General features: G+C 36.2%; 9 protein-coding genes across 18 annotated transcripts; 3 read left to right on the forward strand and 6 right to left on the reverse strand.

Annotated features, from left to right (window-relative positions):
• Positions 1-12,744: 12,744 nt before the first annotated feature.
• On the reverse strand, positions 12,745-86,726 carry LOC149785020 (recombining binding protein suppressor of hairless-like). Of its 2 annotated transcripts, none has more exons than XM_089978718.1 (14): positions 86,565-86,726; positions 69,541-69,961; positions 51,171-51,396; positions 42,514-42,540; positions 38,681-38,776; positions 36,581-36,746; positions 33,997-34,171; positions 26,559-26,696; positions 24,942-25,054; positions 23,132-23,272; positions 21,798-21,953; positions 20,182-20,285; positions 17,320-17,401; positions 12,745-16,443 (listed from the first exon to the last, which is right to left on the reverse strand). In XM_089978718.1, exons 2-14 carry the CDS (start codon positions 69,875-69,877, stop codon positions 16,279-16,281), a joined length of 1,926 nt encoding a protein of 641 aa, XP_089834844.1. In that variant the 5' UTR covers positions 69,878-69,961; positions 86,565-86,726; the 3' UTR covers positions 12,745-16,278. The 2 variants fall into 2 exon arrangements, with proteins under 2 accessions (XP_089834844.1, XP_089834843.1); XM_089978717.1 differs by lacking the exon at positions 86,565-86,726 and adding an exon at positions 85,227-85,378.
• A 220-nt stretch (positions 86,727-86,946) lies between these two features.
• LOC149785021 (ubiquitin carboxyl-terminal hydrolase MINDY-2-like) lies at positions 86,947-159,975 on the forward strand. Of its 4 annotated transcripts, none has more exons than XM_089978722.1 (9): positions 86,947-87,102; positions 102,171-102,682; positions 116,665-116,777; positions 121,002-121,192; positions 126,500-126,642; positions 147,132-147,331; positions 149,151-149,252; positions 153,886-154,090; positions 155,468-159,975. In XM_089978722.1, the coding sequence occupies exons 1-9, from the start codon at positions 87,054-87,056 to the stop codon at positions 155,480-155,482; spliced, it is 1,530 nt and encodes a 509-aa protein (XP_089834848.1). In that variant the 5' UTR covers positions 86,947-87,053; the 3' UTR covers positions 155,483-159,975. The 4 variants fall into 4 exon arrangements, with proteins under 4 accessions (XP_089834848.1, XP_089834846.1, XP_089834847.1 ...); XM_089978720.1 differs by having other exon boundaries at positions 86,953-87,339; XM_089978721.1 differs by having other exon boundaries at positions 86,953-87,171.
• On the reverse strand, positions 131,177-139,250 carry LOC149785022 (uncharacterized). Of its 2 annotated transcripts, XM_089978716.1 has the most exons (5): positions 138,913-139,250; positions 138,554-138,641; positions 135,667-135,784; positions 134,209-134,348; positions 131,177-131,535 (listed from the first exon to the last, which is right to left on the reverse strand). In XM_089978716.1, the coding sequence occupies exons 2-5, from the start codon at positions 138,621-138,623 to the stop codon at positions 131,420-131,422; spliced, it is 444 nt and encodes a 147-aa protein (XP_089834842.1). In that variant the 5' UTR covers positions 138,624-138,641; positions 138,913-139,250; the 3' UTR covers positions 131,177-131,419. The 2 variants fall into 2 exon arrangements, with proteins under 2 accessions (XP_089834842.1, XP_089834841.1); XM_089978715.1 differs by having other exon boundaries at positions 138,554-139,248.
• Positions 159,976-172,324: 12,349 nt separating the features above from the next.
• Positions 172,325-286,275, reverse strand: LOC149785023 (DNA polymerase delta catalytic subunit-like). Of its 3 annotated transcripts, XM_089978725.1 has the most exons (26): positions 286,210-286,272; positions 282,244-282,468; positions 281,714-281,812; positions 278,846-278,946; positions 271,636-271,752; positions 267,972-268,144; positions 265,959-266,052; positions 256,397-256,565; positions 251,148-251,392; positions 248,459-248,625; positions 243,186-243,431; positions 241,772-241,882; positions 239,831-240,022; positions 237,471-237,559; positions 234,758-234,874; positions 232,477-232,590; positions 219,872-220,019; positions 215,824-215,919; positions 213,064-213,201; positions 198,350-198,522; positions 194,873-195,025; positions 192,251-192,353; positions 191,095-191,227; positions 185,703-185,816; positions 178,819-178,972; positions 172,325-176,342 (listed from the first exon to the last, which is right to left on the reverse strand). In XM_089978725.1, exons 3-26 carry the CDS (start codon positions 281,782-281,784, stop codon positions 176,246-176,248), a joined length of 3,315 nt encoding a protein of 1,104 aa, XP_089834851.1. In that variant the 5' UTR covers positions 281,785-281,812; positions 282,244-282,468; positions 286,210-286,272; the 3' UTR covers positions 172,325-176,245. The 3 variants fall into 3 exon arrangements, with proteins under 3 accessions (XP_089834851.1, XP_089834850.1, XP_089834852.1); XM_089978724.1 differs by lacking the exon at positions 282,244-282,468 and having other exon boundaries at positions 286,210-286,275; XM_089978726.1 differs by lacking the exons at positions 172,325-176,342; positions 178,819-178,972; positions 282,244-282,468 and adding an exon at positions 182,851-183,367 and having other exon boundaries at positions 286,210-286,275.
• A 3,371-nt stretch (positions 286,276-289,646) lies between these two features.
• Positions 289,647-290,087, reverse strand: LOC149785024 (protein CFDP2-like). The gene has a single exon (XM_089931270.1). The coding sequence runs from the start codon at positions 290,085-290,087 to the stop codon at positions 289,647-289,649; it is 441 nt and encodes a 146-aa protein (XP_089787396.1).
• Positions 290,088-292,983: 2,896 nt separating this feature from the next.
• On the forward strand, positions 292,984-326,201 carry LOC149785025 (uncharacterized). The gene is made up of 7 exons (XM_089978727.1): positions 292,984-293,546; positions 301,866-301,996; positions 305,461-305,641; positions 308,128-308,457; positions 315,936-316,133; positions 319,321-319,488; positions 321,575-326,201. Exons 1-7 carry the CDS (start codon positions 293,408-293,410, stop codon positions 321,976-321,978), a joined length of 1,551 nt encoding a protein of 516 aa, XP_089834853.1. The 5' UTR covers positions 292,984-293,407; the 3' UTR covers positions 321,979-326,201.
• An 8,501-nt stretch (positions 326,202-334,702) lies between these two features.
• On the reverse strand, positions 334,703-409,321 carry LOC149785026 (mitochondrial potassium channel ATP-binding subunit-like). Of its 2 annotated transcripts, XM_089978728.1 has the most exons (18): positions 409,174-409,321; positions 401,901-402,273; positions 399,605-399,760; positions 397,397-397,542; positions 394,590-394,665; positions 393,043-393,183; positions 386,227-386,312; positions 379,701-379,798; positions 378,378-378,483; positions 376,848-376,920; positions 373,920-374,039; positions 369,698-369,770; positions 366,379-366,512; positions 363,097-363,168; positions 358,687-358,865; positions 348,227-348,285; positions 345,040-345,128; positions 334,703-340,384 (listed from the first exon to the last, which is right to left on the reverse strand). In XM_089978728.1, exons 1-18 carry the CDS (start codon positions 409,263-409,265, stop codon positions 340,283-340,285), a joined length of 2,175 nt encoding a protein of 724 aa, XP_089834854.1. In that variant the 5' UTR covers positions 409,266-409,321; the 3' UTR covers positions 334,703-340,282. The 2 variants fall into 2 exon arrangements, with proteins under 2 accessions (XP_089834854.1, XP_089834855.1); XM_089978729.1 differs by lacking the exon at positions 401,901-402,273 and having other exon boundaries at positions 409,174-409,296.
• A 64,396-nt stretch (positions 409,322-473,717) lies between these two features.
• On the forward strand, positions 473,718-478,492 carry LOC149785027 (uncharacterized). The gene is made up of 5 exons (XM_089931271.1): positions 473,718-473,723; positions 474,266-474,359; positions 475,147-475,228; positions 476,813-476,915; positions 477,801-478,492. Exons 1-5 carry the CDS (start codon positions 473,718-473,720, stop codon positions 478,026-478,028), a joined length of 513 nt encoding a protein of 170 aa, XP_089787397.1. The 3' UTR covers positions 478,029-478,492.
• Positions 478,493-483,681: 5,189 nt separating this feature from the next.
• LOC149785028 (E3 ubiquitin-protein ligase rfwd3.S-like) lies at positions 483,682-547,250 on the reverse strand. Of its 2 annotated transcripts, XR_016425350.1 has the most exons (16): positions 547,139-547,250; positions 543,087-543,478; positions 540,574-540,660; positions 525,865-526,287; positions 521,694-521,779; positions 520,257-520,359; positions 519,036-519,214; positions 515,803-515,908; positions 511,077-511,178; positions 505,403-505,566; positions 499,291-499,494; positions 498,126-498,220; positions 497,297-497,388; positions 492,500-492,688; positions 487,490-490,205; positions 483,682-487,360 (listed from the first exon to the last, which is right to left on the reverse strand). XR_016425350.1 is itself a non-coding variant. In XM_089978730.1 (15 exons), exons 2-15 carry the CDS (start codon positions 543,459-543,461, stop codon positions 490,056-490,058), a joined length of 2,355 nt encoding a protein of 784 aa, XP_089834856.1. In that variant the 5' UTR covers positions 543,462-543,478; positions 547,139-547,250; the 3' UTR covers positions 483,682-490,055. The 2 variants fall into 2 exon arrangements, 1 of the variants encoding a protein (XP_089834856.1); XM_089978730.1 differs by having other exon boundaries at positions 483,682-490,205.
• Between the last annotated feature and the right edge of the window lie 25,706 nt (positions 547,251-572,956).

Raw genomic sequence — 572,956 nt, forward strand, 5'->3', positions numbered from 1 at the left:
AACCCAATTGCATGATTGCATTATTCAGCACTGCTATGACTGATTGAAGCCATGTTTTAACCCAACTGCACGATTTAATTATTCAGCACTACCATGACTGATTGAAGCCATGTTTTAACCCAACTGCACATGATTTCATTATTCAGCACTGCCATGACTGATTGAAGCCATGTTTTAACCCATTTGCATGATTTCATTATTCAGCACTGCCATGACTGATTGAAACCATGTTTTAACCCAATTGCACGATTTAATTATTCGGCACTGCCATGACTGATTGAAGCCATGTTTTAACCCAATTGCACGATTTCATTATTCAGCACGGCTATGACTGATTGAAGCCATGTTTTAACCCAATTGCACAATTTCATTATTCAGCACTGCTATGACTGATTGAAGCTATGTTTTAACCCAACTGCACACGATTTAATTATTCAGCACTGCTATGACTGATTGAAGCCATGTTTTAACCCAACTGCACATGATTTAATTATTCAGCACTGCTATGACTGATTGAAGCCATGTTTTAACCCAACTGCACATGATTTAATTATTCAGCACTGCTATGGCTGATTGAAGCCATGTTTTAACCCAACTGCACACGATTTAATTATTCAGCACTGCTATGACTGATTGAAGCCATGTTTTAACCCAACTGCACATGATTTAATTATTCAGCACTGCTATGACTGATTGAAGCCATGTTTTAACCCAACTGCACATGATTTTATTATTCAGCACTGCTATGGCTGATTGAAGCCATGTTTTAACCCAACTGCACATGATTTAATTATTCAGCACTGCTATGACTGATTGAAGCCATGTTTTAACCCAACTGCAAATGATTTAATTATTCAGCACTGCTATGACTGATTAAAGCCATGTTTTAACCCAACTGCACATGATTTAATTATTCAGCACTGCTATGACTGATTGAAGCCATGTTTTAACCCAATTGCACGATTTCATTGTTCAGCACTGCTATGACTCATTGAAGCCATGTTTTAACCCAACTGCACATGATTTCATTATTCAGCACTGCTATGACTGATTGAAGCCATGTTTTAACCCAACTGCATATGATTTAATTATTCAGCACTGCTATGACTGATTGAAGCCATGTTTTAACCCAACTGCATATGATTTAATTATGCAGCACTGCTATGACTGATTGAAGCCATGTTTTAACACAACTGCACATGATTTAATTATTCAGCACTGCTATGACTGATTGAAGCCATGTTTTAACCCAACTGCACATGATTTAAATATTCAGCACTGCTATGACTGATTCAAGCCATGTTTTAACCCAATTGCATGATTTCATTATTCAGCACTGCTATGACTGATTGAAGCCATGTTTTAACCCAACTGCACATGATTTAATTATTCAGCACTGCTATGACTAATTGAAGCCAGGTTTTAACCCAATTGCACATGATTTCATTATTCAGCACTGCTATGACTGATTGAAGCCATGTTTTAACCAAATTGCATGATTTCATTATTCAGCACTGCTATGACTGATTGAAGCCATGTTTTAACCAAATTGCACATGATTTAATTATTCAGCACTGCTATGACTGATTGAAGCCATGGTTTAACCCAATTGCACATGATTTCATTATTCAGCACTGCTATGACTGATTGAAGCCATGTTTTAACCCAACTGCACATGATTTCATTATTCAGCACTGCTATGACTGATTGAAGCCATGTTTTAACCCAATTGCACATGATTTAATTATTCAACACTGCTATGACTGATTGAAGCCATGGTTTAACCCAATTGCACATGATTTAATTATTCAGCACTGCTATGACTGATTGAAGCCATGTTTTAACACAACTGCACATGATTTAATTATTCAGCACTGCTATGACTAATTGAAGCCATGTTTTAACCCAACTGCACATGATTTCATTATTCAGCACTGCTATGACTGATTGAAGCCATGTTTTAACCAAATTGCATGATTTCATTATTCAGCACTGCTATGACTGATTGAAGCCATGTTTTAACCCAATTGCACATGATTTAATTATTCAGCACTGCTATGACTGATTGAAGCCATGGTTTAACCCAATTGCACATGATTTAATTATTCAGCACTGCTATGACTGATTGAAGCCATGTTTTAACCCAACTGCACATGATTTCATTATTCAGCACTGCTATGACTGATTGAAGCCATGTTTTAACCGAATTGCACATGATTTAATTATTCAGCACTGCTATGACTGATTGAAGCCATGGTTTAACCCAATTGCACATGATTCAATTATTCAGCACTGCTATGACTGATTGAAGCCATGTTTTAACACAACTGCACATGATTTAATTATTCAGCACTGCTATGACTGATTGAAGCCATGTTTTAACCCAATTGCACATGATTTAATTATTCAGCACTGCTATGACTGATTGAAGCCATGTTTTAACCCAACTGCACATGATTTAATTATTCAGCACTGCTATGACTGATTGAAGCCATGTTTTAACCCAATTGCACATGATTTAATTATTCAGCACTGCCATGACTGATTGAAGACATGTTTTAACCCAACTGCACGATTTAAGTATTCAGCACTGCTATGACTGACTGAAGCCATGTTTTAACCCAACTGCACATGATTTCATTATTCAGCACTGCTATGACTGATTGAAGCAATGTTTTAACCCAACTGCACATGATTTCATTATTCACCACTGCTATGACTGATTGAAGCCATGTTTTAACCCAACTGCATATGATTTAATTATTCAGCACTGCTATGACTGATTGAAGCCATGTTTTAACCCAACTGCACATGATTTAATTATGCAGCACTGCTATGACTGATTGAAGCCATGTTTTAACACAACTGCACATGATTTAATTATTCAGCACTGCTATGACTGATTGAAGCCATGTTTTAACCCAACTGCACATGATTTAAATATTCAGCACTGCTATGACTGATTGAAGCCATGTTTTAACCCAACTGCATATGATTTAATTATGCAGCACTGCTATGACTAATTGAAGCCATGTTTTAACCCAATTGCACGATTTAATTATTCAGCATTGCTATGACTGATTGAAGCCATGTTTTAACCCAACTGCACGATTTAATTATTCAGCACTGCTATGACTGATTGAAGCCATGTTTTAACCCAATTGCACGATTTAATTATTCAGCACTGCTATGACTGATTGAAGCCATGTTTTAACCCAACTGCACGATTTAATTATTCAGCACTGCTATGACTGATTGAAGCCATGTTTTAACCCAACTGCACATGATTTCATTATTCAGCACTGCTATGACTGATTGAAGCCATTTTTTAACCCAACTGCACATGATTTAATTATTCAGCACTGCTATGACTGATTGAAGCCATGTTTTAACCCAACTGCATATGATTTAATTATGCAGCACTGCTATGACTGATTGAAGCCATACTTTAACCCAACTGCACATGATTTAATTATTCAGCACTGCTATGACTGATTGAAGCCATGTTTTAACCCAACTGCATATGATTTAATTATGCAGCACTGCTATGACTGATTTTTGCCATGTTTTAACCCAACTGCACGATTTAATTATTCAGCACTGCTATGACTGATTGAAGCCATGTTTTAACCCAACTGCACATGATTTCATTATTCAGCACTGCTATGACTGATTGAAGCCATTTTTTAACCCAACTGCACATGATTTCATTATTCAGCACTGCTATGACTGATTGAATCCATGTTTTAACCCAACTGCATATGATTTAATTATGCAGCACTGCTATGACTGATTGAAGCCATACTTTAACCCAACTGCACATGATTTAATTATTCAGCACTGCTATGACTGATTGAAGCCATGTTTTAACCCAACTGCATATGATTTAATTATGCAGCACTGCTATGACTGATTTTTGCCATGTTTTAACCCAACTGCACGATTTAATTATTCAGCACTGCTATGACTGATTGAAGCCATGTTTTAACCCAACTGCACACGATTTAATTATTCAGCACCGCTATGACTGATTAAAGCTATGTTTTAACCCAACTGCACATGATTTAATTATTCAGCACTACTATGACTGATTGAGGCCATGTTTTAACCCAATTGCATGATTTCATTATTCAGCACTGCCACGACTGATTGAAGCCATGTTTTAACACAATTGCACATGATTTAATTATTCAGCTCTGCTTTGACTGATTGAAGCCATGTTTTAACCCAATTGCACGATTTCATTATTCAGCACTGCTATGACTGACTGAAGCCATGTTTTAACCCAACTGCACATGATTTCATTATTCAGCACTGCTATGACTGATTGAAGCCATGTTTTAACCGAATTGCACGATTTCATTATTCAGCACTGCTATGACTCATTGAAGCCATGTTTTAACCCAACTGCACATGATTTAATTATTCAGCACTGCTATGACTGATTGAAGCCATGTTTTAACACAACTGCACATAATTTAATTATTCAGCACTGCTATGGCTGATTGAAGCCATGTTTTAACCCAACTGCACATGATTTAATTATTCAGCACTGCTATGACTGATTGAAGCCATGTTTTAACCCAACTGCACATGATTTCATTATTCAGCACTGCTATGACTGATTGAAGCCATGTTTAAACCCAATTGCACGATTTCATTATTCAGCACTGCTATGACTCATTGAAGCCATGTTTTAACCCAACTGCACATGATTTAATTATTCAGCACTGCTATGACTGATTGAAGCCATGTTTTAACCCAACTGCACATGATTTAATTATTCAGCACTGCTATGACTGATTGAAGCCATGTTTTAACCCAACTGCACATGATTTAATTATTCAGCACTGCTATGGCTGATTGAAGCCATGTTTTAACCCAACTGCACATGATTTAATTATTCAGCACTGCTATGACTGATTGAAGCCATGTTTTAACCCAACTGCAAATGATTTAATTATTCAGCACTGCTATGACTGATTAAAGCCATGTTTTAACCCAATTGCACATGATTTAATTATTCAGCACTGCTATGACTGATTGAAGCCATGTTTTAACCCAATTGCACGATTTCATTGTTCAGCACTGCTATGACTCATTGAAGCCATGTTTTAACCCAACTGCACATGATTTCATTATTCAGCACTGCTATGACTGATTGAAGCCATGTTTTAACCCAACTGCACATGGTTTAATTATTCAGCACTGCCATGAATGACTGAAGCCATGTTTTAACCCAACTGCACATGATTTAATTATTCAGCACTGCTATGACTGATTGAAGCCATGTTTTAACCCAACTGCACATGATTTAATTATTCAGCACTGCTATGACTGATTGAAGCCATGTTTTAACCCAATTGCACGATTTCATTATTCAGCACTGCTATGACTCATTGAAGCCATGTTTTAACCCAACTGCACATGATTTAATTATTCAGCACTGCTATGGCTGATTGAAGCCATGTTTTAACCCAGCTGCACATGATTTAATTATTCAGCACTGCTATGACTGATTGAAGCCATGTTTTAACCCAACTGCACATGATTTCATTATTCAGCACTGCTATGACTGATTGAAGCCATGTTTTAACCCAATTGCACGATTTCATTATTCAGCACTGCTATGACTCATTGAAGCCATGTTTTAACCCAACTGCACGATTTAATTATTCAGCACTGCTATGACTGATTGAAGCCATGTTTTAACCCAACTGCACATGATTTAATTATTCAGCACTGCTATGACTGATTGAAGCCATGTTTTAACCCAACTGCACATGATTTAATTATTCAGCACTGCTATGACTGATTGAAGCCATGTTTTAACCCAACTGCACATGATTTAATTATTCAGCACTGCTATGACTGATTGAAGCCATGTTTTAACCCAACTGCACATGATTTCATTATTCAGGACTGCTATGACTGATTGAAGCCATGTTTTAACCCAATTGCACGATTTCATTATTCAGCACTGCTATGACTGATTGAAGCCATGTTTTAACCCAACTGCACATGATTTAATTATTCAGCACTGCTATGGCTGATTGAAGCCATGTTTTAACCCAACTGCACATGGTTTAATTATTCAGCACTGCCATGAATGACTGAAGCCATGTTTTAACCCAACTGCACATGATTTAATTATTCAGCACTGCTATGACTGATTGAAGCCATGTTTTAACTCAACTGCACATGATTTCATTATTCAGCACTGCTATGAGTGATTGAAGCCATGTTTTAACCCAATTGCATGATTTCATTATTCAGGACTGCTATGACTGATTGAAGCCATGTTTTAACCTAATTGCACGATTTCATTATTCAGCACTGCTATGACTGATTGAAGCCATGTTTTAACCCAACTGCACATGATTTAATTATTCAGCACTGCTATGACTGATTGAAGCCATGTTTTAACCCAATTGCACGATTTCATTATTCAGCACTGCTATGACTGATTGAAGCCATGTTTTAACCCAATTGCATGACATAATTATTCAGCACGGCTATGACTGATTGAAGCCATGTTTTAACCCAATTGCACAATTTCATTATTCAGCACAGCTATGACTGATTGAAGCTATGTTTTAACCCAACTGCACATGATTTAATTATTCAGCACTGCTATGACTGATTGAAGCCATGTTTTAACCCAACTGCACATGATTTAATTATTCAGCACTGCTATGACTGATTGAAGCCATGTTTTAACCCAACTGCACATGATTTAATTATTCAGCACTGCTATGACTGATTGAAGCCATGTTTTAACCCAACTGCACATGATTTCATTATTCAGCACTGCTATGACTGATTGAAGCCATGTTTTAACCCAATTGCACGATTTCATTATTCAGCACTGCTATGACTCATTGAAGCCATGTTTTAACCCAACTGCACGATTTAATTATTCAGCACTGCTATGGCTGATTGAAGCCATGTTTTAACCCAACTGCACATGGTTTAATTATTCAGCACTGCCATGAATGACTGAAGCCATGTTTTAACCCAACTGCACATGATTTAATTATTCAGCACTGCTATGACTGATTGAAGCCATGTTTTAACTCAACTGCACATGATTTCATTATTCAGCACTGCTATGACTGATTGAAGCCATGTTTTAACCCAATTGCATGATTTCATTATTCAGCACTGCTATGACTGATTGAAGCCATGTTTTAACCTAATTGCACGATTTCATTATTCAGCACTGCTATGACTGATTGAAGCCATGTTTTAACCCAACTGCACATGATTTAATTATTCAGCACTGCTATGACTGATTGAAGCCATGTTTTAACCCAATTGCACGATTTCATTATTCAGCACTGCTATGACTGATTGAAGCCATGTTTTAACCCAATTGCATGACATAATTATTCAGCACGGCTATGACTGATTGAAGCCATGTTTTAACCCAATTGCACAATTTCATTATTCAGCACAGCTATGACTGATTGAAGCTATGTTTTAACCCAACTGCACATGATTTAATTATTCAGCACTGCTATGACTGATTGAAGCCATGTTTTAACCCAACTGCACATGATTTAATTATTCAGCACTGCTATGACTGATTGAAGCCATGTTTTAACCCAATTGCATGATTTCATTATTCAGCACTGCTATGACTGATTGAAGCCATGTTTTAACCCAATTGCACGATTTCATTATTCAGCACTGCTATGACTGATTGAAGCCATGTTTTAACCCAATTGCACGATTTAATTATTCAGCACTGCTATGACTGATTGAAGCCATGTTTTAACCTAATTGCACAATTTCATTATTCAGCACTGCTATGACTGATTGAAGCTATGTTTTAACCCAACTGCACATGATTTAATTATTCAGCACTGCTATGACTGATTGAAGACATGTTTTAACCCAACTGCACATGATTTAATTATTCAGCACTGCCATTACTGATTGAAGCAATGTTTTAACCCAACTGCACATGATTTCATTATTCAGCACTGCTATGACTGATTGAAGCCATGTTTTAACCCAATTGCACAATTTCATTATTCAGCACTGCTATGACTGATTGAAGCTATGTTTTAACCCAACTGCACATGATTTAATTATTCAGCACTGCTATGACTGATTGATGCCATGTTTTAACCCAACTGCACATGATTTAATTATTCAGCACTGCCATGACTGATTGAAGCCATGTTTTAACCCAACTGCACATGATTTAATTATTCAGCACTGCCATGACTGATTGAAGCCATGTTTTAACCCAATTGCACAATTTCATTATTCAGCACTGCTATGACTGATTGAAGCTATGTTTTAACCCAACTGCACATGATTTAATTATTCAGCACTGCTATGACTGATTGATGGCATGTTTTAACCCAACTGCACATGATTTAATTATTCAGCACTGCTATGACTGATTGAAGCCATGTTTTAACCCAATTGCACATGATTTCATTATTCAGCACTGCTATGACTGATTGAAGCCATGTTTTAACCCAATTGCACAATTTCATTATTCAGCACTGCTATGACTGATTGAAGCCATGTTTTAACCCAATTGCACGATTTAATTATTCAGCACTGCTATGACTGATTGAAGCCATGTTTTAACCCAACTGCACGATTTAATTATTCAGCACTGCTATGACTCATTGAAGCCATGTTTTAACCCAATTGCATGATTTCATTATTCAGCACTGCTATGACTGATTGAAGCCATGTTTTAACCCAACTGCACGATTTAATTATTCAGCACTGCCATGACTGATTGAAGCCATGTTTTAACCCAACTGCACATGATTTCATTATTCAGCACTGCCATGACTGATTGAAGCCATGTTTTAACCCAATTGCATGATTTCATTATTCAGCACTGCCATGACTGATTGAAACCATGTTTTAACCCAATTGCACGATTTAATTATTCGGCACTGCCATGACTGATTGAAGCCATGTTTTAACCCAATTGCACGATTTCATTATTCAGCACGGCTATGACTGATTGAAGCCATGTTTTAACCCAATTGCACAATTTCATTATTCAGCACTGCTATGACTGATTGAAGCTATGTTTTAACCCAACTGCACACGATTTAATTATTCAGCACTGCTATGACTGATTGAAGCCATGTTTTAACCCAACTGCACATGATTTCATTATTCAGCACTGCCATAACTGATTGAAGCCATGTTTTAACCCAACTGCACGATTTAATTATTCAGCACGGCTATGACTGATTGAAGCCATGTTTTAACCCAATTGCACGATTTAATTATTCAGCACTGCTATGACTGATTGAAGCCTGTTTTAACCCAACTGCACATGATTTAATTATTCAGCACTGCCAGGACTGATTGAAGCAATGTTTTAACCCAACTGCACATGATTTCATTATTCAGCACTGCTATGACTGATTGAAGCCATGTTTTAACCCAACTGCACAATTTCATTATTCAGCACTGCTATGACTGATTGAAGCTATGTTTTAACCCAACTGCACATGATTTAATTATTCAGCACTGCTATGACTGAAGCCATGTTTTAACCCAACTGCACATGATTTAATTATTCAGCACTGCCATGACTGATTGAAGCCATGTTTTAACCCAACTGCACATGATTTAATTATTCAGCACTGCTATGACTGATTGAAGCCATGTTTTAACCCAATTGCACAATTTCATTATTCAGCACTGCTATGACTGATTGAAGCTATGTTTTAACCCAACTGCACATGATTTAATTATTCAGCACTGCTATGACTGATTGATGCCATGTTTTAACCCAACTGCACATGATTTAATTATTCAGCACTGCTATGACTGATTGAAGCCATGTTTTAACCCAATTGCATGATTTAATTATTCAGCACTGCTATGACTGATTGAAGACATGTTTTAACCCAATTGCACAATTTCATTATTCAGCACTGCTATGACTGATTGAAGCCATGTTTTAACCCAATTGCACGATTTAATTCTTCAGCACTGCTATGACTGATTGAAGCCATGTTTTAACCCAATTGCATGATTTCATTATTCAGCACTGCTATGACTGATTGAAGCCATGTTTTAACCCAACTGCACGATTTAATTATTCAGCACTGCCATGACTGATTGAAGCCATGTTTTAACCCAACTGCACATGATTTCATTATTTAGCACTGCTATGACTGACTGAAGCCATGTTTTAACCCAATCGCACGATTTCATTATTCAGCACTACTATGACTGATTGAAGCCATGTTTTAACCCAATTGCACGATTTAATTATTCAGCACGGCTATGACTGATTGAAGCCATGTTTTAACCCAATTGCACGATTTAATTATTCAGCACTGCTATGACTGATTGAAGCCATGTTTTAACCCAATTGCACGATTTAATTATTCAGCACTGCTATGACTGATTGAAGCCATGTTTTAACCCAATTGCATGATTTCATTATTCAGCACTGCTATGACTGATTGAAGCCATGTTTTAACCCAACTGCACGATTTAATTATTCAGCACTGCCATGACTGACTGAAGCCATGTTTTAACCCAACTGCACATGATTTCATTATTTAGCACTGCTATGACTGACTGAAGCCATGTTTTAACCCAATCGCACGATTTCATTATTCAGCACTACTATGACTGATTGAAGCCATGTTTTAACCCAATTGCACGATTTAATTATTCAGCACGGCTATGACTGATTGAAGCCATGTTTTAACCCAATTGCAGAATTTCATTATTCAGCAGTGCTATGACTGATTGAAGCCATGTTTTAACCCAACTGCACATGATTTAATTATTCAGCATTGCTATGACTGACTGAAGCCATGTTTTAACCCAATCGCACGATTTCATTATTCAGCACTGCTATGACTGATTGAAGCTATGTTTTAACCCAACTGCACATGATTTAATTATTCAGCACTGCCATGACTGATTGAAGCCATGTTTTAACCCAATTGCACATGATTTCATTATTCAGCACTGCTATGACTGACTGAAGCCATGTTTTAACCCAATCGCACGATTTCATTATTCAGCACTACTATGACTGATTGAAGCCATGTTTTAACCCAATTGCACGATTTAATTATTCAGCACGGCTATGACTGATTGAAGCCATGTTTTAACCCAATTGCACAATTTCATTATTCAGCACTGCTATGACTGATTGAAGCCATATTTTAACCCAACTGCACATGATTTAATTATTCAGCACTGCCATGACTGATTGAAGCCATGTTTTAACCCAATTGCACGATTTAATTATTCAGCACTGCTATGACTGATTGAAGCCATGTTTTAACCCAATTGCACAATTTCATTATTCAGCACTGCTATGACTGATTGAAGCCATGTTTTAACCCAACTGCACGATTTAATTATTCAGCACTGCTATGACTGATTGAAGCCATGTTTTAACCCAACTGCACATGATTTAGTTATTCAGCATTGCCATGACTGATTGAAGCCATGTTTTAACCCAACTGCACGATTTAATTATTCAGCACTGCTATGACTGATTGAAGCTATGTTTTAACCCAACTGCACATGATTTCATTATTCAACACTGGTATGACTGATTGAAGCCATGTTTTAACCCAACTGCACATGATTTAATTATTCAGCACTGCTATGACTGATTGAAGCCATGTTTTAACCCAACTGCACGATTTAATTATTCAGCACTGCTATGACTGACTGAAGCCATGTTTTAACCCAATTGCAAGATTCATTATTCAGCACGGCTATGACTGATTGAAGCCATGTTTTAACCCAATTGCACACGATTTCATTATTCAGCACTGCTATGACTGATTGAAGCCATGTTACCCGCTTGTGTGATTGTTCTTTAGAGTTTTTCTCCTCTTGCTGTTGTTGAACTAAATACTCATTCTTCTTTCTGACATTACAAAAAACTCTATATTTTTCTCCCTGAAATCATCATAGACTGGTGGTACTACCAGCAATAATTCTTGTGGCGAAGATAAGAAGTCATATAGGGCCAAAGAAAGGTCATTCTGGAAGAATACTTGGTAACATTAACATAATTGTTTAAATACGTTTAAATAAAATTATCATACAAACACGCACACATCACAATAAATGAAGCTTTAAATTCGTGTATAATTTGTGCATAGCAGACACACCTGATCAGTGTACTTAGATGATAATTACTGGGTTGATTTCCAAGAGGTGGGGGTGACTAATATGCATAAATGCTGATACTAGTGACTTTGTAGCATCATATTTTGGTGATGTGTGCATGCTCAAAATGTCACAATGGTTGGAACATGCAGGCTAAGTGATGAATGCCTTAACCCACATTTGTGTTTCCATAGAGTACAAAATAAAAAAATTATCTCACCCGTATTGAATATATATATATATATATATATATACACACACATACATAAACGAAATGTGGCCAGGATAATCTGATTGGAAGATACACAACATGCCCTGAATGAATGATTTTAAGTGACAAGATTTTCAAGATGGCCACCAGAGTGGCCATCTTGAAAACCAGGACGAATGTTTCTATAAAATTTCAGGACAATCTTCCAAGATGCTTAAGTGAAGTAGCAGTAACAAATTTGTTCTAATGAACAGGCAGGCAATGGAATGACAACTGACAACAGATCATCCCATATACACTTCTGGTCTATGACCATTAGAGCTAAAACATTCGAGAATAATGCTGGAAATGAGTTGGTCTTTAAAGAAATTGAGACAAAACCGACATGAAATTATTAATTTTTTTATTTTTTTTAAATTTTTCGAGACCTATAACTATGGACATGAGGACTCTTTATTTCATGCATATTTTTGTGTACATGATTAACATTTTGTGATTTTTTAAAATAAAAATATGTACATATTTACTTCTGAATTAAATGGACAAAGACACAGAGAGGTAACATATGAAATTGACAGTGATGCTGTACAGTCATCTACAAAAATGCTATCATGATAACTTAAAAATAAAAGCCAAACAGAAACTTGCAGACTTGAGAAAAATATTCACTTTTCTCAATGAAAGTATACAAAATTATAGAGATAAAATCATACAAAATACATTTAAAAAGTAAAACAACAATCTGAACATTACACCAATCATTGTAGCACACTGTGTTCATCATCAGGTACAATTATTTCAAATGTAAAGCTTATTAAATTAGTAACAGTATACAAGTTTTTTTATTTTGATTATACAAAATATAATTTACAGTACATACCATGTTCATCTGAAATTGTACCCTCCAGTAATATAGAATTAATATTTTTTGTAACTAATGTTATAAGGTTTTTTTCTCCACATTATTTATGGAGCAATTATATTATTTTAAAACTATCCTCAATATAAAATGAGTAAACTCTAGATTACTCTTTTTTATCACAAATGTAATATTTAAATTATTTTTCAAAAGAAAGAGCTGCAGTAGATCAAGTTTTCCCTCAATCAGTATCAGAACTGGGATGGTAAAAATGAGGGCATGATGGTGTGGGTAATATCTTTTACAATGGAATTAAGAACATACATACACTGTATGACAAGATATTTTCTGTTTGAAGGTCATAGAAAAAATTATCTTCCGTACCAGAGTTTTTGCTAGAGCTAAAGAAAAAAAAATCAAAACATAATGCTTTGTTTCAATTGACATTTGCCACTGATAATCAATTTGACACCACAAAGCTCTGATTATAAATTTTGAAATTTCCACAATTTGGCCAAATTATTTGGACCTTTGGACCTGAGGTTGATTTTACAGCTTCAAAGTCAAGAAACAAACGCCTCTATATGTAGAAATGCATATGGCTTAGATCTGCTAGGAAGTTTGTGTCACAATTACTTCAAGTTGGATTCATCATGTGTGTTTGGTTAAAACCTACATTTAGATTTATCACTAGGATGAAAAAAAAAGTACATCCTCAAGTCAAAATGCACCTTAAATACAATGGTAATCTGCAAGCCCAAGGCTAGGACTTGTGTGAAACAAGTGTGCCTTACTGCATATTTTCACAATGTGTACTTGTAGAACTTTTAAAAATGAAAATGATATTAAAGACAGCAGTGAAAGATATCTATATTTTTGTAAATTCTACCTAGTAGCTAATGGTAGTATTTACTCCTGGACTGTTTCTTTTCATAATAATAAATTACTTTACTTGTACAGTATCTGAGAAAGAAACTGATACAGGGTCACAAATAGAACATTTTCTATTATATTCACTGCAATTATTTGGTTAAAATGTATGTATGCTGCAACAACAACAACAAAAAAATAACTGCACAAATGCACATTGCAAAATAGATAAACTGCATGCAAAAAACTTGCGAGTACATGCATCAGATGCTACCATTAGAAAAATACTATGCAAGTATGGTGAAATATTGATTACTGAATTAGCACTGCCATATTGACTGGCTAGTCCTTAGTAATAATAATAATGTGGTAAACAAGAATATTCATAAAAACAACAAATTCAAACAAGATACATTCCAACAAAAAAAAGGTCCATATAATTTATTATATTATATGAGCAACAAGACAAATGAAAAAGGATGAATAAAATGCCATTTCCACATTGATATCAAGGAATGCAATTGAACTAGTCTTTCTTCATAATGAATCAGAAATTATTTTTTAAAAAAATCACATTTTAATATATGCACATCAGTTGCCAAGTTCCAGAGTTCAAAATTTTTTATCCTGGAAGGAATTAAAATGCATATTTTTCATAATTTTCCAAATGTACAGTTACTGTTAATTAATACTCAACATGTATATGATTAAAAGGCTGTTGTAAATGCAAGAAAAGATGTCATCTTACTAAAGGATAATATACTGTATGTAAATGAACACTTGTAACTTTGAAAAAATTAGGACAAAAGACATAAAATCCCTAGCAGAAACCATTCATATTCAAATATTAATTTTTTTCCAAAATGTTGATTACCTGCCCATTTCAATGAATTTTTTTTAATTTGAGATGGTTTTAGGTAATTATTATAGGAATACTGTTGTAACAGTTGCACTAAGATAATTAAAAGCACATACAGCAATGCATTCTATTCAAATCTGATTAATTTCAACAAAAGACCCTGATAAAATGTGCTTTGGACAGCCCATAAAAACTATGCTACTTAACTCGGTTTAGTTACTCATTTCCATAGAGAGTATTATTTATGAAGTACTCAGGAAAAAAAATGTTCCAAAATGCTTAATCCAAAATGGTCTGCAAATTTAAACTGAAAATAAGAAGAAAACATGGTATTTGATGTCCACGTTTTCTGCAAAACAACCTTGGTTTTGGATCACAATTTTAAGTTTACACTGTACTAAGTTAGTAGACTTGGAAGGGAAGTAACTCTTACAATTTGCATCTTGTCACTTGAATGCATGCTCAGTACTGATTATGGATGCATCTCGAAAATTAATATGCCTGAGTAATAATGTGCCATATACTTGTCAATAGTGAATATCTAAATTGGAATTCCAAATGGTCTGCCATCTTTCAACAATGTGCAAGACTTGCCATTTCAAATGATTTTTATTTGCTAGGAGCTATTTGCTAATATCCCAGATAATAACCAAAAAATAAGAGTGAACAAAATACACATATACGAGTGTTGGAAGTAAATGACCTTGCATGGCATTTCGTCACATAATGAAGAAAATATTTCAAAGGGTTAATTGGACTCAATGTAGACATGACAGAATTTATGAAGAATGAGTTAAAAATCATAAGTATAAAAATAATATCTCGTGTTTTTTTTTTCTCAAGAAAATAAATGTTTCAATCTATCATATGAAAATTTGATTTGTTCTGAAAATATAGAAACAAATCTAAAGATAGACTGAAATGTACACCTCGGTAGATTATTACATGTACATGGTGGGGGGAGGGGTAATGAATGAATCTATACTAACCTACAACAAAAAATATTGTCTATCTTACATACTGGCAATCAAATTTATGGTTTATATCACATAATTAAATTAATTCACAAACCAAATTGTTACTATGGCAACACATTTTCCTCTGACCGGAATTCAAAAATAATCACCCATTATATTCTTATCTTCTTCACCTATAGCACAATCAATCATAAATACAGACAAGTTCACTGTATTTTCAAACATCAAGGCTTTAGTTTCAATCTTAAGTTTTCTGAATTTATAAACCATCTTCATAGCACAAAAATATCTGGAGAAAAGATCACAGTTTTGAATCCTTGTTCAAAGACTCTGGATTCTGCTGCCCACAAAATCACTATGAATTGTATTGTAACTGGCCTGGGTTTGAATTTGAAATATTTGCACGAAATATATCTTCAACTTCACGACAACGCTGCCTTGGACCTGGTTCAGGCGTGTAAGTGAAAGTAAGTCCAGTCGAGTAAATCACTCCATCATTTCTCACCAACATGACTGGCACCTGACAATGAAGAATAAATCTAGGTTATTTTTAGCAACCCAACCTTTGCTTCAAACCACATTCAACAAGGCAGAGAAAGGAACACTAACAACAGTTAGAAATTGATCATGAATGCTCCTAGTGACATCAACATAAAATTTGCCCAAAACAGTACAAAAAATCATAACCCTACAGGACTCTTTCACATTTGTGAAGCGGCATACATAAATTCATTTGATCAAGTCATTTGTATGGATTCAATACAAAGGAATCAGAAGTGGCACTATTTAGCTCAACTATAGTACAAATGCAAACACTTTTTTAATGCTCAATTAAATCATTTATAAGAAATTTATCAGCTCTAATGAAATACGATTCTTTAATACAGGTTGAAATCAACTGCAAAAAAGTCTTTACTATAAATGTCTGTTCATGATCACGATTCAAAACTTGTTATTATTTAATGGTTAGGCAATTCAAATTGGACTTCCGTCTTTTCAGATATAGTCTTATCCTGTTTTGGAAATCTAGTTTCAGCTTTTTGAATCACACTAGCTCTTTAAATGCTATGTCTTGCTTTTGCAGAGTGAAAAAACAGACTTCTATCATTGTGCTGAATGTGCTGCTACTTGATGACATCATGCTCTATATGCCTCTGAAAAATCAGTCACAAAAAGTTGTCCCATCTGTTCATGTCTTGGAAGAGGTGGTGTTATTATAATTTTGTGTTTATCTATATAATGTGTATCATTTCTGAATAATCAGTTCAAAACTGTTTCTAGATTTTTGTATCGAGTTTAAAATGAAAGATTTAATCCAACCTTTCATTCAATGTTAACTTTGTCAAAACTGTGTGTAAATAAAGTTCCAGAATGGCCTACATGAGCTTATATGTACCTGAAGTGGTTGTCTGACCCATTTCCAGCCTGACCTGAATGCTGAAATGTCTGGCACAACACAAAGCATGCTGTCTTCACATCTGAAAGTAAAATATATAAATGCAAATTATGGAGTGAATATATACATTTTAGTAATTTTCGGATAGCATCAGTAAGTAAGTGTCTGTGTGTGTGTGTGTGTGCTGGTTTACAAACATGTCAGCACAATCAAGTCAATACAGTGCATATCAAGGGAAAAAAAAATGTAAATGCATAATAACTTTAGCAAGATAAAGTCTTCCAAATAAATATAAAGCACTATAAAATAAAAGATTAAAGGTAAAGATGTTAAAATCTTTAATAGGTATACTAAAAATGATAAAAGGTAAACCACCCCAATACTAAATCCTTAAAAATCTGGTGCATCATCTGCCATCTTTTAAAATGTCCAAGGTTTTCTCAAACAAACAACAACAAAAAAGACGACAAAAAGATGATCACAAGATTCCAAAACTGCATATACAGGTAAAATCAAAGAACTTGATAAATCTTAATTGAATAATATATTCTCTATAATATTTCATACAATTGTTAGTATTGCTGACGTTCTACAAATAAACATGGGTTAAAAAAATTCAAAATTTTCAGCTAATTATTAAATATCTTCACACCTACCAATTCTAAAATGATCTATCAGTATGGCAGTCAATATTTTTCCATAAGTTAGACCAATTTTAAGTAACATGAAATTTCAAGCTCTTCTATTACATACAAGAAAAACATGCATTTAACAGTTCAGAAGTGTGGTTTCATACAGTGAAATCAGTATCATATTCCGCTAAAAAGGAAAAGGATTTCAAGAGAGCTGTGCTGCAAATGAAGATCCCTCCTTAATGGACATTCCCTGGTATCATCATCTCACAATTTCTGGGGCCACAAAGGAACTATCAAGATGAGCCATGACTAGAAATTCCCAACTCTATGATTCAGTGAGGTGGCAAATTGTAGGTGTATAGTTGATCTTACCTCATGCTGAAGGTATACACCACCCATGCCCATTGGTTTGGTGCTGGTAAGACACAAAGAAGAAGCCTGCTGTCCAGCATCATTGTGAACAAATCTACCAATAGCCTTTCACACAGATGAAAAAGTGTCTCTGCTACTGGCTGATGTAGAGGACTGATAGCCTCTGGAAAAGCTGTCTGACAGAACATTTCTCATACAGAATGTGGTTGACTTGGCTACCCATCTTTGAAGAAGTTGTCTAATTCCCCCCACCCGAATCTGTGCAGTCCATGTAAAGGAAGGCATGAGGTTTTGGATTGTAAATTGAACTGTTGTTGGAAACTAGTCTAGATTTTTGTACAAACTCAGAGAGTGATGAAATTTGGGTCCGAAGGGCCTAGTAAGGTTTCCAGTTCACTAAAAAGCAAGAACTGGCAGAGTTACACGTGATGCCTTTCCAAAGGAACGAAGTCTACTGCTGCATTCAGAGTCCCGAAAAGAGGGATGTAGAAATGAGCTGACAACAATGTCTTCTTGTCCAGTCTCTTGCTAAGAGAGCAAGCATTTGTGAGCTTCTGTCAGGAAGAACACAGACTGTTCATTGACAGTAGAGAAAATTCATGCCCACATAAAGAATCTAAGGCACCAGTTCCCAACCTCAGGTCATGACCCAAATCAAGGTTGCAGGGGGTCCTCACTAGGGTTGTGGAAGGTAACTAAAAGAAACTTTTTAAAATCATAAGCCTGTGGGTTGAGAAATCTTTTGGTGGCCAATTAAGGGTAGCAGTAAAAAAAATGGGTTGGGAATCAAAGTTATACAGGACAAGGTCAGACTTTCTGAATGGCGATTAGACTTAGATAAGTCACTGCCTCCCAACAGTGAGACAGATCTCTTAGACAGGCAGATCTGTAACAGTGCCATCAACCAGTCATTGAAATACTGGAGGATAGGAACCCCTAAGGACTTTGAACAAGAAGCTATTACACCCATCACCCTAGTGATGGTTGTAATAGGAGTGTAAGCTAGGCTGAAATGAAGAGCCCAAAATTTGGAAGCTGTTTTTCAAGTGTAAATGATCTGTGGGCTGGGAAGATGGAGATCAGCTGATAAGCATCATGGAGAGCTATGCAGATCATCCAGTTGCTTGGCCTGATGGCATTCCTGACTGAGGAGATTGCCACCATCTTGAAGCACTCTTCCAGAAGGAATTTGCTCAAATGAGGAAAGACAGATGAAGAATCTTTTTAGTCGTCCTTTCTTTAAAACCAATAAAATCAAGGGATAAAATTCCCACAATTCTAATGCTCTCCACCCTCTCTACTGTGCCTTTCCTAAGGAGTAAGTACATCTCTACCCAATGAGATACCAGCTAAGACTGTTGGAACAGAATGGGGGCTTTTTGAAAGAAGCAGATGGAACAGAAACATATGTAACCTTCACTTAATGGGAAGGGGCCCATGTATTGTCTAAGAGGACATAAAAGCCTCTGAAAAAAAAAATCTGGCACCTATTAGAACATTGCGGGGAATTTCTTAGTGGCAGTGTGCAACTTTCTAGAGGTTTAAAAAAATCCCTTAAATCGTGACAAGCCCACCAAAGGGCATCTTAGCATTTTGAGGTGTGGCCCATAAAAGCTATCTAAATTTTTTACTGTAAACCATCAAATATAAGATGCATAAATGTATCCTTTAATTGTGTGTACACACCACTTGTATTCTTACGATGTTGTAAATAATGGCCAATCTATACACAACAATAACTTATGAAAAGTGTACAAAATATTACAGCTAATATTATGGCAGAATTTACCACTTTTCTCTAAATATAATGAAACTCAGGACAAAAATCATTATGTTCAACAGTACATTTATTCACCTGTACATAGTTTCTGCTTCTACTTCTCCAAACCAGACCCTCAGCATTGGCGTGAAGTTTTCTCCTGTAAGTTCTAACATGGCCACATCACCACCACCATTTAACTGTCAAAATGAAGAGAGAGAAAGATTATATAAAAAACACCAAGAATATAAAACGAATAGTAAACTAAATCTCAAAGATGAGCAAAAAATATTGAGGTATTTAGAATTCGTTTTCTGTCTTGTCCTCCACCCTGCTTGTAACAGGGAGGTTTATTACAGCAAGGGATTTGTAAAAGTGAGGTTCATTATAGCAAGGTTTTACTTAATTGATTACACCTATACAGGTTTTGGTTTTCTGACATGCTGCAGCAACCATATTATAAAGTTTACCTGCATTATACAGAAAATCAAGGTCAAAACAAACCATTTTAGCAGATGTTTCATATGAATTCCAAGTCCTATTCTTGTAAGCTGCATGAATTCAAGGCAGTACAACATAATGTTCTACAATACAATATAAACTGAAATGAAACCATGAATAGTACATAATTCACCTGCCCCATGATTAATAGATTTCTTTGTAGGTAGAGTTGGGCATAGTTTGCTCTGGCAAATAATTATGTAGTACTGAAAAAAAACTTGATGCCAGAAATGTTTATTTTCTTATTAGGCCTTTTCCATTTAAACATACATGATACCCAGGAAATGCATTAAAAAAATAAAAATACATGCCATGTTACTTTGATTTCACAGACTTTATATTAAAATGATAAGAAAATGATAAACTGCTAATATGAGTGAGTGCCCCACATTAAAAATGCATTCCCTGGGTCCCAGATGTGTTTTACTGAAACAGCCCTTAGAACTACCACAACCATAACCTTTACATCCCAAAATCTAAAGGTTTCTTTCTTACCCAAAACTGCATGCCATCCACAAAGTTTGGACAAGAAACTTACTCTGGAACAAACATAATTATGTCTTCAAGTCACAGTGATCTTGACATTCCACTTCAAGCCCTCCACAAACTTAAGTCAAGTATGTGGTCTAGAAACCATTTATTATGCTAATGCCAATTTTCTTCTCTCAGGTACAGCGAACTTGCCATTTTGACCCATATATAAATAGGCCTTTCCTTCTTACTCAAAACGTTTGTCAGCCACAAACTTTGGTGAAGGTACAAGGATGAGAATACATTTTTATCCAGAAAGTTTTCTTTTTTCAGTCAGTGACCTTAATCTTTTGAAACCAAACTCAATAGATTTCCTCCTTACCCACAGTGCAACCTATCCACAAAGTCTGGTCCAGGTGTGTTGTGCAGAACTAATGTTGTGTTGAGACCCTACTTCTACTTTCATTAACTTAACTCTGACTGTCAATTCCATAATCAGGCTTCTTCCTTACCAAGATATTTACAAAGCTTGGCATATTGTGGAGAACTCCACTTGCTGTGCAGAAACAAATAGAGATGGTCAGACAGATGTGATAACACAGTATGTTCTATCTTGTAGCAAACATAAGAAACCATCGATAACCTTTAGTACTTTACAGGTTTATGATGCCTATAAAGTTAAAAAAATCTGGAGGTTGACAAAAAACTGGAACCCACACATTTCTCAGTAGTATACATACATGCAAGCTGTTGACAGCTGGCACAGGTGTGACTGGACACTTCACTGGTCCCATTCCATCATAGAAAGTGTACTCGGCCTTGTCTGTACTTATAATTGTCCATGATGCACCATCATTTATCATCTCTTTGTTTGCTTCCTTAGGACATGGAGTGGCCTAAAATGAAAGAAAAAAAACCCCAACATTGTCTTTAATGTCTCAAGAACAACGGAAGTGAAGCTAAGCAGATGGGATTCGCTATCATTCTCTGTATTTGTAACTACTGTACCAACTTTTCCAACATGACCAATGAGGCATGTATCTAATTATGCCAGGTCTTGCATGCTTCTCTGCTGCATACTGTATGATTAGAAACCAAAAATATTCACTAAAGCATGTAAAGTAGGTCCTTGTGATCAACTTTTTGGTGTAAATTTACATTTTTAATGAATGCTGTTGTCAAAATTTGATGCCTGTTCATGAAAGAGTGTCCAAGAAACTAAGGTAAATGTTAAAATTTTATGTTGCTATGGGAACAACAACCACCACCATTCCAACCTGTGCTTTGCTGGTGAGATGAATTTCAATGTGGTCTGATACAAAGCATTTATCCAAGATAAACTCTTGTCAATTTTTATTATTGTGAACGAGCACTAATTTATTTGCATTATGGACATTAACCATGGATGAACCTTAATAGAGAATTCAATTAATATTCAAAATCCACAGTACATCTCAGAAACGATTCAAAGGATCAAAGATTATGATAATTTGGGGATAAAGATATTTTGGCTTCTCAAAGCATACTAGTCTAACCAGACCAAAGAAAATCAAAATATGAATACATATTCAAAAAACAGTAATAGATTAAACATTAAAGGCCACATGTTATGATGAACCTTATATACTCGTTTATATGACAAGTCCAACTGCAAACTGAATAGACCTAGTTCAGCCATCGCATCATGCGCTGGCAAATATGGGCCTGTGCAGTTTGTTAGGAGTACATGTAATTAGTAGAACAAACTGCACAGATGTAGGTGCATGATGCTACAGCAGATCAGGATTCTTGTTGTTTGCAGCTTGACTCGATTTGTAATAGAGTATATAGGTAATAAAATAAAGTTATACTATCACTGCCAATGAAAACTGAACTCAAGCCCCTTCCACATTTCAAACACTTCCAGCATATCTATGACAGCAGTATTAACTTATGAATTATATTCCATAATTGAGACATTTGCCAGTAAAAAAAGTCTTATGTAAACAAGAAACGGGTTTATATACAGACTAGTACGATGGAACAAATACAGATGACATGGCAATATTTTTATTGAAAGATACCAAGATCTTACCTGAAATTGAATTATTCTTTCCTGAGACAGACAGAGATACATCCTCTCTGTATCTTTCATGTAAAAGGCACACTTGTGAAGCTGTGAGACAGGATCATCTGCATCCATAATGGCTGTCTGTTTGTCTACCTTCCTGATAACCTGAAGCAGAAAACAGTAATACTGTGTTTAAGAGAATCCATCTGCACGACAAAGTGTCATGCATTCATTTAAGAATTGAACTTGATATTTTACAGTCATGAAACTTAAAAATGTATCATACATTGCATGAATGGCTACTGTAGTGATAAACATTCATGCATGGCATGAAATCAATTTTTAAACTTCATGAATCCTGTAAAATATCAAATTCAATTATTGTAAACCCCCCAAAACCAACAATGTACAGAAATTATAACAAATCTTAATAAATAAATAAATAAATAAATAAATAAATAAGAGATGTGTTGTAAAAGCACACAATATGGGCACTTGAATACTTTAGTTCTTTTCTGGTGTTATGGTGTTCTAGTTTTCCACGTTACATTACAAGATTTAAGTCAATTCAAATGTTTGTTCAAAATTGTAATTATGTTGTGATACCATGTTTCTAACATATCTTTAAATAAAACTTGAACACAACATTTTTTTGTTGGCACTGCCTGTGCTAATGTCATTACCAATAGAGAACTGACACCTTTATCTCCATGTCTGCTTATGCATGTAAGAAATAAAAAAGAACTATTAAATTTGAATGAAAGACATTTAAAATAAAGACTCTTTTTTTCACTGAAATGCTTTTAAAATCTTTTTAATGGATGGAGGGTATTATAATCTCCATGGTAATAGACCATGGGTATGAAAAGGTGACATTCTTTCCTAGGTACAAAATGTTGCCCAGTGACCTAAAAAAAATGGGTCAAGATGACCAGAACCTAACTCAGGTCATGTGACTCTCTCAAGGCTCCAGACAGGATGAACACATATTTTTTTGTGAATAATGTGGTGTTGTGAAATATGGAAAACAGTAGTAAACAATATTTACTTGTCCTTGTTACATTATAAAGACAAAATAGGGATAAAGTATTCTCTGCATGCCTCCTATATTATGGTCTTATAGTGTAGTTAAACAAAATTGTGGTTTAAGTTTTCATAGAACTGCCTTAAAATGATGCTTGTGAGAAATTGTAACTAATGCCACATTCCTTAAGGGAAGTATATACCAAACACTTTAACATCACTGAGAGCATTAACAAAAATGTGAAGTGTATTACTTGGTGATGACTGTGCATACTCAAGTAATTAATTACTAGAATTTGAAGAATATCAACCTGCCTGATATCAAATTAAACAGTTATCTGAAATACTATGTATGTTAACTGCCACTGAAACTAAAAGAAACTGCACACTGAAACTGTCACATTTTCAATGCGAATGGTGAAGTTTCAGTCTACAAAGATTATACGAGTCTGTTCATGAAGTAAATTCATTAGAATCTTGCCACTATCTTTACTATAATTTTATGTTCAATTATAATCAGCAGCAGTTTTAATAAAAACATGTATTTTTATAAAACTATTCTCTAAAGGATTAAAATCTGTAAGAAATGAACACCTGCCTTATTTATCACATATTTATATTATTATCTTTATTACTGTAAAAACAGTGTCTAACAAAACTGACCAACATTTGAATAAATCCAAATGATGAAGCGCTATATAAAGCATACTGTTAATGCCCACACAAATGAACTGAAGGACTATCTGACAGAAGCCATTTTTATTGCCTGTCTTTAAGGCAGAACGGAGCATAAACCACATATTCAACTTACCAATCTCGGAAGGGCCATACCCGTTACTGAACACACTAGTTTGACTGTAGACCCGTAATGAATATATCCATCTCTAACAGTAAATTCCTCAGACTCTCCCTCATTGTCATCAACTGAAATGCATGAAAAATAACAAGACAATAATTTCAGACATAATGTTGTTGTTGTGGGTTTTAACGCCATTTTCCAGCACACGATAGGCTATACATGGTAACCAGTATTAATGGTGGAGGAAGAACCCGGGAAAACCACGGAAAGAACCACCGACCCACGAGAAGCTACTGGCAAGCTTTCTCACATACCCACATTGGCCGAATCTGAGATTCGAACCCACGCAGAGGTGAGATGACAGCGATCCGTAACGGAGAGCCCTTTAGACCACTCGGCCAAATGGAGCCCCCTTTCAGATACAATAAGAATAACAATCTTCTATTAATCGGCTAAGAATATATGTCAACAGGGCACAAGGAATGTCAGTGATCAATTTCTTTTATTTCAATATTAAATACACCGTAACTGTCATTAATTTTGTTTAAACTTTATAAAAGCAAACAAACAAAAGAATGCAACACGATATTAATTCTTATACCTTTCTAGGCAAAATCGTTCTTTACCCAGTTTTCAGTGTTTTTCTTTTATGCTGAAAAGTGCTGGCTAATGAATATAGAAAGCTATATGCTATCACAGAGTGTTGAAAATAGTCACGTTATGTTTGCTCCTAACAATAAAACTGGTGTTTGTGTGTGTGATTTAAATTTTTAATATAGCTTTAACAATTTTACAGTCATAACGCTACAATGTCTGCACTGTGGCAGTGAATAGTAATTTCTAGCACTGGGGGCATCACGCCACAGACATTCAGCATCATGTCACATCCAGTTACATTATCTTAACAAAAGGCCGTCCAGTCCTAATATTAACCTTTTAATGCTGAGTGCCTAGTGTGGCAGCAGTTAATACCATTTTTACAAGTCTTTGGTATGACTTGGCCAGAGTTCAAACCTGTGATTCCCGCATCCAAGGCAGACGCTCTAACTACTAGGCCACCGGAGTGGTCAATAAGAATGGAGAGCACTACTGAGTGTGTGTGCAATGTACTAGCCAAAGATTAACCCTGGGCATTGTTTACAATGATGGGAACTTGATCCTACCTATGTGACTCACCAGCTTAAGCATAAGCCTTTCAGATTCTCAACATAAAATGGAAATTTAAATGGCTAGCATTCCAAATGATAGTAAACATTTTCTGTCAACATTTCTGCAAAACTGACTCTTCCTGGTTGATTAACTTTGATTCCAAAAATTGCCTGTACATCATCATCAGAACATGGCTTTAACTTACTTATTTTGATTTGTGACTTCATCAGTTCCAACTTCAGAAGCATGTGGACAATTACACATGGTATAAAGTCACGACCACAACATCTGCTTATCATAAACTCTCAATTTCCTGTGAATCAACAAATGTGCAAAAATGTTCAAGTTCATATCTTTTTCTACTGGACAATATTATACACAAGTGGACAATTTTTATATTACATCAGAATATTATAAGAACCATGGCATTTACAAATTGGAGTGTTCTTTTAGTCTGCGGAAGAAAACAAATACACTTACGCAAGTGGATGGTGAAAGCTCCCCACTGAGTCGAACTGGCATGAAAGTTTCCATTCTCTACATGGAGGTATCTTGTACTAACTGTCTGAGAACGAAGTCTATTGAATAGTGCTACTTTGGTCCCTGATGCAATACATACTGAAAGAAATTTATCCATCATCAAAACTGAATATTTACCTAAATCATGCAGAGGATGATTTTTTTTCTCTCTGTCAATTAGAGAGTCCTGACCTAGTATTAATAAAACAATAGTATATAAATCATGACCAGATATCCCACGAACACACTTAAAACAGTGTCAGGCATGAACTAATTTTTTTGTTACTCTGGAAAATACCTCCTGAAATTGAACCTTATTTGTTGAATGTGAAAAAAATCACAATCAAAACTGGTAAATGAAATCTTGATAGATTGCTGATTTCATTGTCAAAAATGATTGTTAATATCTGGAAATTTCAATCAATCAATTTTCAACTTTAAACAGGAAGTCAATTATTTTATTTTTCTTTGCAAACAACATTCCATGTACACTGCAAATAACATCAGTCGATGACATTTTGATACAAAAAATGACACCAATACCTGCTGGTGGCGACCCTTTGATATGTTTGTGAAGTAAAATTTGTGTTTTAGTTCTGTATTTTAATTTAGTTTCTGTGTAATCATCATAAATACAATATGCCCTCTTGTATCTATGTGTGAAAAATATAATTTCTACCGTAATATCTATGTCTGATCACATTTCTATGTGAACGTAAGTGCTGTGTTTTGATCCCCCACTTGTGGAAGTATTTTGTTGTATTACTGCACTGATTTAGAAGACCTGCTTTGTATTGTCATGATAATTATGTACCAAATCAGAGAAAGTGGGAGGAATAAAAGAAAAGTTAAAAGGCATGGAAGTAAAACCTGCACAGAAGCTAGCAGTCATGGTCATAGGTCAACTCATTTCAACTGAACATCGTTATAGATATTGTTGTGTACTTGATATTATAATATACCTTAAATTAGCCGATGATGCAACCAAGCAAAATGAGTACTTGGTGAAAAGAAAGCTTCGTTTCACAAATATAGTTAATTATGGAGATGAGTTCTAGAGTTAGTGGTGAAATTAACATTCCTGAATTTATCACTCAGAGAATTCCTCAAGAATGAGAAGTTGTTTCACTATTACATGTCATAAAGTTATGGAATTAATATTTTACTAATAGAACAATTTTAAAAAAGACTTTTGATGTTGAGAATTGTTTCACAGAATAAATGTCCCTGGTTTGTGGAGACAAAAAAAGGAATTTTGTTTTATTGCAAATCAACAACAGCAAAAAGCAGTGACATAATACACAATGTTTTGTGGGTGCATGTGATGGTTGTTGAAATGTCTTGGGAGTAATGTTGTCAACAATCTTTAAGAGTTTGGGTATCTTGCAAATAAATATAGTTTGCACAGAAACGTTAAAAACTTCTTTAGTTAAAGCTCTTCACTGACAATTTTTATTAACGAGATTATGTGTGATGTGATGTGATTTTGATTTTTAATGTAGCTTTAACAATTTTTCAGTCATATCGCTACGATGTCTGCAATGTGCCAGTTTATAGTGATGTCTAGCACTGGGGCATCATGCTGCAGACATGTAGCATGATGTCCCACCCAGTCACATTATCCCGACACCAGGCCGACCAGTCCTAACACTATCCTCTTAATGCTGAACACCAAGCGAGGCAGCTGTTAATACCATGTTTGTAAGTCTCTGGTATGACTCGGCCAGGGGATCGAACCCACGACCTCCTACATCCGAGGCGGATGCCCTAACCACTAGGCCACCAGAGCGGTCTTTAACAAGATTAAAAAAGTATTCAGCCATTAACAGCCATTATATTTCCCCCATGTCCAGTAGGGATGGCAAGCCCTTCTTGATTTTTTGGCATTATGCTGACATGATGTACAAGTAATATTACTGTGTGATAATACATGTACCTTACTGGTCTGTATGAATGTAAAAAATATATGCCCCAACAATTTAAAAACTAAACAATCCATTTCATCAGCAATGTCCAGCTGTGCTCCTCTATGAAGTCAACAAGGCCAAAAATCAAAGATTTTGGTTGATCGCCAGACCAACCACTTTATGCGCTGACCCTAACACTTTTTTTTATCACAGGGTAATAAAAATTAATACCCCCCAAAAAAACACAAATTTTAAAAAAATTCCCAAATTGATTTGTTCATCTAACTGAACATTTGCCCAGTACTTGAAGTGTTCAGTATATTTTACATGCTAGGCATTATAATATATATATAATGTTACAAAAATGAAACAAAAAAATTAAACCCTCAACAGCTTTAAAATCCTACCTTTGCTTTTATATTGCTTTGCTATGTGCATATTTTCTAATTTTCATATTATGTGCATATGTTATGTGCATATTTTCTAATTTTCCCAACATCAGCATTTAAATAAAGTTAATTAGAGACTTCTTAGTCAATGGATAGAATGGAAACAGAAGACTTTGCTTGGCCAAGAGTAATCAGTCAGTACATACCATGTGTAAACATACATTCCAGTTCTTCTTTAAAAATAATGATTAGGTTTTACCTCATTCGTATTTGTACCACATTCTATTGGATTTGTTCCTAATGATTTTTTTAATATTTTCTTTTATGTGGTCAATAAGTACATGTTATTTTCTTTATCGATACAAGTGATCAAAGAGGTGTAATCCATATATAGACAAGAATGTTCAATCAATATTTATACATAATTGTATATCAAGGGCACAACTGTTGTAATGTACCAGACAACTCATCATTTTGAGCTAAGGAACCAGTCTGCATATGGTGGGATATTAAATACTGTATTTAAAAGAATGATGGCTGCTAAACGGCTGAAAATAATTACCGGAGAAAAACTTTAAATTTTTCAATATAAGATGATATATGGACAAATTGTTCACTGTAGTGGGCTTGAACTTAAAACAAAACTTTTCATTTCACTGCTAATGATGCATTGGTACTACTAATGTCACGGGGCGATTACACAGGTTGGACTGTGATAGTTTGCTCTGTGAAGATAAATGTTCAATAAAAAAACAACCAAACAAAAAATAAGCTGTTTTATTATTTAAAGTCTTGGATATGCATGTACATTTGTATTGCCAGACTTACCATGACATTATGGCAATTTGACAAAATAATAACATTGCAGTTTATATGAATCATATCATTGGTCTGTGCCCATACAAAACCATTATACAATAATTAAAAAATGAATACATCTAAAATGCTGAAAAAAATTCCAACTACCTGAAGGTTGTTATCAATCCATTTTGAGCTTTTTTACTTTGACACCAATTTAAATTTCAACATGCTGTTCATTCCACTAATTATGGCAAGTCCTTATTGCTGCACATCTCTTTAGGTTATAATTATTGGATTTGTCAGGCAGTAAATCATTGTTTTATGACAGCCATCCAAACCAGCTGAGTTTTTTTTTACACACTACAGATAGTTGAAAGAACATGGTCAGAGACAATTGTGACAAGCATACATTTATTCAATTTTGGAAGACGACACTCAGGACATGTTAAATTTCTACATGCTGAAGACATTTATTTCATTGAGGATTTCAAATGTATACAGTTACGCTTTCTCAGTAAACTGAATGCCAATGTGCACTCTCTTTCTGAACAGCTGGGCATCATGACTGCATATAGTCATCATGCCCTCAATGCAGACAATAAAACTTTGGAATGCCTTTGACATTTTGCTTGAAAATTTTATTTAATTTATTTTACTAATTGTCAGTTAAATTTATATCAATGTTATCTCTCTACTGTTGAACATAAAAAGAGCAATCTATATACTGCATGCCATAATTACAGGAAACTTCTGAAAAATGTGCATTTATTTTTGCTACTTACCTGGATCTGTAGTTCAAATTCCAATAAAAAATTCGGTAAATTCATGTGGATTAGCACAACAGTATAGACACAAAACAAACTCATAAATTATTTATACATAAAAGTCACTTTAACTAGTCTACATGTCTTTCACTGAATGTTCGTAAAATCTATAAAGGATAAATGCTGTATTACATCAATGTCAAATTCTTCTTTCAAAACTTGTAAAGTGCTATTGACTTACCCTTTTCCTGATACAAGATGTTTTCAAGTTTAACAAAATCCCTTTTCTCTAACATTTTTCAGTCCATTAACATCCAAAGATCATATCAGTAAAGCACCTTTCACTTAATATTTGGTGCCATTTTTCAATATGGACTGGTCCACTAATTGCGTATAAAAATATAATGAATCTGTGATACGGTTTCATATTCAAGAAACCCATATGTTGTCTTGGAAATGTTTCATGCACAGTTACTATAAACAGAAAAGAAGGAAATTAGATGGAGGTCTCACAATGAATAAATGCACAGGAGCCAATAGTCACATGACAAGAGCCTCATACTGTACTTCCTCTATGTCTCACTTCTCCTGACGTCTTTGATCTGAAACTGGAAACGTGGGTTTTTTTCCTGCTTTTTATTGAACAGATACCTGGTTGCCACTGGAGTATATCAGCAGTGACGATGCCTAGGTCAGACAAAATAGGCTCAAACTTGTCCACCAGATCTTCAGCACAAGCAGACCAAGAAATTGAGAAGTGATATAATATATGCTGAGTTTGTTGCAGTCCCATATCTGTACATACAAGTCCATCTGCTTCTCCTGCACATCTTTGTTCAGCGTCCCATCAAACAGAAGGACATACAAGATGGCCTCTCTCACTTTTGTCAACAACTGATCTTTGTTCAGAATCTCATCAAACAGAAGGACATACAAGTTGGCCTATCTCACTTTCGTCAACAACTGATTAGCAAAATAAGGTGCTATTCCAAACACACTAAGATAGGCTGCCTTGCTTTCACTGCATGAAAACTGTTCAGCAATCATACTGTCTGGAAACGTTGCCTTGAAAATATTGTTAATGCCCTTGCATGAGTCCAGGCTGTAGTAGCTGTGAATACATTTCATTGTCCAGAAAACTTCGGCCCATAGCACTTCAGATTTAGTGCAAAAAGTATTTAAACTTGTCTTTAATGTAGAAGTTGTAAAAGCTGATTTGGTTGGCTGCTTTGTACTTGTCATGCCATCTGCCGCTGGCTGTAAAAAGTATCCACTTACTGGTGTGACTTGCTTTGTAGATTTTTTTACTTTGTTGGTGCTTATATCCTGGAAACAAAAAAAAGTCATTATCATTGCTAGACTATCAAGTATCAGCCAAGAATTTTATCAGAAGTTAATAGTGATGACACATTATCAAACCAATTATATCACATAGTTTACTGAATTTATTACAATGGCTGTTCAACCTTCATTTCTATATTAAACCAAGTAACATTATTATGTAGAAGAGTATCGAAAACAATTTTTTCCCTCAAACGTTTTCAATAAACTGACAGTATAAGTAAATTTAAACGGGCCCTCTTTTCAATTTGCCATGTCTCCCAAATCATCAAATTAAACAATATCTTATTTTATACCACAAGAGTTACGAGTTACTGTCACTTTGCCCAAAACTACCAATACCTTATACTTCTGCATCTTTGTTCCATTAAATGAACAGTGTGTAGTTACTGTGTACTAATTTGCAACTTACCTTTGGCATGACTTGTAAGAGCTCCTTCTCCCATTGAAGCCAAGTTGATCGTCTTTTTACACAATGTACAAAATGCCTTTTGTTTACATGTTTTATTCTTTTTCAGCCATTCCTTGTATTTCTCTTTTTCAAGCCAGATATCATCGAAAGAGCAGAGACCTGGCGTTTTTAAACATGAGGTGAAACAAAAATGAAGATGTAAATCAAATAACAAATTATGAAACCTCGAGCATGTGTTACTTTCGCAAATTTTCTATATAAGAGTGAGTGTTTGTTCAATGTAACCAAAATTCAACTGGGTGAACAGTCTTGTTAAAAAAAACATGAATTAGCGTAATGAACATTTCGATTGGCCAAAGCTGATGGACTCATCCAATCATATTAAAATATTCATCAAAAGAAAGAAGCCAGAAAAACTGACTACATCCGAATCTAACAACCTTAGGCAATTTTATTTGTGACTATAATAATAATAACGATGATGATGACTTTGTACAGCGCCTAATTTTTAGAAGCTCTAAGTGCTTTACAACATTAGATAACACATAGAACATATATAATATGATTATGAAGAACAAAAACCATGAAATTACAAAACAAAAAGCGTGCTTTAAATAGTTATGGTGCTGATTTCCTTTGATGAAGGGTGCGTTGTTTTTATTAAAGATTGTAGCCGGCATGCTTTGATGAACAGTGCATGTGTTATTGAAGTTGTTGCCAAGGCCAACTTTGGATGGCCAAACAAATGCTCATTTGTTATTGCGGCGGCAATAAAACTGAACGGGTCATCAAAAGAAAAAAACCCAGGAAAACTTGACTACATCTGAATCTAACAACCTTGGACAATTTTATTTGTGATTATGGAAAGAAATTAAATTATTTGGGTTTATTTAAATTGTCAAAGACATCAGAAAAGATAACCACATTACTTACCTTACCATACGAATTAAATATTGGTTTTGGACACAGATAAACTGTTGCCACCTGTTTGGGGTAAATGTGACATTTTTGTCCTAAAATGCTGGCTGCATGCTCCATCAGACAGGTACTTGTGAAAACAGATTCATCGGTGCAGAGAAAACTGGCAGTTGTAAAGAAGGTGGCAGCTGATGAGAGGGATGTATAAGGGAGACCTTGTAAATTATGCCAGACCTTTGGGAACCTCCAAATGCTTCTGCGCTAAAAATTTAATTCAGTTTGCTCAGTGTCATATTGGGAATATAATGCTTGCCCCGTGACTCTAAAAATAAAATCTAGTGTGGTCTGAATCAATATTTTCAAGGCATCATGCTTACAAGTTCAATTTTATGGTGTGTGTGTGTATGAGATACAGAGAAAGAGGATTTCCTCATGAATAGTAATTTTTAGCCTTGACAGACAACTCACAGAAATAACATAAATGGAAACAATGCAAAAGCTACCCTGCAGAAATAAAAGGCTGAGTAGTTTTTATTACTGGATTCACACATAATTTGCAACATTTGAAGGGGTTTTCCCCAGAAGCATATGTGGAAAGTTTTAAGGCCAAGGATATTTTGTTTTTTACAGATCTTCAAACAAACATTTGAAGCTGTCAAATTTTATATGATCATTATTCTATAAGAACCAATCACAAAATAAATAATTTACAAATTATGCATTAAACCTGAAAACCCCCAAATGAAATGTTGCTAGCCATTCCAAAATATAAATAAAGCTGACATCACAAAACTGAATCTATAATATTCGGACTATAATATTTCAAAGCAAGTACAACACAAATTGACGTATTTTGGCTATACTTACATTCTGCATTTTTTAAAGACTGTTTTTTCTTGGAAGGTTTAGAAATCACTTTGATCCTTTTACTATGAAATACTCCAATATCCTGTCCATTACCATAGAACATTTTCACAGACAACATAAAATGTTTCCTTTTGTCTGAGTCAGATATATACAGTGTCTTTGCAGCACAATAATTCTGAAATGATACAGGACGAAAGACCAATCAATTATAGTCAGAATCAAAAAAGCATTATTTAATGTCCTTCTTTGTACATATCTGGTACTATATTTCCATTGCATACATAACACATACAGCCTTGGAGAGTAGTTTTCAAAGACTTTCAAAAATGTTCAATGTTTACTGAAACTGAACTTACATTATATACTGTTTATCACTAAACAGGTAGAAAAGAAGATGAAGGAACTGACATAATTAGTATGCACTACAGTAAAGGGACACTACTCCTTCTGGTAACTATCAATGTGTTTCATAGGATCCACTCAATTTTCTCCCATGTTATTTATTGATTAAACATAGTTTATTGCCAAGATCACAAATATGGATTCAAGGCAAAAGGACTGGAAAGAAGTTTTTGAATTTGAAATAAAAGTGCATCAAAATCAATATTAATATTCATTACTGATAGTCTCTGAAAAAGCTAATTTCTTGTGTTATTAACCAGTAGCATTCTAGAAGAAAATGAAAGTACGTTTTACTGGAAGTGCACAAGACGACTTCCTCCTCTCAATTACGCAATTACTTCAATCATAATTGAATGATCTGTATTTGCCTTAACTGGCTTAACAACACAGAAGCCACCGATTACCATGTGCAAAATAATGGAAAGAAAACATTTTGCACTTGATAATGTCTCTTTTGAAGGTCAGAATAGATGTGCAGTTTCTTGTGGATTGTGGAAGATTGGAAAGTAGATTAAGTTTTGGTAAATAAATTTTTTTGAATAGGTAAATTTTGCATTGATAATGAATGATACTGTTAGAGTGTCTCATGAACATGGTAGGAGTAAACTAGTTACATAAATTAGTTACATAACTGGAGACCAACTGTTGAGAATTTTTATAAAAACTGCACAGATTTTTATTTTTCATTGTTCATTAACAGTAGGCCATCTAGATTAATTATAAAGTGCTTCATTGTAATTAAGTCACAATAAAAAGAAAACAATTTACACACTTCTTTGATGTTTTTAGGATTCATCCTCTGTATGTAATACAAATTAATCTACTGAATGTTACATATTGCTTTTCTTGTAAAGCCAGACCTTTCACTTGAATGAATCAATTTTGGGATATCTAGTTTTATGGTGAAAAATGTGTCTTTGTGATCACAAAATATTTCTTCAATATGCAGTGTACCAGATTCGACTAGATGAATCAGGTCATCATGAGAAATGGGTTGGTTCATCTATTATGTTGATCCATCTGCCCTGCACTATGGGATTATGCAGTTTACAGTTCACTAGCCCAAGAAGGACAGATTCAGATTTCCCATTATCATTATATACTAAAATAAATCGTAAACAGCATCAATGGCCATTCAATTACTGTGACCCTGACCTTTGACCTTTACACCCTAAAAACAACAGGGTTCAACTTATCAGAAGTGCAAGCTATCCAGACTGGTAACTGTAGATGGCAGTAAACTTGAGTTATTACAAGGAAAACAATTTTCTTCTTTTTGTCAAGGACCCTGACCTTTGAGTTTTTGACCCTGAAAGTGATATGGGTTCTTTCTGAGCCCAAGTGCAAGCCATTCATAAAGACTGGCAAATTTAGACAGTAGACAACTGAAAATAATGTGTAGAAATGAAATGGAATGGCAGACACCATAAAATAATACACTCTGCCTTGTGCTGTGCATTAAAAAAAAGTGCAAACTAATATCAACCATTGCATAATCTGAGATGCCAATCAGGAATCTTCTGTAGAATTGACAGCACAGCAAGTTTTTTTATTAAAAGTAACAAACCTATTGCATCTTCTATATATATATATATATATATATATATATATATATATATATATATATATATATATATATATATATATATACACACACACACATAATTTTATAAAGTTGGAAACAAAAGTCCAATGATATTATATATTAAATTCATTTCTACAATTAGAAAAGTTTGAATTCTTTAAAGTTTTGGCCAAAAGAGTAATATAAATATTATTCCTCACAAATTATCTACATCATTCCTTTTCCTTTCTCTTCACTACTGTGTGCATTTTTGACTCAATAAATGCCCAAACTGACTGACTTCTTGAAATGTACGTATTGTTTTTGTTTTTTTTTACAGTGACGAACTACAATGTATGTACCAGTCCATAAAAAAACCTCTGCATCTTTGCATAATGTGTTGTAAAATTAGTGTCTGCAGAGTTTTTTCTTTGATTTCAAGTGAACATGGCAAAACCTGACCTGCTGGCACTTTCTGCAATAGCAGATAGTGGCCCACACAGTTCATAGTTGGGTCCAGATTACACACTGACAAAAAGCATCTTTAGGTCAATAAAAAGGTTCAATGTGTGTGTGTAAATTATAACTGGAATGCACATGCATCTCTGAGAGAAATACCTTATTTTCTAGATTAAGATGAACCATTTCTTGGTCTGAATTCCCTATTCCCATGAAGGCACACACTTGGGATTCCTGTTCTGAATTCCCGGCTTTCTCCATCTCTTCCTTTTTCCTCTTCCAGCCACTGCCAAATAAGTAAATACATGGAGGAGGACAGAAAAATCTGAAAATAGATTATGGAAATCATTAAATTATTACTTGTACATAAAATCCAAAATCATAAAAATGTTTTATGCATCTATATGGCTTAATTACACATCAGTACAATCTCAGCAATCTAGTGCTGAGTAAGCAAGTTATCTCAAAAATATGATATACAAAACAGATTTTTAACAAATTTAATTCAAAAGTTTAAAAAGTTCAATATCTTCTTCAGGTTCATCATTATGGAACATGTATGAGAGCAAAACCCCCATTCACTGACTCTTAAAACTACTACATCCTTGAGTCAACAGGGAGTGGCAAAATAGGCCATAGAAAATCATACTGGATGTGATTTTGTTGTGGGTGTTAGAAGACTGTTAATTTTTCTGTCCATTTCTTAAAATTCTTTTTGGGGTATACAAACAGTTATGTGTAACAAAAAAGTTGCCATTCTCCTAGGTGCCAAACAAGTGCCCAATAAAGAATGAAAAAAAAACATAATGATTTGTTATGGACTGACTCTATGAAAAAGTCAGTGTGTCAAATATTACATACATTACATTAAACATTATTTTCTGCAAAAGTTTAAATATCTGCAACTCTTAATTAGAATACACAGTTCTATGTTGTATGAAAAAAAGGAACAAAACATTAAGTTTTTCTGAACGGTGGTGTAGAAGCAAGATAAACTCAAGTAGTCTGATGCTCTACTGTCTGAAAAGAACTTCGAAGAATTCTGAACAAGACCATTTTTTTAATCAATGCCAAGTGTTGAAACCAACTTCTTGTGCAACAAGGTTTTAAAATGAGCCATTGTGGCAGCCATAGGTACTAGGTACTTTTGGTGAAAACCCTAATGTTGATATGAGGGGCCCCGAGTGGCCGAGTGGTCTAAAGCGCTCTTCGTTACGGATCACTGCCATCTCACCTATGGCTGCGGCGGTTCGAGTCTAAGATTCAGCCAATGTGGGCATGTGAGAAAGCTTGCCAGTAGCTTATCGTGGGTCGGTGGTTCTTTCCGGGGTTTTCCGGGTTCTTCCTCCACCATTAATACTGGCCGCCATGTATAGCCCTATCGTGCTGAAAAATGGCGTTAAACCCCACAACAACAACAACATAATGTTGATATGATCATTAAGTCGGGAAATTAGTGTTAAGATTTTCAACATCTTCATTGTGGCCACCCTGTTTTGAGTTCAGATAGGCACTGTTTTCATTTAGACACATTAGATGTACATAGTCTTCCAGTGAAAACTGTCAACATGAAGTTCATTTAGAATGAGTAGTAATAACAACAATTTTAGGATGGCTGCCATGTTGGACATACTGAATTGTCAAATCGCTAATGCTTTAATTTAGTACAAACTATGACATCATGCTGATATGACTTCATGTTAAAATGTGTTGTGATGAGATTTTAAAGATGATAACCATAGTGGCCACATTTGAATGTAAGATCTTCACCATTCTCATTTTGGACAAAGTAGAAATCATAAAATCTTTTGAAGATGATATATGCATCTTTCAGGAGGAATAGTTATAACAAGATTTTCAAGATGACCACTGACCATATGGAGAGGTCTAAGCAGAACCATTTTCTTTCATTGCTATCCAGACATCAAAAGAAACCTGCTTAAAAGAATTCTCCATTCAAGGAATAGCACCAAGTTTCTTTTTTCTTTGACCACTGTATTGGACATCAGAGTGGCACCATTTTTCATTTAGGACCAACTAGACATCAGGATGAATGCATGCGAAGATGTTCCATGGCAAGGTGTGTAAGGTGTAGCACTAACAAACTTGTGCCAATGGACAGGTGGATGTCAGAAGACAGATGTCAGACAACAGACCATAGGATAAACTCTCTGGACTATGGACCAGTACACCTAAAAATTACACATTTAGTCCCGCTACTGCTCACAAAAGTATAACAACAATACAAGTGATGATTACCTCTTTTCATTGCCATAGGACTTTTGGGCCACTTTGGCATGGAGGATAACAAGTATTTGATCCCCTCGGTCCTTTAGGTACTTTCTCATTGCCTCCCTGAAATAGACAAAGACAAATACTGTAGACACTTGCTTATATGACAAGTCAAACTGCAAAATGCACATACCCAGATTTGCCATCACATAATGTGCTGGAAGATCTGGGTCTGTGTAGTTTGTTAGGAGTAATCAAAAGAACAAATAAGATAAAACATGATCTGCAGCAGATCAAGCTCTTTGTTGTTTGCAGTTGGACTCGAATTACACTGGACAACAAACTTTCACAAAAGTCATGTTACTGAAATAAAATTAGTCAATTCTTATCAATTTTTATGTGCTGAACACGAATATGACAGTCAAATTGCAAAATTGGCTCTAGTTTTTTTGTAATCTGCAAGAAATTAATGTTTACATAACGAAATGCATTCCAATAGTAAAAGGTCAACTGTAATAGCCTACCTATAAAAAATCAAGTCATTGACTACATCTTAGATTTGTTCGCCTGTCTCTTGTACAGCTGTTCGGGAGCATCTCTGAGGAGTGTCCAGCAGTAGTCAGCCAGCATTGTAGTGGACCATTTTCCCTGGTATCTTTGTTCCATTGTTGCGATATCTTGATGAAAACGTTCGCCGTGTTCATCACTAACAATACCACAGTTGCTAGGAAAGAAATCCAAATGGGAATGAAGGAAGTGAATCTTTAGAGACATATTGCAGCCAAGTTTCTTATACTTCATCAACATGTCTTCTACTAGTTCCTTATAGTTTTCTGCCCTAACATTTCCGAGGAAGTTTGTAGAAACTAGGCGAAAAGCATTCCATGCTTGTTTCGCGTCACCTTCCAGCAAGTTGTTGAACCGGTCATCTTTGAAAAGCTCTCGAATCTGAGGACCCACAGAAACTCCCTCTTTAATCTTTGCTTCGCTGAGTCGAGGGAATTTTTCATGCAGGTATCGGAATGCTGGCAAAGTCCGGTCAATGGCTTTCACGAAGTTCTTCATCAAACCTAGTTTGATGTGAAGGGGTGGTAGCAAGATTTTCTGAGCCTCAACCAGAGCTGGGTGTTGGATATTCTTCTCTCCAATGGCTACATTCTGCCTGTGAGTCCATTCCTTCCTCATGTAGTGCATTTCCCTTGCTCGGCTATCCCACTCGCATAAGAAACACATGTATTTTGTATATCCTTGCTGCAGTCCCATTAAAAGGGCAACTACCTTCAAATCACCACAGAGGTGCCAGCTGTACTTGTTATACTCAATGGAATTCAGTAGCTGCCTTAAGTTATCGTATGTCTCTTTCATGTGGACAGCATACGCTACTGGAATAGATGGAAGAATGTTTCCATTGTGCAAAAGCACAGCCTTGAGACTCAGTTTCGAAGAGTCCACAAATAGTCTCCATTCTTGTGGGTCATAGTGATTTTTAAAGCATTCATGAGGCCCTCAATATCGGAACAGAATATCAGATTACTTTCCTTTCTGAAGAAAGGCTCCAATTGCTGGTGGCGCTTTCGATATGCAGTAATTGTGACATCTTCTTCTAGAAGATTCCATTGTTGGAGTCTTGATCCTAGCAATTCTGCCTTGTTCTTTGATAAGTCCAAATCACGAATCAGGTCATTTAGTTCTTCCTGTGTTATTCTGTGTGGGGTTGATGATGCACCACAGTGAAAATCTGGATCACTGCATGCTGATGGACCAGGAGAAGAACAGGTCGACTCACCTTTGTCTTCGTCAGATGAATCAAGAGAATATTCTGCTGGAGGTTCTGGAATAGGAAGTCCCTCACCATGTGGAACTGGTCTCAATGCAGACGGAATGTTTGGGTAGACTATTCTCGACTTCTTTCGCTTCGTTATTCCGCCGGAAAGAGGAGGAACCAAGCAGAAGTAACAGTCATTTAGGTGGTTGCTTGGCTCTCTCCACACCATTGGGACTGCAAACGGCATTGATGACCTTTTGCAATTCAACCACTGTGAAAGCTGTGTTGTACATGTAGCACAGCATATATGCGGAGCCCAAGGCTTGTCTTGGTCACCAACCTTGCATCCGAAGTAAAGATGATATGCCTTCTTCACTTGAGAATTGATACTTTTCTTCTGGTTGGCAAATGTCACTTCCCCACAAATATAGCAAAAATTGTCCGCGGTATTAACACACTTTCGAGGCATTACTGTTCTTTATTGTACGTAAATGGATAAAATAATAAGTTTTATGTAACAGTAGCTTGAACTGTCTCGCACAACGTCTAAAATATTTTAAATGCTGAACCTATCTGATTGGGCTTTATATAGTACACTGCTTACGTCAGCTTCAGCAGCCGCCTGGCATTAGTATAATAGGCCTACACATGTATAGTACACTGCTGACGTCAACTTACTTCAGCAGCCGCATGGCATTAGTATTGCATTGCATCAGAAAATGATGCAATCAACTGTGGATGATGTGAGCATGATGGTATTATGCAATGTTACATCATTATTCCGGATGTTGCTGCAGTCCTACTGGAGAAATTTACACAGTGAAACATAGAAAATGAGGTATATGAATATCTTCAAAACGAGAGCCAATACAAATTTTTCACGGTTATATTCGTGTTCGGCACACCAAAATACTACAGATTAGGGCCTTTTCAAGTCAGTAATGATTTCACTGTTGACCAGTGTTATAAGTGAGTATATAAGGTACCAGTGTTCCAGCCTGAGCGGAAACAGATGGGCAGCCCAACACTGCTCACACTGTGCCATTCGACCTCCTTGAACTGCAAAACTGGAGACTTCAAAAACACTTTCAGTTTTGACATTAGTTAAATTGGATGCTGAAATTTTGTGCATACTTGAATCATTTGCTTAACTGATTATAAACCACATTCTACTCTGATTAAACACCATGTGGCAGGTGCAAATCTGCATCTGAACTTAACTTTTAAACCACGTGTCATTCACACAAGCAGTCTGGCTTGAAAGTGTCCATCTCATTAAAGTTCAATACCTGAAGTTCACTGTTCTTTCCGTAACATTAAAAAATAAGTATGAGAACCGTGGATGAAGGATTTATATATGCCTATGATACAAAAATGCTCAATGACTTTACTAGTTTGAAAATCAGAACAATTGGAAAGCATGGCCATTCAAACTCTTCATGAAATGTAAATTTTTTCCTATTTAATTTTTAATAAAATAAAATTGATGCTGTCCTTGCTATGACCACCTGCAATACTACGTGACATAAAACTCTGTGGACAGCCTAATTCTGACGTGGAACAATTAATTAAAAATTCTACTTGTCTAATTACAATCTGAAAAGAAATCATTACTTTTCATTTTTACTAAGAAATTGTAAATATCATTAAAACATCTAGATTCTAGACAAAGCTCCCTTCTCTGTGATTTATGGCTGAAAGAGGACCTACTTCTTTATTTACAGCGCTTGACACATGTCTATAGAAGTATGTTTCAGCCACGCAGGTCCATGAGAACATAAGGTACCCACAGGTCTATCAGAACCGTGGCTGTTCTTGCTGTGACAATGTGGATTTAGCATCTTGTACTGCAAAACTACAAGTGTAAACAGTTGGGTGGGTTACCAAATCGAGTATTTTTCAGGATTCCTTTGAACCATGAATTTAAAGACCCAACAAGTAAATGATCCATTTGTGCAGAAAATAGTTCCCTCAGGGATATCCATAACTTTTGTATATATGAAAAAGCAACTTTATAAAAAATAATAATGAAATGATGCAACAACTTCCATTTTTAACTTGTGATAAAACGAAACATTTTTCTGAAAAAACTCACCTTGAAAGTCTTTGATCTTGATACTGACTGCAAAAGCAAAAACAAATAAGAATTAGAAAATGTAAAATTTACTTAAGTTCACTGCACATCTATGTTTATTAATGTTCTGTACACTTTGAATTCAGTTATTTTCTTGGGTACAGTTTTTGTGGTTTTCCAAAGTACTTCATTGATTCTTGAAAGAGTTCTTTTATGTCCACCAAGAAATTAGTTTTTTTTTGGTCCTTTTACATTCATGGTCTGAAAGTAACCATCCAGGAATATTGTTACCCCACATAAACAAGTAATTTCACATAATATTTTGCTGGTAAAAATGGAGAATCAGCTCAGCAGATTACCTGAATAACAAGATCAGCAAAAATTAAGTAGTCATGTTTTTATTTTTTAAAAATCCCACAAAGGATTTTATAATACTATATGTCAAAGAGCTGCAAAGTCAAATTTCACAACTGAACATTATGAATGTTGACAGCTATAAATTACAGCTGGTTTATTGAAGAACTAGTTGAAAGTAATTTCAGAATCATTGCATCACAAAAAAACCCGTGAAAGTTTGAACCATCAAATAGACAGCTTTTAAACTTCCTGTCTGTGTCAAAGTTTGGGGACTGGTAATCTGGCATATTTTATACAGTGTCCATTCTGCAACAGCTCTCAAACATATCATAAACCACATAGTTTATATGATAAAATCCTGTCATGTTCACAAATACTTAAATGTGGTGACAAAACAATATCTGATGAATCAGTGCACATCAAAGTTAAATAATAATGCCAAGTCAAGCTGTTATTGATAAATGAAGCAGAGAAAGGACAGCTTTTAATCCTAAGTACAGTCTCCTTCACTAGAATCTATTTTGTTATATAAAAGTTCAGATTTATATCACTTTTTACATCAATATCAAGGGGCTCACCATAATGTATAACTGGTGGAGGAAGAGCCTTGGAAAACCCAGGGAAGAACCACCGACCCACGAGAAGCTACTGGCAGGCTTTCCCACGTACCCACGCTAGCCAAGCCTTGGACTCGAACCCACGCAGACAGAGGTGAGATGGCAATGATCCGGAACGGTGAGCGCTTTAGACCACTCGGCCACTCAGGGTCCCCCCTCAAATTAATGCAAACTGTCTTATATTCATGTTTATCACTCTATATATAACTTACATATGATCCTTTACTTCAATCAAGAAATATCATTCTGCTGATACCCCAAAACTTAATAAAGCATTTTCTCAACACTTCAACTTTCATTATCAAAACTTCAGGAACCAGCCACGTTCACCCAATATAGACTGGAAAACCATTTCTTGATGGCCAGGTTGGTTCCTTTTCTTCTTACAAGTTTTGGCTAAACAAGTGTATATGCCATTTACCCCAATTCAAAGCATGAAATTCACCTCTGTACAGCCCCAACTTTACCCATTTGTCGACTATGTGGTCACCAACAGAGTTGGCTTACAAAACAAACTGAAATTTTTATGTTTTGACACAATGTTTTGTGCCTAAATCTCACATGCATGCACAGACAAAATACATTCAAAATGCGACTTATTAAGAAAAATTTTCTTGCTACAAATGCTCACACAGCCATAAAAATCTAATGAACTGGTGATTTATAGCCGAGCTGATCAGATAACTGGAACTAACTAAGGCATTAAAAAGTTTAATTGAACCATTTCCCTACAATGAATGAAACCTGCTAAATGCCTTTTCAATAGGCCCACATCAAAATGAGAATTATGTTTAATCACTAGGTGTAAAACTGCCAAGAAAGAGACTGATGTGTTCATCATAGCAATTCTTGTTGATACCATACAAAAGGACTAAACTGCCCATCACAGATCTAGATACAACTGCATGCTCTTGGGAATGCTGAGTTTTCCCTACTCTACATACTAAAACCTAATATTGTCACTAGAGACAGATGCACTGGTCACTGTGACCTACTTTTATCAGATGTAACTGTGTTACTTGAACAATAATATAAAGAATATACAACTGCATGACCTAGGGAATGCTGGGTCTTCCCTACTCTACATGCTACAACCTAATATTGCCACTAGAAACATATGCACAGGTCACTGTGACCTACTTTTTTATGGGATGTAACTGTGTTACTTGAACAATAATATAAAGAATATACAATCTATACTAATCTCTGAAATCAATTTTGTAAATTTTTTTTAGTACTAGCCATGTATGAAAAATAATGGGGTCAGACTCAAACAAGGTCTACATGGCAAACAAAACCTGGATAGGACTAGAGTAAACAATGAATGTGTAATATCAGACTCATTTTGCTCTCAACTCAGGAATCTAATTACAATAAAAAATAAATGTACCCAAAGACGTGTGTTGTTATTAAAGAAAATGTTGAAAGAGATGAATAAAACATAGCACACAAAACCTGGACAGGACTAGAGTAAACAATGAATGTGTAATTTCAGACTCATTTTGCTCTTAAAAAAATGTAAGTATCCAAAGACTTGTGCTGTTATTAAAGAAAATGATGAAAGACATGAATAAAACATAGCTCTTTCTAGCTATTTTAGTGTGTTATGTTGGCAACATGATGAAGATAGATGGCTGAAGTCACCAGGGCTTGTATCATTGCTAACTGATAAATAATACTAGCTGTACATGGAATATTTGTAGGACAATTGCAAGCATCAATTCAAGTGCTTGTTGTTTAAATTACATAAAACTTGTATTCTTTGAGCAGGAGTAACCTCAATATCAATTACAAGAAAGTAAAAGAACCTAAAAAGACTTGTTGATTCTACTGCACACGTGTACGAGAGAATTGGATGAAACAACATCCTGTTAGTGTGTGTACAATTATATTTATTCAGAATGGTATTTATTTATAGCTTTTGGAGAGAAAGAGAGATTACAAGGCAACTGAAATCTTGATTGTTCAGTTACGTCATTGTAATCTTGTCAATTAACACCTGAAAAATACAGTTGGTTCTGGTTTTAACTGTGATATCCATTGTCACAAGAACCATATGGCTATGCAGAGTTATTACACACCAACTGAGACAAGATTTCCACAGATGAGATCAAATTGGTGAGGCCATCAGTAAGGAAATAAGGCTGTCCATGAGAAATTATGTCTGCAAGCTATAAAGGTCACTGTCCAAACAGCAGTAGATATTTTAACGACAATCAATCACATGCATCACTTGATTTTGTATTTACCAACAAAGAAAACAACGGAAGTGTGTATAGTAGATTAGATTCTCAATAAAATGTTAATTTCATAAGAAAACATCAAATTAAAATCATTTAAAAATGTGCGAGCTATACTACTGTCCTTTCTGAAAGTGACATTGTGCATAAATTGCACTCATTAAGCATATTTGTAAGGACTCAAGCCAAGAACTTTATAATGAAGGCATCTCCAAGCAAAAGATGTAAAGACAATTGCATATTATATTAAAACTGAAATCCCGAAGTCAATGACCTTCACATTTATGAAAGAACATGACAAGGTTTTCATTTTTGCATCACTCCAATGAAACAATATTACATGACCAATGGTCTGTCACTCTGTGGTCTTCATTCTGGTGTGATGTGATGCAATTTGGATTTTAAAGTAGCTTTAACAATTTTCCAGTCATATCGCTATGATGTCTGCAGTGTGGCAATTTAAAGGCTGTCCAGCACTGGGGCATTATGCTGCAGACATGTAGCATGATGTCTCACCCAGTCACATTATCCTGAAACCAGGCTGACCAGTCCTAGCACAAACCTCTTAATGCTGAGCGCCAAGCGAGACAGCTGTGAGTAACATTTTTATAAGTCTTTGGTATGACTCAGCCAGGGATTGAACCCGTGACCTCCAAGGTGGACACTCTAACCACATAGCCACTGGAGAAGTCTGTCTTCATTTTGGCATATACCTATATTTAATTTTTACTGGATGAGAAAATACCAAATGCCTTGCAGAGATCTTTTAAAATGCATGTGCTGTTTTGTTACTGCAATCAACTGAATTGCATTATTTAAGGATTATGTGCTAAATGGCCATGGTCAAGTGGTTAATGAACAGAAGCAGATTCTGTAATGACATGATTATATGCATCAACCATATTTTCACACGAACAAAACAGTAGAAGTGTTAAAATGGTTTTAATCAAGCCAAACTAGGAGTACATAATTTTTTTAACATGTAAACAGCCTCTAATTCTGGGATTTCCAAAATTGTGCGGTAGTCAGGTTTTATATCAATGTCAATAGAGGTATTTCTAAGTTGGGCTCTTTCTTTACACTGGAAAATGTCTGTTGTGGCAGTTTGGAATTCTATTTAATTTTCATTCAGATTATTTGGATTCTAAAGGATATTTCTTTTTCCTGGAAATAATTTGAGTGCTCATACAGAATTCTTGGACAAAGATATTTATTTAAATTTTATTCGGAATTCAAACACCGGAATATTATTTTCTGTGGTTCACAAAGGACTGTACACATTAGATCTATACTGACTACAGTATATGTCATCGCCTTCCATTTTGGATTTTTCTGTTGGGACTCGAACTTGAATTCATTAGAACATTTCATTACTAGGACTTCTAAAATTTAATTCATCGATTATTTTTTGATTTTATTCTTAAAACCATAAGTTCTTATTTTTTCATTTTTTTAGTGTTTTTCCAGGGAAATAATTTATTTGTTCAATTTTTCAAAGCTTGTTGTTTTCACTCTTTCTTTTGTTACTTTTTATTCTAGCCTAAACACTTAAAAGAAGGGAAAACTAAAACACGAGATTCAGAAAAGATAACAATTACTCTTTTAAAACAAAGCTGAGCTATGTCCATTCTGAAGAGTTAAAATTCGGTGACAATTTCTTCAAACAGCGTTACTTTTTACTTCTTAACCTCATTTCATTATTTGATGCCTCAATTAAAATCAAAGTTAGTTACCATTTATAGCATACACTTTGCAAACAATGCATTAGTCTTTGGAGTTATCTAAATTGTATGTTGCTTATTTTCAAAACCATTAAAACATGCACTTTTCCATTCAATTTTAACAGATGAAAAAAATCTGATGGTAAAAAAAACCCTCCTTATTTATATATCATTTTCTATTAGTCTTTCTCAGGAAACAATTTAGCAGCATTTTTTAAATCTTTTTTGCAAGCAATCTTTTGTATACAAAAATTTAAAAGATCTGATGAAAAAGATCAAGTTCTTTGTACAAAATAATTTGCATTTGATTATTTGTGACTATTATGGATGAATGGCATACAAAAAATTTGAGGATATGATAATTTACAAGAATTATTTGTTATTACCAGGTTTGAATGTGAAATCCTTGTTTTTATTCACGTTTTTTGTTAGCTTTTTTTTCTTCTTAGCATTAAGCATGATTTTCCAATTCACTATCTTTTTCTGTCAATTTTTTTTATATGGTAAGAAAATTGGTTGTGGTTTTTGTAAGAATTGATGCAGGTGCCAACAAACTTCAAAATCAATTTGAAGCACAGATGGCTACCTGGAAATGAACACTCCTATATCAAACAAATGGCTTCCATCCTCATACCTTCTTGCGTGTCATTAAAAAATAGCATTCCTTGCCAAGTATTTTCTGTTTTGCATCATACTGTCTTTCAACTTGTCCAAAATATTCATCTGCATTGGAATGGACTTTATGACTGCTTCTTTCCAGTTATTTCCTTTAATTTGTTTGTTCATTTGGAATGAAATATAAAATGCATTTTACTAAAGTCAAATTTTCCATGTTAGAGAGATTTGAGAGAGAGGGAACTCCAGCTTTCATAACTGGTCTAATTAAAAGTGTGCTTTAATGAAGTAGCAAATAAATACAATTTACGATACATTATAATAAAATAAAAAATTGCAGTTATAAATGCAAAAATATTTGTCAGCAAATTTTATTCTTCTTTCATTTCATTCGAAAAAAGATTGTAGAGAAACAACCACTAGTAATGATATCACCTTGTTAATGGTGGTTGTTTTCTTGTGTCTAACCAGACATGATGTCACAGTCTGTTAACGGGTGATAACTTTTCTGTCTGTCAGTATAATTAGGCTGATCCTGGATTAACATGCAAACGGGCTTTTGACTATGGAAACAGCCTAACAATAATCATGTTTAAGTCCATTCACTTGTATTTCTTCATATAATTTTCACTGTTCTGGGTATTCCATTTGTGCTATCCATTTTGTTCATAATAAATGTATTCTGTATTTCATTTTACAGTTGTTCTACTGTCTATTTACATTTGTTCTACATTCTCTATACATTCACATTTTTGTCTCACTAGTACAATTACCTGCTTCAGCACCTGCAACATGGGTGGACTTATTATTTTGGTATAGCCATCTCACATGAGTACTGGCTGCCAAAACAATCCACCCACCTCAAGATATCAGATGACTATAAGAAACTATCCTTTTCTGTGGGTGCAATATGAAAAGGATGAGATGGGTCTATGATGTTTGCAGCTGGGTGTGGCATACATTAGGATATACACAGTAACTGTTTTCATGCAGTATTCCTTACACAGGAGAAGCTTAACTTCAAAATTATGAGATCAAAGGATTAATATTTCTACAGAACCTTCTTAATTAGCCCTTTGACTGCTCAAGCATGATTATTTATGCAAGAAGCATACCAATGTAATAAATAAAACCATGCATTTGGCTCTGAAGTGCTCTTTCATATAATAATAAAAAAAAATTCATAAAATGTTAACATTCTTGATTCAGATGGAGGGATAATAAACAAGTAGCTACTGATGGATTGTGTAATAACTGCCAAAACAATATTGGTGAATAATAAGGACATGTACATATTCAAAAGGTGTAAAAGTTGGGTCTTAAGTGGTCTGGCAATATAGTTTCTGTCAATAATGTTTATGAAAACAATATTTTTGATCTGATACTAAAATATAACAGCAATTGATGGCAAAGTGGCCAAAGGAACATAATTGTACCTGTTCTGTTCGTCTAGCTTGCAAGAATACTCAAAGTTTAAAGCCCCAAAACTCTGAGCAGTTAAAGTACTTGTCAGCTCTCCTTGTTATTTATAAGTTATGTTTTTTTATAAAAATAATTGCTAAATCTATGTTCAGTACATTTTATGTGCCAAACAAAAAAATATATGTGAATTTCCAGTTGGTTGACTCGCCCTGTTTCTCTCTGCCAACTATAGCACTCTCCGCCACCCCATAGTAATAAAACCCACAAAAATAAGTTAAAAGAATCACATTATATACAATTTATTTTTAAAAAACCAATGACCTGCCTACCTTAATTATAAAACCTGTGCAATAGGAAACATATTTTTTGTCTTGCCTTGTCAGTGTTGTTGGTTCCTATCCAAGTCAAAAAGTGTAATTATAAGATTGATTAGCAATTTTCTCAAATAAATACACCTCTCTCCAGCATCCTTTACTACCCATAGGCCTGGGGATGTGGACTGGGCATGATGTATTATTATACCCTGGAATTTGTCTAGTGATGTTCCAGCTTTTCAGCGACATGTTGCAAGTCTGTCTTGCACTATATCTGGTTGCAGAACTGGACAATAAATCAATGCATGTCTTCAGATAACGACCATGACATGTACAAAGTTTGATGGTGATCTACTGAAAACTCTTGACTAGATGCATTAACAACAGAGTTCCAGGTAAAAAGATTGCAATAACCCTAACACAGGTGAATATTGATATTCTGATTTGCACATAATTATTTGCGAACATTCAGTGATCCACCAAAAAAACACCCTAAGAACTAGTTGTGAATTCTGTCAAACGTTAGACACAGCTTCAAGAAAAAATGGACAATAACTATTTAAAAATTGTGTGAGGACAGTAATTTTGTCAATAGGCCATCTTCAAATGACATATCAGGCACCAGTTAAAAAGGGCAATAACTCAGAAAAGACACAGGAGCAGTGATTTTTCAAAGTGGGCATCTTCAGAAGATAACCGTAAGATGTACAAAGTTTCATGGCAACCCATTTAAATCTGTCCATAATATTCTACACCCAGCTAGAAGTAAAAAATGACAACTCTAATAAATATTATTGATCTGTCAATAAGTGCATCTTCAAACAATGACCATATTATGCACATAGAGTACAGCAATCCATCAAAAACTGTTAGACCCAAGATTATGTTGTACACTGCAAGATAAAGAAGGACAATAACTCCAACAAAAATAACTGGAGCAAAGTGATTTGTTGGTATGTACACCTTCACATGGTGACCATAGTGTTCATCAGGTTTTGAGATGATCCACTGAAAATTGAGACTAGTTTACTTTTGTCATATACTGCATCCTGCTGCAATAACTCAAAAATTGTGTGAACAAAGTGATCCGTTAACATGTGCATCTTCAGGTGATGACCATAATATCTAATAAGTTCCTCTGCAATCCATCAAAAATTGGGGGACATGTTGTGTTGACAAGATTGTGTAATGGAGGAAAGAGATGGATGGACACAAGGATTCCTGTGAGGTAAAACAAAATTATGTTAGGAAAAAAACCAACAGACATTAGTGGTCTATGGAGAGCAGTACATGGGCTTCAGTTCCCTACTATTAACTGGTTAGGCACATATCCACATGTGGATAGGTACATACAAATACAAACACCACATAACCTTCAAGCTCTATTATTACCTTCTGTGATCATAACTGGTCATTTGACCTCTGCTGTCTGTCATGTCCCCTGTAGCATGCCTGATGATAGGAGGGGAAGGTGTGGGCAGAGGGCTTGGAGGGGTCTGAATTGAGGGGGCAATGGTGTTGATGGTAATTGGGCTTGCTGTTGCCATGGAAATTAGTTCTCCATTTATTTTGTCAGGTGGTGTAAGAGATCCGGGCATAATATGGTTTACTGATGGATCTGAAAAATAAAATTGAGAATAAATTAGTACTTCATATTGAACAAAAGGTTAGTAAAGTTAGAAATTAAAAATCCTAACTGCGATTTTTTTGTCTTTGATCACCTTTCATATTGGATCATGTATCATGCACCTGGTATTTACAATTTTCTATAAATTTTTCATCTGAAATTTTCATGGTATAATATTTTTTCCTTAAAGAATTTATTTCATGACCAAACTGTGATCTAAACAGTGGTAAAAGTTTCTAGTTTTATGTTGTTGTTGTTGTTGTAGGGTTTAATGCCATTTTTCAGCACACGATAGGCTATACATGGCGGCCAGTATTAATGGTGGAGGAAGAACCAGGGAAAACTCCGGAAAGAACCACTGACCTACGAGAAGCTACTGGCAAGCTTTCTCACAAACCCACATCAGCCAAATCCGAGACTCGAACCCACACAGACAGAGGTGAGATGGCAGTGATCCATAATGGAGAGGGCTTTAGACTACTCGGCCACTCTAGTTTTATTTAGCAAGGTTTCTCCATAAATGCACTACACTACTGAACTGCACTGTGATGGCAGTGCTCATATTAAGCTGTGCAAATGACCCCTTCTTTGGTGCAAGAAAGCTGCCTCGATTGTATCCATTTTGTACACTGAAAAGCATTCGATCAACAGATCTAACTGACCAACTGAATCTGGGCCCTTAACTAGCTTACAGAGCACAGTGAAGCACAAGACAATCAATTTCATTGGCTGCCAAAATTGTCACTTATTTTGAACAGCATTGGCACCACGTGACAGTACATGCCTAATGATCATGAATACAAAATTTCAAGATGAAATCTGTAGAAAAAACAATGGCAATTAGTTCCAAGCAACATACAATAAGAAAAAATGACGACTCTTTGTGTCCAAAAATAAATTCTAGATTGGTATTGTCACTCAAGCAGTAGGAATTAAAATCCCAATATGGAAGGCTTGCACCAGGGAAGCTGAAGATGATAAAAAGGTGCAAATATTTTTGTGAGACCCTTGTTTTGTAAGCGACCCACTTTTGACCTCAGAATGGTCCTTGGCCCCACATTTTGCATTTCTGGAATGAATACTGCAACTGACTAAGCTATATCCAGTATATGCATAGAATACAAAAATTATCATATATACAACTTCATGCACACTCAACAATCAAATGCATTAATCCTATAGTTGTCATGACACATGTGCCGCTGGTAGAGATCCTGTAGCACTTGTCATGACATGTCGTTTTTCAGGTAGCAATTATTTACTCATCTGGGCACTTCGGCTTGACATGAATGGTTGTTAAAATAATTTTGATTGGTACATCAGGTTCTGAAACAAAAGAAGACCTGCCCACGCTGAAAAGATTGTCTGAGTAAGGCAGCTGATCTTTTTTCCATAAGTTTCACGTTTTCAGTATGGTATAACAAAATATCATAAACTTCTGTAGTAAAACTGGAAAATGTATTTAAAAGTTAGGTATTCGAAACATAAGCGACAGTAAACATTATGTTCAACTGAAAAATTTGTAAAGTACACATAGACCCTATTTACCACTAGTATGGTTGAACAAACTTCAGTTCCAATTCCTATGCAGCTCAATGGCTTGCTGCTGTCTCTGAACTTCACGTAATTCTTGGTATTTTATTTTCCATTTCACATAAGGACATCAGTCTTATCTCTGGCCATGAGACATACTCAAACTGACATGTGATGACCAATAAACGTAATCGTGTCCCTTCCTGCTTTTATTCAAAATAATCTGAATATTCCTTTAAGTCTTCTGTGTCAATTATTAACACTTTTTAAGAGGCTTATTTTCTCTGTTGTCTTCAACATGCATCACTTGCTCGATGCCATTTAAAAAAAATTCTATCATCATCAGTTTGATCACGCAGATGCTTTGTGTGAAAAAAATATGTGCAGTTTAAAGCATCCAAGGTACTGCTGTAGAGTTAGTCTGGTTCCTTGACCTGCTCCTCTAATTCTAATATGAAGCCTAAATCAAAATCAAACAAGGATCAACCAATTGTCTGGGTTTTTTTGGCAACATTTTTCCATAGTTTTTGCTTTTATTCTGTAAGTCCGTATTTTAAGGGTCATTTTCATAAGACTGTCTGCAAAATCATAAAGGTCGGCAGGTCTGCAAAAGCATTCTGTCATAGTTTTAACATTGTTTTCATCAAATAATCTTTAAAAATGCTTGTTTAATTACAAGCTACTTAATAAAAAAAATGACTGACTTCAATATTGCTTATCTTCAGAGAATGATTTCTGGAAATATCAGTGAGTGATTTTAAGTCTGAATACAATGTACATGCTGTATGGACAAAAACTTAGAGCCGTTCAACCCATTCAGTGGTATTTCAAATAAAACGAATCTTTATGGAGATCAGAAAATAAATCTGCATACTTTTGTTGACAACATATCTCACGCCTGACACAATTAAACTCATTTTTTTTGTTGCATTGACTATGGCAGTGAGTATGATACATAAGTCTGATTTTTTTTTCAGGCAGCTGAATAATTGATATGAACAACATACTTTAGGAAAAACAAAGGAGTCTGTATATTCATTCTTTTTTCACAACAAAATAATGTGTATATCTGATTCATATATGTGCCTTGCCTCCACAGTGGCTGATAAAATTGCTAGTGGATATATCCATTTACAGTTTGTGTCCTTGACCTAAGTGACACTGATCTGCTCAGTTTGTTCATGTTACAAATGATCTTTTTTGTCAACAATGGTCAGTATAAGGACAATGAACCACTCAAAATAAGAGTTAGCAAATGATGGCTACTAAACATGGGGATTTTCTGAAAATTTCTTCCACACAACACATGCAGCTGTAGACAGTGGAGACGAAGACCTGCTAGCGATTCAGGTTTTTCAGAGGAAAAAATTGATGATATTGATTTAGGAACTGCTGTTAGAGGCAATGAAATATCAGCTTTATCTGATCTGTCAGAAATTGAGAGAGGATCTGATGGTGAAGATAGTGCAGTGTTTATATGAGGGTCATGTGGTCCACAAGTCTGAGTTCATGGAATGCATTGTTCCTACTTTCGTTTTGAAACGATAAAAATAAATTTCTTCTTTAAATATTTACCCTGGTATTAAAATGCAAGAATTGTGGCTGACACCAACAAATATGGAGCAAAATGTATGAAAGATAAACCAAACGTTTGAAAGAAAAAAGGCAGTATGTGGTGTCGTTAATGAACAAGTGTGATGGTCATCTTTGTGTAAAACATAATTGCTTTTACAAATATGACCAACAGCAACTTCAGAAGTATTACATCATAATGATCCTGAAACAGTTGTCAATAATCATGTGTACAAATCTGATAAGTCACTTAATATTAATAGCAGTAAAATTTTCATGTTAACAAAGTGTTGTTTTTGATTCATGAATGTTTGTGTGATTCTTTTTAAGTCAAATGCATAACAAATCATTATGACAAAAGTAGTTATAGTTTTTATATATACATGGATTAATATATGAAATCAGTTAATTATAAGGAAAATAACTAAATAATTGGCCAATATCCCCAAATTGCTAGCAAATATGTCATCATTAATCTGCAGCAGCAGCATCACACTCTGGTAGTCAGCCACCAAACCAGCTGTATGGCAGCAATAGTCCTTAAAAGGTTAATGCACTAAGCAAGTAACACCTGAACAGGTAATGAACTTGAGAAGGGTGACTGGCTTTGTAAGCTCACAAGTGCACATTGGCTGACATACGTATACTTGAATAAATAACATGAAAACTGTAAAGCTTTGGAAACATTTATTACGGAATTAAAGTGGTGTAAATTTAACTCCAGGCATTCTTTGACAGATGTTCATTAACTGTTACCTGTTGTGATCTTTACAGCTTGGACATAAAAGTTGTACCAGACAAACATAAACAGTCAAACCTGTCTCAATAGCTTTCACTCGTAAGAAAAAGGCAAAACTTACCATTGCACACTGGTGACCACTGTACACAGGTTTGCTATTTAAAACTGACCTTGGAGCAAATACCATGCACTGAATATTGTTCTTATTATTATTAAACTATCAAGATTATTTCATGTGCACTGTGCAACAAAAATCATAATTAACAGATATAGGTTGTTCTCTCCCAAATTTGTGTTCTACACAAGATTATTACCTCCTGCTTACTTCAAGCCATTCTGGAAAGTAAACCATTGCCAACTGAAAAATATACACCGATCTTAGTTTGTTCATGTTATAAAAACAATATCTAGATTAGTCGGCTGCTCTGCTCTTCAGGATCAAAAGACTATAAGATAAAGTGAGAAGCCTGCATTGAACAGAAAATCAAAAGTTGTACATGGCTGTTCACTGTTACCCATGAACCAAAACTTCATTTGCCTTTTAAGACAGATTTTGAATACTGAATGACCCCTGATCCTAAAGGAAAGGGTTGCAAATTGTCTCTTCTCAAAGATTTTTTCTTCTGAGATATCTTTAATTCACAGACACATAGATGAAGATATCTAACTATACCTGTCACACTGGTAAATATGGCGACTTCCATTTCTGCTATGATAAAAATCCAGCAAACAAATAGCTCCGAGCTTCTCCTGTATGGACAAAATCCACCTTGCTTTTGAAGCTGACATGTGGACACCTTTGAGTTTGAATGACAGTGTGAATGGAGTACAGTTAAGTATAACCGTGATATAAAACACCCAAACACTGATTCACATGACATGCCTAAAACTAAACAATGCCATGCTCATAAAAAATGAAGCACTTTTTTTAATTCTTGGAGTGGTCACTGTTGATATGGTCCAGTGACTGCTTAAGGCAGGTTGTGTATGTGTGTGATTTGGATTTTTAATGTAGCTTTAACAATTTTCAGTCATATCACTATGATATCTGCAGTGACAGTTTGTATTGATGTCTAGCACTGGGGCATCATTCCGCATAATGTCCCACCAAGTCACATTTATCCCGACACCAATCTGACCAGTCCTAGCACTAACCTCTTAAAGCTGAGTGCCAAGCGAGGCAGCTGCTAGTACCATTTTTATACATCTATGATATGACTTGGCTGGGGTTTGAACACATGACCTCACGCATCTGAGGCAGATGCTCTAACTACTAGGCCACGGAGCTGTCGCAAAGGCAGGCTCAAACCATTGTTTAGTTAGGAAAACAACCGACTACAGATGACAGGTGACTGTTCAATACAGCGCATTTATACAGGAAGTTTGCAGGAATTAGTTTGGCTATTGTGACCAGGTGACCATGTCTGAACACAGGTGACTGTTACGACAACCGTGACAATATAGGGATGAGCTTTTTATTAAAGCACTGAACATTTTTACAATAAATATTTTGTATTTATACCTGTATTGCATCTCTAAGTGAAAATATAGTAGTTACATATGTGACCTGATGCTTACAAAAGGATGTGTATCTATTATGATCAGCAATTAAAAAACAATTTAAAAGCAGTGCCATTTTCACTTCTTTTTACAAACAATCCAGCATGGAGTGATCCTGTGTTATAAAACTATATAGCACTTGGAGGGTTAAAGATGATAAAGATCATATTTCACTATGACATGCTTTGTGCTTAATTTAGATTTACATGTATTTTCAACCTTATGCCTATAAATTATTGAAGAAGTCATGATTATCTTAGTTTTATTTAATAACCAAGCATATCTACTTGAGAAAACAAGGTACAAAAAGAAATATCCAAAGTAACTTCATCAGTATTATCATGTATACAACTTACTGAACTGATAAATCTTAAGGTTTAGCACTTAATGTTTACATGTTTGGGAGGATTATAACTTCTCTATGAGTTTTTGTTGTTGCAATTATTTATATTGAAATTTTTACAGCTTAACTTTACAACAGTATCTTAGTTGGTGTAGTGCTGACATATTGTTGAATCTCACTACTACTACTACTACTTGATAAACACAAATCAAATGCATTTAAAATTATGTAAAAAATATCTTTTATATCTTCTTAACATGAGTAAAGTAAATTTAATTTTAAGGAGGGTTTAGTAAGAACTGTGGTTTAACATTTCTGTGAAGTATGAAATTTTGGTCAATTTTGTTGTTTTTCAGGAAAATGAATTTAAAACAACCAAGATATATTGGCAAAATATAAAGGACCCCCCTATTTCATTCCTGGAGATAAACGAAGCTATTTGATAAATCAACATCATTTATATAAACTAGTAATAAACTGATAGCTTTTACACATTTGTTTTATTTCTACCCTAAAATAAAAAGGCATTTTCAGTGAACATGTAGCTGTACTTTCCACTCACTGCCTTAAATCATAGACCTATATATGGATAGAGTGAAACTAGAAAAAGCACAAACTATTCAAGCAGAATTATTAATGAAAATGTAAAATAATAATAATGAATGATATTAGTACTGTATTTAACGTGTTTTTGGATACTGTTTGTTTTCAGATACCATTTTTTTTTTGGGGGGGGGTGAATATAATATCTAAATGCCTTGTAAGTTTTCAGACGTTGCTCTGCTATAATTTTTTTCTACAATTTATGTTTTCGGACACAATCCTGGAAGATCTGCTGCATCGTTTTATTGTAAAATTCACAGCGTGTTTGCCATTAATTTAACTGATAAAAAGTTTGCTACTGTAACATTTGATCGCCAATTATTTATTGTGATCATGAACTTTCATGAACTAATATAATTTAAATTTTTTAATCGTATGTATGTATTTATGTATGTATGTATGCAGACAGATTGATAGATAGATAGATAAACATTGTTTTATTAAGCCATACACAATAAACAGCAATATCAAAGAATGAAAAGAAATATGATTTAATGCCGTAATATATTTAAATATATTATTCAATATCAAGTAGCTTGTCCATAGCCTTTTTTAGGTCCTCGGGCGAAAAGACCTCAAATTCTGTATCACTATCATCATCCATATTGTTTAATTGTTTGTCATTTCTGATCAGCGCGTTTTCACTTCTGCTCAAATTGACACTGATGACACACACCTTGAAAGATTTCATTATCACTGTGTGCTTTTCTTTCAATGTGTCCATGGCATTTACAACCGAGTCCAATACAGTCTGTTTGCTGACTGTCTTGATCCATCTGTTGCTGCTTTCATTAGATGATTTTAATGCATTCGTGGCATCCCTGATGTATTCTGTCCAGCTGCGGTGGAGGTAGCTCTTGACAGGTTTAGTGATGTTCACATCAAGAGGTTGCAATCTGGATGTGCAGCCTCCCGGTATTTTTGATGGCACAACATTTCCACGCCGCAACTGTTTCTTCACATCATCAGTGATGTGAGCCTGGAACAAGTCCATAACTAATAGTGATCACTCTCTTCTGGTGAATGGCAAATAAATTTCTTCAATCCATTGCAGCATTAGCGTTTAGTCCATCCATGCTTTTTCTTGAACTGTGATAATCCACCCTTTTGGTCTTTCAGATCTAGATGCCGCTTTCCCTTGAAAATAATCATTGGGGGTAATTCGTCGCCAGAACCTGCAACAGCTAAAACGACAGTAATGTGTCTCTTCTCCGCTCCAGTTGTACAAATCAGAACGCTTTTCCTTCCTTCTTTGTCCAACATTTTCCCTGGCACAAGATCAAAGTACATTGGTGTCTCGTCCATGTTAAAAATAAACTTATCGTCAAACTCATCCTCCTCACGTCTATCCATCACAAACTTGTGGAATGAAGCAATCTTTTCTTCCAAATACTTGAGTAAACGTTGGGCAAGAGAGGTCCTGCTTCGAAGCACAAACCCATTTGTTTTTATGAAACTCTCTGTCCATGAACGACTAGCATGGAATTTGCTCTCTGGAAATTCATTTGAGACAAGCTCCTTGGCATATATACATATTCGTCAACACGGACTGGAATTTGTAAGTCACGCTGAGTGAACACCCATTGAGCTTGTCCATACGAAATGGTTCATCCACACTTAGGCAAATGTTGGTTAAAGTTCAGATCGGCAGAAAAGTCAATTTTCACCGTGGATTTTGGAATCTTGAATTTTTTCGCTGTAGGTCCAATTCCCAGACATTCTGCATTGTCAATGATATCCTGCTTTTGCTTTAATGTATAATGTTTATACTGACCATGTATAGAACCGGGTGGAGCACTCTTGGGTACAAGATAATCAGACTCGTTATCTAGAGCAGCTTTCTTCGTAGGCAGTTCTTTTTGTGATGCATCCTCAGAATCAGTAATTCGAGGTTGCTTCTGTGGATGGCCTACTGGCCTCTTTGGAGACGATTTTGGCAAGGGAGAGTCCCTCCATGAACTAGGTAGTGCCTCCTTGCTTGTTGCATAATGTATGATAAACTTATCCATCAGAATTATTACAGTACTAACAATATTATGTTTCACAACGACAGCTATCCAGTATATAAACTTTTGATAGTGGTGGATATTTTATTTATACTTTATATTTTAACAGCTTGATTCGGCTAACAAAAATATGATTGGTTTGTCAGTGTAGACATTGTTACACACAAAACTACTTCAAACAGGTGTGACAGTTATAGCATTGATTAGAAATTATGACCCCTGCTTTATATCATTAAACAATACATCGGAGAGTCGGTATGGATTAGTAAAATTCATTGGCATTGTGCAACAAAACAAACCCCTTATCCCTGAGGCATTATTAAGGTTTAAACATAGTTATTATTCTACAGGTAATAAACCTCTTAGCAGATAATAAATATTGATTGTGGGTGCTAAATTTTCGGTACATCGTGTGCTCTTTTAATGAACAGATGGCTGCATTTTATTTCTGAACACACCTGTCAAAGAAATTCTACAAGTTATATTATTAACAATTATCACCTAGATACCTTGAAATCTCCAACATGCATCAAATCAATCTTTGAGCAGTCAATTGTTTCGAGTCAGCAAGCTTGGATCATTTCGAAGCTACCCTCGGTGTTAAAACGGGGGGAGTGATTGTCCCTCTGTATTTGGTTTTCGTTATCTAGGGGTTGACCGCCCTCGATGTTATTGCCCCGTTCGAGTAATTGTAAATATAAGTGGTGAAACTTAAGGGTGAAATAGATAGGGCTCTGAGCAGGTATATAGAACAAACCAACATGAGCCCCCGTACATGTAAACATACAATTTAATCAATTACATACAAACACTGAAAATTCATTACATCAGGAATGTACTCTGCTTTTAGGAATTTAAACTTTCACCGAAATACAAAGAAAATGTAAATAGATTTAAATAAAATAGTCAATCTGTTTACTGATAGATTTAGTTCATCATAGGATCGAGTGGACAATTGAGGTCAACGTCTTGTACGATTTCATAACCTGCTCGTCCTCAGTGTGGCTTGCTCCCTCTGTAGCTGTTCAGACTCTTGGATATCAGGATGATACTTTCTACCATCTGTCTCAGGATATTCTCAGAATACGTCTTCAGGAATTAATACGTTGCAGGATTGCGTCACAGGATAATACGTCTCATACGTCTCAGGAGCTATTTTCTCCCTTTGCTTTCAACGTCCCTCCCTCTAATCGGTAAATTAGTTCATCGGTTCCTTTCAACAATAGTCCCCTTTTGGACAACAGTTCCTTTATTACGAGAATTTCTTGCAAATCCTCAGAGTCCTAGTTTTTGGGTCTCCTCTTGCAGGAAAAGCTTAGACTGATTAAAATTCGATGCGGGCGATATTAATACCTATGAAATTTTGTGTTGGAACACACCCCCTCATTTAACGTAACCAATCAGAATCAAATATCTCTGCCGCCTTTTTCCAGAGGCGCCAAAGTCAGGGTCAGCTTGACCTGGTAGTTTGAGTAAGAGAGTTTCTGCGATCTCTCAATTGTGACAACTTTACCAAGAAAATGAAGTTTTCCTTGTCCCAAATTGTCCACCTGGCTGCTGTATAAACAAATGTTTAATTAGGAACAGAATTCTCCCTCAAAAGGACATTACCATACACGGTAGTATGGCGATATGATACGCGCTCATAAATCTAATTAATGGTTCTCTGGTCTCAACTAATGTATTCTTGTTAGATGGACGTAAAATTTGCCACTTCACACTCGGCTAGGTGGGAAAAAAAAGGAGAAAACCACAACAAAAAGATCACTTTTATTTTTTTTAAAATCCAAACATATCAATCACGCCGACTCGAATATTGCAACTTGCTTGTTATTTTTACCCTTCCTAGGCATGCATACAACACTCACCCCATATGGAGTCTCTCACCCTTGGTACTCTAAGATTAGCCATCATACATGTATGGGCATTTCTACTCTCGATACTAAAACGTTTCTGTCATAAATATCTCAAGAATTATAATTCCAAAATCTTTTTATTTAGTTTGCATTAATATCTTAATTACACAGAAATAAAGCTTGCATGCATTTGTAAGGTAGATTTTAATGATCACTGTTTAGCAAAGGGTTAAACTGTGGATTGCAAGATTACTAATATGATGGTTCTTTTGGAAAATATGCACACAATCGTGGCTCAAATACAGGTATGGCTGAGTTTTCTGGTGGATGGACATGTATCAAATAGACAAAATAGGCAAGTAATTCCTGTTTTTCATTCATTATCTTTGCCGTGGTGCTAGACAAAATACTTGTTTTACTACATGGCAGCACGTTGTCATGTGAGCTAACAGTAACTTCATTACGGACGTGGGGGGGGGGGATAAATCTATCTTCACCTGTATGTTTTCTGACACCTAATTAAAGAATTTAATATGAATTCGGATGACAAAAAAGTAATTATTTGTTGCAGTCCGAAAACATACGGTAAATACGGCATATTCAGATTAGATTTAATACTTATTCAAATTGATTCTTCATTCAAGTGAAACTATTGTCAGAAAATTAAATCTCTGTGAACGCTAGCCTCATTTTTCCATATGTTTACCAGGTAAGTAATCCTGAAATTGTTGAAGTAAACAAGTCCAGATTTCTTAAAGCTACAGAATATTTGGTCAAATCATCCACATATTTTTGTATAAACTGTAATAATCCATTTAGCATGAATCAGCTTGAGTGAAGAAGTTTTATGGTCTTCTTATACAGTGCATTGATCTTCACCAGCGACAGCTTCCTTTTCCCTGATTGTCTTCATTATGTGCTAAGTGTATCAGTTGTGGAACGTGATTTAAATTTTCTGCAGACTTTGTTTATTGTAAAATCTAGAGGGTGAAGTTGGTTCATACATGAGGCAGGATCAAACAAATCAGTGATATTATTTTTTATCAGTTTAGTTAGCATCTACACACTTGGATGGGATCAGAAGACATCAAGTGTTGACTGCTTCCTAATTGCAATTAGTAGGGGGAAGCTTGGTCATGTGTTTGCATTACACACTGAATGCTAACATTATCCAAACCAAAGCATCGCATACAACAAAGACAATTATTGTTGTCATTGTTTCAATATGCATGAAAATGACTGACACCAGTTTTAGATCAGATGAGTCAATGGATCACTGATATGTTGTTTGTTTTCATGTGATATTCTCTTCTGCAAATTATTGGAAAAAATTTCCAATCATCAAAATATGTCAGGTTTCCAGAATAATGGAATAATAGGAAAAACTATCTAGCTGTAACACACTGTGATCACATAACAGTACTAGACATTACCTTCCATGACAAATTGACAAAAATCATCCATGATATAATCGTACTGTGGGGAAATCATCGTGTCACCTTGGTCAATCTGAATCTCTGACTTGAAGAATGCAGCCTGCCAGAAAGTTTCCTAGTCAGTAAGAGACTTGAAATGTAATTCGATTACCTAGGGCAGGTTTATCAGTTCTGGTTGTCTGTTATCTCCCTATAGTTAACTATTGATAATCAAAGGGGAAACATCTGCAGAAGGGCTACATTTTCCCATGCACTTTCCACAGGGAAAGTAGGAACTCAGCTCTCATCTGAGCACTTGATGTAATCATTAATATTCAAGGGGAACAATAATCCTTTTATTTACTGAAGAGGATGAGAAAACTGCATGAAGTTACTTGACTGCTTTTGTGTTCTCTTTCTGGGACTGCTTTTGCAATTTAATTCATAAAATTGCTTTAAAAACAATGATCTAACAAACCTATGTACAGCTTTCTAGGATTAAAACGTGGAGTTAAGGATGTCATGTTTAAGAGCATTGTTACTAAATTAAACAAATATATAAACATATTTTCATCTTGACTTTTAAAGATTTTATTTTCAATAGACAAAGAACAATTAGGAGTGTTGCTAGCTGTGATTAAAATGGCTGCATTTGTGGCAGGTAAAATCTTCAAGTGGTTGTAATCGGATGACATCCAGTCATAATGAATTAAATTTAAACTGACAGACATTTTCAAGTATGTACCATGTTTTGCACTAAAAATGTTTCGTAAATGCAATTTACTTTCTCGTACACCATCCTTTTATTTGAATTCAGTAGACTGGCAAGTTAAGCACTCTGGTCAAAGTTCGCTCCTAAGGAGATATACACAAGGCAGGTATGTACAGTACAGCTCACGTGTATTTTCGAGACCCCATGCATTGCGATGGGGGACTTAATCCAATCCACTTTTGCTCTGTGACAATGCACTAAAATACCACCAAATCACCACCATTGCCTCAGCTGCCATGCTGATTGGCATCTCCACCATGCAGTGGCTGATCGGCAATACTGATTGACATTTGAACAGCCAATTAAAGAAGTCCACCAGCGGAAAGAGTGATTTACAATCAAGTACCGGGGGCCCTGAGTGGCCGAGTGGTCTAAAGTGCTCTCCGTTACGGATCACTGCCATCTCACCTCTGTCTGCGTAGGTTCGAGTCTCGGATTCGGCCAATGTGGGTATGTGAGAAAGCTTGCCAGTAGCTTCTCGAGGGTCGGTGGTTCTTTCCGGGTATTTCCTGGGTTCTTCCTCCACCATTAATACTGGCCGCCATGTATAGCCTATCTTGTGCTGAAAAATGGCGTTAAAACATACAACAACAATCAAGTACCATTTTACAACTCAGTGATCTTTATTTCAATCATATATATATATATATATATATATGGGCAATAATAAATGAATTTTAAAAGTCTTGTCTATTTCATACATTTAGAAAACACAGGTGCTGACTTGATAAGAAACACATTTTGTTGAGCTTGAACTATGTAAATTTGTCCTACTTTTTAAACTTAAGTAATCCTCTGAGGTATGGACAAAAAAATTCAGATAACAGCAGCTCTGTTTAAAAACAAAAAAAAAATAAATAAAATAGAAAACACTAAATTTATACTTAAATGTGAACATGTTTAGTCCTTAAGCAATAATGGTCCAATTATGTGATATAATATACATGTACACAACTATTAAGTACCTTAATTCTGAATGCATGTGAACTGTAAGGGCGTGGCCATTTAATTGTATGGAGCTAAATTATTTTTTCCGACTGTGGTACTTCTTAATTTTTTTCTTTCATCACAAGTTTGTTTCAGTTAAAGAAAGGAATGGCGTCATGTCCTTTTCTATATTACAAATCAAAACAAGAATAATTTTCAAGCATTTACCCCTCCTTTAGAAACTTAAATGAACTGTCCCTAATAAAGACTTGGCTTCAGCGGATTATGTTTTTGGCTGAAATCAAGGCAGTGACCATTGGATAAACGCTGTTATCAAATGTTAGCATCAGAAGATGATGTCAATTACAGTTTGGGAAAGGTGTAATTTTATCACATAAATGACTTTTTGCATTGCATTTAATTTATGTAACTCAAATTATGGTCCAGTCATTAAGTTTTCTTTATTAACAAATGAACGGCCAAGAAATGAAGACCATTCATGCAAAGACTGAGATGTCTTGCATGGTTGCATGATTTACAATCATTTACCATTTCAAGAATCAAGTGATCTTAACTTCTATCAAATATATTAGGACAATTTTAAAAAAACACATAAAAGTCTGGTATATTCTATACATTTAGAGACAGCTGATTGACTACTTCTGGAATATGTTTAAGCTTTGACTTTATACAAAGAAATCTCAACAAACTTGCGCACTGACTTGATGACAGCCCTTACCCGGAGCTAAAAAAAATAGACACCAATGTACAGTCACTGGTCACTTGAAATTTGATCATTATTTTATCCTTGCCCACATTTAATAGGTACTACGTGTAATATGAGTAAACAGACAGACTTGCTTTGGTGCCCTTTTGAGAATAATCGGTGCCTTTTTGAAATTTTGAAATTCTCCACTCACCAAATGCTTAACGTGATCCAGCTACCGGTATGCACACCTTACTGTTTATCTCTTAAACAGTTTAAATTTATCTTGAAAAATTATCCTCTAAGGTTTGGACAATTAAATTCCAGTTGACAGCCACTTTTGTTTTAAAAAGGACCCAACAAAAACAAGATCAAATTCAGAACGTACGAACCACGTAATGACCCAGTCATGACACATAATATACATACTTGTTCAATTTTAACTGCACGTGTACTGCAAGAGACTGGCCATTTAATGTATGGGGAATAATTGTTATTTCCAACCAGAGCATTTTTTGGTGTTTCTTTCATCAAAATTTATTTCAAATAAAAAAGGAATGACATGGTGTCCTTTTTATAATGCAAATCTCAAGTTTAAATCACCCCCCTATAGCCCTGTGATTAGATGTCAGAAGAATTAGTTAATTAACTGGAACTCATGCTTCGGCTAACTATCAGTACTTAGAGCATATTGTTTCACTTCAGTGAAGTATGAATGCAATTTTGTTGTAAAAAGGTTCACATAAATCTTTCACTGTTTTTTATTTACACTGCAGGTAGCGTAATATTAATGAATTTCATGTGATACAAAGTATATTGTGCAAACTACAACAGAACTAAGGAAATGAATGTATCTGTACATTCTGACAACACAGTATTAAGAACAATTTTTTACAGAATACCCATTGTGCTAAATATACTCAAAATAGATCTATTCATTAGTAAATCACAAAACCAATCTGAGTTAAATGTAGAGATCAAAATATGTATTACTGCTAATGATAAGTCTTTTATTTGCATAAAGCCATTACATCATATCAGAGAAATGCAAATTTAACACCATTATATTATGAAGCGAGAGATGCAGAATCAATCCCATCCCGCTTAATCCATTTTAGCCACAAAGCAGTATACCAAATACAAAAATCTGCTAAATACTTTTAAAAGAAACTGGTTTGCATGTTTTGTTTGTTGTCTCAGTAACCACAAACAGGAAATGGCATTGAAATAGTTTAAAAAATCGTCTTAGATCTATATTACAATTAGGTTATTGACACATAACTTCCATATGAATACATGTAGCTAGTTTTTTTCCATCCTGATAAAAAGATCATTTTTACATTTTTCAATACAAGATTGAATAAATAATGGGAAACATTACGATACAACCACACAGAATGACTTCAATTTGCTGAACATTTAAGATCTGACAATTTTCCACGTTATGATCCATTTCAACAATACACTGAGGTCAGATTAATTAGAACCAATCAAGTGAACTTCCATCCATTAACGATGGGACCATAATCTGAGCTGTAAAGAACAATGTGCCAAGTCAACTGGTTTGTTTTCACCTTTTCCTTGCTGAACTAACATGATCTTCTTTCTGATGCTAACATTTTATAACTGTTTTCAATGGTCACTACCTTCATTTCTGCAGAACATCTGCTCAAGTCAAGTCTTTATAAAGGAGAGACAAAGTTTTAAAGGGTTATTTTGCTTGAAACAAATTTATCTTGTGGTGAATGAAAGAATACAAATCTGAGACAATTAAAAAGAACAATATAGTCCCATAAATTATGGTAAATGACCAGTCTTTTAAAGTATAAATACAGTCAGAACTAAACTAGAAGTTTGCAGCTGTGTAGATACATATTCAGCCTTGTGATTGGGTCATTACTTTTCAAGTGTAAAATTCAGTGTTTTCTGTTGTGTGTGTTTGTTTTTAAACAGAAGGATAACATTACGCTGTTCAAGAGAAGATCAACAAGGTCTCATCAATTCAGGGTGTAATTTTAACAAGATTTCTTTAAAGAAAGAAAAAGTGTAAACTTATTGCAAAACGAACAAAGTACAGTAGTAGTATTAGGTTTTGAAACACTGTGACTGAATATTATCTAAAATATGACTTGGCATTATACCTGTTACATTATCTTCATTAGAATTAGGAAATGTGTATAATCATCTGACAATGATGAAGATAAATTGGTGCCCCTCTCTTTCTCTCTCCATGAACTTCAAAAGGCATGAATTGCAAGGATCATACACAGTAAACCACACCCATTTGATAGAGACCACACGCACTCCTTGTTGGTCATCATTGACGACTCCATAAGAAAGCGTGGTATGCACGGAAATTCTCTGAGAGCTAACATGGAAACTCCATCAGGATGCACTGAGGGATGGAGGAGGTTTTTTCTTAATCTTCTTCACTCTCTCCAACCCCATTGCAATGCATGGGGTTCCGAAAATACACATGAGCTGTACTGCATGTCCTGTACATGACTAGTACAAAACCACTTCATCTCAGCAAACTGTTATATATATATATATATATATATATATATATATATATATATATATATATATACACACACACACACCTCAATAACTCAGCAATTTGTTCTATACGTATGTATACACCTCTCCCTCAATAACTTGCACACAACAGGGTCCACAAACATAGCACTATAAGTGAGGGCGCGAGTTATAGAGGGACCTCACATGTGAAAGATCGTTCCAGCTGGTTTCAACAACCATCATGTGTATGTAAAAAATCTGTCTATTAAATCACTGCTGTCTGTTTTCTTGATGAGTCTGGTTCCCATAGTGGTGTTTAATAGTATCCTGCCAAATTGGGAGCCCACATAGCATGGAACTAGACTAACTGTTGATACACCAACAAATAAGATTCCTTTTTTTTTTAAACATGCGACATTTATTTTGTGAGACAATTATCTACATGGAAACTCAATTTTTGTATTGTTCAATTAGTATAATAATGATGTCATGATTTCATTGGAAGTAATAATGAAACTTCTTACCATCCTTGAGGATATCTCTAATTGCCAGTTCAAGAATTCTCTGAAACTTGCTTGCCCAAAATGGTTTGTATTTGTGAAATCAAGCTCTTTATTTTATGAAGTATTCGTTTCACTTGGCTGCCATGTTATCTTTGATCATAGTTATGAAAGAGTCGGTTAATTTAAGGTAGTTTATGTTACATACACAGTAACATTTATAACAGTGTTCGATTGATCAAATGAAGTCCGAGTTCACCTGAAATACAACCGGGGCAGCTAGATTTTAAGTTTGTAGGATTTTCGTGCCTTTTAACTTTTCTTTTATTCCACCTCCTTTATTTGATTCAAAATACATAATTAACTTGAGAGGCTAGCTTTTAATTCAGTGCAACAATACAACAAATACTTCCGGAAGTCAGTTATCAAAACATGGTCGGCACTTAATTAGGTTCTCAGAGAAATGCTCGCGAACATGACTGATGCATTTTACATTTAATTACTAGAGGACACATTGCATTTATGATGATTACACTTAAAAGGAACTAAAAGATAGAACTAGAACACAAATTTCAATTGAAATTTTTTAAAATTAAATTTGTATTTATTTATGAAAGTGCTCCATCCACTCAAGGTAAGTGACATTTTCATTGATTGAAATTTCCTTGCATACTAGGAATGTTGTTTGGAGAAAAAAAATGTAAAAAACTGCATGACCTATTTTTAAATTTGATATTTCATAATGTTGATTAAAATTTCAAGGTCCTATATTCCATTTTTGATGATAAAATGAGCGATATATCTTACCTGGTTATATATAGAAACTTACTCATTTTTTCCCCAAACTCAAATTTAAATTCAACTGATGGAACACATTATTAAATGGAAACAGAAAATGTAACGGTTCTGCAAATCACAATAACAGTTGGGATCACATGGATTTCTGTCAGCTTTGCTTCATTACTTGTTTGTACACACTGCAAAACAACAAGTCATATTACAACAGAACTTTTGGCTGTAATGCTCACTACTATAAAACAAACTATTTAAAAAATATATGAGAGAAAAAGAAAAGAAGCTTACCATGCCCCTGATCTGGGATGCCCACTCGGATGCAATTATGCCCTCCGTACCTGCCAATTTGCCTGCTGCCATCATTCTGACGATGTGCCTGCTCTTCCTTAATAATACCATTCACTAGCTTACTATTTGATAAGTCTACTGGGGTATTGTCATACCCACCGCTCGCCATGTGACCATTTACACTGTGCTGATGCTGCATATGCCGACAACTGCTCGGCTCAATGCCACTACTCATCAACTGCGGCCCACTAGCCTGGGCGTAGTCACTGCCCGGCTGGGCTGCATTATGAAGAAAAAAATGTGAGTCATTCTCACTGGCATCACTGGAATATGGCATGGAGTTTACATGACTGTTGCTTAATGTATATAGTAGTGAATTATCTCTATCCTGGTTGCACCCAATGGTGTACCCATACTGGCCCTGGAAAGAGGAAAATAGGTAATTAAATAGTGGCAACTCAATGCAAGAGTAAAAGAAACTCATCTGATTACAAATAATTACCATTCAGCTACTCATGCATACACTCTCACCCCTAGTGTACAAAACACTGAGTAATAGTAGTGAAAAATCTTAACTTTTCTTTATTTTCAGCACATAATTTCTCCAAAAATGTCCTTTTATTTTACTTGAAAGGTATGAAAAAGGTAGTTTTATAAACGTAAGGCAGAAAATGTGTGACTACTCATTAGTTCATGCTGATACAGAAAGCCTGATCAGCTATTGTTTAATTTATGGAACTGATAATGCTGTCCTGTACCTGCTGAAGCACACAGCTTGTGTATAATGGGTACAATAAACATAACTGGTTGATGAAAATGAGTCACTCAACTCATAAAAATGATTTGCAGGAATTCAAGATAAGACCAGTCACTGTGCCAGTCAGACTGGACATAAGATTGGCATTATTTTCATTTAGAAAAAACTGGTTATTATGACTTTTTGTGAAAACCCCATGCTGATCTAACCATCCATTCAGGAGAATTAGTGACAATATGTTCATCCTGGCAGCCATATTAGCACAATTTCATTCAGGACCAATCAGATATCATAACTCTCTCCTTGTGAAATCCTCATGTTGATATGTGCTTACATTTAAGAGGAGCAGCAATAACAAAATTTTCAAGATGGATGCCATGGTGGATCTCAAATCAGTAACATTTGATCTGGTACCAAATAGGCATCTTGAGAAGTCTTCTGGTAAAAATCCCATGCTGATATGAACTTTTATTCAGGATTAGCAGTGGTGAGATTTTCAAGATGGCTGCCATATTATTTCAGATTGGAACCATTTTCATTTATGACCAAGTCAACAACATAAAGTCTTTTTTTATGCAGAAATCCAATGCTGATAATAATAATAATAATAATAATAATAATAATAATAATGATAATTAAGACTAGTTGAGAGTTTCTCAGTTTCAAAACAGAAGTAAATTATCTTGAGGCCTAAGGCTGTCAGTGGGTACCAGGGTACTTGGGTACCTGCTGGTTCATAATTATCCAGGTAAAACAATAGGGTACCTGTTTAGTTAATATATATATAAAAAAACACAAAAAACATCAATACAACATTTCCAGATCATAGGTTATACCTGGCAACATCAGGAGCGAGCGAGACACAAAATAATGAGTACAGTTCAAGGCTCAGGTCATGCAATATTTATCCATCATGGACATGCGTCTACTGATCTTTTATTTTCGATGTGTGCAATCATTTGGCTATGTACATTGAATAGTTTCCTTATTTTCTATTTATAGTAATTGTACATGACACATTTCCGAGAAAACAGACAGGTTTCTTATTCATTATAGCTTGATACACACTTACGCAGCAAACCAGTCATTATTAAAAAAAAAAAACATGGCACCACAATATTAAGTGAAACAGGATTTATCGATGCAACTCGTGGATGTTATTACTAAAACATGTTAGAGGAGAGGGATTTTGTAAAAGTGAAGAACAGATTGCATCAGAAAAAGAACAAATCAAAAGCGCTTTACAAATTTTGAAAGAGGAATTTGATAGTGATGTAATACAGCATTCAGAATTTGTGGACTTAACTTTATGACTGTTCAGCAAAAGTTAAACATGATGTAGAAGTGAATGTTGTGTATAAATAATTTATCATTTTATTTTGTGTCTGTATTCTTGTCCTCCAAATCCACACAGATTTAGCTAGTTTGTGGCAAAAATTTTAACTCACAGCAGATCCAGGTAAGTAGCAAATATAAATGTACATTTTTCATATGGTTTTCTGCAATTATGGCATGCAATATATAGATTACTCTTAGGCTCAGAATGCGCTCTTTTGTCACTCATATTATAAGTAATTATGCTTATACCTCTTGGAGTGGTGGTGGCATGGTTCACAGTTAATATGATTTCCCTTTGATTGGGTACCTGGTGATCCTAATGATCTATCACCCTGGTTGACTTTTTCTAAAATTTTTACTTCTTTATATACATACAGACATATACCAAGTGCAATCTAACAATCTCACATGTAGATGTTCACATGTGTTTATATACACACACATTCATGTACACAAAAATTAGAGACTCAGACGTCAAACACACTAATCAGTAGTCACTAGTCAAAGTTAAACTCCTGCACAACACATATTTATAAACAAAAAGGTTCTAGGAGGTAGATAGGTAATGAGGTATTAATAAGATATAAATTACAGCCATTTAATACTGCTACATGATCTAAAGCAGATATGATAGAAGATTCTTTCATTTCTTTTGGTATATTAGTCCATAGATATAATGGCCCCAAAACAATATAAACTGTTTTTAAATATTCCTTTCTTTGGTTTTGAAATTATAAGCATTATGGCTATAATTGATCTAAGAATTGGGGTGCTGGTGGTTTCTCTGCATTTTGCTGCATTGTTAATAATAAAACCATTGTTTTATCTATATTTACAATGATGTGATTCTCTAATAACTCATCTAAAGCTTGTTTAATGCCATGTAAAAATTATTTTCTAATTCAGTTTTACAGCTGTGTCATCAGAGAAAGTAGCACTATTAGCAAACAGATCAGCGGATGATTCTGTATTTCCAATCTGCAGAGGAATAACACTTAAATAACAAATAAAAATGGTCCGAGTAAACAGCCTCAAGGCACACCAGTTTTTTTAATTTATTTAGATGTACATGTATGTGTAAAGTCACTTTCTGAAATCTGTCATTCAAGTATGAGGTCAATCATTTATCAATGGTAGAATTTTAATTTTTCTAGATGTTCATGATCAACAAGATGAAATGCTTTTAAAAATCAAGAGCATCACTCCTAACTAACTTCACTTTATCCAATGAACGCAGCCAACTGGCAAGCACAGATATTAGTGCCATGCCACAGGAATGATACTGCCTAAATTCAGATTAGGTATCATGGAAAAGTTTGTGGCCACTGAGAAACTCACAAATGCACAAGATTTTCAATTAATTTTAAAGGGGTCGGAAGGATTGAGATTGGTCAAAAATTGTTAAAGTCTTCTTATGCTCCAGCTCTGTGGAGTTACCTTTGTAGTTTTCCATAACTGCAGAAATTTACCTGTACCTGTCCTCATGCTATGATTGATAATAAACACGACTGTCTCCTCAATAGCAGGTGATGCTCTTTTCAAAAGCCTCATGACTACAAGTCAGTTGATTTAGTAATATCAAGGTTTGCAAACATTTTAAAACTTGTTTCAGGATTTTAAATTGATTATATTCTGATAACCCTTAAGAACAAAATCCTCTCAGATGTAACCAATCTGATATAATTTAAGTTTCTGTAAGGTTTGCGACCACAGGCACAAAATGGTCATTAAACATATTTGTAATTTGTAGAGGTTCACTGGTGCACATAATGTCAGCATTCAGATGGAATATCAATCTTGTTCTTGGATTTTCCAGCCCCTAAGTTATGAAATAGACTTCAAATTGTTTTAGGGTTGTTCTTATTTTCATCAACAACTTTCCGATAATGCTTCTTGTTATGGTCTTAATCATTTTTGTTACAACCTCATTTATCCACATTTATACTCTTCACTACCTGAAACTTTCAGTGGTCTCTCGTTTCAATAGCATCCAATATTTCTGGTCTTATGTCAATTGTTTAGGCATGAATAAACAATAACACAAGAAAGAGTGAAAACAACAAGCTTTGAAAAAATACAATAATTTATTTCCCTAGAAAAATTCTGTAAAAATGAAAAAATATGAACTTACAGTTTTATAGAATCAAATCCCAAACTAATCCAAGAATAAAATTTTAGTAGTCATAATAACAAAATGTTCTACTGATTTCACATTCGAATCCCGACGAAGAGTCCAAGATGGAAGATGATGATGTATGCTGCAATCTGTAGTGCTGAAGTCTATAGTTCCTTGTAGAAAAAAATTATCACTCCGGTTTCTGATAGCTACATAAATTTTTATATAAAAAAAATGTCCTTGTTCCACAATATTACATGAGCACACATATTTTCCAGAAAAATAACAGAATCCTTATGAATCCAAGTAATCTGAAGTAACTCCAAACAGCACGACATACAACTAACAGTTTAACAGCCCAGCTTCTAATGAGATTAATTCTCCAAAACATGGGTTATATGGTCTTTGTAAAATGTAAACAATGGGTAACGTGATCATCTTCTGGAAGGTTATAGAAGCAAGTACTTGTTACAGATCATGTTTACCCAGTGTGACCCTATCGAAAACCAATCATTTTTACTCTAAGAAATAAAAAGACAAAGTCCCATTATGACCCTGGAAGCAACCAATCATTTTAAAATAAAATAGAACTTGTTTGCAAGGGTTGCTACAAATTCTAAAACACCTGGTGTTTATAAACTAAGTCAATATCAACCTATTTTCTAAAAAAAATGTATCATCTCTAGTGAATAAATTTACATTACAATATCATGTAGCAAAAAATAATTAAAAAAATTAAACTGAAATAAATATATATTAAATCAAATATATATAACACTGGAGTAATCAATCATGGTTGATGACCATGCTTTGTTCTATGCAATTTTAATGATGCATGGTGATAGATTACATTCAAATACAGGTCTATCCATGTACTAACATACATCTATATCTTCAAATATTACCATGACCACACATTCATGGATGTCCGTGTAGAACCATTTTCACTCAGGACCAACCTGACATCAAAATAAGTCTTGCGGTGTAAACTGCATAGAGATATGACTTTCTGTTTTAACAAGATTTTCAAAATGCCTGCTGTGTTGACCATACTGTACATCAGATCTGCACCATTTTCATTCTGACCCAACTGGACATCAGATGAAATCTGCTTTAGAAAACCTCAAGTCAACACGATTTTCCATTCAGGAGGAGAAGCATTAACATTTTTGAAGACACTGCTGTGGCTGCTGCGCCATTTTCATTAAGAAGCAACAAGTCTTTTAGTGAAATCCCCATGCTGATATAATCATTCATTGAGGAATATTTGCTCTAAGATTTTCAAGATGGCTGCTGTGGTGGCCATACTGGACGTCTGAGGAGCAGCATTTTCATCATGGAACAACTAGACATGACAAGAAGTCTTCTGATGAACCAAATATGACTTTCCATTCAGGAGTAGTAATTCTGATGTACCCATATTGGATAACAATTCAGTACCATTTTCATTTGGGAACAACCAGACACCACAAAAAGTCTTTTTGTAAAAATCATTTGTTCAAGCTTTAGCCATAACTAGATTTTCAAGGTAGCCCATGGCAGCCATATGGAATGTCCAGGAGACAACATTTTCATGGCAATTCTCCAAGTAGTTTAGCTATAACATACTTATGCTAATGAACAGACAGACAATAGGCCATCATAAAAAGCTCATATGGTCTCTATGGGAGATGGGCTTACAGAAGTCCAATTGTCAACAACACAGACATTATGTAATGGTAGACCAGAGTCTCTGTTTGTTCTACTTAATACTCCTAACAAAGTGCATAAACCCAGATCTACTGGCACATTATCCAATGATAGATCTGGGTCCATGCAGCTTTTAGCTGGAATCAACTTATAAGCGAGTATATGGTGAATATGCAACTACATTTGTGTTTGTTTCACATATGCACAAATGCAACATGTGCTTATGTTTGTACCAACCTAATTTTTGTGGTCTTTTTTAGCACTGTTTGTGGCCCATTGCTAATAAGGACATTATCACAATGTCTTGGCTCAAAAAATTAAGAATGCTGTAGCTGTACAAAAGCCAATATGCATAAAAACATCCTACTAAATTTCAAGTGGTTTTTTTCTTGTGCAGTTGTGCTAATAAGGTTTACACAAAATGGTTCAAGTCCTAAAAGTTTAACAAATTATTTACAAAAAATGAAACATTCAAGCTAATGATATAAAATATTTCAACAATGTTTTGTATATATATATGAAATATGCATTAATGTTTTTGGTTTATATCATTAAGTAGTTTATAAGAAATTATTTTAAAAGACACTGGTTCAGTTTGGTCCTATCGCACAGCAACACAAGTAGGCTATTTACAGACCTGTCAACCCTAACAAAACCTTCTCAGTAAGGCAGTAAAAAAAAAATCCCCAAGTTGGACCAGTTCTCAGTAAAGTGAGCTGCAATTTGTCAAGCATTTAAGGTCTAAAAGTGTGATTCTAGACAGCAGTGGTAAACAAGGTATTTGACTCGTATGTTTGGAAAGTTTACAGCAACCATAATTACCTCCAGTATAGTTTCACAAACAACAGTTCCAAACCTTATGGAGTTCAATGGCATCTTGAAAACCTCAACTTGATGTAATCCTTAAAAAAACAAATTCAATTTCATATGGAGATGGATATCACCTTTCTGGCCATGTGACATACTCAAAATCAATACATGACATCCACTAGATACATACAAGTGCCCTTCCTGCTTTCTTCCCTAAGAATCTGAATATTTCATTTTATTCTTCTGCACTATTAACACTTAACTGTCTCTTTCATCTTGACAAACTAGAATGGTTCCCAGATTAACTGCACTTAATCTAATATAAAACCTGTATCAGAATCAAACACAGACAAACAGGTATCTAGATTTTAATGCGAAAACGTGTATTTCCGTAATTTATGCTTTAATTCCATAAGGGACATTTCCACAAGGCTGATTGGAATTGTAAGGGATAGCAGGTTGGTATTTAGTGTTGAGGTAATTAAAGCAAAGTGCCTTGCCCTTTGACACATCACAGGGATTATAAGAGTCAAACCCAAACTCTTAGATAACAGGTCTTGCATGCAAAACCACTAAAGCACTGTGACTCTCTAGTCAACTTTAAACCCAACTTTGACTCATTTACTGTTTGTACTTGAAAATCTATGAATAATATTACTCTGGTAACTTGGGGGAAATTAGCAGAAAACTTTGGGCTGGGACTTTCGAAAATAGGTTCTCTTCACTTATATTTCAGCTGAAGGGATTCCCAAAAGAGCATACACACATACACAAATGTCGTTGTAGAAGGCCTCATTGAAGATTGGTCAGTTGATCAAATGAACTTCTTTAAATAAAGTCATTATTATTATTATTACCTTAATGTGCCATGACTCTTTAAAAGCTTATCATTAAAACGAAGAATTCAGATTCACTTTCCTTTGCTGTGCCTTAGGCTCTGGTCTTGTTACAATAGTACAACCTGACAGTTAATTATTATGTGTACATAAATGTTTATGCTCTCAAAATCTTGTATCTGAATCTGTGTCACTTAGTGGAGGCATAAGGAATGCAAAGTATTTGTCAAGTGTTAAAGGGCAGAATTGAATCACAATCAGCACAAAACAGCTGTTGGGCATCTTATGTTGCACTGTATATAAGCAGTCTTGTCAAGTCAACAATTCCACAGAAAAAAGATCCTGCAATAATTATACTAACAATCTGTTAAAGTGTTTTTGTAAAATCAGATTTGATCTAGTATGGATGGCAAAACGGATTCAGAAAATAGTTCCGCATTATAATGCATGGTTCACATGTTACGATAAAGAATAACAAACCATTAGTCCTAAATACAGTATACAAGGTGAATTTAACTCGTACAATAATGAAAACAAACTTTTTTTGAATATTTAAAGTAGCAACTAGTATTAAATATGGTTGTTCAAATTGAATTTATTGATAGTGCAAATTGGGGCGAATCTGTATGAGAAAACCATTCCTTACTGCACAAAAAGTGTAAAATTTGTCTGACCTGTTCCAAATATAATTATCTTTCACATTTAAGCTTAATCAAATAATACAGCTGGATTAATAGAAGCTCAGAGTTACTGAATATTCTCTTTATTTTAGTACTGTTTGAGGGGCATGGTCAGTATTCAAGGTCATGCCCCATAAACAGGTAATTTGCCTTATGCAACACTGCAATTTATTCATCCCTGTTGGTCTAACAATTGCTGCTTGATAACCAGATGTGTACATACTCAGTAAACAAGCATTAAAATGAAGATATTAAATGCTTTGAAGTATGTAGCTTTCTTGCTATGTACATTACATATACTTCTCACAAAAAAATACAGTCCCCCTGGAAAGGCCACCTGTCTTATAAAGCCACTTTCCCAGTGCAGAAGGGGTGGCCATATAAGAGGGGAATCACTGTATATGGCAACATGTGAAGGTGGTGGAGGAAGAACCCAGGAAAGTCCCAGTATGAAGCATCTACCCATGGAAATCTATAGTACTAGCAAACTTTCACTGGCAGATCCTGAGACTCAAACCCAAGCAGACAGCATATAGATGGAAGTAATCAGTATTGCTATTGCTTTGGACCACTCTGGGCCCCTATGCAAAAATTAATTACATGCACAATTTGTAAAAGGCAAGCATGCTATACTAGTTTGAAAATATATAAATGAACTAGACACTTCTGTCCAAATGGACTAACACTGCCAACATGTGTCTATTTTAGAAAGATTGATTTTCATAATGTAACCACTCACTTTCTGGCTTTGTTACAATTCACGTATAGGATTTTATTATTAATCTTCATACCTGCAGTAACGTCAGTAGTATTTTCTTCACTGCTTTAAGTTTTCATATTTTTTCTGTTTCCACAAAAATAAGGGCAGTAAGAAAACAACTTGGAACTTATGGCACTTCTCAAATTCCACAACAGCATTGTCTATAACATTTCTGACCAACAGAATTAAATAGTTTTTAGGCTAAATCACAAATCAGACAACATCTAGACTTTGCTTTTACAAACTGAATATTTTCCTTAATATATCTGCTCAATGATTTATCCAAGCAGATAATTTGGTTAAGTGGAACAGAGCAATGCCTGCCACCGTTTCCCGATGATGGGTACATTTAAGGTTTCAAACTGATTTTATGAAGAAAATAATGTGAACACAGCAGATAAACTCTTCAATTTCTTTTTCAAGTTAGAAAGTGCTTGTCATCGATTCTATTCTTTAATCCACAAATTGATATTTATGTATTACTGTTAAGGTTTTGAAACACAAGTTAGTATATTTTTATCATTAAATGACAAATTAAAAATATGGCAGTGAGAACTTCTTCAGAAATGGTTTAATGGTCAGTCCACTGTTAAAATGCAAGCCTGTGAATCTGTAAGAATTTGTGCAACTGGTATAAACACCAGCTATTTGAAGCATGCAATACATTTCACCTTGTACAACACAACACTAGAAATACCTGGCATGAGTGAGGGAGCATCTCAAATGTGCTAAAGTACTGACACTGTGACGATGCAAACAAAATATCACAGAGCAAAGTAGTTTCCACTTTCTAAGATGGCGAAGTTTACATTTTTTAATCAACTTAGATGCCCCCTTTGCATGGTAGCCTGACCCCATATATATATCTCATGAATTAATCTATGTAATGCACCAGTGGCGCAGAAAATATATTAAGGAGTGTGAGGTGCAATATGTCAATTGTAACATGAATGGCAATAACTGACACATTCACTCCTGCTGCATTGACACAATCAATCTACCAGTACATATACATGTGACAATTTCCCCATGCTACTCTGTTAACTTAGAATGCAAAGACATGAGACAGCAGATGCTTTTTCATTAATTAAGTAGTTGGGATCAACATCAGCAAGCACCTCCTCCCAAGAATAGTACCAGTTTTCCAGATTCAAGAGTAACCATTCATTTGAGTAATTAAAGAATAAACAAAGATACTGAATACTATCAGGGTATTTTGTAGGACAGGAAATTTATGCTAATTAATGAAAAAATGTGCTGAAAAATTAGCAGAATGCACAAACGTCATGCATCATGTTTGTAAGCAATACCTTTAATTCTTTGTTAAATCCCTCCGACATTGAAAATATTCTGCACTTCCAAGGTCTCAAGGGAAAATGTATCCCCTTTATTTTTAGTTCTAGGACAAATGCTGAACTATTCCAAAATGGCAAAATTGTTTGCTTTTCAAACCTTGTTTTGCTTGTACATTTTTCTTAATGTTATATATGTGATATAATACACATCACATAGAACGCACCTGAGATACAACATGGCTGGCAATATCCAGCTACATTTAGTGCACGACATCTGGAAATAGACTTTTAAACAAGTTTTATTTGATACTGAACTTAAAATTTTCTTCAATCACTTTAAAATTACTTTCTATCTGAAGATATATTTTTTAAAATTACTAAAGTGTGGGGCCCCTGTGAGCGTGGACAGCCAGCTGTGTGTGCATTATGTGTAGGGCTAACCAAATAACAACCACCTGTCAAATTTAATAATTCTGCGAAGTCTATCATGTCAGTGGTAAAGACTGATACAAAAACAGATGTCTAAGCTGTCATTCAAAGCAGTTAACACGAAAAGTGTGAAAGCAATTTCTTTCCTTTTCTTAAAATATTTGTGTGTGTGTGTGTGTTTTAAGTTGACTAGATGGTGTGGACACTAAATCTCTCTTTCTCTAAGTGTGTGTGTGTTAAGTTGGGTAGATGGTGCGGACTAGATCTGGTGGCCCAGTGTTTAGGCCTTGCAATTAAAACTGAGTCTGGCAAGACACTTCCCATTAGCCTCGTAAACCAATATGTAAAGAAATAAATTTCAAGTACAAGTATTCCTGTGTCTATCAATAATAAATACAATTTAACATGTTGAAGAATCCAGACAAATGTCTAGAGCATGTTGAATGAAGTATCAGGAGAATTAAAGATTTTATGATAATAGTAGCAGGACTAATGCTGATTAACATTTGTTAAATGAGAGAATGTGTGCACACAAAAAAAACCCCAAAGGACAAAATGTACAACTACTGTGAGTGATCGTTAAAGTTGTTAACATGAACCAGCCTTTGTTATAGAAGTTAATTAAGCATGAGAGTAATCAAGTTTTGACTTTATACATGAACCTCTTGTACATGACAAGGTGATTGCTTACTATTACGGATTGACAGTATAATTACTGAAACATGTAAATAATCAGAAAATATGTAAATAAAAGTATTTATTCACGTCAATGCCTGTCTAAAATACATGTCACAGCATATCTATAAAATACAAATGTTACTTGAACTTGACATGTTAAATAATTTTGTTTCAGAGTGTATACCTGTCTTACAAAAATACACATCACACATATTTGAATTTCTTTTTTTTTTATTTGTCAGTGATTACTGTACTTGGATTGTTGAATCCATGACACGACAACTTTATGTAGTACATATTTATTGTGGCTCTTTTAAGGCAAATTTATTGCTCATTTTAGTTGATATTTGTATTCACTTTCTTGCTTTTTCTGCCCTACGTGAAATGTGCATACGCAAAATTTCATTTCCATTGCTTGGAGGTTGAAGATGAGTAAATTGATCTATATGCAAGGGGTTGAGCATGTCCTGTTCTTTACATCTACATGTGGTAATTTGCGCCAGGAAGCAGAGTTAAGCCAGTGCATTATGATCAGAATTTTCATGTTAACCCTGCCCACAAAAAATAAAGTACGTGTATACAACAACATCTTAAGTCTGATTAACTGTTCTTCATTTTTAAGATTATTTGTATGGCTCAATTGATATTATATATTCCCACATATAAAATAGCTTTTTAATTTCCATCTAATGGTTTTGTTGGTCAACCATGATGAACAATATCCACAACTTTTTCATTTATTTTTTTAAACAATGAGCAAAACTAGCTCAGTATCCATTCCTGTTTTTACCTATCCCAGTTTCAAAATACTAGTCATGAAAGGACTTAAAATAACCTCTTAAATTTTTTGTGGTTGACCCTCATTAGAAATAATGCCATATAATGAAAATAACTTGAAACTCAACTTTCACATATCTACCTGTTAGGCTTACTGAATAGCAGACAGCTGATGTAATGTGAATGCCATCCCTCTCTAGAAAACGGGCAGCCGAGTGATGTAATGTGGACAACTTTAGTAATCACTATCATCTCACTACTGTTCACATGGGTTTGAGCCTCTGACTGTGCTGAGGTAGTTATGTGAGAAATTCTGCCAGTAGCTTCCCATGGGTGGGTGGTTATGACCAGGGTATTCACAGGTTTTTCCTCCTCCAAGTATACTGGCCACCATGTATAGCTTATAATGTGCTGAAAATGGTGTTAAACCCAGAACAATAACAACTATACCTCTCAACCTGTGATTGTTTCATCTGCTATAAGCCTTTAATCTCTTAATAAGACATGATTCAGAATGCAGGTCTTTGCTAGACATGTTTGACAATTGGGCAAAACATTCCAAGAACTGTCTTTAAAATGAGTCCTGCTGTTGACTACAGACTGCAACCAGCTGTATTGTGCTTTTTTGTAGGATTTACCACGAGCAAGATACTATTGTGGCTTAATAATACGAGTGTGTGTGTGTGATTTAGATTTTTAACATTGGCAGTTTAAAGTGATGTCTAGCACTGGGCTGCAGACACATAGTATGATGTCCCACCCAGTCACCTTATCCTGACACCAGGCCGACCAATCTTTAACACCAACCTCTTAATGCTGAGTGCCTAGCAAGGAAGCTATTAGTACCATTTTTATAAGTCTTTGGTACAACTTGATCAGGGTTCGAACCCACAACCTCCTGCATCCAAGGTGGATACTCTAACCACTTAATAGTATGAAATAGTATGTTTATAAAATAAAATGCTGCTATCAAAGGTCTGTCATGAAACATGTTTAGAGGTAATAACTAGGATTAATAAACTGTTTCAGCATTATCAGTAAATCAATCTGATGTCCAATGTTCTCTACAACCAATACTTGTCAACATGACTTTTTCCTCTTGATGCTATATTCAATTTGAAATTTAAACACACTCCATGAAAATATTAACTTAAAAATCCTCCTGAACAGTGCTTTTTAATAGAGCTGTGAAAATATATATTATGCAATTCCTGCCCAACTCATAGCAATGTGCATATACGTGACAATGGAGCAAGCCGGGTGTGATTCACACCCTGCACTCTTTTAGCCTAATATCAACAATTTGAACATAATCCACGCATATATTCCAATAAATTGAGTAGTCCTCTTACTGAATACCGGAAGTATAAAAATTCAGTGTAGAAATAGTTGTAAAATCTTGTTTACCTTTTTTTATATGATATTTTTGTTTAGATTGTCTGCATATTAATTCAAATAATGATTACTTCTGTTCTCAGCCTCGTTTGTTTGTGTGCCATATAAGGACATTGAGGCCTTATTTGAAAATGTAAACAAATCGTTGTAAAAATATGGCACAGTTTGAGTCAGAAATTCTGCGCATTAAAAGTAAATACAATTTATCAGCAACTCTGAAATTCCACCAAGCCATTATTCACCACATGATTGATAATAACAGTGTAGAATATCCAAATATTGTCTGGCAAGCCTTATGTAGAAAAGGGGTCATGGCGAGAGTCTCGCGTTATCTGTCATGATGGACACGGTTTGGTTAGTGTAACCACGCCAATTTATTTTATCGTGTATGGGCTTAATACATTAAAAATAAGCCAAACTTCTTTCACAACATGATTATATGTATGCAGTAGATTTCTACACTGTTTGTTTTTCTGACTTTAGTGATGTGTTTTTTGCTCTATTACATGATATGGGATCAGTTCGTAGCCTCAGCCACAATAAATCAAGTTGAGGCTACAACATCGTAGCTAATTCGTTTCCATGTTTAGTAATTGTAAATGTTCACAATCTGTAAACTAAACTAAGCCATTTACACGTATAAACACTGCAAGCTTTGTTGTTGTAGTGTTTAATGCCATTTTCAGCACAGGATAGGCTATTCATGGTTGCTATTATTACTGGTGGAGGAAGAACCCTGGAAAACCCCGGGAAGAACTATCAACCAACGAGAGGCTACTGGAAGGCCTTCTCACATACAAACGTTAGCAAAACCCGAGACTCAAACCCATGCAGACAGCAGTGAGATGGTAGTGATCCGGAACAGTGAGCCCTTTAGGCCACTCAGGGCTCCTCACTACAAGCCTAAGTCCAAGTTTTTTATTTCAAGGTACTTGATTGAAATATGAAGAAAGAAAAAAAAAAGTTTTCAAAAAATGAACATTTTAGGAACTTTAGGATTTTTATATCCAACATTTTATCATGATAAACTTTCCAAAGCAGCCAAGAAAAATGCAAATAATTTTACCATGTAATTAATCATTTACCCCCCCCCCCAACCCTACTTCAAGCAAATGTATTTGTATTAATTGCTGATTGGTTATTATGCTGAACTTGCAAATTAAGGGTTCAAATCCTACCATCAGACCAACTTGGGTCAGCTACCTGGTGTGTCCTTGGGCAAGGCATTTTACTCCATATCATCTCTGCACTAAAAAAAGATAATTGTTTTACTATGCCACAAACACCAAAACAACCAAACTAAACTGGCAATAAAGGAAAATTACTTGAATGTGACCATGCAATATAAACTGTCTGGAATATTTTCAATCAAATTTTGTAAAAATGTTTCACTACTGCCTGAAATTAACTTAATCCCTTTAGAGATTTTCACTTTATTTTTTATTGGATTTTTATTCATACCCATGAAAAGGGTCAACAATAAAAATCAATAAAAAGAACTTGTACTTAAAGATCACAAAAGATACTGAAAATACCCAAAAGCATACACCATATTCCCTTGTAGAAGTGGAGTATATAAATAACAATCTGTACTTGTGAATGTTGTTAATACAGTCAAAGAAAAATGACACTAAAATCACTAGTTCAATGTTACTTACAGGTCTCTTCATTCCGTGTAATGTATTATTGTATTGACAAAAGAATCGTACACCATGATCAAAAGCACCTACTGGCTGGTGTGAAATCTATCTGAAATTGCATTACACAGCAATTAATGCTGACAAAAGCAATTGACTCCATGCAAAACTCCGACCAATCGCATTCCCATCTCTTTCACAGTTCAGTAAAACTGATGCTCCAGGAACCCAATCTTAACAGTAACTCTCCGAGAGCCCCATACAAGACGGCGACAAAGAACCTCGTCGTGGGAAAATTTCTCACGCCTCACCACTTCTCATGGGAACCTTTTTCAAAATTAGCGTCTTCTTTGTCGCCAAATGTCTCGTCAATACTTCATGTAAGTAAATAAATAGGCCATAATGTCTAATCCACTGTAAAGAAATTCCATTATCAAACATGTACACGCAAAACATCACATTGATCTAAAATTTGAAAAGAGTGCCTACCTGAGAAACAAAAATTTGTTCATTCATTGTAAAGTCCCAAATCGATCTTGTATACCGGCAGCTGTAGAATGTATCCTTCTACTTAAAAAAGCAACGGATGCGATTGAAAGAATTACCCATTCGATGTGATCAATCTCTGGATAGGGAAAAGTAAACTAAATTTGTTAACCGTTGTCCCTTATCTTGCAAATGGATCAACACTCTGATTACAACTCGCTACTTCGTAAAGAAAACCCGTGGGAAAATCACATTTGCATCCAACACCGTGAGAACAATGCCCAAAGCTATTCTTTTCACCTCCTACGAGAAACAAAAAAATTCGTATTGCGACTATTGCCAAATATAATTATTTTCGATGTTAGTTCATTCAGTTATGGCTTAAATATTGCATCTTACTATAAATTTAATGGCAATGCATTCATGTGGAAAAATAGCAAAGTATAACAAAATAATTTACACTAGGAAATATGTTGTTACGAGGTACGAGACAAATAATGTAACAGCTATCCACAGGGACGGTATAAAAAGCCTATTGGTGATTTCCATATATGGGGAGCAGGTGTTCCCACGGTCCCCTTGTCGCACGCCTCTGAGGGAGCGACATGCAATGTGCAGACGACAGATGCATGATGCACGAAACGAACGAGAACAATGGCACGACAAACTTAAATATTGTGTGAAAATCATAAATTGATACTGAAACTTTAAAAGAACTAAAACGCACAACAGAAATAATTTCAAGACGCGAGGTTACTAGGTCAACAACACATTCGAAGAGAAACTAAAAAGACGAAGTATTAAGAACTGGGAACATTTAGTTGAGATAAAATACAATATTTATGCACAAAAATCATACTCAGCTGGATTTTTTTTTCTTCCACTGAGACTATTCTGGGGTGAAATCTAATAGAGTTCCGCCAAAGAAATTATGACCTATTTATCAAATTGGAGGACTTTTTCGAGCTATTTTTCACATGCAGCGAGATCTGAAAATCACGGTATATGTATATTTTGTGTGTACGCACAAAACTGCTTTCAACATCACATAAATAAATATCATTTGCGACCGAGTTTTTGCTTCAAACTTATATTTTAGATGCGTGATCGATGTAGGAATTTGATAAATTCAAGAAAATTTAAGTTTTACACCATGTAAAGCTATAGTGAAGAAAAGGTATTTAAAAATGTTAAGGTTGCAAAAAAAAAGAACCCCTATCGTGCTTTTCCCCCTCCCCCTCTCCCTTGAGCCGGCCAAGTTGTTCTCAATGGGGCATTTCATAAAATATCAAAGTCGGCTCATCATAAAATCAAACAACATGGAACCATTATAAAACTCACAATTTGGCCTTTGGTTCTCTGAGCTTTAATCTTCCCTGTGGACCTTGATTCCAATCGAAATGCTCTTGTACGATCGCAATCAGGGAACGAAAAAAGTAACACCCCTCCGTGAACGGTTTTGGCCCAGAAGTTTACCTAAACTTTGCAAGATGGCGCGTACATGCTCTTTGGGCATGCCCGACAAAGGCTCCTCAAGTTCTCCATAGTTTCTGTTTGACGCATGTTTGAAAAAATTACATATAGGATATTACTATAAAGCAAAGTTTATTAAAAAGTACTTTGAAATAATGACGGCAACACCTGGATTGCTTGATATGATTCGCATTACCACTAGTTTGCCAGCTCTGTCTTTGAGATTGTCCCTTTGCGGGCCCCAAACATTGTTTTCATCTCGTTTAATCTCGGAAACTACGTGAATAGATTGTACTGTTGTACACAGACGTCGAAGTTGGGTCTTACAAGATAGTTTCACATTGTCTGGACTCTGTCATGGATACAACCGAAGATATTTCTGAAGGAAATAGCACAGATCACGGTGGTATTAACAGTAACAATGCTAATCCCCCTGAAATTGCAGTCCAAAACTCGATCCAGGCTTCCAGTTCAGGTGACGAGACCAAAAACGACAATGACTCACGACTAGACAGTAAGACAGCAAAAAACGGTGATAACACAATGGACCGCACTGACCAGTCTGAGGGTGGAAGCTTTCATCCCAAAGGACTGACAGAGCTAGCTCCACAATCCAAAGGAGAAGATATAGGGAGTGGAAAAGGTTAACATATGCAGTTGAAAATATGTGACATCTGATTTCCCATCCCCTCGTCCGCTGTTAGCATATGTGCATCTAATTTTGTGTTTGGGGTACGACTCCATGGTGTCACCATTCGAATTTATGAAAAATGAAGGTCGCCTCATTGGCATATTTGATATATGTAAGAGAGACAATTCCATCCAAGAATTTCTATTGGCAATTGGTTCTTTTCACTGTTCAAAGAATGCATAATTTTAAAACTGTTATTGACTTCTGCAGTTGATTACCCTTTAATGGCTATGAATGTTTATGTAAATTTGAAAGGCAGCAATTAGTTTAAAGTTTAGAAGTGGGCCTTAATAAATTGTATTCTAATTTGTTTGGTTTTCTTGGAAAATGTGCTAAATTCACATGTGCTAATAAGGGGATTAATATTTGTTATTAGTTGACAATTACATTGCTACATTTACATTTGATGCAAGGTAAAAAATATAAAAAGCAATATATTTGTGTAGCATATGTATTTATTGAATGGAAAATACTTAATGCTATTTTGAGACCTGTCAGTTTGTGCAGATCAGTATTTGATGCAAGTTGCAAAATCATTTCTTAAAATAGATTATCATAATAAATAAGGATGCTCTCACTACCTTGAAGATCCAGCCCTCCCAAGCAAAAAAGATGGTTAGTGTTTTCTTCAGGATTATCACACCGATTGTGGAATTGCAAGTTTTTGCTCAGCTATTTTTATGTGGGGATTTTCAGTTTCTAAATGGGTATAGTGGTGAAGGTGGCAGTTGTATTTTTTATATGGGAATAGTATATATTAACAGACTTCTTATAGTATGTTTCATCCAATGAGCATAACAAGTAACTTTGAAACAAGCTAAAACTTGTACCTGTTTATTATTATAATCGGTACAACAGTGGCTTTTGTGTTATGACAGTGCCATGTATGCATTAGAACTGCATTCAACAGCAGAGACATTACTACTGAATACCAAAAGTTGTACATGTCTGCTTTTGTACAGCCTCACAGCTACATTTGGTAAAATACTTTCAGTAGCTACAACCTTTTCATTATCTTTTGAAATAGCTGCTCAGAATAACAAATTGAAGCGCAACAACATACCCAAAACAAGGGGCCCTAAGTGGTCTAAAGCGCTCACCGTTATGGATCACTGCCATCTCACCTCTGTCTGTGTGGGTTCGAGTCCAAGGCTCAGCTAGCGTGGGTACGTGGGAAAGCCTGCCAGTAGCTTCTCGTGGGTCGGTGGTTCTTTCCTGGGTATTCCAGTGTTCTTCCTCCACCAGTTATACTGGCCGCCATGTATAGCCTATCTTGTGCTGAAAAATGGCATTAAACCCTAGAACAACAACAACCCAAAACAAATTTTGTCATGTAAAACTAGATTGCAATAATGTTAGAATTTTAAAAAGTGGAAAGATTTTCAGCTGAGAGCTTAAATGAGAAGACTGAACTCGATAACCAAATGAAAGCTCAGTTGCTAAGTCACTTTATAAGCACTTGATCATGGTGGTGGATCTAAATGGCAAGTGCTTACATGAGTTAAATGAGCTGAATGTTTTAGTTTATAGCAAAAAAAAAACTCTGCAGTAATGTTGTGCAACTTGTTTTTCTTAAGTGTGGGAGGTCATACAACTGCATGCATTGGAGAAGATACTGGTTGATTACCATGTATTTTGGTTTGTTTTATCAATGAAAGTGCTAAAATGTCTGTTGCTTATTAATACAGAAGTTAGATGAGAGTGATCTCATCTTGGATAAAGGAATTGGTGCCAAATCCACTCATTTGTCAGTTAATACTTATGTTAATGCCTATAGGCAGCATGCTTATTCAAGGGAGCTTTTAGATTTTGAACTTTTTGTGTCATTTCTCACATTTGAATGAATTCAAGGCATTTTCTCATCACATACTAAGTGTGCACCAGCTATGATCTGCATCTATTTCATGAATGATAAGCTAACCAGTGCCATTTAATCTTAATTCTCTGTTTTAATGGTCTATGGAACTTGCAAATAGTAATTTGTCAATCCCTGTCACACAGTGGGAATTTAACATCAAGGCTACATTGTTGCAAGCGGTTGAACTTAATTAGGGTGTCCTCAGGGCACTATGGGAAGTTACATTTCATAATAAGTTTACATAGTGGGACACAATGAGAATTCAGCATTATGCTCTATACATTGTGGGTTGTTATAGGCCACATCCATGTTAACAACTATTTGTGGCATGATGGGAAATGTAATGTTCAAATTTTTATTATTATTACTATCCAACACAAACATTTCACGTACTAGCCAGCACCAACATTTTGAGCACGCTTTGATACAACCCAATACCCTGCACAGTACTATCGAATACCTCACATATTCTATCCAATGAAAAGGCTTGGAAGTAAAAGAGTTGGAATGAAATATACATGTTTACATAAGCAAAGGGTAGGAGTATTTATAGATACACTATACCTACAAACAAATTAGAGGGTATGAACGTAGACATATACAAATGTACAAACACATATATTGGCAATAAGTTTGAATAGTATCTCTCTTTTCTAGTCATGTGGGTGGCCCTGATAAAGGTCATTGGTGTTGTTAACCAGAAAGAGTTAAAACAAACCACACATATTCACAGTTCTTCATGTTGTTGTTGTAGGTTTTAACACCTACACCACAGTTCTTCTCTGCAGACTTCTGCTCACAGCTTGTACATATACTAAGATATGCTTCAGGCATCCTTTCTTCTCCACATAGATTTTCATATCGCTGGGACCCAAGTGGCCGAATGGTCTAAAGTACTCACTGTTACAGATCATTGCCGTCTCACCTGTGTCGGCATGGGTTCAAGTATCAGGTTCAGCCAATGTGGGTATGTGTGAAAGCTTGCCAGCAGCTTCTCGTGGGTCGGTGGTTCTTTCCAGGGTTTTCCTGGGTTCTTCTTCCACCACTGATACTGGCCACCATGTATAGCCTATCTTGTGCTGAAAAATGGCATTAAACCCTACAACAACTACTTTCATATAGTTAATTCCGTGATCCTGGTAATGACAGTAGGACTGGATTGAAACATTAGGATGTTCCTCTGATCACAATACATGTAACATAATTCAGTCAGGTTGTGCTATGTCACTTTCAATATATATGCACCAGTTTTTCTAGGATTTAGCATTGCAGAAGAGTACAATAAGAATTGCTGATAAAACGAAGATGATGAATATATATTTGCATGCAATGAATATTTTTTCTCAAAGTGATAGTACAACTTCTACAACTACTGCTTTCTTCAGAGGAGGACTCCAATTGGTTTTGTTTAAATTTCCACTTGTCTCCACAAGAGTTTTGCAAGGTATGTAGTACCACCGTCACCTCCTTTTCCATAATTACCAGTTTGTGATTTTAGAAAGAAACACCTGGAGGAATAGAGTTTTTTGCATAAGGAACAGAGTAAAAACCAAATGGTTAGGCTGTTACAAGACATTTTGGTGGAGTTAAAACATTTGGGAGAATTCTACTGACTTCATTAGTTCAACTAAAAATAAAGATAACTTTATATGATTCAAGAATTTCTAAACCTTCTATGGCTATGACTTTCATCCATGAAACAGCAGCAGTTACTACCACTACTAATATGACCTGGCCATGGAAACAATTAAGACAGTTACAGCTGGTGATATCAAGTGAATAAGATTTTTGTTATTTAAACAATTCAGGTGTCTTTTCAGGACCACATATATCTCTTAGAAAAGAGATATTCCTCTTAAAAAGAGATACAATTCAGTGATCGCCAAATCAAATAAAACTTAGGATTAAAATGTGTGCCTGTGTAATTGTTTGAAGATCAGGGGGAAAAAATCAAGCCATAGAGACACTAAATTTTCTTTTTCATATTTTTGGGAATGGGTATTGTCTCTTTCTTTCTTTCCTTCTCCTATGCATTTCTTCACTTCTGAGAACACATCAGATCAAGTTTCTCCTCCCACCTTACACCGCTCCAGTGGCCTAGTGGTTAGAGCATCCACCTTGGATGCAGGAGGTTGTGGGTTCGATCCCCAGCCGAGTCATACCAAAGACTTACAAAAATGGTACTAACCGCTACCTTGCTTGGCGCTCAGCATCAAGAGGTTAGTGTTAGGACTGGTTGGCCTGGTGTCAGGATAATGTGACTGGTGGGACATCGTGCTATCTGTCTGCGGCATGATGCTCCAGTGCTTGACGTCACTATAAACTGTCACACTGCAGACATCATAGTGATATGACTGAAAAATTGTTAAAGCTACGTTAAAAATCCAAATCACACACACATTCTCCTCCCACCTATGCCCATATGCAGAGAGACACTGGGTCACATAGAACTGCCTCACAGGAAAGAGTGCAGGATAAGGATGTTCCTTCTATTCTTTTTGAAGATATGTTTGACTTAGATGAGACCAAGGTAGTACCCCCTCCTTTTGAGTCACCTACCCCTTCCTTGCCCCTTTGGTGAAGGAGGAAGAGGAGAAAGAATCTTGGTAATCTGACCTCTTGCCTAGTGATCAATGTCCTAGGCCTTCAGGTTCTGGCAACTCCAAAAAACATTCTAGTTTAAATAAACTTTCAACCAGATCTCTTGCTCCATTCTCACACAGTTATGAAGAAGGAGCTTTCTCAAAGATTTAACAATGGCCAACCCTTGGCCCACAGTGTAAGGGCTGGTCTGTTCCTCCCTCTATCTTCTTATGACCCTTTTTAGCTGCTTCTAGTTACAAGGTTCATACTCCTTCTTGGCCCACAAAATTTTCCACTTTGGATGTGGAAGCAGCTCAAGTGGGTATTTCCATATGGACCTGGGCTCACCTTTAGTTAAAACACTGGAACCCTTGGAACTAAAGGCTAGGCTATTAGTAACAATAGCTTCATGTGGTGACTTTTCTTCAGAAGCCACATACAGGGAGGAAGGAAATATCTCTTGCATTTAAGGTCTTTGGGTATTTCAGTCCTGCAATATTTTGATGATTGGTTGATCTGCAGTGACAGTTTAGAAACCCTCAAAATAGACCTGTCTCACTGTTGGTCCATAGTGACCAGGATTTGTCATAGTAAACCTAGACAAATCAAAGCAAAACCCATCTTAAGATTTTATTGATATGGGGTTGAATTTTTTATTGAATTCAAGTGACATATTGATAAAATTTACCTGTTGTTTTATTTACAAATGCTTGCTTATGGTCAAATATTTTGATATTTTAGATATATTTACAGTTTCTTCTAAACACAAGAAAGCTTTCCCCTGGAAATTCTTATAAGAGAGAAAGATGGGTATGGTTTTCTCGTGTCTAATTTAGAGTCAATCAGAAATATACAGTATAAACATTTGTTTGATGTTAATTACCCGGTAAGCTGTTTTTTAGTATGCAATCAACCATATTGGCTGTTTGGTTTGGTTTGGTGCTTTATGGTAATGCGTGAATTGTAGGTTATTTAGTGCCGAGGCAACTGGAGTAAAGGGCCTTGTTCAAGGACATACCATGGTAGTTGATCCAATGGTAGGATTCATCCTTTCAGTTGTGAGTCTGGCACACTAACTACTGCACCACAGTGGCTGCCTGTATTGGTTGTAAAATGTTGTGAAATTGATTTTTTGTAAGCCTGAGAGTTGTGGTAAATCTTATTATATCCAAAGATTTGTAACTTCTATAAATTTTATGATTTTATTATATGCAAAGGTTTGTAACTCCTAATTTTTTAAAAATTTTATCAAAAGTTAGATGGTATATAGAGTCTATACAGGCAGGGGTATACGGTAGTCCTAATATGTGTCCATACATCTGTCTGTCTGATGCGGTTTTGGCACAACTTAGGTCCTGCAGTTTCTGATAGATTGCTGGGAAACTTGCAATATATTATAGTCATCACACGGGGATGTGCATATGGATAACATAATTCGCTCTCAGTTTGTTAGAGATATTTACCCTTTTGTCTTGTAGCAGTGGACCGCTCCAGTGGTCTAGTGGTTAGAGCATCTGCTTTGAATGCAGGAGGTTAAAGGTTTGAACCTCGGCCAAGTCATGCCAAAGACTTATAAAAATGGTACTTGCAGCTGGCACGGTAGGTGCTAAACATTAAGATGATAGTGTTAGGGGTGGTAAACCTGGTGTCAGAATAATGCCACTGGGTGGGACATGATGCTGCATGCCTGCAGCAACATCACTATAAACTGCCACACTGCAGACATCATAGCGATGCAAATGAAAATTTGTTAAAGCTACATTAAAAGTCAAAATCACATGCACACACAATTGTAGCAGTGTATAGCACAATTTAGTTAGCACAACTAGCCTTGCAGTTTTGTCATATATATAATTACCAGATATACTTGCTTATAAGTTGAGACCAGCTGCAAACTGCTTAAACCCAGATCTGCCATTGCATAATGCACCAGCAGTGTGTTAGAAGTAATCTTTAGCACAAACATCAGGATCTTTGTTTTTTGCAGTTTGACTTGACTAAAAAGTGAGCATAAACGGTACGATAAAAATTGGTAAATATTATGGTCATCATTACATATATCAACAAATTACTTTGCTCCCATAATTTTTGTTGTTGTCAATTTCATCTTGTAAGATGATGACTTATGTTAAAGAATTTATTTTAATGCAGCATTACTCTTGCAGTATTTCATGAATTGCTATGAAACTACAAACAAGACAGATCCTGATCTGCCATAGCACACTGCACCTGTAGATCATAGTCTATTTTGTTTGTTCTACTGATTTCTCCTAACAAACTGCAGACCCAGATCTGCCACTGCATTATGCAATGGTAGATCTTTGTGTTGTTTAAAGTTTTTATTGACTTACAAGCAACTGTATATGGTAGTATAAATTATAGGCATCATCATTGCATGTGCCTATTAACAAGTGATTATACTTGCACTATTTTCAAAAGAGCTGTGCATTTTATTTTACTGTGTATTCATCACCATCATGGGATAAGGATGGAATGAGGAAGAAGCGGAAGTATATTTATGTGAGTAGATTCTAGTTTTAAAGGTTTAATTGTTGCAAATAGCTGATTATAATGTTATATAACTCGACTGATGCTCGATAATTTCTACAGTCTTTTGCATTAATTTTTTATTTTCCATATCAGTTACGCTAAAAATATGGAATATTTTTTCAGTGGGAACTTCTTGTTGCATCATTATTTCTAATCATGAATAATCTGGGCTAATACATGTTAATACTTTCATATTGAAAAATTCCATTCGACTATTCCAGTCAGTAAGGTTGCTGCTTGCTTATGTCAGTATTTGCTTGGTCACACAAGCCTTCTAAATATGAATCCAAATTAGGCCAAATAGAAACATATATTTCTGGGAAAATGTATAAATATTTTAGGGTATGTTGGTATGTAGAGAAGTTTGTTGTTGGTGGGGGACATTTAAATGAAGCATAAGTTAGAAAAAAAAACAATATTTGCATACTGAATTTATATTTGTAGTTACATCCTTCTGTTATTTATTCTTTTTTTTTAAATATGCAGGATTAGCAGTTAAAAATAGGTTTGGTCAAGAACCAAAGATATGTTTTTATTTGGCCTTATACTTTAGAGTAGGTCTGGGAGAGTTGTTAATAAAGCAATTTAAATTTCTGACAATGTTTTGTGATGATGACTATTAACCTTTCTGAATCCCCAACTGAAAATGCCAAAGTGTAAAAGATACATTTAGAGGAGATGCTTTACATTTACTGAAATAACAAATGTGCCTTTACTCATATTTAATCTTCATGTAGATAGTACAGTAGAACCTGTCTTGAAAGACCACCCCTTCTGCCAAAAAGCAATGGTCTCTCAAGACTGGTGGTTTCTTATAACAATGTTGTTGTTGTTGTTGTAGGGTTTAACGCCATTTTTCAGCACAAGATAGGCTATACATGGCGGCCAGTATTAATGGTGGAGGAAGAACCCAGAAAAACCCCCGGAAAGAACCACTGACCCACGAGAAGCTACTGGCAAGCTTTCTCACATAACCACATTAGCCGAATCCGAGACTCGAACCGACGCAGTCTTATAACAAGTCATAACACTATATAATCAATAAATCTGTGCATGGAAATCCTCGTCTATCAAAATAATTGGTCTCTCATAGCAGTGATCTTTCATGACAAGTTTTACTGTACACGTTTAAAATTTCACTCCATTTATTGAATGAAAATGTTCATTCTTTTCATGTGCATAAGCACAAATGAATGAATCATTAGGGAAGGTTAAAAATTAGGTGGATGTGATGCAATGCATAAAAATCATGTGCCTAAAAAGAACCTGTGTGGACAGTGTCTCAAACCCTACAGACAAACTTTGTAGTATGGCACCTATGTTTCAGTAAGTAGAGATAACTGAAGATGCTCCTTGGCATGAAATTACCTTGCAGCCTAATAGAAAGTCACTTTGTTGTAAAACTGAAAGGGTGCTTACAGTGTCATCTACATTTAAGTGGAATGTGAAGTAAATTTATATTCTTTATTTCAGTAATTAGGCTTCTCTTCTCTAATGCACACATATTGCAGGGCAATGCATTCTTATACATATACATGTAGTACAACTCAGTCATTAGGTGTAGGTATATACATTGTGGACTTAAGAAATCGAGCTATAGAATTTATATTAAGATGGACCAGCACACCAGTGCTTGCTTCAATATTTGTTTTGTCTAATATCTTGATTAATGTTGAAACAAATGCATAGTGTTCTTTATGAACTAACTGTAAATTATTTCTGAAACAGAGGTTCCAAAAACTCATGGAAGCAAAGTCACGTTCATATCTACCTGCCTCAATCTCAAATTTATGACTTAAACATGTAAATATAGAAAAGTGAGGAGGAATGTAAAGAGGTAATCCTGTGTATAGATAATTTTCAACATTATATAATGACATATTTTGTCACACATATGTTTTGTTGACTGATTTACCTCTTTGTGCCAATTTTTACACGTACAATCTTTTTAATATCGGAAAAAGTGCATGAAGAGTTTTTGATTATGCATATTGTTTTACTAGATAAAAAATTCAAATCATCTTTGCATATTCCTCCACCATGGCTGCACTAAGTTTTTCAATTCCAACTTTTTACCATGTGATTTTTCTGATGATTTTTTTTTCTTGCTAAATATTTATTATCAATATTGCTATTAATATCTAATTAATTTAGTTTTCAATTTTGTCAGTCTTATAATTAGAAGGAATTCACAACGAAATCAGTGAAAAGTAGAGCTAGGTGAATAAAAGTTGGTAAATAAAAGAGTACATGTCGATGTAAGAATAAAATGAATGGAAGAATGAACAAATGAATGAATGAACAATAAATAAATGTAAGAAAAGATACACAAATAGGAGAATTGCAAAACATGAATTTAGACATAAATGAAAATAAACAAGAGGATAATAAAGAACTAAAACATTTCACAAAATGTGCATTATAATAATACTGACACTAGGAATAGAAATACAAGATGCAAGTTATGACAATGAATGGAGGTTACTATTGATTTTTTATAGTTTTTATTAGATCACATAATAAAACAATTATCCTTAGCTGATAAATCACTAATCTCCCCAAATTAGAGGACTTAAAGACTATAAAACAAGTCTTTATTCATTTTATCTACTTAGTCTGGTTTATAATTTATCTTTGCACTGATATGAGCAAAGCAACTTAGCTCACAAAGTATAAGACTTAGTTCACAGAGTACAAGACATTGTTCACAAAATGTAAGGCATAGTTCACAGTGCATAAGACAGAGCACAAGAGACAGTTCACAAAGTATAAGACTTAGTTCACAGAACATAAGACATATTTCACAGAACACAAGACAGTTCAGTGTGAGCATCACATTGTGTACACTCCAGTTTTGTTCTCTTTGTCCAAAATCAATGTGGCAGTGCACATGAGATTTTGTGGGTAACATGGTGTATTCATAACATGCCCTGTTGATCAGTTTACTAGGAAATCTGCCTCACTGCAGCATGTTACTCAAATTTAAATTATAAAGATAGTTTGTTTCCCCTCCCCTGTCTTGTCCACAAAAATAAATTGACCAAATTCATAATTTCTTTTATGCAATGGCAGATCAGGGTCTATGTTGTTTGTTCTTCTGATTAGTCCTAACTGCATAGACTCAGACCTGTTGGTGCATTATACAGTGGCAGATCTGGGTGTATGTAGTTTGTCATTGGATCTGACTAAGCAGGTATATAAGATATATCCAATGTCTTCACATTGATTGGTTCAGGAGCATACCTGTGTATGTACATGTACCTGTAGCATAACTTGAGCATATCCAAGCTTTATTTGATGGCAAATTCAAACCTGGAAATAGCAAACCAATGAGATTGAGGTTGAAACCAAGTTTAGGCAGCAGGCAACCTTAAAACTGGGTCTTTTTTTTATTGGTTGACAAACTCTCAGGCTTAAATTTAATCTTAAAAGTTTTGTGATATCCAGGCCTGATTGTTTTGTTCTTTACTGAAATGTCAAGGCTGTCATAATATTGATGGAGTGTGTTTACTTTTTGTATACAAAATGCTTTGTTATTATATGTGTACCATGTTTTCCTGTTGGGTTAAATAATATTTAGGATTAGGATCTGAACCAGAAAATGCCTTCCCTTACCAAAAATTATGTTGATCAAGTAAATTCGTATTTCAGTACCTTTAAGGTTGAGTTTATATATAATATTAAAAGAAGTTGGGAATAAGTGTAATTTTATTCATGCTTTGTACATTTGAGAAATCAAATTATCATCCTCAGTGAATTGATTTAATTTGCAACAGTCTCATAATCAGGTACAGTAAGTGTATTTTTGATCTACAGTAAATATTGGCAGTGGCCAAATTTGATGTAGAGATCTGTGCAAGAGAATTTAATGTTCATTATATAATTGAGCTGAAATCTCTCAAAATCTACTTACCCAACTGGGTATTTACTTTAAAAAATTACCCTCTTGGAATAACTCTTTCTCAACCAGCTATAATACTAGAAATGTAAAAGTTGCTGATGTCAATAACCTAAATTCATTTGAGTGAAAGGTTGTCTTCTTTAACTTATTCTGTTACCCTTCTAACACTGGTTGTTAAATAATTACAAATTTAAATCAGTCTGATTAATCTCTGTTGAGGATTTATTAGTATTGAAGAATGACTGAAAAACTTGTATGAGTTTGATCAAAAACAAACACTTCCTTTAGAATGTATAACCTTTTGATGAACACTGCTCACCCATGAATGGATGAATAATTGGAAAATTCACCCAACAAATGGAATTTTTTTTCCCATTTTGAGTTGGGCAGGCAAACTATCAAAGCTTTGATATTATTGTCACCTGACAGAATAAAAATGAAGATTATTGGAATTAAAGTTTGACTTTTTAAAATAACTAATTTTGAAAAATATTCTAAGTTTTAATTTATGTAGCATCATCAAATTACATTTCTAATTTTCTGTGTTCAGTTTTTACAGGTTTTATGATAATTATATGTACCAGCCCATCAGTCCTAACAATGTTAGTCACAGAAGGTTGCAAATCATTTGCAAACCTTTACCTATTGATTCTTGCTGACCTGGGGGCCCCAAGTGGTCTAAAGCACTCACTGTTACGGATCACTGCCATCTCACCTTTGTCTGCATGGGTTCGAGACTCAGGCTCCGCTAACATGGGTACATGAGAAAGCTTTCCAGTATAGCTTCTTGTGGGTCGTTTGTCCTTCTTGGGATTTTCCAGGGTTCTTCCTCCACCATTTATACTGGCCACTGTGTATAGCCTATCTTGTGCTGAAAATGGCATTAAACCCTACAACAATAACAATAAATTCCTGACCAGACCCCTTGTTCTACTTCAGTTCCCAAGGATCTTTCTTCATCAGTTGGTGTTGTGTGGTTTAACACCATTTTTCTGCACACGATGGGCTATACATGGCGGCCAGTATTAATGGTGGAAGAAGAACCTGGGAAAGCTGTAGAAAGAACCACCAACCCATTAGAAGCTACTGTCAAGCTTTCTCGCATACCCACATTGGCTGAATCCGAGACTCGAACACACGCAGACAGAGGTGAGATGGCAGTGATCCGTAACATAGAGTGCTTTAGACCACTCAGCCACTCGGGGGCCCCCTCCTCATCAGTTAATTAAAATTCTGTTATTTACTTCATCAGAAGTTATATATAAATTCTGTTATGCACATTACTAAATTATTGTTGTTATTATTATTATTTCTCCATACTTTGCCCATTTTCCATCATTATTAAATCTCTGCTATAACAAATCTTTGTACAGCCAGTATAGCTCAGAGACCATACAACATATTCTTATGCAGTTTGGCATGTACATTGTTGTTATGGGTTTAATGACATTACTTAGTACATGATATGCTCAACATCACGGCTAGTATATCTGGTGGAGGAAGAACCTGGTAAGGCCCTGAAAGAACCACAAACCCACAGGAAACTACAGGTAAGCTTTCTCACATACCCACTTACACTGAGCCTGTGAATTGAACCTGCATAGACAGAGGTGAGATATCAGTGATCTGTAAAGGTGAACACTTTAGACTACATGGCCAGCCTGTGCTTTGGCATGTACATTCTCTCAGAGACCCTAAATGTGTCTTTTATGGCATTTGTCTTGTTTGTTCCATTTTGGATGGAGTTGATTGGGATGTTGCTCATAATCAGCATATTCTAATATAATTTGGTATGAACATGGTCATAGACTTACATTTGCATTATAAAATATGGGTTTAATCTTGTTTTGAGGAGTTATAGCCCCTGATTGGTCATCTTCCAGACTCTGAGTTTCTGCAGGATAACTTCACCAGATTTTTGCATGTCAAGCTGATTTGGCATCTGGCTTAAGATTGACTAGATTATGAGTGAATTTAGTTACCAGCATTCCATGACATTATGAGCAGTGCTTAAAGAAAATCTTTTTTAAACACAGGCCCCAGGTTTGTGACTTAATTAAATTCACAAGTCCTAACTGAAATTCCACAAGACTGGACTCCAATTTCCACATGCCCCAAATTTTCACTTTTTTAATATATTCATACAACGTTGCAATTGCTACAATTCGAATATAAATTAGAGGCCAGAGGGGTTGGAAGGTAATGCAAGTGTCATCAGTGTTCTTCGCTAAACTTACTTGGGGCTGGATGGTCCTGGTGTGCAAACTTCTGCTGGATTCTCCGAGAGAATCCTGGTCATAACCAAGCTGACACATGTCGATGTGTTGTTTGCAGTATGTGCAAAGTATTAATAGACCCACCCCCTTCATCTTTTTTTGTCTTTTTTCCACTGGTGTGCTTCACAAATTCAAACTCTTTCAATAAAGAGTTAAATTTTTGTTGGGCTTTGCTGATAGCTAATTGCTTCCTAAATTGGCTTAAACAATGAATTACATTTTAATCCAAAAACTGAAATGATCATGCTTTTGCAATCTATATATGCAGTAAAATCTGACTTCAAAAACATTGCCGCTGTTCACAAACTTATCAAAAATATAATACAAATGGCTTAAAAGTTCTCATTCAAAGCAGTAATATGTAATAACTTAATGTTCTTGTACACACACCTAGCATCTCTCTGATTTATCTATAATTTGTTGTTCCACTTCCTGTTCCTACCTATGCAAATTAGCACAATGGGCTCACCCACTGCAGCCTTCAGACACATCTCACTAGCTGTTGGCAGCCAATTAAGTAATATGTGAAATGTATTTTATACCTGATCTCTTTTACTTTAATTGCTGCTATATAAACTGCCTAAGGAATAGTTTTACATCAGCTCCAATCATGACTGTTTACTGTTTATACATGCAATATGTTCCAGTCATGACTGTTAACCGTTTATACACGCAAGATGTAACGATCATATACTGAAAGTTGTGGGATTTTTTTGTTTTTGTTTTTGTTATTTTTTTGAAGATTACTGAAAGTTGTGTTTTTTCAAAACACAACCTTGTTGGGGGTTTGGGGGGTCAAAATAGTAATTTTAGCATGACACGCTATGCTTCAATTTGATTAAAATCAGATCTCAATTTTGATGAAGGACAATGGTGATCTGATTTAGATTGTGCCAAGTTATGGCAGGTATTTTAACATCTTGAAAATACATTTATATAGTTTATCAACATGATCCAAGTTGACACAGGCAAATTGACTTTTGTTTGACATGCTCGATGGACACCTCAGTTAAAATATAGGACAGGCCCGATGTAAAGTTAGAGGGGCCCCAGGCATGTGGCAATTGGATTTTCTTAGTACTGATGAGCTATGGTTCCTAATTGCCATTCTCTTGACTTTGATTTCCACAGCATAACTGTAATAAGTTTTATTGAATTTCATCCCAATTTTGCATGTAGCTTTATATTGATTAGACCTTGAATGAGCTTTTTTTACCATGTTCCTTATTATCAGTTAGAAGAGTTATGGCCCATAAATGCATTTTAGAAAAAGAGATCATCCATCTTGGTATTAATGAAACATTGAATCAGTAGGATTTCCAGCATTTCCTATCATCATTTAGAAGAGTTATGGCTCCTAATTGCTTATCTCAATACTTCAGTTTTCCAGCTGAAGTTGTACTGTTTTTAAAAAAAATAAATAGACCCTACAAATTGTCGAGAGCAAGTCCCATGGTGATACACCTCACTACTACTGTAGTTATTGACATACCTTACATACCAAAGTTTTAATACATTTTCATATATGTACTATGTATGTAATTGTTGGTACAGTTTCTTATTTTGTACATGAAGTGTGTGTATACTTTGTTTATAAATCCTCATTCTTTTTCAGATGAAGATTCAGATTCTATGATAGCAGATGATGGGACAGGGGAGCAAAAGGAAGAGTGTTCCAAATCTTCGAGTGACAGATTGAATGGAGGATCAACAGAGAGCAATTCTCAAGCTGAGAGTTTTGATTTTGATACTCTGGGGTCAGAATTTTCTAAGGACTCTGATATTTCCAAGGACTCTCAAATGGAGCCACATGATCAACAGCTACGAGTGGAACTCCCTTCAGTAGAGGGTGCTGCTGGTTCTTCTTTGACAGGAACAGATAAAAGAGAAAATACACAGACATCTTCAGATCCTTCTCAGAGTGTCTACCATATAAAATGGATTACATTCAAGAACAAATCAGTGCCAATAATAACACAAAATGAGAATGGACCCTGTCCACTGTTGGCAGTACTGAATGTTTTATTATTACAAGGACGTATTATGTTTGCCCCAAATACAGAACTCATTACATCTGCACAGTTGATGACATACCTTGGGGATTGTATTCTACAGAATATTCCAGGGGTAAGCCTGCTCTGTCTTATTCTAGTCACTTTTATCTACTGTTGCTCTATGACTGTATTTATTTGCATATAAATTTCAACCTCTCTGTCCAGTAGTCAGTTCAATCGGAGGTTTTAGCTGTTACAGTTTCCCTTGCTAACAGCAAGACAGATTATTTGATAGCAAGGAAGGAAACCATAAGTACTAAAATCATATTGTTACAAGAAAGCTAAATGTAAAAAAAACATTAATTTTAATATAAAAACAATTGCAATTTTGATATGTTTTTCTTCACTTATCAGAGTCCAAGATCTCTTGTGCATGGAACCCAGGGGCTATATGGGCTACCATATAGCTAGCCCATACCATATACATGTACTTATGTCCAGTAGCCCATTGGACTCCAGTATGATATCATGAATTGTTTATTATTTTAAACAAAACAAAAGTACATAAGAAGAGGTAATAATTGTTAATGACATAAAAGATCTTAAAAAGGATTGTCTTGAAGCTTAATGTTTTATATTTGAGTGCCTTCTTTTTTTTCCTTTGGCATCTATCCTTCCTTTTCTTTACAAATTACTAAAAAAAAACTTCTGTATGATTCTTTTATCAACTATTTGAACACTTATGGTCTTATTCATGAAAATCAGACTGGCTTTTGACAGAATCACTCATGTCAAACTGCGCTTGGATGTATGATTAATAAATGGTTGAAAGAATTTGATAAAGGAGAAATAGTTTGCAATATTATAGTTTAATTTTATGAAGTTTTTGATCTTGTAGAACCTAAAGTTTATTAGTGCATCAAAAACTCTACACTGGTTTACATATTACTTAACTGATAGAATTCAGAAGTATCTTTCAGTGGTCATCTGAACCTTAAATATTAATTATGGAGCACCATAGGGCTCTGTCCTTGGACCTCTGCTATTCATTCTTTTATTCTTAATAACATAACCCCATAAGATACAAAATTCACTTTCCTCCACTGACCATTATGCTGATGACATTACACTATTGGAGACAGGTAAAACTAAAACTATATTAAAAATAACAAGCATTAAGTATGGTGCAAGAAAAACTGTATCATTATAAATACAAAAAAAGACTTGCTAGACACAAATTCCAGGTTCTGTTTGACATTGTGAACCTTAATATGAGCGCTGCTGTTACAATTTTTGGTATATTTGTAACAACAATCTAACTTGGTCTATTCACAGTAACCATTTTGTTTTTATAAGGTTATTTTGTATCATTGGCCACTTAAGAAAATATAAACACTTTGTTCCTTTTCAGGATAGGGCCATCTTTTATAAAAGTTTCATTCAGCCATATCTGGACCATTGTAATGCAGTTTGCAGTAAAACCTCAATTTCAACAAAACAGAATTTTACAGACTCAGTATTATTCTATTTAATTTTATTTCATTGTGTAGACAGTTGTCAGGATGCAATGAATTATATAAACATTTTACCAATACAAGGAAGAATATTCCTTACAAAGACCAAATTTATATATTAAGTGTCAAGAAAAGCTAATCCTTTCTAGCTAAGCAATATATTTCACCAAAGAGATGCTAATGGTACTCGAAATTTAGGGTCTGCTAGAAGTAAAAATTACATTATTCCAAAGCCAAAAAAGAATTGTTAGTTAAAAGGAGCTTGTGATATACTGGTCCACTGGTATAGTCTTAGAACAACATTCCTAGTGACATTAAGCAAGCTCCTTGCATTCCTCTTTTCATAATTAGTGTCTTCAATGGATGAAATCATAAGGCAGTCAAAAGATTTATAAGTTCCTGCTTTTCTCTGCTTATACATTTTTTCATAAATGAATGTTTCAATACAGTGTGATATTTTACATATGTTTCATATGCTCACTGATGCTTGTGCATATGTTCTTGGCTTGAAACTTTGATTTTCAGAATAACTCAATTCTTTAATATTACATTGAGGGCCAAATTCATCCCATTTTGCTGTAAGTATTGTATATATTGTACATAACAGAAGGCCTCAATGTAGATTAGTTTCTGTAACTGAATTAATTTCTCTAAATAAAGTTAATAATAACAATAATAATATTTATTATTATTATTATTATTATTATTATTATTATTATTGGGGCCTCAGGTGACCAATTAATCTAAAGTGCTTGCCTTTACCAAATTACTGCCATCTCATCTCCATTGCATGGGTTCGAGTCTCAGGCTTGGCCAATGTGGTTCTACTGGTTGCCATGTATAGCCTTTTGTGTGCTGAAAAATGGTATTGATCTCAGAACATTATTGTTATTATTATTGTTATATGGTTGATCAAGAAATTGCCTTGAAAACTGTATGTACATAATGTATGTTTTGGTTTGAATCAGATACGATTGAAAGAAAGCAAGAAATATCTTTAAATGCCCATCTTTATGAATAACAGAACATAATACATGTATATGGGGTCTCTCAAGGGCCCATTTTTTGACCACTATTTGTTTTATTCTTTTTATCAGTGACCTGCCAGAATATCTAAAGGAATCAATTTTATTTGCTAATGAAACTGGAACTGCAAATTGAAGATATTAAATCCAACTTAAAGACTAAACTAATGTTGGTTACAACTCAGCAAAGGAGGTGTAGTCTCAGATCAGGCAGACTAATCTGAAAAGAATAAACTTAACATACGAAGTAGTATTTAAATAATTAAAAAAGTATTTAAATAATTTATGAGGTTAAAAAAGGAAAAAGTGCTGGGTGTAAATATTGGTAACAACCTGTTGTGGTATAAATACATTAAAAGTATCAGTAAACCTATAGCTGCTTGCAGTGTGTTGCTTCCATTATAGGCTTCTTTGTAGATCAATATATACAATTTTAATGAAATAACACCTGATGTTGAAAAGGAAAAGAGTGATGGGTGTAACTATTGATAACAACCTGTTATGGTGTGAGCACATTAACAGCAGTATCAGTAAATGTATGGTGCTCATTGTACACTGGTTTTATGTATTAAAGGCTTTTTGTCTATAAATTTGTGTATAAAGTTTTGATGAAATAATTTCCGATGCTGAGAAGATAAAAGTGCTGGGTGTAACTATTGATAACAACTTGTCATGATGTGAGCACATTAAAAGCATCAGTAAACGTGTTGCTGCTCAGGGTGTTTTTCTTTTATGTATATAAAGCTTTTTGTCTGTAGATCAACATATAATATGTTATAAGCAAATGTATTCAACCACACTACTATATGAAGTGGTGCTTGCGAACGTGCTTTGGGTTAGATACTAAACATTTAGAAACGGATAGGGTAATTCTCAAAGTAACATTTGGCACTCCATCATCTCCTTTACAGCAGACTCCAAAAGTGTTTTTTTAAATCATTGGTCAAAAATTTCAACCTAGTTGCATGTGATATTCAGTGCAATGAATCATACAATCAAAAATAAAATTTTCAGTTTAATTTTATCCTTTTAAGGCCAGGAATTGAACAATGCAATGTGTGTGTGTGTGTGTATATATATATATATATATATATATATATATATATAGTAAACTATTAGAGTATCACAGGAGAAATTAACATTGCATACAAAATATATTACATTACCCTCAGTAACAAAGATATTATTATTATTTGTATGGCTAGATATTGACCACTGGCAACAACATCCATTGAATGGGATTGTTTCCTAGATACAGTAGCTTCTCACTGGCTCAGATTATAGTAGTTTGACTCAACTCTCAGGATCACTCACACTGCTTTTTAAAGGGGCTTTACTGCATAAATGTTTAAATTAAGCTTGTTCAATCTAATAAGGATGAAAATCACATTTAAAGATGTGAAATTTTTGATGTAGGGTTTTCCTTGACTAAAAACAGACAGTGATTATGCTAATATATCATGTGACAAATCAAACTAGTTATCTAAGGTGTAAACGGCATGAAAGTGGATGTTGATGCTTTCAGATTAATTTATGTGATAATAAAAGATGATGTACTGCTGTTGCCAATGGGATGAAATAGTTTTCATTCATAATAATGTACTTGTCCAGAAGTGAAGCAGTTTTAGAGCAGTGGATAAAGCAAGTAATTTGTTTTGTAATGGGATAATGGGGGTCATCTCAATGTGTTACCAATGGAAACCTTACATTATCACATCTCTCTCTATCTTTCTCTCATAAAATAAAAGAATATATGTTTATTTACCTGATGTATGGTACACATACTTACACATCCCAAATTGATGCATTGTTTAATGTTGATAAGTGAAGTTTTAAAGAAGTTAAACTTAGCATTAAAAGTGAGAAAGATGAATCAACAGATATAGATGGAAAAATTAAATTCCATATTCAGGCAGCTTAATGGTATGATATTATTTTTAACAAGTCATAACACTTGACTCCTTTCCAAAAAATTAATGGAATTATCAAGGGGTAAACTTTACATACTTTAAAAGAACCAAGTATTGCTCACTAGGCTTCGATTAAAATAACTGTGGAAAAAAGAACATATTATGCCCAATTATAGTAGTTGAAAAGAATTAACAAGCTTGGGCTAATAGAAAAAAAATGTTTCTTGTTTGAAAATAAACCCAAGGTGACCTTCCTCCTTCTCCGTTTGCAAAACTAACTGTTTGATCCCTAAGCAGACAATTTCTTGTTCTCCATACACACAGCAATAATAAGCCAGTTGTAGAAAATGTGAAAGATATTATTTTTAAAGGTTGACTTAAATTGCCATAATAGTTTTAATAATATTAAAACAAGGTTCTACTTTGCTAATTTCAAAGATGCTTGTTTGCTATGGAGGCTATATGAAAAAACATTAACTAAAACATGTCACATTGAAGAATTCTTGCATGTTTGTCAGCATTAAAAAATGTTGAAGAAGGTCTGAAAATTATTTTTCTAACCTGGCTGTCATGGTGATTAGGATACACACATTTGTTTGTTGATTATGATATAATAAATATTTCCTCCGATACTTTGATAAAATATTACCATTGTATTTTAAAGAGAGATTGAAAGTGTATTTTCTAGCTGGTTGCTATGTAAGCCATCAAAAATAGAATCTTGCCTTCCATGAATGTTTAATCAAATAGTTATTTCTTTAAATGTCAGAGTGTATTTTTGATCTGATTGTTATGGGAGCTAATTAAATTTGTGTCACTTCTTATGTTCATGCAAGACAGAGGATAAATAAATAATGTATGTTATGGTATGTGTAATGTCTTAACATTACTCTCTATGTAGCTTCAGCAGATAGAACACTCATGTTCAATGCCTATAATATCACTTAATGTTCATGTGAAGAGTTCTTTGGTATCAGCATTTGTGCCATATTGAATGTAATGAAAAGTTATTTTATGAAAGAAATTTTAAGAAAAAGAAGCATGTCTGCATGACCTTTCTTTTTATGCATTGTTAACCCTATATTGCTACGGAGTATATGGCTGCATGCACAGAAAATGATGAAAATTACATGACAAAGGTGGATAAGTTGCACATACTCAAAGCACCTACTATTTCACATTAGTGTCATTTGGGTTGATAGCAAAAGCATGTAGAAAAACCATCTTAAAGGCTACAGATTTTATCATGAAGATGGAACCCAGACAATGAGATATGATGCACCCTTGATTCTTTAAGTAACGAGATTACCACACAGCACACTATATGCTCATAGTGTACCCTTTTCCATACCAGTGACCTTGATCTTAGAGCTACAAACCTGCCATAAAGTATGAAACTGAATAAGATTTCATCAAAATACATGAAGTAGTTAAAAAATGACAGCCTAAATAAGGAAGCAGGCCACTGACATCCTTGTTTTTTACCTTAACCTTCACAGCAGAGGATATGACTGAATTCATGCCATACATCAAGTCTAGATACACAGCTGGTTAAAGTTGCATGAAAAGCATTCATTGGTTCAATCATTAAACCCCAACATGGACAAATGGTGCTGATTTTGTTTTTTCTCTGGCTGTCACTGAAGTCATTGCTTAGGTATTGCTAATTATAACTGGTTCAGGTTTCATTAAAATATTAAAGTAGTTTGATAGTTACCCTCCGAAAAAGCACAAAGTGACATAATTACAGTTTCATATGCTTTGCTGTGAACTTAACCTAGTGGCAGGAGAATGTATATGGTATAATATACACTGTCTCGTTATGATATATACATGGGCAGAGTTTCATTAAAATCTCTCCAGCTGTCACAAAGTTGTGGGCTAGACAACCATATGTTAATAGACGGATGGAATGACAATGTATTTATATAATAACCCCAATTCATGACAGATGTGGAAAAAAATGCATCAATAGTCTCAAGATGTAGCATGACACCACACGTGTTCTTGGCTTGACCTTTTTTGACAAATGATAAAGAACATGATATGCAGTTAGAGCTGTAAAAATTTTAGTAAACATCTACTGGGTACCTGTTGATCCTAATGTTCGGTTACCTGGGTACCTGATCAGAGGGAAATTGTATTAAATGTGAACCTGAACTACTGTGTTGTAGGTTCAATACATGCCAACACCCCAGAGAAGTATAAGCATATTTGTTACTAATATAAGTAGCAAAAATCATTATATGAGCGTAAAAAGATTATATATTACATGCCATAATTGCAGAAAACTATATGAAAAATTTACATTTATTTTTGCTACTTAATCTGGTTTGCAGTTAGTTAAAACTCTTACCACAAATCAGCTAATTCCATGTTAATTTTTATGAGAATACTGAGACAGAAATTATTAATATAAAACACTCTTTAACTAGTCTAAATGTCTTAGTCTGTCAGTCTTTCACTGAATGATCAAGTCTACAGGTTCTGCTATGAGCATGACATTGTGCTCAGTCTGAATGCTGTATTACATCAATCTCAAATTCTTCTTTCAAAATGTTTAAAGCACTATTGATTTTACCTTTTCCTGACACAAAACAGTCAATAAAGCCTGTTTTGCTTAACATTTGACACCATTTTGTTTCAGTATAAACTGGTCCCTTGCCTTGGTGTGTAGCCATATATAATGAATCTGTGACAAGATTTGAAATTGAAGAAACATGTCTGTTTTCATGGAAGTGTGTCATATGCATTTACTATAAATAGGAAATAAGGAAAGTAGATTGAGGCCTACAATGGATAAATGCACTGTAGCCAATAGCCACATGCCTCGAACTATGTGTTATTCTGTATCTCGATCTCTGCCGATGTCACCATTATAATCATTGAACTGAACTTGGGAGCGTTTTTTTTTTATTTTTGCATGAACTAAGCAGGTTCTTGATGATGGCACATTTTATTACCAAATTATCAACAGGCAGGTTCTGGGATACCTGTTGCCCAGCGTAGCATGCAACAAACTTTATGTATCAAAAGACATACATTCTTTTTCTTAAATAGCTTTGGAAGTTACAGCCTGGATTAAAAAAATGATTACATTAATGCTTACGATAAAACCTTGAGGGTGGTATAGGAACACTTGTCAAATTATCTTGGATATAAGCATTTTCAGTTTCATCTCTCTAAATATGGGTTTTTAATTCAAGATTTGTCAATAAGTATATGACCATGACTTTGTATTGAAGATTATAAAAGTAAAAAGAAGTAAGTTATTAAAATTGTATGTGTTGGATAATGCTACTGTTAATGGCTTTAAGATACAGTCAAGACATGAAAAGAAAATAACCTTAAGATGACTAGTGCATAACATATTTGTCAAGATATTGATAGTGGTACAAGAGACACCATCCAGAATACTTTATTTTCATTACTGGAACAGCTTTTGAACTACAGTGTAATGATCAAAAATAACATTGATCTATCTAATTGGATCATAAGAGTGGTCATGATGCATGAAGAACAAAATTTGTATGCCACTGTCCTTGAGAATTTGTGAACTACATGTTCGATAGATAATATTGATCTATGCTCTAAACCTTCATGAAAATACCATGAAAAAAAGATACATTCAGAAATCATGATTTAAAATAAAGTTTAATTAAACTATAGTACCTTCAATGACTTTTGAGTTATAGTACCATATATACTCGCGTATAAGCCGAATAATTTAGGAAAAATTAAAAGCCCAGAAGACGGGGGGGGTCAGCCTATCCATGGGCCATTGTCTAAACTTGACGGTTTTTAAGTCTTTTTGTTGACTACTGTAAAGGCTGTAAATCTTGGGACATGAAAAAATAATTTTTTGCTGTGTCTCAAGACAAATGCATGTAAAAATAAAAAACATTTTTGGTGACCTGACACTATTGAACTGTTAACAAGTACTATGATTTTGTTATTATTTTGCATGTGCATATTTTCTGATTTCTCCAGTATGAAATTAAATAAGGTAAATACAGACTTTAAAATTTGTGGGCCAGTTGAGTTTACGCAGGAGACCAGGCTGAACTCTAAAGTACACAGTGCAAAGTGTGCATAGCATCACTTAAAACCATGCCAAACATATTAGATGCAGGTTTTGTTTTAGTCATTGTTTCGACCAAATTGCATTCTTCTAGATAACAGTTCAGCAAACCCTTAATAGCTGTTTCATTTAAGTTGAATCACGTGCTCACAAGTTACTTGTTTTCAATGATATAAGTGATCCTACAAACTGAGGTAATATTTATGAAAAGATACACATGTTTAATTGTAAAAGGCACATAACCAGCATAACTTACATGTTCACGAAGAGTGGTAATAATAACGGCTAAAATTCTCATTATAGATCAACTAAGGTCATCATCAGTCTACAATCTATGTTAGTTTAGTTTTGTGTTTTGGCTGAACAACATCAAACTTTCCACACAATTCAAAGTGTGATCCTTGCCAGGGATCTATGGTGTCCAATGTATGTGAGTCTAATATGGGCGAAATTTGCAAAGGACACACGATTTCTCCCTGTGACGCGCCTTATTTTCCCCCAGGACATGTTCTATATTCACATTCTGATCAGCTGTGGCCATACTGCATAATAGCTAAAGATTAGTCTTAAATAAACAAGCAAGAAAGACAGCACGACTAATTAAACGTTAATCCTTATCAATGCAAGTATTTTGTGAAAATGGCTGGCTGTCCATCATGATTCAAAGAAACCATGTTCAACACTACTGTGTGTTACGCAAGCACCAACAATTGATTGAGAAATAAAGGATTACCAATTTTGTTGAACTAAAGGTACCAAAGTAGGCAGCCACATGGTATCATACATGTGGTAACTATTTCCCCCTTGTTTTATATCTGACCTTATTCCTTTATTGTCAGCTCTTAAGGCATTTAGTATTTTCTACTATAAAGCATACGTATTTTGAATTAATGTTTTGAGGACACATATGCTGTGTGGTATTATTTTCATTCCTTCTTTTAATTTAACGATGGTAATTAATGTTCATATATATGATATAAAAATACCAGGTACTCACTCCCGTTTCTTTGGTAGGAATGGAGCTACATCATTCATGGTCATCATTCTTTGGATTGAAATTAATTGCTGACAATTTTATTGTTGTGGCTTATTTTTTGTTCTGGTTTATTGTCTGACGTTTGTATTGTTGTAGATGAAAAAAAATCATAAATTTCCATGAATAATGTTTAAACTTAATATCCTATTTAGTGAAGAAGCAAATTCTTTCTGGTAAAGTAATTATTTTGGTCACTGTAATATTTCCAGTAGTCATACTTGTAAGACCTCGATGCTGATATTAATGTTTTGGGTGTCAGGGTTGTAGCACTAAAACATTAATAACATGTGATGCGTCTTACATATAGGACTATATTTACAGGTGATACAACAGAACATGCCTTCCATGGATTGCATACAATATATCTATTTATGTTGGACTTTTCTCTTTTAGGAGAAATTTAAATCCAAGACATAATGTAATAATCGGGTGTTCTCTGCAAAAATCAGGAGGTAGGTGTGGAGTGACCCCAAAATTCAGAAGTGTTTTTGCTCTCTCCCGGTATGAGAGTTGACGTGTATGGTGTAAGGTCACTTACATCAAAGCAAACAACAACTCAGCTTTAATGGTATTAGGATAATTTTCAAAGGATCATTTCTGAAACTTCATTATTGGATTTTAGAGATATCATTAAAATTTAGTGCAGTGGTGCCCATGATTCGACTCTGAGGGATGTACTTCATTCAGCAAAATGTATTTCATTCAGCATGTGTTCAAACCTACTATGTGCATGCGGTGGCGCCATTATGTAAATACGTTCAGTAGCCTAATTGCAAGCGTTGAACCAAACGGTATTGTTATTGGTTGTGTTGTCATACTGGGATCAGATTTTAATGAGTTCGGTATTTACAATTTCAAGGCAAAATGAAAACGTAATTACTGGTGCACTGATATAAAATGTCCAATGCAATGATGCATAAACAAACAATAATTGAGTCAAAAGGCAGAGGTAGTGCTACAGCAACTCATGATTACTCAGTTCTTGTCGTCGTTCAATTAAATTATACACAAATCTAAATTAGGCAGAACAAATAAGAAAGCAGAAAATTAAATTACTTTTCAAACAAGTTTATACCGTTTCTTTTTAATAATCATACATGCCATGCCCAAGATAAGCATACGTGTACTTTTTGTTAATATAAGTTTGCCTAAATAAATGCATTTAGAACTTACCACGTGCATCTTGTGATGTCTCGGAGTTGTGGGTCGGCTTTTACACGGGTCATACACTTTTTAGTGTTTATACCTGTTCAGTTTGGGGGGTCAGCTTATAAACGAGTATATATGGTAATAATATAAAAATGAGTAAACATCACCCATGACTATTGCTTTTTTAAGGTTTGCAAGTTACAGCTAAGAATTAATGTCCAGCTCTGACCATCAAATGAGAACAATGAAAGAGGCAAATGTTACACCCTGGTCTTACTTGTATGTAAAAGTTGACCGATTTTCATACCACTGCTTAAAATTCACATTTTCCTCAAGAAGCAAGTGGACAGTAGTGTCACACGTACAATTTTCACACTGAATGATTGCTATGTAAATATCAAATTCAGTGTAATCAGAAGTGAGATACAGGGGGAAAAATTGAATTTAGGTAAATGATATGACACTATATGCATACATACATATATATATATATATATATATATATATATATATATATATATATATATATATATATATATATATATATATCATGACTGTGTGTTTGTGCCCTTTTAATGGTTCTAGGACAGAGATCTTAACAATTTCAGTGTTATGTGCCAGGGTCAAGTTCACAACCCTGGTCTGTACTGGATAATTGTCTAATTTTGTCACTTCATGCCCTTCAAGCTTGTATATAGTTATTGGCTGGAGATCTAAACAGTTTCCAGGTGAGAAGGTGTGGATTTCAACTGCTTCTAAGCTATGACTTTGGGGGTGGGAGTAGGGGGACTTACGCACAACCTCAGGGCATGACCCACTTGCTGTATTGGATCTACCATTATATCTAATATCCTTCAGACCCATATATGTTTATTGACTGGGGATCCCAACAGTTTCCAATTTGTGATTCATGGGAAGCATTATTAAAGTGTGTAACCCATAAGCCCAATGCATGTGTTCATAGCCCTGGTAATGAAGACACGACAAACCAACATTTAGACTTCTGCCTTCAATAGTTCAAATGTTTTGATTTTTAAAAAAATAATGATCTGAGTCAGTTTCTTGTCCTAAGAGTAGCAGCCAAAAGTTTGAAACCACTCTGTGCATCTAAAGACTACCAACAGTCTTATTCCAAAGTTTCAAGCCTGTCTTTAACTTATTAACCCCTGGTGCCACGTCTACGTGGCAGGAGGTAGTAGCCTACTGCCAAGCTCTGTAGTGTCAAGGTCATATATGGTACACTAAAGTGGGTGGTATTATAGAAAGGTAGACAGATGTAGCTCTACAATGATACCAAATAATCTGGACATTTTAGTTGCTCTACAAAATACAGAGGGATGGGTTTTTTTCACCCAAATTTTGCCCGTGGTTGGAATCACATTTTGTGTCTGGATTTTAGAGTTTTTGGCCTCACCTTTAAGGCAGACTGGTCTGAACTGCACACAGACGTTTGAACTTTTGCAAAAAGTAGGATAAGGTGGGCATTTGGAATAAGAGTGGTCTCGATACAAAAATGACTATTGAGAAAAGTCTTTGATTGGTGAAACAGTTTTTCATGAAAAAAGAAAAACAAAACAATTTTTACATCAACTTGTATTTGAATATAATCATCATCATCATCATCATTGGCGACTCGGTCTCGAAAGACCATGCGAATAGCGCCCTTGGGGTGTTGCCTGTCTCTGTTGGCAACGTCTGCTGTGGCTGTGCAGGCCTATACGTGAGTGACAGTCCCTACAGCAGTTGGTGCAGCTTTTCTTCCAATTATAAAGCTGGAGGAAATAATAATAATAATAATAATAATAATAATAATAATTATAATAATAATAAGCTGCAATGTGCATAGGTTGTTATTTATGATTTACCTTTATTATTTATTTCCTCCAGCTTTATAATTGGAAGAAAAGCTTGTAAACTGGTTTGAATATAATAATGCATCTAAAATCCCACACACATTACTGTATCAGCAAGACTTATTTTAATTTTCGTTACTATGAATACTTTTATTACAACTATAAACAACAGAAACTAGCTAAAATTTCATTTTCTATCAGCACTATTAATATGATGTTCCATTTTATTTCCAATTTGTTATAAAATGTAAATTTTCTGTTCATTTGTAATGACTGTAGAAAGAACGGTTATGTGGTACGTGCAGTAGCAAATGGGAAAAGGTAAATCATAAATAACAACCTATGCACATTGCAGCTTATTATTATTATAATTATTATTATTATTATTATTATTATTATTATTATTATTTATTTCCTCCAGCTTTATAATTGGAAGAAAAGCTTGTAAACTGGTTTTAAGGTAAAACTGTCTGTATTTATGATAGCCATGTTCCACAGGTAATTAGTTATTCATAGTCTACAAGACAATTTCATTTATTCCCTTCAGATGATAATTTTATTAAACTGATATTATTATCTTTATTATGATACTTGACAGCAGATATTCTTGCAAAGCATCACATTCCTCTAAGAACACAAATTCTTCATGTTGGATCTGTCAGATCTCCATGCAACATAGGTCTTTGGAGCAGGGTCTATTCTAGGTCAGACAATTAGAAGAGAGGGGAATTCCCCCTTCCTTTTGGGGGTAGCAGATTTATTTTATGCTATGCTGTGAATTACTAGATTTCGTAAGTAAAATGATGATATTCACTGGAGTGAATTATGAGAAGTAATTTTACTGCTGTGTCAATAACAAAATTACTCTGAAATTTGAAGATGGTCTTAGATGCTTATGTGGCTGAGTGGTTAAGATTGGCACCTCCAGTTACAGATGATTTGAGTTCAAATCCAACAAGGTGTGGATTTTTTTTCTTCTTAATATGCTATTTTACTTGAATTGGGAAGGAGAATAATGTAACTGTTTATATTTTCTGTATGAATAATCATAAAACACAGCAGGGCATAAATGGTAAACTGCAGACATTGCATGGGATGTGGTAAGAAATATACACCTTAAATCTCTTGTACAGTACATCTTGCTAGTCACTATCTCGAGCTGGCTACGATTGAATAACATATTCCATCATTTTCACTCTTGGCTTTACCACTCATGAAAAAAATAAGTTTTTCAGTCACTCAGTGAAATAAATTCATTATTTACTCGGAGCAAGCAAATGTCCTCAATTTAATCAGATTTCCATGCTCAGTAAGAGGAATTATCTATGCCTATGTCATTGGCTAGAGAACTACATATAACTCAGACTGATTTATCTCTGCTCCAGCTTTTCTTTGCCATTATCACATGGAGTTGAACCACAGTTTATTGGGTTGTTTTATAGAGAGAAAAAGAGATTTTGTTGGATTTATGGCCATGAAATATTGTTAAATTATGGTTATAAAGAAAAAAACATGATGGAATATAAACCAGCATTTTTTTTTTTCAGAGTATGGCATCTAGTGAATTCACTCAGCTAAATTTTGAACAGAATATGTCAGATGCCATGACTGTGATGCATAAACTACAGACTGGGTTAGATGTCAATGTCCGATTTACTGGGTAATCTACCAGTCTCTTCCTCTGCTTCTTTCTCTGCCTGCATCCAGGTGTATCTTTGCTTCTCAGTCCCTTGAATTTTTCTTGTCTTAAGAAACACTACAATGATGATCTCAGTTATATGTACATGTATTTAAATATTGAGCACTCGACCAGTTCAGAAATATTGTTGCACCTGTCTGCCCAAGCATCGTTAGACTAATATTTCAAATATTTTTTTCTTTAACAAAATTTTATACATATAGTGATAACAGAAGGACATTAATATCAGTTATACCATATCTGTTGCTGTTGCCTAGCTGGTACTTTTTCAGGTGGAAAAACCATGACTGTATGATGAAAATTTGTCCTCCCATTAGGGTCAACTAGAAGATTCCTGAATGCTGGATCACCTCTGGGATTACCTTCACATTTTTACCTGTGTGTACTATCTCTGCATTCTTTTCTTAGTCAACATGCTGTAATGTCTATATTGTTTATGCTGAAGAAGATTTGCTGTCACTTCTTGGTTCAAGAAGGAAATTAACCATTTCTTTTGTGTGCATATTCTTTGTAAATGTTGGGATTATAACCCTGATCAGGATTAATCGCTGTTAAGCTCTCTTGAAAATTATTACCGTTTGTTTCATACGTGTGTATAGCTTGGCATTTTGTTTTTGTGGTATTAGTGCTTCGAATTTGGTTGTGCATGTTTCTAGATAAGGGCGAGTATTTTGTCAAATTTTCCCTATTCTTGCAGATATCGTGGTCTTTGGGCTCGGCTTAAGCCTTTTTGTTTATTATGAGTCATTTAATTCACATGACCTGCATAAGGAATTCTGGTAATATTTTATGCGGTAATCAGGTTGCACTCCACTTTTACCTTCATATCTTGTGCTCAGTAATCAAACACATATTCTTTTTCAATTTTGGTTTCAGATCTCTTTCCTGAATCTTTTCATGTTATTATTTGCAATCTTAAACCTTGGGTTTTTCTGTGCTACTTTTTGCTAATTTAGTGGTGCCTAGTTTAAGCCTGGTTGACTTGATTGCCATATATTTTTCTGTTTTCAACAGAGCATTATTTTCTTTTACTTTGCATTTAAATGTATGAATGACTCAAGGAGACATATCACTGATATTATTACATAAGCTTGTACTTGTCCACACATTACCTTGTGGATACTTTTAGTTGCTTGAAAATTTTTCTTTGTCTACAAATCTTTTCAGCTTTCTTTTATAGAAACAATGTCTAAGCTGGGCGTGGTTACATTTGGTCACCAGAAATCCCTCAGGAACACACATCACTTGTATATCTTGCACATGCTGTGAGTTGTCCCTTCTGCAATCTTTGGTTGGACAATGTCAGGGATCTCACCTAGCATAGTCGTATCTATAAAATGAGAAAAGGGTTCCTCCCTCATCTTCTAAAGAGTTTTCAGGGATCTCATTCTGAGTTTTTCTGGTCTCAGAGAAGGATTAAGAAGTCTATCTGGACATGCTTAGGGTAGTGGGACCCCTCACAAGAGAGGTTATACACGAGTTGCTTACTCCCCACCCAATGAAGGGGGAGCAACACCCTATATTGAGCCACAGCTTGGTACAGGCTGAAAGTGAGTCTGGGTGTTGGTCTTTAGAGCCCATACAGGATGGTGATAAGGATCAGGAAGAGTTTCCCTCTCTCCATACTACCGTTTCATCTGAAGAGAAAATGGGAATTGGCTTATAGATACCAAATCAGAGAGGGGAATTGGGAACACATTCACCATTCCCTGTTATCCCTCTAAATTCATATGGGTAATGGGCCTTTTCTCACTTGGAAATGATCAGACCTTTCAATGCATGCAGTCAGGGACTCCTGATCTTGCTTGGTGAGTTTGTAGCTGCAGGCCATGCACCTACATCGTATTACAAGATTGGGTGTCACAAAAGAAGCATAGGGATAGACTTTTTGAAAGATGTTCTAGGTGGATGGAGAATTTCCCTAATCCGCTTCTTGAGTCCATTGTTGAAAACATTCCACTAGCTTTGGGAGGGGAATTACTCAATTTCTCTCTCCTGCCAAGTCTGCTGCACAACAGTGAGTCGTTGTGTCACATAGTCTTGCCTACTAGGAGAGAGTAAGATAAAGACATTCTTCTGTCATCGTCAGTGTGCTCGAGTTTGACACAGAACAGGCTGATGTGGTACCCCATTCCTTCAGGTCCCCTGACCCTTTCATCCATTGGTTTAAGGAGGCAGTGGAAAAGAAGAGCTGGTCTTTCGATAAAACAGTAAATGGCTCTTCATTGTTTTTTGGAAGCAGTAGCAAAAATTTCAAAGCATGTGTTTTCCTTTTCCATGGCCTTGTTATCGGAGCTTATTAACTTCTGCAGGGATGTTGCTTTAATCACTTCAGTGGTCATACTAGAGCACAGTAATAAGAATCTTCTGATGACTGCCATCAGGGTAAATTGGTTAAATTATTTAAAGCTATGTAGCCCTAGTCAAAACAACAATCCCATTTTAGAGCTCCCTCTCAGCAGGCAGGTGGGTATAGAAGGGTGTACATCAAAGGCCCACCCTGCCCCCTTTTCTAAAGACAAGAGTGGACATCCCTAGAACTTGTTCCCTTTCCTGCAGAGCATACCTCTTCCACTGGTTACTGTTGATGCCAGACTAAACCTCTTTATAAATGGATATAAAATGTCAAGCATTATGGATTGTAATAAATTTAATTAAGACAAATTGTAAGTTGTCAGTTTATTTTTTACATGTTCCACTCAGGAATATATTTGTATTTTACATTGGTTCTGTTTTTTTTCTTCATTATCTATCTATCTATCTGTCTGTCTGTCTGTCTGTCTATGTCTGCCTAAACTAATCGAGTCTTATCTAGGCTTGTTTATTTTTCCAAAGTGTAACTCTGACTCACTGACTACAAGTCACCCATTCAGATGGATCTGACTTGCAAAATAAACCTCAGTTTATAGAAAGGTCAGTGATAAATTGGCTTTGTGTAGCCCTAAATGGGTGGGGTAGACTCATAGTCGAATCAACTTATAAGCAATTGTATACAGTATATATATAGTGTGTGCTTAATTTTTGTCTTTGATATTGATTTTAGATTTTACTCTAAGCTAATGTTCATTTGTAAATAATATGTTAACATATCTAACCTTTTTAGTGCAGAATATTCAAGAAACAATTTGATGGAATTTTCCAATTAGAAATGACTCACATCTAGGGAATTCAAGAACATTCAATTGTGTCTTAAGTCAAGTGAAGTATGCATAAATAAAGGCTTTCTTAACAAGCGTTCATTTCTGTTGTGAGGTCAGTCTGTGGAAACATTTTCAGTTGTGTTCAGATATAATTTGAGAGGAATCATTTGTTTAAAATATTCATTGGAATTCCAAAGTGCTCAATGACTTCTGAACAAACACATTATGTTAGAATTAATACGAATTCATTCAGAGACATTCTGGATTGCGTCATTGGTACATGAGGACATTCAAAACACTTGGAATTCATTTGGAACATTCTATACCTTTGGCCTTGTTATAGGACATTTAGGATTATTTGAAATTTATTTTACAGTACCGTAAGTGTTTCTTAAATATACACTTTGTAACTCAGAAATATAAATCACTTGTTGATTTTACTTACATTTTTGGTTTGACATTCTTTTTGTTACTTATTTTAAGACCTAGCTTGTTAACAATGGGTCCCCTGCCATAGCTATTTAAGCAGGGGTTCCCAGAGAACTGCCGTGCAAGTTTGTGTGCTCCTTTTCAGTTCTTATTTTCTAAATATGGAAGCCTAAGTGCCAGGGTAGGAAACCAATGGACTCAATAAGGAAAGAGCTAGTTGGCTGTAGGAAGTCACTAACTATTCTGCAAAGTCCTTCTGTTCCTGACATCCCAGTAGCTCAAACCTTAAACGTTGAGTCATGCTTTAGCATTGTTTTTGATAAAAGATGATCATCTCTAATGATATAAATGCTCCTATCTATAAATATATGACTGCCATGTAAGAGATATGTGTAAGCGTGGGTATAAATCCATTCCCTGAAGAATAATGAAACATGATTGTATTCACAATTTCATATGTAAAAATTTGAAAATGTGATCCCATCAGTTTTTGTATGATTGCAAATGGTTCCTTTTTTAGCTTTTAGGAAAGTCTTTTTACTGAGGGAACCAAAAAACTGTTTACCTTTGCACAGCTGTTAGCACCTAACATTTAATGTTCTGTTGTTTTTTCCAGAGTGAGGGACTTTGAGTACACACCAGAATGCATCATCTTTGACTTGTTACAGATCTCATTGTATCATGGCTGGCTAGTAGATCCACAGAATGAAGCAGAGGTCAAGGCTATGGGCACTTGCAGTTACAACCAGTTGGTGGAAAAAATTATCACCCAGAAGGGCACAGATGATTCAGACAAAGTCAATGAAGGTTTGTCATGAAAATAACTGGTGCAGATAATCATAATAATAATAATAATAATACAGACAGCATTTCAAGGAGGTGTATTAAACTAATCTCCCTTGTATAACTAACCTAGTGTTGGGGATTCACTTTTATTTGTTGGCAGTATTTTTCTTATATTACACAGAATAAAATATTATATACTAAATGTTATTTTCATGAAAGTCATTGTTGTCATGCAGGGAGTTAAGTATGTGTGTATTTCTTGTTTAGTGCACCCAGATAACTTGTGAACTCGTTTACAATGTGAGGGAAAGTGTGGATCTCATTTTTACAAATATAAATTACCCAACAAATAGGCCCATGAACATTGAATGTGAATAAACAGTTATCAGATATGGGATACAAAACTTGATATATCATTTCTTTCATCATCTAAAACATTGTTTAGTACTTGGAAATGTAGATTCAACATAATTGACTTTCAGTTTTAAAAAATGTCATAAAATTTGTTACATTTTCTGTTTGAAAAAAATACACTGTAAATAACAATACAAAAAAATATAACGATCAAGGAAAATGTTATTCCTATAATGGCAACAATTTAAACATAAATATCAATTGAACAAGTCTTGTGTGTGAAATTCATGCTTCAGTAATCATTGTACATGTGATACACCTTTTTGTATTCAAATGTGAAAAGTATCAAATGACCATCAGAGCTATGCCCACAAATATTTCCATGAAACCTAATTGAGTGAGCTAGCATTCATGGTAATGAATCAAGCCAGTTAATTTCATATGACCAATGAAACAATGTTTTAAATATAGTTATGTAGGTAACATAACTAAAATATCTAACATTAATTAGTGATTTATCATATTCATTCCCAAATGTGAAAAAGGATAGCAAGGGAACCAAGCAAAATGCATACTTGGTACATAAAGAGCATATTTTAATAGATGGAGTTCATATGTATGGGGAAGAGAGAGCCAAACATTTTTAGTGAATTTGAAAGTTCCTGAATTGGTTTTAAGAAATTTGTTAAAGGATAACAGACAGTTCATGATTACTTGCAGTGAAATTGAAGCATCAATAACTTGTTGATGTAACAATAAACATTAAATTTAGACATTGCTCTTTCTTAAAATAAATGCCCATCTTTTTTTATAAAGTCACATAATCTAGTTCTTTTCTGAATGGACAGGAACACTAGAATGTATCCACATTTACATGAAAATAACAGTGATGTAATAATATACGGTGTTTTTCTTGTACATGTGTGATTTGTATTGTCTTTCACAGATTGGTTATCTTGAATGAAAATGTAATTTATGCAGAAGAGTGAAGAACTCCATTAAAAAAATCTATTGACAATTATTCCCAGTACAATTTTCAAATAAACAAACAACTGTTAACCCCACGCTCACCCTCTTTTGATCTTGTTGATGTCTGTTCCTTTCTTAATTTATCTGTGAAACCTTGGTAACTTGTGCCTTTTCTAATGCTGCATGCATTACTTTCGAACCCTATTTTATGCAAATTATTGAGGGAGAGGTGTACATGCTGGGTTTTCTTTCTTCCCTAAAATGACAAAAAATAATAACAATCAAATGTGATTATATATCTAGAGTATTACATATAAGGATTGGGGTCCCAAGTGGTCTAAAGCGCTATCCATTACGGATCACTACCATCTCACCTCTGTCTGCGTGGGTTCGAGTCTCGGATTCTGCTAATGTGGGTATGTGAGAAAGCTTGCCAGTAGCTTCTCGTGGGTCGGTGATTCTTTCTGGGGTTTTCCCGGGTTCTTCCTCCACCATTAATACTGGCCACCATGTATAGCCTATCGTGTGCTGAAAAATGGCGTTAAACCCTACAACAACAACAACAACATATAAGGATTATTAAAATAAGAATATTTTTAATTTCTTTTTTGTATTTTGTGTGAATAGCATATTAGCTTTGACCTAGCCCGGAAATTATAAAAACTTAGAATTTGAGTTTGAAATTGAATTTGCACTATCAGCCAATCAGAAAAAAGGTGTCAGAAATAATGTAATTTGTGATTGGTGGAAATAAAATCTCAGGTTCAAGATTTGTGTGATTTTTGAGCCAGATATGTAGTGGTAGATATTGGTTTACACTATTCACGGTTGGGTATCCATCATACTCGGGTATAAATGGTATATGCATCACACACAGGTCTAAATTCATTGTATGATAGGTATATGCATAATAATCCGGTATAAATGATATATTCAACATACACAGGTATTAATGGTATATGCATCATAACACAGGTCTAAATTCATTGTCTGATGGGTATATGCATAATAATCCGGTATAAATGATATATTCATCATACACAGGTATAAATGGTATATGCATCACACACAGGTCTAAATTCATTGTATGATAGGTATATGCATAATAATCCGGTATAAATGATATATTCAACATACACAGGTATAAATGGTATATGCATCACACACAGGTCTAAATTCATTGTATGATAGGTATATGCATAATAATCCAGTATAAATGATATATTCAACATACACAGGTATTAATGGTATATGCATCACACACAGGTCTAAATTCATTGTATGATAGGTATATGCATAATAATCCGGTATAAATGATAATATTCAACATACACAGGTATTAATGGTATATGCATCACACACAGGTCTAAATTCATTGTATGATAGGTATATGCATAATAATCCGGTATAAATGATAATATTCAACATACACAGGTATTAATGGTATATGCATCACACACAGGTCTAAATTCATTGTATGATAGGTATATGCATAATAATCCAGTATAAATGATATATTCAACATACACAGGTATAAATGGTATATGCATCACACACAGGTCTAAATTCATTGTATGATAGGTATATGCATAATAATCCGGTATAAATGATAATATTCAACATACACAGGTATTAATGGTATATGCATCATAACACTGGTCTGAATGGTTAATTCTTGGTACATTGATATAAAAGATATATGCATATACACTAGTCCATAAATGGCATATTCATTGTACATTAGTATAATTGTTATATGCATCATTCACTGGTCCAAATTCTATATTCATTGTACATTAGTATAATTGTTATATGCATCATTCACTGGTCCAAATTCTATATTCATTGTACATTATTATAATTGTTGTATGCATAATTCACTGGTCCAAATGGCATATTGTATAGTTGTTTAATAGGTATATGCATCACACACCGGTCCAAATGGCATATTCATTGTATACTGGTATAATAGGTATATGCATCACACATTGGTCCATATGGCATATTCATTGTATACTGGTATAATAGGTATATGATTCACACACTGGTCCAAATGGCATATTCATTGTATACTGGTATAATAGGTATATGCATCACACATTGGTCCATATGGCATATTCATTGTATACTGGTATAATAGGTATATGCATCACACATTGGTCCATATGGCATATTCATTGTATACTGGTATAATAGGTATATGATTCACACACTGGTCCAACTGGCATATTCATTGTATACTGGTATAATAGGTATATGCATCACACACTGGTCCAAATGGCATATTCATTGTATACTGGTATAATAGGTATATGATTCACACACTGGTACAAATGGCATATTCATTGTATACAGGTATAATAGGTATATGATTCACACACTGGTACAAATGGCATATTCATTGTATACTGGTATAATAGGTATATGATTCACACACTGGTACAAATGGCATATTCATTGTATACAGGTATAATAGGTATATGATTCACACACTGGTACAAATGGCATATTCATTGTATACTGGTATAATAGGTATATGATTCACACATTGGTCTAAATGGCATATTCATTGTATACTGGTATAATAGGTATATGCATCACACATTGGTCCATATGGCATATTCATTGTATACTGGTATAATAGGTATATGATTCACACACTGGTACAAATGGCATATTCATTGTATACTGGTATAATAGGTATATGCATCACACATTGGTCCAAATGGCATATTCATTGTATACTGGTATAATAGGTATATGATTCACACACTGGTACAAATGGCATATTCATTGTATACAGGTATAATAGGTATATGATTCACACACTGGTACAAATGGCATATTCATTGTATACTGGTATCATAGGTATATGCATCATGCACTGGTCCAGATGGCATATTCATTGTATACAGATATAATAGGTATATGCATCACTCACTGGTACAAAAAAATGGCATATTCATCATTCACTGTTATAAAGGCCATCTTTACCATAGAAATGATATAACCGTCTTACACTGGTATAAATGATATCAGCATCATACATTGGTATAAATGATAAATGCATCATACACTGGTATAAATGATAAATGCATTATAAATTACATATGCATCATGCACTGGTATAAATGATATACGCATCATAATATGGTATAAATTGTATATGCATCATGCACTGGCATAGTTGGTATATACTTGCATGTAGTTGCATCTTTTGAGGTTTTCCTTCCATGTCTTTGCATGAATCAGAGTTATGTTTCTTGAACAGCTCTGTATGTACTTGAAGTGGTTAAAAATCTTAAACATGCCACGTGTTGTGATACTTTTTGATATTTCAACTTTACACTCCCACCCCACCAACCCACCACAAATTTTTGTTATTCTATATGGTGTTGTGTGTAAACTTTTCAATTAATATAACATTGTCTTTTGGGAATTGGGAATTTCATGTACATGTCTCAGTCTTTTATTTTATGTAAGGGATTTTTCAGCTCATTGGTTTTAAACTTTGCAAGACAGTTAAGATTGGCAGTTAAGTGATTTTACAAAGTTAATACCTGTTTTCACCCATTTTTTAATTTTGCGTTAGTGATTGTCATTCTCTCAGTCTTTTAGTCAAAAATTTGTGTGAATGTCAGTATAATGTTTTCCTCATGTGTGTGACTATTTCTGACATTGTATTAGGCCCAATAAATGAGCTTGGTTGCCTGTTCTAAGTTTTCATGGCATATGTGAGCAGATGTTTCAGTATTGGAAGCATTATCTTTGGTGGGCATTGAAAGAGCAAGAATGAAGAAAGCTAGAAAAACATTATTTGTAAAACAGAAGTGTTATTTTTTTTCTGGAATATTTCCTTATAAACTGGTATGAATTATACCTAATGTTTGGTTTTAGACATTGGTTTTTTTAATGAAGTTTTTATTGCAAACTAAGTCACCTGTATTGTTTGTTTGTCAAAGAAAAACGTGGAATGTTATACAAGTTCAGTCAATCCTTTTACAGCCCTGATAGCTGAGCAGTTCCTGGAAACCTCTGCCTCTCAGTTGACATACTTTGGCCTCAGTGAGCTGACCTCCACTGTTAAAAATGATGAATTGTGTGTCTTCTTCAGAAATAACCACTTCAGTACCCTCTACAGGCATCAGGTAACTAAATGAATTTTAGTTTTTGCTTTATATCTCAGAATTATTTGTTTAGTAGCAAGGCTTGTTCCCTGTTACAAATGTGGAAGGAGGATATATTATTACCTTTAAATCTCACTTGCTCATCATAATTTGGTTATGTTTCAAATATCGGTGAGTTTCTCTGAACTTTTGGTTGTAGGGTCATATATCTTTATGGACACTTCCTGGTATGTGCAACACAATCTAATAAAAACAGGTCTTTATACCCTCTGATTCATGTGTTGTTGATTTTGGTTGTTTTGCATTTGAGTCAGTTTCTCATTCACTTTTGGCTGCAAAGGTCATACAGCTTTGTTTATTGATGCTTCCTTGTGCGTGCAATGTCTAACTTCTGTTTCATCCTTCATTGACTTTAGTTTTTCATTTTAAGTGTCTCGTGCACTTTTAGCTGTAGGGTCATAGAACTTTGCATGTGGATACCACTGATCAGTCAAAGTAGGTCAGTGTTACCTATTATTTCATGTTTCAATGACTTGGCGTAAGTTTACTTCCAAGTCATTTTCTTGTATATATTTACTGCAGAGTCATGAAGCAGATATGTAGATGTGCATTTGTTAAGACAATACTCATCTATCAAAGTTGGTTACTGTTATCCATATTTTGCATTTCTTCTACTTTGGAAGTTTTTTCTTCAGGTCAGTTTTGCAGGGAATTTACATGTAAAAGAGGGGCCAGTATTAGTGTTGTTTAAGTTAATTTCTATTTATTTGTGCCTTTGTCTTGCATCAGTAAAGTTCAGCATATCAATGAGTTTATTCAGATTGACATTAATGCTAACATAGTCATTAGAAATGTTTGCACTTTATTCCATACTTGACAGCACTCTTTGACATAATTATTGCTGGGATTACATCTCTGTTTTGATTTACTTTCTAAGATACTGCTCTGGTGGCCTAGTGGTTAGAGCTTCCACCTCAGATGCAGGAGGTCGAGGGTTCGATCCCAGGCCGAATCATACCAAAGACTTATAAAAATGGTACTAACAACTGCCTTGCTTGGCATTCAGTATTAGGAGGTTAGTGTTAGGACTGGTTGTACCTGGTGTCAGGATAATGTGACTGGGTGGGAAATCATGCTACATGTCTGCGGCATGATGCCCCAGTGCTAAACATCACTATAGACTGGCACATTGCAGACATCGTAGCAATATGACTGAAACATTGTTAAAGCTACATTAAAAATCCAAATCACACATGCACACACACACTTTCTGTGACAAATGTACATAAAGTGGGTTAGTGTCATATTAGCACCAATGATTTCCCATTCCCTGAAAAAGAGACCGCTTTGAATAACTCACATTTTTTTCCAGTTTGATTTATCACTTAAATTAGCCTCATCAAGATGTTATGTGTGTGTAAATAATGAATAAAAACTCTAACATCATTTCCAATTTTAAACAGTATCAAAAGACATACTTTTGCTCTTCTTTTGTTGAATTTAACCCCTACCAAGAGACTGGTTCCTCTTTCTCACAAACAAACAATGTTGTAATACATCTTGAGTATTGTCTTTTCCTGAGTTACCTCCCTTGCTTTGGCAAGTATGCCTCTTGATTTTGATAATATAGATGGTATAATTTTCTTTATTTTGAAAATTGTGCTTTAATCTGGCTTTCAGTCATGTAATTCAAGTTATATCTCAGTTGCAATTTACAATTGTCAAGATCCTGGTATATGGTTTACACTTATATTTACCAGGAATTCAGACACTCCTGAACACAAAGTAATTGTAAACAGGATGCAAGTATAAATGTCAAAGGTAATATGTGTATTATATTTAATGGACACACCTAATTATAGCCTTACATTTAACAGTATATTTGTGTTTGATATTTTGCAGTGTATATTCCTTTTTGACTGTTGGAATCCATTTCTGAATTCAGGGGAATAGAAGAAGAAAACAATAAAATTAAATAAATGTCTTGCAAACAGACATATTCTGTGTAAAGTATAAATTAGTTCAACTTAGTTTTGCACATGGTTATAATCGGTCTTTGATAGTTAATAGTAAACAGTTCAAAGTAAATTAAGATTTTTAGTTAGCCAGACTATTTCTGGAAGAATCAGTGATGATAATGGTAATGTGCCATCTTGAGATACTCAGAAAATGGTTTTAACATGGGTTAACATTTTAAATGAATATAATTTATAAAATATATATGTGAAATGATATATAAAATCTGATTTTTAAATTCAAACGTGAATAGAATTTTAGAGCTCTTTTTCTCCTACATTACTTAGGAAAGTATGATGGGCCTATGGATTTTTTATTTTTTCTACAATAGATACTTATTTTGTTGGGATTCGGTTTTGTCCATATCAGCACAAAATGCAAATGGAATGAATAAAAATTAATATCTTAAAATTTAAATTTAGCTGAGCCAGAGATTAAATGAAGAAAGAGCCACAATTACTTCACAGCTTCCAGTTGTGATTAAAATGGTTTCATTTGAGATTAAAAAATTTAATTTTTGACTGAAAAATTCCAACTGTTTACAATCTTGTAATCTTAAGAATCATGATGTGGCTTCTAGAAATGATATCAAGACTCTCAAATTACAAATACAAACTTTTCCTAATGGGTTATTGAGTTGAGTTAAGCAGTCACATTGGCCATCCTGATTTCCTATATAAGTATATGATCAATAGTCACCTTCTTCCACTGTCAGTGGGCATGTGTTTCTTAACCAAGTAGTGGTTTTTCACCCTGCCTTCAATGGTCACTGGAGCTTATCAGCAGTGACCACTCCAAGTATGTAAATTGAACTTCTTTTGTTTGATGAGCAAGGCATGGTGTGTGTGTGTGTGTATATATATATATATATATATATATATATATATATATATATATATATATATGAATCAATAGATGCAGGAAGCTTCTTTTCATTCTCTAATCATCAAAGGTCTGTCGATCTTTGAGTTTGTGCAACAGATTAATCCATCAGTTGTTTAAAGTGTGAACACCTGTTTTCATGCTAATTACACCAGCTGGCTGTACAAAAAGTATGTCTTGTGTTACCCAATCATAGGTAATGTTTGGATGCAAATTAAAGGAACTACTAAAAACTGATCAAAACTTTGATGCATGTGACAATCATAGGAGAATCAGTGATGATGTGACGTATATGAGTGAATAGAGAGAGGATACAGTAATCTTGTGTGAAACTTTATTTTGTTATTTTCTTTTTGCTGAATAGCTACACTAAATAAATGTATCTTGATATCATATTACTACTGCTAATAATAATACATGTAGATAATAATGATGATATTACTACTACTACTAATCCCATGCTGTCTGATGCATAGTGCATTATGCTTTTGACATAATCGTTATGCTTTTTTCCTCACTAAATTACGCTTACGCATAAATGAGTTTGGATTATGCGTTTTTGGTATATGCCCCTCCCAAAAAATAATTTGTTTTTCATTTTTATTAACATCCCATTAATCCCACAGACCGTAGTCTAGAAAAGACGGCTTCTTTGTAACTACAGCATAAGAATATACTTGTCCAAAGACTTGCATGCACTTTCCTAACAGCATTATGTTCTATTTATATAACTATCACATACATCTCTGCTTATTGATTATGAATCCATTTTCTATCCCCAATTAGAATGTGCTGTGTTACAACTCATTCTAATGTTTATTATCCTACTTTATTACAAATTAAGTTGTTCTTTTTTATCAGTTAGGAATTAGCATCTATTTACATGGGATTTGAGTTCTAGATTTAGACCTTGAAAGGTTCTAAAACAAAAGAACATGTTTACAAGTTCAATGGGATAATTTCTGATTGGATGATTACATCAGGTGGGTTGTGTTGCGACATAATTCAGGTGAGTTGTATTGTGACATAAGTCATGCAGGAAGTAATGCGACATAGGAGTCATAATAGAGTCATGGAGCTGTGTGTAAGATGAGAAGTCAAAAATATTCTTAGTTCCTAATTCCTTTTCCCTTGTATTGTTCTTGTCTAATATCAGTCTGCAGATGTATTTAATGCTGGGTTTAGATTTAATTTGAGAGGAAACGTGTATTTAAATTATTTATTGGAATAACAAAGTACTCATATAACTGGAATAAAGCAACATTTCAGGATCATTGTGAATTCAGTCAAATTAGTTTTGGACAATGCCATTGTGATGCATCAGGACTGTTGGCACTTCAGCATATACAAAGATTTTGGTACATCTGCACATTTGAGACCTGATGTTCATTCAGAACACTTTGTGAATGCTTTCTTCTTTGTCATATTTTACCTTTATGTCAATGACAACTGTCCTACAAAGGATACATTTGTTTGTAATTCCTTGTTTCCTCTGTAGGCATGTTTTATGGTGCATGTGTAATTGTATTGCTTGAAACTAATATCAAAGATGTAATCTAATTCATTTGTACATCTTATGCTTGATTTTACATTGTTTTTTTTTTTTTAAAATAGGCTTTTATACCATGAGGGGATGAATTGAAGTTAAGAAAATCTGTTATATATTTTTTGTAAGTTTTATTTAATGCAAAACCTAATTCATACTTATATTATTGTTCAATTAGGACTTTGATTATCAATTTATTAAAAACTAGCAACTGAACAAGACTGTATGGATCATGGTTGGGACGTTTTGCTTGTTTTTTTTCTTTCTTTCTACATGTATTTGTTTTTTTTCTTTATTTCTTTCAATAAAAGTAGAATTTCCTTTGAAATCACCAAGTTCAGTTAAATACATATTTCAGAAGCCACTGAAGGTCACAGTTTTATACAGCACATATAGAACGATGTGAATCATTGTGTAGACCGAGGCTTGTTTGTTTCCACCACCATTATATTCAGCTTTAAACTCCAAGTCTGTAACAAAAAGAGAAAATATAAAGTAAATTCTTAAAAATCTGTGATGAAGAGAACATTTATTTTTATTTGGGTCAGTGTCAGCTGGTTTGATGCATGTAGTTTTTTGACATTAATTGTAAAGTATACTTGAAAATCAGGATGGCATATGGCACTTGTGTACGAGGGTTTTTTATGTAAAACTCTTCTTTTTTTTGTAGGTACCTTGTAAATTCTATTCTTTCTGATAATTTCAGAATAACAATCATGTATACTTTGTTAATAGAGCTCCAGAAAAACTGTCTGTCAGCATATTTTATACATTGAAATTGATTAAAAGCTTGAATGAATTTAGATTACACAAAACAAGTTGATTTTAAATATTTATTCAAAAGTTGTCAGCATATTATTGCTCCTCCCATAAGCACAGTCCATATTTTATGATGGTGCATTTGATTAGTATAAACTATGCTATTCATTCAATATGTTCCAGATGCTTGAAATCATAATACTTGATCATTGCGAGAATACTTATTCAAATAGAGCTTAGCCATAGTTATATGCTTCCTGAATTATTCTTGGTCTGTTTGATGTATTCTCCGTGTGTTTTTTTTCAAAACAAGGGAGAAAAAACTCAATTTATGAAATTCTTATCTTGAGCTATGCATTATTTTTAAATGTTGAAACCCTTGGACAAGAATTACTGGTAGAACCTTTGGTTCAACTCTCGTGCTCAGACTAAAATTGGCACCATAGAAAAATACTGTGTGATCCTTTTGCATCAGATCCAAGGTTTTGCCTAATGACGGATACAAACTTCTGATACAGAGGGTGGAATGCCCAATGTCTGATAGATACAGAATTCTGTTCTGCATGTGAAGTTTTCTCTCCAATACCAATACATTTTAAAGATTTATTTTTCTCACATTCCTAAATTACAAATTGAAGCATGAAAGGAAAATGGCATATTGTGAATAATACTGATGCAGCTTTAAAACATTTCATCAGCTTAAAATAGAATGTAAAAAGTTTAGTTTACACTGTAAAATTAAATTTAAGCTATGAGTCTGTGAAAGACAGCGGTTATTGATACGTCACCAGAATGAGTACTAAAGATGTCTACACAATGATGTAAAGGTGAATGGGTAAAAATAAGTCCACTTGTATCCCTGCAGTTAATTGAGGCTAAAAATAATGATTTATACTTGATTCAGCTTTGATGTAGAATTGATTTTCCTTTTATACTTAATAATAAAACATGAAATTTTTGAAAATTGTAATAAAACAGCTCATGTTTCAACTTTAAACCATGGTGCAGTATCTGTACCTGTATCTAGGTTGATACAAAATGTCCTGTTCACAGGAAACTAACTTCAACTACCATAATATGTAAATGTGTTGCCGTAGACTATTGTGAATGAATACTCTGGTGGTGATGGAAATCAGGAGCTTTTGTGAGTTTATTGCACTGTGATTGCAATAGAAAGTGAGTGCTGTAGTCACATATTGAAGGACGGAGATATTCCACATTGTGTTCAGTGCTGGAAAGCATGATCCATCACAGAGAATTTTAATAAAAATAGGGACTGGTATTCAAATGATGCAGTAGTTGTCATGGGCATCAATGTTAAATTTTTGCATTTAGCTCTGACATCATTGTCTGCACAGTTATGAAACATGATGATTTATTTATCTTGTTGGTCAGGGGCAGGGTGGAGGCTGAGGGTCTAATGCACTCACCTTTACCAATGACTGCTATCTTGCTATCTCACCTCCTTCCCAGTAGTTAAAGTTTCAAGCTTGGCTAGTGTTGGTAAAGCTTATCATCAGCTTCCCTTGGGTCAGTGGTTCTGCCTAACAAAGTTTCTCTGATACTGTTTTGTGTACATTCTTTAAATCTGATTGGTGCATTCATGTTGGTGGGTACTATACCTCTGGCAGAGGTACATCACAGCGACCTACCTTTTATGTTCTTGCATTTATGTTGTTTTTCCATTAGCTCAGTTCCTTATTAGATGCATTTGTGTGTATAATCATGACATTTGATTGGTATTTTTACATTATGAACAATAATCACCTTGATGTCTGACTGACATTGTTGTATGTGCAGTCATGAAATTTGATGGTGGGGGTGTGTATCGGGGGTGGTGGGGGCGAGTAGTCTAAAGTGCTTGCCTTTACCGATCACTGCCATCTCAACTCTGTCAATGTAGGCTAGAGTCTTAAGCTTGGCCAGTGGGACTGGGTGAGAAAGCTTGCCATTAGCTTCTTGTCAGTCAGATATTCTGCCTTGCTAAGTTTCGACATTACAGTTTTGTATAAATTCATGAAATCTGATGGGTGCATTCATGTTGGTGGGTACTATACCTCTGGCATAAGTATATCACAGCAACCTACCTTTTATGTTCTAGAATTTATGTTGTTTTTCCATTTACCTCAATTCTTTAGACACTTTTGTGTGTATAATCATGACATTTGATTGGTATTTTTATATTAGGAACAATAATCACCTTGATGTCAGACTGTCAAGGTCACCACAATCCAATTTTCTTGCTCTAGTAGCTGTGCAATAGTTTAGATTGCCATAGTGCAACAAATAAGACATTGCAGTATGTGGAATTCTTGTTTAAGTTGTAATTAGTAATTTTGAGGTTTGTAGACACTTATTTCAAATTTTTAAAATGTCAAACTTACTGCCTCCAATAAGAGCACAGCTGAATGGTTTTCTAATATAATGCTCAACTATGTCCATTTCATACAGTTTCTTCTCCTTTGAGTTGTAGGGGCAAGTGGACATGGCTTGTAGAATGCATGTGTGTAGGTCTCCAAAGGTTCTGAAAGAAATAAATCACAGATTTTCTATTATTAATACAATCAGCAAAAGTTAATAATATTTTAGAAGTGCTATGATTAATGTTAGCTACAAAAAATGTGTTTGGACTGTGCTTAGAGATTTGGATCAAAAATTGGTTATAATAGTAACAGATTGGAATGGTGGAGGATTATTCTCAAATTTAGAAACCAGTTATCAAAAGTAAGCACATTTTGTTGCTGTATTTCCCCTTCCTCTTTGTAGAGACATGTGTCCCAGATTTTATCCAAAATGTATTTCATAGCACATGACAATGAGGATTACATTTTTTGCTGCTTTTTTCATAAAATGATTTGACTCGTGTGTATATATATATATATATATATATATATATATATATATATATATATATATATATATATATATCTGTTTTAAGAGTTCATATAGGTGCCTTTAGTACTTCAAAGCTGAATCCTGTGTCATAAAGTACAGGCATACATATCAAATAAGTGGTGTAAGATAAATGTAGGAAATTTCTGTTAACTATTTGAAACCAATTTATCCCTTTAAACTTTATTTATTCCAGTACATAATCTATTCTGTACTTCTGATTTGTTTTCTACATAATATCTATATATAATGGAGCCAGTTTCTGTGGTAGTAATTTTGCTAACAAGAGACATAACTTCCATGGCCATGGTAGGTTTGGCAAAATACTGGCAGTCATTGCTGATGCATTATGTATTGATTTTCCTTGTTCTGGAGATATCAGTTTGAAACTTATGAATTCAGGTTAGATAAAATTTATTATTGCCAAACTGCATTGATCAAGAATTGATGGTTCATTATACAAAGGTAGATCAGGGTCTGTGCAGTTTGCAATTGGGCTTTACTTTAAAGCAGGTATAGAAAATACACCAATTTCATCATATTTGTATCTATAGCTTACAGAAACAAATGGTACAGTTATGGTTGTAGGAGTAGTGGAAGAAAAGGGGAGGAAGGATTACAGAATTAGTGGAGAGAAAAAATAATCAGAATAATATGAATAGTAAACCTTAAGTAATAGAGTTCCACATGTCTGTTCAATCCTATTCCTTGATTTTGTTTAGCACAAACTTTTCAATTCTTTTCTGACCCTTTACAAAATGGTAAACCATTTCCAGGTCTTAAGCTAAATTAATGAACCAGTGGAACTAAACTTTTGGTAAATTCAGTATTATATAGAGATCTTGTATGCTATGAAGGAATGCATTGAAATAAAAGCTCCATAAATGTTGTTAGAAAATAAAAATAAACTGTTGTACTGTTTTCAGTGAGAAAGTCTTTGGTGTTTATACCTGCAAATGTGTTGTTTATCCCCATTTTCCTCAGCCTCAACCATGTGTGTCATTGTTTCTCTGCATGTTACTTGTTGCGCTTGAGACAAACATTGTCCTCCACCAGCTTGTGCCAGAACTTAAGGAAATCAAAGACAATATTAAAATTGTAATTCTGCTGCCTTCTTTGAGATACATTATTCTTAAAAATTCTTTCCATCAAAACACTAGCTATGAACTTCTTCCAGGTTTTGTGATAACATAAAAATGGTGGTATAGTCAATGTTTACATTTATATGTAGAATGATAGGAAGAATAAATAATGGGATGCTCTACAGTTTGTACACAGTTAGATTTTTAAAGATGAAGAATTTCCCAGGTTTTTCTCACTGGTTTAACTAGCTTTTTAAAAAAAAACAGACCTTGTGTATATTGTGCTTCATCAAAAGAACTTTTAATAAATACCCTTTAGGTTGGTATATGATTGATAGGTGTAATATAGGATATAGATTATACTGTTTGGCCTTACTTCAGATGTGCACCTATAAAAAAAATCTAATAGCTCCATTTGGTCATTTTAACTTTCTGAACTTCAGAGGTAAATTGTAAAAAAAAGAGCCAATAACATATTTACATTTTATACATATTTACATTTTATATATTGGTAATTCAGTCATTATACTTTCAGAAGCTGGTATTGTCTAGTCCAGCTAACTTCATTGTCCCTATTTTAATAACTACTAAAGATAGTGTACTTTAGACTAATTAAAGCTGATTTTCGACCACATGGGAGCTGTCATATTGCCTAGCTGTATGCAGTTTCCACAAGTACAATATCCAAAGAAATTGACACAGAGGTATAACAACATTCTCTCCATTGTGCATGTTGCAAATGTAAACAGCTTAACGTAAACCTGTAAATCTTTTAGAAGTTCATAATACCTGTAGAGCACTCCCATGTGTATGCAGTAACATTTTATGGCACATCAGCATAATTGTGGCTCTATGATGCTGTTTAAAGGTTATGTTAAAAAAATGTAAAAATGAATTGTAGAAAATTGTAGGAAGGTAAACCCAGCCATATGAATGTAAACATCAAATTCATAAAGATACTATTAAAATGTAAATGATGAAGATGTTAAAAAAAATTTATAACATATACAAACTAAATGATAAAGATAACACATATAAAATCCTTAAAATAAAGATATGGCAGAAAAATTGATAAACTTGTTTTGACTCTGGCAACATTCAGAGTTGAACTACAATGATTCCTCTATAATACTGCATTTCTTAGGAACCACAAAATGACCAACATTAAAAGAACCACAAAATGATCAGCATCAATAGAACCACAAATTGACCATTATCAGAGACACAAATTGACCATCCTTAAAAGAACCACAGAGTGACCATCATTAAAAGAACCACAAAATGACCATCATTATAAGAACCACAAAGTGATCAGCATTAGAAGTGAGGAATCTGATGCTTGGAGGGCAACATGGGTAAAAAAAAGTCATTTGTTTTTTAGGTACAAAACTTTGCTTCAGCTTATCAGGATGCAATCTCATGTCATCCTGTATTGCTAGATATGAGGTCAAAGTATGTGCAGATTTGCTTTGAATACAGGAAGCCACCATGTCGTTTTTGTAACCAGTAAATTAGCATATTGTCAGCACAGATAACCATGTCTGCTCATTGGAATAATACATCATATGAAATCATATGGTGACCCTTGTGCCTTGTGATTTTTGTTTAAATTTTCTATTTTTTATGTACATACTGAAAACGTAATGAAAAATGATTTAATCTCTTTAAAGTCGAGACAATTTGAATTTGTATATGATACATAGAAGACAGACATTAGGCCTGAATGCCTGACAAACTTCCAATATGCCTGTAGATCACATGATGTCTCTCACACCTTTGCTAGCGATAATATTGGTTGATGGTCCATAGGCATTGGAGGGTTTGTTTGACATGTACCAATAAGTTAATTTGAAAAATGGTCTAGTTGGAAAGTGCTTATCATATCTGGCTGGATTTTTTTTTCACTGCTCTAGTGACCTAATTAGTTAAAGCGTCTGCCTCAGATGCAGGAGGTCATGGGTTCCAACCCCAGGCAAGTCAAAACAAAGACATATAACAGTGTTACTAATAGTTGCTTCACTTGTGCTCAGCATTAAGAGGTTAGTGCTAGGATTGGTCAGCCTGGTGTCAGGATAGCAAAAACTCAATCACAGACTCATCCGAGTATTGTGATCTCCAGGCCTGGACATTAGTGAAGTTTCGTTAAAATGATGCAATTCTTCTCCAAAATGATAGACCATATTAAATAATAAAACATGTTTGGAAATTACAAACATCAGTATGTACAATTTATTTTTTGTAAATCAATATCAAAGAGAGCAATTGCTACACCCATGATGATTGATTGCATGCATTAAAAAAAGAATAAAATCAATATTTTAATAGAAAAATTTGGTATTTGTTTCAACTCTATTCTTGTTACACATAAAATCAGCCACGGCAGTAAAGGAGAGATGACATTGAGGGGGTCCTAGATGGCAGCATAGTCTAACACTTGCCTTTACAGATCATTCATACATTTCACCTCTGTCTACATGAATTCAAGTCATGGCTTGACCAATGTGGGTATGTGAGAAAGCTTAACAGTAGCTTCCCATGGGTCATTGGTTCTTCCCAGGGTCATCCTGTGTTCATCTTCCAACAAATATATATTAGCTGCCATTTACAGCCTATCATTGTGAAAAAATGGCATTAAACCTGACAAAAATGAACAAAATTGATATTGGATGGTTTCAGAGTTATGATAATGTTACAAAATTGTTTGTTGTTTATTATATCCTGCATAAAGTTTGGAAGATTCAGATTTTATATCTACCTGAGATAGTTGTCAAAGACGTAACTTGGATCATGATGAAAATAAATACTGTTCTTTCTCTCCAGTCCATCCTGCTGAGCCAACAGTACTGAAAATAATAATCCTTGTAGAATCTTTTTTTAAGTAGAATTTACATTAAAATGCTAGTCTAAACCAGTGCTGGCTTCTGTATGAACTTGAATTTACTTAAAATAGGTCTTTGTATTGCATACCTGATCCAGGTACTGTTTCATTTACAAATTTCATGTATACTTAGTCTGGGTACTTCTTTGTTTGCAAATTTCATGTGCATATAATCACCTGAGATTTAAAAGCAACTTTGATTATTTCTTTTTGCAAAACATAGATAAATATCTAACAGTTATGAAAAGTATGCTTCTTGTTTATGATAAACTTTTTCCTCAGCTGTGTGAATCAAGTATCTCCATCTGAGTGAATTAATTCAATCATGAGCTGTTGATCCTGTCACAGTAGAGCGTCTGTTGTTTATTTTCCATTTAATGCTGTCTCCTGATCAAATACATCCTTTTTGGCACAGTTCTTAATTGGAACTTTATGCATGTCCTTTACTCATTGGTTTATAACTCTTGACCTAAGTGACCAAAGACATGTAGTTGGGAATGGAAGTATATACATCAGTATACTGTTGTCAAGCCTTCTAATCTAAATGGCCTGTACTAAGTGAGGAGAGGCTTCCTGTTGGAATCTTGACACACTCAAAAACTTTCATCTCATTTCCTCATTGTACTAATACATTAGTCCCACGATATTATTAATCTAGCTGAAAAACATTTACGTTTAGGCTATAATATTTTAGCTCATACTGGGATGGCCATTTGTCCATTGGATGTCTGTCATTTTTTTGTGGCACAAGTTATCATTACTCCTGCTAAACTCACACACATATTCTTTGCAGGTCTTGTTTGCCTGAATGAAAATGGTGCCTCCACACATCTAATCTGGTGCCTGTCAGACAGCTAGTATGGCCATTTTGAAAATCTGAATATCACTTCTTGGTCATGTTAACACTACATTTTCACTAAAAGACTTATAATGTCTAGTTGGTCCTAAATGAAACTGATGCTAACTTGACAACCAACATGGCCACCATAGTGTCCATATTGAAATCAGCTACAGAAAGTTAGATACATTACAGTAATCTTTGTATTGTCAAAATTAATCATTTTCCTTCCTGCTTCCATCCTTTTTGAGTATCTGACTCACCAAGATAGATCACTGACTTACGTTAGTACTTCATGCTAGTTCTCATACTTAATTTATAGCCATTCATCATGTTTAATTGGTAGAACAATTCTCAGGCTGAGTATTTGATTCCATAAAAACAATTTTTTTTACAAAATAAAAGATTATGAAATAATCGATTTGTTTATTTATTTATTTATATGAGCCTGCAATTTGTTTATTTATTTATTTATATGAGCCTGCGATTTGTTTATTTATTTATTTATATGAGCCTGCGATTTGTTTATTTATTTATTTATATGAGCCTGCGATTTGTTTATTTATTTATTTATATGAGCCTGCGATTTGTTTATTTATTTATTTATATGAGCCTGCAATTTGTTTATTTATTTATTTATATGAGCCTGCGATTTGTTTATTTATTTATTTATATGAGCCTGCGATTTGTTTATTTATTTATTTATATGTGCCTGCATCGAGATGGAGATGAACTAGAGTAATCGCCTTTCCAATCCATCTGTCAATTCATCTATCAGTCTGTCTATCCATTGAAACCTGTTGTGACCACCATAGCAATGCAATGTTACAAATAATTAGATGCCTTTGGTACCATAGGTGAATTGCCTGTTACAGCTACTGTTAAGCTTTCTCACATACCCACATTGGTCAAGCCATGACTTGAATTCATGTAGACAGAGCTGAAATGTATGAATGATCTGTAAAGGCATGTGTTAGACTATGCTGCCATCTAGGACCCCCTCAATGTCACCTCTCCTTTACTGCTGTGACTAATTTTATGTGCAACAAGAATAGAGTTGAAACAAATACGAAATTTTTCTATTAAAATAATTGCTGAATGTATTCAAATTGAATTTGAATACTTTTTATCTTAAATTTATCATTTTATATTTGTCTACTCGGGCATCAGAGACCCTCCCCCAGCCACATTAAAATCATTGTGAACTCAGTCAACTAAATCCAAGTTCACCTCTAAATTATAACTTTGGGCTCTTTCATAAATTTGAGGGTTTGTGGGGGGTTCTGACTAAAATACTGCATGAACAAAAACATTCCTCTAGCAGTGAAGAAAGACTGTTGGTAAAGAAGGGTAGCAACTACTGACAGTTCCATTTAGAGGAGTATCTTGAATAAATTGTCGAAGAAGTTATTCAAGCACAAAGAAAATCACATGGACATGAGGTCTACTTAATTCAATTAATTAAATTAAATTTTGGTGTGTGTGTGCTTTCGGATTTTAAATGTAGCTTTAAAAGTTTTTTAGTCATATTGCTATGATGTCTGCAGTGTGGTAATTTATAGAGATATCTAAAGCAGAGGCATCATGCCGCAGATATGCAACATCATGTTCCACCCAGTCACATTATCCTGATACCAGGCCGACCAGTCCTAACACTAACCTCTTAATGCTGAGCACCAAGTGAGGCAGCTGCTGTACCATTTTTTCTAAGTGTTGGGTATGGCTTATCTGAGGCAGATGCTATAACAATTAAATTTGGATACACTAATTAGTGCATAAAGGCTTTGTTGACTTTGCTATGACAATCCATTAATCATCATGTTCTCTATCAATTTGCAATCTTGCACATTATCTTTCCAAGATTATCTGATTGGCAATAAATACTGTGTGAGCAATGTGTCTATTCAGAGTCTGTTAGTATGTCTGTCCCACATTTAATGCACCATATGTACATGTACTCACTTATAAGCATAATGTACCTGCAGATCAGGGTCACTGTTGCTTGTTCTACTGATTACTCCTGACAAAATGCACAGACCCAGATCTGCAAGCACCTGTGATAGCAGATCTGGATCTGTGCATTTTGCAGTCACACTCATCTTAAAAGAGAGTATATATGGTAGGTAACCTGTATGATCCCATTAACTATTGTGCCATACATTTTATTTTGTTGTATAGTTTATTTCATTTAATATTAGTTCTTATTATATGCTCATTTTTTCTCCATTAATTTTACATTGTCAGAATTGTTCGGTATCTTTCTATATTGATGGCTTCGAATTGCACTGCATGTACGTCTAAAAATAGTATGGTGCATTGGCAAAACTGGTGGAGGACAGTGTTTGTCTCATGCACAGCATGTAATTGCTTAATGAAAACCACTAAAAATAGGATATTTACATCATTCAGTACCCAGTTTTTGTGTTTTTATTTACTACTTGTAACATAATTGTGTAGGAACATCCCTCACAAGTAGAGGTGAGACGACTCATTGATATCTGATCTACTGCCAGAATATCCCTATACACACAGCATTAAGAGTGTAATAATACATCACTGTTGTTGTTGCTGTTTTGGGATTTAACACCAGATAGGTTATATATGGCAGCCAGTATAGCTGGTGGAGGAAGAACCTTGAAAAGCCCTCGTAAGAACAACTGATCCATGGAAAGCAACTGGCAGCTTTCTCAAATATTCCTCTATAATCTGAAATTGATTACAAAGGTCTGTGTTATTTTCATTTGTTGATCTGACTGATTAGTTTTTAATATTTTATCAATAAACAAGTTTTTCAATGTATACAGAGTTTATAAAAAAAAGCTTTTTAACATCTTTTGGTAGGAAATAAAGCTACAACCTATTAATCCTTCCCTGTGTGTTTTGGGTAATGTTGTGTTCTCCTATATCCTTAAAGCTATACTTGATTTTGCTCTATGCATTTGATGGTTATTAGAATGGTCATGATATGTGTAGAATGGTCAAATAGACTTCTAACTCACCTGGTCATAATGCCATGTTAGCTTTTGGTATGGTCTTTCTGTCATGTATATATAATTTATATTGTGTGCTTGACCTTTGTCAGCGATTGAGGGTAGAGGTTTGGCCTTCCAGGCTCTTGTCATTTTTTTAAAAGATGTTTATTTTGATTGAGTTCAAGGCCAAACCTTATTAACAAACATAGAATGTTCTGGAAGAGAACTTGTTTACACTTTGGAATTTTCCATTTAAATGACCCATATTTGGGGCATTGTATTGTGTCTTGGGTCAAGTGAAATTGATAATATAGGATGAGGTAAATAATTATTCATTCCTGTTTTTAAGTTAAGCCAATGGAATCATTTACTGTTTAGATATAATTTTAGAGGATTCCTTTATTTAAACTATTCATTGAAATTAAAATGTGGTCATTGACTCTTTGGAACAAAACAGTATAGTGAATTAATTCAAAGACATTTGGGATTATATCATTGCGATACATCAAGACTGTTATTTCACTAATAAATTCAAGACTATTGGTACATCAGCACATTCAGTATTAGAATTTATTTGGAACATTCTAAACTTTTGAACTGATAGAACATTTAGGATTATTGGGTTTCAGTTCACAATACTGTAAGTTCCTCTTAAGTTTTCACTTTGTAACTTAGATAAATAAATTATTTGTTAATTTTACTAAATTTGTTGGTTTGCCTTCTTTCAGTAGCTCAATTGTAAAGACCATAGAGTTGTAAAACTTGCATCCATTGTGCATCATCTGTCATCTGTTAACAATTGTTATTTATAGCATCTTCTTAAATGTTGCTTGAATAATTTGTACATGATTTTTTATACAAACCATTCTGGCATCAGTACCTTGCACATTTGTTGAATGCATGCTGTTCCATTATCAGATATAGTTTTCATTACTCAAAGAGAAAAACATTCAAACAACTGTTCTCAAAAGTCCACTCAACAGAATTTTAGGAACTTTGACAGAAAGTGTCCGGGCCTCTCAGTATTGGAAGAAATGTGCTGATTTGTGATCCATTGTGGATGAAGAGACAAAAACTTGAAAAGCTTAAGCAATTGCTGCTGTTATGGTCTTTTCTGTTGTCAATCTTCTGTACATAGATTGTCATCTGTCATCCATCTGTTCATTAGTACTTTCAAGATTGTTATTAATACCACTCCGAAACTACTCAGAGGATTGCCTTTAAGCTTTACATATCCATTTAACTAGTGATGCTACCAGACATTAAGTATGGCCACCACAGTGGTCATTGTGAAATTCTTGTTATGCTGCTCCTCCTCCTGAATAGATGGTCATATCAACATGGAGTTTTCACTAGAAGACTCCTTGTCATGTCTAGTTGGTCCTAAATGAAAACTGTACCAATCTGGCTGCCATAGTGGCAGGGCTGAGCAAATCCCATAGCCCGATGTCCCGGACTAGTCATTTTTGAAGTCGGACAAGTAAAATTTTCCAAGTCACTAGTCCGGGACAAGTGCTTTTTAAAAAAGTCGGGCTAGTCCTTATTTTTGTGCTTTAATCACTATATCTGCCTTTATTTGGCCAATCATGCCCTCTGGGCATACTGAATACTTGATTCAACCCCTCTTCGTGTATACATTTACATCCTGTTACCGCTTGACTGCATATTGGGCTAAGCAACCAAATTATCGGCAAATCAAAACACGTCAAACAAAAGAAAGCCAGTATGATCAATTAGCAGTGTTTTAAGCAGTTTTGTTGCGATGAGTTTACTCAGTCTAGATTATAACGAGTGGCTCACTATGATTTTAATCCAGCGAGTCAGTGGAATTAAATTAAGGAAGATTACTTTACCTACATCAGCGTTGGTTTCCTTTATGAACTATTTAAATGACAGTAATGATTCTTTAATTTATAATTGATTATACAGATGATTAACTTCCACATGCAATATTGTGTTTGAAGCAAAACAATTACGCTAATTAATGAGCTGTTTCAGTTCATATTTAAAAGAGAAAATTGATGTTATGATCACTTTAGAAGTAGTTGTCAAGCAAGCTGATAGTTACTCTGTGGATAAAATGAGTTTGCTAAATTATTTTTGCAAGGTAGGTAATAGCGGCAATTCGGCGAAGGTAAATTTGTTTGAAAATGGAGGGATAAAACATAAGATGGATACTGAGTGTGCGGTAGCTATTTCTGACTGTGAACGAGGATTTAGTTCAGTGAACTTAATCAAGACTTCTTTAAGGAATTCCTTAAACCAAAAGAGTTTACAAATGCTAATGAACATTTCTGCAAATGGACCAGAGCTTGATGACTTTAACCCAGACACAGTTATCAACTGCTGGCTTAGTGCTGGTGCAGGTGGCAGTAATATATATGGACATATTTTCAAATCCATCAGCTAAAACATATATACATGAACCTGAAGAAGCCAAATGTATAACAACCAGTGTTTTTGAAAAATTAAATTCTTTTAAGAAATAATTATGTGGTATATTATTTTGGTTTTTTTTCTTCTATGGATTAAGTACATACGTCTCATCAAATCTTGGCAAGTAATTACCGTTTTGGGACCAGTGAATAGTAAGGTGGGACTAGTGAAGAGAAAGGTTTGACTAGTGAATTTTCTGAAACCACTTGTCTTGGACTAGTGGTTTTAAAAAAATGTGCTCAGCCCTGAGTGGTCATCTTAAAATCTTGTTATTGCTTCTCCTATTGAATACATGCTCATATCAACATGGGGTTTTCACTAGAAGACGTCTTATTATGTCTAGTTGGTCCTATATGAAAACTGTACCAATCTGGCTGTCATAGTGGTCATCTTAAAATCTTGTTATTGCTGCTCTTCCTGAATAGATGATCATATCAACATGGGGTTTTCACTAAAATATTTATCATGATGTCTAGTTGGTCCTAATTGAAAAAGATACTGATCTGACATCAATCATGGCAACCATAGCAGTCATCCTGAAAACCTTCTTATCAGTTCTTCTTCTGACTGGATGATCATATCAACATGCAGTTTTCACTAAAAACGGAATTCTTGTGATGTCTAGCCGGTCCTTAACAAAAAGGATACCAATCTGACATCCAATATAGCCACCATGGCAGCCATATTAAAATTTTGTCATCACAACTTAACTTGAACAGAAAGTCCTATTAACACAGGGTTTATGATGTCCAATTGGTGTTAATGAAAATGGTGCAAATTGGATGTGGGAGCCGTCTTGAAAATCATATTTACACTCCAGAATGAAACATTATATCTTGATATTATTGTTATCTCTACTCCTTTGAATATAATGATATATCAACATGGTGTTTTCAGCAGTAGATTTATGATATCTAGTTGGTCCTAAATGTAAATGGTGCCATTCATAAATCCAATATGGCTGCCATGATGATTTTCTTAAAAATCTTGTTGTCACCACTCTTCCTGAATGAATGATCATTATGACATGAGGTATTCACCAAAAGACGATGTCCACTTTGTTGAAATTAAAATAATGCCAAGATGACATCCAATATTTTTACTGCCACAGCTAATGTGAAAATCTTGTTATTGGTGAAGAATATCAGAGATGATTTCAACACTCTATAGATGAAAGAAAGAAATCGTCTTATCTTGAATTCCTGAAATTTTTTCACTCAGTAGAATGACAGTCACTTTGAGGGATGATTGTTTTCATATATTAAGAAATTTTACAAAAAAGCATCATACTAACTCATATTTCTTACTAGATGCTTTAAGGATTTCAGAATTTTTTTTACCATTATCTTTTACTTTTTATATCTTTTACAGAATGTTAGCATCTTTAACTTTTATACTTTATATTGTTGTTTTTGAAGACTTCATTTATGGAAGGGTTTATCTGTAAAGATTGTGTGTGATTTCTTCATGTTTATATTTGTAGAATGTTACCTTATAGCCACTATTGTGCTGATGTGTCATAAGCTACCTGTTTCTGAATTAGTGTTCATTCCAAATATATATATTTGAGCAGATATGCAATAACATTAGAGCCTTTCATAAAAGAAAAATTTAAAAACAAAACTGATGTAGATAGCATATACCAGTATGCTTTTATAATTTCTGTTTGACAGCTTCACTATTCTCATGCATTGTGTAAATGTTCAAAGTTTTCTGGAGCAGTATTCTAGAACATGCTTAAAATTCCACTTTGATGTAATTCAAAACTTTTGATTGACAAGGATGAAAAAAACAAGTTCTCATTTTCCATTTATAAAACTAATTCTAATTTTGGGTTCAGTGATCAATATTTTAGCATCAGGACAGAAGGTGGTCAGCAAAATGCTGACATCAGAATTTTAGCATGACCTGTGGAAAAGTAAGAAATAATGGTTACTTTTCTAATGGCAGAATCATCAACAACACTGTTTTTTTGTCAGTTTTGATTCAGATTTTGTAGCTCAACATGCAGTTATTGGCCTTTTTTCATCAAATCTATCGAGCAAAGCTAGAGAATTTAGATTGATGGAATGAGAAGATGGGAAGGTAAAAAAAACTTTAGAAAGGTTAGGGACATACGAATATAATGTATTTCTAGTTCTCAGACTTTCATAGACCACTTGAGTAGTCATTGACCATTCTGAGAACCTTGTTAATTTGACTCTTTCAGAATGAACTGTTTCTCTTGGTGACAGACCAGGGTTATATAACAGAGAGCAGTGTAGTATGGGAGACATTGTCCAGTGTGGAGGGAGATTGTCATTTTGTGGACCATGAGTTCAGGACATATACCAAACATGAACCCATCATGGAATCCATCCCTCCCAATAATGTAAAGGATGATGATACAGATGAACATCTGGATCCAGAGTAACTGCAGAGCTTTACATTTCAACATTGAATTTACAAGCTTTTCCACATAAAACTTGCATTCAGTTTACAAAAATCATATTTTCATACCTATTAATTTCATGAAAATTGTTACGGTTAATTCAGGTTAGGATTGTATATAAACTTCTCAGAAGATTGTTTTTATCAAACTTCGTACAGTTACTGGCAGTTTTTGAAATATTTACCTTCAAAGTTTAAAATGTTTTATGGGGCACAGACTTGAAAGTTGAATGAATTCAAGGCTCAGTTTAAGATGTAAAGGATGCATGGATAAAGCAATAGATTATTCCAAAGTTTTTTTATTCATCAGAAGAGTTCTTGATAAGAATTTAATGAATTGGGTATTTTTACTCCCTGTTTTGCATCTGTGTTTCTTTTGTATAACAAATTGAATGGGGTATTTGGTGAACAGAGCAGAACACAGTCTTATGATGCAAGACTGAGTGATAAGCATTAAGCTGTTAATCATGTCATTAGATTGTAAACAATGGCTTAGTGATGAATGATAATTAGAAGTACTGAACTGACATCTGATATGAAATTTAAAAATCTTTGTCAGAAAGCATTATGTTAACCCTTTACCTCATGCAAGTGCCTCTGGACACCTTTACTCCATTCTCATGGAAGTGCCTTTGGACGCCTCTACCCGATTCACATGGAAGCGCATTTTGATGCCTCTACACCATTTTCTTGGAAGCACCTTTCGATGCCTGCTGTAAACGTCAGCCATTTTGAGGGGGATTTCACAGCGCCACCTTTGGGGAAAACCCCTTATTAGATACTACATTGATGTGAATGACCATTATGTCAGATCATGTGGTCACTGTTTAAGATCTGGTCATAATCTGCTATTTAAAGGAATTGGGTCATGTTCTCCACTCTCCAAATGGAGGTAGCAGATTTTGTTATTGAGATTTCACGATTAGAATTTTAACTATAAAAGCTTCAGTAACTTAAGTAAAGGCTCTGATATTGATGTCATCAACAATTAGTTTTTATAAATTATCAAATTCAGATGATTTAGTGATGTAGACGCAGACAAAGAACTTGTAAATTTCAAGTACGAGAAATTACAACAATGGTTGGTCATGGGACTTCACTGACTCGAGGGTGATCGAGTTCTCTCAAGATTTTAAAGCACATAAAAAATTCTTCCATGAAAAATAATTATACAGCTCACTAATGATCAGATTTTACCCTTAAATCTTTCTATACATAATAGATGTGTACCAAAAATGTAAAATGATTAAAGTTGATGTTAAACGCAACATATACTACACAGCTTAACAGTTAACAGGCCTATGTTTATGGAGTCAGATAAGTTACAGATGTTCTATTTATATTGCGCTGCACATTGTAACTTTGGTACATATATATCGAAGGGTTAAATAGCCATGCACTCTATGAGGTAAAGGGTTAATCAAAATTTTGGGGCTAGCTGCTCATGGATGTGGTTTTTTGGCAAATGTCTGCCATCTGAGAAATCTAAGACCCATGTCTCTTGTACTTAAAAAAGAGTTGAAAATTATATTATATTAATTTTTTCTTTGCCAGCTGCCCATACATTTAGCTTTGTTAAATATCAGCAGGTGAGCAATCTTAGAAACACGTGGGCCTCTTGTTCCTTACGTTCTTTATTATCATCATGTAAAAGAAACCCTTATATGGTGAGTAATCGTGAATTGATTTTCTATTAGAACTATGCCACCATGTGAAAATGAATGACTTACTTGCCTATTAAAAAGCTACAACTTTAGTTGCAGTGTAAAAAATATAACTTTCTTCATCTTCTCTGCAGTTTTCTAGTGGCCTTGTCTTTGCAAGAAGAACAGCAGTTCATTGATCAGCAGTTAACCTGGGAACAACGTAAACAGCAACAAGAACAGATGCAACTTTCTGAGTAAATACACCCTTCAGTTCTAGTTATAATGTTAAATTTGTATTCTCTTACAATAGCCAGAGTCAGCCAGCGTACAATTTCAGTTGTGTAGAGGTTGTGCCAATCACCCAAAATTTATTTTTTAGAAAAAACTTTTTCCAAATGGATCATTATCAACAATCATAATTTAAGCATTAAATTGTGTATCAACTTGTATGCTCCAACTACATCAAGGAAAGGGGGCACATAGTGCTGTCATGTCTGTCTATCCCATCATGTTCTGTCCCATCCTATCCCATCTTTGAAAGGATCACATACTGTTATGTACATCCCTTCATGTCCTGTCCCATCTTTGACATCCTTAAAAGAGGCACTTAGTGTCATCCTGTTTGTCCATCCCCTCATGTCCGGTTTTGTCCGATCCCATCCCATCCTTGAAAGGGTCACATAGTGTTATCATGTCTGCCTGTCCCTTATGCCCAGTCCTGTCATGGTCCATCACATTTATGAAAGGCCCTGTCCTGTCGTGGCCCATCACATCTATGAAAGTGGCTCAGTGTGTTGTCATGTCTGCCTATCCCTCTTGTCCCATCACATCCATGAAAAGGGACAAATAGTTTTAGTATGTCTACCAATCTCCACTTCCTGCACTGAAAGGGACACATAGTGTTATCATTTCTGTCCATCTCTTATGTCCCATCACGTATGTGAAAGGGACACATAGTGTTATCATGTCTGCCATCCCATCCAATCATATCCTATCACATCACGTCTGTCAAAAATGTCATTTCCACTCATTGACCTTTGAAGGACTTCAAATTTGGCATGAGGCTTTAAATTAAGAAAGCCCCGGTCAAGTTTGATTTCACCAATTTTATGGAGTCCTGGTCCCTGTTTGATTTAGAACTTTTTCCTCCAATTTTGTTGAACACAGTAGTGTTTGAAGAATGTGATGGATTGAAAAAAAAATTGTATGAAACTTTACATTAAGAAGACCTAGGTCAGGTTTCAGTTTTGGACCCTTTTCCTGGATAATCTGGCAGAGTTGTTACCCTGTTTGACTTTTTGTTTTAAATTTTCATTTTGTTGATGTTCAGTTTTCACCATTTTTATTTTCTGGTAGAATTTTATGGAGCTGTGGTCTCTGTTTGACCTTGAACATAGACTTTCCATTTCAATTCTTCTAATTTACTTTTGAAAGACTTCATAGATTATGCTTCGATTAGGCATCAGGCTTTCCATTAAAACTGTCTGAGTCAGGTTTGATTTTCCCCATTTGCAAGCAGAACTTTACAGATTTTGACTCCACTTTCCATAGAAAATTGCTCTTAAATTTCTTTAAAAAGCTTTTGACAGACTTAAAGCTCCAGTGCCTCTATTACATGCAAAAAGGTCATATATTCCAAATCATCAGAATAATACTGAATCTTGAAAGATGTTGGTCCTAGAAATGTTTGGGTTCCATTAAAATCAGATAATATCAATGTGTCATCACATTATGAGCTGTGTAATTTCTCCCATGAATGGAGAAACTCTGCCATTTTTCACACATATACAAATTAATCCGATGTTGACTGGCAGCATCCATGGGTCAATCAATTTCAGTTGAAAGCTGGAACACAAGATTTTAAGTTGTCACCATTTTAAACATCAGAAGCCAACACCACACTATATCAGATTGTCATCAGCCCATGTTCACCTTTTAAATTATTCTAGCACCCCAGCTGATCAATGATATTCACTGGAGTCTTATTTTTCTCTAATGCATTTTTTTCTTTCTTAGATTTGCTTAAAAAAGGTGGGCATGCCTCTTTTTATTTCCTATCAAGTCAATATGTGCACCATGTGTGAATGTTTTAATTAGACTCAAATGAAATTTGTTTAATGTATCACATCACTACTTTTAAAATGAAAATGGTATATTTCTGACCCAATTACTTAAAATCATTGAAGAAATACCATCAAATTAACCTCAGGTCTGGTGTCCCCACTATCAGTACAATTATGAACTTGGAGCAAAAATAACCTTAGCCAAACTAATGAGTAAAATGGATTTGAAATCTCGAGACAAGACTGAAAAGGATAAAAAGAATAAAATATGGACAGCAGAAATTATTTAGAATATTTTCTGCTTAAACATGAAAACTCAACAAGTTAGACAAATGAGATAGCTGGTGTAGATGAAATGAGTGCACCTCTGCCTGAGCTACAGTGTCTTCATCTAGGTTTAGTTTAACAAAAATATTTCAGAGTCATTTATTGAGAATGAAATATTGAATCCAGAAATTTTTTTGACTTTACAGATCAAGATATTTTTCCCAAATTTATATGCTGTAAATTAATGTTCTTGAAAATTAATTTTTTGTCTTTGAAAAGTGCTTGAATTTCCTGATGAAATATCTAGGGGAACTGTCAAAATAATGGGTCAGCAACACTGATAGACTTTTACCTGGGTAAATAGGTCTGTTAAGATACCATATATACCTGATAATAAGTCAACTCAACTATAAGTAAACTCCAACCTTTATATGGCTACAGAAAGCTAATTTTTTTTTTACACTCCAGTAAGTTGAGGTGTACTGTGCAAGACTTTTCATCAGTTGCACTTTGGAAAAATAAACAAGCCAAACTGGATGGATAGAAAGATAGATCAGAAAATATAAAGACAAATCTGTTGTAAAATACAATTATATTATTGAGTGGAATATATCACAAACAAATTGACAAAAAATTTTGTCAAGCTTCTTGTAATAAAACCCATTGAAATCCATAATGCTTGACGTATATCCATTGATTTGATAAGTCCACGAATATGTCACTTACTGGTATAAAAATAGCAGCCCAGAGTGATCCAATTCACAATATCCTGTATTATGTTATTTTACATGTCTTATAAATAAGAAATAAAAGTCAAGTCCACACTTTTGTGATTCACAGTAATCCTGTAAATGTCACTGTCTAATGTCGTCTGGTACAAAGCCCAAGAATTCATCCTCATTGTTTGCATGGCTAAATCAGATTTGGAAATCCTCCATTATTGTCTGGTCATTGTAAATATCATTCAGCTCTGATTCCTTGTCTTCACTATCATATGTGGGTGCTTATGCAGAGACTGAGCTTGGGCTTTGGAAACAGCACTTTGATTATACAGTCTATGAAATACATTCAAGGCTATATCGGAACTCATCTGTTGTGCAGCAAGATCACAGGGGAGTTCAAATAACCATGATCTGTTACTCGGCTCTGAGCAATGATCAAATTCTCATTTCAGTCAAAGGGTTGTCACGTGGAAAGAAAGGATGCTGCCATTACAAGCTAAGGAATTAAGGTCAAATGCATGCAGGAAGTTGTAGGACTCTACTTGGCACTGAACAAGTATCAAATCTGTGGCTTGACCAAAGCGTTGTCAACTTGAAAACAAAGTGTGTGCTGCCTTTACAAGCCAAGAGCTTATTGGCCCACATACACTGGCAGATAATCTGGAAAACAGCAATTGGAAAATTTTGTCTTGCTTATGGAAAGGAAAATATGAATCAAATCAAACTTTTTTACTGCACCAAGCACAAACAGTAATTATACAGCAAAACAATAACTAGTGAAGATACAGGGTGTTCCCATTTGCACAAAAATGGAAGCAGTATACTTATTAGTAAATACCCATGGTAAACAATATCAGCAGACATTTCACCTTATAGTGGGTAGTATTAAATTTACCAGTTATATTTTCAAATTAAAATCCGAATAACTGTAGATACAAGTAACTTGTAATGAATGCCATCATAAAACAGATAAACACAGTGCATATCATATATGCATTTTTGAAATGGAATAGTGGCATGAGAACCTAAAAATACTTTATATACTGCAAACATTTAGTGTGTGTGTGATTTGGATTTTTAATGTAGCTTTAACAATTTTTCAGTCATATCGCTATGATGTCTGCAGTGTGGCAGTTTATTGTGATGCACTGGGGCATCATGCTGCAGAAATATAGCATTATGTCCCACCCAGTCACATTATCCTGACACCAGGCCGACCAGTCCTAACACTAACCTCTTAATGCTGAATGCCTAGTGAGGCATCTGTTTGTTCCATTTTTATAAGTCTTTGGTATGTTTCAGACTGGGTTCCAACCCACAACCTCCCTCATCTGAGGCAGACGCTCACCAGAGTGGTCCACAAACATCAAGAGTTTCCAATACTACCCCTTGATTTATAAAAGAGATTTGTCACACTTATAAAGTGATCCCAATTCTGCATCAATCAAATTCTATGTATAAAAAAGTTTTCAAGTTGTAATTGAGTATATATATATATATATATATATGGTATTTAATAAGCATTAGATATGGGAGATTCTTTGAAAACATTGTATTTATCATACTTATAATGTGGGATGGGTCACCAAGACTGATAGTAATTCACAGTTGGCTTGGTTTTATAGGCAAAATGGTATGAACTTTTGGCAAATTTTTAATGATCTTCTCTCCCATATTATTTGAAATGTAAAAATAGTTTTAAAAGGTAGTCTTCATATGTCACTTGTTGCTTTGTTATGACTTGTTATGGTCGATTTGAATTTTAAAAATTCATCTAGATTGGAGAGATAACAATAAAAATAGGTCCATCTTCAGTGCCTAACTCCTTTTTTCAGTGCAGAGCTAGCAAGGAGACTGCAAGAAGAAGAAAATAGAATGGCTGCTGCTGCCAGAGGTAACCAGCAGCAACAACAACAGCCACAGCAACAAAACTACCCACGCAATCAATATCCACAACAGGTTGCTGTTCAAGGCCAGGGTCATGAACAAAGCCCGAGACGACCGAGAGAAAGAGTGGAGGACAGGAATAAAAAGTCAGATGTAAGGATAAAATTACTTATAGTTTTGTTATTGTTTTATTAATACCAAATTGTTAGTCAGTGGTTACACTACATAAAATGTAACTTTCTATGAAAATTCTCTGAAATAGTTATACCCGTTTGCCAAATTGTACAGGAAGCCAATGGAAACAAGATGAGCAAGTCAGCTCAGAGATCTCAGTATGCACATATATCCATTTCGGCTAGCGTGGGTATGTGGGAAAGCCTGCCAGTAGCTTCTTGTGGGTCAGTAGTTCTTCCCTGGGTTTTCCAGGGTTCTTCCTCCACCAGTTATACTGGCCGCCATGTATAGCCTATCTTGTGCTGAAAAATGGCGTTAAACCCTAGAACAACAACAACATATATCCATTGTTATTGAACTTGTAAATCTTCTTGATATAATCCCACATCAAGCGTTCTTTGGTCTGCTAGACACTGGGATAAATTATAGTTGTACTAATATTGCTATGGGTTGTTTACTCCAACTTCATAATATCTGAAGCATTGCTGTAGCCATGGTTTTAGTGTTTTTCACTTTAACTACAACCGCTTAAGTCGGCGTTTTACTGTCTGAAAGCAATCTTTCATCTGGCAATGCAGACATCTTTATAAACAAATATGGTACCTAATGGAAACTCAAGTCAATCAAAATGCGTAATGCATCCTGCCTCGTGACATAATTTCAGTACCTCAACACTGGAGAGTGGTACTGAAATGACATTTCGAGTCAAAATGCAGCTGAATTTACAATAATTAAGCATGTTAATCATACAAATGTGAAAGAGATACGTTGATACTGCATCAAGGTAACTAAATATCATAATATAAAGACATTATATGTTCAGTGTGTTTCAAAACATACCTCAAGCATGGTAAGCTTCCATAGTGTGACAATCTTCAGTTATGTGAGGGAGCCTTTGTTCTTCTGTCCATTATGACACCTCGCAAGGGAAGGATTTATTTGCGTGACTCTATTAGGAAATACGACTAAAAATTCATTAAACAGGTTTCATCAAAAACTGTTCATAAATTAAGTTTCTAGAATGTCAACAATTTTTAGATAGTTGGAACCCACATTACCTTAATAATATGTGCATATTTTGCTGGTTATTAAATTTATTCAGAATCCTTAAAATACAAACCTACTTAGGACGTTTCATCAGTGTACAAATATACTGATAACCTATAGAGCACTACAAGCAATTGTTGATATACAATGCACACCAGATGATTTAGCTTTTGGCTAGATATTAATTAGAAATGCAACTTCTCTTCATAGTCTTTTAAACAATATATTGTGATCATAACAAATTTATAACTGTATATTTTCATGTTTTTAGCATGTACTTTTCTTCAAGGAATGCAATTTCTCTTCCAGTGCTGCATATTGTGACAGAGCACCACTATTTGTGGAGATGTTGAAGTCATTTTATAATTGATCCTGTACCACTGCCTTTCTCAATATATGGCACAGTTTTCCAAGTTATAGATTGACAGGATCTTCTAAACTGATGAGGAGACTTGCTTATCCGACAGAGAGAGAGAGAAAATGTCTCATGGCTTCATTTCACAATCCTTCTGTGTTATATCCGATCTTCCCCATTCCACTGTAACAATGGCATTTGTTACAGCTACCTGAACATGAGATAGTTTCATGTGTGTGTCACCTTTGATAGGTGAAACATGAATGTCTTTCAAATGGCGTTGTTGTTTTTGTTCTAGAGGTTGTTGGTCCGCATTTTTTTTAAAACTTGCTTTTTCATTTTGAGACACCCATACAGTCATGAATTTGACATGTTTATTTATCTTCTGCACATCTCAAGTGCCTGAGGTTTATCACAATTTTTGTTTTTCATTCTTCAGGCACTAGTATGACGCGCGCTCTGAAGTTTTTGCTTTAGTCATGTAATTCACAGCACTATATCAAGTCCAACTGCAAACAGTATAGACTGTGACCTGCCATTGCACCAACAGATCAGGGTCTCTGTTGTTTGTTATAAACTGCATAGACCAAGAACTGCCAGCACATTATGATATGGCAGATCTGGGTCTTTACAGTTGGACCTGAATTATGAGTGAGTATGTATGTTAGGTGCTTTTTTACGATTTTATCACTGGAATGGAACAAAATGTACAAATCATTTGTGGCCTTGGGCTAGTTTGTTTTCAGATTTATACTAAAATAGTGTGTAAATAAAATACCTTTTAATCTGGATTTTATTGAGAAACACTTTTTCTTTGGAAAGATAAATTTATTGGATATAACAACGTGAAATAGTCGGTATATGAATTGATAATAATTTTACAATCTTTTAACATTTTTCTGTTATTTATATACCATATTGATGCGTAGATGTGTTTAGTTTATTTGTTTAGAGACAGAACAATTATATGTTGTAAAATTGAATCTTGTTTGAAGCCAAAAATATATTACAAGAATTTAGAATGATCATGCTTCCAGTCTGATTAAATATAAGTTACAAGTAAAACTCCAACCATTTTTTCTGAATTAAATTTCTTTTTAAATTGTATCAGGACTGTAATATGTTGTTTGCTGCTGTTGTTGCTCAAGTCATTGATTACCAGTTGATTGAATGAAGACTTGTGAAAAATTATCTTCATTCTTTTACTTATGTGATGTCATTTTATTGGTAATGGCTCCATACTTATGTTGTGTACATTTATCACAGTGTTCATGTTATATATATATATATACACACACACACACACACACAGTAATATTCATATATTTAATTGGGTACACATTTTTATTTTTTTTTCACATCAGACATAATGCCGAAAGGATTTGAGATGATTTGCTCATTGTAATATTGAGACTGATCACTTGTTTTTAAAATGCTGGAGCATATTACGGCAAATTCACTTGTGCATTGCAATTGAAGAGGAAAAGAAAACCTGGAGCACACAGTTGTTGTCTATAAATGTTAGTTTCGTTTATCTTCTTTCATAGACTATATAGTATCACTGTCTCAGCATGAATAGAACAAGACATTGACGTCATTGTTGTATGGCTGTCTGAGGACTAGGCCCAGGGTTATATGATACCCACTCAAAAAGTATATAAACTTAATTGGCTTTACAGTGGGAATTAATTTATGCAGTCAGTCCTTATCCCCACTGGCTTTGCCTTATAGGCCTAAGTTGGATGCCAATGAGATTCCCACCCAATGGCGTTGCAATGGCTTTTTACCATAAGTTTGCTGATTTTATTCACAACATTTGATTGACTATCACATTTCTCATGATTTTTGATTTTTGGGTTTTTTTATGGTCATGGGTTTCTTTGCTCTTGGTAATTAAATTTTGAAGTGTTTCAGGATAGAGCTTATTGGATTATTATTTTTTAAATATTAAAATCTGCAGATACAAAATGTACACTTAAAAAGGTAAAGCATATATGAAATTTCTTACAATAATTCACAACACCAGGGATAAAATATAAAAGATATGTTTCAGGCACTTTAATATGACAATACCAGCAACTGGTAAATGTGGTCAGTTTTTAGAAACAAGTCTCTGCAAAAACATTTATAAACTTTTACATGGTTTTATGTAAGAAATATATTCTTCTTAAAGCAAAATGTTTTTCTTGCACATAATTAAATATTTAACAAATTCTGATTCTGCATTTATTGGTGTGCATTATATATGCTTAGGTGTTCAGATTTAAGACTGTATTGCATTGTTAGTAAATTCCAGCACATATTTTCCTTAATTCCTTCATTCTCAAGATTTTAATAGTTAATTGGTACTTTACCAACTAGTCATTGAAATAAATAATGAAATTATTAACTTTTTCTTTTACTGTTTTTTGTCTCAAGTATAACCTGCAAGTTATTCATTATTATCCCTGCATTGTTTGTTTAATTACTTATTCTTTTAAAATGTAGGCATCCTGTATTCTAAAATTAATGTTTTAATTTTTTTTCTACAAACATTTTACATTTTCATGGTTTATTTCCCTTGCTTTTCTCGACTTATAACTGAGAAGTAATTGCTTGCACTGCACCATGCATATAAAATTACTAGAATTGAATCTGTTGACACTCCACAAATGTTATAAGCAGTAATGTAACTCATTTGAGATCTTGATGATACAAAAATGTATGTTAAATCAGCAACAAATCTGGTTAGAAATGAGGCTACCAGAGTGGTAACAAGCTCAGATATAAATGGCACTTCATCTTCATGTATAACAAGGAATATGTTGCAGTTGGATTTTTAAATAAAAAAGAGACTTAGATAAAGTTAGCATCCAAGTTCTTTAAAAAAAAATTGTATCCAGTAAAATGTAACACCCTCAGATACAAGATTATTTATCACATCCTAACACAATCATCTTACTATGTCATACAGAGTGCTGTGAGATTCCAGTTGTACCAAAATTTCCTACAGATAAACCAAGATTTTAATGTAACAGATTTTGAAATGGGACTTAACCACCAAATGCATTATATAAATAGATGTCATAGAATTTAGTGTGACACAAAAGTAAAGATGAAGTTTAAAATTTCAAGTGATCTATTTGAAGAGGTGTGGGGAATGTATCCTACACAAAGCTGGACTGGAGTACCAAAAAACGAACTTGACCTCGAAACTTGGTGTGAGACAAAGTCACTGTGACCTTTCTTTCAAGTGATAGTGATGTAGTTATGAATCCTCCCTCATCAAGTTTCCCGACTGCAAGAGCAGCGAGACATCTGTGAACTCTACCCAAAGGTTTATCCATTATTCATCACCACTAGATGGCAGTATGTGGCATGTAAATTAAGTAGAATCAGACAATTTAAATTAGTACCCACATGCATGGGGCATCAAACTTGTATTCTTTACGGCATGGACTTCAAACAAGCTTCATATTTTCCAAGGTATAGGGCATCAAAGTTTTAGGTCATACAAAATCTTCATATGCCAAACTAATTATATTTACTTATATAATCTCATCAACTTTACTGACATTGTTCTCTAAACATTTCAGCTTATCACCATGTTGCTTGTTTTTATCTTTCAAAGAAGGATTTTCTTCATAGCTCTGATTTATAAAGATAGATAAGATACATATGCCCTTTTCAAAACTTTGGACACAGTATAGATGTTAACATCTTAATTTTTGTTTTCTTCCTTTTATAAGCTGTCTACTTAGTTAAGTGATCTGAAACTTGATCTCCTTCATCCACTGAGATCTAGCAGGGACCTTAAAGATTTTTTTATAAATAAAATTATGGGGTAAAATTATAATGCCCTTGTGGACTTGATTACCCCATCACCATCAAACAAAAATTGTTATTAGAGTGCATCTGTATAAGATTGTATACTATTTACCACCTATATAGTAGCTAGATTTGGAAAGTGAATGACTATATTCATGAACATTTTTCTCAGCTATGAAAATCTTACCCTGAATTCCAGCATTAAATTTGAATCTGGCTGGTTAGACATGTATGGTTGTGATCAAAACAATCAGATTTGTTACTGACCAATTGGGTGCCTAGTTTACAACCTGTGCCTGGATGTAAAAAAATGAACAAGGGGCAGGAACTTTGCACAGTGAGATTTGTTTGTACAACACATGCCTCCACAGCATACATACAGAATGAAAAGCCCCAACAAAAGTTTTAAAAAAAGGAATTAGCGCTGGATTGTGTACAAATTACTGTCTGTTATAAACTGTAAGTTGTCGTAGTACAGAAAAGTGGGTTTTCCCTGAGATTCTTTAAATAATATTCTTCACACTGTCTTTTTTTTTTCTTCTTCTCATTATTGTATTACATTATGGCTCATAATTTAGTATTATTGTGATCATGTAGGAAATTGAGTGATGTTGTTATATTTACCCCAAGAAAATAAAAGTTGCCTAATACTGAATTTGTTTCATGTTCTTTCTTTTTTTTACCAGCAATTACTCATATCAGAGAATATTTTGATGTATCAATGGTTCCACAACACAAATACTTTTGCCAAGTCCACCATAGTGGAAAGTGAAACAGAAGTTAATTTTATATGCTTTTGTGTGTTCAAACAGTTTATATGTAGGTTGACTCGATACAAAATTGAATACAAGTGATGCCGACCTTGTAAACCAACAAGCAGTAGGTATCTTCCTTACCCAAAAAGCAAATTTTTTATTAAGTTTGTTAAGAAAAGTTGAATACACGTTATGTTAAACCAATTTTCTTTATTTACTTGATTGTGACCTTGAACATTGAGCTGTTAAATCGGCATCTATAACCTTTTTTCCTTGGCATGGTATATCTGCAAGCATCTTGAAAGTTGGGTACCATCATGTGTCTGTAATTAAAGTTATATTACAAAAATATGTGCCCTTTTTGTGCCAATGAAACTTGACATTTTACCCCAAAATCAATTGATGCCGTTCTTGCCCCATGTGTAAGCCTTGCACCATATTTGGTCAAGGTATGTTGAGTAACCTTGTAGAGTGGAAACCTTTTTTCCCCACATTTTAAAAAAAATAGCTGTGACTTGAACCTTTTGACCTAAAAATCATTAGTTTTTATTTCCTTACCCCAAATATGTTGTCCACAAAGTTTGGTAAGGAATTTGCTCCATAAGTTATTGCATAAAAAAGTACTTGTCATAACCAGAAGATCTGATGTAATGGCCTTTTGTTAGCACAAGTTTGTTATCACTACTTCTTCCAAAGTACTCAGAAGATTGCAGCCTAACTTTAGACGTAAACCCAGGCTCTAGTTGGTCCCAATTAAAAATTGGCAGCCATTTTGAACATCTTTTTATAGCTTGGACATGAAAATAAGGTTTCACAAAGACATATATGTTGTCTAGTTACTGCAAAATGAAAATGAAATTGTGTTATGGCTGCCATAGTCATTTTGAAAGTTTTGTTTATGCTTCTCCTGAATGGATGGTTGTACTGACATTTTAATTCAGAGACTAATTATAGCTTTAAATAAAATTGGTTCCATCAGGCATTCAATATGACCATCAAGATGGTCATCTTAAAATCTTGTTACTGCTATTCCTCCTGGATGGATGAACCTGGGTTTTTCACTAAAATACATTTGATGTCTTAATGACTGTAGCTTAAAAGTACCTGATCAGTTCTGAAAGCTAGAGAGGGTTGATATTGGTGGATATTGAGCAAACATACATTTTCTTTGAAGACAAAATTCTGTAACTGCAATTAAACGGAAGCAGATCACATCAATGCATTTCCTACAGCAAAAATTACAGAAAAATCTCCAGATGACATTGTAAACCTTAGAGGTCAACTTAAAGTCCTAGCGATGCACTTGGCAACCTTGTTTGAAAACTGGTCCTATTGGAGAGATAGTTTGATATGAGCCTGGCATGAATATGGAGGAATTGAGAGGGCAATGTATATGACCCTCTCTGCTGTCACAATCGATATCTCCAAAGAGGATTTTCCCTGGGATTGTTGACCAACAGGTCAAAGAGATTGTTGACCCATAATCCCTGAGGCCGCAAGGGATCTATCAGGATAAGCTATGATGTGGAAGTCCTGATTCCGCGAAGAACCTAATCAATTATCAAAAAGGTGTGAAGGCATAGGCATACTGTTAATTCTACTTCAGTCTGAATATGTTCACTGCCCATGCCCTCTGGTCTGCCTTATGAGAAATGTAGGGAACTTGTTTGGCTTAATTGCAATCAAATCTACCATTGGCCTTCTCTACAGTATAAAACGTTTTTCTGCAATCAAATGCTGTAGAAACCATTCTGTAACAGCTGCTTGCCCTTGTCACAAAGTATCAGCCAGAACATTCCTCTTACCTAGTATTTGACTGACTTTAAGAGTGATATGCAAAGATGCTGTCCTGTGTAAGAGGTTCCAAACTTCTAAGGAGAGTGAAGGAGAATTAGTGTCCCATTGGCATCTGTGGTAAGCTGCCACCAATGCTTTTGTCTGTAGTAACCATGATACAGCAATATCTTATGCAGTTGAAGCATGCCTGAAGTGCTAGAAAACTAGCCCACATTTCTAGATTGCTGATGTGAAGGAAGCTGCATCCTTAAATAAAAGGCATGCAGGACTACTTTAGGCTTTATGTGAGGTGAAGTACAATGCAAAGAGATGTTCTGAAGTAAGAATTGGAACTCCAGTCTGAAAGATGGTGACAAAACTTGGATCCCATGGGATTCCAGCTGGACATGAGGTTTTTGTGAGGTCTCCAGTTTGCTAGAAGCAAGACCTGGAGAAGATAAATATGAAGCTTTCCAAAGGGAGCTTACTGTGCTGCTGTGTTCAGAGTCAACACTGGAGAATGAGAAAGAGACAAACCAACAATGATGTCTTCTCACAAAAGTGATATTCTGTTGGTAGGAATTTTGGTCCAGCAAGTCAACTACTGGTCATCCCCACAGATAATTAAATGTCTCTGCTACTGACTAGTGCAGAGACCATTCTGTGATGACTGCTTGTCCATCAGGAAAAACTGACCACCAGAGCATTTCTCTTGCCCAGAGAGTAATCTCTGAAGCTATCCAGTGGAGGAGGTTCTAAACTTCATGCAGAGGGAAGGGACACAGGTGTCCCTCTGCTATCCAAGATATGCTGTAACCAACCAGTGTCTCTAGCAACCTTTATGGATTGATGCCTTATGACAGCTGATGCACCCTTGCAATGCTATAAAAACAGCCAGCATTTTTATATTGGTGATGTGGAGAGAAGCTTCTTCCTAAGTTCAGTGGCCCTGCATAACTACTCCCTTGGGTTCTGGGTAAGCTCCCCATCACCCACAAACCTGAATCTGAGGTATTGTTGTGAAGGATGGAGTGAGGTTCTGAAGTGAGAATTACAACTCTAGTCAGAAACTTGCCCTGATTTTTCCACCAACTCAGATGGTGATGAAACTGTGATCCTTGTGAAGTCTCCAGTTCACTAGATGCATAAAGTTGAGGGGCTACATATAAAGCCTTCCTAGTGGAACTAAGTCTGCTAGTTTATTCAGAGTCCCTAGGAAAGTAAGATAATGATGAACCAATATCTTCTTATCCAGTCTTGTTAAGACAACAAGTATTGTTAAGATTCTTTCCAGAGGAACTGACTGTTCCTGGGCAGGTGAAAAAATGTCAGTATAAAAGAAATTCTAAGGAAGGATAAGATCCAACTTCTGATAGAATTAGGCCTGGTTAAGAAACTGTCTCCAAACAGCAAGATAGATTCCTTAGATGGGCACATCTGGGGATGTTGTGCATCAACCAGTCATCAAAGTACTGGATGATATGCACTCCCTAAGAATAATATTATAGCTGCTATTTACACCCAAAACCCTGGTGAAGGCTCCAGGTGTTAAAGTTAGCTACCTCCATGGCCTCTGAACAGCTTGTGAGAATGACAGCTGGAATTTTTTTTAAAGTGGGACTGATTTTGATACTGATTGATACCCCGTTTCAAAATCTCATGAGAGGAGATGTGAACCTTTCAGGATTGGGTAGTTTCTTCATCCATTTTCGTCCTACAGCCAGGGACTGGTGTTGCTAATCCAAACCTGCCAAAGGTTTTATTGGGTGGTTTGAGGTGGAGAATGATATCATAAGTATTGTCTTTCATACTGGACTGAAAGAATGAAAATTCCTCCGTGTATTCCTTTCCATAGTGGACTTTGTGTTTAAACTATTTTTTAGGCAAATGTTCATTGTCCAGATTGTTTCTATTCAAAAATTGATCCATTATAATAAATTGACAACAGCAAACCAAACACATTTCAAATCAACTTCACAGTGACAGCTGATGATAGCAGAAATGAAAAATATCAAACTACTGGATTTGACCAAAAAATTACAGCATCTGATTGACAATGATCAAAAATTACTCACCGAATATGGGATGTGCAGTAATACATTTTTGCTGTATAAAATTATTTTTTGGCCATGTGACTCTGACATTCCCAGATAAATTGCAACAGCTAGCCGGTCTGCTGATCTGTCAAATCCTGAGAGATTAAGGATTTAGCTCTCCAAATAGTTTCACCATCTCAAATGAGTTTGCTGCCAAAAGACCTTTGCAGTGATCCAGCAAAACATTTTATGTCTGCAAGGCCATATCCCTGTAGAGGTGAAGGAACTCTGCCATCGAGAGTGCCATATACATTATGAGTGAATTTAAGGTATCAGGCCAATATCATGATTCATTTTATCATAGACCTCCAGTTACTTATTGGATGGTGGGATAATGTCATTGGATTGGTGATGGGGGTTAGGAAAAGATATGGTAACATACTACTGCTCTTAAAACCTGACCCAGTGATGCCACTATCACAACCATGGGAACTCGAGTAAGTAGCATGAGCTGTAGTGCAAAAGGCCATATTTTCTACATCAGAATATGTACATACAATGTTGCAACAAAATATGAAGATTCTCAGTTGCATCAGAATATGTATATACTAAGTTGTATCAAAATATGTACATATTAAGTTCAGTGGTGTAATTATCCCACCACAGGCCCCACAGCAAACTTTTTGTACCAGGCCCCCCTGCTGTCACTGAATTTTTTCATGGTTAGGTAGGGCCCTCCAAGACAGCCAGGTCCTGCAACACAGCTGTATCTGCTACCACAGTAGTTATGACACTAAGTTGCATCAAAATTTGTTTAACTGTTCCTGGGCAATGCCGGTTACAAGGATCTGTTCTATTGCAGATGTAATATTGATAGAAAAAGGGCATTAAATATCAAAATGGGACTTTCAATGAAGAAATCTTTAAAAGGCTTGTCTCTGTAATAGGCACTCCACCTTCGAAGTGGCATTTAGTCATGTGTAAGTGTTAAATGGATTGATGGAAACTACTAATATTAATTGTTTCCTGCATCTCAATACACGACTCTAATGATTAGAATGCATTTCTGATATATATCTTACTATGTGACCAATATATCATGATATGTATTATATTGTGATCTCCATATTATATACATGTATACCATACCATGTGACTAATATATCATATGTATTATACTGTGATCTCCATATCATTATATATATATGTATATCATACCATGTGACCAATATATCATATGTATTATATTGTGATCTCCATATCATTATATACATGTATATCATACCATGTGATTAATATATCATATGTATTATACTGTGATATCCATATCATTATATATATATATATATATATATATATATATATATATATATATATCATACTGTGTGATCTTTATATCATGATATACAGTCAAACCTGTCCTAATGTTCACCCATGTTCAGCGATCACCTAGTCACAATGGCCATTCTAATTTTCCCCCACCCTCCTCAGTTTTTTCATGTAAACATCATGTAATCAGCCGTCACCTGTCTTCTGCAGCCAGGTGTTTCACCTGCCTTCCAAAGTCACTTAAGCATATCAGCAGAGACCACTCTAAGTACACAAATTAAACTTCTTTTGTTGGACAAGTAAGGCATTATATATATAAAGGTATATTGCCTGAATCAGTGTTTAAACATTTCATCGTTCAATTTACACAAACTGTAATCTAGTGAAACTCAAACAATCCTGACAAAGCCAGATTCACCAAGCAAAGAGCGCATCATTTGACACAACAAAACCATTGTTGACATGTGCTCTGTTCCTGATGAATCCAACTTTCTCCATGTTGCTGCAACAGTGACAGGTTTCTGGTCATTGTTCTCAGAATATGTTGAGAATTGTGTCTTTTTATTTGTTTACAAACAGTATATGACCTGAATTTAATATTTTGGCATTTTTCTACAACATTTGAAAGGAGGTTTATTGTTGATATCATCTGACTATTGGACCAAGGATGTCATTGTGAGTACCAGATAAAATTTCATCAATGCTGTGGTTTTATCTCATGTCAGCAAATTAAATATATAATGATTGTAATACTTGCAATTTCTCAGAAAATCATTTTCCTGTATATGTCATACAGGTATGACTTGATGTAACATCAATGAAGTTTGCTCGGTCTGCTCTTAAGTGGCTACCACTGCTGCCACCACATGGAAGCAGTAAATTCCAACTTTTCAAAAGACAATTGACTCCGACCCTACACCCCAACATAAATGTCAAAGTATCAAAAATGGGGTGGGAAGGATCAGAGGAAACTCAAACAGTGCATGTGCTATTAACAATAGTCCCAGGAAGCTTCTTGTCATTACTTACTCATCCAAGATTGCAAACAAAAGCTGTTGTTTGATCTTGAGTTTGAGCAACTGCTTAGTCCATCAGACTTTTTTCATGTCGAATAATACCAACTACCCTGACAAAATGTCAGTTGTGTGTTTCGCAGTTACAGGTATGCTGTAAAATAGTAATTTTATTTGGGAGTCATTTCTACTTTAAGAGAGAGAGAGAATGTATAAACGAGTGCACTTAGAATTTTCATGATTTGATAGAGGTGTATTTAAATTATCAGATTGGTTTTATGACATTATATGACAGGTAGAGTCAGGTGCTGATATTTGTCTACATTGGCAAGTAAAAAAATCCATGTGAGGATACAGTATCTTTGTGTGGAACTTATTTAATTAAATTTTGTAATTTTTCTTTTAGCTAAACATATATATATTGGTAGCATATTACTACTGCTAATAATAATACATAGGAAAAAATAATAATAATATTAATAATAATAATGCCAATGCTATTTGGTTCATAATACATAAATTTATAGTGAACCAAGTCTGAGAGCTACACCTGCCTTCTGTGATCACCTGTCACCAAAGGCCACTTTTGTCTTTCCCATGGGTGACGACTGTAGACAGGTTTGATTGTATATCATACTGTGTGCTCTCTATATTATGATGTGCATTATTCCATGTAATCTCTATACCATGATATATATCATACTGTGTGATCTCTATATCATAACAAATATCATACTGTGTGATCTCTATATAAGTCATACTGTGTGATCTGTATCAAGATATACTGTGTGCTCTCTATATCATGATATGCATATTGCATAATGTGTGCTCTCTTATCACGATATACATTATACTGTGTGATCTCTATATCATGATATACATCATACTGGGTGACCTCTCAATCATGATATATATATAAAGTGTGTGCTCTCTATATCATGATATATAACATACTGTGTAATCTTTATACCATTATATACTGTGTGCTCTCTATATCATGATATATATCATACTGTGTGATTTCTATATGATATAAATCATACTGTGCTCTCTATATGATATGCATATTGCATACTGTGTGATCTCTATCATGATATACATCATACTGAGTAACCTCTCTATCATGATATATATCATACTGTGTGATCTCTATATCATGATATACATCCTACTGGGTGACCTCTCAGTCATGATATATATTATAAAGTGTGTGCTCTCTATATAATGATATATAACATACTGTGTAATATCTATACCATTATATAATGTGTGCTCTCTATATCATGATATACATCATACTGGGTGACCTCTCAATCATGATATATATTATAAACTGCTCTCTCTATCATGATATATAACATACTGTGCAATCTCTATACCATTATATATATATTGTGTGCTCTCTATATCATGATATGTATCATACTGTGTGCTCTGTATGTTGTTTTATATATATATATATAATACTGGGTGAACTCTATTATCATGATATACATCATACTGCATGCTCTCTATATCATGATATATATCATACTTTGTGATCTCTAATTCACGATATACATCATACTCAGTGACCTCTATTATCAAGATATACATCATACTGTGTGATCTCTATATCATGATACATATCATTCTGTGTGCTCTCTATATCATGATATATACATCATACTGTGTGCTCTCTATATCATGATATATATCATTGTGTGATCTCTATATCATGATATATATCATTCTGTGTGATCTCTCTCTCTCTCTCTGTGTATATATATATATATATATATATATATATATATCATACTATGTGATCTATATCAAGATATATATCATATTGTGTGATCTCTATTTCATGATATACATCACAATGGGTGACCTCTCTATCATGATATACTATTGTACTGTGTTATGTTCTCTGTATCACGATATATATAATATTGTCTGACCTCTTTATCATGTGTATCATATTTTGAAATTTTGTATCATTATTTGTATTGTATTATCATATGTATCATACTGTGTGATCTCTATATCATGATGTACCTCATACTGGGTAACCTGTCTATCATGATATGTATCAGACTGTGTGATCTCTATATCATGATATACATCATACCGGGTAACCTATCATGATATGTATCATACTGTGTGACTTCTATATCAACATATTCAGTGAAACTCCTCAAAACCGAAACCTCAGTATACCAGTGATCACTCAAGTCTGGATCTTTTGGAGTCAAAAATATTTCTTTCTTTAATACCATCCTATATTCCCAGTAAATTGCAAACCCTCTACTCTAAATATCAAAACAAATTTGTATCCCAAATTTTAATGTTATGCTATTTTAAGAAAATTAACAATACAACTCACTTCAAACATGGAAATGCATTTTAGCTGCTACATTCCTCACACACATAGGAAGAGATAAATTACAATAAGTACTGTTGTAGGATTTTTCTTATTTCTCCCCCTCTTCAAAACAACCTCAGAATATGGCCAGAGGGCATGGAAGGTTAAAACAATACTCGACACAGTTTAAGGCTGACAAAAGGCTAATCTGAGGTCTTTGTAGCATAAAACAGAGCCAGATTTTAAGGTATATTATTGATACCTTGTGGGTAAGTCACTCAAGATCATGCTTATCTGTTTATTATTTAACAGTGATTGATGTTAGTTGTATAAATGATCAATAGAACATTATTTTAAATTTAAATATCGGAGATTTATTAACCAGACACATGGCTTTGCTTTTTATGCTTTGCAAACGGAGGCAGACAAAACTATTCTCAAGCCAGGTTCACTCAACAGATTACTTGGGAGAAAAATCACTACATACCTATATTTATATAGACATGACTCATTTTGTCTTCACTCACATGTTGAAATATCAGAACAACCAACTCTGCATTGTAGATTAAAATATCCTTACAGGATCAAATTAGTTTGATCAATGAGTACGAATTTGTGCCTGAATGCGCAGGTGGCTTAGTGGCTAGAGTGTCTACCTTGGACGTGGGAGGTTGTGGGTTTTAACCATGGATGAGTCACACCAATGACTTATAACAATGGTAGTAGCAGCTGCCTTGCTTGGCACTCGGCATTAAGAGGTTAGTGTTAGGACTGGTCGGCCTGGTGTCAGGATAATGTGACTGGGTGGGACATCATGCTACATGTATGCAGCATCATGCCCCAGTGCTAGACATCACTATAACCTGTCACAATGCAGACATCGTAGCAATATGATAGAATTTTTTTTAAAGCTACATTAAAAATCCAAAACACACACGAACACATGAATTTTGTGCCAAAATCTACATTGAGAAGACATGGGAGAACATTTGGCATATATCATGTTATGTGACCTCTCCCTCGATAACTCGTGCACAATGGCATCCAAATACAAGACCATACTATAAGTGAGTTACCAAGGGACCTCCATAAATATAAAAAGCAATGCCATTCTTATCGAATACTGAGAAAACTGGGGGTGTGGGCTTTTTAATGGCTGAATCAATAATGCGATTTTTCTAGCAAAGGTGTTCATTTTTTTTTTTAATTGCCTTCATTTTCAAGATGCCCAACCTCAGAAACATCATTATTATTCCAAATGGTTTCAACAACTTTCACATGTACTTAAAAACATTATTACATCACTTTAATTTGGTTGTTATTGATAAGTCTGGTTTCCTGCTTTATATGACCAAAGGGATTCTTAGTACATATGACAAAAGGGATTTTAGTGTGGGGAAAAAGTAAAATATGTAGCAGTACCAATATCAGGTTTCTAACTAGCAACATGTGGTGTGTGTGAATCTGGGAATTTCAGAGACAGATGTGAGGGAACCAGTGATAAATCTGGTTAACTAGGTAAGTATCATAGAAACTAATGTAAGTTGGGTGTGAGAACACATCAATGGCAAGTAAGTTTTGGGGTTTCTGGAAGGCTTTGACAAATCTGGGTAAACAGGTCAGCATCAAGACATATCTGGATAACTGGGTAATATTCCTGCTGTTTTGGCACCATTTAGTTATGGTATGATCTGGGGGAAGGGAGCTGTCATTCATCTGGTAATGGTTAGCCAATCATATTCTGAATGTGGGGAAAGGGTGTGGAATTACAATGTGTGTATATAGATAGATACAAGATATAGTGTGGAGAACAGAAAGCAGAAGGCAGAAAGAAAAGCAGATTGACATATTTTGTTTCAATACAAGTGGGCACATTGCATTTATGATGATTACATCTTAAATCAAACAAAAAGAAAGAACTGACAAATTTCACTTAATAAAAAACTTATTTGTTTGTTTGTTATTTATGGGCTGCCTCCAGTATAATCCAAGCTTCCTCTGACCCATCCCACCCCATTTGTGATATTTGGACATTTATATTGGGGTCAAGGGTTATATTCATTTGCCTATCAAAATGCTGGAATTCATCAACATCATGCAGTTTCAGCACAGCTAGCCACTTACTAACAAGCCTAGCAATTTTAAACAACATTACATAAAGCCATAGCTGCAATAGATTGATAGGAAGATCATTTATCTTATCAGAAATTGTATTATACTCAATTTTTAATCCACTGACAGACAAGACAAAACTATAGTGTTGATGAAATTTGACCTGGTACTTGTCATTTGCAATGCTAGTCATATGACTACACAAATCTCACAACCTACAAATCCATGACATCACAGGTTCAATAGTCACATGATATCAACAATAAACCCCCTTTCTAGTGTAGTTCTACAAAAATTTGACAATATTCAATGAAAGACGTATACTGTTTGCAAAAGTACACATAATTCTCAGCATATTTATTCAGGGTACAATGGCCAGAAACCTGTCACTGTCACAGCAACTTGGATAAAGTCAGATTCATCAATCATGTATCAGTGATGTTTTCTTGCATCAAGTGACCGCATTGTCATGTGCTCTCTGCTTGATAAATCTGGCTTTGTCCAGGTTGCTGTGACAACATAGTTTTCTGGTCATTGTTCTCAGGATAAATATGTTGAGAATTATGACCCTACACCTAAATATAAATGTCCAAATATCAAAAATGTGGTGGGAGGAGTCAGAAGAGACTTGGATTACCTCCAGTTCATGACATTTTAATTGAAATAAATTTTGTTGAATATCTCATTTGGAAAGAATATTTTAAAAAATATATTACTTTTTATCAAAAGTGGATAATTTCATAATGTTGATTAAAATTTCCAGCCTTGTATACCATTCTTTTAATAATAAAACGAGTGATATAAAAAAGCTTCAGTTACCAATTTTGATTATGATTTTCATCATTCAACAAATAGGAGTCAACTTTTTTTGAATTTTCTAGTTTAAAACTTGGGATCCCTGCCTGACCCTGCATTATATGCTGCTTCGTGAATGATCATGGTGGGAGTTGTCAAGGGAATGGTGTATTTTGATACGAATCATATTGTGTTATCCCCGTATCATATGTACCTAACTGGAGTGATCTCTAACATTTATATCAGATTGCATGAACTCTCTCTATGACATATCCAATCAAACTTCTACATCATGACATACATTATATTGTGATCTCTTTATTGTGTGATGTCTGCATTATGCCAGTGTCACCTCTATATCACGACATATTGTGTGACCTCTGCATCATGACATACTGTGCAGCCTGTGCATCATGATATATTGTGTGACCTCTGTATCATGACATACTGTGTGGCCTGTGCATCATGACATATTGTGTAACCTCTGTATCATGATATATTGTGACCTGTGCATCATGACATGCTGTGTGACCTGTGCATCATGACATGCTGTGTGACCTGTGCTTCATGACATGCTGTGTGACCTGTGCTTCATGACATGCTGTGTGACCTCTGCATCATGACGTACTGTGCAATCTCTGTATCATGACATATTTTGTGACCTCTGCAACATTTCATAGTGTGACCTCTGTATCACAACATATTGTGTAGCCTCTTTAGCGTGATATATATCATACTGATTGACCTCTGTATTATGTCTGTCATAATGTGACACTGGTGACAGCACAGTTCTTGTCTAAACTGCCCTTCATGACAAGACCTAAATGGAAAATGTTGACTGTACTACAAGTTTGGGTTTTATTTCTCTAATCATAACACAAGTACAGATACATGTATTGCCAATAACACAAAACATGCAACATCTAGCACAAGTACATACTCCTGAATGCGTATAGGTAAAGCACTTTTGTCAAATGTTGTTTTCTGGCATTTACTGTATCCACACACACTTATAAAGACAAGTCCAACTTGAAACTGCATAGATCCAGATCTGCCATCACATAATGTTCATGCAGATCTGGGTCTGTGCAGTTCGTTACGAGTAATCATTAGAACAATAGCACATACCCTGATCTGCAGGCACAATAAGCTATGGCAGATCAGGAGCTTGTTGTCTGCAGTTTGACATGACTTATAAGCAAGTATAGACAGTAATATAACATCCTGCAAAACACTAGTGTAACATTTGTGTTCTGTTGACATATGGAACCCATCCTTGTAAACATGTATACAACATTGTATTTTCAAAAATGTTAACCCCAAAAAGTATTTGTCACAGAAACTAGTATTAACTTTAGCTGATATCAAGAATACTAGATGTAAAAGCTCATAGAAAACAGATGCTTTTGTTTGTATGCTTTAATCTTTGGAATTTATTTTTACTAAACACAACAAAATCATTCATACACTGACGAATTCATTTATATGCATACAAATTTACAGAATAAAGACACTTGAAAAATACAATGAACACAACCTGCCCTACTTAAGCCATGAAAGATTCCCTGGAACTTAACAAACTTTGTACCATTAATTATTTATGCTAATGTGGCACAAAATATCTACATCAGTCTTTAAAGGTAGATTTCATCTTTTGCAAACAGCCATTGTGGTGAATGCATTCACTGTATATCAGGTACATGAATATTCCTGACACAGGAATATCACTAGTAGTATTTGAATATTCCTGACACATGGACACAGGAATATCCCTAGTAGTATACGAATATTCCTGACATATGGACATAGGAATATCCCTAGTAGTATTTGAATATTCCTGACACATGGACACAGGAATATCCCTAGTAGTATTTGAATATTCCTGACACATGGACACAGGAATATCCCTAGTAGTATTTGAATATTCCTGACACATGGACACAGGAATATCCCTAGTAGTATTTGAATATTCCTGACACATGGACACAGGAATATCCCTAGTAGTATTTGAATATTCCTGACACATGGACACAGGAATATCCCTAGTAGTATTTGTTTAGACATTCTGTGCAGTGTGGTAAACCCAAACTGTCTATAGATGATGTCATAATATTACATGATTATTGTTCCTTTGAATGGTTGGTCTAGAACAAAATATATTTACAGTAATGGTATCAAGATATATATACCTAAATAACATACAATATATACCTAAAAACAAACAAAATTACAGTGATATATCCACAATTTATGCTTGAACTCTGCACAATACTGACAAAATAAAGAAAAAAGTTAACTCCTGACTTGAAAGATCACCCAATAGTGAGACCATCTGTTTCTGACCCGCTTCTTGATGCGCAAGTTAATTTGCTACATAATGTGATTATTTATTCTGGAAAGATCAACTGCCTTGAAATACCACGTTTTGCAGTAACAACGTGTAGTCTCTCAAGAAAGGGTTCACTGTTGATAAATAGACATCCTCATAAATTTGTAGTCTCTCAAGATAGAGTGCTCAAGATATGGTTTACTGTTGATAATTGGACATCTTCATAAATACATTAACCTTTATTACCATGTATACTCCCTTTTAAGTAAAGTCCAACTGCAACTACACAGACCCAGATCTGCCATCACATAATGTGCTGAGTCTTTGCAGTTTTTTTTACAAAGTGTAATCAGCAGAACACACAATACAGACTGTGATCTGCAGGTGCATTATGTTACGGCAGATCAGGATTTTTATTATTTGCAGTTTAACTCGGCTTATAAGTGAGTAAAGACGGTATATATTTCATAGTGAGATACTGAAATATACAAGTGTGAGAAAAATAATAATCACCACGGTGGTGATACAACTTTTGTTTCCGTCAAAACACCAAACAGCAGACTTCAAGTATTAACTTTTTGTAATTGGTTTCCAGCATGAATCATGGAAATAGTCAATGATAAAACTTGCATGAGCTATTGCTACATGTCACCCATTCAGTATTGTATACCCGTAATACTCCATGACAAATTGTACACGGGGGGGCGTGTTCTGACGAGTGTGATCGCTCTCACATGCCGTCACTCTCCTTAAATTGCTTCAGGAGAGCAATTCATTACTATCCTCATCTCATTTTTCAAAACAAAGATTTCCAGATATTTTCTGATCAAACTTCTCAATTTTTTCCCCAAATTCCATGGCAGCTGCCTTTCAAAAATACTGATATGTTATAGGTTCCACCATTTTGATATATGAGATCAAGTGCCATAAACGATGATATGCCAGAAACAATGATGTCATAAATATTTGAAGAGTGAAAATCTCTGCTCAACGCTACCAGGAGAGTTGTTTGCAGCTCTCCTGCATTTTACAAACACAAGCCATGTGTAGTACACATTTTTAAAGAGAAAAAGACCCTCCTGATTAAAGAATATAATACATTTTTTTAAATAGCACTTTTAACTTGCATTACAATTGTGTTTGAAAATGATGGATAAACTGTTTGTTGCTTAAATTCTGATTCCAAACTGAAATTAAGTGACAATCAGAAATTGGATATCTACTACAGAGCTAGACTGTAAGCTAGCCAAGGACACACAAAAATTTATATTTAAAAATCGAAATAAATAATGAAAATCCAAAAAATCATTAAAATCTTGTGTTTACTGATGTCAGGGTCTGAAATCTCTCAGGTAAAACTGTTCTGTAATTCTTCTAGTTACCCCACATCTCAACAGCATCAGTCCACATATGATATGTTTTAACAAAAATAAAATGTCTTCCTTTTTGTATGAATAGTCATCATGTTTACAAAATGCAGTTTGAAGCATGATATATACAAAATTGTCCCAAACATACTGAAAAATTTAGCAACTTTTGTTTTTACTTATGTAGTAATGCAGCTGTTCTTAACATTGGCACAGACTGGAAAAAAGAGCAAACGGATGGCTTTTGCATTGAAAAAATATAATCAAAAGAAAATCTAGTTTTTTAAATAGATATATTGAAAATTTCACTTAAGTGGGAACATTTTGTATTGTCAGAATGTTTCCAATATAATGTTTTCACTAAACTCATTAATATTTCTATATATCTGCCCCCCAAAAATGTAGATATACTCAAGTACTGGCATGAATATATATGGACTTCAACTCTAGTCCAAGATTATTATGCAAAATATATTTCTGAAGGCTACAACAGTATACATGTTAGAAAGTTTTGGTTTGGCACTTTACAACACAGTAACACAAGTAGGTTATTTAGTGATGAGGCACATGGAGTAAAGTGCTTTGCCCAAGGATGCATGAAGACAGCTGACACGGGCTGATCCAATGTTAGGATCTGAACCTGCATCACAAGTCTGGCACACTACCTACAGAACCATCACGATTTCTGCCTTAGTCGACTCTGATGGAATCAGACATATTCAACATACTTAAGCCCACAGTAAGTGTAGAAAGTATGTTGTTCATTCAGTGGCTCATGTGGAGTGTAAGCTATACTATATTGTTTTAGCAATATACTTAAAGTTAATGAAAATATCTATTATCAAAGTATAGCTCCTATCTGGTTAAGATGATGGACAATGAATAAATAATTTCATAAGGATGAATGAAAGAAATCATGACTAACATCACTTGTTCAAAATCATAAGACATCATACAGCAAAAGATTTTGTAAGTTATACATATCCATCGTAGTAGTACAGTCTTTAACAGTTCTTAAATAAGATGATATGATCCAGCTTTTTTCCCCCCACAGATTAGATCCAAATAATCACCAAGTTGGTTCCCCAAAACGCTCCAACAACTTATCTTGGTCACCTAAATCTTTCTGTACTTTCTTCCTCTGGTAAAAAATTGGACAATCACGACTGAAAAAAAAAAATATATTCTGTAAATGCATTTTTATTTGAGAAAAAAAAAAGGGGGGGGGAAATCACACAAAGAGACTGACATTAAAAATATTCTAAAGGAATCCAAGAAGTCTGTTCCTGCTTATGATTCTTATTCTTTCTTTTTAACTACTGAGTAATGAAACCATCAAATTACACTTAAGAAACTCCCATGTATCAAAATTTGCATCAAAGGAAAATATTTTTGAAAATTTGAAGAAAAAAAATTAATAATACTTCCCTGATGATAACAGAATTGACTTCTGCACTTGTTGCCTCAACTTGTTCCAAAACTATAACTAAACATCTTATCATTTTAAATGCATGTATGACTTTTGACCTGATGTCATGGATAAGATCAATGAACTTGTCTAAGATACTATTAAGATATAAACCTGCATGCTAACTTGGACTACAAATCTGTAAGAGTCATCTAGACAGTACATGCTCCAGGTGGTCTAGCACTCCCAATTTAAAAAATATTGAATGCAGTAGAAAAACACCTCTACCCAATTTGTGTACACAAGTTTGGTTGAGATACATTCAACAGCAAGTTATACTCTGGAAACAAAAGTGTTTACATGTGAAATAACTATGTCCACCCCATCCTTGTACTCCATACTGGGGGATGATAATAATATTTAGTTCTTTTCATTTGCCATTATAGTTAAACAAATGGCACATGATATGCCCATCTTGTCCCTACTAGTGACCTTGATCTTTGTACTTAGGACTTACTGTACTGCAGAAGCATGGACCTCAGCGATGTTTCATCAAAATATCAGTAGCAATTAAAAAATGACCACATAGATAAGAAAATGGGGCACTAACTTGCATTATCCCTTGCTATGACCTTGGTCTTGAGGCAGGGGGTGTGACTAAATATGCAAAACATTGTGAAGTCAAGATATATAAAGGGCTGAAGTTCATTAAAATATTTTCATTGGTTCAAAACTAAAGGTCACAGAGTTATAATTTCTCTTGCAATGACTGACCTTAAGGCAAAGGGCACGGCTATGATATGTGACACACTGTCTTGTCATGTCTGGTTAGAGTTTATTAAAATATCTTCAATAGTTAAAAAACTGTATTCCAGTTAAAGATACCAATCAGGCCCTCGGTCATAAAAATTTACTCAACATTTCAAGTAGCAAAATGTTTCTCAAGTCTTGGAAATATTTCTAAACATTGGCAAATAAGTCTTTTAATTGGTTGGAATAGATTCAAGTAAGATTAGGAGTAAGTAAAGTTTCTTAATGGTTTATTTTCCATTGCTGTGACCTTCAGTTTGAGGTATGCAGCATGACTCCAGTATGGAACACATTATACATAACTGTATGGGACACAGTATATATAACTGTATGGGACACATTATATATAACCGTATGGGACACATTATATATAACTGTATGAGACAACGTTATATATAACTGGCTAAAGTCTCATTACAATATCTTCAATAGTTCAAAGTTAAACTCTAGGCAAGGATACAAGTCAGAGAATTACATTTTCCCTTGTGATGACCATAATCTTTGGACAGGGGACTGGCTATCGAAACACACCAACTGGTCATGATATATACGTGAGCAAAGTTTCATAAAGATCTCTCCAACCATTACATAGTTATGGGCATCAACTTATGCACACACAAAAACAACACACACACTTAAACGAGGTTTTTCCTCCACCATATATACTGGCTGCCATGTATAGCCTATCATGTGCTGAACGGTGGCATAAAACCAACAACGATGAAAATAAACTAAGTTTAATCCTTTTGAAATTGTTTGTTATGCTCGTTAGTTAAAACTCTAACCTTGAAATCAATCTACTAGTATTTTAGCAGCAGCAATAACAAACGCATGCTACAAGGTGAATGGACAACAGGCCATCTTCTGGTCTAGGAGGATTAGGGATAACAAATTTGTGTTAACAGTGAGATGACAGATGGGTGACAAATTACATAAACACATCTGGTCTATGATAAATAAAGCAAAAATAGTCCAGCCCTTAATTGCTCAAAAAATGTACATTTATTTATCAATCAGAATTATTTGGGCATTGTAGCATGGAATCTTGAAGGTTAAAGTCAATATGAAAAAGACATTTCTTCAAGTGTTTATGCTGCAAGTAACAGATGTCCCTTTTTCTTACGTTAAGTCTGCAAGACCAGCGTAATTCATGAAGGCAATGAATAATCTTGAATAGAAACAAATTAATTACACACGCTACTAAGTAAATAAAACTTTTTTGATGAAGGATACATTATATAGCCAATAAAAGCAAATATTTATTATTGATAAAATAAATGTAATTTGTATTTCGCTATAAAAAAATTTCACCCAAAATCTAAATAAAGGTAACAGTGCTAACATAGAGTCCATGGTATAAATGAGACCCATGTTTAAACATCTACAAATGCTGTCAATAAACTACATGAAAATGTTACACATACCTAGTGCAAAGCACGTCCTCATGCAGAGTACCTGTACATCGTTGACACTGGGTCCACAGCCGCGAGAATTTCTCCTCTAGACTTTGAAGGTGAGACACTTCCTTCTGGTAAATTTCAGACTCTTTTGTCTGGCAGTGATTACATACTGCAACTCCTGAAATTATTATGTGCAAAACAATGCTTAAACATTTTTTGAAGTAATACTGTGGATTCTTCTTTATTCATGGCATACCAGTTTTTATAGATTTAATGGTTGCTAGAAATCATAAATTTAAAGACCCAATAAAAAATAACAAGAAAACCATTTACCCAATTTAATTTTTTTTAAACCCAACAAAAAGTAATCCTCCTGTACAGACCATAGGACCCCATATCCAATCTATAAATTTAAAGACCCAATAAAAAATAATCTCACTGTACAGACAATATGACCACATATCCAATCTATAAATGTAAGCACAGAATAACATCGTTTTTGCAAAACAAAGAAACATACTCACAAGCATAGTATAGAACCATAAAACAGTCTTTATTTAAAGGAGAATGTGACTCATCACTTTATTATAAACATTCGGAGTATTTTACAAGATTAAAGACTTTTACTGCATTGGTTATATCAGTCCAGATTTATTACTTTGGTATAAATTACATCGCCTTAGGGCTGCTCCAGAAAAACATATCTGAGACACAGGAAAGGCACTTTTAATGTGAGGTACTCACCCCCAGATGCAATTTAGAATTTTCTTATAATTTTTATGTCAAATTATCTAGGCATATATTGTCAAAAAACTGCCTTCCCTGTATGTTTAAATGGAACACTCCTTAGTAGGACATTTAATTTGCCAACACTGGTCTTTTCCTTTATAGTTATGGTAGAGATACAAAAACCGGTTCTTGTATATTTTAACATCAAGAAAATAAATGATACATTTTAAGCTTTAAGTTGTGAACAGAAAGTTGTTGTTGTTGTAGTGTTTAACGCCATTTTTCGGCACACGATAGGCTATACATGGCGGCCAGTATTAATGGTGGAGGAAGAACCTGGGAAAACCCCGGAAAGAACCACCGACCCACAAGAAGCTACTGGCAAGCTTTCTCACATGCCCACATTGGCTGAATCTGAGACTCGAACCATGCAGGCAGAGGTGAGATGGCAGTGATCCGTAACGGAAAGCACTTTAGACCACTCGGCCACTCGGGGCCCCTGAACAGAAAGTAGTTACAGAGAGAGAAATTAATAAATAGAATATTCACTTCTGGTGAAGGTTATTTAAAGTTGAGCAGGTAATTTTGCCACCTACTGCAAAACATGCAATTATGGTCAGCCATTTCATAAATTTGTTACTGAACAAATTACCTCATCATATCACATGCAATTAGGAGATATACCAAAACCTCCATTTTGGTACCAAAATTATTTTGAATATATTTTGATGATTCTTGTTCTGTGTAAAAAAACATTGATGCTATCATCTGAATCATGGTGTCCTATGACTGATTCACTGTAATGCATAAAAGGGAAGCATAAATAAACCACAAACTAAAAGGAAAGTTTGATAAGGTCTCAGATTTCAGCAATTATGGGAGAAAACACAATAAACAAGTAAAATAGAAATACGGTTCATCCACACACTATGAGCTAGGATGGGATGTAAACTGGACACTGCTGAGATTATTGACAACAAACGCCTTGAAAATTCACTAGATAGCTAATTATTTCATGAAGAAGAAATAAGGACTGAAGAAATAAAATCCTGACAATACAGAAACCCGTATTAGCCTCCTTTATGACTGAAGGCAAAATTCTCAGAGTAACTTTCTGCAAACCTGGAGTTGCAAATGGCATCCTAGAGAAGATGAGGACTAGAGAAGATGAGGACTACAGCACATGCACCATAGACGTGGGCAGCAACCTGGAGCTGTGCTATGTTCTGGGTTCCCTATATGAAAGATAACTTGCTCTCCTAACTTGCATGCAGAACAGCCGACAGTCATGTAGCAATTATAAATAATTCAGAGAGGTACTAAATTCTTCTTAAGGAAAAAATGTATATGCAAATATAGCGAAACCAATGGAATGCCCATAAAAAAGATTGTGCTGATGTTATTAAGACCTGTTGGCTAAATGGGCCACTTCCAAGTGAATCCAATCTGATCTGAAGTTAGGTCAGGTCCCTCATGTAACTAGTCATGCATGCATGCTATCAGAAAACAAGATTTCTACGATAGTTGCTTCATTGAGGCAATGAATAAAGGCCTGAATTTGCTTTAATTGAATCATGTGTGGACACATGAGAGATTTCATTTTGGAAACTGGGTGAGGGACTTTTGTCTATTCACGTCAAAATTCACTACAACATATGATACATCTGTGACCGATATCTTGTCTGCCATGATGCTGGAATGTGTCAGATCACTTTTGATGGTAAATGGGGCCAACTTTTTCTCCTCATAAAGCCGGAGAAAAGTTTCAGCCAGTTTTTGGAATGAAGCACTCAAATGAATGTTATTTTCTTTGCACCTGTCCCTGAATACACGCCTCTTTCCCTCGTAGGTCTTCAAAGTGGAGGACTTTCTTGCTCACAGGATTCTCTCCAGAACTGAAGGCTTGAATTCTTTTGTTTGCAGGGACAAGAGATGGGTTGGTCATCAAGAAAAGGATGGATACCTGTGTGATGATTTGGCTTTCCTGGAATCTTCCTGGCTAGATCTACTAGATCATTGACCCAGGATTTGTCCTATCTGAGACAGGCTAACCAGTCTTTGGTACTAAGACTGTGACTGGGTAGACAGAGGCCCACAGACCCTTCTAAGTTACTGAAAGTGCATCCACAGTCCAGCTTGCTGGTTTCAGGACTGAATGGTCTGACCCTTGTATAAGAAGTGGCCAGGACATTTAGTCTGCCAAGAATATGTCTGATTAAGTGATTTTGAGTTGGAAATGCCAATGCAGGAACTGACAAACCAGAATGCACTGATGAAATAATTAGGTTCTCCCTTGCTTGAGGTCAGCACCACCAAGTTGTCTCACATAATTAAGACAGCTTTCCGGCAAAGTTGGTCTTTCCAGAAATGAAAAGCACTGATTATATAGCCTTCACTTTGAGAAGATTGATGCAGAGATACATATTCTCCAGTCCCCATGCATCAATGACAGTCTAGAAGCCCACACATACTGTAACTTCCAGTTTGCTTTTTATTTCAGAGGATTTGATTGTGAGCCAACCATAACTGTGCCAATGATTCAGGAATGATAACATCTTGCCTGCAATTCTAATCTTTTAATCAAAATGGCTGGAAAATTGGTGTCATTAAGCACGCATTATTATTTGTAAAGGATACATGAAAAGATGGCCAATCAGATCTGCTGCCACACTGCATAATCTGTCAAGTTGCAAAAACTCTCACCATGAGCAACTTCCTGTCTGAAATGGATTCTATGAATTCAATGATAAGCATCATTCAAACATAGGTAGTTGTATGAGATTGAGATTGGTTATAAATTCCATATCAAGGTGGACAATTCAATGGAATGGACAGAAGTTGGGACTTTTCCCCCCTTCTGAGATGATATAAAAGGGATGGGAGATCGTTCCTGCCCTTGATGAGAATTGAACTTACCATGTTTCTGGAGGACATTATCCTGATACATCACCAATGCTATGGGTGAAGTTAAGCGGAACAGGGCAATGATGCAGTTCATAACCCTTTTATTTTTGAAAGCACAATAATTCGCGTTTTTGCCGAATGGGAGTGCTTGAAATCAATAAATAGTTCTGAGGTACCATATATACTCGCTTATTTCAATTCAACTGTAAGTTGACCCCCTCCCCATTTTAGGGCTATAAAAAGTCAATCTTTGACCCTATTATAAGTCGAGGTGTATTTTTAAGTCAGATCTGAATGAAAGGGTGACAAAGTTATGCTGTTAAAATAACCAAGCACAGAGAGAATAAGAGAGGAGAAAAATAAGACAGAACCAATGTAAAATGTGATTATTTTATTGAGTGGAACCTGTCACAAATAAATTGACAATTTACAACCTGTCCTAATTAAATCCATTAAAATCCATATAGGTTTACCGCTTATATTTATTTAAATGATAAATCCATGAATCCAATTATATTTCAATGCCAATATAAAGATAAATCAGAATGATCTCATCCACAATATCTCATACTTTAATTCAACGTGCCTTTCAAATAAACAACGAATGTCAAGTCCACATTTTTTAAAATCACAGTATCCTATAGATGTCACTATTTAAAGTCCAAGAATTAACCCTTACTGTCTGCTAAAGTTCTAAAATCCTCCATAGCTGTCTAGTAAATCATCATGGTCTAGTAATCATAATTATCGTCTGATTCCGTTTCCTTGGCTTCACTCTCATATGCTCTTTGTGGTGTATTCTGTCTCGATTTCCGGGGAGAGACCCAACAAAGTCCCCCACCCCCATTAAACTCACAAATGATTCAACTCTAGGATGAATGCTCAAGACATATCTTTGGTCCAAATCACACAAACGTTGCATGTTCCTGAACAGGTACACCTAGTGGAAACAAAATGCATGAGTCATGGTTGCCCTAGTGAGCTTTAAATTTCTTGCATTTGGGACATATAACTGTTGTTTTCTGAAATGCCAAAAGCAACAAAGATTGTCAATAAAATAAGGAAACAATGTATTAATATGTTGCAAAAACAACACCTGTTACCAAATGAGTGAGCAAAAACCTGACTTAGGTAAATCACAGCATGCAACAATGATACCCTGTTCAAACACAAGGTCAAAGTTCGCAACTGTGACAAATTCATGTATAATTTTTTTAAATAATGAAAAACTAATGTATCCCAACTGTGGTAGCAACATTATCGATCACAAAAAAATCCAAATTTGATAATGGATGGTTAAAATACAGAGTTCTATTTAAGTGGATTTTTGGGAGGTCTCTGCATAATGTGGACTGATCAACAGTGAAAGCATAACACTAGCGACACCTGGTGGCATCAAGGGAAGGTAATGGGCAAGGTTTAGTGCCATTTGTCTATTTGCTAAAGAAAACAAAGACAGTTTTTGACTTTTTGGAGGCCTGGATTCAGGAGGTAGCAAACTGATATTCCTTGTGATTATGCTTCAAATAGGCCCCCCCCCCCCCCAAATCAAGTGGAATTCGTGATGCTGAGTCTTGGACAGCTGTTGATTGACCTGGAAGGGTGACCTGTTGAGCTGTGGATATGGTTCCTACTAGATCAAATTAAGCCCTCTGGGATGAAACATCTCAGAGATAACAGAGAATGTGGACTCTAATCTCTATCCTACAGTCTGAATGATTTGGTTAGCAAACAGGACCCTCTAGAAGCTTCCAAGAACTGAAGCTTTCGCTCGGTGGAGCATCGACAGGACAGTTTTCAGAGGTTTGTGTCCTATGGAGGCTCAGAAGGCTGAATCTTTCAGTGACATAAGAAAATCTAGAATTGATGACATCACTTGAGAGCAGACAACATATTCTTGGTTGCATGAGGTGAGACGACTAACGTCTCCTGAAATACACAAGACATATCTGGCAAAGAATGATGAGGTCTGCCACTCACTAAACTTGTAGAATGACCTGAATTAGAAACTGTGATTATGAGACAGTCGCAGATTAATGAGACTCTTCTCGTGGCAGAGAGTAGAGAGATTGCTACACATCATCATCTTTTGAAATGTGAGGAATTAATCTTGTCATCGTGCTGAATAAGTGTCTTGGGGCGGTATATGGGTTAGACTGGTCCTTGTAAATATCTGCAAAAGCAATTCAGAAAAGTACACAAGTATCCATATTACACACAAAAAACCTTACATAAAAGGAAATTGAGGCACCACTGTGTACAAAGTAGGTGTGACAAAATCCATAATGAGGCAATGCAGGGGAAAAGGCCCACATACCACCTGTTTAAGTAAAATCACTGAAGTTGGCACCCGTACACTACAAAGCCTTGGAACACTCACCAACATGTACCCATTTGTAATGGAGATAAACATTTTTTTAGATTTTTTTGTAAGTGCTAGAGGTTTGTACATACATAAAACAATTATAGCCCGAACTTAATGTGAAGTAACCTAGGCTCCCTGTGCTGTTGTTGTTGTTGTGGGGGTTAACGACATTTTTCAGCACACGATAGGCTATGTATGGCGGCCAGTATTAATGGTGGAGGAAGAACCCGGGCAAACCCCGGGAAGAACCACCGACCCACGAGAAGCTACTGGCAAGCTTTCTCACATACCCAATTTGGCCAAATCCTAGACTCGAACCCACACAGGGAGAGGTGAGATGGCAGTGATCCGTAACGGAGAGCGCTTTAGACCACTCGGCCACTCAGGGCCCCTGGCTCCCTGTGCAGGTACTTAAATGTGTGATGACAACTAAGTGTTAGCAAATTGTAAAGGCAGAAGAGAAAATGTTGGAAATATAGATGGAGTATCCTTTCCTGAGAAGTGAAAAACTCCTTCAACCTGTAATGGTATATCTTCCACAAAGATTTTAGCTTTTGCAAAGTCTCTCTTGACGAGAGTGTGCTTCTTAGCACGAACAGAAGTAGTAACTGAGAGGTTCTTCAACTTTGCCACCAATCCTTGTACCTAACAGGAGGTCACTCTGCCCAATCGCTACCTAGGTCAACAGGCAACTTTTATCTCACTTTCGCTAAAAGTAGTGTCTGAGAAGGCTGGATTTGCAAGGTAGTAGTTCTCCTATGGTATTATGATTGGGTAACATATTTAAAGAAGAAATGGATTTACTACATGTATCTAATCACCACTGTAACACTTTTAAGTATATATATATATATATATATATATATATATAATACACATGAAGAAGATAATTAGTAACAATTAGACCCACCTTCCCTGTCCAAAACAGATTTACATCCTACACAATTGCTCCTCTTCTTTGCAAACGCCATCAGTCCACCAATCTTTGCAGTTGTCACTGTTTTTGTTCTTGTGTGTTCTCCCTCTGGTAAAGAATTCAAAAGTTTTGATAAGAATTAATAAATTCAGTATGTTACTCCTATGGAAGGTCTAACAATCCTTTGATAAGAATTAATAAATTCAGCATGTTACTCCTATGGAAGGTCAAACAATCCTTTGATAAGAATTAATAAATTCAGCATGTTACTCCTATGGAAGGTCTAACAATCCTTTGATAAGAATTAATAAATTCAGCATGTTACTCCTATGGAAGGTCTAACAATCCTTTGATAAGAATTAATAAATTCAGCATGTTATTCCTATGGAAAGTCTAACAATCCTTTAATAAGAATTAATAAATTCAGCATGTTACTCCTATGGAAGGTCTAACAATCCTTTGATAAGAATTAATAAATTCAGCATGTTATTCCTATGGAAAGTCTAACAATCCTTTAATAAGAATTAATAAATTCAGCATGTTATTCCTATGGAAGGTCTAACAATTCTTTGATAAGAATTAATAAATTCAGTATGTTACTCCTATGGAAGGTCTAACAATTCTTTGATAAGAATTAATAAATTCAGCATGTTATTCCTATGGAAAGTCTAACAATCCTTTAATAAGAATTAATAAATTCAGCATGTTACTCCTATGGAAGGTCTAACAATTCTTTGATAAGAATTAATAAATTCAGTATGTTACTCCTATGGAAGGTCTAACAATCCTTTGATAAGAATTAATAAATTCAGCATGTTACTCCTATGGAAGGTCTAACAATCCTTTGATAAGAATTAATAAATTCAGCATGTTATTCCTATGGAAAGTCTAACAATCCTTTAATAAGAATTAATAAATTCAGCATGTTACTCCTATGGAAGGTCTAACAATCCTTTGATAAGAATTAATAAATTCAGCATGTTATTCCTATGGAAAGTCTAACAATCCTTTGATAAGAATTAATAAATTCAGCATGTTACTCCTATGGAAGGTCTAACAATTCTTTGATAAGAATTAATAAATTCAGCATGTTATTCCTATGGAAAGTCTAACAATCCTTTAATAAGAATTAATAAATTCAGCATGTTACTCCTATGGAAGGTCTAACAATCCTTTGATAAGAATTAATAAATTCAGCATGTTATTCCTATGGAAAGTCTAACAATCCTTTAATAAGAATTAATAAATTCAGCATGTTACTCCTATGGAAGGTCTAACAATTCTTTGATAAGCATTAATAAATTCAGCATGTTATTCCTATGGAAAGTCTAACAATCCTTTAATAAGAATTAATAAATTCAGCATGTTATTCCTATGGAAAGTCTAACAATCCTTTGATAAGAATTAATAAATTCAGCATGTTACTCCAATAGAAGGTCTAACTATCCTTTGTGATTATGTAAGAATAAAACAGAACTACAAAAACAAATATAGGAAAATTCAGATATTAATGCAACATCAATATTCAAAATAATTTTGACTGATATTTTAATTGAAAAGATGAAAACTGACTTGAAGTCACAAGAAATTTATAGTATCTGGGTGGAAATTTCTCAAAATAATGCTTGGCTTCATTTATAAACCACCTAACTTCAATGAAATTTGGGAAGATAATTTTGAGGAACAAATAGATTACATTCTTCAACAGAGAATATGTGTGTGTGTGATTAAAGTTGCTTTAACAATTTTTCAGTCATATTGCTACATCTGCAGTGTGGCAGTTTATAGTTATGTCGAGCACTGGGGAATCATGCTGCAGACATGTAGCATCATGTCCCACCTAGTCACATTATTCTGAAACCAGGCCAACCAGTCCTATTAACCTCCTAATGCTGAGCACATAACCAAACAGCTATCAGAATTGCCAACCCTGTGTTTTTTCCATAAGTTTGACCAGTTTTCAGTGAGGTGTAACAAAATATCATAAACTGCTATTGTAAAACGGGAAAACGTATCTAAAAGTTCGGTATTCCATACATGCAGCGACAGTAAACATGTTCAACAAAAATGTTTGCAAAGTAAACATACACCATATGTAGTACAGTTGCTCAAATGTCAGTTCCAAACCTATGCAGCTCAATGGCTTGTTGCTATTTCTCAGTTTGACTTAGGTTGTTGTTGTTGTTTTTGTTGTAGGGTTTAATGCCATTTTTCAGCACACAATAGGCTATACATGGTGGCCAGTTTTATTGGTGGAGGAAGAACCTGGGAAATCCCCGGAAAGAACCACCAACCCTTGAGAAGCTACTGGCAAGCTTTCTCACATGCCCACATTGGCTGAATCCGAGACTCGAACCCACGCAGACAGAGGTGAGATAGCAGTGATCTGTAATGGAAAGCGCTTTAGACCACTCGGCCACTTGGGGCCCCCTCAATTTGACTTAAGTATTGTTTTTGTTTTTTCCATTTAAATAATAGCTCCCACCATGAGACATACTCAAATTGACATGTGATATCCAATAAACATAAATGTGTCCTTTTCTGTTTTTATTCACAAGAATTTGAATATTCCTTTTTATTATTCTGTGCTGATCATTAACACTTTTTAAGAGGCTTATATTCTGTTTTGTCTTCAACATGCATCGCTTGCTGGATCCATTTTTCAAAATTCTATCATCTACAGTTTGATCATGCAGATGCTTCACTGGAAAAAATGTTCAATTTAGAGCATCTGAGGTACTGCTGTGAAGTTAGTCTGGTTCCCTGACTAATTCCACTATTTCTCATGAAACCCAGATCCAGACAAAACAAAGATGAACCAATTATCTGGATTTTTCGGTGGTATTTTAAGGGTCATTTTTGTAAGACTTATGGCAAAATCATAAGAGTTGGCAGGTCTGAGGTGTTACTACCATTTTTAAAAGTCTTTGTTATGGCTTGGTCCAGGTTCGAACCCACAACCTCCTGCATTAAAGGCAGATGCTTTAAATACATGGCCGCCGAAGCAGTCTTTTCACAGAAGAAAGAAACATATTGCTCAATATTCAAATAAAAATTGTGGTGTTGTGGGTTTAATTCCATTATTCAGCACATGGTGGCCAGCATATTTGGCAGAGAAGATCCGAGGGGAAAACCCCAGGAAGAACCAAATAACTGGATGGAATTTACTGCATCATTAGGCCTTGTCCAGCTGGTAAATGAACCCACAAGGGTTACAAAAATATCAAGCACTTTAACTGATCACATGTAAACCAAGCTACCAGACAATGTGGCAAATTTTTAAGTACCAATTATTGATTTTATTGACCATTACCCTGTTTTGTCTCAAAAGAAGGGTACAATGCAAGACTATGATTAGCATCAATACACACAAAACTATCACATACAGAATGTTCAAAAACTTCAACAAAGAACAATTTCTTGAGTGGGGAGGGGGATGGGACTGACTTATTTATGGATATAGTCTCTAAACATGCTCCACTGAAAATTAATTGGGTAAAGTCCAACATAATCAAGAACATGTAATATAATCCCAAATTTTTACAATGTTGATGCAGTTTTGGGATGGATGTAGTGTCTAAAATGCACCTTGGTAAATACAGTCTTAAAATATGAAATCCAGCCTAACAGGCTGACAACTGAAATCTTGGATGCCATTAAAACACAAGACCAATTCAAGGCAATAGGAAACCATGTACAATATAAATAATGCCAAAATAAAATACTATGCATAATTAAACAGGCTACACATTTTTTTAATCATCAATCAGTGCCTGAAAACAAAACTGTAATTCTACTTGGAAAGTTTTCAATAATCTCACAAGATGGACAAAATCCGACCAATAAAATCCACTCATTTTTGGAAATGACACCCTTATCGCTCATGACAATGATACTGCGTATGTTTTGAATGAGTTTTTTCATCAAAATTTACCACAAAATTAAAATAACTACTAAAAGAAAACAATTCTGATGAATAAAAAAAATCTATCAACCAGTAAAATCGCAAGTAGAGTACATTTCTGTATCCCACCAGAATCAAAGAACTTTGCAAAAAAAAGTCTCAGTGAACTTGATACCATGAAAGCTATAGGACTTCATCAGACTCATTAAAATGTCTACCTCGGATATTCCAGACAGCATAATATTCATAATCAAATTAAGTATTGCAAATTCATATGGAAAAGTGCAAAGGTAGTCTATTTACAAATCAGGTTTTAAGGAAGATGCAGATAACTATGGACCCATTTCAATATTGCCCACAAAAATTATTGAAAAACATATCCTCAACTTGTTTATGTTATATTTAACCAAACACTCACTGTTACACCTAACCAACCAGGCTTTAGATATAATCATTTATGTGAGACTGCCTTGTTCTCTTAAAAGATAAATGGCTTCAAGCACATAATAAGGTAAAATACAAGAATCTTTACTTTCAAGAATGCATTGGAGCCAAATGAATATTTACCAATGTAATGACAGCATAATTAAATGGTTTACTTCATACTTAAATGAGAGAACACAACATGTTGATATAAATGGCATTCTAGATGAACCTAGAACAATCACATATGTAGTCCCCCAATTATGGGTCCATTACTGTTTAGACTATTCATTAATGACATGCCTTTTATTGGGACTCAAATTTCGCCTACAGATGACATATTATCAGACATCCAAAACTCAAAATAATAAATTGGAAATTCGTTTTACAGGTTGCCCTAAAAAATCGGGATATCTCGTGCACACATTTGAGCACTATTCCCCAAATCTTGACTCTGACTGCCCCTCTGGGTGAATGTCTCTGTCAGAAATAAATAGAAAAATATGCCTACAACATTTTCTTATAGTGTTCTATTGGCACTAGCAAGGGCCAAAGTCACAAAAGGTGATAAAACTTTTAAGAGGGCAATGGATATCAATGTATCTGGCAATGACAATATTCAAGGTTTGTAGTAGTCAGCCAAGGTGCAAAGTTAAGTGTTTGATTGCCATTAGTGTAACATTTTTGAGGTTCAAGTCACCCTGATGTCAAGGAAAATTTATGTTCAGGTTGAAACAACAAAAGACTATTCATGTATGACCAATAATGTTACCATTTTATATCCTTATAGTGTAGATCATATGAAACATGTTAGGATCAGATATTTATAAAATTTCTGATACATCCCCTCTGTCTACCATATGTATACACTTATTGATACAGCCCCTCTTTCTACCATATTTATACACTTTTTGATATAGCCCCTCTTTCTACCATATTTATACACTTTTTGATACAGCTCCTCTTTCTACAATGCTCTGTTCTGAACAATTTAACTCTAAGGAACAAATGCAAAAACACACAGAGTACATTATCAAACATTTAAAATATATCGCTTACTGAGTAAGATGGATTCTGCTTTCTTTTCTCCAAGTATTGGCTCAAATATCCTGAGCAGAGGTTTTGACAGCTGGTTTTCCAGATAGTATTGGGTGTCAATTGGAATATTGTTCTCCAACACATAGATTGGATCCTAAAAAATCAAAACGTAACCTGACCATGAGACTACATAAAAAGGTTTTTGAACCGACTACTAGTCAATTAGTCTACTGCAGCCGATGGTAAATAATCGAATACCATTAATTTTTCCATGAGAATTCTATTTATAAGCCATTTAAACAAAATAAATATGACATATCTAAGTAAAATCAGCCATACAATCTATCTGCAGACCATCTGAAAAGCTAGACTTGCATGAATACACCATGTTCAGATAGTCAACACGATAAAGAAAGGATGACATATCTCATTTATGTTTAATAAGTTGATAAGCAAGGGTTTTATGGTTGCAATGCATGCACTATGACATGTTCTCACCACCTACCTTGACATGCCACCTCAACTAGATATTACTCTCGAAAGTGATTTCCACATTTGGGCTAAAATCCATGGAAAATAAACATGTGCCTAATGCAAGTATTTTAAACTGGATATTATGTCTTACACCTGTGATTATATTGGAAAATACAGAAATTGAAGTTTCAATATTTCATTTCTCAACTGTAATCAATGTTTACAGTAAGTATTTTAAAAAACAGCAGTACAAGTTCATCTTGAGCATGTGTTAGTTCAAACTGATTAAATACCTTAGTTTATTCATGATGTGGTTGACCTTTATGGAATAAGAAGTCTATATTCTTTAGTCATTTCTCTTGCATATATTCTTTACCATGTCATTTCTCATTGTTAGAATTAATAAGCTAGTGTTACCAGAGCTGTAAATACCATTTGCAAGACGACTGAGGTGGAAATGTATCATAAAGAACAAGAATATAGTGTTCCTCTCACCGATTTGTAATACAGTAGGGAAACAGTTTACCATGAAATAAAGGAGAGAAAACAGAAGGGAAATAATCAAATTTATTCAACATCTTTTTAATACCCAATTCTTTTCAATTCAAAGTTATTCAAGTGTTACTGAAATGAAACAGAATTCATGATGCAAGGACAAAATTCTAAGTCGAATGAGGGTCATAAATCAATGTTAAGGTCATACCTCAGATTTCATATAGGCTGCAGTTCCTTTGGGAGCAGCAATTATGATATAGGGAACACGATCTCCTAACTGGGGAGCACTTCCAGGGTCCCTTTTCCTTATCCTGCAGTGGAAAAAAAAGTGTAAAAACCTCCATCCAACTGGTGGGATGGAGCAAGAAACCCTAATGGAATGGGAGAAACTGTTTCACCTGTTCCTCATTCAAATCCACTTCCAAGGCGAGACACAACCATCTTTTCCTGTATATCTCTCCACAGCAAGAGACGTAACAAATTAGCTTCCCATAACTGCTTATACTGGTGACGGGACTAACCCTACCAGCTGTCCTCCTAAGTTAATGTGACCAATGATCCCATCTTGATCATCTTGGACATGAGTGCAAGTCCTTCTCCTTTGTGTTAGACTGATTTTTGTGACGAGTCTAGTACTCATGAAGATGTATCCCTTCACCAAGTTTCATGAATACATGTATAACATTGCACATAACAGGTGCAAAACATCCTGAGCTAAAATCTTAAGGTACAACTAATGTATATGTATGTACAATGTTAGACCAATGTGTTAAGCATTATTAAACCCACTCCAGAAAAGAATTATTAAGATACAGTCTAGTGTACACATATATGTGCATTTATATGTACAGTTTCTAACACCTGGGTTGTACAACTGCTTCCCTCTTACTTCACAGAGGTGAACTAAAATGAGAGTAAATATTCCAGATATATGTCAATAAAAAATCTTAAGGTAAAAGAATCATCATACCTGATCGCAAGTTCCACATGATGAAACTTTATATAATTCTAGAGGCTACCCAATCGTCATAACTGTGAGTGAGGTAAACATGATGAAACCTGATCTTCTAATTCTAGAGGTACGCAACCATTATACCTGTATGTGAAGCACACAAGATGACGACTGATCTATAATGAGTACCAAATCATCCTACCTGTGAGAGTTCCAAATGATGAAACTTGATCTAATTATAGACAGTAAACAATCATCCTACCTGCGAATGAGGTACACATGATCAAACTTTATCTTCTAATTCTAAAGTGTATACGATCATTCTACCTTTGAGTGAAGCATAAATGATGACAATTGATCTAATTATAAAGAGTACACAATCATCCTACCAGTGAGAGTTCCACATGATGAAAATTTATTTAATTATAGAGTACACAACCAACCTACCTGTGAGAGTTCCATATGATGACAATTGATCTAATTATAAAGAGTACACAACCATTCTACCAGTGAGAGTTCCACGTGATGAAAATTAATTTAATTATAGAGTAACCAACCTACCAGTGAGAGTTCCACATGATGAAAATTAATTTAATTATATACAGTACACAATTATCCTATGTGTGAGAGTTCCACATGACGAAAATTGATTTAATTATATACAGTACACAATTATCCTATGTGCGAGAGTTCCACATGATGAAAATTGGTCTAATTATAGAGTACACAATCAACCTACCTGTGAGAGTTGCATACGATAAAACTAGATCTAATCATAAACAGTACACAAATATCCTACCAGTGAGAGTTCCACATAATGAAAATTAACCCAATTATAGAGTACACAATCAACCTCCCTGTGAGAGTTCCACATGATGAAATTTGGTCTAATTATAGAGTACACAATCAGCCTACCTGTAAGAGTTCCATATGATAAAACTAGATCAAATTCTAGAGGGTAAGCAATCATCCTACCCATGACAGCTTCAGATGATAAAAACTTATTACATCCTATATGTGAGAGTTCCATAAGACACTTGATCTTATTATAGTGGGTACAAAATCATCTTACCTGTGGGAGTTCCAAATGATGAAACTTGATCTAATTATGGAGGTTACATAAGTATCTTACCTGTGACAGAGTTCCACATGATGAAAATTTATTTCATTGTACCGAGTACACAATCATCTTACCTCTGCACAAGTTTTACAGATGAAACTTTATCCAATTATAGAGGGTACACAATCATTCTACATGTACGTTTTAGATGATGAAACCTGAATCATCCTACCCGTGAGCGAGTTCCACACAATGAAACCTGATCTTATAAAAAGTACATAACTATCCCACCTGTGAGTGAGTTCCTCATCATGAAACTTGATCTCACTACAGTTCTACATGAAGTCTGATCTTATAGAAGGCACATAATCATCCTGCCTGTGAGTTCCACATGATAACACTTGATCTAATTATATAGGGTACACAATCAGCAGATCTGTGAGTTCCACATATTGAAACTTGAGCTAATTATGGAGGGCAAACAATCAGCCTACCTGTTAATTCGGGGCCCCGAGTGGCCGAGTGGTCTAAAGCGCTCTTCGTTACGGATCACTGCCATCTCACCTCTGTCTGCGGCGGTTCGAGTCTAAGATTCAGCCAATGTGGGCATGTGAGAAAGCTTGCCAGTAGCTTCTCGTGGGTCGGTGGTTCTTTCCGGGGTTTTCCGGGTTCTTCCTCCACCATTAATACTGGCCGCCATGTATAGCCCATTGTGCTGAAAAATGGCGTTAAACCCCACAACAACAACAACAACAACAACCTGTTAATTCCACATGATGAAACTTGATCTAATTACATAGGGTACACAATCAGCCTACCTGTGTGCAAGTTCCACATGAGCCTGCTTTCCAGCATATTCACCATCAGTTTTTGTGAGCTCTTTTGTAATGACCAGGTTGGAAATGTCAACTCTGTTACACAGAAGGTCAGAGATTGTCTGCTTTGCATGTTCCACAGCCCCATTGGGATCCCTGAAAGAAGTTAAATTGTAATATTCTTAAAAAGTCTGGCACAGTCCCAAAACAGAGTACAGTGGCATTTCAAAAAGTGGAAGTGTTATTAGACCAAAGCCAGTTTTAGTACTTCAAAGGCTGCAATCATTTTGTGCTTATTAAGGGAGCACAAGAAACAAATGAACGGGACAAAACAAACCCTAAAGTGATCCCAGTATTCCAGTGATGCAAAATGGAGTTATCAAAGTTTTACTGTATTTGTTTGGGTTTTTTAAAATTCTAATAAACATGGCAGGGTTGTGAAATTGGTCAGAACTGGGTATCTCAATCCATTCTACTAATTAAAATTTGCAAATCTACTGTTCTAAAATCCTGGTTTTGTTAATGTATGATACTGTGTGTTGCCATATCAACTACCTTCGTGATATGGCATACTGCTTCCTAGGTGTGGTCACTCCCTGTCTTCTCATTCAGGCAAAAGATAAACTAGTTTAAGTAAAGAGGAAGTCAACACGGCATTACTGACCAACTATGATGTGAAATGAAACACTTGTCTGTCCACTTTATTATAGAAGGGAGCAGACATGTCGAAAAGTAGTTATGTCACTGTCAAGACAACATACATCCTGACATCAATATGCGATTCGTATCAGTGTGGTGAGAAAGTTACAGGCAAATGAGTTACCAAAGAGAAGGTCCTTGAATTACCAGGGTCACAAATTTTATCAGATAGATGCCTGATAATTTTAGCAATATTTTATGACTGCATTAAATTCCTGGAGGACAGAAGCTCATCATCTTCATCAATGTCCAATGTTGCCCTGATCTTATGCATGGTACTGACTGTTGGGTACGAAGGCACTCCAATGGAGTCAAAAATCTGTAGATCCTTTATACTGCCAGCTTAAAACCTTCTATGGTCTGATTGGCATGTTCAGAAAAGTCCATGTTGTCCACCTTCATCAATAGTGTGGTTGTCCTCCTGTAAGCTCTGCATCCAGGGGTATAACATTTTGTATGGCAGTGATGAAACTGTCATGTCCATGTATAATACTGGCCCGACATGCAGGATATGCTCGTACAAAAAGCAATGTCATGTTCACTATTAAGCATATTCAAGGGTGGGGTGGGGTGGGGGTGTAAATACGAGGCATTCAGTTAGGCTGGGCAAGATTCTGATAGCTGGACATAGCTTGTGTGGAATTGCTTGTTGTAGCATCGATGGGATCAGAAATATCTTCACCAGGGATCAGGGTGGCATCTCAACATACCCTTTAAAACTTTCCAATGATTCTGAATTTCAGATGTGTTCAAAAGATTTCAAACATGCTGTTTAATTGCCTTTTCAAAATGTTTCAAAATGTTGGACCATATCTTCTGTTCATAATGCACACATAAGCCACATAGGAATGAGGAAAAACATTTAATTAAGGCAAGGCACATCTCATGATTGTCCTCAATGACACGAAAGCATCTACACTTCTTGCACCTGACTGACATCTATAAAGATAGGAAACAGCTGCACAAAATAAATATGTCAACAATTCAATTAGGTGAACTGGCATTACTGAAATGATCTATGAAGTGTTTAGTAAACAAAAAGTTTAACAGTGAAATACAATTACACCAGTAAAAGCTTTAGTGTTACCAATCACACAGACAGTAACTTGGAATGATATGAATAAATTCCCCAGAAAAAACACAAATGTTGTAATACAATAGGTTTATCAACCTTTAGACTTAGTACACAACTGAAAGAACATTTATGACTGTCTAAAAATGTGTTAAATTGCAATGAATTCTCAGAGGTACTGTTAACAGCTTCTATCAAAAGGTTCACCTTTCAAAGCGGGCTGGATCAGAGGTATCAAAGGTTATTTCCTAATATTAATATGACTGGGTTATGTATTAGAAGAAGAATGGTTTCATAGATGTATGATTTTTACCTCAACAACAAAACAAACGTAGATCTACATATCATAAGAATGTAGTCTCCTGTCCCTATTCCACTCTCCATGTTTATGCTCAAGTCAGCAAGCAACATATATTATTACGAATCTGCTTTTAAAGTATCAATGTTGTACATCATGAGTATCAATTTTGTACATAGTGAGCATCCATTTTCGTACATCATATCAATGTGTTCATAATGAGTATCAATTTTGTACATAGTGAGCATCCATTTTCGTACATCGTGAGTATCAATGTGTACATAATGAGTATCAATTTTGTATAGCATGAGTATCAATTTTTGTACATCATGAGTATCAATTTGTGGACATCATGAGGATCAATTTTTGTACATCATGAGTATCAATTTGTGGACATCATGAGTATCAATTTGTGCACATCATGAGTATCAATTTTATGGACGTCATGGGTATCAATTTGCAGACATTATGAGTATCAATTGTGGACATCGTGATTATCAATTTTATGGACATCATGGGTATCAATTGTGTGCATCATGAGTATCAATTTTTAGACACCAAGATCATCAATTTCTGTATATCTGCATACATTTTTGTACATCATTAAAATATATTTTTTATATCAAGAGTATCAATTTTTGTAAATAATGAGCATCACTATTTACACATCATGATCATCAATTTTTGTACACCATGAGTATCAATATTGTACATTGGCATAAATTTGTTTACATCAGCATCAATTTGTGTACATCATGAACATTAATTTTACACGAGTATCAATTTTTATACACCATGAGTATCAATTTTTGCATGTCACAAGTTAAAAATATTCTACATCAATTTTTGTACATATCACTATCAATTTTTGTACATCACAACTATAAATTCTATATGGCAATTTCTTTTCTGAAAGTGAACAATTATCTGATATGAACTATCATAAAAGCATCCTCACTTGCCCGGTTAGCCTGTCCTTCATCCTCAACACTTTCAGTTCTTTCTTTGGAATAATAAGTCAACAAAAAATGAAAAACTGTATGTAATTTTTGCTGTTTCTACATTTCGTCACATGTCAAGTCTTGGACAATTGACATGGACATACACGAGTAAGACAACCTTTCAAAACTTCGCCTCCAACAATGACATTATTGGCTACTGCACTGATTACTTCCAGGCAGAGCCAGCACAAGTTTCTGTATATAATGTGAAAAATGCATGCTGCATTTAAAAAAAAAATGTGAACATTCCTTATTTTCTGTGCCACTACAATTTTGTGGTATATTTTTACATTTTGTGGGAATCTAGCAATCGTCTTCTTTACATGCAACCCCATCTTTATTTAATGGTAGAGTGTGTCTGTCTCATAATGCTCCAACTTTGTAAATAATCAAAAGACTAAGTCACATACCGGTCAATCAAAAGTAACTGCAAACAAGTGTTGATCAGGTTAGCCACCAATCTGCAGTTGTCGCGACGGACAGTCTCTATCCCCTTACAGTCCATTTTGTCATACTTCTTGGGGTTTGTCCAATAGAGTCCTGCATACCTCTTTTTATTAATGAGCAGGTAGGGAAAATAGACCTGAAAGATAGAGGAAATTATTTTAAACATGGAACTCATATTCCTGGAGATGGAGTATTCTTTCTTTGCTGTATTATAATTTTTGCTTAGACGATTTCTTAAACATAGTTTATACACAGTAAGAGACACACTAACCTTCCCACAAATGGTCCACATCAAGATGGATGAATTTATATTAATAATCACTCACCAACAAATCAAAACATTTTCCAGTTGTTCTTAGTTCGGAGTAGAAACAGCACATTATATTTCTATTGACTGGTAGGTATGAATCCGTACAAGGAGTGGAACTACAATTAGAAGCTGGGTTTTCTTGCTTAAAAAAAACTTGGCTGGCAAAGGATTGAAACTAACTCCTAATTGCCATTGAACTGTAGGCAGCCTTGTTTTATGCATAAGGCATGAAGCTTACTCCTTCTTGATGCTAAGGATTGAAACTAACTCCTAAGTGCCATTGGACTAGGCAGCCTTGTTTTATGTACAAGGCATGAAGCTCACTCCTTCTTGATGCTAAGGATTGAAACTAACTCCTAATTGCCATTAGATTGTAGGCAGCCTTGTTTTATGTATAAGGCATGAAGCTCACTCCTTCTTGATGCTAAGGACTGAAACTAACTCCTAATTGCCATTGAACTGTAGGCAGCCTTGTTTTATGTATAAGGCATGAAGCTCACTCCTTCTTGATGCTAAGGATTGAAACTAACTCCTAATTGCCACTGAACTGTAGGCAGCCTTGTTTTATGTATAAGGCATGAAGCTAACTCCTTTGCCTTCTTGATGCTAAGGAGAGAAAGACAAAGTTAAAAAAACCTTTGAGATTCTTCAGCAATAACAAGATTTTCAAACAAAGCTTCTGTCTTGGATATAGTGGATGTTGGACTGGCACCATTTTCATATAAGACAAAGAAGACATCATTAGAAGTCTTTCTGACAAAACCCCATGTACACCAGGGGAGTAGTGACAAGATTTTTAAGATGGCTATCGTGGCAGAAACACTAGATAAATGACTCATGATTTTCATTTTGACCTGCTGAGTATCATAGGGCATCATAAGAAGTCTTTGAAAGCCCCATGTTGATATATCCATCATTTATGACCTGCTGAGTATCATAGGGTATCATAAGAAGTCTTTGAAAGCCCCATGTTGATATATCCATCATTTATGACCTGCTGAGTATCATAGGGTATCATAAGAAGTCTTTGAAAGCCCCATGTTGATGTATCCATCATTTATGACCTGCTGAGTATCATAGGGCATCATAAGAAGTCTTTGAAAGCCCCATGTTGATATATTCATCATTTATGACCTGCTGAGTATCATAGGGCATCATAAGAAGTCTTTGAAAGCCCCATGTTGATGTATCCATCATTTATGACCTGCTGAGTATCATAGGGCATCATAAGAAGTCTTTGAAAGCCCCATGTTGATATATCCATCCATTTATGACCTGCTGAGTATCATAGGGTATCATAAGAAGTCTTTGAAAGCCCCATGTTGATATATCCATCATTTATGACCTGCTGAGTATCATAGGGTATCATAAGAAGTCTTTGAAAGCCCCATGTTGATGTATCCATCATTTATGACCTGCTGAGTATCATAGGGCATCATAAGAAGTCTTTGAAAGCCCCATGTTGATATATCCATCCATTTATGACCTGCTGAGTATCATAGGGCATCATAAGAAGTCTTTGAAAGCCCCATGTTGATATATCCATCATTTATGACCTGCTGAGTATCATAGGGTATCATAAGAAGTCTTTGAAAGCCCCATGTTGATATATCCATCATTTATGACCTGCTGAGTATCATAGGGTATCATAAGAAGTCTTTGAAAGCCCCATGTTGATGTATCCATCATTTATGACCTGCTCAGTATCATAGGGCATCATAAGAAGTCTTTGAAAGCCCCATGTTGATATATCCATCATTTATGACCTGCTGAGTATCATAGGGCATCATAAGAAGTCTTTGAAAGCCCCATGTTGATGTATCCATCATTTATGACCTGCTGAGTATCATAGGGCATCATAAGAAGTCTTTGAAAGCCCCATGTTGATATATCCATCCATTTATGACCTGCTGAGTATCATAGGGTATCATAAGAAGTCTTTGAAAGCCCCATGTTGATATATCCATCATTTATGACCTGCTGAGTATCATAGGGCATCATAAGAAGTCTTTGAAAGCCCCATGTTGATATATCCATCATTTATGACCTGCTGAGTATCATAGGGCATCATAAGAAGTCTTTGAAAGCCCCATGTTGATATATCCATCATTTATGACCTGCTGAGTATCATAGGGCATCATAAGAAGTCTTTGAAAGCCCCATGTTGATATATCCATCATTTATGACCTGCTGAGTATCATAGGGTATCATAAGAAGTCTTTGAAAGCCCCATGTTGATATATCCATCATTTATGACCTGCTGAGTATCATAGGGCATCATAAGAAGTCTTTGAAAGCCCCATGTTGATATATCCATCATTTATGACCTGCTGAGTATCATAGGGTATCATAAGAAGTCTTTGAAAGCCCCATGTTGATATATCCATCATTTATGACCTGCTGAGTATCATAGGGTATCATAAGAAGTCTTTGAAAGCCCCATGTTGATGTATCCATCATTTATGACCTGCTGAGTATCATAGGGCATCATAAGAAGTCTTTGAAAGCCCCATGTTGATATATTCATCATTTATGACCTGCTGAGTATCATAGGGCATCATAAGAAGTCTTTGAAAGCCCCATGTTGATGTATCCATCATTTATGACCTGCTGAGTATCATAGGGCATCATAAGAAGTCTTTGAAAGCCCCATGTTGATGTATCCATCATTTATGACCTGCTGAGTATCATAGGGCATCATAAGAAGTCTTTGAAAGCCCCATGTTGATGTATCCATCATTTATGACCTGCTGAGTATCATAGGGCATCATAAGAAGTCTTTGAAAGCCCCATGTTGATATATCCATCCATTTATGACCTGCTGAGTATCATAGGGTATCATAAGAAGTCTTTGAAAGCCCCATGTTGATATATCCATCCATTTATGACCTGCTGAGTATCATAGGGTATCATAAGAAGTCTTTGAAAGCCCCATGTTGATATATCCATCATTTATGACCTGCTGAGTATCATAGGGCATCATAAGAAGTCTTTGAAAGCCCCATGTTGATATATCCATCATTTATGACCTGCTGAGTATCATAGGGCATCATAAGAAGTCTTTGAAAGCCCCATGTTGATATATCCATCATTTATGACCTGCTGAGTATCATAGGGCATCATAAGAAGTCTTTGAAAGCCCCATGTTGATATATCCATCATTTATGACCTGCTGAGTATCATAGGGTATCATAAGAAGTCTTTGAAAGCCCCATGTTGATATATCCATCATTTATGACCTGCTGAGTATCATAGGGTATCATAAGAAGTCTTTGAAAGCCCCATGTTGATATATCCATCATTTATGACCTGCTGAGTATCATAGGGCATCATAAGAAGTCTTTGAAAGCCCCATGTTGATATATCCATCATTTATGACCTGCTGAGTATCATAGGGTATCATAAGAAGTCTTTGAAAGCCCCATGTTGATATATCCATCCATTTATGACCTGCTGAGTATCATAGGGCATCATAAGAAGTCTTTGAAAGCCCCATGTTGATATATCCATCCATTTATGACCTGCTGAGTATCATAGGGTATCATAAGAAGTCTTTGAAAGCCCCATGTTGATGTATCCATCCTTTATGACCTGCTGAGTATCATAGGGCATCATAAGAAGTCTTTGAAAGCCCCATGTTGATATATCCATCCATTTATGACCTGCTGAGTATCATAGGGTATCATAAGAAGTCTTTGAAACCCCCATGTTGATATATCCATCATTTATGACCTGCTGAGTATCATAGGGTATCATAAGAAGTCTTTGAAAGCCCCATGTTGATATATCCATCCATTTATGACCTTCTGAGTATCATAGGGCATCATAAGAAGTCTTTGAAAGCCCCATGTTGATATATCCATCATTTATGACCTGCTGAGTATCATAGGGTATCATAAGAAGTCTTTGAAAGCCCCATGTTGATATATCCATCATTTATGACCTGCTGAGTATCATAGGGTATCATAAGAAGTCTTTGAAAGCCCCATGTTGATATATCCATCCATTTATGACCTGCTGAGTATCATAGGGCATCATAAGAAGTCTTTGAAAGCCCCATGTTGATATATCCATCATTTATGACCTGCTGAGTATCATAGGGTATCATAAGAAGTCTTTGAAAGCCCCATGTTGATATATCCATCCATTTATGACCTGCTGAGTATCATAGGGCATCATAAGAAGTCTTTGAAAGCCCCATGTTGATATATCCATCATTTATGACCTGCTGAGTATCATAGAGCATCATAAGAAGTCTTTGAAAGCCCCATGTTGATATATCCATCATTTATGACCTGCTGAGTATCATAGGGCATCATAAGAAGTCTTTGAAAGCCCCATGTTGATATATCCATCATTTATGACCTGCTGAGTATCATAGGGTATCATAAGAAGTCTTTGAAAGCCCCATGTTGATATATCCATCCATTTATGACCTGCTGAGTATCATAGGGCATCATAAGAAGTCTTTGAAAGCCCCATGTTGATATATCCATCATTTATGACCTGCTGAGTATCATAGGGTATCATAAGAAGTCTTTGAAAGCCCCATGTTGATATATCCATCATTTATGACCTGCTGAGTATCATAGGGTATCATAAGAAGTCTTTGAAAGCCCCATGTTGATATATCCATCCATTTATGACCTGCTGAGTATCATAGGGCATCATAAGTCTTTGAAAGCCCCATGTTGATATATCCATCATTTATGACCTGCTGAGTATCATAGGGCATCATAAGAAGTCTTTGAAAGCCCCATGTTGATATATCCATCATTTATGACCTGCTGAGTATCATAGGGTATCATAAGAAGTCTTTGAAAGCCCCATGTTGATATATCCATCCATTTATGACCTGCTGAGTATCATAGGGCATCATAAGAAGTCTTTGAAAGCCCCATGTTGATATATCCATCATTTATGACCTGCTGAGTATCATAGGGCATCATAAGAAGTCTTTGAAAGCCCCATGTTGATATATCCATCATTTATGACCTGCTGAGTATCATAGGGCATCATAAGAAGTCTTTGAAAGCCCCATGTTGATATATCCATCATTTATGACCTGCTGAGTATCATAGGGCATCATAAGAAGTCTTTGAAAGCCCCATGTTGATATATCCATCATTTATGACCTGCTGAGTATCATAGAGCATCATAAGAAGTCTTTGAAAGCCCCATGTTGATATATCCATCATTTATGACCTGCTGAGTATCCTAGGGCATCATAAGAAGTCTTTGAAAGCCCCATGTTGATATATCCATCATTTATGACCTGCTGAGTATCATAGGGCATCATAAGAAGTCTTTGAAAGCCCCATGTTGATATATCCATCCATTTATGACCTTCTGAGTATCATAGGGCATCATAAGAAGTCTTTGAAAGCCCCATGTTGATATATCCATCATTTATGACCTGCTGAGTATCATAGGGTATCATAAGAAGTCTTGAAAGCCCCATGTTGATATATCCATCATTTATGACCTGCTGAGTATCATAGGGTATCATAAGAAGTCTTTGAAAGCCCCATGTTGATATATCCATCATTTATGACCTGCTGAGTATCATAGGGTATCATAAGAAGTCTTTGAAAGCCCCATGTTGATATATCCATCCATTTATGACCTGCTGAGTATCATAGGGTATCATAAGAAGTCTTTGAAAGCCCCATGTTGATATATCCATCATTTATGACCTGCTGAGTATCATAGGGTATCATAAGAAGTCTTTGAAAGCCCCATGTTGATATATCCATCCATTTATGACCTGCTGAGTATCATAGGGCATCATAAGAAGTCTTTGAAAGCCCCATGTTGATATATCCATCATTTATGACCTGCTTAGTATCATAGGGTATCATAAGAAGTCTTTGAAAGCCCCATGTTGATATATCCATCCATTTATGACCTGCTGAGTATCATAGGGCATCACAAGAAGTCTTTGAAAGCCCCATGTTGATATATCCATCATTTATGACCTGCTGAGTATCATAGGGTATCATAAGAAGTCTTTGAAAGCCCCATGTTGATATATCCATCATTTATGACCTGCTGAGTATCATAGGGCATCATAAGAAGTCTTTGAAAGCCCCATGTTGATATATCCATCATTTATGACCTGCTGAGTATCATAGGGCATCATAAGAAGTCTTTGAAAGCCCCATGTTGATATATCCATCATTTATGACCTGCTGAGTATCATAGGGTATCATAAGAAGTCTTTGAAAGCCCCATGTTGATATATCCATCCATTTATGACCTGCTGAGTATCATAGGGCATCATAAGAAGTCTTTGAAAGCCCCATGTTGATATATCCATCATTTATGACCTGCTGAGTATCATAGGGTATCATAAGAAGTCTTTGAAAGCCCCATGTTGATATATCCATCCATTTATGACCTGCTGAGTATCATAGGGCATCATAAGAAGTCTTTGAAAGCCCCATGTTGATATATCCATCATTTATGACCTGCTGAGTATCATAGGGCATCATAAGAAGTCTTTGAAAGCCCCATGTTGATATATCCATCATTTATGACCTGCTGAGTATCATAGGGTATCATAAGAAGTCTTTGAAAGCCCCATGTTGATATATCCATCCATTTATGACCTGCTGAGTATCATAGGGCATCATAAGAAGTCTTTGAAAGCCCCATGTTGATATATCCATCATTTATGACCTGCTGAGTATCATAGGGTATCATAAGAAGTCTTTGAAAGCCCCATGTTGATATATCCATCATTTATGACCTGCTGAGTATCATAGGGTATCATAAGAAGTCTTTGAAAGCCCCATGTTGATATATCCATCCATTTATGACCTGCTGAGTATCATAGGGCATCATAAGTCTTTGAAAGCCCCATGTTGATATATCCATCATTTATGACCTGCTGAGTATCATAGGGCATCATAAGAAGTCTTTGAAAGCCCCATGTTGATATATCCATCATTTATGACCTGCTGAGTATCATAGGGTATCATAAGAAGTCTTTGAAAGCCCCATGTTGATATATCCATCCATTTATGACCTGCTGAGTATCATAGGGCATCATAAGAAGTCTTTGAAAGCCCCATGTTGATATATCCATCATTTATGACCTGCTGAGTATCATAGGGCATCATAAGAAGTCTTTGAAAGCCCCATGTTGATATATCCATCATTTATGACCTGCTGAGTATCATAGGGCATCATAAGAAGTCTTTGAAAGCCCCATGTTGATATATCCATCATTTATGACCTGCTGAGTATCATAGGGCATCATAAGAAGTCTTTGAAAGCCCCATGTTGATATATCCATCATTTATGACCTGCTGAGTATCATAGAGCATCATAAGAAGTCTTTGAAAGCCCCATGTTGATATATCCATCATTTATGACCTGCTGAGTATCCTAGGGCATCACAAGAAGTCTTTGAAAGCCCCATGTTGATATATCCATCATTTATGACCTGCTGAGTATCATAGGGTATCATAAGAAGTCTTTGAAAGCCCCATGTTGATATATCCATCATTTATGACCTGCTGAGTATCATAGGGCATCATAAGAAGTCTTTGAAAGCCCCATGTTGATATATCCATCATTTATGACCTGCTGAGTATCATAGGGCATCATAAGAAGTCTTTGAAAGCCCCATGTTGATATATCCATCATTTATGACCTGCTGAGTATCATAGGGTATCATAAGAAGTCTTTGAAAGCCCCATGTTGATATATCCATCCATTTATGACCTGCTGAGTATCATAGGGCATCATAAGAAGTCTTTGAAAGCCCCATGTTGATATATCCATCATTTATGACCTGCTGAGTATCATAGGGTATCATAAGAAGTCTTTGAAAGCCCCATGTTGATATATCCATCCATTTATGACCTGCTGAGTATCATAGGGCATCATAAGAAGTCTTTGAAAGCCCCATGTTGATATATCCATCATTTATGACCTGCTGAGTATCATAGGGCATCATAAGAAGTCTTTGAAAGCCCCATGTTGATATATCCATCATTTATGACCTGCTGAGTATCATAGGGTATCATAAGAAGTCTTTGAAAGCCCCATGTTGATATATCCATCCATTTATGACCTGCTGAGTATCATAGGGCATCATAAGAAGTCTCTGAAAGCCCCATGTTGATATATCCATCATTTATGACCTGCTGAGTATCATAGGGTATCATAAGAAGTCTTTGAAAGCCCCATGTTGATATATCCATCATTTATGACCTGCTGAGTATCATAGGGTATCATAAGAAGTCTTTGAAAGCCCCATGTTGATATATCCATCCATTTATGACCTGCTGAGTATCATAGGGCATCATAAGTCTTTGAAAGCCCCATGTTGATATATCCATCATTTATGACCTGCTGAGTATCATAGGGCATCATAAGAAGTCTTTGAAAGCCCCATGTTGATATATCCATCATTTATGACCTGCTGAGTATCATAGGGTATCATAAGAAGTCTTTGAAAGCCCCATGTTGATATATCCATCCATTTATGACCTGCTGAGTATCATAGGGCATCATAAGAAGTCTTTGAAAGCCCCATGTTGATATATCCATCATTTATGACCTGCTGAGTATCATAGGGCATCATAAGAAGTCTTTGAAAGCCCCATGTTGATATATCCATCATTTATGACCTGCTGAGTATCATAGGGCATCATAAGAAGTCTTTGAAAGCCCCATGTTGATATATCCATCATTTATGACCTGCTGAGTATCATAGGGCATCATAAGAAGTCTTTGAAAGCCCCATGTTGATATATCCATCATTTATGACCTGCTGAGTATCATAGAGCATCATAAGAAGTCTTTGAAAGCCCCATGTTGATATATCCATCATTTATGACCTGCTGAGTATCCTAGGGCATCACAAGAAGTCTTTGAAAGCCCCATGTTGATATATCCATCATTTATGACCTGCTGAGTATCATAGGGTATCATAAGAAGTCTTTGAAAGCCCCATGTTGATATATCCATCATTTATGACCTGCTGAGTATCATAGGGCATCATAAGAAGTCTTTGAAAGCCCCATGTTGATATATCCATCATTTATGACCTGCTGAGTATCATAGGGCATCATAAGAAGTCTTTGAAAGCCCCATGTTGATATATCCATCATTTATGACCTGCTGAGTATCATAGGGTATCATAAGAAGTCTTTGAAAGCCCCATGTTGATATATCCATCCATTTATGACCTGCTGAGTATCATAGGGCATCATAAGAAGTCTTTGAAAGCCCCATGTTGATATATCCATCATTTATGACCTGCTGAGTATCATAGGGTATCATAAGAAGTCTTTGAAAGCCCCATGTTGATATATCCATCCATTTATGACCTGCTGAGTATCATAGGGCATCATAAGAAGTCTTTGAAAGCCCCATGTTGATATATCCATCATTTATGACCTGCTGAGTATCATAGGGCATCATAAGAAGTCTTTGAAAGCCCCATGTTGATATATCCATCATTTATGACCTGCTGAGTATCATAGGGTATCATAAGAAGTCTTTGAAAGCCCCATGTTGATATATCCATCCATTTATGACCTGCTGAGTATCATAGGGCATCATAAGAAGTCTTTGAAAGCCCCATGTTGATATATCCATCATTTATGACCTGCTGAGTATCATAGGGTATCATAAGAAGTCTTTGAAAGCCCCATGTTGATATATCCATCATTTATGACCTGCTGAGTATCATAGGGTATCATAAGAAGTCTTTGAAAGCCCCATGTTGATATATCCATCCATTTATGACCTGCTGAGTATCATAGGGCATCATAAGTCTTTGAAAGCCCCATGTTGATATATCCATCATTTATGACCTGCTGAGTATCATAGGGCATCATAAGAAGTCTTTGAAAGCCCCATGTTGATATATCCATCATTTATGACCTGCTGAGTATCATAGGGTATCATAAGAAGTCTTTGAAAGCCCCATGTTGATATATCCATCCATTTATGACCTGCTGAGTATCATAGGGCATCATAAGAAGTCTTTGAAAGCCCCATGTTGATATATCCATCATTTATGACCTGCTGAGTATCATAGGGCATCATAAGAAGTCTTTGAAAGCCCCATGTTGATATATCCATCATTTATGACCTGCTGAGTATCATAGGGCATCATAAGAAGTCTTTGAAAGCCCCATGTTGATATATCCATCATTTATGACCTGCTGAGTATCATAGGGCATCATAAGAAGTCTTTGAAAGCCCCATGTTGATATATCCATCATTTATGACCTGCTGAGTATCATAGAGCATCATAAGAAGTCTTTGAAAGCCCCATGTTGATATATCCATCATTTATGACCTGCTGAGTATCCTAGGGCATCACAAGAAGTCTTTGAAAGCCCCATGTTGATATATCCATCATTTATGACCTGCTGAGTATCATAGGGTATCATAAGAAGTCTTTGAAAGCCCCATGTTGATATATCCATCATTTATGACCTGCTGAGTATCATAGGGCATCATAAGAAGTCTTTGAAAGCCCCATGTTGATATATCCATCATTTATGACCTGCTGAGTATCATAGGGCATCATAAGAAGTCTTTGAAAGCCCCATGTTGATATATCCATCATTTATGACCTGCTGAGTATCATAGGGTATCATAAGAAGTCTTTGAAAGCCCCATGTTGATATATCCATCCATTTATGACCTGCTGAGTATCATAGGGCATCATAAGAAGTCTTTGAAAGCCCCATGTTGATATATCCATCATTTATGACCTGCTGAGTATCATAGGGTATCATAAGAAGTCTTTGAAAGCCCCATGTTGATATATCCATCCATTTATGACCTGCTGAGTATCATAGGGCATCATAAGAAGTCTTTGAAAGCCCCATGTTGATATATCCATCATTTATGACCTGCTGAGTATCATAGGGCATCATAAGAAGTCTTTGAAAGCCCCATGTTGATATATCCATCATTTATGACCTGCTGAGTATCATAGGGTATCATAAGAAGTCTTTGAAAGCCCCATGTTGATATATCCATCCATTTATGACCTGCTGAGTATCATAGGGCATCATAAGAAGTCTTTGAAAGCCCCATGTTGATATATCCATCATTTATGACCTGCTGAGTATCATAGGGTATCATAAGAAGTCTTTGAAAGCCCCATGTTGATATATCCATCATTTATGACCTGCTGAGTATCATAGGGTATCATAAGAAGTCTTTGAAAGCCCCATGTTGATATATCCATCCATTTATGACCTGCTGAGTATCATAGGGCATCATAAGTCTTTGAAAGCCCCATGTTGATATATCCATCATTTATGACCTGCTGAGTATCATAGGGCATCATAAGAAGTCTTTGAAAGCCCCATGTTGATATATCCATCATTTATGACCTGCTGAGTATCATAGGGTATCATAAGAAGTCTTTGAAAGCCCCATGTTGATATATCCATCCATTTATGACCTGCTGAGTATCATAGGGCATCATAAGAAGTCTTTGAAAGCCCCATGTTGATATATCCATCCATTTATGACCTGCTGAGTATCATAGGGCATCATAAGAAGTCTTTGAAAGCCCCATGTTGATATATCCATCCATTTATGACCTGCTGAGTATCATAGGGTATCATAAGAAGTCTTTGAAAGCCCCATGTTGATATATCCATCATTTATGACCTGCTGAGTATCATAGGGCATCATAAGAAGTCTTTGAAAGCCCCATGTTGATATATCCATCCATTTATGACCTGCTGAGTATCATAGGGCATCATAAGAAGTCTTTGAAAGCCCCATGTTGATATATCCATCATTTATGACCTGCTCAGTATCATAGGGTATCATAAGAAGTCTTTGAAAGCCCCATGTTGATATATCCATCATTTATGACCTGCTGAGTATCATAGGGCATCATAAGAAGTCTTTGAAAGCCCCATGTTGATATATCCATCATTTATGACCTGCTGAGTATCATAGGGCATCATAAGAAGTCTTTGAAAGCCCCATGTTGATATATCCATCATTTATGACCTGCTGAGTATCATAGGGCATCATAAGAAGTCTTTGAAAGCCCCATGTTGATATATCCATCATTTATGACCTGCTGAGTATCATAGGGCATCATAAGAAGTCTTTGAAAGCCCCATGTTGATATATCCATCCATTTATTCGGAGTAAAGATAACAAGATTTTTTTTTATAGCCACCATGGTGGCCATTTTGTGGGCTATTCATTTTCATTTAGGACAAACTAGACATCATAAGTACTCTTGTCATGAAAGCATAGATCAAAGTGACCTTCCATTTAAAAGAGTAGCAAAGACAAGATTTTCAAGATAGTCACATATTGGGCATCAGACAGCACCGTTTTAATTTAATTAATAAAACATTTTAAGAAGTCATTTAGTAAAAACCCCATGCTGATATCACCATTCATTCAAGAAAAGTAAGGATAAGATTTTAAAGCTGGCCACTGTGGCAGCAATATTAGATCTCAGATCAACACCATCTTCATTCAGGATCAACTAGACATCATACAAAGTCTTTTGGTGAAAACCCCGTGGCACAACTTGAATTTCTGGAGAAATAGTGAAAACACTTTTTCAAAGATGTCTGCCATGTTGACATTATTCATTTATTGTGTTTCCATTATTGACATCATAAGAAGTCTTAAGTGAAAAACACAAGCAGATACGATAAACATCCATTCAGGAGGACTAACAATAACATTAACAATATTTTTAAGATGAATGATGTGGTGGCCATATTGGACATCAGACTGGAAATATTTTCCTACAGGAAGAACTAGATATTATCAGAAGTCTTTTCGTGAAAACCCCATGTAATTATGATCATTCATTCGAAAGGAGTAGTGATAACAAGATTTTCAAGATGGCCACTCTGTGGCTGCATAATAGATGTCAGGCTGACATGATTTTCTTCAAGAACCAAACAGATATCATAATAACTCTTTCAGTGAAACCCCATATGTTAATATGACCATTCATTCGAAAGGAGTGATAACAAGATTTTCAAGATGGCCACTCTGGTGACCATATCTGATGTCTGAGCACCACCATTTTCATTTAGGTCAGTGAACTGTGGGCCTAAGGGTGTTGCTCCTACCTCATGAGAGGGCACACCCCTTTCTCCACCCACTTATTTCTTCCCTTGTGAGGAGCTATGGACCTAACCATAACAGACTGACTGTGTTGGTACAACTGTCAGGGGGGCACAGGCCTTGTATATTTCTAAAGAGAATGATTCCATAAGTTTCTTGGAATGAGATGTGCCCTTCTGAACTGAAGAGCTAATTTTCACCTTTTGAGTCCAGAAAGACCCAAAGAAGAAACCACAAGAGCAGAAACGTACTCCCACTTCCCCTTATAGGTCATACTCTGTTAAGACGTTGTCCACATTGAAAATGTCTGAAAACGGGAAGAATTATCAAAACAACAATTATACAGATTATGATATGGACAAGAATTCAAGGTCAACTCAATGTCATTCATAATTACGGTACAGCTTTGGATATATATATATATATATATATATATATATATATATATATATATATATATATATATATATATTAATTAGAGGGAATTGCAAGTCTGATTTCCTCTGTCATGATAATAGACATGTTGCTACTTATGGTCAAGCATGATATGCTAACAGTGGCAGTGACATTACTGTTCCATAATTTGCAATATAACAAATTAGTGAGTAGTAAAATAAACTGTGCACCAGTCAGAACTCACAAATCCATAAAATCTCCCAGTGAAGGTCATTATCTTTAATGAATTCAGTGTTTTACAGACAACATGAGTATGATGAACATATTCATTAAAATCTCCCAGTGAATGTCTTTATCTCTAATGTCTTCAGAGTTCTATTGCCAACATGTGAGATAGACATATACATTCAAACATCATGGCGATGGACATATATATTCAAAACATCCTAGCAATGGACATGCACATTAAAACAACCTTGTGATGGTCACATCTCTGATGCCTTCAGAGTTCTATAGTAAACATGATAATGTAATGGTCAAATCCTTTAAAACCCTCCAGTGAAGGTCATTTTTTTTGTGTGCTCAGAATTATGCAGCCAACATAAAAGTGTGATGAACAGATGATACGTTAAAATCTCCCAGTGGCCAATGTGGCAGCTTCCTGTGGATCAGTGTTTCTTCCCAGGTTCCTTCTCCACCATACTGAATGCCATGTATATCTTATCATGTGCTGAAAAAAATGGTGTTAAACCCATAACGACGACAACCTTCCAGTGAAGGTCATTATCTCTAATGCCTTCAAAATTGTACAGCCAACATGACAAGGTAATGAACAGATATTAAAACCCTACACTGACAGGATTGGGAGCATACCTTCTCAAATTCCAGTTTGATGGGATCTACAAACTTGGACGAGATGTATTCTGCAGCTTCCTGACCAAGCTTCATGGTTTCCTGTATCTTCTCCTCTCCAAACTTGACCATTACAGAGTCTGTGTCACCATAAATTACCTGGATTGAAATAAGAACTAATATACTTGATGGTAAAAATCTCCTCCCAATGTTTGGGAGATAATGTTTCTAAATGCTATGCAAAAACTTCAGTGATTATAAAATGTAAAGATGGCAGTGGTTTTAAAGTTGCTGAGTGTTAATTGTCAACAAGTCAATGATTAGCTTTTCCATGACTGACCACTGACTTTTACACGGCAATATCTACATTATTTTCTAATTAGCTTTCCCATGACTGACCTCCGACGTTTACACCATAAAATCAACATTATTTTCTAACTAGCTTTCCCATGGCTGACCTCTAAATTTTATACCACAAAATCTACATTATTTTCTAATATCCTTTCCCATGACTAACCAGACTTATTTACCACAAAATCTATCAGTTTCTTTAGTAATCTAACTCCAAGCCATCCAAACTTTCATCAAAGTACCTACTCTAAAACAAACGTTTATTCTTCAAAACCCATTTTTCATTTTCCCAGAATGACCCTGACCTTCAACCTTTTGACCCTGAAATGAACAGGCCTCTTAAGTACAATCCCTCCAAAAACTTTGCTCAAAATAAGTCTCCAATAACCATTTTTTAAATTCTAGTCAGTGACCTAGACCTTTGAACCCAAAATCAATAGGCAAATAGTCATCAACATAACTTTGGTGAATGGCAACATACATTTGTATGCGGAAACAATGTTCCTTCTTACAGTCAGTAACCTTGACCTTTGATCTTTACCCCAAATTGATTGGATTCTTCCTTACCCCAAGTGCAAGCCATCCACAAAGTTTGGTCCAGGTATGTGAATTAAAACATGTTATTGTGCAGAAACAATGTTTCTTCTTTGAGATTCAGTGACCTTAGCTTGGACCTCTGAACCCTAGACACCAAAAATGGACAGGTTTCTTCCTTACCCAAAGTTCAAACCATTCCAAAAAGAAGGTAGAAGAGATTGCAGAAAACAAGTTACTGTGTAGAAAATAAAATTTGATTTCAGACACAGATGGATGGAAAGACAAAACATAATATGCCCATCCTTATTGTAAAATATCTGGCAGGAGTAAAATTACTGTCAGCTAAACTACCATAAATGCAACTGTAGCAAAAGTTGTATTAATATACACTGTCATCATAAAAAATGAGACCCTCTATTAGTAAATCCGAGGTCTGGCAGTATACTGAGGGCTGGTTCTGAAACAACATATTTCAATGACCAGCCACAGGCTGAAGCAGGTAACAAAAGTTCTGTCAGATAGAGCTAGCTTTACCATTACAAAATACATACATGCCAACCCCTAGAGAGGCAAAAGTGAAATCCAAGTGGACAAAAAGAGTAATCCAAGCAGAAAAAGAGTAATCCACATATAACATGATAAAAATTCAATGAATATATGCATAAAACTATTTACCCCTTTGGTCTCTTAACATCATTTAAGGCTTCAAGTTTTCATATGTAGCACTTTTAGCTTTAGAAAGCAACAGACTGTAATGTTGCAGTTCAAAACACTTTGTACCAGCTGCGATCATGAATCTTTTGCACACCAGTAGAGCACTAAGCACTGGGTTACTGAGTCTGGATCTGAATTCAGTTTTATTTCTGTTAACACAGAACAACCTCTCACAGTGAGCGTTAGAATGGTAAAGAACCAATATTCCTTTCATAACCTGACAATGAGGAAATTTATATCTTCCAATTGTTGGGTCTTTTAGCTGGGAAATAAGGTACCACTGCACATCAACTCTGTCTGCATGAAGTACATTGTTAGGTAGAATGTCAACTTGATACTTAAGGAAATCTCCTTCCAGATGACCCAAGGTAGAGAAGGTGGAAATGGAAAGGTACATCTCTTGACAAGGAATCTTACACTTTTAAAACTTTTTGACCATCTCTCATTAACAGCAACTGAAGTATTTAAAAGCAGTTCATCCCCATATAGGAATTTCTAGTGCATGTAATCACAGGCTGTAGCATAATAATCTTTAACATTATCAAAGAACACCTTCACAACAAGAGTAGAACTGTGTTCTATGAATTCTCTTAATTCTGTACCAATAGCAAGATCTTCATTATCTTTCTGGTTTGCTCTGTCATGAAAGTCTATACCAGTTAAAAGCTTGGCTGATGAAATGATTTCTGGCTTAATAAAGTTATTAGCAAATCTGACAAATGGTTTAGAGGGGGATATACCGAAACAGCACAATCCACACATGGCTGAACTGAGCATAAGATGTAATTTGGCAAAAAATAGCATAATGATTATGTCAAAAGTGTAATGGTTGGCATATATGCAAATAACCATATGCTATTTTTTAATTACTCTTTATTTCACCTTAAATAAAACCATCATGTTTTGTTATCTTCAATCATTCAATTCACATCTAACTGACTTTGTACTCACAGTATATGGCAACCAAATTATTATGGCTTAGAGACCAAAAGTTTGCAACAGCACTAACACTTTAAAGTAGGTTGCCTTTTTGACTAAACAAGAGTGATGGAGATATGTACTAATTTTTACTGATTCACCTATTTGTGTAAAAGCACGCAATATCTAGAAAGAATCATTACAAAAATAGAGAACCACTTTATATGCTGACATATTTACTTCTCTTCAATAGTTTCTTACCTTGGCGTTATATTTGTAGCCATTTTCCACTGTGTATCTTTCTTCCACATGATTCTTAGTCTGCTCAATCATCATACGACCAAATGCTGTTACACTCTACAAATAATGAAGCATAATAATAAAGTACATAAGGACAGAACTAATAAAGTCATTGTAAATACCGTATATACTCATGTATAAGCCCATCTGCGTATCAGCCAACCCCCAAACTGAACAGGTATAAACACTAAAAAGTGCATGACCCATGTATAAAATGACTTACAACTCCGAGACATCTCAAGATGCACAAGTTAAATTCTAAATGCATTTATTTAGGCAAACTTGTATTTAAAAAAAGTAATTTATTTAATTTTCATAAAGTTTCTGAAATAATGCTTCGAAAATTATGCAAATACTGTAAAAGCTGAGTTGTAGTTTGCTTTGGTGTAAGTGACCTTACACCATACCTGTTGACTTTATCACTGGGAGGGAAAAAAAACTCCAGATTTTTTGGGGTTGCTCCACACCTATCTCCCGATTTCATAATATCTTCCGATTTTGGTACAGAATTCATGATTATTACATTGTCTTCGATTTTCATCTTCTAAACAAGAAAAGTCCTACACGTTCTGTTTTATCACCTGTGAATTACTGTTGTGACAAAATAATTATTTTATTATAAAGCATTTGCTTCTTCACTAAACAGAATGTTAAGTTTAAACATTATTCACGCAAATGAATGATTATTTTTACCTCTACAATAATACAAAAATAAAAAATAAACCAGGAAAAAAAAGATAAACCACAACAATAATATCGTCCACAATTAATTTCAATTTCAAGAATGATCACTATGAATGCTTTAACTCCATATGCAATAGCTCCATTCCCATGAAAGAAACTTGCATGAGTGAACACCTCGCATTTTTATACCATATATACAATGTTAAACTGGTATAGTTACCAGTCAAAAGTCCCTTTTATCATAAGCCAGTTTCAGGGTTTTAATGATTAAGTGGCCTGTACTGCTGTCGCAAAACAAAAGACAAATTCAACGACTATCAACATAGGAGACACTGAGGCAACAGGCTTTCCACTGTGTGGAAAGTTATGTTGTTCAGCTAAAACACAAAACTAAAATTGATTGACATTGATCTTAGTTGACCTTTATGAGAATTTTAGCCTTTATTATTACCACTCTTCGTGAACATGTAAATTATGATAGTTATGTGCCTTGTACAAATAAATGTGCGTACCTTTTTAAAAATATTACCTCAATGTGTAGGATCGCTTATATACTGAAAATGAGTAACCAGTGAGTGTGTGATTCAACGTAAATGAAACGGCTATTAAGAACTAGCTGAAATGTTATCTGGAAGAATGCAATTTGGTCAAAACAATGAATAAATCAAAATCTGCATCTATGTTTAGGAATAAGTAAGGATGTAAGTGACGCTATGCATGCTTTTCACTGTATAAGTACTGTACATTATAGTTCAGCATGGTCTCCCTCGTAAACTCAACCGGCCCACAAATTATGAAGTCTTTATTTACCTTTATTTAACTTTGTGCTGGAGAAATCAGAAAATATGCACATGCAAAATAATAACAAAATCAATCATAGTACTTTATAACAGTTTAATAATTGTCGGGTCACCGGAAGTTAAATTTTTTTTTTTACATGCCTATGTTTTAGGACATGGACAAAATTATGTTTCATGTCCCAAGATTTACAGCCATTACAGCAGTCAACAAAAAGACCTAAAATCTGTTAAATCTGTTAAGTTTACACACTGGCCCACGGATAAGCCGAACCCCCTTCTTCCAGGCCTTTGTTGTTTCCTAAATTATTCAGCTTACATGCGAGTATATATGGTACTTCATATTTGATATTTTAGTTAACCACACTATGCAACCCAATTATTTATACTTATATGTACAACAATAATATTTAATCCCCAGAATTCATTATCTGTGTCACACCTCTGTCTAGCCCAAAAGATATTGCTTCTCCACTAAAGACTTTTTTTTTACAATGATGCAGTTTAACAAGTATCAAACATTAAAATGTTAATGATTAAATATGGAAGAGACCCTGATTAACGGGTATTGCTCTTAATACTGGATTCAACAGAACTTCATCAAAGCACCAATAATCTGAGCTGCAAGAGTTCTGGGCCCTTGCCCAGTGTATTCATAAATTGCAGTGAACCATCATATAAGCATACTCAGGAATGAAAAACTCTGGAACCATTTTATTATACATGCCATACAGGAAAAAGTATAATCCAAGTACACAAAAGGAGTAATCCGAGCAGAAAAAGAGTAATCCACATATAACAATAAATGTCAATGAGCATATGTACAAAATTATTTATTTATCCCTCCGGTCTTTCAGTACCAATTACTGCTTCACGTTTTTATATATAGCACTTTGAGCTTTAAAAAGCTAGTCTCTCATACAGTATTACAAAAAACTTTGTACCAGCTGAGACTGAATGTTTTGCACACCAGTAGAGCACAAAGTACTGGGTTACTGAGCCTGGATCTGAATTCACTTTTATTTTTGTTAACAATACTGAACAATCTCTCTCAGTCAGCATTAGAATGGTAAAGAACCAATATTCCTTTCATAACCTGACAAAGAAGAGGAAATTTATATCTTCCAGTTCTTGGGTATTTTAGCTGGGAAATAAGGTGCCATTACACATCAACTCTGTCTGCATGAAGTACATTGTCAGGCAGAATGCCAACTTGATACTTCAGGAGTTCTTCTAATTTATCGGCAGCCTTTCCTGCAGCAAGGTGCATTATATCAAAGGGACTACCTGATATGTACACTGATGAAGAAATTTTTCAAAATAGAGAATGCAACTCCTTTATGAATTCCAGTCATCACTGATGCATTATCAGCTGAAAATCCCAAACAGTTCTGCCAACTTATGTTTATTCAAAATATTACCAAGCAAATAAATAAAATGTTTTCTCCAGTGGAATCTACTATTAATTCTGGTAATGAAAGAAGAGCACTCTGACTTTGCCCTTTTCGTTATCAGTCTCTTACACAGACTGGGTACAACTTTTTGTCATCATAATCATTCCTCTTGTCTGTTGCAATATTAAATGACCCAATTTTCATGGCTTCTGCAATTTTAAGTGAATTATCTTCTGCTAAACACCTAACAATATTTGATGATTTTATTCTTGCACATGTATATTTTCTGCAATCAGAATTTTGTAATCAGGAAACATCTTTCTGAACAAAGGACCAACATAGTCTTCTACTGCTAGGGGTAGTTTGCCTTATCTAGAATTATTCTGAATTTAACTCATACACTGTCAATAATTGCAAAGAATACTAAACCCCACCTATGATTTTCACTGTTTGTGATATGAAACCTTGGTTTAGGTATTAATTTGGTGTGCATCTTGCACCATAGTGATCAAATGGAAAGGGAAGTAATTCTTATACTATTTCCTCAAGTTAATTTAATGCATGAACCAAACCCTCTGATTCTTAAATTCCAGATCTGAAAAATTAAGCTGGTCTATTTCATTTTGCAATGCAAGTGGCCCGTAATGAAACTTGATGTGTGTTCATTGAATATGGATGTCTCACCAGTTCCTAAAAAAAGACCAAATTGCAAAGATGTGATAGATGGACAGAACGAAAGACATATAGATGGAATGAGGCAATACATCATGTCCTACCAACGTTGTTGTGGGAAAAACAACAACTAAAAAACATTATTCAAATTTATGTTTATCCCTTTTTTAACCGGTATTAGCTGCTAGCTAGCTGTTACACACCATTCAGTTGGTTAGTGGGCATTAATATACTAAGGGAGGCAACTTTTGAAATCCAATCGGTGTTGCTAGTGCAAAATACTGAAATATCGATCAATCTTCTAAGGTGTGGATAGATTAACGTATCAGAACCTTGGCTAGCAAAAATGACTTTTTACCCATGTCATGCTATCTGCCAACACACACAGAACCTAAATGAGTATCTCAAAATGTTTGTAATGAAAGCCAATAACTCTATGTTCTATACAGCATAATGCAATACCTGTGAAATTTCCAGACAAGGCAGTTTTCCCACCTGGGCCCCTGTGAACCCATACACTGAATTAGCACTTATCTTTAGGGCCAGTTGTCTGCCATCCAACACCTTCTTCTTGAAAGGATCAGTCTCATTTTTTAGATCAGCCTTAGCTCTAAAATTACAATAAAAGTCTTGTGACTAGAAAACAAATATTCTCCTTAGTATGCTTCTATATCCTACAATTATCTCCATTAGATATCAAATTTATGAAAAAGTTAAATATACCATATTTTCATGCATAAATGCCACCCCACAGAAACGCTAAAATAATTTCACATTTAACTGACCATGTGCTCTAACAGTCACATCCCAATGTACACAGAGGTGTGCAAATGCACTGTGACTACTTGGAGTAAAATAAAGATAGCAACCATTCATAATGGTTTTATATAGATTGGAATCTTTTGCAAAATACTTCTGCAGCAGTAGCCTGACAATGATTTTGATTACAAAGTTTACAACGATGCAAAAACACGCAGATTACAGAAGCATGTCTTGCAACAGTAACCGACATTTTCAAGCTGCTTTATCTTCCACTATAATTCAACATGCAATATTTGTGCCATAACATGATCACACTAAAAAGGATGAATATTGTTATCAAATGTTGTGCCCATATGCAGTCAACATTGCAGCAATTAAACTGTAAATACCAATATCATTTTTGTAGTCAAATGAAATGCAACAGAAAGATGGCATTTGAGTCGGTTTGATATGTATTGCATTAAGTGGACAGTGCATATTATGCTGCAATTGATGGAGCTGGCATGATCTGCATAATGCTGACAGTAAGCATTATTCCACAACTGGTATGTACTGCATGCAGCTGACAGTATGCATTATTCCACATTTTATCGTGTTGGTAGGTACTGCATTAAGCTGACAGTATGCATTATACTGTGTTGATTTATTTGATATGTATTGCATTAGGCCAACACTATGCATTATGTTGCATTTTACCAAGTTGGCATGCATTTCAATCAGCTGATGGTATGCATTATGTCGCATTTTACTGAGTTGGTATGTATTGCAATCAGCTGACAGTATGCATTATGTCACATGGACTTATTTGGTATGTACTGCATTAGGCTTACAGTATGCTTTATTGTATTATTGCTTTAAGCTGACATTACATATGCTGCCTGTGACTGACTTGATATGAGATGTATTGCATCAAGTTGATAGCATGCATTATGCTGCCTTTGACCAAGTTCATACAAGTTGTATTGCATTAAGCTGACAGCCCACATTATTCTGCATTGACTTGAGTTGGTGCTAGATGTATTGCATTTAACTGACAGTATGCTGTATTTGACTAAGTACATGATGTATTAGATATAACTGACAGAATGCTGTATTTGACTAAGTTAGTATATGATGTATTACATTTAAATGACAGTATGCAGCATTTGACCGAGTTAGTAAATGATGTATTATATTTAACTGACAGAATGCTGTATTTGACTAAGTTAGTACATGATGAATTACATTTAACTGACAGTATGCAACATTTGACTAAGTACATGATGTATTAGATATAACTGACAGAATGCTGTATTTGACTAAGTACATGATGTATTACATTTAACTGACAGTATGCAGCATCTGACCAAGTTAGTAAATGATGTATTACATTTAACTGACAGAATGCTGTATTTGACTAAGTACATGATGTATTAGATATAACTGACAGAATGCTGTATTTGACTAAGTTAGTATATGATGTATTACATTTAAATGACAGTATGCAGCATTTGACCGAGTTAGTAAATGATGTATTATATTTAACTGACAGAATGCTGTATTTGACTAAGTTAGTACATGATGAATTACATTTAACTGACAGTATGCAACATTTGACTAAGTACATGATGTATTAGATATAACTGACAGAATGCTGTATTTGACTAAGTACATGATGTATTACATTTAACTGACAGTATGCAGCATCTGACCAAGTTAGTAAATGATGTATTACATTTAACTGACAGAATGCTGTATTTGACTAAGTTAGTACATGATGTATTACATTTAATTGACAGTATGCAGCATTTGACTAAGTTAGTACATGATGTATTACATTTAACCGACAGTATGCAGCATTTGACTAAGTTAGTACTTGACTAAGGTAGAACATGATGTATTACATTTAACTGACAGTATGCACCATCTGACCGAGTTAGTACATGATGTATTACATTTAACCGACAGTATGCAGCATTTGACTAAGTTAGTACTTGACTAAGGTAGAACATGATGTATTACATTTAACTGACAGTATGCAGCATCTGACCGAGTTAGTAAATGATGTATTACATTTAACTGACAGAATGCTGTATTTGACTAAGTTAGTACATGATGTATTACATTTAACTGACAGTATGCAGCATCTGACCGAGTTAGTAAATGATGTATTACACTGAACTGACAGTATGCTGTATTTGACTAAGTTAGTACATGATGTATTACATTTAATTGACAGTATGCAGCATCTGACTGAGTTAGTACATGATGTATTACATTTAACTAACAGTTTTCAGCATTTGCATACCTGTCAACCCCTGACGAGGAAAAAGTGTAATCCAAGTGGACAAAACGAGTAATCCAAGCAGAAAAAGAGTAATCCACATATAACATAATAAAATTCAATAATCATCTGTACAAAATGATTTATTTACCCCTCCAGTCTTTCAATATCAATTACTGCTTCAAATATAGCACTCTGAGTTTTAAAAAACAACAGTCTCTCATATTGCATTTCAAAACACTTTGTACCAGCTGAGACTATGAATGTTTTGCACACCAGCAGAGCACTAAGTGCTGGGTTACAGAGCCTGGATCTGAATAGTTTTATTTTTGTTAACAATACTGAACAATCTCTCAAAGTCAGCATTAGAATGGTAAAGAACCAATATTCTTTTCATAACCTGACAAATAAAAGGAAATATAAATCTTCCAGTTACTGGGTCTTTTAGCTGGGAAATAAGATGAAAAAAATCAACTCTGTCCACATGAAGTACATTGTCAGGTAGAGTGGAGTGCCAACTTGATACTTCAGGAGTTCTTCTAATTTATCAGCAGCTTTTCCTGCATCATGGTGCATAATATGACAGAGACAACCTGATATGAACAATGATGGGGACATTTTTCAAAATACAGAATGCAACTCCTTTATGAATTCCAGTCATCACTGATGCATTATCTGCTGAAAACCCCATACAGTTCTGCCAACTTATGTTTATTCAAAGCATTATTAAGCAAATGAAAAATGTTTTCTCCAGTGGAATCTACGGTAAATTCTGGAAATGAAGGAAGAGCATTCTGACTTTGCCCTTTTCGTTGTCAAAGTCTCTTACACAGACTGGGTACAACTTTTTGACATCATAATCACTGCTCCTGTCTGTTGCAATACTAAACGGCCCAATTTTCATGGCTTCTGCAGTTTTAAGTGAATTATCTTCTGCTAAACGCCTAAATATATTAGATGATTTTGTTCTTGCACATGCATATTTTCTGCAATTTTGGAAACAGGAAACATCCATTTTGAACAAAGGACCAATGCAGTCTTCTACTGCTAGGGTAGTCCCTGTTCTATTAAGAACTTGGTAAAGAATGTCAATGCATTTATAAAATTCATGCCATTAATTTAGTTCTGCTATAAAAAAGAATGTACCTTTAGTACCGGAGTTAGTCAAATGAAGTAATTCAATGTTTTTTTATTTTACCACCATTACCAATATTTAAATCATTTCCACGCAGTCTGCAATGTGCATGAAGCTGCCCTAGAAAGGAACACTGTACTGTGTAATTCCTGTATTCATCCTTGAATCAATTTTTTTGTCTTTTTTAATCCATCTGTGAAATTATTTGAAAAACATTTTTGCTGTAACACACATCGACTAGAATAAATCTGATGACTTTTAGTGCCAAATACCAACAGAATGGTTCTGTACCAATTCCTGTATTCATCCTTGAATCAATTTTTTTGTCTTTTTCTAATCCATCTGTGAAATTATTTGAAAAACATTTTTGCTGTAACACACATCAACTAGAATAAATCTGATGACTTTTAGCGCCAAATACCAACAGAATGGTTCTGTACCAGATATAAATTAGAACAAAGAATCTGCGAGCAAAGATTAACAATTAGAAAACCAGTCTGTTCTCTCCTAACTAAGCCATGCAGCTGCTATAAATAGAAACAGAGGTCACAGGTCAAAGTAGAAACCAGCAAGTTTCTTGGAAATAGGGCAGCTGCTATAAATAGAACATAATACTGCTAGGAAAATGCATGCAAGTCTGTGGACAAACGTACTGTTATGTCGTAGTTTAGAATATGGTCTGAAAGATTAACGGGATGCTAATAAAAATCAGAAATCAAATTATTAAATTTTTTGGGAGGGGGATATACCGAAAACGCATAATCCGAATACATTTACACATAAGGCATAATTAAGTGAAAAAAAGTGTAATGATTACGCTAAAAGCGTATTGGTTGGCATGTATGCATTTGACAGTTAAATCAAGATGCATTACATTTAACTGACAGTATGCATTGTGCTGTATTTAATAAGAGAAGTCTCATATTCTGAGTCTTTACCAACAACTTGATCAAATGTAGCATAGCATGTACCATCATCTGTCAAATGTAGCACAGCATGTACCATCATCTGTCAAATGTAGCACAGCATGTACCTTCATCTGTCAAATGCAGCATAGCATATACCATCATCTGTCAAATGTACCACAGCATGTACCATCATCTGGCAAATGTAGCACAGCATGTACCATCATCTGGCAAATGTAGCACAGCATGTACCATCATCTGGCAAATGTAGCACAGCATGTACCATCATCTGTCAAATGTAGCACAGCATGTACCTTCATCTGTCAAATGCAGCATAGCATATACCATCATCTGTCAAATGTAGCACAGCATGTACCATCATCTGGCAAATGTAGCACAGCATGTACCATCATCTGTCAAATGTAGCACAGCATGTACCATCATCTGTCAAATGTAGCACAGCATGTACCATCGTCTGGCAAATGTAGCACAGCATATACCATGATCTATCAAATGTAGCACAGCATGTACCATCATCTGTCAAATGCAGCAAAGCATGTACCTTCATCTGTCAAATGTAGCATAGCATGTACCATCATGTGGCAAATGTAGAACAGCATATACCATCATCTATCAAATGTAGCACAGCATGTACCTTCATCTGTCAAATGCAGCATAGCATATGCCATCATCAGTCATATGCAGCATAACATGTAACATCAGCTGTGAAATCTAGGATGTACTGTCTTTCATTAAATGCCACATTCTTTTACTGTCTTGGAAATATATTAAAATTTTAAGTTGACTTTTAACCTGTGAAAATTGAGCCTGGATAATTCATTTAGAAAAGAACAATTTATTATATTAAAAATATGTCAGATTCAGGGTTCAAAATACAGTAGCAAGAAGCAAATCTGTTTTATGGTCAAGCTGAAAAATCAGATAGAAAAATATTACTCTCAAGATTTTTATTTAAAAAACAAACTCTCAGTGAGACTGGGCTTAAATTTTGTAATCAACTAGAGCATTTCCTACCTCTTTCTCCTACCAAAGATAAGGTTAAAGTTGTCAATGTTTACATCAAAATGGGAGTTGATTAATGTTTTAATTCATTCTTGGAATTTTCTAGTAAGTGCATTCACAATGACGAAAATGTACTTTTTTGTTGCTGAAACTAATTTTATCTTACTTCTACCTGCTGCTATTGAATTGCTTTCCTTTTCTAAGACTCCAGTCCCCAGTACAGGTTAATTATTCCCTCCTCCATATAGTATCAGAACTGAAAAGAACATGATCCCAATCTGACTCCCGAGTCACAGCCAATATACAGGATACCTCTTTTGACTTGGACCTCAAATACAGGCATCAGAGCAGGATGAAAGCAGGGTGTGGTAACTGTCTAGGCAGCTACCAGTGGCCCAACAAGATTTAGTTCTCACCTTTGTAAGGCCATGTCACACAAACAGAAGCTGGAGAAAGTAAACTGGGCATGCCAGCCAAATTACTCCGCTATATCAAAAACTGAAACATTATGTTTCTGGCCAGGTTCATGAAAATCAAACACATTTCGTGAACCAAATACTTCGCAATTTGATCAGATCCTGTGAGACTTCCAAGTATGCCAATCTAATAACATTTTAGCCACAAGGCCAGTGCTTGCAGGGTTATGTAATGCTTTCCTGCTTTAACCATTAGTAATATCCTTTGACAGTTGCCATGGACATCCTCCATGCACCTCAGATAGCATTTGAGGGGTCTCACACCAGGTTCTGCAGAATGGCCTCGATGGATCGATCAAAGAGCAAAGGAGTGGATAGTTATTTGTCTTGCCTATCATTGTTAGAAACCCAGTTGTGTCATTAGTATGATTAAACCATAGTTTGTATCCACAGACAGCACACTCACCCTGCCAGATAAATCTAGAACTATCATAAAGTATGTCTTGTTTGATGACTGCTTCTGAGAAAGGAAGACTGGGACTCAAACATGAATGAGTTGAACCATGTCAAAACCAGAAGTGAGTGTAGCCTGGATGTTAAAATTGGACAGCAAGTTGGAAAGGTCCATTTTGTGGTGAATACTGTCTATCCATTATGTGTGAGCATATCTGAAATCATGGAATGGTATCAGACCTATCAACCTACTGTGACTTTCTCAGTAAGCAGACCTGCCATTTTGAGAGAACTGAAAATCAGGATGCTAAAGGAAAAAACTCAAGATTTAAAGGGGGAAAACCCAAGATAAGTGTTTGCTACCCTATATTTCCAAAAATATTGCAAAGGAATTGACAACTCCATTGTCTTATGCTCTTTACTTAACGTGAAAAACATATGCTACAGTTGTATCGTGAAAATCATTTTTCCATTTTCATCTTTTATGCTGACATTTAGTGTTAATTTTCATAGTAATACTGTAATGAATACCTTGAGGAATTTACGCATCACTTTTTCTCACTTTGAAGGTGGCACAACCATCATGAATCAAACATTTTTGGGTTTTTTTATTGCGTTTTTACAAATCAGGATTTGGGGTAAAACAGCAGAAGATTGGAATTTTTTTATTTTTAAACATAAACTAGGGATGATCCAGAGGAAATCAGGATACATAGCAGGTTTCAGTAAAGCAGTGATTTTTTTCTCTCATAAGTTAGACCAGTTTTCAGTAAGGTGGCACTCTACAGTTTTGTATTTTGCATAGGGTTAGGATTTTAAAGAAAAAGAATTTCCCCAGCTTTCCTCACTGGTTATACTGGCTATTTAAAAAAGACCTTGTATATCTTAGGTATAATGCAAAGAACCTTTAATTCCCTTTATTTTGGTGTATGATTGATGGGTGTACTATGGGTTATAGAGTATACAGCTTGGCCTTACTTCAGATGTGCACCTTTCAAAAAAGTGCCAGCTCTACTTGGTCATTTTCACTTCCTGAACTTCAGAGGTAAATTGTATAAAAAAGAGCCGATAACTTTTTTTACATTTTATATATTTGGTAATTCATTCATTACACTTTCAGCAGCTGGTATTGTCTAGTCTGGCAAAATTCATTTTCCCTATTTTAACAGCTGCTATGAATAGTGTACTTTAGACTAATTCAGGCTGATTTTTTAACACAAGGGAGCAGTCATTTTAGTTAGCAGTGTGCTTAGATCATGTACAATTTCCAAAAGTACAATATCCAAAAGAAACATCATCCACATTACATTAATGTAGCATAGAGGTATGCCAACATTCTCTCCACTGTGCATGTTTTAAAAGCGAACTACTTCACCTTACATACGTCACTCTCTCAAAAGTGCCTATTAACTGGTGAGCACCCCCTAAGGTGTAACAAAATATCACGTACTGCAGTTCCAAACCCAATGGAGCTCAATTGCTTCTTGCTATATCTCAGCATGACATAATCCATGGCATTTTGTTTCAATTTCATGTGGCAACAGCAATCATCTTTCCCACCATGTAACATACTCAAATCAACACATGTCCATCAAGCATAATCACTGCCCTTCCTGCTTTTCCCAAGAATCTAAATATTGCTATTAAAAGTTTTTAAGAGGTTTACCATCCCTTCTGTCTCGAAAATTTATGGCTTGTTGAATGCCATTTTTAACATAAGCAGTAGCTTGATCAATGAGACGTTCTGCATCACAAAATATGTGCAGTTTAAAGCATCTGAGGTACTCCTGGTAAGTTAGCCCGATTCCCTAAACAACTCAAATAAATTTAATATGAAACCTGGATTCGAATCTAATACAGACAAGACAGTATGCACATTTTACTGCAAAAAATCATATTTCTGTAATTTGATCTTTAATTTCTGTAATTTGATCTTTAATTCCCTAAGTCCAATTTTTAACAGTTATTTCTGAAAGACTTACAGCAAAATCAAAGAAGTTGTCAGGTTTGAGGTATCCCTTTAATGTGAAAGGAGCTAACTTCATGCCCTCAGAGAGGAGAAGAAAGAAATAATTGTGGGATGGAGGATGAGTTAATGTGACAGAAGTCATTGAAAATGCACCACTTTCACTCATATGCCATCAAAGCGGAGGGCAGTCGAGATCCTCCCCATGTTTTAAGTGCCTAACACCTTGTTAAGCAGAGCATGCCTGATGGGTGTGAAGGAGGAGTTTCGTTGAATATGGAAGGAATAATGGCAACCATGGTTGTTTGAGAAGTATGGGAGTCAATACAGTTTCCAGAGCATGCTGATTGCCAAATATAGAGAAGATCATTGATCCTGGATATCTCATCAGAGAGGGTAGTCAGACCTTTTTTGCAAGCCCTTCCCCTCCATTTCTGGATTAGTATTGGTATTAGAACCACTGGAGGGAAGGCACATGCCGACATTCCCTCCCTGCAAATTGAAGGTGTTTAAACAACCCATACCTGTGTCTAGAAATGGAGACAAAGATGGGCAGTTTGTTGTTCCATCTTGTCATGAATAGGTCTAGCATCAGCTGGCCTCAGAAGGCACTGGCTTTATGGAAGATGAACGGATGGTGAGACTATTGTATGATGCAGTTGGCCTCTCCTTGATAACAAGTTGGCCAGGACATGTTGGACTTGCATCATCAGAACAGTCTCTCACTGGATGCATTCCACCCAAGTTTGGGAGGCATAAAACCAGCAAACTGATGTCTGTACCAATTGTGATTTCCAGTCGTGAGGCTTCCAAAGGTATTCCTACCATTGTAGCTTGGTTAGTTGGCTGCCAAACAGCATACACCGCTCCCTCGATAACTCGCGCCCGGATAACTCGCGATCCCACTTATAACGCGGTGTCTGTCTTGGCTCCCGATTTTTTCCAGAGAAAATGTATTTAAAATATCTTTAAAATATGCTGAACATGAAAAAATTACGATAAGAATTGATAAGTTAAACCTTGATACATTGCTCGTTTTATCATCGAAAATGGTGATTAATGCCCGTAAAAATATAATCCAAATTTTGAAATTTGCAAGTTCTAAATAAGAATTAATTTCAGCGATCTCGAAAACGCTTAATTACGCGTATTTGGATGCCAATTTTTGATCTGGGACGCAGAAAATCACTGAAGCGGGAGTCCTCTGTACGCATGTAATAGGTGCGCGTGAAAATTCAAAGATTTGCCGGTCCTGTTTTGGCCACGTGCTTTGTGGGAAAATGTGTTGATCAGTTTACTGTGCTGATATTTACAATGACAGAATTCAGTGACTGAAAGACTATTTGATGTACATACATGTTGCCATTTTATAAGAGTACATTAAAAAAAAAAGAACATGATGCAATAGCTAGGCGGCTAGTTCAAAGGCTTTGACTGGCGGCTGGGTGAGAAAATGTACTGATATTTAGTGGTTGAATTCAGAGGCAGAAAGACCCAGTTTTAAAATCCTAGCGAGACCTCTGTTTAAAGATATCATATATTATGCAAGTTTTTATGATAAATAGTTGTCAGTATACTGTATATAAACAGTCTGGTGAAATAGCGATCAATGAAAACTTCTGGTAAATGCTAACAGGTGGCAACAGAGAATGTAATAAACACCAATTAAACGTCTTCCTGTGTGAAAGTCACATTCCAATCCTTTAATTCCGTTTCAGTGTAAACATTATAATCACAACATATTCTGTTCACTGAAAACATGAAAAGAGTCAATTGACCATCACATCGAAACTCTTGAGTACTTCTGTGAGAACCTAATTACATGTACATGCCGGCTTTGTTTTGATCAACGACTTGGGGAAGTGTTTGTTGCATTAAAAAAAAATCAATTACAAGTGACCTCGGGTGCTGGATTGTGGGTCTTGGAGCTGCCTTTGACGTAAAGCAAAACAGTAACAGAGACAGCGACGATGATAGTGACTTCGAAGGTTTCAGTGAAACTGATGTCATTAATGCCGAGGCTGTTTGGAAGAAATTCGTACAGACTCATGGTCCTGAGATGGGCGTTTCTCTTGATGATATGGAGGAGTGGATTTGTGCTGACAATGATTGCCCCACAGCCGAATACATGTCAGATGAAACAATAATTAATTCTATAACGAACAAATTTGCAGCAGAAAATTCTAACTCAAGTAACACAAGTGTTGAAAGTGATGCAGACGCAGATGTTGCACCCCCCCCCCAAATGTTGACTACGTAATGCAGTTGAGAAATCTGAAGGATTTTGCTCGGCGGCAGAGAAACAAAGGAGTAACACACACAAAAAATTAACTGATTTTTTCAAAAAGTGAATTGATATTTGTCAAGCGTGGCATAAACGGCAAGTATTAACTTGTTCTAATTTACGTTGTTTTAAATTTGTAGACCAATTAAATATGTTAGTACTGATTAACCCTTGTTTTGTTTTGTTTTCCATTTTATTTCTATCGCATTCAAATCAATATATCTATCTATCGTTCGATCAACACTGTTCTCGAAAACAGACCATCTTTTGTATATAAAAAAACGTCTAATTTGGATCAAACAATAAAACTAGAATGTATCCAATTCAACATAAAAATTAGTGACGTAGTACACAATGTGTGAAGCGGTACACAATGTGTGAAGTGGTACACACGTTAAGCGAACGGAAACCACGTGGAATAATGTTTTCAATGATCGCCTCAATATACTGTAATTTATCCTGAAATTAATGTTGCCCTCTGACGAAATAATAAAGTACACCGTTATGAAGAGATATTTATTCACAGTTAATCTCAGCATGATTATAAAGTGAGTATTCAACAGCATAATCTGCCTCCCCCCCCCCTTATTTTCCTTTATGTCGTCAATCACTTTATTGGTTTTGGGCTTATTTTATAGGTCCCTCGATAACTCGCGCCTCACTTATAATGCAGTCAATGTTTCTGGACCCCGATGTGCGCGAGTTATCGAGGGAGTGGTGTATGGTGAATGATGTTATTTTCAGGCAATGTCATAAGGTAATCTAAACATCCCGCATCAAAGTTCATGCACAGGCATGGATATGGACTGATGCTCTGTAGGCCTTCAAACTGGATCAAAATGGTTCCAGTTTCATCCAACTTGCTCACTGAAATTCTAGCTGACAGAGCTTGCTGTAGTGTGCAAATCATATGTGATTCCAATACAGCTTTACTGGTATGGCTTTGACTGGATCTTAAATGATCACCATGTTAGGTATAGTCAGGGTGGTGGAGACTGCAGTTCAATGTCCCCAAAACTGCAAACAATTCCAAATTTTCCGATAAATACTTAGTACATTGTGTTCTGAAGATTTACAGCATGACCTTTTTCATGGTGTGTCAACTGCCTTTTCAAGACATTGAAACAAACATTTCTTTCCATACTGCCCACATATTATATGGATTTGAGGACGAATATTTTGTGCAGGCCAGGCACGTTTCATATTTTCCTTTATGATTTTAAAAGATTTTCTCTAAAATGAAAGAGAGAAGAAAAAAAACAAGTTCATACAATCAGTAAGCAAACTGTTCAAATAGGCAAACACATCATACAGAGACAACCTAAAAAGGGCATAATACATCGAAATTTATAAGCCAGTGACATGAAACCAAGTGATATCACTTGGAAAATAACTGGTTGTTGTTGTTGTTGTTGTGGGGTTTAACGGCATTTTTCAGCACATAAAAGGCTATGCATGGCGGCCAGTATTAATGGTGGAGGAAGAACCCAGGAAGAACCACCAACCCACAAGAAGGAAAATAACTGGTAAAAAACTGTATAAATATTAATAAATTCAACCGGAAAACAAAGGTATATGAACCTTTCAACTTGCTATACCACTGAAAATGAATCTGGATGGTCATAATTAAACACAAACTGTAATAGATTCTTCATAGGCATTGTTCACAGTTGCAAGTGAATGTTTAAACTGGTTACATCCTGGAGTTACTTCCCTTCATCTATATGATATATAGATGGAATGATGATTTTTGGTGTTTTAGGGATGATTGGATTCAGAGGTAGCAGAGGGAAATTTCCTAATGTTATTGTGATTGGGTAATGTATTTGAGAGAGAGAAAAAACGACTTTGCACACTTACTTCTTCCTTGCCGTCAAAAGGTGTTCTAAAATTTCTGGCAACAGACCTTTCCGCTGAGAAGCCTTGACAAAATAGTTTCCTGAGGGTGTTTTAATATACTGATCTGGTGTAAGTCTGAAAAAAGTGATATTTAAATCAATATGTGTTAAAGGTAGATTGAGAAAAACTAAATGAAGTGCATTAACTTGTATAACTTTTCAAACTTGTACGACAGCTAGTCAATATTTCTAACTTTAAAATTAAAGACAAAGATTATGCAATGAATGGAACAATATAGCCAGTCATAACTGATACAGAAATATTCAAATTTCAATATATATTGACTCATATACCGTATCATTTTTGTTGGGCTCAATTTTCATGGTTTTGTATTTTAAATACTTACACCGTGTTTTCGACAACGTGAATAACATCAGTTATAGCCAACACAGTCAACAACACTAAACAATACTTCCATCTCTATGATCACGAATAAAACACCTGTCAAGATTAACCACTTCTGCCATATTTTTGTTTGAGTACTCAACATCAAAGGAAGCCAACGCAGCCAACAACACTAGGCCAATCAGTTATTAAAGAAGAATTAAAGTCGCTCTTCCATGAGTGGTATGCTAATGAGGTCATGGATGCCATTATGGAAAAAGATGTTACTGGTGACGATCAGTGCATATTACAAGCAAACCTTGCAACCCCATTAATCAAGCCAATTCACGCTGAATGGATAATTGCAGCTCACGCGACAATGAGTTAAAGATGAGACCTAATTATCAGTGATTCTGAGAAAGCTGGACTTGTTTAATTCAGTAATTTAGGGATTATTTACCTGTGAAGCATTTGTGAGTACCATGAGACTTGATTGACACAATGTTGATACAGTGGCTTTGTCCAAAAATATGTGAAGTGTGAGCTTTAATACTCTGCTGCAATTAGTGTATATACAAAGTGTTTCATTAATAATAGTGTTTCAAGAAATAGTTATAGTATTTTACAGGATTGTTGTTCTTTTGGATTAAAAATGCATGGATAAAATGAAATGTGCTTTCGGAAGAATTTAAATGTTTCAACAACAGTTGTACTCAAATGAAGGATCGATTTGAATAAGTATTAAATTTTCATATGCTGTTATTTTGTGTTATTTTTTTCTTTCATTTTCAGTATTACTATTGTTTGAATACCTTATGCTTTTGCTCCATTTTCACTCTATCCTTACTTACCTCACATACAAATTTAAGGCAGTGAGTGTAAAATTACAGCTATCAGATACCTTATCGAGCGTGTGCACTGAAACAATATATAATGATTTATAGTTCTTGTTTCAAAAGGTTAAAATAAAAAATAAAACAAACACATGTAAAAGCTAATATTTAATTACCAGATTACAGTATTGAAATTGATTTATCAAATACTAGTAATGTCTATGAATAAAACACTGTAAGAATACGGGGGTGGGGGGTATCATCCTATGTGGCTCATTTATCATTGGGGATTTGAATTTGTGGTTCACGGCAACAATGAAAACCATGAATATTGGTCCCCCACGAAAACTGATGATACTACAGTAGAACCAATTCTGCATACATTACAGAAAAAAAAGAATGAAAACTAGAAACACAGTGGATCACTGGAACCACCTTCAGACTCCTATGTTTTCAGCATTTCTCATGCACAAACGAAATCTCACTATCCTTAAGCTGTTGAATCAGATGATGCCAAACAAAAGTCATCAAATCAGATGACAAAAGCCACTGAATTGGATGAGGCCTAAAAAAGCAGTTGAATCAAATAACACCTAACTGAAGTCATCAAATCAAATGATGCCTAACAAAAGCCATGGAATCAGATTAGGCCTAACAAAAGCCATGGAATCAGATTAGGCCTAACAAAAGCCATGGAATCAGATTATGCCTAACAAAAGCCATGGAATCAGATTATGCCTAACAAAAGCCATGGAATCAGATGATGCCTAACAAAAGCCATGGAATCAGATTAGGCCTAACAAAAGCCATGGAATCAGATTAGACCTAACAAAAGCCACTGAATCAGATGATGCCTAACAAAAGCCATGGAATCAGATTACGCCTAACAGAAGCCATTGAATCAGATGACACTTAACAAAAGCTGTCAAATCTGATGACTAACAAAAACCGTCAAATCAAATGATGCCTAACAAAAGCCATCAAATCAAATGATGCCTAATCAAAGTCGTCAAATCAAATGAGGCCTAACAAAAGCTGACAAATCAACAAATGATGTATAACAAAAGTTAGAGCAGAATACTAACCCTTCTTTCTGGATGACGCTGGTGTTCAGAAGTGTGGTGTAACACAAGTTATGTGCCATCATGATGGATGGATACAGGGATGCGAAATCCAGAGTAGCTATGGGAACATCATAGTAACTGAAACAAAAGAAACTCATTCAGATATTCCCCTTTAAGGGAAAGTTTCCTTTTCTTGATAGAAACTACTATAAACTAAGTTTCTGGCATCTTCCTGGTATCTATCAAGTTCAAAGCATTTAATTTTATGGTACATTCACTGCTTATTCTAATTTGATGCATTATAAGTAATGAGTAAAGGAATGTGCAGAGATTTGATTTTGTACATGCAACCCACTCAATCTGCAAAACCAAAAACATCAACAAAATAGGTCAACACCATGTAAATCCTGAAAAAATGAATTTAAAAAGATGAGTTTCAATACATCTAACTAGCGGTGTGACAACTTTTACTGTCTCAAAGCCTGGTATGATCTAAGATAAAATACATAGCAGCCATATAGAAATACTTATTTCCATTGGTCATCAATTAGTTCTAGCTAAATAAAGCATTGTTAAATGCTATTATTTAATAAAAATGATACAATTAATGGAATTTGCTGTTTTAAACAAATCTATAACCAACATATCACTGGTTAATGCATCCAAATGTAATACATATCTACAATATCTACTTTTGATGTAAAGCTAATTTCTACAAACATCGCAGTTATAAAAAAAAGAACTAAATGCAACAAATTATGCAAAATGATAGAAAACCCTAACTATCATAGTTCCATTTAGTAGACAATCAATCTGTTCATCTTGGTTTACTTACAATCATGCGAGATTCCATGTAGTAAGTAATCAGAGAGACAACAATCTGTCAATCCTGGTTTACTTACAATAACATGAGATTCCATTTAGTAAGTAATCAGAGAGATATCAATCTTCTGTCAATCCTGGTTAGTAAATTATCTGAGACACAACAATCTGTCCATCCTGGTTTACTTACAATCACACGAGATTCCATGTAGTAAATAATTTAAGGATATCAATCTGTCCATCCTGGTTTACTTACAATCACACGAGATTCCATTTAGTAAATAATCTAAGAGATATCAATCTGTCCGTTCTGGTTAACTTACAATCACACAGGAATCTAATGTAAAGAATAATATTCTATACATACATGATATACATACACGAAAAGCATCACTCTAAGGATAAGGACAGTTAACAAGCCAGGTTAAAATATTCTGTTATACTTGGATGAGTATGATGTATATGCTTGACTAGCAAATGTAGCGTTCAATTTTCAGCTACATATACCCACATCTTCCCCCACTCTGCAACATATTGCTGGGAAAGAATTCTCAAAAAACAATGAACATTAATTGAAAACGAATATAATATTGATGAAAATCACATGACCTGAAGTCAAATGCAATGTAATCACAAAAAAGTCTTACCTGCTTCAATTGGCATTATTGAAATGACAAGTGGTGTTAGATCTGCCATCAAACATGGGAATGCTTAACCCTAGTATTGGTGACAATTAAAATAGTGAAACCAGCAAAATGCAATTATAATACATAAAAAATAAGTGGAGTGTGAACTCAAATTAATAAAATTAAAACGACTGTTAAGCAACACAATAACAGAAGATAAAACTGGCATGTGACCCCCTTCCACAAGTCTCAAATTAAGCATAATGCATTTGTGAATTTATCATTAACTAGATGTTCACCCAAAAAGAAATCAAGATTGAAACATGTCACTAGCAAGACTGGAGATAAAAGGGGAGATGATACCCAAGCCCAATTGTCCAGAAAAACAAAATAACTGAATTAGACCAATTATGGATTACCCAATAAGTGAAGTGAAAGAACTGCTGATACATAAACATCAAGGGAGATAACCAAATGACCAAACATGTAAGGGACAAGGGGAAAAACTATTAAAGATTGTGGAAAGCCATATTTAGATGCCAAATGCACATTCTTGAAACAAGAAAATGAAATATTTATGATGAGCATTTCTGACTTGAACTGATCTAAACAGCTGTAAAAAGATGATGGCTACAGTGCATGGGCCAATGGCTAGGGAAAAGGGTCTGTGTTCTTATGGTTCTGAACTTTCCATCTTGTGTTTGGTTTGAATTTGTGGGGTGTGATGCCATTTTGCAGCAAATTAGTGGCTATACATGCCGGCCAGTATATTTTTGGCAGAGGAAGACATGGGTATATTTTTGGCAGAGGAAGACATGGGAAGACTACAGGAAGAACCACCATCCAATAAAAAGCTACTGGCAAGTTTACCCCCATACCCATGTAGCTGGGCCGCAACTCAAACTTGCATGAATGGAGATGAGATGTGTGAGTGAGCAGTAAAAGTGAGCACTTAGACCATTCGGCCACCCAGGACCACTCCATGTCTTGGGAGGAAAGAATTTTTATTATATGGATGAGGATAATTTATCTCCTAGAAATTAAGTTAAGCAATAGCAACAGGTAAGTATCACAGATGTTTAAAAAAAACTTTTCATTCCTAAAATGATGGATGAACAAGCAGGGTTTCTTTTTTTAAACCCCATAATTGTATAACTATGACTCTACTAATTTTATTGGAAGAGAAACTAGCCAATCAAAGAAATGTAATTTGCACTTAAAATAAAGACTTCTGAAATACCCAGTATTCAAGGTGGTATACATGGAGCTTGTTTACAACTACATACCCCTTGACTGGTTCAATGACAGTGGCACCTTCATATTCATCCCCAGGGTCCACCTTGTGACTGGGAATCACGAGATCCTGTTCTTTGGCCTAGTTAAGAAAAGAAAATGTTCCATATTCTGACCTTCTATTCATCTTCCATTAGGAAAATGGCAAACACCAAAAGTAAATTTCTACCTCCAAAGCATTTATGATAAAACTAAATTTACAACAATGTAAACACCAATGCTTATTGGGAGATTTAGACAAGAGTACTCCACAAATGGCATATGATACCCACAAACATAGCTGACTTTATCTATATTCTGCAGTTTACAGATAACTGTTCCCAACATCTAGGTGAATCTTAACTCATTTGGGATTTGCTACTCACCTATGCTGAAAAGCAATGGACAAATCTATTTGTAGTGACAAGTGACCTTGATCCTGGAACTACTGACCTCAAATCAACAGGGTTATTTCTTGGGCCACCACATACACCAAATTGTGTTGCAATCTGTTCACTAGAACTTAGGTTGAAGTGCAGAGGCAAAATATTTTTTGTAGCAACAGTGACCTTGACTTTGGAGTTCATTCTTTGGCTAGAGCCAACACATTTACCAAGCTGTGATGCAATTGGTTCACTAGAACTGAAAAATGCATAGGCAAAATCTATTTTGAGCAACAGTGACCCTGTCCTTGCTAATGATCTCCAAATTAACAATACTTTCTTGGTCTATGGGGTACATATGGACCAAGCTGTGTTTCTTGAACTGAAGTTTTCAGCTAGAAATGAAGTGTAGAGGCAAAATCTATGGACACAGGGTTCCACAGAATACGTGTTAATGTTTTTCTTCAACTATATGTCCATCCATTATCTGTACCTTTATCCCCCCCCCCCGCATAACTCATTCAATATGTCTGTCAGTCCATCCAACCGAAAATCAAATACACTTTCATTTCTGCAGTAGAAAATTGTTCAAGTTAAGACTTCAATACATATCTGATTTATTGTTAAGAAGTGCTTTTTGCCTTTATGAAAAATTTTAAAAATTATGTCCATCCATTTATTTTCACACTTTCCTGTCCAGAGCATATAACTTCCTGCATAGGAATTTTTCAAACAAATCCTTATGTTTACTTGTCACTTATGTATTCAGGCTAGAGATGGAAACATTTGCTACATGTACTGAGGCCCCTTCCAGCTTTTTATTATCCACTAATTTACAATGATCAAAGAGCTTCACTGGAATGCTGCAAATGATGTAGAAAATAAGTGACTTTCAAAACATAGTTTAACACAGGCTTTAACACTGCTGATGCTGCATCTGTCACTGGCCTAAAAAGTGACTATACCTTACCTGTCACTGGCCTGAAAGGTGACTATACCTTACCTGTCACTGGCCTGAAAAGTGACTATACCTCACCTGTCAATGGCCTGAAAAGTGACTAAACCTCACCTGTCAATGGCCTGAACAGTGACTATACCTTAAAGTGATTAAGCAGCTGATACAAAAATATTGAAATTTTAGAGCTGAAAATCTGCAAGAAGCACATCTGGTTGTTGTTCTAGGGTTTAACGCCATTTTTCAGCACAATATAGGTTATACATGGCGACCAGTATAACTGGTGGAGGAAGAACCCTGGAAAACCCAGGGAAGAACCACCGACCCACGAGAAGCTACTGGCAGGCTTTCCCACGTACCCACCCTAGCCGAGCCTGAGACTCGAACCAACGCAGACAGAGGTGAGAAGGCAGTGATCCGGAACAGTGAGCGCTTTAGACCACTCGGCCACTCGGGGCCCCGAAGCACATCTGGAACATTAGTCTAATATGTATGGCAACTTTCAGCTATATCTTTAAATGTTTTGGAGTTATGCTCTGAAAACAATTAAATGTTAACCAATGTACTGTATATACTAACTCATAAGTAGGGTCAAACTATAAACAACAAAGATAATGATCTGCTGAAGCACAATTTGCCTGCAGATTTGGGTCTATGCTGTCTGTTCTACTGATTATTTCTAACAAACTGCACAGACCCAGATCTGCTAGTGCATAATGCAATGGCAGATATAGGTCTGTGAAGTTTGAAGTTGGACTCATCTTATAAGGGAGTATATTTGGTACAGGCTTTCAGATAAAATCTGTTTCTAGATACCTCACCCAAAGAATAAAAAAGCCTTTAAAGACCTAAATAAAGGTTTTATACACTGTTTAACATGCAAATCATATTACAATGTTTGCCGTTAAATAATCTGAGCAGAAAACTTCAACAATAAAAGGTTAACATTACCAGTACCCATCAGGATAGTGATGCATTTATGAATGTAAAGATCTTGATATATGCTATAATTATCAGGACAGAAAAGGTTACCTACCTTCCTGAGAAGTTGTGAGACAACCTTTATCTGTTGTCCACGAGAAAGGAGATAAGTGAGTGGGACACCTGTAACCCTTGCCATCTCCATATAGTTAATTACACACATCAATTTATCCAGCAATCGCAGGGGCAAGATTGCATCCTTCATGCAGTACACAGCCAGCCGCCTCCGAGTCTGGTCATTACCATTCTACAAGCATAAGAAATACATTTTTAAGCATTAAAAAAAGGGTTCAACAGAAGAATCCTGTCTTATGCCAATGCATTGCATTAAGGTGTCACAGCTTAAGCAGGTGGGACAGAAATCCTAACTTATAAATGACAAACAAAAGAAAATTAAGGACTCACAGCTGTGTTGGAAGTAATGTGCAATGAGCATCTCGAGCCACATGCCTTTGCTTGTGGGCTATGGGGTGACCTGTTGACCCTAAGTACACAAGTTTCTATGCATGAGAAAATATAAACAATAAATCATTTGGTATTATTACTGTATTATTACATTTAATCAATGGATCATATGAAATGGACAATAAATAATATCTTTTATACGGTTTACTTTTAGCTTTCATCATTTCTAATTTGGCAAACGTTCTATGGTAAGCAACAGTACCATATTGTGCAGTACAATATGCCTACTGGGTGCAGTTCTAACGAAGTGTGTAGTGACATCAGGGAATTTCTAACTCATGACTTGGAAATTTATATTTTCTGTCTCACTGAAAATATGGCCATTGTTCCAATCATTGGTGCAATGATAAGCTACATGGAAATCTTTTTGTGGCATAGCATGCGGACTGATGAATGAACCACTATGGTTGCAAAGTTCAGGAGTTTTCATTCGCAATCACATAATTGTTTGATTCAACTGGGGTGGATTGTGGTTGTTCTACAAAGTTAGAGGAAACCAGTTTTACATAACACATTTCTGGTTTTTGTGTGCTTTGCAGCTGCACTTGAGAGAGTTTGGTTTTGTGTGACTAGCAATGTGTATTTTGCCTGTATGTCTGAAGCTCTATCAAATAGCTTGAAAAGTGCATGTATGTGTGTGTGCATTTACACCTGCATGCATGCGTGCATGTATGTGTCAAAATATTATTTATTTTTCTTATATATCTGTTGTTCTTTTGTTGGTGGATTTTATAACAACTCCATCAGGAACAGGAGAAAACAAGGGTTTCTTTGTAATAGTAGCCATGACGGAGACAACAGGTCTAAGATAACCAGACTGAGGTAGGACAAGTAAGGCTAACGTCACAGGTAGAAAAGCTGAGTGAAATATTTCTGAGAAAAAAAGTTTTGTCAAGCCTAACATTCAATTTAGCTAAGTAATAAGCTATAATACTGACGTTAATCTAGGGTGTTGACCGACACATAAAGATGGACATGCAGACATTAATCTAGGGTGTGGATGGAAACATGAATAGACACAGAAACATGGACATACACAAAAACATGAATAGACACAGAAACACAGACATACACAGACACAAAACTGATCACCATGTCAAGCTTCTATCAAAGTAGACCACACAAATATTCCCTATCTCAACCAAATACCGATCTAAAGCAATTCACGTGTTATTCTGCGACTTGCAACCAATTGTCTGAAAATGGAATCTTGTCATTATTTAATCATTCACCTCTAAAATAAATTACACGTTTTTAATGAAAGATGGGTGCCAGTCATTCCCAAATGCTGCTTATATTTTATACATTTTGTACTGACCTGATCACTGTCTGTTATACACTTTCTGAAGAAAATTTAAATTCTTTTCAAGGTCACAATTACTGAAGGCTCTTGTTAGTCATGATTGCTCTTGTTGAAATAAACAATATTTTAAGAAAACTGAACTTATCTCCTATTATGAAACAGATGCATTAATTAGATTTGCTCCCACTGTAAAACATGCAATGATTAGATCTCTCATTGAGTGAACACCTGTAGATCAGTGATGATGGAATGTTGGACATCTTCCTTCTGTTCCTGGAGGAAATGGTACGAGACAGCATTCAGGGTATAGGATCTAAGCTTGTAGTCCCGAAATAGAATCTGAAATCAAACAGATGGTATATTACTTACCATCTATGTTAGTGTTTAATTTTAATCCAAACTGCAAACAACATCAGACCCTGATCTGTCATTGTATGATGTGTCAGGGTTTATGTTCTCTGTTGACTGTCATTGTATGATGTGTCAGGGTTTATGTTCTCTGCTGACTGTCACTGTATGATGGGTCAGGGTTTATGTTCTCTGCTGTCATTGTATGATGTGTCAGGGTTTATGTTCTCTGCTGACTATCACTGTATGATGTGTCAGGGTTTATGTTCTCTGCTGACCGTCATTGTATGATGTGTCAGGGTCTGTTCTCTGTTGACTGTCATTGTATGATGTGTCAGGGTTTATGTTCTCTGCTGACTGTCATTGTATGATGTGTCAGGGTTTATGTTCTCTGCTGACTGTCATTGTATGATGTGTCAGGGTCTGTTCTCTGTTGACTGTCATTGTATGATGTGTCAGGGTTTATGTTCTCTGCTGACTGTCATTGTATGATGTGTCAGGGTTTATGTTCTCTGCTGACTGTCATTGTATGATGTGTCAGGGTCTGTTCTCTGTTGACTGTCATTGTATGATGTGTCAGGGTTTATGTTCTCTGCTGACTGTCATTGTAAGATGTGTTAGGGTCTGTTCTCTGTTGACTGTCATTGTATGATGTGTCAGGGTTTTATGTTCTCTGTTGACTGATTACTCCTAACCAACTCAATAGACCCATATCTGCTGATGCATTATGTGATGGCAGATCAAAATCTGTCCAGTTTGCAGTCAGACTTACAAGCAAGTATCCGAGCAATAAGATTCTGCAACCAGCAATTACTGATTTGACTGCAAGCTACTGAAAACTGATTATGTAATAAGACATTAACTTCCTGTGTAGGATGTTACTAATTGTCCCCCCATGATTTGTTTGAGATGGCCGTCATTGTCCTGGGTCAACAGCTTTCTTTCAGTGACCACAAACTTTCTGTCACACTGAACCCTCTGCCTAAAAAACCCCCAGTTAACTTAGTCTCTTATGCATGCACATGAGAATTATGAATCCAAAACTGAGCAGAACTGTTTGAAAGATCTGAATAAGTTAATTTGTTTCTGCACAAGAATAACAATGTGATTTAGGAACACACACAAAAACGCAAACACAAAATTCCAAGTTAAAGTAATGGCCAATTAAAATCAAACAATAATATCTCATCTTAATAATATTTTTAATGATATTTGAAAGCTAAAATTATCTTAGTCACTATGAATACATATTGGCTCTCAAAATAAATTTCAAAAAGAAAACTGAAATAATTACCTGAAGAAGATCAAATTGTACTCTCCCTTCCATATTAATCACTTTATTCTCACGTTTGCCCATCTGTCGACTCTGAAAAGTTTGTTCTTTCAACACAGATACTGTGTCTATTATTCGTCCAAGATAAACAAAGTTCTTGACTTTTAGATGTTTGGCACGATTTAGAAGGTACGGCAAATCAAAGTTCTGAATATTGTAACCTGTGATGATATCTGGATCCACCTCACAAATAAAAGCTGCCCACTTCTGGAATGAAAAAAATTATTTTTTGTTAAAATGATTATGCAACAATGACGAACAGAACCATAGCAATTTAGTGACTGGCAAATTTAAATATAATTTTTCACAATAGCTTTAATATTTGTTGCTGCTGTTTTGGGTTTTTCAGAAAATGATAGGCTATACATGGCTGCCAGTCTATTTGTTGGAGGAAGCACCCAGGAAAACCACAGTAAGAAACACTGACCCAAGGAAAGCTACTTGCAGGCTTTTTCACATACCCACATTGGCTGAGCCCCGAGACTTGAAACCTCGTGGACAGGTGAGATAGGCAGTGACTGGTAGAAGTGCTTTAGACCACAGTCTGTGTTTCACTGTTTTGGTAACTGCAGATCTCAGCAAATTTTTTATTTTTCAAATTTTACTTTTATTTTTGTGTTGATCAATACAAAGAGGTGTTCCACAAAACCAGATCTCTCACCTACTTATGCAAAAGTGTTAAAATACAGAAACCCCAATCTGACCAAGAAAGTATCCTGTTAATTTGGAGATCAGTAACAAGGACAGGGTCACTGTTGCTCAAAATAGATTTTGCCTATGCATTTTTCAGTAAACCGATTGCATCACAACTCAAAACTTTAGTGTTCTTGAAAACAATGTCGTTGCAGGATATGTATTATGTACTAAAAGTCTCAATGTTCTCTGACAGGTGAAATATTAATCTATAATCTTCTGTAGTGAACAGTAAAACATAAATGTGGAGGACAGATTATGATTCTATAAACAAATTATCAGAAGCAAATTATAGTTCTGAAAGGGGGAAGAACTAATCCGAATTATGTAATACTACCCAATATTATTGCATCGCTATCTTTTCCTGGCACTAGTTCCCAGTCCAATGACAATATTCACTCCACCAATTAGAAATTGGAGGTCTAGAAAATAATAATTGGAATATCATCCTTCTTTGACCTACACCAAGATTAAAGGATATCTGAGAGAGAAGGGGACTGGGCAATAACAGTAGATTAAATATTGCATGATTTAACATATTACCTGTGATTATTTGACAGTGCAGCAGGAAGATGATGGCCTAAGATAAGCTGTAAAGTGGCTGCCATTGTCGTAAATAGAAATGTTCTACTGCCAACTGGGGAATGGCTTGACAACTTGTTGGGGTGACACAGATGGAACCAATGCATAAATTCTTTCACTCTGGTGTGAAAATTATTAAGGGTAAAATGACAAGAAAGTGGAGTGAGATGGCCAGAAGGCAGCTCTCATGACATCATCCAAAGTGTTATTACTCAAAGGCCCAAGATGCACCATTAGCCCTCACCAAGTGGGCTTAGATTTTCAGAAAATATAGATATCACTTGGTAAATGATAAGCTCTTTTAATTGTCTGAATAATCCAACTCAAGATGGTGGCTGCAAAAATACAACAACAAAAATTCCTTGAAAAGAGCTGTTTGGGCCCCTTTTGGCCTCTACACAATTTCCATGGCAGCTAATCACCATTGCTGAGGGCACAACAACAGGTCCATCTTAGGCTGTGTCCTTGACAGCTTCTCCAAATTCAGACAGATCTAAGGGAAGTAGGTTGTAAACTTCATTTACTGCATTATCAAAATCCACACCTCTTCTCTTCTGTCACCTGACCTGTTTCATGGGACAAAAGAGGTGAACCCAACTGATGAAAAGGACCCTGTGTAATGGGGTCTTTTGGGAACTCATCTGTGTCCACAAACAGCACAAGCATTTGGTGTTCAGTGACTGGTGTTCTATGATTGGTGACTGAAGACCAAAACCGAAAATTGGCACCTGGTGATCAGCACCCAGTGTCCAACACCTACTTTCTGGTGCCTGATACGTTCTATGACTGTCAGTGGACATGTTCCCCAGTGACCTATGCCTGATGACTAGTGACAGAGCTCAAATACGGTCACCAGACATATTACCCAGTAACCCATTGCCTGCTGGTCATCAGGCAATGACTCGTCAGATGATGTAGACCTTATTGAGGGAGTCTTTGCTAAGGGGCCTCAAATAAGAGATCTCCTTGATGTAATTCCAGGTCTACTTGAATAAGATCAGGAGTTAGAAGCAGGACCCTACTTCCAAGTCCCAAACCTTTTCAGGGCACATACAACATACGTGGCAGCATGCACGCTAAACAAGTGTTGTGCGTGTCACATGCTACATTTTTATGCCCACATTTACTGACACAGCATTAATGAAAGCTGAAAGGAATATAAGAAATAAAACAACCAAATAAGAACTGGATAGGAATTGTTTACTGTGACACCAGACGCAGCTACAGGCATGAACAAGCATCACCACTCAACTAGCAATGTACTCAAAACCTTCAAACTCGGTTAAAAGGGACTGGAGAGAAAATAACAACACAAAATGGATACAACTTACAACAGAATTTCCAAAAGATTATTCAAATGATGAAGTGCAGAGTACCCCAGAGAATGTGGAAAAAAGTACAAGGAAAAGAAGGGTGATAGTCCAGTTACTGGAAGTCCACTTAGGTATTAGCAAAAACTTGTGTTGTATTTTTTTTTCTGGATCAACAACTACTAACTGGAGGAAGGAATAATGTCCTTGAGCTATAGCAACCCAATAATTGCAGCTAATATATAAATCCTTTTAAACAAGAGTCCCTTGAAGTGACTAACATTCTATTCTCTGATATTCTTGATTGATAATATTTTCAAATTATCCACTGTGTCAGCAATATTAGAGGTAAGATCAGCATCATTTTTATTTAGGGAAACTACACTACACACAATTAAGAGATTTTTGGTGAAATCCCCATGCCAATATGACCATCAATACAGGAAAATTAGTGCCAAGATTTTCAAGATCTACATTGTGGCAGTCATACTGGATGTCTGTGGGGCAGCATTTTCATTTAGGGCCAATTAAATTTTTTAGGTGAAAACCCAATGTTGATATGACCATCAATTCAGGAGTAGAGCTAATGCAATTTTCATGATAGACCCATTATCATTTAGGACTAACTAGATATCATAAGAAGTCTTCTGGTGTAAACCCCATGCCAATATGACTTTCCATTCTGGTGGAGTAGCAATAACTAGTTTTAATATGTTTCCATGGCAGCCACACTGGATGTCAAATCGGCACCATATTCATTTAGGGTTAAACATCATGAAGTCTTTTAACAAAAACCCCATCCATTTAGGAGTAATGATAAAAGTTTTCAAGACTGCAGCTCCAGTGGCTATACTGGCTGTGTGAATATGAATAATTTTATTTTGGACCATCAAGACCTAAGGATTAATGTGAGTAACATTTCATGCCAATCCTTCAAGTAGTTTAGGAAGAAAAGTGATAACAAAGTTGTGCTAATGGATGGACAGACAAGACAAAAGGCCATCCCATAAACTCTTCCAGTATATAAATGTAGAGCTAACAATCTTTGATATCCACACTCCTCTTGAATCCTAATTGTGAACGTTCATCTCAAATTACCCCAAAAATATGTAAAAGGATCAAAATGAGAACTTACATTTATCTAAGCTTTTTTGTGCCATGACACAATAATTTCCTTATTTAATAGACCTGTAACCCAACCAACAACTGTTTAGCCCTTAGTTCTTAATATACTTCTAGTGGACCGTTGCTTGCTATAACATACAATCAAGAAAGCAAAAGCCAGTTCCAGATCAATCTGGATAATTCTCACACCAACCTGAATTTAATAAAATCCCACGGTGCAATTATGTATAGGATTTCATGGCACATCAACACAACCTCAGCTGTATGGTGACAAAAGTAAAGTTCTAAACAGTTGCAACCCACAACAATCTTGTTTTGCATGTGATACTGGTATGTACTGGAGTCAATTTCAGCAGTAGCAACAAGGTTTTATCACAGGTCTACAGTTGATATAATATTCACTGTCAAGGCGACTTGGTTATAAGGCCAAACAAAACAAAAAATGCACTTCCGGTTGGCCGACCATCCTGTTTCTTGTTGCTGACCATAGCACTCCCTTTCCTCATGGCAAAAAAAATCACATTAAATATGTTTCTTTTTTATATAAAAAAAACCTGCCCACCCTAGTTTTAAATCCAACGCAATAGTAAACACTTTTTTTTTTCTTGGCCTAACCATTTTTGGTCCAGAGCCCTTAATTTGCTATATTTTGTTCTCAAGATGTCAGTTTCAAATGTATGAGTCTAGGTCACATACATGCCACTTGTATGCAACTTCCATCATTGCTACATCCACAGGGACAAATGGTATAATTTATGGTAAAGCAAATAATGGGAGAGAAGAGAATGAAGATGACACTACCGCAGATAATATGATTGGGTTATTTTATTATTATAAGCTTCTGATTTTCAGTCAACTTATACCATGTAATATACTTCTGGACACTGGTTACTTCAATACATCATAATTATGTCCTTTCCAGTGTTTCATATATTCCACCTGTTAAAACTACAATTGGATAAGCAACATACTTTTGGGGTTCCTAAAGATTTCTTATTTTCAAAGTTTACTGTACACTGCATGTTTTTTCAAATATTACATTCTAAATATTGGAAAAAAATAAAAATAATTTCAATTCATTTATTTTTTCTAGAATGAATTTTTGTTAGTATTTAAATTTGAAGAATGGATTCTAGTGTATCCACAAAATGATCACTGTTCTTTGGGTTTCTTGAAATTCAAGGTTTGCAGCAACCACAAAATCATTGCAAAGTATCCCATAAATAATCATGAAAATACAATACTTCAGCCAAAAAATTCATGCAAAAGATCCCACATTCATGAAAACACAGTAATTCATAAAATAATTAATCTATGCATAATATCCTATATTCTGAAATGCAGTAATTCATAAAAGAATAAATCCATGCAAAATGTTCTATACATAATCCTGAAAACACAGTACATCATTAAAAAAATAATCCATGCAAAATATTCCATAAATAATCCTGAAAACAAAGTAATTCATAAAAAAAAAAATTCATTAAACATGAGAAAAGCTCACCTCTAATTAAGAAAACTTACTGCTAATAGCTCATCTTCTTTGTGGAAAGAGTGAATCTGGGAGCCTATTACAGGGGCACATGTGTTAAGTGTGAAGACATTACGAATGAATGGCTCTGCCTTGCCTTGCCTGACCACCATATTCGCAATCTGAATAACTGGATCCTTGTCTGGTTCAGGGAAAACACCTGAAAATCATATTCAGGTAAATATGTAACAAATTTCATTGGCTTGAACACCCTGGATCACTCAAGCTTGATTTTAAGACTAGACACAAAGTTTATAATTATATTAAACTTCATTCACTGTAACTCAACTGAACTACAGATCTCACTAACTGATCTGTTACATGCCATGATTGCTTGCTTGAACTACAGATCTCAAATAAAATGATTTACTAGGTGTCCTAATTGTTCACCTAAAGATCTTAAAATTAATTTGCTAGGTGCTCTGGGTGTTCACTTCAACCACAAATCTCTCAAACTAATGTTCTGGTGCTCTAAGTGTTCTCTTGAACAACAAATCTGTCCAATTAATTTGTTGGGTGCCCCTAGTGCACACTTAAGCCTACATGTAACTGATCTGCCAGGTGCCCTGGGTGTTCACTTCAACCATGGATCTGTAAAATTTAATTACAATGTGCCTTAGGTGCCCACCTGAACGACAAATATGTCGAATTGATTTGCTAGGTGTCCTTGGTGCTCCCATATACAAATCTCCCAAACCTGATTTACTAGGTGTCTGGGTTGTTTACCTGAACAAAAGATCACTCAAACTGATCTGCTAGGTTCCCAGGGTGCTCATCTGCACTACAGATAATTGATCTGCTAGGTGCCCTGGGAGTTCACTTCAACTATACATCTCTCAATTTTATTTACTAGACAGACCTGCCAACCCTGAGATCATCTCAGTCAGGCAACTGATTTTTTCCTGAAAGTTTGACCAGTTTTCAGTAATTTGTAACAAAATGTCATAAAACTGCTATTGTAAAACTGGAAACATATTTACAAGTTCAGCATCCGAAACATGCAGTGATGGTAAACATTATGTTCAACTTTAAAGTTTGTAAAGTACATGTAGACCTTATTTACCACTAGTACATTTGCACAAACTTCAGTTCCACACCCTATGCAGCTCAATGGTTTGTTGCCATTTCTCAACCTGACAAAAGTCCTGTAGGTTTTTTTCAATTTCACATGACGACAGCAACCATATCTCCTGCCACGAGACATACCCAAATTGACAACGATGTCCAATAAACGTAACCGTGTCCCTTCCCGATTCTACTCACAAGAATCTGAATATTTATTTTTATTCTCTGTGCTGGTATTAACACTTTTTAAGACGCTTAATTTCCGTTTTGTCTTCAACAGGCATCAATTGCTAGATGCCATTTATAAATATTTTATAATCAACAGACTGATCATGCAGATGCTTCACATGGAAAACATTTGTGCTGTTTAAAGCATCTGATGTACTGCTGTAAAGATAGTCTGGTTCCTTGACTAATTCCACTGATTCTAATAAGAAAATGGATCCAAATCAATCACAGATTAAACAATTATCAGGATTTTTCTGGAAACAATAATTTTTCCGAAGTTTTTGCTTTGTTCCATAAGTCTGTATTTTAAAGGTCATTTTCATAAGAATTAAAACAAAATCATAAGCGTTGGCAGTCTGACTTGGTCTCAGCCTAATTTGCCAGGTGCCCCGGGTGTTTATTTCAGCCATATATATCTAAATTTTATTTACTAGGTGCCCAGAGTGCCCACTTGAACAAGAGATATCTGAAACTAATTTGCTATGTGCCCTGGGTGTTTATTTCAACTATACATCTCAATTTTATTTATTAGTTGTCCTGGGTGCCCACCTGAACTAAAGATCTCTCAATCTAATTTGCTACATGCCCTGGGTGTTTACTTCAACCATACATTGCTCAATTTTATTTACCCGTTCCCTGTGTGCCCATCTGAACTACAGATATGTGAATCTAATTTGCTATGTGACCTGGGTGCTCACATGAAGCAAACTCCCCAGAGTTACACAGAAGATTCCAGTCCCTAAGCAGGTGTCTTGTGAGGTAAATGGATTAATAATGGTATGACAGCTTAGGTATAAAACATTTGTCTACATTGTCAAAGTTTTATACTCTCTTTAGAAAGAGTCATATCAGCTCTATAGTCTTTATCCAGAACAATCTAGGAGAGTTATATTACAGTCTATGTGAAAGTCTATAGTCTTTATCCAGAATGGTTTAAGACAGTTATGTGGTATTAAGTACCAAAGGTACGTAGGAATCACATAATTCATACTTTTCAATGCATGGTGATAGTGACTTCAATTGAAAGGACTCAAAATTAGTGGCAGTAAACTTCCTGCTGGACTAGTAATTTTCATTATTTCAATAGTTCCATCACCGGTCAAATTCCAGTTGTCGCTAGTCAGCATTTTATTGGATGGACTAGACAAGAGGGCTAGTAAATTTCTCAGTCTTCCAGTCCTTTTGGGTACAAAGAAATTTGTGTTAACTTCCAGGCCTAATTAATATCTATGCTTGAATGTTTGACTTTTAATGATTCTTGATTTTGTTGTTTCATGAATGTACACAAGAATTAAGTTGCATTTCTAAACATTCTTAAAACAATGTTTTGAGTAAGAACGAGGGATAACCTGAAAAGTTCACCCAAACATGTTCTCAAAGACTACTTACCTTTACGACCAGCACATTCTATGTCAAAGCTGAGAATCCTGAAAGGTGCTACTTTAGACCACTCTCCTTCAGGATTATGAGAGATAAAATCTTCCCATGAGACATCAATCTCTATCTGACAGCGAGATTTTGGTGGAGGATGTTTGGGATCATTTGGAGATGAATTCTCTTTGTCCCGTAAATTATATTTCCCAGGAGGCACCTCAATCCAGTTGCAACCCACAACATCACTATCCACCATGAACCTATGTTGAAGAGAAAACAATGCTAACTGTCTGACAACAACTCACACTGAAAAATCAGTAAATGTGTAAACTGCACTACAATACAAGATATAAGATAATGCAACATAAAAATGGCTGAAATCAGACATCGCCTAATATGTGAATTGGGCTACAGTGATCTAGTTTCATATAGTTCAATTACTTTTCTTCCACAAGTATTTTCTGTATTTTTGGGGTTTTAACGGCACTTTGAATACATTATTATCTATAATCGTGCTGAGGAAATGCAAGCTAGGTGCCTTTCCCAAAGACACACCAAGACAGCCAACCCAGCTGAGTACTGAACCTGCAACCCTTTGATTACAAGTCCAACACTCTACCAAGTAAGCAACCATGGCTCCCTAAGGGGAGGATGTAAAAAATGAATAGCTGAAACTGCCACATACAAATGAAAATTAGGTCAATGACCTAGTTTTTGAACGGCTGACTTACTCTCTTTGACAAGCATCCACCAATTTTAATGAAAGTAGATGAAAAAGGATTCATAATAATTGTGAATAAGGATGGATGCCTGAAGAAAAATCAACATTCTAGCCCGAAAAGCCAATTTTTCAGTAAATTATGTTTCTCCAAGAATACTTACCCTATCACATTAGCATTAGGGAATAATATTGCTACTTCCCCAATCTAACCATCCTAAATGACAAATTACTTGCCCATTACTTGTCCTTGCTGCCACCAGATGCAGAGATTTTTAAGTTGTGCAATATATGAGTGAGGATGCTCATATAGCATGTAGGGTTCTAAAGTAATGTGTGTCATGGAATAAGGCAAAAAAATAATTTGGTTTTGCACTAAATGATGACAATGTATATTTGACACTGTCGATGCGTACAGCGTTAACTAGAGTAGCTTGTTTTTATTACCTTGACATATAGTTAATGAATGAATACATCTCGCTGTAGGTCGTTCGTAGCTTAATGCCCATGTTTCTCAACATGCACGGGTACTTTACCCTTGGGTCTTGGACATCTTTTTTTTATATATAGTATAAATAGTAAGGTTTTATTACAAGCGGTACATCATCACTTGAATCTTGTCACAGAGGGTCAGTTTGGAACCACAAAACTACAGCCATAGGGGTAAGTGACAACTGTTAAAATAATTTTGATTCCCTTGTACATTTATGCTTTTCAGTGTGTTCGTGACATACTTATTTTATTATTAGTGTAAATTTGACAAAGCTTCAATAAATAAAATAACCACGTTTAGCAGACAATTCACTGTTAGAATTTATTCCTTTTCACGTGTAGGACTCGAAGTATGAAGTCACATGTAGAGTGCGGGTTTAATGTATTTTTTGTGTGTGTCTATAAACCATTAGGGACACTGATATAATGTAATGGACTATAGGCATTTGTTGAGTGGATATTTATTCATTTCATATACTTATGTTTGAGTATTTTGTGTGATAGCATATTTCATATTATACGCTACCAGTTTCGTCTATTTGTAGCTGAAACTGGAGGAGGGAGAAGTGTAGGTGAACCAGACTGAAACTAGTGGGAGGTGTAGTTGTGCCAGACTGAAACTGGTGGGAGGTGTAGTTGCACCAGACTGAAACTGGTGGGAGGCATTGTTGCGCCAGATTCAAACTGGTGGGAGACGTAGGTGCACCAGACTGAAACTGGTGGGAGGCGTTGTTGCGCCAGACTGAAACTGGTGGGAAGTGTAGTTGTGCCAGACTGAAACTGGTGGAGGGTGAAGTTGAGCCAGTATGAATCTGGGAAGTTGAGCCAAAGTGGAACTGTGGATTTTTTTCATTCAAAGTGGGAAGTTAAACCAGAGTACACCCAACGTGGGTCGGAACTATGACATTTTGTTTCATTTTATATAGCATATCAGTCATATGAACTGTCGTCATCATTATCATTGGTAATTTCAGCACTGTGTCATCATCATCTCAATCTTTGTCATTATCATTAGAGATATATATATATTTCTTTCTTTTGTGAATGTGTGTAGGGTGTGTGTGAGAGTCGGGTATTGCATAGATTGTTTCATTTATTATTTTTGTGCCATCATCTTATTGTACAATATACAAGTCTCATCATTCACACACACTGTGTTTGTGTTATTCATTTAATTCAAAGCCCACTCGGTTTCAATTCTGTTATAATGTGATAGTGCAAGTATTCTCAGAGAAACATAATTACTAAACAATTTGTTTTCTCCTTAGAATACATTCCTTGATCACATTAACATTAGGAGAACAGGTGTGACTGTGTGTGATTAGGATTTTTAATGTAGCTTTAACAATTTTTCAGTCATATCTCTACTATGTCTGCAGTGTGGCAATTTATAGTGATGTCAAGCACTGGGGCATTATGCCACAGCGTGTAGCATGATGTCCCACCTAGTCACATTATCTTGACACCAGGCCAAGCAGTCCTAACACTAACCTCTTAATGCTGAGCGCCTAGCGAGGCAGCTGTTAGTACCATTTTTGTAAGTCTTTGGTATGACTCGGTCGGGGTTCGAACCCAAGACTTCCTGCTTCCAAGGCAGACGCTCAAACCACTAAGCCAGCGGAGTGGTCAGGAGAACAGGTAATAGGAGGCAGGAATGCTAAGCATCCTACATATACCCTGGTTATCCAAAGAATGGCTTTAATCCCTCTAAAATATAAGACACACTCTCCTAATTTGAAAGCAGCAAGCCAATGCTTAGAAAATTAAGAAGTTGGTCTAGAATGGATTACACATTTGTAACTGTATAAAAATGTATATTATAAATTAAAACCCTTCTACATAATAATGTGTCGGCATGTAAATCCCCATCCAAACAGGAATGTGACCCCTGAAAATTATACCAGGCAAAGAAGATTACTCAACTTATTCATACCAACAAACATTTTACAGGTAAATGAAGCTAAAGTGCTAAATTATGCCCATGAAAAGGCTGTGATGGCATCAAATGGGTCTGGTAGTCATCTTGCAGCATATAATCTTGAGAAGGTTTCCTGTACATTATGTCTCAAATGAAAACTATGTTTAAGACATTTTTTCTGTGCGCATCAAGTAATGCTTGAGGTTTAGCTGAAGGTTTAAATTCTTTCCTTCACAAGGCTCCCATTACAAAAGCCAGGTGTGAAGAAGTCAGTCTGGACAGGGATATGATAGGATTAAGACAAGTGATTCTGATTGGCAGTGAAAATCATCCTTTGCAGGTCTTTTGCCAAAAAGAAATCAATGACACAGGACTTGTCCCATCTAAGAGGAGCAATCAGAATCATTTTGTAGTTTTGGCATTTTAATTTCAATATTAGTTTCAGTGATACAACCACAGGTGGGTAGGCAAAGGACAACAACTGCTCCCAACTGACTGAAAATGCATCAATGACCCAAGGTTCTATGTCCAGAACTGGGAAGAAAATGGTTGGCAGTCTGCGATTCCACCTTGTTGCAAAAAGATCAATCATCAGACATGATAGATTTACCATTAGGTATAATGATTTGACCCTTTCTTGACTTAGTCTGCCAGGACATGGAGTCTGCCAGTAATGTGCCTCATTTGTACATTGATACCGAGTTGGAAGTACCAACAACAGAAAAAGTAAAACAAACAGGACAAGAAACTTGGTTCACTCTTTTGAGGAGGCAGGTCACCAGCAGCAAATTGTCTGACATGATGAGGACTGTTTTTTTCCAGAGTGCCTGTTGCACAGTAAATGGGCCAAATTTTAAAAATAACGTCAGATTTTCTAAGATTTTGTTATACATTTTAACTAATTTGGTACTCTTTCTAAGTTAAATACCAATCTACAGATGATCAGTTAATACAATTTTGACACTATACATATTTGTGGTATGTACAAAGTGAATATTTCAAAAAGAGATGTAACAAATTTCTGTAGTTATATTCATGACAGCTGTAGGTATAAGCAGATCTTATTTCCCGTCAGCAAAGACACAAGCAAATACATTTTACTTACATGGGGTGGTAAGATTTAGGTAAGTTCATACTTACATAAGGGTTTTAAGGTTTAGGTAAAGTCATACTAACATAGGGGTGGTAAGGTTTAGGTAAAGTCATACTTACATAAGGGTTGTAAGGTTTAGGTAAAGTCATACTAACATAGGGGTGGTAAGGTTTAGGTAAGTTCATACTTACAAAGGAGTAGTAAAGTTTAGGTAAGTTCATACTTACATAGGGGTGGCAAGGTTTAGGCAAGTTCATATGGGTTTTTTCTTTCTTCAGGAGATAAGGTTATTTTATTTATGCATGGAATATTAAACTATGCTATGCAAAATATACACTAACTGGAATTAAAAGAGAAAATTATACCTTTATTTCAGATAGCGTACATACATGCGAGTAATTTATTAACAACACTGTTCTTTTTGTATTGTCTGCTATGTATAGCTAGAGTCTGAATTCTGTCTAAAAGTTATGAAATCACAACACTTGTTACTAAAGTTAAACTGTAGAAATAAAGCAATAATTAATATTAAAATTACGACCTGTTTGTCGTCAACATTCCAGTAAACCTAACAGAACGAGACAGAAATAAAGTTCAAGGACATCTTTAAAATTACCTTACCTGGTTTTTAAGAATCCTGATATTTGGAACCTGGTTATGTTGACAATTTTTTTTAACAGCCAGACGTAATGGAGATGACCAGGCTTGATTTTTACCCAAGTACCTTCAATAATATCTAGCCCCAAGTTCACCCAAAAAATAAGTCCGACTTGGTCTTTCAGTTTCAACTTCAAATATAACAGCAAGAATTATTTTTTATGTTCACAATACCACTAGTACATCAAGGTAAAGATATCATGACAAATTTTGTAAAAACTATGTTTGAAACATTAACAGCAAACCCAATGATATTTATGCTTTTTTCTCTTGGATCTCTGAAAATGCACATTAGACCATTTATACCAGTAAGTTATCCATATTTCTTAATGCATTTTAACAGAGCTTTGGAAATTTCTGATCAATACAAAATTAATGCCACAAACCTGATCTCAAAGTCAATATTGGTCTCATAGGTCTGAAAACCATGCTGGCTATATCCTGGACACTGGAATCCTTGTTCCAATAATCTTTTAGCTGGTGCTATTAATCTAGGTAAAGCCATAGTTATCTTCAGAAATGGAACCTTTCTATTACTGTGGTAACCATATATACCTGGAGAAAAGAATACATAGGTGATTGAAAAGGTTAAGAATTCTCCTCATGATGACAAAATAAGAAAAATTTGTATTTAACACAAAGCCTGATATTTGTTTATAATTTGGACTAGTATGAAAGCAAATTTTTTAAGTAGATTATGTTTCTCAGAGAATACCTACCTAATCACATTAACACTACCAATATAAGCCTGTTACCCCCTGAATCCAGGCCTATTAAAAAGACGAAAATTCATCTTTTCTATCTCGTGTTGACATAGGGCAATAACTCTTGCTGATTACCCTCCTTGCCACCACCACGTGTTGCTGGTTTTTAAGCTTCACTTTCATAATATGTCTTATGACACACCTCCTATGATTCCCAAGCAAAATGTGTTAATCTCAAACCATTAACATTTATTCCTAAACAGGTGGTAAATATTTTTTGATTTTCCAAATATTTTGTGAAATTTTCTCGGTCTAGGTACAAAATACTATCGCTGATGCATGTTGTTATTCATGGTTTCATTCACACTAACTATTGCTCACTTACCCAGTTAGAAATAGGTGTTATTTCAGCAACTTTTTTTACACACTGCATTGATGATTTATACATTTTTGTTGCATTCTGTGTGATCTTGTTGTTACAGTGAAACCTGTCAATGAAGTATAATTAATGTAACAAGTTCAAGGCTAAGGAAAACATGCGTAAAAAGTGCCTTTCATGTACAAAATATATCTCATCAGTGCCATGCAGTGTGTGCTAAATGGCCCAAGAGTATATAGACTAAAGTTTTGTAAAAGTCTATCAAAGTAAAGAACGGGTGATGAGACAAATTTCGAAATTACTTTAAGTAATTATGTTACATGGGGGTACCCACATTTTCAGGCAGCCCAGGTAACATAAGTTCCTCACAAGTCTGAGTTTATGTTTGGACACATGGTGTTATTAACAGATGCAGCAGATCTATCCTTTACTAACATATCGCCATCCAAAACTATCTGCAATTGTCCAACCACTTGAGCCAGTCATCCAGCTAGTCCAATCTTGATCAGGGGATCTTGCTGAAAGGTCTGTGTCGCCAGGTCTATCGCTTCATTTTTGGACAGTTATCGAGATCAAAATCATAGAATTTCCAATCTAACATGTTCATGGGTACATACAATCACAATTACAGAAATCTCTCTACAATAACGGAAAACTTGATGAGAGATCTTAACATGCTTATCGCTACATACAATTGCAGAGATCTTAGGATAGATCTGTCTATCTCACCTATGGCTTCATATCTCTACAATAATGGAGATCTTAGTAATAAATTTGTCCGTCTTAATATGCCAACAGTCAGCTATATTCCATCATAATTATGGGGATCGAAAGTGATAGATCCATACATGGCACCTGGTGCAAGACTACCCAAGCATTTTATGATGGGGATTTTAGTGATAAATCCATCTGTCCAGCCGTGCTCATGGTACGGCTGGTACTGGGACCAACCAGACCACCTTCCAAGCTCATCCGGCAGAGCTGGCTTCTAATTTATTCACTGCTTACCTGCAAGGTATTGGCCAAGAATTATACAGAGATGATGGCACTGCATCATCGTCACCACAATGTTTTATACCAAAAAGGAAGCAGACCATAAACAGTCTGGTACAAGACACATTCCAATGCCTATCATACTGCACTCAAAAATTCAATAAAAATGTAGCAGCAGTCAATGTCATCTCTCACTTTTAAAAGTGGATTTAAAAAAACAAAAATCATAAATTCACGCCACATCAAAACGGGTTTGGAATATTGTTGCCATGTCTTTGACACTGGATTTGGCCTCCTTAGCCATGTTCTGACTGGTTGAAAAGCTCTGCCAACAAACACGCCTGGAGTCAATGGCTTGAACTGTTCAGGTCATTAACAGAGCAGCTCATCATTTAATGGTGAACGTGTTGATTGCCTCCGTTAATCTTAGCATGATATGTCATCTGATATGTCAGGACATGTGTTTGCGCTCCACAACGCTTTATAAATCACAACAAAAAAGACAAACACAACTCTCCATTTGGCATGTCTTTGCTGTTTGGGAGCATATTTGATAAAGTTTGGAAGCAGAAAGCTCAAGAAGTACCCCTCCAACTTGCCAATCTACCTATATTCTTGTTTTACAAAACAACCACAGCTGCCACAATGGACGGAAAACAGGAAAACAAGCAAAGAGATCTTTTACATCTGTATCGTTCAAATTTCAACCTTATGCCAAAAGATGGCAGCTGAACCAGTCTAGGAGGTAACAATACAGGGGAGGTAAAAAAACGAACAGATTTCTCCAACCCCAAGCCTCCTGTCTTCCACCAATGACTTCACAGCACACTACAGTGTACCAGGTTATGCCAGTCCTGTAATTCCAATTACATTGGATCAACCTATTGCCACAACAACAAAAACATGGGCGATCCAAGTCATTTTAAAAAGGCTTCAGATTTGGTCTATCCCATCCCCTCTTCTTCTAATGGATGTTCTGTCAGATCTGATGAAGCATGAAATTCTTCAGCAAGAAATAGTCGCTCATCAACAAACAGGTGGTGGAGATTGTATAAAAACTACAATCTCTGGGTTCTATTCACTGCATTTCTGTACCAAATAGGCCAACAGCAATTTGACACGGATCATAGACTTCAGTCACCTCAACAAATTCATTCTTCTGCTGAGGTTCAAGACAGAAGCGAAATCTATATGTCTCTCCATCCAAAAAGATGCATATGCCGTCAGCCACAATCTCACAGATGCCTACTTTCATTTCCGTATTCACCCAGCATTGCAAATGTTTCTTCAGTTTGGTTACCGTTACAAAGTTTACTAATACTGAGTCCTTCTGTTCAGTCTAAATATTACCTTCTAGGTGTTTACCAAATTATGGATTATATCATCACCTTATTCTGGTCAACATCCTCAATCTGGATGATCGCAAAAAACATTTGTTAAGTTCTATTCTCCTCAGGCCAAAAGCAATCTTGTCCCATTTAAACCATAGATTTCTCATGAATTGGGAAAAATCCAATACTCCCATCCCCGTTTTCTTTCTAACTGGGTATGGATGTTTTAACCATTCTCAATCTTGTATGTCACCCTCGTATCTGCGTCCTACAGGTTGTCAAATTCATAGTTATTTCCAACTGGAGGGAGATTTCAGCAATAAAGTTCTTACAACTCCTTGGTTATTCAATGTGGATTTGATCCTGCTAGGTTGCCTTTATATGTGCTGTTACGACAGGGATGCTCTACAGAGTTATTCCACTTTGTGAACTTTATATACGCAAATTAGCACAATGTCCTCCAACAGCAGTCTTCAAAGGGCTTAATACAGTAACCCCTGGTGATGAGTTTACGTGGCAGGAGGTAGTAGCCTACTGCTTAGCTCTGTAGCATCAAGGTCATGTATGATACACTAAAGTGGGTGGTATTATAGAAAGGTAGACAGATGTAGCTCTACGATGATACCAAATAATCTGGAAGTTCTAGTTGCACTTCAAAACACAGAGGGAAAAACCTCATTTTTTGGACCCGATTTTTATCCACCCAAAATTCGCCTGTGGTCGGAATCAGATTTTGTGTCCAGATCTTAGACTTTTTGGTCTAAGGCAGACCAGTATGAACTGCAAACAGACAGATGAACCTTTGCAAAAACTAGGATCAGATGGGCATTTGGAATAAAGAGTAGTCTCGATACGAAAATAATGGATCCATTAAGCTATTGTCAGCCTGGGGTAATTAATTATTGTCTAGAACACAACACTCATGTAATGAAATAATGCTGGTAATAATGATATACAGTGGTCCTCCTATTATAAGGCCACCCCTATTGCAGCAGGGAAGTGGCCTTATAATGAGGTTGGCCTTTCTAGAGGGGGATGACAAATGCAAATAGTAAATACATATGAAGAAAGTCACAACTACATTTAATTCTAAAACATTTAACATTTTCATTTAAAAATCACATGCATGTTGTGAAATCAATGTGAAACAAACTGTTTCATCATTTTCAAAAGAATGTTATGAATAACCATTGATATAGTTTTAAAACTATCTTCATAATAATGTTACAGATCACATCATCTCTCGCCAGCAGACACATAAATACAATACAAATGTTCCTAAGAATTCTTATGCTTGAAAAATTTATCCAGTGTCATTTGTCCCATACTTTCTACAGCTTTTCTTTTATCTTTTTTAAGAATGTCTTGTGCTTTCATAATCAAGTTCAACATTGTTTGTTGTGAGACCATAATCAATCAATTCTCTGTGTGTGTGTGTGTGTGTGCGTGCGCGATTAGGATTTTTAATGTAGCTTTAACAATTTTTAAGTCATATCGCTACAATGTCTGCAGTGTGGCAGTTTATAGTGATGTCTAGCACTGGGGCATCATGCCGCAGACATGTAGAATGATGTCCCACCCAGTCATTTTATCCTGACATCAGGCCAACCAGTCCTAACACTAACCTCATAATGCTGAGTACCTAGCGAGGCAGTTGTCAGTACCATTTTTGTAAGTCTTTGGTATGGCTTGGCAAGGGTTCGAACCCATGACCTCCCACTTCAGAGGCAGATGCTCTAACCACTAGGCCACCGGAGCGGTCATCATCAATTCTGCGTAATGTAACCATGCAGTATGCAGTGTAATGCACTCTTTGGCTGGGTTTGGATCATCACATGTTGTGTCACTGTCAGTCACTTTCATCATCCTGGCATGTTTCACTAGAATTTCTAGCACCTTCTGTCATTAATGACTCCCAGTCATTACTAATCGTGTTCTCTGCAGCTAATGTATCATCACTCTGAACATAATCCTTAAGGGTTGTTCCAGGTGGTATAAGGGGAAGATAGTCCTCTTCATCCCAGTTTTCCTCCTCTGCCACTGGTACACCTGATACCTCTTGGAAAAACCCACATTTCCAAAAGCACTTTTGAATCATCTCGGCTGTCAGGACATCCCATGCTGATGTCAGTCATTGGACTGCATCCAGCTGTCACCTTTTGTGCTATATCCAATGCAGCTGATATTTTATCCATCGGGAACAAAACATGTCTCAGCAGCTTTTTCCTGTAGTTCACTTTGACTCTCTGGATTATCCCTGCATCCAGGGGCTGAAGTTTTGAAGTTGTATTTGGAGGAAGGTATGAAACCGATGACATTTGACGAATCCAGTTTTGGGTAAGCAGCACAGTCCCAAGGAAAATCAGGGTTTTCCTGTTCTACACTTTCATCTGCTGTTTAAGTTTTTTGATCCAGGACTCAAATATCTGTCCTGTCATCCATGGTTGTCTGTTTACCTCATATGTAACTCTCAAATGTGTCCAGCTATATCCCTAAATTTCCTTGGATTTTGCAATTTTCCAATCACCAGTGGCTTCAGTTTCTCACCAGAACAACTGGCGCAGAGCAAAACTGTAAATCTCTCCTTTGAATTCCCTTTCTGTACCAGCGACTTTGTTGGTAACAATCTTAAAAACAAACCAGTCTCGTCACAATTAAAAAAATATCCTTGCTGTCATATCCCCTGCATATATCGTTCAGTCTTTTGTTCCAATCTTTGACAACTTTATTATTAGCATCAGCTGATTCTCCACTAAGGACAGAACACTTAATATTGTGTCGGACTTGAAATCTGTGCAACCATCTGTTATTTGTGGTCGTCATATCCCATTTAAACTGACAAAATTGTTGCTTTTTCTTGGATCATTTGACTGGTGAGTGGAATTTTCTTAGCACGTGCAGTGCAAAACCATTCAAAAACCTTGTCATTCAAATCAGGATACAAACATATCTAAAAATCTTCCTTTCCCCATCCATTCCACCTTCCCTTTTCCAAAGAATTGTTTCCCTATCTTTCACAATACTGTTTATCTGAGAATTTCTGACATAAAAATTTTCTGCAAGGGTCCTCGAACTCTCCACCTTTTCGGTCAGTTGAATAACTTTCACTTTCTCTTTTAAACTGAGAATTTTTCTTTTCCTCAATGAGATGTTGATCTTTTTGCAGTAACTTATTCCAATGTTGCCAGGTACAAGACTAATAAAACAATTTTTCTGCATTTAAACAAATTGCTATGTGTTTTTAAATTAAGTGATCTTGTCACATGATTCATTAGTCGCAGTCTGGTAGCCTATTGTTTTTATACATTTCTTTACACTAAGTGAAAGAAGCCAAAAAGGCTTCGATATGTACCATTAACATCATGCAGGTTTGACCTCGCGGCCGTTAGGATGCATAATTTTGACAATTATTGTCAGTAGTAATAGCCACTAATTATCAAAGTGAACAAGTTCAACATCTTACTAAAGGAAGCCATAAAGGTTATCAAACCATTTTCCTGATGACTTGTTTATTGTACATCGATGATGACACTTCTCAGCTGTTACTATTGTTCAATAATTGCAATATTAACAATCATCAGAGTGACTAAACCGGACATCTTATGATAACACATCAATAAGGCTAATTGGATTACATGTATGTACCCTTTTGTATGGATTAAAATTTGAGTCTTTCTCGGCTTTATGGAATAAATGTGGCTTCTGGTGAGGCATAAATGATATAATATTAACCTTAGTGGTACATGTACATTAGTCAACACTTATTTCAGTAATTAAAACCTGACATCGGGAAAGAGAAATCGGATTACTTGACACACATTATAAATAAAATGCTGGTTCTGGATACATATTAAAATAAAATAAGGCCAGTTGTGAGGGGTAAAGTTTTATATCATTGCACTAATATGCTGGCCATTGGTCACATTAGCAGGGTGGCATTTTGAACACAAAACTCATCGATGCCAATGGATTCTGGCCGTAAGGAGCAGGTGGCCGCTGGTAAGGGGGCCTTTCATGAGGAGGACTACTGTATTAGTAGAACACGTCACTCGAAACAAGAAATAATGCCAAAACCTTGAGTAAATTTATTTTCATGGAGATGGCATGCTATTCAACTCCTGATTTCAGTGGTTTTTTGAAATTACACGTGGAAAAGGCAGACAAACAAACCAAATTAAAAAACATAATTTAAAAGTAGAGCGCACTTTCGTCTCTTTTCTCAGCATAATTTATCCCTTCAGGATCATATGATAAAAAAACATATAGCCCTAGCATAAGGATTACATAAATCTAACAAATAACAATCTAAAAACGAAAGTAAAAATATTTATTTGATAAATAAACCTGTTTGAACAGTTAGACTATGGCATTAACATACACACCAACCATTACACTTTTTAGCATAACCATTACAATTTCTTTTCATCAAATTATATCCTATGCTCACCTATACGTGGATTATGCTTTCTTGGTACAGGAAAAAATATAGTAAAAATAAAGCAATAGAAGTTGTTTTTGTCATTTTTATTATCATCTCTTTAATTCTACTCATAAATTTGAGAATATTCTTAAAAAGATGTTTGCAGCATAAGTGTACTTTCCTTATTGGCATTATTTCATTCCCTTTACAACGTGTTCTTAGCATTATTTCATTCCATTTATGATGTGTTCTTAGCATTATTTCGTTATCCAAGTATTGTCTTTTTGGCGTTAAAAGAATTATACCAGTGATGTGTTCTTGGCGACATTTCAATACCTCCAAGTTGTGTTCCTGGCATTATTTCATTATCCTTGTGTTGTGCTCTTAGCATTATTCTGTGACCATGTTGTATTCATAGCATTATTCCCATACCCATGTTGTATTCCTGGCATTATTCCCATACCCATGTTTTAGTCTTGGCATTATTCCCGTACCCATGTTGTATTCCTGGCATTATTCATGTACCCATGTTGTATTCTGGGCATTATTCCCATACCACTGTTGTATTCTTGGCATTATTTCCATCCCCATGTTGTATTCTTGGCATTATTCCCCTACCCATGTTGTATTCTGGGCATTATTCCCATATCCATGCTGTATTCTGGGCATTATTCCCGTAACCATGTTGTATTCTTGGCATTATTACAGTACCACTGTGTTGTATTCTTGGCATTACTGTGTTAACCCCATATTATGTTCTTGGCATTATTTAATTACCCTACAGGTTATGTTCTTGGCATTAATTCATTCCCTTTATGATGTGTTCCTAACACTATTTCCAGTGTTTGTTCTTGGCATTAATTCATTCCCTTTATGATGTGTTCCTAACACTATTTCCAGTGTTTGTTTTTGGCATTAATTCATTCCCTTTATGATGTGTTCCTAACACTATTTCCAGTGTTTGTTCTTGGCATTAATTCATTCCCTTTATGATGTGTTCCTAACACTATTTCCAGTGTTTGTTTTTGGCATTAATTCATTCCCTTTATGATGTGTTCCTAACACTATTTCCAGTGTTTGTTTTTGGCATTAATTCATTCCCTTTATGATGTGTTCCTAACACTATTTCCAGTGTTTGTTTTTGGCATTAATTCATTCCTTTTATGATGTGTTCCTAACATTGCCTGCATGTTTTGTTCTACCTCCATGTTGTGCTGTTGGCATTTTTTTCTTGACCCAGTATTGTGTATCTTTCATTATGAACACAAAAAAAAGCAGTTTCTGCATTATTTCAACACATGGCATTATGTTCTTGGCATTATTTCATTATTTCTCTACCCCCCCCCCCCACTGGTGGCATTATTTCATTACATTGACGTTGTGTTTTTGGAATTACATTATCATTACCTCCATGCTGTTTTCTAGGCATCAGAGGCATCATTGAATAACCTCAGTGATGCGTTCCTTCATTATCTCAGCATTATTTTATTGGCATCTTTGAATTAAATTCTCATCTGTATGTCCTGCTAATGCTAAAATTGAACTAATACTTTAGTGTTGTGGAGTAAAATGTAAAGAAACTTGATAGGATTGTCTGAAGCAATGGCATTGAAATCCATCAGACAAGTTTGATGAAAAAGCAACAACAACAAAAAACTGATTTTTTCCAGCACGTAAGCACAAAACTAAAGTACTAAAAACAAATTCAGTGACCAACTTCAGTCTCGCCAAAATCAAAATAAGTATTCTTAATTTTCCTTGATAATCACTACTACTTCCAACAGGACACATCCCAATACAAATCCACACAAGCAACTGAATGAAGTCAACACTGCATGGAAAACTGAGTAAATGTGCCAAACTTAACCAGTCACGGAAAGACTTTTGGTAAATGGGTGTTACACTCACCAACAGACATCTGCACACAAAATTAAATGATCCCACAGCCAAACCTGAATGAGAAATACACTTTAACAAAGGAGTTAAGGATAGATGACAGGACAAATGGACAATAGATTTAAAATTCTCATGGAACATTTACAGAAAAAATGTTTTACCTGTGTCTCACTATCCATTAATGTATCAAGATGAAGTCCAAATAAAAGACTAAAGCATTCTTACTTTCTTTTGAAACCATTTCAACTGCAAGCACTGTTTGGTTGATTCCCTCTTTGTTAGAGCGCATGTCTTTCAGCACAGCATTATTCAAGGCATCCTGAAACACATGTTAATGTATGAACTCAAACCTACAATGCAGGCCTTTTTGTAACAATTGTTATTGGCATTTGCCATTTACCTAGCAAACTGACACACCTGGAAACATCTATTAAACAATTTTTTTCTGACTAAAGAAACAATTTTTTCATTGGTATGATTCATGGTATCAAAAATGCACATCTGCAAATTTTTATACAAATACATGTACCCTGTCAAACGTAATATCTACATGCACCTGTGCAATTTTATAACACATTAAACTGCTTAAGCAATGTAAAAGAAAATGTCTGACCTAGCAATAATATTGGAGCAATCCACTGGAAAGACGTTATAATTGAGATTATTGTTGTGTATTTGTGTAACAACACATCAACAATGGAAAGGTTCAGAGATCCGAAAATAAGACAAATAAACTCAACTGTTTTCTAAAATTTTGATATACAGTTTGTATTAAACAGCACATCAGCACAAAAAAGGTTCAGAGATCCCAAAATGAATGTATTTACTGAACATGACAAAAGAACTCAATTAACTGTCCATAATTAACCTATCCAATTATTTCGTCATTATGTTTTCCCAAAGTTTACATACTCTACACCCACAAAGTGCATAAAATAACAGGTGAGAAAGCTCATGTCCTGGACTTGTAAAAACCTTATAACTGAACAATTGCTTAGGGTCTGTACTATAGACATCAGTCCATGAGACAATTTTTTTATCTCGACACAGTATGTCCACAAATGGCAGACCTGTAAAACAAAATATGTGAAGCAACTGAAAAGAAAAAAATATTAGCAACAACTAACCTTCATTATCATGCTTACTTAAGGACCTAATGTAATAAATCTCCACCACTGCACTTGACTGGAAAAGCCCATTAATTAAATGTTATTCATTTTTAAAGTAATGTCTGTTGCTGTTAATTAATAACTGTTAGAAACAGCAGAGAGGCATATATATTGCTCTCCACAGACATTTTATACTGGATTTTATTAAAGAAAAAAAAATAGTTTGAGAGATAATTAGTTAAGCGAAAAAATAATACTAAGAGTGAAGTATCAGCCAATCTTGAACAGAAAATGACATTTTCCAGCTTATAATAAAGCATATAAATAATTTCTTATTTATTACAACTTTTTATACCTCCAATGAAAGTTTCTTTAAATTAAATTTAGTAAATATCAGCCAGCCATTTTTTGTTGTTGAAAAAATGTCTAGCAAGAACCAATTTAATTTCTGGATTCCCAGAAAGGTCATATCATGTCATGGTTACTGTAGTAAGTATATTGACCAGTGACACACACCAACTAATCCAAACCTGCCTAAACAGGATTCAAATCCAAACCTTTCTGGCCACAAGCCCAGCATGCTAACCACTGTGACACTGCAGCTCCAAAATAAAATTTGAAAAGATTTTACCTAATGGAAGGACTTACACCCATGATGCAATTTTGAGTCCTTTAAGCTGCATTTCCTCAGAAAATTAATGTTAACTTATTTTTTGTCATCTTACAGTTAGTTTCTTCTTATTTATAGTAAACTGACCGCCACAATCCATTCAAACATTTATGGGAACTACACACAACAGAAAAGTCTTTTGGACTAACACACCTTAAACAATCTACTGGGTAAATTAATTATTTCCCACCAAACAGAATTTTTTTCTGTGATCCTGAGAAGCAAATAAAAGATCCCATTTCCAATCAGAAATGTTGCAAAATCACACTGAATTCTCCATTTGAGCCTCACCAGGAATCTATACTATAATGTACCCCCTCTATACATATGACTGGCACAAATTTAAGCGAATATTAATGATAATGATGCCAGTGTAAAAGTGATTACCTATGTTTCACTTCTGTAATTACAGCTTTAACTACAAAATCTATGAACAAATGAGAAAAGTAAGAAAGATACCTTGAACATGCCAAGATGTTCCTCCTTGAAACCAGGTTGAGCTGGGATAAAAAAGTAAGGAGCAAAACCATGTACATGTGCCAAAACACTGTTACCTTCCATCGTAACACCAAACATTCGAATAATGGGAACAGAGCCAACAGTACTCCCAGGCATCCCAGGCATATGACGACCTATAATTACAGAAGATTTGTTAAATGGATTTTCTTTTTAAAAACTTCTTTTGAACTTGACAGGGTTTGGAAAATCAACTACATGCTTGACAATTCCATTCACTTTTCCACATCATTCAACATGTAGTCATATTAAATGACCAGCACTCAAAATATCTATCAAACTTTAGCAGCCAAAGGGCAAACTACTTGAAAATTTCACCCTTTAGGATGCCAAGACATAATATATTGGTTGCCTTAGATGCTGACAGCAGAAATCAATTTAGTTGGGAAATAATGGTAGTAAATGAGAAAAAGTAACGTTTTTTTTGTAATGGCAAAATATAAAAAATAAATTGTTAAAAATAACCATTTGTTTCTAATAATAAACCAAGATCTATTTGATGCAATTGACATCTGCTTTGTCCTCGTGCCTGTCTTTAAATTTTTTCATGTTTTGTTAAAATGCTATGGTCTTTAAGTAATAGAAAAGAGTGAAAACCAACAAGTTTTGTAAAATTCAACAAATAACTTATTTCCCATGAATACAAAGTGAAAATTTTCAAAGAACTTACAGTACTGTGAATTAAATCCCAAATAGTCTGAAAAGTTCCATCACACGTACAAATGAATTTTAATGGCTTTCCAAATAAGTTCCAATACTGAATGTGTTGATTGTGCCTCTAGTCTTGGATGTGCTAATGTTCCAGTGGCCTGGAGTATGATGATGTGCTAAGTCTTTTGATATATCATATTATTATAGTTCAACAATATCCTTGTCTGAATTCACTTTAATTCAAAATTAATGTTTCTGTCCAAGAATATTACTGAGCACTTTGTAATGCCAGTGAATAACAATCTGAATATATAAATCCACCCAAACGAAAATCTCAATACAAAAATAAGACTGATTCTGCTTCAAGATGTTAAGTTAAAGCAACAATGAGTAATTTTTAAATAAGCAAGATTATGTACCCCTCTACCTGACCTAGGTCACAACTACCATTTTCTGGAAATACTGTCACTTAATGGAATATTTCATTCTAGAAGATTCTAAGGTCAGAATCAAGACCGTATCTTTTAACTCAAATTCAAGTAAACGTGTTACATTAAAAATGATCTGAATATTTAGTCCACAATCATAGAGAAAATTTTAGCGATGTATTGTTGGTTAGACAATAAACATCACTGGTCAGGTACACTATGAACCTAATTTTGGACATGGTCAAGAACAAAACACAGATATACACAACATAGTCATTAAGAAAAGCCCATAAACAATACAAATTAAGTAAACGTAACACCTCCCCTCATAAAGAAAAAGAAAGATTTATACAATAAGTTTTCTTTAAAATATTAGCCAAATTTACATGTGATTAAGAACACATGAAGTCTTACGAATACCACAAAATATACATGAAGCAATATTATACTTTTTTACACATAAAAGTGCATCTGCAATTGGATTATCTTCTCCCCTGAAGTGGCTGATGTGAATACTGTATTCCTGCAACATCAAACCAGACATTAACAACCTCTGATTTTGCCTTTCATCTTGGTAATGAAAGTAAGGGGATTATGATCAGTGAATACAAAAAAATGGAGAAGGAACTGAACAAATATTCACTTCAAAGTGTTGCAAAGCCAAACATTCCATCTCATTTGTGGAATAATTTCTCGGGAGCAAATTTAATATTTTTTAAGAAGAATTGTACACTGGACATCATTTTTGTCTTCTGGAATCAATACTCCACCATCACTTGCATCAACAGAAATATTAAATGATCAGCAGAAATTTGGAGCTAAAAGAACTGGTGCACTCTTAAGTATGGCTTTAACTTATCAAAAACCTCCTGACGTGCTTCAGACCAATGAAACTTGGTTTTCTTACACAACAAATTGGTCAGGGATTCGGCAATTACGGCAAATTACAGCAAAAGTTCCATTAAGACCCAGCCATACCCAAAAATCGCATCAGCTGCTTTTTACTGATAGGCAAATGGAATTCAGAGATAGCCTTGCCCTTAACTTCTACAAGTTTAACTTTATTGTGTCCCATGATATGTCCTAGAAATGTATCACAAGCATGGCAAAACTTATTTTTACTTAAATTAACTGTCAATTTGCATCACATCAAAACGTTCTGAATCATTTGCATGTGATCATTCTTTGTGTCATTGTAGATGATGATGCAATTAATATAAATATCACAATTATATACACCAAATATAATCATGTTCATCAAACATTAAGTACAAGGCAAACCTTTCATCCCAAACGGCATGACTATATACTGATAAAGTTCATCTGAAGTTATGAATGCCGTAATAACCTTTTCCCTTTCTGTCTGTGGAATCTGCCAGAATACTTTTAGAAGACCAAACCTGGTGACATATTTTGCATTCCCAATTTTATCAATGCAGTTGTCGATTCTTGGCAATGGAAATGAACCTGTTTTGGTCACAGTTCATTTTTCTATCATCATAGCACATGTGCAAAGTATTATCTGGTTTTGGCACAAGAATACATGGTGAACTTTTATTTGTTCATGTTGAAAAATGTGGAAACAAGTGCACATTTTCAAATAATAGCTGGTTTAGTTCACTATTTTCTTGAAGCTGCAAATGTGAAAGTTCCTGGTCCAGATTTTCTAATATTTCTTAATTCCAAAGATTGGTTACACCAGTAACTAGTCCAATTTCATTTCATCATTGAAATCCTCAGTGTGTGATAGGTACAACTAAACTGACTGCATGATTAATCTGGCTATCTCTATCAATATACTTCCTAAACATATTTATATGGCAAAGTTATTTTTGTTTCACCTCCCACAAGTGTTAATAATATAATTTAAGTCACTTACTTTCTTTTAAACTGTGTACAGCCCCAGGAATGTTAATGATACAAGTCATGTATTTTCTTTCGAACTGTGCTAGGACCCTTGTACTTAGCCTAAAGAGGATACTGAAGTATGGGCAAGACAGCCAGAACTCTATCACCAGGCTGAAAACTTCAATCTTGTGTATGTTTTAATTTCAATTCTAAGAAAAGTAAAAGATTAGTTCTTGCAACTGCACAGGCCTTTGACAGCTTATATTTAAAATCAGAAACTTAGTCAGGCAGATTAAGTTTGAATATTCAGTTGAAAGAAGTTTCTTTTATTAACTTCAATTGTCCACAGACAATATATCCAAAAACTAGATTAAAGAGACTAAATCCAAAAGATTCTTGAACAGCAATTAACTGTAAATAAACACCTTCATCCCAATATGTTCCAGTATCAAAACAAGAAGGCAAGTACTTAAGTTACTTGTAAAATAATTTCAGTTTTATGCTACAGAATTTATAATGGCCACAAGTTACTTTTCTTGGAAACTCAGTCATAATTCCTGATACTAATCATATATATCAGAAAATTTTCTGTCCAGAAGGTCAAATTATTTTCCAAAATACTAGGCCCAGGACCCACTCCCAAACAGCATAAAAATATCCCAGTGCACTTTACTACCTACCTATGTAATGATCCACATCTATTTGCTGAAAAACAATATGGTCCAACTTTGGATCTAAAGGTGGAACAGGAGGTCGTGACCACTTGGAACTTGTGGATACATATGCTGGGCCACTTCCTACAAGAAAAACATTAAAATTGGCAAAACTTCCGAGAAATATCAAGATAATTTTTAATAAAAACTACAGTACACATTGAGGTGAGTGACCATTTTTTCCATTCTATCTCTCACTTTCATACAGAGTAATTACTTTTGTAATATTTTGGTTTACTATGATGCAAAAATCGGTCATGTTGTGGTTTCAATGCATTTATCAGCAAATGACAGACTATATATGGCAGCCTGTATATTTGATGGAAAGAGAAACCATACATTGCAGCTAGTAGATTTGGTGGTTAAAAAAATTTTTTTTATAGAAAAATGTTACTTCAAGAATACTTACCCAATCATAATATCTTAGCTGAACTACTACTGCCTCACAAATCCAGCAATCCTAGGTTAAAAACTTGTAGCTAAAAAACTAAGTTACCTACCAACCTAGGTGTCAGGCAGAGTGATCTCCCCTCTGTACAGGGATTGGCACCAAGTCACAAGAATATGCCAGTTACTTCTGCTCATGCCAAGAAGCACACTCTTGTCACAAGAGAACTCTCAAATGCCAGAATCTAGTTGGAACATATACCATAACAAGTTACACGAGTTCTTCTCTTCTAAGGAAAGTATATTCCATTTATATTTCCAACCTTTTCTCTTCTTATGCCGACAAAGTTCTGCCTTTACAATTTTCTAACACTACTGTCACACATTTAGGCACCTGCACAGGTAGACTATGCGACTTCACATTAAGCTTGTGTTATAGCTATTTTTTTGTGCGTGCAAGTCTCTAGCGCTTATAGAAAACTTTTAATATATGTGTGACTCCACTATGAATGGGTACATACAGGTGAACTCTCTTCGTGTCAGCCTTCCTAAAGGTAGAATTGTAAATTATACTATACCTGGACACTTCACTGCTTTATTAGATTGTTTGCTAACACTAATTTCCAGTTATAACATCATGTGGTATATTTCTACACTCACCCTGTTTTCCAAGACAGGTGCGCTTAGCTGACCTGTACACACTAAATATCTGTATAAAAGATGAAAATGGAAAAATTAGATTTTCACGGAATGGCTGTAGAGTATTCCTCACTGAATTGCTGCATCACTTTTGCTCTCTCTGCATAGCCACTGTGAACTGAAAGGTATTTTTTTCAAAATTTTCTTGGACATTTTAAAAATTGGGATTCTGGGAAAAAATTGGTAACTCGGGAAAAGTGGCAGGTCTTACATAATTAGAGTTAGTTTTAGCCCTCACCCACTATATTTCAATTCAACAAAATATTACCTGTTATTATATTGTTGGTTGTGGGAGGCTGATGGACCTATGATGAGATCTCATAGAGCAAATCTGCTGTCAATAGATTGTTCTACTACTGACTGGATGAATGGCTTGACAATTTGCTGGGATTACACATTTGAGCCTAATGCATATTTGCCTGTACTCTGGCATGACATCAAACAAGGAGAAAATGAGTTAGACAGCCAGAAGGCAGCTTTCATGATGTCATCTAAAGAATTATTAAGAAAGGCCCATGATGGAACAACAATCATAACCATGTGGGCTTTAACTCCTGTGAAGATCTTTCCAAGTGAGATATTCACTGGCTCTTTTGATAGAAAATCTACCATGAGCTAGTGTCTGCTGCTAAAATAACAGAAGTACCTTTGAAAATGAGAAAGGGACATTTTTTATCATTTCTTTTCCCTTGTGCTGAACAGAAATATAAGGCTCTAATGAGGCAAACTAATCTTTATTCATCCCTAGAATGGAGAGACTAGATAGTTCAATTAATAATCTTTTTTTATCCCTAGAATGGAGAGACTAGAGAGTTCAATTAATAATCTTTTTTGATCCCTAGAATGGAGAGACTAGAGAGTTCAATTAATCTTTTTTCATCCCTAGAATGGAGACTAGAGAGTTCCATTAATAATCTTTTTTCATCCCTAGAATGGAGAGACTAGAGAGTTGAATTGATAATCTTTTTTCATCCCTAGAATGGAGAGACTAGAGTTCAATTAATAATCTTTATTCATCCCTAGAATGGAGAGACTAGAGAGTTGAATTGATAATCTTTTTTCATCCCTACAATGGACAGACAGAGAGCTGAATTTATCTTTTTTCATCCCTAGAATGGAGAGACAGAGAGCTGAATTGATAATCTTTTTTCATCCCTAGAATGGAGAGACAGAGAGCTGAATTGATAATCTTTTTTCCTCCCTAGAATGGAGAGACATTGAGTTGAATTGATAATCTTTTTTCATCCCTAGAATGGAGAGACTAGATAGTTCAAGTGATAATCTTTTTTCATCCCTAGAATGGAGACTAGAGAGTTCAATTAATAATCTTTTTTCATCCCTAGAATGGAGAGACTAGATAATTCAATTGATAATCTTTTTTCATCCCTAGAATGGAGAGACAGAGTTCAATTAATAATCTTTATTCATCCCTAGAATGGAGAGAGAGAGAGTTGAACTGATAATCTTTTTTCATCCCTAGAATGGAGACTAGAGATCTGAATTGATAATCTTTTTTCAACCCTAGAATGGAGAGACAGAGCTGAATTGATAATCTTTTTTCATCCCTAGAATGGAGAGACCGAGAGTTGAATTGATAATCTTTTTTCATCCCTAGAATGGAGAGACTAGATAGTTCAATTGATAATCTTTTTTCATCCCTACAATGGAGAGACAGAGAGCTGAACTGATAATCTTTTTTCATCCCTACAATGGAGAGACAGAGAGCTGAATTGATAACCTTTTTTCATCCCTAGAATGGAGAGACTAGAGAGCTGAATTGATAATCTTTTTTCATCCCTAGAATGGAGAGACTAGAAAGTTCAATTGATAATCTTTTTTCATCCCTAGAATGGAGAGACTAGAGAGCTGAATTGATAATCTTTTTTCATCCCTAGAATGGAGAGACTAGAGAGTTCAATTAACAATCTTTTTTCATCCCTAGAATGGAGAGACTAGAGTTCAATTAATAATCTTTTTTCATCCCTAGAATGGAGAGACTAGAGAGTTCAACTGATAATCTTTTTTGATCCCTAGAATGGAGACAGAGAGTTGAATTGATAATCTTTATTCATCCCTAGAATGGAGAGACTAGAGAGTTCAACTGATAATCTTTTTTCATCCCTAGAATGGAGATTAGAGAGCTGAATTGATAATCTTTTTTCATCCCTAGAATGGAGAGACTAGAGTTCAATTAATAATCTTTTTTCATCTGTAGAATGGAGAGACTAGAGAGTTCAATTAATAATCTTTTTTCATCCCTAGAATGGAGAGACTAGAGAGTTCAATTAATAATCTTTTTTCATCCCTAGAATGGAGAGACTAGAGAGTTCAATTAATAATCTTTTTTCATCCCTAGAATGAAGTAACTAGAGAGTTCAATTAATAATCTTTTTTCATCCCTAGAATGGAGAGACTAGAGAGTTCAACTGATAATCTTTATTCATCCCTAGAATGGAGAGACTAGAGAGTTCAACTGATAATCTTTTTTCATCCCTAGAATGGAGTAACTAGAGAGTTCAATTACAGTAAAACCTGTCTTGAGAGACTACTGTTATAAGAGACCGCCTGTCTTGAGAGACCAGGTTCTCCATGTACAGATTTAGAGATTATATAGTGTTATAACCTGTTATGAGAGACCACCTGTCATGAGAGACCATTATGTTTTGGCAGAAGGGGTGGTCTTTCAAGACAGGTTCCACTGTAATAATCTTTTTTCATCCCTAGAATGGAGAGACTAGAGAGTTCAACTGATAATCTTTATTCATCCCTAGAATGGAGAGACTAGAGAGCTGAATTGATAATCGTTTTTCATCCCTAGAATGGACAGATTAGAGAGTTCAACTGATAATTTTTATTCATCCCTAGAATGGAGAGACTATAGAGCTGAATTGATAATCTTTTTTCATCCCTAGAATGGAGAGACTAGAGAGTTCAATTAACAATCTTTTTTCATCCCTAGAATGGAGAGACTAGAGAGTTCAATTAATAATCTTTTTCATCCCTAGAATGGACAGACTAGAGAGTTCAATTAATAATCTTTATTCATCCCTAGAATGGAGAGACTAGAGAGTTCAATTGGTTTAAAGGCTACAGAAGGTAGTCCATTCTTGTCCAGAAAGCTGGGCTGGCAAAGGGAAACTGAATCATAGTTATCACTGAATCAAAGAATGAATTTTGCTCCTTTTTCCTTGCTGATTTTAGAAAACAAAAGAAGACTATTTATAATTAATCTACATGTGTTAAATGTATATAACTAATTTCTCTACTGATATCACCAACTAATAAAACTAATTTTCTGCAATACAACAAATCTTTTTACCATGCAAACTCCAGTGGTGGTAGTCAGTCCAAGGCAGGAGTTTCAGGAAGGGTGAGCGCTATGATGTGTGTAATGCAGTACATATTATTATCAGGCCATGGAGGATAGTCAAGTCTGGTCATAGCAGGACAGTTTGAACAAATGTCAAGGATTTGTGTGCACAGGAGTACTAACATCCCTTCATTTATATGACTCTAACATGAAAAATGAGACCCTGCTTGTTCAATGTTTGGTTTGGTTTTGTGTGGTTCAATGCCATTCTTTGGTACATGAAAGGCTATACATGGTGGCCAGTGTATCCCACGGGAGAACATGTGAAGCTACTGGAAAGTTTTCCCACATACCCATGTTGGTCAAGCAAAGATTTGAACTTTTGCAGGCAGAGGCGAGATGTGCGAGTGATCTGTAAAGGAAAGCACCTCTGACCACTCAGTCACTCTGCTGATGTCCAACTCACGCATCCAACTACAATAAGCACTTGAAGAACTTACAACTAAGTATTTCATTGCCTGGAAATAAAACTGAAAGAATTCAGTCAAAAATGTGTTCTATTGTTTTCTGTACCTGCTCAGAATGCTCAGTTACCTCTTCATGTATTTGTCACTAGCACTGATTTTTCTTTAGGAAGATAAACCACTTTTCCAAACTCTTTAAATATTTATTCATACAAATCTGTTTTGACATATCTACAGGTCTGACAGAAATATTTATTTTGTTTCTAGCCTGAATTAATTTATTGCATGTGCTTGCTTTAATGATTCACTTGTGTGCTGAGTGATATGTTTCATTAACTGTCAATCAGTAAGAATTCTTATCAGTTGACTGTAAACAATAAGTAATAATTATACATATTTTTATGATTCACCATTAATTTGAGGACAATACCATTCTTCATTCCTGTCTGAGCATTCATGATTTATTGGAGCTGCCTTCCCTTCAACATGAAGCAGCATCAAATGAATCACACTAGTTTTGTGCTCACCGTGACGGAAAGCTGCACAAGGCACTGCAGATAATATTCCCCAATTCTTGAAATACAACATTTACAGAACATATTAAAAGTTTGTTTAGAATTTGTGAAGATCTTTATCCATACTACTTTTATTCTTTATTTTTATGTTCTGAATTTTGTCATATAAAATTACAAAATAACTTCCTTGTTCCTATGGTTGCATGCAGATATGTCTTAGTAACTTTGTGTTCATTTAGTTTGTATTGTTACACTGTCTTTAAAGAAAGGTTCTCGAAGCCTCACTCAAGGGTTCATAAAATTGTTTGAAAACCAAAGAACACAGGAAAGGTTCCACCATAGCATTAAACAAGCTGGTTTTTGAAGCTCAAAGTATCGGTTCAGTTCTAATAGATGATGGTCCAAACCTTTGATGGAGCCCACAGGGAACTTGAGGGTACTGGAGAGGGCTTCCCTACAGCCCTCAAAAGATTAAGAAAAGCCATCTTTTCTTTTAAAAGAAAAATAAGAAATCCATAACTGTTGTCACATGGGGCAGATCAGATCCATGTGTTGCCAACTGTATTAATTAGAGAATAACTTCCACCTGGTATTGTAAACCTTGGAGGTCGATTTAAATTTCGAACTTGACTGATGTAATCCATAGAATCTCTCAAAAACTGACCTTGGCAGATAGAACATCCAAAAAGAGCCAGGACTGAAAGGGAAGAATCTAATGACTTGGTGCAGTAGAGTCTTTCTGTGCTACAACAGTTGATCTCTCCAGTGTTAAACCCCAGGGGTTGTCAAGTAGAAGGTTGTGACAAATTGACTGCAGCCTCAGGGGTGGGGGGCCTGTCAGGAATACCCTTGCTAAGCAAATCCTGACTCGGTGAAGAACTTGAGGAATGATTCTGAAAGGAGGGTTGGTACAGTCGATCACACTTAGCCTGAACGTGTCCATAACCCATGCATTCTGGCCTGGAAATGGACAGACATAATGTGGGTGTTTGTTCTTCAACCTCCTTGCAAACAAGTCTACATCTGACCTCCACCTCAAGTGAGAAAGTTTCTCATCTCTGACTGGTAAAGAGAACTTTGTGAGTGGGGGCTGACATTTCCTGTGTGGACATACTCTCCACTAGTATGTTTCTCTTGCCTGACCCCATCCAATGTTGTGGATCTGAGGAGGTTCAAGACTTCCAAGCAGAGAGTAAGAGCGTGAGTGCCTCCTTAATGTTATAGGTTTGCCATGACTGATGTGTTATCCATAGCAACCATAACACAACTGGCAACTTCTTTAAACTGATTGTTGTTGTTGATATAGGGTTTAACGCCATTTTTCAGCACAAGATAGGCTATACATGGCAGCCAGTATTAATGGTGGAGGAAGAACCAGGAAAACCCCAGAAAGAACCACCGACCCACGAGAAGCTACCGGCAAGCTTTCTCACATATCCACATTTGCCGAGCCCGAGACTCAAACCCACGCAGACAGAGGTGAGATGGCAGTGATCAGTAACGGAAAGCACTTTAGACCACTCGGGGACCCTCCTTAAACTGGGAAGTGCCAATGATCACTTCTGGAATCAACGTTGGTCTACCAAAAACATGAGAATACAGCTCCCTTCTTCCTATCAGAAAACACTTAAAACACTGAAAATACAAGCACCCAGCAATACATGATAGCCACATCAGGTACAAGGAAAAGGGTTATACTGTAATTATTAAAGTCTCATCATACAATATAAAATCCCAATATGAAAACTGATATAAAAATAGCTTGTATAATTAGGATCTGATCTTGTCACAAGGACTCTCACCCAATATTTCCACATCGTCTCCTGCCAACTCATTCTCCACCTCATCCATAAGAGCCAGCTCTTCCTCAAAGGCAGAGGGATCTTCTTCCTCATCTTGTATCCTATGAACAAAAATATACTTATTAATTTAATAAACTTTACAGTTTACAATAATTTATATCAGTATGTATCCTGTAGTCTTAGCAAATCTGATGTTTTCTTAAGGATGTCTGAGATTTGAACGTGCACACTTATCCCCATTTAACAGAAATAAAATTTATTTACAAAAATTAAACACCATATCAATATTTTGCTTGCAATTAACCAGAACGAAATTTTTATCTTTCTGCCCAAAGAACAACATATTTTGTAAACATTGCCAGGAAAAAATATCAACAATTTGTATTACTTTTATTTAAAAAAAGGCAATATTCTATATACAACATTTGATAGTTTTGTCAGCCAATCTTCTCACATGGCTTCATATGATCTCTACTATATGAAGGTTTGGTAGAATGTTTCACTGGTTACACTATAAGTGATTGCAGATGCTTTGGTCAATCTTTGAACAATAGGGTGACAAAGATATATCTCACCATCTCCAGATTTCTCAGGACAAGCTTTCTGCAATTTATGTCAAAATTCTATTGTATGAATCAAAGGATATCATCCAACATCACACACTGACATTGATGCATGATATCATTCAGTATTACAGATACTGATGTATGATATCAATACATGTCACACACATATCATTCAACAGCACACAGACACTGATGGATAATATCATTCAATATCACACACAGACACTGATGCAGGATATCATTAAATGTCACAGATACTGATGCAGGATATCATTCAAAGTCACACACAGACACTAATGCAGGATATCATTCAATATCACAGACACTGATGCATTACCCATCACATACAGACAACGAGGCAGAATATCATTCAACATCACACACATACACTGATGCAGAATATCATTCAATATCACACACAGACACTAATGCAGGATATCATTCAAAGTCACACATAGACACTAATGCAGGATAACATTCAAAGTCACACAGATACTGATGCTGGATATCATTCAATGTCACACACAGATATTGATGCAGGATATCATTCAAAGTTACACACAGATACTGATGCAGGATATCATTCAATGTCACATACAAACAATGAGGCAGAATATCATTCAAAGTCACACACAGATCCTGATGCAGGATATCATTCAAAGTCACATACAAACAATGAGGCAGAATATCATTCAATATCACACACAGATACTGATGCAGGATATCATTCAAAGTCACAAACAGATACTGATGGATAATATCATTCAATATCACACACAGACACTGATGCAGAATATCATTCAATGTCACAGACACTAATGCAGGATATCATTCAACATCACAGACAGACACTGATGCTTTACCCATCACATACAGACAATGAGGCAGAATATCATTCAACATCACACACATACACTGATGCAGGATATCATTCAATGTCACACACATACACTAATGCAGGCGGTATGTTGACTGGAAAATCACTCAAATCACTGTTCCAAAATTTTGGTAAAGTCTAATTGTGGCATTACAAGGAAAACTCAGTTTTCAGTCTTACCAGCAACCTTTGTGAAACGGGAAAATGAAGGGCAAGCAGAGAAAGAAAATAAGGGAAAGTATGAATATTTTCTAATGAAAAATAAAATTAATGAAAACACATACCATTATAATTTGAACAAAATCATGCTCTTAACACCATCTCTACATGTCAGGTTGCCTCTACCGTCTTAAACACACATCTGAAGTCATTTCACTAAGACCATAATCAATTTTCAACTTAAAATTAAAAAAAAAAAAGTAGAGACAGAAGGGCCATTTGAGGGAAAGTAGGGGCATGCAGGAGTCTGACAAAATTTCAGTCAGAAAATAAAAGCTGCTGGAAATACAATTGTTGGCATTTTTTTTCTACCATACCCTTGTATGTCAGATTTCACAAAGCAACACTAGAGATCTGACTGAATGAGACTGATCATGCTGTTCACTTGAAATCATAAGTAGGACATTGTAAACCCTGTCATGTGCTGGCAAATCTCAAACAAGATTTTTCAACCAACCTAAGCTCCTTAAGACAATTTGGTTCAAAATTCAATCATTTAAAGACATTTACAAAAGGGTTGATTTAAATTTTGACAAAAGACCTTCAAAATTATAAATTGTTGTATAAACAAGGACTTAATTTTCTGTAAAATCAACTTGTCTTCTTGCAGTTCAATAAACCAGTCCTAAAACCTGTATTGATACATGGGCTCTTATCGTTTCTTAATATATAATAAAAGGGACGACAATTTCCCATTTCTCCTGCGTTCTATTCAAATCTGAAACCAATGCTTCAAGCTACATGTCACTGTGTAATACTTTGCACCAAAGTTCAGCTCAGAGATTTGAAATTTTCTAATCCGAGTTTCCTCCAAATATTCCAACCCCATTTTTCACATTTGGACATTTAGGATGGAGTGTGGGTTCAGAGCAATTACATATAAAAAAAATTGGAATCTGCCACCAATGTAAGAGAGCTTACCAGCTGGCCAAGCAAATTTGAACTATGTTATATTGATTTATACCTGCATGAAATCGATAGGAAATTTTATTCATTTCCTCAAAAATGGCAAGTATTATAATCGTTATGTCTTTAATCCACTGACAGACTAGACAAAACTCTGCATAGATGAAACCTGACCCGGTACAACAGGCACTTGATTCTGGGATAAATCAATTATGATTTACAGCAAACTATACATTCCTTTAAAACTGGTACCCTGTGAAATATAGTGAATTCACAGTATTTGAATGACATGTACAACACCTGGCCTTCTTGTTTGGTGGTCCACTTCTATTTCCTGCAACACCTTTTCCGAAGCTTCGCTTCATATCCATCTTTTAGCAATCTGTTGATACTTGTCAACTGAAATAATAGAGAGAAAAAAATAATTAAAGCGCTGAAGCATGACTTTCAATTAGAGTTCAATACGGCAAATTATGTAAACAAAAAACGGAGAAATTTGTTCAGAAAATGTATGGAAATCTTTGTCTTGAACAATAATATTGGGAAGACTGATGGATTGCTCTCGTAGAAGCAATTTAAGAAGGGCAATGGCACGCAAGAGTGATTGCACTCCTCAAAACACAAGGTCTGAAATATAATGCCAACAGAAATAAAATAGGGGCTGCATATTGTTCTTCCAGTCAATCTGGCCTCTTGACTGACAGTCATTAAACGTATAACTGTAACCCGATGGCTATGAAACTTCCATATTGAAAGTAGAATTTTAGTCAAACATCATATCTAAGAGAATACTGAAACATTCCCAGAAAATGACATGTTTGCTTGTTTACTTTATAGCTCTTTTCCTCTCTCCTTTCACTGCATGATGTTCTCGAAATATCATCAGTCCTTTGCTCTTAATAGTTTCTCTTTACCCTCATCTGTGCATCAGTGACCTCCAATTTTGTTTGTTTGTTATACTAAGTGTTTTTCACTCGATCTGACCCTCAGTTCTGATACCTGGGCAAGTTTGACTCTCAATCTTGCATCCCTTGTGGATAAACTGTATAACTCAGCTGAAGCAAATAAAAATTACTTCCCATTATTATCATAAATGTATGCATATATGGGATAGACACTGAATTTGCTTGACAATGATAGTAGTTGATATATGCATTTCGGCCAGCATGTGAAAAGGCACTTCCTGCAAAACAAGTCAGATTCAAATTAAGAAAAAGAAAAAAGTTAGCAAAATTATAAATGCATCAGGTAAAATATATCAGCACTTGCATACTTCATTCTGTTGACTGTTATGACAGTCACTAGGGTGAAAAAGTTTTCAGTTGGCCGACCATTCCTGTTTCTCACTGCTGACCCTAGTACAATTTCCACCCATGGTAAAAAAATAAAAAAATAAAATAAAATAAAAAATAAAAAATCACACACACACACACACACACATATATATATATATATATGACATGTACTTGTGGATTCTATGGTGTGTCAAATAGGCCACTTATGTGGAGAGACTTGACACTTATTTGTACAATTAGTTTTATGCATATTAGTTGTGATTTAGTGACTTTGTATTTGTTTAATAGTTATGTATGTTTTGTGAATGACACTTTTAACACTGGATAAATTAGTTCGTATTGTTGTAGACTGAAGTCATTTGCAAAGACATGGGATGCTTTAAAATACCAAATACAAGGAGGCAGCTTAATGTGGCATGTGCTCTACATAAAGGAGAAATATTATACCAAAGTCTTGCATTTTGTACATTTTACCTTGAACCCATTATCTGGATACGAAGAAAGTGGTTAGAGATATAAACTCAAAATTCAATATAAAATATAAAGTTTTGAAAACTAAGAGAAAAAGATTGAAAGATAGACATAGATTAGATCAGGGCTCGAATTTATCACAAATTTCTTTGTAGCCAGAAGGACTAGTATATTGAGAAATTTACTAGTCCTGCCAAATCTTTACTAGTCCTTTTCACAAAACAATGTCACACAGCTTTCATGTACGTTTACTGATTCAATTGTAAAGTTCAAACAACCCGCAACAAAACTGGATGTTTTTGCGAATTGCGTACACCAGTTACACCACATAACGTTCCTTTCCTCGTCAGAATTCAGCCATTCCCTGTCTTTTGTCCATTTCTTCTGAAATTTTCCATTATGCTTTTCCCAATAAGAATTATTCATCATTCTCATTCAACTTTTGCTTTCATTTTCCAGAGGCTGAACACCTATCAAATGCCACATTTGGCCTGTCTTATAAGGAGAGAATTGTGCCTTGTTAGGAAATACGAGATTTTATAGCATAGCTGACGAGAATTATTTAAAGCAAAAAAAAGGAATGGCACAGTGTCCTTTATATAAGAAAGTCAGAGCAAGAAACACGTTTCAAAACACGTGTCTTTGCCCCCTCCCACAATTAAATGGCCTCTCCCTAACAAAGAATTAACTTCAGCAGATGTTCTGAATGATCAAAGCAGTGGCTATTGAAAACAATGTTATAAAATATTAGCACCTGACGATAGTGTTAGTTTCAGCTTGGAAAAGGTGTGTTCCCATCAAACGAAGCCATCTGACACTTGGCGCATTGTATTTAACAGCTCCAATTACGATATCATGTCGTAAGTTTGGTAATTGTTCCTAATTAATGGAACCTCTATGTATTGTTGAAATTAATAATAAGGCGGAAAATTTTCAAATCTTTGATGCCCATGCTCAGAGATTTTAATTCACAACAAATGTACAGCATTCTGCTTAGATATATCGACGTGTATTCAATTATTTGTTCATTCTTATAAGGGAAAAACATAAAAACTATTCTTATCATCATAGAAAAACTAATTGTATGGAACGGATGTGTCAATAACGTAATCGTTATAAATTGATCTAATTCTTATAATTATTTCGATGGAAATGAAAAATATGTAGTTTCCTGTTTGTGACTGTTGGAGCGTTTGGGTAGCGAGCAAGAAAAAAGAACCTTTAACAAAAAAACGTGCAAACCAGTATGTTTGAATAGTTTTTGCTGTGTTCTTTTGTGTGGTATACCGCTTTGTAGTTTGTTACTGTGGTCGAGTGAATAAAGTGTAATACGTCATTTTTTCATTCAATTCGTTATCAGATTAATTAGGATCAATTACCAAACTTCCGTTGTTAATGATGGGACCATAATTTGCGCTGTTAAGTGAAATGCACAAAATCAGATGGATTCTTGTTATAGAAACGCACCTTTCTGAGGCAGAAGTTGACTTCATCTCCTCATGCTAATATTTTATGACTGTGTTTACAATGGCCACTGCTTTGATTCTACAAAACATCTGCTAAGTCAAGTCTTTATTAGGGAATCGCATAAGCGCTGACTACTGATAACCAAATCTTACTAGCCCATCGGACTATTAAAATTATGAAAGTTACTAGTCCGACAGGAAATCTGCTAGCCTCAGGCTAGAGGACTAACGCTAATTTCAAGCCCTGTTAGATACGCACATGAGTAGGGAATACTAAAATATTCCCAACACTTCATTTTGGATATCATCATAATGTATGTGACTAAAAATTGTGTCATTATTATTATTGGAACATAAATGGAGAACTGTGTTATTATCTTCATCATAAACTGTTGCTTATGGCCGATACAGTCCTTCCTAACATTTTTCAGAATATCCAAGTTGTTTAGGACTGACCAGAATTTTATTTGTAAGCAGTATGTGCAGAAAAACAGGTTATGTCCAATTCCTCCAAGTTTGATACAAAATAGCTTTCTCCATGCCACTAATAGGATTATTCATAAGTTTCTGTGGCATTTCATTTTCACTACATACAGATGCCATTTTGATGTTAACTGCAAAGTCTGTTGACAAAAAGGTATGGAATTTTTTTGTACAAGATATCCTTATAGGCCAAGTTATCCCTCAAATATTTTGAACATTGTCAGTCACTGATATTTTCCACTTATTATTGTGTGAAACTCAATTTCTTAAGAAAACTTCTGAGAGGCTATTTCATATGTATGATTTTCATTCAAATAAGTAAAGTAGTGTGATTGGTTCTTCTAAGGAAATTTATGCATTCAATTTATTTCAGTGAAATGGCGTCACTGCAAGATTATACTTGTATGAATTTTGTCCATTACAAGTGCTCTTTTCAATATAATACATTTAAATGAAAACAAAATGCTATGAATTATAATTCTGGTCACTTTCACACAATTCAAATTCTCTGCCAAACGCCATCCTTAATAATTAATTAAATGTTAACAAAAATAAATTCAAACTACCAACAGTTGTGTTTCATGAAAATCAGTGAGGCAGGAAACAAGGTCGATAAATGCAACTTACAACAGCTTTCATTATTTGTTCTAATTAAAACTGAAGCTACACTATTGATCTAACTTTCAAGCGTTATATACTCGATTCATTTTCATGCAAATGGGGTCATATTTTTCCCCAAATTGAAGGAAAAAAAGAATTTTGGGAATTGCAGCAATCCATCCACTCGTCATATCCAGAAAAATCACGCCAAGCAGCACAACAAAATCAGTTCTTTTTTTATTATTGTTGGATGCATCCCAATTAAAAACAGATTCGTTTACTTGTAAAATCCGTCACTTCATTTTTTTTTAAATAGGTTCAGAGACTACTGTTTACGATAATAACGCTGCGTGCATATCAGTACTATAACACGGAAACACATGTCCCCTTCAGTAAATAATATCACAGTACAATATATCTAAATATGATTCGAAAAGAGATTTACGACCAAATATAATAATTATGATGAATGGTCTCTTACAAGAGGATTTCAAACTGGTACTTCAGCACAGAGAACTTTTCCCGCAAAACTGAAAGTGGCGGTAACTACGTTGGGACGATAATTTGGATTCAGGTGTGCACTAAAAAAAACCGAAACGTACCGAAACACCGGAACGCATTGAAAACACCGGAACGCACTTCATATACTGTATCATTGATTGTGTATATATAATTCATAAATAATTCAATATTAGTTTTATAATAGAGTAACATGTACTTTCGTTACTGCCAACAAGTGATGCAAACAGTGAATTTTGTAGGCAAGAACTGGAGAGCAAAGAAGCTGGAAATTACGCATTTTGGCGACAGTTTTGAATGTAAATAATTGTATTATTAATAGCGTGTATTACAATGCATTCATTAGTTTAATGCTTAAGCTATTAATAAAAAAATAATACTAATAATCATTTATTAAGTTCATTATTATATTATGATTAATAACAATGGATTTTTTTCTAATTTCAGATGACTGTCAAGCATAATGACAGCTTTTCGTTAACCATTTTTTTTAAACGTTGAGTGCAGTGAAAAAAATCGATGACTATTATTTATGCTATTGTGGGAAGAGTATAGGATATATATATATATATATATATATATATATAAAGAATACAAATCATATTGCGAACAACAGCCCTGTCAAGTGCACTGGATCACGTTTGTCAAGGATTGATTAAGATAAATGTAATAAACCGACTATGAACAGCGCAAAACTAGTAACTAGCTAGGCTTTATGTTGGCATCCGTTAGTCTCGAGAGACGATGGAAGTGATCCCATGAGAGATGTCCCGGTTGGTGGTTGTGCAGCGTCTGCTGTGGCTATGTAGTCCAACACGGGAGTGGCAGTCCTTGCTCACTTTCTGCACTTGAAGATTGCGTATGGTGTTGGTCGGAGCTGCTTCTTGTTCCTCTGCGATCGTTTTTCATCAGCTAGAAAGCGTAGCTTGTCCTCGTTGGTTTTCAGACCAGTGATCAGAGCATGTCGCCAGCTGCACCTGTCTAGATCGAGCTCTTCCCAAGTGTTGACATCGATGTCAAGGGCTTTCATGTCGTGCTTGCAAACATCCTTGAAGCGGCGATGTGTCCGTTTGATTGACTTTTTGCCAGAAGCCAGTTTCGAATAAAGAATGTCTTTGGGGATCCGTCTGTCATCCATCCGACGTACATGGCCCAGGCATCTGATGCGACGTTGGCGGAGGAGCGTGACCATACTGGGAATCTTGGCACGTTCAAATACCTCGTTATTTGTTACTCGATCGTTCCAGGTGATCCCGGGTATGCGTAGGAGGCATCGCATGTGAAAGGCGCTCAGTCTTTTCTCTTGCAAGGCGTACAGAGTCAAGGATTCAGTGGCGTACAGGAGAATGCTTAGCACGCAGGCACGGTACAGGGATATCTTAGTGTTCAGGGTCAGCATGTTGTTGTTCCACACTCTCTGCGGCAACCTGGAGAGAGTTGTTGATGCCTTTTCGATCCGCTTGTTGAGCTCAGCATCGAGCGAGAGGTTGTTGGTGATGGTAGAGCCGAGATACATGAACTGACTGACCATTTCAAGTTCATAGTTGTTGATGACGATGCTTGGGGGGTCCGCATCCTGAACCATCACGTTTGTTTTCTTTAGGCTGATGATCAACCCAAACTCATTGCATACTTTAGCAAAGCGGTCCATCAGGCGCTGTAGCTCAGCTTCTGTGTGAGTTGATAGAGCAGCATCGTCTGCGATGAGCATGTTCCTGATGGTTACTTCATGCTCTTTGCTCTTTGCCTTCAGTCGTGCCAGGTTGAACAGTCTTCCGTCTGATCGCGTGTGCAGGTAGATTCTTTCTGTGGACGTTTCAAAGGCGTGCTTGAACAGGACTGCGAAGAAGATGCCGAAGAACGTGGGGGCAAGGACGCAGCCCTGTTTCACTCCATTGCGGATGTCAAAGAGGTCGGATGTTGAGCCATCGTACCGCACTGTGTCTTTCATGTCATAGTGGAAGGACTAGATCATGCTTAGCAGCTTTGGAGGGCATCCATTTTTCGCCAGGATTGTGAAGAGTCCGTCTCTGCTGACCAGATCAAATTCCTTGTTGAGGTCTATAAAGGCCAGGAAGAGGGGTCTGTGTTGTTCTCTGCATTTCTCCTGCAGCTGCCTGACGGAGAAGATCATATCGATTGTGGACCTCTCTGCGCAGAACCCGCACTGCGACTCTGGATACACTCTGTCAGCAAGCGTCTGAAGTCTGTTCAGGATGACGCTTGCGAAAACTTTACCCACGATGCTGAGAAGGGATATGCCCCTGTAGTTTTGCATTCGCTTCTATCGCCCTTGTTCTTGTACAGGGTTACGATGTTAGCGTCTCTCATGTCCTGAGGCACTGCACCCTCATCCCAGCACTGGCAGAGGAGGTCATGCAGGTGTGTGAGCAGCACGCTACATCCGCACTTGATGACTTCTGCTGAGATGCCATCCTTCCCTAGGGCTTTACCTAATGACAGTTTCTCTAAGGCCTTCTTTAGTTAGGCTACAGTAGGTTTCTCCTCCAGTTCGGCCATGAGAGGGAGGTTTTCAATGGCATTGAGGGTATCACTGGTCACGTGGTTCTCTCCGGAGTGCAGTTCAGAGTAGTATTCCACACAACGTTCCGTATGATTGCCCTTGCTGTGGATGGTATCGCATGCGGCAGACTTCAGCGTTGCTGTCACTTTCTTCGTGGGACCCATTGCTTTCTTTATGCCAGCATACATGCCTCTGATGTTTCCGATATCTGCTGCTGACTGGATACTCTGACAGAGCTGAAGCCAGTATTCATTGGCATACTGCCTTGCTAATCTCTGTACTTTGCTTCTGGTAGACCTGTATGCCTGTAGTGTCTTCTGGCAGGGGATCGCTTGTATTGCAGGTGAGCACCGTTACGCTCTTCTATGGCTGGCATGAGTGTGACGGAGCTAGCCTCAAACTATTCATTGTTCTTTGATTGCTTCTTACCAAAGATCAGTGTGGCTGTGCTGTACACAGTCTCTCTGATGTCATCCCATCTTTCTTTGGCATTGCCGTTGGGAGGTTCTGAATCAAACGTCTTGGACTGAGCATAGGTGAATTACTCACCCTTGTCTGGATATGATGTTTTGCTCACATTAATGCGTGGTTTACCCTCTTGCCTAGAGCAATGGATCTTCTTCGGTTAAAGCTTAATTTTTTCAGCACATCAGGGAGCGGTCGGTGTCGCAGTCAGCGCTGTGGAAGGTACGGGTAAGAAGCACACCCTTCATGGCTGACCGTCTTGTAATGATCAAGTCCAGCTGGTGCCAGTGTTTAGACCGGGGATACCTCCAATACACTTTATGCTGTGGCTTTGTCTGAAAGAATGAATTGGTGATGCTGAGATCGTGGTACGCGCATATCTCTAGAAGGCGCTGCCCGTTTTCATTCATCTACCCAACGCCAAACTTGCCAAGACAGGAAGGCCAAGGGTCATAGTCTGCACACACCCTAACATTGAAGTCGCCCAGCAAAATCAAGTTCTCTTCCTTGGGAATTTTCATGATGAGCGAATTTAGCTCATCGTAGAACTCATCCTTGGTATCTGTGGAGGCGCTTAGTCTGAAAGCGTTAACACTGATCAGGTTGACAGGCCCGGTTGTGGAGCGGAGGATAAGGAATAGCAGTCTTCCATTTCCTTTTTGGCAGGATTCTATCGACCCCAGCAGAGTGTTCCTGAAAGCGAATTCAACACCAAAGTCACTGGTTTCGTCGGCGCTCTTTCCTTGCCAGAAGAACGTGTAGTTCTTTTCTCTGAGTGACCCGGAATCTGGTAATCGTGTCTCCTGTAGCGAGGCGATGTCGACATGGAGTTTTGCAAGTTCGTCATTCATGACTGAAGTCTTTCGAACATCACTGATTATCTGGAGATCATCTGAAATCCCAGTCAGCATGGTCCGGACATTACATGTACCTAGCTTGAGGATTGGAGGTTTCCTTGTTGGTTTTCTTTTGTTATTTCTTGGTACAGTAGTTGCAGTGCGCTTGTCAGGTACTCACGTACCTTAAGCCTTACGTACCCAGCAAGGCAGGCGAACTGTGGCGGGATGGCACCTTATTGGCTGGAGCCTGTACACTTTGAGGCGTGCGGTAGCTGTCCAGTGAAACCTGTTGGTCTCTCCCACCGTCAGAAGCTTCCCCTGGCGTCTTGCTCTACGCCAATCGAGTGGTGACTTATAACCGGTAAACTGTTGATTCCCGTGTTGTGTCGACGCTGTGGAGTGTCCTCTCTAGGGCGCAAGCCTGGGCAGTGTGATATGGAGAATCAACTGTTGCCCATGCAGCTGATCCACCCTCTCCAAGCAGCTGATTGGTCCAAGGGAAAGGACAAGCCGATACGTCATGGCACCAGCTGCGTCGCAGGAGTTGTCGAGATGACACTGAAAGCAATGCCAAGTCACCTTAGGGACTCCGTCTCCTGATTGTCTGTTGGGGTTTACTCCCTTAGCCGTTCCCATGAGAGGGTATAGTCGCAAAGGTTTGAAAATGGAATTTACCTTCTCCTAGATGGACGACTACCCAAGGTTAACGAGTCCCATCTGCCAGAAGCGTCTGGTTTTGAGTCGCCATAAACTCGCCTGTAATCCCTTCTCCAGTCAGCTTAAACGGGTTCCGCCACTCGTGAAGGCCTGGAGCTGGATTTGGTTGTCAGAGGCTCTATCAGACGCAAGCCATTGGGGGATTTCCAAGGGAACTGGGTGCTTATCTCCCACATTTTAACAAGTACCTGATCTTGTTCAAAATTAACTTAATTTATTTTGTAAACATCATAATACATAGTTATTAAACTCTGTGAGTGTTGATTCAATATTCAGATTTTTATTAATGTTATATATATATATATATATATATATATATATATATATATATATATATATATATATATATATATATATATATATATATATATATATATATATATATATATATATATGTATATGTGTGTGTGTGTGTGCGTGCGCGCGTGTGTGTTGTTTTCTTGAGAAATTGCTCATTCTTGCGATAACATCTGAAGCAACATGATTTGTATTGTTGTGTTCAGTGATTAATTTGGGTGGAATTATTCATTAATATTATTATTCACTGGAATTACAACGTGCTCAATAACATTCTAGGACAGAGACATTTACTTGGAATTATAGTGAAGTCAGACAATGACATCTTCGCTTATATTATTGTGATTCATCAAAAGGCTATTGACACATCTCCAGGTCACAGGCCACGACAGGCAGATGAACACAGTGTTGGATCTTATTTCGAACACCACAGGAATTTAATTAGAATTTTATTCATTAGGACTGGTTATATAATCTTTTTCGGACTAATTGGTAATTAATTCACAATAATAGAAGTTCTTTTTAAATGTTCACTTTATATTCTAGGAAAATAAAGTATTTGTTGAACTTTTTAAATAAAAAAAAAATGGGTTTTGGCTCTTTCCAGTTATTTAGCTTAAGACCACAGAGTTATAACACTAGTAATGCACTTCTCTAGTCTTTGAACTGTCTGTCCACCAAGTCACTCAGATAAGACAGATTCTGTCAAATGCTTTGATTTCCATTCTTTAATCTGCTTTAACACGTGGTTGACCGATTCATAATTGTTGTTCATCCATTCGCTGTCGATCAAATCCCATTTGTTGTGTCCTTTAACTTTGGTAACCAATTGATATTTCATACTTAACTGAAAATAGTCAATAAATTTTGAAGAAACTTCTCCACAGAAAGATTCCAATTTACCGCATTTCTCTTTAAAAAAAATTGTGTCGTCGGCGTACAAAATTCCTCCAAATCCGAAAATTTTGTCCAAAATAAGATTTCGGTCATTCTTGTCAACAGCGTCGTCCTTAAGTTTTAGTGTAGTATTTCCACAAACTTTCCAAGTTGCATTTGTCTTGCATTAAAACAGGTCCACTCGACATTTCGATTTTTTATTACTTGAAGTCGTTATCATGTTATTGTGAGGAATATATTAATCTCTTGTAAGCATGAAGACGATGCTTATTCTATAACGACATTTAAAAATAGTTTGAACGATAACTTCAGTAAAAATAATTACAAAAAAGAATAATATTTGTTTTTCATTTAAATCTCTTGATAAAGCTACTCCTGCACGATACTCGTCACCTTCCGAAGCAAAGGATTTGCAAAAGAAGTTCAGTAATTTCAATACACTTCCTATGGTACCATTATTTACAACGACCTGTCAAATCAATATGAGTAAAAAGAAAATTTGTATAATTTTGATCGTCACTTGTACAATGATGTTTTAAAATAAAAGCACCAAATTATTTTGCCGTAAACATCAAACAATACTTCTTATTTTTAATTATTTAAATTAACTTCTGTGCTTTGATGTCCGGACAAAGCAGATCAATGACGAATTATTAATTAAACGTAGTAGCTTTACCCTATTACCCTAAATAAATCGTACTGTAAATTATGCTTTAATTTTGTATTAAATTGTCTTCAGTAACTATAGTACACCTGACTCTATTATATAACTACTATTAAATTTTTAAAGTTATGAATTATTCATACACAACCAGTATAAAGCCATCGTATATACGATATAATTAAAGTACGATTTTGTGTTTTCGATGCGTTCCGGTGTTTTGGTGCGTTTCCGTGTTTCTGTGCACCGTGCATGAAGTCTTTTTCTCTAGTCTGGTACCCTGCTTACTTGCACAAGGCAGGGATCATTGGAAGTAGGAACCAGACTACAGACAAGGTAACCTTTCTGTTCAATTGATACATCACTCGGCCATTTCCGTCAATGCTGCGCAATAACCTCGGAACTATTTGTAGGAATATGCATGTTGTGTTTGGTGATGCATACCTGGCAGAGTTCACCACAGCAGTTGCTGAGATTGTTCCGACTGTAACTTTATTTCCTTCCTTCGCCATAATGTTCCATGAGAACGCAAGTAGAACACAATATAGTTATCAACAGTGACCATATACATGCGAGGCTAAGTTTTTTTGATTGACTTGACGGAAATGTCCGAGCGCTGTTCCGATCGAGTGAAAGTGTGAAAAATAGCAACGTGCCTTTCCGTCATTGCTCGAAAAAATACGATATTAGCCGATTGAGCGTAAACAGAACGTGTCCAATTGACACAACAATCAGCTGATTCAAACCAATTTTCTGTAAAATGGCAACATCGTTTAGTAGATTTCGCGCAGAAGAAGCAAAGAAGCATCTCACTACAAAATGGATGGGTCAGAAAATTATTTACAAGAAAAGCACAGAAACCACAATGGATGATGCTGAGAAGGGTGCAATAGTTCAAGGTAAATATAGGCCTAGTTCTACAAATTACAATGTAAGATATATGTTTTTGTTCTAGTGCCATCACTCACCCCCTACAAAACTATCGGGTGATGTGTCTTACGTTGTAGGACTAATATAGGCCTAACAGCAAGCAGTCCTACATGGAAGACCATGGGAGACATTGTAGGACTAAACAAAAGCAGAAAACAACGTCTGTTTGTAAATGCCATTACATAATCTGCTTTTGGAAAACGCGTTGTCTTCTCAAATTTTTTTTATGTTCATTAGATAATCTCCAATATTTTCTGCACGAATCCCCAAATTTAGTTAATAAATTATTTAAAGTATTTTTAAGAATGGTTTTTATAAAATATCTTAAGTTGGAAAGATAAGAATTCAGCTTATCGAAGGTAAGATTGTATCTCTGTGCACAAATAATCCTATTGTCAGTGGCACTTATTATATACTCTCTTCAGAATACAATGAACTTAGAAAATATACAGTCAGACAATTCTTGATGAACTTGATGTTCATAATGAAAGTTTACCATGATCATCTTGTATCTCCACAATCTGTCACGAAAATTTACCTCGATCATCTTGTATCTCCACAATCTGCCATGAAAATTTACCACAATCTAGTATCTCCACAATCTGCCATGAAAATTTACACGATCATATTGTATCTCCACAATCTGCCATGAAAATTTACCATGATCATCTTGTATCTCCACAATCTGCCATGAAAATTTACCTCGATCATCTTGTATCTCCACAATCTGCCATGAAAATTTACCACGATCTTGTATCTCCACAATCTGCCATGAAAATTTACACGATCATCTTGTATCTCAACAATCTGCCATGAAAATTTACCATGATCATCTTGTATCTCCACAATCTGCCATGAAAATTTACCACGATCATCTTGTATCTACCACAATCTGCCATGAAATTTTACCACGATCATCTTGTATCTACCACAATCTGCCATGAAAATTTACCATGATCATCTTGTATCTACCACAATCTGCCATGAAAATTTACCTCAATCATCTTTTATCTACCACAATCTGCCATGAAAATTTACCTCGTTCATCTTGAATCTACCACAATCTGCCATGAAAATTTACCATGATCACCTTGTATCTACCACAATCTGCCATGAAAATTCCAAAATTGATCTTGAAAATGCCACACCTCTTTGCTGTGTTTTATAAGTATGCATTTAATACAAGGACACATAATAAGTTGTTGTTTGGGTTTAATGCCATTTCTCAGTGCAGGATAGGCTATACATAGAACCAGTATTACTGGTGGAGGACTAGTCTGAGAAATCAACCCCCCAAATCTGTGTTGATACTGATGGACGATATGTAGGTCTGATGTCACCTGTTCATTAAAATGTGCAATTTTGCTGCCTGCAAATCCTTTGGAACAAACCTGCGTACACTTTAGACACATATTGGTAATTGGTAACAACCATATCGAGCACAAAATGGCCACAGGACAGAGTGTTGTGCTATTCCATGTGGATAAACAAGTCACAAAACATAAGATTTGCTCTGGAAATATAATTTACATGTCACCAAAATAACCCTTCAGCCAACAGTAGCTCCACAGCCATGAGAAATACTGGTAAGTATATAAAATATACATAGATGTGTGCAGAGAAAAGTGTCCACAGACATGTTTTAATGAATAGGTGATATCAGCCCCTAAATCCAAAAATCAATATCATCATGGGGTAGTGGCTGATTTATTGGCCTAGTAGAAGACAGACCCAGTAAATCCCCATTAAGAACCACTGACCCACAGGTAGATACTGCCAGGCTTTCTCTTCATGCCCATATTTGCCAAGTAAAGACTCATACCCATGCAGACAGAGTTGAAATGGCAGTAACATAAGTAATCCAGATATTATCTCAGTAATATTAATAATATAAGTTGAAATACTTCTTCTAAAATTGACATTTTGGCACATGCCCATAGTTTACACATGATTCAGAGTCACTGACATGCACTGTTAATGGAGGTATGACCAAAGGGATTTTATTGTGAGAAAAAGATAAAATGTACAAGACAGAATTGTCAGAAGGTAACACAGTCAACAGTTACTAGGATCAGGTTTTTATTTAACAAGAAGTTGGGGGTGAGAATTTGGAAAACATATCAATATCAGGGCAAGCTTCTGAGATTCAGGCAGTCATGACAAATCTAGGTAACGTGATGATTTTTTTCTGTGTCAGCATCATGACAAATATGTAATGCAGATTCAGCACATTTACTTATGGTATGATCAATGGCGGAAGATGGCTGCCCTTCATTTAGTAATGGTTAGCCAGTCATATTCAGTATGAAAGGGAAATGGATATTGATGAGTGATATATATGTATGGAGAGAAAACCTGGATGTGAGAATACACATGCAGGGATGGAGACCAGATAGAGTTAGGAGATACAAGATATGAATTGGGAACTTAATAGAGAAACTTCAAAAAGGGACAATAGAGATAGAAACAATATTATTATAGCAACTGTATCAAGAAACCATGTAGCTAAACTGCAGTGTAGAACTTGGAGTGGTGGAAAGAACTTTAGTGTGGGTATTTTTACATATAAACAGTAATTTGCCAATATGACTTACTGTTTTAAATATTATACCACTGCGGCCGTCCCCTCCCCCAAAGTCAGATGAAGAGAACACAATGGGTCGGAGAGAAATAGTCTTTTATCATTATGTGTTATGTATAATTGTATTTTGTAACTTTCCTTCTCCAGAATCAAGTTCATTGTAACTAGGGCCAAACAACATAATACATAGCTAAACTTTTCTCAGTGAGTGTGGACGAAATATTCTGATCATTATTAATGTAAACATGTTTATCTTAATCTGAGTCCAGGACATTGGAATTCCCCCATGGAATAACCTGGTTTACCTGATGATGTTTACCATGTTTCTTAATATAATTTTTGTAATAGATTTTGGATTGCTCCAGTGGCCTAGTGATTAGAGCGTCCACCTCAGATGCAGGAGGTCGTGGGTTCAAACCCACGCCGAGTCATACCAAAGCCTTATAAAAATGGTACTAACAACTGTCTTGCTAGGCACTCAGCATTAGTGTTAGGACTGGTTGGCCTGGTGTTAGTATAATGTGACTGGGAGGGACAACATGCTGCATGTCAGCGGCTTGTTGCCCCAGTGCTAGACATCACTATAAACTGCCACACTGCAGACATCGTAGTGATATGACTGAAAACTTGTTGAAGCTACTTTAAAAATCCAAATCATTCAGACACACTGTAACAGATTTTATCTTCTTGACAGCTTAGATTTGTATAGAAATGGGATTTTGACCCTCATCCTGGTTCTATTTTTGTGTCTTAGATTTTATCAAATGTTGTAAGCTTGAAAACTTACTCATTCTTGCAATAACATCTGAATTAGAATCATTTGTATTGTTTGTGTTAAGTATTTCATTGGGTGGTATTACTTATTCAAATTATGATTCACTGGAAATACCATGTGCTCAGAAGGAATATTCTTGGTCTGGGACATTAACACAGAATTATAGTGAATCCAGACAAGGGCATCATGGATTATATTATTATGATTCATCAAAAGACTGTTGGGACATCTCCACATCACAGGCACATCATCACATTCAGAATTGAACCCTTTTTTGAACACCACTGCAATTTAATTAGAACTTTATTCTTTAGGACTGGTGATATTACTTTTTGGACTATTTGGGATTTAATTCACAATACTGTAAGTTCTTATTACATTTTCAATTTCTGTATTAGGGAAATATTATGTGTTGAATTTTACAAAACTTGTTGGTTTTCACACATTTCTTTTACTTAGTTTTAAGACCATAGAGTTGTAACAAAATATTTCAAAATTTTATTTCATAATTTTAAAATATATCAGCCAACACATAAATGTTGATAAATATTAAACAAATAATGCTATAAAATCCCTTGAATCAATTGAACTGATAAGTACTACCTCAGCATATGTCCATATGAAAAAAGCATGAATATATATGTAAGAAATTCATTCATTAGTGTATACTACTTAATTAACCATAATATATATTAAAAAAGACAATTGCTAGTATATGCATGTTTGTATATACATCATTACAGAAATAATCATAAACTTTAAATATTAGTCCTATTAGCATTAAATGTGAAATTTAGCAAATAGATAACAATATATATATATATATATATATATATATATATATATATATATATATATATATATATATATATATATAGAGAGAGAGAGAGAGAGAGAGAGAGAGAGAGAGAGAGAGAGAGAGAGAAAGATGATAAGGGATGCGTTAATTGTAACATACCAATTTATTAATACATTACCATAATGAAATAGTAGATTTGTGGCATGTATTTCATTGATATATTCCAGTAAACAGAATATACACAAGCTACAGAAATATTTATTGCTGCACTCAATATCACTGATACTAGTGTTGGCTTGCCTAACATTGTGATTGTTGTTATGAGTCTATGCTCTTAAAATAAGTAACAGAAAAGAGTGAAGACAACAAGCTTTGTAAAATTTAACAAATAATTTATTTCCCTAGAATACAAAGTGAAAAATCGGAAAAAAATGTATTGTGAATTAAATCCAATAATTAAAGACACAAGTCCTAGTAATAAAAAGTCCTGAATAAAACTCAGTTTAAGTCCTGAAGAGATCCAAAATTGAAGGCAATGGTGCGTCTGTTATAGCCTGCAAAGTGCCGATGTATCAACTGTCTCTTGTTCAATCACAGAAATATTATACCAGGTTTGAATTCAGTATAAATTCCAATGAATGTCTTTATCCAAGAATTTTATCAGAGCACTTTTGTATTTCTAGAGAAAATAATCACTTGAATTCAAAATTTGAAGAAAATAAAATTCAGCCCAAACTGGTCACAACATAATACTTAAAGTGCTAGATGTTAAAGCACAACTGGTAAAATCCTTACAGTCACAAGATAATATAGCTTTCTGCTTGACCTCAGGTCACAATTAGCATTTTCTAAAAACAACCATTACCTAATGGACAATAACCTTCTAGAATGAGCTAATGATCCATGTCTGTTTATAACACAATAGCCTGTAAAATTCATTTAGGAATCTCCAAAACCCTGACCCTGATCAACACATTTACCCCTTCTTGTTTACCTGAATAATAATCATGATAATAAGCTCATAGAGAATAATGAAGCTATTATTAGTTGTTTACATAAATGAAAAATTTTATTTAAAAAAGTCAGTCAGGTCAAGCAGAAATGAACTCAATTTTGGACAAGGTGAAGTCCAGCAGACAATGTTACATTACAATAACATGTAATGAAAAAACTTTTTAAAACTAACAGACAAACAATTAAATATACATAACAGTGTGTTGAAGTTTCTTCTCTGGTTTGACTGCATTAAGCAGGATTCCTTGCTTTCTATTTTCCATAGCTGGCCAAGGTTTGAAAAAAAAATTGGAAGAATTATGAAAATCAATTAAAAAATAGCTGTTACTTTTGTTCTCACTTTCTATTATTGCAAGCACACTTTAAAATTAATGTAATAAAGTGAATAATTGTACAAGTTACTCTTGTGTGAGCAGGGTGATAAGAACTGATAACAACTATACTTGTTTATACTCTGTATCACAGAAATAATCATGTGACAAGAAATGTGTTGATAATAATAGTAATAATAATAATAATAATAATAATAATAATAATGCTTTATTTACAGAGGGTGACTCATTAGTCAAGGACTATTCTTCCTTAAGGCCCTCTTAAGGAGAGTATCACAATGCACATTATATGAAGATACCAATAATTACTGTTTATTTTAACATGTTTAGTATTAAAATACTAAATTCCATTATCTATTGGAAACACATACATGCTCATGATATCTCTTCTTAAATACTCTAATATTTTCAGCAGATTTTATATGTAGTGGAAGCTTGTTCCACAGAACTGTACCAGAGTGTTTGAAGCTCCTTTTAAATTGCTCTGTTTTTGGTTTTGGTGCTAGAAGGTTTCCATGTGATATTGATCTCAACTGGTATTGTGTTGAAAAAGGCCTGAATGAGTCCTGAAGATACTCTGGTGCAGTTCCATGTAGACATTTATATTAAAGAACTGCCTTGTGATAATCTATCCTATTATATATTGTGAACCATTTGAGTTCTGTAAATAATGCTTTTGAGGGATGATCAATAGATGCATCTAAAATTATATGTGCTGCTCATTTCTGAAGTTTATAAATCCTGTCAAGCTCAGATTTAGCAGTTTCTCCATACTTTGGAACAATAATCCATTGTTGAAAGAATATATGACTTGTAGTATAGATTGTGAGTTTCCATAGGTAAATATTTCTTGATTCCGCTGAGTAGGGCAATTTTCGATGTCAGTGTTTTACAAAGCTTATCGCTTTTCATGTTTGACATTTTCTAATGGATGATTATTTATTGCAAGAGATAGTTCTGAGTTCCCTGACTTGTGTAGCTTTTGTGATGTCCCCAAAATCATACATTTTGTTTTACATTCATTAATTACCATCCTATTTTGTTGTGCCCATTTTTGGACTCTAATATGGTCTGAGTTTAATCTTGTTTGGATAACATCAGTATCAGAACTAGATGCATACAAGGTTGCATCATCTGCAAACAAATCTGTGTCTGTGGATTCATTATTTAATGGTAAGGGGCCCCGAGTGGCCGAGTGGTCTAAAGCGCTCTCCGTTACGGATCACTGCCATCTCACCTCTGTCTGCGTGGGTTCGAGTCTCGGATTCGGCTAATGTGGGTATGTGAGAAAGCTTGCCAGTAGCTTCTCGTGGGTCGGTGGTTCTTTCCGGGGTTTTCCCGGGTTCTTCCTCCACCATTAATACTGGCCGCCATGCATAGCCTATCGTGTGCTGAAAAATGGCGTTAAACCCTACAACAACAACAACAACAACAACATTTAATGGTAGATCATTGATATAGATGAGGATGAGGAGAGGGCCTAAAACTGAGCCTTGAGGGACCCCTGAATGAATAGTGCAAGTTTGAGAGCTAATATTGCCAATGCTTGCTTGTTGAGACCTTTGGTTTAGGTATGATCTAAACCAGTTTAAAGAAGGATTGTCAAATTTAATTTGTCCATGATGCACAGTTAATCGAGAAATGAGATTGCCATTTTCATCATTGGGGCTTTCCAATTTTCCCAGACAATGGATCTGAAAATAATGTATGGTCAATGTTATTCATGTGATAGATTTATATATGGTAATTTATTACTTATTTATATTACATGAATAAGTGGATTTTTCAAGAGAAAAAGAAATTCATAATTAGCTGATATTTTTGTTCCTCTCAAGCACTTGTTTCAGCAGACGTTGTTAATATTTTGACCAAAGAATTTCATCAACCTTGTTGTCACTTGCTTGTTGCAGTGATAGCTTGTTGACCTATTGTGCAAGAGAACCAAGTTCAAATCCCACTATGAATTTAGTTGCTTTTCTTCCATTTATTATATATTTCCAAGTGTGTTCTTTCTTACCTATAATTAGGACAGAGAGAGTTATGTTAATATTTACATTTTCTGTTTGAATGTACATTAAATGCAGAACATAAACGGTGAAGAGCTGACACTATCGTAACAATCAGCTACTTTAAGCTGTTATATCCTTTAGCTAGCCGACTTGTTTGAGGGTCAAATAAAAAGAAAATTTACTTGTCCCAAGTGAATAACAGATGTTTTATCTTTGCCCCTGGTACAAATAATGATATTTCCACTCACTCAGTTGAAATATATTATTCGCTTGATACAAGCAAATATCCCCAATTTAATTGTTACAATTGTTTTTCCATCTACGTTCTGTACATTAAATAATGTAATGGTCCAATCTTATTGCACCTAAATGTATCTCCTTATGCACACTGACAAACTCAGTACATGCTTTCCCCAGTAAACTAATGTCAGCAAGTTAGATTTGTTTTAATTTATGTCTGTTATTTTAATAAATGCTCTCAAAAGTTGATGCAGATTGTTGCTTTTTTAATTACCTTAGTGTTAATGGCTGTAGATGGTTGCTTTTTATGTAATTAACACTAATTGCAGAACTTGAAGTATCCAGTTGAAGTATCCAAATAAAAATGTATTGTTTTAAAAATTAAACAATAAAGACAAATAATGGATTATACTGACCATACAAATCCTGGATGTTGAAGATAGGATCTTATGGTAATTAAATGACCAGTTTATGATGTGCCTTCCTTTTTTTTTTGCAGCAGTAACCATGTGAATGGTGTATTATTTTTTTTTTACAGGCTTTCCTCATGGTACAGTATTTATAGCAGAGACACAGACCAATGCCAGAGGTTCCAGAGGGAGACAGTGGGAAGCCAAGAGTGGTGACAACTTATATATGTCTTACATCGTGTACATGGACAAGATACAGGTTCTTTCCTAGATCTAAATTTCCATCTCTCTCATTCTCACCCTTTTAGAGAAGGGCATAAAGTACTTTCAGGTTTGTGTAAAAATTATTTTGTTTCCTAAATAATGTGCACCATTCAAATACATGTACATATAGCAGTCTAGATGGCCACCCAAAAAATGAACCTGGCAGCCCAGCTTAAATTCAGTAGCCCATAAAGGGCATCTGAATAATAACTATCTGCCTTCAGGTATCCCTTTTTTCTTTAAAAAAAAAAACTACTCAATCATATGTTAGAAATCTATCCACATTACAAATCTAGCCTACCCAAGCTTAAAAAAAACAAGTTATTTACAATGTTGTTTTGGTTTGTTTTAACAGTGCTAACAAGTCATCTGCTTGGCATGGCAGAAGTTAGATGAGTGTTCTCTGGTTGGTGTCAAATCCTATCAATTGACAGTTACTACATGTACTTTCATTCTTGCCCAATGAGCACACCTTTATAAGCAGTCTTGCAAATTCATTCCACTTTGTGCCTTTTCACTTGTTTAAGCAAGTTTTCTCACCAGGGGGTTTTCTTACTTAATCCTATCACAATAGCTCAGTTGACAGAGCATTGGACTAATGATCCAAAAATCTTGGATTCAGTACCCACTAATGCCCACTCAGCTCACCTGCCTCAGGGTGGCCTTGGGAAAGGTACTTAGGTCCCATTTCCTCTGCATGACCAACAGTGTCTTAAAAGTGCTGTTAAAATCAAAGAATAAACAAATACAGTCTTACTCTATTATTGTAGATTAATATTCTGCACTTAGGTTGTCTAACATTTTCATACAATAAGCAGTTCAGCAACATCCTTTTTGCTTGCCTTTTGGTGTCTGGTACTTAATGTTTATGACAGTATTGAACCTTTATGTTCAGTGATATCAAGTGTGTGTGCATGTGTCTGTCTGTGTGTTTGTGTGAATAAAGACAGCTTGGGCAAGCTGACTGGAAATTTGAACTTGCCCTTAGAATGTGTCCTTTCCCCCAAAATGCAACAGCATAATATCACATTTTCAGAATAAGGTAAATTAAAGTACAGGAAGTGTATTATGCAAATGGACATCTATTTTGTTTATCTTCTTATGCACTTTATACCTATAAATAAAGATTTTGTTTGATTTTTGGCTGAAGGGTGTGTGTGTGAGTGTGCTAGTAAAACCATATTATAGTTTCCAGGTACCTGTTCTGTCATTTCAATCCATAACTACAAAAATAATAAAATAAATCCATAAACAACTTTGTGATATCATATTTTGGATGGAAAAGTGCAAGTTGAGATTTGTACATCCCAGGAGTTTGACATTTTAATTTTTCATAATTTTTTAATGCATGAAACCTCAACTCCTTTGCTGCGTGTATGTAACATGCCTTTTTATGTATAATATTGAATTTCTGGTGCTGATACTATAGGCTATTTCAACATGGAAAAGGTACATTAATGATAGGTATTTTGAAATATCTTCATTAGCCTTGTCTGACATCTTGTTGAACATATAATTGAGAGCATTTTTTGTGCCGCATTTTCAGCTTTTAATGAATGTATATGTTCATTACATCCCACACAGTCTGCTTAGGCCAACTTTAAAAATTTTTAAACACCTGTACTGATTAAATTGTTCATTACATCCTTCATTGTTCACAGGGGCTGGCTTTCATAAATTAAAAACACCTGGACTGATAAAATATTTCTTCTGATTGGGTTTTTGATGTAACTTGCACAAAATTGCATCCAGTGTTTTTTTAAATCTCACCTCCGATTGCTTCTCTTTCTCTTATTGATGATTATGCTATCTATGACACCCCCAGCTAAAATAATAGCACTGTGTCTTTTCAATGATATTATTACATGTAATTATTAAACACTTAATCAGTGCTGCTTGACACTATTAAACTTATTTGATTGGCTGTTTTTACTATTTACAATAGATAGGTGCTTTGCTTATTTGACTGATCGTTATTTTCAGTTTCTTTTCTGTGGCTTTACTTTTAGTTGGTATTTATTACTATAGCAGTTCTGACAATTTTAAGTGGAGAGTCTGTTTGGTGCTTGACAGTATGCATTGCAGTTTATCTGATGCTTGACAGTAGGCATGTCAGTCTGTCTGTTGCTTGACAGTATGCATGGCAGTCTGTCTGTTGCTTGACAGTATGTATGGCAGTCTGTCTGTTGCTTGACAGTATGCATGGCAGTCTGTTTGATACTTCACAGCAGCCCCACTGGAATCTTACTGCAGATTTTTCTAAGATCAAAGCCATTTTGAACACTTGAGTTCAGCACAGATATCCCAAGATTTGGTCATCAAGAGAATCATGGCAAGAGGCATATCTCACTTCAGAACCACCTCCACATCTGTGATGCCAAACTGTGTGGATGAAATCCTCCAGAAGCACATGCTTTGTCTCAGATTCCTTGTCAGCAAGGACAATCCCATCTGATAACATCCCAACACTTGATGTATCCGGGCATGGGTTCAGGACCTCTTTATTTTTAGTTTGTTTACTGTGAAGAACATCACTTCAGTGGTATCTGACATCACTTAGAGTGTTGAGTCCAGAAACTTCTTTGCCTTAGGGGTCTTTTCACTGCAGTCCCAGTGATCAAAGTTTCAGACCACATTAGTTCCTATTTCAATAAATGGGAATGCATTCCATGGCTGAGAGCAGGTATCTTCCTGCAAGATTATACCAGTTCCATTCCTGGTTCTTCATATGCACAGTATAACCAACACTGGATTCACTGAACCAGTCTTCCACAACATCCAGTCCTGGACAAATGACAGAATCACAGACCAATACCTCACAGTCTATCACCAGTCCCAACAATATCACAACCAAAATACTTGCTATAACGATGTTCCATACCCGGACACCTGGTACCTGTATTTTACTTCTGCTGGATTTTTAGGAGTGAAAGTTATTTTCTAAACTATATCTCTGCATTGACCATGTGATAATCTTAGCCCATATCTTTTATGAGGCTTGAAACTCCATCACAAGGTTAGAAGACTAGAGACAGGACCAACTTGGCATAAGGAGATGTAACTAAATCAGCTTTTTACATGTTAATAATAATAATAATAATGACCTTATTTAAAGAGGGTAACACAATTAGCTAAGAACTAATCTACCTTGAGCCATCTGACTACTGAAAATATGAAAAGTACTAGTCCACCGGGAAATTTATTAGCATTGGGCTAGCAGACTGCTGTTAAGTTCAAGCATGAAACCCTTTCACTCTTGGAATCCATGAAGTTGAATGTATGCTTTTACATGTAATCATCATAAAACTGACAGACAAGTCTATTAAAACTTGTAAGCTGAAACTGCAGGGATTGTAATGATGTTTCTTGTTTATTTATTGATTTTGTCATTGATTTTATTGACATATTTTTTTTGAGTCATTTGAAATTCTGTAATTGAACTCTTTTGATCATTTATAGGGCATCACATACCCTGACTACAGTGTAGAGAATGATCTTGACATTGCAGCATCCCTTGCCACGTTAGCTTCACTTACAGAGCTAGGGGTCCAAGGTGTCACTGTGAAATGGTTAAATGACCTCTGGGTCAGAGGTCACAAACTTCAAGGGGCACTTGCTGAATATAAGGGAGAAGTTTATGGTATGTCTTGTCCTTGATTAAAGTATAGTGTTAATTATTTCTTAAAATGCAGTCAGACTTATAAATATATATATATATATATGTTGGACTAGATTTTATTGAATTTCTCTTTATTGAGTATATCAGGAGTGTAGAGTCATGGTCTTGAAACAAAAGTAATAAATACAGTAAAACCTTACTTACAGGATGCTTTTGTATAAAGAACAGATTCTGAAACCTCCAAAGATGTCCTTGTTATTGCCATTTATATAAAAATACTTGTCTAATATGGACAGATGACGTTTATTTGTGTCTTTTCTCACTGTGTATAAATGACACCTGTTCATTTGCCTGTATTAATGGTTTGTTTTGTTCTTTTAAAAACAAAAATGAATCCTACTTTAGATGTCTTAATACAGTGAAACCTGTCTTAAGAGACTACCTCATCTGCATGGCTCTTCAAATTTTTACAGGACACTTTAATTTTAGCTTAGTATACAGGATAACACATATATATAATCAAGTGCTTGTTTTTATTTACTGTCTAGTCTCTGTGTACTCCGCTCTAGACTTTGAGTTCCTTAGAATGTTAAAAACTTTTCAGATACAAGAATGGCTGGTTGGTTAGCTTGTTTAGCCACCATTATAAAAAGAATCGTCTTGTTTATGTTGCAAAATGGGAACAAAAATTACCATGTAGAGAAGGTTATATGTGGAGATTCCATGGATATTAAATAGTATATGAATAGAAATAAAAATATCCTTGAGAAAAAAAGTAGTGTTTTCTTTTGATCAAAATATTTGTGTTTGACAGGTCTATAGTTCATGATTGGTCTTTAAAAAGAAATGGACCACCTGAATTTCATACATTTCTAAGTCTGCACTGATGTAAATTAAAGCTTCACAAAGCCAGTGAAAGTCCTGTATTATCAATCTTCTTCTAGAAAACATCACTATTTCCATCCCGTGACAAATAACAATCACTATTTGGTTGTTGTTATTGCTATGGGTTTAATGCCATTTTTTTGCACATAATGGACTGTACATGGCAGCCAGTATATTTGGTGGAGGAAGAACCCAGGACAAACCACCGACCAATAGGAAGTTACTGGCAAGATTTCTCACGTACATACATTGGCCAAGCCTGAGATTCATGCCAATGCTGACAGGTGCGATGTCAGTGGTCTGTAAAGGTGGTTGCCTTTGACCATTCATCTACTCAGGGCCCCATCACTCTTTGGAGTACATGAGTAAGAACCCTTGAAATGTATCATTTCAGTAATAATGGAAAATCCAACTTCTTTACCATATATACTCATCTTGGTTTGGGTCTGTGCATTTTTTTTAGGAGTAATCAGTAGAACAAAGAGCATAGACCCTGATCTGCAGGTGTATTATGCAGTGGTTGATCTGGATCTTTGTTGTTTGCAGTTTGACGTGACCTATAAGCAAGTATATTCAGTATATGGTATATGCATATTTATGGCAATGATGCTGACCTGAATTAATCTTAACATGGGTTTTTTTATCAAAGTGCCCTGTTGAGATAAGTATAGTGACTGGGGTCCATTTGGATGGACCCATTGCTATTAGGTTTAGTTTAACCTTTATTTCACAGGGGCGCCAAGTGGTCTAAAGTGCTCACCGTTCCGAATCACTGCCATCTCACCTTTGTCTGCATGGATTCAAGTCTCAGGCTTGGCTAAGGTGGGTACATGAGAAAGCCTGCCAGTAGCTTCTCATGGGTCGGTGGTTCTTCCCTGGGTTTTCCAGGGTTCTTCCTCCACCAGTTATACTGGCTGCCATGTATGGCCATCTTGTGCTGAAAATGGCATTAAACCTACAACAACAACAACAATTTCACAGCAGATTTTATTACTTTATATAATTTGGTCATTACATATTGAATGTTGGCACAATGTGTTCTTAGACATGAAGCAAATCAAGAAAAACCACTTACCTTGGATACACCTTTAAATCCACCCAACTCATTCAGTTCCATTGTGCTACCTGCAAAGAAGGTTTGTTACACGAGACATAAAATCATTAGTTTATGAAATGGGTATATCTCCATATGACTTAAAGAGAGGATGTAGAATATTGATTACAAGTTGTTACCATATCTTTTTTGAATATCAAACACTCTGTCAATGTGATATGGGGTGAGGGGAGGGATATTGCCAAGAGAAGGGACAATTATCATGAGGTTCACACCGTGGTGTGTTTGGGGATTCATCCAGGTAAACTATGAAAAAATGCTTAGCTGTGCTATCCACATATCATATGGCAGTTGATATAAATTAAATAAAGGTCAGAGTTTTTAAAATTGTAATGTTGCATTGCTATTGATTTGATCAGCGTTCCTGAACTTGTACTTTTCTTTTGCATGGTCATATGAGTATTCATGAATTTCCCACACATCTAATAGAACTATACATCAAAAGCTACAAACCTTATATCCATTTTATTGATAAAACTTGATGCATTTAATTTATTGTATATTTTAGTGGGTACAAAGAAGAAGATCCTGTACATCCTAGGGATAGGCTTGAATGTAAATGGAGATATTAGACGCCAAAACACCCTCTCCACATTGGCCACAAATATCATGTCTGAACTTAATGGTACCCGAGTTTGTAGAGAGAAGCTTTTTGCAAGCATTTCCAACCATTTAGAAGAGTACCTGTCAAAAAGTCGTGCTGCATTGATGGAGCTTTACACTCAGCACCAAACATTTGCCCCTGGTGACCTTGTCAAAGTCAGCAGAAGTAACCAGACACAGCCCACCATCTGCAAAGTGAAGGGAGTATCTGATAAATGGGGAATTCTTTTGCAGGGTAAGAATTTAGTTTTGATTCTGTTTCAAACACATCTGCAACACAAGTACATTGATTAATATCAAGGCAATTGGAGTAAAGTGTTTTGCACATAAACACACATTGTGGTAGCCAGCTCAGGTTGATCTGATGGTAGGATAAGGACCCAAACTCTTTCAGTTGCAAGTCCAGCATGCTAACCACTTTGTCATGCTCTTTCAGTTGCAATTCCAGCATGCTAACCACTGTGCCATGCTCTTTCAGTTGCAATTCCAGCATGCTAACCATTATGCCACACTCTTTCTGTTGCAATTCCAGCATGCTAACCATTATGCCACACTTTCAATTGCAAGTCCAGCATGCTAACCACTTTGCCACTCTTTCAATTGCAAGTCCAGCATGCTAACCACTTTGCCACTCTTTCAATTGCAAGCCCAGTATGCTAACCACTTTGCCACACTCTTTCAGTTGCAATTCCAGCATGATAACCACTGTACCACACTTTTCCAGTTGCAAGTCTTGGATACTAACCACTATACACCTCTCCTTCAATAGTTCATGCACATCGGGGTCCAAAAACACAGACCTCATTATAAGTGAGGGCACAAGTTACCGAGGGACCTGCAGAAATCTCGCTAGACTTCCATAAAACTGCTGGGGGTAGGGACTGGGCTGAATAGCTGAATCCTCGTTTTATTATCTAGTCAAGAAAAATTGTCAGTAATGCGCCTTTTCTAATGAAGTTGTTTGTTATTCTCTATAAATTACATTTATTTTCAAAATGTCCAACATCTGAAAGATTGATAACTTGATTGCAACTGGTTTCAACAACCAAACACGGTTCATGAAAACATTTGTGTATTACGTCACAGCTTTTTGTTTTGTTGATTAGTCTGGTTCCTGGAATGGTGCACAGTAGTATTTTGCAAAAGTAGAGTCTACAAAATATGGAACCAGACTGTTGATACACTACCAAACAAGATTCCTTTTTATCAAAAACATGCAACATTTATTTCATGAGACAATCGTCTATGTCGAAACTAAATTTTTGTATTTTTCAGTTAGTAAAATATTGATGCCATGATTTCATTGCAAGTAAAAATGAAACTTCTAAACATCCTTGAGGATATCTCTACATGTGAGTTCAGGAATTCTCTGGAACTTGTTTTTCCCACAATGGTCTGTATCTGTGAAATGAAGCTGTTTATTTTACGAAGTATTCATTTTGCTTGGTTGCCTTGCTATCTTTAATTACAATTATGACTGAGGTAGTTTAATTCGATTACATACACAATAAAATTTATCAGTGTTTGATTGATCAACTGAAATGAGTTACCCAACGTACGACCGGATCCACTGTTTCTTAAGCATGTAGGATTTGCATGCCTTTTAACTTTTTTTATTCCACCTTCTTTATTTGATTCAAAAGATGTAATTACCATGTTAATATAAAAGGAGGCCAGCTTTTTATTTAGTGCAGCAATACAACAAATGCTTCCTCTAGTACGATATCAAAATACGGTGGGCACTTAATTAGGTTCCCAAAAGAATTGCTTGTGGACATAGCTGTTACAGTAGATTGACACATTTTACGTTTAATTACCAGAGGACACATTGCATTTATGATGATTACACTGAAAAGAAACTAAAGGATAGAACTAGATCACAAATTTCAATTTATAATTTTTTTAATTTAATATTTATTTATGAAAGTAATGTCTCCACTAGGTGTAAGTGACATTTTCATTGATTGAAATGTCCTTGAATATCATTAATTGCGGTGTACTAAGAATGTTGTCTGAAAAGAAAATGTAACAAATTATATGACTTCTTATTAAAAGTTGATATTTCATAATGTTGATTCAAATTTCCAGGTCCTATCTACCATTTTCGATGATAAAACAAGCGATATATCAGAGTTTCCATTACCAATTTTGATCACGATTTTCTTCAAGTTCAACAGATAGTGATCAGTTTTTGGGCATTTTCTGGTTTAAAAAATGGGATCCATGCCCGACCCTGCATTATAAGCAGGTTCGCAAGTTATCAGGGCATGAGTTATCGAGGGAGTGGTGTACCACCATGGCTTCTAGGAATCCACCAAATCAATGATAAAGTTTCTTGAACATTAATTTTTTAGTTACATCTTGATACCATTTGTGACAAAGAGCTGTACGCAAGGTTTTAGTAGCGGTAATACATTACCTGTTGCTGTTGCAATGATTTCCTTTTCTCAGAGCATATAAAAGAACATATTCCCAGTCTGATCTCTTAGTGATAGCCAACATATGGAACATCTTCCTTTTTCCATTGGACTATTGTGCAAATACATGTGCAGCAAGACACTCAATGAATTTCACCTTCGTTGCTATCTGTAGCTCTTTTTAAAGTCTTTTTCTCCCCACTTATTGCATTAATTGTGTTTTTGTTTTCATTGTGGCTAAGCAGAGCTTATGATAATTTTGATTGTACCTGTGTTTGGTAAGTATCACGTCTCCTTTTTTGGTTCCTGGTTATATTGTATTTGTCTGCCTCTTGGTACCCTCACCCCACCCACCTATCATGTACACCATGAACACACATGGATGTATGTGCTTTTTATTGCTGCTGGGTGGATGAGGTTTAGGACTTGAAAGAAAGTTGCCACTTTTACCTTAGGAGGAAGAAAGGTCCCTCTTCCTTCTCTTCACTCCTGGGTGACCTCCTCCATTCCTGGAAACGTTGTCAATCACTTATGGTTTAAAGTAATTCTGCATCCCCAGCAATGTAGTAACCAGAAGAAATCTCCATAGTTAGAGATTTCTCAAGAGACCTGGGGTCCCTGAATCTCATTCTAATGTCAGTGCCTGTTAAAGATAGATCCAGTGCCAGTGCATGAAGGTGAGCAACAGTTTTCCCAGCAGTGATGTTCAGCACATCCTCAAGAGAGGTAAATTGCTGGTGATAAATAGGAGTGAGTCTAATGTTCTCAAAGACAGGGAAGAACAGTGCTCTCACTCCTAATGAGGACTCTGATTCAGCAGTTGGACTCTGATTCAGCAGAAGGACTCTGATTCAGCAGTTGGACTCTGATTCAGCAGAAGGACTCTGTTTCAGCAGTTGGACTCTGATTCAGCAGAAGGACTGATTCAGCAGTTGGACTCTCATTCAGCAGTTGGACTCTGATTCAGTAGAAGGACTCTTCATTCAGCAGTTGGACTCTGATTCAGAAGTTGGACTGATTCAGTAGTTGGACTCTGATTCAGCAGAAGGACTCTGATTCAGCAGTTGGACTCTGATTCAGCATAAGGACTCTGATTCAGCAGTTGGACTCTGATTCAGCAGTTTCATCTGTCAGATCTTCTTCATCTGACTGGTCTTTGACTGGTCACCAAGTGCCGACTACCAGTTTAAAAACTGCCTTCACCAGAGATGGAGACTAGGAGTGACAATCCTGTCTCCACTAAGGATCAAGTTAAGGACAGTGATACCTTTTCCCAGAAGAACCAGTTGTGGCACATTAGAGTCCCTGCTTCCTGTTTCATATATCAGGAGTCAAGATGCCTCCAGACAGCAGACTGAGTAGTCTGTACCTTCATATATACTTATGCCACTGGTTTCCACTTCTTGTTATTGGGTCAGTTTTTTCATGCTTGGCCCTATAAGCTACCAACTTTCTCCAGGGACTCGAGTACTTCCTAAATGTGGTTGTCAGTTAGGGCCTGCCTTGGAGATAAAGGCTTGAACCCTCGTCTGATCTCTTTTCTGCAGCCTCTACACTTTTGAAGGAGGAATCATTGTCTCTAACAAGGTCTTAAATTCTTGCTGTAAGCTGTAAGTAAAACAATATGACATACTTTCTTTACTTTCAATGTTGCTCTCTGCAGAACTTCAGCTCTGCAGAGATGCCATCTTGAATATGTCCAGGGTCTAGCTTGATCACAGCAAAGACCTATTGAGGACTGCACCACATTCTTTGGAAGCCTTTTCCCCTTTGCAGCATCACCAGATTTGTGGGATCAACAACACTGGTCTCTGGCTGCAACTCTTGGCTCACTGAACCCAACCAAGGAGCATGCCCAACATGAGCAACAGATGGGCCCACCTCCCAAGTTTTTAAACAGGGCCAGCTTTAACAGCACAAGCATACCCATTTCAAATTCCCTTCTGTGTCCTTCGCTATTTGAAGAAGTTTTCATAAAGACCAAAGAAGGTTGTCTTCAGACTCATCCTCCTTTCCTAAGAGGGAGGCAGTCATATACTCTGCTGCATTATTTGCCTTTTAAGTGTCCCTGTAGGTGCCTTTGTATCCCCATTTTCAGAGGCTTAGTCAGGTGTCAGGGATGATCTGTGGACCCTTCATTCTTTAAAGGACAGCTACCAGTTTTGTTTCTGTGAACCTTCCCCCAGCCCTGGACACTGTTTCTTTCCAGCATTCCAAACTGCTTCCTCTAAAGAAAAAGATGCAGTTGAGAGAGTGGCAAATGACAAATGGGTTTCTATTCCTGGAATTTTCTGGTGTTAATAAAAGATAGAAAGTTTGGACTCATCATCAGTCTATCTACCTTAAATAAATCCCTTCAGAAAGAACACTTCTAAATGGTGACTACCTCTTTGGTCAGTAACAACACAAGACCCAATGACTGAAGTCTCTGTAGATCTGTAGGATGAGTATCTTCACATCTAGTATGTCACAGGAGGTATTTCAATTTTATTCATTTCCCTTATGCTTTGCCTCTGTCCCCAGACTCTTTATATGGGTGATTGGGGGGGGGGGGCATTAGCAGCTCACTTGAGGTGGGTTTTTTTTATTACCATCTTCCAGTATTTCAATGATTGGTTGATCCACAGTATCCTCTGAGGTTTTTTTTCCTGATGGAGCTCTCCCTTTATTTGTTCATTAGACTAGTCTGGATCTAATTCTCAACCTAGATAAGTCAGATATCATCCCTTCTCAGGACTTTCTGTATGTGGGGATGAATTTCCATACTGATCAAAGGAGGATTCACTTTCTACTTAACAGGACTGCTCAGATTCTGTTCCTGATAGGGGGTCCTTTGGCCAAGACCTCATTGTTGACTTACCTCTACATTTCTGTCTTGAAACTTTGTGTTGTTCTCCTGGGGATACTATTTGCAGCACAATTCATGAATCTAGCAAACTGAAAACCACAAAAAGACCTGCTATTGGCTCAGATTTTTGTCACCACCTGAGTTGGTGGCTAGATCAGGATCAGTTCACAGCCAGAGTCCAGTTCACAGCCCAAATTCCTGCTCCTTTCTGCATACAGTGCATCAGATTAAGGATGTAGGGCTCACCTGAAGCCAGAAGGGGTAGTTCTTCAGGGAATGAGTTCTCAAGAAGAAGCAACCATTTACGTCAGCAGCGTACCAATGCGGGTAGTGTTTCTTTGTGTTACAGGGGTGCATCAACCCTGTAAGGTGTCATTGTATTATGGTATCTAAGACAACACATCAGTGATAGCATACCTCAAGCATCATTGAGGTACACATGCCTCAACTCTCTGCATGGAAGTCTAGATCATCCTCCAATGTGCAGTCTCATATAAGGTTACTCTTAGAGTCCACCATACTCAAGGCAAAAGGAATATCCTGTCCACCATACTCCAGGCAAAAGGAATATCCTGTCCACCATACTCCTGGCAGACAGCCTATCAATTGGGGCCATATGGTCCTCGTGGAATGGTGTCATTGGGGCCATGTGGTCCTCATAGAATGGTATCATTGGGGCCATGTGGTCCTCATGGAATGGTGTCATTGGGGCCAGGAGGTCCTCATGGAATAGTATCATTGGGGCCAGGAGGTCCTCATGGAATGGTATCTGCACCAGTCAGTAGCAGAGTCATTTTTTCAGTTGTTAGGGGGGCCACTAATAGACTTGTTTGCTATGAAACTGAACAACCTTCATTATCTTGTCTCTTTAGTACCATATCAGAGGGCCTCTGAAGTGGATGATTTCAGTTTAAAGTGGGATTGTCTGTACCTTAACACATTCCCTCGCTTCAAAATAATTCCACGTGTTCTCTGTCAAATCAAGGTCTCCATGTATCAACCAATCCTGATAGCCATTCTGTGGCCCCAACAGTCATGGTTCATTGATCTAATTGACCTCTTTCTTGACAAAACAAGGAGATTACTTACAAAAAGGACCTATTATTTCAGTGGCCACCATTTCCAGGTGGATAGTGATCACTTTCAAAAGCTCTTATAAATTCCCTTACGGAGAGGTATCTGTCTTTCATGAGAATGAAAAAGTACATTATCTTAAAGTGGTCCTGCATGACTCACTGGTTGATGTTATGCAAGTCACCTTTTGGTGATCTCAGTCTTTTTTTAGCTTGTACCTTTGATCTTTGGCATACCAGATCAAAGGCAATTACTTGTGGAGTCCAGTTGTGACAGCACATCATGTGGCCAAGCCACCTTCCAGCTTTCAGTAATAACACTCCGACTGTTAGGGAAATTGCAATTTTCTTATTCCAGTTTTTCTGTTAGAGGGATTAGCCTCTCTCCTAACTGGTCAGTTAAGTAATGCAGTTTTAATCATGTAATACTTACATGCTACTATTATAGTGATTCTCTTCCTGTTCTGATGACCACTAGTCCCAGTCCAAGTCAAAAGAGGAAGGTTTTCCATATGCTGGCTGTGACTTAGGAATCAGTCTGGGATTGTGTTTTTTCAATTATGCATCTCCAATTGCTAATTAGATGATGGAACTGGGAACTTGGCATCCCAGAAAGGAAAGCAATGCAGGTAAGTATTACTTTAGTAAAAGTAGTTTGATCACCAAACATCTTTCGTGTTGTATGCTTTCAGATTTTTTTACAAAGGTGATAACAGTGTCATGTTTTAGGATTTTGAGACATTAACAGTGGGTTACTGTCACAAAACACATTTGTACCTGTACTTTCTTTGCCAAGATAATGGCCCCATATAATTCAGTTTACAACTTTATATCACTTTTTTTATTTTACATAAACACAAGCATCATACTTTACTTCACAACTTAGGGAAAATCCCCGACTTACTGAAATGCTCATAAATTTACTTTGGAAATCCCATTTCTTTTTTTGCAAATAACATGGAACACAAGATAGAACTGAATGCTGAAACTGTCTGATAAATCCTGCCTTAACTATGTAAACCACTTAGAATGCACTTTATTATATGCATTCATTGTTACAAAAAATTAACTTTGTTATCATTGATCTGATGATCAGTTGAATATATTGCTGTTTTATATCATTCATTCTCGTTCTTTTTTAATTCTTTGTTCCTACACATGTAATTAACTAATTATATATTGTCTCATGCACTCAAAATATATCCATTATTCATATAGCATATTTTAAGATTATTAAAATATTATTTTACATATTTCTTTGTCCAACTTACTGTATGATCGTATCATTAATTTGTATCATACTTTTGTAACTTCTGAAATTTTATCCATCTGGAGATGTTTCTATCGCTTGATAAATGTGATTTGATGTTTGCAGAGTCTGAAGATACAGAGGTTTGGGAAGGATTTTTCAATACCATCTCAGTGAGACCTTACCTGTCAAGGACTGTGTATGTTTACAGTGGGACTTATGCAGTCAGTTGGAGTGAAAAAGAGCTTTGGAATACACTCAATGCCCTTGTCAACAAATCTGTTTATGATGTACAGTGGCTTGTTGAAGGACTTTATCAGAAAGGTGATTAGATTTCTCTTTTTCAAAAACAAAATTAATATACATGTAAAACAAAGAATGAGTAGTCTCATTGTCACAGTCAGATATATCATCTATAATTTGTCATCCACTTTGAACCTGATGCAGATTAGACAACCATTACCAAGCACTCAGTGTGTGTGCAAAAAGGGAAACATTTTCATAATTGGCAGGCTGTAACATGTTTGAAATCTCTGTGGGGGTGGGTGATTTTTTCTCTTGCATATTTGTTTCTGCATTGTTTATGGGTCAAAGGGATTCATTCATACAGAAGGGTTGGATTATTTTCAGATGTTTTGACTCTAGGTCTTAAACTATGTAACAGAAAGAAGCAAATCCGAAACAAGTTTAGCAAAATCAAGAAATAATTTATTTCTCTAACTTACAAAGTGAAAATTTTAGAGACACTGTGTTGGGAATTAAATCCCAAATAATCATAAATCACCTTTCACAAGTCCAGAAGTATAGAATGTTCTGAATGAATTCCAATAGTCTTGAATGTCCAGATGTACCATTATTCTTGAAAATCCTGATGTATCACAATGGTACAATCCATGAATTTATTTATTTAAATTATTTTTTCACTGGAAATACAAAGTGCTCATCATCTAAAAGTATATTCTTGGAAAGAGACATTAAATGGGAATTATAGTGAAATTCAAATAAGGGTATATTCTTGGATTGTATTATTGTGATTCAACAAAAGACTGTTGGCACATCACAATGACATGGGCCACCACAGGCACATCAACACTTCCAGCATTGGGTTTATTTCAGAATACCACTAAAGTTTGTTCAGAATTTTAATCATTAGGACTCATGCTCAAAATTCTAGCATTATTTGGGATTTATTTCACAATACCTTAAGTTCTTTTTACATTTTTCAATTTGTGTTCGTGGAAAATAAATTATTTGTTGAATTTTACAAAGCTTGTTGCTTCTCACTCTTTTCTATTATTTATTTTAAGATCATAGTTTATAATAGTGTAAATTTAATATACAAAGAAAGAAGCCTATAATTACCTTGTATTGAATTCTGTAGAAGTTTTCATTTCTTTGACATTTTTTTCTAGATCTTGTACCAGTATCCTTCAATATCTTGTACTAATATCCTTCAGTATTTTTCTTTATACAGTGGACCTTTAAAAAATGGGCCTTGAGAAAACTCTTGTCTATTCATACCATGTTACTTATGGGTGTTGACAAGCCTATTTTCTTATGGGTGTTGACAAGCCTATTTTCTTGTGGGTGTTGACAAGCCTATTTTCTTATGGGTGTTGACAATCCTTTTTTCTTATGGGTGTTGACAAGCCTATTTTTTCAACCCAAAATAATAGAATCTGTATTTACTGCCCCAAAACAAATGTGTAAGTTGGGAAAGTGGACAGACTGCTGGTGCTTTTAAGTGTCCTGTTAGTAGAATCATGATAGAAGATGATTTCTACAATACTTGTGTGTGTGTGTGTGTGTGCATTACACACTATTAAGTGAGATATAGAAAGTTATTGGCAAAACAATATTCATATTTTTTTCATTCCTATATTTTCACATGTAATAAATAAATATATCCTTATATGTGATACTTTGTGAACTAAAACAAATAGATACTGCCATACATTTCAGACATAGAAATTAATCTTTGATACATAAATTTGCCTAGACCCCATTCATATCTCGGTGAAGTTATTGCCCCTTACTTCCAACAACAATAAACCTACAGTGATGCATTGCTGAATTGGACTTGCTATGTGGTCAGATATGATGAAATAGTATACAGAATGTAATTTACTATGATATATTAGGTCTTCATAATCCTACTACTTTTTTAAATCACTGAATTTTATATGGTATGCCTATGAAAGTGAGACAAACTCACAAAAGTAAGGTGGGGTGTTGTGCTTGAAGAGTGATTTTAATCATCTAAGCTTCAGTTCTGGAGCAAGTTATGTATATAATAAAAAGACAATTTTCTTTACCTACATAAATACTGGTACTGAAAACAATATATTTTGTTGTTGTTGTTGTTGTGGGGTTTAACGCCATTTTTCAGCACACGATAGGCTATGCATGGCAGCCAGTATTGATGGTGGAGGAAGAACCCAGGAAATCCCCGGAAAGAACCACTGACCCACGAGAAGCTACTGGCAAGCTTTCTCACATACCCACATTGGCCGAACCCTAGACTCGAATCCACGCAGACAGAGGTGAGATGGCAGTGATTCGTAATGGAGAGCACTTTTGGCCACTCGGGGCCCCACAATATATTTTAACTTGCGGTATTAACATATGAAAAGAAACAATAATATATATATATATATATATATATATATATATATATATATATATATATATATATATATATATAATATAACTGGGACAAATATTACACTGCTTCTCTACATCCAATATCAGAATATCCAAAAGTTTAATTATTGCAAATTATTACATACCAGTAATAATACCGAGTTGATGAAAATCCTCTAGATTTGAAATGAAAGTTTCTGATCAGATCTTTTGATTTTACTATTTTGGACTGTCATATGAATGAAATTGGTATATATAAAAATTTATGCCAATTTACCATTTAAAAAAATGGGCACTTGACCACCATTATTAAAAATAGAAAAACATTAAAATGACTACTGTTCTGAAAGCACTAAACAGAATTTGACCATATTTGACAGAAAACATGATGGTGTAAAGGGGATGAAAGCTTTTACAAATAATACCAGTTGACCATCAAGTTGAAGCACTAAAACAGAAAAATATTTGATGAACTGTATGTGAAAAACTCCTTGACAGAATGTGACCAACTTTGACAGAAAGCATCCAGGTGTAAAGGCCATACAGTATTGGACTAATGATATGGAAAAGGCCATTAAATATGGATAGTGATGCAGAAATATAGAAAAATCACAAAACAGCTGTTTCCAGTTTATGTGCTATGAATAGTAATGGAATAAATTCCTACAGAAGGTATCTGGCTGACCCAGACATATTTCCAACTACTTTTGCATTTGGCTAATAGATATCAACCAATTTAATGATGTCACTTGGGCATCTTGTTTGAGGAGGTCTGGTGAGTCACAGCATCTCCAAAATCTGAGCAGATTGGCTTACATTTTAAACAGCCTTAGTGTTCTATGCTTAACTCAACACTTTTTATTTGTAGGTGTCCCAGATGATGCAGCACTGGTGGTGATAGGAGAGTTGCTGACCCTGCCTGTAGATTCAGTGTTAGTCAACCAAGTGAGGAAATATGTGGAACAAGGTGGTTCATACATGGGACTAGGGAGTGGTTGTCATGTGCTGTATCCGCCTAATGGAAAGAGCCACATAGGTAACTATTCATTGAACACATTTTGTTTTAATGTGTCAGCTTTCTCATTGCATTGTTGCCTGCATAGACAAATATGCATATCGCCATGCCTAGTAACATCAGACTCCCTAATTATCAGACTCTAATTCAGCTAGAAATTTATAAAAGGTGTAAATCTCCATAAAGCTAATCAAGAATTTCCTTATTTATCGTAGAATTGGGATTTTATTTAAAAAAACACAAACGTCGAAAATTCTGTGCAACTAGTTTTGCATTTATGCTTCTTCAGGCATAAAATGTGTTAAAAGAAATGGCTAACATCTTTTATTTTAAAATAACAATTACATCATTACGTAGCATCATAAATGATTTGCATCGTCATAACAATTATATATATACGTATATATATGACAGGATCTAAAAGATACACGAGTCTCTAATGAAACCTGAATCAGTAAATAATAGAATAAAATAGAGGCAAACAGTCATACATATAACTATACTGTTATAAAGGATATACAATATATCAATTTATCTAACTTATTAATCCAATAAGTTTCTCTTATGAGTCTGTTCATGTCACCATGCACAATATCTATTGGCATGATAGAAAAATCCAGAGAGAGTGATTATTGGTGTTAAAGTGTGTTGAAATATTAGAGGAAAACTGAGGATCTCTATTAAAAATTATGAAAGCGATGATTATTCTCTAAGAAACTTGTTGAAGTGTTTGTCCAGCATATTGCATGCTACATTTTTCACAGGTTATCAAATAAATCACATCAATTGATATGCAGTTAGTGTTACCATGTAGAGAAAATACCTCTTTTGTATTAGCGCTACTGAAAGAAGTACTTTCTCTTATGTTTGCACATTGAGAGCACTGGTGTCTGTTACAGATAGATGATGAAAATTGTCTTTTTTAATTTTCTGTCTGTTTAGTTCTGATTAGAAAATCTTGCAAATTCTTGGGTCTTCTATAAGTGAGAATTGGTTTATTTTTATAAAGTGATTCTGCGCTAAACATATCTTTTATGGTTTTAGCCTTCTCAGCCCCATTGTAGATAGAGTTGTGGCCCATGTCATATATTATTTCTTGTTTTAATATGGAAACTTAGAAATGTAACTTGCAACCAGCATAGTTTGAAAACCTGTTAACATACCCTGGTGGAATTTGATTAAAATGTTGTCAGTTAGACCTAAATGAACCATTTATTAATTTTGTATTTTTTACTTTATTTTGGGCAAAGTTATGGCTATTAAAAGAAATAATCAAAGACTTGGACAGAAGAATCAAATAATTCAGCATTCATTTATAGTTTTCACTAATCTTATAAATAAATTTAATTTTCAGTTTTAGGGGCCAAAATGTTCCAGGAAAAGTGAAATGTGTGAATAACTTTGATTAAATATATAATTTTATAATTTAGCATTGGCCAAAGCAGTATCAACATGACAGATAACAAATGTACTGTTTAACTGTTCAACTTTCCAGCATTTGGCATGAAAAACGATATTTAATATTATGTCCAACAGATTAAACTCTGTGGTTTATCATTTATGGTGAACCCATTATTGAACATTAAATTTCAGCTGCTTTGCATCACTAGTTGTAATCCTTGTTGATCCCCTTCATATCTGTGCTTGTTGAATATGCCCCTTTTTCTTCCACAGTTTTTTTTTAAGGTCCTACCAAGAAGCAGGTCCCTTTTGTGACACAGCCATTTCTAATAGCTCTAGTTATTTTTAAATCCAATGTACAGCAAGTTGTTGAATGTAACCGCAACAGATCAGATGTTCAATTCAGTTATTTTTGGCATAGAGGAAACGGGAGAATCTTATTTGACCAGCAATGACAGATTGCCCATTCATATTTTACAAAAATGGATTAAACTTAGAGAGGGGAAAAGCAGACAAATTATTAATGTCCTATTCTGTTTAACTTGTAAAGATAATTATTTTGACCTACAAGCATATTTTATCAGCATCAGTTATATATGTACATTTGTGTCTTAGTTTTCATAGAATTTACATAACCAGATTTACTGTTCATCACAAAGGAAGACTGCTATGTAATTATGAAATCCTTTTTCTACTTTCTTTTCAGGTAACCAGTTGGATGAGATGAATCGGCTTCATTTTTCAGATATTACTGTCAATACAATGAATGGGCCAAAAACCATTGTCTCTTTATCTGCCACCGAAAATTCCCTTCAGAACCTCAATCTCAACCCAGATGAGACATCATTGTTTGGGTATTACTGTGACAAAGATGGCTCTGTTTACCAGACTAATCAAGATGATGTCAAAGAAGAACCAGCAATAATTTTTACCAAATATGGTAATGGTCATGTGTGCCTATGTGGACCAAATATGGAAGTGACCTATGCAGGAATGGTGGAACATATGATGCTGAGGAATTTTTCAAATTCAGTAGGTCTGCAGCAGTCAGCAGTCTTCCAGAGAGACCTTGTTGTCATGGAAATTCTGAAGAAGCTTGAACTTAAGTGATTTTCAATTCATAAACAGTGCTGTAGGTTTTCATTAGTACTGTCTCACCTGTATAAACAATGTGAATTATAACAGTTACTTTTCTATATGTGGCAGCAGTGTGTTTAAGCAGAGTTCTTTGACAGTATCATTATAGGTCAAATGTTTATGTTACAATATCCACAGAGTTCATGTCTTGCCTTTGTCACCTACTTAAGCATCATGGTGAATAATGTTAAAGTTAAGTTTTTTTTAAAGTCACATGACTTCTACATCAGTGGCTGTATGACATTCCCTTGAGTCAAATAATTAAATGCCAATATGCTAGGAGTTCATGTCCTGCTTGTCTTGCCAAAAAAAATGTTTCGTGTTCTGTTTTTAAGTCACATGTCTTCTTCACTTGTTGCTGCATTCAAATTAAGTGTTTGTATACTATTAGGTTTAAAGTTTATATACTGATGTGCAATGAGTTACTGTCTAACTTAAGCAGATGCCATGTTTCAGTTGTTGTAAATAAAGGAAAGCTTTTCTATTAAAGTATTCTAAAGTCAGATATTATGAACAGCAGAAATTGGGGGTTAATATTGCTAAAAGTCATATCCAATGAGTTTTTGTCTTGCTTGTTTAGCCTACTCTGGCATTATGGTCAAGAATTTTCTCATTTTGTATGAAGGTTAACGACATTCAGATACAGGGGCTGTACTAAGAAACATACAGATGTGGATGAGACACCTGGTTCCTTAAAACATTCCAAAACACTAGTTTCATATCTAGTGACAAGTAGTTTATAATTTTCAGGTATAATATCCACTCTCAAGCAGCTACCATCAAGATCAGTAAGTATTTGCTTGTTAAGGGAGGTAACTGTTGAGAAGTTATGGTATTGAAGATTGTTAACCTCTTAATAGTCAGATACCGTCAGTCCATATAAAGTGGAAATTAATTTTTTGTTACTTTAATTTTTCATAAAAAGCATTTTTTTTAATGAAAAATAAATTGATATGAATAAGAAAGATTTGACAATTATATTTTCTCTTTATCAGTAATTATCAGCACAATTGAAAACAGTAATTAAATGAGAGTATGAAAAATTACAGACAATACAGAAAGAAGACAAAAGAAGAGAAAATCTCAAAACTATATTTGCCAGGCCCTGTCTTAAAGAAACCTCTCATATTGAGTGTTCATATAATCTCAAAAGTACCTATGTCATTGGTCTTATAGATTGTTATAATATAACAAAATAAACTATACAACCTTAACAAGCATCTCTATCTAAATGTAATGTTTCATTTAAATTTCTTTCTTTGTATCTCACAATGAGAGAAATCATAAATAGACAACTATTTTCAAATGATTTCTTAATTTTGTCTTTAGATCATTAATGTGTTTCACTATTTCATAAGTTTTAAAATGTAGAACACAGTAGCTAAAGTTCGTTTATAACTTGTACCAATTTTGTTAGTGTGTTATCCCTCCTTTTGTGAGCATTCACTGCTACCTGTTTGCTTGTAAATGAATTGATTTGTATGGTGCACTGACTAGAATAATAAAAGAGTACTTGTTTAATTTATAAGAGCATTGCTCTTGTTATATACAACCAAGAGTAAGATAACAAGTAGAAATAGCAAGAGATGTTATGTTTTACAATTGGTGCTAGTCAAATGGCCAGTAGGGTACAGATCCTATACAAATTTATCATAAGGACATTAAACTACATGAATTTATATTTTGTGTGGTTCTTGAAACAATGTGATCACATTGCACAAATTAATGCAACAAACAGAAAGGTTACTATTATGTCAAAATAAGAAGTGGTTGTGCTTATTTATTTAAAGTGAACATGCCATATATACATGCTTATAAGTTGGATACTGTTGCATACTGCACAGACCTTGATCTGCAACTGTATAATGCAACAGCAGATCTGGGTCTGTGCAGTTTGCTACATTTAATTAGTAGACTGATGTGATTGCAGATCAGGATCAGTGTTGGTTGCAGTTTTAACGGGTTTGTTAGTGAATATTTATGGTAAACTGTACACGAGGTTCAGTATTAATTATCATTCCATACTCATCAATGATTTACTGTTTCACATTCATTAGTGTACATTAGACATTTTAAAAGCTACTTGCTTTAAATAATCCAAATGATTAATTGTTTTACTCAGGGAATAAATTAAAATGAAATGTTGAATAGCTCAGGAAATTTCATGATTACATACTCTTGAGTTGTCACATTATTTTAACGTAGGAGGTAATTGAAGCATATTTTCAAATACATCATTGTTATGTATATCATGATATTATGGCATCATCCAACTTCTTACATTGTCATTCAACTCACCTGATATATCATATTTATTTAAGCATTTGTCATTTTTCCTTTTTGATATTTGTAACTATTGATAATGAGAGTACTAAATATACTCACTTATAAGTTGAGTCCAACTGCAAACTGCACAGACCCAGATCTACCATTGTACAATGTGCCAGCAGATCAAGGTCTGTGCAGTTTGTTAGGAATAATCAGTAGTAAACAAGATAGACCCTGATCTGCAATCATATTATGATATGGCGGATCAGGATCTTTGTTGTTTGTGGTTTGACTTGACTTTTAAGGGAGTAAATATGGTATACGATAAAGAGTTTAAAGAATATGTGCTGTCTGACACCTTGAGTGGATTCGCATCGGTGTAGTTACTCAAGTTCTAGCGCCACATGCCAAATCAACTTGTCCTCTTGAGGTAGTGGATTTTACACATTCAGTAACCTATAATTATAGTATTTGTATAAGCAGAGAAATTTTGTTATTGCTCAGATGATTATTCGAGAAGAATTCCATATTTGTATTTGCTACTACATACCATATTTGTGTTTGCTAGTACATACCATATTTGTATTTGCTACTACATACCATATTTGTATTTGCTAGTACCCATTTGGACTACACCCAGATAGAGCTTAGTCCAATCAGAATTTCCCAGATGGTGAAAAATGGCAATAACAAATTACAGGCCAAAACTTAAATGGTGCAAAGAAGAGGCAATTTTCTTATCTTGTGTGAAGTTATTAATATTTGTTTGGGGTTGTTTTGCGTTTCATAGGTACTTTGACTCTCAGAGTTACTAATTTTTGTTTTGGGTTGTTTTGCTTTTCATGAATAATTTCACTCCCAGAGTTTTTTCTGTTGCAAATATTGCACACAGCAAGAGAGAGATGAGCTATAAAATTAGAGAAGTCATGTTTAGGTCTTCATGTACAAAAACACTTATGTAGCTACAAGATGACTCAGCACTAGATCAGAGAGTGCAATTCATGGAACTGAAGCCCATTCATTGTTTATCTCACCAGCTTTTTAAATTCCATTGATTTTAAATACCTTCTTCACCCACATGTTCATGGGTTTCCATCATTCATATCCATGAATTGTCCAAATTTTAAAATCTTCGCTAACCAACCTCAATGCTTACATATTAGTTTTACACCAAGGCATGTATTTGGTAGGACAAAGAATGAGAACATTATGAACAGTAGAAGATTGTGGACGCATGGTTGGAAGCAAGAGTGAATGGACATAAGTAGAACCTGACTTTAGGATCTGTCATTTGTAGACAAGTGTCCATTATATGGATGGATGTGACTTTGTGACTATTCTCTCTAGGTGCTTTGTTTGTACAGTGATGTGTTTGTATGTTTATTGTATATACCTTAAACATAAGTTTTTGGACATGAAAAATCTTTATAGACTAAAAAATGTATGGATAAAATTGGCTAGATGGTGACACATCACACAGTTCTTGTTCAATTACCATAACAATAAACTATTATAAACTACTAGGGTTGTTTTTATATTATTTATTTTGTATGTGCGTATTTTATGAACATGAAATAAAGGTAAACAGAGACTTCACATTTCATGGGCCACTTAGACTTTACCTTGAGACTTGTATTAAAGTGTACATTATTTAACACATTGCACATCATGTTTAGCATCACTTGTATTAAAGTGTACATTATTTAACACAGTGCACATCGTGTTTAGCATCACTTGTATTAAAGTGTACATTATTTAACACAGTGCACATCATGTTTAGCATCACTTGTATTAAAGTGTACATTATTTAACACAGTGCACATCATGTTTAGCATCACTTGTATTAAAGTGTACATTATTTAACACAGTGCACATCGTGTTTAGCATCACTTGTATTCTTGTTTATTCATTAAAATATAAAAAGCAGATTTTGCTATAAAAATGATTTTTTTACCAGATCTCATCCTTCCAGATCACATTTTAGCCATATATCCATTGCTCTTTTATTTACGTTTTTGACATTCAAGATTTACATTTGTCTGCGATATAAGTGATCCTACAAAGTGATGTAGTCTATATGAAAAGATTCATGCTTAATGAATAAAATATATATATATATATATATATATATATATTTATGCATGCATGCATGCATCCATCCATACATACATACATCCATACGTATCTATTTGGCACATAACCGGCATATATAAATAACTGTCATATATTCATTAAAGAATGACCATAATATATGTTAAATTCTGCATATAGGCTTATAATTAGTGGATTTGTCTTGTTTCCAACAGAAATCTGGTCCAGTTAATTTTTTAAGCCCTGAATACGACTTGGGTGAGAGGACATTTTGTTTAAAAGCAATGCCGGTATCCCTATATTCTACAACACTAATCCTTTGATGGCCTTTGCTACATAATGATAACATGATTACTGTACTTAATTTTAAAGGTCGCTATCATCAAAGCAAAATTTCATGCCCAACTTTTATCAGTCATACAAAATTATTTGTGAAAATAATTAAAGGTGTCCTAACATGACTGTCCCAAGACATTCCATTATTAGGCATGTATGCATTAGGATAGAGAGAAAGATAGTTTCATGTCATGTACTCGATTTTATTAAAGAAATATTTTTCAACTGCAAAAATTAAACATAAGATAAAAATATGAAATTTTGTGGAATGACAAAAGTACATGGCCCTCACAAGTTCCTGGATTGATAGTAATGTTTTAGGGAGAAATTGATAATCAATAGTTCTTTCATAGCCATATTGGTCATAAGTATTTAGACATTTTTGTTTTGTTATATAATTTATTTATAAATATGCCTTAATTGAGCTGTTGCTAGTTTGCTATCGTACAGTAAAAATTGTACAAAAAATCTCCCATCAACCCATACCAATATCAGTGTGAATTTTAACCATCCATCCCAAAAACGGGGATTTATATTGTGTATTAATCAGTCCTCTACAGGTGGTACACATTAATTTTGAAATTTTTGTCCTATATATTTGTGAATTTGTCACTCTTTAGGACCTTGTCTAATTATACCACTTGGTACAACATGCTCTCTTTGATATTTCAGTGACTTATTAACACAATCAATTCTCAATAATTGCAATTTTTTCATATTATTGTGTCACTTCAGTGAAACATGTCAAAGAAGTGCAATAAAAGCAAGAAGTTTTACATGTCTAGCATGTACATAAATGTACTTCATCTTCACCTTACAGTGTTTGTGCTATTTGGTCAAAGTTCTTATGGACTGCTATCTTGCAGTCGGTGACCAAAGGTAAAGAAAAGGGGGGATTAAGTATAATCTGAAGACTGATGGGAGACATTGCTGAAATTGTTAAATTCTAGGCAGAATTTGACTAGAATTTGCCCTTGTATCAATCTCTTTCTTCCACAGGTAATTCTGGCACATTTGTGGAGTGTACCCCCAGTATTAATCAGCCCAATTGACATAAAAACCTCTACATGTTTGAGCTTGACCTCGAGCATATGTCGGAGCACATGGGCTCTTTGATTAATCCATCCGATACTATAGTATCACTGTCCCAGTTGTCCAGCCAGTTCAGGAATTATATTGATAGATCCATCCATCTATCCATACCTATGGCTCCATCTCTCTACGACCTTAGTGATTCATAAGTTTGTATTGCAGGGTATATGGCCATACAAAAATATGCCGATTTCAGTGATGGATTCATCTGTCCAGCTGGTTTTCACAATGACCAGGACACCTTCCACACAGCTGTTAACCATGCCATCCTTACCTGTATGACACATCTGTCCAGTATATGTTCATAGCTTACCCAAAAGGAGCTTACCATGGCTTAAGACATGACAGTGTTGCATCATCAATGTCACCTGGGATGGTTCATCCCGATATTGAAGCAGAACCAGAACAGGACACTATACAGTGAGTGTAAAGGTACTCCTGAACAACAGCCTTACTCAGATCCCACTACAGAGTAGACTGATTTCAGCTTTAAGGCTGCCAACGATGAGACATCCTTCTGGCTGCTTTCTCAGTGACTGTCTTTGGGTAATGCTATGGCATTCTTTTTGGAGAGCTAAGTACCAACGATATTCTCATCATGCTGATATAAATCACACTCTCATGCATTCTACACTGAACTCCCAGCTAAGGATAAGAATTTAGCAGATATCCACCAGTCATATCAACTTTTTCGTTTATGCAGTGGACAATAATGTGTTTCATGCCACACTGAAGCTCATTCAAAATGTTGTCATGTCTTCCATGTTCTACATTGTCTCATTCATGACATGCAGAAAAATCAGGCAATGAACATACCTGGGAGGCAACAGTCCAAATTGCTTGGGTCATTAATGGGGCAGCTCACCAATCCATGGCAAATGCACTGACTGCCTCTGCAAATCTAGACCTGATGCTATGTGATGCATATTTGCATTCCACATTGTTCAACCTACATCATAACCTGGTATTATAGATGAAGCCATTTGGCTCACCATTACTCTTTGGGGGCAAATTAAGTTCTGAGGCAGGCAGCTCACAAAGTGCCCCTCCAACTTGCTGCCCACCCAGCACAGTCCTGCCAAAGAGAAAGGACAAGAGATGAGCAAAGGAAAAGTGATTTTTAATGTCATATGTTCATTTCCAATCCCCCCCCAATGCCAGGAGGCAACAATCTAATCACTTCACGAGACAACTTTTGGGGTGTTTGCAAGGAGTGACAAGAAACCAAGTTTCTCCTCCTCTAAACTTCCTAACTCTCAGTGCTGACCCATTACCCACTGGCAGCCTATCAGTGCATGCCAGACTCTTGCAATTCCAATCTTATTGGATCAACCTGTTTCCTGAAAACAAATGGGTGATCAAAATCATTTCAGAGGGGCTTCAGATTTCATTTATCCAATTCCCTCCTCTTTCTTCTTCTCCTCTTCTAGTGCATGTACTGTCAGACTGGGGGAAGAACAACATTCTACAAAAGGAGATTTGTTAACTTATCAACAGAAGGGCAGTAGATATTATGGAAAAGCATGATCTCTGTGGTTTTGTTGAAGGCTTTTCATTATTCAAAAGGCCAATGACAAGTCCAATCATCAAAAATTTCTTACCATGACAAGGTTTCCAGTTTCAAGTTCTTCCATTTGGTCTAAACATCATCTCCTGGGTTTTTATCAAAATTATGGATTATGTTGTCACCCTGTTCTGGTAGACTTTATCTACAGTGATAGCAGTTTACCTGAACAGCATCCTTGAGAAATGTATAGTAATTTGTATTTTTCTTAAGGACAGAAATGAATCGTCTAGGTTTCTTTGTGAACTTGAAAAAGTCTCAGTCATTCATCCAGTGTTTTGATTGGAGTTTATCTGGTATAATTCCCACATGTTCACATAATACAGATGTCAAACTCTTCAAGTCTATTTTAGCAAGATGGTTCCTTTAAAACCTCAGATTATGCAATGCAACAGTAGACCTGATCCTGCTGGGCCATCCTTTTATTACCTTACAGATGACCTTGGTAGGTTCAATGGCACCCATTTTCCAATTCACTTGATCAAAAGGTCTCAATCACAAACAAGGTACAATCATCCATCACAACAGGAATTCCTCTGGAGATGCCCAGTCAGAAGTAATAGTATGGACAGAAGCCAGTATGTACAATTCGGGAGCCAACCTGTTGTTAGGCTTTGATACAGTCAGCAGCATGTGGAGAAAGTGGAAATGCCTCTCCAAATCGACCCTCTTGAAATAAAGGCTGTCATCAATGCCTTTCAGTTCTGTAAATACTAACTCTCAGGAAAAACAGTCCTGATTATGTCAGACAACTACGTAGTAGTGACCTATCTCTTCAAACTGGCTAGAAACAAGTCACCTGAGCTGTGTGTTCTGGTATAGAGCACTTTTTATGTTTGTGCAACCAACTCCATATCAAACAGATTCAATGTCCTGACCAATATTCTATCCAGAAATGATAAAGTCATTCTTACCAAATGATCCCTCCATCAATCAGTCATTCACTGGATTTTGCATTTGTTGGTGGTGTCAGATGATTTATCTTTATGCAACAAGGGTGAATCACAAGCTGCCCATATTTGTCTCTCCTGTTCCAATTCCAGAAGCTTCAGCCATGGAGGCACTATCTGTCAGTTGGGAAGGGTTGTGGGCCTTTGCCTACCCACCATGGTCTTGGTAGTGAAAATAATACAGAAGCTGCAGAGACACGAAGATGATTATGATATCCCTTCTCAAATGGAACAAGTCCAGGACCAACAGTCTACTCAATCAAGCCAAACTCCTCAATCAAGCTGAATCTTCTCAAACAACCATGGTCACAGGTGTTCTACCCCTGCTCAAAACATCTTCACCATGCCTGACTCTTATCATGAAAGCCTCATGAAAAAATGAGTGTAGACCTTTGATTCTGGAGAATCGAGAAAGAAGGCTCTCCATTTTGAATGTAGCAAGTTGGGTCAATAACAATGTCCTTTTAAAGGCTTCAATCCCTCAACTAACTGACTTTTTTATCTGGCTCCGATAGGTAAAAAGATTGGACCCAATTGCTACCAAACACTACCACTCCATATCTGACAATTTCAGGCATCATGGCAGAAGAGATATTGGTGATCATGAATGAGTTACATACCCTTTCAGTCAACCCAAGCTATCTTTAGTTCAGATTCAATGGTTTGTTGGTCCTCATGATGCAACCAGGCTTTGTGATCAAAACAAGGTTTCCATCAATCAGTAATCAGAGTCATCATAAGCTCCCTCTTTTAACAAGGTGAGAGCAGCAGCCACGCAAAACCCTCTCCACACTCTCAAGCACTATTAAAGTACACAGAGGCAGGTCATGGCAAATGCAAATGACTCTTTTTGATGATCAGGAAGCAGGATATTATCCTGCAAGCCCTATCTTTGTGGCTGAAGTGGGTTATATGCTTGACCTACTCTAAAATCTCAAATATCAGAGTGGCCTCATGAGAATTTCAGCTCATGAAATACGAGTGATCTCTGCAAGTCTAACTTTCAAATGTAATGTTTCAATCCAAGACATAACAGAAGCTGTTGGCTGGCATGCAGTCAACCTTTTAGAATTAATATCTGAAGGATTTAGCTTTGGTGGGTCCGGATGGCCACCAATCCCAATTTACATCAACACAACCTCTTGTCTTTGCTCGATTCATCAGTGAAATTTTTCAGTAAAAATAATTAAATAATCATCCTCTTAACTGGATATAGAAGTCACAGATCATGTTACTGTATGCTGTGTTGCTTTCAAGTTAGGGGAATGGGTTATTGTTGGCATTCTATTCCCTAGAAGGATACCCAAGATAAAGATAAGGTGTTTATCATTCCCTCCTCCTACCAGGTATTACATAGTCTCTTAATGTTAATGTGATCAGAGAATGTAATTAAAGAAGGCAAATTTATAAATACATTATGTTTCTCTGAGAATACTACCTAATCACAATACTTAAAAACCCTCCGTCACCCCACAATGCAAATATTCTTCCTTGGCATTTCACTCAGCTTATAACTATCAACACCTGGTGGAAGCAAGGCAAATGTAATGGGCAAGAGTCGTTGCCCCTTTTCTGTATGATATAGATAGAATTTTTAAGACAAATTTTCATCTTTTAAGTAGGGCTAGATTCAGGAGGTAGCAGGCTTATATTCCTAACATTAATATGATCGGTTAAATATTTTTGGAGAAACAAAATTTACTTAAAAATGAGCTTTCTCAAATTTTAGTAATGGCTGCTATATTGATGGTGGATTGATATCATTTGTACAACTTTGAAATCCCCCTATGCACTGATGCTTTCTGTTAAAGTTGGTCTAATTCTCTGGAGCAATTTTTGAGAAGTTGTTTCAGTTTACTTCTGTTGTTAACTCATCTATGCTAAAGACCATGTTCACTGTGCATCATTCATCAGTTCATCAATATTTGTTGAAGGCTTAATTTCTGATCAGATTATGATTAGATTTGATAAGTAAGCTCGTATCATCAAGATCTCAAATACCTTAAATTTTGAGTAACATTCATGCATATTAATGAAGTGATCTTGCATCTGACTGACTGAGCTTGTGAACAATTTAAAGGCCATATCGTTATATATATTCAATTTATATTGTGTACCTGACTTTTGTAATGTTGAAGGTTTTTGGCTGCCTGATTTTTGTCATCTTTTTAAGATAGTTTCTAAATATTGAGTTCAAGGCCTAACCTTGTTTACAAGCACTTAGAATGTTCTGGAAGAGAACTCATTATTTGATGGAGTTTTCCGTTATCAATGACCCACATCTAGGAAATTCCAGGGCATTCTGTGACATCATAGATCAGGTGACAATTTGATATAATATAGTAAGAGGTTTTTGTAAACAAAGTCTTCATTTCTGTTGTATGATCAATCTGGAAGTATTTTCAGTTGAGTTCAGAGGAATAACTTGAAATTACAGTGTAAATTGACTTTTTCGACGAAAACACTACTTTGAGGCTATAAAGGACTGGATTGTATCATTGTGGTATATCAACACATTCAAGACTATTGGTGTATCAGCACATTCAAGACTATTGCAATTAATTTGAAAACATTCTATACTTTTGGACTTTTGATAAGACATTTAGGTGTCAATGGATTTAATTCACAATCTGTATGTTTTTAATTTTTTCTTTGTATTCCAGGGAGAAAAAAATAGTTCTTGAATTTTATTCTAACTTGTTGGTTTAGTTTCTTTCTTTTACATAGTTTATGACCACAGAGGTGTAATAATGTTTCTGATCTAGTTTTTATCAAATCTGCAATGTAAGCTTATTTCATCCAAATCACAGATGAGTTCAAGTATAAGCAACATCCACACCTTTTAATGAGGTGATCTTGTCTCTGATTTGGTTGAGCTTATGAACACACAAGATGCCATATTTCTAATCAGATTTTGATCAGATTTGGTATGTAAGCTGGTATCATCAAGATCTCAGATGAGGAGTTATAAGCAAGATCTGCAAATATTAATGAGCTAGTCTTCTATCTGATTGGCTGAGCTTGTAAACATTAGAGAGACATCACTGTCCTATGGACTTGTTATGAAAGCTTTTAAAATCGAGATCTCAGAACACTCTAAAGGCCACATTTCAAATCAGTTTGATCCAATCTGTTATATATTATATATATTGTTATGTCATCAAGATCTCAGTACAATTATATCTGACATCCATCAGGAAATTCAAGTATCTTTTAAGACCAAAATTTAACTGATAAGACTGAACTTCTCCACCCTTCAGGAGATATAATTCTAATCAAACTTTGATTTTGGTACAATGCCATAATTATTTCACAACTTGAAAACTATTCTTGGCATATATGTATTTGATGGATAAACATCATTTGTACCAATTTGAAAGCACTTGATGCCAGGACAGGTTTTTCGCAATCTTGAAATAAGCTTGTATTTTGGTGATCACTTTTAAAAGTGCTTGAATCTGTGACTGGTTATAAAATGTACTGGAAAAATGCTTGAAAATGCTTTGAAGTCCTTGAAAAGTGTTTTGAATTTAGAAATAAACCTATATAAAAAATTACATTTACTGATAAATAATATAAAAAAGAATTATGATACAGCAAAAAAAGTAAGACATTGTATCTTCCTGGAACTATACTTCCATGATGTGTTGTTCTGTATTCAATAAGGCTTTTGTCTGACTTGTATGAACTCAGCCTTGGTTGGCTGCTACATTGTCTTCACATGAGTCTAGTAAAAATGAAAGATTTCTGACTTCTCAAAGAATTAAGTGTTTAATTGGAAAATCTCTGGACACACTATAGTCACACATTCTTTCTAAGTTTAGAAGTATTTAATTATACTGCTTGAAAGTTCAACTTTAGTTTTAAAAGATACTTGAATTTCCCGATGAAATAAACATCTGTATGAAAGACCTTTATGCTGGATGCTGCCTAATTTGGCTAGATAAAGTACAAAAGATTGAAATAAAAGATGTCTTACAGTAATGTCAAATGTTTACCATTATAATCTTTCTGTTTTGTATACCTACATACATAAAATACGCGTACATTAACATACTTTCATAATTCAATGTAAGAAACCCCAAGCCATGAAAAGAAAATTGTAAGAAATGAAGTCCTTTTTGAGATTCAAACCAAAAATTTGGAACAATGTGGAAGATGATGTTCTTTGGTCATAATGTAATTGCTGTCTATTGAAAAAAGCAGTTTTGTCATGAAAAAATATAAATCAAAATACATTGGAAATTATTTATCATGGAAAAAAAATCCATTAATTTACTGAGTAGTATATAATAAATAACTATTTGATACAAATTCTTTGGTCTTAGGTTAAGTTAGCTGGTCAGTGGAACTTCAGAAAAACCACATGCATAAAAAATGATAAAAACTTGTCACATAATCCAAATTAATTTAATCACTCATTTCTTCTATTAAAACATGATTTGGTCATTGACTATGTCTGCATTTATAAATAAACAACTAAAACTAATTATTCATTCAACAGCTAAATAAAAGCATTACATATGGTTTTTTCATTTGACAAAGAAATCTGCCAACCCTGCAGTCTGTCAGTATCAAGGATCAAAACAATACACAAAGAGATGACCACGATTTTGCTGCAGATCACCTAAGCAACATAGCTCATCATTTTCGAAACTTTTTAACAAAACATTTACAATTAAGACTAGATTATCAGTGCATTGCCAAGGGCCTCATTTACTAGTTTGTTCAGCTGGGCCTTAAACAGAGAAATTTATGTTGGGGAACCAAAATTAGGAAAATATGGGCATTCAGTTGCCAGACTTCCTTTAAATTAATGACACAGAATGCTGCAAATCCATATCAGTTTAAGGTCTTATCAACTGAAAGGTGCATGCCAAATCTGACTGAAATCCAACAATCCTGGTTGATTAAGTCAGGAGGTTGGATAAACTGGAGTCCTATCTCCAACAATCCTGGTTGATGTAAGTCAGGAGGTTGGATAAACTGGAGTCCTATCTCCAACAATCCTGGTTGAAGTAAATCAGGAGGTTGGATAAACAGGAGTCCTAACTCTTGCAAGTTATGTCATGGAATGTTATAAATCAGACGTCTTGTGTCATCAATATAAAGGTGTATGTTAAATCTGGCTGGAATGCACAAATCGCTACACAAATTAGGCTGAAGACCCCCAAAGCTAGAAGAATTGGAAATCTGATGCCATAACTCATATAAATGTGATTGTGGAACAATGAACATAAAAAACACATTAAAGATCTGATTAGTATAAAGGTATCAGCTAAATTTGAATGAAATCCAAGAAACTTGGTAAAGACATGCTGAAGAAACCAATTTAAAGAGATGGGCAGTCAGGGGGTATAACTCCTGTAAATCATGCTAAAGAATCACTGGATGGTGAACTCTGGTAGAAATCCAACTATCCTTGGTAAATTTATGCTAAGGAAACCAATGTCAAGTGGACAAGCATAAAGGGGCACAACTTCTAAAAATGATATCATGGGATGCTGGAAATCAAACTCATTCAAGGCCTCATCAATATAAAGCCACACGGCAAATCTGGTTGAAATCCAGCAATCCTTGGTGAAGTTATGCTATCCTTGGTAGAGTTAAGCTAGCTATCCTTGGTACAGTTAAGCTAGGGAAACCAAATTCAAGAGGATAATTATTAGAATTTCTGCAAATAATGACATAAGAGGCTGAAAATCTATTTTTTTTTATAGATTTAAAACTGCATACCAAATCTGGTCAAAATCCAACAATTCTCAGTAAAGTTATCTTACACAAACCAAATTGCTGAGTAACAGACAATTGAAGGATGGATACACAACATAATTACCACTGGGCTCCATCAATTTTCTTTGGTGGGGCCATGCTTGACAGTATCTTTACATGAGATGCTACATAAACACCACCATATTGAAAGATATGAAGTTGATTGACATGTACCATAACTCTTGTGTATAAAATGGAATCGACAAGTTGTTGTTGTTGTGGGGTTTAACGCCATTTTTCAGCACATGATAGGCTATGCATGGTGGCCAGTATTAATGGTGGAGGAAGAACCCGGGATAACCCCAGGAAGAACCACTGACCCACGAGAAGCTACTGTCAAGCTTTCTCACATACCTACATTGGCCGAATCCTAGACTCAAACCCACAAACCCACGCAGACAGAGGTGAGATGGCAGTGATCCGTAACGCAGAGCGCTTTAGACCACTCGGCCACTCGGGGCCCCAAAATCGACAAGATTAAACCCACTGAAAGGCACACCTAGGTCAGAATATGCTGAGTGGCACTTCAACTATGCTGATTTCAAGCACACTTACCATGCAAAATATATAATGACTGTCAAGGGCCAGAACTCTGTCCAAAATGGAATAGACAAGACAAAATTCACAAGGCACATCTAGGTCTATGAAACAATATTATTAGAAAATTTCATCACACTATTTTCAATGGTTTTAGAGGGTCAAAACCAGACCAAAAAAAGTCTATGAGACAATTTTCATACCCAACTCGATCAGAATCTGGAGAATAGTTCTTGAGTTGTACATTACAAGCAGCATTTCATATCAAAATATTAAATTAACTGTCAAGAACCATAACTATAAAAGAGGTAACACAAAAAAGGAACATCTAGGTTATAAGCAAGGCTGCCATATTTACCAACATTTTTAAATGTGTACACAGTCTACAATAACCGAAATGCCATTAAATCGAAACAATTAAAAACTAAATGAAACCCTAATCTACACATGATGCTTACTGAACGACTGACTGCTGTGATAACACGCATGCTCTACCTTGTTCAACTTGCAATTGTTTCACTTGGCGTATGTCTTTTAACCTCTTATTATCATGGGATTCAATATAGGTCTTTGTGGAATATTTTATGGGATTCAATATAGGTCTCTGTGGAATGCATCATGGGATTCAATATAGGTCTTTGTGGAATATATCATGGGATTCAATATAGGTCTTTGTGGAATACATCATGGGATTCAATATAGGTCTTTGTGGAATATATCATGGGATTCAATATAGGTCTTTGTGGAATATATCATGGGATTCAATATAGGTCTTTGTGGAATATATCATGGGATTCAATATAGGTCTTTGTGGAATAGATCATGGGATTCAATATAGGTCTTTGTGGAATAGATCATGGGATTCAATATAGATCTTTGTGGAATATATCATGGGATTCAATATAGATCTTTGTGGAATAGATCATGGGATTCAATATAGATCTTTGTGGAATAGATCAAACAGATTAAGTAAAACATCCCCAAGATCATCATCATATTGTTTCCTGCTACTACTACATACATGCACATGATAAAAAAATTATAAATAAATGCAACAGGATGTACTGTGTTATATGCACATAAGATACTATTGTAGGATCTACAATGGCTAAGAAACCCATTGGTGGTTTACAAACTTTCAAATTGTATCTTTTAAACAACGTTTTTTCAAAGGTAAAGAATGTAGCTGAAATAAAACTTTATTAGTATTATCAGCAACCTAACATGATGTGTAGTGTTCCATAACATGCAGTTCAACCAATTCTCATCTATGTCAGACATTTGGTAGTGATGACACATTAGTTGTGAAAATTATACATACAATAACAAATGAAAAGAAATATCCCACTAAACAGCGATCTTAAGCAAAAATGTAGAAATATATTATTTAATTTGAACAGGTAGATGCCACATCACTGATAATCATATGCATGTTTGTTTACATGTTTAGTAATTGTAAATGTTCACAGGCAGAAACTAAACTAAGCCACTGACACATGTAAACACTGCAGCCTTATCTATAAGACAATGTATAGATAAAATTACATGAAAACATAAAATCTTGAAAATGCACATCTATATGTCATAGGCATTTGATAGACCAGATAGCCATTCAATTGTATTTAAAAATTTCAGATCAAATAAAACATTACAAATTTCTTAAAACTGATTTCAATTATAAAACTAAAAGTACATATAAAATAGTACGCATTGAACATTCACTGAAATCCTATGAAAGTTAATGTGCAGCCCAAGATACAGCAACTGAGAATAAAATAAAGATTTTATTTCAATTAAATAAATCAACAAATGTAAAAATAAACTTTTAAAATCTCTTAATTCAATCTTTAAAATGTATTTAATCACCTTAATTCCTATATGACAAAAATCATCCATTTTATTCACTCGTACATCCATTACCATGACAAATATAATTGTTAAATCCACCCTGACAGATGTAATCATTCAATCCATCCTGACAGATGTAATCATTCAATCCATCTTGACAGATGTAATTATTCAATTCACCCTTACAGATGTAATAATTCAATTCAACATGACAGATGCAAAAATTCAATCCACCCTAACATATGTAATCATTCAATCCTTCCTGACAGATGTAATCATTCAATCCACCCTGACATATGTAATCACTCAATCCACCCTGACAGATGTAATCATTTAATTCACCCTGATAGATGTAATAACTCAATTCACCCTGACAGATGTAATCACTCAATCCACCCTGACAGATGTAATCATTCAATTACCCTGACAGATGTAATCATTCAATTACCCTGACAGATGTAAATATTCAATCCACCCTGTCAGATGTAATTATTCAATCCACTTTTTAAGTACCATATTTCATATAATACCAAAACTATGATTTAAAAAAATGTACTCTTTGGTAAATTTCATGAGGTGTACAATAAGGGCACACCAATGATATAGTCCCCTATCCTGTTTATGAACATACAAGAGTTAGCTACCTTGTCCACCCTGAAAGCACTCCACTTTGGAGATGCACCTTCTCTTTCAGTATGGTCACATTAAAAAAAATATATTAATAATTTGCTTTGAGACTTATTTAACCCATTAAGGTAAATGATAGATTCATCAGTCATGCATAGTGGTCAATTTCAAGAAGATCATGATGTTACAGGTAGGTTTTGGCAACTGCTTTCCGCCGAGACATGATAAAATGGAGAAACATGCACTCAGCAAGGCAAATGTTTCAGAGATTCTGGTGAAGGTAATGACTTGAGGGTGTGAGAAAAATCATCAGTGCTAAATCATGCTTCATCTTGGCCAATTTATGGACTTGGAAAGTTTATTAATTTGATTCTGTCATGTATATTTAGTTTGTATTATGTGCTTGTCCTTTGTTCATTAATGAGAATAGAGTTTTAGTGTGTACCTGCAATTTGTCTTATATTTTATAAATAGATGTTTACTTGGGTTTGAGTTCAAGACCTGGCCTTGATTATGGCCACAGAAGGTTCCGGAAGCAAACTTGTTTATAGTTTGGTGTAATTTGCCGTTATGATGACTGAGGTTTTTTTCTCCACAAATTGCTATTGCAACATAGGTCAACTAGGGATTATAAAAGTGGTTTTGTCAACAACGTTTTCATTCCTATCTTAATATCAGTGTTTTGGAATTTCAGCTGTGTTCAGTACACGTAAAAAAAATCAAATGATGTAAAAATGACTTTTTACATAAAATCACATTTGTATTGTGTTGAAGACTTACTCAATGAGAGAGGTTTCTAGCTTTCAGTGTGAAATGATTACTTAGAGTTTTTTCTCTCCCTGCTCTAGCAGATCCGATTCAATGAACATTTGCAACAGTTAAGGCAATAAGTGTGGTCAAATAATCAAATATAAGACTAACAACATCCCCATTCTAATACACCATGTAAAATTTGGTTAAAAAATAATAGAAAATGTAACCATCCATGGCACTATACCACATGTAACCATCCATGGCACTATACCACATGTAACCATCCATGGCACTATACCACATGTGACATTAAGTCATAATCTGCATTAAAACTTTAATACAGCATATCACAGATTTTACTGCCACAAATTTTAATGTTCAACGAATCAGAATACGATTTACATTGATTTCACAGGTGTGTTAGAATATTCCATAATTTTCAAGGTATTTCAGATTCTTCAATCTTCTGTTCTATCTCCTGCTGCCTTACAAGCTCCCAGTATAATCCTTTATGGGCCATTAGGGAGTCATGGCTTCCCATCTAAAAAGAAACAGCCAACACTGTTTAAACATATACAATTTTTAGTCAAAAAAATCTTGTTATCTATCCCTAGTTTAAAAGGCATGGCATTTCATTAAGATATTTTAGATTAAGTGTAAACAAAGATAATTTCCAGACTAAAGATCATCCCTTTAAATTTAGCTGGAAGGTTAGAATGAAACTTTTTTTCCACCCAAAACAAACAAAAACAAGGTTGCCTGGGCCAACCTGTCAACCCTATCTTCAACGAATTGCTTTTAAATCCTGCTCCCTTGGCCCCAAGGTCAAAGGAGTAAATGAGTGTGTCAGAGAATGAATTGTCTTAGTGTCACAGTGATTCATCCCAAGTACGAACAGAATCCATGAAGGGGTTTAGGAGATATATGTAAGTAAAAACTTCAATCAAAACCATTAAAAACTGCCATGAAAGTAAATGCCATATCATGCTTTCCCACTAATGTTTGCTTAACAATAAAGACAGGTCTATGCTTGTGTTTTGACTGAACCTTTTATTTGATCCATCTTTAATACACAGAATTCATTAGCATTCAATTAGTCCTTGCTAAATTTAAATGGAATAGTCCTGAGAATGGTTGTATTTAGAATGAAAAATTACTTCCTTGGTTTTATGAAACTGAAAAATATGCCACTGGATTATCACAACTTAACATGTATCATCTCTTGTCCTTGCATGATCCGAAAACTGAATTAATTAATTAAAAGTGCAGAAAACCTCTAGATCAAACTTTGAAAATCAATTACTTTATCCATTCAAAATTGTAGGGTAAATGGACAAGTTACATAAATATAGCAGCTCCTTAATTTCATATTCAAAGACATAAATCAAAATAAATTGCAAAACAATGGCTAGTGAATACAAAAACAACAAAAACCAGAATGAGACCAATTTTTGAAGAAAAAATATTTGTTTCTGCAATAATACTTACCTGATCATAGCACCTTCAGAGTTCATCAACTGCCACTAAAGACCAGTTCTCCTACCAACACAAGTGCTAAAAAGTCATCTATTTGCCAAAGTGGAAGTCAGATGAGAGTTGTCTTTATTTGAATAGTGGGATTGGATCCAATGCTCTAGCCATGGGAGAGGCTTTTGATAGGTATTCCCATATTATGATCAGGTAATTACTATGAAATAAAAATATCTGACTCCAAAAGTTTGTTATCAATTCAAATGCATTACCTAGTTATAATTACGAATGTGGACAGAATTAGATCACCCTTACCCTGTTTCTAGTCTCCTATTTTATGTAAAACAGCATACAATCTCATTTGAGTTATAGGGTAGGTTAGACAGATCCTACCTACCTACCTATTGCGGCTAGAAGGACCTGGATGATGACTGGTACAATAGGTGAGACAAAGATGCTCAAGACACTGATTCTGAAAGGTTGCTTTTATTCAACCAAGTTAGAACCTACAAAAGATTCCATTTCTGAATTTCTGACATTGGGTCAAAGCCTTTTGGTCAAGAGAATCAAATCAAGTTTAAACGAAGGTCAGGTCTTTGTTTTTATCTATCCTCTCTTCCATGATGCCTGAATATGTTCAAGCTTGTCTAACAGTAGCCTTTGATGGTGATAGGAACTAATGTTTTTTTTTTCTTGGAGGAAGTTAGCCCTCTGTGTTGTCACGACTTTGGAGTGAATGTGTTTCCGCTCACATCACTGAGCAAGTAACTCTCCAATTCCCCACATATGCTTTTAAAATAGTTTGCTTTCTTGTTAGAGTATATCTATCCATTACTTATTTTGAGAACCATTTTATTCTGATATGAGCCAATTTTGCAGGTTCAGCATTTCTGGGTATGGACAGAAGACTGCATTCACAACTGTTGTAGCAGGTGGGGAGAAGATAGACTTTTCCTGGGAATCTCCATGAATAAATTAATTAGATCACTGATCAATTACTTTTTTTACCACTGGAAGGAAGCAATCTGGATTAGAATGCAGTCCAATATTCCTACATCTGCATTTCTTGGAAATCTGGGACTGGACAGACATAGGTCAGGAATTCTGTGTTCCACTTCATCACAAAAGGTTTATGACAGGTCAATCCCAAGAGGTGCAGATTCAACTTAAGACCAAGGAGTAAAGAACCATTTGGCATGAATCAAATAAATACAACAGGACATTCTGCTTGGATGGTCAGCCTACCAAGAATGTGGCAGATTTGGATTTAGATTTGCCAGCAACGACATTATTCTAGACACTTTCAAACCAGAATCTTGGGACTTTCCCCAACCCCACCCCTTGTCTTCTGATGCAATGGCAGACAGTCGCTATGTGAAAATAAGAATGATAATGCCCTTTCTAAACAACACCTCTACCACAATTAAAAGGTATGCACTAAGTCCTTCATCTCGAGGAGATCAATGTATGACAGGACCAGATCCTGAACACTTCTAGGAAAGAGGGCTGATGGTGGGCACCCAAACATGTCATGCTGGAATCAGAGAGAGATCATGATTTCAGATGAAGGCCTTGTGATAAGGGTAAAGGCTTTGTGATAAGGGTAAAGGCTTTGTGATAAGGGTAAAGGCCTTGTGATAAGGATAAAGGCTTTGTGATAAGAGTAAGACCTTGTTGTAACATTGAAGGCAAAGGAGTCATAACCTATTATGCTACAGAAAAGTATCTGCTCCTAGTTTCATTTGGCTTTATAAATGGTTTTCCCAGACAGTAGATGTGGAGAGAAATGCATCTCTTTCTGCATGGTAAGATTAATTAATGCTTAGGTAAATGATTGCTGAGCTATATACAAGCCATACAAGAGACTCCCATGCACAAGTGTCAGCATGTTCTCAATGATAGGCTTTAGGCTATGTTCAGACTGCTGGAAAAAATCCTTGGGAATGAAATCAAACAATTCCTATTGCTACAACATTTCAAAGAAGTTGTTGTGTATCAAGAATGGACTTCCAGTTCATACACAGAGAATGGTCTTACAGTCCCTGGCCCACAATGTCTCCGTTGGCAGGCTCGGTGTACAGGGTAAGAAGGTCAGTGGGTGTGCATAATGGATTAATACCGATAGTATGTTAGAAAAGGATCATTGACTTTTGGATCTTGCCTTTCAACGCAATGATGTCTGCAAGTCAACCAGCTGCTTGAGGAATGGCTGGTCTTTCTGAACTAAGAAATCAACAGATGCCTTAAAAGGTGGAAACAAATAAGCTCAACCTCATTAATTATTGTTCTGAAGACTCAGTCACCTCAGATCAATAATGGATGCATTGATATTTAACAGCATAATTTGTCACAAGGGGAAGAATGAAATGATAGGTGAGCATCTTGTGAGGGGTGCAAAAATTGAGCTAATGAAACAGACTGTGAGAAGCAGTGAACACTGAGAGCCTGTTGGGATACAGTTATCTCCAGGTTTTCACAATGCGTTTCACCAAGGCAGGTACTCTGCATCTGGAAAAAGAGTGTCACCACAGCCATAACTGCGTTGTGCCAGAGATAGGACTGGTCATGGAACTTTCCAATACCAATCCACTATACTTACACAAGACAGTGCACCAAATTTTATGATAACTATACAATGTACTCCCTAATTAAATGCCCCCTCCCCTTTTTTAAGAACAGAAAATTTAAAAGATACAGTGTAAGACGTGTGTTTTCCAATACCTGTCTACTTCGGATCTATGATTACAACAAAATGCTGCAGCAGTCTCTGTTGATCATAATGTTACAATGTATATATCAATGTATAAATTACTAAGGTCACAGGCACACATGTAGTGTTCAACTTGACACTACAGAAGGGCATCATGCTCAGAGACATACCACTCCTGAGTGGGAAAATGTGCTGATCATTTAAATGTACTGATTTTTACAAAGACTTAATTCAATGGTAGAAAGATCGCCAGATGTACTTGTGGTCATTATAAGAGTCTATCAAAATAACAACTTTAGCTTTCATTATTGTGCTATAATAAACAACCTTATTTGGAAAATGTAACACCCCTAGGGGCATTAATTTGGGAAAACAAGGTACTTGCCATCATGACTAGAACTGGTGCTGGAACTGTCATGGCTTGGTGCCAGGAATTATTAGTGTCTTTAAGCCAAAATTGGGTATACTGGATAAATCAATCCCTGTACCCAATTCAGTTGCTGAAAACTTGATATAAATATGCCCAGTTCAGAGCAGAGTTGGAGTTTTTCTGTGAGAAAACAGCCCAGAATTGTTCAAATGGTGAAAAGACAGTTTTGTGAGATCTAAAAAAAAGCATGTTTTCTAACATAAGCATATAGTATTAAATGACAAACTGATAGAATTTGGTTCTGATTTGCAGGGGAGACAACTTTTGTTTGACTTAAACTTTGGCCAGTAGATGACTTTCCAGCACTTCTGTTGTTAATTCAGTCCTAAGGTACTGGATTTATGAGGTTGTGGATGTACTCCTGAGGTATTATTATCATGTAAAGTATTTAAAGAAACAGTTTTACAATTAATTAAACACGGCATGAAATACCTTCAATTGCCATCATAAAATGCCTTTACTTAACATCATTAAACAGTGCCAATTACCACCACGAAAAATTACCTTATTTATTACTATGCTGTGAAAGTTGTGACTTTGAACAATGTCACTGGCAGAGTTTCAACTTCATTCATTGGTTACTTACTTCAACAATTCTTCCATGTGAAAGAACTGCAATCCTGTAAGCATTTCGTATAGTGCTCATACGATGAGCAATCACTATGACTGTTCTGCCTGAAATTAGAAAACAGTTTGGTAATATCCTTAATTTAGTTTAGGCATCTCTTGGCATCATTTATGAAATGGCTTTTGGATGTTATAATCTAATATTACTCCTGGCTATGTATAATATGTATTATGAGAATAATGTAGTCAAAGTATTGTGTTGGTTAGTGAATGCCCCTAAATTAATATACATATTTATCACAATACATTTTTAAATAATTTTCACATTATGTTTCAAGATTTTTAAAAATCATTTTTCTAAAGGTAAATTTTGAACTGTAATAAGTGCCAGGAACAGAAAGAGAAATATTCAATTACAAAAGCTGATGGTTAAGGTCACCCAACAGGAGTATAAATTTAGTCACATATATGGATAACAAAACACATTGATCTTCATTGACTCAACAGCCCAGTTTTTGTTATTATCACTGCATAAACCATCTGCATACAAACAGACAGCACCATAATGAAAACTTAGGTAGTCAAACCTGTCCTAACAGTCAACTTTATATATTAGTCATCAGGTCATAACAGCCATTTCAATTCCACCCCAAGCAAATTTCCTACAATGATGTCATGCATATAATAGTCAACTACTTCCCACCTCAGAGGACAGGTGTTTTTAACTAAATAAAGGTTTCTCCCTCCATTAAGTGGTCACTGGAGCACAAGAGAACATTGATATCTTCATATATTTTATTTGCCTGCAAATCAAAGCTATCTCTGATGAAAAATGTTAATCATTGAAGAGAGATAATAGTAACAGGACTTTTCATTAGGATCAGGGGTCATTCAATACTGACAAAACTTGCCTGTAAAGGCAATCCAAATTTCAGTTCATGTGGTGATAACAGAAGCCAACATTAGATTATTTTTATATCCTATTCATCACAGGGCTCTCAAACAAGCAACCTATATCTGGATCTCAGTGAGTTATGCAAATATGTCATCCAGATATTGCTTTCAGCGTGAACAGCAGTCCAGTAATATCAGTTGGCAAACAATAAGTCAATACTCCATTTCACAGATATATGAATGCTGTCAAACAATAGTGAAATTAGTGTTTATGTCATGGTGAACAAAAGAAACTAATATTATTTGTATTTCTAACAGTGATAAATTCATTTACAGGAAAGATTATGGAGTGCAAGATATGGAAATCTTGTGTGGAACATGATTTAGGGACAGACAAACACAAACATTTATTTTGTGATTTTGTTAAATAGAGCACTAATTAAATCTGCTGAAAAAATAATAACAATAAATGTAATAATAATAATTAATTATATTAATAATAATGGTGATTGGTACATTGTATCTGTTTAAAACACAAGTCTAAAATAACCTGCATACAGAATTCACCTGTGTACAAAGACAAGTATAGTTTCTTTTCCATGAATGGCTGTTATTGATAGGTTTGGCTGTAGTCTAATCTTATTTAGCTGCTGCAAAATGTTACAACTGAAAACATCCAATTAATATAAACAAATGAGATTTTACATGGTCCCCTGCAATGAATCCTTCCCTTCATGGGGACCATACATAAAATCTATCAATTTTTAATGCCCAACCAACTGTAAAAAAGCATGGAATTTGATCTGCCATTGCATATTAAACCCTATATCTGGGTCTATACTGTTCTACTCGTGATGTCAAACAAACAGCTAAAACCTTGTTCTGCCATTGCATCATGCACCCACAAATCTGGGTGTACATCCCATAATGTACCCACAAATCTAGGTCTGCATTACATAATGCACCCACATATCTGGGTCTATACTGTCTATCCTACTCATTTTTCATTTTTACATAATGCACTCACAAATCTGGGTCTACATTACATAAAGTACCCATAAATCCAGGTCTGCATTACATAATGCACCCAGGGTCTAAATTACAAAATGCACCCACAAATCTGGGTGTACAACCCATGATGTACAAATCTGAGTGTACATCCCATGATGTACCCACAAATCTGGGCCTACATTACCTAATGTACCCACAAATCTAAGTCTACATTGCACAATAAACTCATAAATCTGGGATGAAATCCCATAATGTACCCACAAATCTAGGTCTACATTACATAATGTACCAATAAATCTGGGTCTACATTGCATAATGCACAAATAAATCTGGGTATACAGTACACAATGCACCCACAAATCTGGGTCTGGATTGCATAATAAATCCACAAATCTGGCTCTACATTACACTGCACACCCAACAAATCTGGGTCTACATTACATAATGCACTCACAAATGTAGGTCTACATTTCATAATGCACCCACAACTCTGGGTGTGCATCCCATAATGTACCCACAAATCTAGGTCTACATTGCATAATAAACCCACAAATCTGGGTGTACATCCCATAATGTACCAACAAATCTAGGTCTACATTGCATAATAAAACCCACAAATCTGGGTGTACATCCCATAATAAACCCACAAATCTAGGTCTACATTGCATAATGTACCCATAAATCTGGGTGTACATCCCATAATTTACCCACAAATCTAGGTCTACATTGCATAATAAACCCAACAATTTGTGTGTACATCCCATAACGTACAAACAAATCAATGTCTACATTGCATAATACACCCACAAATGTGGGTCCATACTGTTGATCCTACTAATTTTTAAACAAACAACATGAACCCTGATATAGTGTCACATTATGTATACTGCATGCTACTTGTAATGGGTTGCAAATTATATACAATGTAGCAAATGTAACAGCTGGATGAAAAAAGTATATGTACCTTGAGTAGACTATAAGTACCTTTAATTACTACATCTGATACATGTAACATGAGTAGACTGTAAGTACCTTTAATTACTACATCTGATACATGTACCTTGAGTAGACTGTAAGTACCTTTAATTACTACATCTGATACATGTAAGATGAGTAGACTGTAAGTACCTTTAATTACATCAGATAGATGTAACATGAAAAGACTGTAAGTACCTTTAATTACTATATATGATACATGTAACATGAGTAGAGTTTAAGTACCTTTAATTACTTTGATACATATAACAGGAGTACTGTAAGTACCTGGTCTGATATATGTAACTTGAGTAGACTGTATGTACCTTTTATTACTTTGTCAAGAGCCTCTTGAACAAGCCTCTCTGATTCTGTATCAAGTGCACTGTAAATTTCAAGAATGAAGAAAACTTGTATTAAAGATCAAGGAATTAACATTTTTGTTTACAAGCATCTGTTAGTTCTCTGATGAGAGGCATTCATGAATTGTAAAATATAATACTTTGCAAAATTAATCAAATGGTTACACAATATACATGCTGCCAGAACAGGTATTTTTGTACCATAATTTAGGGGTTTAAATTAATGAATCTTACCCAAAAAAAATATTGGATTTGATATGACAAGATGATAGATGGGCCTTAATGAATTTGCTATGACAAGATGTGAGATGGACCCTATTGGATTTACTATTACAAGAGGATAGATGGGCCCTTGTAATAAAACCCTACTGTATGATAATGCCATTATTATAATATGGGTACTGACATAGATTGCCTGAAATTGGTTACTGGGTAATTTTGTTTCATCATTATATCTTAATTTATTTTACTTTAGTTCTTGGTGTATGAGACTCAATAATAACGTACATCATTAAATACTATATTTAAGTGTTTTTATTCTGACTTGGTATTACTGTAATCTCTATACAAAGTTTCCTCACTCATAATGCAGGATACTTTTATGATATACATGAACCACTTTATAAAGAATTAGCACTGTACTAATGTATTTTATAGTTCCTCTTTTCATATGTGTGTGTGTGTGTTTTCAGATTTTTACGTAGCTTTAACAATTTTAGTTATATTGCTACGATGTCTGCAGTGTGACAGTTTATAGTGATGTCCTACCCAGTCCCATTATCCTAACACCTGGCCGACCAGCCTTAACACTAACCTCTTAATGCTGAAAGCCAAATGAGGCAGCTGCTAGTATCGTTTATATAAGTCTTTGGTACCTCTTGTATGGGTTTTGAACCTGATCTCCTGCATCTGAGGTGGATGCTCTAACCATGTGGGGTCCCAGAGTGGTCTTTCCCTATCACCCCTAATTCCTACTCTGTCATTAGCTTAAGTCTACATTTTTCAGTGAATACTTTAAAATAACAAATTTTGCAGTAAATTATGTTTCTCCAATAATACTTTCCTTATCACATTAAGTTAGGATGACTTTGGTTGCCAGAATTACGAACAAAAAATGTTTGTCTATATACTATACAGACAAAGGAAAGAAAGTCTTATAGTTTAATGCTCTGTCTCCATGCTGGGTTGCTAGCGATATACCCGGCTTAAACTACTTTTTACTTGATCGAACCTTAAAGGATGCTCACACTGTGGTGATGATTAGGAGATATTATATGTAATGTGATCAGGTAAATTTTATTGGAGAACATAATTTACTAAATACTTTGCTTTCTCTGTCAAATATATTACCTGGCCATACTACAGTAGGAGAATAGTAAGACAAGGAGGAAATGTTAAGCACCCCAACTCTACCTGTGCCACCCAGTACGAGCACGAATTGATGAACTTCTCCTAATGTTAGTTTAATACAACAAGAGACAATTCGTTTGTATATGTATGTTGCATATCCCTGTGGGATTCAACACTTGATTACTGTCCCAAGATCATAAAGTTTCCCAGGCAAATCCGATGATTATTGTCCCAAGATCATAAAGTTTCCCAGGCAAATCCGATGATTATTGTCCCAAGATCATAAAGTTTCCTAGGCAAATCCGATGATTATTGTCCCAAGATCATAAAGTTTCCCCAGGCAAATCCGATGATTATTGTCTCAAGATCATAAAGTTTCCCAGGCAAATCCGATGATTATTGTCCCAAGATCATAAAGTTTCCCCAGGCAAATCCGATGATTATTGTCCCAAGATCATAAAGTTTCCCCAGGCAAATCCGATGATTATTGTCCCAAGATCATAAAGTTTCCCCAGGCAAATCCGATGATTATTGTCTCAAGATCATAAAGTTTCCCAGGCAAATCCAATGATTTTTATTGTCCCAAGATCATAAAGTTTCCCTGGCAAATCCAATGATTATTGTCCCAAGATCATAAAGTTTCCCAGGCAAATCCAATGATTATTGTCCCAAAATCATAAAGTTTCCCCAGGCAAATCCGATGATTATTGTCTCAAGATCATAAAGTTTCCCAGGCAAATCCGATGATTATTGTCCCAAGATCATAAAGTTTCCCCAGGCAAATCCGATGATTATTGTCTCAAGATCATAAAGTTTCCCAGGCAAATCCGATGATTATTGTCCCAAGATCATAAAGTTTCCCCAGGCAAATCTGATGATTATTGTCCCAAAATCATAAAGTTTCCCAGGCAAATCCGATGATTAGTGTCCCAAGATCATAAAGTTTCCCAGGCAAATCCAATGAATGTGGCAAACTCATTTCTATGTCAAACACTGTCCTTTCAGAGTGGTTACTATCTGTACAGCTATCACCAGCCCAACAAGATTAAGTCCATGTCATGCAAATGGAAACTAGAGAAACATTACATTCAAGGCCAGGCTCGTGGAAGTTGTTCATATGTTGTGAACTCAAATCTTAATTTGTGTACATGATCCTGTGAGAGTTCAGAGTACACTCATTAAGTAACTCCTTTTCACCAAGCAACCAGTGCTTGTGGGGTTATGTCAAATAGTCTTTCACAGTTGATGCCGATATTGTCCACGCATCTCAGGTAACATTTGACAGCATGTACAGTATCCTGCATCTTTGATTCTCTTGACAGATCATATAAGGAAAGGAAATGAATAGTCATTGTTGGTTAACTCATGACAGCAAGCTGTTCTTAGGAAGGGAACCAGGTTATGTCATTAGAATGACAGAACCATTACAATGTAACTGCATGTAGTTGGATCAATGAATATTGTATGTCGCTCACTCATGTTGACATATTTTGCAAGTCATGTCTGCTTCAGTGAGGAGGGAAGATGGTGGCTCAAACTTAGATGAGTTTGTCGGAACTGGACAGAAAGTCGGAGATTATCTTGTTGTTGCTAAAATTGTCTCTTCCATGATGTCTGAACATGTCTGTGATCCTAGAATAGTATCCCTTAATTGTTATATGCACTAATGTCTTGTCTTCAAAGAGACAAAGAAAGAAGTATGACATTGGGGAATGGGACATCGAGAGTCATATAACTTAATTCAAGTGATTCAGCTGTTTTAATCCTCTCCAAGATCGAAGCTCCAAATTCCTTTTCAATCAGGGTATTCTTGAATGGAGCTAGGGGTGGATGAGGATTTTGCTTGGCCATGGACTGATATGGGGCAATCCCGACTCATTGTGACTCCTATGGGTGTTTATCACTACATCTAACAAATTGTTGATCCAGGGTGTTTCATTTTAGTGGGGCAATTAGAGTTATAGCAGTCTGTGCCCCTCATTCATTATTTGTTTGTTTTCACAATCAAGACTGATGGAGGGAAGGTTAATGCCCCCATTACCTCCCAGTTGATTAAATGAGCATGTACTGCATATGCTTCTGGGGTAACGGAAAAATGAAAAAAAAACGTCAAGCATCAAATGTCCCCAAAGGGCACAGATCCAATGGACAGTGAGCTGGACAAGATTGTGATGAACTTGGACATTACCCGATATTGGAAGTATCCATGAAAATATTCTCTACAGTGAGGGATGGTGATTGTTATGCCCCTGGGATGACCTCAAGTGAATTGTCCGTTATATTCAGGACCGAGTTTCATGGATATCTTCCATCCACATGTGGAAGGCACTGAGAATGGCTTTCATTTCCAAGAGGTACAGACCTTTCTCATGAAGAATTCATATGCCACTGTAGATTACAGGTCCAGAATTATACTGGCATTGTACCGGGTCCACCCACACAATAAGTATACCAAGGAGCTGTAAGAAACTTCCTCACCTACACAATGTCTTGTCCGATGCTTTCTTCAAAACACAAATCATACATCTGAAGCATTTGGGAGAAAAACACTAAGTTAATATGTGTTTAAGAGTTCTATATCAAGGAAAAAAGCTGATAAAGAATAAGACCTGACTAATCTATGATAATTATCCATCCTGAAAGCATACTAGGGAAGTGAGGTTGTTCATGTTGTGAACCAAAAACCATACTTACAGAATGGTTTTGTAGTGTGTCATCCAGGAATGCCACCTACTCTCTCTGTTGAAGACATCCTGAATTGGGTCTATGATTTTGTCCAACATTTTACTAAGGTCAAGCTTCAATGCCTTGGGGTGGGTGGGTGATACCTTGTCTGATGTTGAACAATTCTTTCGAAGCATTTGGGAGAAAGATGCCATGTGAAAAGTGTTATGGGTTCCATACCTAGATGGATCAAAATGTTTAGATGGGATAAGGCGCAACTTCTGCAATGATATCCACCACACAATGAAAGAACAAAGGTTGTTCTTATCATGAACCAAAAACTAAGCTTACCAAATGTTTTTGTGGTGTGTCATGCAGAAACTCAAATTATCTTTGCAGTGGACATCCTGAACTCTTAGTAAAGGTCAAAGGGCTTGGATAGTGACCATATGAATCTATATATGGAAGTATGTGTCGGACATGTCAAAACGAATCACATTCTAGTTGCATCTTTATTGCAGGTCTCAAATGCTATTGGACTTTGTAATAAAAAATGTTCTGTGTGAGTGTGTGAGTGTGGTTTTTAACATTTTTATTCATATCGCTGCAGCATCTGCAGTGTGGCAGTTTATAGTGATGTCTAGCACTGGGGCATCATACTGCAGACATGGAATCATGTCCCACCCAGTCACATAATCCTGACACCAGGCCAACAACTCCTAACACTAATCTCTTAATGCTGAGCACAAAGTCTTTGGTATGGCTCAGCCAGGATTCAATCCCATGACCTTCCACATTTAAGGCGGACACTCTAATTACTTAAGCCACAGATGTGGTCGGAACTGTTCTGCAGTAGAAGACCTGTTTGTGCAGTTTTAATATTATCCGCCCTTTGCAAGCAGAAAAAACTAGTTTTCATATGCAAAAAAGCCCCCTTCATGGGATTGTTTGGGAGTTCCTTCATGAATATAGGAAGAAGAGAGTGTATGGGTTTGGATAATGAAATCCAGTGACTCTCGGATATGGTCTGGATCACCCATTGTTTTTGGAGATGGTTAGTCCAAATTGAAAAAAAGGGTGTAATCTGGCACCTCAAGTGGGTCACCAGAAGGTGTGGGTTGAGAGTATATCACTGATGATTGATGGAAGGCCTGGGGAAGGAGAAACTGTTTTCCTCTTTCTCCCCTCCCTGCTTGCCTGGAAAAATAAGGGCATTTGACAGCATGGTCAGGATAAAAAAAAGATAAACATGCTGTTATAGGGAATGACCACTGCAAATTCTCGTGCAACAATTGTCCCTTTTCTTGTATGTTCCATAACAGGATCATGCAGAGATAGCAGTTTGCACTGAAAGTTTAAAGGTGACACTTGTGCCTCTTGCTTTCTCACCTCTTCAATCAGATGCCCAAAACAAAGGGAGTGAAAAGAAAAACAGCACTGATCATTTGTGAATTTTTCAGCTAGCAAAAAAATCATCAGATGCTTGAAGTCAAGTAGGGAGAAAGTCAACACAATATTCCTAACTGTGACATTGCATTAAAGACTTTTCTGTGCACTTTACGAAGACAAGGTATGTTCAGAGAAAATATCTCTGAACATGATTTTTTACCAGTAGGGTGAGAAAACTGCATGCAACTGACTCTTGATAAAGAAGCTCTTATATTACAGGGTTTGTAATTGCTCCAAGAGTTGCCCAGTAATTTTTCTAATCTTGAACAATTGTAGCAAGGTTCTGAAGGATGAACTATTATTGTCATAGTCTACATCTACCATGCCATTGGTAGAGTTGACTGAAGTTGGAGGACCGCATTCTGATGGAGACAAAATCCTATCATTGCTGTGAACTAAATTCTGTCCATTGTCAGGAAATGAAGAATCATTTGGATGCATCACTATTTTTGCCCATATGTCAACATGATTGCATTTTATGGAATGCTGGTCTGGCACAGCTGGTTTAGCTCATTTGGATGGCTTCATACAAACGTAATGATGTTCACTATGAATTTTAGTGGAATGATTGGTCTGACTTATTGGTCAGCTAGATTGGCAATCAGAGATAACAGTCATGACCAATGTAAATGTACAAAGCTCATTTGTACTGATGGACTGGCTGGTCGCCAGTTGGAACGGAGTACCAAAGATGGTTTATGCCTTGCAGTCTGGCCAGCTGGTGTGGTATGGTCAGTACAGTCCACCAGCTATGCAGTATGTCTGACTAGCCAATCAGAGATAATGGACTCCTGACCATAGTAGTGATATATAACTCATTTGTACAGCTGGACTGGTCAGGATGGCATGCCCAAGACAATAGAAGTTTTGCTGGTATAGTATGCTCAGTACAGACCATCTGTCTGTACCATATAGTAAAATTGCAAATCTTCAAGTGTTGCTTGTTTTCTTAATATTGTCATGCATGTATGGAATGAATGATTACAATCCCTCATGCCTCAATGGCTTAGCCCCAGTGGGATTACAAAATGCTATTTCTACTCATCAACAACAAAGCCTTTTGAGTCATATTGATCATATGTGAGTCCATAGCCTGACTGGAATCGCCTGTGCTTTCTACATCAATACTGTATATTCTGACACTATTTCTGCATCTGCATGGGGAACGGAGAGGGCATTTCAACATCAATGAATCTAGTACATTTGTGGATACAGTATATTCTAGTTCTATTGCATCATCAGAGACTAATCAGACCAATCAACATTTCTATTGTGATCATGGATACAGTATGCAGTGACACTATTCAGCATCTTCTTGGGTGTGGGGGTATGATACCTCATCATCACCAATTAGACTTATGAATGATTGTATGGTTGTACTGTATTCATGAATACAATATGTTCTGGTGTTGTTTCTCATCTGTATGAGTGGTGGAGAGGGCATCTTGACATCACCCAACATATTAATCAAAGATCCAGATGTTAGGTGTAACTTACAATGTACTGAAGCATGCTCATTTTTGCAGCTTACACTACTGCTTGTCATCTTTGTAATTATGATGAGAAACAAACAAGTGCAGTATTGAAATTCAATAACTGGAAGCTGCAAACTTGGATATAATATTGCACTGGAATCTATTGTTACATAAACAAATCCTTTGTTCATATTGACAAACCACCCTAACACAGCATTGCCATATCATAATCTGCTTATGCTGATGTCTGGCCTTAGTACTCTGTGCTGTAATATAACCCAAATAGTCATGCTACCTGACTTGGTACAATCGACAACCTCTGAAGGCAAGAATGGGAATAACTGCAATCTACCTGACGATGGCAATTTTTTTTCTTTTTGGAAAAATGTGCCAGAAAAAAATAGTTTTGCTGAAACTTCAAAGAAAACTGAACACATCTGAAGCATAGACCGATCTGCATATATACTAAGCAAATGAAAAAAAATTCTATCTCCCTCAATGTTTTACAATTCTTGATGTTGCTGCAGCAATAACAGGAATTTGTTTGGTCCTTCAAAGAGAGCCTTTAGCGGCACCTTCAATAACACATGAACCTTCATCCAAGCATGCCAAAGACAACTGATCAAAGAAAGTCGGCAACAAACTTAAATAAAAGCATTGTTTCATTTTTCATAGTGATTGGAACATATTTATTGTGCCGTGATAGTTTCCTGTTTGCAACAATCATGCTTACAATCGCTATCAATGGTGGTTTAAAACCCAAATTAAAGTTATAATATTTTGAAACAATATATATCTGGCCATCAAGTTAAATGAAGGTGGGACATCTTGCAAGAATGTGAAACTTTTTAATTTGTTCACATGTTTCCATTTCTCGATGAATAGCCTCTTCCCCTTGGTAGCCTCGGCATCATGGTAGTTGTCTCTGGCTGACCAATATCAAGGCCAATTTAAGTACACGTACATGTAGCACATAAACAACTATACAGCTATGTGCCACTAGGATAATAATAATCAGAGTGGATTGTTTCGGAAAACATGTTTGTTGACAATGGGATATAGATCAAACAAGGACTACCATTTTTTTTATATGTACGTTTTAGTTTTGTTTTCTAACAGGATTTGACTGATACATGAATTTTCTAACAAATGATCGAATACTCGAATTCATGGATTTTTCACATGCATGTATATTATTTAACACATTGTGGAGTGTGTGTGTGTGACTTGGATTTTTAACGTAGCTTTAACAATTTTTCAGTCATATTGCTATGATGTCTGCAGTGTGGCAGTTTATAGTGATGTCTAGCACAGCAGCATCATGCCACAGACATGTAGCATGATATCCCACCCAGTCACATCCTGACACCAGACCGACCAGTCCTAACACTAACCTCTTAATCCTAAGTACCAAGCGAGGCAGCTGTTGGTACCATTTTTGTAAGTCTTTGGTATGACTTGGCTGGGGATCGAACCCACGACCTCCCGCATCTGAGGCAGATACTCAACCGGAGACCACCAGAGCGGTCAACACACTGTGGAGTGTACTACACAAACGTAAGTTGTCAATGTACAAGTGTACTTCAGACTGGTTGCCTTCATTTAATAAAAATTTCCATTTTTTTCCCTCTGCGTAAATTCTAGTCACTGATGACAGGTTATCACTTAAAAATTTCACTTGTATGCGAAATTTCAATTTATTTTCAGCCCCCCTACCCCTTACTTATGCAAACATTTGTTTATGTTGACAATATCACGTTGGTCCCGAGGATGTTGAGATAAATGGATAGTACTGTATTATGAAAATGGTAAAATATTTTGAAAATTGACGACAAAATATTGAGGTTAGCACATTTTTGGACGACAACTTTTTTAATGCCAGTGCCATCTCTGATACATATATATATATATATATATATATATATATATATATATATATATATATATATATATATACACATACATACATACATACATTACATACATACATACATATATATATCGATTGAATTAATGTTAACCACATTATCAAAATGGCATTAAAGTTGAAAAGTTGATAAGTACAGCACTTGAAAATTTCTCCAGTGAAACTGAATGTAACCAACTGAAATCTCATGACAATAATGCCAAAACAATTGCAAGAACATCAATATATAAATTTGGATGAATAAATTCAATTTATGGAAGTTGCAGAATTTAAATGCTTTGTCTGGAGAACATCTTAGCATATGGCAGTGAAAGTAAAAACTGGTTTAAGCCTGATATAATGCTAGCCACAGTGTGAGTACAAAGGGGAGTTAACCTGTAAGAATTTCTCACCTTTGTCTATATAAGCTATAGAAAGAAAGACATTTTTCCATCATTCTGGGAGGGCTTGATTCAGGAAACAAAGAATGTTTATCCTAGAGGTAATGTAATCAGGTAATGTATTTGATGGAGAAATAGTATTACAGCTCAGCTTTGTTACAATGCAGTAGCTGTAGCTGGAGCTCATAACTTCCAACCATGTTATATACAGAACTATATTATAGTGAATAATGTTATGTACCCATTCTTTATATGGTGAAAACATGTCAAAATGCTAAATAATGGAAACCATAAAGTTTTCAAATAAATGCTTTAAAAAGGAAATAGAGATATAACACTAAGCATCATGATGTTTTCTTTCAATCCATGTTGCTAACATTGGCTTAATTTTGGTTAAGGGTCCATAGTGGTACAATGCTGTATCTGGAATCAATTTATAATTAAAAAAACTAGTATGAGTGAGATCTGTAATCATCACCATCATCCTGCGAGTCAACTCTTCCATTATTTTAACTTGCTGAGTAAGAATAACTCAGCATCTGTTGACTACAAGATAAATACTTTACAGAAAAAGAATAATCTTTTTGCTCTCTCCTCATTCAGAGGCATCAGTTGGTAGAGCATTAGACTTGTAACACATAGATCACAGGTTTGATATCTACCCATGCCAGCCCAGATCGGTTGCCTTGGTGTGTCCTTGGGAAAGGCACTAGGCTGCCATTTCCTCAACCTGATGAAGCCAATAATGTGCTAAAAGCAACATTAGAACCAACAAAAAAATAATTAAAAAGTTCTCACCTGAACTTCAAAAATAAATTTTACAAATATTTGCCATGAATACATCTTTGTCCTTATCTGGGAACAAAATCAGAATAAATCATGCATAGGGAAGTCTTTCAATTTTGCTATAAACATATGATACATGTTCCTTTTCCTTGAAACTGGACACAAAATCAAAAAGCATGGTTTTACATTCACTGTAGTAATCTTACTGAGAATGGTTCCTATATCATCAGATGCAATTATATTATTTTTGAATATAATAGATTTAATACCCTTCTTCCCTTCATTAATTCCTCTTTCAACGGTCTAATATCTAATACATTTAAAAGTTACAATTTGCTTTTCAAGTAGATATTCAACTCTAATCAGAAAACAAAACCTCTGTAACAAACTAACCTGGTGGCTTCATCTAGAATTAGTATGGAAGGGTTCTTAACAAGAGCCCTGGCTATTGCAATACGTTGCTTTTGTCCCCCTGATACAGTGACCCCTCTCTCCCCTAGTACAGTGTTGTATCCATCTGGAAACTGGCGGATGAACATGTCAGCATTGGCAAGTTTTGCTGCCTCTATGACCTGCATTATGAATAATGGTGAAGTTTAATTATCAGAATACAAATGTTACCATACCTTCATTAAAAAATTTGTAAAGTTATTAAACAATACGGTGGTTAAAGCCAACTGGATTGACAACTTCTTTACCTATTCCAACATATTTTCTGATATACCATTTATAAATAAGCTAAATTTCCAAGACAATCTGCACTGGACATATTAACATTTCATCTGGGTAAAAACGTGTAAAATCTTGTATCCATTAAACACTTAGTGGAATGTGTTCGAATGAAACACTTACTGGACTGTGCTGAAATGAAACACTTGAATGTTTTGAATAGAAACACTTATTGAATGTGTTGGAATGAAATACTTATTAGAATGTGTTGGAATGAAACACTTACTGGAATGTGTTGAAATGAAACCTTACTGGAATGTGTTGGAATGAAATACTTACTGGAATGTGTTGCAATGAAATACTTACTGGAATGTGTTGCAATGAAACACTTACTGGAATGTCTTGCAATGAAATACTTACTGGAATGTGTTGCAATGAAGCCTTACTGGAATGTGTTGGTATGTAAGATATGTACAAATGAAAGGGACCTAATTCTAATAATTTGCAGATAAAAATAGCGAAAAACTTTACAACTGATTTATGTTAGGATGTGTCCAAAATTTAATTTACCTATGTTCACTGCTTTTCAGGATTGACAATTGTATGGCTGATATTGCATGAGCACTTTAAAATGAATAAAGGAAAATAAGTCACCAGGATTTTTATTCACATGTGCTTTTTTCTCCATTAAAAGATTTTGGCACAAACAATGTTATTTGTATTCAATAATTAATTTTGATATTTAACATAAAAATAGCTGGATAATTACAACTATTTTGAAAATTTTTGACACTTTCAATTAAGTTTTTATCTTGACTCCTGATGAACACCATTAAATATTTCAAAACATATTATCCAAAAGCAGAAACTTTTGCTGATTATACTGGCCCAGTTTTGGAAATGATTTGTGCAGAAAAATGATATACCCCTGGTTTTAAATAAGCTGCATTCATCTCCTCAGATGATTTATCTACAGCATCCAAGGATTTTACATATAAGATGTTCCAAAGACTGGGAATAACCATTATTGTATGGAAATTCTCCGGAGAATTTCAGGATTTTATAAAAATAGGAATCATTTTTTTAATTATTCTCACACAGACAGAGGTGGAAATCAAGTTCCAAAATATATTCTTATGCTGACAGAGGTGAAACACAAGTTCCAAAACATACTTTGACATAGACAGAGAGGGAACACAAGCTCCAAAACATACTTTGATGTAGACAGAGGTAGAAAACAAGTTCTGAAACAAACTTTGATGTCAATTTTGGTGAAACTAAAGTTATAGAACATACTCTGATATAAAAAGAGGTCAAATACAAGTCGTAAAACATGAAACACAAGCTCCAAAACATAGTCTGATTCAGAATGAGGTGAATACAAGTTTTGATACACACTCAGCTGCAGAAAGAGGTGGAAAACAAGTTCCAAAACATGGAACACAAGATCTAGCACAAACTCTGATGCAGACTGTGGCAGAAGACAATGAATGGAACACAAGTTCTAAAACCTCCTCTGATGCAAGTTCTAATATACATGCTTATAATGATTGAGGTGGAACACAATTTTTTGAACATCTCTGACTTTTTTGTGTCAATCATCCAGTCACAAATGTAAATTTCATTTTATAAAGAGGTATCTATATTTGTGGTTTACAAAAATGATGACATTTTCATCAGTACTTAAATCCATGGATATCGCTACGATGGGAAAAGAGAGAAACACCAACACAAGCTCCCGTCCATGCTCTCAAGCATTATTTGAAGTTTATGTGGATAAAAGTCATGAGGTACAACAGCATTTTACTATTCCAGCAAAGGATACAACCCCTCAAGCCTTACTGTCATGACTTCAGCATCTTACTGTTCCAGTAAAGGATACAACCCCTCAAGCCTTACTATCATGACTTCAGCATCTTACTGTTCCAGTAAAGGATACAACCCCTCAAGCCTTACTGTCATGACTTCAGCATCTTACTGTTCCAGTAAAGGATACAACCCCTCAAGCCTTACTGTCATGACTTCAGCATCTTACTGTTCCAGTAAAGGATACAACCCCTCAAGCCTTACTATCATGACTTCAGCTTATTCTTAAGTCTCAAACAATAAGATATGCCAAATAAAGATCTCAGCTCATGAGATAAGTGCCATCTCTGTAAGCCTTACATTCAAATGTAATGTTTGATCCAACACATAATGTGTGTACTCACTTATAAGCAGAGTCCAACTGCATACTACATAGATCCTTATCTGTCATGGCACAGTGCACCTACAGAACAAGATTTCTGTTGTTTGTTCTGCTGATTACTCCTTATGAACAACATAGAGACCCTCATCTGCTGGCACATTATGCAATGGCAGATCTGGGTCTGTGCAGTTTGCAGTTGGACTCATGAGTATATATGGTAATAGAAACTGCCGGTTGGCATGCAAGCCCAATCTTCTCACGTTTTTATCTCCATGATCTAGCTTCACAGAGAAATGAACTGAATCAGGTGAGTCCAGTGGCTGTAGACCAAATGACCACCAGGCCCAACTGAATCAGTCCAGTGGGTCCAGTGGCTGTAGACCAAATGACAACCAGGCCCAAATGAATCAGGTGAGTCCAGTGGCTGTAGACCAAATGACCACCAGGCCCAACTGATGTCAGTAATACCTTATTATATGCATGGGTTTGTGGTTTCACTGAATTTCATGGAATTTTTATCAGTAAGAAGAATTTTTAAAAAATTTTTATCCATGTATGGTCATCACAAGTTAAATGACTATCAGTTGTGCTGTTCTCATGCTAGGAACAAGTTATTTTTCATATAAGAAATTCATCCTTTCCTCCTTGACAGGTGCATGTGGTAAAGGTAGAATGCTCAGCACTTTCTCCTTCTACTACCTATTTTACTAATGTTAATGTGACTGAGGAATGTATTCAATTGAAAAAGCAAACTGTCATAAAAAAAATTAATAGATTCATAATGATCCACTTGATAAAGTGAAACAAGAGTCCCTTGAAAGGACTGATGCTCTACTGTTCATTTTTAACAACTGTCGATAAAACCATTACTGATATTCTTGAGCAATAAGATAGACAAATAATCCACTGGATAAAGATTAGCACCATAGTCATTTAGAACAAATTATATACCATTGTAGAATTTGGTGAAAACCTTATCTTGATGTGACCACCCTTAGGAGAATTAGTGACAACATATCTAATATTCTTACATTCTAATCCATGGCACCAGACTGATAATATCTAATATTTTACTCCTGATTCAAGGCATCAGATCAACCATATCTAATATCTTATCTCCTGATCCAAGGCACCAGGTCAACCATACCAAAACCTCTTACCTCCTGATCCAAAGCATCAGGTTGACCATAGTTTATATTCTTAGCTCCTGATCCATGGCATCAGGTCAACCATATCTGATATTCTTATGTCTTGATACATGGCAGCAGGTCAACCATACCTGATATTCTTCTGTCTTGATCCATGGCATTAGGTCAACCATATCTGATATACTTCTGTCCTGATCTATGGCATCAGGTCAACCATAGCTGATATTCTTCTATCCTGATCCATGGCATCAGGTCAACATATTTAATATTCTTCTGTCCTGGTCAATGTCTGACCATATATAATATTCTTACATCATGATCCATGGCATTAGGTCAACCATATAAAATACTTTTACCTCCTGATCCATTTCATCATGTCAACCATATCTAATATTCTTACGTCCAGATCTAAGTCAACAGGCTAACCATATCTAATATTCTTACATCCAGATCTAAGTCAACAGGCTAACCATATCTAATATTCTCACATCCAGATCTAAGTCAACAGGCTAACTATATCTAATATTCTTACGTCCAGATCTAAGTCAACAGGCTAACCATATATAATATTCTTATGTCCAGATCTAAGTCAACAGGCTAACCATATCTAATATTCTTACGTCCAGATCTAAGTCAACAGGCTAACCACATATAATATTCTTATGTCCAGATCTAAGTCAACAGGCTAACTATATCTAATATTCTTACGTCCAGATCTAAGTCAACAGGCTAACCATATATAATATACTTATGTCCAGATCTAAGTCAACAGGCTAACAAAATATCTAATTTTCTTACCTCCTGATCAGTGGCATCAGGTCGACCATATCTAATATTCTCCATTACTGTGGCAGCAAACAGTACTGGCTCCTGTTAAGTTAAAAAGAACTTTACAACTGAATAATTATACACTTTTACCAGGCCTTTGTAACAAGAATTTTTATTGGTTAAAATTGCATCAAGTGATGCTGAACTAAATATTAGTTTATAACACCAGAAAGTAACTACTTATGTATTTAACATGCCCTTATTGTATGTACTAACTGTTTGAAAATATAAATATAGTTCTGTTATTTATTGCTCAAGACTTGTTAATATTTTAATAAATATTTTTCACTAGATGAACTGAGCTTCATATTTTATAGGATTCAAGAAGTCAAGAAGTATGAAAATCAATTACATACTGTGTATAAAGGACTGCCACTTCACCAGGGCCATTCATTCAGTATATCATCATTTTCAAGCTTCTTGACTCCTTGAAATTTAGAAAATGTGAAATTCAATTCTTAAAAAATTTTTATTAACAAAAACTTTGCAATAAGATTTAATAAGATCTATCTCTTAACCTTGAAACAAAAATGGATTCAACAGCATGAACTTCATTGTTTATAAATACCAAGTACAGTATAGAATCAGCAAAAAATTAAAGAATAAGACAAATATCAGGTACAGTATACAAGCAGTACAAATAACAATAAAATAAATATCAGGTACAGAATACAAGCAGTACAAATAACAATAAAATAAATATCAGGTACATTATACAAGCAGTACAAATAACACAATAAAATAAATATCAGGTACAGTATACAAGCAGTACAAAGAACAATAAAATAAATATCAGGTACAGTATACAAGCAGTACAAATAACAATAAAATAAATATCAGGTACAGAATACAAGCAGAATAAATAACACAATAAAACAAATATCAGGTTCAGTATACAAGCAGTACAAATAACAATAAAATAAATATCAGGTACAGTATACATACAGTACTAATAACACAATAAAATAAATATCAGGTACAGTGTATAAGCAGTACAAATAACACAATAAAATAAATATCAGGTTCAGTATACATGCAGTACAAATTAAAGAATAAGACAAACATATGGTATAGTATACATATAATGCAAATTAGAGAATAAAAACACAATTTTGCCAAACATTTTTTTTTTCATTACAAATCCATACAAATTGTACATGATTGTTAAATGTATAAATCAAGCTATATTCTTGCTGGTAAAATGTAAACTTTACTTTGCCATTTTGTTACCTGCAAGACATGCTCATTGGGCTTTCAATCTTCAAAAATTGAAGTCAATCTCATTTTTAAAAATTTCTTCACCATAGTTGGCTATGTGTATATGTCTTTTCATGCACAGTTTGAGTGTACATAGTTGCAGGGTGAAGATCTCTTATGTTTTCAAACTATGTCTTTGGAACAAAATACCATAAAGGGTGAAGACTGACCCTGAAATCAATGTCAGCTGCATGTATTTAATTTTCTTCTTGTGCCCTGTAAGTGTGTATATGGGTTAATGGGTGGGGATCTCTACAGCTTAAAAGATGTGACATAGGGGCTATGTCCCTGGACTCTGTACACTGTAAAGCTCAGCTACATGTAATAGTTTGTTTTTCCATGCCTACTGTGTGGATATATTGTTACAGAGTGGAGATCTCAACAGTTACTAATCTCTGACCCATTGGCTAAGTCCCTGGGATACAGATGATTCCCTGAGTCAATGTCACTTGCATGTATATATTTGTCTTCCCTGCAAAGAACATGCATATAAGGAAACAGTGTGGGGATCTTAAAAGTTTCTGTAATATGACCCAGAGGCTACTTTTCTGGGGTAGGAAAAGACCAAGGGGTATACATCTCACATGTGCTGACATGTGAGTAAATGATCACAAATGCCAGTTCTCAGACACAAGTTATACACCTCTCCAGTTATTTGAAATTTATGATCATTATTTCAAGTGTTGGCACAACCTGCCATAAGATGTCACTGACCTAAGTTTTGTGTGTCAAGCTTTAACTTAAAAAGTTCAAAGGCATTACACACATACATACACCCATACATACAGACCAGCAGATGGACTGTATCATACACCCATACAAACAGACAGGCAGATGGACTGTATCATACACCCATACATACAGACAGGCAGATGGACTGTATCATACACCCATATATACAGACCAGCAGATGGACTGTATCATACACCCATACAAACAGACAGGCAGATGGACTGTATCATACACCCATACAAACAGACAGGCAGATGGACTGTATCATACACCCATACATACAGACAGGCAGATGGACTGTATCATACACCCATTCAAACAGAATGGCAGATGGACTGTATCATACACCCATACATACAGACAGGCAAATGGACTGTAGCATACACCCATACAAATAGATAAGCAGATGGACTGTATCATACACCCACACATACAGATTGGCAGATGGACTGTATCATACACCCATACAGATAGGCAGATGGACTATATCACAATAGACACACATACATACACCCATACAAACAGACAGGCAGATGAACTGTATCATCCACCCTTACAAACAGACAGGCAGATGTATTGTATAATAACAAACAGAGATCCACCCATAGAGACAGACAGAGGGACTGTATCATACACCCATACAGAGAGGCAGATGGATTGTATCATACACCCATACAGAGAGGCAGTCGAACTGTATCATCTACCCTTACAAACAGGCAAGCAGATAGTCTGTATAATAACAGACATACATACATCCACCCATACAGACAGAAAGACAGATGAACTGTATCATACACACATACATATAGACAGATGGACTGTATCATACACCCATACATATAGACAGATGGACTGTACCATACACCCTTACAAATAGGCAGATGGAATGTGTCATACACCCAGACAATAGGCAGATGGACTGTACCATACACCCATACAAATAGGCAGATGGACTGTATCATACACCCATACAAATAGGCAGATGGACTGTATCATACACCCATACAAATAGGCAGATGGACTGTATCATTCATCCATACAAATAGACAGGCAGATGGACTGTATCATACACCCACACAAATAGACAGGCAGAAGGACTATCATACACCCATACAAACAGGCAGAGGGACTGTATCACAACAGACAGTGACTTTAAAGATAAATCATACTTGATTAATGTATCCAATAGCTCTCCCTCTTTAAAGATAAATCATACTTGATTAATATATCCAATAGCTCTCCCTCTTTAAAGATAAATCATACTTGATTAATATATCCAATAGCTCTCCCTCTTAGCCAGCTTGGGTCCAGTGTTTTGATGTTCACATCATCTATTAAGATTTGACCATCCTTTATGTCATAGAATCGTTCCAACAGGGCTGCCACTGTGGACTTGCCTGGTAAAAGAAAAAAGAAAAACTATTAGAACTCAAATTCATTTGTTACGAGTCTTTGCTCTTAAAATAAGTAACAGAAAAGAGTGAAGACACAAGCTTTGTAAAATGTAACAAATAATTTATTTCCCTAGAATACAAAGTGAAAAATGAGAAAAAAGAACTTACGGTATTGTGATTAAATCCAAAAATGATCTGAGAATTAAAATCACAAGTCCTAGTAATAAAAAGTCCTGAATGAAACTGAGTTCAAGTCCCGATGAGATCCAAAACTGAAGGCGATGAAATGTCTGTTATGGTCAGCGAAGTGCTGATGTGTTAACTGTTTCTTGTGGGCACTGTTTTTCAGTGCCCACAGTTTGAATTCAATTCAGTATGACCCTTCATTTCCAGGAGACTAAAGTGAAGAGCCTTCTCTTGCAGTGTCCACTTGCTGCTGGCCATCACAAAGCCTGGTAGCAAGTGTGGCCCCAAACCCAACAAACTGGCATCTGAACTGATTGAGATTTCCAGTTGTGGAGCTTCTGAAGATATTTTAAATTACTCCAGATTAGGTGCCACTGGACCAGAAAGGCCATCTACAGTGGGCACATTTGAAGGTGCCAAGGTATGAAAGGTCAGCTGTTGCAATGAGCAGGCTGAAGAGCTGAGGAAGCTGCCTCACTGAAATGCACATCCTGGTAGATGCCTTCTATTACACACACAAACAACAGCATCAATGGCGCATATACCTGCCTATAAGTCACTTAGGCACCAAAAGGTTATGTATAAATCCTATGTTGTCACTAAGAATTACAGCTGCAAACTTTCTGTAGCCAAACATCCCTTCTCTGGTACACCTATTGCTTGGGTCATAGGCGTTTCCAGCCATCTCAGCAAGGTGAAAGATTGCCAGAGACAAAAGATGGAGTGGGGAGGATGTTGACACAAGATTATTGATCAATTCAGACATGGCATTAAACACTTGTCCACTTTTTATAAGCTGGAACAGACATGTTGAAACCAGTAATATTCTTGTCTATGCTAGGTATAGAAAGTTGCAGGCAACTGACTCACCAAAAAGAAGGCCCTAGAGTAACTGATATGCCCAGGATTTCTGCAATCTTTGATGATTGTGGTAAAATTCTGAAGAACGATGTTTAAGAACAGGGTCAATGTCCAACAAAGTCATGGCTTTGTATGTATTATTGACAGATGGTGGAGGAGGGCATTCTGACATAGCTAAAATCTGGTACATCTCTTCAATTCCTTCCTTAGAAGAAACATTCAGATGTTTCCATTGCAGGAATGGAACATTCAGGCAAGTCCAGTTGCCACCTACTTTGACCAAAGGATTATCCTCCTACTGTATGTTCTGTATCCAAGGGTATAACATTCCACAGAGCAACAATCATGCAGAATTGTCACCATGCATAAAAAGGTTATAACTTTCAGATATGCAGCAAGAAATGTGGTCCAACTTGGGAATGTTGGCCTGACATGGTCAGTTCATCCAGGCCAGATGGCTCTCAATGTGATACTGGTTCACCATATACTGGTATCATGGATATGGTCAGTCCAGCTGGTTGGCTGGCTGGACATTAAGATGGTTTGCTGAGCACAGGATGCCATTTCTGTAGGAAATGTCAAGTGATGTGCTCTTTGCCATTACGATATGACAGATTTATGATCACTGAAATGGAATATTAATTGTCCTGACAGCTGGTGTAGCATACAGAAAGTGCTATATTACTTGCAGGCCAATCTGGCCACAAGAGTCAGAAGGTAATCCCACAGAACCCGCTTCCATGCTTCCAAGTCCATGGCTGGGTTGTGAATAGAGGCTTCATGCAGCTCATTCATCAACATTTTAGATGATAGAGTTTACTATAGAAAGCACACCATATGCGATTCCAATCTAGCTTGGGTGTGAGGATGAGCATTCTGTGCAGGCCAGGTATGTCTCATGGCTTTCCTCTACAACTTTTAAACTGTCTGCACATCATGCACTGGACTGGCATCCCTGTAATGAAAGAGAGAAGAAAAAAGAAACAAGTGCATACAACCAATATACAAGTTGTCCAAACAGGTGAACTTGCATTACCAACAATTCCTAAGAAGTGCATAATCAACCGAAATTTAACAGCACAATACAATTACACTGGTGAAAACTTGTTACCAGTTAATATCACTTAAGCAGTAACAACCACTAAAAATATGCTTAAATACAAATAAATTCACCAGGAAAATACAAATGCTGTATACACCAGGTAAATCAACCTTTGACTTACTGTACTAAAATAAATACTGGGAAGTAAAATTTAAATATAAATTGCAATGGATTCTTTGGAGGCACTGTTCACAGCTGCATGCAAAAGTTTAGATGGATTACATCAGGGATATCAATGTCCATCAAGCAGCAACAATACGTTAATCTGTAAGAGTTACTTCCCTTTGTCCAACATAAAGAGATTTATGGGGCACTCACCAGTTATTATGTACTTGTGAGAGTGTGATGTATGTAAGGTGAAGTTGTTTGCATTTGAAACATGCACAGTGCAGAGAATGTTGGCATACCTCTATGCTACTTTGATGTAATGTGGATGACATTTCTTTAGATATTGTACTTACGGAAATTGTACATGATCTAAACACACTGTTAACTAAAATGACTGCTCCCTTGTGCTCAAACAAATCAACCTGAATTAGTCTAAAGTACACTATCTTTAGCACCTATTGAAACAGGGAAAATGAATTTTGCCCAACTAGACAATACCAGCTTTATAATGTACAATAGATGAATTACCAAATATATAAAATGTAAAAAAAGTTATCAGCTCTAGTTTTTACAATTTACCTCAGAAGTCCAGGAAGTGAAAATGACCAAGTGGAGCTAGTAGTTTTTTGAAAGGTGCAAATCTGGAGTAAGGCCAAGCTGTATACTCTATGACCAATATTACACCTATCAAACATACACCAAAATAAAGAGAATTAAAGGTTCTTTGAGGAAACCAGGGGAAATTCTTTTTCTTTAAAATTCGAACCCTACGCAAAACACAAAACTGTAGAGCACTACTTATAGAGATAGAAAGACAACTTATCTTTCATGGAGGACTGGATTAAGAGGCAGCAGAGAGTAATCCCTAAGAGAAAATGAATGTTTCCAAATAATAACTTGAAAAAAAAGCGTGACAACAAGTCTGACTTACCTCCCCCTGAAACCCCTACCAATGCAACCACTTTTCCTCCAGGGATATATAGGGTGAAGTTCTTCAATACTGGCTGTAAGAAAGATACACTTGCATTACAGGTGCAAAGTTGTCATAACATATTGACTGTTGAAGGTAAAGCATTAGCAGTATTGATTAAAAAAGATTAATTATTTCAAACATGGCCATCAAACCATATTACCTGAGCTTATGATGAAAATATATCAGCATTTAAAGAACAGAAAAATAACCACTGAACAGGTCTATTCCATTTTTATTTTTTGGATGGTTGATCAGAGAGTTATAGAACAAACACTGTATCTTCTAAACAAGGCAACCCAACATCATAAGAATTAATCTGTCTATAATTGAAATGATCCAATTAAATTGGTGATTGGTTGTTAGTTGGTTGGCCTTAACAGTGCTTGTAACATTTTACTGGCTATATAATACTGAGGAAATCAGATCGAAGTCCTTTCCCACCAAGGCTGCTTACCCAGGCTTGGCTGGGCAGGTAATGAACCTACTACCCTTGGATTAATTACAATTCCAACACTGAGGGCTAAGTGATGTCATATTTATCCTATGTTATATATGTGGTTGTGGATGTAAATTGGCTACTTTGAAAGAGTAGTTATAACATGTATGTAAAATACAGCAAATCCTCTACACAGATAAAAGCTGAACTGGATGCTTGTCCATAACACTCTAAATAAGGAATTGGCAGCTGGTGAATGAAACACTGTAGTAATGGTGGGGAGTCTGTTAACTCTTTATCTACCAGTGCTACTGTAGTGACCTGTTGCTCTGCTGAGGTCATTACTGTAACTTTGTTTTGGGGCTGACTACTGGAGCCCCATACTGCTGAGGTCATTACTGTAACTTGTTTTGGGGCTGACTACCAGAGCCCCATACTGCTGAGGTCATTACTGTAACTTGTTTTGGGGCTGACTACTGGAGCCCCATACTGCTGAGGTCATTACTGTAACTTGTTTTGGGGCTGACTACTGGAGCCCCATACTGCTGAGGTCATTACTGTAACTTGTTTTGGGGCTGACTACCTGAGCCCCCCACTGCTGAGGTCATTACTGTAACTTGTTTTGGGGCTGACTACCTGAGCCATACTGCTGTTGCCAAAATGTAACTATAGCTGATGACTTGGGAATATGGACCAATTTTTTTAGTTATTTTCCTTATCACTGACTGTTTTATATGCCAAAACCATGAATATATAAAAGTTATAACTACCTGATACTTTTATCCCATTCACTTCCACAACATTGGTAAAAAAATCCATGAACTGAGCACAAAACACTAGAATAAAAGCTAAAATTTGCAATCCTTTGATGCAAAGTTAAAATTCAAATTTGTACAAGTAATTTTTTCAAACTACTTAAGTGGTCACTATGATCTACTAATTCTTAAGCCAATCTTGGTAATATATCTGTCAAAACAGCAATGCTGTAAACGAAGACAAACACCACACTGTCTGCAAGGATTGATAGATACAGATAGACAGATAACACATGCTATCAAATAGACTATAGTCTGTTTAAAGTTAGCCATAACAGAACAAACAAACTGAATTCAATTAAACGTTGCATGCACTAAATGATGAGTAATTTAGGAGTTTTATAGTTCAGTCCGTGTCAGATATAGATTCATGTGCAAACAGTTATTATAATAATAAACACGTATAACAAATGTGATAAAATAATTTAATATTTAACAAAGTAAATTCATGTGTGCATGCATAATGTGTATCACTGCATTTGTACTTAATCATGTCTTGTGTACTATGTGGCTCTAGACATCATATTTTAGCTGAGTTTGGATGGAGAGTCATAGACCTTTTTGGGGGTTTCATGTAACCTGTGTGCTCTAGTTGATGATGACATTATATCAGGGGATGGTATTGGTTTACTTGCTGTGAGGGACCAAAAGCTTGGGACTAATGGGTCAGCAGGGAATACAGAGGCTCTTGGGGGATCCTTCAGCAGACTGGGACAGGAGGGTTGGGGCAATGCATCATGACTTTCTTACCATCAATGATAGCTGTGGAATTGGTATTACTTTGCATTGTCAACTGGATACCAGAAGTTATATATGTTCCATTGTGTATATATATAGTATATGTATCCTATTTGTTGATGTAGCATTATTTATATTTTGGTACAAATTCTATACTTTGATCACCCTTGGTGATAGAATCATACCGTCTTCACAATTGTGTATAAATCCTATCTGCTGTTACCCTTGGTAACAGATCATACATTTGTCATATTTGTGTTTAAATTCCAAAACTGATCATCCAGGTGATAGATCCATATATGATATTTGTTTATGAGTTTCATACACTGATTCTTGTCTGATTACTCAATGAAGTTACATGTTCTGATTAGTCTGAGTTAGGTACAATACAATTTCCTAATATATTTTGTTTAATTTGATGTGGATCATCTTGTTAAATCCATTGTTGGATATTATGTGCATGAGTATGGTGCCAGTCATTCATCATTCAATTACAGATAAATAAGGGGCCCGGAGTGGCTGAGTGGTCTAAAGCGCTCTCCGTTACGGATCACTGCCATCTCACCTCTGTCTGCGTAGGTTCGAGTCTCAGATTGGCCATAGTGGGTATGTGAGAAAGCTTCCAGTAGTTTCTCGAGGGTCGGTGGTTCTTTCCATGGATTTCTCAGGTTCTTCCTCCACCATTAATACTGGCCGCCATGTATAGCCTATCGTGTGCTGAAAAATGGTGTTAAACCCTACAACAACAACAGATAAATAAACATCTCATTGCTGTCAGTGTCTTCATTAAATCCACTCCCAAACCAGCTACATCATGTTATAATGGAGGTCAAGAAAACATAACCAGCATGTGGATATATCCCCTATAATGGATAATAGTGCTTGTTTACTAGGTTTTTTAAGTCCTGTGTAGGCATGACACATATATGCAATGATAATGTCTGTGGTAGGGAAAGATTTTAAGATGAAGGTAGGCATAGGATATCAGGTACAATTTATGTGAGGATATTTGCAAAAAATTTCAACACTTACTTAAGAATTATTTCATTTTGCACATGCAAGTCTGTAATGCAGACCTTAAAATAACTTGGTGCTAAAACCTTAACTCATCTACCAATCAGCCAAGATTTAGCTCCTCATGACTACTTTCTTTCCAAAATTAAAAGATTTGCAAAGGAGAAACCATTAGAAAAGTAGAGAAGAACTAAGGGATGCAATCACCTGAATGCTATGAATACTGTCGTTATGAATACTGTCGTTATGAATACTGTCATATGAATACTGTCAGTATGAATACTGTCATATGAATACTGTCATTATGAATACTGTCATATGAATACTGTCATTATGAATACTGTCATATGAATACTGTCATTATGAATACTGTCATATGAATACTGTCATATGAATACTGTCATTATGAATACTGTCATATGAATACTGTCTGGTTGCTGCATGTGTTGAAGACATGGGTCACAAGATGGGAGAAGTGCATTAGGTGGAAAAATTGTTAGACTGAGAAGGACTGTAAAATTATTTTAAACAGTTAAATAACATTTTCTGGGCAGCATTCATTCTGCAAGACAATTTGATCAATTCTCATATACCATTTAGGAAAGGTCAGCATCCCTAAATCAATACTACTACTAACTCATTCATCTGAGTCTACCATTTGTAACTTTGGCAAAACAAATAACATGTCCAATTAAAACAATAACATGTCCAATCTACATTAACAGCATATCCTATATAAGCAAATTACATGTATAATGTAAACTAACAGCATGTCCTATTAAAGCAAATAACATGTCCAATCTAAACTAACAACATGTCCTATTAAAGCAAATAACATGTCCAATCCAACTAATAGCATGTCCTATATAAACAAATTACATGTCCAATCTAAACTAACAGCATGTGATATAAAAGCAAATTACACGTCCAATCTAACTAATAGCATGTCCTATTAAAGCAAATAACATGTCCAATTAAACTAATAGAATGTCCTATATAAGCAAATTACATGTCCAATCTAAACTAACAGTATGTCCTCTAAAAGCATGACAAATTAAATTCTTCATCCCAATAATGTAAGCAATTTTAATCAAGTATATATATTTGGACAATCAAAGTTTAAAAGAATTTAAAGTCTTATTGTTTTCAAATTATTTAATTATATTATAAAACAAACCTGAGAATCCCTAGTAGGATAGGAGAAATTGACATGATGGAATTCAATATTTCCAAGCAAGGAATGATACGGAATCTTCTTGCCCCCTGTCATTGGGATAGTAAATGGGTGGTTGATGAACTGCAAAAAAATGTAGAAATTTACATTTACAGTCTTTAATCAAAGAGCAATGGCATCTTCCAGATAGTACAGAAAATCTGAAATGTGATAGAAAAGGTACTTTTAAAGATGTATTTGCATGGAAATCAAACCTCTATATAAAAATGATAAGTGATAACAACTCTTTTAAATGATAAGGTTTTGTTCTGCCATCTCGGAACAACATTCATGTGCAAAAAAATGTTCATACAGCCACTTGGTAAAATAAATCCACCACATCACAGACTGTTGGCGAAATTTCTTATAACACCATGATGTATCATAATTCCTGTAAAACCCTTTCTTCAAAGAAAAGAGAAACACAAATAAGACAAACAATATAGACTTTTATTTTTAAAAGAAACATTTAAATTAACTTACATAAAGTTTGTGTGACCATATGTCAATACGACTTTCCTTTCATGTGGCGAAGCAGGAACAAGATTTTCAAGCTGGCTGCTTTTGGTGGCCATATTGAATGTTGGACTGGCACAATTTTCACTTAGGACATCACAGGAAGTCTTTCATTGAAACTTCCATGTTAATATGAACATCAATTCATAAGTAGCAACAATAAAGAGGTTTTCATGATGGCAACTCTAGTGGCCATATTTGTTGTCCAGGTGAACCATTTTCATTTAGGACCAACATATCAGAAGTCCTGAGTGAAGACCCAATGTTGATATGACCATCCATTCTGGAGCAATGATAACAAGATTTTTCGAATTGACTACATAGGGAGCCATATTGGATGTCTGAGCAGCAATATTTTCATTAGGGACCAACTAGATCATGGGAAGATGTGATGTGATTTTGATTTTTAACGTAGCTTTAACAATTTTTCAGTCATATCGCTACGATGTCTGCAATGTGGCAGTTTATAGTGATGTCTAGCACTGGGGCATCATGTCGCAGACATGTAGCATGATGTCCCACCCAGTCACATTATCCTGACACCGGGCTGACCAGTCCTAACACTAACTTCTTAATGCTGAGCGCCAAGCGAAGCATCTGTTAGTACCATTTTTGTAAGTCTTTGGTATGACTCGGCCAGGGATCGAACCCACGACCTCCCGCATCCGAGATCATGGGAAGAACATGCACATGTAATGTTTCATTGTAATAATCCAAGTAGCTTTGAAGAAGTAGCAATAACAAACTTGTGCTAACAGAGGGATTTTTTCCCCAAAAGAGGTATACACATAATTTTAAGCTGCAAAAAAGCATAATAAGAGCTTAAAAAGTGTAATCGATATATTACATGCCATAATTACAGTACACCGTATGAAAAATGTACATTTTTGCTAATAACCTAGATCAGCAACAGGTAAAAAAACATTTGGCAAAATGGGCAAAATTTATGTGGATTACAACAAAAACAAAGCATAAAACATACTGATAAATTATTTATATTCGACACTCACTCTAACTAGTCTACAGGTCTAACTTTTTGCTGAATGACCATGAAATCCACAAATTCAGTAGTGAGTTCAATCAGTGGGCTGTATTACATCACTCTTATATTCTTAATTTCAAATTTGTTCTTGATTTGTCCTTTATCTGTTCAGACATGTTTTGAGGTTTAAAAGGATTGATTTGTTTGAAGTTTAAATGGATTGATTTGCTTGAAGTTTAAAAGGATTGATTTGCTTGAAGTTTAAATGGATTTATTTGCTTGAAGTTTCAAAGGATTGATTTGCTTGAAGTTTAAAAGGATTGATTTGCTTGAAATTTAAAAGGATTGATTTGCTTGAAGTTTAAAAGGATTGATTTGCTTGAAATTTAAAAGGATTGATTTGCTTGAAGTTTAAAAGGATTGAGTTGCTTGAAGTTTAAAAGGATTGATTTGCTTGAAGTTTAAATGGATTGATTTGCTTGAAGTTTAAAAGGATTGATTTACCTGAAGTTAAAAAGGATTGATTTGCTTGAAGTTTAAAAGGATTGATTTGCTTGAAGATTAAAAGGTATGATTTGCTTGAAGTTTAAAAGGATTGAGTTGCTTGAAGTTTAAAAGGATTGATTTACCTGAAGTTAAAAAGGATTGATTTGCTTGAAGTTTAAAAGGATTGATTTGCTTGAAGATTAAAAGGATTGATTTGCTTGAAGTTTCAAAGGATTGATTTGCTTGAAGTTTAAAAGGATTGATTTGCTTGAAGTTTAAATGGATTGATTTGCTTGAAGTTTCAAAGGATTGATTTTCTTAAAGTTTAAATGGATTGATTTACTTGAAGTTTAAAAGGATTGATTTGCTTGAAGTTTAAAAGGATTGATTTGCTTGAAGAATTTTTATCCACAAATCAAACCCTAAAAGTTCATTTTGCTTAATATCTGGCACCATTTTCTTTAAATGTACCGACTGAACCACTAACCTAACTTGATTATCAATATAATGAATCTGCAAGGAAAAGTTTAAAATTAAAGAAACCTGTCTGTTTTCTTGGAAATGGGTCACATACACTTGCTTTAAAAAGAAAATTAGGAAAGTACATGTATGCCTATAATGGACAAATTAACTCTTGAGCTCTTCTTACTCGACAGTCTTTCTTTTCAGAATATCTTCAAAGAGATGATAATTAAAACAACACAAATTTTTTTAATGTACTGGAAAAGTTTAATCCATATATAGGCAAGCAAAAGACGTAATTTGGTGAAAAAAGCATGATGATTACACGAAAAGTGTAATGGTTGGCATGTATGTATTATCAGTAGAACTAAAAACAACACAAAATTAATAAAATACAATAAATGTAACTGCAAAATCAAAGTACTACAAGTCCAAAACTAACTCACCTCAAACACCCTAGCCCCAGCTCCCATGCCTCGCACAACCTGTCCAAATAACACAGACAGCTGGGCAAGGGACCTGCAAAGGAGAAATAACTATATACAGTTTTTTCTTTTAGATGTTTTTCAGAGAAAATGTTGACATAAAACATTCTTCCATGACATAAAACATTCTTCCATTTTCTTATCAAAATTAGGCACAGTAGCATCAGCATGATTTTTGGGCATGAAGAGAGTAGTACAGACAGTAAGTACAACATCTTTGATGACATCAGATAGAAATTCATGTGATTCAGTCATGATGTCTATTTTCAAAGACATACCAAATTTTTAATGTCAGAAACATTTTTTCATAAAAACTTTTTAAATTTGAGATAATATTTTAGTGAACTTTATTAAAATTCAGTCTTCTACTGCCCCACATCCTGAAACAAACGGTCTTTGCCAGTCCCATACTCTTTGACATGAACAGTCTTCCCTAGACCCCACAATGAGACATGAACAAAGTCTTTTCCAGCCCCACATCCTAAGGCAAACAGTTTTCTGCAACCCCATAACCTGAGATAAGAACATAGTCTTTCATAGACCCACACTGAGGCATGAACAGTCTTCCCCAGCCCACACTGAGACAATGACAGTCTTCCACAGCCCCACACTGAGACACAGTCTTCCCCAGCCCAACACACTGAGACATGAAAACATTCTTCCCCAGCCCACACTGAGACAAGAACAGTCTTCCACAGCCCCACAGTGAGACAGTCTTTACCAGCCCATGCCATGAAACATGAACAACTGGAACACTAAAAACTGATCCTGATAATATATTTTATACATCTTTCCTTCAAGCATTTATTCATTTGTAAATTTGACTTAGAAATATCCCAAAGCATTCCTGACATTAAAATCTTATAAGTTTGACCTATTTCAATCATCAAACTTCTTACCTGGAACCAAAAAATACCTTTCCAGGACATTTTCACTGTATTGCAAGTACATTATTAAGCTGTACTATTCCAATCAAAGATATCAAAGTAAAATAAAAGGTGTGACAATGAAAAGCATGTACATACAGATGACAGGGGCATCATGAAGGGGGGTCTTTTCAGGAAAGAAAGATATTACTGAACAAGTATATTTTTATTTGATAGCATCCTTGTCAGTGTAATAAATACTGTTGCAGTAGCTATTAGTCTGTCTGTCTACATATCTTATGGCTCTTTTTTTACATGTTTCTATCAATTGAAAAGCAAATGAAGGCACAAAGTACAGAAAAATGTAACAATCAATGCAATGCATCTTCTAGACATTATGGATTTCCAACTGCTAACATCCAGACAAAATACTGAAAATATCATTCATTGCAGAATATTGGACCATTTTCACATAACACAAGAATATTTTTCATATAACATTCTCTCCTTATATCATATTACTTTTATTAAAAATGATGTAAATATAATCTGAGGAAAATAGAAATAATGATAATACAAATTGCAGCCATGACAAAACATTACAAGAGGGTTTCTCTCTTTTTACCTTTCAACTGTTTGTGTGGCAATCATGAAAGACATAAGGTCACCAGCTGAAATCTTATGTTGTGACATGAACAGGCCACCAACAAATAGGGTGCCTAACACTATGCCTAGAAAAGAGAACAATACCATATAAGCAGAGTATACAAAGTAAAAAATGTTTCTGTGTGAATCTGAGATCCTAAAACTGCCATTTTTGTCTTAAATAATAAATTATATTTTATGAGGAAATCAATTAATCATGAAAATATAATACTAAAACTAAACCAGCTGCAAATCCAGAATTGAAAACGACACATTATACATTTAATAATCAGGCATATCAATGTTTTCTTTTTGTTATACAGACTTTAATTGTGGCTATATTAAATTTCATAAATAAATGGCTGCCATATTACTCCTCATGAGAAAATATCTGGCATGAGCAATTTAAATTTCTGTATCCCTAATGTGAATATACTATTTTTATGTACTACATTCACATTGCTGTGTGACAAGGAAGCTGGCCCTCTGGACAAGCAATATAGCCTATGATGTATGTGGTTTTAGTTAACTTACAACTGACTGGCATCTGGGAATTTCTTATGCTGTCAGCCACTTCATAAAATGGAACCAAGCCCCATAGTCATAAAACAATGAGAGCTCATAGTCTGAATTCAGAACCAACAGTTTCAGAGATTTTGATTTTTTTATAACTTTACTCAAAATAAAGATACAATTACAAGAATTTAATAATTCACTTTTTTACTATACATATTTGTTCAATAGCAATTACATCAAAAAACTCTAAATATGCTGTTTCATTTTAGAGTAATAAATCTGATATTATTTTTGTACTTGGACTGCCTGATGCATATGGGTCCAGAATCAGCACCATTCTTATTACAAGCCAATACTACACCAGTAAAATTTTAAACTTTGATTGTTACACTAAGTAAATGATTGGTGTAAATTAGCAAATTTCATGAAATATGTAAGTATGGGTATTTAAAGAACTAAACACTATATATGCTTGATTATAATGAATAAAATAATTAAATTGTCTTGCAAAATGTGCAATATTTGTCTGAACTGCTGCTCAATTAAAAATCTGCAATTTCAAATTTTTGGTTTGAAAGTAAATTAAACACATTCTCCCGCATTCATGTTCAATCAATGTATTTTACGACAAGTATACAAAATAACTTCCTAAGCATTTTTCAGTTGATAAATTCTTGGATAAACATGCAAAACTAGTAACCAGAGGAATATAAGTGGCACAGTCTTGAGAATTAAGTTATTAGCCGATTAATGTACAATGACTTCAGGGAAAAAAAGAAGTGCAGACCATTCAGAGCTACATTTGCCACTCCCTGGAATGCCCCTATTCCAAGTCCAAGCTTGAAGTTTAAAAGTCTAGCTTTCTCCACTTCTTGCTGAAATAGCCTGAAAATATTCAAAACCAAATAAACTATGTAAAAGACAAAATTATTACCGGAATTCCAGCATCTGAAGCTAAATTATCCTTTGTAGTCAAAAACTAAAGCTGTATGTCATAATATTATGTCATCATAAATATCTGCAAATCCAGCAGAATATATTTTAATACCATAAAATATAATGTCATTGTCTACTCACTAGAAATATCCATGATTACAGGTTACTGCATTAGTATGGGAAAATATGAACAAGTTTTTCTGAGCAATACAGCACAACCCTGGGAGTTCAGTGTAACTCCGAAAAAAAGAGTTCACATTTTCCCAAACAAATGCAGTAACCTTTTTATTATATACTCATTTTGTTTTTCTACCAAAGTCTTAATAATCAAAAGAACACACTACAAGAAATAAGTAACTGAATTTATGCTGTATTCCAAATAAATACACAACCGTTAATTCCTCAATACACAATAACAATATTAATGTGTACAAAGCACCGTCCAGCCGCCTCTGAACCTAGTTGCACACTTGTCATTAATTTAAAAAATAAGTCTTGTTTTGGTCTACTTAAATTAAAAAATTTATTGTTATTTTGTGAATGAATGCGCATTGAAACAACTTTTCCAGTTGATCAGGAAAGGACAGATTTCGTTTTACTGTTGATCCAACTCAATTCTATTTTTCTGCTTGTGATGAACTGAATTTATTTGCTGGTATTATTCTGCATGATGTAGATGTGATTTGAATCAACTGCAGCTGTGTTGTTTTCCTGTCTTTGATTGTTTGGAATCATGAAGTGGGGGAAAATATGAATTCTTTTCATTGAAATTATCAAAAAGACATTATGTAATATCACATTCATTTTGTTTTGGGTGCAGTAAGGAGAATCTGATATCTGTTGGAAATGTGATCAAAATTACAGTACAATTTTGTGTTTTATGTCAAATTTTGGAACCCATTACATGCATCATGTAATTCAGATTTGCAGAACTAACTAAAAATGTACACTTTGTGGAAAATCAAGATGCAAAAGTGTAAGTATATTTATTGTCATTCTTATTACCAGCAAAAGAAGACATGTTTATGCCCTGTCATTAGCATTGTCTTCATTGGAGTGACCAGCTATTTACATGACCAGTATGACTTCTATTGCTAAACTACTATAGGCCTAAACATTGTATCAAAAAAGTTAAATGTGGAAAACTGCAAAGCAGCTGCTGTGTAACAGTCCATTTAGCCAGTGGAAATAAGACTACATCGTCTTGACTTATTGGCTCTGAGGCTTTTATTTTTCTACCAGAACGTTCAGTTACATTTTTTTCTAAACTTTAGTGTTTTGACTGACTTGTCAAATGGCATGTCTCTGATTGATATGTGATAGCTTTTGGCCTCATCGTTTTTCCCTGCTATTTATATAGACCCTAGAGAGCACTGGTCATCATCTGAACCATTCTATTTACAAAAAGTCATGAAGCTTTCTCTAAATAACTGTTTAAATGATCAGAATGGTATTTTCAAAACTGCAACTTCTGTGTTTGTTGAGGAGATTTAACACATTCATTTATTTGCTTGTTTGAAAGTTTCTTTTGTGACTTGTCCACACCATTAATATTATCATCTCTTGTCCAGTTCATCCACAAACAAATCTAAAGCATCTGCTACATGCTGTACATTGCTTGTTTACAAAGCAATTCCTAGTACATGATACCATTTTTAGACGTATGTCATGCAGTATGAAGCTGTGCAGTTATGGAAAAATACTGCACATTTCTGACAATGTCAAGTTAATGGAGAAAATAATGAGCATATAATAAAGTTTAGTTATACTGGTATTACTATGAATTCAATTACACATATCAACTTATTAGCAGCATCCATATTGTTTAACCATGTTGTTGCTACTGACATGAATACAGTTAAAACATATCTACTCATCTGCAATATCCATGTTATTGAACTATGTTGCTATTAACGTGAATGAAGTTACACATTTCTAATCAATAGCACTATCAACATTGTTTAGTCATGTGTTCTTCATATAATTTTTTTATTTAACTGTGCAGCTAAATTTGCTAAAAATGTATGCTAGCAAATAATTTTGCAATTTAAAGTACATTTTTTACATAGCTATGTGATATCTGTTTGAGTTATCTATTCATCAATTTGAATGTGTGACACAAAATATAAACTATTCATCAATCTGAATGTGTGATAAAAATATAACCTATCTGTTGATTTGAATGTGTGATACAAGATGTAATCCTTTCATCGATTTGAATGTGTAGTACAAGATATAATCTATTCATCAATTTGAATGTGTGATAAAAATATAATCTGTTGATTTGAATGTGTGATACAAGATGTAATCCATTCATCGATTTGAATGTGTAGTACAAGATATAATCTATTCATCAATTTGAATGTGTGATACAAGATGTAATCTATTCATCAATTTGAATGTGTGACACAAAATGTAATCTATTCATCAATTTGAATGTGTGATAATGTAATCTAATCTATTCTTCAATTTGAATGTGTGATACAAAATGTAATCAATTTGTCCATCTGAATGTGTGATACAAGATGTAATCTACTCATCAATCTGAATGTGTGATAATGTAATCTATTCATCAATTTTAATGTGTGATAATGTAATCTATTCATCAATTTGAATGTGTGATAAACAATGTTATCTATTCATCAATCTGAATGTGTGATAATGTAATCTATTCATCAATTTTAACGTGTGACACAAAATGTAATCTATTCATCAATCTGAATGTGTGATAATGTAATCTACTCATCAATCTGAATGTGTGACACAAAATGTAATCTATTCATCAATCTGAATGTGTGATAATGTAATCTATTCATCAATTTTAATGTGTGACACAAAATGTAAGCTATTCATCAATTTGAATGTGTGATAATGTAATCTATTCATCAATTTGAATGCGTGATAATGTTATCTATTCATCAAACTGAATGTGTGACACAAAATGTAACCTATTCATCAATTTGAATGTGTGATACAAAATGTTATAAAAGAGGTAATGTGTATACCCAACAAAATCATTTTATGTAATTTACTATATGCAATTTCTGCAAACAAAATTTTACACAGACAGTTTTATTTCTAGTTTGTACTGGAAAATGACATAAAGACTTTAAATTTGATACAATCAAAACTGAATAATGATTTTAACCATGTTTTTACCTGGTCTGAAAACAACAAAATGTCCAATAATGAAATAAAAAGCATATGTATTATAATAACTACAAAACAAAGGCTGCTGAACATGATAACCAGGAGTTTCAGCTGTTTGTTACTGGAACCAGAATAGGCAACATTAGTTGTGCATGAGGACTGTAATTTACAATGGAATGAACATATTGACCAGTTATGCATGCCCATAGCTTCAAAACTGTCATTGCTAAGTTGCATCAAGTTTCTGCCACCAAAATAATGTTTATCAACTGCTACATTTTGCCTGTTTGAAACTACAAGTGTTTATATATCTGGAAAATGTTCAAAATCACAGTCAGAGTAAACAGACTAAAAGAATCATTCACAAGGTTTCATATGATAATGCATCCAATGTTGTCTTTAAACACTCAAGTCAAGGACAAGAGCAGTCCCTTAATACCTTGAAAACCTTTATAGCAACATCTGAATATAAATGCCTCCATGGAACAGACCCTTAATACCTTGAAAACCTTTATAGCAACATCTGTATAGGTGGCGCTCTACAGTTTCGTATTTTGCATAGGGTTAGGATTTTAAAGAAAAAGAATTTCCCCAGCTTTCCTCACTGGTTATACTGGTTATTTAAAAAAGACCTTGTATATCTTAGGTATAATGCAAAGAACCTTTAATTCCATTTATTTTGGTGTATGATTGATGGGTGTACTATGGGGTATAGAGTACACAGCTTGGCCTTACTTCAGATGTGCACCTTTCAAAAAAGTGCTAGCTCTACTTGGTCATTTTCACTTCCTGAACTTCAGAGGTAAATTGTATAAAAAAGAGCAGATAACCTTTTTTACATTTTATATATTTGGTAATTCATTCATTGCACTTTCAGCAGCTGGTATTGTCTAGTCTGGCAAAATTCATTTTCCCTATTTTAATAGCTGCTACGTAAAGTGTACTTTAGACTAATTCAGGCTGATTTTTTAACACAAGGGAGCAGTCATTTTAGTTAGCAGTGTGCTTAAATCATGTAAAATTTCGAAAAGTACAATATCCAAAAGAAATATCATCCACATTACATTAATGTAGCATAGAGGTATGCCAACATTCTCTCCACTGTGCATGTTTTAAATGCGAACTACTTCACCTTACATACGTCACTCTCTCAAAAGTACATATTATCTGGTGAGAGCCCCCATAAAGAGGATATAGGTATTATTTTTGTATGATTTAATTATGTTTATATGGCTGAAACATTTAAGTCGCAAGCATCAAAACAATCCTTTTGAATAATTCTCCTGCCTTTCCCCCCACAGATCAGTATGTATTAGTGTCAGAGTCTCTAACACGTCCAGCCTCCCACCCCCCATGATAAAAAGTGAGCTATTTTAAGAATGCACATTACATTTTGCAAACATAGCAACCAATGTTATGCTGAATGACAGGAACATGAAACTAGCCAGAATTATTTCTGAGATATCAACAATGAATTTTACAATTTGAAAAGGGAGGTAACTCATCAGGTTCATAAAGGTCAAAGGTCAAAGTGTAAAATATTTGCCTATTGTTTAATATGGAAGAAGCGAATTCACTTTCTCATCATTTATTTTTTATTTCATTGCAAATAAATGAAAAGAAACATTTTCACCATATATTTCTGCCACTTATTGCAACAGTTTTAAATTTAAGTTGACTCTATTCCTATATTCTAAGACTTCTAATTTCCCCATAATTAAGGTCACTACTCACACAAACATACCTCATGGCAAATTATGTAAGCAAGAGCAAAATGATCATAATTAGCTTATTTTCATGCTTAACATCAATATGAATGTACCATTTTATTCAGAACATCATACATAATTATATGAAAATAAAAAAAATAATTGCAAACATTTTTATATTTGCTTTAAGGTGGCACTCTACAGTTTCATATTTTGCATAGGGTTAGGATTTTAAAGAAAAAGAATTTCCCCAGCTTTCCTCACTGGTTATACTGGTTACTTAAAAAAGACCTTGTATATCTTAGGTATAATGCAAAGAACCTTTAATTCCATTTATTTTGGTGTATGATTGATGGGTGTACTATGGGTTATAGAGTATACAGCTTGGCCTTACTTCAGATGTGCACCTTTCAAAAAAGTGCTAGCTCTACTTGGTCATTTTCACTTCCTGAACTTCAGAGGTAAATTGTATAAAAAAGAGCCGATAACCTTTTTTTACATTTTATATATTTGGTAATTCATTCATTGCACTTTCAGCAGCTGGTATTGTCTAGTCTGGCAAAATTCATTTTCCCTATTTTAATAGCTGCTACGTATAGTGTCCTTTAGACTAATTCAGGCTGATTTTTTAACACAAGGAAGCAGTCATTTTAGTTAGCAGTGTGCTTAAATCATGTAAAATTTCGAAAAGTACAATATCCAAAAGAAATATCATCCACATTACATTAATGTAGCATAGAGGTATGCCAACATTCTCTCCACTGTGCATGTTTTAAATGCGAACTACTTCACCTTACATACGTCACTCTCTCAAAAGTACATATTATCTGATGTTCGCCCCCATATAAATGCCTCCATGGAACAGACCCTTAATACCTTGAAAACCCTTTTGTTATGTGTGAAAATCTCTGCAGCTACATATAATTTCAAACAACAAAAGTCTAGAACAGAGCAACCAATAATCTTAAACTATCAAAGTATGAAACAGAGATATTTAAATGAAATCTTTAGTGCAATGACGTTATGATTTGAACTAACTTCAAAACAAGGCGAAATCTGCACAATTTATGAAAGAATTGCAATATATATATATATATATATACACATATACATATATATATATATATATATATATATATATATATATATATATATATATATATATATATATATATATATATATTGCAATTCTTTCATAAATTCACAATACTGCAAGTTCCACTTAAATTCACAATACTGCAAGTTCCACTTAAATGTTTATTTTAGAATTAAATTATTTGTTGATTTTACTAAACTTTTTGGTTTTGTTTCTTTCTGTTAGTTTAAGACCACTAACAACATGTAATAAGATAAGCTGTGAATGGAATCACACATGTTTTGTTTATTTTGGCTTCAACAGCTCTGATTTAAAAATTTTCGTGTTTGTGTCAAAACCTCAGCAAAATTTAAGAGGTCATGCAAATAAGACTAGAATGACCTTCATTTCTAGTCTGCATCTCTTTCACCTGTTCAACTTACTCGCTTTCCTTTGGTTCCATTGCAAAAGCTCGCACAGTCCTGACATTTCCAAGGGCTTCATCAGCCACAGCTGTAGACCTGGCAACCTGCAAGGTCAAGATGCCAATCATGACTAACAAATTCAGTATTAAAATTATATTATAAATATTGTATAATAATGTTCTTGCACCATATATGAAGTAGTCAAAAAGAGATTTAAAAAAACCCATAAAGTAGTGTTTGTGGTAAAAGACTTGCAATTGCTGGTTATCAATCATTTTTACTTGGCTGGACCTAACCAGTCAAACTTTCTAACTGGAGAAAACTTATATTTCGCTCATGTGACGCAAAACTCTTGCAAAATTCAAACCTTATTTTTCTCATCTCTGAATCCATTTAAGAAGCATATACCAAGTCTCAGAGTCTCAGCAAGGTTCTATATATGCAGTAACAAAACTCTCAGCTTGAAAGCTTATGTCTAAATAAAGAAAAATGTAAACTACATTCTTAACAATTAAGAGCACTCAGAATTAAAACGAATTTATATAATAAGTCTGTGGCAATAGAACTCAAACATTGGAATCAATGTCTGATGTTGCTTCATATGTAAATTTTCCCCAACTACTCATGCTTCAGACTGGCACACCCTGTCAATCAAACTTGCAAATTGCTTGGTACATGTATTCTACCACTGTGGCAATTGCCAGTGAAAGATTTACTGTAACATTTTGACCAGGTAGAAGTCCAGTTGTCTCCAACTATATATTTTGCACGTAACATTTGGCAATTGATTTGTTTGGAGTTTGTTTGGAGTGGGGTGGTGTTGGGATGGGGGTGTTAGCTTGTGTGAATGTATCATGTTTGACCTTGCTCTACTTAGTTCTTAGCAATGAAAAAGGTATTATATCACTAACATGCAAGGTATAAGCATGAAATATTTAAAAACTGATTTTATAACAATCAAATTTCTAGTAAATTGTATTTCTCTAAGAATATTTTCCCAATATCATTAAAGTTAGGAAAGAAAACTCTGCTACCACCTGAATCTAGCCCTCCTGAAAAGATAAAAACAAATGTGTAATTTCTTTCTGTATACCATATAGACAAAGAAAACAAACCCATATTGGTTACCTCCCCTTCCTACCATCAGGTGGCCACCCATCAACCAGATATTTACCAGTTTTAAGCTGAGTGACAACTAAGATGCTCACATCTGCAGGGAGGTCTGGGAGGGTTATACAGTAATGTGATCAGGCATGTATTGTTAAGAAAACATTGTTTACTAATAATATTTGCTTTTTCCTTTGACTACATTCCCTGATTCCCTGACTACATACTGGTTCAAAACCGTTACCGATCTGGCATCAATAGAGCGAAAACAAGGACATTCCCAGGTGCTGATGTTGGGAGTGATCACGACCTCATGATTATGAACTTCCGAGTGAGGCTGAAGAAAATTAACAAGCCAAAGAACATCAGGCTCAAATTCAACCTTGAACAACTGAAGGACCCTAACATCTGCAAGTCATTCCAAGCCACAATTGGAGGAAAATTTGCTCCACTCCTTGTGATGGATGGTAATGTCAATGAGATGACAGACACCTTCAACACAGTCATGACAGCAACTGCCAAGGACATCATTGGCCTCCATCGCCCGAAGAAAAAACCCTGGGTTACAGAAGAGATTCTGAAGTTGTGTGATGCCCGAAGAGAACTCAAAAACACCAGACACACAACAGGGGCAATGGAGTACCGAGAAATAAACAAGAATATCAGAAAAAACTTGAGCAAAGCAAAAGAAAATTGGATTGGACAAAAGTGCACAGAAATGGAGAACAGTCTGATAAAGAATAACAGCAAAATGGCATTCCAAATTGTGAAAGACCTCACCAGACAGAAACAACCAAGAGTCAGTACCATTCAAGACAAAAATGGAAAATGCCTCACAGAAGCGAGTGACATTGCAGAAAGATGGACTGAGTATTGCAAAGAACTCTACAACCATCAGTCCACAGGAGACCCAGAGGTGCTTGAAGTTTCAAACTCCTCAAATGATGATCACTTCCCCATTCTCAAAGAAGAGGTGGAGTCAGCAATAAGAGCACTGAAGAATGGGAAGGCAGCTGGAGCAGACAACACCCCAGCTGAACTTATCAAGAATGGGGGAGAATCAGTGAAAGAGCTACTAACAAAAATCTGCAACAAGATCTGGCAGACAGGTGAATGGCCAACACAATGGACCCAGTCACTGATTATAACACTTCCCAAAAAAGGCAATCTCCAGCTGTGCCAAAATGACAGAACTATCAGTTTGATCAGCCAAGCTAGTAAGGTAATGCTGAAGATCATCTTGAACAGACTGAAATCACAAGCAGAAGAAATAATCGCTGAAGAACAGGCCGGGTTCCGGAGTGGAAGAAGCACAACAGAACAAATATTCAATCTCAGGGTTCTGTGCGAAAAGTACTCGCAACACCAACAAGACATCTATCATGTGTTCATAGATTTTAAAAAGGCCTTTGACATAGTGTGGCATGAGGCATTGTGGGCCACAATGAAGAAGTATAACATGGGTCAAAAGTTAACCAATACCATCAAGCAGCTGTACGCCATGGCTATCAGTGCAGTAATTGCCCAAGGTTCTGTGGGGGACTGAGAAGACAAAGCTGATGACAAATAGTGGCAAACAAATCTCAGCCAAGATTAAAGTCAGAGGACATGAACTGGAAACAGTGAGCCAGTTCAAATATCTTGGTTCCATAATCGCTGAAGAGGGATCAAGAGCAGAAATTTTGTCAAGAGCAGCACAAACAATGGCTGCTATGTCAAAGCTAAGACCCATCTGGAGAGACAAGAATATCTGTCTGAAAACTAAAATCTGACTATTGCGAGCTCTAGTCATCTTAGTCTTTTTGTACTCATGTGAGGCATGGACCCTGACAGCTGAATTACAACGAAGAATCCGGTCACCTGAAATGAGATGCTAGAGAACCATCCTTGGCATCTCTTACATGGACCACATCACAAATGAAGAAGTGCGTAACACCATCAGGCACAAAGTAGGCCAATATGAGGACCTCCCCACCACCGTCAAAAAGAGAAAGCTGAAATGGTATGGCCATGTCACAAGAGCCAACAGTCTATCCACAACAGTCCTGCAGGGCAGTGTCCAGGGTGGCAAAAGGAGAGGTAGAGAAAAAAGTGGACTGACAACATCACAGAATGGACCAGGAAAAGTTTTGCGGAGACACAGGCATTGGCACATGATCGAGATAAGTGGAGGGAACTGGTCAGATGTTCAGCAGCACAGTGCCTCAACGACCATACTAGGTCATAAGACTGATGATGATGATGATGACATTTCCTGATTATAATGTTATGAGAATAGGTAATATGAGGAAATGCTGAGCAACCAAGAAAACCCTTTACAGAAGGAATGGTTTTAAGGCCTTCATCAAGGATAACCTGCCTTCCTAGAATATAAGCACAACCAACAGCCACATAACTCATGAGGACAATACATATATAAGAAGAAAATAATGAATTATTCTTACCCGTTAAATACTAGGTGAATCCAATAAAAGTGATAAACATCAACTGGGCCTTTTTGTCATTATGGCCACCGACCCAATTCATTTTTTGTCTCTGTTTCATGGAAATAAAAAGTAAGGGAGGTTAACAACAGCTTTCATGTCCAAGATCAAAACATTATATTCAAGCACAAGGCTTATAAACACTGTTCTAATCTCATGAGATGAAATCTTTATGATGCATATGCATCTTTTGAGACTTCAGAGTAATCCAACCATATTACCCATATCACCCACAATTCTTGAGAAGCATCATATCCACTTTCCTGAAAGGTTGTCAGGTCCCATGACTTTTCTCTGTGTGCTTAAGTAATGCCTGGGTGCATAGACAGGGTATTGCATCACTGTCTCTTCACTGCCACTCAATGTATCCATCAATGACAGAGACTATATGACCAATCATTGACTGCCCACTGATGGCAATCTATTCTTTGCTTCAAAGCCTGGTTACATCATTAGGAGCAAGGAACCATCTGATTTGAACTGGAGACAGATCAGGCCTATCAAAAGGCCAAGAACTTTTTCACCCTGCATGCTAAACCTAGAGCTATCAGTAAGTCTGAAACTAGGTCCTGTATGACAGCAGCTTCAGCAAGGTTCACTTAAAGGTTTAAACTGACCTAAGATGAGCCACAACAAAACCAACAAAACACTCCATTCAAGGAACATGGTCGGAGATTTAATAAAGTCTAAACTGGCTGGCAGATCTGATTGATTTTCATTATGACCAACATTTCTTCTGCCATAATATCTGAAAACATCAGATATCAAGGTATGGTAACCTTTAACAGTAACTGTGGCTAGCTTTTCTTCTAAATAAGTGAATGGAAAAAGTTAGCCAGCTGCAGGATTAAGGCAATGAAAAGGACAATGCTGTTGACATTAAACCCAAAAATACTCCCCAGTCACTCATAAGCCTTCAAATTGGATGTCCTCCTCACTCATGATATTCTATCCATGACTGAAATTCAACATTTCTTTCTCTGGAAAGATCTGCTGAGAAGACCCAAGTATGAAAATGAAGCTGTCAGGTCATGGATGAACATCTGGCCGCCAAAGGTGGAACATAGTCATGCATGCCCATCTTCAACATACCCAAGCCTATGCATGTGTAGGGTTAGGGACTTATGTCCAGTGGGCTGCCAAATTGGGTCAAAAATGGTCCCAATGTAATCCAACTCTCTTGTCAACAAATTTATGACAAAGCTTGCAGTCATATGCATATCACACATGATTCTATTATAGCTTGAGTGGAATTGCTTGATGTGGCTTTGACTGGATCTGTAGTGATTGCTGCCACATGTGCTGTTTTAGGTGTCACTAGTTTTTCAGCAATATACCAAGGAGGTGCTCACATGCTTGGGTGGTTAGGAGGGTTTTTAATTAATATGATGCTCTTCTCACAGTGCCAGAGCAAAACGTTGGCTAGTTGAGAGAATGAAGCACTCAAAGGGACTATGTTACTGACTCAACATTAGTCCCTGAAAACGCATCCCCTTCTCTCATAAGTATTCAGAGTAGAGGGTCTTCTTGCTCTCAAGATTCTCTCCACAATCAATGGCCTACATTCTTTCTTTTGCAAGGCTGTAATGACACGAACCATGAAAGAGAAGATGGTCTGAGCAAAGGTGGAAAACCTATGACCAAGGATTTGTCATATCAGAGAGGGGCTATTGGAATTATCTTGCAATTCTGAAAGAGATCGTCCTGATACATCGCCCTTGATGCAAAGGAAGTTGACCTGAACAATGTGACAATCCATAATTTGTTAAAGACCTAGGATTTGATATTCAGTCTGATAGAAGGACTTGAAATTGGTATACTGTCATGGTAAGCAAACCAATGTGACTTTCATGATGTCAGGTGAATAGAGAGATGAAAGCTGGCATCTGTGAGACCGAGACTGATGACATACTCATCCTTTAAGAAGGCAAGATGTATAGATCTCTGTGTTTCTATTTTGAGCTTCAGCAGAAGAATAAATTCATTGAGGAAACTGAAGTCTATGATCAGCCTCAGCTTTTGATTGGCCATTTTGGTATGGAACAGCTGTGAATAGAAACAAGTGGTTTTCGTACAATCTCCATTTGTCAATGAGCAACTGCATTATCATCCTGAAGAATTTGGTCCTTCTCCCAATCTGACGGCACATCCATTATGAGGGGAGAGGAAGAAAGAGGAGTGGGTGGGATAAACAAAATATGGAACCCCTCCAAAATGACATGGAACACTTATTCCTTTAGTTGCAATAGGTTGATCCAATGTGATCAGAACTGCAGGAGTTTCTTACCTCCCCTATATGGGTGCCTCCTGGTCTGGTTCATCTGTCGTCTGCTGGCATAAAGTTGAGATCTGAACAGCACTTGGTATACAAAATATCCTTTTTCTTGGTTTGCCCAACTTCCACCCACTGTGGCAAGGATGGTTGATTTCTAAATGGACGATACTGGTGGAGCAGCAAGTTAGACGGGTAGTTCTTGATATGCCTGCCTTCGAACTTTGTCATCAATGATAAATTGGTGTACCATGTGATCTAAAATTTGCCAAGTCAGAGTATCTGTGTGTGATTAGGATTTTTAATGTCATATCACTGTGATATATGTAGTGGGGCAGTTTATAGTGATGTCTAGCACTGGGGCATCATGCCACAGACATGTAGCATGATGTCCCACCCAGTCAAATTATCCTGACACCAATCCTAGCAAGGCAGCTGTTAGTAACATTTTTGTAAGTCTTTGGTATGACTTGGCCGAGGTTCGAACCCACGACTTCCCGCCTCCAAGACAGACTCTCTAACCACTAGACCAAGTCAGAGAAAGTGTAAAAATTTCACAAAATTTTAAAAATAATATTTACTACCTATTTAGGAATAAATATCAATCCAACTAAATCCAAAATCCTATATGGACTGTGTGAATTTAACACAAATTTGGCTTTGAATTCAAGGTAGATATCTCAAACAATGTGGTTTTATGGAAGCAAAGCTTTGAAAAAGTGACACCTGGTGAGTGTGGTAATGACCATGAGTTATTGCCCTTTGTCTATATGAGATATACAGAAAAGATGAGTTTTCATCTTTTTAGTAGGGCTAGATTAATGTGATTGGGGAACGTATTTGAAAAAGAAAGATATTATTCATCTTCCAGCAAGGGTTGGATTCAGAGGTAACAGAATAATTTCCTAATATTAATCTGACCAAGTAATGTATTGGATGGAAAAAAGCAGAATATATAAAAATTATACATACCTGGTCCTGAGCTTTCTTGGACAGTTTCCTCAGTCCAGAGCCCAGCATACTGCCTATTCCAATAATGACTGGAATCACCAGGCATATGATGCCGGTAAGCTTGGGTGATATCATATATAAGGTCACCACGCAGCCTATACTCTAGAAAATACATATAATAGAAAAGACTGGAAGAGTACATGTATGAAACATACATATGTAAGTAAGAGTTTAATGAAGAGGTATAAACTACAAATGTACTCATGGAACTGACTCTCAAACAAATTTCCTGTGTCAGTTTGAGAGTTCTAACCTGTAATCGAAATCGGCATTTTGAATTTTTCTTGCTCGCGTAACATTTGTCAATGGTAGCATCATTGGGTTTCTTTCTGAATCCCAATAGGGTTACTGAAACCTAAGACAAAGCTACTCTTACACAAAACGTCTTTGAAGGGACTGACTTCAGGCTGAAAAGAATTTTACAGCTGTGTTTTTACAAAGTCAATTCATAAGAAAAGACCATGATATTCATCTATTATACAACATACTAAATAACAGACCAATTCACATGTCAGAGCTATCTAATCTGAAGAAAAAAAATCTTACATATTTGATTAAACTCGGCTATCTTAAGTAATACTCATGTGAACTCTCATCTCCTCTCGCAAAGAAATAAGTACTCTTGTTGTCGATTGTGGGATTTATGACAGTTGGTATGAAGTACAATAAAAAAACCTAAAACAATACAAAACACATACTTAGAATACAAGACGAACATAATACATAATATAACAAATACAATACACATTATATAACCCACCCACCGGCATTTATAATTTTATCACAAAAATAGAAACAATCCCTTACCAGACTCGAAGAGTATTACTTTCCCGAAATATATTAACGTATTCAATCCCTTTGTCTTTCACATGCGTGAAAGACAAATCTCCGCACTGCTCGAGGTATTGTATGACTCTCTCGCCTCGAGTAGTAATTCCCAAGCCTTTTATTAGTATCGCGGAGAGGTGGTTTTCATACATGTGACGCACGGGAATCATGCGCCGCAATCAATCGCTCACTCGTTCGCTCACTCACAACAACCATGCACATTAGCACACGACGCAAGTCCAGGGTCACACTCAACTTAAAGTTTTTTCAAGATAAAGCAAATAATATAAAAAATAGGTTTGGTTTTGGTGTTTTAATGCATATCAACACAAGTAGGTTATTTAGTGCTGGAGGAATTGCAGTAAAGAGACTTGCCTAAGGACAGTCCACAGTAGCTGACCTAGGCTGGTCTGATGGTAGGATTCAAACATACACTATTTCAGCCTCAAGTCTGGCATGCTAACTACTGAGCTACCATGGCTCCCACAAAAACTACCATTCTGTAAACTGATTTCTGAGATTTGTTACTCAAAATTTTGTCAACAGATAGCAAAAAATACTAAAAGTGGTGTTGAAAGGTTACTGTTCTTTATAAAAGTCTTCATCCACATTCAGACTGAGTTCTGACAATATTAATATATCAGTGAGTAATACCATAAAACAGAACCATATTTGGATACCTGTGTGACTGCCCTAAGTCCCTGGGATATACAGAGTTTGAAGGAACTCTTGAAATCCTGAACATCTGAGGTCAGCCTAAAAGAAAAAACATGATAGACTGTGAATTATTATTGCCCTTTTCAAATACAGTAGAATAAATACATAAGTAACATAAAAAATGCAAGAATTAAATTCAGATGAAATACTATTTTATAATGTTTGCCATCAACATTTTCACTAGTTCTTGTTTTCCTAAGATGAGTATTGGTTAATACATACAATATACAACATAGGCAAACGTCCAGGATGTATTATGCACTTTACAGTCAAAATTTGTATAATGAAAATATGTTAAAGTGACCTAGGATATAAGATTCTTTATAATTATGATATTGATTATTATTATTATTATTATTTTATGCTTGCAAATAAGACCAACATTATTGACAACAAGTCTAAATACTGCTATGTTGGAACTAACATTTCCCAGCTAGTAAACAAATTTTCTCCATGAGACTGTTCCGGCAGCCTAGTGGTTAGAGCATCCACCTCAGAAGTGGGAGGTCATGGGTTCGAACCCTGGCCAAGTCATATTAAAAATGGTACTAACAGCTGCCTTGCTAGGCACTCAACAATAAGAGGTTAGTGTTAGGACTGGTCAGCCTGGTGTCAGGATAATGTGACTAGGTGGGACATCATGCTACATGTCTGCAGCATGATGTCCCAGTGCTAGACATCACTATAAACTGCCACACTGCAGACATTATAGTGATATGACTGAAACATTGTTAAAGCTATGTTAAAAATCCTAATCACACACTCCATGAATAATACTGATATGATCAGTTACTGTGATGTAACAACTTCTTTTTTGTGATTTTTGTGATTAGTTCAAACTATGAATTATAAGAATGAATGAAAATTATTTATCTGTGGAAACAACAGAATACACTTTCCATTCCATGAATGTAAGTATGGAAAAAACTTCATTTTTCAGACAACTAAAGCCAACTGATCAACAAGTGTTCAGTGCAAAATGGTGTCTGACCATCTTTCAGTATAACCCCCAATATCATTCATAAACTTCCACACAAAACTTTAACAATGTTTGACAGTCATGCTGCTGTTGGCAAGACAGGCAAGTCAGGTTTTTCTTGCATATAAAGCATATAAACTTTAAACCTGCAATAATATTATTAGTTCAATACAGCAAATGATCCTGAAAATATGTGACTTTGATGAATATTAACACAAACTGTAATACTGTTTACAACTAAGCACCAAGATTTCTGCTTCGACAGGCAAGTCAAGCAAGAACAGAACTCCTTGCATATTGGCAAAGAAACTTTATATTTATTGTAATTTTTATCCTAAAATTTCAGTTCAGTGCAGCCAATGATGTAAAAGGCATAGACTATAAAACCTTTAACACAAAACGTGCACATTGTCCATCATGTCACAATCAGCTTTCTGCTTAAGCAGGTGGAACATGCAAGGCAGTAACTACATATAACATCATGCTATTGCAACATTATAAAAGGTTTTACTTGAAAAGAGCAAATGATGTACAAGACATGTAACTTTCAAAAACTTTAATACAAAACTATAGCACAGTTGACAACAAAAAAGACATCAATGGCACCAAAAGAAAGTGGTTACCATATCTCACCATGCTTACACATGGGAGAAAAATAGAAGTTCACTGTATTTGGAACATTAGACACAAATGGTCAGGAGCACAAACAATAATCTCAAAGATTAGAGAAAGCCAACAAATTTCATCTATGCCAATTCCTGGCAAGCTGGAAACAAGGCCCACCATGTATTATATATGACCCTAAAACCAAAACAATGGTCTGTAACTAATTTGGGGACCTTTAGCACCAACATTGAGTATCTAACATAATGGTGCATTTCATAAAAAAATTTAAACATAGTAAAAATTTCATTTTAGAAAATAAGATGTTGATCTTATACATTCATCTTAAGTAGCACCATGACAGAATGAATTCATTTTTTTGTGATAACAAGCTATAGTATATACAAAATGTGATGTGTTTTTGATACGTGACATCAATAAATTCACGTGATACAACACATGTACCTTTACCTTTACACAGATAAAATAACAAATAAATTTTAATTACCTATCTATCAACTCCCATTTTGTGTATGTCAAAAACTCAATATCCTGCCGCAAAATGAAATGTAATATCAATGAAGTCATGTGATACAACACATGTACCTTTACACAGATAAAATAACACATAAATTTTAATTGCCTATCTGTCAACTCCCATTTTGTGTCTGTCAAAAAATTCAAAATCCTGCCGCAAAATGAAATGTAATATCAATGAAGTCATGTGATACAACACGTGTACCTTTACACAGATAAAATAACACATAAATTTTAATTACCTATCTATCAACTCCTGTTTTGTGTATGTCAAAAACTCAGTATCCCGCCGCAAAATGAAATGTAATATCAATGAAGTCATGTGATACAACACATGTACCTTTACACAGATAAAATAACACATAAATTTTAATTGCCTATCTGTCAACTCGAATTTTGTGTCTGTCAAAAAATTCAAAATCCTGCCACAAAATGAAATGTAATATCAATGAAGTCATGTGATACAACACGTGTACCTTTACACAAATAAAACAGCACATAAATTTTAATTACCTATCTATCAACTCCCCCGTTTTGTGTATGTCAAAAAATTCAATATCCTGCCGCAAAATGAAATGTAATATCAATGAAATCATGTGATACAACTCATGTACCTTTACACAGATCAAATAGCATATAAATTTTAATTACCTATCTATCAACTCCCCTGTTTTGTGTCTGTCAAAAAATTCAATATCCTGCTGCAAAAGGGATTCAAACAGTTTGGTCCTCATTTTGGCTGCCAGGTTCTCTCCAACACTGGACAGGATTGAGATGTATATGAAAGTGAAACCACCCTGAAAATATAAACAGTAAAAAGGATATAAAGCAGGAATCTGTACAGTGGTCGTCTAATGTATAGTGAAACTTTCTTACAATGACTCTTCTGTAATCTGAGCTCTTTTTAAGAATGGCATAATGCCGGAGATACTGGCTGTACCAGGGGTGCCAATTAGTGTGCACAAACATGAACTACAAGTTCTATTATAATACTGCAATGTAGAAACATGCAGTCAGAGAACATAGAAACTAAGTCTGTTAAAGTGAATAAATTAATATAATTATGGTCAAAATTAAACAATAATGTCTACCACCTTTTGAATAAGTTTCCATATATATGAAAACAACAAAAAATTTAATGGATGGGGTGGAATTTAGCACAAATTTCCAAAGGATTTCAGGAAACAATGTGAATGATGATGTTAGTTCACAACAAAAGCTTAAAACTAGTCCCACCTGTTGACAGCAAGGGACAGTAATTAACAAGAGTTATTGCCCTCTATGTAACTGAGACAGAAAAGACAAATTTTCTTCTTTTGGGAGAGCTGGGTTTAGGAGGTAGTGGGGATTATATTCCAAATGTTAATGTGATCGGGGAACATATACAAAGGAGAAACACTAGGAATAGCCCAAAATTATGCCCATTTTATTCCTTTTATTTAAGGCAAATTTCATACCAATCTCATGCAGCAAATGGATAATTTTTAGTATTTCAAATAGCATTGAGAGATTTGTTCAAATATCCAAATTTACCTGCTAAATTAGAATGAAGTGTTACTAGACATGCTCATTATTCTGAATAACAGTAATCACATAAAACCCTTACTCTTTAAACAATCTACGATGCATTGTAAATAAGAAGTATTTATGGTAAGAAGTATCTAAACAATTTTTAATCAATTTCCACCTGTTTAGATTTTCAATCTACATGAATTTGCAAAAACATCATAAATCTTCTTCAAAATTCAGGACAGGTCACAAAAAACATTTTAGTTCTTCAGCAAAATTTGAACTTGTCTTGAACTGTTGGACGTGGGATTTTCCAGCTGAAAATGAATGAAGTGGGTCAACACATAACAGCAGTGTTGGATGGGCATGGGATATTGTGTCCCCCAGCCTACAAATTTGGAAGAAACACAACATTTTAAAGTAAAAAGGGAAAATTGTAGCATATAATGTACTAGCAATGCTAAATCAAAAGAGACAATCTTATGTGCTTCAACAGTCTGGCCTCCTTAACTTGCTGTCTGCCTGTACTATCATATTTTCTTTCATAGACACTTAAATTAATTTAATAAATGCTATATCATGGGGTCAACATAACATTTTAATAACTAGCTCATCTGAAATGAGCTCCACCATGTTATTTTGTGTTCCAAATTTTGCTCACATTTAACTAACGTTCACTCATTATCTACCTACCCCGAGTGGCCAAGTGGTCTAAAGCGCTCACCATTACGGATCACTGCCATCTCACCTCTGTTGCATGGGTTCGAGTCTCAGGTTCAGCCTATGTGGGTATGTGTGAAAGCCTGCCAGTAGCTTCTCATTGGTCAGTGGTTCTTTCCAGGGTTTTCCCGGGTTCTTCCTCCACCATTAATACTGGCTGCCATGTATAGCCTATCATGTGCTGAAAAATGGCGTTAAACTCCACAACAACAACAACATTATCTACCTGCAATTATTATATTAAATACTATGGTTTCCTTAATTACCTTCCTTTTCAAATTAATAAATCATTCATTAAATGACAAATTGAATATCTTCATAAATGTGTAGTCTCTTTGGCCATTAAGTGAAAACACATTACACTGGTGGCCATCAAATACTTTCAATTACATTGCAACTCAGCTGACCATCACACACCTTGAATATTTTTGTTGCCAGATGCATTATTTTAAAATTGATATTCATTGCCATTACAGGTTTTTTATCACCCTCTAGCCAATGATAATGCCAACATAGATTAGAGGGGAAGGGGAGGTCACAAGGTCAAGATTTGCAGGGACACAAAACAAAACTTTGCAGAAAACTGATTATCCACACTCAAGGTACAACACTGTAACAGGATACAATTACCTGAAGGATGTATGCTCCAATAAGCTTCATCGCAGGTAGTCTGATCTCCTCGACAAGATTTCCCACTTTCTCCCTAGTGAACTCAGTCACAATGTTGACAATGTCCCCTAACATGAGAGGTATCCGGATGTTAACCAGTGCAGCTGCAAGGGCACACTAAAAACAATAATCAAATATTATGCATGTCAATCAAATCCAGGAGATGGTATCTAAACATCAAATTATTCCATTTTCCTTTTTAGTTCAGACCTGTACATATCTAGTCCAATAAATCAACCCCCCAAATCTGTGTTAATAGTGATGGACACTATGTGGGTCTGATGTGACCTGTTCATTAAAATGTGCAATTTTTGCTGCATACAAATGTCTCAGGAATACACCTGTGTACAGTTTAGACAATCACCGATATTTGGTAATAGCCATATCTAGCACAAAATTCAAAATGGCCACAGGATAGAGGGTTGTGCAATTCCATGTGGATTTACAAGTCACTAAACAAAGGATCCAGAAATAGTATGTACATATGACTGAAAAAAAAACTTCAGCTCACAGTAGCTCAACAGCCATGAGAAATTCCAGTAAGTGTATAAAATATACACTGACATGTGCAGACAAGATTGTCTGCAGATTTTTGCAGGTTCTAATGAATAGGTGATATCAAAAACTAAACTGCAAGTCAATATATCATTACAGGTGTGTGGATGATTAATCAGCCTGGTACAAATCTGCAGTGAAATATTTCTGTAATTTCGAAACCATTAAATTTGCCCCTGTTGACAAGTGTCTTTTTATACTAAGGTAACACATATGAATGAAATGATAAAACTGGGTTCATAAATGTTGTTCTCTTACAGCAGGTGTGCTTTATATGGATGTCCATTAGGAAGGGTTCAACTTTACATTTTAGACATATAAGGTGATGTTAATGTCACAGTAGTAAAGGATTTGCTTTGCACCTCTGTTGTCCCATGTTTGATCCCTAGTTCTGGCATATGCATGTATAAGTGACAACTCATCTGGTATCAGTGGTTTCCAGCAGGTTCTGTAATAACACAGTATGCCATCGTCTAAGTTGTCAAGAGTTTATTATGCCAGCTGTAAGAATTTTTCATATACCAGTAATCGATTTACAATAACTAATGCTGTATTCTTTTAAATTTACACTTTATTTTCAAAAAGGCACCTGTAATATCAGGTACTAAATCATCTTATGTATCTCTTGATCTTCAATGTATATATAAATATCAAGTAATATAGACATAATTAGTTCAAGGAAAAGAAAAAGTTTGTTATGCTTTTTAGTAAAGAAAAAATTACGGTTGATGCAGGCAGGGATTTTTTTTAAAGCATACTTACTGTGGAGCATACAGGACAAAGACATCCAAAATCTGGCCCACCAAAAGTAAACTGTACAAGTTGTTACCATTTTGTAGAATCAACAAGAGATCAATGACATGTAAAATTTTGTTCCATAAATAATTTTTCATTAGTCAGCACAACATACATGTAAACCTTAACTAAAGATGGCCTTCATATGCATAGTACAACACTCTGAAATGTCTAATGTATACAAAGATACCAATTATCATCACCCTGAACTTCAAAACATTCCTTCCTGGGGCCCCAAGTGGCCGAGTGGTCTAAAGCACTCTCCGTTACAGATCACTGCCATCTCAAAACCGTCTGCAAGGGTTCGAGTCTTGGATTTGGCAAATGTGGGTATGTGAGAAAGCTTGCCAGTAGCTTTTTGTGGGTTGTTGGTTCTTTCCTGGGTCTTCCTAGGTTCTTCCTCCACCATTAATACTGGCCACCGTATATAGCCTACCATTTGCTGAAAAATGGCGTTAAACCCCACAACATTCCTTCCTGATACAGCCAATACTGAAGTTTCAAACTATGCATTATCCTTTAAACTAAGACTAATTATAAATGCCCAATTAATTAATCTAAGACTATCACACATGGGTGCTATATGAATACCTTATTTTTAAAAATCATGTAATTCTATCACTCCAATCAATCACCACAGCATCCAACAGTTAAGCACTTACTTAACAAGGAAATTTTTAAACAAAACATAAGAATTTATTAGCACTGTATATACTCACTTATGAGTCCAAATGCAAGTTGCACAGACCCAGATCTGGGTCTGTGCAGTTCGTTAGGAGTAATCAGTAGATCAACCAAGACCCTGATCTGTAGACACATTATGCAGATCATGATTTTTGTTGTTTTCAGTTTGATTTAACATATAAATGAATACAGATGGTAAGTTTTTCATCAAACTGAAACTTACCACAATGGCAATAATCAGAGACCATGCATCCTCTTTCAACAACTGAAAACATCCTGTCCAGTCAAAGTCTGCATCAGCTTTACTGTCAGCATCCAGCCCAGACAACCTGTTGTTGCTATGTTTGGCTTTACAGTGGGATACTTTGAAGAAAAGTCCATGTGAATATGCCAGGTACAAGGTGATGCCACCAATACTCCCTGTCCACCTAACATGATGCCACAGATTGTTGTGCCGACTTGGTTTCTGTAGGGTTTGATTTAAGCCTTTTGCAAGCAAAGTTCTGAGCCTGATAACCTGTGCCCATGGAGAGCTGGCAGTGCTGAATGGTACAGGTTTATTTGAGGTAGCTGCATCCTTGCTGAAGAAGCCATGTCTGTAAGTCAATTGAGAAAAATATACTTATGATCCCAAAAAGGTCCATAAATTTTATCATATGCTTGTATGTATCTCTCTCTCAATCTATTTATCTATATGTATGTGTATATATGTAACAACAAACACCCAGATAAATATTAGTGTTCATTCCTAAAATAGTAAAGATGTCCCAATGGCCCCTACCAGGTCAAAATGTTGTTTGGCTTTAACACCATTTGTCAGAACAAGGTAGGCTATATATGGTGGCCAGTATTACTGGTGGAGGAAGAAACCGTGAAAACCGAGTAAGAACCACCTACCTATGGGAAGCTACTGGCAAGCTATCTCACATACCCACATTAGCAGAGCCCAAGACTCAAACCTACATGGGCAGAGGTGAAATGGCAGTAATCAGTAAAGGTGAGTGCTTTAGACCACTATGCCACCAAGGGCCCCAGGTAAAAAAGTGGGTTGGGTCACAATATCTTTATCTGAAATTTGTTTACTAAAAAATTTATAATCATAATATAATATTATTACATATATTCACATCATGGATTTATTAATTTCTGTAATAACCAAATTTCCAGTACTGAATGCTTGGAAACAGTGATGTGGAGTAAGACAATAGAAGAGTTTTCTGCAATTTCCTTGTACACGGTTTAGGACATGCTTATTTTAGTTGACAAAGAAACTGTATATAAAAAAAATTGGAAAAGTAAATATTTATAGCAGAAATTAATAAATACACAACCCATGCTCCCATGGTCATAACCAGCCTATAATTTTGACAGCCTCCTAAAAATAGGATTTGGTTTCCATCCATAATTTATTTTGGATGTATAAGTCACAATTTCTGTATACTAAGCATATTCTAGAAGACAAAAAATGCAGGACCATCTTTGGTAAAGACTTTCATCTTGTTTTCTTTGCATATTCTATCATGTGCTATCAGGGAGACATTTCTTTCAGCAAATGAAAATGACCATCTTTGGCAATGGCTTGGGTTGCCCTCTAAAGTCTAAAGTCAAACATAACAAGCTTTATCTTTATTTCCTTGCCTTTTTTATGCATCCTACAGGTGCCATGGAGTTAACTTATTTGTGACAAAGATGAAAAATAAGAGTAACAAGCAAAAAATATGCAGCCTAGAATGAACCCCAAGTAGTAGAAACAAACAAGAGTATGCATGTCTACATGAATCTATATCTATACCTTGCAAAAAATACTTTTATAAAAATATTTATAAAGAAACACAAATATACCCAGTCTCCTGAGAATGATAAAACTTGCTTCTTGTTTGTAATTATTGTAATTAAAATGGAATATATAGCATTTGTACTCACTTCTAAGTTGAGTTAAACTCTAAACTCACCAACCCAGATCTGTCATCTCATAATGTGCAAACAGATCTAGGTCACATCAGTTTGTTAGAAGAAATAAGCAGAAAAATATAGACTCTGACCTGCCAGTGTATTATGTAACAGAACATCATAGTCTGTGTTGCGGGGCCCCGAGTGGTCGAGTGGTCTAAAGCGTTCGCCATTACGGATCACTGCCATCTCACCTCTGTCTGCGCCGGTTCGAGTCTCAGATTCAGCCAATGTAGATATGTGAGAAAACATGCCAGTAGCTTCTCGTGGGTCGGTGGTTCTTTCCGGGGTGTTCCCGGGTTCTTCCTCCACCATTAATACTGGCCGCCATATATGGCCTATCGTGTGCTGAAAAATGGCGTTAAACCCCACAACAACAAGTCTATGTTGCCTGCAGTTGGACTCTACTAATAAGCGAATATATACATTAAGTCTAAAACTACTTCAAGAATACCGGTATGCAAAGTCAAAAACATTTATATACACTTTCAAATTGATCCGAGTAGTAAAGTTGAGTTTACCCACTTATAACACCAGTGACTATAAGTCAATATGATCTGAATACATGACCACAATCATGTTAAAACATATGCACTTGCCCTCCTGTACATTTGCATGGGGTTATTTTAAACTTTGTTTTACATATTTTGGACTCATCAAGTTTTGTTTTAGAAACTAACAAAATATAGTTTGTTCTAATGACAGTTTACTTAATTGGTATCTATTGGAAATTACCATAATGTAATCTACAAGCATTTAGAATTTTTTTACAATGTATATCTTCTACTGTGTTCTCTTTAAGTCATATGGCTAAAGTATATGGAGAACCTCAGCCCTTATTTTCATAGCACTTAATGTGCTAGCATTATATACGATGTGCACATACATTTACAAGATTTTTAAATATATATTTATTGACTGAAGAATACAAAAAGATATTTCGAATTATTAGGATCTGATTCCAAAGAAATCAATATGTAACACTGAAATATCCAGTTTGAAACTGAGAAACCAATTAAATTTTCACAGTAATAAGTATAATTAACATGTTGACATTTCTTTTTCCGTTTAGAGAATGAAAATCTGGAGTAATGGGAAAATGTACAAATTACACACATATTCTGCTAAAGTGCCCTCAGTTTCTCCAACAAAATCCTTCTATACATTATCTGCACTACTGCTTATTGTCTAACAAGAATTCATTCATCATTGTAAATTATATCCATGACTGCAGCTCGGTCACTTTTCATATGAACCTCTCAAATGTAGCTAAAATTACTGAATTTGTTTCACCTATGAATGTGTGTGATTTTTATTTTTAACTTAGCTTTAACAATTTTTCAGTCATATTGCTACGATGTCTGCAGTGTGGCAGTTTATAGTGATGTCTAGCAGTGGGGCATCATGCCGCAGACATGTAGCATGGTGTCCCACCCAGTCACATTATCCTGAAACCAGGCCGACCAGTCTTAACACTAACCTCTTAATGCTGAGCGCCAAGTGAGGCAGCTGTTAGGACCATTTTTTGAAGTCTTTGGTATGACTTGGCCAGGGATTAAACGCACGACCTCCCACATCCGTGACAGACACTCTAACCACTAGGCCACCGGAGCGGTCCTCGCCTATGAATGATTTCTACATTTATATCAATACCACTAATTCCATATATCCTTAAAACGAGTGTATATATAATCCACAATGTTGGTACTGGAATAGGCCATTTTTGAAAACGGAAAATGACATTATGGGAATGTTTGCATGCCATTGTTAAACATGGTTTACTCATTGGACAAATTATATCACAGATATTTTGTAAAAATATAAACAGTTTAAAGAAAACTAGATGGCAATGATATGCTTCATTACCTGTGGCAAGCAACAACACCCATAACCACTATTTATCAAATGAACTCTTCTATAACTTCAAGACAACATGGCGCATTCCATGTAGAGATACCAATCTTTATCAGCATATATATAATAATAATAATAATAATAATAATAATAAATAATAATAATAATATTGTGGACTTAGTATAGTGCCTAATCTTTAGAAATTCTAAGCACTTTACAATATTAGATAACATATTTACAACGAGAATATTACAAAAACAAACACCATGAAATCAGAAAACAAAAACATGCTGACAATAATTAAGTAAACATTATTACATCATTAAGAATGCTCTTGAATTTAAATCGGTGATGTTGCTCTGTATACTCTTTATTATTTTCAGATGAGTATTATGAATGATCGGCTGATAATACCTGAAGATTCCTTCAACGTGCTAGCACAAAAGATATACACTTCTGCAGATTAATATTTACAGAATGAAAGGTCATGAAAGAAAAAAGAAAAGAATTAAGTGTGTGTGTGTGTTTGATCTGGATTTTTAATGTAGCTTTAACAATTTTTCAGTCATATCACTACAATGTCTGCAGTGTATCAGTTTATAGTGATGTCTAGCACTGGGGCATCATGCCATAGTCGTATAGCATGATGTCCCACCCAGTCACATTATACTAACACCAGGCCAACCAGTCCTAACACTAACCTCTTAATGCTGAGCAAAAAGCGAGGCAGCTGTAAGTACCATTTTTGTAAGTCTTTGGTATGACTTGGCCGGGGATATAGCCCACGATCTCCCACATCCGAGGTGGATGCTCTAACCATTAGGCCACCGGAGCAGTTGAAAATAATTAAGTGTAAACAAGCAAATAAGTCATTTAAGAATATGGATTTCAGAAATATTGAAGAATTTTCTTCTCTATTAATAGTATTGACTACAATTGAATTTTCAATATAACTATTGTTGCAGCTTGCTTAGTCTTCATAAAACACAGTAATTAACAATGCAATAGCTCAATACTATCTCAATGCCAGGATCTACTGCAATTACAGTTAGTTTTTTAATTTAATATTTGTTAACTTTTCAACTTTTACTTACAGTATATGACATTTAGCTATCACACACACACCCAGTTAATCCTATATGCATTGCCTATAGCCCTTAAGTTATTTTCTCTACATTTTGAGACACTAATGTGAAAATTCACTAGGCTAGAGATGTGGAAATCATTTGCAATGCTTAGCTAAACAAGCTATAATAGAAACCAACAAGTTCTTCTCCAACTCTGCCTTTTTTTCTGACATTTACTGATAATGTCAGGTAAGAAAAAGGCTCAGAACAACTTGTTAGCCTAACTATGTCATTCCACACCCTATTTTGATGCAGTGTCATAATCTCCCAGTTCTTAAGACTCTGTGACATCTTACAACATTTGTTTACACTAATCAACACTGCATCAATAACACTGTTTAGAATATTGTTAAATTGTTAATCATCTGTTAAGGAAAATCTTGACATTGAACTGATTCTGACAAAATTTTTTTTTAAATTTGTGTGAGAATTGTAAGAATTATAATGAATGAAAAAAAAACTTCTGTACCATTGTCTTCTGTCTCTGATTATTAGCACTTTTAGAGAAATAAGTTATAAAGGATGCAAAATGATTTTGAAGTTCCAAAAACAGTACATTCACAGATTGCATAATCACAATGCCAATGATGGAAAAAATCATATCTTAAAATCTAATAATTTTAAAGTAAACAATGTCAATACAATGTAAGTATTATAATATTTTCCCAAAGTTGATTCTTGTATATCAAATGTTATACAGATCATTGTGCTTAGTATAGATTATTTCAGTAACGGGCGTTTTTTTCAGAAGATGATTGTACACATTTTCAGATGATGATTATTCACTTTATTTGGATCCTCAAACACCCATATTCCATTGGAAGGTCATTATTTACACTCCCTGAAAAACTGTGGCAAAACTCCATGTTAAAGTACTTTGATATTTTTGGATGAGGTCAACGCAAAGATGTGATCAAGTAAAGTCCAAATAGAATGGCATGAATTGTTCTCCCCATATTGTGATGATTAGACCCAATGTGTAATCCAGTACAATCTGGATTGAAAGTGGTGTGCTACACATGATGATAAACAAATTCATTTATATACAGAACTCCCTCAATATAAAGCCTTTCATTATAACACAGATCCTTTTATATGGTAGTTACGTACCATGTATTATGATGATTAGACTCAACATCCTCTTTTCTTAAATCAGTTTAATACCGGTCCACTACTGTAAAAGTCCATAGTCATCGATAATTTTTGTCTGGAAGCTTCTTGATAACAGTTAAGGTGCAGATCGATAATTTTCATCTGAAAGTTTGTGATGGTTAACTTATGTGCAGAATATTCAATTATCAGGATTGAATAGGCTTTGGTTAAACTATATTCAAGTTTATAACAACACTTAATATTTAATTTAATGAGTAAATATGCCTAAATCAACACATTGGCATTCACTAAAGCTTTTGCGACAAAATCTGCTCCAAAACCCAAATTAATATAAATACAAGAAAAGCTTTAGGAATGCTAAGTTAATGTTTTATATGCAATTTTTCCTACAAACTAGAGTTTTCTTTGTGCCTATTGATGTTACTCTGAAATATATTTATTTTTATCAAGGAGAATATTAACAGTGGTACTTGTTAAGTGTGTCAAAATGGGTGACATATACATGAGCTTTCCGACAAGAGGTTGTCCGGTTGAAAGCATGTGAAGAAGAGTAAGAGGGAATGTCTCTTTGTCATGAGCTATCCATACTTTCCTAAAATAACTGATGTTTCTAAGGCAACAAGTCATATCACTATGAAACAAGTATATTCCTGAAAAGCTGTCTATAGTACAAGTCACATAGCTCATATACATGCTCTATGTAGCTTTTTGCAGTTATATGTGTCATTTTAGAGAATGTGATTACACATACCTTTAAAAGGCTTTTATTACTTTATCCATCTAAATCTCCCCCCCAAAGCTAAACCAAAAATTCAATAACATTTTTACACAGGGTGATCTCATTTAAACCAGTTTTGTCGCATGCTATGATGTATTAGGAAACACGCCTGCAGTTGGGAACAAGTTGTACTACAAACATAAACAGAGATGAGACTGTTGTCATTTAGTACAATGTCTAAGAAAACACTGACAGGCAAATAAATCAGCACACAATTCTGATAAATTGGAAGCAATTATGTAACTTTGTATATATCTTCTGTATGGTATGTCAAGAATAAAACTTATTGCATGTTATTCCTCTATCCCCTTCATAGTTAAACGTCCATACAGGACATGAATTAAGATGCCAGCGACTTTTTTTTCATGCGTTCGCGTGAGTCCCCCCCCCCCCCAGCAATAGTTCAATCTAATATCGAATTTCTTGACCCATGTAAAATGCTGAACTACCATTAATCGATAAAATTTTCGTCCGGAACATTTGTTATGACAATTAATGTGTAGATCACTCAAAAATTACGATTAAATCAGATTATGTAATAGCTATGTTACGAGTAAATATTAAAATAAAATTATTTTTAAAATTTATATCAGTAAAATCGCTTACATGACACGTGTAACTTTTACATGCTCTTACTATCACTTTATTTTAGCCTCGAAAACACAACACCTTACCGGTATCGGTTTCCCTGAGAAAAACGACATGTTTTCCCAGTCAAAGATTTTATTAATTGTTGTAAAAGTGAGGAAGACCGTAACAAATTCATTTAAATTGGTCCTACACAAACTGATTGTCTTGTTGATATAAAAGGTCATGACTCCAGCACCGACCGGAAGAACGATTTCGGTGACGGTGTCGATATACAAATTTATCCGTATCAATAATTTACCGGTTGGAAGAATATTGCGAGATTCACGGTACTAATTCAGTTCCCCGTAGTAAACCTATGCAAACACCATCATATAAAAAATTCAATAACTTTACATTTCTGAGTGCTCATGATCAAACCTATATTTACCAACCTGGATAACAGCTTCTGTGTAGAGAAACGGATATGAGCCGCGGTATTTTCTGGACCCACATGTGTGTCAAACATGTGCTTTCAATGCCGCACCAAAGAGTCAGGTGCTAATTTTAGTAATAAGTGTTCCAAAATCAAGACCATTTAAGAAATGAAATTCCATCAACAAAATAATTTCTCTAATTTTTTTTTCAGTTATAACCATACAATCAAGATACGTTCTCAAAAGATTCTTTTAACTAAAATCATATGTTCATTAATATATATATATATATATATATATATATATATATATATATATATATATATATATATATATATATATATATATATATATATATATATATATATTCTGTTTTATCTTTCAACCATTTCCAAACCGGTTCCAAATTATTTTTCATACCAACAGTACCGTGTGTCCTGCAAGTCCACAACTATATATAGCGAGGCACCTGTTAGTACCATTTCCATAAGTCTTTGGTATGACTCGGTTGGGGTTCGAACCCACGACCGTCCGCATCCGAGGCGGACACTCTATCCACTTAGACCACCGGAGCGGTCGCTGACAGTCTGTATATAAATGACTAGGTACACAATTATTCATTCCTGTTTTAATATCAGTTTGTGTAATCACTTTTAGTTGTGTTTAGATACAATTTGAGAGGAACCATTCATTTAAATTATTCTTTGGAATAACAAAGTGCCCATGAACTGATTGGGCTCATACACTCTTTTTAAATTATTGAGGACTCAAATGCATTCTGGATTATATTATTGTGATACACCAAGATTACTGGTACATCGGCACATTCAAGACTATTGGAATTCATTCGGAATATGATAAACTGTTTTAACCGTGATAGCAAATTCAAATATTGTAAGTGTCTTTTGAATTTTCACTTTTAATTCTATGGAAATAAATTGTTTGTTGAATTTTACACACGTTTAGGTTTCGCTCCTATCTCTTACCTATTTTAAGACCGTAGAATCATAACAATATATATCAGTGCCAAAAAAAAAAAACAAAAAAAAAACCAACAACAACATATTTTTCGACACAGGCCCAGGGCTGGTGAATTAAAAAAAATCACAAGACCTGGATGAAATTCCACAAACCCGGACTCCAATTTACATATGCCCAAAATTCCCCTTTTTAATATTGTTTGTCACACAATGTTGCAATTGCTACATTTCAAATAAAAACTCTATACCGTTCAGTAGGGGGTTTGAAGGTAATGTAAGTGTCATTAAATTTCATCACCACACTTATCAGAGGTTGGATAGTCCTGTTGTTCAAACTTCTCTCCTGGGTTCTCTGAGCGAATCCTGATCAGAACAGACTTGACGCATGTCAATATGTTGTTTGCAAGATTGCAGAAAATTACCCACCCACACCATTTTTTTTATTATTTTTTTTTTTTTTTTTTTTTTTTTTTTGTTGTTGTTGCCGGGGCGTGCTTCACAGAATTAAATTCCATCAACCAGGAGTTCTAACATTTACTTTTGTTGCTCTTTACTAATAGATAATTGCATCCTAAGTCGGCTTCAAAAATTAGCCATATTTGAACTCTCTCCTGACAAATGAAATGATCATGCTTTGCGTTTTATATATGCAGTAAAATCTTACTTCAAAGAAACGTTGCCACTGTTCAAGATTTGTCAAAAATTCATAATACATACGGCTTAAGCATTCTCATTCCAAGCAATGATATGTAATAATTTTGATTCTCCTAAACGCAACTTGCATCTCTTTGATTTACCTATATTGGTTTCTTCCAGTTCCTGACCTTACCTATGCAAATTAGTACAATGGGCTCACATGCTTCAGTACAAGCACATCTCATTAGCTATTCTCAGCCAATTAAGTAATATGTGAAATGGTGGTTTATACATGATCTCTTTGCCTTTTAATTGCCGTTATTTAAATAGGTAGATAAATCAGCCTCACTCCTGTATGATATTGACTGTCGGTTTAGGGGCTAATATCGCCTATTCATCAAAACCTGTAAAAATTTGCAAGACATTCTTGTCTGCACACATCGGTGTACATGTTATAGTCTTACCGGTATTTCTTGCGGCTGTTGAGCTACAGCCGGCTGAAGGGTTCTATTGGCGAAAAGTACATAACATTTCCGGATCAAGTTCTATGTTTGGCACTTGACAATCCACGTGGAATATCACAACCCTCTGTCCTTTTAATCATTTTGAATTTCGCGCTAGATATGGCTATTACCAAACACCGGTATTTGTCTAAACTGTACGCAGGTGTGTTCCGGAAACATCTGCATCAGGCATATGCATCTTCCATCAGAATCAACACAGATTTGAGGGGTTGATTTATCGGACTACTATTTATACAGCCTAAAGAGAGTTTTACATCAGCTCCGATCATGACTGTTTGCCGTTTATACATTTACATGCAACAAGCATATACTGAAAGTGTTTTTATTTTCATTCTATTTTCGAAGATTACTGAAAATCGTGTTTTCTCAGCTCACGGCGGTGTCATGAGGTTTGTGAATAGGCCTACACAATAGTGTTTTTAACATGACACGCCGTGTTACAATTTGATTAAAATCAGATCTCCACGTCACGTAGGTGAGTGGTGATTTGATCTTAATCAGACTGCGCCGTGCCATGGCAGGAATATCAACATCTTGAAAATACACTTCCCTATTTCATCACGATCAACGTTTTCACCGGATAATTATTTTTTTCTTTTCTACAAGCCCGACGGACACTCACTTAGAATACAGGACGGGTCCGATCTGATAATACAGGCGCCCCGTGCGTCGGGCAATCATATAATCACTTTGTAATTGCTTCTTTTTTTATAAAGAAGAGAAATGTCTCTTCAAATTCTCTGAAAGTACTTGTTATAAAATTATGGACTTTTTTCCATATCTGTCAAAAACTCGGCTTGTCCCGGTCTCTCAAAATAAAAGACAATTCGGTGAGTTTCCTCCTGTAACAAATTTTCTGGGTTTGCAATTAAGCCGCAAGGAAATTTCGATAAAATATTTAGTAAGCGACCCGCAGCAAACATTCCTTCAACATGCTTGCTCACAATCGGATCACGGCGAATACAACACTGTAACTGGGAAGTACTCATGCTGTAGTGATATCACTCTCTTGGTTGATTTCAAAATATCCTCAAGTTTCGCTGTAAATAATGAAGCTCATAGTATCTGACAAGAACACAAAAGAAGTCTTACTTTATTCATTTTAAAAAAGTTGAATTTAAAATTATTTCATTACTTTGTTTTGCAGATAGGAAGAAAATTATAAAATGCATACCATTTAATGCATTCTAACAATGTACATGTCTCACATTCCATATTTTAATGACGGACAGCTATTCTCCATGAAGAAACGTAAATAAGATACTTCCTGTTACTAAATCTTTTGTGATATTGCTCCCTAAATCACGATTCCACTTTCCAGTAGCTTGAAATAGTAACTAATATTCATACTCCGTATTTGCTGCGTTTTTCTTATGTATTTTTGAAATTACAATATGTCTCACAATGTTTTATTATTGTATTTTTTGATCTGTCACCTTGTACCTTCTATTTATGAATATAATATTTTTCTCTCGAGCCTCGAGGACTCGGCTGAAATGACCCGGAGGCTATTATTAGGACAGAATTTTTTAGTACAATTAACAGGATTTAAATTTTCTCTAAATTGTATCAAACGTAAGTTGATAAATTATATTGAAAGTAAATTTCTATTAAAATATATTGAGATTCAATCCATTTATTCGTTGTTACAATTATATGCTACTATTCAACAATGATTACGCTATTATGATCAAGTAGAAACCGTCTTATACATACATTGCCCTGTATCTCAAGTCAGAGAAAAGGTACATTCATTAGGATACGTAAATAGATGAACTAGACAGATTCCAAAGATTCCTATAGAGGGCAAATGTGCTGATCTTGCAGAAGTACCTACGTAATAATGTACATAGACCTAGACAATAATCTGTAAGAGACTACGAAGCCTCACTTTGAGATTCTGGCCATCGCAAAGAGCTAGGCGCGCGCCATATTTGGCGTTGTCCTAAGAACTGGTATATAAGGCCCCAGCCACGGCTGACACCAGTTTTGCTGGCCAGAGGCTCAAACAGACTTTTGTCTTTACAGGTAAGATTATGATCTATGTACAATTTTTCATAGTATAAGACTTTTCAGTGTTATAAGAATGTTTAGTGCTAAGATGTTCATCTAACATCAGTGCGTTTAAACATTAGATCATTTTAATATTTCTTTACTATTATTTAACATAATGTATTAGAAAGTTTAATTGTTTGAAGAACTCATATTTACTTATAATTATATTATTGATTATAGTAAGAGCAACGTTCGCTACCAACTTCATACTCAGTAATAGCTAATTTAGAAATAAAATACTCTTTAAATAATAGAGTTTAATATGTTGACATTTTAGAATAAATTCAGTAAAATATATTTCAATTACGATATTAGTCTGAAATATTGAATTTTAGATTTTTTAACTATCGTGAATTTATTCGATATTTAATTATCTGTAAGTAGTGAATAGGGACGATTCAGGGACAATGGGACTTATCATTAAAAACACCCCTGGGACGATATAGGGACTATGTAAATTTAACATGGAGAAAACCCCTGGGACGATATAGGGACAAGGGGAATTAACATTAGGGAATAGTTCGTGGGACTGTCTAGGGACAAGGTTAATTAACATGGGGAAAAATCGTGGGATGATATAGGGACAAGGAAAATTGAACACGGGGAAAAAAGTCTTGGGTCACTCTATTTGTTTTTTAAAAAAAAATAAACAAATAAAATAAAAAATGGGGTAGGCAATTGAAAGTCAATCTCTTTTCGAGACCTATGGGTGGCCCTGAAAAGGGCCTTTGGGTTTATGTTAATGTATCCATTAACATAAGGGGCACCGCATTGGTCTTCTTCTTGTCCTTAGGCTGCGCCTCACTGTAGGACCGTAAATTAGGACTCTTTTGAGGCATCCTTGTCTTTCTACGTAGATCCTACGTATCCACAGACTGGTGTCTGTCCTGTGGACAACTGTCCACTTGGACCGGACATACATGGGTATGTCCGTCAGGAACATCATCGAAGACACAAGCGTAGAAGATTGCACATCGGTCAACATCTTGAGGCGCCGAGAACAGGTGAATCAATGCAGTGAACTGCACTTATTTATAGGTAGAGGTAGGATTGAAACGGATTGAGTTTGTTGACCAATCCAAACATGCGTTACAAAATTCAGTCAGCCCGCATCCAATCCGAAGAGAGCAGTCTGTGACGTCACGTGGTCTATATAGATTCGCTAGCGCCTGTGTGCAGTCAATCTATGCGACAGTGATTCAGCATGACGGAAACTCAGAAAACGATCCATTGGGGTGCACCAGCAGTGGAGACCGCCCAAGGGAACCCGGACTTACTTTCAGAAGAGGTGAATTGGGATTTTGTGGATTTTCTTACCTCGCAAGAATTTGTTCCGGAACCTTCGTCACCTTCATTACCGCAAGTGGAGAATTTTAGACAGAGACAGAAAGAAGAATTGGAGAAATTTATACAGCGGCAAAAGGAAGCGGAACAAGCTCTTCTTTTACAGCAACAACAAGAAGAAGAGGTAAGAAAAAAAAACAAGAAGAAGAAGAAGCAGCAAAGAAACAAGAGGGTGAAAGTCAAACGGTCACGGTACTGTTGGACATTTTAGCGGAGTTAAGAAGTCTGAAACAAATGTATCAGACTTCTTTATCACGACAGAAGAGAATACGACCTTCCCGAGCTAAACACGCCAACCCTGTAACTAAGCCTACCGTACCACCCTTAGTGATTTCAACCAAATCATCATCATCAGAAGTAGGCCTCGGCCGTGGCAAAGGCTTAAGACAGTTAAAGTTGATTGCTTAAACTCACCCCTGAAAAAAGGCCCTTTTCAGGGCCACCCACGTCTCTCGAAACGAGATACACTTTCAATTGCCAATGACTCAAAAAAAACCCATTTTACCCCTATAGTACGTGTCTGTGTATGAGTGCGTGAGTGTACGTTCTTATTTTAAAATCAAAACCCAAAGACACTTACCTTATATAATTAATGTATTCTTTTATCAATAGTTACAATCCAATTCACAATTCACAACAGAGCACTTTCACAAGTTCATAAACTTCTTCTGTCTCATTGTTTAGTCTCTCTGTTTTTTAAATTTCTTCACCGTCACAGTCTTTTCCTCCTCCTCCTCCTTCTCCTCTTTCTCCTCACTTTCTTCCCTTCTTCTTTTCTTCTCATGTTTCTTTGTCTCCACCTGGCTGCTTTCTTCCTCTGAAGAACCCCTCTCTTCTTCTGAAGAATTCCTCTTTTCTTCTGACTCCTCTTGTTTCCTTTTTGGGCAATCTGGAGACCAATGTCCTTTTTCTTTACAATAATAACAGGTATCTTGACTTTTGTCTTTTCTAGACCCTGTTTTTTTTTCTTTTTTGACGGTCTGGACACTCTGAAGACCAATGCCCTTTCTTCTGACAGATATAGCAAATATCTTGACTTTTATCTTGAAATGAAGGAGAGTAGTCCGTCGGCTGGTCTGAAGAGAATTTTCTAATGATCCCTCGCAAAGCTCTGATGAAATGTTCGATTTGGCCAGTCTCTTCCATCGTTGTGCTCGGTTTGAGAGTAAAATGAATAGTGAAAGGACAAGACACACACACCCTTTTATATACGCTGGTCTGCCATGACTATAAATTAGTCTATGGTGTTTAAACTTGAGTCATTTGACGGTTTGCACTCAAGATGAAACGATCCAATTCATTTGAGAAGAAAGAAGAAAAAAGTAAGAGGCAGAAACGTGATCTATCGCCTCGTACCAGGGCTGAAGTCTTGGCACAAATTCATGCCAGTGATTTTGAAGAGGACATGAGTGAACCAGAATCCAAACCCTCTAAACAAAGTTCGCCACCCTCAGTCAACCCTGATAAATACTATTCCATTCGAGAGACCGAAAAGCGCTCCACTAGAAAATTTAGAACCACAGCTTACAAATACAGGGTGAAGTTTAAAGATTTCAAGTCCGAAGTACCGTTAGAGAAAGCAGAAGGGTTCATCACCGGGGTGTGGGATTCTTTGCTCACTGCACTCAAGCGACAATGTCAACCCAAAGAAGACGATCGCTTGAGACTCTCCATACAACACGACGGTTTGAAATCCCCTGTTTGGATCGAGTTTAGCACCCCGGCAGAATTGACCGCTTCCAAAGTCATGGACAAGATTCAACACGTGCAACAATCCAATGACCAGTTTGACATCACCGATGGAAAAGCCACACTGGACATGACCCACGTCTCTCCTCCTCAAGGGACCGGACAACGCAATAAGGTGTTATTGGCGAACGACCTTCGCAGCACCAAAAAGAGTCTCGTCCAAATTCACAATTCTCAAGACCAGATGTGTTTAGCCCGGGCTATTGTGGTGGGACGAACCTATCCCAACAAGAACGACACGGTAGAATGGAAAAGAGACTGGGAGAACATTCGAAAATCGAACCGAGCCAAACAACGAAGTGAAGCAGAACTCCTGTTGCAACAAGCCGACCTGTCCAAAGACACACCCAGCGGTATTCCTGAAATGCAAAAATTGCAAGATGTCCTAGCTCCATTCTACACCTTCAACGTGCACCCTCAAGAAGTGAGCGGACCTCTGTTGTTTCGAGGGAAAGACTTTAAGGATGGAAAATACATTCATGTCTATTATCACGATGACCATTTCGATACCATTACCAGTATCACTGCATTCCTGGGATACGGTTATTACTGTGAGAAATGTGACCATGGTTATAATAATCGAGAGCAACACAAACATTGCGGATTGAAATGCTCAGGATGTTTGGCCTCTCTACCCTGTCTGAGCGAAGGACAAGAAAGAGTACATTGTCCAGCTTGTCTGCGCACGTTTGTCAGCCCTGCCTGTTACCAACAACATCTGAAGACGCAAGGTTCACAGCAGAAATGTGCTTGTCAACTCCTGAGATTGTGCCCTACCTGTGGACAAGGCCTATGTACCAATACTGTCAAGGCACACGTATGTCGAGCAAAGAAAAAATGTCACATTTGTCATCACATCGTGGACTTGGAACACCAGTGCTACGTGCAAAAATACCAACCCCCACCAGAGAAAGAGGATGGTCACAAGAAGAAGAAGAAAGGCAATTTCATCTTTTTCGATTTCGAATGCATGCAAGAGACCGGTATTCACATTGCTAATTTCTGCGTGGCTCATCGAGCGTGCGAGAAGTGCATTCAAGAACCTATCTTGAGTTATTGCCCTCACTGCAGTAAGATTCCTGGAGGACGTGAAAAAATCTTTCGAGGGCCGAACACGCTAGCCGATTTCGCCCGATGGGTCTTAGACTCCATCGACAAGACGTGGAGCCAAGAGGACATCGAACGTTACGGAGATTGTCATCGTCATGCCACGGTGATGGCTCACAATTTCTCCGGATACGATGGACAGTTTCTTCTCAGATACTATACGGAACATGGCACCGAACGTCCTAAAGTGACTTTGAACGGAGCCAAAATCATTTTCATGCAAGTGGGACAAGTACCGTTTAAAGATTAGATGAGCTATTTGGCCATGCCTTTGAGTCGAATGCCTAAAACGTTTGGAATGACAGAAATGGCTAAAGGGTACTTTCCACACTTTTTCAATACGGAAGCCAATCAACACGTCGTTCTACCCCATTTGCCTGAGGCTCACTATTACGAACCCGACAACATGCGTACCGAACATCGAGAAGCTTTCTACGCTTCGTACCAGGCTCACGCCTCGGACCCTTTCGACTTTCAGGAAGAAATGCTAAAGTGTTGTCGTTCCGTCGTGGACATTTTACGGCGTTGCTGTGGAAAATTTCGAGAACTGTTCATGGAACACGGAGGGGTCGATCCTTTGAAAGAAGCTTGCACCATTGCCAAAGCGTGTTCCTTAGTGTACCGGCAACGATTCATGCCTGAAAACACCGTGGCTGTCATCAGTCCTCAAACAACCAACTATGTCAAACGTCAATACTCGGTCAAAGCCCTACGCTGGTTACATTACTTGTGCGACAAGGAAGACAAATGGATTCAGCATGCCCGCAAAGGAGGAGGCGAAAAGACCATCGGAACGTATTCGGTCGATGGTTGGGACTTAGAAAACCCCAAGATCATGTACGAGTTTAACGGTTGCTTATTTCACGGATGTCCCGTCTGTTACCCTGACCGTGACACTAAAAATCAGTTTTTAAAACGAACCATGGAAGACTTGTACCAGGACACTTGTCAGAGACGCCTAAAGTTAGAACAGGAAGGATACCAAGTGGTGGAAATGTGGGAACACGAGTACGATCACCGTTTGAAAACCGATCCCGAGTTTAAACGCCTCGTGGAAAGTTATCAGTTCATGGACCCCCTGAACCCAAGGGATAGTTTGTACGGAGGAAGGACCAATGCCACCTGTTTGCTGTACCAAGCCGACGAAGAGAAAGGAGAAGAAATCAAATACTTGGACGTGTGTTCGCTGTATCCCTACGTGTGCAAATATTGTCGCTTTCCTGTAGGGCACCCACAGTTGTTCACGGAACACATCGACCTGAAAAACATTCGACAATACGAAGGCTTGATCAAGTGTAAAGTTTTGCCTCCCACGGACTTGTACCATCCCGTGTTACCTCACCATTGCCAAGGCAAACTGATGTTTCCTTTGTGCCGTACTTGTACCGAAACGTGCAACCAAGATCAGCCTTGTCAGCACACCCAGGAAGAACGGGCCTTGACGGGAACCTGGGTCAGCGTAGAATTGTTCAAAGCTCTGGACATGGGATACCAACTGTTAGAAGTGTACGAAATTTGCCACTTTCCCAAAACACAACAATACCACAAGGGTGACCCCACTCAGAAAGGCATTTTCGCAGACTACGTGGATGCCTTTTTTGAAACTGAAGCAAGAAGCCAGCGGCTATCCTTCCTGGTGTCATACTCCCGAAGACCAAATAAAATTCAAAGAGAAATACTATGAACAAGAAGGCATCTCTTTAGACCACATCGAGAAAAACGAAGGCAGGCGATCGTTTGCCAAAGTGATGTTAAATTGCTTATGGGGTAAAATGGCACAACGTCCGTGTTTACCCAAGACGGAATATTTGACAGAACCTTTCCGCTACTTTCAGATGATTCACGACAAAACCTAATACATGAAACACGTGGACGTCGTTCGCGAGGATTTGATCTTGGTCAATTACGAAGAAGATCTGGACTTTGTGCAAGACGACCCCTTTGGAAATGTCATCATTGCGGCTTACGTGACAGCCCATGCTCGCTTAAAATTGTACGAAGCTTTAGAACTGTTAGAAGAACGCGTCCTGTACTTTGACACGGACAGTTGCATTTACACCCATCACCCGAGTCAACAGCACCCTGACATCGAAGGAGACCGTTTATGAGCCTGGACAGACGAGCATCCCGACGACAAGATTCTAAGTTTCGTCAGTGGCGGTCCAAAAAATTACGGCTACGAATACCGGGACAAACAAGGAGAAGTGCACACACAGTGTAAAGTGAAAGGACTGACTCTGAATTATCGTACCAGTCGTGTGGTCAACTTTGGGGTATTGAAAGAAGCCTTGCAGTCTGGAGAGGATGAACAGTTTAAAGTGACCACCTATCAACCGAACAAGATTGTACGTTTACCCACTCACCACATCGTCAGTCGACCCTTGGAAAAAGTCTACCAAATCGTGTACCAGAAGCGAGTGCGACTACTCAGCCACTTTACTTTGCTGTATGGACATGTTGGTATAAAACATTGGTTGTAATCGGATAGCCACCCACCAGAAGGATGACTTCGCCACAGCAAGAATCGAGTGAGAAACCCGAAAAGAACTCCAAGTTCAAACCCTACCCTTTTCCAGTCTTCTTGCCTGACTATTGTGATTGTGCCCGTCGATTGGACACGTTTCAGAAATGGCCTACGGATAGGGAAGGATTACCTTCTTCGCATGTTTTAGCTAGAACAGGATTTGTCTACTTGGGACCTGAGTCAGGATTGGGATATGAAGTACAGTGTTTCGCTTGTGGCCTGAAGTTACGAATGGATCTATGTATCTATAAAGATTCAGCTATTTTGGAACATACTCGATGGTCTCCGCACTGCCCTTACCTTTCTATGGCCTTTCCACCCATGACACTATGGTACAATGATGACGGCACCTTAGAGACGGTACCTTCCAAAACAAGACATAAAAAACATAAAAAGGAACGATGTACAAGGTTGAGACTGCATTCCGACTAGTATAAAAAGGGGCTATAGTTCACTGGGACTACCAAGACCTAGCGAACAAGATGAATACTTTCAGAGAAACACAAAACAAGTTTAGACAGGCACAATTCAAGTTTGGGGCTTCTGAAGTGGAATGCGATTGTGAGCCTTGCGATGGGTACGATGCTGTACGTTGTGACCTTAGCGATGCCGTAAAGCATCATGGGAACTTTGTTCTCACTACCCCTATCATGGAAAGTGATGCTGTGCGTGTCAAACCTGAGGGATGCGAAAGCGATGCCGCTCGTCCTCTTGGACATTTTACTGGGTTTCGTTTTAAATGTGGATGTCCACCTTCACGTCTGCCTCCCTACGGATGTCATCCAGCCCTGAGCAAATTCCTGTCCATGTCACCCTACCCTCATCGAAACGAACCTGTGAAAGACGAATATTCGTTCCCTGTGCGTTTGTCGGAATACTGCGACTTTGAAAATCGTCTTCAATCGTTCAAAGGAAAATGGCCTAAGTATCTGGGAAGCCCGACCCCCGAAGAATTAGCCAGAGCCGGATTGTTCTACTTGGGCGAAGGAGATAAAGTCAAGTGCTTCAGTTGCGGTGTGTCACTTCACCACTGGGAACCGCAAGATTCGGCCTACGTAGAACATGCTCGATGGTCACCGAATTGTCATTACTTACCCTTAGTGGGACCGAGACATTGAAGTAACTTACCATAATCTGTTTATGGATACTTTACAAGAGAACATTCGCACTTTGCCTGTGGAGTTGAGAGAAAGGATTTACCGAGAGCTGGTCAAAATACAAGTGAAACGTAAAGAACAATTGCATCCGTTACGTCACCGGTGTTTGAGCCACTGGTACCTGAATGCTATACAAGGACTGATTCATTTGAAAGTGTTCCATTGGACAGACAGTGATCAACGATCCCCTAGTTTTAAAAAGGATTGGTTTGCTATTGATGATTCTAACTACTCCGTTGTAAAGTTACTGCATCGAATTCCAGAGGAAGAGTTAACGAATTACCGACACCTTGTACACAATGTCAACTTAGTGAAAGAGGAAACTTCTGAACGAATTGTAATGTGTAAATTAGTGACTAAACGATTTAAATTCGACACTGAAGTAAAACCATGTCTATGCAAACGGTACATTTCTTGTGTCAGAAAGAGGATTTAGTATGACCTATTCATGGATACTTTACAAGAGAACATTCGTGCTTTGCCTGTGGAGTTGAGAGAACGCATTTACCGAGAGCTGGTCAAAATACAAGTCAAACGTAAACAACAGTTGCATCCGTTACGTCACCAGATCTTTAACCACTGGTACCTGAATGGTATAAGAGAACTGATTCGTCAGAAATTGTTTCAGTGGTCAGACCTTGTTCAATACTTCCATGACCCCGATGATCCACGTGTTGATTATTTTGGTTACTTCGAGATTCACCTACAGCAATACAGTGAGGAATATTTTACGTGGAATCTACTTAGCGGAAGAGGAAACTTCTAAACGATCTCTGACGTTTCGGTTACAGTATGCAACATTTAAATTCCCCACTGGAAAACGAAGATCTCTGGCTAGAAAGTACATGTATTGTTTTCGAAACAAAGAGACTATAAAAACAGGCTCCCATACCACGACTTTTATCACATGTAATCCAACAGATTCCGTGGAAGGAACTCAATGACCACATTCAAACCGTGGATCATTACCACACCCCCATGGCCTTAAATGGTCACGAAAGACTCCTTTTGCTCAAAGCCTTGCGGTTTCATCTGGATACTTCTCGACCTCTATGGGAAAAAAAGATTCGTCAACGTTTAGCTACCCAAGACGTGTATGACGATGTGTGTGTAGCTTGTGACTTACACCCGCATTGGACAGATGTCCGTGCCTGGAAAGAATGGGATTTTGAGGCTTGGACCCAAGAAGTGGCCCAGTATGCACGAGAGTTGTTCAAGGAAAAAAGTCACTTTCAACCTGTGTTAGTGACGGTACCAGAAGAACCCGTTACCCAGGACAGGACTGTCGTGGACAGGCCTGAAAGACCCTTTCGGGAGGACACTTGTGTGACCTTACCCCCTATAGAACTGGTCAGAACATTACCCAAAACATGTTGTACAGACACTTGTTTTTATTCCACGTTAATGATTTTCATGTGCCTCTTATCGTTGTACTTAAGCCTTTGGCTTTTATGTATTTTTGTCTTTCGTATTCATGTTTAAAACATTCAATAAAAGTGTTCTGAAAAAAAGTATATAAACTCTCGTCTTGTTTGTTTTCGTGTCACAAGTGACATTCCTAACACTATGGCTACCTCTGCTGTCTCTGCTCCCTCTTCCTCCACTGTCAAAGTCATCGACGAACACTTAGATCGTGCCAGTTGGGAGGCTTTGTATCTTCGTCATCCCTTTAACATGCTCATTGCTGGACCTAGCGGTTCAGGCAAAACCGAATTCGTCAAACGCTTGATCGAACATAAACATCATTTGATCGATCGACCACCTCAGCGCATCGTGTGGTGTTACAAAGAGTGGCAATCGGCGTACAGCCTCTTGCGAGAAAGTCAAGGCGATTCCATCGTGTTTGTGGAAGGCATTCCTAAAGAAGACGACGGCATCGTCTCTGACTCCCGTCAAACCCATTTGGTCATTTTCGACGACATGTTAGGAGAAGACGAAGAAGAAATTAAACTGTGGTTCACGCGCAAAGGGCATCACCGTAATGCCAGTGTCGTTTACATTACCCAAAATTTGTTTCAACAAAGTAAACCCCATCGCACCATCAGTCTCAATGCGCGTTACGTGGTCTTGTTTAAAAGCCCTCGAGATAAATCGCAAGTGCAAGTCTTAGCCAAACAGTTAGGAACGCCTTGGCTGACTCAGGCGTACGACGATGCCACTCAAACTCCACATGCCTATATACTCGTCGATTTGAAACCTACGACCCCCGATGATTTGCGATTTCGTACCCACTTGTTTCACCACTGGTGCCAAGACGGAGGGCCTGTCCTGCCAGTGGCAGGACCTTCCAATTTAGTGGCAGTGGCTGCTGCTCACAAAGTACCTTCTCCCAAAATCAAAGTCCAAGAAAGATCGGACATGTTACAAAGTTTACTGGATTTGTCCAAGCAAGAACTGGCTCGATTTAGTCCGTTGCGTACTCCTGCACGACGTGTCATGCCTGTCCTGAAGTTGATACGACGTAAAGACAATCAGTGGCGACGCGTTCCAGTATAAAAAAGGCCCGTGACCAAGTCGGGGTATCAGTGTTTTTGGTGCTGAAGACTCAAAGATGTCACCCTCCAGAAAACATCCCTCTTCTAAACAGCCCCAAGGAAAGAAAATGAATGGACTGCCTCCTCGTTTAGTCAAACATGGGGACATGTTATCTATCATGCCCAAAGCTTCTCCACCCCTACGAAAAAAACGCATTCAATCAGCCTCCAAAAAGGTCATCGATACCGTGTGCGAATGCTGTTTGAACGTCTTGAAAGGCACGATCCCTTTGTCCAAACACCAGAAACAATGCTCAGGCAAACATCGTCACGTTCTTCGCCAAATGGTTCAAAAGAAAATTCCCATTCGTCAAAAGAAGAAGATGTTGGTCCAACGTGGAGGCATTTTACCCCTCTTGTTAGGCCCCTTACTGAAAGGAGTCTTGGGAACCATGTTGGGAGGACTGGTGGGAGCAAGATAAAAAGGCCCTCTGAAGTCCCAAGATCTCAGAATCGACCCCTGACAACCCCATGGAAGGACGAAAACTAGCTTTAGTACCTTACAAACGATGGATGGAATACCATCGTTGGCAAGAACAACGCACCCCGCATTTACCTCCCAATCCCCATTTGAGCGAGATGTCCCAGTTACAACACAAATTGCAGTCGTTGATGGATCGCCAAGATTTGTCCGAAACAGAAAAATCGCAAAAGTACGGTCAGCTCTTGCAACGACTGCAACTCTTTCACCAGAAAGCTTTAGACGAAACAGCTCTACCCACTCTGAAAGATTTTAAGACCTTGATGAAAAGTCCAGCACCATCATCACTACCACCACTACCACTACTACCATCCCCAGGGGTCACCAGATATGCTAACCCACGAAGACCTGAGGAAGAAGAGATGCGAGAAGTGTTTCAAACACCGTCAGCAGCTCCCCTTTCAAGTAAGATTGCAGCATCCTAGTTGACCCGTACCCCACACCCCAACGAGAAGAAATGAAAGCTTGGGTTAAAAAGATGTTGTCCACTCCTCCTTCGACAGAAGTGAAAAAGAAAGAAGGGAAACCAGAAGTGAAAAAAGAAAAGAAGACCAAAGCCATTCCATTGCCACCTCCACCACCACTACCTTCGACTTCTACTCCCGTAGCCCATCGGACACGTAAATCCGTTTCTAAACCACCCTTTCGTCCCACCCAAAGTAGCATCACCGAAGAGTGGGTAACTTATTAACACACAAACAAACACAAAAATGGAAAAAGTCTTAGCCAGCATTTACTACGATCCCTCCCATCCTGCAGGTTACGCAGGAGTTCAAAAATTGTATCGTGCTGCCAAAACGCGACTGAAAAGTCTCCGTTTACCTCAAGTGCAACGATGGTTACAAGAACAAGCTACCTACACTTTACACAAACCCATTCGACGCAAGTTTGCCAGAAGTCGCACCCGAGTGGAAGGCATCGATCATCAATGGCAAGCCGATTTAGCCGATGTCTCTCATTTGGCCAGCTACAATCGTGGCTACAAATATTTGTTTTGTGTCATCGACGTCTTTTCCAAATTTGCCTGGGTTGTGCCCTTGACTTCCAAATCGAGCAGCGAGTTAGTGCGAGCCCTGCAACGGGTGTTGAAACAAAGCGGTCGTCACCCTCTTCGATGGCAAACGGACAAAGGCACCGAATTTCTGAACCAAGCTTTCCAAAAGGAATTAAAGAAACGTGACATTCACTTTTTTACCACCGAGAATCCCGAAACCAAAGCCAGCATCGTGGAACGTTTTCAACGCACTTTGAAAGAACGCATGTGGAAATATTTTACGCATCACCATACTCTGAAGTACATCGACATCTTACCGCACCTGGTGCAAGCGTACAACCAATCTTACCATCGAAGCATCGGACGTGCCCCGCAAGAAGTGACTCCCGACAACGAAGTGTTGGTGTTTGAACGCCTGTTTGGTACGTCCCCGACGAGGGCTGTCCCCAAGAAAAGTGGACTGTTGGCCGTAGGAGATTGGGTACGCATTGGCAAAACCAAACGCACTTTCGACAAAGGTTACTTACCTAACTGGACGACCGAATTGTTTCGTGTCACTGGACGAGTGCATGGCCGTCATCCTCCCGTCTATAAATTGGAAGACATGAACGGAGAAGTGCTCAAAGGAACGTTTTATTTGCCCGAGTTACAACGTGTCACCAAAAAAGAAGACGACGTGTACGACATCGAAAGCATTCTCGAACGCAGAAACCGTAAAGTGGGCAAACGACGTGTCAAAGAAGTCAAAGTACGTTGGAAAGGATATCCACCCAGTTTTGATTCTTGGATCGACGCTTCGCAAGTCATCGACTATAAAAAGAAGTGACCATCATGCCCTTTCACACAGACGCAGCTACGTCGACCACTCCTTCACCCAGTTCTTCTCTGCAAGATTTACAAAAACAACCCTTGTGGGTGTGGTGTGGAGAACGTGTGCCTAAAACGCAAATCGTCTTTTTCTGCCAAATCTTCGTGGTGTATTGTGTCATCGGGGCAGCCATCGCCAATTTGAGTTTGCAACAAGGAGACAAACAATTGTGGACCATTTTATTGAGCAGTTGCATCGGTTACCTGCTTCCCAATCCCTCCCTGAAATTCTCTTCGAACGGGAACAACGGAAACCTTGTGTCCAGTGCCAGTGCCAGTCACCACTCCAACAACAACCACAACCAGAGCCCCATTTTAGGCGGAGACACGCCTCTGACGTCCAATAACCCCTCGTACAGCCACAGAACTCTAGAATTATGAGTCACCAAAATCAATTTTACTTAACCTTACCCAATGAAAGTTCCATGGAGGTGTTTCCCCACAACACGTTGTGCTGTTACACAGCCAAATTACCTCAGGCCATCCCATTAGATCACGAAGCCCATTGGGAAGTGGCTTTGGTGGAAATCATTTACCCAACACAAATCAAAAACATCACTGAAACTCAAAACAATTTTGACGTCGAAATTTTGGACCCAACAGTGCAGCAAACCATGATGACCACTCCTCAACATAAATCACTTCCCAAGACCCCAATACCCCGTAGCAGCAGTGACCCTTCTCCTCCTTTTTACTTTTATCACTTTAAAATTAACTCAGGCCATTATTTTAGTGGTCAACATCTGGTGGAGGCCATCGCTGACAAATTCCATGCAGCATTTGACAAAGTCCTGACCGGACTAAAAAAACGTGTCACCATTGAGTACCACAAAGTGTCTCACCGTCTACTCATCAAATTTGAAAGTGAGGAAAAAAGTATACGTATTAAATTTTGCCCAGAATTGTATTACTTTTTGGGTGGAGACCTCAATTTGGTCACGGATAAGCACTCCAAAAAAATTGAGAAAGCAGACATTGACAACAACGGGCATTTTGCGAGGTTTTTTTCGTTTCCCGGTAGAACTGAACCAGGGACTGAATTTGATGTTCATGTATTCCGATGTGGTGGAGTACAACGTGGTGGGACACATCTCTGTGCCGTTACTGCGTGTCATTCCTTTCAAAGTGGATTCTGCCACGGTCACTGACGAGGAAGGTGGAAACACTTATCACGTCCACCGCGAATTTGTACATCCTCACTATTTGCCTGTCAGTAAGTCGTATTTGGACACAGTCAACATTGCTATAAAAGGAGATTTGGGACAAAATATTCCATTCACCAAAGGGAAAGTCACGGTGAAACTCCATTTTCGAAAACGGTTCTCTCACGATTCGTAAGTCATGTATCCAGTGTACCGAGGGGTTGCTCGACAACGAGGACACGGTTTAGGAGACGTTAAAATCGGCCTTTCGTTCGGTGGCCCCGGTGTTGAAACCGATGGTGACACGCGGATTGCACGCCTTGAAAGATGCGGCACTGACACAAGGCAAAGAATTTCTCCAAAATGTCATCATCGACAAACAAAACCCCAAAGAAGCCTTCATGAGGGCAGGCAAAAATGTCTTGCTACAAACGGGTAAAGACCTTTTGGGCCGACGAGACACACCTATAAATGCCCTGCACGCTACCGAGTCAAGCATTCAGCAAGGACAAGGCAGAAAGAGACGACGAAGAAGAAAACACCCTTTCACCAGACTTCATACTTCTAAAGCTAGAAAGGCCAAGAAAAGAAGAACCGTCCGAGACTTAGACGTTTTCGATTATTGAGACACAGAAAAAATGATGCACCGAGAGTCTTGCGCCTGTTCCAAGTCGGAACTGGATCTGTTTGCCATGCCACCTACCATGATGACGATGCAAGAATCCCAATGGGTGGAATTTCACCCCGTCTCCTCATTGGCAGATTCCGCTCCCATCGAGTTTGAAATCAAGGGACAGCCCGAAGATTACATCGATCTGAATAGCAGTTACTTGTACTTGAAAGTCAAAGTTCTAGATAAGGGAGGAGATACTATAGTAGACGAGAAAGTAGCTCCCGTCAACAAGTTCATGCATTCCTTGTTCAGCTCAGTGGACATGTACTTGAATAACAAACTGGTCAGTAGCAGCATGGATACTTACCCTTACCGTGCCTACCTGGAAAATCTCTTGACGTACGGAATAGACGCCAAGAATACTCATCTCAATGCCTGTGTACTATGGGAACCTGACGATGCGGGCGAGTTTAACGAATTCGAACCGGATGCATCCAAAACACCACACAATGAGGGATTTGTAGAACGAAGAGACAAAATATTAAATGGACAGAATCTAGAACTGATGGATCGTTTGCATTTGGACATGTGGTTGCAAGAGAAATATTTGCTGAACGGGGTAAATGTCCGCTTGAGACTGAATCGTAGCAGTACCGCTTTCCATTTGTTGGCTGATAGTGCTGGCGTCAATCCCAAAAGCAAAATCGAGGAGGCCAAACTCTACGTACGACGCGTGGACGTGTTACCTAAAGTAGGAAACGACATCAGTCAGACGTTGAGCAGAACGACCGCCAAGTATCCCATACGACGCGTGGAAGTGAAAACGTTCACCATTTCCCGTAACCATCAATCCATGATCGAAGATCATCTGTTTCAAGGACAGTTACCCAATCGTTTAATCCTTGGTATGGTCAACAATGAAGCCTTCAACGGAGACTTCAATAAAAATCCTTTCAACTTTCAACACTTCAAGGTGAAGAAAATCGAAGTCAGTCGCGATGGCAAGACCTTGTGTACCCGACCTTTCGAACCTGACTTTACCAACAAGAATTACTTGAGATCGTACTTGTCCCTGTACGAAGCCACTGGACAGTTAGGGACCAACACCAGTCACGGCATTACGTACGAAGATTACGCAGGAGGCTATGCTTTGTGGGCTTTTGATTTCACTCCAGATCAAGGCAGCGACGAGGGACATTTCCACCCTATAAAATCTGGCCAGATTCGTGTGGAACTTCAGCTTACAGAACCACTGGAGGAGACAGTGAACGTCATCCTGTATGCAGAATTCGATAATACCATAGAAATCAACAGTCTGAGAGACGTCATTCTAGATTATTAGAAGCTATGGAAGACTGTTATCCCTCTTTACCTAGTGGAGAAACTTTGGAGATGGAATGTGAGGAGACCGTGGAAGGAGAATCCCATGACAAAGACGAAGAAGTTGTCATGATGAAGTCGAGATGGCCAGAACAAGAAGCGCATTTATTCTCCTGTTTTGCCAAACACTTGGTGGAAAAAATGACGGAATTGATCAAAAAAGAGTGTTATGGATGTCAAAACGATCATCCCAGTCAAATTCAACACGATAAATGCCTGATGCTGAGTCAAGAAGAAAAATTGGACGAGTATCTGGACAAAGCTTGGAGTCTCATCTCGGACGAAGTCGTGTTGCACCAGTGGTATAAAGACTTGCGTGAACATTCTTGTCCACCATTAACCACTCAAGAGATCCATCGTATCGAAGCTCTCCTGAATCAGAGTGAGGAGACGAAACGAAGAAACGGTTATTTGTCAGACATTTTCAAGCAAAAAGTCAGGATGGAATTGATGACTTATTATTACCTGTGAAGAAGAAAGAAAAAAAACCATGGATACCTGGGAACTTTATTACCTTTTGAACCACAGTTCGTATACGGCTTCTTGGAATCCTGTCTTCTGTGCTAAAGATGAGCTCCCTCATCGCAAACCTCAAGACCATCTAGCTTATGTCATCAACACGGACGACAGTCATCTCCCAGGAACCCACTGGGTAGCCGTCTACTTTCCTCAAGAAGGATGTGTGGAATATTTCGATTCGTACGGATTGCCCCCTTTGGAAGACGATATCATTGACTTTATGAGAAGAAATGCTCAGAACTCCCGATTCAATAATGTGAAATTACAGGGCACAGATTCCTTGGTGAGCGGACAATATTGTGTGTATTTTCTGCACCATCGCAGCCTGGGCTATTCCTTAGAACATTTAGTGACTCATTTCGATCCTCGTTCTTCTTCAAGAAACGATGTGAAAGTAGATCGATGGTTTTGTGACCATTATGCTTATCTTTTGTCTCAAGCTAGGAAACGTAGTGTCCATCAATGGCCTAATGACTTCCAACAGTGGAAATCACAATTTCATTCACAACGTTGTCAACCCTGTTTAAAGTAGAGTGTTAATTGAAAAAAATGTTTGTCATTTGAAAAAATGTTTGATGTTATATTGTTGAATTATTATTAAAAATGTTAGAGTTGTTGGTTAGTGTTAAGTGATTTTGAATAAAAAATGTTGTGTTTTGAAAAAAAAATGCCTTTGTCTTTTGTTTGGCTATAAGAATGTTGATTCATGCTCTTTGACTTCTTACTATCCCTCTCATGACACTCATTGAACGTTGCGGCTCGAAAACCGTAGAAGGCTGTTTTCCTTCACGTCCGCGCTTTGACTTTAAGAACCGGGGTAATTTCCAGTCTAACCATCCATTGTCGACTCATCCTCCTACGAAGATGTGCTCCAAACTAGCTAAGCTCAACGAAGCCTACGTGAATTTGCATAGGGTCAGACACAGTCTGATACCGAAGCCAGAAGAGATAGAGAATGTGAGAATGTTAAAAGTCACTGAAGACCTGATAGAATAGCTCTTCAGAGAAGAAGTGAACAGGGAGAAAGAAGAATGGACAGGGAAGTACAGACTTCAGAGACAGCAGCAACAGCAGCAGCAGCAGCAGCAGCAGCAACCTGAACCTGACAGAGGCTTTGTCGATTGTCGTATCGACACCAAAGAGTTCTTCTTCTCTTTCCGAAGAAGCAGACCTATCGTCAGAAAGTCTATCCTCAGAGGACGACGCATTCTTAGAAACTAAAAGATTGCCATAGCAAACAAAAAACAGCACTTTTCAGGGCTACCCAATACTCTAGAAAAGAAATAACAATTGATTTGCCAATGTGTGTAGGTAGAGTAGTGTGAATATAAACACTGACTCTTTTTTATAATGTGAGTGTATGTGTTTGTATATATGATTATGTGTTTGCAAGTGTTCATGTACGTTTGTGTGGATAGTAGATTAAGATCATGTTTTTGGCTGTTTGAGGTGTGGGGAGAGTAGATTTGGGGTTTGATTTGATTGCTTTGCGTATGTGAATAGTATATTAAAGTGATTAATGAAAATTTTTTAGAATAGTGATGGGTAGTATAAAAAAGTGAGTGAGTGTTTCTTTTAGGTCCGCGCGTTGTTTGGTCATGATCTAGGTAAGATCAATTTTGTGTTGGGGGATGTTTTCCATCACGTCCGCGCTTTCAGTATAAATTGAAACTCGCTGGGCAGTCTAGCTACCCTGTTCATTCGTTAACAAGACAATGAATACCAGAATAAGCAAACTTCTTGAACTCCAGATACATCTGGAATATGTCAGGCACCTGTTAAATGAACTGGAGTAGTTAGTTAGTTAGTTGGATTATAGTGGTTTTCGTTCTTTTGAACATGTACCACTTTTTTATTCACGCACTGCGTGATTTTTAATTACTCCTGGGGGAAGGAAAAGGAGCCTCATCCCCCAGGCTTTTATGTACTCAAAGAGTACTTTTTAATTTAGCCACTCAGGTGTAGGACTAACTAGTCCTTAACAACCTGACTGAAAGGCTAATAGACATGAGTGGGAATAGTCACACCACACACTCGTGTTTCTTAGTTGGATTGAAATGCCCCAGGTGTCAAACCAAGTAGTATGTGACTCCCGCCACGATTGGTCGGCAGCGATGAGGTCACATTAGGACACCCGGTCTTGTGGCATTGACGAAGTGGCCCGCTTTTTTGATATCATCAATTGCCTTTCCCAGTCCGATATTCCGGTAGACAGAGCCTTCCTTTTTTCCACTCTGTTTAGGTGGTGCAGGTTCATCAGCTTCATCGCCGCTGGATGATGATACTTCCAGGGCCGCTGCCAGCGTGGAAGTTTCAAATTCTTCAGTGTCGTCTGCCAACATTGCCTGGATTTGGCTGAGTATGTTAGTAGAAATAGCTGTGGAAGCTTGATTTAAAAGTTCAGCCAGATGTTGTTTAAGAGACAAGGAGACGGTTAGGAGTATTTTTTTTTTTTTTTTTTTTTTTTTTTTTTTTTTTTTTCGTTTTATTTTTTTTTTTATTCATGAATTCCTTATTTATTTTGATTCCCTATCTTATTGGTTTGGAATGAAAACTTGTTTTATGGTTGTTTGTATGTTATTATGGAGTCATGTTTTAATTAATTCCTATTTTCCTATTTTAATTTTTTGTGGCCTTAATTGGTTTTTATTATTCGGGGTATGAACGGCTGTGTCAGTTTGTGAACCTACGAGACCTAGCAGGCCGTCATAATTCCCAAACAGTGATTTTGTAATATTCGTCCTTAACTGGTTTTTATTATTCGGGCTATGAACGGCTGTGTCAGTCTGTGAACCCACGAGACCGAGCCGGCCGTCATAATTCCCAAACAGTGATTTGTTATATTTTTAACTGGTCTTTGATTTACTTTCTTAGATTTTTTTGAGTAGATTGGATTCGTGTATAAAACTTATGATATTTTTGAATGTTAGATTAATATTGGGGTTTGTGTTCATCAAGAATTCTGGGTATGTTGTAGGGGATCCAATTTTATGCTGTTTAACTTTAAACTTAGCCCTTTCTTTTTCAAGTGTATGGCAGTTGTTAAAAATATGCTCTATGTCTTCTGGGACCCTGCAGTGGTAGCAGTTAGGGTTATGTGGTTGTGGTCCTATGTACTGTCCGAAGCTGTTAGCCAGCTTGGTTTTGCCCGTGAGTATTCTATTTATGAATTTTTGTTCACTGCCTTTTGTTTTGGGTGGTTTCCTATTTCTACATACTTCTTTAATGATGGTTTTTAGTTTCCTGCCTTGAGTGCTTGTGTTCCATAATTCCTGCCATTTATTATCAATGAGGGTTTTAGATATGCTATTGAGTTCGCATATGCTATAATCTAGGTTGATGTGAGTGGTTTCGTTTAGTTTTTGTTTAGCTGTTATATCTGCCATATCGTTACCTGGTATGTTAATATGGGATGGTATCCACATAAATTCTACTTGTAAGTTATTATTGTTCAGTATTTTTAACAATAAATTGGTTTGCCTAAGATAGTTTTCTCTTGATTTGGTGTTGTTATTAAGTATTGAGTTTATGACGCTTAGCGAGTCACTTATTATTACCGCTTGGGGTATTTTGTTCTCTTTGATCCATTTGAGTGCTTCAAGTATGGCCCAGAATTCAGCTGTGTATATAGAGCAGAGGTTAGGTAGTCTTCGTCCTACTTTAATGTTAAGTTCGGGGATTACGTAAGCTGCTGCTGTTCTGGGTGGTTCTGTAATTTTGGATCCATCAGTGTAAATCTTAATGTAGTTGCAATATTTTGAGTTGATTTCTTCTGTACAGATTGTGTTTAATTTGAGTTCCTGTTCGTTTTTATTGCCATATTTCATAATGAGGGTGTTAACTGTGGGGTTGATATTTATCCATGGTTCTTTGTCATAGTGATTTGCAATTTCTGCTTGGAGTTTGTCTATAGGAAGTTGTTCAACTAATTGATGGACTAATTTCCCTGCTGGTATGTTTTGTGATAATTTAGTTCTAAAAGGTATGTTGCATTTATTTATAGCTAGCCGGGTGGGGTGTGTGTCGGGGTGTGTTGTTAGCCTGGCTGCATATCTGAGGGTGAGTTCTTGTCTTCTAAGGTGGAGCGGCAGTTCTCCAGTTAAGATTTGAAGTTCCACTAGTGATGTGGATGGTAGTGCACCAGTGCAAATAATTAGGGCCTTTCTTTGTATGTTATCTAGTTTTTTGAGGTTATTTTGCGGTGCCGAGTTGTAAATTTGGCATCCGTAATCTAGTTTAGATCTAATTAACGATTTATATAAAGCTAGTAAGGTTTCTTGATTGGATCCCCAGGTGGTTCCTTTAAGGGTTGTAAGGAGGTTAAGGTCTTTATTGCACCTTTTGACTAGTTCGTTTATGTGGTGTCCCCAGTTTAGCTTGGAGTCATAATGCATTCCTAAAAATCGTGCTACATTTACGAATTTAATTTCTTGATTTTGGATGGTGAGTTTGGGAAACTGATTTTGTAATTTACGTTTGGTGGTGAATAATACTGCTATGGTTTTTTCATGGGATATTTTGAAACCCCATTTATCAGCCCATTTCCCTATTTTGTTTAAACTTGTTTGAATATCGCTGATTACTTTGTGGTTGGAGGGGTTTCCTGCTCTCCATAATCCACTATCATCAGCAAATTGTGAGAGTTCAATTAGTTTTGATGTTAAGTTGGTGTCCAAGTCATTAATCATGATGTTGAAAAGGGTTGGGCTGAGTACGCTCCCTTGTGGTGTACCGTTTTCAAGTGTGTGTGGTTCAGAGTAGGTGTCGCCGACTCTGGTTGATATTTTACGGTCAGCGAGGAAGTTTTCAATGAATTTAAACATTCGACCTGTGATGGCGTAGTGGTTGAGTTTGGCTAATAAGCCTTTGGTCCATACAAGGTCGAATGCCTTTTCGAGGTCAATAAATACTGCAATTAAATTCCTATCAGCTTTGCGTTTGGAGTTGAACGCCAATTTAATTGCGGTTTCTAATCGTATTAGTTGATCCGTGGTGGATCTTTTGTTTCTAAATCCGCATTGATTATCGGAGATTAAATTATTGCTCTCTAGGTGGTGTTTGAGTCGGTTGGTGACTATGGTTTCCATGATCTTACAAATGTTGTTTGTTAGGGAAATGGGTCTGTAGGAGCTAATATCGTTAGGGTCTTTTCCTTGCTTGGGTATTGGAATTACTATTGCGTGTTTCCATTTATCGGGTAGTTTGCCTGAGGTCCATATTTGGTTTAGTAATTTAATAATTGTTTGTTTAATGTTATTTGGGATATTTTTGTATATTGTGTATCCTATTTGATCTTCCCCTGGGCTAGTTTCGTTTTTGGTTTTCAATGCTAGGTCCCATTCGTAAGTTGTAATGTCTTTATTTAGGTTCGAGACTTTGGGACCGAGGTCTTTAAAGAGATTACTATGGGTTCTTTCTACTTTGTCCCTATGTAATTGAAATGCTGGGGTGTGGTTGGTGTTGCTACTCATATCTGAGAAATGCTGAGCTAGTCGGTCAGCCTTTTCTTTATTAGTAATGGCTCCAGCTATTTTTGGAATGGTGTTAGTTGTCTTTCCTCTAATTGATCTAATCTTATCCCAGACTTGTTTGGTACTAGTTGTGATATTGATATTCGTGCAGTAATTATGCCAAGTTGATTCCTTTGCCTGTTTAATTATGTTTTTAAGGTTTTTCTCCTTTTGTTTATATATAGTGAAATCAGTAGAGTTTTTAGTGCGTTTGAATTTATTGAGGGCTTTTTTCTTATCAGTGATGGCTTGTTTGCATTCATCATTCCACCATGGGACTCCTTGTTTATGTGGGTTACCACTGGTTTTGGGTATGTTAGTGGTGGCTGCCTTTAGTATGGTATCAATCAGGTCTTCGTAATATTTATTAATATTATCATTTTCTATGTTTTTGGTGTCTATTTTGCTTAGTGTTTCATTAAATGAGGTCCAATCTGCTTTTGAATATATCCATCTAGGGGTTCTTTTTAGCGAGTTGTATTGGACCGTCATCTGCAGGGTGACTATTACTGGAAAGTGGTCACTGCCCAAGGGGTCAGTTTGATCCACTCTCCAGTCCGCCACCTGGGTTATTGATGGCGAGCAAATGGTGAGGTCGATGGCGGACATGAGACCGTTTTCTGGGTTAAGGCGTGTTTTTGTACCGTCATTTAAAATGGCTAAGTTAGATTCTGCGGTCCATTCTTCAATCAATTTGCCTCTTTTGTCCGTCACACCGCCCCCCCCCCCCCATAGCTCGTTATGGGCATTGAAATCTCCACAGATGACGATCTGATTTACTCGTTTGTGATCATTTATTTGTTTGTAAGTAATTAAGTTAGCTGTGCCTGATGTTCCCCCTGGGTCATAAATATTGAATATTTGTATTTGACCCTTGCCTGTATGAATTATGAGGGACTGAATTTCGAATGCTTCGTTGCTACCTGGGGTTGGTGTTATGGTTATTGTTGTTACATTCGGGATGTTATCTGCTACATAGATGGCTAAACCCCCACCTCCTTGTCCCGTGGTTCGATTTTTGAAGTGACCTGAGGCATATCCTGGGAGTTTGGGTATTTGTTTGGTTCTACTTGTTATTTTTGTTTCTTGAATGCATATAATATCTGGTTTGTGTTCTAAGCTTTGTAATTTGGCTTTGAGTTCACTGATATTACTTATTAAGCCTCTAGCATTCCATTGCCATATTATAATGTTCCGGTTTGTTGTATAATCCATTATTGGGGTGGTCATTTATTGATTGTTTTGTGTTGAGGGTTATTATGTTAACTTCAAATTTGATTCGATTTTGCTTATTATGCTTATTATCTGTGTTATTTTATCCACGATGTAGTGGTGGTTGTTGATAAGTTCGGCTTTGATCTCTGTGAGTAACTTTTCTATTGTCGGGTTTGACAGTGATTTGTTTTTGGTGTTAGTGTTATCTGATTCTTCGGGGTGGAGTTGTGAGTCTTTGTGGGATTCGATTAAGAATGTATCTTGTTTATTTAATCTTGTTTGATCTTGTTTGACCTTGTTTGACCTTGGTAGGTTGGGTGTTTGGGCTGTGGTTGCTTCAGTTGCTGGTTTGTTTGGGGTCATGATGTGGTAATTTTTATTACTGGGGGTTAGTTTTTTCGCCGCATGATACGGGATTTGCTTGTTGTTCATGATATCTATGGTTTGATATTCCTTGATAGTGTTAGGGCATTCGTGGGATTTAGGTAGGTGGGGGCCCCTGCAGTTGGTACATTTGGGTGTGGTTCTACAACATACATCTTTGTGGTTTCCCCCACATTTGTAGCATAGTTGGGTTTTCCATCACGTCCGCGCTTTCACTATAAGAGCCCACAGTATTCGTCGTTCAAACCATTCTACAAAGAATTAAAAAAGAAGATGGCTTCGAACCAGCTTGATAAAATGAAAACGTTGCAAGACGTCCTGGACAATTTGGGTATGATGGAGCAAATGTTAGTGAGGTTAAACGAGGATCACTATTCTTATAGCCCACATCGAGTGAAGATGGAGATTAACAACTAAAGAAAAGTAAAGGAAATGATAAGTGCTGTGATGATAGAAATAAAGGAGGAGAAGGAGGATGAAGAGGTAAGGATAAGGATAAGAGAATGGAATGAAAAAATTGAAAAAGAAGAAGAAAATGAGAGGAGGAAGAAAGAAGAGGAGGAGAAGAAGAAAGAAGAGAAAAAAAAGGAAGAAAAGAAAGTAAAGAAGAGAAAGAGTGTAGGACAGAAAATAAGAAGTTGGTGAAGAAATATAAGAAATTAGAAGAAGAAACCCAAAGGCCATTTTCAGGGCTACCCATAGGTCTCGAAAAGAGATTGACTTTCAATTGCCTACCCCATTTTTTATTTTATTTTATTTTTTATTTTTATTATTTTTTTAATAAAAAAAATAGAGTGACCCAAGACTTTTTTCCCCATGTTCAATTTTCCTTGTCCCTATATCGTCCCACGATTTTTCCCCATGTTAATTAACCTTGTCCCTAGACAGTCCCACGAACTATTCCCTAATGTTAATTCCCCTTGTCCCTATATCGTCCCAGGGGTTTTCTCCATGTTAAATTTACATAGCCCCTATATCGTCCCAGGGGTGTTTTTAATGATAAGTCCCATTGTCCCTGAATCGTCCCTATTCACTACTTCTGTATTACATTCTAAACGGCAGTTATTATCCAAGTACGATGTTGGTAAGTGAAAGAATATCGTAGTTTTATATGTATTTCTTATATCCGAAAATTGAGCTTGTTGTAGTTTGATATTGAAATGTAAGTTTATATGTTGAGTATTTCAATCAAGTTTTGCTGGCCAGAGGCTCAAACAGACTTTTGTCTTTACAGCTCGATCCCGAGTACTCTCGCATGCCAAGATTCCCCAACATGTAGCTGTATTTACAACATCATCAAGTGACACCTCTTTCAAGAGGATTGAACTTCCTTTCTTCTCTCTCTCTCTCTCTCTCTCTCTCTCTCTCTCTCTCTCTCTCTCTCTCTCTCTCTCTCTGGTTTTGTGAAACAGATTGACTTAGAGTTTATGACGCAAATCTCATCGTAAAAGAGGCTTTAAAAGCCATGAGTCAATTACACGAAATCTTGTACGAACTGAAACAGAAGCTGAGCCTGATACGAAACGTCTCTGATTAAATCTATAAGAATGACCCGCATTGCATAAATAATCCAAATCATCGATGATAATAGCCACGACTACATCTACTAGGAGGTAAACGACAGTGGTAACGTCAACAACAGCAGTTGGACGCAGGATTAAAACCATTGCAGTGAATGATTGACGGTCCATGAATGGGTTGACCCATTTATAACCAACAGTTCTTCACAGAGACTCCCGTGTTTCCAGAAGAAGAAGAATAGTCGCTATTGCCAACAAAACTTATATGTTTTATGTTTATGTTTGTTTGTTTACGCGTGTGTTTCTCTTTTTGAAAACAAATTACAAAATAATGTCCTGCTCTCTGTCTGTGATAATATGTGTTGGTTTGTTGATAAGACGAATGGTTGCTTATTTGTTTGTTTCTGAGAGACTGCTGTTTTGTTTGTTTCTGAGAGATTGCTTTTTTGTTTGTTTCTGAGAGACTGCTTATTTGTTTGTTTCTGAGAGACTGCTTATTTGTTTACTTGTTTGTCAATAAGAATGTGATTTTGTTAATTTTCGAACTGTTGTTATAATATAGTACAATGAATGCATATTCATTTTAAAGGTCGTACGTAGCTTGATTTCCAAACCTTAACAGACCAATTTATAATAAATTATCTCGATAAAAATGGATACATACAGGCAGAGATATCAGCATTTATTTTAAGTGTTGAGGTTAAGGTCGTGGAATCATCCTAGATGCACAATCAACTACCAACTTTAAAACTTGTTTTAAAAATGTGTCTGTTATATAACATCTATAAGAGATTGATCTAATGTTATAATGTTTGATTTATTCTGACCCGTTCCATTTATTTTTATAAATTATTGTTTTATGTGTTATGTTTGATATATAATAATGTTTTAATATCTTTTTGTCTGTGACTTTTTATCTCGCATCAAACATTTGTTATGTCTATAAAGTATATTTGTGTCGCAATTTTATTTAGTTTCTGTCCAAGGATGCATAGATCTGCAATTATTGATATTGCATTCAAGTCCCATGCCTTAAATCAATGGAGCCATCGATCTAAACATCCTTGCAACTTTTAACAGTTTTCAGTTTTACATATTTAACAGTATAACTTTGAATCATTGCCTATTCATTAAAACCAGCAAACATTGGCAGCCAATCTTGTCTGCACACGTCTGTGTATATGTTATACACTTACCCGTACTTCTCGCGACTGTTGAGCTAACGTCAGCTGAAGGGCTCTTTTGGCGACATGTACATAACGTTTCCGGATCAAATCCTATCTTTGGCGACTTGTAAATCCACGTGGAATATTTGTTGTTGTTGTTGTTGTTGGGTTTAACGCCATTTTTTCAGTACACGATAGGCTATACATGGCGGCTAGTATTAATGGTGGACGAAAAACCCGGGAAAGCCCCGGAAATAACCGCCGACCAACGAGAAGCTACTGGCAAGCTTTCTCACATACCTACTTTGGCTGAATCCGAGACTCGAACCGCCGCAGACAGAGGTGAGATGGCAGTGATCCGTAACGGAGAGCGCTTTAGAATAAACAGCTGACATCATACCCACATATCGTCCATCAGTATCAACACATATTTTGGGGGAGGGGTTGATTTATCGGACTAATTACTGGTATACTCCCTTGTGACTGTTAAAAAAATCACATTAAACAAAAAAATATGTAACTTCCTTGGGGTTTTTCTTGCATTTGTTTCTGTTAACAATCTAGAATAATGCTCCAGTTCACTTACTAACATTATTGTTTTAGTCTTGCGTTCTATATAACTCCAGAAACATTTATTAGTCTCTTTAATATCACGAGTAATACATTTTTTCATATTTGGATTCCGCTTGTCAGATAACTAAGTTAATTGTCTTAATTGCTCCACCGCTTGTAAATTAGCATGACTAAATATAAATTCTTCCTTCGACAGCCACAATAATGTATGCATCATGAATCAAAGCCCAAATTCCTCAAAACTTGCAACAATGTATGTGTTAAGGAAAGTATAGTTAACATTTTACATTTTAAAATGAATTTTCATCATGTTCAGATTTTATTTTTTCTGTGATAATCAATGCGCATAAAATATTCGAAGAAAGGTGCTGTGAGTGAAAGATAGATCGATCTATCAGAAATATGTTTTTAGTTGTTATTCAATTATCAAAACAGCTTGACCTCCTATAATAAAGTATCATATAATAAAGTATCAAAAGGAAACACTGCAGCTCCAAACGATACAATGAACATTAGAGCATACAAAATAAATGTACATTTCAGCTATTGTATTTCTATCTATGTGCATGTTCCATTTCTGTTTGTTTTTATATTTTACTTAATTCACATTAACTACAATTTTATACTAAAGAGGCATGCCTTGGATGGAACGCGACAAGACATCTTTACATATCTACTCTCGTTTATGTTCTTGCCGTTTGACTTCCCATTCTATATCAACATGGGCACAACCCGGGACATAATTTATTAAATATTTGTCTATTATTAATTATAATTTCATGATGTGGTACCATGAACTCACATACACATAGCTGATACTGTATGTCATGCAGCAAGAAGATTTTACTTTTCTCATTTATTTTATTTCACTTTAAAAATATTCTTCCTGGGGTGCAAAGATTTTGGGAGATGGCGCTTGAAGACACAAATTGCATCATTGATTGTAATTAAATTTACGCGCGATCTCTCTCTCTCTCTCTCTCTCTCTCTCTCTGGGAATAAAGTGATGGTTTAAAGTCACCGTCAGATCATCAATAGTATTATCGGAAGACAATATTGACACAGGTGAAGGACCTAACACCTGGTAGCACTTCAGACGTAAATTAGTTCGTTCTGGTGATTTGATGTCATAATCTCCTTTGATTTCGCTGATAATCTCGTAAAATGTACGTCAGTTCTCTATCTTATTTATTTACATAACGGATTATATATTAACACAATAGAAATCAAACAACCTAAATGTTTGTGAAGTGCCTGAAGGTAAATAAACCTTTAAATGTTACCGTTTATTTTAAAATCTATGGACTCTAACGGCGGTGAAAGAAAAATACCATTACTTATTAATCCTATGTTCCTATTATATTTATTTATTGTAATTTTTCTTTACAGCAAGACATATAACGCAGTCATGCACCTAACATGGAAAAACGAGGTGAATGGTAGCACACCAAAACATTTGCCCGAATACGTTCAGAATAGCCACAAGAGCCAAGTGTATACAAAACACATGTGTACATGTTGAATTACGTGTAGTACTTCTTCAACAAAGTCTTCTGAAACTCTTCGTTGCCTTTTTTTTAGTTTTATCCGTATAAATAGAGCATGATGGGGAGGAAAAATCACACCTCCAGTTAAGTACTTTTGCGATGTGACGAGGTCGCATTTGTCGTAATTTGTATTCATATTTTGACAGGGTCTCTTCACCTTCGTACGTTGTTTTGAGTCATGGCTCATATTTGTGTTTGTTTTTATGTATAGAAGTTACATTCCTTGTCATGATTATAAAAAACTAAAATGCTTGAATTAAACTGAAAATGTATGCAAAGACACTCGACGGTGTTTGGCATATTTAATTGCGCACAACTGAATCTTTACTATATACAATTTTCATACACTCAGATATTTCATTGAAACTGTGCAGGTACCTATTTTCTCAAAAGGTGAGTGAATAGTGGATTCTAGCCCTTCTGTCAATATGTTATATTTTCCTGTTTGACTCTAGAGGTACTGGGGATATTTTTGATTGAGGTTTCAAAAGGTTTATGTCATGTTGCCTACCAAGTTAAAGTCTCTGGCTCATGTGTTAAGCGCAAAGCAAAGTTAAATGTAAAATTTGTGCGCAGTTTTGTGTTTAAGTTCTAATTCGTTAATTACTGGATATATTTTGATCAAACCTTTCACAAATACACACCAGTGAGAATATCTTAAACAGATTCTTGTCTCTTGATCCATGTAATAAAGCAAAAGATAATACACCGACAATATACGGTACGTAGCATACTGCATTTGGGGTGGGGGTGGGGGTGTAATTTGGATTTTTAACGTAGCTTTAAAAAAAAAGTCAGTCATATCGTTACGATGTCTGCTGTCTGCAATGTAGCACTTTATAGTGATGTTTAGCACTGGGGCATCAAACCGCAGACATGTAGCATGATGTCCCACCCATTCACATTATCCTGACTACAGGGCGACCATTCCTAACAATAACCTCTTAATGCTGAGCGCCAAGCGAGGCAGCTGTTAGTACCATTTTTTTTTTTTAAGTCTTTGGTATGACTCGGCCGGGGATCGAACCCACGACTTCCCGCATCTGAGGCGGACGCTCTAACCATTAGAGCCACTGTTAAAGCCAATGTTAAAGCTACGTTAAAAAATCCTAATCCTAAATCCCATATTTCTTCATGTTATAAATATAGATCAACATAGAGAAACTGTAACTTAACTGTATCTTAAAGGATCGTTAGCCTATACGTATATATGCCTGTGCAAATGTATTTTATTATTAATATTATTACCTCATATTTGATCATATATTTTCATTGTTCTTGTCGACCCACTTGTCTGTGCGTCCGTCCGTCCATAATGGTTTCTTCTTTTGACATGTACTCCTCTTACTACAACGAACGAGGGAGGGTGATAATATTTCATATTACGTTTCACCAGATGTGATAACAACGAAAGTTTCTGGTCATGGATTCGGCAGCCAACGGAAGAAGGATGTCAACGGTAGAATGTTCATACGTAATATGAACTTTACTTTGTAAACTGAACTCCATTTATACCGACTCTGAAAAGGTTATAATAATTTATTTTATGTCTGTTGAGGATAAATATATATGACGAATACGTTTCGAATCCTGAATGCAGCCCAAGGATGTCGGAGCAAAACGGAGAAGGGGGGGGGGGTCGAAAATAAAATGCAAAAAATTGCGATGACCTCTTCTCCATTTATTATTATTATTATTATTATTATTATTATTATTATCTCCTCATCGGATAACCGAATTTTGTGATTTCAGAATGAGGTCAAGAAATCAAACAAGAAGTCCATGCAATATCAATATGTCGTGTGCCTGACCTAAATTTACGATACTCTAATCTACATCAAGGTCTATTTCAAAGAGCTAATACAGATTAGATCTATTTTAGCAAAAAGTAACCATTTTGGTGGTCGATAACAAACTACTTGTGATGAACCTGGTTCATGGTTACAGATAAACACGTCCAAACCGATAAACCGATAAATATTCAATGTCAGCTGAATTACAACTTACTGCACGAATTTAAATGCGTCTAGTCATCAAGTATTAAAAAAACAATATTGTTCCACGCGATGTGGACCGAGCCATTAAGAAATATGGTGAATAGGCGTGAATCATGTAGCACAAAAAATAGATGGTTGCAGTTTACTTCTTCGTTGTAAACGTTATGTACCTTAGATATATTTGTACTGACACTTCGGACTAACCAGTTGGCCTCGCTTCCATAAAAAAAATCTCTATCCTTGATCATTAAATCGAATGACAGTATTACACTGGAGTACTAAGCTATAATTATATAACATGAAAGGATTGCATTTTGAGTACTAGGCTATCATATTACGAAAGGATCACATTGGAGTACTAAGCTATCATGACAAAATATGAAAGGATTACATTAGAGCACTAAGCTATCATTATATACTATGAAAGGATTATATTAGAGTTCTAGTAGTAGTAAGGTGGGACGGTCTAGGGACTAGGGGAGTTCCATGTTAAAAAGGCAATATCCACTCTGGGGACTACGTAAATTTAACATGGGAAGCAATATCCACTCTGGGGACTATATAAATTTAACATGGGAAAAAAAAGGCATCCACTCTGGGGACAAGGGAATTTAACAAGGGAGAAAGGAAATATCCATTCTAGGGACAAAGGCAATTGAACAATGGGAGAAAAAAATATCCATTCTAGGGACAAAGGCAATTGAACAATGGGAGAAAAATAAAATCCATTCTAGGGACAAAGGCAATTGAACATGGGATTTTTTATTTTTTATTTTTTTAAAATGGGTAGGCAATGGAAAGTCAATCTCTTTTCGAGACCTATGAGTGGCCCTGAAAAGGGCCTTTGGATTTATGTTAATATGCCCTTAACATCAAGGGCATCTGCGGCATCTTCTTGTCCTCAAGCTGCGTCTTAGTGTAGGGCCATAAATCAGAGTCCTCTTGAGGCAACCTTGTCTTTCCACATAGACTCTTCGTATCCACAGACTGGTGTCTGACTTGTGGACAACTGTCCACTTGGATCGGACATACATGAGCATGTCCGTCCTAAACATCATTGAAGACACAAGGGTGGATGATTTGACTGTGGTCCACATCTTGAGGCGACGAGAACAGGTGAATCAATGCAGTGAACTGCGCTTATTTATAGGTAGAGGAAGGATTGAAACGGATTGAGTTCATTGACCAATCCAAACACGCGTTACAAAATTCAGTCAGTCCGCATCCAATCTGAAGAGAACAGTCTGTGACGTCACGTGGTCTATATAGATTCGCTAGCGCCTGTGTGCAGTCAGTCTATGCGACAGTGATTCAACATGACGGAAACTCAGAAAACGATTCATTGAGGTGCACCAGCAGTGGAGACCGCCCAAGGGAACCCGGACTTACTTTCAGAAGAGGTAAATTGGGATTTTGTGGATTTTCTTACCTCGCAAGAATTTGTTCCGGAACCTTCGTCACCTTCATTACCGCAATTGGAGAATTTTAGACAGAGACAGAAAGAAGAATTGGAGAAATTTATACAACGACAAAAGGAAGCGGAACAAGCTTTTCTCCTACAGCAACAGCAGCAAGAAGAAGAGGTAAGAAAGAAAAAAAAACAACAACAACAACAAGTAGCAGCAAAGAAACAAGAGGGTGAAAATCAAACGGTCACGGTACTGTTGGACATTTTAGCGGAGTTAAGAAGTCTGAAACAGATGTATCAGACTTCTTTATTACGACCGAAGAGAATACGACCTTCCCGAGCTAAACACGTCAACCCTGTGACTAAGCCTACCGTACCACCCTTAGTGATTTCAACCCAATCATCATCAACAGTACGCAGTCCAGAAGTAGGCCTTGGCCGTGGCAAAGGCTTAAGGCAGTTAAAGTTGATTGCTTAAACTCACCCCTACACCAAAAACCAAAGGCCCTTTTCAGGGCCACCCACGTCTCTCGAAAAGAGATAGCCTTTCAATTGCCAATAACTCAAAAATCAACACACAAAAAAACATTTTACCCCTATAGTACGTGTATATGAGTGCGTGAGTGTAGCTTCTTATTTAAAATCAAAACTCAAAGACACTTACCTTATATAATTAATGTATTCTTTTATCAATAGTTACAATCCAATTCACAATTCACAACATAGCACTTTAAAAAGTTCATAAACTTCTTCTGTCTCATTGTTTACTCTCTGTTTTTTCAATTTCTTTACCGTCACAATCTTTTCATCCTCTTCCTCCTCACTTTCTTACCTTCTTCTTTTCTTCTCCTGTTTCTTTTTCTTCAACTGTCTGCTTTCTTCCTCTGAAGAATCCCTCACTTCCTCTGAAGAATCCCTCTCTTCTTCTGAAGAATCCCTCTTTTCTTCTGACTCCTCTTGTTTCTTTTTTGGGCAATCTGGAGACCAATGTCCTTTTTCTTGACAATAATAACAGGTATTTTGACTTTTGTCTTTTCTAGCCCCTTTTTTTCTTTTTTGACGGTCTGGACACTCTGAAGACCAATGCCCTTTCTTCTGACAGATATAGCAAGTATTTTCACTTTTATCTCGAAAAGAAGGAGAGTAGTCCGTCGGCTGGTCTGAAGAGAATTTTCTAATGACCCCTCACAAAGCTCTGATGAAACGTTCGATTTGGCTAGTCTCTTCCTTCGTTGTGCTCGGTTTGAGAGTGAAATGAATAGTGAAAGGACAAAGACACACACCCTTTTATATACGCTGGTCTGCTATGATTATAAATTAGCCCATGCTGTTTAAACTTTAGTCATTTTACGTTTTTCACTCAAGATGAAATGATCCTATTCATTCGAGAAGAAAGAAGAGGAAAGTAAGAGGCAGAAACGTGATCTATCGCCTCGTACCAGGGCTGAAGTCTTGGCACAAATTCATGTCAGTGATTTTGAAGAGGACATGAGTGAACCAGAATCCAAACCCTCTTAGTCAACCCTGAAAAGTACTATTCCATTCGAGAGACGGAAAAGCGCTCCTCTAGAAAATTTAGAACTACGGCTTACAAATACTCAGTGAAGTTTAAAGATTTCAAGGCTGAAGTACCGTTAGAGAAAGCAGAAGGGTTTATTACTGGGGTGTGGGATTCTTTGCTCACTGCACTCAAGCGACAATGTCAACCCAAAGAAGACGATCGCTTGAGACTTTCCATACAACACGACGGTTTGAAATCCCCTGTTTGGATCGAGTTTAGCAGACTCGCAGAATTGACTGCTTTCAAAGTCATGGACAAGATTCAACACGTGCAACAATCCAATGACCAGTTTGACATCACCGATGGAAAAGCCACACTGGACATGACCCACGTCTCTCCTCCTCAAGGGACCGGAAAACGCAATAAGGTGTTATTGGTGAACGACCTTCGCATCACCAAAACGAGCCTCGTCCGAATTCACAACCCTCAAGACCAGATGTGTTTAGCCAGGGATATCGTAGTGGGACGAACCTATGCCAACAAGAACGACACGGTAGAATGGAAAAGAGACTGGGAGAACATCCGAAAATCGAACCGAGCCAAACAACGAAGTGAAGCAGAACTCCTGTTACAACAAGCTGGCCTGTCCAATGACACACCTTGCGGTATTCCTGAAATGCAAACATTGCAAGATGTCCTAGCTCCATTCTACACCTTGAAAGTGCACCCTCAAGAAGTGCGCGGGCCTCTGTTGTTTTGAGGCCAAGACTTTAAGGACGGAAAATACATTCACCTTTATCATCACGATGACCATTTCATTACCATTACCACTATCACTGGATTCCTGGGATACAAATATTACTGAGAAATGTGACTATGGCTATAATAATCGAGAGCAACACAAACATTGCGGATTGAAATGCTCAGGATGTTTGGCCTCTCCACCCTGTCTGAGCGAAGGACAAGAAAGAGTACATTGTCCTGCTTGTCTGCGCACGTTTGTCAGCCCTGCCTGTTACCAATAACATCTGAAGACACAAGGTTCACAGCAGAAATGTGCTTGTCAACTCCAGAGATTGTGCCCTACGTGTGGACACGGCCTACGTACCAATAATGCCAAGACACACGTATGTTCAGGAAAGAAAAAATGTCACATTTGTCACCACATCGTGGACTTGGAACACGAATGCTACGTGCAAAAATACCAGCCCCCACCAGAGAAAGAGGACGGCCACAAGAAGAAAGGCAATTTCATCTTTTTTGATTTCGAATGCATGCAAGAGACCGGTATTCACATTCCTAATTTTTGCGTGGCTCATCGAGTGTGCGAGAAGTGCATTCAAAAACCTATCTTCAGTCATTGCCCTCACTGCAGCAAGATTCCCGGAGGGCGTGAAAAAATCTTTCGAGGACCGAACACGTTAGCCGATTTTGCCCAGTGGGTCTTAGACCCCATCGACAAGACGTGGAGCCAAGAGGACATCGAACGTTACGGAGATTGTCATCGTCATGCCACGGTGATGGCTCACAATTTCTCCGGATACGATGGACAGTTTCTTTTGAGGTACTATACGGAACATGGCACCGAACGTCCTAAAGTCACTTTGAACGGAGCCAAAATCATTTTCATGCAAGTGGGACAAGTACAGTTTAAAGATTCGATGAGTTACGTGGCCATGCCTTTGAGTCGAATGCCTAAAACGTTTGGAATGACAGAAATGGCTAAAGGGTACTTTCCACACTTTTTCAATACGGAAGCCAGTCAACACGCCGTTCTACCCCATTTACCTGAGGCTCACTATTACGACCCCGACAACATGCGTACCGAACAACGAGAAGCTTTCTACGCTTGGTACCACACTCATGCCTCCGACCCCTTCGACTTTCAGAACGAAATGTTAAAGTATTGTCGTTCCGACGTGGACATTTTACGGCGTTGCTGTGGAAAATTTCGAGAACTGTTCATGGAACACGGAGGGGTCGATCCTTTGAAAGAAGCTTGCACCATTGCCAAAGCGTGTTCCTTAGTGAATCGACAACGATTCATGCCTGAAAACACCGTGGCTGTCATCAGTCCTCAAACGACCAACTATGTCAAACGTCAATACTCGGTCAAAGCCCTACGCTGGTTACATTACTTGTGCGACAAGGAAGACAAATGGATTCAGCATGCCCGCAACGGAGGAGGCGAAAAGACCATCAGAACGTATTCGGTCGATGGCTGGGACTTAGAAAACCCCAAGATCGTGTACGAGTTTAACGGTTGCTTATTTCACGGATGTCCCGTCTGTTACCCTGACCGTGGCACTAAAAATCAGTTTTTGCAGCGAACCATGGAAGACTTGTACCAGGACACTTGCAAGCGACCCTTGGAAAAAGTCTATCAAATCGTGTACCAGAAGCGAGTGCGACTTCCCAATCATTTCACCTTGCCGTATGGACACGTCGGTATTGGTCTGTATATAAAAAGGAATCCTAGGCAAGATCGATAGTTCATTGTGACTACCAAGACCAAGCGAACAAGATGAATACTTTCAGAGAAACACAGAACAAGTTTAGACAGGTACACTTCAAGTGTGGGACTTCTGAACTGGAATGCGATTGTGAGCCTTGTGATGGGTACGATGCTGTACGTTGTGACCTTAGCGATGCCGTAAAGCATCATGGGAACCTTGTTCTCACTACCCCTATCATGGAAAGTGATGCTGTGCGTGTCAAACCTGAGGGATGCGAAAGCGATGCCGCTCGTCCTCTTGGACATTTTACTGGGTTTCGTTTTAAAGGTGGATGTCCACCTTCACGTCTACCCCCCTACGGATGTCATCCAGCTCTGAGCAAACTCCTGTCCATGTCACCCAACCCTCATCGAAACGAACCTGTGAAAGACGAATATTCGTTCCTGTGCGTTTGTCGGAATACTGCGACTTTGAAAATCGTCTTCAATCGTTCAAAGGAAAATGGCCTAAGTATCTGGGAGGCCCGACCCCCGAAGAATTAGCCAGAGCCGGATTGTTCTACTTGGGCGAAGGAGATAAAGTCAAGTGCTTCAGTTGCGGTGTGTCACTTCACCACTGGGAACCGCAAGATTCGGCCTACGTAGAACATGCTCGATGGTCACCGAATTGTCATTCCTTACCCTTAGTGGGACCGAGACATTGAAGTAACTTACCATAATCTGTTCATGGATACTTTACACGAGAACATTCGTGCTTTGCCTGTGGAGTTGAGAGAACGCATTTACCGAGAGCTGGTGAAAATACAAGTGAAACGTAAAGAACAATTGCATCCGTTACGTCACCGGTGTTTGAGCCACTGGTACCTGAATGCTATACAAGGACTGATTCAATTTAAAGTGTTCCATTGGACAGACATTGATCAACGATCCCCTAGTTTTAAAAAGGATTGGTTTGCTATGGATGATTCTATCTACTACATTGTAAACTTACTGCATCGAATTCCAGAGGAAGAGTTAACGAATTACCAACATCTTGTACACAATGTCAACTTAGTGAAAGAGGAAACTTCTGAACGAATTGTAATGTGTAAATTAGTAACTAAACGATTTAAATTCGACACTGAAGTAAAACCATATCTGTGCAAACGGTACATTTCTTGTGTCAGACCAAAGAGGATTTAGTATGACCTATTCATGGATACTTTGCTAGAGAACATTCGTGCTTTGCCTGTGGAGTTGAGAGAACGCATTTACCGAGAACTGATCAAAATACAAGTGAGACGCAAACGCAAAGTTATTCATCCGTTTTTAAATTATGCTCTGTTCCAAAGTATAAGAAGACTGATTATGAGTGGATATTACATCAGGCACAAAGGTAAACGAGGCTATTGGCCACCACCCAAGGATTCCAAAAACAGTGTATATACTTATGGATACTTTACAAGAGAACATTTTGGACTTGCCTGTGGAGTTGAGAGAAAGGATTTACCGAGAGCTGGTGAAAATACAAGTCAAACGTAAAGAACAGTTGCATCTGTTACGTCACCAGATCTTTAACCACTGGTACCTGAATGGTATAAGAGGACTGATTCGTCAGAAATTGTTTCAGTGGTCAGACCTTGTTGAACACTTTCAGTTAGTGAATGAACTAAACGTTCGTAATTTTGGTTACTTCGAGATTCACCTACTGCAACGTATTGAGGAAGACAAGTTAAAGGATTACCAACATATTTTACGTGGAATCTGCTTAGCAGAAGACGAAACACCTAGACAAACTCTTACGTTTCGGTTACAGTATGCAAGATTTAGATTCCCTACTGAAGAACGAAGATGTCTACTTAGAAATTACCTTTATTGCTTCCGAAACAAAGAGACTATAAAATCAGGCTGCCATGCCACGGATTATGTCACATGTTATTGAACAGATTCCGTGGAAGGAACTCAATGACCATATTCAAACCATGGATCATTACCATCGATTATTACAAGAACTGTATCCATTCAATTTGGGTCGACAAGTGGTGTGTATCTTAGTGACTTGTTTTCTGGGATTTCGTTTACCAGCCGATTCTTTGTGGACTCTACGAACAGTACTTACCACCCCAATGGCCTTAAATGGTCACGAAAAACTCCTTGTGCTCAAAGCCTTGCGTTTTCATCTGGATACTTCTCGACCTCTACGGGAAAAAAGGATTCGTCAACTTTTAGCTACCCAAGACGTGTATGACGATGTGTGTGTAGCTTGTGACTTACACCCGCATTGGACAGATGTCCGTGCCTGGAAAGAATGGGATTTTGAGGCTTGGACCCAAGAAGTGGCCCAGTATGCACGAGAGTTGTTCAAGGAAAAAAGTTACTTTTCAACCTGTGTTAGTGACGGTGCCAGAAGAACCCGTCACCCAGGACAGGACTGTCGTGGACAGGCCTGAAAGACCCTTTCGGGAGGACACTTGTGTGACCTTACCCCCTATAGAACTGGTCAGAACTTTACCCAAAACATGTTGTACAGACACTTGTTTTTGTTCCACGTTAATGGTATCATGTGCCTTTTATCCTTGTACTTAAGCCTTTGGCTTTTATGTATTTTTGTCATTCGTATTCATGTTTGAAACATTCAATAAACGTGTTCTGAAAAAAGTATATAAACTCTCGTCTTGTTTGTTTTCGTGTCACAAGTGACATTCCTAACACTATGGCTACCTCTGCTGTCTCTGCTCCCTCTTCCTCTACTGTCAAAGTCATCGACGAACACTTAGATCGTGCCAGTTGGGAGGCTTTGTATCTTCGTCATCCCTTTAACATGCTCATTGCTGGACCTAGCGGTTCAGGCAAAACCGAATTCGTCAAACGCTTGATCGAACATAAACATCATTTGATCGATCGACCACCTCAGCGCATCGTGTGGTGTTACAAAGAGTGGCAATCGGCGTACAGCCTCTTGCGAGAAAGTCAAGGCGATTCCATTGTGTTTGTGGAAGGCATTCCTAAAGAAGACGACGGCATTGTCTCTGACTCCCATCAAACCCATTTGGTCATTTTTGACGACATGTTAGGAGAAGACGAAGAAGAAATTAAACTGTGGTTCAAGCGCAAAGGGCATCACCGTAATGCCAGTGTCGTTTACATCACCCAAAATTTCTTTCAACAAAGTAAACCCCATCGCACCATCAGTCTCAATGCGCATTACGTGGTCTTGTTTAAAAGCCCTCGAGATAAATCGCAGGTGCAAGTCTTAGCCAAACAGTTAGGAACGCCTTGGCTGACTCAGGCGTACGACGATGCCACTCAAACTCCACACGCCTATTTAATCGTCGATTTGAAACCTACGACCCCCGATGATTTGCGGTTTCGTACCCACTTGTTTCACCACTGGTGCCAAGACGGAGGGCCTGTCCTGTACACGTCTCCGTCCTCGACTTAATTTCACTCCAAAAAAAAATCTATAAAAGCCTCAGACCCTTTTCGTTTGTCTCACACACATTTCGAACATGACGTCCCTTCAGTCGCATCTTCCCGTCAAATTGATTCGTGCCTTGTATGGCATCAGTCGAGAAAATAATCCACAAATACGAGCTCGTGTCTTAGAAGCTAGTCTCAAAGAAGTCTTACGATGGTTCACGGTGCCGGCACGTCAATTACTCCAAGGAATCATTCAGATTCCTCATCAAACCAAACGCTTTTTTGATCGAAACAAAGTCGCTTTGATCCAACTGGCCGATCCCCGCATCGACACTCAAACCAAAAAACTAATCATTTTGAAACCTGGAGGGAGCGGTACTCTAGGAGTGGTCATTATTCGCTCACTCTTAAGATGGGATCCTAATGCCCCCAAACTTCTCCCCAAGAAAAAAGTCAAACGAAGCCCCTAGAAGAAGAAAAAGAACAGGTCCCCAAGGAGAACTTCTCCAGTGGCGGGACCCTCCTCTTACCAGACACCACCCCGGAAAAAGAAAAGAAGCCCCCAGAAAAAGAAACAGCGAAAAAAGTCCCCAGAAAAAGAAAAGTCCACAGAAGAAAACTAGTCGCAAGAGACGCACTTCTTCGGCCAGGACGCAACCTTACACTCGCAAACCACGACCTGCCACGGCGGTGACCGCGTCTCCGGCAGCCTCACGTTCATCCACTTCTCCGTTGATGACACCAAGAACTGAAGAGTACTTGGAGACGTTGATCACACCAAGAACTTCTCTGTTGATGACGCCAAGAAGAACTTCCGCAGTGGCAGGACCTTCCAATTTAGTGGCAGTGGCTGCTGCTCACAAAGTACCTTCTCCCAAAATCAAAGTCCAAGAAAGATCGGGCATGTTACAAAGTTTACTGGATTTGTCCAAGCAAGAACTGGCTCGATTTAGTCCGTTGCGTACCCCTGCACGACGTGTCATGCCTGTCCTCAAACTGATACGACGTAAAGACAATCAGTGGCGACGTGTTCCATTATAAAAAGGCCTATGACCAAGGCGGGGTATCAGTGTTTTTGATGCTCCTGAAGACTCAAAGATGTCACCCTGCAGAAAACATCCCTCTTCTAAACAGCCCCAAGGAAAGAAAAGAAAAGGACTGCCTCCACGTTTAGTCAAACATGGGGACATGTTATCTGTCCTGTCCAAAGCTTCTTCACCTCTACGAAAAAAACGCATTCAATCAGCCTCCAAAGAGGTCATCGATACCGTGTGCGAATGCTGTTTGAACGTCTTGAAAGGCACGATCCCTTTGTCCAAACACCAGAAACAATGCTTAGGCAAACATCGTCACGTTCTTCGCCAAATGGTTCAAAAGAAAATTCCCATTCGTCAAAAGAAGAAGATGTTGGTCCAACGTGGAGGCATTTTACCCCTCTTGTTAGGTCCCTTACTGAAAGGAGTCTTGGGAACCATGTTGGGAGGACTGGTGGGAGCAAGATAAAAAGGCCCTCGGAAGTCCCAAGATCTCAGAATCGACCCCTGACAACCCCATGGAAGGACGAAAACTAGCTTTAGTGTCTTACAAACGATGGATGGAATACTATCGTTGGCAAGAACAACGCATCCCCCATTTACCTCCCAATCCCCATTTGAGCGAGATGTCCCAGTTACAACACGAATTGCAGTCCTTGATGGATCGCCAAGATTTGTCCGAAACAGAAAAATCGCAAAAGCACGATCAACTCTTGCAACGACTGCAACTCTTTCACCAGAAAGCTTTAGACGAAACAGCTCTACCCACTCTGAAAGATTTTAAGACCTTGATGAAAAGTCCAGCACCATCACCAGTACCAGTACCACCACTACCAGTGACCAAGACAGAAAAAGAAGAAGAAGGGTTTCAAACTCCTCCAGAAAAAGTACCCAAGTTAACAACACTACCTACCTCCAGAATTGGATGGATGAAAAAGATGATGACCACCCCTTCTTCATCACAAGAGAAAAAGAAAGTGAAGACAGAAGTGAAGACAGAAGTGAAACAAGAACCGATATCCCCCGCTCAGACATCCTCCTCTTCAACACCTATTGACGGTGGTTGTCTTATTAAAACACAAAAACAAAAAAATGGAAAAAGTCTTAGCCAGCATTTACTACGATCCCTCTCATCCTGCAGGTTACGCAGGAGTTCTAAAATTGTATCGTGCTGCCAAAACTCGACTGAAAAGTCTCCGTTTACCTCAAGTGCAACGATGGTTACAAGAACAAGCTACCTACACTTTACACAAACCCATTCGACGCAAGTTTTCCAGAAGTCGCACCCGAGTGGAAGGCATCGATCATCAATGGCAAGCCGATTTAGCCGATGTCTCTCATTTGGCCAGCTACAATCGTGGCTACAAATATTTGTTTTGTGTCATCGACGTCTTTTCCAAATTTGCCTGGGTCGTGCCCTTGGCTTCCAAATCGAGCAGCGAGTTAGTGCGAGCCCTGCAACGAGTGTTGAAACAAAGCGGTCGTCACCCTCTTCGATGGCAAACGGACAAAGGCACCGAATTTCTGAACCAAGCTTTCCAAAAAGAATTAAAGAAACGTGACATTCATTTTTTTTACCACCGAGAATCCTGAAACCAAAGCCAGCATCGTGGAACGTTTTCAACGCACTTTGAAAGAACGCATGTAGAAATATTTTACTCATCACCACACTCTAAAGTACATCGACATCTTACCGCACCTGGTGCAAGCGTACAACCAATCTTACCATCGAAGCATTGGACGTGCCCCGCAAGAAGTGACTCCCGACAACGAAGTGCTAGTGTTTGAGCGCCTGTTTGGTACGTCCCCGACGAGGGCTGTCCCCAAGAAAAGTGGAGAGTTGGCCGTAGGAGATTGGGTGCGCATTGGCAAAACCAAACGCACTTTCGACAAAGGTTACTTATCTAACTGGACGACCGAATTGTTTCGTGTCACTGGACGAGTGCATGGCCGTCATCCTGCCGTCTATAAATTGGAAGACATGAACGGAGAAGTGCTCAAAGGAACGTTTTATTTGCCCGAGTTACAACGTGTCACCAAAAAGGAAGACGACGTGTACGACATCGAAAGCATTCTCGAACGCAGAACCCGTAAAGTGGGCAAACGACGTGTCAAAGAAGTCAAAGTACGTTGGAAAGGATATCCACCCAGTTTTGATTCTTGGATCGACGCTTCGCAAGTCATCGACTATAAAAAGAAGTGACCATCATGCCCTTTCACACAGACGCAGCTACTACGGCTACCAATCCTTCACCCAGTTCTTCTCTACAAGATTTGCAAAAGCAAACCCTTGTGGGTGTGGTGCGGAGAACGTGTGCCTAAAACGCAAATAGTCTTTTTCTGCCAAATCTTCGTGGTGTATTGTGTCATCGGGGCAGCCATTGCCAATTTGAGTTTGCAACAAGGAGACAAACAATTGTGGACCATTTTATTGAGCAGTTGCATCGGTTACCTGCTTCCCAATCCCTCCCTGAATCCCAATCCCACTGGAACCTTGTGTCCAGTGCCAGTGCCAGTCACCAGTCCGATAACAACAACAACGACCCCATTTTAGGCGGAGACACGCCTCTGACGTCCAGTAACCCCTCGGACAGCCACAGAACTCTGGAATTATGAGTCACCAAAACCAATTTTACTTAACCTTACCCAGTTGCAGTTCCATGGAGGTGTTTCCCAACAACACGTTGTGCTGTTACACGGCGAAATTACCTCAGGCCATCCCATTAGATCACGAATCCCATTGGGAAGTGTCTTTAGTAGAAATCATTCACCCAACCCAAGTCCTCAATGTCCTTTCCAATCAAAATGTTTTTGATGTGGAAGTTCATGACGAACCATTGCAACAGTACTTGGATACCTATGGCAAATATGACAAGAAAACCCCTAGCACAAAAAATCAAAAGTACACCACCTATCACTTGTTCATTCCTCCAGGCTATTATTTTAGTGGTCAACATTTGGTCAGCATCATAGCCTCCAGGTTTAATGTCGTGTTTCTTAAAGCTTTGGAAAGTGTCAAAAAAAAGTGTCACCATGGAATACCACAAAGCAGCTCGTCGCTTCTCGATGAAATTTGACCGGAGTAAAATCCTGTCCATTTTATTTTGTCCTGAATTGTTTGACATGTTTGACATGAGAATGGCCATGATCAAGAAAAAGGAATTACCAATCATTTACGACAACGAGTCTTTTAGCAAGTTATTTCGTGCCCCGGTAGAACTGAACCAAGGACTGAATTTGATGTTCGTGTATTCCGATGTGGTGGAGTACAACGTCGTGGGACACACCTCTGTGACGTTACTGCGTGTCATTCCTTTCAAAGTGGATTCTGCCACGAACGCTGACGAGGAAGGTGGAAACACTTATCACGTCCACAGCGAATTTTCCTTTGGTGAATGAAATATTTTGTCCCAGATCTCCTTTTATAGCAATGTTGACCGTGTCCAAATACGACTTACTGACAGGCAAATAGTGAGGATGTACAAATTCGCTGTGAAACTCCATTTTCGTTGAGCAGAACGACCGCCAAGTATCCGATACGTCGCGTGGAAGTGAAAACCTTCACCATTCCTGCTGGACAGCGATCCATGATCGAAGATCATCTGTTCCAAGGACAGTTACCCAAGCGTTTGATTGTTGGTATCCTCAAGAATTCAGCCTTCAACGGAGTCTACCATGAAAATCCTTTCAACTTTCATCATTACAATGTGTCCAAGATTGAAGTCAGTCGCGATGGAAAGACCTTGTGTACCCGACCCTTTGAGCCTAACTTTGGTGACAGGAATTATTTGAGATCGTACTTGTCGCTGTACGAAGCCACCGGACAGTTAGGAACCAACACCAGTCACGGTATTACGTACGAGGATTATGCAGGAGGCTATGCTTTGTGGGCTTTCGATTTCACTCCAGACCAAGGCAGCGACGAGGGACATTTCCACCCTATAAAATCCGGCCAAATTCGTGTGGAAATTCAGTTTGCGAGTCCACTGGATGCAGGGAACACATTGAACGTCATCCTGTATGCAAAATTTGATAATACGATAGAAATCAACAGTTTGAGAGAAGTCATTCTAGACTATTAGAAGCCATGGAAGATTGTTATCCCTCTTTACCTAGTGGAGAAACTTTGGACATGAAATGTGAGGAGACTGTGGAAGAAGTTATCATGATGAAGTCAAGATGGCCAGAACAAGAAGCCCATTTAGTCTCCTGTTTTGCCAAACACTTGGTCGAAAAAAATGACGGAATTGATCAAGAAAAATTGCTATGGATGTCAAAACGATCATCCCAGTCAAATTCAACACGATAAATGCCTGATGCTGAGTCAAGAAGAAAAATTGGACGAGTATCTGGACGAAGCTTGGAGTCTCATCTCGGACGAAGTCGTGTTGCATCAGTGGTATAAAGACTTGCGTGAACATTCTTGTCCACTATTAACCACTCAAGAGATCCATCGTATCGAAGCTCTCCTGAATCAGAGTGAGGAGACGAAGCGAAGAAACGGTTATTTGTCAGACATTTTCAAGCAAAAAGTCAGGATCGAATTGATCACTTATTATTACCTGTGAAGAAGAAAAAAAACATGGATACCTGGGAACTTTATTACCTTTTGAACCACAGCTCGTACACGGCTTCTTGGAATCCTGTCGTCTGTGCAAAAGATGAACTCCCTCATCGCAAACCTAACGACCATCAAGCTTATGTGATCAACACGGACGACAGTCATCTCCCAGGAACCCACTGGGTAGCCGTCTACTTTCCTCAAGAAGGATGTGTGGAATATTTCGATTCCTATGGATTGCCTCCTCTGGAAGACGATATCATCGACTTTATGAGAAGAAATGCTCAGACCATCCGATTCAATAATGTGAAATTACATGGCACAGATTCCTTGGTGTGTGGACAATATTGCGTGTATTTTCTGCATCATCGCATCCTGGGCTATTCCTTAGAACATTTAGTGACTCATTTTGATCCTCGTTCTTCTTCTAGAAACGATGCGAAAGTAGATCGATGGTTTTGTGACCAGTATGCTTATCTTTTGTCTCAAGCTAGGAAACGTAGTGTCCATCAATGGCCTAATAACTTCCAACAGTGGAAATCACAATTTCATTTACAACGTTGCCAACCCTGTCCAAAATAATGTGTAAATTGAAAAAAATGTTTGATGTTATATTGTTGGATTATTGTTAAAAAATGTTAGTGTTGTTTGTTAGTGTTAAGTGATTTTTGAATAAAAAATGTTGTGTTTTGAAAAAAAAATGCCTTTGTCTTTTGTTTGGCTATAAGAATGTTGATTCATGCTCTTTGACTTCTTACTATCCCTCTCATGACACTCACTGAACGTTGCGGCTCGAAAACCGTAGAGGGATGTTTTCCTTCACGTCCGCGCTTTGACTTTAAGAACCGGGGTAGTTTCCAGTCTAACCATCCATTGTCGACTCATCCTCCTACGAAGATGTGCTCCAAACTAGCTAAGCTAAGCGAAGCCTACGTGAATTTGCATAGGGTCAGACACAGTCTGATACCGAAGCCAGAAGAGATAGAGAATGTGAGAATGTTAAAAGTCACTGAAGACCTGATAGAAGAGCTCTTCAGAGAAGAAGTGAACAGGGAGAAAGAAGAATGGACAGAGAAGTACAGACTTCAGAGACAGCAGCAACAGCAACAACAACAACAGCAGCAGCAGCAGCAGCAACCTGAACCTGACAGAGGCTTTGTCGATTGTCGTATCGACACCAAAGAGTTCTTCTTCTCTTTCCGAAGAAGCAGACCTATCGTCAAAAAGTCTATCGTCAGAGGACGTCACATTCTTAGAAACTAAAAGACTGCCATAGCAAACAAAAAAACAGCCCTTTTCAGGGCTACCCAATACTCTAGAAAAGAAATAACAATCGATTAGCCAATGTGTGTAGGTAGAGTAGTGTGAATATAAACACTAACTCTTTTTTATAGTGTGAGTGTATGTGTTTGTGTATAGGACTGTGTGTTTGTAAGTGCTCACGTACGTTTGTGTGGATAGTAGATTAAGATCATGTTTTTTTTCTGTTTGACGTGTGGGGAGAGTAGATTTGGGGTTTGATTGCTTTGCGTATGTGGATAGTATATTGAAGTGATTAATGAAAATTTTTAAATTAGTAATGGGTAGTATAAAAAAGTGAGTGAGTGTTTCTTTTAGGTCCGCGCGTTGTTTGGTCATGATCTAGGTAAGATCAATTTTACTGAAGAATTTGAAACTTCCACGCTGGCAGCGGCCCTGGAAGTATCATCATCCAGCGGCAATGAAGCTGATGAACCTGCACCACCTAAACAGAGTGGAAAAAAGGAAGGCTCTGTCTACCGGAATATCGGACTGGGAAAGGCAATTGATGATATCAAAAAAGCGGGCCACTTCGTCAATGCCACAAGACCGGGTGTCCTAATGTGACCTCATCGCTGCCGACCAATCGTGGCGGGAGTCACATACTGCTTGGTTTGACACCTGGGGCATTTCAATCCAACTAAGAAACACGAGTGTGTGGTGTGACTATTCCCACTCATGTCTATTAGCCTTTCAGTCAGGTTGTTAAGGACTAGTTAGTCCTACACCTGAGTGGCTAAATTAAAAAGTACTCTTTGAGTACATAAAAGCCTGGGGGATGAGGCTCCTTTTCCTTCCCCCAGGAGTAATTAAAAATCACGCAGTGCGTGAATAAAAAAGTGGTACATGTTCAAAAGAACGAAAACCACTATAATCCAACTAACTAACTAACTAACTAACTCAATTTTGTTTTAGGGGATGTTTTCCTTCACGTCCGCGCTTTCAGTATAAATTGAAACTCGTTCGGCAGTCTAGCTACCCTTGTTGATTGATCAAGAGAATGAACACCAGAATAAGCAAACTTCTTGAACTTCATGTACACCTGGAATATGCCAGGCGCATAGTAAATGAACTGGCCGCGGAGGCCATAGTAGAAGAGGCAAGGATAAAGAAAGAAGAGGAGGAGAGAAGACAAAAGGAAGAGGAGGAAAAGAAAATAGGAGAGAGGATGGCTTGCAAGATACCAGAAACAGAGGATTGGGGTGATGAAGCTAATCATCCTCCCTCTGCGCTCCCAGTCAAACGAGTCAACTGGAAAGATTGGAGTAGAAGATGTATGTGTGGTGCCAGACCAGGAAGGTGCCAGAATTAACGAGGTGTCCTGGAGTTCAAAAACAAACAGCCCTTTTCAGGGCTACCCAATAATCTAGAAAAAAAAAAAACAATTGATTTGTCAATGTGTGTAGGTAGAGTAGTGTGAATATAAACACTAACTCTTTTTTATAGTGTGAGTGTATAAGTTAATGTATATGATTGTGTGTTAATAAGGGCTAGCATAGGTTAGTGTGAATAGTAGATTAGGGTTTCATTTTAATGCTTTGTGTGTGGATAGTAGATTAGGGGTTTGAATAGGATTTGATTTTGATGCTTGGTTTGTGTGAATGGTAAATTTTGGTTAGTTTATTGCTGCTTCACGTATGTGGATAGTAGATCATATGAAATGAGAAAAGTAGGGGATGTTTTCCTTCACGTCCGCGCTTTGTTTGGTCATGATCTAGGTAATATCAATTTTATGTCTTAGGGGGATGTTTTCCATCACTTTCGCGCTTTCACTATAAGAACCCACAAGGTTTGATGTTCGAACCATTCTACGGAATAATAAAAACGAAGATGGTGGTTGCAAGTGAGTTGTTCAACAACTTGGTACATATATACAATTGGATAATGGATGGTATCTATGTAGTGGAGAGACTAGAAAAAGAATGGAAGATAGCAGAGTATCTGGACTACGCTAAATGCCTAAACGTAGCAAAAGAAGTGATAGCAGAAATGATAGAACAGGAGGAAAAGAGATTGAGAGGTATGATAAATCCCACCTATGTCAGAGTGGGAAGCCTAAAGGAAGAACTTGACAATGCAAGCAAAGTCAGGTGCTTTCTTGAAAATATGTCTTATGGGACAGAGTGCTCTTTTGTGGAGAGAGGTCAGGACAGACTGAGGAAAGGAGAGGGGTTGATGAGAAAAGTGATGGAAGTAGAGGTAAAGAAGATTTAAGAGAGATGGAATAAAGAAAGAAAAGATCAGGAAAACAAAAAGAAACAGGCTGATTTTGAAAGGCTCAATCAGAATTGGATCAAAGTCCAGGAAAAGTTTAGAGCCTTGGGCCATCCAGACTGGATGCCAGAGGAGAAAAAGAAGAAGAAGAAAGGAATAATGGAAAAAGTGAGGACTTGGTGGAAGAAGTGGAGGAGTTAGAAGAAGAAGAAACCCAAAGGCCCTTTTCAGGGCCGCTCATAGGTCTCGAAAAGAAATTGACTTTCCATTGCCTACCCCATTTTTTTTAAAAAAAAATAAAAAGTCCCATGTTCAATTGCCTTTGTCCCTAGAATGGATTTTTTTTCTCCCATTGTTCAATTGCCTTTGTCCCTAGAATGGATATTTTCTTCTCCCATTGTTCAATTGCCTTTGTCCCTAGAATGGATATTTCCTTTCTCCCATGTTAAATTCCCTTGTCCCCAGAGTGGATGCCTTTTCTTTCCCATGTTAAATTTATATAGTCCCCAGAGTGGATATTGCTTCCCATGTTAAATTTACGTAGTCCCCAGAGTGGATATTGCCTTTTTAACATGGAACTCCCCTAGTCCCTAGACCGTCCCACCTTACTACTTCTAGTCTATTATATTATGACATGATCTCATTTGAGTAGAAGCTATCTTATAATATGAAAGGATCACATTGGAGTACTGAACTATTATTACATAATATGAAAGGATTACATTAGAGTACTACGCTATCATATTCTATCACAAGTAGAATTGTCTTACTTGTGTATATTTTTATACTTAGATTATTCTTGCACTGTTAACCGATTGTCGCCATATGTAATGACGTAGTGCAGGGTTCTGGTCAAGTTACTTCTGGTCTCGTCCTTTCTACACTTGGCAGCTGATGGCGTGCACTTGAATGCACCATTGATGACCGATGGTTCCTTTTCGTTGTTATTGGCAATTAACTATCTGCTATAGAGACAACAATCGTCGAATGACTGTAACCAAAGAATAGTCTCTGAACGCACACATAAACATAGTCGACAACGTTGGGAGAGCCATATTGGCTTTTCCACGTGTATGACTGCAGTTGTCCAACTACTTCAAACGGGAATATATAACGATGCCGCGGCTGACAGAGAGACCCAGAGGCGTAGCTATGATATTTTGCGCCCGGGGACGAACTATAAAATTGGCGCCCCAGCCCCCTCCCCGTTTAATCACATTTTTGAATATTACTCTTGTTTACTTATTATAATGTAATGTTGTAAGCCTCATTTTGGCGCCCCTGTACCTTGGCGCCCGGGGACATATGTACCCCCCTGCCCCCCCCCCCCCCCCCCAGCTACGCCTCTGGAGAGACCCACTGATGTAGATCCAGCGATTGGATTAACGTCATAGGCTCAGCTGCCTGGTCGACAAAATAATAATAAAAAGTAACAAAAAGAAGAAAATACGCACTTGTTAGCGTTATAAATTTCTTTGTCAGTTTTTCCTCACAAACATATCTTCTGTTTCTGAACAAAGTTACTCCATATATACCTGGAGTCACTCCATGCTGTCGGAAATATTGTATTCAGTTATTAACTACACCCATTATTAACCCATGCACCCACCCAGACCGATCGAGTCTCTTCGCGGCTTACGCCGCACAGATTGAACACCATTACGTCCATGAGAAATAGGGAAAAATCAAACAGTATACGAAGTATTTAGAACTATCTTGCAATGAACCAAATTCATGTCATACGGGCTAAGTAGCTAACCTCTGTTCAAAGACATTATAAACTGGTTTCTTGGACATGACATTTCTGGTTTATCGGTCAGAGAAAAATTGCTCTAAAGAACTGCCAAAACCCCTGAAAAGATAAGCCCCATACAAGAAACGGTGATGACTCAATGGTCGGTGTTTCGGATTTACAATTAGTGGTTGCAGGCTGCCCAGTTCAGCTTGGGTAGATTGGCATGGTATATCTGTCTATCTATCTATAAATAAATAAATAAATAAATAAATAAATAAATAAATAAATAAATAAATAAGGAATTCATTAACAGAAAAAGTTAATAAAGCAAAGCGTATTTGAGCTTTTCGAGAACATAGCAGAAAAATGAAATGCATAAAAAATATATTTAAAACAGACTATTTCGGCATTTAGATAAACTTAGCACACAGCAGGAAACACAAAATAGCACAGGTATTGAGACATTTTAAAGTTTGGCGTGTGTGTGTGTGTGTGTGTGTGTGTGTGTTTGTGTGTGATGGATTTTAACGTAGCTTTAACAATTTTAAGCCATATCGCTACGATGTCTGCAGTGTGGCAGTTTATAGTGATGTCTCGCACTGGGGTATAATGCCGTAAAACCCACGACTTCCAGCATCCGAGGTGGACGCTCTGACGATTTAGGCCACCGGAGCCGTCTAAACTTTGGCATGTGGTCTATTCTCTGTGATAATGTTTTCACTAAGTCTGATTGCAGGTTACGTAATGAATATAGTAGCATAGATTGTGAAATTTCTGAACAATAGTAATATAATCATAGGTTTCCTTGTTTAAATTTACTAGTTCCCAATTAATGTCTCTTTCCAAAAATATTTTAGAGCGCTTTGCATTTCCAGAGAAAACGAATACTTTCACCCAAATAAAAATCCGAATACAGCAATATAAATGATTTTTGCCGAGATTTATCACATGAATAAATATTTTTTTCCGTAAGTAATATATTATATTTAAAAAAAGACAGAAGAGAATAATCCCGATGAGGACCAAAAGTTAATTTCTGGAAAAATCTTAGAATTAAAACCACAACAAAGCATATGACAGACATCACAATAACCAGGCCCAGCTATGTGAAAAAAAACAATACAAATGTCACTGACTCATCTTCAGATAATAATTCTAATATTTATCCTTCAGGCAAAGATAAAGATAAACAAGGTTGTTTACAACATTGTCACTGATTTTTGAGAATGTCAGCTACCAGATACAATTTTACATGACATGTGTGTGTGTGTGTGTGTGTGTGTGTGTGTTGTCTCATGACAATTCATTCTTTATTTCCACTCCCGATCCTAATGAACACATTCGACTAATTTAAACTTGGAGTTCTGTGATCTTCAACTGTGTATCACGAGCAAAACAGAGTGCACTATTAAAGTCCCCGGGTCTAATTTAAAGTGTGGCCTGCAAGCATGTTGTAACTCTTCAGTTATATCACACATCATTAATGTATCTTTCTTTTTTGAGGTTGTAAAATTTCTTGACATTTTGTGCATAATGATAGTCGTCTTTTCTCATGCTCGAGGTGAATATTGAAGAGTAAAGCATTTCTATCGGTGGTATAGATATTTTCTTAAAACAGTACAAGCTGTTAATTGATTAGTGTGGATCAATGTCTTTTCTACGATTTTAGGTTACATATTTTAAAATATTTTATTGTTTCATTCTATTTTGGGGGTTTCAAAGACTTCCCATTAAATTAAACCTATAAATAAACCTAATGGACCTGCTGTCATCATTTGGATCTTGTATAACTAATTACTTGATGAATTGACGACTGTCATAACTGGAGAAGTTATAAATAAATAGTGTGATGAACTTTTAATATTTAAAATTTAAATTTTATCATTCTGAGCACGATCTTTATGCATACATGTTAATCGTATAGGCATCAAGCGCCTCGTGCGCAACGATTTATTTCTCTCTTATATGACATACGTTGGATGATTTAAAACGTTTTTAACTTCCTCTGTCAATACGATGTTTTGCATCATGCGGATATAATTATATATGCACCAGTTTTGCGACTTTACAAGAAGCATCGTCAAATACCTGAATTAAATAAGTAGATCTGTAATTAATTAGTTCATAATTCCTGTGTACTGATTTGAGGTAAGGAGAAGCCGTGTGTTCTTGTTGCGGGGGTGGGGGTGGTTGGGGGGTTAGTAGGTTGTGTTTTGAATTGCATTCTCTCTACGTTTTACTATCAATTGCTCAAAGTCAAAATATTTCACTTCGTTGATGGTGATAATTGCAAAAGTTAACGATAGTATACTTGTCAGAAGTGATATCTCTTGTGTTGCCTATATATTATACCAATATAGCTTAGTCTAATAATTTTTTCTGTGAATACAAATATTAATTACGCTTCACGCTCATCAGTAATAAAATTATTCCAAAATGTTCACAATGAGTTCATCGTGCTTTTTCACCTCGTTGTTTCAACGTTGTTGGAATTCCTATTGCCTTCTCAATCACTGGTGTTTAGCTCTCCTCTAACGTTTTTCATTCATTTATTATATTGTGAAACATGATTTAACTTGTTCGTGCAAGAATTTTACTAATTTTCAACTTTATTATATATCGTTAAAAAGTCTTTCGAGACGTAATTAAAATTGTTTCAATATTTTATTATAAAAAGTTTAATATTTGATTTATATGTCGGAAACTGTTTCAGTATCAGTTCATTCAAATTCATTTACTGTTTTATGAACAGTCTCAGACAATGTTTTTATTAGGGACAGTTACATCATTTTACACATTTGCACTTAATTGTTTCTTGGGGATTTTCTTTAGGTGATGTATCCCTTTTATTCCATTCATGTTTCTGTTTTTTTTTTCCCACACTTTTGTACATCAGATCCAACTATATTTCATTTTTCAAATTCATTTGCAAATTTATCTTCATTGTACCGTCTTCGAATAAATTTAAACCATTTGCCGTTGATACATTTATTTGTTTCAATAATAAGTAATTTATGAAACAATTCCTTCAAAATGTAACATTCTAAGAACAAAACATGCAATTTATGCAATTTACATCGATTACTTAAATATGCATATTAATAAACTTATCAACTACCTTTGATACTTACGTAAGGGACTTACTTTTTCTCCTCTTTAATTAGTTATAAGCCTAAACTGTGCCCTTACTATCATTATTATTCAAGGGACATGTGGAATCTATAGCAACACGTTGAAAGCAAACATAGTAATAAGAAAGGCGAATTCAATTGGCGAAGTACAGCAGAGGAAAGGCAAAAAGAAAATATTAAATAACGAGACGTTTGTTAAATATAAATGGTTGTTTATAACAATATAGGAAGATAAAATTTTTGACAAATTTGCAACTGAAAGACATTCATCGGCATCCATCGGCAGAGCCTACTCAGAGAATATCTACTGACAACAAGCAACGCAAAACTGTAGTTGAAACGAATTTTATTGCCAAGAAGATCACTTATTTGTATGCAAGGCAAAAAGTTTTTCAACTTGAAAGTTCCTCTCTGATATGAACTTAATTCATCAATTAATAAGCTTGCACGGGCAAGAGTTGTGAACAAATTAAAATAGGTGACGTGCACACTCACGCATTTATTCACGTCTTCTGTCTGTCTGTCTGTCTGTCTGTCTGTATGTATGTATGTATGTATGTATGTATGTATGTATGTATGTATGTATGTATGTATGTATGTATGTAGACATCAGGGAACGAAAGGTAAGCATACGTTTGTAAATCGTTTTGTGTAATTCGCAAATTTCTGAATTTCATTTCGCAGCAGATGTTTTATGTTTTATGAAGTTCGCTGCCACTCTAACGTTTATCAGAATCATTATGAATATTCATGATTGGTTTTCTCAAGAAACTCGTCTTTTTTTGAAGACTTTAGCCCTTCCTGGGTAGCATTTAAAACTAAGTTTTCCAAGTTAGATGACATTGTGAGCGCTTTCTGGTTTCACTAAAGATTTCTGACATGTGTGAAATTAAAATCTTTACCAAGGATAATGAAAATTCTGAAAAAAGTAAATTTGTTAATTTTATAGACAATTGCTAATATATCTGAAATATTTTAAGAAAATTCAGATCCGGGACGAGCCACCAATTTTTTTTTTTAAGATTATAGGTTTTCAAAGAAGCAAAACCAACAAGTTTAATAAAATCAACAAGTTTTTTTATTTCTTTATGTTGCAAAGTAAAAATGTAAAAAAAACACATAAAAAATATTGTGATTCAAATCCTAAATAATACTAAATATCCTATCACATGTCCAAATGTAGAATTTCCCCAATGAATTTAAATAAACTTTAATGTTCTGATGTACCTATAATATTGAATGTCCTGATGAACCAATAGTCTGGAATGTCATGATATACTAATAGTTTTGAATGCATTCACAATAATCCAAATGTAATGTGTTTGATTGGGGGGGGGGGGGAAAGCAGTGATTGAGGTGTGTGGCTAGAATTTTTGCCTACCTGAATTTTATCATTATTGCAAACAGTAAACAAGGTGTGTACTAAAACATTTGTTCAGGGTCAACCTTGTTTATAAATCAGTGGAATGTTTCAATAGAATTCCAAAACATTCTAAAATGTGTTCTAGAGCAATAGTTCATTACAGTTTTAAGATCAGCCTGTGGAATCATTTACAGTTGTATTCATATATAGTTTGAATGGAATTATTTATTTTAATTATTCACTCTAATTATAAAGAGCTGATTGACATTTTGTGATTACTGTGAAACTAAAGACTTTTGGTATACCAGGACAACATTGTTGGTTCATAAAGACATTAAAGACTATTGGATTTCATTTGGAACATTCAATGCTTTTGGACATTATGATAGGACAATATATACTTTGGTATTTCATTTACATTACTGTAAGTGTTTCTTAAATTGTAACCTTGTAACTTAGAGAAATAAATGACTTGCCGATTTTATGAAACTTGTTGGTTCTCTTCTTTCTGTAATATAATTTAAGACTTAGAATCGTTGCATTACAACCATATTAAATAAGTTTTTTTTTTTAAAGTTTCGCCGTTCTGCGAGGGTAGGCAATACATTTTTAAATCAAAGTAATTCTTAGCTTGCAAATTGTATTAGTCCAGAGACTAATCTGTTTGCTTTCATTTTTAACTTTTCGCGCTTTTAGGAATGTGAGTTGGTACAGAAGAAAAGCAAAAACAACACATTTCAAATGTATCTTCCAGAATTGGGTGGATGTGGGCTAAATTATTCGTAGTCATGTTATGTTTTGATAATATATACATAAACTATTCAGATTGTCCAAGCATTATTTATATAATCAGTGTATTTGTTCCAGTGACCATTTGATGAGACACAGACATGGATGTGAAGTAATCTTATCACACATAAATTCAAGATTGGTTGTGTATTCAAGTTCCCTGCTTGATAAAAATGACGCACTCTCTTTTGGATGGATTAAAATTAACAAACCAGATATTTGCCAAATCCGTTAATTTCTGAAGATCATCATCTAATATGCCCTGAATTAAAAGTGGGTCCAGCGATCTGCATCGTAAAGAAGAATCATCTGCTAATAATCGTATCGGTGATTTTAAACTTACGGCTCTGTCGTTAATGTATTTAAAGAAAATGGAAGAGACATATTACTGATCTCTGAGGTACACCTGCAGGTAGTCATCCCGTTTTTGAGAATTCGTTTCCTACTACAATACTCCGACTCCCGTTAGCTAAGTAATAATTAACGTGTGCCAATAGATTTCCGTTAATTGTTCAACTAAAGTATGAGTCCCTTATATCACACTCTGCTAAAGGCTATGGCTTTCAAAGTATATAATGCACGATGTTTTATTTCAACTGATTTAAAAAGCGTTATCAAAGATACTCATTAGCTAACTTGTTGTAGAATAGCCAGGTGTAAAACGAGACTGACATTTTTTTAAAAAAGAAAATTATTTTCATTGTTAAAAAAATCACATATTTAAAAAACAATCTTTATAACATTTTGCTACTATTACTCACAGGGGATGTGGGTCTGTTGTTGGACGGAATCGATTTGTCATCTTTCCCAAATATTAGCATAAATATCTTGAATGAATTAGTTTTCAATCGCTAATATGGAGAGTATGAATTTTCGATGATCCCAAGTATTCTTATGCAATAAATTTCATTAGAGTCCAATAATATTTTGGACTAGATTTATTATTTGCAAACAAACGAGCGTCCATGTTTTCGAAGAAAAAGTGTCTTGCTTCTGTTTTTTCTTTCTTTTTTCTTTACATTATTTACTAGTTTTCTCTGCTTTTTATCTTTTTTATGTGATGACGGTTGTTTGCGTTTAATGCTTTTCCCGCTGTCTTTCTTATTCTGATTTCTCGTCTGGTGTTAAACCATATTTTGTCCCTTGGTCTAAATATAACTGATTGACAGAGAATGCACTCTTGAGAAAGCAGATTTATTAGAATGTAAACAAATTGCAGATTTCTGTGATGTCTTTATACGAATTAAGGGATATATTTAAAATGTAATTACGAATTAATATTTCGAATAGTTCATTATTACTTCTTCTGCAGCACCAGACTTATGGCTTGAATTAATCGATATTGGGATAATTTAGCTTTATGCCGCCAAATCTGGTTGTGTGGTCACTAATAAGATCTTTAACGTGCGGTGTGCCAGATTCGACAATATCGTAGCCTACTGACATGATAATCAGATTAGAGTGTAATGCATGCAGTCATCACATCTCTTCAATGTTACACACAATCAAGGTCACTTGTAAAAGTAGGAAACAAATAGGTCATCACGATATCCACACCTTGTTCCAGTTAAGTGTCAGAGACAAAGAACATCATAAACATGGGGCTTCTGTTTTCAAATATGTGAAACATAGAAAACATTTTATATAAATGTAGAAGTAACTCTGAAGCTGATTTGCTGATATGTCTAATTTTGTAATCGATAAAAAAAGAGAATACCCTGATATGCCAGAAGTACAATGGTCTACACTACAAGTTCCGTTCTGACATGCGGTTATGTATTTAATTGATCTGTCATTTTATAAATTACAAAGTCGTCGACAACAAAATAATCTACAACTATTCCAATAGAATTGATTGGAACAGTGTTCCGTTTCTAGATGAATATTTAGACGGTATTAGTTGGCAGTCGTGAGCTTACGGCGAATCAAAACGGGTTTCAGGGAAGTTTTTGTCAGGATGGGGAGCGTAATTTCTGTACTTTTCAATAATTGTATTAAATTATTCAGTTTTCATATGGAGCGACCCGTATGCCAGATATAACATGGATTAATTGATGAGAAAAAAGAGAAGAAAAGAAAGACAAGAATACCGCTAATAGTATAGGCGTAATGTGTCCGTCGCTTGTATTGCACGGGTCTTGATGACCTTGACCATTTGATCGTAAAACTATCAAGCTTCTTTGTGTCAACTGCAACATACTTGTGAGGTTTGGTGAAGGAATATTCAGTCAATGGCAACATACTTGTGAGGTTTGGTGAAGGACTATTCAGTCAATGGTAACATACTTGTGAGGTTTGGTGAAGGAATATTCAGTCAATGGCAACATACTTCTGAGGTTTGGTGAAAGAATATTCAATCAATGGCAGCAAACTTGTGTTGTTTGGTGAAGGACTATTCAGTCAATGGCAACATACTTGTGAGGTTTTGTGAAGGAATATTTAGTCAATGGTAACATACTTGTGATGTTTGGTGAAGAAATATTAAGTCAATGGCAACATACTTGTGAGGTTTGGTGAAGAAATTTTAAGTCAATGGCAACATACTTGTGAGGTTTGGTGAAGGAATATTCAGTCAATGGCAACATACTTGTGAAGTGTGGTGAAGGCATATTTAGCTGAACTCAAGTTATTGTTATCAAATTTATTTACCTTTGTCAGATCGTTGTGACCTGACCTTCAGTTGCAAGAAGTTAAACCAAAAGCATCTTTGTATCATGAACGGCAAAATAACAATAAATTTTGGTTGAAGATTTGTTGAGCAGAAGACAAATGATTGCACGGAGACCGCTTTACCGTGACCTTGACCTGGTCTCTTTTAATCCCCTTCTGGTTAGTCAGGTGAAGGTATATGAAGTAAAATTCATGATATTGCACGTAAACCAACTTGCCATTGTCAATCGAAGTGTCCTTGTCTTTAGACCCCCGAATGGCTAATGTTCGTTGTCTTCTATAGGGCAACCTGTCCACAAATGTTGTGAAGATAGTTTGAAGAAAAATTAATCTTATCACACGAAACCTGCATTGTACACGGACGGACAGAGGAACAACCATCATTGTTTGTCCAAAGTCAAATATTAGAAATTATTATTTATAGGATGTATATTCATCGTCAACCAAGCCATCTCATTTATAAGTATCAATCTAGTTTTATGCTCGAATGTTCGACTGTCCGTCAGTTGACTGAATTATATCATAACATTTGCAAAGTTCCTAATGATAAAGATAGCAGATTCATCGTTTTCTTGCAATATTTCAAAGGTGTTCGATTGAGTCTGACGTCAAAGTCTGACTCACAAGCTCTTGGCTCGCGGTATTAACAGTGAGTTACTTATATGGTTTGTTGTTGTTGTAGGGTTTAACGCCATTTTTCAGCACACATGGCGGCCAGTATTAATGGTGGAGGAAGAACCCGGGAAAACCCCAGAAAGAACCACCGACCCACGAGAAACTACTGGCAATCTTTCTCACATACCCACATTGACTGAATCCGAGACTCGAACCCACGCAGACAGAGATGAGATGGTAATGATCCGCAATGGGGAGCGCTTTAGACCACTCGGCCACTCGGGGCCCCCTTATATGGTTTACGAGTTATCTTACTGAGAGAAAAAAAATTGTTTGTATTGTTTATAAGTTATTTGATTTAAAATGGAATATTATATAAATAATAAGGTTATTCGTTGGCTATTCTTCTTTAAGTTAGAGAAGTGATTCTGGGATGGATATTAAACATACCCCTAATCAGTGTCTCGGTATGCTTTACAAATGGTCTTTGGATTGGTAAGCTAGGTTGAATCGTGTTAAAGTTTCGTCAAATTTCTCTTATAAAATTCGATTCTAAACTTTGTTGTAATTTTTTGTTTCAAATCGAAATTGCATTGGTTGATTATACATACACCTTGGCGTAATCCCTATTGCTAGTTACAAATAGACTGAACACGAAAATAGTAATTATAACTAGCTACGTTTAAACGTTCGTTTATAAAATGTCTAATAAAGTGCACAAATACCTTTATATATATATATATATATATATATATATATATATATATATATATATATATATATATATATATATATAAGTTTCTAAGATATCTGATTAAGTATATAATATATTTTATATAATGAACATCTGTATAAGATACATATTTTAAAGTTTATGAGATATCTCTCCTATTGAGTATATACTAATTTAGCTTGTATTAAATAACATCGCTGTTCTTACTTTGAAAACTTTAACCAATTTACTCCTCTATTACCCAAATTATAAACAACAAAGAATTAAATTTATTTCAGTTAATCAGAGTACTTATTCGTACTTATTCATGTAATGACCTTCAAATTATGCCATATCAGTATTGACTATCGACTGATAACGAGTTTATTTTAGACAAACTCTGTTTTATATTGATGAAACAAACAGACTTTCATGAGTTTCATTCTTGATTGCATTAACTTCATATCTTTTAACAATTTTACATTCTCTTCCTATTTCTATTTCTGTCTATAAAGTTATAATTTCTTACGCATTAATTTAATTTAGCATCATGTACCTTCCTATGTTTATATAACTTATCAGAATATACAAAGTCGTGACAAATTTAGTCAAATCACTTTAATTGGAACTGACACACTTGTCCTATCAATTTAATGACGTTTGCCGACGTCAATACCACAGCTTATCTAGTTTGAGATGAAAAGTTCAAGATTACTCGGCACAAGCACAATATAACAGATCCAGGGAAATTGTGACTGCATCAAATGCAAATTAGATACCGATGCAACTTCAAAGGGACGCAGTTGTAAAATGCAGGTAAGTTAGATCTTAAAAGAAATTGTAGTTGAAAAAAGACGAAAATCGACTAACTTCAAAAACTGAGAAGAAAGTCGTTTGTATCTATTGTTCGAATAGCCGGCCTAATTAGCATTTTAATGGTTCTTTGAATGTCCCAGATAAAATGGGGAAAGTTACATACATTTTAATATGTTTCACAATTAAAAAAATTTTTAGTACATGAAACGTACTGTAATAAGTCATTTCTGGGTATTTTTAAAACTGTTAAAATTGACCACTTTATAATATCGTAAGGAAAGACACAAGGTAAAAGGACAAAAAGGAAGTGCGTTTATTAAGATAGGAAAAAGGTATAATTTAAGATACCCAAAAAATACAATTAAATATCGCTAGTACTACTTACCATTTTGCTAAGGATCGAAATCGATAAAAATATTTAAACTGCAAAGCATGGTTTAATCGTAGGTTGAAGAATAACTGAAAAGATTTGTAGATTATTTAGACAATTTACTTTTTATATCCATTATGTCAATTTGTGTATAACATAAGTTATTTTACAGATCAAGATGCAAGAAATGAATATTGCTTTCTTTTTGGGGATGCTTTTGAGCGATACGTATGCTGCCGTTACGCAAATCCCAATGACAGAGTCAGGTAATCAGTGTGCTTCTTTTCATGATAATGATATATTGTTGATTACATGGATCTGCAATAAAAAATATTTTGACACAATTAAATAGCAGACTCATATTTGTACGGTCCATTAGGTAACAGGGGAGATTAAACTACGCTCGTACTTTAAGTCCATGTTTAGTGTCATGTGCAGTAGTTCTGAATCATTGTATTCCTTGTATTTTAGATAGCGAATAAAGTTAGCAGAAAATATTCTACGAACAAATTTATCCGAATTTCGGGACAGTGCAAACAAGTTGTAATAAATAAATAAATAAATAAATAAAGCTTCTTCTCCAGACTGTATTTTGGCACAAGTGAAGTGATGTGACGTGCTGCTTGTTGAACTATGATCAAGGGTGCAATTTGGCAAAAGAAGAAAGCATTCATTTATGTGGAGTATTCGGAGATTGATTTAGGAGTACTTTAAAGGCGTTAAAAGAAAATAAACCGTGCTTGTTGCGATTGGATTTAACTAGGTGTAAGTAACAAACTTAAATGCTGCCAGCGGAATATAGATCGTTCAATGACATCACGCCATAGGTAGTTTAACATAGGAATTCCTGTTAAGCTTCCTACAGGAAATACATTTATAAATTATAGCTAAATTAAGCAAAGGGATGCGCACTTTTCTGTCGAAAAAAATATAGAGAATTAAAGAGGTCGTTTCTTTTAGGAGCTATGCAATTGAATTAAATTTCATACCGACAAAAAATACGATCTATGTAATATAAAAGGTACAAGTACAATGTTTATTGATCTATTGCAGGAATCAACATTTACTTCCGAGTAAAGCTCCAGGATCATATTGAGAGCGAGATTCTAAATGTCTTACAAAAAAGAAGAGAAGGGTAAGAAGCTGGTCGCCATTTTTTATAGTGGGATAACGTTGGTATTGGATATCTGAAGATTTAAAAATAAATGTTATAGTGGGATAACGTTGGTATTGGATATCTGAAGATTTAAAAATAAATGTTATAGTGGGATAACGTTGGTATTGGATATTTTAAGATTTAAAACTGATTGTTATTGTGGGATGACGTTAGTGATGGGTAGTTGTTCAAATGACTTATTTTTCTCTAATTGTTATGACTCAATGGTTCTTTTAAACAGGACATAGTATAACGTAGATTATATATTTGTAATATGTGGCACATTTCTTACTGTATATTGTAACTCCTATTGGTATGGTAAACGACTACAGCTCTAAAGTGATGCAAGAATAAGTACTTACAGTCAAGAGAGCGGAGAATCCCTAAAATGGGGAACGCATTTTGCTGATGTAGTGTACATACGTTTATCTGTCATCTACATTTATGGTATCTGGCCACTTAAAATGTCCACTACATAGTTAAATTAGTCACAATTAAAATCGGTTAGTTAAATTCGTCACAATGAAATACCGTGATCACATTTGTGAATATGGTAAGAGGGTGGTGGGGGTGTGGTGGGAGTATAAACAAGTAGGCATGGGGTTTCTGGAATGGAACCCCTAGTGCGGGCCCAAGGGGCGAAGCCTTCGGAAGCTTCTGCATTTTAAGCCTTTATAGGGCATAATTTTTATCATTATATAATAATAATAATAATAATAATAATAATGATGATAATAATAATCATCATCATCATAATCATCTTTAAATAACGAAGATAACACAATCTCTCACGAAAGACCCATATGTGACGTGCACACGTTATCCTCAACATATTAACAGGTTATGCACATGCACTTGATTGGGAGGGGGACTAATGTGTGCACTCACCAATTGGATATTGGTGAGTGTACACATTAGCCCCCCCCCCCCCCCGAAGTGTTTGTCAGGTTAAGTCATAAAATAAGGTCACACATATTCAGGTATGCTCATTTACGCACGCACACAGATTTAAAATGGATTAATAAATACAACTATAAAGAAAACTTACTCTAGTAAATAATTAGGTTGTTTAGCGCCATTTTGTTTGCAGGGTGGGAGGGCGGTCGGTCTTTTTACCGCCGAACACCACCGAAAACTATCAAATACCACCGAAGTAATTACACATTATGTTTGACAGTGTTTGGCAGTGTTCTGTTGTTAAAGGACCTACGGGGGTGGGGTGGGGGTACGATTTGCTTCGCCCCCCCCCCCGGGCGCCTGATCCATCATTGAACACTGACACATTTTGTTACATTAAAGACCTAGCCAGAAAGTAGGAAGGTTGCAGCAATTAATAATTTATTTTGATTAGATTATAAAATATTAATTAGAATGTACACAGCACATTCATTTTCATGAAAAGTGTGGAATAGAATTTTAACTTTATTTTCTTGCATTTCTTATTAATCATGATAATGGTTATACTCTGATTTTATTATATAATTAATAATACTACTACTAATCATTATTGTTATTGCTGTTTATTATTATTGCTGTTTATTATTATCATTATTATTATTATAGTCTACCAGTCACAACCAGATGGAAGATATATAATTATGTCACCTCTTATGCTGACATGCTGGGACAGACTATGACAGAAAACATATTTAAACCAGTGTTTCAGGTAAGAAGGATACAAATAGTAACAAAGATTTAAAAATTTAAGAGAATTAAAAGAAATCAGCCATAGCAAGTCTGTGTAATAGAAATACTGCTTTCATTGCACATGAATCAAATAACTGGTCCACTAAGTTATCCTTGCATACATCAGTTGCTGGTAAAAATATTGATGAAAGTGATGATTAATAAAGAGATGAAGCATGCGATGTCTAATATTCTGTATGTTACCCTAACCAAAGTTTAGACTGAGCCATAATTGAAACATCATTATTCTAAATCATCTAACATTTTTCGTCAAATAGTATGGGCATTGTGTTGCATGTATAATAAAATTAATATAGTAAACTTACAATCATATAAAACATGCAGTGAGAAAAAAAATGAACATAGCTTTATCTATTTTTTTGTAAAACAGAACAGTAAGCATAAGATTGTAAATGTTTTGTGCGGATACTGTCAAAGGAATTATGGTAAAGTTATTTAACATAATGTAAGTAATATAGTAAAGTATGGATTATCCAAAATGAGTCAAGATAAAGTTTTGATTCATTTAAACCAAGAACTTGTCTCTCAAACATTTTAAATATGTATACACAAAAACAGACTGAGAAACTCCAAACTGCCTACTGGTAGGTGTTCCTGGTAACGAGGTCATAGGTTTGCAAAACTGTTATTTATGGCTAATGAAAATAATCAATCTACAAGAAAGACTCTTTAACTGGTCCAATGGAGTTTTAATGTATTTTGTTTGAGTCATGGTTGTCTTTAAGAGACTGGTGTATAATTATGCTCATATTTTTAATTAAAGAACTTGAACATGAAAGATTTTCTCGCACTGGAAACCATGAGATTTATCTTGAGTCAAGACCTTGACAAAATCTTTTTTCAGGAAGAAATGTCTGACCACATAGACATCACCCTTTCTCCCAGTCTTCAGCCTCCTGGCAATGTAGATTTGCAGAGAAGTGAAGGGCTACTCCAAACACAGGTCAATGGACGTTCCCTGAACACCATGACACGTTTAAATCAGAATCAGAAATCTACTCTAATTCCCAGACCAGTGGACAGACATGTGTCAAACTTGCTGAATTCTTTGATGGGAGGATTTGGAAAGTGAGGGCAACATTGTCGCTTTCTTGTGAACAGTGCAGATGACATTTTCATTTGCTAATACAGATGAGACAGGAATCTTAATAAACAATAGCAATAAGCCTTGGTAATAAGTGTCAGTCAAACCTTACAATCAGTCCTATGATGACAAATCTGTTTACAGTTCACCTTTGAAAAGTCATGTGATGACATTGCTCTGATTCCACAAATCAAACAGGAATCCTAGCATGAGAGTATGGATTACAGACACAGTACCATTATTTTAAACCAAACTTTCTGTCGAATACATTGACTAAAGTGCAATAGTTAAATGACTGTAAGGGACTACAATGACATAGTCTGCTGCCTTCCATTTGCAGCCAGAAAAGGGTCACATATGACTTGATGTTTAATAAACACAGGCTTGCCAAAAGACATTATTGTGAAACAATAGAATCTCAAAATATCAACAGCTGATAACTTCTGTTTTTGAACTTTTTGATATGAATGTTGCAAATTATTTGTAAATTTATTATGTTCACATCCATCCATATATATGATATGTTTGCATATAGTAATTCTTAGCAGAGGCTTAGCTCATGCAGAGTAAAAATGTTGTAAATACTAATGTTGTAAATAATAATGATGACGATGACAAGAAATCCGTTATATCAAACTGAACTATTAAACCAAAGTTTCAATTGAATACAATTACTAATGCAGAAAAACTGAAACATGAGGATTAAAATTTTGACCACCTTTACAGTCCAGCCATGCACTGTTAATATTTGTATTGAGAGAGAGAGAGAGAGAGATTTGCATAAAACCCTGTTTAATCAATTAACTGACCATTTGATGCACCATATATATGTACTAATTACATTGACTGGTATACATCAAACTATAAATTATACACATAATAAAAATATTTCTCAGTGTAAATATTTGTATGGACTGAGTTTGTATTAGCAAATTGGGACATTTGCAAATGAAGTAATTGGTTTAAAAATTCTAAGAATTAAAACAAATGCACATGTATAATACTACCTCCAACATGCAAATTATAAATGTGTACTAACTATACTTGGTATTTACGTAGTCCTGAATAGTAGTGATTGTGCAACAAAGTTCTTTATTGGTGAACATATCAGTACATCCCTTCCAAACATTCCCCATGTACTTCTACACACTGTATACAATTATTAAATGCCATTTTGCATTCACTTTTTGGTACAATGTTCATACACTGGAAAACTGCACTCTGAACTGCATTCAGATTGTCTGAAGTGAATCTTTGATAACGGGATACAACCAAAAATTACTGAACTAAATCAGAGTTCTATGCAGGATGCATCAAAGTTTGAATGTTAAGTTCCATCAGGAAGTCTGTCATTATGGCAGATTCATATTCTGGTACATTGTCATGGAGTAGATGGATAACTTGGGCACCAGTGCACATAAGAATATCTGAGAAAAAACTACAACGAAAGATCCTGTACAGCCGTACATACATATCCGTGCAGGAATTTTTTTGCCTTCTATCCAAAATATTCTTTATTTTCTTTCTAAAGTGATGTAGCTGTTTGGCAATTTCAACCTGTGGGACCAATCTTACACAAACCTTTCTGAATTTCCAATGATTCTTCAATATATTAAAAAACAGCTGATGAATTAATGTCCATAATAATATAAATATATTCCACTCTGTCTCAAGTATCCCGTATCTATTCACAACCACCGCTTCCCTCTCATCACTTGTGAACAATAGTCTTCCAGAATGTGGGTCATCCATGGATTTGTGACCATCTTTAAAATGATGAAACCACCTGAAAATTGTAGGATGTGATAGAAGTACACCCATAAACTTTATCCAAGTCAGCCATTATACCAGCTGAAGAGTACCCTAAGAGTGCCAGTGTGCACTTTGCTCATTAGTAGATTTATTCTCCTTCTCTAGCATATTTATGTCACTGTCATTTTATCTACATTGAATAACATGCACACATCTGCATGTGTATATTCAGTTGCATTTGAAGCTGCAGATCATTTTGTAGAACATTATTTTATCTATCGATCAGCATAACAAAATATTCAGAACTTTTCAAATATCACTTGTATTTTAACATTACCAACTTCAAGACTATTCTGTATTTATGATTCAAGATTTATGCATTTAAATAATTTCATAATCAAGTTGATATTTGGAAACATTTTGATATTTGAAAAATAATTTTTGTATTAATTTTATATTTTGTTATAAAAATAAAAAACTGATTCATGTTTTTTGTCCTACTTTGATACAATTTCAGCTTAATTATTTCTGAGGCAGATAGATTCTAGTATCGTATATACTTTGATATAATTCATACATTCTTTTATCATATATACTTTCATATAATTCATGCATACAATTACTATATAATGCATTACATGAAACAATTGATTCCACATCATTTTAAAATTTGATCTTGTGTAGATTTCATTAAAAACAATTATTAATACAACTCAAAATTTTCCTCTAAACTCTGTAAATCTCATAGTTCAACCCAAGCAAAAAACTTAAACACAATTTGTGCAGTATCAACCAGAATCACAAGTTTCATGTAATTATCATGCAAATGTTTAGTTGTTGTTGTTGTGGGGTTTAACGCCATTTTTCAGCACACGATAGGCTATACATGGCGGCCAGTATTAATGGTGGAGGAAGAACCCGGGAAAACCCCATGAGCACTTCTGATCCATGACCGATAATGATAGTTACCCACGAGAAGCTACTGGCAAGCTTTCTCACATACCCACTTTGGCTGAATCCGAGACTCAAACCACTGCAGACAAGAGGTGAGATGGCAGTAATCCGTAACAGAGAGCGCTTTAGACCACGCGGCCAATCGGGGCCCACAAATGTTTAGTAGATGTTAGATTGTCTCAGTCTTGAAAGTTCTTTAGTACAGTGCCCAATAATATCATATGGGTTCAGTATGAGTTTTGTGTGAAGTATTTCATCCAACTGACCTTGGGATTTTATCACGTAGAAGAAGTCATTTGTTTCAGCGCCAGATGGCAAAAGACTGGAGTAGTGAAGGTCAATGATAAGTAAAGATCAGAATAAATTTAAAAAAATGAAGCAAAATTTCACATGTCTGTCATAAAATTACCAAGGATGTATTCTTTGATTTATTACAATAGATTAAATAACTGGAAAATTAATTTTGCAATGTTTTGGCAATTACCTCCACTGTACATATTAAGTCTCTGTATTTCTGCCATCCAGTCTTTGTTCTGAAAGAATGGTCATATGTGTTATGTGCATGAAAGATCTAATCAACAACCATTGTCGTCACTGATCCCAGTTGACCACTGGTCAATTAGACTGTGAGTTACACGTAACTTGTTCGTTTTATGCAGTAACATCAGCATCACCTGTTTGTCAGAGTCCTCAATGACTGAGATCTAAAATCCTGAATATTTCTGCCTATATCATGTAAAAATTCAACTTCACACATAATTTAATTTGTATGTATTTTCATCCAGTTTTGACAAATTTTCAGCAGTGACCCCGAAGCTCTGTTGAAATAAGCATTACAATTTTCAGCAGTGACCCCGAAGCTCTGTTGAAATAAGCATTACAATTTTCATTCTGAAATTGGACATGAAACAGTTTACTAATATTGGACCATATGCAATATAACATAGAATTATTGCCCATGTGTTGAAATATTATGAATTGTCAACCTGAGGCATGTGTTATTTAGGATCAATAAGAAGTGTGTTAGTAAAACCCCATGTTGATACAGTCATCCATTCAGGTGGTTTAGCAATAAGATTTTCAAGATGGTTGCCACGGCGGCCATATTCAGATGTCATATTGGCACTACTGTCATTCTGGACCAACTAGACATCACGAGTCTTTCAGTGAAAACACCACATTGATATGATCTTCCAATCATGAGGAGTAGCATAACAAGACATTCAAGATGGCTGCTGTGATGGCCATAATGGATGTCTGAGCAACACCATTTTCATTTAGGACCAACTAGACCATGGGATGAATGTGTGTGTAAAGTTTCATGGCAATTTTCAAAATAGTTTAGAAGGATGAATATCAGATGACAGATACTGTACAATGGACATTAGGCCATCCCACGAGCACTTCTGATCCATGACCAATAATGATAATTATCATATCACCATAAAGTTATGGGGAAGGTAGTAATGGAAATGTGTCATGCAGCAGGATATGTAAAATGAAATTCTAATATTTAGACAAAATAATGACTGATAATACGAGTCAATTAAGTATTTATAAGCCTAAAATGGTATAGTTTATTATTTGGATGAAATGGAAATATTTACACATCTAAGGTGAAATTATTTGTCCTTATACATTCAACACAGTAAAATACATAATACATCGAAGGCAGCTGTGTATATAAAATACAGTAAAACATGTACCACACATGCACATAAAATATGGTAAAGTACATACACAGTGGATGTGTGTATAGAATATGGTAAAATACATGCACTGTGGTTGTGTGTATAGAATAAGGTAAAATACACACACAGCAGCCATGTATATAGCCATTACTTTTACCATGTGCACAGCTGAAATGTACTGAAATCCTATCAACAAGAACACTTAAGGAAACAAACCATGTGGCAACTCAAATGAATTACATTGGGATTGTCATTGGTATGTTAAGTCCTCCATTCACTGGCTACCTGATAATGTCATTGACATTGTGTTCCAAAACTAAAAGTAAAGAATTACTGGGCATTTCTCCATTGTTATAGATCTCCAGATTCTACTAGAGAGACAAAAGCGGAAAAACCAAAATAATTCCAATATAATTTAAGTGTCATAAAGTTATCAAAGAGCATGGTTTTCTCCAGGTGGTATTATGCTTCAAAATTTATATCACTGTGGCTGTGGGGGAATTATTCCACTAAGGGGACATAATCAATTATGTAGCATTATCCTGGTATTACGTCTGCCATTTTGTAAAGGTAGTTTTAACTGTAAGTTTTGTATATGAAGATGTAAGCTTTAAATACGATTTGCAATACACATCTGGATGATATTCAGAAATAATACATTTAGCATGTGCCCAAATAAATTCACAACAATGAATAAGAAGTGCAAATATTTCACTATCCAATACTGAAATTATGAAACACACTAACCCAGTAAACCCAGTACCGTCCAGTTAGCAGACTACTATAAATTTTGAGCCCTGCACACACTATACTCAAATATTTGTGTCTTTTTCTGAGTTGAAGGAAGGTTCTCTTTTCATGTGGCACAGAAATATGTCTTGGCCTTATGGGTTTATGCATATCTACATCATATGAAACTGTTCCTTCCACAAACTTGGAACAAAACAAGCAAAGGAATATAGTTTTGTGTATGTAAAACACTGTACCAAAGATGAACAGATGCCTAAAGTAGTCCAGATAAATTAACTATTTCTTAAATTATCACTTCTTTGTTGAATTACTACAACTTCTATGTTTTAAACTTTCCATTCCCCATCAGGGATTGCTACTCCAAGAATGGGAGATGACAGTCTACATTTAAATTTATTTCATTTCCTACTCATGCAGCAAATAAATTATAATCATACTCTTAAGTAATATAGTTTTGAAATAAAAACAGAAAATAAAAGTCTAGTGAACACAAATGGATTGAACAAATTTACTGAAGCAGCTTTCTTTATAACAAATGTTTTCATCGACAGTTTCATAGATATACACAAATGTATAAAAAATACCCTTTTTGACAATATTTAACAATTATCTGTCCTCCATCAATAATTAATGTGTACCCAGTATGACAACGATAAGTATCAGCCTATAAATTATCAAATGAAGAAAACAAGTTTCGCGTAGTACTGTTCACATTTTTCATGCCCCCAAAATTGCTGATACTAGTTGCATTGGCTGCCACTGGTCTATATGAAGGTACAGTCTATATTATGTTAATAAACTAATTTTTTATCATAATTTAAACACTGACTGTTGAAACCTAATGCAATAATAGTTTTTTTCAAAAATTGTATGTGATAGGTGATATAACACAAGTTTAGGTATGAAAATAGAGCTTGAAATCAGCTGATAACATTTCATTTGGTAATGCACGACACAGGTCAAATTCAGATGACCAAAACATTGTTTTGCTAAACATTCACATGATTTGAAAATCAAATACAACAAATATTAATCTCTTTACTGTGAATTTATTCATTTTTGTGCGGTACCAATTTTAGTGGTTTTCATGCTTGCTACATTCCACAAATTACAGACCCAATGAACAATGTTCCAATAGGAGCCATTATATGCTTGCATATAAGTTGAATTCAAATGTAAACTACACAGACGTAGATCTGCTGGCATATTATGTGACTACAGATCGGGGTCCATGTTGTTTGCAGCTGATTTTTACTTACACTGACAAAAATGTTATTTTCATAAAACCACAAAAAGATATCCTTAAAACAAACTGATTAACATATCTACTTGATAAATCTAAGTATCTACCAGAAACATTTCTATATCTGGCTTTCCTAGAATGTAAAAATCTAGCATAGATCTGGAAAATTGAAATCATAATGATTTTTCTTTTTTTTAAAAATTAATAACATTAAGAAAATTAATAATTTCCAGAAATTTTACCTGCCTATTTAGGCTAATCTATACTTGTTGGTATGTGTTGTGTACCCTTGTTATGTATTCATTTGTTGGCATGTGGGTGTCTCTGTCTGTGTGTGTGTGTGTCTGTGTGTGTATTACTATTCATAAAACCTATCTCTCTCTAACAAAAATCTGAAAGACTGGGGTAAATGAACACAACTCTGGTTGGTCAAGACATCATAAATGTAATCATGATATTCAGATGCCTCATCAAAACTCACAGAAGCGAGAGTTTATGCTTCCAAAATTTTCAATTTCTAGTCCCAGATTATCAATTTTGTTTTATTATCTTTACCTACACTTCTATATAATGGACTCTCAGGTTATGGAGAAATATGGTCCTGGATTTCCAGGTTATGGAGAAAAATGGTCCTGGATTTCTAGTTTCAAAATCTTACAAAGGTTCTGTTCATAATTTCAAATTCATCTTCTCACTGTAATGTCTGAATAAGGTCCAGTACACAGTGATCCTGAAACATCACCTGTATCACAATACACAGAGATCCTGAAACATCACCTGTATCAAAATAAAGTGATCTTGAAATATCACCTGTATCACATTACACAGTGATCTTGAAACATCTTGTATCACATTACTTCTCCATAATGAATTGTATCTATCAGACAGAGCTTTGCATTTGCCATGTAATTGTTTTGTTTGGTTGCCTTTTCTATCTTTGATCACATTTGTGAATGACTAGGATAATTTCAGGTAGTTTAATTATGTTACTTAACAGCAATATTTATAACAGTGTTTGACTATTTGCACTTATGCAGGTAGGATTAGCAAGCCTTTTTGAATCCACCCCCTTTATTTGATTTGAAACAAAAGACATAATTAACATGATACTACAAGGCAGGTCTGATTTAATCGAGTGTAACAATACAACAAACATGTCTGCAAACTGATGATCAAAACAGTCTGCAGTAAATTTGGTTCTCAAATAAATGCTCAAAGACATAAATGAGATGATAACCGACAATTTTCACATTTGAATAAAGGGAGGCATATTACATTTATGATGATTACACTGAAGCCAAACTAAAACAGTACTAAAACACAATTTTCACACGAAAAAAAGAACTTATTTCATTGGTATTTGTTTCTTTAAGTGTTGCAACCAACAGGCATCAGTGTCATTTTTAGTGATTGAAATTTTATCAAATATTGTTACAAGAGTACTGAAAATATTTTGAGGAAAGGAAAATGTAACAAAATATAAGACTTTTTATTAAAAGATGAGAATTTCATGATGATGATTCATATTTACAGACACTAACCAACGTTTTCAATGATAAAATGAGCAATATATCAGGGTTTTACAAAAAATGCGATTCTGGCCTGCCTGCCCCTTCTTCATAAGTGGGTATCAAGTTATTGAGGGAGCAGTGTATCTAAATGATTATTGTCAGGCATTTGAGAAAGTGTGAAACTGCTTACTGACCAAGACAAATTTGGGTGTGCTCAATTATATGGTTTTCAATGAGTGTTCTTAAAAATATTGAGTTTGATCATTTCAAACATGCATGCAACATCTGGAACTTGCCCCAATTGCATTGTTTGTATTGAATGAATGCACTGTAAAATGTAATACAAAACTGATTGGGCACATTGCTTTAAGCATCTGTAGAACAGCTGCAACCTGCACTATTGCATTGCTTGTACTGTAAAATGTAATACAAAACTGACTGGTACATAGCTTCAAGCATTCAAAGAACATCTGGAACTTGTTCTAATTGCACTGTTTGTACTGACTGAATGCAATGTAATGTAATACAAAACAAACTGGTATACGGCTTCAAGCATTCAAAGAACATCTGGAACTTGTTCTAACTGCACTGTTTGTACTGACTGAATGCAATGTAATGTAATACAAAACAAACTGGTATACGGCTTCAAGCATTCAAAGAACATCTGGAACTTGTTCTAACTGCACTGTTTGTACTGACTGAATGCAATGTAATGTAATACAAAACAAACTGGTATACGGCTTCAAGCATTCAAAGAACATCTGGAACTTGTTCTAACTGCACTGTTTGTACTGACTGAATGCAATGTAATGTAATACAAAACAAACTGGTATACGGCTTCAAGCATTCAAAGAACATCTGGAACTTGTTCTAACTGCACTGTTTGTACTGACTGAATGCAATGTAATGTAATACAAAACAAACTGGTATACGGCTTTAAGCATTCAAAGAACATCTGAAACTTGTTCTAACTGCACTGTTTGTACTGACTGAATGCAATGTAATGTAATACAAAACAAACTGGTATACGGCTTCAAGCATTCAAAAAACATCTGGAACTTGTTCTAACTGCACTGTTTGTACTGACTGAATGCAATGTAATGTAATATAAAACCGACTGGTACTTGGCTTTAAGCATTCAAAGAACATCTGGAACTTGGCTTTAAGCATTCAAAGAACATCTGGAACTTGTTCTAATTGCACTGTTTGTACTGACTGAATGCAATGTAATGTAATACAAAACAAACTGGTACATAGCTTCAAGCATTCAAAGAACATCTGGAACTTGTTCTAATTGCATTGTTTTTATCGAATAAATGCACTGTAATACAAATTGACTGAATACATGGCTTCAAGCATGCATGCAACATGAAGTTGTCTGGATTGCACTGTTTGCATTGAAAGAGTACTTATAAGTTACTGCATTTGTATGGAAAATATGAACGAGTTTTTCGGATGGAAATACTGCATCACCTTGGGAGTGCAGTATATCCATCCGACAAAACAAGTTCATATTTTCCCATACAAATGCAGTAACCTTTTCATTACATGCTCATCCTCTTATTCTACCTAAGGCTTAATTATGTAAACAAAAATACACTTCAAGAAACAAAGTAACTGAATGTATGCCATATTCCAAACTAAATACATGAACGCAGATTCATCATTACACAACATTATTAATGCACACAAAATTCCGCTGGGATAAACTTGAACTTAGTCTTGCGTTAGACATAACTTCTGAAAGAAAATGGTGTTTTGGTCTATTTCAAATTGAAATTTGGAGTCATATTGTGAATAAATGCTTATTGCAACAACTTTTCCATTTGATCTGGAATGAACAGATTTTGGCATTTTTGTTGATTTTACGAAATTTCATGATTATGGACTGGATTTATCTGTGCCATTTGTACATGAAGTACATCGGATTTCAACAGCGTGTTGACATCTGCAAGTGTGTTTCTGTTCTGTCATTGAATGTTTGAAATCATAATGTGGGAAAAATATGAAGTTTTTCAGTTGCAATTATCAAAAGGATGCTATGGAATATGTTTATTTCATTTTGAGTGCAGTGAGGATATACTTGCACTTGGAATATAGTCAAAATTGCAGTACAATTTCGAAATGTGTAATCAAGCTTAAGAACCCATGACATGGCTCATGTAATTCAGATTTGCAGAACTAAGAAAGTATATTTTGAGGAAATTCTGGATGTAAAACTGCAAGTATATTTTGCCATTCTTATTACCAGCTAAAGAAGACAGTTTATACCTTGTCACTTTGATGTTATTTGTAAGGACCCTGTCTGGCATCTATAGCTAGCCTAAAATCTGAAAGACTGTATCAAAAAAGTTAACGCTGAATGTGGCAAAGCAGCTGGTATGTGGCAGTCCATGAAACATCTGCTTTAATTCATTCAAAAACAAATTTAACCAACCAAAACGTAAATGCCTAATATGTGAGTGTACATGATTTGTTTGCAAAGTAGCTCCTAATACACTATTGGACTCACCCGAGTGCAATTTGAAGTGCATGTGAGTGCAATACTGTAAAATACTTAACAATTCTGATAATGTAAAGTTAACGGAGAAAAAAATGAGTATATAATAAACTGTAATACAAAACTGACTGGGCATATAGCTTGAAGCATTCATAGAATATCTGGAACCTATCCCAAATACATTGCTTTTATTAAGTGAATGCATTATAATACAAAACTGACAGGATGCATGGCTTCTAGCATGCATGCAACGTGAACTTGTTTGGACTGCACTATTTGCATTGACTGAGTACACTGTAATAAAAAACTGACTGGGTACATGGCTTCAAACGTGCACAGATCATGGGAACTTCTCTGGATTGCATTATCTGCATTGACTGAGTACATTGTAATACAAAACATTTGGACAGATGACATTCACAGAACATATGGAACTTGTCCTGATAGCATCGTCTTTATTGACCGAGTACACTGTAACACAAAAACTTACTGAGCATGCGGCAGGAGAATTAAGCTCTAAACTTATGACTGATTGCTGTAGATACTTTTAATAAATTAAAAATTTATTGGGTATTTTTAGTCAAGTTGTTTTAATAAATATGCTGGGGACAAAAAAAACTGCTATGATAAATTGGAATTCAGACAAATGAATCTACAGGCGTGGATTAAATGATAACAAAGTTCAGATAAAACAAGGTTCTAATGCAGTAACAAAGGAAATTGATTTATGTCCCTCATAATGTAAAGAACACTGCAGTACACTATTCAATGTCTTCATTAGCTCTGATAGTGTAAAAGTCCAGTGAAACACTTAAGATTACAGGAAAATCACATTTTAAGAAGCCCACCACTTTATAGTTCTAACATTACCCTGCCAATCAAGGAGAAGCTTTATCTACTATGATTACAGTGTGTTTTCTCAACATATTCTCACCTTCTGCAAACTCCAAAATCATTTTGTAGCATGGCATGAAAAGTTTCTACACATCAAGTTCATCTCCTTGAATGATCCAAGTTCCATCTCTCTGGATGATATTTCTACAAAGGATTGATACAAATACTGACTAAAACAAAATTTAAGATTGTAATGCAGTCTTAGCAAGATCTGTGATTGATTATATTGACGACGCATTCGGACATCTGCAAATATACATATACATTCCAATATGATAATCAACTTTAACGCATTAAAAATCAGACATATTCTGAATATTTACATATGTACAACAAAAGTGAACAAAGTAAAACTTAGAATATCTTCACAAATGTGAAACTTCTCATGATGTTAAATGGATATAAGGCATGCATAAATGAAGATAATGGCTGAAAGACAGAATACCATCTTGGAATATATCTTAATAACATCATATCAACAAAAGTCACATGCACTGCTCTAAGAACTGTACTGAGAATATCCTCTAAAAGGGACATTCGATGCCATTCAGAATGTTTTGCATCAAGTTCCTTGTTTAAAACTCAAAAGTGAAGAGAACTCAGAGAATACAACTAGTTTTGGTCTTAATTATGACACTTTCTCACATGCAATGACATATACATAATGTTCTAAAAATTCTGCAGGTTCAGAAGAGTCAGGCAGCAACTGCCTTGTTTCACTCAGGACCACTTGAATATTTTGAGTTGCTTCTCAGTTAGCGCGGCAAGATACAGTTGGTTGTTGATATTTATTGCACAGGTGTCCACTACAACTCCACCTGCTGGCAGCCTCTGTTTCATTTGCCCTGTCCCAGTGTCCCAGATGTGGACCTGAAAAGACGGGACACCATAATGAATACAGTATTACTTGAAAATATTAAAGGAAATATAGATCAAACCAAGTGACAAATTCTGTTCTGCAGATTCATTTCATACTACGTACTCTACTTCTTCTTCCCAATGAAAGTATATGATATAAAATAATCAAAGATATTAAAACACTTTTTGCACATCTCTCTGTTTTCCTTCCTCCTCCTACACCAACAGGTAGAAGAATACTTGAGTATAATTAGGGGCCCTCAGTGGCCAAGTGATCTAAAGTGCACAACTTTACCAATCACCGCTATCACATCTTTGTCCATGTAGGTTCGAGTCTCAGGCTCAGCCAATGGGGGTATGTGAGAAAACTTGACAGTAGCTTCCGATGGGTCAGTGGTTCTTACTTGGTTTTTCTAAGGTTCTTTGTCCACCAGCTATAATGGACATCATGTATAGCCTATCATGCACTGAAAAAAACCCATTAAACCCAAAACAACAACAACCACAAAGAGTATATTTAACCTTGGTAACACAAGAAATCAATGCTACTTGTACGCCAGAAGACATAAAGTTAGAATCCCTTAGCTCATACATAAACTGTAATTTTGTGTGTTATCCCATTTCTTCAATCTGTGCCTTCATTCTACATAAATATAAATGCCCTTTTAAATTATGTGGGTTGTTAGAACTGTAGATGTAGGTAAAGGTCAAATATTGAGGTTTATGATTAAACTTCTAAATGTTCCACAACTTGAAACCATTTTTTTCTTATTATAAATTTCTATTGCTTAGTTTATCAATAATTTTGTTTTAAAATATGACCACCCAAAAAGTTGGATAAGTTATTGCATGCCCCTTATATGACTGTAGAAGGAACATATTACTGGAATAAATAACAGAAATGACAGTTTCGTGAATTTGTAATAAGAAACTGAAATGACTAATACTATACAGTTAATTTATATAATTTTTTTACATGACAATTAATGAACAAAAATAAGAAAATATGCATTCAAACACAGTAGCACAGTCTCTGCATATTTTTAAACTTTTGTATATACAGAAGCTGCATTGAGACAAAAGTCATCAGATCATTGCTTGTAGTCACAATTATGAATAATAAACTATGAAAAAACAGCAGTTTTCTGAAATGGTACATAGGCGACACTGTTCAATTTACATGTAACCTCTACAAACACATTTCACCATGTTCTACATGTAATTTGGTGCTCTTATTTCTTGACAATAATTCTATAAAACAAAGGTTTGAGAAAGATACATTCAGTTTTAATTTCTTTATCCCATTAAGGGTATGGCTTATATTTCAAAATTCTTCTCTCTGTCTCTCTCTTCTTTGCTCATTCATTTCATTTCATGCATCTTTCTTGATTTAGAAATTTAAAAAAAAAGGAAAACAAACCTTTTTCTTTTTTGGTCACAATTTGTGACTTTATACCTCACAAATTCGGTCATTTTTAATTTAAATGACAATGACATCTAAACAGATCAAATTCCTGGCTGGTTGTCATTTTTAATTTAAATGACAATGACATCTAAACAGATCAAATTCCTGGCTGGTTGTCATTTTTAATTTAAATGACAATGACATCTAAACAGATCAAATTCCTGGCTGGTTGTCATTTTTAATTTAAATGACAATGACATCTAAACAGATCACATTCCTGGCTGGTTGGTTTATTGAACAATTATATCATATATAATCGCAAGCTGCAACTTAGTCACAGGAGGTGATACAGTTACTAAATCTGGACAATTCATTAATTTTCATGGCAAAGATTGGAAATTCAATTGATTACATTTTACTGGAGAAATGACATGTTTTACAAAATGCATGAAGAATGTACATTTTGAAGATTTTCTCAACATGTGATCTTAAAATGATGAGAGCAGACATTGAATAACTAATGGATATTACAAATAGGTCAAGTTTTGATATACATCTAATACATAGTATAACAGCCAAAGCAAAGACGGTCAAGTCTTTTGCATGTTTAACGGTTCAGTGATAAAAGCATTTGAATTATGTTGTAATAAGTAGGATTGTCTTACAAATATGTGCATTTCATATAAAATGTAAATGTTATTGGATAATTACAGTTTTTTTGTGCATGCAATCAAAACATTGAAATTATTTTCATAAAGATTGAGATTTAATGTCAGATTCTCAATGTAACTTTTTCCATAATTAATAATTAAATATAATAATAATAATAATTAGATAAAGTAATTAACAATTACATATAATAATTAATAAGTACATATCTTATAAATAGAGTGGAACTTACAGACTGGTTAGGTTCATCTGCACCACAGACCATAAGTCGGTTCTGATCAGCAGGATGTGAAAGTATGATGGACTTGGAGAGAACTGTCTGAGTTCGACTTCCGTGAAAAGTATGAATAATATTACAGCTGCAGACGGTGTCAACCACTGTAGGATTGTTGCTGATGTTGTTACACACCATCTCACACATCTGAAATTGAATTGATGGATTGTAACCTCATAAACTGTATATATTTTGTTAATCAATGGATTTAACAACATCATTTCAGCAACCTTTTTGATTGCAGAAAGGTGGGGGATTTCAGTGACATAACTTGTAAAGACACAGGGCAACACATTCTTGGCGGAGTCATGGCAAGGATACCGTGTATGCCAGAATTCTACTCAGGAAATAGAAATTCAGTGTTATAATATAACTCTGTCTAACTAGAGAGTTATTTAAGGTTGTTTTAATGTTATATACTACAAAATGGAATTTTTATTTGTTAGGCATTTCATGTGAACAGTGAAGACTTGATTCACAATTAATAGTGTCAATTTGAAAACTGATTCATAATTGTTTGTAAAAACTTAATTAAAATTATTGCTGAAATGAATAATAATGTGAATTTTTTTCTCCATGATACCAGAAATATTTTTGTCTCATGCCCTATGTTGTGGGGGGGAGGAGGAGAGGAGGGGGGGGGAGAGAAGAAGAGACCCACAAGACGAAACCGTCTGCGAATTTCCGAGGGGGCTGAACCACCAGTCCAACCCTACCTTAAATTCATCTACCGCTGTTGTCAACTGTCCATGGCAATTTATCACTTAACTCTGCATACAAGTCTATTTTTATCTTTCTCTTGCAAGGAATGTGAGGATTCAGTAAAATGTATTATCAGCTGACTTAGATGACAATAAAATCTGAAATATGAACAAACTTAATCTCCTGTGCACCTTCCTAATTTCTCAGCTTATTTGCACTGATCTCAACAAAGATCCCTCCATCCAGAAAAAGAGTCAGAAATATGTTGAAAGTTTTCATGCCTGAACAAGTGGTCTGAAAATATATGCATCAAAACCATACAAGCATGTGAAAATATTATTTTCAATATAACAAAGAGATTATAGAATCCAAACTGTATGAACTTGTGAGATGGATCAGGGATAAACACTGATGGTTAAGGAGTCCAAATCAGTGAAGTGCATTTATGATCAAAAATGTTTTGATCAGAATCCCCATAATCAATACTACTTAAATGAACAATCTAGATCAGTGCTGTCCAATCTTTTTGACACCTTGGGCCACTGAAAAATGTTTTTTTTGAAACCGAGGGCCGCAGCAGAAAACTGAAAAGCAAGGACTATATAGTTACTCGAGCTCTGGTGGCCATTTAAAATCAGCTTGCAGGCCGCATGTGGCCTATGGGCCGTAGGTTGGACAGTACTGAGTACTGAGCTAGATTGATGATAAATATTGCCCGTTCTTGTTGTTGGATATAAGATTGATATTAAGGGGATCAGAGAGATGCAAATGTTATAATCTCACTTTGATCCAACTAATCACTGATTAAAAATCAATTAATCAAACCAGGACACTGATTTTTGTGGAGTTGTTTTGGACATGATAATGGATTTTATTTCCAAAACATCACTGAGCAGTTTCAAAACCAAAAAATTTCCTGCACTTTTAAGCCGAAGTTCCCTGAAATATATGATGCCATGCATTCTTGCCATGTGAATTCAAAGCACTTTTACTCAATGATTTAACTCTAAATACTTTAGTTCCGTAAGTCCCCGATGGCGGAGACAATGGAACTAAGGTCAAATGCACATACATTTCCAGTCAAGTTGCCAAAATCCAAGGAATTTTTAACTTTGCAAAATTTCTATGGTATTTCTTTCATTTAAGTATATACAAAATATTACTATATTCTAACAAGCTTCATAACATTTTAGTGCAATACAGACAGAAACATGCTATTTAGAGACTTTTTACTTTTGATTACTGTGGTCGGTATGCAAGTCAATGTTAATGTTCCCACCATCATCACAATTTAAGGTGACTTCAGTGTCTGTTGATCCGATATCTTTTGAAAAAGAAAATAATGTTCTTTATTTATCACTTGGCTGATGCCAATTAAAAATAAGTAACAAAAAAGTAATAACGATTTTGACAAAAACCTTTAAGAAGAGAAACCTTGCTCAATAAATTTAGACATAAAGCACTAGATAAGGGATAAAATGAAAAGACATGGGATTCTCTCAAAAAGTACATGATTTTCTCTTGTGGTACATCATCACAAAATTCCGAAAATTAGTTCACATAAAGAACTTCTATCTCACAGGGAAGAAGTTTATGCATTCAAGAAGAATATGTTTCAAGAGATATGCAAGAGATGGCCCTTTCATTAGTCTTATTATGAATGTAACTAAGCCGTGAACAGTACATAATGCTTATTTCAGATTGCATCAGAAAATCATTATTCTTTCAGACCTGGGAAATTAAAAGTTGTCGAATTTAAGGTTCTGCTAGACTTTCAGAAAGTGAATCAGAAAAGTTCATAAAATTTCTGTTTTGAACGGTTTCAATATCATTTTAAGCCCTGAGTATGGCTGTAATTTCTGTACTAAAATTGGAGGCTTGAACCAGCGACTGGTTTGAAAAGGTATCATGGGGTGTTGCAATGTCACCTCTAACCTTATCTACACCCTTTGAATCATCTGTATACAATGATGTGCTCACACAATAGGAGGATCTGATTTAATTAAATTTACTCTGAAAAATGAGAGGATTTGTTGAGGACTTTCTGAATCAGAGAGATGGTAGCCAAATCAATTTTATTTGTATTTGTAAATAGCCTGCAGTGGTTGTGAATGTGTTCTTTAGATGATATAACAAAATTTGTTGATGCATTAGTATTTATGTTTATTGAGTAGATATAAGAAAATATTTCATGAGTGATGTAGAAACACCGTATTGTCAAAAGCGGCCAAAGTCACTCATGGAAATACAATGTTTACACTTCACAACTGAAATATTTCCTTATATCTACTAAAGAAAACATGAAATTTTGTTTTTATTTTATATTTTTAAGGCAAAACTATTCGATTTGCATGAATTTGTTTCTCCATTTTGTGTCAATGTTATTAACAGATGAATTAATACATCATTAAAAAAAGTTCTGAAATTTTACAATAATTTTATGAAATCATCATTTTTACAAACTCAGAATGTACATGTAACTCATGTATTTTATCAAAATAATGACTGTTTTCAAATGAAACATTTTTTTCCATAAATTAAAACAGTCAAAATTGCTGGAGTGGGGATACTATGGAAACAAGACAGAAGGGTCCAATACACTTCAAAGCGTAACATCATTAAACAACAAAACTTTAATGATTGCGAGTTTAGTTGAAAGAAATTTGTTTTTCCTTTTTGTTTATTTCTGCATTCAGACATGTGATTTTGAGTTGGCAAGCCTGTAGTCTATTTTTTGTTAACTGATGCTGCACCCAAATTTCAATTCACACTTAATTTGGTTTGCAATCAACAGTAATCAATGCCATAATTTTCAGACCTGATTGTGATTGTGATAACAGATAAAAAAATCACTACTTAAAACCTTTTATTACTATATATAATCAAGAAATTTTCTTACAAATCTGTATCGTTTATTGTTGAGCATAACAGGTATGATACTGTATGGCTGACACAGAATATCAAATAGCAACAGGTTATGTAAGTTATTGACAATTTGCATGATTCATGTGGAAAACTAATGATAAAAAAGTTAACAACTGAAGCCTGCATTTTGTTGTTTGGGGTTCATTTTGAGGCATTCTTAAATTGCCTTCTCATTCACTATATAAATATATACTTGACACAATTTAAGATCTATTTGTCCTGACAAGGAGAAAACAAGAGAGAATGGGAGAGAGAGAGAGAGAGAGTTGGAGAGAAATAGAAATAAGAAATAAGCCTCAATAAAAAGAAATTACTTCCGAAAGTGATATTACTGCTATGGTGATAACAGTGGCATAAAAACTGTGGCATTATCATTATTCTCCTACTGATGTAGTTCAGTATCTCATTAAGAAAAACAAACATTATATCTACAAATACTGCTGATGAAAGGTCTTGACCCTTTAAAGCATAATTCATGCTGAGTGCATTTTCAAAATCATTCATGTTTATTTTACAGATGGATTGGGTTAATCAGACTGAAAATTTCACACCTGAAGTACAAATTAGTTAAAATTACCACCACAATATTTCATTCCATTGTTTGGACAGACAAAATTGTTTTAACTGTTTCTGGCATGACTTTTTTTCTGATGTTTTGACCATAATGTATAATAGATCAACATTACTGAGATTCCACTCAAGACTTTCTTTCCAAGTTATTGGTAAAAACTGCATGTTAAAAAATTATTAGGTTTGTTGCCATGGCCAGTATTTACAAATCATATCCACACAAGTACATATGAAACAATTGGTGAGAAACTTTATCCTGATAAAGCCCCATCCTGTCCTCTTATACCCCTTTAATTGAAAGGCACTTTACTCTACTTGCCACAGCACAAAATAATCTACTTGTGTTTCTGTACTATAAAACGAAAATTGAACCAAATCTACCATCCACCGATTTTCCTAGTATCTACACAGCAAATGAAACATGTAACAGTCCTATGAATTTCATAACAGAAGTGGAGTAATATGAAGTGTAGGTGGGATCCTATTAAGAAATATGTATTTAATAGAGCAAACCAAAAGCAGGTTTAATTAAATTTAATTTAAGACAGTGTGGTCTACCTGATGTCTGATTGTCTGATGTCGTGCTGTGGGACGAAAACTGGCCAGAATGTGACGAGTCCTCCCCTCTACACAGAGACTGGTCAAGCTTCCTGTAAAATCAAAACCCAGAAGAAAATGAATGGATATTTTTCAAACAGCTTTTAATAAACATGTAAAAACATGAATTATTAAACTAATACAAGGATAAGAATATAAAACCACAATTCTTTTTTTTACATTAAACTGACACATGGATGAGAATAGAACCACACACACGGAATGTATTCTGTAATTAAGCTCATAATGGTATTTTGTTTTTAAAAAAGACACAGATTTTTTTTAAACTGTATTTTATAGAACAGCAAAGTTCTGAATCATACATGCACTTTTATTTCACTGAAGCAACTCTGATGCATGATCAGCCTATACAGCATGATCAGATATTTATTATTCCTGTTGTTAGGACAGAGAGGTGTTCTTCAAGTGGGACAAACCTGTTAAACAAATGTTACCTTAAAAAAACTTACCCAATCTAATTTAGTAAACTCTAACAGATACCATCTCTCTTACACAGCAATCTTAGGTTGCATAATAAAAAGAGGACCAGTTTAGAATGAAATTCTATAAAATTGTACAAACACATATCATAAAGTTATTATTTATTGCTATTCATATATATATATATATATATATATATATATATATATATATATATATATATATATATATATATATATATATATATATATGCCAGGGTGGCAAAACCTCATAAAGTAATGATGTAAAAATACGAAACTTTAACTCATTTGAAATAATAACAATTTACAAGAACAGAAAAATCACTCACCATCCAAAGGCAGAATGTGTGGACGTCTTTCATTATCTCCTTTCTTCTCAAAGAATATCACTCTGTCAAGCTGTCCTACCAGGAGTCCACCAGGGCTGGGAAAAAGTGAGCATGTATATATATATATATATATATATATATATATATATATATATATATATATACACACACACACACACACACACACTGCAGTGGTGTGATTTCTTCAAACACGATACTTAATGAATAAACTGTACAGTTGTTATGTTAAGTAACATGTCTAAAGGAATGTTTACACCACTGCAGTTTCTACACTAAATACTCATGATCATCATCACTTTGATCCATGTAATACACTGAATCAATGACTTTTCTGTCTATCAATGATCCACTTAATGTATATGTAATACATTGAATCAATGACTTTTCTGTCTATCAATGATCCACTTAATGTATATGTAATACAATGAATCAATGACTTTTCTGTCTATCAATGATCCACTTAATGTATATGTAATACAATGAATCAGTGACTTTTCTGTCAATCAGTGATCCACTTAATGTAGATGTAATACACTGAATCAATGACTTTTCTGTCTATCAATGATCCACTTAATGTATATGTAATACATTGAAACAATGACTTTTCTGTCGATCGATGATCCACTTAATGTATATGTAATACATTGAATCAATGACTTTTCTGTCAATCAATGATCCACTTAATGTTCATGTAATACACTGAATCAATGACTTTTCTGTCAATCAATGATCCACTTAATGTATATGTAATACACTGAATTAATGGCTTTTATGTCAATGATCCACTTAATGTATATGTAATACACTGAATTAATGACTTTAATGTCAATCAATGACTTTTCTGAAAATCAACGATCCACTTAATGTATATGTAATACACTGAATTAATGACTTTTCTGTCAATCAATGATCCATTTAATGTATATGTAATATACTGAATTAATTACTTTTCTGTCAATCGATGGTCCACTTAATGTATACGTAATACAATGAATCAATGACTTTTCTGTCAATCAATGATCCACTTAATGTATATGTAATACACTGAATTAATGACTTTTCTGTCAATTTTGTTAAATTAGTAATTTGTCCAAATTTTATTTTTGTGAAAATTGTGTGACTTACAGTAAAGCTGTATGTTTACCTGAACAAAGCTTGATGATTTTTGCTCAAGTATTGCAGGGCTGCAACAGGGGACTTGTTTCCCTCTTGATTCAGTTCCTGTACATAGGAATGTGTGTTTCGGACATCAAACTCCAGAACAATGCCATTCTGAAGACCTGTGTAGAAATAGTTACTGTCATCCACATTCCAAACACAGCTCCATGCTGGCATTGGGGTCTCAAAGCTGAAATGAACACATTCTAGCAAATTACAGCCTACTAGCAACATCATCTGATCTATACAAAAAAAGAACACAGGGTTAAGTCTCAATCTGAACATGTGAAAAGATATATTAGTCATGCACCCATGGCCAATATTTTTGACCACACATTATTCCTTTTTCTTTCCACCTTATTTGAGTGAGAATACCTTAAAACTGGATCTGTAAAAGATGCACAAGTTATCACTGGGCTAACAACTCTGCACTGGTAAAGGTCTGGGAAAGTTCCTAAATGAATTCAAAGATTGCATATAAAAACCGAATATGCTGGAAAAGTTCCTGAAGTGTAAATGAATTCAAAGCTTCCATATAAAGACATGGTGTGCTATATAATAAATGCATATATTAAAGAAATAATAAGACAAAGAAAAGTATGTATGATACTTACAGTGTTCTATCTTTAATAACACTCTTCATATGAGTAAAATAAAGTGACCATCATTATAAGTGAGGGAGCCTTGCACTAAGGAATGCTTCAAAAAGAATCTGTCATAACCGTGTATACAAACAACAAACTGGGTATTTAATAATGTGAAATTACAATATAATTCTCTTCAAGAATGCAATAAAATTAAATGAAATAGTTTCAAATAGCACTATTTAGACAAAGTTCAAACAATTTAATGGGGCCCTGACCAAATCCACATAGTAGGGGCAGCCATATACTGAATGGATTATAATGAGGGACTACTGTATACAGTAAAACCTGTCTATAAAGAATACACACTCGAAAAGAATGTGTCCTTTAGGGACAGGTATCCTTTACATAGAGGTTGGAAAATCAAGCCAAACATAAAGAAATACTCCAAAATGTTTCTCTGTGCCACATGTTCTTTGTATGGAGCCAACAGCTATGGTGGCTTAGCTGTCAAGACCTTGGACTATTAACCAGAAAGGCATGGAGGTATGTTTCTCTATCCCACCAGTATCAAAAAACTTTGTTAAAAAATGTCTCAGTGAACTTGATACCAAGTAACCTACAGGACTTGATCAGATTGGTCCATGACTCTATAAATCTTCTCAGTGAACTTGATACCAAGAAAAAGCTACAGGACTTGATCAGATTGTAATTAATTTAAGTATTGCAACCTCATCTGTCCCCAAAATATGGAAAACTGCAAAAGTAACTCCTATTCACAAATCTGGTTCTAAGGATGATGCTGATAACTACTGACCAATCTCAATACTACCAAACTTGTCAAAATTGATTGAAAAACATGTCCATGACTCATTCATGTCATATTTAACCAAACACTTGCTGTTACACCCTAATCAATCAGGCTTTAGACAGAAACATTCCTGTGAGACTGCCTTGATCTTCCTAACTGATAAATGGCTTCAAGCACTTGACCAAGGTAGAATAATAGGATCTGTATTTGTAGATTTCAGGAAAGCTTTTGACATGGTGGATCATGAAATCCTTTTGAAGAAACTGAAAATCTACCAGTGTGATGAAATAACAATTAGATGGTTTACTTCTTACTTAAGTGAGAGAACACAACATGTTTACATAAATAATGTTCTGTCTGAACCTGGAACAATTAGATATGGAGTACCACAAGGCTCAATTCTAGGTCCATTACTATTCATTTTATTTATTAATGACCTACCACTTTTACTAAGAGACTCAATATCATCTACAGATCTCTGTGCAGATGACACAACATTGTCAGACATCCAAAACACAAAGCATGAACTCGAAATTGCTTTACAGAATGCCTTAAACAAACTGGAAAACTGGTGCACATGCAATGGCATGGTGGTAGATACTGGTAAAACTAAAATATTACTTATCTCAACACGGCAAAGAAGGACAAATCTTGATAGTGATGAACTATGTCTGACATGGAAGGATAAAAATTTGCAAATGGTCTGTCATGATAGACTACTTGGTGTTCTGGTAGATAATAACCTACCATGGTCTGAACATATCAAACATATCAGTAAAAAAGTCAATTCAAGTTTATGGCTTCTCAGCAGGATAAGACATTTTCTCCCTGAAAGGCACAGAAAACTATTTTATAACAGTTACATACAACCCTATTTTGACTACTGTAATACAGTATGGGGTAATTCAAATGATAAAAACATAGCAAAACTGGCACATCTTCAAAAAAGAGCATTTGGGCTAATATCAATCCAGAAAGAAAGCAAGGAAAATTTAGCTGTTAGGTTAAATATATTAATTACTAAAGACCGAATCTGTTTGAGAAAAGCCAAATTAATGTACAGGATATCCCATAATAGTGCTCCTGAATATTTACAATCACTATTCCAGTATAGGCTACCTGGTAATACTCCCCACCTGCGATCCATGTCTACCAAACAGTATAAAATTCCCAAACCAAATAAGGAGTTATTTTAAAAAAGTTTCCAATTCTCTGGAACTCTGCTCTGGAATAGTATTCCAGTTGAGATTAGAAATGCCCACTCTATTTCCTTCTTCCAAACCCAATATATTCAGTGGCTTCAGAGATGCAGCTAAAACAAATAAATTCTTTTGCATGAGGGCCTCAAGGTAGATTAGTTCTTAGCTAATTGTGTTACCCTCTTTAAATAAGGCCATTATTATTATTATTATTATTATTATGGGTTTGAATCCCACCATCAGATCAGCTTGGATCACAGTATAATTCTTTTTTGACTGCAAGACTATGTTAAGTTGCCATCTTTAGAATGTGACGAGTCTGACTGATAGTCAACATATAAATGTGACCAGTCTAATATGTGGCATGTGCATCAACCTCCGCCACTGATACGGATCCTAAACAAATGCTGCCATATACAAAAATATTAGTCAGCAGTAACATTTTTTGCCAGTTGAACATAAATGCTGATATGGCCAATGCTTCATTAATATGAACTATCATGAGAATGAAGGCAGTGACTCTGAGGCCAGGCAATGAAGGTAAAGGCCCTTCATCAGTGACTTTGAAGCCAGGCAATGAAGGTAAAGGCCCTTCATCAGTGACTTTGAAGCCAGGCAATGAAGGTAAAGGCCCTTCATCAGTGACTTTGAAGCCAGGCAATGAAGGTAAAGGCCCTTCATCAGTGACTTTGAAGCCAGGCAATGAAGGTAAAGGCCCTTCATCAGTGACTTTGAAGCCAGACAATGAAGGTAAAGGCCCTTCATCAGTGAATTTGAGGCCAGGCAATGAAGGTAAAGGCCCTTCATCAGTGAATTTGAGGCCAGGCAAGATACAGAGAGATAGTTTAATGAACTCCAAGATGTGAATTTGACCAAAACTTGAATCAGATAATGATTGTGACATATACAATTAAAAAATAACTACATGATTCAATTTATAACTACTTTTAAATTTTGCCTTAAATAAAAGCTTCACTTTTCTCATTTTCTTTTATGAATTCCCCATTTGAGAGCGTTTGTTCTCAATATCTACAGGGAATTATTTTGACTTGGTAAACTACAATTTTGAAATGGCCACTAAAATTTTCAAACAGGTTGCCTTAAACCTACTTATGTTTGAGAGATACACAGAGTACTGTCCCCATCATGGGATATTAATCCCCATCCTCCTGCATTGTAGGCAGCCATCTGACTTTCTGAGCTATTAACCTTAATAATCACCATGGGTGATTTAAAGCTATATATACTTTGTTTACAATGAAGTTAAAAATGCCTGGACTCCCATTTAAAAAGAGATGTTAATCCCTACCGGCCGTATGCAATCGTTATATCCCAAAAAATTATCTATCTTCCCATTAAATATTGCTTTTTCTTCGTGATCTCATTTCCTCTAACAAATGTATGTGGAGAAAATCTGGACACGAGTGCTGATGCACTCTCATGCAAACTTATCAGTGGCTTTGGGATCTACAGTGTATCTGACTAGCGGGTCGCCTTCATGTCCAACAGAATATAAACTTAAGGAAGATGATGACTGAATGGATGTGGAGGCATTCCCTCCCATCTGATGAGGTGGTCTAGTCACCTCCCGTCCCTGACCAGTTGCATTGCTGTTGTAACTCATCACAACTGATCACTTTGTCTTGACAGTGAGAGGTTTATATACTCCTTTGTCGCCAGTATTGCCGTTGAAGTTGATATTGCCAAAAGTTAGGTCATGTCACAATTGTATTGTCATTACCTATTGTTGTAGCATCCAAGTTTTGAATTAAAGTATTGTCTTGTAGCCAGGATTTGGATAAATGGCAGATTAAACATAATTATGTTTTTATGAAGGGTATTTACAAACACTAAATCTACTGAAAAATTATTTATATTCAGCACTCACTTCAACCAGTCTACATGTGTAACTTTCGCTGAATGATTGTGAACTGGATTTCTGCAATGCATGATCATGTGCTCCAAGTGTTTCATTACTCTCATATTCTTCTTTTAAAGTTTGTAAAGCAATGTTGATTTGTCCCTTTTTCTGATCTGACATGTTCTGAAGTTTGAAAAGATTCATCTGCTCTAATATTTTGCATCATTTAGCATCAACAACTCACATCATAAAGCGTTTCACTTAACATCTGGATCCATTTTCTTTAAAAGCTTAGACTGGCTTGCTACCTAAAATAGCTTATCAATAGAATGAATCTGTGAGGCAAAGAACATATATAAAGAAACCCATCTGTATTCTTGGAAATGGGTCATATACAGTTGCTATAATAGCAACAAGGAAAGTACTCTTATGCTATTTTTAAGGAGCAGTCATCTTTTGAAGAATATTCTCAATTCAAATTTATATGATTGGAATTAATGAGATGATAATAAAAATGACTAAAACAACTTTTTATTGCTATATTTTTATTTTTTTAATGTACCAAAAAAAGCATAATCCATATATAGGCAAGCATAAAAAACGTAATGATTATGCCAAAAGCTAAACAGTTGACATGTAACTTGTGAATGGATGGGTAGCTGGCCTGGCCAGGTTTTGTACTACCCTGGTAGTTCTTAGTTGGTTAAGTAGACCTGGCAAAATTAAATTTCCCTATCCATCCATCCCTGATATATATATATATATATATATATATATATATATATATATATATATATATATATATATATATATATATATATATATATATATATATATATATATATATATATATATATATATAGAGAGAGAGAGAGAGAGAGAGAGAGTGAGACAGAGACAGAGACAGAGACAGAATTATAAATATACACCAGACAGTATGGAAATTCGTTCCCTGAATTCCTATAGAAGCATGCTTGATAATAGTAGGCAGAATTAATATTTTAATACAAATAATACTATTATACAGGTTAGAGAATTTTTAATTCATACTCTATGGAGATTTGAACCCAGATCCACAGGTAAATGGCAGCTATCGCCTTGCCTGCACACACGAGCCCATATTCCCTCACGACTAAGCACACATCACCAAAAGACTGTTACTCAGTCAGTGTTATATGCACTTGTGTGTAGCAGACACATGAGTGCATGGAGTGCATATATATGAAGCATGGTTGGGTACAAAGCCAGGTCACTCAGGTTTGGCACTACCCAGGAAAAAATCAACATGGTCGGGTACTCAGCAAAACTTCCCCACCTGTCCATCCCTAAATGTAACAATATGAAGAATGGCTGACTTGAGAAAAATTTCTTAAACATACCTTCAGCTTTTTTCCTAATGTTTACATATCAATCAATTCAGAATTTTAAGTTGCTGAATTGAGCATATATATAGCAGTTTACAATATATCAGCACATGTTCAATGGCAGGGTATAAACAAAATTTAAAACAGTTTGAATTATATAATGAATGATGTTAGCATAAACAGTCAAGAAATTTCTAACAGCTGACATGAAATATTAGTGTGTTATTTCTAACTGATTTCATCTGCAGCTTTTACAAGAGGAATCTAAAGCCAACTTACCTCTGGACGACAGCATTGCTAATGATGCTGGTCATTTTAACCTTTTTGTCCAGTCCACAGCTCAGTAACATGCCATCCTCAACAACAGGGTGGAAGGCCAAGTCTCGTATTACTTTGGAATGTAACGTCAAGTACTGACTACTCTTGAAGTCCAATGTGCTGATCTGCAAAACAGATGAGTTTCAGTAATTATTTCATTATATTTTGATGAAAACAGTGTTTATTCCTGAAATGGAAAAGTGAGATCAAATAACCTCTACCATGTCAAAAGTAGGTTCCTTTAGAAGCAAGTGTCACTTGAAGGGACTGATGCTCGATTGGTTGAAATGATCATCTTGAGTGATAAGATTTTCGAATTAGTCAATATGCAGACAAAATCGATGCAAGGTTTTCATTCAGTACAAACTGGATTCCATCAGAAGACTTTTGGTGAAAACCCTATGCTGATATGACCATCCAGTCAGAAAAACTGGTCACAAAATTGAACGTGTTTCTTGTGGCAGCTATATTTGAAGTCAGATCAGCACCATTTTCATTTAAGACAACTAGATTACCATAATTAATCTTCTGGTGAAAACCCATGTCAATAAGACTTTCCATTTTGGAGGAGTAACAATAACAAGATTTTCAAGATGCTGGCAATAGTGGAATGTCAGATTGGCATCATTTCATTTCAACTGGACATCACAGGAGGAGTAATGATAGATTCAAGATGGCTATTATGGTTGCCATATTGGATGTCAAATCAGCACAATTTTTATTTAGGACCAGCTAGATACTATACATAGCTAACCATTGATAACCCCATGTTGATATGACTTTTATATTTAAGAGAACAAACAATAACAGGATTTTCCAGATGGATGCTGTGGTGGCCATACCGGAGGTCAGATTGGCACCTTTTTATTGAGGACCAAACAGACATGATAAAAAGTCTTTCTGTGAAACCTCCTTGCAGATATGAATATCCTTTCAGAAGTAGTGATAACAAGATTTTCAAGATGACCAATATGGCTGCCATATTCGATGTCTATGAGAAACCATTTTTATTTAGGATGAACTAAACACTTTTGTAAATCTTTGGTATGACTCGGCTGGTGATCAAATCAACTACATCCCGCATCGAGGTGGACGCTCTAACCAATAGGCCACCAGAATGTCCAAGATGGCTGCTGCTGTGACCACACTGGATATCTAACGAGCACAACAAGACCTTGGTTATGAAGGTGTGTAAAGTGTTATGGCAACCCTATGAGTAGTTTAGGAGTGGTAGCAACAATAAACTTGTGCTAAATGATGATCAGGCCATCCCAAAAGCTCAGTTGGTCTATGACCAATAGATCTAATGAATCAACACATCAAGTTTTATCACTGATCAGACTAATTCAATCAAAATACATAAAAACATAACTATAAGTTTCACCTACACAGGTATATAAGCCAATTATGTAAAACATGTTTGGATTCATACACATTTAAAATGTATCATAGCAAATATTGAATTTATTCAACAGCATGTACAAAAAAGAGTGAAAAACATGTTTCTCATATGTATATGTAAAACTTATGCAGTCAAACCTCTCACTAATGGCCACTCATTGAAAAGGCAAAGCTGACCATTGCACACAGTATACTAAAACAAAGGATGCCAAACATTAATCCTGCTTGACTTCATAAAAAATGACCTTTGAAGGGACTGATGCTCAACTGGCCAAAAAAGAATTTCCAGGAAATGAAGACATTAACTTCCTTTTATCAGCTAAGTGTTGAGACCATCTCTAATATTCTTTAGCAATGACGATATTTTCAAAGTAGCTGTTGTGGTGGACATATTGGCACCATTTTCATTAGGGATATGACTTTTCATTTTGGAAGAGTAATGAAAACAAGAATGTCATGATGGCTGCTATGGTGGACATATTGGATATCAAACTAACACCATTTACGCTTAGGACCATCTGCATATCACAAGTCTTTTACTTAAAGCACAACATTGATATAACCAGCCAACGAGGAAATAACCATAGATGATTGTTGAGATGGCCATCATGGTGGCCAAACTGGTCAGATTCATTTATAAACAACTGGACATCATAAGAAGTCTTTTAACGAAAACACCATGCTGATATGACCATTCATTGAGGAGTACTGATAACAAGATTTTCCTGATAGCCACTGTGGATGTCTGAGCAGCAGCATTTTCATTTAGCACCAACTAGACATTATAAGTCATTTAGTAAAAGACCCATATAACCATCCACTCAGGAGTAGCAATAACAATACTTTCAAGGTGGCCACTGTTGTGGTCACATTGGATTTGAAAGTGGCACCATTTTCATTTAGGACCAACTAGACATCATAACAAGTCTTCTGGTGAAAACCCCATGGCAATATTACTTTCCAATGACAAGATTTTCAAGATGACTGCTGTAGTGATCATATTGGACAACAGATTGGCACCACTTTCATTTAGGACCAACTAGATATTGTAAGAAGTCTTCTGATGAAAACCTGGGACCCCGAGTGGCTGAGTGGTCTAAAGCGCTCTCCGTTACGGATCCTCCATCTCACCTCTGTCTGCATGTGTTCGAGTCTAGGATTCGGTCAATGTGGGTATGCGAGAAAGCTTGCCAGTAGCTTCTCGTGGGTCGGTGGTTCTTCCCAGGGTTTTCCTGGGTTCTTCCTCTACCATTAATACTGGCTGCCATGCATGGCCTATCGTGTGCTGAAAAACAGCGTTAAACCCCACAACAACAACAACTGATGAAAACGTCATGGCAATATGAACTGACATTTAGGAGTAGTAGTGACAACAAAATCTTTAAGATGACTGCTCTCGTGGCCATATGGGAAGTATTAGGGCACCAATTTTATTTAAGACCAACAAGATGTCATGAAATATATTTTATTTTTATTTAAAATCAACAAGATGTCATGAAATATATTTTATTTTTATTTAAAATCAACAAGATGTCATGAAATATATCTCAGTTAAAACCCCATGTTAGTGTGACCACCCACTGAGAAGTAGTGATAACAAGATTTTCAAGTTGGCCAACGTGATGGCCATACTGGATATTAGATTGGCACCATTTTCATTTAGGGCCAACTAGACAGCAAATAAAGTCTTCTGGTGAACATTTCATATCAATATGACGTTCCATTCAAGAGTAGGCCTATAAACAAAAGTGAATAAAACTGACATGGAACAAAATGTCAGGACATGAAATACTACTATGATGTGATGTTCATATCTTCTGTGAAAGATGTTATAGTATATTATATTACTTCAAAAATATTTACCCAATCACATTAACATAAACTGCAATACTAGCTACAGATCCTATGCCTGTAGTGTGCTGTCATGAATGGGACCTGGTGATCATGTGGCTAGCCACCAGAGGTGCAACGTGCAGGTTCAACTCTCATCCGTGATTCCATATTGTGCAGATAAAACAAGAAATTTGACTGTTCATGCCAGTCAATTGTCTCCACAATGTCTTGAATCAAAACAATGCATTCCAATGCTAGACTATTCAATGGCACTTAAACTTCATGAGCTGTGATCTTCATTAGGCACACCTGATCCCAAGAGATACTTTCTGTGAACCTTAGATAGAACCTGAATATGTGAACTAGGTCCTGCAACTCTGCCTCCAAACAACTCCAACACTGAAGGTGAATGGTTACTTTCTCATTGCTTGAAGATGGCAACCTATTCTTAAACAAAATGTCAGGTTGTTTTATCAGGAATGAACCATTGGATATGAATTAGAGGTAGTTTAGCTCTATGGACTGAGCATGGAGTTTGCTTGGTCAATCAGGTAACATGTCTTGCAACAAAGCAGCTTCAGTGAGGTTGAAGACAGGACTCAAAGTGAGATGAACCTAGCCTTAAAGAAGTTCCACTCAGAAAGTCAGGTGAGTGAGGGGGGGCCTGGACAGGTTGACAACAGGTATGACTGATTCTTCTTGTGAAAAATAATCTCTCTTTTGTGATGTCTGAATGTGTCATAAACCATGGGACAATAAACTTTGACAGTGATGGGTAGCAAATTTCTCTTCAAAGAGAAAATGGAAGAAATTAGCCAATTTGGAATAGTGTCACATATGTTTCATTTCTTTTGTGTGCTTGACTGTTTTCCATGATTGAGGGTAGAGTTTGGGCCTCAATGACTATTTTCTTGGCTGAGGGTTCTGTCTACCTGACTTCTGTATGTTTTTACAAGATGTTTACTTGAATTTAAGTTCAAGACCTGATGAATTAGTGCAATTTATCCATTTAAATGTTCCATATCCTTGGCATTATATTGTGTCTCAGGTCCAGTTAAATTATTATGTACAGGATGAGGTAAACACTTATTCATTCCTCTTTTAAGTTCAGTCTGTGGAATCATTTACTGCTTATTCAGATATAATTTGAAAGGAATCGTTTATTTAAATTATTCACTGGAATTACAAAGTACTCATTGAGTTTTTGGACTAAAACACTAGTTTGGGATTATTGTGAAATCATTCAAAGGCATCTTTAGATTATATCATAAAGAGATTATATCATAAAGATACATCAAGATTAGTGGTATATTGGCACATTCAAGTGTACTGGTACATCAACACATTGAATATTGGAATTCATTCAAAACACTCTGAACTTTTGGATTTGTGACAGAACATTTAGGGTTATTTGGGACTGAAATCACAAAAGTTTAAGTTTCTCTTAAGTTTTCACTTTGTAACTGAGAGAAATAAATTATTTTAGTTTTAAAAAACTTGGTTTTAATTCTTTCTGTTCCTTTGTTTACAACCAAAGAGTTTAAACAACAGTTGCCAAGTGGTTCATGTCACCGGACAGACACCAGCTGAAAACAAAACTGCATCACATTTGATCGTACACCTTCAAAGTGGAGGGTCTTGTAGCTGTTGAGATCCTCTCCATGGCTCATTGCTGAATTCTTTTTGAGCCAAGGTTCCGTTCACAAGGGCTATACATTAAGATGGAGCTTGTCCGGACACAGAGAGAAAGCTGAATGATTTCAATTGTTGGAGCAATGTAGAGTTAGCAGGAATCTCCTTGTGAAAGTTTACTGCAAGGTTGAGTAGATTAATGACTCAGAATTTTGTTCCATCAATGAGTTGTCAGAGCTACTTGTCAAAACTGGTCATCCACCTTCTAATCTATCTTAGAGATCAAGACTGATGGGGAGGGGAAAACATACACCTACAATCACCCAGCTGATTGACTGAGCATCAATAGCCTAGGCCAAGCTTTGGGAATAGAGAGATGAAGATGAGGCCAAGCTTTGGGAATAGAGAGATGAAGATAAGCAGTTTGTGGGTCTTCTCCCTTCCACCTGCAAATGTGATAATTCTTGGTCAAGCTTAAACTGATAAACACCCATTATATGGGTGGCCATCTAGTCTGGACAAGGGGATGCAATCTGCACAAATTATTTCCCTTTATCTATAACATATGCAGATAGAAAAGACATTTTTTCATCTTTTCTGGAGGTCTGGATTCAGGAGGCAACAATTTTTTTCTCCTAATGTTACTGTGATTGTGCAATGTATTCAATGGAGAAAGTTAAACACTGTATCTTGATGCTGGCAAAGCATACATAGCACCATTTTTTCAATCATCTACCATGGGTGACAATTAAGTACCCAGTTTTCTTACCTTCTTCACTCCAAATCCAGGAAAGAGAGGACTAGCTGAGGGTTGTGACACAACCAGTGTGGCCAGAGACTGACAATAAGCCATAACTCTACAGTTTCCACCCTGAAAACAAAATATGGAGAGCACAATCTTTTATTATGTAAGATTTAACCATTTTTGCAGATATAAATAAATAATGTAGTTCATTTAGTTCCAAAGATAGGATTAAATTTATCATACAAGCAATTTTTATGAGACTTGTTTGTGGTAATTATGACAGAATAAAGTTAGTGATAATCTTCTCTCCTGCAGTCACCACTGAAAAAGTGGGAGGCCAAATCATTTGACCTTAACTACAGATAAATTGGACTGATGGAAAGAGCATGTACCTCGTTTATTATGCATGTGGAAGCTAAAGCTATCAGGAAACATGTCTTGTAAGATAGAATCTTTAGCAAGGTCTTGGCCTGAGGCTTGAACTTTTTTCAAATTGAGCTATATCAAAACCCATGATGGATTCAATTTTGGAAACAGTGTGAGATTTTGGTCGATTGAGTTCAAGAATGGTGAAAAGATCCAACAGGTCTTTATCATGCCCAATATCATGTTTGCCGAAGTGTGTCTATATAATAAAGCAGTAGCCTTTTATAGTAGTTGGCGACAACTGTTTCTTATCAAAGAAAAAAGTGGGATTGAGGCACTGAGATGGTGTTATTGGTCTGCACAAGTCCCGGAAAACATGCAACTTTCTCATAAGCCTTTAGAGTAGAGTGTCATTTTGCTTTCTAGATTTTCTCCACAAATTGAAGGTTCAAATCTTTTATCCTGGAAGGCTGTCCTGATATGAACCAAGCATGCAGAAGAAGACTTTCCAGCTTGGGTTTGCCAGAATCTTCCTGGACAGATCTATTGCTAGATCGGTAACCCTTCTGGATTATTTTCGGTATCAGGATTCTGGGAGGGTAGGCAAATGTCCACAACCATTCCCAACTGACTGACCATGCATCCATGGCTCAAACATCTTGGTCTGGGACTGGAAAGACAAAGGTAGGTAACTTGTGATTCCTCCATCATGCAAACAGGTTGATCACTGGATGCCCATCCCAAGTGTGCAGATCTGAGTGAAGACTAATGGGTTGAGAGACCATTCCATTTGAAGAACTTGATCTCTCCTTGATAGATTGTTGACCAAGACACTGAGTCTACCAGGAATGCGTCTAATTTGTATGTTGATATGGAGATTGTTGCACAAATGCAGAAGGTTCCAAATCAGAACACACAAGTCGGGTGATTTGGTGCCCCCTGCTTGAAGAGATTCCAACCTGGGTTCTGCCACTGATGCAGGAATGATCATATCTCAGGCCTGATCATGACTGTTTGATGAAGGCACAATAGTTCTAGCAATGTCATTTGTAAGATGTGCATAAAAAGATGGCACTGTGAGATCAAGTCTGCGATGTTTTAAATTTTTCATTTTAGTAACACTGATCACATCTTATTGTGGCTGGGCATAATTTGTAAACAAAGTTGAAAGCACTTCAGGTCAGACTGCTTTCAAATCAAAGTTGATAAAATTGTATTCAGTGTTTGTTGAAAATTAGCAATTTCATATATTTTCAATTGATAGTAATGGTGGCCATAGACTGGCATCATTTGTATGAACCTGAAAGAGCTTCAGGCCAATGCTTTCCACCAAATCTGGTCAAATCCTGTTGAGCATTTTTGAGAATAAGTTTCAGATTTTAAGCTTTGTAACTGAAGTCATAGGCATCATTTGTATAAATTGAAAGACCTTATTGCCAGGATGATTTCTTCCAAATTTGGTCAAATTCATCTGAGCAGTTCCAAACTGAAGTCATTTAAAGGTTTTCTATTTTCAGCAATGATGGCCATGTTTAATGTCAATCATCATTGTTTGAACAAATCTGAAAGACCTTCATGTTAAAATACTTTCTCCCAATGCTGCTGGGCATTTTTGAAAAATGAATCCTTTGATGGAACTACTGGGTGACATGAATTTTCTTTACTGAGTGTTTAAACCATCTTTGATGATAAGATTTTCAAATTAACTGCTATGGTGTACATATTGGATGTCAACTAAGCAACATTTTCATTTAGAACAAACAAAGCATCATGTTAATATGACCTTTTGTTTGGGAGGAGTAATGATAACAAAATTTTTACTATGAATGTCACAGTGGCCATCTCTGATATCAGACTGGCACCATTTCCGTTTAGTTCCAACTAGATATCAGAAGAAGTATTTTGGTGAAAACATGATATAGATATAACCAGTCATTTAGGAAAAGTAGTGATAACAAGACTTTCAAGATGTCTACTGTGACAGCCTATACTGTAAGTTGGACTGGCACCATTTTCATTTATGACCAAATAGATATTATAAAATGTATTTTAGTGAAAACCCCATGCTGATATGACCATTCATTCAGGAAAAATAGTGATGACAAGATTAGACATCAGATCTGCACCATTCCGATTTTAGATCAAAAAACCCACCATAAGAAGTCTTTAGAAAATAAGGCATGGTGATATGACCATCCATTCAGGAAGAGTTGCAAAATCACAATATTTTCAAGATTATTGTACATTGGATTGGCACCATTTTCATTCCGGACCAACCAGACATCATAAAACATCATCTGGTGAAAACCCCATATCAATATTATATCTTTCAATTTAGGTGAAGTTACAATAAAATATTTTCACGATGACTAGATCATGGGATGAATGTATGTTTAAAGTTTCATGGTAATCCTCCAAGTAGTTTACGAGCAGCAGAGTTAATAAAACCAGTTATTCACAAGCAGGTAATTTTCACTTAACTATATCACAATAACTATCTCAATGACACATAAAACAACAATTTGCATACAAACCAGCCGCAAAAATGGTATATGCATAATTATTACTGATGCAAGTAGCAGAAAAGGGTAATCTGAGCATAATTTATGTATTACAAGCTATAATCGCAGGAATCTATGAAAATGTACATTCATGGTTACTACTAACCTGTATCTGCAGCTGGCTAAAATTCTCATCAGAAATGGGCAAGATCCATATACAAACTCAAAATATACTGCAGCACTCACTCTACTTAGTCTACATGTCTAACTTTCACTCAATGATCATAAAAGTTCTCCAATTCTGCAATGAACATGATAATGTACTCAGAGTGCTATATTACACTCATGTTCTTCATTCTAAATTTGCAAAGTGCTATTGATTTCTCCCTTTTGAAATTTAAAAAAATCTCTCTTTTCTAACTAAAAAACCAGTCATGTGTCATCCATTGGTCACGACGACAAAGCCTGTTTCGTTTAACATATGGTGCAATTTTGTATAAGTAAAGACTAGTTGTTCACTACCTAAATATATATAAAAAAGTAATGAATAGTTAGTTGGTTAGTCCTCTTCATCCTGTCTGGAACATAAGGCTGCAACTATCTCCCGCCATCTAGGTCGGTCTTGAGCAATGGTTTGTGCCTCACCCCAATGAAGTCCAACCTCTTCCAGTTCGGTCATCACTGTCCTTTGCAAAGTTATCTTTGGCTGTCCACATTTACGCTTACCAGCTGGTGTCCATCCACCCCATAAACTCAAAACCATTAGAAAAACTGCAACAACTTCAACTCAAACAACACCAAAATAAAAAATGGAAACCCAAGGTAGCCATCAGATGAACCTCCAAAATGTAATGAATATGTCAAACAAAATTTCAAGAAACTTGACTCTATTCTTGAAAACTTGTCATATATAGCTACTGTAAAAACAACATAAAAGTTCATGTAGGTCCTAGATGGACAAATGCTTTTTTTAGACAGCAGTCTTCTTTTTTCAGAATATTCTCAAATTGGTACGATGTGTGGGATTAAAGAAACAATAATAAAAATAACACAAGTTTATACTACATTATGTTTGATTTTTTTAAAAATGTACCAAAAAAGTGTAATCCATATACAGGTAAGTGTAAGATTTACTTAGTAGGGATGAAATGACACAAAATTGACTTCTGACTCTTCAACATTTTTCTACCTGCAGATCACAGTTCAACCATAAGTATATGACGTAACTGGGATTTGTCTGCCGTATCCAGTCATATTGCTGAATTATCAGAAATCCTCAGATTCCTACTTATAAACCCAACATGTTATATGATGCTGAGTTGGTTGTTCCTTACAACATGTACAAGTTAAAGTTTCTGATTGGTATGTATACAAAACCTCAATACACAAGACTTGCATTATGCAATAGAATAAGGGAAATGTACCAGATTTCAATGAAAACAATATTTTGGTGTGACCAGTAATTTAATTTGTGTCAACATTATGAAATCATGAGGAAATCAAGCACTCCCATGCCCTAAAAGCTTCAATGGATTTAAATAGGATTACCACATTTCAAAAGTCTATTTCAACTTCTAGTGGTGTTTGCTAAATCCTGGTAAAAACATTTTGCCAAAAAGTTCAAAAAATATACATAAAAAATAATAATCTGCAGTATTGGTCAAATCAGGTCAATGATACACAGCCGTATGACAGCATAACAATGAGCCCCCTTCTGCTATCATAGTAAAGGCATACATAAAACTGCATTTGTATAACAAGACAGTTTAATATTTTAGAGATTTATAAATATTCAGAAATTTTATTTATGTATATCAAAAGGTTTCCATTCAATCCGATTATAGAAAGATGAAGTATAATACATGTATTATTATTATTTTTACCTCACAAATCTTGATAGTTTTGTCCAGAGTAAACTGTCCTACAAGCAATGGCTGATTGTTAATCTTTGTTGGGCTGCTCTGTGACATACCAAGTCCACCAGTTGTCCTGAAAATATGAAACATTAATGACTCTATGATGTACAATCAGAAGATCATATTAGTGAGATAGCAAATTTTAAAGTAAATTATGTTTTTCCAAGAATACTTACCCAATCATATTACATTACGATTATTAGCCTGCTACCTTGCGAATCCAGCCCCACTAAAAGATGAATATCGTCTTATTGTCTATTTTTAGATAGACAAAGGTAAGTAACTCTTGCACATTACCTCCCCTTGATACCACCATGTGTACATGTGACTATCAACTAATCATCACCTTTATTGTGGGCAATGTTCTCCTCTGGTTCAGCTTCAAGCTCAGCATAAGCCTTGCTCGGTGGCCTTGTTGACTCTGCTTGGTCCTAACTGTGCAAAACACGAGCTCTCCCTTGAGTATAAGCCATGAGTACTCTAATATCTGGCATTTGCCGGCATCGCTGCACTGCTGGCCTTTCCAGCTTTGAAATTGCATGTAAATCAATTAAATAAATATTCTGTAGAAATGGCACAAAAGACACAAACTAAAGCAGAATCTAGTAAAGTGTTGAATTTACTAGGTCGCTAAAATACTACTGTAACGAACAGACCTGTAAGAGTTACTGCCCTTTGTCTATCTAAAAATAGATAATATGACGATTTTCATATTTTAGTTGGGCTGGATTAGTGAGGTAGCAGGCTAATATTCCTTATCATAATGTGATTGGTGAAGGTATTCGAAGGAGAAATCATAAAACTGTCTCATATGTTTTAATGGAACAATTTAACTAACGTAGTCCTTTCATGGAATATTGCAACTTAACCACATTTTGCATGGAATGTTGCCAGTGACATGATTCTTATACGGAATCATGAAACTAACATAATTATTTTTTTCAGAATTCTGTAACATGATTTGTTTCCAAGCATAAATACATTTTTAGAAGTTTTATTCACGCTGATGTCGATATACAGATTACCAATCAGTAGTGTATATCATGAAATACTCTGAATTTACTAATACACTAAATTATGACCCAAAAGATATGGTACATGGTCCACTGTATTTGATTCTTATTAATACAAATGCACGCAACTATATTTACATGCCTGGCATGATTAAAGTCAATCTTTAATACAGTATATACAATGTTGTTGTTGTTGTTGTTGTTGTTGTTGTTGTTGTGGGGTTTAATGCCATTTTTCAGCACACGATAGGCTATACATGGCGGCCAGTATTAATGGCGGAGGAAGAACCCAGGAAAACCCTGGAAAGAACCACCGACCCACGAGAAGCTACCGGCAAGCTTTCTCACATACCCACACTGTAGCAGACAGAGGTGAAACGGCAGTGATCCGTAACGGAGAGTGCTTTAGACCACTCGGAGCCCCCTGTATACAATGTAATATGATGCTAAAAGTTTTAAATACAAGCATATTGTGGGAGATAAAAACAGAAAAACAAATTATGACAAACTTTACAGACACCAAATGTAAGCCCTAATTTCTTTCTGACTCAATTTCTTGTCACAAATGTTTGCAAAAAATACCAGTAATTAATTAAGTATATACACAAAGAAGGAATTCCCCCTCTGGCATTTTCATAAGTAGGACTTTGCAATTTGTAAGGGGAGGCAGGTTTCTATATGAGAACAGTAAATACAATTAGACTTATTACTGTATGTTTCAACAAGCATGTGTTTTTAATGAAGATTGATAAAAGTTATTTATCTTCATTATCAACACAACAGCAGCAATTGTGTGTAATGGCACTATATTATATACATCAAAACTGCATTTAACAGTAGCAACTGTGTGTAATGGCATAACATTATATATACTACAACTGCATGCAACAGCAGTGATATTACCACAGAATACCAAAAGCTGGATGTCTGTCATTTTACAACCTCATCTAACACAGTTGGTAAAATGCTTTTAGCAAAATAAATTAAATTCTTCAATTGCTAAAAGTCACTTAGCATTGATTAAGGTGGTTAATCTTAAAGTCAAGCACTTACATGATCAGTTTGAGCTCTGTTAATATTCATGAATATTATGGGTTTTGTATGGCAAATTAACAGTGCACAATTTTCATGCACTCATGTATGTCTATATGGTGTATTTAATTTTAGTTCATGATTGTAGATTGTAAGGGGCATTTTGTAAACAACATTATAAACCTCCATGATTGTGGGTTGCACTTTAAGATAATTTAGGCAACCATGTTTACAAGGCCTTTTGACCATGGAAATTCTTACAAGCGATATTATTGAACTGGAGGCAAAAATGACCCTCATCCTGGTTCTCTTATTTAGTCTTAGTTTTTTTATATAAAGGAAGGGATTAACAGAATTATTTATTCTTATCTTGACATCTATAGTGGAATCAATCATTAAGTTGTGTTCAATTATTATTTTAGAGCAGTGGTTCCCAAACTTTTTCAGGCCACTGCCCACTTGGTTATCCTCAGCACCCCCTACCTTACCCTGTAAAAAAAAGCATTACTCAGCAGTAGTACCACTCATCGGTCATCCCCCCCTAGGGGTGGTACAACCCACTTTGGGAACCATTGTTTTAGAGGATTTATTTATTTCAATTATTCACTGGAATTACAAAGTTTTCATTGAGTTTAGGACAAAATCACTATTTTGGGATTAATGTTAATTCATTTAAAAACATTCTGAATTATATCATCGTGATACATCAAGACTGTTGGCACATTATCCACATACAAAGCTTCTGGCACATATCTGCACGTTCAAGATTGGAATTCATTTGGAGCACCACTGGAATTCATTCTGAACACTCTATATTTTTGTACTTGTAGTGCAACTTTTAAGACTATTTGGGATCTAAATCACAATTCTGTAAGTTGTTTTTAAATTTTCACTTTGCATTCTAGGGAAATAAATTATCTGTTGAATTTTACAAAACTTGTTGCTTATTTAGTTGAAGACCATAGAGTCATAACAAAGGATTCATTACAATTAGTAGGGATTCATCCTATTATGTGTCTATAAGATAAAACCGAATGCATAAACTTGCAAAATACAACTGGTTCACTTCTGTATAATAAATGACAGGCAGTGGAGATTAGATACTTTTGTCTTCTATACCTTGACCAGTGAAATAGATATCAAAGTTTGGACAACCTTGATTTGTGCAGCTGTTGTTTGAGATTGTCAATCTCTCCCTTCAGTCTGTTACATTCCTCAACTGCCATCTGATATTGCATTCTAATTTGAGCTGCATCCATCTCTGAACGTCTTCTTTGTTCTTTTTCTTTCTCCAACTCCTGCAGCACACGATCTCGTTCTGCAGTGTCCAGTGCCTATAGGAAAAGCATGGTACAAGCATTCTCCTCTTATATCAAACCCCATCTCTAGATAAAATGACTGACTTTACTCAGTACTATTCATTATGTTATATTACACAGGGAACTGCTTTGTCAGTTTTGTTTTATAAGCTTGTTTCTGCTGCCAAATGCATACAAATAGGAATTCTTCAGCATTTCTGTACAAAACAAATACATATTTTTTAATTCTTACTCATTTAATATGGTGAAACTTAGTCCTTTACTATGGCATGAAGACAGAAATTAATTTTAACAGTATGTAAAGGGACACAACCATAACAAGATGACTGTAAATAAAAAAATTAAATACTGAGAACTAGAGACAAATTCTGGAATATACAAATTAAAAGCTTAACAATTTGCACTCATACACTTAATTTTAAAACCATTTTATGCCCAAATATGGGTGATTTAGTAAGGTTTTAAGTTTTGCTGACGATTTAAATGACTTAATGATGACCTATGCAAACTACTTCAAATCCAGATTATTTCATAAGAGCCATTACATCAGACATAGAAAATATTAGCTGTTAGGATACATTCTAAAATCAACAGATGAACAAAAGTAAGACATCAATAATCCAAACTCCACAAGAGAAATGGAGACTTCTGATAAAGAACAGTTCAAATGAATAAGTTTGGGTTATACCAAATCTACATATTTGGTAGGCATATATAGGCCATGACATGCAAAAATATCCTTTCGGACAATATGAGATCATCACAGAACACTAATGTCATAAAACAGAATTTTTAACATAAAAATATTCTTTCACGATACATTCAAACTAGTTTATCTCTTTAATATTCAAGACAGGTTCATGAAATGAGCTAACTTACTTTTGGGCAAGATTACTCTTTTTGAAATATACACAATCTCAGAATGTCAATGTTTTGTCTGAAGGAAATTTTTCTTAGGTAATGGCTCACGTGTAGCTGAGATACACCAAAAACCTGAAGAATTAACTATAGCAATTTATTAATTTCAATATGAGTTGTGGTTCCTGAGGATAAGTACCTTGATAGACTTGGCATAAATAACCCTAATATCCTGTCTCTTGGCTTTAGCATTACACTGGGGGCATTTTCCTCCCTGTCCTCTCAGCCACTTTTCTATACAGCTGTTACATGAAGAAAAAAAAATAATGCTCATTATGTAAAAGATTTCACAAAATAAAAAAAGCTGAACAGCAACCATGTTTTTCAATTCTTGACAAATAATCCTGTTCATAAAAGTGTTTTGGTTTGTGCCAATAAAATGTGCAAAGTGTTTTGAGGTGGCATTTAAGCATATCATTTTGCTCTCCTTGGCACCCCATCCCAATTTTCAGCACTGGCTGAAACACTGTTTATACTGAGTTTACATTTACTGTTTACATTGAGATATATCTTTTAAAAAAATATAATATTTTTGCAGAATATAATAGTAGCATTGCAAGAAATTCTGCCCCCTCCGCCCAATTATATCATGGGCCCACTATCACTAAAAGGGAATTATGGGAATTTCACTACCCCTCATATTCTTGCATATTTTGCACATTTATTTCAGAAATACAAATATCAAGGAAATTTCAAGGAAATTTAAAAAAATATTCTGCACTGAAAATTCTAATTCCCTTGATCCATCAGTGCAGGAAAAATCAATCATGGCAGTTTAGGATTGGTTGTGAATGAAAGGGTAGAGGAGAGATTCTGTAATTTGTGATGTTGATGAAACTGAGAAAATTTTTCACTAAACAAGCCTCTCTTTGATATGATAAGCTCCCAAGACTATGAATTTGTAAGCTTGCGACCAATTTAAAAATTTACAACAATGCAAAGGTTTTACCAAAGAAAAATTGCACAATTTCTTCTGAAAATCTTATGACTAAAGGAGACAAAATCTACAGAAGATCACGAATAAAGCTTACAGATCTATGTCAAACATGCTACTTTATATTATGCATCATATTCAAAGTATGTTAACCATACCAAATGTTTCGAGATCATAATTATGTATATATATATATATATATATATATATATATATATATATATATATATATATATATGGGTCCATGAGGCATGGTGCTACTCTTCATTTGTGCAATGTAATGTATATGAATGTAATGCAAGCATGTCACTAAGATATTTATAATTTTTCTCATGCATTTCAGAGAACACCAAGCTGAGTAATGCATTTTTTGTCCAAATGAACTCCCGCAAAGAAACTTAACTCCTACGTTGCCTCAAAGAAATTATTAACTAGAGTATAATGTATGTTATATGACTTTTAAAATTTTAGTAGAAACTTTTAATATCGTTGATGACAGCAGTGATGTCCTGCTGTTTATTGATACAGGTATGGTAAATAAATGTGGGATGGATCAATGGAAGAACAGATGGACAAGGGAAACACTGTATGTCCTTATTAATATCATGGTGCGGCATAAAAAGCTGCCTAAAGTACTCTTACCCTTGACCAAATAGGTGGCCACATTTAAGTGAACATAAACGGTGGTTTCCTGAGTTAGTCCAGTTTTCAAAACATATGGAACAGCTCTGAAAAGGAAGACATGAGGAATTAGGAGTTATCAAGACTTTAGTTAATTAACATCCCCTTACAGAAGGTTATTTCCCCTTATAGAAGGTTATTTCCTCTTACAGAAGGTTATTTCCCCTTACAGAAGGTTATTTCCCCTTATAGAAGGTTATTTCCTGCTTTTCTTTTAAGTATGACACCCGAACAGTAATTACTTTCATGCACTGATGGTACGGCCAAGTCAAAAACAATCTCTGTTTCCTTCAACCTGACTGATCCTTTTAAAATCCAGCTGACTCCATTTTTCTGACCATATTTTTAGTGAATATTATTTTCATAATTATTTTCATTTGGTCTGTTTCCAGATTTTTGTATCAATGAGGTAGTGACCACTCTGAATACACTGTAGTTGTTCTGTTTCAAAACTGGACCTAATCTAGAAAGTGCAAATTTATATATTAAACATAATTATTAAAAACTGACTTCATACCAACCCAACATTGTTTTTGCATGTTATATGAATTCATTTTCCCATAGGGTGACTTTCTGGAAAGATCCTTAAATCTAACCCACGACCCTGGCCCATGTGCACTAACCATCATTCTATTTCAGGATGTAGCCTTAAAACTAGTGGGATATCAGTGCAGGGCAGGAGGAAAGAATCTAGCAATAGCAACAAATAATTATTATATCAATAAAATAGTCTTACCCCACCCCCAAAACTACATTTAAATGTCAGTAGTAAATAACTCTTTGCTACTGCGTAGCTGAATTTGCCAGTTCAGTGATCCCACAAACTGGCAAAAGATAAATGTAGGAATACGCATTTGTACCATGCTGAATGGTATCTGTATGGGCAAGTTTTGATGCCAATACATGTATTATCAACCACTAAGAAAATATGGTTTTGCTTCCGTGAGCCAACATGCAAAGGTAAGTCATGTAAGATTGCCAAAAAGCAGTTTCCACTGCATCCTCCAGAGATGAATGAATTTGACAGCCCCACGAAGTAGCTATGGCTCAAACTTCAGAGGCTTTAAATTTAAAAACTAAAAGGTTCCTTTCAATAATGGACTTATACGCTCTCTTGATAGCTATGGTAATCCCCCTTGAAATGGTGGAAGCCAAGCTCTTAAGGGGTTGTCCCCCTTTTCTTTAGGGAAATGAGACTGGCAAGCATACTTTCTCCCTGAGCCTTTGCAGCACACCCTTTTAGGGCCAAACTGCTGAGGGAAAGCTCTGAATTGGGGTTGTTTCCTGGATGGGCTGCATCACTTTAAAAAACGTCAATGAGAGCCCTATGGGTGGTCATGATTCTGCCTCTTGTCTAGATTGATGGGCCAGAAGTGGATGATGGGCACCAAGTGTTGCTGTTTCTCAAATTCAAGGAAGCCAAGGAGGGGACTCCAAAAAGAGTCTTTGCCTTCAGAACAGGAGCCCTCTAAAAGTTCTTACTGTGAGTCTCTGGATGTGTCCAGGGCAACATCCTTGCTGAGCTAGATTTGATCTGCAAAGATCTAAGGTCTCAACATGGGGGCGGGGCAGGGGGTGCTTGGACAGACCAGCCCTTATTCTGTATAGCAAACTCCTGGCCCTTACAAAACCTCTGGGAAAGCTCCGTAACCATAGGTATGGCAGCAACAAGAGATCTGGGTAGGAAGTAGCTGGAGAGAATTGTAGTGCCCTCAAAGCGTGAAGGCTTGGGACACAGATCTCAGAGTAAAAGATGGTAAACCTCATTAACCACCTTGTCAAAAGACCATATCTCTTCTTCCTACTCTGCTGCCTTGATCTAAAGCTGGGATGATGTAGAGGACCTGAAGGGAGGAGGTGCCACCTCAGCCAGTTCTATCTCTATGATAACTTACAGGACATCCTAGTCCAGCTCTTGCTCCTGGGAGGCAGAACTTAAACTTAAGTGATCCAATGTCCCTATGTTGCAGGGGTAACTTGGAGTTAAGAGGAACCCTGACTTGTAACTCCTCACACAGAATTAAAAAACTATCACTAGTGACAGACTCATCAGGTTGGTGAGAACAACTCTAAACCTTCCTGGAGTGTTTGTGGGAAAGTCTGCACCTCTCCCTCCTTTTTGACCATGATGGTAATTTTGGCTCAAAGGCTACAACATTGACCTGGTGTTTCTCAATGCAATCCATATTTCTGTACAGAGGGGGCTCCAATGACTGTTGACCAGTACCCACAGACTGGTGCCTGGTCACCAGTCAATGACAGGTCAGGCGACCCTGAGCCACAGAAAGAGCCTAGCTCAGATCTTATGAACTTGTATAAAAGCTCTTTCTTTTCCATGTGGCTTATTCCTGTTTCCAACAAATTAGCTTTGAGGACTGAAAGGGTGCTGTTCCTGCTTCATGAGTGGGTACAACTCACAGCCAACACTGAGATGTAGGTCAGTGGAGGGTATGCTCCTCTCTAATGGGGGGCGGGGGCGGGGGTGCAACCCACCCTCTGCCCTACAGGACTGAAGATAGTGCTGATCCACCTTCATGAGAGGAAGCAACTTGTGCACAGCCCTAAAGAACTGCAGAGGCACTGTTCAATCCTTGCAGAAGGGCATCGCTCATTCTTGGCCCCCTTATATCCTCCTTTGGACAAGCCTCTTGGCTCCCTTATATCCTCCCTTGGGATGGGCCTTTTGGACTTTATACATTTTCTAAAAATACTTTTCAAATCCTATGTGAAGACCGGAGGGACTCAGCAATAGAAAATCCTCAGTACGTTTGTCTATTTACAGGACACCAACCTGCATCAGCTAGGCAGGTGAGGTGGGTATCCCAGAGGGCTTAAGCCAACATTACCTACACTTTGTTTTGGCATTCCTGCAAGAGTAAAAGTCTGAGGAACAATAAAAACGTCTATGAAGTATTTGACAAGAACAATATCAACACAATCTAAATAGAAAGGTCTTACCTGTTGTCAAGTGTTATCTCTATTGAATGAATTATAACGAACCAAAACTGATGTTTCAATTGCAGTAAAGTCAGCAATGATTGCATTGAATACATGATTCAAAAATGAAAGTAATGACAATATTGATGTTTTAATGACAATATCATCAACACTAATTCTGAGTAATAAGTGTATTGTCAAAGAACCAGCTTAGATGCTGATAATAAAGTAATAATGATAAAGAAAACTGACTTTTAAGAATGTAAGGTTTTCAATCATTAAACACACATAAAATGAAAGTTAGCATTGGTGTGCAACCTCCTTATGGAGAATAAGAATAGCAAAAATTAATTAATTCCATTGATTCATTACTGTTTTAAAACAATAAAACAGAACTGAGATGAGACCAGAGACCACATTAGCAGGGATGGGGTTCACAAAATACCTACCAGAGCTGGAAAAAGTAATCAAATAGTAATCACAATAATAGGGGGTTTAATTCCTAAATGTAACATTATCAAAAAATATAACCAAAAATGCCAATAATTCCCTCTGTATCAAGCTAATCCAAACAGGAAAAACACTTGATCTGAGGGCAATTTCAAACTGTAAAACTGATACACATAATGAAAATGCTCAATTCATGACGTATGACTCAAAACAAAGGCAATTTTCTTTTTGAAGAGTAATTTAAACCATGGTGGCAACTGAAAAAGAATGAGGGCTAGGGTGTATTGGTCATGAGTTTGACTTCAGGATCTTCCCAGAAAGTCATGTCATGGGAGAATGAATTCTCATTATATACGCACCCAAGGAAAAGTAAGCTAAGCAATAATAACAGGTAATGTGTATCAGATATTAAATATAGGATATAACAGCTTTCTGTAACTTGTGGAAATTTACCACAAGAAGCTACAGCAATTCATCCTGTGACCTTGACCTCCCTCTCCTTTGAGATGTTCTATGGTTATTGGTGAATTGGCTTGCAAAGTCTCAGTGCAACCTAATCAACATCCAGAAACCTTTCATTGTTGCAAAGTTTGGAGGAAAAAAACAACTTTATTATTACTACACAAATTCTGTTTAACAATAAACTATGACAGACCTCATTTAGTAATTTAATTAGCTAAGTTTTGGCAATAAAAATCGAAATAAAACCATCTTGATATTAAATAACTGCAAAGTGATAACTAACCTCTCCCTCCTCATCATTATCATCTTGATTAGCACCATCACCTGTTTTGGCCGAGGATATAACTCTCCGCCTCTTAGGTGACCTAAAATCTACTGGAGATTCCTGATGTTGTGTCAAGATCCTTAACCCCTGTGGTCCCTGCAAATTTGGGAACTGAGATACATTAGTATGGCCTAAGGTGGCATTTTCTCCCTGGGGATGGAAGTTATCTCCCAACCCTGATGTCAAAGCCAGCTGGGGGAGGGGCTCACTAGTTGAAATTGGTGTTAAAGCTGTACTTTGAAACTGTGCATCACGTGACCTGGAACCATGCTGGGAGTCACCAGACGTTTCATCTGCATTACCCCCTGTTTGGAGAGGGCCTGGCCTTAATTCCAGACCATCAATTGGTTGTGGACCATCAGGTCTATCTTCATTATCACTCTGGAACAGATATAAATTTTGAAAACAATCAGTATTTCAGTATTTAAAAAAATTAACTTTGCAAGATCAACAGTAGTAATTTCAGACACTCAGGAAGAGTGCTAAAGACTCAAATAAGAGTAATGAAAAATTTATCTTTTCTGAAAGTTCATGCAAACAAATGAACTCTGAATTGGTTCATACTGATGGCACTAAAAAAATATGGGCTACAGCTATGGTTGAGGATGTACGCTCTCACCTCTGTGGCTATCCACAACCAAAATAAAGATCCATCACTAATTACAAGTATACATTTTCAAACTTGCCACATAATGCAGAAACAAAATCAGTTAAAAAATTGGCACAATAAAGCTGATCCTTCTATGACTACCTCATCAACCACAATATTAACCTATGATAAACAACACTGGAGATATTACATATGTAAGGCAGTGACAAATGTATCAGACATTAGTTTATTGGATAGGAATGTGGCCCATGGATGGACCAAATTCACAATATCACAATGAAATATTTGGTAAAGACATACAATCAGAGTCAGGAGAAAATGGGCAGCTGGGGATGCAAACTGTAGGCCAAACTTTCATCTCAAACCATGCTAGCACAAATGTATTTATGCACTAGAATCATCCCTTTATGCATAGTGTCAAATTATGCATTTTTGACACTACTGTAAATAATCAGAAACATGGAGATAAAGCATGGATTTATCTTCAGTCAATATTTACTAATCAAAAACAAGAGACCCTCAAAGAGACTGAGACACACTACTGGCTGAAAAAAAATTCCAAGACCAGACTCTTTCTACCTTTTAATTGCTAAGTACTGAAACAATCTCCAAAAAAGAATTTCCAAGACCAGACTGTTTCTACCTTTTAATTGCTAAGTACTGAAACAATCTCCAAAAAAGAATTTCCAAGACCAGACTGTTTCTACCTTTTAATTGCTAAGTACTGAAACAATCTCCAAAAAAGAATTTCCAAGACCAGACTGTTTCTACCTTTTAATTGCTAAGTACTGAAACAATCTCCACAAAAAAAATGTCCACCTGCTTGTCAAGGACAACTGGTTTCCAAAAATTCACTTGTAACACTTTACTATCAATTGTCCCAAATTGTGATCACTTGCTAAGATTTGATGAGATGTGTTTGCTTAAATCCACTGAAATAATAAATGAAATAATGTGCAACATAATGTATTTATTAAAAGAATTGGCATTTTTTCAAAATATTGGTTTATAATACTTCAGGTATATATGTTTTAACTGCTGAATTTAAATCAGTTTGCCTGACAACTAATTCTGAACTGATCACAACCTACACTTTGCCGTTTAAATACAAACAGAGACAGCGGATTAATTGTTTTGCTTAAATGCAATCTGACATGGAAGTTAATCCTCTGTATAATCAACTTAAATTTCATGATTCATTACTGTCGTTTAATCAGTTCCTAAACAAAACCTGAACTAAAGTCAGTGTGAAGTCCCTTTCATTAATTACAATTACTCATTGGAGTAGAATCAGAATGAACCATTTATGAGAATCTGGCTTGAGTAAACAGTTTTTTAAAAAGCCACTTAAAACACTGTTAATTAAACATAAAGGCTTTGTTTTGTTTGGTGTCTTTTGATTTGGTTGCTTAGCCCAAAAATGTAGTCATGCAGTAATAGAATTTTGCATACATGAACCAGTTATCAATGACCAGCATTAGGTGTGATACATGATGTAAATGTATACATGGACAGGGTGGAATCAAGTCTTCTGTATGACCCATGTAATGTATATTTGATTTAATTGAATTGTCTCTTTGTAAGTTTTACATTTTTTATTTATTTCATTACATACTAATGTAATTTTGTTTACTGGAACTTGACATTTTCCAGAAATTAGTTTCACCTGTTTTGTTGTAAACACAGAACTTTGTATCTAAAAGCTGACCTAGTTCCTGGCCTTTACTCAAAATCATTAAACAACTTTTTTTATTGTGTGATTTACAGAGTGAAGGATTTATAGTTAAATCAAGGCTGTACTGGAATATGTGACCTTAGACATGTAAATAGCTTCATTCTTGTGCTGGAAAGTGATCACGTGACCCTCATACAGGTATCTATTTTGCATCTTAGACTGTATAACCTTTGTTTATAGAGAATTTAGTTAGTTGGGCTTCTAAACACTTGATGTCAAGGTGTTTGTTTTGTTGTGAACAGTTTGATTTGAAATTCTATTTTATGAAATTATTATTTCTTTTTCCCTAGTAAAATTTAAATGCTCATACAGAATTCTTGGACAAAGAAATTTCTTGAAATTTTATTCTAAATTCAAACACCGGAATATTATCTTCTGTGATATAACAAAGAACTGTAGACACATCAGTCTTATAAAGGCTACAGTATACGTCATCGCCTTCCATTTGAGATTTTTCATCGGGACTCGAACTTGAAGTCATAAAAAAACATTTTATTACTAGGACTAATAATTCATAATTCTTGGATTATTCTTGGATTTGATTCTTAAGACCATAAGTTCTTCCATGTTTTTCTAGAGAAATAAATTATTTGTTAAATTTTACAAAGCTTGTTGTTTTCACTTTTCTTTGTTATCATTTATGAGAGTCTAAAAACATAACACCCAAAGGCATGAAGAGCCAGATAAAGGTAAAGTGCTTAAAGCATAAAAATATGAACATGCCTGACTTTTAAAATGGAAAATAAAACTTGTCCTATATAAGCGACTTGAAAAATTTTACTATCCCAACTTCGAAAATTACTCGTCAGGGATGTCAGGTTATGGGATTTGATCATCCCTGTATATCTGATATCATTCAGCAATAACATCATTATCATATTAACTGCTATGGTGGATTGGCACCATGTTCTATTTATGACCAATGAGACATCATAAGAAGTCTTCTGGTGGAAACACCATGTAGATATGACTTTTCATTTTGAAACAGTAATGATGACAACATTTTCAAGCTGACTGCCATGGTGACCATAATGGACGTCAGACTGGCACCATTTAAATTTAGGACCAATTAAACATAACAAGAGGTCTTTTAGTGAAAGCACTATATGAATAAGACCATCCATTCTGGAGGACCATCCATGCTGGTGCAGTAGCCATAAAAAAAATTTAAGGATGGCAACAGAGTGACCTAATTATATGTGCAAGCATTACTTTTTTTGTTAAAGACCTACTAGACATCATAAAAAGTATTCTGGAGAAAACCCCATGGCTAGATTACTTTTTGCTCAGGAGCAGTTGTGATAAGATTTACAAGATGGCCACTGTGACAGTCACACTGGACATTAGACTGGCACCATTTTCATTCAGGACCAACTAGACATCATAATTAGTCTTTTATTAAAAACCTCATGTTGATATGACCATCTATTCAGAATAAGTAGCAATAATAAGATATTCAAGATGGCCACTGAGGTGACCATATTAGACATCAGAGCAGCACTATTTTCATTTAGGACCAACTAGAAGAAGTCTTCTGGTGAAAAACCCAAGTAAATATGACCTCTGATCAGCAGCATTACTGATAACAAGATTTTGTAGTGTTCATCCTAGATGTTTGAGGGGCGCCATTTTCATTTAGGATCGAACAGACCAAGAGATGAATGGGTGAATGGGTGTGTAAAGTTTCATAGCAATCTTTCAAGTAGTTCAGGAGTAGCAATATTGAACTTGTGCTAGCATATGGAAGACATACAACACAACATCCCATAACCTCTTCTAGCCTATGACCAGTACACAGACAACAACCTATCATAAAAACTCTCCTGGTCTATGACTATTACAACTAAAAGCTGTTTAGTGCTACCAAAGGAGGTCTTAGAATTTCTTCCTTTTTCTTTTAATGATCGGTCTTACACCTTGTAAATGATATCAGACAATATTAAAACTAATCATCCAGTAACCCAACTTCTTGCCATTACAGTCGTTCCCCATCTTGAACTGCCCACTGATCAGTGGCCACCCATTTTATACTGCCATAATCCCAAGGTACTAACAAATTTGTGTTAAAAAGTACCCTTCTAGGATGGCCACCTCTCTAATGTGACCAGTGATCAGCATATTAATAAAAAAACCTGTCAATTAGAATAAATAATTCCTTTGATCACTGTTGAGAAATTTGATTGAAATAAACAATGTCAGTTACACGTACTAAAGCAGTGGAAAAATGTAATGCATGGAAAATGACAGTCACAAGTAAATGCTTCCACCCTGATTTTATAGGCACAAAGCAGTGGAAAAATGTAATGTATGGAAAATGATAGTCACAAGTAAATGCTTCCACCCTGATTTTATAGGCACAAAGCAGTGGAAAAATGTAATGTATGGAAAATGACAGTCACAAGCTAGTGCTTCTACCCTGATTTTATAGGCACAAAGCAGTGGAAAAATGTAATGTATGGAAAATGACTTACAAGCTAATGCTTCTACCCTGATTTTATAGGCACAAAGCAGTGGAAAAATGTAATGTATGAAAAATGACAGTTACAAGCTAATGCTTCTACCCTGATTTTATCGGCACAAAGCAGTGGAAAAATGTAATGTATGGAAAATGACAGTTACAAGCTAATCCTTCTACCCTGATTTTATCGGCACAAAGCAGTGGAAAAATGTAATGTATGGAAAATGATAGTCACAAGCTAATGCTTCTACCCTGATTTTATAGGCACAAAGCAGTGGAAAAATGTAATGTATGGAAAATGACAGTTACAAGCTAATGCTTCTACCCTGATTTTACAGGCACAAAGCAGTGGAAAAATGTAATGTATGGAAAATGACAGTCACAAGTAAATGCTTCTACCCTGATTTTATAGGCACAAAGCAGTGGAAAAATGTAATGTATGGAAAACGATAGTCACAAGCTAATGCTTCTACCCTGATTTTATCGGCACAAAGCAGTGGAAAAAAGTAATGTATGGAAAATGACAGTTACAAGCTAATCCTTCTACCCTGATTTTATCGGCACAAAGCAGTGGAAAAATGTAATGTATGGAAAATGATAGTCACAAGCTAATGCTTCTACCCTGATTTTATAGGCACAAAGCAGTGGAAAAATGTAATGTATGGAAAATGACAGTTACAAGCTAATGCTTCTACCCTGATTTTACAGGCACAAAGCAGTGGAAAAATGTAATGTATGGAAAATGACAGTCACAAGTAAATGCTTCTACCCTGATTTTATAGGCACAAAGCAGTGGAAAAATGTAATGTATGGAAAATGATAGTCACAAGCTAATGCTTCTACCCTGATTTTATCGGCACAAAGCAGTGGAAAAATGTAATGTATGGAAAATGACAGTCACAAGTAAATGCTTCTACCCTGATTTTATAGGCACATTGGTTCTGCTGATGAATAATCACAATTATTTTAAATGAAATTAACACAAGCTTTATCACATTGAATCTATAACATGCCTGTGATTTTTAAATGAAAATATGAAATATTTTTAATTTGAAATGCCATTCAAACTTTATATTTAATTATTACTCACAACTGTGATCCCCATCTAGAAAGACCACCCTCTTATAAGGCCACTTTCCTGCAGCAAACAGAGGTGGTTTCAATAGATGGGGACTACTGTATCATCAGTATTCACTGGAATTCGTAGACAGACAAAAGCAATCATCAGCATCTCTCTTCAGGGCTGAGCATGTCATAGTTTAAAACCACTTGACCAGACAGTGAATTGTAAAAAATAATCCATCCTGCAAATTTATCGCACTATTATGAAAACACCAGTCCCTCAAAGTAACTAAAACTCTACTGTCAGAAAAGGATTTCTATGCAATCAAGACAAGTTCATTTGGTCATTTTAACTGTTGAGAGTTGAAATGATCTCTAATATTCTTAACAACAAGATTTTCAAATTATTCACTGTGGCAGTCATACAGGATAAAATATAGGCACCATTTTAAAGTATGATAAACTGGACAATATCAGATGACCTTTGGTGAAACTCTCATGCCAATATGACCATCCATTCAGGATAATTTTTCAATATATTCATTGGCACCATTTGCATTTAGGACCAACAAGATATAATAAAAAGCTTTTGTTTAAACTATGTGTTGATTTGACCATAAATTCAGGAAGAGTAACAAGATTTTCAAGATGACGGCCATGGTGCATATATATATATTGGCTGTCAGATTAGCATCATTTTCATTTACAACCAACCAGAAGTCTTCAAGTTACAATCACATGCCAAAAATATTTTCCATTTTGCAGGAATAGCTATAATATTTTCAAGATGGCTGCCATGGTGGCCATACTGGATGTCTGAATGGCACCATTTTCATTCAGGTCTAAATAGATGTCATAGTCCTTCTTCTGGTGATAGGATTTTCCATTTAGGAAGAGCTGCAATAACAAGATGGCTACCATGGTGGCCATACTGGATGTCTGAATGGCACCATTTTCATTTAGTTCCAACTAGAGATCATAAGTCTTCTGGTGAAAGCACAATGTCGATATTATTGCCATCTAGGAGAAATAGCAGTAAGATTTTCAAGATGGTTATCAGATCAGCACAATGTTTATTTAAGACAAACAAGATAACATAAGTCTTCCAGTGAAAACCATATGCTATTTTTACTTTCCATTCAGGACAGATGGAGGTTGGACAAGAGGCATCACATAAGCTATTCTGGTCTATGACCACTAGAGCTAAAAATTAAACAAAACCAAGAAGCCCAAATGGGCCTGATATCACTCAAATGACACCTAAGTTTGTGAATGCAAATACACATACTGAATCTTTAAAATGGAAATAAAAGTTTTGAACAAATGTTGGTGTTGCTATTTTTCTTTTAGACCAGATATATATAGGAGTTTTTGACCAGATATATAAAAGGTTAAAACATGGCAGATTCTTTTGCTTAATATTTGAAGTTGTGTTTTTTAATAAGCATGCATTTTCATGCGGACTGAATGAGAATATACAAAACAAGGTAATTAATACTGGTTTTCATCCATTAATGTGCATGTAAAGTGTGATTACATCGCTGTATGACTTGAGACATAGTCTAATATCACATGTGTGGGTCTATTTGCCAGGACTTTGAATTTTTTTGTTTTGTTTCTTTCTTCAGACACTGAACTAAAATATTTATATATTTGTGGACACAAACATGTATATATTTTTTAAAATGTATACAACATTAGAAAATATGACATATACTTTCTGGGCATTAAGATGACAACATTTGTGCAACAAGCATTGGCACCCAGTTCTCCACCTGCCCCTTGGGGACTAATCCTGTCTTGTCTTTTCACTAACATAGTCACATGATCGGCCAAACACAATACAGTCTATTGGAACTGTATATATATATATATATATATATATATATATATATATATATATATATATATATATATATATATATATATATATATATATATTATTTCAGTCATTTCCACTACCAGCTAAAACTTTCACATTTTACATTATGGTTTATCAAAAACAGGATGGGATTCAATACTAAATGAAAAAACTGTATAAGTTTTCCAGAGTGCTGTATTTTGGTTTAGATCTCCTTAAATATCAACAGGTGAGAAGGTGAGGGCAGACCCTTTGGTCACTATTAGAATATATTTCTATTTTTATAGTAGTAGTTGTAGTAATAGTCATAGTAGTAGTAGTTGTGATTGTTGCCATTCTTATTATTTCTGGAAAATGTGAGAAGGAATGAAAGTTACATCCATGAGTTGCTCTTGCATTTATGTAGTAAGATAGTAGACTTTATCTTAATTTCAAGTTACTTCTCTCAAAAATCCAAAAGTATGTTTCTTCGAGAATACTTACCCAAGCATGATACCTAAGGAGAACTACTACTACCTCGCAAAACCAGCCCTCCCAGTTCAGCTAAAGGGAGCTAAAAGTTGTCTGCTGGCCTACGTGCCAGTCAGGCAGTTATCTCCCCTCAGGTATAAGCCTTGGTAGCAAAGCCTAAAAAGACATCTGACAGTTACCACTGGATTGGAAGGCATGCTCTCTATGGATGTAGCTGTGGTGAGGCTGGAGGGGTGTATGTGTATTATGAATGTGTAAGTATTCTCAAAGAAATAAATTATCTAGGAATAAATTTGGCTTTTTCTTCAAATACTTTACCCAATCATAATACCTTAGGAGAATACGTAAGAGGTGGAGGGTGCTACATCCCCTTACATCAGACATAACATCTCTGGTCCCCTAAGGTATTGAGACAGTTTCTCGGTAACCCAACTGGATGGGACTCCATCTGTTGGGGCACAGTTTTAAATGGGAAATATTTCCTCCCTGCAAATCCAGCAAAAGTTGTGAAGCCATGTCTTAAGAAGCTGTCAATCGACCTGAAAGGGTGACCTATTGAGCTGTGGATGTAGATCCTACTAGATCAAAATTGGGCACCATAGGATGACAGATCTCAGAGATAAAAACTAGGGAATGTGGACTCCGATCTCCATCCCATAGGCTGAATAATGTGAGTTAGTGAACAGTTCCAGTCTGATGCTAGGTTGGTGGCAACTGCTTGAATCTCGTGAGCCAAAGTGTGTAATAAGTTCACTGAGCTGAGTGAATAACCCCCTTACTCCATAACAGGATAGTCTGTTCTGATAGATCCTCATGTCCTTTTATGATAAGTAGAAAGAGGGGCAAACTCCCTCAGTGCAACAACTCTGCTTTCATTAAAGTATCACCTGAATGCCTGGACTGGGTCTTGTAGGTGGCCTTTAGTTGATGTGTCCAGATGAGACAGAAGGTTCATGACATAAATGTAGTTACCTGTGGAAGGGAGACTGTTCTTGGCAATGAAAGAGGATGCAGTCAAGAGTAAGACTGACCTGTCTTGTCGGAACTTGTATGAAATTCGGGTCTGCTGATAGGGCATGTATTTTTCAAATTCTGCCTGCAGTTGCTAATGCTGAGGAAGCAGGTCTTGTAGCAAAAGGAGTGCCAGAGATGCCCCTGAAATTGGTTCAAAAGACGTCTTACCCAGCCAGGTTAATACCCAAAATAGGTTCTGCTTTGGGCATAGGGTTAACATTTTTGGACTGTATTTACAAAGTTGGCAAGAAGGTCGGATAAGTCCTGGGTTTGTCCAACATTTTCTCTCCCATGATGATGAGAGGTGTTTGTGGTTATGGAGCGTTAACCTTTGATCGTACTCTGTGCTAACTTGCTTTCTTCGAAGAGCCAGAGGAGGAAATTAGCTATCTGCAGTAATGATGCCTGGAGAGGCTTGCTTTCAGAGTTGAGGGCAGTCACACCTGAGCGATTCTCTCCACAACTGGTTGCGAAACATTTTTAAGTTTGAGGGCCTGTTTGAGATGATCCAGACGTGCAGGTTTGGGAGCTCCAGACAACAATGATATAACTGCCATTATGGTTGTTTGATTAGATGAAGGAAAACCAGAATTTTCTGCAGGGTTTTTGATGCAAAATTGATGAGGTTGTTGATCCTGTCAGAGTGGTGCAATGAGGATGAGGTGACAGGCTGATTCCCTTGCTTTCTGTATCAATTTTGTAATCAGAGGTGTTGGAGGATATGTGTATACATTCAGGTTGGTCCAATTAATAGATAGGGCATCGACTGCCCAAGCTGTTGGGTCTGGGACAGGAGAGACAAAGGATGGGAGTTTGGCAGTCCACCTTGTCACAACCTGGCTCACCAATGGTTGGAGAAACCATTCATGCTGTACTAGTTGATTTTTCTGTATAAAGAATTGGCCAGTATATTGAGGCATCCAGGGATATGGCCAACATGTATGTGGCTTTGCAGATGACAAGACCACTTAAGAATGTCCCACACCATGACATAAAGGTCTAGGGATTGGGTTCCTCCTTGTTGTTTGCGATAAGTCACCACTGTAGAGTTGTCGGACAGAATGAGAACTCCCTTGCCAAGCAAATATTCCTGCCACCGGTGAAGGACTTTCACAATAGCCGTCCTCTCCAGAATTATTGATATAAAGATGTCGTTCCTTGGGAAAGCATGCACTCCTGGCATCCCGAAAGGATGGTAGCAGGCGGGCTCCCCAGCCTTCCATACTTGCATTGGTACAAACTATAATCTCGAGTGGGTGGATGTATAGATGTATACCTGTCATGAGCCAAGTTAGGTTGCTCCAAATTCCACAGATGGTGCCTCATTTGGGTGGGAGGATGGTCCAGTGGGACAACTTGATAACTCCATTCATGCAGAGGAAACAGTATCAATGTAGTAGAAGGCAACCTAGGATCATTAGGTCCACTGCTGCACTGAGCAATTCTAGCAGGCGAAGGGTTCCAATGTGGACATTACTTCCTTGAAAGTAAGGTGCTACCATAGGTTGTCTCAATGCCTGATCCTGAAGGAGATGAAATATGATGCTTGTGTATTTAACTCCATACTTAGGTCAAATTGTTGAGAGGGTACTAGGTTGGATTTTTCCTTGTTGATGAGAAGTCCAGATTGGAAACAAGGGTTATCGTGTATTGTTAGAGCTAACTCACTGGTGTTGTTGCAGGATGTTGTCCAGGCAACTTGATGTTGCTGCCTTAGAAATGTTCTGGGCATGCACCGTTACTCGATTCATCAGTCAAGTGAAGACCCTGGGGCTGACATTGGGCCCCAATTGGAGTGCCCTGAAATGGTATATGATATTTTAGATGAATTGCAGGATTGTCTTGGGAGCATTGTGAATAGGGACATTGAAGGTATGTGCTGTCAAAGTCCACACTGATGGCCAAGTCTCCCTGTCTTTAGAGCTAAATCATTAAAAGGTGACCCAGAAATTGATAAGTCAGTGAGTAATAAAGCATAGAGACATAAAATATAATGACAATACCACCTGTTTATAAACCCGTGAGCCAGTACATGTGATGTTGGAATACCATGTGGGCACAGAGCTATACCTAATGATGATTAACTGGAGATAAAAAAGATAACAGACAATCTCAATTACAATGCTACCTGCAGGGAAGGTCAAGGAAGGCAGAAGCATTGAAGCATGGCATTCCAAGGCTAATAATACCATCGTAAATGAAACTCACCTGTATATATCAGAAAAGATGGAAGTATGTGATGTGATGTGATGTGATGTGTATATATATATATATATATATATATATATATATATTTAAGTTGTTTCTGAAGAGCATAAAGACATGCATATAGAAATAATGTAGCCCAAAACTAACCTGCAGAGTCGCATAGGCTACAGAAACAACCATGCACTGGAGGTGATTGAATAAACCATGTATACAGTGCAGACCTGTAATTGTCTGACCAGAGCAGAAGAAATACACAAAATGTACATGAGTGTCTACATTACACACAAACAACCTGCTTGTAAAAGGAAACTGAGGCAATGCTATAGAGACATACACAGTAGGTGCAACAATATCCATTATGAGACAATACTTGTAGGGAAAAAGGCCCAGAGACCTCCTGTTCAAGTAAATACATTAAAGTTGGCACCCAGACAGTTCATAATGGAATTACACATATTTAAGAGTTTTTTAAGCACAGGAGACTTGAACATATAAAATAATTATAGCCAGAACTGAGAGTGAAGTTGCTTAGTCTCCTAGTGCAAGTACCTAAATGTGTGATGACGACAAAGTGTAGCAACTTGTAAAGGCAGAACTCTGTCATGATATAAAGAGAAAAAGTTGGAAATATAGATTGAGTATACTTTCCTTAGAAGTGAAAAATTCCCGCAACTTGTAATGGTATATCTTCCACAAAGATTCTGGCTTCTGCGAGGTCTCTCATGATGAGAGCATGCTTTTTGGCATGAGAGGAAGTAGTAATTGGGGTATTTTTAGGCTTTGCCACCAAGGCTTATACCTAAGGGGAGATCATTCTGCCTGACTGTCACTTAGGCCAGCAGACAATTTTTAGTTCCCTCTAGCTAAAAGTTGTATCTGGGAGGGCTGGATTTGCAAGGTAGTAGTAGTTCTCCTAAGGTATTATGATTGGGTAACATATTTGAAGAAGGGACAATTTTATCTTCCAATGCTATCTTTTTGTAACATGTAAATTAAAAAGTGTTGGATTATTCCTTCATTTATATTTAAAATATGTTGTTTCAAACAACAAACTACTAGTGTGATATTGAAATACATTACATAATAAATTGGATGGTGATATATTATTTAGCAGGATTCACATCTTCACTGACCAGTTTCAGAAGAATGCAAATTAGATGCAATGGCTGATGGGCACAATTTAAGACAGCTCTTGGTGCATATCAAGGAACCCATGTCCTTTACACAGGCAGTGGAGAAAACAGTCTTTTTCAAAACAATATTTTAGCTCTCTGACATCGATATATTGTTCTTGATGGAAATAACTATGCATTATCTTATTTATACTGTCAAGATTTGAAAACACATCACTTTCTTGACTCTTGTAGAATTTGTCCTTGGTAATTGGCTCAGGATTCAGTTAGTTTTGTGTCTTTTTGTCCATTCATTAATACATTTTATTTTCCATTGTTTTACCAGAGTCTGAAAAGTCATTCTCAATGATGAAATGATAAAAAAGACTGTGTTAAGGCACCAGGTTGAAGCAGAGGGTTGTGAACTGCTATATGACATTTAGTGCAGAGGGACTTTAAAAGACTTCAATTTTAATGTGGCAAACAAAATGTATGGGGAAGTCAAGAAATGAAGGATATTATTTTTTTTAATTCAAATACAAATGCGTTTCACATTAAATCAAATTATAACTTTAGAAAATAAAGAATATTATGTCCTTCTCTTATTGATATTAATTTTTGTCTCACTTTCATGAGGATAATATTACAACAGTATATAATGCTGACATATGCTTACCCTGATGCTATCAAATATTTCTGAGATCACTGATTTATGCTTCAAATATTTCTCCAATAATAAACAACTAGTTTGTAATTGGAATCTCTTACATGATAAATAAGTGGTGCTACTGTTTGATCTTGACTGATCACTTACAGGAGAGTGCTGTGCTTAATGACATGAAGGTCAAGTGCATATCAATGAGTCCAGGTCCTTTTGACAGGAATTGGAATCTAATGGAGTGCATATCAATGAGTCCAGGTCCTTTAGACAGGAATTGGAATCTAATGTGCATATCAATGAGTCCAGGTCCTTTAGACAGGAACTGGAATCTAATCTGCATATCAATGAGTCCAGGTCCTTTAGACGGGAATTGGAATCTAATGTGCATATCAATGAGTCCAGGTCCTTTAGACAGGAATTGGAATCTAATGCCTTTTTTAACAATATTCAGCTCATTAACATTGATTCAAAGAAGAAATCAATCAATGTCATCAATACACTGTTCTTAATGCAAAAGGCAAGGATATAGTCTTAATTATTCTGTCAAGATTATCTGAAAACACATCATTGTCTTGACTCTTGAAGAATTTGTCCTTGGATTCAAGTAGTTTTGTATCTTTTGGTGCAGCACCAATCGTGGTAGCTGTTAGTACTATTTTTATGTCTTTGGTATGACTCGGCCGGGATCAAACCCGCAACCTCCTGCATCCGACGAGGATGCTCTAACCACTACACCACCACAACGGTCAAAGATAAATCAGTATGACATCAAATCATGTTATGACTTAGGGAAATAAATACAATGTAAACATATATACTTTTATATTTTCATTGCCATTAATTTTGTCACTTATATGATGATAACTGGAGTTTTTTTAAAAACATTTTATGCTGCTATCTTGCATTTACCCCAATGCTATGAAACATGTTGTGAGAGATCAATGATAGTAACCCCAACATGACATAATCACACATTTTAATGATAATGTATAATTATACTAAGTTTCATTCCTTTATCTCAAACAGTTCTAAAGGGCCAGAAATGAAATATTAAGTGGAAACATCAAATATTAACATCTGACCATGATCTTGAAGACAGGAATGAAGCATGTGACACATTTTATAACGATAACTGATGGAAATGCAGATAAAATGTAAATTTTTTTGCAAATAGGCAGGGTACAATAACAATATGAAAACTTAAAATCCCTTCCTTCTCAGTAAGTTTCCCCGAGTTACAGTAAATGTATTCATTTACATGGATACCAGTGTTGATAGTTTTAAACAAAATGACATTGGTGTCTGTGTGTGTAAGTATGTGTGCAGTATTTAAGTTTGTGAATAGGTTTCTGATGAGGAGTTCTATGACCTTCATAAGAAGATCCCTGTTTGTTGGGGCTTTACAGCTTAATAACAACCCCAAACTGCATGAAAATGTGTATGCCACAAGAAAAAGAGTTTTCACAGTAAAGCACCTGTGCCTGGTCATCCCCTGACTCTAGCTCTTCAATCTCACTTCCATCATCTGATTCCACAATCTCTACATCTGAACTTCCCGAGCTCTATAGGAAAATAAATGCAGTGTTACAAGGCAAAAAGACACTTTATAGTAGGGGTAAAAAGATTAATTGATATATTGATGCATGAATACTTTTTCCATATTGATACCCATGCTGATACATATGGTGAAGAACTGATACAAAAAAATAGTTCCCATATAATGTTACTTTTAATCTTCTGCAGTTGTTAATAGTTACTAGTCATTTGCCTCTTCATTCCTTAAACTGAGAACTCATTTGAGCGAGCTTGAGCAGGAATATGCATATGCACTTATTTCTGCCAGTAAGAAAAAGAAAGAAAAAAAACCTACTGACAACACCTACTCGTCTTCTATAAATTAACAAATACGAAGTGGCTAACTCACAAGGTTTGAATATGCCTTCATGTCCTAACACCACGAATTTTTCATGCTGACTATCTTATCCTATCATTAAAACGACATATCAGCATAAAGAAGACATTTCAAATTTGTTCCCCTGTATGATTTACTGATCTTTTAATATCCACATATTATGTCAAGTTTCTCTGTTGCTTCAAATCTTGTCTACCTGCATCGAATTTGAGGGCTATACTTCTGGTGTCTCATGCAGAGAAATATATGAAATATAATTCTAATTAGTGGTTATTCTTTGTTCAAGTCCAGAGTAAAACAATAAGCACCAATCAGAACTACCTCTGGCATATTCTCTGTGTGACACACCTGAAGTATCAGCAACCATACTAGGTCAAATTAGATACAAAGAAACTTTGTACGACTATGGTTATTAAATGATCTGTGAAGTATTTAAATCATATGTGGGAAGAAGTTTGCAATGTGTCTTTTTACAATGATATATGGAATCAGCATCTGAGTGTACCAAAAGATTAAACAAATATTTTAGCACAGAATCAGCAGGCAGACAGATTCCATACCACATGAGTTATAGCCACCTTGCTAATTTGTAAAACAGTTTCTTTTTTCACTGGCAGAAATGAGTGTCTGCAGCCACAGCAGTTGTTTTGCATCTGTAGGAAGTACAATATGAAGGAGTTTTAGGTTAAGTGTGTGTGTAATTTGGATTTTTAACATAGCTTTAACAATTTTTCAGTTGTATTGCTAGGATGTCTGCAGTGTGACAGTTTATAGTGATGTCTAGCACTGAGGCATCATGCCGCAGACATGTAGCATGATGTCCCACCCAGTCACATTATCCTGATACCAGGCTGACCCATCCTAACACTAACCTCTTAATGCTGAGTGCCAAGTGAGGCAGCTATTAGTACCATTTTTGTAAGTCTTTGGTATGACTTGACCAAGGATCGAACCCACAACCTCCCGTATCCGAGGTGGACGCTCTAGCCACTCAACCACCGGAGCAGTCAGTTTTTAGTTGTTAGTGAACTCGGCTCAAACACTTGGACTTGTAATAGATAAGATTTCCTTTGTATGAAAATATGACACTGAACTGACTTCCATATTTAAGTGAAGAAATTAAATTGGTAATGAGATGTTTCAAAAACATTCATGCAGTGCAAAACAAAAGCTGTGGTGAACAAGGGGAGTCCTGCACCTGATCAAAGGGATCATCTTGAAATGCCAAAAATGGCTGAATAAAAATCAATGACACCTAACAAATAGTTTCTTTGGAAGTACTTTTATATCTTGTCCATGGCATACGAACAGATTTTAAGTCCATGTCTGTCTGTAATTTTCTTACTAGATATACAATCAATATGTCAACACATAAAATGGTACCACCTCAAAATAGACGGACCTCCTAAAGGTGAAAAGAACATCAAATTTCATATGTGTATCGATAATGTATTATCAATTGTACTGCTATGTGGCAGAGGTATATCATTTAACCCCTACTTAACACGGGGGTTAGGTGGTTAGGTAGAGTTTTGTCATTATTTTTACAGAGGATGCGGTTGATATATTGTGATTCTGAAGCATAACAATTTTATAGATGTATTAATTAATTGTTCTGTCGTTCTGTTTAAGTACTCCCTATTCTGTGAAAATCTTACAGAATAGTAAACTGAATAATCTGTGAAAAGCATTTATCGTTAAAAACATATCACTTTGATGTAATTGATCCATGTTCAGAAATTAAACAAAAAGAAAGATTTATCCAGATTCTTTTGGAAAGTATGTGCCAGTTTGAGCAATTTCAGTATTTAAGTCAAGAAGATTCTACAACATACTAAATATGGGAAAGTTAATAGTGGCCACATGAAAAAATATGAGACTGGCTAACAAATTTTAAAAGTTATAAGAATAAATTACTCATTCATTTAAATGACATTAGATTAGTTTCAAAATGAAAGCAACTGTATTGTAATGACATAAATATTCAGTAAGTGATAATTTTATATGCTACCATCGAGGATTTTGGTCATATTTTGTAAAATTGTGAACTCTGAGCTTATAGCAGAAACAGCTTGCCTGGTTTTCCACATTAGCAGGTTCTGGGGCAGTAATTGGAAAATGTAAGCGTGTCTGATGCAACTGGGTTGAGGCTGCTAATGGTGAACCAAAGCCTAAAAACTCAGCTATATTTCCTGCCCTCCATCTTGCTGGAGAAACCCACACATTTCTGTTGCTACCTGGTTGAGTTGTTGACAATACGGGAGAAATCGACAAGTTTAATACTTCATCTTGGGGAAATCTGCGTGGAAGTTCAGGTGAAAACAAGTTAGGACTGTCTCCTGTCACAATAGGAACTCCTGGGAGATTAGGTAAGGGAGGCAATCCAGCCTGACCAACCAAAAGTGATGGATCAACTACATTTGTTCTATGTGAACCAAGGGTTTCTTCCATTATCCTGGCATGGCTGCCTATAACAGAGAAAGAAAAAAAAAGATTTATATAATTTTTTGATTATTTAGCAAGGAAGTGAACTAATAAAATATTATCTGGAATATCTTGTTTGTGTTTATTATGCAAGTATTAAATGTTATCATACCAAGGTAATATGAACTTTTTGATTTTTAAAATATGGTGGAGTCACCATATGAATAGATGCATGTTGGCATAACATTTTCATTAACAGCTATACAAAATTAACTTTGGGAGGTACTTAGGTCAGGAAAAGGCATCCATGTAAAATTAGTATGAATAAAGCTACACGACTCTAACCATTGTATCAATATGCTGGACTGCCAACTATAGCAGATATTTTTGAAAATCAGAGTTCCCTTGGTGAAACATGGTGAACACAGCTATGGAACAGTGTGTGGGATGGCATTAAGATGTCAATCCCCATCATGACTGGGTTGATGTCTTACGTTGTATGACTATATGGTGGTTAAGTTGACAAACTTTTGTTTCTGGTTTTCTATTTCCAGCTTCTTGCGTGATTTACTACAGATAAGTACTTCAGCTGAGAATACAAAATTCAGAACAATAAAATCAAAGAAAACATACAAACTATATTTTTCTTGCAAAAATTCCTGACTTATATAATACATATTCAGTATTCATTCAATAAAACATTCTACACATTACAGAAATGCTATAAGTGCAAAGCAAAAAACACACATGACACTATGCAAAACATTTTCAAGATGTCATACAATATTCTAGTTACTGTCTTCATTTATTTCTCTGCCTTACTGAGAAAGCACCCAATGTAACGGGACTGTATGGACTCAATTTTTAAGCATTGCACCTCAACTAAAATGTGCTCGGGTGTCAATTCCATGAAACAGCATTACCTAAAAGTAGTTTATTTACATTTTATTTCAAAATACTGAGTTCAGTTCACCCAATGCTGCTAGAGCAAAATTCTTGCAGTGAGAAAACCAATTATTTTAAGTACTCTAGCCATGGATCCGCCATGACAAGGGCACATATAGAGTCAAGTTGGACAGTATTATCACAGCACAAAATGTTTTGTCAAAAAGCTGTCCACTTCACAGCAGCAATCTTCAGTTGTAGATTTACATGAAATATGTATTATGTGACAGTTGTTTGATATAATAGATGTTCAAGTATTTATTCAAACTTGTATGCTCCATTGATAAATAATTCAGAATCACTATTTGAGTGAAAATCAAATCAATGTATTCAGTATCACTATAAAATCAAATATATATGTATTATTTCATGCTTGTAGATGAAATGTTGTTCATATTTTTGTACAAAATTCAATACTTTGACCACATTTGATTACAGACTCATAACTTATTCATATCTGTGTAAATCCATATACTTTTATACCCTTAGTTATAACCTTTGTTTGGGTGTGTTATAGGACGCCCTTTTGCACAGCAATTACATTTTGAAAATAATACTGAATATGCATGAGATATTTTAGCATGTGTATATGCTTCTTATACAATAACTTGTGCTAAAATGCTAAAACAGTTCAAACAATTTTGAAAATATAGATTTATCATCAATACTTATCACTATTTAGCATATACCACCATTTTAGAGATTCCTTTTTATTTTAAAAATCACTCTTATTGTTACGATATTATTACTTTAAATTTTTGTAATGTTTTTGAATGACCAGTTCATAGGATAGCTTCTACTTGGTTTGCACATATTCTGTCACCATTGTGTGTAACTTGACTTGCTACCTTGTTTCTCAGTAGGCTGGATCAGGATTACTGTTTAGGCTTTCTCTGCAGTGTACATCCTTTTTCCAGTAGAAGACTAAAGTCAAATGGCTATAATCTTGCCATAGCAGTTTCAGTAAATAAGTGTGAATAAATTAATTTCCTGAGAAGAAACATGAATATGATATTTTTTATTTAAAGAAAAATATTATCCATATAAAAATAATTTCATGCAAACTATTGTAGTCTACTAATATATTATTTTAATGAGTGTATATATAATTAAGATCATTTGTTGTTTCAAACAAGTTTAGAAATCTTTTTCAAGCGCCATTTTATAATGAGCTTTCAGAAAGTAAAAAAAGTTCTTTATTAATGGTAGTTGATTAAGCACTTTAACTAACTTGTAATTACTAGTTACTAAGTTAAAATTGATTAAAATGTATAGCTTGTATTTTCAAGTCATATGGCCCAAAAAATGGCATATGAATGATAATTTGTATACATGTACTAAATGTGTTTATCATTTACATACAGCGCAGAAAATTTTCTACTTGAAAATAAAGGACTGTTTAAAACCAATGTTAAATGCAAATATGCATTCTTGGTCAAAGAGGGCATAATTCAGATAAGTGAATGAAAACACACATGCATACACACACAAACACATTGCAGCCACTTCTCCCTTTTCTGTTCAAAAGACGTCACTTCTCCATAAAATTCAAGCCTAGCTTGACCCCGGATTATTTTAATACAAGTCAATTATTCCTTTCTGTGAAAATGATTGCTTGATGATGGCACTTTATTCTACTAATACCACATATTTACTATATCAACTATTTGATAACATTAATTAAAATACCATTATGTTGTTGTTGTTGTTGTAGGGCTTAACACCATTTTTCAGCACACAATAGGCTATACATGGCAGCCAGTATTAATGGTGGAGGAAGAACCCGGGAAAACCACGGAAAGAAAGAACCACTGACCCACAATACCATTATGAACATGCTCATAATTTGAAAGAAAAAATCAGTTCTATAACATCAGAACAAATACCACATAACACAATACAGTCTAAAGCCTATGTCACTAGCATGTGTCATCAGTAAATACAATATAGATATGATAATTAGTTTTAATGGATAGACTGTTTGAAAAATTAAATAATGCAGTAGCTGTAACTAGTGACACATTTTTTAAATAATTTTTCAGTGTTTCTTTATTTCATATGTTCAATTAAAGGATTTAAATGTTGTATCTGTTTTGATTATATTATGGTATACATTTTTTTTTCTTCTAGTAAATATGTTACCTAGGCATTCAATCAAGGAAGGAAAATGGTCAGAAATTTAAGTTTTAATATTCTTGGGATTTTGAATCAGAATATTTTTTTTAATTAAACAACTTAAACGATAAGTTAAAAACTTTAAAAAAATCTACAAAGATCTGAATTTTGGAGCAATCAATTTTAAATGGGTTTGGACAACATCATACTTCATATATTTAAACATCAAACAGAAAGTCATACTACCTAAAATACACAAGTTTTCGCATTCTACCTTGCGAAGGTTTGCAATGATCAAAGTGTTTTTTCTGACGTTATAAATTTAAACAAAATAATATTTATCGAGTCGTCGCGTTTTATTAAACGTGTGGCAATTTGCAATGACGATCATAGTCATTTATAGTTTGGCTTTATTTTCGTCCCTCCAGCTGACAATAAATCATTAAACAAAAATTCTTCTGGGATGCTAACTCATCTAACTCAAATACTCTTTGGTTGTTTACAATTGACCTGTCATACATATACTAGTGATCAAAACACGGTGACCAACGAAAACTGGTGTCCACTCACATGAACAATTACGCGCCTACTTTATCTGAACATGGCAAGATTACGTATATGATTCTTGGCAAAATCATAGGTACCATTTAGAAGTTTAGAGATCAAGCTATTGGTATTATTCAGACATTGTCCTGAACGAAACTAAATCTCTGAAATAACTTGTTAGAAGTGTTTTGAACTTCAGCGCCATCAGCTCTTTCGTGTGGAAGGTAGAAGTCATATTAAGACTAATTCTTGTCACGACTACACAGGCGTAGCGGAAGTTGTTGCTTTGAACAAAACATGCGTGTTTGAAAACGGGTACTGATTGATTGTGTATACAATGATCAACACCAAAAAGATAGAGTAACTTGAGACTAGTTGGAAATGTGTGAATTTTTCAAATATTAGTTGGAGTTCATATTAATTACAGACACGATAAATAATGTTTCGGTTTGCATCTATGATGAAAAAGAAAAGGCTAACTTATGAAATGATTATTTTGCTCCATTTTCAACTATTGATGACAATAATGTTCCTCTCCCTACTTTTCAGAAAAGATGCAGTGATACCCACAACGAAATTACTATTACTGAAAAAGAAATGAGAGATATTATTGATTCCATTTCTGTCATGATACATTGGTTGCAATTCAATATGGAGTCGTTTTCGAAAATGTTGTTTTACCGCGACTTTTCCTTGAGATAAAAGAATATGAATATTTGTATAAGATCTTCTTTTAAACCAATGTTGACACTGTCAACATACAATCTACTGACAAGAAGATAATGATGTTGTAAAAATTCAAGCAGAACTGATGTGTACTGCCACCTTTCTCGTAAGTAGTGATGGTAGACGCCATTCTGAAAGGAATTATTTAGGTACCGGAACGGATGTGTTTCTCACAAAAACCATTAAATTCATTCCTTCTTTCAATTTGATATGGTAACGAAAATAATTGTACAATCGCTCGTTGTTATTGATGACTTTGGTAGAACATATGTTCGTGTTTCCACCCAAAGCAGCAAACAAACTGGGAGAAAACGTGATAGCATACTTTGCCATCAGAAATATTCAATTTGAGGCGATGAGAAATGGTATGATACTCGATCTGTACACTTCGCTGACTTTTGTCCAGGGCTTTGACAGACTGGTCGACGAAAATAGCAGGAATCGTTTCTGCTAGTCTAACAAGAAGTTCTCCGCATTTTATCATTCAACATTGTGTCAGAAAAAAAAGCAGAAAATAATTGTTTGGTATACCGTTTCGATAAGGTGTTGAACATTCAATTAATAGCCTACGAGATTTCTCATTGAATTGATGCGCAATTGAGGATTGGCTTGCGATGTTTGTTTGGTTTCGTAATAACCAGGATTATGTTTTATCCAAGTGTTCTCGAAATTATTCGTTGAGGATTGCGACGACAAACATGGTTTGATTTCCATGCAAATTCCAAACTTTAGGAGGATGAATGATTTCTACCCAAGCTACTTCCAAACGAGCTTGCTGATCCAACCATATAGCCTGCGGAAATTAAGCCGTCAAACAGCATAATTTGTTGGTTGGAAACACGTCCATAGTGCTATCACTCGGTAAAGTTAAAAAATATTGCTTATTAATAATTCGATGGTTGTGGTTTCCGAGGAGTCACCCAATTTCAAAGGAGAATGGTTTTACAAATATTCACAGAGGGCAGTTGTTGCTTTTGTCGTGACTGACATTGGTTGCAAGCTACCGTTTTTGCTGCCCGTAAAATGTTTCAAGGAACGGTAGAAAGAAGATAACCAATACAACTGCTGGTAAGCTTGTACCCAATTATTTGTTTCCTTGTTGCAACCTGATAATGGCAATGGCTGCTCAAAGGACAAACTGCACCACACATATTTGTCAGAAAAAGATGATTTGAGTTTTAGGCACACGTTCTCCACACCATACTAACAAAGGTTACATTTGTAGTTCTTGAAGAGAGGAACTCGGAGAAGATGTAGCTGTTGTGTTTAACAGTACGATGGTTGCTACTAGGTCTTTTTATAGTCAATGACTTGCGAAGCGGCAATCGAAGAATCAAAACTTAGTGGATATTCGTTTCCAAGTAGTTTCACATCTTCGAGTCGTCGTTTGCCTACTTTACGTGTTCTTCGGTTGAGAATGTTTTCGATGTCTTAGATTTTTACTTTTTTCATCGTTCATGTCATCCATTTTATTGACTAGATGATCAGAGCCATGGATTCGTCCAGTGACACAAAATAATTCGGTTGTCCAGTTAAGTAAATAAGCTTTGCAAAAGGTGCGTTTGGTTTTACCAATGCGAATCCTGTCTCTCGTCTTTAAAATTCTTTCTTTCTTTGGGGTAGTAGGTGACTTTCCGAACAGTCTATCAAACACCATCACTTCGTTTTCGGGGGTCACGTGTACATCAGATGCTACTAGGGTAAGAATGATTTGTAAGTTTCGACGAGACGGTATAACAAGTCCTTGTACTTGAGAGTGTGTTGATGTGTAAAATATTTCCACATTCGTGCTTTCAAAGTTCTTTGAAAAAGGTCAACAACACTGGTTTTCGTTTCAGGATTCTCGGTTGTTAGACAATTAATAGAGTTTTTCTTCAGCTTGTTTTAGTTGAAAGCTTGGTTTAAAAAGATTATGTGCCTTTATCCGTTTGTCATCGTAGAGGGTGACAACCGTTTTGTTTCAAGACCACTCCGGTGGCCTAGTGGTTACAGCGTCAGCCTCGGAAGCGAGAGGTCGTGAGTTCGATCCCCGACCGAGTCATACCAAAGACTTACAAAAATGGTACTAACAGCTTCCTCGCTAGGCGTTTAGCATTAAGAGGTTAGTGTTAGGACTGGTCGGCCTGGTGTCAGGATAATGTGCCTGGATGGGACATCATGCTACATGTCTGCGGCATGATGTTCCAGTGCTATACATCAATATAAACTGCCACACTGCAGACATCGTAACGATATGACTGAAATATTGTTAAAGGTACGTTCAAAATCATAATCACACACACACGCTTTGTTTCAAAATCAGTTTTAAGGTTCATACTATGAACTTGTTTTGGAAGACAAAGGAACGACCCTAACCGATTTTGGAAGTCGATGACACAAAACAAAGATTTGTAACCATGACTGTCTCCTGCCAAACTAGAGACAACAGTTAAATCGGCTTGCCACTGATGATCGCTGCCAGCCGCTTTCTTTCGACTTCTGAAAATTTTCTTCTAATGGGTTTGTGTCATGTGCACGTCGATTGTTCTTGTAACCATTGTCGTACCTCTGGTAAAATTACACTTTGGAATTTGGTTTTAGTAGCACGATTCAAGTTTTGAACTCCTTCGTAACCATCAGCATGTGTAGGATTGTAGTAAATGCTATCTGAAAGTGTATCTATTGTTGTTTTCAGTAAGTCACTCAATAATCAGCGATACTACTCTTAGATTCGTGTGGTTTGGATGAGTCTTGACGTGTTCTACAAACTACAGGTGTAGGAGCCGATTGCTGTGAAGTAGTTACTTGTTTCATCATGTCCTTTTCACCACTGTCTTCCCTTCTTTCTTTTTTTTTTCCTTCGGCTGAAGAAGGTTAGTTAGTTAATTTGGTTATAGAGGCTTGTGCACATATATGCATATATGCATGCGCGTCTGGTTTATTCCTGCACCGCAGGATGATAATTGATCCTGAGGGAAGGAAACAGTGCCTCATCCTCTGGCTTTTATGCCCTCAAAGAGTGCTAGTAGTGAATGGGGACGATATAGCGACAATGGGAATTAGCATTAAAAACTACCCTGGGCCTGTATAGCGACTATGTAAATTTAACATTAACCACCCTGGGCCTATATAGCGACTATGTAAATTTAACATGGACGAAAAATCGTGGGCCTGTATAGCGACAAGGGGAATTAACATGGGGAATAAATTGTGGGCTTGTATAGGGATAATGGGAATAAATCGTGGGCTTGTATAGAGACAAGGGGGAAAATTAACATGGGATTTTTTAAAAAAAATTTTTTTTTTAAAAAGGGTAGGCAATGGAAAGTCAATCTCTTTTCGAGACCTATGAGTGGCCCTGAAAAGGGCCTTTGGGTTTCTTCTTCTAATTTCTTCTATTTATATTTCTCCACCAACTTCTTATTTTCTGTCCTACACTCTTTCTCTTCTTTTCTTTCTTTTCTTCCTTTTTTTCTCTTCTTTCTTCTTCTCCTCCTCTTCTTTCTTCCTCTTCTCATTTTCTTCTTCTTTTTCAATTTTTTCATTCCATGCTCTTATCCTTATCCTTTCCTCTTCATCCTCCTTTTCCTCCTTTATTTCTTTCATCACATCACTTATCATGTCCTTTACTTTTCGTAAGTTGTTAATCTCCATCTTCACTCGATGGGGACTATAAGAATAGTGATCTTCGTTTAGCCTCACTAGCATTTGTTCCATCATGCCCAAATTGTCCAGGACGTCTTGCAATGTTTGCAATTTACCGAGGTGGTTTGAAGCCATCTTCTCTGTAGAATGGTTTGAACGAAGAATACTCTGGGTTCTTATACGAAAAGCGCGGACGTGATGGAAAACATCCCCCTAAAACGAAATTGCTCTTACCTAGATCATGACCAAACAACGCGCGGACGTGATGGAAAACATCCCCTACTTTTCTCATTTCATATGATCTACTATCCACATACGTGAAGCATCAATAAACAAACCCCTAATCTACTATTTACACACGCAAAGCATTAAAATGAAACCCAAATTTACTATCCACACAAACCTACGTCAGCGCTTACAAACACAAACACAAACACTGTTAAAAAAGAGTCAGTGTTTATATTCACACTACTCTACATACTCACATTGGCAAATCGATTGTTATTTCTTTTCTAGAGATTGGGGTAGCCCTGAAAAGGGCTGTTTTTTTCTTTTCTTTTTTTTTCTTTTTTTTTTATTGAACTCCATGACACCTGGTTAATGATGGCACCTTCCAGGCCTAGCACCACACACACATCTTCTTCCCCAGTCTCTTTTCACTTTTTTTGGGGAAAGAGAAGAGGCGGGATAAGTGGCTTCAAAATCCCAATTTTCTGTCTCTGGGATTCTGAAATTTCCTCTCTCCTCTTCTTTGTTTCTTCTCTCCTCCTCTTTCATCCTTCCCTCTTCTCCTAGGGCCTCTGCAGCCAGCTCATTCACTATACGCCTGGCATATTCCAGGTGTACATGAAGTTCAAGCAGTTTTGTTAGTCTGGTGTTCATTCTCTTGATCAGTCAACAAGGGTAGCTAGACTGCCGAACGAGTTTCAATTGATACTAAAAGCGCGGACGTGATGGAAAACATCCCCCTAAAACAAAATTGATATTACCTAGATCATCACCAAACAACGCGCGGACCTAAAAGAAACACTCACTCACTTTTTTTATACTACCCATCACTATTCTAAAAAATTTTCATTAATCACTTCAATATACTAGTCACATACGCAAAGCAATCCAATCAAACCCCAAATCTACTCTCCCACACCTCAAACAGCAAAAAAAAAAAACAAAACAAAAACATGATCTTAATCTACTATCCACACCAACGTACGTGAGCACTTACAAACACACAATCCTATACACAAACACATACACTCACATCACAAAAGAGTCAGTGTTTATATTCACACTACTCTACCTACACACATTGGCAAATCGATTGTTATTTCTTTTCTAGAGTTTTGGGGTAGCCCTGAAAAGGGCTGTTTTTTTGTTTGCTATGGCAATCTTTTAGTTTCTAAGAATGCGACGTCCTCTGAGGATAGACTTTCTGACGATAGGTCTGCTTCTTCGGAAAGAGAAGAAGAACTCTTTGGTGTCGATACGACAATCGACAAAGCCTCTGTCAGGTTCAGGTTGCTGCTGCTGCTGCTGCTGCTGCTGTCTCTGAAGTCTGTACTTCTCTGTCCATTCTTCTTTCTCCCTGTTCACTTCTTCTCTGAAGAGCTCTTCTATCAGGTCTTCAGTGACTTTTAGCATTCTCACATTCTCTATCTCTTCTGGCTTCGGTATCAGACTGTGTCTGACCCTATGCAAATTCACGTAGGCTTCGTTTAGCTTAGCTAGTTTGGAGCACATCTTCTTAGGAGGATGAGTCGACAATGGATGGTTTGACTGGAAACTGCCCCGGTTCTTAAAGTCAAAGCGCGGACGTGAAGGAAAACATCCCTCTACGGTTTTCGAGCCGGAACGATCAATGAGTGTCATGAGAGAGATAGAGAGAAGTCAAAGAGCATGAATCAACATTCTTATAGCCAAACAAAAGACAAAGGCATTTTTTTTCAAAACACAACATTTTTTATTCAAAAATCACTTAACACTAACTAACAACTATAACATTTTTAACAATAATCCAACAATATAACATCAAACAATTTTTTCAAATCTCAATTTCACACTCTACTTTAAACAGGGCTGACAACGTTGTGAATGAAATTGTGATTTCCACTGTTGGAAATCATTAGGCCATTGATGGACACTACGTTTCCTAGCTTGAGACAAAAGATAAGCATAATGGTCACAAAACCATCCATCTACTTTCACATCATTTCTAGCAGAAGAACGAGGATCAAAATGAGTCACTAAATGTTCTAAGGAATAGCACAGGCTGCGATGATGCAGAAAATACACGCAATATTGTCCACACACCAAGGAATCTGTGCCTTGTAATTTCACGTTATTGAATCGGGTGGTCTGAGCATTTCTTCTCATAAAGTCAATGATATCGTCTTCCAAAGGGGGCAATCCGTACGAATCGAAATATTCCACACATCCTTCTTGAGGAAAGTAAACGGCTACCCAGTGGGTTCCTGGGAGATGACTGTCGTCCGTATTGATCACGTAAGCTAGATGGTCTTGAGGTTTGCGATGAGGGAGTTCATCTTTAGCACAGACGACAGGATTCCAAGAAGCCGTATACGAACTGTGGTTCAAAAGGTAATAAAGTTCCAAGGTATCCATGTTTTGTTTTTTTTCTTCTTCACAGGTAATAATAAGTCATCAATTCGATCCTGACTTTTTGCTTGAAAATGTCTGACAAATAACCGTTTCTTCGTTTCGTCTCCTCACTCTGATTCAGGAGAGCTTCGATACGATGGATCTCTTGAGTGGTTAATGGTGGACAAGAATGTTCACGCAAGTCTTTATACCACTGGTGCAACACGACTTCGTCCGAGATGAGACTCCAAGCTTCGTCCAGATACTCGTCCAATTTTTCTTCTTGACTCAGCATCAGGCATTTATCGTGTTGAATTTGACTGGGATGATCGTTTTGACATCCATAGCAATCTTTCTTGATCAATTCCGTCATTTTTTCGACCAAGTGTTTGGCAAAACAGGAGACTAAATGGGCTTCTTGTTCTGGCCATCTCGACTTCATCATGACAACTTCTTCGTCTTTGTCTTGGGATTCTCCTTCCACGGTCTCCTCACATTCCATGTCCAAAGTTTCTCCACTAGGTAAAGAGGGATAACAGTCTTCCATGACTTCTAATAGTCTAGAATGACTTCTCTCAAACTGTTGATTTCTATCGTATTATCGAATTCTGCATACAGGATGACGTTCACTGTCTCTTTCACTTCTTCTGCAAACTGAAGTTCCACACGAATCTGGCCGGATTTTATAGGGTGGAAATGTCCTTCGTCACTGCCTTGGTCTGGAGTGAAATCGAAAGCCCACAAAGCATAGCCTCCTGCGTAATCTTCGTACGTAATGCCGTGACTGGTGTTGGTCCCTAACTGGCCGGTGGCTTGGTACAGGGACAAGTACGATCTCAAGTAATTCATCTTCGTGTCACTAAAGTCAGGTTCGAAAGGTCTGGTACACAAAGTCTTGCCATCGCGACTGACTTCGATTTTCTTCACCTTAAAGTGTTTAAACTTAAAAGGATTTTTAGTGAAGTCTCCGTTGAAGGCTGAATTCTTGACCATACCAAGGATTAAACGTTTGGGTAACTGTCCTTGAAACAGATTATCTTCGATCATGGAATGATGTCCAGTGGGAATGGTGAAGGTTTTCACTTCCACGCGTCGTATGGGATATTTGGCGGTCGTTCTGCTCAATGTCTGACTAATGTCGTTTCCAACTTTGGGTAACACTTCCATGCGTCGTACGTAGAGTTTGACCTCCTCGATTTTGCTTTTAGGATTGCCACCAGTAGTAGCATCAGTATCAGCCAACAAATGGAAAGCAGCACTGCTACGATTCAGTCGCAAGCGAACATTTACCCCGTTCAGCAAATATTTCTCTTGCAACCACATGTCCAAATGCAAACGATCCATCAGTTCTAAACTCTTTCCATTTAATATTTTGTTTCTTCGTTCTACAAATCCGTCATTGGTGTCTGCTTTTTTTTTTGGTCTTCACTAATACCTGTTTTATCAAAATCGCCCGCTTCGTCAGGTTCCCATAGCACGCAAGCATTGAGATGGGTGTTCTTGGCATCTATTCCATACGTCAATAGATTTTCCAGGTAGGCACGGTAAGGGTAAGTATCCATGCTGCTACTGACCAGTTTGTTATTCAAGTACAAGTCCACTGAGCTGAACAAGGAATGCATGAAATTGTTGACGGGAGCTACTTTCTCTTCGCCACTTATAGAATCTCCTCCCTTATCTAGAACTTTGACTTTCAAGTACAAGTAACTACTATTCAGATCGATGTAATCTTCGGGCTGTCCCTTGATTTCAAACTCGATGGGAGCGGAATCCGTCAATGAGGAGACGGGATGAAATTCCACCCACTGGGATTTTTGTATCGTCATCATGGTAGGGGGCATGGCAAACAGATCTAGTTCCGACTTGGAACAGGCGCAAGACTCTCGGTGCATAATTTTTTTGTTGCTGTTTCTCAATAATCGAAAACGTCTAAGTCTCGAACGGTTCTTCTTTTCTTTGCCTTTCTAGCTTTAGACGTGTGAAGTCTGGTGAAAGGGTGTTTTCTTCGTCGTCTCTTTCTGCCTTGTCCTTGCTGAATGCCTGACTCGGTAGCGTGCAGGGAATTTATAGGTGTGTCTCGTCGGCCCAAAAGGTCTTTACCCGTTTGTAGCAAGACATTTTTGCCTGCCCTCATGAAGGCTTCTTTGGGGTTTTGTTTGTCGATGATGACATTTTGGAGAAATTCTTTGCCTTGCGTCAGTGCCGCATCTTTCAAGGCGTGCAATCCGCGTGTCACCATCGGTTTCAACACCGGGGCCACCGAAAGAAAGGCCGATTTTAACATATCTCCTAAACCGTGTCCTCGCTGTCGAGCAACCCCTCGGTACACTGGATACATGACTTACGAATCGTGAGAGAACCGTTTTCGAAAATGGAGTTTCACCGTGACTTTTCCTTTGGTGAATGGAATATTTTGTCCCAAATCTCCTTTCATAGCAATGTTGACCGTGTCCAAATACGACTTGCTGACAGGCAAATAGTGAGGACGTACAAATTCGCGGTGGACGTGATAAGTGTTTCCACCTTCCTCGTCAGTGACCGTGGCAGAATTTACTTTGAAAGGAATGACACGCAGTAATGGCACGGAGGTGTGTGCAACCACGTTGTACTCCACCACATCGGAGTACACAAACATCAAATTCAGTCCCTGGTTCAGTTCTACCGGGAAACGAAAATACCTTGCAAAATGCCCGTTGTTGTCAATCTCTGCTTTCTCAATTTTTTTGGAGTGCTTATCCGTGACCAAATTGTGGTCTCCACCCAAAATGTCATACAATTCAGGGCAAAATTTAATACGTATACTTTTTTCCTCACTTTCAAATTTAATGAATAGACGGTGAGACAGTTTATGGTACTCAATGGTGACACGTTTTTTTAGTCCGGTCAGAACTTTGTCAAATGCTGCATAGAATTTGTCAGCGATGGCCTCCACCAGATGCTGACCACTAAAATAATGGTCTGAGTTAATTTTAAAGTGATAAATGTAAAAAGGAGGAGAAGTGTCACTGCTGCTGAGGGGTATTTGGGGTCTTGGGAAGTGATTTATGTTGATAAGTGATCGTCATGGTTTGCTGCACTGTTGGGTCCAGAATTTCGACGTCAAAAGTGTTTTGAGTTTCAGTGATGTTTTTGATTTGTGTTGGGTAAATCATTTCTACCAAAGCCACTTCCCAATGGGCTTCGTGATCTAATGGGATGGCCTGAGGTAATTTTGGCCGTGTAACAGCACAACGTGTTGTGGGGAAACACCTCCATGGAACTGTCACTGGGTAAGGTTAAGTAAAATTGGTTTTGGTGACTCATAATTCCAGAGTTCTGTGGTGTCCGAGGGGTTACTGGACGTCAGAGGCGTGTCTCCGCCCAAAATGGGGTTCTGGTTGTGGTTGTTGTTGGAGTGGTGACTGGTACTGGCACTGGACACAAGGTTTCCGTGGTTCCCTTTCGAAGAGAATTTCAGGGAGGGATTGGGAAGCAGGTAACCGATGCAACTGCTCAATAAAATGGTCCACAATTGTTTGTCTCCTTGTTGCAAACTCAAATTGGCAATGGCTGCCCCGATGACACAATACACCACGAAGATTTGGCAGAAAAAGACGATTTGCGTTTTAGGCACACGTTCTCCACACCACACCCACAAGGGTTGTTTTTGTAAATCTTGCACAGAAGAACTGGGTGAGGGAGTGGTCGACGTAGCTGCGTCTGTGTGAAAGGGCATGATGGTCACTTCTTTTTATAGTCTATGACTTGCGAAGCGTCGATCCAAGAATCAAAACTGGGTGGATATCCTTTCCAACGTACTTTGACTTCTTTGACACGTCGTTTGCCCACTTTACGGGTTCTGCGTTCGAGAATGCTTTCGATGTCGTACACGTCGTCTTCTTTTTTGGTGTCACGTTGTAACTCAGGCAAATAAAACGTTCCTTTGAGCACTTCTCCGTTCATGTCTTCCAATTTATAGACGGCAGGATGACGGCCATGCACTCGTCCAGTGACACGAAACAATTCGGTCGTCCAGTTAGGTAAGTAACCTTTGTCGAAAGTGCGTTTGGTTTTGCCAATGCGCACCCAATCTCCTACGGTCAACTCTCCACTTTTCGTGGGGACAGCCCTCGTCGGGGACGTGCCAAACAGGCGCTCAAACACCAACACTTCGTTGTCGGGAGTCACGTCGATGCTTCGATGGTAAGATTGGTTGTACGCTTGCACCAGGTGCGGTAAGATGTCGATGTACTTCAGAGTGTGGTGATGCGTAAAATATTTCCACATGCGTTCTTTCAAAGTGCGTTGAAAACGTTCCACGATGCTGGCTTTGATTTCGGGATTCTCGGTGGTAAAAAAAATGAATGTCACGTTTCTTTAATTCTTTTTGGAAAGCTTGGTTCAGAAATTCGGTACCTTTGTCCGTTTGCCATCGAAGAGGGTGACGACCGCTTTGTTTCAACACCCGTTGCAGGGCTCGCACTAACTCGCTGCTCGACTTGGAAGCCAAGGGCACGACCCAGGCAAATCTGGAAAAGACGTCGATGACACAAAACAAATATTTGTAGCCACGATTGTAGCTGGCCAAATGAGAGACATCGGCGAAATCGGCTTGCCATTGATGATCGATGCCTTCCACTCGGGTGCGACTTCTGGCAAACTTGCGTCGAATGGGTTTGTGTAAAGTGTAGGTAGTTTGTTCTTGTAACCATACTTGAGGTAAACGGAGACTTTTCAGTCGAGTTTTGGCAGCACGATACAATTTTTGAACTCCTGCGTAACCTGCAGGATGGGAGGGATCGTAGTAAATGCTGGCTAAGACTTTTTCCATTTTTTGTGTTTGTTTGTGTGTTAATAAGTCACCCACTCTTCGGTGATGCTACTTTGGGTGGGTCGAAAGGGTGGTTTAGAAACGGATTTACGTGTCCGATGGGCTACGGGAGTAGAAGTCGAAGGTAGTGGTGGTGGAGGTGGCAATGGAATGGCTTTAGTCTTCTTTTCTTTTTTCACTTCTGGTTTCCCTTCTTTCTTTTTCACGTCTGTCGAAGGAGGAGTGGACATCATCTTTTTAACCCAAGCTTTCATTTCTTCTCGTTGGGGTGTGGGGGACGGGGTCAACAAGGATGCTGCAATCTTACTCGAAATGGGAGCTGCTGACGGTGTTTGAAACACTTCTCGCATCTCTTCTTCCTCAGGTCTTCGTGCGGTAGCATCTCTGGTGACCCCTGGGGATGGTAGTAGTGGTGGTGGTGGTGGTGGTAGTGATGATGGTGCTGGACTTTTCATCAAGGTCTTAAAATCTTTCAGAGTGGGTAGAGCTGTTTCGTCTAAAGCTTTCTGGTGAAAGAGTTGCAGTCGTTGCAAGAGTTGACCGTACTTTTGCGATTTTTCTGTTTCGGACAAATCTTGGCGATCCATCAAGGACTGCAATTCGTGTTGTAACTGGGACATCTCGCTCAAATTGGGATTGGGAGGTAAATGCGGGGTGCGTTGTTCTTGCCAACGATGGTATTCCATCCATCGTTTGTAAGGTACTAAAGCCAGTTTTCGTCCTTCCATGGGGTTGTCTGGGGTCGATTCTGAGATCTTGGGACTTCCGAGGGCCTTTTTATCTTGCTCCCACCAGTCCTCCCAACATGGTTCCCAAGACTCCTTTCAGTAGGGGACCTAACAAGAGGGTTAAAATGCCTCCACGTTCGACCAACATCTTCTTCTTTTGACGAATGGGAATTTTCTTTTGAACCATTTGGCGAAGAACGTGACGATGTTTGCCTAAACATTGTTTCTGGTGTTTGGACAAAGGGATCGTGCCTTTCAAGACGTTCAAACAGCATTCGCACACGGTATCGATGACCTCTTTGGAGGCTGATTGAATGAGTTTTTTTCGTAGAGGTGGAGAAGCTTTGGACAGGACAGATAACATGTCCCCATGTTTGACTAAACGAGGAGGCAGTCCTTTTCTTTTCTTTCCTTGGGGCTGTTTAGAAGAGGGATGTTTTCTGGAGGGTGACATCTTTGAGTCTTCAGCACCAAAAACACTGCTACCCCGACTTGGTCACAGGCCTTTTTATACTGGAACGTGTCGCCACTGATTGTCTTTACGTCGTATCAGTTTGAGGACAGGCATGACACGTCGTGCAGGGGTACGCAACGGACTAAATCGAGCCAGTTCTTGCTTGGACAAATCCAGTAAACTTTGTAACATGCCCGATCTTTCTTGGACTTTGATTTTGGGAGAAGGTACTTTTTGAGCAGCAGCCACTGCCACTAAATTGGAGGGTCCTGCCACTGGGGAAGTCTTGGGGTCATCAACGGAGAAGTTCTTGGTGTGATCAACGTCTCCAAGTACTCTTCAGTTCTTGGTGTCATCAACGGAAAAGTGGATGAACGTGAGGCTGCCGGAGACGCAGTCACCGCCGTGGCAGGTCGTGGTTTGCGAGTGTAAGGTTGCGTCCTGGCCGAAGTGCCTCTCTTGCGAGTAGTTTTCTTCTGTGGACTTTTCGTTTTCTGGGGGATTCTTTTCTTTTTCCGGGGTGGTGTCTGGTAAGAGGAGGGTCCCGCCACTGGAGAAGTTCTCCTTGGGGACCTGGTCTTTTTTTTCTTCTTGGAGCTTGGTTTGACTTTTTTCTTGGGGAGAAGTTTGGGGGCATTAGGATCCCATCTTAAGAGAGAGCGAATGATGACCCCATCCTAGAGTACCGCTCCCTCCAGGTTTCAAAATGATTTGTTTTTTGGTTTGAGTGTCGATGCGGGGATCGGCCAGTTGGGTCAAAGCGACTTTGTTTCGATCAAAAAAGTGTTTGGTTTGATGAGGAATCTGAATGATCCCTTGGAGTAATTGACGTGCCGTCACCGTGAACCGTCGTTAAACTTCTTTGAGACTAGCTTCTAAGACAAGAGCTCGTATTTGTGGATTTTTTTCTCGACTGATGCCATACAAGGCACGAATCAATTTGACGGGAAGATGCGACTGAAGGGACGTCATGTTGACGTTGTGTGAGACAGACGAAAAGGGTCTGAGGTTTTTATAGATTTTTTTTGTGGAGTGAAATTAAGTCGAGGACGGAGACGTGTATAGGACAGGCCCTCCGTCTTGGCACCAGTGGTGAAACAAGTGGGTACGAAATCGCAAATCCTCGGGAGTCGTAGGTTTCAAATCGACGAGTAAATAGGCGTGTGGAGTTTGAGTGGTATCTTCGTACGCCTGAGTCAGCCAAGGCGTTCCTAACTGTTTGGCTAAGACTTGCACTTGTGATTTATCTCGAGGGCTTTTAAACAAGACCACGTAATGCGCATTGAGACTGATGGTGCGATGGGCTTTACTTTGTTGAAACAAATTTTGGGTGATGTAAACGACACTGGCATTATGGTGATGCCCTTTGCGCGTGAACCACAGTTTAATTTCTTCTTCGTCTTCTCCTAACATGTCGTCAAAAATGACCAAATGGGTTTGACGGGAGTCAGAGACGATGCTGTCGTCTTCTTTAGGAATGCCTTCCACAAACACGATCCGCTGAGGTGGCCGATTGATCAAATGATGTTTATGTTCGATCAAACGTTTGACGAATTCGGTTTTGCCTGAACCGCTAGGTCCAGCAATGAGCATGTTAAAGGGATGGCGAAGATACAAAGCCTCCCAACTGGCACGATCTAAGTGTTCGTCGATGACTTTGACAGTAGAGGAAGAGGGAGCAGAGACAGCAGAGGTAGCCATAGTGTTAGGAATGTCACTTGTGACACGAAAACAAACAAGACGAGAGTTTATATACTTTTTTCAGAACATGTTTATTGAATGGTTTAAACATGAATAGGAAAGACAAAAATACATAAAAGCCAAAGGCTTAAGTACAAGAATAAAAGGCACATGATAACCATTAACGTGGAATAAAAACAAGTGTCTGTACAACATGTTTTGGGTAAAGTTCTAACCAGTTCTATAGGGGGTAAGGTCACACAAGTGTCCTCCCGAAAGGGTCTTTCAGGCCTGTCCACGACAGTCCTTCCTGGGTGACGGGTTCTTCTGGCACCGTCACTAACACAGGTTGAAAAGTAACTTTTTTCTTTGGATGTTGAAAGGAAGGATCACAACTCTCGTGCATACTGGGCCACTTCTTGGGTCCAAGCCTCAAAACCCCTCTTTTTCCAGTCACGGATATCTGTCCAATGGGGGTGTAAGTCACAAGCTACACACACATCGTCATACACGTCTTGGGTAGCTAAAAGTTGACGAATCTTTTTTTTCCCGTAGAGGTCGAGAAGTATCCAGATGAAAACGTAAGGCTTTGAGCAAAAGGAGTCTCTCGTGAACATTTAAAGGCACCACTTTCATGTTGAATGGGGTGGTAAACACTGTTCGTAAAGAGTCCACAAGGAATCGGCTGGTAAACGAAATCCCAGAAAACAAGTCACTAAGACACACACCACTTGTCGACCCAAATTGAACGGATACAGTTCTTGTAATAATCGATGGTAATGATCGACGGTTTGAATATGGTCATTGAGTTCCTTCCACGGAATCTGTTCAATTACATACGACATAAGTCGTGGCATGGCAGCCTGTTTTTATAGTCTGTTTGTTTCGGAAACAATACACGTACTTTCTAGCCAGAGATCTTCGTTCTCCAGTGGGGAATCTAAATGTTGCATACTGTAACCGAAACGTCAGAGTTGTTTAGAAGTTTCCTCTTCCGCTAAGTAGATTCCACGTAAAATATGTCGGTAATCCTTTACCTTGTCTTTCTCAATGCGTTGCACTAGGTGAATCTCGAAGTAACCAAAATGATCAACACGTGGATCATCGGGGGCCTGGAAGTATTGAACAAGGTCTGACCACTGAAACAATTTCTGACGAATCAGTTCTCTTATACCATTCAGGTACCAGTGGTTAAAGATCTGGTGACGTAACGGATGCAATTGTTCTTTACGTTTCACTTGTATTTTGACCAGCTCTCGGTAAATCCTTTCTCTCAATTCCACAGGCAAAGCACGAATGTTCTCTTGTAAAGTATCCATGAATAAGTCAGTCCGTACAATTCACAATCTTCTCCTAGAGCAAAAGTAATCCACATAGTGAATAATTTCTGACCACTGCCATTCAGGGTAACGTCCAAGAATGTCACTGAACTCTTTTGATGTAAACGGTCTAGAGTAATACAATAGGACGAATGCACACTTCACCCAAAGAAATCTAACACACTGGTTGACTTTTTTCACTTTCCTCTTGTGAATTTCTCGGCACAAAAGTTCTACAGTCACCCATTGAGATTTCACTCTGGCAAGTCCCTGCCAAACTTCCTTGTAAATCTTCTCTTGCAGTTCTTTAGGTAATGATTCAATATCGTTTTTGAAATGAAGTTTAAATACTGGTCTCGTTGATGTCCAACATTTGACTCCTAGCCAAACTGGTTTCTTCTTCGTCAACGACATGGTAAGTTACTTTAATGTCTCGGTCCCACTAAGGGTAAGTAATGACAATTCGGTGACCATCGAGCATGTTCTACGTAGGCCGAATCTTGCGGTTCCCAGTGGTGAAGTGACACACCGCAACTGAAGCACTTGACTTTATCTCCTTCGCCCAAGTAGAACAATCCGGCTCTGGCTAATTCTTCGGGGGTCGGGCCTCCCAGATACTTAGGCCATTTTCCTTTGAACGATTGAAGACCATTTTCAAAGTCGCAGTATTCCGACAAACGCACAGGGAACGAATATTCGTCTTTCACAGGTTCGTTTCGATGAGGGTTGAGTGACATGGGCAGGAGTTTGCTCAGAGCTGGATGACATCCGTAGGGGGGTAGACGTGAAGGTGAACATCCACCTTTAAAACGAAACCCAGTAAAATGTCCAAGAGGACGAGCGGCATCGCTTTCGCATTTCTCAGGTTTGACACGCACAGCATCACTTTCCATGATAGGGGTAGTGAGAACAAAGTTCCCATGATGCTTTACGGCATCGCTAAGGTCACAACGTACAGCATCGTACCCATCGCAAGGCTCACAAGGCCACTTCCGAAGTCCCACACTTGACGTGTACCTGTCTGAACTTGTTCTGTGTTTCTCTGAAAGTATTCATCTTGTTCGCTTGGTCTTGGTAGTCACAGTGAACTATCGATCTTGCCTAGGGTTTCTTTTTATATACAGACCAATACCGACGTGTCCATACGGTAAGGTGAAATGATTGGGAAGTCGCACTCGCTTCTGGTACACGATTTGATAGACTTTTTCCAAGGGTCGACTGACGATATGGTGAGTGGGTAAACGTACAATCTTGTTGGGTTGATAGGTGGTCACTTTAAAGTGTTCATCTTCTCCGGATTGCAAGGCTTCTTTCAATACCCCAAAGTTGACCACACGACTGGCACGATAAATCAGAGTCAATCCTTTCACTTTACACGTCGTGTGCACTTCTCCTTGTGGGTCCCGGCATTCGTAGCCGTAATTGTTGGGACCGCCACTGACGAAACTTAGAATCTTGTCGTCGGGATGCTCGTCTGTCCAGGCTCCTAAACGGTCTCCTTCGATGTCAGGGTGCTGTTGACTCGGGTGATGGATGTAAATGCAACTGTCCGTGTCAAAGTACAGGACGCGTTCCCCTAACAGTTCTAAAGCTTCGTACAATTTTAAGCGAGCATGAGCTGTCACGTAAGCCGCAATGATGACATTTCCAAAAGGGTCGTCTTGTACAAAGTCCAGATCTTCTTCGTAATTGACCAAGATCAAATCCTCGCGAACGCTGTCCACGTGTTTCATTAATTTGGTTTTGTCGTGAATCATCTGGAAGTAGCGGGAAGGTTCTGTCAAATATTCCGTCTTGGGTAAACACGGTCGTTGTGCCATTTTACCCTACAAGCAATTTAACATCACTTTGGCAAACGATCGCCTGCCTTCGTTTTTCTCGATGTGGTCTAAAGGAATACCTTCTTGTTCATAGTATTTCTCTTTGAATGTCTTTTCGTCTTCGGAAGTGTGACACCAAGAAGGATAGCCGCTGGCTTCTTGTTTCAGTTTCAAAAAGGCATCCACGTAGTCTGCGAAAATGCCTTTCTGACTGGGGTCACCCTTGTGGTACTGTTGTGTCTTGGGAAAGTGGCAAATTTCGTACACTTCTAACAGTTGGTATCCCATGTCCAGAGCTTTGAACAATTCTACGCTGACCCAGGTTCCCGTCAAAGCCCGTTCTTCCTGGGTGTGCTGACAAGGCTGATCTTGGTTGCACGTTTCGGCACAAGTACGGCACAAAGGAAACATCGGTTTGCCTTGGCAATGGTGAGGTAACACGGGATGGTATAGGTGCGTGGGAGGCAAAACTTTACACCTGATCAAGCCTTCGTATTGTCGAATGTTTTTCAGGTCGATGTGTTCCGTCAACAATTGTGGGTGCCCTACAGGAAAGCGACAATATTTGCACACGTAGGGATACAGCGAACACACGTCCAAGTATTTCATTTCTTCTCCTTTCTCTTCGTCGGCTTGGTACAGCAAACAGGTGGCATTGGTCCTTCCTCCGTACAAACTATCCCTCGGGTTCAGCGGGTCCATGAACTGGTAACTTTCCACGAGGCCTTTAAATTCGGGATCGGTTTTCAAACGGTGATCGTATTCGTGTTCCCACATTTCCACCACTTGGTATCCTTCCTGTTCTAACTTTAAGCGTCGCTGACAAGTGTCCTGGTACAAGTCTTCCATGGTTCGTTTTAAAAACTGATTTTAAGTGCCACGGTTAGGATAACAGACGGGACATCCGTGAAATAAGCAACCGTTAAACTCGTACACGATCTTGGCGTTTTCTAAGTCCCAGCCATCGACCGAATGCGTTCCGATGGTCTTTCCCCCCCCCCCACACCTCCGTTGCGGAAATGCTGAATCCACTTGTCTTCCTTGTCGCACAAGTAATGTAACCAGCGTAGGGCTTTGACCGAGTATTGACGTTTGACATAGTTGGTCATTTGAGGACTGATGACAGCTACGGTGTTTTCAGGCATGAATCGTTGCCGGTACACTAAGGAACACGCTTTGGCAATGGTGCAAGCTTCTTTCAAAGGATCGACCCCTCCGTGTTCCATGAACAGTTGTCGAAATTTTCCACAGCAACGTCGTAAAATGTCCACGTCGGAACGACAATACTTTAACATTTCTTCCTGAAAGTCGAAAGGGTCCGAGGCGTGAGCCTGGTACCAAGCGTAGAAAGCTTCTCGTTGTTCGGTACGCATGTTGTCGGGGTCGTAATAGTGAGCCTCAGGTAAATGGGGTAGAACGGCGTGTTGATTGGCTTCCGTATTGAAAAAGTGTGGAAAGTACCCTTTAGCCATTTCTGTCATTCCAAACGTTTTAGGCATTCGACTTAAAGGCATGGCCAAGTAACTCATCGAATCTTTAAACTGTACTTGTCCCACTTGCATGAAAATGATTTTGGCTCCGTTCAAAGTGACTTTAGGACGCTCGGTGCCTTGTTCCGTATAGTATCTCAAAAGAAACTGTCCATCGTATCCGGAGAAATTGTGAGCCATCACCGTGGCATGACGATGACAATCTCCGTAACGTTCGATGTCCTCTTGGCTCCACGTCTTGTCGATGGGGTCTAAGACCCATTGGGCAAAATCGGCTAACGTGTTCGGTCCTCGAAAGATTTTTTCACGTCCTCCAGGAATCTTGCTGCAGTGAGGGCAATGACTGAAGATAGGTTCTTGAATGCACTTCTCGCACGCTCGATGAGCCACGCAGAAATTAGGAATGTGAATACCGGTCTCTTGCATGCATTCGAAATCGAAAAAGATGAAATTGCCTTTCTTCTTCTTGTGACCGTCCTCTTTCTCTGGTGGTGGTTGGTATTTTTGCACGTATCATTCGTGTTCCAAGTCCACGATGTGTTGACAAATGTGACATTTTTTCTTTCCTGAACATACGTGTGCCTTGGCACTATTGGTACGCAGGCCTTGTCCACACGTAGGGCACAATCTCAGGAGTTGACAAGCACATTTCTGCTGTGAACCTTGCGTCTTCAGATGTTGTTGGTAACAGGCAGGGCTGACAAACGTACGCAGACAAGCAGGACAATGTACTCTTTCTTGTCCTTCGCTCAGACAGGGTGGAGAGGCCAAACATCCTGAGCATTTCAATCCGCAATGTTTGTGTTGCTCTCGATTGTTATAGCCATAGTCACATTTCTCACAGTAATAACTGTATCCCAGGAATCCGGGGATGGCGGTAATGGTATCGAAATGGTCATCGTGATAATAGACATGAATGTATTTTCCATCCTTAAAGTCTTTCCCTCGAAACAACAGAGGTCCACGCACTTCTTGAGGGTGCACTTTCAAGGTGTAGAGTGGAGCTAGGGCATCCTGCAATTTTTGCATCTCAGGAATGCCACAGGGTGTGTCTTTGGACAGTCCGGCTTGTTGTAACAGGAGTTCTGCTTCATTTCGTTATTTGGCTCGGTCGGATCGTTGAATAGTTTTCCAGGTTCTTTTCCATTCTGTCTTGTCGTTCTTGTTGGCATAGGTTCGTCCCACCACGATGGCTCGGGCTAAACACATCTGGTCTTGAGGGTTGTTTATTTGGACGAGGCTACGCTTAATGCTGCGAAGGTCGTTCACGAATAACACCTTATTGCGTTGTCCGGTCCCTTGAGGAGGAGAGACGTGGGTCATGTCCAGTGTGGCTTTTCCATCGGTGATGTCAAACTGGTCATTAGATTGTTGCACGTGTTGAATCTTGTCCTCGACTTTGGAAGCAGTTAGTTCTGCGGGTCTGCTAAACTCGATCCAAACAGGGGATTTCAAACCGTCGTGTTGTATGGAAAGTCTCAAGCGATCGTCTTCTTTGGGTTGACATTGTCGCTTGAGTGCGGTGAGCAAAGAATCCCACACCCCAGTGATGAACCCTTCGGCTTTCTCTAACGGTACTTCAGCCTTGAAATCTTTAAACTTCACTGTGTATTTGTAAGCCTTGGTTCTAAATTTTCTAGAGGAGCGCTTTTATGTTTCTCGAATGGAATAGTACTTTTCAGGGTTGACTAAGGGTGGTGAACTTTGTTTAGAGGGTTCGGATTCTGGTTCACTCATGTCCTCTTCAAAATCACTGGCATGAATTTGTGTCAAGACTTCAGCCCTGGTACGAGGCGATAGATCACGTTTCTGCCTCTTACTTTCTTCTTCTTCTTCTTTCTTCTCAAATGAATTGGATCGTTTCATCTTGAGTGCAAAACGTCAAATGACTCAAGTTTAAACACCATAGACTAATTTATAGTCATGGCAGACCAGCGTATATAAAAGGGTGTGTGTCTTGTCCTTTCAGTATTCATTTCATTCTCAAACCGAGCACAACGATGGAAGAGACTAGCCAAATCGAACGTTTCATCAGAGCTTTGCGAGGGGTCATTAAAAAATTCTCTTCAGACCAGCCGACGGACTACTCTCCTTCTTTTCGAGATAAAAGTCAAGATACTTGCTATATCTGTCAAAAGAAAGGGCATTGGTCTTCAGAGTGTCCAGACCGTCAAAAAAGAAAAACAGGGGCTAGAAAAGACAAAAGTCAAAATACCTGTTATTATTGTCAAGAAAAAGGACATTGGTCTCCAGATTGCCCAAAAAAGAAACAAGAGAAGTCAGAAGAAAAGAGGGATTCTTCAGAAGAAGAGAGGGATTCTTCAGAGGAAGAGAGGGATTCTTCAGAGGAAGAAAGCGGCCAGGTGAAGAAAAAGAAACAGGAGAAGAAAAGAAGAAGGGAAGAAAGTAAGGAGGAAGAAGAGGAAAAGACTGTGAAGGTGAAGAAATTGAAAAAAAGAGAGAGTAAACAATGAGATAGAAGAAGTCTATAAACTTTTTTAAAGTGTTGTGTTGTGAATTGTGAATTGGATTGTAACTATTGAGAAAAGAATAAATTAATTATATAAGGTAAGTGTCTTTAAGTTTTGATTTTAAAATAAGAAGCTACACTCACGCACTCATATACACGTACTATAGGGGTAAAATGGGTTTGTTTTTTTTTTTAATTATTGGCAATTGAAAGTGTATCTCTTTTCGAGCGACGTGGGTGGCCCTGAAAAGGGCCTTTTTTGGTGTAGGGGTGAGCTTAAGCAATCAACTTTAACTGCCTTAAGCCTTTGCCACGGCCAAGTCCTTCTTCTGGACTGCGTACTGTTGATGATGATGATTTGGTTGAAATCACTAAGGGTGGTACGGTAGGCTTAGTCACAGGGTTGACGTGTTTAGCTCGGGAAGGTCGTATTCTCTTCGGTCGTAATAAAGAAGTCTGATACATTTGTTTCAGACTTCTTAACTCCGCTAAAATGTCCAACAGTACCGTGACCGTTTGATTTTCACCCTCTTGTTTCTTTGCTGCTACTTCTTCTTGTTGTTTTTTTCTTACCTCTTCTTCTTGCTGCTGTTGCTGTAGGAGAAAAGCTTGTTCCGCTTCCTTTTGTCATTGTATAAATTTCTCCAATTCTTCTTTCTGTCTCTGTCTAAAATTCTCCAATTGCGGTAATGAAGAAGGAGACGAAGGTTCCGGAACAAATTCTTGCGAGGTAAGAAAATCCACAAAATCCCAATTTACCTCTTCTGAAAGTAAGTCCGGGTTCCCTTGGGCGGTCTCCACTGCTGGTGCACCCCAGTGAATCGTTTTCTGAGTTTCCGTCATGTTGAATCACTCTCACATAGATTGACTGCACACAGGCGCTAGCAAATCTATATAGACCACGTGACGTCACAGACTGCTCTCTTCGGATTGGATGCGGGTTGACTGAATTTTGTAACGCGTGTTTGGATTGGTCAATGAACTCAATCCGTTTCAATCCTTCCTACCCCTATAAATAAGCGCAGTTCACTGCATTGATTCACCTGTTCTCGTCGCCTCAAGATGTGGACCACAGTCGAATCATCCACCCTTGATTCTTCAATGATGCTAATGTATGTCCGATCCAAGTGGACAGTTGTCCACAAGTCAGACACCAGTCTGTGGATACAAAGAGTGTACGTGGAGAGACAAGGTTGCCTCAAGAGGACACTGATTTATGGCCCTCGAGTAAGACGCAGCTTGAGGACAAGAAGATGCCGCAGATGCCCTTTATGTTAAGGGCATATTAACATAAATCCAAAGGCCCTTTTCAGGGCCACTCATAGGTCTCGAAAAGAGATTGATTTTCCATTGCCTACCCTTTTTTAAAAAAATTTTTTAAAAAAAAATCCCATGTTAATTTTCCCCCTTGTCTCTATACAAGCCCACGATTTATTCCCATTGTCCCTATACAAGCCCACAATTTATTCCCATGTTAATTCCCCTTGTCGTTATACAGGCCCAAAATATATTCCCCATGTTAATTCCCCTTGTCGCTATACTGGCCCACGATTTTTCGCCCATTTTAAATTTACATAGTCGCTATACAGGCCCAGGGTGGTTAATGTTAAATTTACATAGTCGCTATACAGGCCCAGGGTAGTTTTTAATATTAATTCCCATTGTCGCTATATCGCCCCCATTCACTACTAGTGCTGTTAATTTGGCCGTCAGCTAGCGAAACATGGTGTTTCATGCTAGCTGAATGGACGGATGACATAAGTGGGAATAGACCCAACACGCACTTATGTATACTATGTCTGCTTTACTTGATTGGATGAGTGGGGATGGTACCCACACTCATTCTTATGATGTGTGTTATGTTGGAACATATTTGTGCGCGCAATGCACGCTTGAATTGGTGTCCGGCCGAGGCAAGGGAGGAAAGGTGCGGGGGAAGGCTGTTGTCTGTCCGCAGTAGGCGTCCGCTGGATCCAGGTTGGTGTCCGAAGGCAATTTTGAATTTTGAATTACTCATATTATTACCAAAAGAGAAACGTAAAGTATTCTGTACTGTCTTTTAACTGTTTGTTCAGAGTAGGTAAGAGGAAAAAGAGGAGTAACGAAATACATATAAACAAAATTTAAATCAAAGGGATATTTTGTGATTAAGTGTGGGTTTAATTTGGGGGGGGGGGTACTGGTTTGTGTTAGGCTGGTTTCTTTGCTGAATTACTCAGATCATTTAGACGGGTCAAGATCACCCGTCCTAACTGTTTTACCTAACGGTTTATTTGGATTTGATTGAGGTGGGGGCTACAGGTATTTTTGGGGGGTAAGACGGGTTTCTTTGCTGAATTACGCAGGTCACTTAGACGGGTCAAAGTCGACCGTCTTAATTGGTTAGCTGTCTGGTTTATATACTATTTTTGAGCCTGTTGTTTCAAGGTATTTTAAAATGTTAAGATTTGTTAATTGTTTGTTAGGATTTGTTGGGTATATGAAGTCTGTTTATGTATGGTGGATCCAATTTCTTTTTGAGCTCTTTGAAAGTTGTTTCTTGCTATCTGGAGTTTAGTGCAAACATTGAATACATGATCTAGGTCTTGTATAGTGTGGCAGTTGTAGCAGTTTATGTTTGCTGATTTGGGTTTGAAGAAGGTGTCGACATCTCAAGCTTTTATATGTTCTCGTCTGGGAAGGTGTCAATAAGGCAGCCGAAGCCTGACTGGTTACTGGAGTAAACAGATTTTGAAACACTTCGTGTGCCTCTTCTTCTATTTCCATCCATGTGGGTGAGTCTGTCTTGATGACTTTGAGTTCACCTTTGTTGATCATCTTGAAATCTCTCAGAGTCAGTTTAGCTGTTTCGTCTAAAGCTTTCTGGTGAAAGAATTTACGACGTCGCAATACGCGGCCGTACCGATGCTATTTTTCTGTTTCTGATAAAATCTTTTTATCCAACAACGACTGTAATTCCTGTTGTAAAACTGACGTCTCGGTCGGATTAGGATTCGGGGGTATATAAGGTAACCGTTGTACGTACCAAATGACACTGCCACTCTTCTTCTTGTTGTGCGTTTCTTAGAGGGATTTAAAAAAAAAATTCTTTGCTTTAGCTTCGGCATTATGATCAATTTTTTTAAAATGGAACGAATAATAACACCCGCCTAAAGAACCACTGGCACTAGGTTTCAAAATGTTTTGTTTCTTTTTTGGTCTGAGTATCGATTCTTGGATATGCTATTTGTAACAATGCATCTTCATGCCTTGAAGTGACTGATGTGCTGCCAAAGTAAATAATCATAATATATCTTTGAGACTGGCTTCGAACAAACTGGCACGGACTTGTGCATTTTTTGTCGCCATTAATGCCATATAGTGCACGAATCAACTTGGCTAGAAAAAAAGATTGAAAAGAAATCATGTTGACTACTGTTTGAAAGAAAACAAGTGTAGCATATTTTTTTTTTAAAGTTGTTGGAGGGTGGGGTCTTTCGAGAGACGCCAAAGGGGACGTGTGCATTAAATGCCGTCCTTCTTGACACCAGTGGTAAAAAACAATTGGTACGAAGACTCAGATATTCGTGAGTGTGACGTTTTAAATCGATGAAATAGGCATGAGAGTGGCATCGTAGTACGCATAATTCAGTAAATGGGTTCCTGATAGTCTCATAATCCACCCCCCCCCCCAAAAAAAAAGCTGTGTTGATACTAATGGACAACATGTGGGCCTGTGTTATCCGTTTATTAAAATGCAATTTCAATGCATAATTCTGTCTGGAACACACCTGCATACAGTTTAGACACTCAACGGCATTTGGTAATAGCCATATCAAGCGCGAAATTCAAAATGGCCACAGGACAGAGTTTGTACTATTCCACGTGAATCTACAAGTCGCCAAACATAGGATTTGATTCGGAAATATTGCGTTTATATCTCGACGGTAGCTCAACAGTCTCGAGAAATACTGTTAAGTGTATAAACTGTACAGCGATGTGTGCAGACACGATTGTCTGCACAATTTTGCCGGTTTTAATGAAAAGGCGATATCTGCTCCGAAACCACCAGTCAATAACATTACAGGCGTGGGGCTGATTTATCTGTCTAGGTTCCTAACTGTTTGACTAACAGTTGCACTGATATTTATCTCTTGTGCTTTTAAATAAGATACATTATTGAATGATGGTACAATGTTCCTTGTTTTGTTGAAATAA

This window comes from Sinohyriopsis cumingii, chromosome 13 (genome assembly GCF_028554795.1).
Source record: "Sinohyriopsis cumingii isolate HCF-2022 chromosome 13, ASM2855479v2, whole genome shotgun sequence".
NCBI classification, from domain to species: domain Eukaryota; kingdom Metazoa; phylum Mollusca; class Bivalvia; order Unionida; family Unionidae; genus Sinohyriopsis; species Sinohyriopsis cumingii.

Bases quoted from the DNA above. Each gene is read 5' to 3' on its own strand.
- LOC149785020 (XM_089978717.1), bottom strand. From the start codon at position 85,253: ATGAATGAACAAATTTTTGTTTCTCAG. The intron at 34,172-36,580 runs GTATTTCTCTCA...GTATCATTTCAG, and splicing joins ATCTTAATCTAGAAAATAAG to AATTATTGTGCTGCAAAGAC. The intron at 26,697-33,996 runs GTAAGTATAGCC...AATTTCTTTCAG, and splicing joins GTCTTTAAAAAATGCAGAAT to TATGTATTGCATCAGGGACC.
- LOC149785021 (XM_089978720.1), top strand. From the start codon at position 87,054: ATGGATACAACCGAAGATATTTCTGAAGGAAATAGCACAGATCACGGT. The intron at 87,340-102,170 runs GTTAACATATGC...ATTCTTTTTCAG, and splicing joins AGATATAGGGAGTGGAAAAG to ATGAAGATTCAGATTCTATG. The intron at 147,332-149,150 runs GTAACTGCAGAG...TCTTCTCTGCAG, and splicing joins GATGAACATCTGGATCCAGA to TTTTCTAGTGGCCTTGTCTT.
- LOC149785022 (XM_089978716.1), bottom strand. From the start codon at position 138,623: ATGGACTGGAGAGAAAGAACAGTATTTATTTTCATCATGATCCAAGTT. The intron at 135,785-138,553 runs GTAGATATAAAA...GATTTCCTTAAG, and splicing joins GTCTTTGACAACTATCTCAG to TTCTGGCACAAGCTGGTGGA. The intron at 134,349-135,666 runs GTATAAACACCA...TATTTCTTTCAG, and splicing joins GATAAACAACACATTTGCAG to AACCTTTGGAGACCTACACA.
- LOC149785023 (XM_089978724.1), bottom strand. From the start codon at position 281,784: ATGGATATGAAGCGAAGCTTCGGAAAAGGTGTTGCAGGAAATAGAAGT. The intron at 232,591-234,757 runs GTTAGTATTCTG...CACTTTTTTCAG, and splicing joins AGCGTCATCCAGAAAGAAGG to ACTTACACCAGATCAGTATA. The intron at 192,354-194,872 runs GTAGGCTGATTG...TTTCCACTGCAG, and splicing joins CATGTGGAACTTGCACACAG to GATAAGGAAAAGGGACCCTG.
- LOC149785024 (XM_089931270.1), bottom strand. From the start codon at position 290,087: ATGAATGACGAACTTGCAAAACTCCATGTCGACATCGCCTCGCTACAG.
- LOC149785025 (XM_089978727.1), top strand. From the start codon at position 293,408: ATGGCAACATCGTTTAGTAGATTTCGCGCAGAAGAAGCAAAGAAGCAT. The intron at 308,458-315,935 runs GTAAGAATTTAG...TGATGTTTGCAG, and splicing joins ATGGGGAATTCTTTTGCAGG to AGTCTGAAGATACAGAGGTT. The intron at 316,134-319,320 runs GTGATTAGATTT...TTTTATTTGTAG, and splicing joins TGAAGGACTTTATCAGAAAG to GTGTCCCAGATGATGCAGCA.
- LOC149785026 (XM_089978728.1), bottom strand. From the start codon at position 409,265: ATGAATTTGTTACGGTCTTCCTCACTTTTACAACAATTAATAAAATCT. The intron at 394,666-397,396 runs GTAATTAAAATT...TTTTTCTTTTAG, and splicing joins ACAGGGGAGTTGATAGATAG to GCTGACCTCAGATGTTCAGG. The intron at 376,921-378,377 runs GTAAAAAGAGAG...TCTCCTTTGCAG, and splicing joins GCCACACAAACAGTTGAAAG to GTCCCTTGCCCAGCTGTCTG.
- LOC149785027 (XM_089931271.1), top strand. The intron at 474,360-475,146 runs GTAATCAGTGTG...GATCTATTGCAG, and splicing joins AATCCCAATGACAGAGTCAG to GAATCAACATTTACTTCCGA. The intron at 476,916-477,800 runs GTAAGAAGGATA...ATCTTTTTTCAG, and splicing joins TATTTAAACCAGTGTTTCAG to GAAGAAATGTCTGACCACAT.
- LOC149785028 (XM_089978730.1), bottom strand. From the start codon at position 543,461: ATGGAAGAAACCCTTGGTTCACATAGAACAAATGTAGTTGATCCATCA. The intron at 520,360-521,693 runs GTAAGAGTACTT...TTCATGTAACAG, and splicing joins GGCCACCTATTTGGTCAAGG to CTGTATAGAAAAGTGGCTGA. The intron at 492,689-497,296 runs GTAGACCACACT...ATTCAATTTCAG, and splicing joins ATCAGACAATCAGACATCAG to ATGTGTGAGATGGTGTGTAA.